Genomic DNA, 516,235 nt, shown 5'->3' with positions numbered 1-516,235 from the left:
CTTGAAAAGGTTATTTGAAGTCTTGTCGGTGGTTCTCTATCCGGTCGGCCCAGGCGGCGTTTTACGGGGATGGGCTCGGGTAGCAGCTGCTGAGTGAGGACTCAGACTCTGACTCGACTCGAAGTCTTCAGATCTTCGCTCTGGCCAAAACTTTCGCTGTGCTCGAAGCCGCTGAAAGGATGCGCCAGGTCCAAGCCCGACCCCAGACGGGTCGATCCCAAGTTTCAGTGCAGTCCACTCTCACAAGCAAAGAAAAAATATAGTGACTCTAACCAAACTCCAAAGAGTTTACTACCAACTTAGTTTAGCTGCTATATCCAGAGAAACTGGCTTATAGCAGAGTGACAAATTGGCTGTATCGGAGCTCCAGCAGACGGTCCGCAGAACCAAACGCCGTGGTCTCGCTTCGTCTTCTCTCTCTAAGCTCCAGGATAAATGTTGGTACTTCTACTCCCGGCTTCGGAGTCTTCTTGCTTGTGGTCTTTGCACTGCAAGTGGGTCCAGTCTCAGTGTAGCTTGTGGCCTGCTCCTGGAAGTATATATCCAACCCCGCCCCCCCTGCTCCAAGTTGGAGTCAGTGCGTGGATGGCGTACTGAAGTGAATGAGACAGCATCAAGACGGGAGCGGGAGGGGTGGGGAGAGAGCGTGTGCGGGGGAGAGCTGTTTGTGCGCGCGCGTGTGTAAGTGTGAGAGTGAGTGTGTCAGCGCACGGAGGAGGGAGGGGGGGAGGACTCTGAAGAGAAGGGAGGGATCTGCGCAGGGAGACAGAGACAAACGATTATGCACACCAAACTACGCACATATCAACGCAGAGCCAAAGGTACCGGAAAGAGGATCAGCGGAATCGTTGTGCATGCACCAAAAGCCATGAGGCGGCTTCCACACCGCCGAGACTCGAGGTTCAGCTGTGGCAACGTGCTGATGCGTGGTCCATTAAGTGTTATTCTGATAACTCTGATTTGTTAATTAATAAGCAACGGTTGTGCTTTTAATGTGAAGCGCATTTCATTCAACACAACATTCAAAGACATACATGAACTGGAGATATTGGATTCGGGGTTAATTAAAAGGACATCAAACTTATTAAACGGTCACGTGGCTTGTTTTGTTAACTCAGCCGCGCGCAAAGCATGACTGTTCCGGCGGCCGTCACAGCGGCAGTCTCTCTACGTCCAATTAAAAGTGGAGGTGAGGCGCAGACTGTGCAGTAATGCAGGAGAGGAAACACACATGGGTGCACGCTCCCTCCCTCCCTGTGTCTGCCTCTCTGCCTCCCCCCTCCCTGTTTGTCTCAAAAACACACACTCACATACACAAACACACGCGTGCACACAGGAATAGGCGTCACCCCTCCATCCCTCCCAGCTTCACCCTCTCCCTCTCAAACACACACACACACACACACACACACACAGTCTCTCTCTCTGGGGACGTGGGTGGATCTGGGTAGTTCTCGGAGTGTGAAAGGGATAACCTAGTGTGGGTGTCTGCCTGTTGGTGTAATGCTGGCACGGTTCCTCTTCTAGCCAAGCAATAGGCGAGAGAGAGAGAGACGGAGAGCGATTAAACAAGTAACTGGCCAAGCAACATGAGTCAGGAAGTGTAAACCAGAAGAAGTGATTACGAGTGATCATCAGTCATTGTCTTCCCCCAGTGTTGCCCCTCAGTTGTCTCAAGGAAACAGAGCCCGGTGGGAGTGAGGAGTCATGCCGTGTTGTGGTGGCATGGGAATTTTTAGATCCTACGTCTTGGTGTGGAAATTGCTGTGCACTTTACAGAGCAACGTTTAAAAAGTAATTTCATCCTCCTTTAATTTGTTGGCCAGGCATATTTAAAGCACTGCATCGTCACAGATTCAGAGCATGTAATCGTACAAGGCAGGGGATAAGTTGACCCAATAGCTTGGTGGTTAAGGTGACCTGCAAGACTGAAATTTCTCTGTATATGTAGTCTGGAAAATATCCTCTATTTCGAGCACATGGGCCAAATTTGAACACACCACATAATTGCTATTACAGAGCCATAAATGTGTCCTGAGCTCTGCTACTCCTGTCAGCATTCAGTAAATATCCTGCATATTGTGTTTCTTGTTCCAAAAAAAAAAGCCTTCAGATATATTCTTGGGGGAAATTACTTATAATGATCATCAGCAGTTATTAAAGGCTGTACAAGTCTTATCATTTGGGGACTTGGCAGTTGTTCTACTATTCACAAGATCAGCCAAGTTGGTGTCAACTTAGGTTCTTTTAAAGCTCTTTATGAATGACTCTCAGAAGTAAATAAAATGCAAAGTTGTACTTTATGTCAAAGGTGTCATTGCCTCCATTGTATATAGACTACTTTCATTATGATTGTGAGTAGACAGAGAGCTGACCCCTAATCCCTTCAGTGGCTTGGACTTAATAACATTTCAGCAGTTATAAGAACAGCTGCAGCAAAATCAGTTGTTTGTACTGGAGTCAACAAACAGGCTTCTGACACCGGCATCACCAGAACAAAGAACACAGCGTGTGTGTTCACCCTCAGAGTAAAATGTGTCACTATGAAACAACTTCCTGTGCATCACAACACAATAAGTCATGTCACACATACGTAGAGCTGCTTGTCACACAGCATGATGTGATCCCACACGTTGGTGCTCTTTCCTGTTGTAGATTACATCCATTAAAGATCATTATGTTAGCAGAGATGCAGACTACATGGAAGTCATGAAAAGATACACCATACAGTCATTAGAATCCTTTCTAATTCATTCCAACCCTGTTATTAACCTGCTTTTAATAGATATTAGTCATAAATGTGCATGTTACCCTCGCGATGTGGATGTTTCATGCGGCTCGCTGAGTGGCCTTGATCTGTCGGTTAGCTGATTACTGTTGAAAAACTTTTTTTTTTTGCTGATCTTTAATTTCACACCAACGTATCATGCACAAGATCATGTATAATATCTGGAAAGATATTGCACCTGGAAAGAAACAAACTCCAGTGTTTCATGCCACTGAAAAGATGTATATAGCAGGTTTAGTTGTGTACATACAACTCCCAAACTGGTAGGCGTCCTCTGTCATCCAAGAGCATATCCCAGAGGTTCGTCATCACTCATATTTCACTCCTTATCTCTTCTGCAGTTTGATCAGAGAATCTCCCAGTGGATGTACCAAATCTATGTCCAACTGTGTAATCAAGTGAATTATTAGAGGCCCAGCATGTGAAAAGCTGAAGACAAGTTTGACCTGATGTTCGAGAACCTCCCTGCCTCCACCTCCAATTGCAACATGGATGTCAAGCTGAAGGCACCAGGGGGAATAATGAGGTGTGATGATAAGCTGATGTTGAGCATGTCAGTCAGGTGAAAGTCTCCAGGCAGTCTGGGAACATGAGACAACAACCAGGGAGCCTCTGTGTTCACTGTCTACTGTTTATGCCCTCAAGCAAGTTTATTTAACCTTCATCATTCAGCGACCAGGCACGTGTGCATACATGCAGCTAATGTGGGAGTAATTAAAAAATACACTCCATGTGCTTATAAACAATAATCTGATTCTAAACAACTGACAGCCAAGTTGTTGCACCTGTTCATTTCAACCTCATATGCCTTCTGCTTTGCCAGAGCTCATTTAAGAGGGAGGCGTGGGCGGCGGCAGGCATGGTTACATAAACAAATGCCCATATAAGTGAGTGTGAGGGAAAAAAGTTTTGAGGAATCACCGCTGCACCTCTGCACCTCGTTGCCTCCGCACTCTGCTCCACAGGTGTCAGGATAGCCTTCTCACCGCACAGGTATTTTGGGGGCAGGATGGAGCACTCACGGGCCCAGAAAAAGGTATCAGTGTTGCTTCAAAACGAGGCAAATCCCCACACATAGGTAAATCACAGGATGTAGTTTTCTCATTGATGTGGGAGACAGTTTCATGGAGTGTTTAATTTTAGTCTTAAAGCTGCAACAGGCTACTATTTTAACATATAACATTATCATAGCAATGAATATGAAAAGCATGTGATTATCCATCATATCAGCTTTTATTTCTTTTTGTTATGTTTTGACATTTTGTGGGTGCAGTTCGTGAGCTGGAGTTGGTCGCCTGGCGCTGCACAGTGGCTGCCCACTGCTCCTCAAGGGATGGGTTAAGATGCAGAAAACACATCTCACTGTGCTGCACCAAGTATGATTGTATGTAACAATAAAGGAATCTTCTTCTCTCTTAAACGGTCTATGACTGCTTCAGAACACATTTGAGTTACACCAAAATGACTGATACATTGTTTCATCCCTGCTTTGCTTTCATGGGCCATGTTCCTCGCAGCTATGAGGGTATCTGGACCCTAGATGGTGCTGTTCCTAAATGCTTTACAGTCTCACTGAGCCATGAGGCTGCCGCAGGTTGTGCCTGTGCACTGTTAGTGTGTAAACCAGCAGAGAAGGGAAGGGGGGCTCTTGATTCGAGAGACAAAATTATGTCACAGATTAATTACACAGTTACGAAACATGTAAAAAACTCATAGTTGGCAGTTCCCATACATGTACATATACTGTAAAGTATGGAGGAGAATGAATGAATTCAACCTCACCTGCAGTCCAGGAGGGATGAATCTAGGACTGAAGGACTTTGGAACTGAACTGAAGAACAAGGGGTTTCTTCAGAACTGAAAAAGCCTACAACCAAGTCCAGCTGCCCTTGATTCAAACCTTCCTGGATAACCATGACCTGGATGACTAAGAATCTGAGAACTGAGGGCTTCATGTCCTAAAGAGCACTTGAAACTGTCTGTGCTGCACGTCAAGTGCATACAAAGAGGCTCGAACCTCAATGTTGATGAGGTGCAGCAGAGGTTAGCACTCATATTTTTCTATTTGATACTCTGAGATAATAGATATCTGTGCTCATTTGTTGTCTCCTCACAACATCCGTTGTATCCTACAGGTGCTTGCATACATAACTGGAAGTCAGCTGCACCATTGTGGCGAACCTCTTTGAAGCAGACGCAGATTGCTGAAAATCAAACAGAATTAGATGCTTCTCGACACGTCTGTTTCATGCTGCACACCTGTTGCACGATTGCCAGACAGACAGGGGGAGATTCATTTTTTATTTTTGCATTATTTCAGTGTTGGTAGCTTCAAATCTCTGCCACTGTGGATCTCTTCCTTTTCAGCGGTGCAGAGCAGAAGTAGGGCAGACAGAGCAGAGGGGGAAGAAAGGGCCAAGTTGATGCTTGTCCAATTACCATGACCTGTGCCTGCAAATTACTGCTCACAAACAAGTTTGTCAAACACCTCTCAGTCTCGTTGGTAGCACAACACAGATGCAGCAACTGCAGCAGCTCATCGCTGGATATAATAATGAACCTGTGCCTAACAATTCCTAGACACTATTCTGACCAATTTCCTAACAAAGTCTTCCTGATTAAATTCTTTCAGATTCTATATGGTGCATAATTAATCCCATCCTTCTCATTACATCCATATTAAATACACATTTTTCCCCTTAAAGAGAAGTTCATTCAGTGTCACACCAGGCAACTAGCACATAGCTACTGAGGTTTTTAGGACACAATAATTCTGTGTACCTGGAGTCTTGTGAAGTGATTTTAATCTCAGCAATCAGCAGGAGAGGTTTTTATTTTTTTCTTTCAGCATGTGCAGAAATATTCAGTGTTTGTTGCGTTTTTGTGTGGCCGAGATATCATAGCAACCATTTAAGACAGAGAGTGAAACAAAAGACAAAAACAGAACTCTCGGTGGGTGTTTGCAGGCGTGAGCGATGCTGCGGTCCTCCAACTTCTTCGCCTGGCTTGGATTTAAAGTGCTACTAAGATAACTTTTGTTATTTTTTTAATGCACCATTTACTTATCATAACTAATACTGTTCACTTTAAATGCTGGAGGCCATTAGAAAACCCAATTTGTCCAACCCAAGAGACAAGCAGTTTGGCTGTAAAGCCACGCAGACAATGAACCTCACTTACAACGACCTCCTGCTCGTCCTCCCTGACTCTTTTCCCCTCTGTTCACCCACAGTCACCCTACTCCATGTGTGGCAGGAGTCACAGTAAAAGGTCCATGAGTATTATTGGTAGTACAGGTTGAGCTGCCCTGTCTCCTCACTGCAACATAAAAGCTCTTCTGAAAGCAAAAGAAAGAGCAGAATGTGAGGAAAGATCATCAAATTATGTAATTTGCGTTGCATGCACAAATAAAGAGGACTGTACAAGACAGAGTAGAACGCACAATGTATTTACAAATACAAGCTAAGGTGTTTTTTTTTATATGGGAACATACTTTGACAAAAAGGCGACCTCTTAATAACCGAAGCACAGAGCGAGAATATCTTCAAAAGTCTCCAAATTATATTGTGACACCTTCCACCTCTTATCTCAGTAAAGCCAGTTACAGGATTGGCGTGTTTTCCTCCTCAGTTCTTGCCTTTCTCTGAGCTCCTCTCTAGCCTCCATCCCTCGTGTACAGACTGACAAGAGCTCAGACACTGAATGGATAGGTTTCAGTCTGATAGGTCTGATGTGTGAGGCCAGTCTTTTAGCCATACATCACTCTCTATCGAACACACCTTTAAAACAATCTTTACTTTAACTGAAGCCCCCATACTATATATTGAACACACACCTTTGCTACGAGGTGAAACCAGATGCAAATAATGTAAAGGGCTTTTTAAATCAACTGAACGCATGTTATTATTGTTAATAAAACGGAGGACACAGCAATGGTAGATTGCAGAATCAAGCCAGGCTGGATGGACAGAAGGCAGGCAGGCATGAGATGATCCACTGAAGCTGAGACTGAGGGTAGGCTGAGGGCGCACGGTGGTAGGCAGGCAGGGGATGATCCACTGTGGCACACAGGAAAAGTCAATGAATGCTAACAAGGAACTGACATGAAGAGCACTCAGAAGTCCACCGCATTGGAGACACAAGGTCTACCTCCCACTGAAGCTGAGCTAACAATCTGACCGCAAGTGGGTGAAGAGCCACAGTACGAACACTGCTGGGTTGATGAGTATGCACAGCAGGTAGGCAGGTTCAGCAGGTGTGCATAATCAGCAGGGATCCAGAGGCCAAGAGAGTCAGAGAGGGATTGCCACGCCCCCTCTATAGACTCATAGGCAAAGTGGGAGACAGGCTGCATCCCAAATCACATTCATTTTCTACTTATTTTAGTACTTCTTTCAGCTTCCCTTACAAAGTAAGTGCCGGTAAACATGCTGCAAAATGCCACCGGATGCAGTTGCATTTGATATATGATGTAGTCTTTTTCTGGCATACTTAACAGTATGGTAGCATTGGCATTGGAGCACAGGAGATACAGGAGAGGGGGAACATAAGGAAACACTACTGAAAGCACAAGGGCACGGCCATGATCGTGACACACTTCTGTAGTTCTTTTGTGAAGTGGAAGATACATCCCTGATTTTGGGACAATAACAAGGAGCTGAATCATAATGGATATTGTTAATTGGTATTGTTTTTTCCATTGAAGGAAGTGCTAAATTTTTCTGCTACATGCAAGGTGAAGGCTGGGGAAAGATTTTTGGTTTCGTCTTTCATGTTAAAAATCTAAGCAAACACTGTCATGTGCTCCAAATCACTTTTTTGTTTTGATACTGAACCAAGACCACAATGCTAGATGTGTTAATTAGCCCAGTTTTCTAATCGTGTTTCACTGTTACTGTTCCCTTTAAACACTGCCGCTTTTTCGCCTATAGTCGTATACAGTATAAATATAATTTCTGTGAGGGTTGACATGAATGAGGTGTAGTGTTTTAAGCATTAAATACATTTTCAAACTCACTCGTACGACTCAGACTCAGCAGGACGGACACAAGTCACTCTTGTAATCGACCTCCCGCAGAGCTCATCAACTGGTCATAAACTCTGCCATTGTCGACGATTCCCATTTATCGCTGTGTCTGCTGCACATCCTGGGTGGCAGGCCAATTGTTTTGGAGATCGATATGGACACAGAGAAGAAAAAGTTCTCAAATGCTGCCATTTGAGTTGAGGCAGGAAATTGATTTTTTTTCTAATGCAACATCCAGCAGAGCTCTCCTGAATCCCCTGACTCTTATTTCAGAGCAGGAATGAGCACTCTTGCTCTGTCATGTGGTCATGCTGAAGTGGACAGACCAGGCATAGTTCATGCCGAAGAGGTTTTGCAAAGAAAAACAGGGCAAGACAGGACATTGTGTGCAGGAAAATGCTTTATATTAATTTGTGTTTGTATTGGTTCATAACAGGAAGACCCGGGCTTTGCCAAGAACACAAAGCCCATTTTAATCCAGTAGAGGCTTCCCTGCTGTTCACCACTTTCAACAATGACAACAACAACAGCAAGCTATTAGCACATACTGAACTGTTCTTAGTCATCTCCATGTCCATGAAAGGGCCAAAATTCATTAGGAATTGCTGGGGCAGGTGGTGCGAATTTCATAAACACCAGCGAGAGAGAGATGTAGGCATGTAGCAGAATGACTCACAGGAGTTTCACTTCTCTGAGAGCCAAAGGAAGTCCTCTCCACAACAGGTTCCCAAAGAGGAAACCGATCGCCCTGCAGGAAAAGACATACATGGTGTTACCTGTGGATGAGTAGTCTGGTGAATCCTGGGCAACTGCAGAGAGCGCAGTAAAAATTTGGACAAAACTGAGTCAGACTGGCCTTGACGCTGTCATGTCTTGTTTAGTTTTTGTAAAGGGTGACACAAGTTATGGGAACCAAAGAGACACAGACACACATATATTTTCACTTGTGCTCTAACAGATCACGGAAAAAAGACAGGTCTTATTCTTATTTTAATTTATACACATCATACACTGACAAGAACACAGGAGATGACTGCTAAAACAGGAAACTTGAAGACACCAAAACAGATGAGAACAGACAAATTACATGCTTCAACTTTTACATGACAGTTTAGCATTTTGGAAGATACTCTCATTCGCTTTACGATGGAGATTTAGACAAAAAAATTGATACCAGTCTCATATCTGTCCATTAAATATAAGGCTGTGACCAGCAGATGGTTAGCTTAGCTTAGCACAAAGACTGGAAACAGGGGGAAACAGCCAGCCTGGTTCTGTCCAAAGGTAAGGAAATCCAGTGTTAATTAGTGAGCTTTAAAGTGCTGGGAAGATTTTCTTACATTTGGACTGAACCGGAGTTGTGTGGTATTGATATTCTCATTCATCTCTCAACTGGAAAGCAAATATGCAAATGCAATATATGTACTTACTTACAATAAGGCACGTTGCTACCAGTGTTTTGTGAGAGTATAACCAAGTTATTAATTCTTGACATTTGACAGTGTGTTCTCAGGAAAGTAAAAATAAACAGTGCCAAGGTGGGCTTCGCTAACACAGCAAAAAGCTATAAATATAATGTAGACATATCTAGACATAAACGTGTGGAATGAATAACATTAGCAAGTTTTTCCCACACAGCTTCACCTATCTATGGGTGACTAGCTGTACATCAGAGACTAAAATTGGCACTTAGTCTCTTGTTGCTTGGCTGTCATCACTGCAAGAAAAAAAAAGATGTGATATGACAGCTTTCAAGAATATATATAAAAATGAATGCAGCCGGAGCTAAAAGATGTGAATATTTAATCAAAGCGTGAATTCCCTCCATGTCAGTGGTTGAATTCTTTTTTTGGGAGAAAAGCCCTGCAACGGACAGATGTTCCCCCAGTTCGGTGACGTGTTGGTGTAACACCCTGTCTCCTGCACACCATCAGCAGAGAGAAAAGCTGTCCTGAATCAAAGGGGATTACACTCATTCACTCCAAATTGAAAAGTCAACGAAGTTAAATAATTTGGCTATAAGCTGCCCAAAATGATCAGTGGCATTTTTATTTTATTTTGTAATGCTCATGATTGTGTCTCATTATAAATACTAGAGACTATTTGATTATTACCTTCAGTTAGGTACTGGGTTCTATTGCATCTAGTCTGTAATCTGAACCTTTTTTTTGCCACGCTGCAAGCATAACATGTGACCTATGTTGCAGGCATCCATGTTTTCCAGGGAATTGATCTACCATTATTCACTTTCTTGTTGAGAGTTTGTTTGAGTCATTTTTGTTTGAAGCTACCTCAAGAATCTGGTTACCTTAACTTAGCACAAAGGCTGGAAACTGCTAACCTGGCTCAGTCCAAAATTAACAAAATCTGCCTACCCTCACCTCTAGCTCACTATCTCGTTTATTTAATAGGCCAAAAGATTGGAGCCTTGTCATCAATTTGAGGTTGCCAGGCAACCAGCAAGATGCTCCCTGCCAAGAAATAGTCCGGCACCCTGTTACGCTTGCTCCCACTATTTCTCGTTTTCCCCCCCAAAAAACTCATAAAAGTTAGCATGTTCAAACGCTAGTTGTAAGCATGCTAGCACGCAAATTTTAGTTTTCAGCTCAAACCACAGCTGAGTCTAAAAACTGAGACTGACAAAGCTAAGGCTGATAGATTTAAGTAACAATGAGCTTCACATCACTGGGCCAAATCCCCACTAGTAGTAATTACCTATGAAAAATATATCTTCATTTTTCATCCTTCTAGCAAGCCTGTTTTCCAGGGCTGCTATTACAAATCAAACTTCAGGTTTTCAAAAAAAAAAAAAAATCATTATTATGAAAAGGTGGTAAATATGAAAAATATTGATTCACACCTCATGAAATGTGCAGTTTAGTCTTAATTGCACATGTAGCCGAAGATATATAATTTAACACTGGATATCTTAATGCAGTGCATGACACATAAAAGCCAAAGGGCGAATAGGCAGCTGTTTGTTTTAATGTTCTTGTGTTGTGTGTTGAATGTGGGTAGAACAGAGCAGTGATCTGAAGTGAGAGAAAGGGCTTTCATCACAGAGAGCAGAGAGTAACGTTATGCACAGGCATTGCTGTCATTCGCCGGTCCCCTTATTTCCTCAGTGGAAATGTGCGGCTGTCATGATGTGAGCACCATTACTTGGTTTACAGGTTAGCTGTGCACAGGTTTTGCAATGCTTTTATTTCTTTATTCTCTCGCTGTCTCACTCTGTTTTTTCTCCCTCTCTGTCTTGCACACATGCAAGGCTGGCGAGTGTGGGAGTCTGAGGGATGACTCATCTGTTGCACACCTCATCGCTGCTTGACCATATTTGGGCTGCCCGGAAATCCATTTTTCTGCACTCGTGTAGTGGAGAGGAGCAGGCAATGCAGGGACAACATGATGAGCTCTTTTCCTCTTTCTCCTTTCTTCTGTACTATTTTTCAGAAAATGGACCTCTAATTTGAGCTCCGAGGTGTCTTCATCATCACAGGGACAAATACTGGTTCCAGTTTTACATGTCTACTTCAGGGTTTTCTGTTCAGGCAAAATTTTCAGGCATGGATGCATATGCATAAGTGTTCTCTCTCTCTCGCACAAACAGATATAAACACATGCATGAATACAGAACAAGGGTGAGCACAGTACATGCAAACAAATGCAATATGATAAACTAATACCAAATCTATTCATTAGGCGGATAAGCAAGAAAAAGCCACAGGATGTCCATTTTGTCAATGTTCCCTTTTTGTCACATTCAGTGGTTGTTGATGGTGAGCAATAATACTTAGAGAAGGATAAAAGGATGAAGGATTAAACGAAGGACAAGTTGTTGCACTGGTTGTGCACACAGCGGATATAGCAAATGAAAGCAAGAAGGAAATATAGAAATGAACAGACTGACCGATTTCTTTCAGCGAGAGGGACAAGTCAAGTATTCAAAGCCTTTTGTTTAAACACATATTTTTTTTTATCTTGAGCCACAAATGGGCAAAACCATTCCGAGCTCTCAGGTCTGCTCATCTGCATTTGCTTTTTTTGATCTGTTTGTCCACAGATACACACACACACACACACAGTAACAGTAACGTCCTCTCCCAGCAGCCTTCCCTCCTCAAAAGCCATGTTATCATCACACCTTCGGGCTATTACTGTATATTTGGAGCATAAGGGCGTTTCCTGCGTCCACAGTGAAGGACATTGTGTCAGAGTGACTCTTTGATTAGATGCTTTGCATCTGCATGGCATCTCTGCAGGTTTGCCCTACTTCCCACAGCTCATCAGCTCCCAGGTGCTTCCAGACATCCATAACACCCAGCCAGCAAACACAAGCTGCTGCTGCTGCGACAAACAACCTGCAGTGAAACAGGCGGCAGCATGAATCGTTGCTGGAATAATAATAATTATGTAATCCATGACCTTTTTTTTTTATTGTTGCCCTCTCAGAAGTGCATTGATGTTTGCAGATCTGTTACAGTATGCTGGGTTAAAGGAACCACAGAAGACTTAATCTTGACTCATTAATTCATTCAACCCTGCAGCTGGGTGGCTACGCTGTCTCCCAAAAGCCACATGCGAAATGATTTGTTCAGTTCTAAGCCTGCATTTCACTCTTTCCTTGGCTTTATTCCAGGTCCTCCAATTTCCTGCCACTGTCTAAAGACAAATTGGGGTGTGAAATGAGGTGAAATGAGGACCCCAGGTTTGAGGGTGTCATATGGTGTGACTGTAAAGCCCTTTGAGGCAAGTTTGTGATTTGTGATATTGGGCTATATAAATAAAATTGACTTGATTTGACTTAAATTGCCTATAATGTGTTTTGTGTTTGTGTGTCAGCACATATTGGAACATCCTCCCTGTCAACCTGCACAGGAGTAAGCAGGAGAGCCCAATGAATAAACTAATCTTGGGGAGAGAGAGAGAGAGTCCTCATGTACTTCCATTTCATCTTTCTCTCAAATATTTCGGGCCAGTCTCCAGGACAGGGATTAAGCCTGGTTCTAGATTAAAGTCGCCTTTTAAACCGCATTAACTCAAACAGGCTTTCTCAGACAGGGTTTGAAGAAGTCCAAGATTCAGCCTCATCTTTAATTAACTGAATTGATTTCCTGAGGAAAAATTACAGTTTCTCCACAACTAATTAGAGGTTTAAATTAAATCTCTGAGGTGGCAGATTAATGCTGTCTGTCAGTGGAGGCTCTTGGATTGGAGAACAACCAAGACAAGAATTTATTAAGAGGAACAACTCTCTTGACTTTCAGTTTTTTGATTTTCAGCGTCACTTTACAAGACTGTCTTTGCATAGTGGAGATAACGTCTCTTATGGAGACAGATACAGCATTGTTGTGGGAAGCACCCCATCTGTTTCTCACTTTTATCATATTTGTGTTCTTTTTTGTCTTTGTCTATGTGGTGGTTATATGAATGTTGGTGGATTGTTTTCTTGCCATTTTCACTTTAAAAGTGACATTTTACATTGCTGGTGTTTTGCAACCCACACGTCCTTTCATTCCACCACATGCTGGACACACAGCCTGCCCTGCACTCCCTGCTCCCCACCCACATGCCCCCAGACACATCTGGCAGAGTTCTGAACTCTATTACGTGCACTCTTTAAGTTTTTGTCTATTTTCATTCCAGTTTTGTCAAGTAATGGACTTTTTATGATCTCTCCTGGTTAATGAGCATCAGGCCAACACTGCATGCACATACCCTCACTAATTGTGACAGGATTAAATATTCTGGATAAAGGCCTACTCCTGATTTAATTTATATGTTCTCTGGAGCAAAGCAGTTAAAGCACTAATGGACTTTTTGCTGTTTGGGGTCATCTGAAAAAGTTGTAAACACAACACTGCCATATTTTAACCTTTTAAAGTTGCTATATGATATTTGTAGCAGATGCAAAAGCTGTCTATTCACACATCCATTAGGAGTCATGTTTTTCTCCATCTGATGAATTCAAGTGCAAAAGGTACTCTCATTGAGTCTCTTTCATTGTAAAAGCAAAACAATGATATTAAAGATGCAAAAATACTTAGCAGATCTGGGGGGAACTGTAGAGTCAGGTGATCTATTATTGATATGAAATGTAGATACTTTTAGTTTGTCTTTTCCACTTTCTAACACTTGATCCTGGATATTCAATCATCATTTGCCTGGTTGTGATTATATCACATTTAGTCATCTGATCATATTGCGTCTGTGTGGTAAAAATATTATTTGTATTGGCTCGGTCACTTACGGAACCCACTCACAGATACTGGTGTGAAGTGGGTGAAAAAGAAAAGACTGATGAAGACTAGGCCGAAGTATCTGCTGCCAAATCATATTCCTGTTTGCTCTCTCTCATTCCCTCCTTCTCTGACTGCTCAGCTCAGCTGGGTTTACTGTCATTGTGACTTCATGTTTGCTCGCTTGATTGATTTGACATCAAATATATTTAGCCAGCAAGCACCTTGATGCCTTATACAACTTAGGTGTCCATGCAATTCATCTCTTTTTACGAAGACAAAAATAAACTCATGTATTAAACGCTACACATATTGTACTTTGATGCAGATGTGCACTAATTAAACAGACTTAATAAACTTTAAGAAGTATAGATTGAGTGGTATGAGTGAGATGCAAAAGTAAGCTTGGGCTCATTTGACTTGTCTAGCTGTGGCCTGCTGATCCCAGGTCAGTTTAGTCACGGTGAACTTGACTTTCATATCAGGAGCTCACAACTCTTCATAATGTTCTTTAAAGCGGGCTATTTACAGAAGCAAAAACAAACATTACTCCTGATGGCACAAAGTGGTGGCAATTCAATTATTCTGTATACTTATTTGTCAGAGCCAGGCATCTTCCTTGAAACAGGAACTAGAGAGAACATGTTTGAGTTTGCAGAAAAGACGCAAAAACCATCAAAACAAGAGAAGTGTCAGGACATCAACACATAATTTTTGATGCAAGAAAGAAAAACACAAGAAAACAAACACCAGGAGGGCTGCTGGTGGAATAACAAGGCTGTGGCAGTGGTGTCTTACATCAGCCATCATTGGATGTGAAAATATTGTGGGACAGTGGATCTGATTTTAACAAAGGACGTTTTGTCAGACATCTGTCTCTGTTTGTTCCTCTCTCTCAGCATGTTGTCTGTGAAACAGTGAAGAACAATACCCCTGCATAGTGTGGCACTGCACAAGACTTACAATCTCTAAAAGAAAGCGTCAAAACAACCTAGTTCATGTTCTCTCTGGATCCTCTACGGGGGAGATGTTGAAGATATTTAAATGTTGAGAACATATTTTTTTAAATATTGGTCACTGCTATAATAAAATAAAACACGTCATAGTCCTTTGAAATGCTCTGTGCCACAACGTTTCACTCGACTATCTGTTTTGAAATGAGTATAATTGCATTCATTAAGCCACTGTTGCGCTAATTTCAATGCAGCTTTTCATCACTCAACCATGTCGGGATGCATTAACACACATTGTGAGCGCAATCTATTCTGCACAGCCCGCGTTCACACTGTGAGAAGAAAATGGAGACAAAAAGCAGGAGAAGACAATTTTAACAGGAGACATGGCTGTCAGATGCAATTGCCGTTTTTAGCCCCAGTATGAATATACATCAGCGTAATGTAATAGATGAAGGTCTTCAGTAGCAGATCTCAAATTGACTGCTGAAACCTGTGGTTGATTAAACCTGCTAATGGGCCCCAGGGCAAAAAAAATGTGGTTTTGATGAGGACACGGTGGTGCTGAAACGTTTGACTGTTTGCACTCTTAAAGGATAAAAATCAATTAGTGCACTCAAAGTTCTTATTAAGACCAGTGCAATCACCTATGGTGGAGTAATAAGACTATGAATCGCTTGAGAAAACAAAGATGATTAAAACGACTTGTCTGAGGTAAAACCAAAAGGGACTTGACCAAAAAATATCACTGAAAATCGCTCCAATTCCACCAAATAATGGGCTTTTTATAATCGGTGCTAGTTTATGAGCATCAAGCCTACACATTCTCTCACGTATTTTGGCCAACAGCAGTTTTTGAAACAGGATTAAATATTCTGGATAAAGGCCTACTCTTGATTTAATTTAAATCTTGTCAGGAAAACTGACCCAGGAAGTCAATCTATAAACTGTGATAATGCTTACAACAGACAGTTTGCCATCATTTCCTCTTCCCAGTAACTTTAAAACCTGTGTAATTTCCATATTAACCTGGAATGATCCTTTAAGCATGCTCAATCACAATTTGCCTTTAATTTGATATTTTCACTCACTCTAGAGAAGAACGTCAGTAACCGTTCTGTAATGTTTATTATTCATTACAAAGGGATGACTGTTCAGTTGGTTTTAAATTTGGAAATATGATTTACTTGTGTGGTTATCTAACACCTGGTGATAATGTCATTATCTGATGCAAATGTAATTCATTAATTTACTTACTCACTCTAATTTACACTCAGTGACTCGCAAAATATGACAACTCCTGCACAATGTCCAGGCCTACAATTAACCCGTTGTTGTGAACCTCATAATGTTTTGAAAAGAAAGAATCAGATTTAACTCTGCAGTAATTTCAGTTAGTGGTGGTCCACCATTGCATTGAAAGGTGTTTCTAATATTCTGTCCACCCACAATTACATAAACGGAGGGACAAAATATGAGTAAATTCTTTTAATTTCGTGTCAGTGTGCTTCGTCCTTGCTCAATGGCTCTCTCAGTCCCTCACTGATTCATGCAATTGCTCCTCTGCTCATACACTCCTGTAGAGTCAGTGCAGCCATTAAACCCTCCTGTTTGAGGCAGAGGCAATAACCCCTTCGACAGCATCTTCAAATTGAGCAGAGGAGGGAATTTACTTCGGCAGCCAGATGTAGCACACCACGACTGACCATGTTAAAGATTACCCTGGGCTCTTGGAGTTGTGCGTCAGAGCATACATGACATCCCATCAGGGGCGAATTTCTTTGTCCATAAGTGCTCTTCTAGGTAATTGATGTCAGGGATAGTGCAATCACATATCTTGTCAGTTGCACTGCAAGAGACTTTGAGATGTATAGATTATATGGAGTCCAGACGGTCTTGAGGGAGAACCAGCTGTGGTCTTATAGCTAATGTCATGAAGGTGTGTGCATCATTAAAATGTACATTTCTTTACAACCAATTTCACCATGACACTAATTTTATTTTGTCTCGCCGAGTAATGTAGAGCTACGAGACAATATTAACAGATAGTCTGGCATTTCGCTAAGTACACTTATTGACTTTCCTGTCAAGAGTAAGATGAAAACATCGATACCAATCGCAGGTCTGCGTGTTAAGGGTCGAGTCATGCTCCACCAGAGGCAGTTTGTATCGTTTTTTGTCCAACCATGCCGGAAACGGAAAGTGTTTAGAACTGTTCGGAACAGCAGTGAAAGAGAGAGACAGCGTGAAAAGCTGGCCTCCATAGAGAGGTGGAGGCAATGTGAGATGCAATAAATACAACATTCATAGTGTTGCACCCACGTGAAAAGTGAAATAGTTGCGTCATAGAAAGAAAAAAGAGAGCTAGGGAGAGATGGTCAAACTTCTTTCTCACCTCTGAACAGCTGACCAGTCATGGCATGAGGTGTGTGACAATGACAGACTGCCTATTTCCAGACAGTTGCAGTGTCACATTCGACCACTGACCAAGCTCTTCTAACGGAGTGCACTGGGGGTTTACGAATGGAGCTGGAGCCAGAAGGTGATTAGCTTAGCTTAGCATAGCAGACAGCCCGGATCGCTCCAAAGTTACAAAAGACACCTACCAGCGCCTCTAACGCTAACGAATGAACAAGTCGGATCATTTTCGTGTCATCCACATACAAGCAGAAATATGCAAAAGACAAATTGTGGCTCTAGAGTGTGTGTAGAGTGTGTGACCATTTTTCTACCTCCAAGGTCACTCACGACAAGACTCTGGGAAGTCATTGCTCTGCCATTGTTCATCAATAAATAGTTACAGCACTTAACTTTCTGTAATATACGTATATATGAAATATAGCACAGACATATCTGAACTTTAGACAGAGCCAGGCTAGCTGTTCTGGTTGTTATGCTAAGCAAAGCTAACTGACTTCTGGCTCTAGCTCCATCATTAAGATACAGACATTTAAGTGCATTTAACTGCAGTGTGTTTACCCAAAGGGCGAAACATTCCTTTTATACCTGACATCTTGCTATATTTATCATGTGTTTTGCAAGAATCATCTTAAATGTTGTAACGACTTGCTTTACTTTGTGCGACGATTGTGTTATTCACTCGTGTTTTGTCCCCATAAGGGAGGTGAGTTCCCACAATGTGACTGTGCAGTCAGATTCATGTCCCCACAATGTGAGTAGTACATGTACTCTCTCTCTCACACACACACACACACACTAAACATTATAAAAGCCTGACCACCATGGCTCTGAAAAATGCTTTTATCCTCTCAAACACAAACAGGCCACTGGATTGATCACTCATCTAGCTTGATGTGGGTCAGTATCAGACACATGTACCACTCAAGTATCATTCTCATAATTTCTCAGATGGAGATCTGTATGTTGCTTTTGCTGAAATCTAAACAGTTTACAGCATTAAGCTGTACCCAGAGGTACTGTAACTGAGTGAGGAAATTAAGCTCTTTAGTTATTTTGTGGCTGTATGTGTTCAGTGTCTGAGATGTGCTGTGTAAATAAAGTTGGAATACTTTCCTCATACATACGTATGTGGAAAAGGAAGTTGAAACCCACTATGTCCTTTAAGAATTTGGTTTGTTCCAAATAAATCATACACTAGCCAAAAATGACAAACTGTGGAGCGCTTTGATACACAAAATCTGATTTCACAATCTGTACTGGTGGGAATCGGCGTGCAGAGCTGCCAAGCCGACTACATAGCCAAGTACAATGGAAAAACGTTTTTCAATGAATTCTTTTTATTGGTCACAAGAAACTTGAAGGTGTTTTAAAGGCACTGGATGTGGCAACATTTCATCACAGGACTTTGTGTTGTTTCCTCTGTCTTATGGCACAGTCAGTCAAGTGTTTACAATCAGTGGATGCTGGTGTCTGCTCTCTGCAGGGGCAAGGAAAAACGCTCACAGCTCAGCCAGGGGTCGAGTACTTTTGGACTTGGTTCATGGCACACCTTGGAAGTTGTCCTCAACACGTTTTGTTTGCACATTATATGAATGAAAGATTTGATTTATTGTAATGAATATAATTAAGCTGCAGACAACTGGTGAGTCAAGACACAAGAAATGCTCACACATGTCCAAACACCTAAGTCCAACGCGAAGTCAGAGAAAATTTTTCACAACCAAACAACCTAAAAGCTGTTTTTATTGATGGCTTATAACTGTTTCATAATCTGTTATGAAAATGAGGGCCATAGAAAGTAACTTTATTCCACACACTTGAGTAGACTTGGATTTGTCTGACCCTCACTGTGATGTCCTAGGCTAGTCTGACTGTTCTTGCGTCATTGTCCTACCTATTTATTCCTCCTGTTTGCTGCTGTTTTTGTTTATGCAGTATGTAAATGCAATATTCTTCTATCACTTCCCAAAATAACAACATACCCGTGCTGGGAGGTGTTGTTCAGACAACCAGTGACGAAGAAGTCTGCCCCGCGAGGCTGCGTGTGGTGATGAAACACAGCAGCGGGGAGTTAATGATGATTTATTTTACACCTCTTCCCACACTGCACAGGGCCCAGGCCTAACTTTCACTGTTAGTCCCCTCCAGAATACCACTTGTGTGATACATCGCATGGCAGCCGTCACTCCGTACACGTGGTTTGTGACTGATAACTCGGACGAATGCCCAGAACAGGCAGGCAGGTCCCCTTCATAAGAGACATCTCTAACTTAGTCTTCCTCCCTGTAGAAAGTGCCATAAGGGCTGAATCATCAGTAGGTTTGGCAAACAATGGCAGGGCCTCCCACCTACACAATCACTATGAGTGGCTCCAATATGGAGTCATTGGAGTAGACATGGCGTCACAAGGAGCCACCCACCGTATTTCCTACGGTTTATCGTGCTGTTATTTGTATCCATGCAGACATGAGCCTGTTGTCCTCTGGGGATTTGACGGGGATTTATCCAATCACCACCTGCTGTTCGGCCTGTGGGACGTGAGCACGATGTAGAACTTTCATTGACTGCTAGTGCTACATGTCATATTTTTGTAGCCAGTTGACTTAGTTTAGCATAAAGACTAGAAACAGGGAGGAACCACCTAAATGTTTGTAGTATGTATGTTTTGTTTTTTGTTTTTTTTTAAGCAGAGCTGATTTGTAGCATAAAGACTGTAAACAGGTGGAACCAGCTAAATGTTTTTAGCAACTAGCTGTTTCCGAGCATAAAGACTGCAAATGGGGGGATGAGCTAACCTGGAGTAACTTCCTGGAGTCACTATACCTGGTCAAGAACAGATTTTGCACTCCAGTTTTTGAACAGATCAAACAAACCAAACATTTAGACAGGCAGGCTGCTTCCCCCTGTGTCCAGGCTTTGTGCTAAGCTAAGCTAACTGCCAGCATATTAGCATACAGACATGACAGTGGTATTAATCTTTTCATTTCTCTCAACTCTAAGCAAGAAATGTGAAAACTTGTTTTTCGAAAATGTCGATCTGTTGCTCTAAAAAGATGGTTGCCGGCCTACCTTCAAAGTAGCAGTGTAATCAATCAGTGATATATGTTATTAATTAATTACAAGGTCTAACGATCATAAATATACCTCCCTCTCCAGGCCCCCCATCTCTAAAGGGATGTTGACTTGTTTGGTCTTGTTGTGTTGAAAGAAAAGGTAGATGATCCCGGTAAACATACCCACCTGCACACCCACAGCTGTGCACACCTCCATACCTACAACCATATTCACACGATTCACCTACACCCACTCATGCAGGCAACCACACACAGAGCACAAAGTAAACTCAAACAAACACTGAAGCAGAGATTTAAAGGCCATCGCTGAAGAGACTTAGTTTTGATTCAGTTGTTTTTGCTGGGAGAAGAACCAGTTGGACTCAGCTTAGCAATATAATCTATTTAATCCTTTCGGCTTCTTCCACAGCTGGCTGCCCTTATTTACTCTGCCTCTTGTTCTCTGTTTTCTCCGTCTCCCTTGCACTCCCCTAGCTTCCAAAATCTTAATTCAAGTGCGCATGGAAATTGATTTCCCCAACTGTTCTGTCAAACAAGAGGCCATCACATTTTCTGGAGTCACAGGCATAGGTGGTTGGATTTAAAAAAATGTGATGCTGGTAGAAATAATAATGGTGGTATAACTAATGCACCTGAAACCTAATATGTAACAGCTTACTTTTTAAAAACTGACCCTAAAATTACACATCTTTCCCTAGAATTTTCCATAGTACAAAATAATGAATGCAACAAATAACCTCAGGACCAATAATTCCAGTAATTACCTTTATTTTCCAGGCAGATGAGATGTATATAAATCAATGGATTTATGGTTTTTGCGAGGGCGACCGCCTCAGTGTTACACCAAGATTACCTGTAATGATTTTGCTTTTGTGTGCTTAAATTACAGGTCGTGGTGCTGATATCAAAACCTGTACTGCCATTGAACCAGGGTATCTACGGCCTGCTCTCCCTCAGACTCGTGACTTCTGTCTTTTTGTGTTGCCCACATGGTCCCTTTGTAATGGAGTTGTTTATTTCCGAGAATCATGGTCCACTCTTCCATGGGAAGTGGATGTGTGACAATGGTCTTAAGTAGTCTCATTTCAGCTGCTTTTTTTCTTCAGGGCTCACAGATGGATTTTAACTTTTTATTGTAAAAATTGCAATTTCATTAATCGCTTTTATTCTAGGAATTGTGCAATACATCAGCAATAATGTTCTCTGTGCATTGATTCTAACTTCAACATGAAACAAAAAATAATTCAGTATGGATTGACAGTCCAGCCTTGGTGGCGGTACCTTCCATCCGGTTCTGCCCGCTGTATTTTTCCATTTTTGCTGTCAGTGCACCGACAGGCCAACAGCCAAGCCCTTAATATGTGACGTACAACACTAACATTGTGCCGTGATGTGATCTGTCTGATCGACAAAACAAGCCTGTCCTAACAAGAGCTAATGAGGAAACCAAATGCAGAGGTAGCAAACATGATAATGTGCCATTGACCAGTGCCTGAGTCATTCACATCTACAGCCACCTTGGCTCACTCTCAGCGTCTGACTCTTAGGATAGTAAACCATCCGTACATCATTCTCTTAAAAGTGAATCCAACTTCACCCAGAGAGCAATGTATGTCCTTCAGTCCTGACATGCAGCTGGACTGAACTCTGGGTCAGGGTCAGTGTGGCTCATTCGCTGTTCTGTTCTGTTTTGATTGGCAGAAAACCATTTATTAAAGCACTGGGCATGCCTTAGTTCATCTTTGTATTGTTTTATCAAAAAATACCCAGAGGAGGCCTAAACCAACAATGAATCTATCCTAGTTCCACATATTGTCTGTGCAGCCACAACCTCATATGTAGTTGAAGCCATGAACTCCACTTTCATCCAAAAGCTATTTAAAACGCTATTTATACGATGCATTTGGTGATATATTCACAAATAGTTTTTCCACCTCTGGGGAGCAGCGCTGTATTAGGCAGGTGCCTCTGGGTGTGCTGTCTTAGTTTTTGTTTGATAGTGGAATTCTATGAACTATATCAGATTGAGACAACATAGATTCTTATTTGCAGAATACTTTTGATGTTTTTCCAATACCGTATGAGTTATAATTTAACCTTATTGACATTTTAGAGCCTTAACTCAACAAGCATTTGTGTGATCAAAATCATTTTAATGTGAATTGGGTGAAAAGTGAAGAATAAAATGGCAAAGCATAAACGGCCGACGTCGAACGAAGCAACTAAATGAGTTACGGGACCTCAGATGTGAGTCCTTCGGCCACGTCATGCTACCACGTCTATTCTTTTAGAAAGTTTCTCCCCAGCTGTGTCAGAAACGTCACACTTTTCAGTTGTGGGTGCAGAGGCAACATCTTTGCTGTTTGAGATAAGCTGTGCTCCAGTCATCCAATGCACAATCTGACAGTCACATTTCCCATCTGCCTTAACCAGCAGTAAACCACAGACTGTGGCACAATGACGACATGATGAGTCATTCATTTAACGACTGTTGGGAGTTCAAACTCGTTTGTGCTTGCCAAATCAACGCCTGATGCATCTGAGATTGCTTAATTATTCACAATGGATCTGACTGTATCAAATGGTTTGTGGAGGACCTGAGGACGAACAGATGTGAACTGATAAAAACATTGCCAAAAGTTTTCATTGCCAAATTCAAACTGGTTTATTGGTACATCTTCTGATATTATTTCTTAAATGCAGGTCTTCATCTTGAACTTGAATTTCTGGAGACGTTCTTTGTGTCATTTGCTCTGTCCCAGTTCAATGCTCTATACCATGAGTTTTTTTCTAATACCTTTTCCATCACAGCTGCATACTAAGTATATAAAGTATGAACTCTATGTCACAGTATATTGTTATTGTTATGCTGAGCACACAACAGAAATTGATGCGATAAATTTGTCAATGGATGTCAATAAAACGTTGAAACACCTTAAACTTCATAAAGAAAAAGCTTTAATACTTTTTCTTGTTGGAGCGTTCGCACCACCACACAAAATGTATTTCAGTCAGGAGAGACTTAAGAGGAACAAAAGAAAATGAGAACTTTTGAAGTGAGATTAAGTTTATTGTGAACATAAGAAACAGATTTTGCTGCTTAGACTCTGGCAGGAAGTAGATCACAGAGGGAAGCGGTCCTGGATTAGATGCTTCCAACATGAGGGAAACTTCCCCAGAGCCTAAACAATGTTGGTGGTGAAGAGAACTGAGCTGGAGATTGGAACGACTTCTGATCGGAGGATTTGATTTAAGGTGGCCAGGCATCCACGGTTTAGGTGGAGAAGGGGTGGAGGTGGGTCACAGGAGCATCCTGGTGCTGATTGGCAGCTGAATGACAGCAGAGACAGAGAGAGAGAGAGAGCGCATTTTTAAAATTTGGCAGCTTACAGATGATTGGCTAAAGGTGAGCATGTCGGGTTGTGACTGGATGAGAACAAGCTTGTGAAGCTTACAGGTAGCAGGAAACTGTGCAGGGTAACTTACAGGGTATGTCCAAGTAAAAGGTCTTCCAGACTGAACTATCACTCAGTTTCATTTGAGTTTTACTGCGTGATGCTGTGCAGAGCAATTCCTCAATTTCCTCTTAGTGCAATGCATGATGGGACAATAGTGTACACCAACAACGAAGAGTTCATAATGACTGTTTTATATATTTATACTTAATGCAATCACTTTTTCAGTGTATACTCCAAACCTGCTTCGAATTAGTTGTGTAAAATTGGGACACAGCTTATACCTACATACCGTTTTCTGTTGCATTCTGCTTTTTTAAAGTTATGTGCCACCTTTCTAAAAAATAAAAAAAATGCAGAAACACAACACATGCATGAAATTCATGAAGGTAAATGAGAAGTAAGTACAGGTAACCTCCCTAAACAAAATGGTTTGTATTGCCTGGAAACAGTTAATGTGATAGAAACAGCCATGTGCACCATTAATGCTTCCGTCAGGACATCCTACTTACTGTAGGTCAACAGATCATTTACATAACATACCCCAACTTGTTGTTTTTTTCCAGACTTCATGTAAGAGAGTTGGTGATTTATCTGATGCACATACTTAAAATAGTCAGTTAGGAATCCCTCCCCACACACAGACACATGCGAGTCATTCTGTTTTCAAAGGCAGAATGTGTGTAGGAGACCCGACCATACAAAGAAATATCCGGCTCACACAGATCCTTATCAATTCCAGGGTGATACATCTATTTTTTTCACCTCTTCCATTCATGCATTTATCATGAGGTGCCTTTAGGTTTGCGATTTGTCATTGATGTGTGCAAACTATATCTGGGCTTATGCGTGGGTTTCCTTCATGTGATACCCACTATGCAGTGCGAGGGCAGGCAAAGGCTTATCGTGATGAAGCGAGCGGTTGGTGGAGGAGATGCGGAAAGAGGGAAGGTGACGGGGTCAGTTGGCACACACTGGCAGCTCTAGGAGAGTAACCTATTTGGCATGCAGATGCAGAATATTACAGTGTTTCATGCCTCCATGGCAGCAGCATCTGTGGCTCGATTCATTATGTTTGTCATCCATCTGCCTGTTTGTCCCATTCTCATGAACGTAGTAGCTCAGGAACACCTTGAGGGAATTTCTTTAAATTTAGCACAAATGTTCTCTTGGATTTAAGAGTGAACTGATTAGATGTTGGTAGTCAAAGATGAAAGGTCATTGTGACCTCACAACATACATTTTTGGCCATAACTCAAAAATTAACATGCTAAGTATGAATTATGACAAAAGTGCACACAAATGTAGGGTAAAATGATGAAGTGAAGATCAAGTATCCAAAAGGTCAACGGTCAAGTAAATGGTGATATCATAATGTTCTGCAAAAACACTTGGCCATCGTTCACCATAACTCAGGAACAGAAGGGGACACTGTGACCATATTTCACATTTGGTCAGATACTGAATTGGTGACACTAATCTTGGGTGCCTTGAAATTTGAGGACTGTAGAGATCTTCTATGCTGCCTGTTTGAAAATATGTGTGAAGCATCCACATTTTACAATTTGTAGCAGCAATGTCCATATTTGAAGCATTGTAGTCCACCACAAGCTCCCTGTTTGTGCTGATATTAAGCTTCAGGTGATTGTCATTGCACCATGTGATGAAGCTCTCTATCAGTCCACTGTACTCCTCTGTAGAAATAGTCTGTAAGTAAAGACAGCATGACTCTCACTGGAAAAACAAAACAAAACACTAGAATCATACAACATAGTGGTAACTTCCATTTTGCAAAAAAACAAAAACAAAAAAAACAACAACACTCAATACCTTTTATTAAATTGTTTCTACCTGACATATATGAGTCTGAACAGACATGGATGTAAAAGGCAATTGGACTAGTTAGTGTAGGCTAACAACAAAGGTAATTTGAGTTTCCTGTGGGTTATTAAAGATCAATATGCGAATCAGGAATCAGAGGGTGATTTTCGCCATGATGGGCGCCCCATACAGGTACAGTGATTATGTTCTCGTGTAGCAATCAGCGTGGAGGAGCAGAAGTAGTGTGGAGCACCACTTGAAACAGGGAAAGAGAGACAGAGAGGCTGTGGGAGGGGGAGCCAACCTTCTGCAGTTTGTCATGGAATCTCCCGCTGATGTCATCTTCCTTCATGACATCACTGGAACATTTCAGCCAACATCAGAACCGGGACTTCCTGGTGATTCATTCATAATAACCTCCTTCGCATAATGTCCTCTGATATCTGTTATTAATGCTCTAAATGTGGAACACTGACTTTTTCAAATTCAGATACAATGAAGTAGTTAATCTTTTTTCTTCACCATGACATCTGGAAGGATGGAACTGGCAAGTTTACAGTAAGAATTAATAAGTCCTGTTCTCTGCTGGCAGCGTGTTGTGGGAAAGACTCAGAAAGGCATCTCAGGATGATCATCCTTCACAGCTCATATTTATCAGACGGATCACGTGTGAACTGTGACTTCGATTAAAAACACTCAAAAAGCACCAGTATCTGGTGTGCCAATAGCACCTCTCTTAAAAAGTGTTGGCTTCAAAAAAGGCTGTTTTATCACACAAAAACTGGTGTCTCTTGCATTTTCCTACGCTATCAAGTCATTTTAGAAAGAAGAGACATGAGTGCAAGCTAAATGGCTTGCACTCATGTCTCTTCTTTCATTTCACTTTGCAATTGAATTCTGTAACCTCTTATTTGTGCCCTCCAAACTGAGACTTTTCTTGCAGCCACAGCAGGTACAGGAGCAAAGACATAGTCATGTAAAAGGGCACTTTGACACATGGACAGGGGATCGAACCAGCAACCCTGGGATTACTGGCTGAACCACTCTATATTCTGAGGTAGTGCACAGTGAATCTCTTCCTGGGAGGCAGCAGTGTTGAGTTGATTTGTTCAGTTTCAGTCATCATAATTGGATATAGTGTGTAAATTTGGAATTTGCGAAAATAGAGGTGTTAAAATGAGGCAAATCATGGTTCATCCATTCACAAAGCTGGTTAGATGCGCTGGTTGGCACAAAAGATTTATCAATTGGAAACTTCAGACTCTTGAGAGATCTCATCTGGTGAGCAAAAATGATTCGCAGGCCCTTTTATAAACCTCTTACTAGGCAACATGATAATGCCACTGGGCTAAGTCCATTAAAAATAACTGCTGGGATGTTACTCATAATCCAGTTGCTAAGCCAACCGGGACAAAAATAATGTAAAAATAAAACTTGATGATGAGGTGAATCAGCAGGAGAGCTTCCTGGAACAGCAAAGTTAACTTCTGGAAAAATACGAAAGGTTCACATGGTTCTTACTACCCAGCGCCTCGATTTAGGTAAACATGGTGGCTGCTCAAAATAACTTTGGCCTTGTCCAGCTGTGGAGAAAACAGGCTACTGTTAATGAAGTCAAACGAGGTAAATTGATGTCCAGTCAACAGGAAAAAACCTGCAGTGACAGCAGATATGTTGAGCTAGTGCAACCGTGTCCTATCCAAAGATGCAATGGTTGATGTGCAGGAACTGTAGAACTGTACAATCAGCTGGCAGTTTTCTGTGGGTTTGTCACATTAGTGATCCCTTTCATGTAGTGGTCATGTAATCTATTGTTGCTGTAAGATATAAACTATAGTCGCTTTAACTTTATAAAACTTACCATAATAAATCATGTGCATCTTGCATCATGCAGTAATGGTTAACAGGTCAGTTCACCCAACTCACAAACAAACACTTTTACTTGTTTACCTCTATTAACTTTCTTTATTGTTTCTGGACAGACGTGCTGCTGTTGAGTTTAGAGCTTAAAAGTATCAAATTAAATTTTTCAGTGAAATTTTGTTAGGTATCTATACCTGAAAAACCTCAGCAAAGGTAAAACGCAGCTCAGCACGGGGACAAACTTTTATGTGGTTCAAAGCAACACAACTTTACAAATTATCTCCCTCATACAATGACTTAAAATGCATGCTGGTGAATTTCCATCAAAGCAGGACAGTGTAACATGGTTTACAGTGTAACATGGTTTACTGAGGAAATAAAGTGAGATGAAGGTGTTAAAGAGACAAAAGCAGAGGCAAAGTGAGAAGGCCTTTAATGAGAACAGCAGGCAGAGAGACAGGCCCAGCCTCTGCCAGGTCATTAGTTGTTTCTGTGTTTGTGGCATAAATTGCCTGCGCCTGTGTGCTGTGTGAGAGGTTGCAGACTTGTGTTTGGTGTCACAGTCTGGTTTTCAGCATCTCTGATCTTCTGGCAGCGTGCACCCTGCTGACACCTACATCCTGACAGGCACAAAATCAACATCTTTGATAAACTCCACAACACCGCCTCCCTGGCCTTTTACCATACTTATGCAATGCTTCCAAATGTCACAAGAGGCTTTTTCTCTCAGATAAATGTTAATGGGTGTTACAAAATGAGGGCAGAGCAGAAAATTTGGGATCACACAGCCAGTCAGAAATGGTAATTGTAAGGCCTGGTTACCATATGTGGCGTACGCCAATAAGATAGATTAGAAATAGATTTGAATGCTGAATACTGTATTTCCAATTTGAATATTCAGACTGACAATTATTGCATAAATGAACTGCTGCTAAGACTCGGGGCTCAGAGATAGGGTAACAAATTGTGTTTGTGTAATCGAGCAGTATATAAAAAAACTGACTTCCTGTTACTTGTCATGACGATCGGCTTCTTCAGAGTATAATGACTGCAATAAAATGTTCTTAGATAAGATCTTACTGTATAAAAAGATCTGGGTTATCAAACGCTATGTTTCATAAAGCTGAAACAATTTGAAAGTACTTTAATCGATTTAGCTTTTTCAGCAGTGCACTGCGGTGAGCCCAGATATTTCACTCTGGAGTAGGAAGCACTGCCAGTGGGTGAACAAGTGCTAAGATCTTTTATTTATGTAAAAGTAGCTCAATAAATCTGTGAAAAATGCTGCATTAAGTTACTGTTGATGCAAACTGAACATTTCATTCTGTTTCAGCTTCACATTACAATCATTCAAGTGCTGAAACATGAGTTGGCTTTTATTATGAAGTAGCCACAGGAAATGCAATATATTTGTCAGTGGGCTGAGCTCTTAAAGCTGGCGTTCTTCAAAAATGCACCTACAAAACAAGACAACAGTCATTTTTGCAGGCGAGAGGCTACACACCTCCAGATTCTCAGCGAGGTGACCAGCCCCCTCCAATGTGCCCTGCTGTCTGCAGACTCACGCTGTTAACAACATGACATTAGATCATCATTGCTCACAGAATGATAGAAAAAGTCCTGACTTCTTTAGTAAAATGACAATAGTTCATTGTGCTGCCCCCAGAATTATGTGACCTTTTGAGATGTTTAGAGAGGAAATCTGTCTTTTGGTGGAAGTGCAAACAGATCATAGACATGTGGAACATCACAAGAAGACCAAACCCCACACTGCTTCCTGTCTAAGGGGTCACAAGCTAAAAAGGCTACACTGGTTCAATCTTCAACAGTTGACTGTAAGTTCTTCTGAAGAGTCACTATAGCGAAATAAATGAATGTAGGGGAGAAAAGAGAATAATATGTCCACCTGAAGTGCAGTGCTTGAAATCCAAATTACTTTTAACCATTGGGCATCACTGATCCTGATTTTGTCATCGTTTTACATTTATCTTTATGTATCACTTATGTACAGTACACGGCAGCTTCATTTATTTCATCACTACATTTGTTTTTCTGTGCAATTATAACCACAGAAGTGGGTATGAAGGGTAAGTTGTCACAAGAGGTAGCAGGGTTTACAGCAGGCTGGCAAATGACTAAAATGTTTTTCATCAGGAATGACTTAAGCAAAGCAATTATTTCATTAATGAACACTGATCTATCAAACAGCCTGCAGTGGGAGGAGGTAATGCATTCAGAAAGAGGGCTTGTTGTCAGCAGCATTGCCTCCATGGAAACTAACTGGGATTGTCCATTTGTTCTTTCCTGGCATGTGAACGTGGGAGGAGACTTTTCGGGGATCACCTGTGGAGGGTGCAGAGCTCATCAAATGGTAAGATGTGCTGCTACTCAGCAGTGGAACAGGAAATCCCTTCATCGCCATGACAACACCGTGCGACTGCGTCGGAATGGCGTCAACCATGTCCCTGAGCCTCACAGCAATTTTTTTTTTTAACCCTGTAAATCAAAGGAAAGCTTGCCCTCCAGCTTGAGTCATGTTACAATTTTAGTGTCAGGAACAGGATATGACAGAGTCCTTTCTGGTCTGATTAGGCCACTTGTGGAATGACTGTGGCCTGCTGCTTTCCAAGCTACTAATGTAATCCTAATCAATAACAAATAACTCTGGCCAGCTGTTGAGTTTTGAGCTGCCATAATCCTTTGTGGAGTAATCCAGGAAAACTCACTCATACTGTCCCTTAATCCCTTAATCTCCCTGAAAGTAATTTATTCCTTATTATTCTGTAATAGACAGATTGTGTGGAAATTAAAGTAGCAGGATGAGGGACAGTGGATTTAATGGAGGCAGTGATTTTCAACCAACCGTCTTTTACTCTTCAGGTGTTCCTTGATCATCCATCCAGCCTGCTCTCCCCCTGCTTGCTACTTTACTTTGTGGACAGTGATTGTTAGCAGTGTGCACCTAGGTGCAAATGGAACTTAAACCTCTCATCAAACAGCTCCGTCTCTCTTCTCTTTCCTCTCCTCCACTGACATTTTGGCCCGACTCGGTAGATTTTAATGTGTAATCAGAGGCCGTTAACTCTCAGGTGAGTTGTGGTCTTGGGGAGTCTGTGGGTGGACAAGAGCCTCTTTGATACCTTTGGTTCGGTAACCTGCATGCTCGAATGGGTCCCTCTTAATTAGACTCACCTTTGGCACAAAGAGGCATCAACTCTCATCCTCTTTGTACTTTTAAATTCATGCTAATCCAAACAAAGTACTGCACAATACAGCAAGTTAAGTGAATTAACATTGTCAATGAGTGTTTTCAGGTAATTCTGTATGCAAACAGCGATGTCTGCCATGTCTTTAGCTCTTTTCAGGCATGGAATACGTCTTTGTAATTCAGACATGCGTTACTTTTACATAATTGTTCCTAATGGATTTATTCAGACATTGAGGATATTTAATTGATACGTGAAACTCGAAAACTATTTGCCTGGAAAACAGCGGTGAGTTGAAATGTTTAATGATATCGATGAAGTTCTCAGACAGGCTCACTGATGGCTAAACATGATTTTTATAGACTGAGCTGACATGAGATAAATCTACCTAGCAACATAAAACTGGCTCATTCAGTGGCTCATAGTTCATATAGTGATTTTGTTTTCTTTGAGCCTAAGAGGTAACACTTTTGGATGAAATGTACCAGTAATCTTCAACAGGCGAATGAGACGCACAATTAATTTCCTATAGTGGCAGAGTTGCAGCACTTAAATGTAATGATCTGGGTATAAGAGGGTAAAAGTGGCCTTACTGACGTTTGATCATCTAAACTAAACATTGCAGACATGTTTTTTAAATATCTGACGCAACTGCAATCTGTAAGTGATAGATCTTGTTGCACTTTTGTTGCTTTATCGATCTTTTGTGCAAGACGGTATGTACAGTCTTGTACTAGTTTCTTGAAATATTTATTTATCCAATAGAGTTTGGTGCACATGAACTGAAAGACCATGCAAGAAAAGATATATTTTAATCATCATCGTCTTCCTTTGAGATATGCTTATTGGACCTTTGAATGTCATACAGGACTCAGTTTCTAGAAAATGTCAGGACGGGGGGGAGTTGGCTCAAGTCTCTCACAGTAACATCTGGGCACTCCCACAAGACCTTCACACTCCGCCTGCATATTCAGTGTACTCACCATTCACACTCACTGGCAGAACCAACACCCTTCCCACCCCCAGACATCAGTTATCACTCACAGCTCAGGTCCCCCTTGTTCTGATCTGCGGATGACAGCAAATGCGATCATCTGATTTGCTTGCTGTCGTAGCCCCTTCATTTCTACACATCATGACTCGCTTGACCTCTTTTGTGTCTCATCCCTCTCTGCATTTCAAACATGCGTGCATTTATGTACACACACTGTGTTCATGAGTACGCACTCATGAACACAGCTTTCCCAGCGTATGCACGCAAGACCTGTTTACTTTTTAACCTTTGCTAATCAGTGAGGCTCGTCGCTAAGCCTGCTCAGACTGTCAGGGCTTGCTGGAGATGAACAGAAAGCAGATGGCTCAAGCAGAAGAATCTCTGAGACGGCACAGTAAGCATGGTGGTAAACAAGCAGAGTTGGAGTAACACAGTACTGAGATGTTAGATAAGAACTGAGAGTAGTAGTGGTATGTGCTGCTTTGCCTCGGGAAAACACTTTTCAACTTTCGGTAAAATTGTAAAAAGGAAAAAAAATCCTGACACATCTACTCAGGTACAAACAAAACATAGAAAGTTATTGAACTATGTTCTAGTCATAAACTATAAACGGAAATATGTGTCATAATAACCTACATGCAAAGTTGACATATGCATTCATTTTTTCTGGCGAGGACAGGTTCACTTCCTGAGGAAACTGAGATCCTTCAACGTGCAGTAAAATGTTTGAGATCTTCTACCAGTCTGTGGTTGCCAGCGCCATCTTCTTTGCTGTTGTATGATGGGGCAGCAGCATCCGAGCCAGCGACACCAACAGACTTGACAAGATCATCAAGAAGGCTGGCTCTGTACTCAGACATGAGTCTTTTGAGACTGTGGTGGAGAGGAGGACGCTGAATAAACTGTTATCCATCATGAACAATGATCAGCACCCTCTCCATCACACAGTGGACAGACAGCGGAGCACCTTCTCCCACAGGCTGCTACAGCTCCGCTGTCGAAGGGACAGATACAGGAAATCTTTCCTGCCACATGCCATTGCACTGTACAATAACAGCTAAAAAAAAAAAAAAAAAGAAAAAATACTTCTTATCACTACTGTTTGCTACTTTTGATATTTCATTATATATAGTTTGTTCTTTATAGTCCTTCTTCACAAATTTTCACTTTTTTCACTGTGTATGCTTACAGTCACGGTACACTTTATATTCTACACACTGCCATTTGCTGTAGATATTCTTTTTTGTGCAGTACTTTTTCATTACTACTGTTTGCTATTTTGCTATTTTATTATTATGTATATAATCTTTTTACTGCTCGCTATTTTGATATTTTATTATGTATTGTTTGACCTTTATAGTCTTTTCACTTATTTCACTGTGTGTAATGCTGCTGCTGCACTGCAATTTCCCAGCTTGGGTTAAACAATGTCTGTCTGTCTGTCTGTCTGTCTGTCTATCTATCTATCTATCTATCTATCTATCTATCTATCTATCTATCTATCTATCTATCTATCTATCTATCTACTTCATTTGGCTGCCTGTCAGTGGCATCACATCCCCTGTACTCCCTCTAGTTCAGGCATCTCAAACCGGTTCCATAAAGGGCCGTGTGGCTGCAAGTTTTCATTCCAACCAAGGAGGAACACACCTGGCTGGAATCAATTAATCAGCTGATCTCAGTCTTCAGCTGTTAACTAAGTGATCCCTTGATGTTGATTGGTTGGCCTGATGTGCTCCTCCTGGGTTGGAATGAAAACCTGCAGCCACGCGGCCCTTTATGGAACCGGTTTGAGATGCCTGCTCTAGTTGCTATAACATCCAGGGAAACACAGGAAACAGATGATGTCTTAGAGACTGAGGACGGAAGTCGACTGGCTAGTCACTCTATTGTTTACTATTGTTTGTCTTACTCACTTGCGATGAAGCACGATTATTCACTGTCATTTGCAACGGCGGTTGTTTAACAATGAAGACACCAACTCCCATGATCCCATGCTACTTCATGACATCATCAAACTCTGTTCTTTGTTATCGTTTCGATTGAGAGAATGCTAGCAGCACAAATTACAAGATTTTAAAGGAACGTCAAGACAGTTTGTTACTGAGTGTAGATTTTACATTTTTACCGCCTATAGAATGGCTTTTGTGACAAACATGAAAGCTAATTTCTCCCCTTTTTTTCTCAAATGTCAGATTTAGTCATCGGCTTGACTGATAAATAGCCCCTTAAGTCTGGACTTGACCTAAGTAATCTGTTTTTGTTTTGTTCTTCACTAACAATTTCATCGAAGTTCACAGGTAACAGGAATGAAGACCCACACGCAGACACTAAGTACTTTAAAACGTTCAGTCTTCAAATAAACAGGTCTGCAATTGCCAGCAGGAAGGCAAGACCAGACAAACATCTCTAAAAATCAGTAAACAGGCACAATATCAGCAGCAGGAAAGACGCAGACACAACCTCGACAGCAGCTAATGGGAAAAGTAAAGTCTGGCTGGAAGCTGATTGTGAATGAGGAGCAGCTGGGAATTCAGGTGACCGGCTTCATTAAACATCGCAGTAAGTCATTTTCTGCTGCACACTGTTAATTTCTTGCCATAAATGTAAGAAAATGAAAAAATGAGGAACAATTGTTGGGTGATAGATCTGAACGTTGCAAATATGTTACTGAGCAATCAGGCACCTGTAATTATGCAAAGTGGGGATGCAGTGCAGTAAAATCACATCAGGATGCGACGTAGACGTACTTCGCATAAAGCAGCATGTACCAGATGTGCTCCTAAGCAGCTTTTAGTTGTCGTGCACGAGCACATTCAGTCTGCCAAGGTGTGCACATTAGATGGCGTTATAATAGGAGAGTTTGGTGGAGGCTCCATGATTTTGGACACTTAGATAACACATGGATCAAAAAGACCAGTCTCTTCAATGTCCGACTCCCACGCCCCACACATGCTCACTGGCCTGACAGAACAAAACACTAGACCACTACCTTTGTGTTTTTGTCATTATTGTGTGTGTGTGTCTGGCCGGCAAATGCAGTGTGTGGGATAAATGGGCCGCCTTAATGTATTCCAGCGCAATTTATATTCATTATGCCATCTTTCCTGCCTAATTATGACTGTGGCAGAGGGGGCACAGAGTGACAGTGACAAACACTTTGTCTCACCATCTTTCTCTCGATTCTAATGTGACAACTCTTTCAACCAATCGGTCTGAATATGTCTTTCCGCCTCTTTTTGTTGGTCTCTCATTATCACTCGCTGTCCTGCTTGCAGTACCCAAGCCTCCCTTAGTGGGACACATTGATTATGTTGCTGCCATCGGGTCAACAACCAAGCCTATTAACAAAGAGTGGGCAGCCATGTGGACTTCGTTGATCCCTCTCTTGACAGACACTTCATATGCATACTCTGTACTTGCTCACACTCACACACTGAGCCATGTGATGATTCAGAAGCGGGGGAAACACATTTCCTTCAATGTGGGTGAAGTACACAGAGTGGAGGGAGGGAGGGGGTGGAACAAGGCAGGCCACAAGATCAACCACAGGGGGGAGAGGGAGGGTCAACTGTACTGAGATCAAAGCAGAAGAATCTGAATGGCTGATCAAAAAGGTCAGTTACCATTTCCTCACCATTAGCATTAGGACATGCGTGGAGTACTGACGAGATATAATACTCAAAGACCATCCTAGCCACACCCACAGTATGTCTTGTACTGCTCCTTTGAACTACACCTGAGCACCTGCTGTCCTTGTGTCTCATATAAAATAATGATGCAGGAAAAAAAAACATCAACATCTCCTACTTCCTGTCTGTTCCTACACTTGTTTAAAAGAATAGTTTGGCATTTTGGGAAATACTTGTATTTGCTTTCTTGCAGAGAGTTAGATCAATACGATGACATGTTTGTACGCTCCTTATCAAGCTACAGCCAGCAGCTGGCTAGCTTAGCATAGCATAAAGAGGGGCCACCCTGTTAGCTCATCTAGTGGAGCATGCACCCCATGCATAAAGGCTGCACCCTTACAGCAGCAGCCTGCTCAAATAAAGGCAAAAATCCTGACACTCTTTCATTAAAAAACACAGAATATATAGTGTAGCGTACATATAGCAAGAGTGGAAATGTAGCTCCATCAAAGGAATCCAGGAAATCACTGCTCCCGGCCAGAAATAGTCTTGTATGTCATTTTTTACCTGCAGTTTGCATGGAGTTATGAAGTTATAACAAGTTATTAGTGAGATACAGAGGTGCTGGTAGGCAGACTTTGGTACTTTTTGACACAGCCAGGCTAGCTGTTTTCCCCTGTTTCCAGTCCTCATGCTAAGCTGAGCTAACTGTCCCCTGGCTGTTGCCTGTTATATGCTGGGCAGATACAGTATGAGAGTGACATCGATTTTCTCATCCATTTCTCAGCCATGGAGCAAATAAGCTTATTTCCCAAATTATCGATCTACTTCTTTAGTGAAACGCTACTGACTCACTGTCTGGACATAATATCTCATGTCCAGCCTCACTGTCCAGACAGTGAGATATTACGACCCATGATTTCCCAGAGTTTACAAACTGAATGTTTACAGAATGACTTCCCACCTTCCAGGCTGCCGTTGGTTTCCACTTGATCTGTTCCCTGTATTGGTCATAGTTTTCTTGTCAACACTCTTTTCAACCTGAAGCCTTTTATCAGCATTTATCACTGTATGTCACTCTACATGAAGTCACACTTGAACTTGGACACCCTGCATTAACAAGGAGGGCATGACGCACATGTGCAGGAAGCATCCGTCACCATGGGTACAGTGCTGATTGATGCACTATTTGTCCAGCTATTTTATTTAAATGCACGTAATTTGTTTAAAGTGTTACATTCACTCTTGAATGCAAAGTAAAGTAGATTAGTTTAATCAATAATAATCAGTAATTTCCTTTTTTTCCCATTTCTGATGGCTGTACCTATAAATGCACTGTCTCATAAAGAATAACAGGAGAAAACCCCTATACTCTGTAGTTAGAATGTAATATTGGTACAAAACCTGCGATTATAATGTATTTGGGTCTAAATAATGACTGCACCTGTGCACTCACTCAGTCTATTATGCAGTTGGTTTCAGTTAACTGACATTGTTACATTCAGCCTTTTGTCAGATTTGAGACCAAGAAAATATTGACAGATATCTTGTATCTAGTCCCCAAATGCCCCTGTTGGTAGATGGATGGTAATTGGACTGCACTTATGTAGCACTTTTCTATCTTAACAGACAAAGTGCCATACAATTGGCCCCTTTCATTCACTCTCTCATTCACCCATTCACACACAGAGATGACGATGGAACTGCCTTGCATGGCATGATTATGTTGGAGCATTATCTGTAGAAGTTACAGCTGTTGATTTGTGATTTGGTAGCTTGTCCTGCAGTCATCTTGCTTCTAAACAAGCTGCATGCTGTGCTAGCTGTCTGAGGCTAATGTGTGCAACATGCATAGCAACTCTTTGCTGCTTCTTCCTGGCGTGATCGACAATGCAGCCACGTTGATAGTTCATGCAAGTCAGTACTTTTTGTGAATCCAATTGCCTTTGGTCTTAGTCTTGATTCCAACATCTCATCTTTCTCAGTAGAAGTCACAGAAGGCTAAATCCTGTCCTCAACCATTATTGGAGGAATTTTTTGCTAGCTCCACAGCTGCTCACCTACATGCACACCAAGAGGAGAAGATAGTGATTATAGTTCAATGCACATCTACAGGATGTTCCAAAATGCATAGTTTGAAGTACATTCACCATGCAATAAAAGACATGATGCCAAGTAAATAGATTATGGATGGATTTCTGGACTGTTAACAGATTTTTGCAGAGTGGAAGACCATCAAAGATGCTGGCACACATTTGCTTCCTCTCTTACATGCTGCGATGAATAGAAACTGTTAGCTGCCTCATGAGCTATTCTCCTAAAAAATCTGCTTCATACAATTTGGGGTTAGAGGGTCAGAACAGTAAGTTCTTCAAATGAAGCCTGGTGCAGACAACAATAATCTTGGTTGGAACGTAAAGTCTCCTTTTCCTAGATTATCATATTGTAAGAATCAAATTGCCTCTTGAGGGACAAAATCTGCAAAACAGAAATGCCAGTTTTGATTCACTTTCTTTAATTATGTTCTTTTTGTGCTGGGGAGCATTGGCCAAACTAGTATTGGAGCTGTTTAGATATCTCAAAATTTTGTGAATGATAACTTTTCATTTGAAATTTGAAAAAGCTGATTTGTGGATGTAATTTTTTTTACCTTTTCTACATGCAAGCAACTCTGATTTTTGACTCGGTCACCCTTCATTAGCAGTTGACTGTTGATACTGAATGGCAGGTCGCTTCTGTTTGACCTCAACAGTCAATATTAAGTAAGACTGATTATGTCCTCTGAGCAAAATGACAGAAAATGACTGGGAATAATTCCAGTTAAGAAATCTGTAACTTGGAAAAATGTCTAACAGCATTTTCTCTGTGCGATTTAATGTATCATCTGGCTCCATCATGAAACATCCTATTTACTATTTAGTGTCTCTTTCAAATACCTGCCAAGAGGATATTGGCTTTAGCCAAGAACAGCACATAATATTGTAGCCCACATTTTTACATCATCACCCTTTAATCCTCACACATGCGCACGTCGTCTGGTTTGGAGACTGGAAATAGCTCATTTCAAATTTTAAAATCTGGCTACCACTTACAGCCTGGAACCGAAGGCCTGCCAACCCCCCACTGTTCTATGGAGGTTACATGCGTCAGAGCGAGTGCTGATGGATGTAGGCAAAGCCTGGTCCAATGGGAATGAAACAGATGAGTGAGACAATAAGGACTCATGCTTGAAATAAGTCATGTCTGAATTAAATTTATATTTCTGTTTCTTTCCAGTTATTGCACATAAAGGCCTCTTCGCAATGAATAACATGTAAACTGTTCACAAATAACGCTGGCACCTTTATTAATGTTAATAAGATCAAGTATAGTTTAATACCTCACCAGCATTGGCTGCCTGTTAAAACAGTCTGAAATAACCCATAATTATGCTTTCTTAACAACCTTTTGCAGCCCAGCAAATAGTCAATGCCCTCTTCAGAAAACAGGCCATTTCGGTTGAGTAGTAGGGTCATATTATTCGGCTCGCACTATCAATTTTCTCCTTTTTCTGGACTGGCTGGTCAGGCATGGGGCTTATCAATTAACAAAGAGGCCCAGGTGCATTAAGGGCTCATGAGCAGCAGCATTTGAGTCGAGTCTGTTGAGCTCCCCAAAAACCTACTGCCAGCCAGCCTTCACTTTCTTTTATTTAGTCATCACAGCTTTTCTTTCACAAACACACATTCACACACACACACACACAAGCACGCACACAGAAACTCACACTTGGAGTTAGTGCTACTTAGACACAAATAAAGAGCTGACTGCCAGCCATCCTTTAACAACTTGTTCAAACAGCTTAAAACATGTTTAGATTCAGCAGCAAAGCAGTGAGTAATTTTACGGTCTGATACCAGAGCAAAATCATTTCAGTATGAGCATGAGGTTGGGCTGGAATAAGTGTAGAGTGCTTATGAAAGGATGCCGAGGTTTGTGCCCTGTGTCTCATACAGTGCAAGAATCACTGCAGGTGTGTCTTCATCCGACAAATGGGGAACCAGATAAGCAAAATGCTAATATGAGTCATTTTGGAACGCACTAACAAATGGATGAGCCTCCACAACAGCTGCTTGAATTCATAGTGAACGTTTCTCGTGCAGCCTAATTGTTCTAGAACTGCACAGTTGCTCTACACGGGTGCAGTATTACAGCTGCACATGCTGGTGAATGGGCAACGTTTGCTTCAAAAGAGAGATTTTGCTGCAAAGTGAGTTCTGAGCTGTGCTGTCATGGCCCTGGCTTGTCACTGGCATGGAGGGACATCTCCCCACAATATCAATAACTTAGATATAGTCATTGAATGGAGCTGACAGAAATGTCTTAATACAGACTGCATGCTTACAGTTCGAGTCATCACTCTGGAGTTGTAACTGAGTTGAGAATTAAATCATTATCCGACAGCGCCATGCTGTTTGTTTTGTAATCTACTACCATTAACATAATGCCTGCAGAGTCTGCCAAGTGTCATTTTTCAGCCTGATACCTTTGGCTGTATTTGCTCTCATTACAAATAAAGGTTGCATATTTTGTAGAAAAGCAGCTTTTTTGTTGTGCTATATTCAAAATAGTCCTCAGCAGAGTGATACTGCCACATTTAATGGGATTACTCCCTCATAAATATGCATAAATATGCATGAATCACTTAGCGAGTGGGATATGGTAAATTGTTCCATTGTCATGGCCTCTAAAATAACATAGGAAGGAACTGGATGTAACTGACACTGTGAAATGTTAAGCAAAGTGTCACCTTCCCAAAAACCGCAGTTGCATCAACACTTACTCGCACCCTGGTAATGAGTTAGTGAGTCATGCAGAAGTAATTCTCAGAATAAAATCATGTTCTGTGTTTTCCCAACATTTTCAACATTTCCTGAGTGAGCAAAATAGCAGAACAGCAACAGAAACAAGTGGGTTGTACAAAGATATTGCAGGCTGCCTGTGCAGAGTTTTGGACCACTGTGCAGGATTGAGTGTTCTGGTGAGGTTAAAGCCAATTGTGTCAACAGAGAATTGGCTTCATATCCAGACATGCTCAGTGAGCGCTGTCCTTTTGCCATGTTTGTCAGTACACTCAGGGAGATTACATCTCCTGAAGCCATCTGGGTCTGTAAGTCCAACATGTGAGGCTGCAGTTGTGAAGGTGATGGTTATGCAACCCATTAGAGCAACAATCTGCCATTAAGGTAAAGCAAACTTTTGTATGAATACTTCCCACCAAATATTAAAGTTGGCATGATAAAAGCAGATGACAGAACTCCTACCAATGTAAGAATTTTAGGCATGACAGCAGCCAAGGTCTCAGGTGCTTCTGCTTCTATTGCTGATAACATCAGCAACAGCATGTTTGTGCTTTTCTCAGTGGCTTAATCTGATTCATGTTTTAAATTAATTGTGCTGTGCGTGCAGCCCTGTGCCAATGTGAGCACTCTTCTTGATCATACACTCATACACAGCGCGACAGCCTCACACATACACTGCTAGAATCTCCCTGACACACACACTGCCGTACACCCTGACACTACACGCATAATCCTTTCTGACACGCACTTATTCTCTTAATTTAACATGCACACACAACGCTATTTAAACAAACCATTTCATCATGTATAGCAGTGCGTGAGAGAGATGATTAATTCATTCATACGATGAGTTTTCAGTCCCCGGTTGGCAAAAATTCTTAAATGATTAGAAAATCATGGCAATTTTGTTGGAACTTAAAACTTTAAGTGATCCTTAACAGCTGCTGTAGCTTGATTTAAATGCTCCTCAGAGACAAAATGTGGCTAGCAGGCTATTGAGCAGCTTTGCTTTGAAGATGTCTGTAAGGATTCAAGAATTTGAACCCTCTTGTTCAGTCAGAACCACCCTCCCTCCCTGTGCATTTTCCTTGTTTAGAAAAAGTTGAGTCTGCATTCATTGTTTGTCACCAGAACACATTTCTGCAGTCCAATGAAAGTGTTGTCTTTTCTTGCACTGTTTGTTTTATATCGTCTTGGCAACAAATTATGTCTATTTGCACCTTATGCTGCCTCGTTTGCACTGCTTAAATGTTAAGTGTAGCACCACTGCTCTCAGACAGTCATTCCTGCTGTGCACATCTATATGGGTGGGTGGACAGTAATGTTGCTGTGACTTTGCAGATACAAGCATGATATAAATAAAACTGGGACCCACTCCAGTGGTGGAATACAAGTACATTTACTCAAGTATCGTACTTAAGTACAAAACTGAGGTACTTGTTGTTTACTTGAGTATTTTCTGCTCATGTCACTCTCTACTTCTACTCTACTACATTTATCTGAAAGCTTTAGTTACGAGTTGCTTTACAAATTAGGATTTTTGCATACAAAGCATAAAAAGAGCCTAAAATGTGTTGTTTTCATGTAGATTAAAAGTAGAGCTGAAACAATTAGTCATTTTTTCAATTACTGGTGACTAACAGAAAATTTGCTTGCCTGTTTCAACAATCATTTAAGACAGTCTTTGTTCAAAAACATTTCATGGTTCATACAAATGTGAGGATTTTCTGCTTTTCCTTTAAATTATTTTAATCTTTTTTTTTTAATTTTGCTATTTTATGGAATACGTGTGTGTGTTGCTTCGGTCAATAGATAACAGGGGACATTTTTCTTACTTTTACTTTAAAGACATTTTCATGATTAAACTTAAACTTGATTAAACTTAAACTAAAACTAAGTAACATATTCAATGAAGGACTTTTTCTGAAGAGTGTTTCTAACGTGTGGTATTAGTACTTTCACTGCTAGCCTCTCTTACACACTATTTTCTACCAAAGATTACTATACGGTCTCACATACGCTGTTCTCACTCATTTGCATTGCAATGCTGGTATAATGGTGTATGTAAAAGTACAGCTGTGTGTGTGGGAAGGTGTAAATTATAATCTGAACATTGACAGTGTCAGTGACTGTATGATTGTACATGTAAGAGGGCTATAGCAGGGCTTGAGTGGGAAAGGGTAGCAGTGCATGTGTGAGATTATGATTGGAGAAAGGTCACTGGCCAAAAAAAAGGCCTCTCATGTCAGAGCATGCATGTGTGCAAACTGGCACTTACACACAAACACGCACCATCACTACGCGCTAACTCAGTCTGCTCCCACAGGCTGCACTCTACCCTCCCCAACTGTGAAAGTTTAGATGGATCATATGTGAAAATCTTGACTGCTTACTATTTGCCTTCTGTTTTACAGTAACATAACGTAGCTGTGGCTCTGTTTACCAAATTAACATTCCATATGCAGATGCAAGACGCTAAGATCATAAGATGAACCCCAAGTTCAAATCCTCCAGAAAGATTAAGAAAAAATCCTGCACAAAAACAATAAACAGACAATATAACTTCTGATAAACAGAAGAGAGCCTTGCATCGCGAAGGTCAAAACATCAGCTTGTTTATCAGCTGATTAGTCATCCTCAGCAGCAGCCTCGTCTTGTCAGAGGTGGATTTAGTCAGACTGACAGCCAACTCTACATGTGGGTGTCAGAGACAAAAAGAGCTTCGACATTTGAATAAGCAAATATTCAGTCTCAGCTGAGCGGGTATCATCCAGTACATTTTCAGCAGCGCGTCGTTGTGACATTGTTTCCACAATCCACTCAACCGTATTCACAGATGGACTTGCTTGTTGCTTCCTTCCAGTGACAACAACAGAAACAAATGCATTTTGTACTTTACTACACAACTGCAAACTTTTTTATTTTTTTGGAGGGGGGGGGGGGGGGGGGGAGTTGTAAATCATGACTTGAAATGTCACAATCAAAGTGGAATACCTTTACAGAGTCAGCTGTTCTGCTAAAAACTGCATTCAGTTTTATGTGCTTAAACTGGTCGTATGATATTACAGTTACTACTACACAACCTCTTCTCCGGTTTCTGAGGTATTGTCATACAGTATAATGGTCACAAGCTACACTGTTTTATAATGACAAGTCCATAATAAGCACTTCCTGTGATCTACAATCCCCAAATAACTACCAATGACGCTGCAACACGTCCCCGAAAGTGAAGAAGCGTTTTGAGAATTAATCTATTATTTGTTTTGACAAGTTATTGTAAAAATGTTGCCCATGTTCAGTCCAAAAATAATTTTAGCCAATGGTGTAAAAATATTAGACGAGTGAAAGAGTTGTGGGTGTTGAATTGTGTGTTCCAGGCCTTTGTAATGGCTTCACAGCACAGTTAGAAGTCTTCCAGATTTAGCAGTTTTCTTTCATCAAAGGGTGTAACAGAGACAACAGGAATAGGGTCTGTGTTTCCAAGGAGAGGGTGTAAACTTGTTGTGCTGTGCTGGAGAATGTGGATGTGGAAAAGCCTGCACACGAGGGAAACACCGGGGGTATAAGTGCCCTTCATATGGGCTATAAGTACTGTGCGCTTAGCTAAAAAAACTGTAGGTTCATGTTTCTGTTTATGAAAGTGGTACCTTTCTTACCCGCTGCCTGTGTTTATGTTTCATCTGGGACTAGGTGATACCGTAAAACCTCTCAGTCTCAGTCTGATATTAAGTGTAATATGGGTGCCTTTATGGACAGAAGCAGGCAAAGTACTATCCACATGTAGACCAAAGCACTGGAAAGTTTAAAATGGTTCATTCATGTGTGTGACCCTTTACTTTAAACCCTCCTATTTAGATTTATAAGCACTAATAATAAAAAGTTTATAACACAATGTTTTGTAGTTGTATGCAGATATAGTGACATTATGAGGGTTTACAGTAATTGTCAATAATTATAATTTTGCAATATGAAACACACATGTATTTCATATTGCAACTGTGTTACTATATTATTTATTGTTTAAACACCCGCATCCACTTATGGCTTCCTCCAGGAGTTAAAGTTGCAGACAAATGCATTAATAAACACTTAAGTATATCCTTAAGTCTGCTACAACCACATGTTCATAAATGGCGTGTGTGCATCTAACCCTTTCAACAGGAGATGAGAGGCAGGCTGTTTGGGATTCTGGCTTTATATGTTTATGGTACTCTAGTGGTCTGCAGCTTGCCCTTTTATATCGCTACCCTTGCTGTAACCCCTCACCCTCGAATGGAACAAATCCACACTGGACCCACCCAACCCGCCCCTGTGAGTGGATAACAGCAGGGGAACTGTCACAGTGTCACATCGCCTCATGAGAATGAATGTCAGCCACGGTAGCAGGTCAGCTCGTTTTATTGCAGAATTTCACACACATGTGCTGTGCGTGCAGCCCTGTGCCAATGTGAGCACTCTTCTTGATCATACACTCATACACAGCGCGACAGCCTCACACATACACTGCTAGAATCTCCCTGACACACACACTGCCGTACACCCTGACACTACACGCATAATCCTTTCTGACACGCACTTATTCTCTTATTTAAAGATGCACACACAACGCTATTTAAACAAACCGTTTCATCATGTATAGCAGTGCGTGAGAGAGATGATTAATTCATTCATTCACACTGGACCCACCCAACCCGCCCCTGTGAGTGGATAACAGCAGGGGAACTGTCACAGTGTCACATCGCCTCATGAGAATGAATGTCAGCCACGGTAGCAGGTCAGCTCGTTTTATTGCAGAATTTCACACACACGTGCAGTATATTTCTACCCACCAGCACTGGATTGCATTTTGTTTCATACTTTGTGATGATTCTCCAGAAAAAAAAAAAACTCATCCGAGAAAAACAAACAAACATTATTTCATCAATGTAGTAGGCCTGCAATAAATAGGGTGTGTGGCCAGTTGGACAGAAATAGAGGTGTAAATCTTACTGACGTCAGCCGTGTTCAGTTCCACTCGCGAACACTCACAGAGACAGAATGTGGGTTTTGTTCTTGAGCAGAAAGTGGGGAGCGGCGGAGGAGGACATGTACAGTGCACAGCCGCCGTAAGGACCTGACTCATCTTCAGATGCTTTCTCAAAATAGGTATTTACCCCCATTTTAGTCAGAGAGAATGTAAAACACAGAACTGTAAATAGGCCCAAATAAAAGAATATGGTGTCATTCATTCATTCAGCCTTCTCTCCTACATTTCATCCTGTTCATACTGTACGGCAGCTATTAATAAGTGAAGCAGGCCAACAAGTAGCTCCATTAAGCTCATGTGAACTCGTCTCATCTTCCTTTCCCCCATTTGGCAGCCTGTGAAAGTGGTTTAGGAAGAGCACATGTGTAAATACACCTTGTTCTGATCCATTAGGACATCAGAATATGACACTTCTGAAAAAAGCACAGAGCAGCGATACAAGGGAGTGGCCATCAGTGATGCAGTAACTATGTACATTTACTCAAATACTGTACTTAAGTACTATTTTGAGGTGCTTGTATTTCTTGCCACTTTATACTTCTACTCTGCTCCAATTCAGAGTTAAATGTTGTACTTTTTAACCCACTATAGTTACTAATTACTTTGCAGATGCAGATTCATGATACAAAATATAATCAACAAATATAGTATGTTGTATTGTTATTAGTTAAAAGGCAATTTTATTGATTGAAATTAGCTCCACCTTTACCAGCTGTAGCATTAAATTGTACACATTAACACATCAACAATTACAATATGGGCCTTGCATAATGAGTACTTCTACTTTTAGTACATTAAGTATATTTTGATGCTTCTTTTTTTGTACTTTTACTTGAATTTTGAATGCAGGATCATTACTTGTAACAGAGTATTCATACAATGTGGTTCCTGCTCTTACTTCAGTTACTTAAGATCTGAATGCTTCTTCCACTACTGGTGCAGGCGGATGTGCTAAATGACAAGCAACACACACTGGTGGTGATGGAACACATAGAGAAAGTTTGTCTATATAAACCTCTACTGGTCCAGTTATGATTTGGATTTTTTTCTCATTTTAATATTCATGTGTGCTAATGGTGATTATTTCCTACTGCAGCTGACAAGACAATGCTGTCTCAACACAAATTATTCTGTTTGGTTTCTCTTTGTTCCAGCTTGCCATCTTATTTGGCCTGAAAGAGCATGTGGAGCAGAAATATTTACACTATGTCATTCTAAAATACTGTTGTCAGCATATTCTTTTTGACTTTCCAACATTCACATGTTGACAATGATGCGTTGTATGTTGCAGAGCACCAACAGCTAAAGTACTGCTGTTGGTGTTGTGTAATATTTGTGCGTCATTACATGAGAAAGTACGTACTACTGAATCAAAATTTTATTCCAAAACCCCCTAAATCAATACAATATCACAAACACCTGCACAACGTTATGCAAGCCATTGCAGTGGCCCTACAGCTGCGGTGATTCCTTTTTGAAGCTTCCAATAATAATAATTAGATGGTGCTACAGTTACAAAATGGTGTTGACTGAACCCTGCTTTATGATATTTTTCACGATACTGCACGAAAGCTGCACCCAATAGCCCCCCCATCATATACACGATTTGTGCCACCGCCTGCAATTAGCGGAGAATTAAGTGGGGATGGGAGGGCAAAAGGAACACTTTGCAGTATTATACAACACCGTCACAATAAAAAATACACCTCTGCAACTCTGAAAAGGCAGAACATGTTCCAGGTCTATTGTGCTGAATTGAAGGAGAACATATAGGTGTTTCTGTCTAATCCATGCCTCTATCTCTATTAGTATCTAGGTAAGATGAAATATTAAAGACATTTATGTCAGAAGAGACACACTTACACAAACCACACACACAGAAAGGCTGCAGATCACTCCCAGCCCTTCAACAATGTGATCTGCTGAAAAGATGTTAGGAAAGAGGTAGATTGCTTTGCTTTTCAATATAATGTAATAGGGTATAACAATATATTATATTACATTGTTTGATTGAATAAGTTCAGTGTTTACACCTCACATAAAAGATATTACATTAAGATCAAATTAATAGTCAGTTTAATTTACTGAAATATGCACAATTTTTTGCATATTTTCAGCATTTAATGAAACATGATGATCTGTTGTTTGTCTGGCTGAAAGCAATCAGTGTTGATGACCCGAATACAGATTGACCGTCACTCCTGAAGCCTATCAATGGAGAAACTGTCAAAGAGACTGAGAGACAGTAAAGAGGAGAGCCACAGACAGGCAGACGTGAGAGACAGGCCAATATGAAAGAGAATTGGTACAGCACAGAGAAACAGCTTTCAGCTGTGGGCAGAAACATAACAGCCTCACATTATGCTGACGTGAACCTGGCTGTGAGACAAGAGCCACAGCAAAAAGAGAGAGACGAAGGGAGGGAGGGAGGGAGGCCGAGTAACCGGGAGCGAGCGGAAGTGGTGGGTGAGGCAGAGGCAGACAATATGTTGAGTTTGTGCAAGACTGATAGAAAAGCGGTGATAAGAGAAATAAGAGGGGGGGAGTCTGTAGTGAGAGTTGATGAGAATTTGGTGTCAGGGGATCAAAACAAAGAGCTCATCAAGGACGAGAGAGCAGCACACTGGTGGAGAGGTCATTCTCTGTAACAGATGCATTATGCACGGACATCACTTGAATAAAGAAGGGATGGGGAGGGATTGTCATGTCTTGCAGGCACGAATGTCTCTAAAGCCTCTCAAGGGTGACGAACACACTATAATACATGGTTTTGATGTTGCCAAATTACATAATATGTGGTTTGAAGGAATATTGACGATAGAGCCGCTGTGTAGAGATAACACCTGCGTCTGCCTGCCATTGTCGATGTAATCAAATGTGCATTTGTCCGTCTGTAAAGTGCATTGAAAACTTAAAGCTGTGCTAACCAATATTTTGATATGGACAATTAATTGAATGGTTAGCAGTGACGAAACCAAGGAGCATTATCACTCAACGCTGCTGCTCTCCTCAGCAACACGGAACGTTTCAGCGTCTTTCAGCTTGTTGTTTTTGATTTTACGGCGCATGCGTTTTGGTGCGCCCTCACCTCCAGGCGCAGCAAGCAACGAGCTGGTGCACATAGTGGGGCATTTTAGCAGCTGAAGAGCCAGATATTTTTGAATCGGGAGTTGGTAGAGGCCAAAACAGAGCTAATAGGGGGGCTAATATTGGATAGACGTATAACTCAAAATGATTAAACAATTAATGCTGCTCCATGTCTGCTGGATGTGTTAAAATGCAACGCACTCACTATAACAGTGTTGTTTTTGCAGCTTGTTGTGCAGCCAAGAGCCAAGGGGCCAAAAAAAAATCAATCAATGCAAGCATCCCTACTGTACATTTTCTGCAAACACACTGTAAAAACCACATTGCCATTTTGTATTGATTTTACAATTATGTTGTGGCACATAGATTCAGTCTGGGCATGCACTGATGCACTACTTCCTCCCGATTAACAGAAGGCAGTAACCTCGGCGTTCATCGTTGTTTTCACTCAAAAACTGGAACAGGCTGAATGAACGACAAATGAATGAAAAGCATGTGGGGAGAGACCGCGACTGTGTTCTCCTCACACCCATCAGCATTCTGCCTGTCTTTCATGCTCTCCATCTCTCACACACTGCCCGCTCCTGTCACTCTCCCTCTCTCAGCTGATTAGGTTTCCATGGGGACAGAAAATCATCGGCAGGTGGTGAATTCTCAAGGACTTGCATTCGAAGTGGATTTTCCACTTCCAACAGGTTAATCGGTTCTCACAGGAAACACGAGAGACAAGAGAGGCGGAAAGAAATTCACAGAAAGTGCTCTATGATCGACTTGCATTAATATATGCAGCGGCAACATGTCATTGCTTATTCTAATGCTAATAACTCAAGTGAATGTGCACTGCTGTCCCTGCTTTGTCCATCTGTGAGGTACTTTATAATGCAGTCCATTTCTACAAGACGATTAAAGCTGCAGGAGGAAAAATCTGTGTCGACCTAATGCAAAACCTTTCACCGCTCGGCTTCGTGTCGCTCTGCTAAGTCCCCCCACCAAACTCTCAAGTTTGAGCGGCAGCAGAAGGAGTCTGTTGTCCTGCAAAACATGCCTCAAAGGGGTTCCTCCCTAGGAGAGATTGCAGGATTTTCTTCCACTAAATTAGGGTGTCAACCTCTGAGGGGACACACACGTGCATCTGTATTTCTGGAACAGCCAATAGGAACGGCATGGTTCTGAAATGACCTGTGATTGGCTAAAGTCTCCCGTCAAGGGCTATAGTTTTTCTAAAGCCTGAAAGTAGAGACCAAGAGGAGGTGCAGATGTCTAGTTTTCTCTCCGACCACTTGAATTATAATATGCTGAAAGGTTATCACAGGGAATTTTTTCCCTGTGATGCCAAAAAAAGCGACTGCCCACCCCAGCTTTGAACGACCAGCTCATCAGCAACCATATAATCCAGACATGCTTTGTTGTTTTTGTTTAAGTGTTTAAATGTTGTGTTTTGTTGACAATGACTTAACTTCTTTATCATTTGGAGTCCCACAGACCCCACTTATGTAAGTACAGTAATAACTAGAAAATTCCCCCTGGGAAATTTTGAAAGGGACACGGGGTGTGTTCGAGCCGACAAAATTATCTACGTTTTAAAGTTTGAATGAAGTCTCTAGGACAAAGTATGGCCGAGCAGCGGACAATTGAAAAAGGCTGAAATTTGAGGAAATTTCCCCATTCATTTCTTATGGGAAATTTATCGCAGTTGTTCGCGTCTTACGTCGGCCTTCGATGGTCATAGCTCGAAAACCGTAAGAGATATCAAAATGTGCCGAGGGTCATTTGGAGCCGACAAAATTATCTACGTTTTAAAGTTTGAATGAAGTCTCTAGGAGAAACTATGGCGAAGCAGCGGACAATTGAAAAAGGCTGCAATGTGAGAAAACGGCAAATATCAGAGGCAGTCAGTCCCTGATTAATGAATTGCTCTCAGCTGTGTTTCTGTGGCTTTCTCCTTGTCTGTCTCTGTTGATCACCTCAGCTGTCTGTGTCTGCTTCTCTCCTCTGCTTCATGTCTCTGTTAACATGAATTAATGAACTGAATCAATAAACATGAATGGAGCTAATGCTAACGGAGCTAACAGAGCTAACACTAATGGAGCGAACAGCTAACGGTGCGAATAGAGCTAACGGCGCTAACGCAAACAGAGCTAACTGTGCTAACAGAGCTAATAGAGCTAGCGGCGTTAACAAGGGGGCGGGGGGATGGGGTTTTCATTATGCATTTGTCTGTGTGTGTGTGTTTATGTATCTGTCGTTGTGTGTGACTGCGTATGTGTGTGTCTTCGTCTGTTTCTGTGGCTTTCTCCTTGTCTGTCTCTGTTGATCACCTCAGCTGTCTGTGTCTGCTTCTCTCCTCTGCTTCATGTCTCTGTTAACATGAATTAATGAACTGAATCAATAAGCATGAATGGAGTTAATGCTAACAGAGCTAACAGAGCTAACACTAACGGAGCTAACACTAACGGAGCTAACAGCTAACGGCGCGAATAGAGCTAACGGCGCTAACGCTAACAGAGCTAACTGTGCTAACAGAGCTAATAGAGCTAACGGTGTTAACAAGGGGGCGGGGGGATGGGGTTTTCATTATGCATTTGTCTGTGTATGTGTGTTTATGTATCTGTCATTGTGTGTGACTGCGTATGTGTGTGTCTTCGTCTGTTTGTGTGTGTGTGTCTGCTTGAACTACACAAGCAGCCCAACCAGCTCCTACATGGAGATGTGTATAGTATATATGTGTCTGAATGTGTGTGTGTGTGTGTGTGTGCGTGTGTGCCTGTGTAACTTCTGCCCCACCTGCTGATAATTACCTCTCTACCTCTCCCACTTTTTACCTGTTCCTGTTCAGTTTTGACGTGCTGTTTTTAATCACTTTTTAGCTGTTGGTTAGCCCTGCTTGTGTGTGTGTTTGTGTGACTACTGTCTCAACCTTTTTGGCAAAGCGCTTGGTGAAGCTGAGTTTAACTGTTTGTTGGATGGAGATTGTTTTCAAACAATGCCCTTGTTTTGACTGAGCTCGTTAAGATAATCATTCTCAGGCTTGTTGTCCTGCAGATGTGTGTGCGTGGGTTATTGACCGGTGTGTGTGTAAATGACAGTTGCACCTGTTAAACTCCTCCCTTGAAAAGCGGCTTTTTCGCTGTCGGTTTCTTCCGAACAACTTGCGATTGTGTCAAAACCGTAGCTGCTATCAAAAAACCGATTACACTGTGAGATGCGGACAAGTCTGGGCCAGATGTACGTGTGTTTTATGTCCAGATATTCTTTAGAAAAATGACAAAATGGTCGACTTAAAAAGACTCTGCGACTCAGAGAACAGGAGTTTGTATTGTATGCAGTGAGATTTGGGTTCGGCGAACCTCCTGAACTAAATCCTCTGGTGAGAGAACCGTACCTCGTATCAGAGTGTACTATAGATCATCGGACTCCCGAGAACTTCCTGAGTCCGGCCATCTCCTCGTTTTATTCCTGACACAACAACTTTTCGTTTTATGGCGATCTAAAGACAGGAGGCATTTCTGCTTTGCTCACAAAACAGCTCTGAATTTTAACATGGGACTTAATGGGAGAACAGGAGGGCGCTGGCTGCACAAAACGTCTCACTATTTAAATTCAGTAAGTCTCTCGGCTTTTTCGAAGACATCACACGAAAGAGGACAAGTTTGTCTACAAACTGATCCCAAAATTATGCGTGTAGAGTGTAATTTGTGGCCGTAGCGACGAGAAAAAGAGAAGATTTTCAGATCGTTTTTAGACTCTGTGCCACTCTAGCACGCACTCTAGCACGAACATTCTGCGCAATACACACCCATTATAATCTCAAAATTTCCCTCCAAACGATCACTGTCATTGAACAGTGACTGATCAAAAACTATAGGACCAATCAAAATGTGGATGAACACACCAATAGACCAGACTTGGGTCTACATTTTAAAGTTGAAATGAAGTCTCTCGGTGAATGTATGCCTGAGCTACAGATGTTTGAAAAACTCCAATTTCAATCTTGTTTTTTTCGCCGGTCCCATTCATTTCTTATGGGAAATTTATCGCAGTTTTTCGCGTCTTACGACGCGAAAAACTGCGATAAATTTGAGAAAAGTAATAGCACACCGATCCCGAACAATACGCACGTTTTGATATATAATTTGCGAGGGTTTTCTCAAAGCTGTGGGACGAGTTTGAGGACGAAAACTTGGAGGAAGATGAAAAATAACTAGAAAATTCCCTCTGGGAAATTTTGAAAGGGACACGGGGTGTGTTCGAGCCGACAAAATTATCTACGTTTTAAAGTTTGAATGAAGTCTCTAGGACAAAGTATGGCCGAGCAGCGGACAATTGAAAAAGGCTGAAATTTGAGGAAATTTCCCCATTCATTTCTTATGGGAAATTTATCGCAGTTGTTTGCGTCTTACGTCGGCCTTCGATGGTCATAGCTCGAAAACCGTAAGAGATATCAAAATGTGCCGAGGGTCATTTTGAGCCGACAAAATTATCTACGTTTTAAAGTTTGAATGAAGTCTCTAGGAGAAACTATGGCGAAGCAGCGGACAATTGAAAAAGGCTGCAATTTGAGAAAACGGCAGATATCAGAGGTAGTCAGTCCCTGATTAATGAATTGCTCTCAGCTGTGTTTCTGTGGCTTTCTCCTTGTCTGTCTCTGTTGATCACCTCAGCTGTCTGTGTCTGCTTCTCTCCTCTGCTTCATGTCTCTGTTAACATGAATTAATGAACTGAATCAATAAACATGAATGGAGCTAATGCTAACAGAGCTAACAGAGCTAACACTAACTGAGCTAACAGCTAAAGGTGCGAATATAGCTAACGGCGCTAGCGCTAACAGAGCTAACTGTGCTAACAGAGCTAACAGAGCTAACGGCGTTAACAAGGGGGCGGGGTATGGGGTTTTCATTATGCATTTGTCTATGTGTGTGTGTTTATGTATCTGTCGTTGTGTGTGACTGCGTATGTGTGTGTCTTCGTCTGTTTGTGTGTGTGTGTCTGCTTGAACTACACAAGCAGCCCAACCAGCTCCTACATGGAGATGTGTCTGGTATATGTGTGTCTGAATGTGTGTGTGTGTGTGTGTTTGTTTGTGTGCGTGTGTAACTTCTGCCCCACCTGCTGATAATTACCTCTCTACCTCTCCCACTTTTTACCTGTTCCTGTTCAGTTTTGACGTGCTTGTTTTTAATCACTTTTTAGCTGTTGGTTAGCCCTGCTTGTGTGTGCGTTTGTGTGACTACTGTCTCAACCTTTTGGCAAAGCGCTTGGTGAAGCTGAGTTTAACTGTTTGTTGGATGGAGATTGTTTTCAAACAATGCCCTTGTTTTGACTGAGCTCGTTAAGATAATCATTCTCAGGCTTGTTGTCCTGCAGATGTGTGTGCGTGGGTTATTGACCGGTGTGTGTGTAAATGACAGTTGCACCTGTTAAACTCTTCCCTTGAAAAGCGGCTTTTTCGCTGTCGGTTTCTTCCGAACAACTTGCGATTGTGTCAAAACCGTAGCTGCTATCAAAAAACCGATTACACTGTGAGATGCGGACAAGTCTGGGCCAGATGTACGTGTGTTTTATGTCCAGATATTCTTTAGAAAAATGACAAAATGGTCGACTTAAAAAGACTCTGCGACTCAGAGAACAGGAGTTTGTATTGTATGCAGTGAGATTTGGGTTCGGCGAACCTCCCGAACTAAATCCTCTGGTGAGAGAACCGTACCTCGTATCAGAGTGTACTATAGATCATCGGACTCCCGAGAACTTCCTGAGTCCGTCCATCTCCTCGTTTTATTCCTGACACAACAACTTTTCGTTTTATGGCGATCTAAAGACAGGAGGCATTGCTGCTTTGCTCACAAAACAGCTCTGAATTTTAACATGGGACTTAATGGGAGAACAGGAGGGCGCTGGCTGCACAAAACGTCTCACTATTTAAATTCAGTAAGTCTCTCGGCTTTTTCGAGGACATCACACGAAAGAGGACAAGTTTGTCTACAAAAGATCCCAAAATTATGTGTCTCCTATTCACCGTTTGGATTTTACGGCAATTTTAGAAACACATTTCAGGCGATTTCTCACCGGCTGTCTCACTCTAACTTTTGAATTTATCCACTCTAGGGGGAGAAATTCTGAGCATTTTTGTGAGAAACTTGATGGTCTTCAGATGGTCGTAGCTCGAAAACCGTAAGAGATATCAAAAAATGTGCCGGTATTAATTTTGAGCTGACAAATTTATCTACGTTTTAAACTTTGAATGAAGTCTCTAGGACAAAGTATGGCCGAGCTGCGGACAATTGAAAAAGGCTGAAATTTGAGGAAATTTCCCCATTCATTTCTTATGGGAAATTTATCGCAGTTGTTCGCGTCTTACGTCGGCCTTCGATGGTCATAGCTCGAAAACCGTAAGATTTATCAAAATGTGCCAAGGGTCATTTGGAGCCGACAAAATTATCTACGTTTTAAAGTTTGAATGACGTCTCTAGGAGAAAGTATGGCAGAGCAGCGGACAATTGAAAAAGGCTGAAATTTGAGGACGTCCCCATTCATTTCTTATGGGAAATTTATCGCAGTTTTTCGCGTCTTACGACGCGAAAAACTGCGATAAATTTGAGAAAAGTAATAGCACACCGATCCCGAACAATACGCACGTTTTGATATATAATTTGCGAGGGTTTTCTCAAAGCTGTGGGACGAGTTTGAGGACGAAAACTTGGAGGAAGATGAAAATAATAACTAGAAAATTCCCCCTGGGAAATTTTGAAAGGGACACGGGGTGCGTTCGAGCCGACAAAATTATCTACGTTTTAAAGTTTGAATGAAGTCTCTAGGAGAAACTATGGCGAAGCAGCGGACAGTTGAAAAAGGCTGCAATGTGAGAAAACAGCAGATATCAGAGGTAGTCAGTCCCTGATTAATGAATTGCTCTCAGCTGTGTTTCTGTGGCTTTCTCCTTGTCTGTCTCTGTTGATCACCTCAGCTGTCTGTGTCTGCTTCTCTCCTCTGCTTCATGTCTCTGTTAACATGAATTAATGAACTGAATCAATAAACATGAATGGAGCTAATGCTAACGGAGCTAACAGAGCTAACACTAACGGAGCTAACAGCTAACCGCGCTAATAGAGCTAACGGCGCTAACGCTAACAGAGCTAACTGTGCTAACAGAGCTAACGGTGCTAACAGAGCTAACAGAGCTAACGGCGTTAACAAGGGGGCGGGGGGATGGGGTTTTCATTATGCATTTGTCTGTGTGTGTGTGTTTATGTATCTGTCATTGTGTGTGACTGCGTATGTGTGTGTCTTCGTCTGTTTGTGTGTGTGTGTCTGCTTGAACTACACAAGCAGCCCAACCAGCTCCTACATGGAGATGTCTGGTATATGTGTGTCTGAATGTGTGTGTGTGTGTGTGTGTGTGTGTGTGTGTGTGTGTGTGCGTGTGTAACTTCTGCCCCACCTCCTGATAATTACCTCTGCACCTCTTCCACTGTTTACCTGTGTGTGTGTCTTCGTCTGTTTGTGTGTGTGTGTGTCTGCTTGAACTACACAAGCAGCCCAACCAGCTCCTACATGGAGATGTGTATGGTATATATGTGTCTGAATGTGTGTGTGTGTGTGCGTGTGTGCCTGTGTAACTTCTGCCCCACCTGCTGATAATTACCTCTGCACCTCTCCCACTGTTTACCTGTTCCTGTTCAGTTTTGACGTGCTTGTTTTTAATCACTTTTTAGCTGTTGGTTAGCCCTTTTTGTGTGTGCATTTGTGTGACTACTGTCTCAACCTCTTTGGCAAAGAGCTTTCTGAAGCTGAGTTTAACTGCTTGTTGGACGGAGATTGTTTTCAAACAATGCCCTTGTTTTGACTGAGCTCGTTAAGATAATCACTCTCAGGCTGGTTGTCCTGCAGATGTGTGTGCGTGGGTTATTGACTGGTGTGTGTGTAAATGACAGTTGCACCTGTCGTTAACTCTTCCCTTGAAAAGCGGCTTTTTCGCTGTCGGTTTCTTCCGAACAACTTGCGATTGTGACAAAACCGTAGCTGCTATCAAAAAACCGATTACACTGTGAGATGCGGACAAGTCTGGGCCAGATGTACGTGTGTTTTATGTCCAGATATTCTTTAGAAAAATGACAAAATGGTCGACTTAAAAAGACTCTGCGACTCAGAGAACAGGAGTTTGTATTGTATGCAGTGAGATTTGGGTTCGGCGAACCTCCTGAACTAAATCCTCTGGTGAGAGAACCGTACCTCGTATCAGAGTGTACTATAGATCATCGGACTCCCGAGAACTTCCTGAGTCCGGCCATCATCTCGTTTTATTCCTGACACAACAACTTTTCGTTTTATGGCGATCTAAAGACAGGAGGCATTTCTGCTTTGCTCACAAAACAGCTCTGAATTTTAACATGGGACTTAATGGGAGAACAGGAGGGCGCTGGCTGCACAAAACGTCTCACTATTTAAATTCAGTAAGTCTCTCGGCTTTTTCGAGGACATCACATGAAAGAGGACAAGTTTGTCTACAAACTGATCCCAAAATTATGCGTGTAGAGTGTAATTTGTGGCCGTAGCGACGAGAAAACGAGAAGATTTTCAGATCGTTTTTAGACTCTGTGCCACTCTAGCACGCACTCTAGCACGAACATTCCGCGCAATACACACCCATTATAATCTCAAAATTTCCCGCCAAACGATCACTGTCATTGAACAGTGACTGATCAAAAACTATAGGACCAATCAAAATGTGGATGAACACACCAATAGACCAGACTTGGGTCTACATTTTAAAGTTGAAATGAAGTCTCTCGGTGAATGTATGCCTGAGCTACAGATGTTTGAAAAACTCCAATTTCAATCTTGTTTTTTTCGCCCGTCCCATTCATTTCTTATGGGAAATTTATCGCAGTTTTTCGCGTCTTACGACGCGAAAAACTGCGATAAATTTGAGAAAAGTAATAGCACACCGATCCCGAACAATACGCACGTTTTGATATATAATTTGCGAGGGTTTTCTCAAAGCTGCGGGGCGAGTTAAGGGACGAAAACTTGGAGGAAGATGAAAAATAATAATAATAACTAGAAAATTCCCCCTGGGAAATTTTGAAAGGGACACGGGGTGTGTTTGAGCCGACAAAATTATCTACGTTTTAAAGTTTGAATGAAGTCTCTAGGACAAAGTATGGCCGAGCAGCGGACAATTGAAAAAGGCTGAAATTTGAGGAAATTTCCCCATTCATTTCTTATGGGAAATTTATCGCAGTTGTTTGCGTCTTACGTCGGCCTTCGATGGTCATAGCTCGAAAACCGTAAGAGATATCAAAATGTGCCGAGGGTCATTTTGAGCCGACAAAATTATCTATGTTTTAAAGTTTGAATGAAGTCTCTAGGAGAAACTATGGCGAAGCAGCGGACAATTGAAAAAGGCTGCAATGTGAGAAAACTGCAGATATCAGAGGTAGTCAGTCCCTGATTAATGAATTGCTCTCAGCTGTGTTTCTGTGGCTTTCTCCTTGTCTGTCTCTGTTGATCACCTCAGCTGTCTGTGTCTGCTTCTCTCCTCTGCTTCATGTCTCTGTTAACATGAATTAATGAACTGAATCAATAAACATGAATGGAGCTAATGCTAACGGAGCTAACAGAGCTAACACTAACGGAGCTAACAGCTAAAGGTGCGAATAGAGCTAACGGCGCTAGCGCTAACAGCTAACTGTGCTAGCAGAGCTAATAGAGCTAACGGCGTTAACAAGGGGGCGGGGGGATGGGGTTTTCATTATGCATTTGTCTGTGTGTGTGTGTTTATGTATCTGTCGTTGTGTGTGACTGCGTATGTGTGTGTCTTCGTCTGTTTGTGTGTGTGTGTCTGCTTGAACTACACAAGCAGCCCAACCAGCTCCTACATGGAGATGTGTCTGGTATATGTGTGTCTGAATGTGTGTGTGTGTGTGTGTTTGTTTGTGTGCGTGTGTAACTTCTGCCCCACCTGCTGATAATTACCTCTCTACCTCTCCCACTTTTTACCTGTTCCTGTTCAGTTTTGACGTGCTTGTTTTTAATCACTTTTTAGCTGTTGGTTAGCCCTGCTTGTGTGTGTGTTTGTGTGACTACTGTCTCAACCTTTTTGGCAAAGCGCTTGGTGAAGCTGAGTTTAACTGTTTGTTGGATGGAGATTGTTTTCAAACAATGCCCTTGTTTTGACTGAGCTCGTTAAGATAATCATTCTCAGGCTTGTTGTCCTGCAGATGTGTGTGCGTGGGTTATTGACCGGTGTGTGTGTAAATGACAGTTGCACCTGTTAAACTCTTCCCTTGAAAAGCGGCTTTTTCGCTGTCGGTTTCTTCCGAACAACTTGCGATTGTGTCAAAACCGTAGCTGCTATCAAAAAACCGATTACACTGTGAGATGCGGACAAGTCTGGGCCAGATGTACGTGTGTTTCATGTCCAGATATTCTTTAGAAAAATGACAAAATGGTCGACTTAAAAAGACTCTGCGACTCAGAGAACAGGAGTTTGTATTGTATGCAGTGAGATTTGGGTTCGGCGAACCTCCTGAACTAAATCCTCTGGTGAGAGAACCGTACCTCGTATCAGAGTGTACTATAGATCATCGGACTCCCGAGAACTTCCTGAGTCCGGCCATCTCCTCGTTTTATTCCTGACACAACAACTTTTCGTTTTATGGCGATCTAAAGACAGGAGGCATTTCTGCTTTGCTCACAAAACAGCTCTGAATTTTAACATGGGACTTAATGGGAGAACAGGAGGGCGCTGGCTGCACAAAACGTCTCACTATTTAAATTCAGTAAGTCTCTCGGCTTTTTCGAGGACATCACACGAAAGAGGACAAGTTTGTCTACAAACTGATCCCAAAATTATGCGTGTAGAGTGTAATTTGTGGCCGTAGCGACGAGAAAAAGATAAGATTTTCAGATCGTTTTTAGACTCTGTGCCACTCTAGCACGCACTCTAGCACGAACATTCCGCGCAATACACACCCATTATAATCTCAAAATTTCCCGCCAAACGATCACTGTCATTGAACAGTGACTGATCAAAAACTATAGGACCAATCAAAATGTGGATGAACACACCAATAGACCAGACTTGGGTCTACATTTTAAAGTTGAAATGAAGTCTCTCGGTGAATGTATGCCTGAGCTACAGATGTTTGAAAAACTCCAATTTCAATCTTGTTTTTTTCGCCCGTCCCATTCATTTCTTATGGGAAATTTATCGCAGTTTTTCGCGTCTTACGACGCGAAAAACTGCGATAAATTTGAGAAAAGTAATAGCACACCGATCCCGAACAATACGCACGTTTTGATATATAATTTGCGAGGGTTTTCTCAAAGCTGCGGGGCGAGTTTGAGGACGAAAACTTGGAGGAAGATGAAAAATAATAATAATAATAAGAAGAAGAAGAAGAAGAAACGCGCGGGATAGTAATAAGTGACTCGGGGCTACGCCCCGAGTCACTGGCTCCTGCAGCTATTTCATAGCTGTAGGAGCCAGTGACTCGGGACGTTGCCCCGTGTCCCTAATAATAAGAAGAAGAAGAAGAAACGCGCGGGATAGTAATAAGTGACTCGGGACGTTGCCCCGTGTCCCTAATAAGAAGAAGAAGAAACGCGCGGGATAGTAATAAGTGACTCGGGGCTACGCCCCGAGTCACTGGCTCCTGCAGCTATGAAATAGCTGTAGGAGCCAGTGACTCGGGACGTTGCCCCGTGTCCCTAATAAGAAGAAGAAGAAACGCGCGGGATAGTAATAAGTGACTCGGGGCTACGCCCCGAGTCACTGGCTCCTGCAGCAGAGCTGCAGGAGCCAGCTATTTCATAGCTGTAGGAGCCAGTGACTCGGGACGTTGCCCCGTGTCCCTAATAAGAAGAAACACGCGGGATAGTAATAAGTGACTCGGGGCTACGCCCCGTGTCCCTAATAAGAAGAAACGCGCGGGATAGTAATAAGTGACTCGGGGCACGCTCCGAGGCACTGGCTCCTGCAGCTATGAAATAGCTGTAGGAGCCAGTGACTCGGGACGTTGCCCCGTGTCCCTAATTAGAAGAAGAAGAAGAAGACGGAAGAAGAAGTGCAAAAACAAACTATTTCCTGTCTAATGATAATGACAATATTAAAGGCAAAATACAGAAATGACAATAAAGCATTGTTATTACACCAAATGAGGAAATATTTCATGTTTTCTATCTTTCATCTTGAAAGAAAGCAAAGAACTCTCGTCACATTAGCTTTTAACTAGAACTGGAACTTGTGTTGTGCTCTGCCTTGCACTCATGCAGTGCTATAGTTCTTTTAAACTGATGTATATTACTTGATTTGATGCATTCTATGTAATCTGATATTACTTATGTTTTATTCTTTCATTCTGTGGTTTTATCTTCCATCGTATTTCATTTTACTTCTACTCTCATTGTCAGGTGGTTTTTATTCTCCATCTCATTTTATATAATTTTTTTTATCCCTGTTTTAATATTGATTCTGTCTTTTCTATGTGAAGCACTTGATTTTTTGTTGCAAAGCACTTTGAGCTGTAATCCAGTGTGAAAGGTGCTATACCAATAAAGTTTGTTGTTATTATTATTATATGGACCATGAATGAACAAATATATATATTTGTTTTGTTTGCCAAAAAGCAATTCCACTCCCTTGGACACATAAGTTCATTGGAAGCATCATTGAATTGAAAAAGATTTACTAAACAAAACAATCAACAGTCAAACAAAACAAAATCTTAAATCAATAAGATAAAAAACATAAAATAAAGGTAAATTCAAAGCAAAAAGTAGGATGGAAATAACTGTAGGTGTCTTATTGAAATTTTGATAAAGCATGCCATTTGGGTTCATAAAAAGAAAAACTGGAAAAGAACCAAAAGTAATAAATTGAACCAAAGCTGGAGCTCTGTTTTCTCTCTATTTCCTCTCTGCAGACTTTAGAAAATGCTTGCAAGGAAGAATGTTGGTATTTGATGCCGAACAGCAAATCCAATACCTACCGTGAGAAAGTATTGATCCTCACTGGGAAGCTATCCAGCTTTGCGCACCTCCCTGGTCGAAGAGACAATGTGTAACCTACAGAATGTATTCATGTGAAACAGTAACAGAGTGCTGCTGTGAATGTCTGTAATATCTGAACTTTTATACTTTATACGTTTTTTCCAGGCATGTTTGAAGATGGGAGATGATGTATGTGGAACCATAATTACAGAAAGCTAGAAGATAGAAGTATTCTAACTGCAGCCTCTGCTGGTTTTATCGAGCGTGCAGTCTCTAAGCTTTTGGAGGCCCGTTTATCAGGAACGCTGCTTTGAAGTAAATTACTTCAGAGATCCAAGAAACACTTATGCAAATTCAGATACTGAAGAGCACATTGCATGATAGCTCTGCAGAATCCCACACCAGTCCTCATGTCTGCCTCTCATACTCTCGCTCTCTCGCTCGCAGAAGTGAATGAAGTTTGGGAAGTATTACACAAGAGTCCGGCTTCCTCTCCAAAAAGGAAGTTGCACACAGCTGGCTAGTGGGCCTTTCTTCTGAACAATTTGTACTGGATTATCCCATTTGGACTATACCAATGATCCAGCAGCAAACTAAAGTCTCTGTGACTCATCGTGGTAACTGCTCCTTTTACAACTATGCAAATTACACTTTAATCCTGGCATTATACCCCAGGAATCAGACAATTTGTCTACTAAATTTACGTACGTGCTGGATTTAGTCCAAATCCAACAGCTTTGATCAGACTTCTGCGAAGAAATAAGAGCATTGTTAGCTTTTTGCAGCTTTTAATGGCAATGCACAGCATGCTCGCACGGTAAACGCTTATATGTTTTTTGCATCCAAGAATAAACCGTCCACCATTAGAACTCTATTCTTGGATGAGGTAGATGGATCTTGCTTAATGAGGACAGTCATCAACTTTCAGTTCATGTGCAGCCATAGCTACAACATAGCAAAAAATAGAGTTCACTTACCAGGCCTGGTTTTATGGGAGAGGGTTTTCAAATTCATGACATCCAATTACCTCTCATCCAAGGTACCTCTTATTTGAAGAAAATAGTCTGTATATATCACCACAATTTTACTTTGAAAAACAGATTGATTGAGCCACTTATAGAAGCACTAGCCTGACTGACATCTGTGTTCGTTTTCATTTAGCATCAAACAATCTCAGCCAAGATAGATGTAACATAATTGATTGTGCTCTGAAAATTGAATTACAAAGTGGTGCCCATAATTTCGGGGCTATTTTTTGCTTGACTGGCCATTTCAACATAAAAACTAGAAAAACAAAGAGACGAGGAGTATTTGCAACAGTTTACAGTTGCAGTAAATAGATATTAAACAGCATGTTGTGAACTCAATTTACTGTGATTTCTTTGCCTGATCCTTTATGTAATATTTAAGAGTAAACTTATTTGTACTAGAGTGTTTTGTTTTCTATTTTGCTCATATGATTCTTGTTATTCAACTCAAACATGCATTACAGTAAAAACAAATGCCGTATTTAGATCTAACTGCAGTTCTGTGGATATTGACTGCAGCTTAAAGTGCATGAGTTGAGGAAAATATACTCATAAATAGTTTTTAACGCTGAATCAGTTGATTTTTTTTTGGGCCACTAGTGGCTTTAAAGCTATGAACACAATGTTGACATGTAATCAGTTGCCTTATAAAGTTGTAAATGTCTGTTTAAAAATTCAGCAGATACAGAGTAACATTAGCATTTATTTGTAGTGGTATATCAGTTATAGTGGTATAAGTGATAAATATCAGTCCAGTATTCATTCTCCTTGCAGCTCTGTTTTGGTCTCCACCAACTCCTGAGGAAAATATCTGTTTTTTTGCAGCTAAATGGTCAACTGTGTTATTCAGCTAGTCACTAACCCCGCCACAGTGGTTTTATTGGAGCTGTTTCACTAAAAACAGCTTCCTGCTGCATCGAAGGTTGGCGAGAGCGGTGAGATTTGAAAGCAAAGCTGTGAGCCGTTAAAAGCAGAACAATGAGCTAAAAGACGATAAAAGCTTGAAATGCTGGTTTTAAGAAACTCTTAGCATTAATGGTAACTTCACTGAAAATGAATAAGTTCATAGAACAGTTCATAGCTGTTAGTGCTGAACTTGTGATCTGAAACACATTTGCTTATTCAAGCTTAAATGAGCACTTCTTGATTTTCTGACTCCCGTATGTTATAGAAACATATGGTCTGAGTACATCAACACATCCTGCTAGACCTAAAGGTCAGGAGATTTATAGAGGTGATTAGGACTACAGCTCGCTGTGACATCAAGGAGTACAGAGGAAAAGCATTGTGGCATTTGAGTTACATTCAAGGCAGTAGAAAAAGCATCAAATATTGCTGTGAGGCCAAGTGAAGGGTTACTGCCCTTCAGAGCTGGAGAGATGAATGTGATGGGTTGTCCATCACCCATTTTGCTCAGCATCTGGCACGGATGGCGTAACTCACAGAAAACAGATGTCTTTGAGGAGCTGTGAGCCATCTGTCCCCATAGTGAGCGCGCCTCCTGGCACACTCTGGCTCCCTCTGATGAACCCCAAGTCCTGACACAGTATACGTGAAGACACACACACTAACAGGGGAGGACTGCAGGGATTCGGCCCCCGGTGAAGACACACTTGTTGTGCAGCTTCTCAAAATATGCACAGAAGAGAAATCTGATATCTCTGCACATTTCCCTTTATGTCATGATAGAGAGCCAGTATGAAGTCAGAGTTGCTTATACACGCGTTTGCTTTATATGTGTCAGTTTTCGACATGTATCTGTTCCAGAGTCGTAAATACCTGCCTCAAACATGATGTGTGCTTTCACACATTACTGCTAATAAGCATGATGCAGCTTTGATTTTTAAAAAAGCCACTTTGTGTCCACATTATACTGCATATGCAATGCAACAGTGGCAGTCGATTGATCCATTGCAACTGTAATATTCGTGCAAAGCCAATCGTGGCGTAAAGGGTTTGTTGAAGGACTAGTTGTCTTCTTCTTCTTGTATGAAAACTAATTTCTAAACGCGTACGTTTCTCGAGACTGTCGACTTCAATAATCTCACAAACTGTACTGTACATTTGACAAATCAATCCCGCTGTGAGGGTGATTGAGCTGTTTTTTCTTGTAAGATTATTTTGCCAATGTGGAGAAATGGAGGTTCAAACGTCTAGAATTTCAAGACAACCGGGCAAACTCCATCTGGTGATGAAGATCTAGTAAAGTGATCAAAACATCCAGAACAGCTGCTCAACGGTCCTTCAGCTCAGACTTCCTGAGGTTGTTTTTGTCCTTTTGTAGATTGGTGTCATCACTTCTACCAGTAGGGCTGTTTACTGATGATTACCAGGCAGTACCAGTCTACCTGGTGTACTGCAGGTCAGTATGACAATTAGACAAAATGTCAAATGAGAATTCCAAATAAACAAAAAGCTCTGTTAGCTGTACGCTCACTGAACTGATGTGGGAAATGCACATCTTCCAGTGTCATTCTGTAGTTTTTGCTGTAGCTTTTTTAATCGTGTTTAAAACAACTTTTTCTTTCACAGTTTCCTGGGTGGATAGTCGTGCTCTCCTGTTCTCCCTCTTTTTTAGGTGGCTGTAATGCCACTGCCTCTGCAGCAGAATGGTTCATTAACTCGGTGTCTGCGTCTGTGATGTTCTTCTAAGTAGCACTGATAAGTAATACTCAGTATCTACTGTAACAATGTGCCAAAGCACCAGACAGTTTAATTCCTACACTTCCACTATTAATACAAACATTAGCACTGCCACTAGCCCACTGTGATATCACTGCTTCGTAGTTGGAAATTGCGGGGGAAAAGAAATACACGGTTTGCAAAATAAGACAAAAGACAACCAGAAGTCATGTTTCTATTGGATCATTGCTCCACCACTACAATTCGTAGTATGAGTAACCGCTGACACACCGTCCACTCCCACCCCAGCTCCGGGTGTAGGCTGCGGCATGGGCAGGTCTGAAGCACGAGGCTCCTGTGCTAAAAATTATTCCCACCCACTGCCCAGCCAACGAAAACCGCCACACACCCCCCACACAAAGATGGAGCAGCCTTGCACCCACCAGCATCGCACACTCGCTCCCCCTCACCGCATCCTCCCTCTTCAAGCTAAAAGCAGCTTTGTTTGGATGCAGAGGATGAAAACTGTGTTACCAACACAACGTGACAATTCAGGTAAATGTAATTTTAACTTTTAACCGGCAAATATTAATAGGTAGGCAGGAAATATCAGTGCCCTCTGCAATGATACAATAAGCATTATATCCCAATTCAGATCAATAAAAATGTTCTCAACAGTTTCATTTAAGTAAATATAAGAGATAAGTTGGGTCAACCCCTTGAACATACAGTACCACAGTCATAAGCTACTGAATGTAATGCAGTGGGCTGGCAGATAGCTTCAATGGAGTCTTCACTTGTCTCCTTCCTGATTATTGAGAAGACCTTGATGTGATGAATCACTCTCAGGCCAGTGTGTGACTTGCTGAAAGTGCTGATGTCATCCTCAGTATGGAGAAAGCTGTGCGTCACGGGATGGATGTTGCACCCAGAAACATCTGGTGCACGGCGTGCGTGCGCACACGTGTTTCGACATATATGTACATGACCATTCAAAAGTTTTTTTTTTAATTGGCTGCCACAAAAGCTTGATTCAGTAGAGTCAGATGGTTGAAGGGACTACTCTGTATTCTTGAATGGTTTTTCATGCTTTTGGGTTGTGGAAAGTCCTCTTTACAAATGGATGCTATTTTGTGTGAAGGGTTTGCAAAAAAAAGTAATGCACAACGGTTCAACCAGACTTCCAATTGAACAGACAGAAAGAGACACATGTGAACAACAGATAAATAAGAATATAAGAGATCAGCAGTCACTGGTGAAAAGAATTTGAAGCTTAGCATCTAAATCTGCGCAGGTTCAAATAGGAACGGCTTCCTCTTTCTGTGTCAAGTGCATGATCATGCCCATAACAAGCTGTAATTAACAGGCTATAAAGAGATATTCTTAAAACTTGAAAACAGAAACAGAAGGTTAGACTGTGGTTTGCACTATGAGAATATCAGATGGACAAACTATGGATAGAAAAACACACAGAGGTGGCCAAAGAAAATGGGTTCACAAAATATTTAGAGCCCAGCTGCACCGTTGTGGTTCAGTAATGATCTTGGGTCATTTATTGATGGGAAAACAAATTCAAGTTCGAAGGGAAAAATAGTATTAGTATTCTAATAATAGTAATAATAGTATTCTCCCCTGTCGTGCAACGCTGTGAGGACATTGACTAAACAGAAGTTGGAAGTTTTATTTTACTATTTCAAAGGTGTCTGAATTATACTGTTTTTATCTGTGCTGCAATAGCCATTAGTGAAGTAAATAAGAAAAACATCAAGACAAGAGGTGATTCCAAAAGTTTGAAATATTTGAACAAAATACTGCATGGAAAAGTTTTAGTCAAAGTAACTATCACATTGTAGGCTTAATGCAATTTAGCATGATGTGTCCTACAGGCTGGCAGTCAGTTTGGTCACCTCTGTACAGGAGTTTCTAGAGAAGCCGTAGGAAACTACTAGAATCAATGCCTGAATTGCAGTTGTATGACTAAACAGCTGACATGTCCCTCAGTAACCTCACAGTCTGTACTTTCCTCAGTCAGTGTGTATGAAACCTGCTCAGACAAGGCATCACTAGCTCTCTCCTGCCCCCCTCAGGCTGAGCTGTGGATAGCAGCACTTCCGGTTCTCCTCATCTTTTGTATTCCTCCCATGGTGCAGTCCTCCTCCCTCTCTCCGTTTTCCTGCTTTTTACTGAAGAGACATCTGCACACACAGGCACATAAATAATAGGTTATATTGTGTGTGGCAAAGTTTTTTAGATTAGACCAGAAAGACTAGACTACCAAAGCAATAAACTTGTGGATGCACATGCGAATGCATTTGAGAGCCTTTGCAATATTCTTGTTGCTGAAGGACTGTCACAGAAGAATGAAACGGTGGCAAAGTGACATCTTATTACTCTTCCTCGCTCATCTCATCATTCAGGACACTGTGTTGCTGGAAGATCAGAGGTTAAAAAAGAGTAGGAGCAAACTTACCTCAGCTTCAGTGAACAAAAGGTGATGTGAGGAAGTGCAGCAGCAGGATGAGAATGAGAGGATTTACTAAGGCACATAACAGGACATGTATCATTAAACAGAAATAAATTAATAATATTCAACATTATTGTAGATGAAATCTGAAACATTCTCTATATACATTCTCTTTATTCGATTTTTAGCATTATTTTATCATATTTGTACTGTTTTTTTTTGGCATCTTTTGCTTGCATGTGATTTTTTGCTGTGTTGCTTGTAGGAAAGGTGCTGCACAAATAAAGTTTATTATTATTATTAAGGCATTATGTGGAAGCTTTACTACATTTCCTGGATGTTAAAAATGTACACTACATGCTTGTGGATGTACAACGTGCACTCATTATGCACAGAAACCTGCCTATGAATTAAGCACATGTAAATTAAGGTTAAACAATGAGAGGGCATCAAGTATTTAATGGACAAAACGCATTGATTGCGTCATAGTATCACTCATCTGTGCTTGTTCATACTGCAGATGCTCTGCAGCTCTTCACTCAGCTGTCTGTACCAGACCAGTTGCGCAATCTGACGGCACAAAAGACTCCTTAAAGCACTCCATGTCGCACCTTGAGGGGAATAATGCTGGTTCTGATGATGATGCATGGCTGCATAAGGTAAAGTGGGCGGGCGTTTTTTTCCAGGATGGAGTGTACTTTAGTCCTCATCCTCCCCTTTGTGCTTTGGATGTTTCCAGACTCAGCAGAGTGTCAGAGCAGCCTCCCCGCCTGCCTCACTCTGGTGCTGCATCCCAAGAGGACCTCTGCAAACACAACAGATGCCATGTCAAGCACAACCGCTTGGTGCTACTGTGTTGAATAAACAAGAAGAAAAGTTTATTCTGCCCTCACTTGAACAATATCGCTTGTCTACTTTGCTGCTTACACGTAGCTCTTGCATCATCCCCACCTCCTCAACCCCGGATGGTGACGGGTGGTGTCTTGCTGTTGGGAATCCATGATCAGCTCCTAAGTGCTCCTGAAGCTGAGCTGCACGTGGTTCTCTGCAGCACATGTTGAAGCCGCCCATGGGTTCACGGCATTCCTCCTCCTCTCCCTCGCTGTTACAGCCTTTAATAAACAAATCTCAGACATGATTTGTGGACAGGGTACAAGAAAGGTGACAGCAGTGGGTGGATGGCGTTGCAATTTTCTGGAAAGGAAAATGAAATAACAAGACAGAGACAGACAGTAAAAGTAATAAAGATACATGGAGAGAGTTGAAATCCTACAGACGTAATGAAACATCAGATACATACACTCATGTTACTGACTGTGAATTAAATATGTCTCTTGGTTTCTACAGACTAAATAACTGTAAATGTTGTTTATATCTATACTCTAAACATTTAAACTAAAGTTCAAGTAAGTTATGAGGCCATTGTGCTCACACTCTGCCAAATTGTACAACTGTTTAATTTGTCTGAATAGGCTCAACTCTCTGTCCCTGTGGAGATAATGTGCCTGAAGAACACACGTATATTGCCGCCGGCTTTGATATGAAATAACTCGTCTGCTGCACTCGCTGGATTGTGGACAAAAAACGTGAGTGAAGCTGAGCAGTGAGAAGCGTCGGGGCTTGTGGGAGAGCACTTCAGCAAATACAGCACATTGCAACTGAGGAAACGGGCTAATAGAAATTGTCATTAGTCAGTAACGTCCACTGACCTTGAACAACCAGCAATTACGTTTGAAGTTGCTTTTTCTTAGTTGGTGTAAAACAAATATTCCGTCATGAATAAGAGCTTTAAGATTTCGGCTGACATTAAAGCTCTACCAGTTTTCTTATTGCTCTAAAGTTTAAGCCACAATATCTCAAAATATTAATGATTAAAAAACACACGAATGGATTGTCATGAAATCTTGTTACAGACATTTGTGATACAGCACATGAATCCTTCAGACTTTGGTGACCTTCCGACATTTCCTGTTGCACCACCAGTAATTTGTGAAACATCAACAACTGGTGGATGGTTTGTGATGAATTTTGGCCGAGACATGCTGTAAGATGGTGAACATGGTGAACAGTATACTCACCAAACTTCAGATTCTGATTAGTTTTGGCCTCTGCTGACTAGTTAAAAGGTCATTTGGATACACAAATGACTCTTTTATTGAAGATAATCATTTTGGAAACCACCAGACAGCAGAGATTAATTGAAATACAGCCGCTGGGATTACAGTAGTAACAGATAATAATGTCATTTTGAGCTCTGAGGTCATAAAATTCTCACTAATTGTCCCTTTAATTAAGAGCAAATAATCATTTTTGCACATAACAGTGTTCAGCGCAGAACCAATTTTATCATGTGCAGAAATGTCGAAAGAGGCAGCTGTTTGAGCAATGCGTTCAACCGCTTCCTCGCTGGATTCTGTGTGTCTTTACCTTAATAAATGCATTTTGTTCATCATAAAAAACATCTGCAGCTGTTTTCGTTAAGTATTTAAAATCATGCTTTGCTTACATCCTCGTTTGTTTACCTTCTCCTTCTTCCGACCTTCGTCTGCACATTGCTGCATATCTTGGCCGCCTGCTGATCAGTGGAATGGTGTCAAACCATTGGCTGGAATGAATCATAACACCTGTGCACACAGAAACACCTGTGCTTCCTTGTGTGTGCATGCACAAGATAAACAAAAGGTGGGGACCCACTCATAGAAAAAAAGGGCTCCATACTGCTACTAGAGGATAGAAACTCCACAGGGAACCTTTAAATACATATTCCACTCATTAGGAAAGACTCACCCCTGCAGATTTGAAAGGTGGCTGCATCAGGTGACGGTTCCCTCTTACACAGAGAAGAGCGACTGTGGTTGGCGTGAATTCAGCTTTCACAGCTAAACAGAAAGCCCATAGAAACTGCAACTGCATAATTCAGTATTTGCTGCCTATCAGCATGCTCTGTATTTTTGCCAAAATGGAAACAGACTGTTGTTTGGTAAAACTATGAGATTAAAGTAAACCCCCGTGTCACTACAAGGATTGAAGTTGCAGCTTTCTTTATTTACTGCTGCTGTTGATCATCCCTCTCGCCATCAAACAAATCTATGACATGAGAGAATAAATAACAGCATGCAACTTCTTTCATGTGCACCAAATGTTTGCACCGCCAGTTCTTCAGATTCAAATGCATTTTATGGGTGAAGGATCAGAGCGTTCTCCACTTGAAGCAAGGACGAAGGCTGCTTCATCGTCCAGGCACGTCGCCTTGATTTCAGCCAGCATCAGACCATGCCTGGTCGCTCGCAAAAAGCTGAAGCGTTCTTTGTACGTCATTCAGTTAATTTGAAGTTTACAAGCAGTGCAGTAGTTCAGGAACGCTTTACTCTAAATCGTGCCATAAGCTTGAACGCAACTCAGCAAAACGCTTCACTGTTTTCCCCTCAGGGTGTTTCACTACACCTTGCTGAACATATTCAGCTGCAGGCACATGAGCAGCATTATGCTGTTGCTCCAATCAGTAGGTTATGTAGAAATAATGATTACTTAAATGTCTGAAGGAGCAGAATTCCCATCCTCTAATTAGTCAAATCTAGCATTGCTGATGCATGGAATCGTAATTGAATGCTTCCTGCAAACTACTGAATGGTGGATATAAAAGCAGACATCAGTTTTCAGAACTGCACTTCACTTCCTGTCAAGTCAACAGGGGTCAGGCCTTCATGGTCAAATAGCTGCTAGGAAACCACGGCTAAGGAGAGGCAACATGCAGAAGAGATTTGTTTGGGCCAAGAAACACAAGCAATGCACATTAAACCAGTGGAAATCTGTGCTTTGGTCTGATGAGTCCAAATTTGAGATCTTTGGTTCCAACCACTGTGTCTTTCTGAGACGCTGAAAAGGTAAAGGATGGATTCCACATGCCTGGTTACCACTGTGAAGCATGGAGGAGGAAGTGTGATGGTGTAGGGGTGTTTAGCTGGTGACACTGTTGGGGATTTATTCAAAATTGAAGGCACACTGAACCAGCATGGCTACCACAGCATCCTGCCATCCTGACATGCCATCCCATCCGGTTTGCGTTTAGTTGGATGATCATTTATTTTTCAACAGGACAATGACCCCAATCACACCTCCAGGCTGTGTAAGGGCTATCTGACCAAGAAGGAGAGTGATGGCCTCCACAGTCACCGGGCCTGAACCCAATCAAGATGGTTTGGGGTGAGCTGGACCGCAGAGTGAAGGCAAAGGGGCCAACAAGTGCTAAACACCTCTGGGAACCCCTTCAAGACTGTTGGAAAACCATTTCAGGTGACTACCTCTTGAAGCTCATCGAGAGAATGCCAAGAGTGTGGAAAGCAGTAATCAGAACAAAGGGTGGCTATTTTGAAGAAACTAGAATATAAAACATGTTTTCAGTTATTTCACATTTTTTTGTTTAGTACATAACTCCACATCTGTTCAATCCTATTTTGATGCCTTCAGTAAGAATCTACAATGTAAATAGTCATGAAAATAAAGAAAACCAAACTTTTGGCCTGTACTGTACTTCTGTAGAAACATGGTACTGCAACATAGTGGAGTTCAATCTCAATTAATTTGATCTTCCTCAGCAGAGGGAGTTTGCAAGTTGACATTATAAAGGTTTAAAGAAGTAAACAGCTCAGCAGTTTGTTGTTTCTCCCTTGTTTCTTTCTTCCAATAGCTGCATAATTTCAGTAAACTGCTGCAATATTTTAAAGTCAGAATAACAGCAGTATGAAAATTTTAGATATCTTTCAGCTGTGGGCCTGGCTTTCCGATGCCACTCATGCTGAAGTGTGCTGCATCGGCTGCAGTGGTCTGCGTGACTGTGGGGTAAACGGGGTCTGTGAGCGTGACTGGACCCCATAGGCTCACAGGTTAGGACACTTACCAGTGCCAAGTGCCAAAATTCAAAATCTACACAGCTGTTTTTGGCCCGGCTGGTTGTTGTGATTGCAGCACTTTGCATTGTGGGAATCAGCACGACATTAAGCTATTTTTGGCATACTGCATACTTTGCTTTTGCTTGCATGCTGCAAACTGTGTCACATGTTGGCCAAATGTAGCACACATGCTGCTCGTATAGTAGCTAGTTTTGAATGGAGCCAAAGTGGAGGGCAGATGAGAGCAGGTGGACTTATTAGATTGCCCGGTGTTATAGCTGTGTTGTAGTGATGCATAATGCACAGTTTAAAACACAGAGCTGGTTGTTGTGAAAAGACAGCAAGACAGCAGCAATAGAGCTTCGAGTGATTCCAGTCCTTCTATCCCAGACTCCTCTCACTCTGCCTGACAAGGACGTCGCCGCCTCAATCGAAGAGATAACAGCAGATGAAGGCGGCAATCAGTTACGGCTTCACGGCCAATGTGGACGCTCATCTGTGTGTACACGACACAAATACCAGCATTACCTTCATGTATACAAGCCAAGAGTCTCACTCCAGTGCTGGCCTGGGATTGAATGAGCTCTTACTCTGCACTGGAGAGGATACTTTGCTGTTCCCATGCTGGAAAAGCTGTAATTAGAGTCAAGAGGTACAGCTGTTCAGCTGTAACTCTATTTCCCAGACGACTAAGCACTAGCCTATTCATTTTTTTAGCCTTTTTCCAAAAAAAAGGCACTGGTATATAATAATGCTAAGATAACATTTGTCTTGAAAGTTTGTTAATATAATCACAATTAAAGTACAATGACTAACACTACAACTACTCAAAACAATGTTGATAATAAGAATAAGGAATAAGGCGTTTTTATTCTGATGGGCTTTTACTCAGCATGGATTCCAGTGTTAGAAGCTACTGAGAGCTGATGTTGTAAGTTTCTACTTTTCATGCAAACCACAATCAGAGCAGGTTGTTACATTGTAAGATTCCTGTAAACATCGCTCTCATTAGCGTTGTTTCCCCCCCCCCCCCCCTCTCTTATTTGCATTTAGTTACAGTGATTGTGTACACGTACTGTGTTCAAAATGCTCTGGACGCAAGTTGTTCGATCTACATCTTTAAAAACACTTACTGTAGTTGAAACTCTCATTCAAGATGTCTTGTCTGCATCCTTCTCAAGGACAGTTTGACTCACAAACATTGCTCATGTCCTCTGACGATTATTGATCATATTTCTGATTTATGATGTTTTCTAACACCTCATTTTCAGTGTGTATATTGCAGCTGCAGAACTTGTATTGAGTCTGTTAAGATGGATCATGCATTGGTAGGTGGTTGTAATTGAGTCACACGTCCTGAGCAACAAAGTTATGAGTTTGTTATTGATCCTGCTCATTTAATTTCAACACGAGGAGGCCCGAGTATGACTGTCCGTGACGTCTTCTTCTGTCCTGAGCATCAGAGGAGCGTCATCCCCTGTCCCTCCCGGGACAATGAGCTGATAGCGGTGGCCATAAAAGTTAATGAAGCTCGGCGAGCGTTCTCACAGTCGTGTCTGCTTTGCCACAGACAAGAGAGAGAAAACAATTACACAAAAGTTCTGTTGATGTGCAAAGCTTTTATTGCAGCAGAAATAAAGCAAAACCAACAAATAATGGCAGAACATCATCTGATCAAAAGTGCTCTGGCTTCATTAACTCGGATCTTGCTCTATAAAATGTTTTCTTGTTTACTTTTTCTGTCATTATAAAAGATTCGTATCATGAGGAGAGAACCCAGGATTTATTTATGTCATATTTCACTTGTACAGTAAAATGTACTGCAGGTCAGTTGCCACTGGTGTATTTCACCATGGCAACAGCACTCTGCTCAGGCCAGCCGGCTAATAAACTATTAAAACACTGCTATATAGTACAGTATGTTTCACCAACTTTTTACTTATTGCAAAAAATTAAACTATCATGAGACAAAAAGCACATCTCAACCACGTTTTTCTTGTCTGTTTTGTGGCAATTTTGCAAACTATGTGCATCCTGATAATAATCCTTATCTTAAATTTTACCCTCTGCTCGTGTCGACACCATGAAGTTAAACACAGTTATATCGCTTTCTAAAAACACATTGTACTTTCTTGAAAATAGCAAGAAATCGAGATAGAAATTAGATAAAGAAAATAAAAAGCCTAACCTACGCTTTTATTCCTACAGAAACGTACAAGATTTAAGTTCAACATAGTTCTACACTGAAATTTTAAAAGCTGATGTTTGTTTTTTCACTTTATTTTGACACATCAAGAATGATCAACTTAGAGCAAAACGAAGACATCTAACTCGTTAATATTCCATCACCGCCTACGCTCCCAAATCTGTCATCTTCATGTTTTCTGCTGTCACCATGTCAGTCTCAGAAGCAGTGACACGATCCTTCATTGAATGAATCATGATTCACAGAGACGCTATTTAAAGACTGTGGAGGATGAAATGCTCTTCTTGTTGCTTTTTTGTGGGCAGAAGAAATATTTTTCTACTAGACGTATTATTTAAATATAGCATTGGTTATTAGGGGACACATAGTGTTCGAAGTTAGAGAAATTCTAAACTTCGTGTGTTTGCATGCTGTCAAAGAGTTTTCCTGGTTTCTCCACACTTTCCGAATGCATAAATGCACAACAGGACAACTGAGACTAAATTCCTCCTTACTTACATGACTTACTGACCAGGAGAAGCACACTGCAGAGAGAAAGCTCACTAATATATTACACCCTTATTCATTCGTTTAGAGCTGGCTTGATATGTGAAGAGCACCCAGCGTGTAGTAATACACTGACCTACTTCAACAGACAAGTTTGTTTTAACACTCTGGTCTGAGAGGAATTTCACGAGGGATGTCATTTTCTATTACCATCAATGTTATTTTATGTTATGTAATTATGGCATTCTTAAAAATCTCCAGCAGGACAATAAGAACCCGGGTCAATTCAGATCCTGCCTTCAGCCACAGTCACCATGTTTACACGCACACTACTTTGGCACGATTATTCCCAATGTGTACAGGTCGTGTAAACACATTCTGTTTGGATATTCCAGATCAGGACTTATTCCGAATATAGCATTTTACAGGTGAGACATGTGGGATATGCTGATATTATCCAGGTTTTAGGAGCATTCCTTGATTGTGTGATTGACTGTGATTTTTCCCATATGTATCCATGGAAACGGCTGGCAGGAATGCAATATCTTTCAGAATAAAGGCAAAAATCTGAGGCTACCACCTGCATTTCTCCAAGTCAGAAATGTTCAAATATCTCACAGGTAATGGCTTTAAACTACAGCGATCACAGATGTGTGTATGAGGTGATAGGATCAAGGACTCATATGCAGACACTGAGCGAGAACTGGTCTGAGGAAAACGGACTTTAGTCGACAATTGCTCAAGTTAACAGGCTTACAGTCAGGCACAAAGCAAGCGAACAAACAGGGCAACACTGGCAGGCAGTCGAGTCATAAACAGGTGGCAGGTCAAAACACGAGTAGCAGATATCAGAACAGGAAAGCAGGCACAGGTGGCTGGAACACAAGTGCACAACATGCACAGCCTGGCAAAGGGAAAAGACTGGTGAGCCGGTTTTATACACTGAAGGACTGACAAGGTAATGAGAGGCAGGTGTGTCAGTAGGTGGGGATGATTTGGTCATGTGACCAGGATCGGTTGGGTAAATTAAATAAATTGATTCAAGTGAGTAACTCAGTAAATCTAAACACATTTTTAGCACAAAATGAATGTAGAATAAAATTTTGTCTGCTGAGTGTGACTACCCACACAGCTTCTTATTGATAATAAAGCAATTATCAGTTGTGATCTGAACCACTTTCACTGATGCATCACGGCTCCTTCAGGTCTCCAGTAATATTTTTATGTTTTCAATTGCTCATCAGTTATGAAGCAAATTCACTCACATATTCATTCATTTGTGCATTAATTCTTAGTGGCAGATAACTTGCATAATACCTATTAGTTTGAAGGATTCTGGCGCATTTGCAAAGACCGAGCCAAGAGCGGCACTGCCTTGGAGCAGGACTGCTCTTTTTTTCAGTTTTTGACATGTGCAGTCACATTGCCACCCTTAACATAATTTGTTTAGATCCATCCATTGTGTTGAGCTTCAGAGGTGCTCATATTGGATTCAGGAGTATTGATGTTTAAGTAAATGGCCTCTAGCTAAAAATGGTGCAGCATTATGATGCAGATCAATTTCCTGTGCTTTCAAATGGCATTGAGAGATATGCTTCCCACCAGGTCTGGTTGGTGGGAAATTGTTTTCTCTCACATGAAAAGCTTAATTGTCACTGAGATGGTGTGCGCAAAAAATGGTCAGTTACGCAATTTCCTTGTCATTTCCCTCCAGGAAGTTTCTGTCGTTACTCAACATTAAGACTATCAAACTTCAGATTTCAAACTTTATTTTGTATGAACCAACAACAATAATATTGCAGCTGTAGCAAAGATGCTTGTTTACAACAGAAATTGCACCACAGTTCCCGCTCTATTAAATTTCATCTGCTAATGATGTGCCTTGAGAACCAAAGACAAGGTTGATATTGCCCCTTTATCATCACTCTTACTCACTCTGAATTCATCGAGTACAGGAAGTGACACATCAAATGACCTTAACACTCCCCCACAGATTCCTTCATAACCTCAGTTCCTTTGTGGAAGAACCAGCATTCATTTTGCTTGTGTGCCACATCCAGCTCTAGCCTTTCTGTATGTGAGACTCTATTTGTTTGGAAGGGATTTTCAGTTTGGTACATTTCCTTTTGTACGATTATCCCTGTAAGGGTTTGTACCATTTAGTTTTATTGCTTTTACAAGAAATACTTGTAATTTGCAACACTGTTGACTGATTCAGTCTTTCTAAAAGGAAAGTCGTAAAACAGAAGAGCAATTAAATGCAAAACGTGTTGCCAGCACAGATTGTTCCTTTGCAATGAAACATAGGTTCTCTGCTCATTTCACTGTAAATGAAATTTCTGGGTAATAAAGACAATAAATCTTAGAGTAATTTTAGGCAATTAGATTCTGTTAACACATAATATTTCCATATCGTAAGGTAAGGCGAGGCACATTTATTTATAGCACCGCTTAACAAGGCAAAGCTTTATAAAAACACAAGGCACAGCAAACCTTTCAATCCTGAGATTACGTGGGAGAACAAAGTTGTTTGTCCCAGTCAACCTCAGCTAATGTTAAAATCTGTCATGTTCTGCAGTGATTCATTCATTCTGAGGGGGACATGACTGACAGTACCAAATTTCATGACAATCCATGCAGGAGTTGTTAAGGCGTTTCACTCAAAAGCAGAAATATCAACCTCATTGCGGCACTGGAGGAAAACTCAGAAGATCACCAAAATCTGTCTGGGCGTCAAGATAACTGTGCCGATTATGTCCCGATCCATCCAGTACAAGTAGAGATGCTTCACCAGGCAAGTGAAAACGCTGACCTCTGATTGGAGCTAGCACCTCTGGGCAAATTTCATAAAAATACATCCCACAGTTGTTGAGATATTTCAGTACTGGCCAAAAGATGTCGCCATCCGACGAGAGCCGCTAGCAGAGCTAAGACAAGATGTGGTTTTGCTATAGGAGCTACATGCTGTGACGGTGCACAGAAGAGCTGGGTGGATGAATAAACTGCTTTTTTTTCGCATATCTCCCTGTAAAAACCCCCGATTGAGCTTTGTAACATATGCATGTGTGTAAGGATTAAACAAGGTACTTTGGGGTTTTAATTTTTGGTTATTTCCTACTCTATGTTGGAAGAGTCTCCTCATGTGTCACCCTTTTGCCTTACTTCCTGTCTTTGTGATTCTTGATTTGTTTCACCTGCTTTTTTGCCCTTCCCAGCATTTTTGGATCTTGCTTGTGTTTCCCCTGGACCCTGCTTGAGTTCTGACTTTTGTATTCTGCTCCCTGTTGGATTTGTTTGGACTGTCTCCTCCTGGCTTTGACCCTCGCTCGTCACAACATCCTGTAGCCTTTTGAGACAGAGTGAGAGAGAGAGAGAGAGAGCAAGGCTGATGAAGGCTAACCACATTTGTTTCTTGTTTCAGAATGTGAAAGACAACCTGTACAGACAGCAGGGCCCTCTGGGCTGGAAGAGGCAGGAGCAAAAAGAAATTCTCAGTGATGAAAATCTTGTCAACCACATAAAAAGAATGAGCAATCACGGTGGAAATGTAGAAATCCTGCAACAGAAATAACTCTGAATGTTGCGAAGGAGTCATTCAGTACAGAAACACTTGGCTTGGCACTGTTTGTGCTTACGTACACAGTGATGCAAATGCATATATACAGTGCACTTAAAACTATACTAAACTGTAGCAGAGTCATGTGCCACATGGAGCATCCGCCCACATACACAGAGGACACACAGGACAAAGACAAAGGAGTGTTTCTTTCATTCCCCCAACACACACACACACAAACTGAAATACCATTGGATCAATTGTGCATTAACACTTGCTCTTAAAGCCAGACGGGCACACAGGGAAGCATCTACGCACAGACACATTTCCCCACCTACGCCAGCATGAACTCATAGCCGTGCTGCAGGGCTGACTTTCTCAGTTTGTGACGTGGTCCCTCACCGTTTCACTGGAGGCCACCAGCAGAGGAGCTCTCCCCTGTTGAAGGAGGGGGTCAGGGGTGACTATGAATCACTACTTTCCTCATGGTTTTGCCATTACTGGCTCGGGCTTCCAAAGGAAGTGGATGATTGCTTTTTATCTCTCGGCAGCCGCAAGGGGCGTGGGGAAAAACGAGCGGTTACATCCAGTTCAATTGCCCATTCACAGTGATTCCCGGAATATGAGAAATACATTGTGCAGCATACTAAAGACAATTATAGGTTGTTCAGTGATTTTTTTTCTTTCTTATTTCCAACTGATGTCATAGTGGTCACACAGAAAGGGGACTAGTTAAGTAAAAATGTGTGCTAAGCAGCCCCTGATAAAGAACGTGGCTGAAGACCTACCTGTTATTCGCCCAGTAGGTCTATTCATCCAGATGTGGAGTTTCGTCCTACGCCACATAATCACACTCTGCAGATGCACGTTTAACCCGTTTGATCAATGCTGCATTTAAGTCCTTTTCATCCCCATGAGAAAAAAAATGTTTCAGCCTTTGCTAAATTTAGTATTGCTCTAGTTGTAGATACACTATCCCCGATTGTGGCACAGTTTTTGAAATGAGATGAATTGGTATTTTTAGATGCTGTAATACTGCACCCCAGTTACAGCTCCTTTTTTTCCTCCGTCAAACTCTAGTTTCGCCCAATTGGAATGTTGATGACACCGATCATGAAAAATGCTCAGAAGAACAGTTCACATTTTTAGAAATGTCACCTCATCAAAACTGTACTTGGCGATGTGAACTTTTTAAATAACACGGTCGAGGGTTGCAGGTGCACTGCAAGGACAAGCAAAACACCACCTAACAAAAGTTCCATACTGTACTAAAGGTTATTTAAACACTTCCCTTGTGCTCTCTCACTGCATTGTATGTGTGATGTGTTATCCCACAAACTGTCATGAATTTATAGGAGTATTAGGAGTTCAGCACCTAATTAAGATGTTGCAGAGCCGCTCTCTGGGGTCGAATAACAGGACTTGAGATCCAGGTGCTTCCTGTTAATTCTAATCAAAATGACTTGCCATTTCGGAGATAATACGCCTGCAGAACCCTGGAATAATTGACATGCCTGTGCAGCGTGTGCTCGCATACTGAGGAATATCATATCCACTTATATTGTCATTATAGGAGTATGACTCTATCAAACTTTAAGCAGCTTCTTCCTCTTACTTCTCATGCTCAAGTGGTCATTTGCAGATCAGCTGTGTGGCAAAAATGTGTCTGTGTTGGACAAAGTGGAAGAAGCAAACACAGGTCATGCATGGAAACATATGCAGGTGGTTGATCAAATGGTTTAATGAAATATGCAGACCTCCTTTCTAAATGAGATTAGTACAACAGGTCCGATTGCAGTGCAGCAACCCCAGAGCAGCGCAAAGATGTTCAGATGTTTTCATAAAGTGAAACTGGAGGGAGAACATGCTGAAATACAGAAAATCTGATTCTGTAGGACTTTTTTTTTGTTCTACTTAAAAATGTTACCACATAACATGAAAGAATAACATCAGAAATTTCAAATAAGTGTCAAATAATTGATGAGCCACAGCTCTGTTTTCGAAGGAAAAGTATTTTTTGGGGGGAAATATGCTCATTTGCTTTCTTGCAGAGGGTTAGATGAGAAAATCCACATCACGCTCGTGTCTGCTTGGTGAATATGAAGCTACAGCGAGCAGCCAGTTAGTTTAGCATAAAGACTGGTGACAGGGGGAAACAGCTAGCCTGGCTCTGTCCAATATTTGAAAATGCGAAACAAAAATTACCAACAATTCCTTTAAAATCAAACTTCATGGTGACATTTATGGTGAGAAATTCCAGGAAAATTCTGAAAATAGTGATGTATTTCCAAGAAGTAATCGTTAAAAAATCACAGAAAAGCCTTCATCTGTACATCAAAGGATAGTTGCCCTTCGTCATCCTTCGTTTCTATGTCCAATAACTTTAAGAATTGCTTATAGGTGTGTTCAAATGAGACTTGCTGAATATAAACCAAATGAATTTGCTTGGAATGAAAACTCTACAGGATGCCTTAAAGTTGGAGTCGCAGGGGGTAAAGGTCGGAGCCCAGACGATAAATAATAACGCACGCTCTGTAGTCGCACCAATAAAAACGTTCCACGTGAGCTGGCCGAGTGAATTATCGTTAATAACGAAAACAATCTTTGGCGACAATAACAATGTTCAAGCAGAAGTAAAAACAGAAGAAAGAAAGCAAAGAAATACACTGAATTTGAATTTCTCCTCTTTGTGTCTCACTCCACACACTCACACACACACATGAACTACAAACACTATCATAATCATTGCAGTTGCTTATGATCTTTTAGAGAGCTGCTTCATGTCCTCAGACGTTTAATAATGCTGTATTTGTTATGCTCCGTTCCTCGTTATTCAAAAGTACACAATACATATCCCAACTTTTCTGTTATTAAAACAGTTGCTTTGGGAGCAAAACTTATTTATGTATTGATACAAGACAAAATGTCAAAATCTGTTTGTTGGAAATGCAAATGTTGGAAGGCGAAATTACTTTTTAAAACATTGTGATGGTTCACGTGAAGCCACGTACTTCTGTAACAAGAATCCAAGTTACTTTCTTATTGTTGGCGTGCAGTTCACTTGAAGTGACAAAAACGTGGACGCATTAGCTCCTGAAGTAATGAAATACTTTGCAGTTGTTAATATGTGCAACGTTTCACAAACAGACAACCGGCAGCCACACCAGCTTGGTGGAGGTAATTATCATGGTCAGAGAGCGCCTCCAGCCACGATAAGTGGCACATTTTTACTCCTGCACCGCAGGCGCATTTTAAAGGCTTAAAGGTGCGGACCACGCTAAACAGGGGTAGCCACATCATTTAAAATAAAGGATTAAAACCTGCTGGGCCCTTGCGTCACTTACTGTGAAGTCTCACAGAAGTCTGCTAATGGCAAAAAGATATAAAACTCCAAAAGCAATTTGTGCTTTTGGGCTAAATAAAATTAACTGAGCTTAAAAAATAAAATAATAAGTGACTGGGAAGGGCATAGCCACCCTGATACACTCACTGGGGTCAGACTTTATGTGCAGGTGCTCACATTCTCCCATCAAGTTTGTTTTCATAGATGCGAGTGTTGTATGAAAAGTGGACTTTCAGGCTTTATTTTGTGTGTCTGCAATATTATAAATTAGGGTTATAGCTATAAATGAGTCTCCACATCTGTGTGGACAGATGAGAAGACTGCAACATCCCTCAGGTTAATAACTAAAACAAAAATTAATGACATGTTTCCATTTTATTTTCTCTTTTAATTAGCCCGCATCAACCTGTTGCGCTTTCTTCTTCTGGCAGTGGTTTAATGGCACAGAGGAGAATTTCTGCCACCAGCTGCTCATGATTATGCATCTACTCCTAATATTAAGGTAACAGGAGTGGATGGAAATTAAATTAACATTTTGTCTTGTCAGTTTCCAGAAAAAGTGGTCAAACTATGCACCACATTAGGACGGGAACCTGGCTAATGACTATCTGTGCCAACCATCCCTTCATGGCCCCATCCAATAGCTGTTGGGATTTTTCACTCTATTGTCGGACCAGCAGATTGACAGAGAGCCTACGCTTGTCACTGACAAGTCACTGAGTTGTAACCGTGCTGAATAATTTTTCATGGGAACCAAAATCCTTTTAAGAAGTCAGTTACAGAGGAAGCAGGGGAACTTGGTGTCATTTACCATCATGGAGAAAAGTGGCTATTTTCCCTCGTGTTATTATCTATTCTGAGCCTTTACTGCTCCATTACAACCCTCTGTTGTGGTGCTGCATAGGTTTCGTGAGTCAGTGCAGGAGCAGGCTTGTACAGGAGCGATCAAACTGCTTGTGAGTGTGAAATATTTATTGCAAATGCAAATATCTCACACACAATTTGCTGATTTTATTTCAAACGTTCTACCTGACATGCATTTTGGCCTAAGTGTGACGTTGCACAGAATAAGACTAATTATTTAGCAAATTATACACCTTTGAGGGACCATCTAATTTAATGTGTGATTACTAAAAGGATTGTCCTGTCAGCACTAGACCTTAAGAGGACAACTCCTGAAGTCATTAACGCCAGGATTTCATGCCTAAAAGACTCATGTTATTTAATGTACTTCAACACATACTATAAGGCTGAGAGGATGAACTTGTGCTGTCTGCAATGCTCTGTGCACAATGGTAATTTTTCCCATCTGCATTACCTGACCGCTAATATGTAGAACACTCACTCTATCTCGATTCAAGTTAACCTTAATTAATAGGAGGATGGGTTGAGTGCTAGCCTCTGTGTTAATCAACTATTGGCAACGATTATGTAAGTAAAATAACCTCGTTTCTCAAGTCAGCGGCGGAGTTGCTTGGAAGACCGCAGGATCATATCCAATTACACAATCAAGCGCCCTGAGGGACTGTGCAGATGGAATTATATGCTGTTACGGCCCCTGCCGTAAATATTTTGATTGTTTTTCTGTGACAGAGTGAGACCTCTTCTTTTCTGTCCTATCTTTGTGTTTGTGAGCAGGAGCATCCCTTGGAAGACTTGGAGGCTGATGATTGGCTGTACCATCAAGCCTGGCAGTACTTAAACCCATTCTTCCTGCCGGCCTGCGACTGGAGTCCACTTTGTGTCGGCCAAACTCAGCTGTACCTGAAAGCGTCACTGTGTAGTTGCTGAATGTATTGAGTGTAAATCGTTTTGAAATTTGTAGACCATAGAGATTTGGAGTTAGCTTAGTGAGAGTTGGTTTGTTTGTTTGTAATTCGGATTAGATTGTGTAAATATTGTAAGTATTTTTGTTTTCTTTAGAAGCAGTAGGGGTGGTCTGGCATTTTTGTTACTGACTATTTTCTCCTGTTTTACTTAGCCTAGGGAGGTAGGCTTAGTAAATGTTTTTTTGTTTATTTATGTTCCTACCAGGGTTTAGTTACTTTTTGGGGTTTTCAGATAGCTTGTTTTGTTTGTTGTTTTGGCCATTAGTCCACCCTGAAGCCAGGCTTCTTTTGATAGTCCATTTGGTTTGTGAATTTATCTGTAAATTATAAAAAGTACGATTTTTGTTGGCAATAAACTGCCTGTTATCTATAGTCATTTCTCCACCGCCTTTCTTTGTGTTGTGCCTCTGCACCCCTAGACCAGGGGCATAACATATGCACTGTAACAGCGAGCTAACAAGACCAGTAAAAAAGAAGAACGTCCTTGAATGCACTGGTGCAGGGATATATGAGGGGTATTGATGATGAAGTAATGCATGCACAGTGTCGCCTAACCTCAAATTAATTTTGATGGATGATTTGATCCCGGTCAGTTTTTTTTAAATGTTATTCCAACTACAAAACAACAATGCAGCATCAAATATATCAAACGTATCTTCCTATTCCACACTTCTATAGAGGGACTTAAGAGGATTTACTGTCTTGGCAAAAATGCAAATGAGGCTAAACTAACTCGCCATCTATCACTCCCCTCCCCCCCAAACACAACCAGAAATAAACTGGGACTGCACACAGGAAACTCTGGCAGCGTAATATATTGCATATGTATTGCATTATTTATTATATATACATTCAGTCAATGATTAGGCATGGTAAGTCGTTAACTGGAACTTCCTGCTCATGAGGGTAACCATCTCACAAGCGACACAGTCCTGACAGTCACAAACATACCTCAGGGTTTTCCCAGGCCAGATGGAGTATTCATCCCTCCACTGTGAGTCTGGCCAAGGCCTCCCTCTAGTTGACATGTGCCCAGACTATCTCATCATGGAGGTACCCAGGAAGATCAATACCAGATGCCGGACCACTTTTGACTGGGGGAGTTCTTCAAAGACTGCAGATTTCAGCCACTTCAGCCACATCTATAATCTCATCACTACAGTCGCCACCCAGAACTCATGAGTATACACTAAGTGAGGACTGGAGTGCTGATCGAGAGCTCTTCCTGTCATTGCAGTCTGTTCATGCACAATTAAGCGATGATAAAGAACTCATCCATCTCACATTAATCCATAAACAAGATGAACTCCTTCACTTGGGGCAGCACGGTTTTGCTTTTGTGGCGGCTGAAGCTGCAGTCCTCTTGGCCTGCTGGTTCCAGAAACTCCCGAGCTAACCAAAGCCAAAAGGCTGCCCTCTTCAACACGAGGACTATCCCCTATACTGGTGTCCACCAGTGATCTTTTGCTGACCTGCTGACCAACGCTTCAAGCAGCTGCCTCAAGAGCACGGGACGCTTTAATAAGGGCCCACTCAGATACACTTTCCTAACATCCAGGGATGCATGAAAAAATGTTCCTATCAACAAGATTTCCATTTCCCGCTCAGTTATGTAAGTATTATAATTAAGTATTTTAATACTGTCCATTCTTTAATCCTTAGATGTTCAAATGCTAGCCGTTGTTGTCCCTCTTCGTCACAATATCTGTTGTGTAATATCAAATACACAGTCCCACCTGGACCTCATAAAAATCTAAAATAAACAAACATTAGTACAATGATTCAGTAACACTACCTCTACTGTGCTCCTGGGCTCCACTACCTCTACTGTGCTCCTGGGATATTTTCTAACAAAACTTCATGATTTGAACAAATTGAACTGAGATTTATATCCAGAATGAGACAGAGCGTCATGTCCCAGTCCAACGAAGATAGATCTACTAATTTTTGTTTGTTTCCCGCTTACAACAACTACCAGTGATATAATTGCCTTTTTTTTTTTCCGAGAACATTCGTGCTCTTACACTCCAAAATGAGTCAGTATTACCTAATGTGTACGTGTGCATGTGTGTGTGCATTTATGTGCGTGTGAATGCGTGTGTAGGCAGCTATTGTAGAGCCATCAGGTGGGCGCTTGTGACACGGATCCAAACTGTACACAGCAAGTGGTTGCAACCTCGCGAGTCCTCAGACTAACCCAAACAGAATGAGGGAGATTGTGACGCACGGGCCTTCCCCAACACCGCCTCCTCCATATTCATTACGAGATCTAGCGATGCATAATTAGCGTTTTAATTGGCTCAAGCAAAGAGATGGAGAGATTCATATTAATATACTAATAAAAGGAAATCAGGCACAGTATTACAATTTCCGGTTCCTCTGAGAAATTTACAAGAACTGTAAAGTGACAACTTAGTACTCTTGGCGAATAAAATCCTGTTGCACCTGCACCACTAGCCTCTACTCTACAGTTTTGCACAGATGGTATTTACTCTAACTCTATCAGCTGATTGAGGGCGTTCACCCCTGAGTTAAACCACCACATGTGGATCTATTCAACTATCCATGCACTTGCATGTTAACAACTGGCACTTTACACCCAGCACTTTATAGATTTCACACTGCTCTTTATGTCTGTGTATGAATGGGTGTTGAAATGTGAACTCCTTGTGTACTGTTATTATTATATTCCTTCTTTTCTTTTCTCGTCTACCTCCTATGTAGCCTGCTAAATTAGCAGGCTTGCTGACTCCGACACATTTACGCATGTACTCACATACTGATGTTCATTAATGTGTATTGTCCCTTTCAAATAAATAAATAAAGTAATTAAAAAAAAAAGTCAGATTTCGCCACAACCTTTCTGACCCAACCATAAGGTTGCTGTCAAGCTTTAAAACTCTTCCTCTCTCTGCTGCTTTTCATTTTTTCCCCTGCACCCTTTTCACCTCCAGTGAAATCATCACGAGCAGCGCCCACGAGTCTTTCCTCTGAGCTTAACAGAAGCTGTGCTCTGCTTCAACTGCATTGAAACCTTCAATTGCTGCTCTTCACCCCTTCGTCACTGCTAGTGTCCAGACTCCCGGGGATATTCCTGCACAGCTCTTGGCATCACTACCCCCTACCCCCCCACTACCCCCCCTAAAAAAATAATGGTGCAATGAGGTCTAATCGCCAAAGATTCCTCTCATATTTCCTCCTTTGTTTCTTATTGTGCAAAATGTCAATTAAATCAATCTAATTACTCTTTTCAACAAAGTGTCTGCTGATTTAAGTGCAGTTGAACCCTGTTCCTAATTCAAGCATAGCCACATAAATTGTGGCACATATAATATTAAAATCTCTGTAGGTTTTGTTTCTTCCTTCTTTGCTTCTCTTTTTTAGGCCTCCTGCACACTTCCTATTTCACAGCAAGCGAGCGCAGACAGGGGAGGTGACGGCTGGCAGTGACAGATATCAGTCCACTAAAACCCAAATCGAAATCCAATAAGTGTACTGACGTCAATGTCCAGGTTCAGAAGGCACATGTTGATTGAATCAGCGGTGCTGTTGTAAAATGAACTGACATAGTTCCCCTGTTCGGCTGCGCAGTTAGTTGTGGTAATGACAAGCTTCAGACGGCATATTGGCGTGAGAATCTAAATGAGCCAGGTGGAGTGGGGAGCACAACTCTAAATTAACCAGAAAATGTCCTCACAATAAGCTGTCAATTTGCATTCTTGGAGTAACTGGGGTTCAGTGCTGGCATTTATTACCAGTCAGTTTACAGGTAGCATTTCAACTTGTTCTAAAGCTCAACTAAATTAATGACTGAGCTTTATTGCAGCGTGTGTCATTTGTCTTTCCCAAATGCCATAATATAATGAAATTATATTATATGGTGGCATTACCGTGTCCCAGTGTATCCATTAGCTTTTCTTGATTTTCTTGCAGCAGAGCTATGAGACATGAGACCACACAGTGCTTAGCCTATAGTGTTGATTTAGACGTACATGGTTTGGGAGTAGCATTTTAGAAATGATGTGTGCAGCATTTGGACTTCTGCAAATATTCTCAGCTAGCGTGCGAGCTGTTTCCACTGTGAAAACTGTTTGTAGTTCTGTTTGTGACCTTACAGTGTGATCACAGTGAGCATGTTGTCCTGCTGCTTTAGCTCAACCACCTCAGCATGGCCGCACGAAGCTGCCAGCATGACTTTAGGCTCTTAGTCTTGTTTTAACTATTCAAGTGTAAAATGGCCAGCACTGGGTATTGTTGTCCAGTGAGATAAAGGTAAATTGTAATAAACATGTTTGCTACATTTGATTTCTTCTGAAATAATGAGCATTAAATATTTTGCAAAGTGACCTCTGAGATTATGCTGTTTACTCATAGCAAGGACGGGCAAAAAGATGAAAACAACAATGTCTCTGTGAGGCATAGAAAGGCTTCAAAGAGGCAGAAATCCCCTCCAGGAAGATACAAATGACAGCATTCAATTTCAGATGGGTTAAATATTAAATCTGCACAGTGTGTGAGATAGCTCTGGGCGATACCGTCTACACAAGCTGGCAGGTTAATGTCTGCAGCTTGTGCTTCGAAGGATTCGGTGTCCCATTATGATTGCTTACAATTCTCCGAACAGACTTGCCTTGATCTCCCTTCACCTGCCTGTTTGTGCAGCAGACAGGAAGCGGCTGATGCTGTGTTGTGGAAGAACTCCAATGACTGAGCAGCCGCTTTGAGCCTCTGATGGTCACTTCCGCCGTGGAGATTGGAGCCGCCACATGGCGATCTGCACGTCTCACCTCTGGCATCTTTGTCTGAAATCGGTTAACCTCACATTTATTCCTTTTTCGTTTAATAATCTCCACATCCGAGGTGATAAAATAGTTGTTTGCCTTGAGTTACTTGTCTGCAGTGACACACAGAAAAAATCAATGAGCTTCTAGATATCTTTTATTTCCTATGAAGCCCAAGGTTCTTTTCAGCAGCTGGATGAGATGTTAGCTGAATAGTTCCACACCGGAAATGTTGGATGATGACACATCTTTTAGGTGACCAGTTCAACTCTTCCAATGCACAACAACCTCTAGCACATACGTAAATGTTTTACCAAATTGAGTATGTACTCACAGGGAGTACATTTACGTCCGCATACAGTGCAATGATATGTTTTCCAGGAAAAGGTTCTATTTGTGGAAAAATTTGTTTTGGGGTTTTTTTGCAGGTGAGCTCACTAGTTAAGAGCAGCAGCAGCAATTTAGCTAGCGTGTTTGCAAATGGAGCAGTGAAACAGCATCATAAGGAGCAAAAAGGCAGCAGTGAAATGACATTTTACTCTTACTGTGATATAGATTTATGTCATTTATGGTTACCTCTATATGTTAGTTACTACTGCGAGCGGTGGAGTCTGCCCTTCCTGCTCTGGATTCAGATTACCTCCACGTGCACATGGGATTTCACAGGAGACAACACATGCATGTAATCCAGTACAGTTTAGAATCTAATCTGATCGATATCAGCCAGATAACAGAGCTCAGATGTATTAAGTAACGACTGTCCCTGCTTTGCATTCAAGTGGTGCGACAAGGGCTGGCTTTCATTTTGAAGCCTCAAAGCAAACACAATGTATGTGTCGCCAAAGTAGGCATTAACGATGACTGATGATCAAAAACGCATCTGCAAAACAGCCAATTTTTGCAAGCCATTTCCACTTTTTGCAAGTGAGTAATGGAGCAGCCACTTCACGGTGTTAGATGAAGAGTTACAGGCGACAAACTGCACACCTCCAACTTCTTAGCGGATAACTGACTTTACTGTGCTCTGCTGTTTCTGGAAAAAATACAACCGTGTGCAGCATTAAATCAGATTAACTTCTTTATTAAAACAATGTTCCAGGGGTGTTTACTGTGTGTTTGTCATGGGTGTCGCCAAATCAGGACTGACATCATCAGGATTGGTAATAAATCCAAGTTTTGCTATTAAATTTGACTAAAACAAACCTGCATAAGTATGCTTATTTCAAAATTAGATTAAAATGGTGTGTGACAAGCAGGATGCTTATTGTGGAAGAAGAGAAGCTGGTTAAATGTCATCTGTGCCTGACAGAGCTTAATCACTGAGTGCTGCTGCACCTTGCAGACAGGAAATCCTTTAACAGAGGGGCAGTCACTAAAGGTGTTGATGTCCGGAAAGCCTTCTGACAGTTATAGAGAATGAAAAGAGTTTTTTTTTTTTTTTTTTTTTTTGAGGTTTCATCAAATCACTCAACACTTCATTCTAACTGCCGCGGTGAGCTGGTACTTCCAAGTAAATGATTGCCGTAGGTGTTGATTTTCTATGGTTACTGCCTCCCTTAAAATGCAATTGACGTCACTGGAGTAAAAAAAAAAAAAGAAACACACACACACAGAAAAAAAACACGGCAAGCCTCAACAATTTCTCCCTGATCCTTTTCCTTCCTAGTCAGACACAAATTAACCGTGCAAACATGCATGATGACACACATGTACAGCAGAGGGAGGGAAAGCAAAGTGAGTGGGCTGGTTGCAGTTATTGAACACAACAATATGAATGACAGCATTTCAACAGCCTGAGCCGAACAGACGTCATTGAACGCTAATGATGACAAGAGACAGAGAGAGAGTGAAAGACAACGACAATGAAACAAAGCGATAGTGAAAGATTTCATTAATTCTCTAACGCAGGTGGGACCTCAAACACTAGCACAACATGCACCGAGAAGTGATCAGTGAACTCAACCCCCCCAGTGTATTTGAATCCTTGTGTGTTCAGAGCCATTTTTTCTCCATAAAAGACTCTAAGTCCTCCTGGTGGAGTTGCATTGATTTTGAAATATGCACTTGGACTGCTTTGAGAAGCTGGACTTGATTGAATCTTAAGAAAAGCTAGAGGGAATATGTTTTTTCCTCTTAAAACATTTGAAAGCACAGCTATATTGACAGGGGTGTGATGTCAGTAAAGCCAGCGAATACAAGTAAGAAAACATTAACACAGCTTTGCCTGGGGAACTGTCTGTAATTTGTAAAGTAAAAATTCCACTTATGACTTGAAGATAATTTACCCTTGGATTATTTTTCCCTTTGTTGATTGCTTTATTGTCTTCAGCCGTTGATGACATAATTGCTGCCCTTCTCTTTTAGAGAATTATAAATGATTCTGCGTCTTTCATTCACATTGAGAGGCAGAAACTTAAGAGTCATATGAACCAGGTGACTCCACCTGATGAAGACACAGATGCTACTGCAGAGAGCTTAGACTCACACAGGTCTAATGACGCACACTAGCTGAAAAAAAAGAAATATGCTGGGTGGGGGAGAAAGGCAGGTGAACAGCAGGAATGTGAAATCCATGCAATGCCGGATCTGTGAAGCTTTCTTCAGTTTTCATCCATGCAGGAGGACAGAAGCATGGTCTGCATGCAAAATACAGTTTGTACCGCAATAGATTTCTGCGCACATTGTCAACAGCACGTAAGACACAGCCAAAACAACAAGGTTTGTTTATGTCTGATGACTACCTCATGCTCAGAATGACACAAATCCTCCATGTGCCTTTGGCCAGGTCAGGGATGAACGCAGCCTGCAAAAGATCTCCTGCGTCACTGAGTGTGCACCAACAACTCTGATATTTTGAATGTCCGCCCACACCTCTGCATGCTACATGCTCTCACAAGCTCATGCAAGTGCATACAAACGCACACTCTGCATGAGCACGTGCACGCTCTGTTTGACACAGCAGCTCGCTGCCGGAAGTGAACACCAAATTTAAAAAACTGTTTATTGCACAAAAGGTAATTCCTCTCGTCTTATTTCGACTCCATGAGGAGTATTCATCCTCCCTTCATCAGGATGCAGGGAGGTCCTCTGTGCTGGAACTTCACCACGAAGCAAGTTGTCTTGGTAACTGAGCTCGACATATGGAGGAACCCTGAGCTTGTGATGGCCGTGTTGCTGTGGTGATGTCTTTCCTTGGAATGGAAAGAGTGTGAACAGTGAAGGCAGCGTGGCATTAAAATGAACATTTCTGAACATAATTTCTTCAATACCGATGCACAAACACAGAGTGTCACAGCAAAGAAGTGCACGATGGCATAAGATGATAAGATGTACATGCAAGTGATTGCGTACTGCAGATGGCACAGCTGTGTCCTGTTGCACAAACTCTGCTCGCTAACTCCCGTTCGGCCTAACTGACTATTTCCTTGGTTAATGGCACTTTGCAAACATGAATTTTGTAGGAAGGGCTTTTTTATGGCTTGCAAGATCAACAGGAGGTCCTGCATGAAAAGGCACACCTCAAATATAGATGTGATCTGAAGAAGGAAATAGGACCCCTTTAACTGAAAGGTCAGGATAAGAAATAGAGAAAAAGCAAAACAAACGCAGTCAAAGCGGAAGCTGCATGGGTTTGAGAAACTCAGACAAAGACTACAGAGGGTCTCTGTGGTATTGTAATTACAATGGCTTGCACTGGCCAGCGGTGTCTGGTGAAAACTCAGCTTCCGGCAGCAGCTCAATACAGAATACTAATGCCGCAATTAGTGTAACCCAGCAACAGGAAGTTGGCTACGCTTGAGGGGAGAGGAGAGAATGGAGCTGAATACATCACTCTGATACTGAAAAGCCCAAGTGGCTGCTGTCAGGTGGCTCAGGCTCTCTGCCTAGACCTGAGAGGAAGACTGGAACAGTAGGGCACTGCTGAGGGCTGCACTGACCGACATGGCTACAGGGAGGGGGAGGTTAAAGGGGCAGGCCAAGGTCAAGTGCTGCAGGATCATTACAGGTTATCCCTATGACAATCAAGAGAAAAGCCACTTATGAATGTTCTGTCCTAGCAGGTTCTGACCCTGCCTTTGCAATCAGAATATGTAATCTTACAAGAAAAGTTGTGGATACTGGTTGAGTTCTTCTTCTGCAGACTGAGACAAGTAGCACGCAACTTGGAGAAGGGCAAAGCACTTTCTAATCAAGCAGCCCAAGAGGTAAAAAGCTATTACTTTATGAAACTAGTATCCCTAGGAATTACAAATATTGGATAGCTCGCTGTTTGCATCCAAGGTCAGCTTGCAGTGGAATACAGGAAGAAGCAATATGGAGCGTAAGGGTGGAGGTCACAGTGGTACATATTCTCTATGTACAGAGCTGTAAACTGTTGGCCTCCACCCAGTCCTCCCTCACCTTTAGTACAACAGGACATGAAGGACAGAGAGAAATACATAAATGAGTACTCGGCCAAATTGTTTTAGAAATTTAAACAAGTTTTCTGCCTGCTGAGATCCTCCACACACTCACACACACATATGTTTATACTGATGTTTGCAAATATGCACAAAATGAGTCCAAACTTTAGGATCTTTTGCGAACACATATGTTTATTCCTTGCACTCATGTCATGCTTCCATATGGTGGCATGGCCCCTCAATAAACTATACTTATTACTCTATTACATCCATCCCAGAGGCAAATATTGTACTTTTTACTCCACTACATTTGTCTGACAGCTTCATTTACTTTTCAGAATACAATTTTTCACACCCTTCCCATCCAGTGAAAGCCAGATATCATAAAATTTGTTGATTTTGCATGTGAATGTTTCTGATGTTTCTCTATGGGTTGCTTCTTAAGATAAATAAACTCTTTAAAACGCCTCTTGGATTAGTTGGAAAATGGTCACAGAGCTGAAAACAGGGCTGTTTTTCTGAGAGCACGAAAAACTGACTTTTCAGAGATGCGTGGTTCTCACAGGAGAGCAACCCTGCAAACATATGATGATGTTCAGGAATATGACGCAATGCTGCAGATTAGATAAGCCCATTTTACTGCATCATAAGTAATTTTACTTTTAATACTTGGTACTGATAATACCTACATACTTTTACGTGAAGACCTTGAATGCAAGACTTTTGCTTCTAGTGGAGTGCTTTAAGATAACTTTTCATCCATCATGCAAACAGATTTTAGTGCAAGGTATAGTTAAAGTAAAGGATCTGAATACTTCCTCCACCTCTGGCTGCGGATATGTGAGTTATATAGCACGTAGTTAACTTTCAGATAGACACAAGTCATACAGTGGCCTTGTTTGGTATAAAAGACTTTTTGGAATAGCTATCCAGACAACAGCCTGAAGTTATCGGACGGACGCCTGCTAATTGAACTTAATGGTACCATTTCTGACTCTGCAGAGTGCATCAATTCAACCTGCTTGTCCCCTCTCTCACATCTCAAGTGGAGTTAGACTATACGTGTCCTGCATCCTGATGAACCCGTAGCTATGGAAACTCGTCCCAGAGAGCCAACTTGTTCAATACAACACACTTTGAGCATTGCACAGCACTTTTACTTAAGTGCAGCGTTCCGCTTGACTCGCTTATTGCAGAGGCCTTGCACCCATTATCCCAATGTTGATAGACAGTAAAATGATAGACACAGAGTCCGTTTTCAACACTTTGTATACGCTTTTTTTTCTGAATGAGTAGTCAAGTCCATTGACAGTGCTGACATGCCTGAGTCTGTACCTCCATTCATGTTTTGTTTCTTGGCTCGTAGAAAGGAGGAGAACTAAGAAGAGGAAGGTTTACTGGTTGTCAAGCCTCACACTACCAACGCACTTATTGCTTCATTTAAGATTTATTTTTGCCTTTTAGTGGGATGACAGTAAACACGTTTATTTGTATAATAATGTTTTTCATTATGTCAAACTGTGGGAGGAGGATAGGGTGAATGGGATGTGAATTGACACAGAATACGGTTATACAAGAACTGCAGCTCAGGGCAACCCTGGCACAATCATGGCACCTTTTTTCCAACATACATCTTTGCACAGTCTCTCAGCGGTTACCTAGTGTTTCATTTAAAAGGTGTAAATGCATTTTGAATATGTTTGAAGATTGAATCGAAAAGTGAAAGTGAAGAAGGGAAATGTGATTGACGCAATGCAAGCAGCGCTGCAGAAATGCATTAATATGTCTTTGATTGGAATTCCTTTGGCTCTCATAAGGTATTTTCTGGAACTCTTACCCAGCCACCCTTAGCTATTTGGGCAGCCGTGTCCACCACAAGTGACTGAGGAACTGTTGTGATGAGTGTTGGCAAACCAAACCCCCCTGCCGAGGACTAATGAGGGCTGGAAAGGAAAAGCTATTTTACTTTGGCTGTTCAAGGGGCCATGATTACAGTCGGAGACCGTGATTTGCCAAGATTGAAACAGAATCGCAACTAGCTCTGATAAACTGCCCCTCAACTGAGGAACAAAGTCATGCAAATAAGAGTATGTATGCAAATCAAGCCATCAGGTAAAGTCACCCCAAAATAACCTGCAACACTCCTTTGCCAAAGCTTTCTGCGCAAAACTAACCGTGCAGTCACACCCGCTGAAAGTTTGCTCACCAAATAAAGTGGGCGCACCTTAACTTGTAAGTTTTGTAAGTTATGATAAATTCCCAAAATTAGTCTTGAATATGTTTTATGCCATTATTGAGTGTGTCAAAAAAAAAGAAAAAAAAGCAGTGGTTTTGCTGTTTGTTTTGTTGTAAGGTGGGTGGTAAAACAGAAGCTGCCACTTGTCACACAGAAACTCTATTGTTCTTTAGTGGGCTGAGCTGTCAATCCTTGAAAGTATGTCAAACCATCACTGATCCCTCTACTAATATCTAAAAATAAACACTTGTTGTAAGTAAGTAAAACTTTACAGAACTACAGATTTTGGAATTAATTGTAAAAATGCTACAGTGGCTTGCCCTTAACACGAGGAGGCAAAACAGTGGATGAGCTGTTCAAGATGTTAGAAAGATAAAAACATCTTGAACAAATGGTTTTCATTTCATTTGGTTCATTTTGTGAGACGTGAGCAGGAAAACTGCCTCAATCCAACCTCTCTTTGCTGGCGGCCATATAAACCAAGTCATTTATGTTTCCTTTTACATACACCTTCTGTATGTTCTATTCTTTCTAACAAAACGTCATGTGAGGCAAGTAAGTCTTTCTTTAAATTACTGATTTCCAAAAGTACTATTTCCAGCTCTTGGATGCTCCATTTTAGTTTCCTATAAATACATGTCTTGAAAATGTGCCATTGGTTACACACCACCAGTCATTATCTTTAATGCTTGGGAGAGGATTCAAGGAACTATTTTTAGGTAATGTAACTGATAATTTGCCCGCGTGGGGAACCATCGTCGATCACAATGCCTCTGCCAAGATGTTTCTGCCTCTGCCAATGCATGTGCCGTGTCTGCTGAGTATGCTATTCATGGTTTGTATGGGGCCATTAGGAGCTCGCCAGAAATAAAAATAGCACAAGGCGGTGTCACAGACCCACAGGTGGCACATGCATCAATGATGGGCCCTTCATTGGAGACATGGCATGGGGTCATCACATCCTTTTTTAGCACTAATGGAAGGGGTTTCTTTTGCCAAAGCGACTGAAATTGACCTTTCCTAATTTGTACATTTTTCCTTCCTGTGGCCAGGGAGCACTTACATATAGAGAGAAAGGTTTGAGTCATTCTTATTGTTTGATGCCTGCTTTCATTCATCCGCTCTCATGGTTCATGCTGGTGCACCAGGAAAACTTAAGGCTAATGGTCTGAACACTGCAAGAAAATACCTCAGTTGCGTCAAGTTAGCAGGTGAGTCATAAGCACTTGATGATCAAGAGAAGGGGAGAACCAGAACAAATGGCATGTGTAGCTTTCAATATCATATATTGATATCTGATTCCAAAAACACTGGGACACCATATAAAACAAAATGCAATAACTTGGCTTATTCTTTTTTGACATATGATACAATAAAGTATCTATCTATCTAAATTAAATGTTTGACCTCATCATTTGTATTATTTTTTGTAAATATCTGAACAGGTTGATTGGTAACAGGTGATAGTGTCATGATTGGGTATTGACTGAGCATCCTGGAAAGACTCAATCGTTCACAAGTGAGGATGGAGCGACGTTCACCACTTTGTGAACACATGATTGTACTTGTAAAGGTACTGTTACTGTTACTGCATGAGAACACGTGATAAAACCGCTGTCGGTAAACACAGTTCATTAGCAAATGATTGCATTCTGTTTTTATTTACCTTTTACACAGCATCTCTACTTTTTTGAAATTGGGGTTGTACTGTATCCGCAGATACTATATTTCCTGTGATAGTTAAGCCATGGATGTTACAGACCTCACATTTTGAATATTGTCCTCTCACCCTCTCTCTTTCTCGCTCCCTCCCCTCCCTCTCTGTCAGGAAATCTGTTTATGGAGCTCCCGCAGATAGGAAACCTGTTTCCATGGGGACCGCTATCTTTTAAACCGGCTAGACAGACATGTGTGCGTAAGACAGTCATGCGGCTCAAAAAGAAAAGTTTTCAGTTTGATGTACTTAGTTACTGACGCAAGATGAGTTGCTGAAGGTAATCTTCTAGTTTCACCCCAATTAATCAATGGCCTATTCCAGCGTAATAGCATCAGTTGAGAGTTTAAGATGTAGGGCTTACTGCAAAGTGGATCAAAGTGGACAACGTTAAGACAGCTGTTGCGTCAGACATACAGTAAAGTGTCGATGTTACAGGTACTTCCATTCAAGACTGGGCAATATGCCTCTTCTGAATCCAGTCTCTAGACTCACTGATACCAAGTTTGGGTTTGTGCATGCATGTGTAAATGAAGGCAGTGCTGCACTTTGCACCAGCAGTGACCACGATTGCACCTTTGACTTGTTTGCTGCAGAAACTTACAGCAGTTTTTCCTCTGAGAGTCACATTTCAAAATATAAAAATAAAAAAAATATATAACATGCTAACTGGCTCACTGGATGCATTTGCATTTTCCAAATGTTAGCATTAAATATATGTTTGTTTTAATATTATTTTATCACATTGGAGCATTAGGTGCAGGGAATATAGAAATGCTGTTCATTCCAGTATAACTCAGCTCTTGAGTCTAGCGTAAAAATGAATGCACACTGCCACCCAGTGTAGGCACCAGGTGTGTGGAAAGGTGCGAGTGTATGACTCATAACTATCTGTACTTATAAAATGATACTTTTGCATCATTGTGAGCGTGCTGTTACAATTATTCATATGTTTACTACTCTAAACGTTTACCATGCAAATAACTACATAATGTTCAAGCGGCGTTAAATAAAAAGGTGAGTCATTCAAGCTGCAGGATATTCTGTTAGTGGCCCCAAACTGTGAAGGAGCTTTACTTATCATTACGACGTAATTAAGGGTTAAATGAACTCGACTTGGTCTTTAACACAGTCAAAACCGGAGTTATAGCCCCCTCCTTCCTCAGCCAACAGCGAGTCACTAATTGTAGGTACCCATTATGAATTACAGTGAGGGGGCACAAGGGCCTCAGAATCTATTCATCGCAATACAAATGGAAGCACAAACTGGCAGCATTGACCAATATGATGACTCCTTTCTTTTATTTCTTGTGACTAATGATATTTCAAAGGGCAAATGTCGAGAAAACAATAGAGCTACTACATAAACATTTCAGATATTCCCAAACGATTTGTCACTGTTTCAGTAATTTCATTTTGATTTTCAGTACTGAGTAATGGCTTAGTTTCATGCAAGTTTGTGTGTAAACAGATAGATACACTGCATGAAAATCAGTCTAATTTACTCCATCGTCCACAGTGGTAAGACATAAATCTCAGTTATTTGAATAAACCATATATAAGCTGTGTTTGGCTTGTCCGGTGTGGCGACACGGTGGACTGCATGGAAGAAGACCGTCCCACTAAATTATGAATCCTGCTATGGCGAAGGGAATGACTCAGTCAACCCTGCCTCTGATTGGCTAGTATGCGTTGCCTTCGCTGGTTGCTTTAGTCGGGTTTAGGCATGAGGATCGATGATTGGCTGGGGTTAGGGTGAGAAGATTAGGGTAAGCCAGTCAGAGGCAGAGTAGGTCATCCCTTGGTATTCATGTATTCATTCATTCTAGGTAACAAAAACACAACAATTGTACTTTTCAGGTGATTATACACAAATGAAAACACAATTACTAGATTACTAGATTAAATTTCTGCCCATAAAGCCCCTAAAATCTTTCCCACTGGACCTGCAAAACCGCCACTGCAGGTAGAAAATGTAGCCAAAGCTTAAGTAAACCTTACTTGTTTAATATTTTATGGCTTGCGTCTGTGCTGAGATCACAGTCAGGCAGAATACCTGAATACCTGAAGTGTAGAAAGGTTGTGAAACAAAAGGGAAGAAGAGGACCTGGCTTTTACTGAGCATGTTTCAGGTGTTACCTTTGTTTTAGTTTTTTAGTCAGATACTATGTATAATATGAACATATAACATATTCAATAAAGTTTCAGCAGGGCTGAAGCTCAGAGACAATGACTCCGGCTGTCACCATTTCGGCAGCGCCTGACTCCGGGCGTATTGTGTATAACTTTAAGTCTTATTATTATTTAAACTTGTGAGTTATATAAAAATTCACTGCCGTACATTTGTCATGAACAGGGAAATAAGCTGTTTATTTCTGCTTTAAAGTTGATCATTTTACTATGGGGGTCTATGGGAATTGACTTGCTTCTGGAGCCAGCCTCGAGTGGCAATTTGAGGAACTGCAGTTTTTGGCAAGTTGGCTTCTTTTTCCAGCCCTGGAGGCTGCAGCTTATTCATATTAATGCCTCTGCAATTGATGAACAATGTAATGGGAAAGGGATGTTGACTATTTCTTAGACGGACAGATGTATACACAGAGCTCTGTAGTATGAATGTAATTTAGCGCACAAAGAAAACCAAATTGTACCCTGACCACAAAAACAAACTGTGTTACACCCCTAGTTGTTACTGCTTAATTAAAACCTCCTCCAGGCAGTGACCTTTTCACACTAGTGCGTCACTACTGTAGGCACTCATTATGAACAGAGGGGGCACGAGGGCCTCTGAGTCTGTTCAGTTCAAGAGAAAAGGAAAACTCACACCATTGTTGAATAAATAACAGCTTTTTATTTGCTTTGTCTATTGATTTGTCAAAGGGGAAAAGTTCTGAAAGGAAAAAAGAGGCAACATTGAAATAAACCTTCACCTTTTATACAGCGGCCTCTTTTATGAGACTTATTAATTGCCTAAATCAGATAGAAAAAAAAACAGTTTTGACCTCTTACTCAGCTTCTCCAGTGACTTACCCCGTACAAAAATTCTGTTATATTCTTCTTCCATGCTTCTTTTTTATTGCATTTTTCTGGTCTGTGCAGGGAAGCATGACATGACATGACATATGGGCAAACCTCCATAAAGTGGCCTCCCTCTGCGCCCACACAGGCGATGGAGTTCTGAGAGCAGGCTGACATTTTACAGCATGAGTAAAATCAAGGGAAAAATTCTCCACCCTGCTCAACATGCTAACAGTTAAAATCAGAAGAACACTGGATGCTTCAATAACACTTTATATGCAGTAAGCAGCAAACGCTTTTAAGTGCTTATTAAGATAGTTGTCAGCTGTTATGACCATTTGTATGAAGCAGGTGGCTCTGTATAAACACTTAATGAAGGATTGATAACCAGTGTAACACAGCTATCCCATTTATCAATATATGATCACATCCAAAGCATTTGCATATTAACTGTTTATGCACATGCATAACTTGTTCACAGATGGGCTAAAAACTGTTAATAAATGTGCTCCAGTATCACGAAGATACTTCACTAATGAAAGCAATAAATGGAAATGTGATAATTAGTTCAATAACAAAATAACAAATACAATTAATGGCATGAATATAAACAATTGCCCATTGCTTGGTAAAATGTTTGGGGTAGTGGCTGAGAATCAACATAATATATATAATTCACTTAGATTATATATATATATATACATACATATATATCACTTAGATTAGTCTTACCTGTTTCCTTTGTCCTTCCTTTGGCATTTTAGAAACACAGGTGACATAGCAGCACACATGTCCAATCTGACCACTGTTACAATCACAGCCAGATCTATAAACACCAGAACATACATGTTAAGAATATTGCATGATGCCCTGGCCTATACCAAAACATTGCACAGATGCCATGCATCAAAAACACTGTTGTACAGATGTCCTGCACAAAGATATTGCAGAGATTCCACACTGTTATGTTTTATGAGGTTCAACAGACTCTAACGCCAGATTCTGACAGAGGAGGCAGGAGTAGTAGTAATGTAATTACTATTACTGTAATTACTACTAAATAATGTAATGTTCAACAAGCAAACCAACAAAGAGCGTTCCCACGATGAACAGAGTTCAATGGTGCACAGTCCCAAAAGCTCCTCATCCAAGTCTTTGGGGTTAGCAGACAGAACAGGCCCAAATGAGGTCCAAGGGTGGAGTAGGAACATCCAAAGTCTCCACGAGGAGTCCGGACAGACAAGACCGACTGAAGTCACATGAAGGTCTATGTCGTCAGCACAGTGGTAGGCTGCCAGTTCGACAAATACTGGTTGTTTGTCCAGGGTTTTATACTGTGTGGTTATGTTGTCTTGATTGTATGATTGAGCACACCTGTGCACTCACTAGACAGACAGAGAGACAGACAAGAGACACAAGAGAGGGAGAACACAGGAGCACAAAAGGGTGAGGAGGAGGAGGAGGAGTGCAGATCTCCACGCATACATGAAAATATATCAAGATACATCAACATATTAATCAGGACCAATGCCTGAGCACCACTGATCAACAGTGTTCTTTCACATCCCTTTCTGATGCAAGCACACAAACAAATCTTTACTCAGACAGTTTATTTAGAATGAAACCCAACCCGGTCCAATGCATGTTTATTAAAATCCAATAAGGGCAGTGTGGTGGCACCAAGGGCCCATTGAACAGACCAAGTATAAACATGATGACAGCAGCAGCAAAAGAGACACTGCTAATGAGGGAAAGAAGGGACATCTTCTAAAATATCCCCCCAAAAAACTTCTGATAGTACAGCACTGAATCAAATGAGGCAACTAATTAGATACTTGAAAGCCTCATTTTCTATGGGGATGGAGAATTACATCAAAATTGAGGTTAATGCTGACCTCATTTCAACCCCTTCCACTTTTAAAATCTCACAAACAGTGGCAGCAGGTCGGAAGTGTCCCATATTACAATATCAGCCTCTGCTAAATTGAGGAAGGGTGTGAAAAACTATCATTGGTGAAGCAGGGTAATAGATGGATAAACACACAGGGGGAGGGAAATGAAAGAAACATCTCTGACGCTGCGCCATTAAAGGAGACATGCGCCCTGCCCTCACCTTGTTAACATGTGCAGTCAAAGGTGTTAACAGTGAAACAAACATGCTGGACGTCACAAGAAAAGTGCTTCTCCTGTCTGAGAGATGCTTTTATTGCACAGAGTCCTCATATGGTTGGTGACCTCATGCAGGAAGAGAAAGCAGGATATGATTCATGCCAGGGCAACTGGACTTAAATGAAAATGAATCACGTCTTCAGCTACTGAAGGGGTAGCTGAACGGGCTTCTTCATTAAACTGAGCGGCTGAACTTATCTTATTTGCAAAGCTGAGTTGCAAAAGCAAGCTGTAAGAGAATGCACACCAAAACACATTTGAAAAATGGTGCTTTATTATGAGGAAGAGCCTCAGTCCAGCTAGGGAAAGTCACATTGTGGATTTATTGGTGCAATTTGCTGTGGTTTGGTATCTTTGTCATTGATTTCAAAACAATTTCCCTCTCTTTACCCCTGAAAACATAGATGGGCTGTGATGTAACACACACGCACACACTCAACGACGTCAAAACAGGATGAATAATGTTATGCTCTCGTCTACTCAGGAAATAGTACAGAAGCCTGGAAGTCTACACAAGGTCCTGCAAGGTCTCTTGAGTTTTATGAAACAAGCAGAAGTAGGTTAACCCACTCTCAGAGCAGATTGAACACATTCATTCTCAGTTTGTTACTGAAGATCACAACAGGCCAACAGATATGTTAGGTTAAGTTTCTTTGTGTGCGGAACTTCATGTTCTCTCTTGATCAGTAGTATAGGTGTGAAATGTTGTAACAAAACCTGTTTTCAGGTGATGACTTACTGTGTATGTTGTGATGTAGAGGTTCCATGTGTCCATGCAGAGCAGCACATTCTCATGTGTACCTGATAAACAAATCAGAATTCATAATATTGTAGTGCAAATCATTATGATACCCGTCTGTGCAGTGAATTGTAATAAAACATAAAAAATATGCATTTATTTAGCCATACACTCCCTATTGTAAGACATAACACTAAAAATAAAAATGAGTAAGAGAAACAATAAATATAATATGGTTTTGTTTGCTTCACATGGTCAGTTTATGACATTTTTCCAATTTTGGGACTTTTATTGAATTTATTATAATAAATGAACAGAGAGCTTTTTCTGCTGCAGTGCTGGCACCAAAAGGACAACTAAAGTTTTGTCAGTTTAATAAAGTCAGAGGAAACTATAGTGAGGCTGGGGTGTTATACTGTGCCACCACCACCAGATGGCAGTCCAATTGAATCACTTCAATTGGCTTTTGCTCTCCATGCATTGCATCCCAGGGCTAAAAAGTTAACCACTCATTCAATCAGTCGGTGGTTAAATCTTTATGTAGTTGATTAACATGCTTGTGTTTTACAGTTTTCTGCATTTTTCCTTATCTAAGGCCATAATCATATGAATAGATTGCAAAAACTGCCTATGGAAACACACTCAGCTTCCAGTTTATTCAATACAGATACCAAAGCTGAAATGAATACACTCTGATACAACAGCCCTGCAATAAATCATACCTTCAAAAAGGTTTTTTTATAAAAGTTGGTTTCTGTTATTGATTGTCTTGTTTTTGAGAGATGTGGATACAACGTAATGGTTATTTTGAAGGCTGCAGTTAATGCTTTATTGAGTTATATACTGAGAGAAAGAGAAATTTTCTTTTGTCCACCCAATTTATGTGAATTATCATATTTAAGTTGTTTTAATTGCTTATTTCCTTTATTTGTCAAGGCCATGAGCTGTATATGAATACATTTTTATTTAGAGCCCACACTGAATTTTATCATCATGTCTCTGCTGTAATAGACACTTCTAGCAGTAGATGGCGGTAATTAACCATAAACATTAAATGCCGACGACATCCTGAAATCCAATGAAGAAGACGGACAGGCAGGTTCAGTTAGGGATTGGAGTTGTAAGTAGGCTGTATATTTCGGTCACAGGGGGTAGACTTGGTGAGTAAACAATATATAAGGTCCTCTGTTTAAGACATAGCTTTGTAAAACTGGGTCATTTTAATACGGCTAGCTAAGAATGCTAACCTAACAACTTTTCCTGCCTGGGTTGACTGACATCAGTAGCACAAAACCTACTAGCTAACGTTAGCTTAGCCAGTTGTTAAATACTCCCAACCAGAGCGAGTTGTGTGCAAATGTTATTTTATCCCGCACGTACCGTTACGTTTCTACGCATGCACGAGCTCGTTATAGCGTTATAATAGTGTAACACGAGTTGTCATTAAACGTTTGGTTAGTTAACAGTGCTAGAGTACATACCGCATTCAAGACATTAATGGTTAATCTAGTTAATCTATGACATGTTATTGTAACGTTATATGCAACGCTAATTCCATGCTCGCTTGACTGTAGTGCAAATTACTCGTCCGTAATATCCAACTAATATGTTACTAGGGTCATGCTAACCTCATGATTTCCTCTCTCTCCTCAGGCTCTGTACGAAATTATAGGAAACGCCTTGCAGCGGCAGATTAGCAACATCCAGCTTCACATGACATTAAAGTTTTGCCCTGATGGTGCCAAGAACCCTCTAGAAACCTTTTAGGCAGTGGTAGGGCTGCAGCCGGTACTCTGATAGGCCAGTCCAGCTCTTTTTTTTAAGCTTCCCACTGGACACAAATGGTTTTGAGTCATGGATCAAGGTGTTGTGGACAGTCCTGTTACACTTGTCATCAGGGCACCCAACCAGAAGTACGATGACCAGACCATCAACTGTTACCAGAACTGGACTGTGGAGAAGCTCAAAGCACACCTGTCCGATGTATACCCAAGCAAGCCAGTGAGTATTTTGCTCCACTCCACTTAAAGCTGCCAGTGCCTGTTTCTGTGCTTCTCCATCCCATCCAGCTTTCCTCCTTTTTTTACCTGTTTGGCTGCACAGTGTGATTGGAAGCATGTTGTAACAGCATCAGTTACGTGGTATACATAGTCAGCTGGGTCACCATGGTGCGATGGTATCTACTAACATTTGTGGAGTTTAAATTCAAGAAGTGAGTTGTGTGAGACAGGATCAAACATTGTTGTCTGGTGCTGAATGTGAGATTTAAGGTTCCACTTGTGCAGAGGAAATGTTTGAGACTGTATCTGAGTCCAGGACTTGCACACAGCCAACATTTTCCGGTTGAACTCTTGCCGTTTGAATTCTGCAAAGCGTCTTTTGTTATTCACATTACTGTTGAATTGTCATAAAAGTGACACAATCCATTAACCTTGATCTCGCCTTTGAAGTGGAAGAAGTTGTGTCTCCAGAGTTGTACTAGCTGAAAGAGCCTGTAGATTTGACATCACAGTGAAAGGAAGGCATTTAGATTCCAGCTGTATTGTTCTGCTAATCTGACTTTGCTCCCTTTCCTCCCTGCCCTGGACATGTTCTGATGCAATCATTGTAAACACAGACCGGGACAAACTGCTCCCTTGTGAAACTTCTAAAAGGGCTGCGCTTTTGTTTGTGTAATTTAGCAGACATTCACTGTGGCGTATTTAACAATGAAGCACCTTGAACCCAGATTAAAAGGCTTGCAGTTGCAAGTTGGCCAGGATTTAGAATATTTAAATTCCTGAATGGTTGTACATTCAATGTTGGCTTTAAGAGGACACACTCTGACCTTGTTCTACGGCCATTTTAATCCACCGTTAAGACCCACTTATCCAGATTGAGGTTACTATGATCTCATCCTCATTATTCACTCTCACAAAATCGCTGTCTTTTGGTGTCATGATCCACATTTCTGAGTTTGCTGTTTTCCTGCTAGGGCTGTGCCATATGACCAAAGTCTCTGTAGAACTTCTGTGCAGATTTTCAAAAAATCCTGTTTGACATGAGTCTTGCCTAACTGGTAAAAGAGGTTAGCAGTGAGTCTTTTGTGGGGACCGGTTTGCAGCATAATTTGATAAGTACAGATTTCTGGCACATGTTAGACTTTTTATATTCAAACCACATCCATCTATAGCAGTGCCCCCTCCTTTAGGGACAAGCTCCTCATTATGTCTCAGCTGGTTTGTTTGTGTTGCCTTCATGCAGATTTCCTCCCCACATCTGTGTCAGGCTAAGGAATGATGAAAAATACTGCCATAAAGAGTGTGATCATGATATATGGTCACATTGCACACCCCTGTTTCCTGTTTATTGTTGTATTGTCTTTGGTGATACTGTTGGCTAGAAATGTTTAGGAAGGGCAGCTTTTTTCTTTACATTCCCGCTGATATACAGTTCTCTCCTGCGACCCCATTATCATTTTAATTTTGGATTTTCAGAGCTCCAAAGACCAGAGGCTGGTGTATTCTGGGAAGCTGCTTTTGGATCACTTTACCTTAAAAGATGTGCTCAGAAAGGTAAGTTCTCTCTGTTACAGTCTCCGTATTTATGAGTGTGAGTGATTCTGGTTTAACAAATCTGAACCTGTGAACCTCTCTGTCCAACTCTTTCGTGGGAACAGTTTGGAAAAGGCCCTTTCATGTTTGAACATGACAATGCCCCTGTGCATAAAGGGAGGTCTATAAAGAAATGTTTTCCCCAGTTTAGTCTGGAGTAACTTGACTGGCCTGCGCAGAGTACTGACCTCAACCCCATCCAACACCTTTGGAAGTGCAGTGTAGACTGTGAGCCAGGTCTTATCACCCAACATCCCTGGCTGACCTCACTAATGCTCTCTGAATGGGTGTAAATCCCTGCAGCCAGGTTCCAAAACCTCTAGGAACGCCTTCCCAGAAGAGTCATATCAAAATACCAGTTGCTATGGTTTGGGAATGAGGTGTTCAGTTACATAGGAGTGTAATGTTGAGGTGTCAGCACACTGTTTTTGGGTCTTATGCATGAAATTTCGAATATTTTTCTCACTTTTGAAATGTTTTGAAGAATCACACGTATTGAATTTGGAGCACACGCCTGACAAATGAACACTGTCCACCATAATGAGAGGAGTTTATCAGGTTCTTTTTTTTATATTTTGCTCTTCGAATTGATTCAACTTTTTAAAATGTGTTTTATTCCCCAAGTTGTAACTTGTTTTGCACCTCAGGGCCACAGCAAATTTCACTATCAAAAGAATGTACTTTTAAATGGGATCTCAGATTTTCCAGTAATTGGCTTGTAATTTATTGACAAAATCAATTGGACTTGTGGTTATCTATTTATCAGTATAGCATTTACCAATATATAATAAAACACTCATTTTCTTTTCTTAAAGCAAGCTCCCAAAAAGTAGATTTAGAAATGTTTGGAAGTGTTATGAATTGGTGACGTATTGTGCATCCCTAAAGTTCAGAACCTTTTATTTTTCCTTTGAACATGCAGTACTTAAACTCTGTTTGATAATGAGCTGTACTGGCTTCTACAGCAGGATGAGTACCATATGCTCCATCTGGTGTGCGCCTCACGAACTCCTCCCAGCTCCCCGAAGCCCCCCCGCAGCCGCAGTAACAAGCCTCAGGAGAACTCAGCCGGTCCCACGGTGGGTCACCTGCGCGCTCCTCCTCACACCTTTCCAATCATTTCATCAGCAGCACATTTCCTTTCATCATCCAGCTCACTGCTGTAATCTACACCTCCCTGTGGATTAAAAAAAAAAAAAAAAAACGTTGCTTGCCTCTTTTTCGAGATGGACCATAAGCCATTCCTAATCCTCTGAACTTCTATCTTGTGGTTTCAGCCCCTTCAAAACTCTGTTAGTCCTTCCACTGGTCAACATAGCCAGCCATCTCCAGGAGACAGCAGTGATGGACTCAGACAGCGAACTGGACCCTTCCCTGACCACCATTCGTATCTACAGTTTATGCAGACGTAAGCTTTTTGGACTGGCGAAAGCCAGATCAGTACATGAAAAAGAGTAGAGACAAAAGAGTTAAAAAAAAACCATGAATATCAAGCAAAATGCTTTTATACAGCATGTGAGCAAAAGGGAAGTAAATGAGAGTCCTGAACAAATGACGTGTAATGCTTGTGCACTGTGGGACATCATTAAATAGTATGCAGCAGGATTCTCTATCGAGTAAATGAGGAAATTGATGAGAAGATGTATTCACAGAGGAGCGGGAGAGCATCCCTTGCACTTACAGTGGACGTTAATTAAAGCTTAAATGGAAAAATAAGTTTCAAACGCTGTCAGTGATGCAGCCTGAGCAGAAAACTCTTCCCCCCCTCGTACGATTATTTGTCAACTCCCCGCTCCCTCTTGGGTTGAAATAATTAGTTTGGTTAAGTTAAGTTTGTCAGTTACAAAGTTAGATTTTCTGTACGTCGCAGCCTCTTTGACAGGGACGAGAAGTCTACGACTCTGTGGTTCATGTTAGGTTACAACAGGGCCTGTTTTTTGATTGGAAAATTTCCTTCACTGTTAATTGATAACTTACTGGAAAAAAAAATCTAATATTGCAACTTTTTCTGTATGCGACATCTCTATTTGCAGCTGGAATCAGTACCCCCCACCATCAACACCTCCCTCAAACATGGCGCCCGCTTACTACAACCCCATGACTGTAATGTGGTGGCAGCAGCTGTACGCCAGACAATACTACATGCATTAGTAAGTCCCTGCATGTTTCTGTCTCTTCATTTCTGCTGAAAGTTTCTTAGTTTTATAATTGTTGGAAAGGTGTTACCGTCCTCTCTGTGCCTCCCTCTCCCTCCAGTCAGTTACTGGCTGCCTCCTCTCAACACCTCAGGCCAGGCCAGCCCTCGACTCATTCTAACCAGCCCGATCCTCTGAGCCAGCGGCCTCAGGCGGATCACCGTGGCAACCCGGAAGTCCAGATGAACGCCCAGGGAGGGGAGATCCTGAACGAGGAGGAGCTGAACCGGGATTGGCTGGACTGGGTGTACACGTTTTCACGCGCCGCGATCTTACTCAGCGTGGTCTACTTCTACTCCTCCTTCAGCCGGTTTGTCATGGTGATGATGGCCATGCTCGTGCTTTACCTGTGAGTGGAGCGCTGCTGCTGTATGTTGATTTCAGTCATCATGGGGTCCACCTCCCACAATGACAGCGAGGTCTTTGTGTGACTGCAACTAAAAAAGCATCCATGTTTTACAGTTTGTAGCTTCTTTGCAGCAACATCCATATTGTGAAGCCATTACTTTGGGCTCTGGGAACTTATGAGGGTGTTTGTCATAATGTTCATATGCTCGCAAACATCTTGCAGATTCTCTGAATTATAATCGACTGAATAGATAATAGTAGTTATTGGCTGGCTGTACAAAGTTTGTAAAGTCACTTTGCTGTTTCTGTCTGTCTGCAGGCATCAGGCCGGCTGGTTTCCCTTCAACCTGGAAAATGAGCTCCAGCTTCCTGGAGACAGAGCCAATCAGGACGATATGGAGGGAGAGCTACAAAACCACGACTTCCAAGAAATGGTAGCTGCCTCTCATCCATCACTGCTTTTTACCCAGAGTGTTACCATTATGGGCTGATTCTATCTGTCACAATGATTGTGAAGCTGCAGGTTACTGTGAAGCACGCTGTATCTCACCTCATTGTCCTCTCGCAATCTGACTTCGTCCTGTACAGGAAGGAGTGATAGATGACGGCTCGGATGATGACGGGGAAAGTGGAGAGGAAGGAGCAGAAGATCCAAACAGCGCCCCCCACGTGGGCTTCCTGTCCTCCACGTGGTCCTTCATCATAACCTTCTTCATGTCACTCATCCCAGAGGGACCACCGAACGCTGCTAACTGAACCACAAGCCAAACCACAGTTCTCCACAGGAGCACATCCTTTCTTTAAGAGGAGGACGGATATCCTGCCTGCTTAGGGAAACTGTTTCCGTTGCAATGCAGTGTTATAGTTTCCCACTAGTCTCTGTTACTACATATCAAAGACTTTGAGCCAAAACACAAATGACTGATTTAAGTTGAAAGAGAAAGATGGTCACTTCGTATGGAGCTTTTTGTTTGTTTGTCTGCACAAAGACAAACATTTCAAACTGTCAAATGGCAGAAACATTAGTTTAGCTGCTATATGTAAGAATTGCTAGTGATACCTTGTAATTATAATCCAAATAATAATAGTGTCTGTTAATGCATTGTTTCTGTAATTTATAAAATAGAGACAGCAGGCACATTTATAAATACAAATAACTACAACTCTACTTGTGTTTAACAACCTGAATCTTTTTTTTTCTTTGTAAAAAGTTGTAATATTTGTTGAAATGGTTTTGTTTGAACTGTACTGTTTTTTTGTAATGGTGGTTGCATCCAAATAAGACATTTTAAAAAGGCCACTTCAGTCCAGAAGCTGAATGCCAGCGAATAATCCTGAATCATGTAGAGTGTGTGAGTACTTACATGAGTGATTTTGGCCTGAGAGCTCATACAATGTGTGTGAACACATTTTGTACTGTGTTGAAGTGTAACCCAGAGTGACGCTGGCTGACAGAAGTGTGATTTTTACTAAAGTGAAACAATGTACCACTAATTCTCTGACAGCCTGAAAGAAAACTGAGTGAGGCTGAAGTATTGATTTTGCGCCATTTGTGGAATATCAAACAGGACGGATGGTGTTGTGGATTTCAGTCACGCGGCATCGAGCGGCCAAGAGACACTCTGAAATTTCACACTGTTAAATAAAGCACTGCCACAATTCAGTTCACGTAGGACAAAACTTGTGAGAATGGCTGCTGCTGTTACCTTTAACATATTGTGTACCAATAATAATATTCATGTTTATTAAACTTTCACTCGTGGTAATGTAGTCACGTGATTTTACATAGGTTTCCTCCTGATTTTCACTGAAGAGGACACACGACATGGACGTGTGGAAGAGAACAGACATTTAATCTTTCTAATAGAGTGCTTTATGGAATTAGTTAACCTCCAGCTCTGCTGCGCGTGCTCTGGTCTGGAGGCCAGTGCTTCATCTCGATTAGAACACATGCTCAAAAAATAATGAGCGACGTAGTGCATCAGACAAATTGAGTGGATATGACTACAACAGTCTTAAGTATAATACAGCACAAAGCTGGCATCACCATCTTTCATTGAACTGTTACAAAGTGGAGTAGCTGGAACCTGAATAACTCTTATACAACAGTACATACAGTTTCTGACCCACAGTTCTCAAAGATCCTGTTGTCCCATTAGTCATTGTGGTGTTGGTCTCGTTACGCAGTTCTTGTGAGGTCTTTCTTTAGTCCTTAAGACTGAGAATTGTGAGATGCTTCACTTGTCTGTCTGAAAGTTTATTTTTCTACCTCTCCCCTTTTGGTTCTGGTGTGAATCGGTGGCATCATGGCAGTCTAAAGTGTACTTTACAGTGCTTGGACTGCATCTCAAGTCCTTGGCTATGTGGCGGTAACTCCAGCCAGAATCACAAAGGGCCTTCACTCAAACCTGTTGCACACTTGTTAGCTCCTTCTTCACCTTAGCCATGTTCAAAGAGCAACATGTGCTTCAAGGCTACTTCTAGAGGCTTTGAATTTATACCAACTGGTGGTGTGGCCTCAGTGACAAAACCCTGACGTTACGAATCACTTAATGAGCAGGACAGGCCTTGCACATTCAAAAGAATCACACAGCTGTGACCAGCATCAACTCAACCATGATCACACCTGAAAGTGATTAAACAAGTAATTGGAATCTTCTGAAAAGGACCATGATTGTGTACCATTGACAGTGAAACAGGCCTAGCTTGTTTTTTGTATGGACAATGACCTAAATCTCCTATGATGTCTATTCATTTATGCATATTTTAATAGCCAATTCAACAAAAACTACTGAAACCTCTTAAATATGCCAAGTGTTCTAATAATTTTGGCCACCACTGTATACTCAATTAAAAACAGCACAAAGACAATATATTTAATGTTTGACCTCATAGGCTTCATTGATTTTTGTAAATATCTGCGTATTCTGAATCGGATGCACCAACATGTTTCAAACAAGTTGGGACAGGATGTGTGTGTGTACAATGGATGTGACTACATGGGCTCAGGAGCATATCATGAAACTGTTGTCAGTAAACGCAGTTCGTCTGCAGACGATTGCATCGTGTTTTTCATTACGTTTTACAAAGCGTTCCAACTGTTTTGGGATCAGGGTTGTAATTCTGTGCATGAAGAAGTTTCTACAAAACTAAAGAACAGTGAGTGGAATGTCAATCAAACACAGTCTGTACATGGCCACACATTCCTGAGGAGGTCCAATGAGTCAAGTAAGTGAAAACACCTGCATGTCAACCATTATGTCTAAAGAGGCTTTAAAAAAGCTCCTCGAAATCCTTATTTAAATGAACATAAAAGGCTTTTCCAGGCAATGAAGGTGACGGAAACCTGAGACGTCTGCAGAATGAATGATGGAGATGTGTTTGGGCAACGTGCCTGCAGGACCAGGTGCTTGAGATGGTTCTCTGCTGCCACCTTTTGTCTTTAACAGGAACTACAATCCCAGGCTTAGACAGACCCTCCACAATGTCTGTACACTAATCTATTAACATTCCTCTTTTATACCAGCGTTGGAGTTTTAAGAGCTGATACCATTATCAATTTTAGGAGTTTTCCTTTTCCATAATAACATAACCAACATGCCAGGCTGATGACAGGGGTGGAGAAAGTACTCACATCCTTTACTTATGTAAAAGTAGCAATATCACAATGTAAAAGTACTCTGTTACAAGTAAAAGTCCTGCATTAAAAAAATTAGTATCTCAGCAAAATGTATTTTATCATTTGATTATGATCACTCATAGACTATTATAAAAGCAGGATTTTACCGTTGTGGTTGGTTGAGGTGGAGCTGATTTGTAGCTACTTTGCATGAGACTGCAACTAATGATAATTTTCATTATGGATTCATTTGCTCAGTGAGACGTAAAATAAAGACAGAAGAAAATCACCATGTATTCACTTTTATTGCTTTGCACCAATCGGCAGTGACAAAAGAGTCATCGTTCAAGCTAACAACAGGATGCTACGTGCTTCACTGATGTTATGTGTCTGTACATCAGAACAAATGCATGATTACGTAGTGACGACGGAGGGTAAAATCTCCATCTTTTTGTTGACAGTTTATCCAGCTCTAAAACACACACATATATATACTGATATTGAAACTGATGCCATGTGAAAATAGGGTATTTTTCATCAAAATAAACATTATTATGACATTACAAGTACCTAGTTGGTGGATGTTCTGTTTATTGTGATGACTCCACCCATCAGACAAGTCACATTTTTCTATCAAATATACAGCATGTGTAGGGAAGTAACATGTGAAGTATCTGTGACTGAATTCAAACTTAAGATTTAGTTTTTAGAAAATACAAGTTTGGCAAAATGTCACTGACTTCATTTTTGATGTTGACAGTACAATAATTTGACATTTACTGATCATTCAAAAAAGCAGTAGCTTAGCACAGATTACAGAGCTTCAATGTTGTGAGCGAACACACACACGGACACAGTATTCAGGCTTTCACACAGACGTGGAATAACACTGCAACAGACCTAAGCCTCTGCTGATGAGCCATGTACTGGTTCACTCTTACGAAGTCATGATGGTCTGTCTTTGGGATTTGTGTGCCACCATGTGTGTATGTGTGTACCTGTACACCTGTTCTGAACACTTAAATTTATCAGTACAAGACATAAAGAGCTTCCACAAGGCACGTAAGCTATTGTCTGTAGAGTCACTGTAGCTACACGCAGACAGAGCCGATGAAACAGACACTAAAACCATTCCACGAGTTACTCTTTGCCTGAATATTAGCTAAGTTCATGAGTCCATACATTGCACAGTATGGGATGTTTATTGCTAAAACAGAGACCGCACTTAGCAAAATAAGAACAACTTCATAGAATATAATAGTTTTTACATTTACTGTAGAAATATTTTGCATAAAATGATTTGCAACGCTTGACATACCAAATTATCTTTACACCACACGCACACACACGCTCACACACACAATTACCAGCAATAATACAGACAGTATAAAAACAGGTGCAACTAACCGGGGTCATGAATATTCTCTTTTCTGTTTTGCACCTTACTATAAGTTATGATTTAGAGCATTTATTAAAATAGGTGTGATACCAGCGATGAGAGGAATACAGTGGAATAGTTAATTATCACTGCCTTGTGACAAAAATATCAGGTGACCAAAGTCAGAAATCATGCAAGATTCCTGAGTTGTTTAACTGACATTTGAACAACAGCTCTACAGGTACGGTGGGAGGCAAAGTAACCTTTTTATTGATACACTATAACCCATTTTAAGTAAGAAACTATACTGGCAAAGTGCTTACTGTACAGTACAGACTTCATATGGCCTCTGAAGTAGGTTTTCTATTATGTTACAATGATATTTCTATAACATCACACACAATATGAACAGTGAGGTTTACAGTGAAAACAACTGACCGACTCATGAGCAGCAATATAAATACTGAGTGTTTCCCTGCAGACGGCAGAGACGATGCATGAGCAAATTCTACAAAGATGTACGTATGCAGTAGTACTGTGGTGCCGTAGTGTCTGAATGTACCTCTCTTTTGGTTTGTGTCATTTACTGTGCCAGACTAATTACGAAACATGATCGCCTGACACTGACGATACCTGAATGGCTTTAATCAAATGAGTTTTTTGAAGCTGGTGTAGTTGTATGAAAGGTCGTAGCTGGACCTAAAATACATGGAAACAGACAGTGCAGGACAGCTCACGTGTATGAGCTACGAAGAATCCAAAATGTACAACACTGTAAACAGCTAAAACGGTAAAACATTAAAATATACAGCGGATTCAAAGAAAAATTCAATTCACGCAGTCCAAGATCCCCACCAGTGAGGCCCGTTCCTTTGGCATCTGTGGTTTGAATGGTTGAGAAATTGCTAGACTGAGAGAGTTTTTAAACAATGAGCGTCGGTGGGCAATAACAGCAGAATTCCTTCATGTGCGCTCAATAGTGCGTTGTGGCGGCTGTTTGTACGTGTGCTGCACGCTTCCAGACAGAGTGGAGTAGGACTCACAGCCCTGGGGGAGCTCGCCTGCTGGCCTGAAGAGGGGAACACTGCAGGCAGGTCGTGCTGCTCCAGTTCTATGCCCCCTTTGCCACTAAGATGGTGCCCGTCAGCAGGGGGGGGGGTGTTGAGTGGGACAAGGTATCAGGAGGGTAAGGAGGGCCTCGCTTCATCACAGGAAGGTCTCGGCAGTGGAGCCCCCTCCTGGCGTCTCTGGGCTGACATCGACTCTAACACAGGCCACCTTTTCCTGGCTGTTGCATAGAGGTGAAGAAGATACGAGATGAGGTGAGCGCGTGCGCAAATTCAAGGTGGTGCAAAGGGTGGAGAGCCAGTGTGAGATGTTGTCAGGCACAGGAGTGATAGTGCTCGGCTTTCAACATTTCACCACCTGCAGTACGCCTTGCTGAAGACGAGGCTTATGTGAGGCATAAGTGGCAATTCTAGATCAAAGTCAAACTAATGTGATTAGCTCTCAAATTAACACCTTAAGATACTAAAAGACACAAGAACAGTGTTGCACGTACAGATTTAGACTGTGATACCCAACACTCAAGACTGTATTTTCTACGGATTTACATCTATCACTTGGGTTTATTTCACTACAGTAGGAAATAATCTTGCTTAAAACTTGCTTTCGATACGTTAATCCTTCTCAGAGAACATTTAAGTCGTCTTTTGCTGTTAACGTTAGATTATCATATTAAAGTAATGCAGTTGGGAGCAGGGGCTCTGGGAGACTCCAGGAGATGGCATAGCTACCTTTCACTACGCTTCATGGGTTGGGCACATGACTCTGCACTCGAGTTCACGGCTTTCCACGCTGCGGTTTTGTCCATTTCATCAGAGATATTTACAACCAAGGGGTCAGAATCAGAACTACATGCCAAAATGCAAACACACACACACACACACACAAACAGAAACACAAAGAGAAGACAGGCATGTAGACATCAGCAGAAGTTCAGTGCAAGACAGTTCAAACAAGCAGACACAAACATGCACAAAAGTCAGAGATTAAAACAAACTGACAGCACAAAAAGGCCGACCAGACAGGGCACAGACAGTATGTTAGTATGTACCGAGAAATGTGAGGCTTTTGCATTACAGGCAAAAGTTGGCATGAGTTCACTATGTCCACATTATTCGTTAGTTAGACAAGGATACGAAGACAGACATTTTTCATCAAAGACAGGGTAAATTCCCTTAAAATCAAGATAGAACACAACAACACCCACAGCAGTGTGCTTTAAAGCCAGGGTTTCTGTTTCTGGGACCGACAGTTTGGGCCATGCGTGAACTGTCTGAGTATCAGTGAGCTGGGTTAGAACGCAGCCGTGTGGGTCAGATGTTCTGCATCAGACACACAGCCCTGCTACCTCGTCTTCCATTGGGAGGCTGTGGGTCACTAGTCCTATTCTGTATGATCTGTTCAAGATGGACATAATAACACACAGCTGACTACCAGGGTCAGAATCCCACCATTCCAAGTTGTACATAACAATGTGATGCATCAGATGCATCAGCCAGAAAGACATTGATTAGGGAGGAAGTCTAATTGGGAACTATTTACATTAAGCATAGTCCATAAAGTATTTTAAGCCATCATAAAAATGTATTTTGCTGCCTCACAAGAGTCAGATCATAAGATAATAAAATATCATCAGAAGAGACCGGATCTTTGTGCACGACTGTATGATCAAAAATAGATATACCTGATGCCTTATTGATATGAACCTGCTATAAAAAGATGCTTTTCATCCCAGAATGTGGCATCAAAGTGTGCTTTGTGGCCTGCACCACTCACCTCCCCGAGAGGGTTTTCACAGGGATGTTGAGCCGGTTCGAGCCTTCAAAGCTGACCTTCAGCTCCATCTCCTCTTCGTCCTGCAGTCGGGACTCGGCTTCCTGAATGAAAACAGTATTGGAAGGCTAAATCACAGAACAGCCATGACTGCAGAGAGGCACCACGCTGGTTACATAAGGCAAAAAAATGTCTTCTTGGTTCTACACCTAAAGACAAAAGTTTGAGTGAATTCAGTTGTGATTTTCTCCAATTTGGCAGTTCAAGTGTGTTTCTTTCTTTTGAAGTACAAAAACACTTGAACATGAAAAGGCTGCTTTAATTAGAGTCTAACTTGCGACTGTCAGGTTACTACAAAGAAAACCCAAAAGAAAGGAACATGATTGATGAAGTTTTACCAGCTTTTCACGTGCTTTCTTTTTCTTGTCGTCCTCTTTCTTCTTCTTGCTTTCTGGCATCAAGTCATCGAGCCAGCTCAGCTCTCGCTTGGTGAAGAAAAAGTCTAGAAGTTTTCGGATAAAGACCAGCGCCAGAACCTGGAGACACACGGATGAAAAATCTACTAGCACAGATTTAACATCTCAAACAGGATTAAAATATAGTACAACAGAATAATAAAACATTTATTACACTGTGAATATACTGAATATCTTATTTCCATCTGACACCACTATGAACAATTATTATGTATCAGTGATATTAGAGAGAGGGACATTCAATGGGTGCAGCTGAACCTGTGTCTTCAGCATATTATGTAGATGTGTGAAAATGTGTGACAGACTTTGAGGTTCGAGGTCATTACCATCATGGGAAACACAACAGCTGCTGCAGAGGCCTTGATGACCCAGAGCAGCACCAAACAGGTGAGCTGCACCAGGGTAAAGATGTGGACCTTCCACAGCGGCACATAGCGCAGATAGATCAGATCAGGCTGGTGCTTGGAAGGCATGCCGAACAGCTTGATTCTGTCGAAAAACTAAAGAGAAATGAGATGAAAGCAGCTCAGTGAGAGACAGATAAGAAGTGCAAATAAAAATGGCTCTAAAGACGAGGGGGGACGAGGAAAAGGCTAAAATTCAATACATTATTCATTTAACAAAGCTTTTAAGGATTCTGAATTATGATCAAAGGTTTGGAACTACATGGGGCAAACTTATCTTTACTGAACAGCTCGTGACTGCAAGTCTGTTCAGAATAAAAGGGCATATTATCTTCAAAGACCAGCAGAGTAGAGTCTTACTTGAATGCCTTTGAGGGAAGAGACACCCATGTATAGAAAGACTCCATACAGGACTGGCATAGGAATAAACTGTAAAGAGCAGAAGTGGAACGACAGAGTATAAGATCAGTTTAAGTGAGTCAACTGACGAAAACGAAAGGCTAACATGGCATTTGCCACATCAGGACACATTAAAAAGACAGAGCAGTAAAAAAATGTGTGGGGTTATCTTTTAAATATGTGCAACATATTTAAAAGATAACCCCCTCGGCACATGAAGGCTACTACGAACCTCTCATTTAGGGTGATTAAAATGTGATGTCATTTCTTTTCCCAAATATTAGTCCAGCGTTTCCCGTGTCTCACCTTGAGCGCTGAGGTCATGAAAACAGAACAACCCATGAGGACAAAGATCATGAATCCAGTGACCCGCTGCTCCCGGATGCCCAGGAACTTTGGCTGCTCTCCTGGAGCAGAGCAGCCAGACTCCAGCTTCAGGCTGTTAACGTGGGAGATGGAGAGGACGGTTGCAGCCACGAACCACGGCAGGCCCATGATGGAGCACACACCCAGCATAAGGGCCACTATCAGCAGGTCCAGGTGATAGCCACAGCCTTTCTGCAGGATACACATTGTACGTTTGAGAGCCAGCCATGAGAAATAAAGATTCAGAATTCAGAACATAATTTTATTTGCCCTTCAGTACTTGCAATACTGAGTTGCAAATCTTTGCCTTATGAATTTTTAAGGTGAACTGAATTTATTTTTAAAATAGCAGCAGTGTAGAACCCAGAGGCATAAAAATACCTCAGAAAAAAGCTGAAACAGATTATAGCTGAAGCAATTCTGAGAGACGAAAAACAGCAAAGGAACAGACAAGACTATAATTAAGGATGACGGAAAGGGGGAGAGAGAGGAATAGTGAGAGAATGAGCGGCAGCAGAGGAAAACAGGTGTAGAGAGAGTGAAGAACTGAATGTTCAGATAGAAGGAGAGCAAGCTGAAGAGCCACAAATGAGCAAGTAATGAGAAAAAAAACAGACAGATTGGTGACACAGAGTGCAGTTTAAGACTTTCTGCTGATGATGTTTTACACAACAAAATCTATGCAGGTCAAATGAAAAGACTGCAGTAAAACTCACAGCAGATTCAGTTTTACATGCTCATTCATTATATTAACAGTGCAATCAGACATCGGGTTTCCCATCCAAGAACTACAATACTAACTTCAACATTTTACTGATGTTCAATCACTGCACCATATTTGTTGTTTGCCAGATGTTTTTTCTTTATAAGAAACACAATCCAGCATTTGGGATAAAACCAATTTCCAGGTCAATTCTGATTATACAGAACCACTTTCTCAAAAAAACAAATATATAATACATTTGGTACATTCATACATTTGTTTAAGTGTCAACAGAAATTCAAAATATGACTTACATGTTTTTTTTGTACTGCTGGACATTAAAGAAGGGATAGACAGACACCACAGGTAATAGCAAAGACTTCTAGGATACTATAACACTGCTAAAAGGCGCGCAGGCAGGTCTGACCTTGAGCTTGTGCTCCTTGCGGTTGATGATGACTGCAGTGATCTGCTGGTCCATAAAGATGAGGATGGTGCAGAGCAGGGCAGGAAGTGCCGCCACCAGCAGCGTCCACCAGGGATTTTCTCCTAACGGGTCAATCAGCCAGCCTCGGTTCTTTGAAGTTGGCTGCAGGGAAAACGCAGGGATGGTCTACATTTAGTATATTGCACATACTTATGATAATATATAAAATATTTCACAATGTGCAAATTTTTGTATTGAAAGGACAACATTTATATCTTTGCTTGCAAAAGAATAACATTACAGAGGATGTAATAATATGTGATGTCACCGTGTCATTTAAACATACATGTATAAAGAAGACATGTTGGAATAGATGCCTACCTCAAAGCGGTCAGGGACATTCAGCTTAGGAGAGGGGATCCCCATTAGATAGTCCACCAGCACCATGATCATGATGGTTATAAACACAGCGAAATCACTGATAGTGGATCGCACCTATAAGACACACACACGCACACAAACAGGCACACAAGCACAAGCAACACAACTGTATTTATTTATCTATTCATCTATGACTTGCAACTGAGCATGCATGCTGTTTTCTACTGTCACTCACAAACACACAGCCACAAAATAGAAGCTGCTCCACTCCTATCCAGTAAGCATTTGACTTTTTCTAAGAACGTACAGTTAGTGATTCTGTGGAAGGGTGGATACAGACCATAATTTGCATGGGATGCAGAGGAGTGTAGCCTTCGTGTAGATAATAATTACATTTGTGTCAACAGCAAAAGCATAACAACTCAGACAATACCAGCACCTGCCTACACAGAACACCAAGTGATAATAGACAGTGTGTGGGTGGAAGCAAGCTTTTCCTTCTGTACATGAGTTTGCTCTTGCATACAAGGGATATTAGTGTAAACAATTATATAGTGTAGCAAGACCTACACACTGTTACAGAGATACAGAAAAAAAAACTATTCAGATGTGAATTCATTGATATTCATTCTCTAACCATCTCACCTTGGTGGGAAAATATCTCTCCGTCTTGAACTGCTTAAGGAAGGAGGATAGGCAGAAGGTGGTGAAGAAGAGGATGATGGACCAGAAAAGAACATCTGGGATGTAGGGCCCATGATGACCGCAGGCAGGACCCAAAAACTCCCCATGGAGCTTCTTGCACATCTAGAGCAAAAGGAGCATTAGGTGAGTACTATAATATGAATTTTGATAAGCTGTTCCAGTACTGCAGTTTTTTGGCAGTCTCATCGTGGTTCTATTAGTGGCAGAAGTAGCTCCCATTAATGCATCAGTGTTAATGTGCCTGACCTTCATCTGTATGAATTAGTGAGTTCGCGTGAGTGCAGGAATGCATGTACAAAGCTGGCTGATGATGTTTGCTCAACACATCCTACACATTTGAGTGTGGGTGTGATTCCCACTAATCACACTAGAGATCACGGTGAGCTGGTCTCACCGAAACATTGAGGCTACTCCATGGAATAGAGTCTGGGCTGTATCCTGTCTGGTTCCACTTCTGCATCATCTTATCTGAGGCGTTGACTGGTGCGGAGCACTGGCACCTGGAGACAAGAGAACAAATGCTGAACAAAGTATGCGCTTATCTTAAAATGAAAAATGTTCATTTTGAAGTTAAGTAAATAAATAGGATGCAGCCAAATCTGCTAGCATCAGTTGTTTTTAAATGTGGTATTTTGCAAGGAGGTTGTTTTCATTGCAGTGCTGGGGAAGACATGTACTTGGATCAGATCAAGCCACTGCAATTACAATTTTCAGCATTTGTGAGCATTACACATACTTCATGTACCCCTTTGGCAAACATGAAATCCTGACCTGAAGAGTGTATTAAAAAGGGGACATGTTAGCTCCAATTCTGACACAGCAGCAAAATCTGTTGAAAAATAAAAAATAAAAAAAGCTACTTTGTCACTGAAGAATAATTTGATTTAATGCAGTACGAAATAAATACATATTCTTAATTGAACTGTAAATAGTCAGCAAATATTGCAAGAATACCACTACTAAACTTAAATATAGAAGTAACATCCCAGTAAAATCTCAGTACTCACGAATACTGGGTGAGGTTTTCCAAGTCATTGTGCATGTTGACAGGGTAGTGTTCTCCGAGGTGAAAGAGCTTCTCTAGAGCCTCGTAGATGAAGATGATGCAGATGAGCGCAGCGAAGGCCTCCTCTGTGAATCGGGTGATGTAGCAGACCAAGGAGCTAGCGTCTGTGGCCACCAGGACCAAACAAAGGAAGGCTGTCCACAGACCAATGCTGGTCCGCAGCGACAGGTACGACAGGTCATAGTCACTGAGAATGACAGACAAAGGTGACATGGAGGAGGATGAATGCAGGTATACAATGCACATTAGGGCCCATTAGGCTATTGGAATCCTCAAAACACAATGCTGTATACTGTGCAGACTACTTAGTCTTATCAATATTTCGACTATTTCATTATATCACAGCAAAAAGCTAAATTGCTTAAACTTACTTGCAGAACTTGAAAAGGATCTTTTCAAAAACTAAAACAGGACCTGTGCTGCCAAGAATAGTGAGGGGCTGTCCTGCAAACATGGAGTATGCCACTCCTGTCAGTGAGGCCCCAAATAGAGACTCTATGGCACTCTGTAGACACAGAGGAGAGGGAAGGAGTCAGGGTGGATGGAGGAGGTAAAACCACACAAAGGAGGACAGAGAGGGAAAGGCTAAAGGCAAAAACAGAGAGGTGAAGAAGAAACCTGCAACCAGAGCGCAGAGAGTTTTGATTAACAGGCACTCTGGGCTGTGTCTGAGAGGCTAGATAAACGTTTCAAATGTTTCCACCCTGCTGACTTGTCCGAAGTCATATCTCTGTTTAGACCCGGCCTGCTGAGTTTAATCAGACGCATCACACACACCAGCACACAGCTTGTGCCTATGCCAACAGTCCCCTGTCCTACTAAGGACATCTGGGTAAAAAGGAGACTGTGCCAAACAGACAGTGAGCAAGCGGGAGCAATAAAAAGACAGAGTCAATATATATAGAATAGCTTGCAGTGTGATGCCACATTAGTGTATGGGAGGCTGAATAATCATCAGATCTTATTTTGGACTGAGAATAAAGACCTCACAGTGAACAATATCCACATAAATGAATATGCAAAGGCACGGACAAAGTGGGTGAAAGATTATGGTGACTTTTCTTGACACACTAAATGACCTGATTAAAAAATGGATGAAATCGGGTGGTTGGAAAACATTTCTTCCTTGACAAACAGCAGTGAGGGTTATGAATGAGATAGACTATATGCAGAGCATCACACCTGCACTGAAACCCTATACCACGTACTGCATGTAAGAGCATATATATTTGGTGAATGTTAAATTTCATGGGGGAATAAAGCATTCTTGTTGCACACAGTGCTTGAGGGAGGCTATGGGATGCTACATCGGATTTGCTTTAACCTTCGGATTTTAGGAACTTAAAATCAGAGCATTTAACATTTCAGCACAGAGCTCATAGAAAAATCTTTAACATATTTATGTATGTATGGCCACCAAATGGTACAGGTTCTGTATATCTGATTTGATAGAACATGGCACTTAGACAACCAGGGGGTAGGGGTCTGATGCCCACTGGGTTCATGAAATGCACACGTGACCGACTTTTAAGTGCCAAGCTTTTGGACTCACGATGTTGCCTTTTGTTGCCTCCCCAAGCAGACCTCCAAATGTGATGACTGGGGACATGCAGGCGCAGTAGAGGAACAGGATGGAGGCTAGACACTGCAGACTGAGGGCGTCCCTGATGTCGCTCCAGTAGAATGGTAACTTGCGCTTGATGTCCAGGATCAGACCACCAAATATCCTGCAAGAAGAGAGAGGTAGTTAATAATTTCAAGTAATAGCGCACAATTATATTACATAGTAATAGTGTAATGGATACTTTCAAGTGAACATATCTAATTTAGTGTCACATAAACTCTATTAATATGAAGCAGTTCTTTACCTTTCAATTCCACTGAGAATATTTAAGGAATTAAATTAAAAAATGTGCAACAGCGATTAAGATAGCAAACAGCCATTATTTTTATTATTCATCTTATGATCCTTAAAGCCTGGTAACACTATCACTAGTATTGCTATTCTTATTATATGATAATGCATCAGAATCTTCATGTTGTTCTATTTAAATGCAGAGCAATTATAAGGTGATTAAAACTGCAATTTTGAACAATGGCTATTTACTCTGTGTTGAGACCATTTTTTATTTTTTTTGCTTGAACAGTGTTGTGTGCTTGCGAGTGTGTATTCTTATAATATTAAATCCCAAAACACTGTGATCTTGCTGCTGAGTCCAAATTATTTTTGCTTCATACAAATATTGTTGAATGTTGAATGACTTCCCGCCCAACCAGCCTTCCGCTGTTTCTGCCTATCGTTACTTTGTCTTTGAGAGACTACATTTCTCTCCTTGTATATATTCTTTTCTTTTCTCTGACACCTGCCCAATTGCTCTGCTATGAGGTCTTCTTTCATTTTGTTTTCCCCCGACACCTCTGGAATAACCTCTATTCTCTGCCTCCGCGAACCCCGCTGTTTCTTTTCTACGGCATGTTTCTGATAGCTTTCTTTACATTAGCTTCTTGCACTTCTGTACACTCCTCTGTCCCCCAGTCACTCACTCATAAGCCTTTTATAGTAGCAGTGAAAAGGAGAGTGAATCTGTAAATAATACAGCGCCTCCCAACTGATGTGTATGTGTGCAGAGTGTGTTTGTGTGTGTGTGTGTGCCTGTCTGAGGTTTCAAATAAACACTCCTCCTCGCTGTGTGGCCTGCGCTCTAGAGACCCAGCATGAGCTACCCATAAATGTCAGCATCTGAGGTTCACAGAGTGCAGTAGAGATGTGTCTGCTAAAACATATATTAGTGATGTTAGCTATTAAAAATTGTACTCCACTTTAATGACACGTGAGGAACCTCACAGAAACATTTTTACTGAATCCTTGTTTACAGATCAACCACTATTTATGTCTTCATGTGTTGATTTGTATTTGGTTAAATGTTAAATGTTTTGTTATTTGTGTGAAACAGTGTATTTTTTTTTTGAGATGAAAGAAAAAATGTCAGAAAAATATTCTGATAATAAAGTGAAATCAAACCAAGCAAAATTTTAGAGCTTTTGCAAAAATATATTCTCACTGTTGTAACCACAAATAAATTTCTGCAATTAAAGAGCATGAAATGAGCTCCTTAGTTTCTGAGGTGAGTTTCCCCCTGCATCTCTTGTTAACAAGAGGCACTTTGTCTCAACATAATGAACGTCATATATTAAGCATACCTACTTGTGCTAATGAAACAATCAAACATCAACCATTTCTTTGTCAACTTTTTTACTCACACAAGTGATATTAATATGGATTACTGGAGTAAGTAAGTCCAGTAAGCATTTTAAATCAATAGAATGGCGCTAAACTCACCTCCCGGTCCTCTGCAGCTCAGGCCCTGCGTGATGGTCTTCCTCTTTTTCCAGCTCTCCAGCTGGAGACGCAGTGCCGTTGGGCTGAGACGGCCTCTTCCTCTTCATCTGCAGGTCAAAGGACATTTAAATGTAATGTAGCTGCATGCATTTTAATACCCTTGCTGTCATGATGCTTTACATCCATAAGGGGGCACTCTCAGTGTGACTATAGTGGCATATAGAATTACACATACTGAAAAGTCACTGGAGTCAATAAAAATTTCACTGTTACAGTTTGTAAGACCAGTCTTTTATACAGTAAATTAGGCAGCAGATTTCTGTATGTTTGTTGTACATGTCAATTTAAGTGATTCCATAAATGATTCCATATGTCAAAACACAATATGGATTAAGTTTAAAACATAAACACACATTTATATGTACTATTCACCAAGTACACATTAAATAATAAGGGAATCACTCACCTGAGATGGGACATTCTTGGGGGGCTCAATCCGGATTGTGGGGTCCCATTCTCCAGGAGGCAGGACAGTCACTTGATCGAGGAACTCGTCTATCCCCGAGAGGAGATCCGTTCGGTCTTTCGCCTTGTATGCCACATCGTGGAATATCTACATAATGAATATTATTGGGAGTTATTCAATGTCTCTGCAACATGATGTTTAACTGTTCACAGCAAGGTCAATAATTCACCTTATGTTCAAGGAGAGGGCAGAGTACCAAATCAATCATTAGCAACCCAGCGTGCATCTTAAATATAGATACAATTCAAACTAAACCAGATAATCTTTAATACAGTTTTAGGACATGCTGAAACAGCTGAAATAAGTTACACCAAGGATCTCCCTTTCCTTCCCTCACCTCATCTGTCATTAGCGTAGCCATGGATCTGCCAATCTCATGGTACTGGGGCCCTTTGCCATGAGGACCCAAAAGCAGGAAAAGAAACCTTTGAACAAGACAAGCACTCATTAAATACATTATGAATAACACTGACCTCAATGTTGAACTGTGTTCACTTTGAGAAGTTTTCTTGTAAACAGTGAAATCAACATTTATTGTTTCTCACTCAAATGCATTGTATGCATCCCTGAGGTCTAACAGACATGTTGAAGGCATGTCGACCCTTATAAAACCTCTGCAAAGCCAATCTCTAAAAATATTTTGATGCCTGCATTGTTTACATCCATGTTCGCAAGCTAGCAGTCTTCTCCCCTGCCTTTGCTGTCATAGTCTTATGTTTCTTGTCATGTTACTGCTATTGATTAGTGGAATAGAGTGAAACCATCAGCAGGAATGTGAATGACATGCTGATTGTAATTAAAAAATGTTTTGCCTCACTGTACAAAAAAAAATACTTGTTAATACTAAGTTTCAAAGAAAACCAAAGTTGTCTGTCCATTTTTTCCACAGCTTTGCTTTCTGGTGTGCAATGAGCATTAGAGCTTTGCAGCTCGTGTGGCTATAGACTCTTAGCTGTGTTACTTAATAGATTACAGACAGGGACACTGACACACAACCACAGCCAGAACCGCAGTAAATCCCCAGGTTAGATTAGCCCCAAGTGAAAAGGGCTTTTACAAATGACTTTGTCAGTTTGCTTTATATTACTGCCAGAGTATAATAATTTGTCAGAGTTAACAACTTTATCATGATATTATTCAATTCCTAATTATTGTACCTCGTGGGCACAGGCACCTCTGTGAGGCCTGTGATTAGGACTGCAGGGGACAGTCGTACAAAAGCAATTATGGGCTTCTCCAGAAAGTCCACTTCTCCAACCAGTACGTTGGACGCCTCAGCACCCGGGGGAATCTTTTTCATGAAATTCATGTCCACCTGAAACCAACGCAACCAATGACACTGAAGAATCAGATATACAGGCAACTCGTAATAAGAAACAGATGGAAAACAGAAAGAAAAAAGAGAAAGTTGTGAGAAAGAATGGGGGACTAGTTGACAAGAACAGGCATGCAAACAGAGATGAAGAAGTACAGCAGATGTAAGAGATGGCAGCAGGTCGTTTGGATGCTATGATAACTAATGAAAGGCAAGTTAGCAGCATAAACAACGACAAGGTACTGAGCAAAGATCGTCCATTGCTGTGAAGCATCTCTAATGTTAAAAACAGCTCTGAGCATGGTGTGATGGTAACAGTCACTTGTCCCTGTGTAGAAATGACTGTGCCTTCATCTCTCTTTTGTATCCTATGACTCATATATAAACACTGCACCTTAGTTTCTGGCAGTCATACTGGATGGTTTTATAATGATAACTACTTATGGCGGCCTGCCATTTCATTTACTGGATTAGGAACTACAAAATGGTGGGATGAATGGAAGCCATGCGAGGTAAGAATTCTCAAAACTAAACACAGTTACATAACCACGTTGGACTTCCATCATCTGATCTTAGTCCTTTACAGGTGGAGCAATGACTGAAGATGCCTCTTACTGAGCCCAGAAGAAAAGGGCTGATGGGTATGTGATGGTGGCTCTCATACAGGTGGTTTCAACACAGACCACTGAAATGTCTGTGGAAGCTCAGCAACTGAGGAAAGACACTGATGAAGTCATGGGCCCTTCCACCATGACGGACTGTTTCTGTGCTCAGTACTGTTGTTGGGTTACCTTGCTGAAGTCGACACTGCTGCTTTCTCTACTGACCCCTACTTTGGACGGCCTCCTCTCCGCTGCCTTGTTGCCATCCAGGTTGTTTGGGACAGAGTTTGGAGACACCAGTGGTCCTGGGAGGGACAGGGGGAGAGGAAGGGCAGGAGAGACAAAGCAATGATGGACACCGTGTAAGTACTTGGGAAGCAAAGACTGGTCCGAACAGCAGTGTGGTTTCTCCATGAAATGCTACTTTCGATGTCATTATTAAATGCCATTCTTTGAAGAAATGGGAAAAATTGCTCTTTGTTTATTTTCATCTGTGACAGACTGCTAGTTTATGGCATGGGCTCATCAAATGAGAGGCAATTTCACAGGCGTTTTACTCATTTTTGAGGTCAGTTCTTGGCAAGCAAACCTGACACAAAATAATGAAGTCACACTTCTGCCCACACAGGTCTAAAATGACTAAAATAGAACAGACAGGCCAACAAGCTGAGAATATACAAAGTAGCTAAGATGTTTATCAGTTGGATTTGCTGTTTAATATTTCACATTTTTGGCTGCAAGTGAAATCGTTTCTTCCACCACAGCCATTACTTGCAGGATGTGTTGATTTGGTACAGAGCTGCAACACTGTGATGTCTCTCCACAGGGAAGACGATATATTTCACAAAGCGCTGTTGTTGGTTGCTCCCCGTCTGTTGAGCTCATTACTCTGGCGCTTAAGTCAGTCCTGCTTAGATTGAATTCATGTCAGCTCTGAGCTAAAGGTGAGTGGATGTGTTTGATATGCCTGACAGTTCACCTTCCTCAGACATCAGCACTTTCAAGTGTTGAAGCTCTGGTATTTCTGTGCATAACTGGCTGCACACTTCGACATTGCTTATGTGATTTGAGCCATACCAGATACAGGAAACGCTAGCACTTGAGGTGACATGAGAGTGGGAGATGAAATGAAGGAGTAATGTATTTGAATCATAGGATGGGATTATGTAACACTTCTTTTACCAGGTTTTCCTTCTTTTCTTATCCACATCGACACGTTTCTCATTTTGCCATCAGGAAGCAATCAAGCCAATGTCAAACAAAACCCATTTTTGAAGGCTTAAGCAATATGCTACATTCTCAACTACAATCAATCAGGACTCATAATTAAAATGTGCCATTCCTATCAGCATGTGGTTTGGCCAGTGATCCATATCCTTGAACTGTACCCTGGAGTAACCCCAGTGGATGCTGGGTAGCTGTGACTGCTGAACAGGAGCATGATTGCTCACATACCCGACAAAGCCTCTTGGAATAAGAGAGGGATTAGCTTAGGTTGCGTCCACCAACACACTTCATTCAGGAAGGCTAAGCCCTGGAATGCTCCCCCATACTAGCCTTTTATACAGTGGCGTCACAGCGCTACCTCATTCATATGCTAAAGGGGGACATAAATAACTAAAGATTTTCTTACTCTTATGTGGGACTGTTAGCACTGGACTCCTCTGATTAAAAACATGATGATATTCATTCATATTTTCTGTACAGTTGTATGTGTGCATTGTTTGGTCTAGTGGTGCTAATCTATAGTTTTGTCCAGTGTACCAAAACTCAGATTAAAAGCAGATATATACATACAGGAATTATGTAATGACACTATATTACCGTGAGTCTAGATGCGATCATTTTTCTACTTTAAAATGTCCACTGTGTCATAAAAGTGACCAATGGCAGCCCAATGACAAGGAGAAGAAGATCTGAAAAGCTCTTAAGTAGGACCTAGAATACCACGGAGCGAGGGTAGCAATGATTCCCTGCATGCTATGTGTCTTTTACCCATGACTTCATACTCAATGGGTCGACAGCATGTATAAGTATAAATAGCCTCTGGTCAACTCAATTCCACTACGGTACATGTTTAAAAAATGTGAGAACATCTATATCAGTGCATTGTTGACTACAATTATTTCCTTATTAACCTGCACCTAAAAAAATGACTAAATGATACATTAAGGGCATTTTACAGTCTAACACCAACTCTCTGTTGAATACACACTGATATAGTTAGCTATTTTAAGTCAACAGTACATAACAGCGCAGTTTTACAACCTGCAGTGTTATTAAACTGTAATGATGAAGGCTTGAAACCCCCCCTCTGAATAATAACCCACATACTGATGTCAAGATGATTGCTTCTTGGGAAACACTGTATATTTTCCTAGAAGGGGGTACAATTACAGAAGCCTGTCAGCTATAATAAGACTACCCCAACCTTTCAGATTCAGCTCCCTCAAGTGATCACTGGTTCCAATGACCCATACTTTGAAATGGAGCCATTCCCAGAGTGATACAAACACAGACGCACAAACAGTCTAATAATAAACTGACAAGGCTTGGTTTGGGAAGAACAAAAAGTCACTGTAGGTGGCAATATGATCGTACATACAGTACCAAACCACCCACCCTGGTCTCAGGCTTATATTTAGCCATGCTGCTGGCACACGTTGGCCTTGCTCTATCGGGTAAAAGAACGTTTATACTTAGGAATTGATGGGGAGGAAAAGCATGGGTGCCAAATTATGCAATGGGAAAAGCACAAGTTGCATGACATTTATATCTGCATGTCCTCAAAAAGGGGTGTCACCCAAGGCTAAAACAAGCAATAGATGAAAGGATTTAGGGAGCATTATGTCAGTTTCTGTTCTGACTTAACAGTTAGGGAAGCCCCAAGCCTATCTGCGAGATCTGCATCAGAGACCAAGCCATTTTGCTTTTTTTTAATGAATGGTATCTGTAAAAGCCAAATCAATTTTTTCAATCCTTTGTTATAATAAATTGTGCTCTGAATATGTAACCTATAAAAAAGGCCCCCATGTATTCACCTTGAACAGAAGGCACCTTTTCCTAATGCGACAGTTTGAGTGAGTGAAAAATAAAACTACAAGCAGCTTTTGGGTAAAAAGAAAAAAAAGCTCTGCCAAGTTTTGCAGATGCCTATTATTAATTCAAAAAAGTACCCTTGTCCTCTTATATATATATATATATATATATATATATATATATATATATATATATATATATATATACTGTATATACACAGTACATAACCTCTCTGGATCGACTTTCCTGATTTTAATGTAGGCTAACTTGAGATTACTATACTTGATTATGTACTATGCAACTCTATGGTGTAGCTGTCTTGTACATTCTAGCAGACACCCAAAATTAAATGACTCAGACTGTGATCAGTGGCCAAAAGTAAAACAGAAATGATCAGGACATCCCTACTAATCAGTTTTACATGAAACAGCTCGACTGAGAAGAGTGAGATGGGGCAGATTGCTAAATGTGGCAATAACACATCACAGGACACATGATGCAGAATGAGAAAAAGACCCAAACATCGTGGAAGGCAGCCATGCAACCACAGTGAAGGAGGTGTGAAGAGGTTCAGGGCCAAGCAAGGCATAGATGCTGAGGAATGACTTGAAAATGTGTAAGGAGACAGAGAAGGAAAGTTTAAACGGCAAAAAGAAGTGTGGCAAGAACCAGAGGTATTAGTAGAAGAAGAATGGGTCAGTGGAATACATAGCAACAGAGAAGGGAGAGAAACAAGAATCATGAGGCGGAGAAGAGAGAAGTTGTCAAAAACTTTGTGGATAAATACAGTGAAAAAAGCATCTTAGCGAGTGAGCCTTGCTGTGGGTTATAGATGAGATGGCCGCAGGGTTGGAGGGTTGGAAGTTAACAGGGAGCAGAGCTTTCATGCTAGTGCTAGTGTTCTCTGTTCAAGCCGTGACTCACACTGGCAGGCTACACAGATATTTGCCTTCTAAGGGCAGCAGCTCAAGGCCCTGGGATGCCGAGGACGCTCGTCGTCTGAGCTGTGGTGATGCTGCCTCTTCTTCTACAGAGGTCGGTGGATCGTCATCCTCTGGTGGCGATACCACTACCTCAGGGATGCCTTGAGGGCCAGGGCCTGCGCCATGGGTGCGTGACAGGCTTTGGGAAGAGCACCGGAAGGAATCAGGGGTATTTTGAGGGGTGGTGAGGGACGAGGGGCCAGTGTTGGAGGAAGAAGAGGGCAGGAGATGGTTGAGCAGGACGGAGACTCTGGACTCTCGTCTCTGGGAGAGGTTGGAGACAGAGGAAGCTGCCCCTGGCTTGTGGAGAGAGAGACGTGAAGAGGACAGGCCCTCTCCTAATAGAGGAGACAAAGGCAAAAAGGGGAGAGGAGAAGGGAGAGAGAAAAGGAGGGAAAGAAGACGGAGGAGGAAGAGGAATAAGGGATGGAGCAGAGAGGAAAAACATATGAAGTAGGAGTACATCACGAAGATGGTATCTGGAGGAGATGCAGCCGGAAGGGGTGGGCAGCAAAAGCGTGGCAGAGGTGTCGTTAGAGAGACTCGTGCTTGCAAAACGTGAGCAAAAAGCACGATTGTGTGCAAAAGACACTAAGAATGATTCAGTGAGGCATGTAGGAGGGTCCGCAAGGGCCAAACAACTTGTCTCATTCAACACCAAACAAACCAATCACACAACTTGACTGAGGCCTGCATGCAGGAGAGGATGAGTTAGCACGATGTGCACTGTAAGCAAACATGTGCTCTACCACAACATACCAGTCATAAATCCTACACACAAGAATACATCTTACACACACACACACACGCACGCGCACGCGCGCACACACACACACACACACACTTTTGACCTTTCACATTTGCATTTGAGGCTTAATGATACGAAAATGCAAGCCCAACAAGAACCACAGGCACAGAAGTGGAGAAAGTGATATTTCTTTCATTCTTAGAACCGCAGAAGAAATGCTTCAAGATAAAATGCACACCATACATTAACACCACTGTGGGCATGCCCAGTCAAAAAAGACCACACAATGCTGACTCCAGTTGCAGGGAAAGCAATATTTCCTGAATGTCATCCTATGGAGTGAAAACAATCATTAATTCAAACCCCAAGCCAGGCCAGCCAAACAGGTTAGCACAGTCATTAGCACCCAGATTTCTCTTTCACTAGGGGGACCAGCTGCTTCAATATAGATCATTCCCTAGATTTTACTCACTTTACCATCCACCTTCTACGCTGGCATTGAGGGATTTGAACAGTGGATTTTTAGGAACAGCTCCCCAGTGGTGGAAAATATGGAGGAAAAAGAAATACGAGTGCGCAGGATCTCACCGTTTCTTTCAAGCAAGAGTGGGTCAGAATGTTTCTTGCCTATGTCAGCAATGGAGCGCACCAGAGGGATACGATTGCTGAGCTTTCTCTCATTCTGGTGGTGGTGTTTCTTCAGCATGGCTTCCCGCACCTTGGAGCGCAAATCCTCCTTCAGCTGGCCTGATGCTACCATGCTGTCTATCACCATGTCTGATTTATACAAAGGCAGGAGCAGGGACGTAAACACAGCAAGACAAACAAATATTACTGTATACTATAAATCATACGTTTCACCACAATGCTACATTAGAAATACATTAAAATGGTATGAATATCTGTTGAATGAATACATCTTAAAAAGTTATTTAAAAAAGTAATGCAAAATTTACCCGCAATTTCCTCAATGCTGTTGGCCCTCATATCCAGCATGACTGTGCCGTTGAGAATGCAGCTACGCAGTTCAAATAAACTGTGTAGTGACAACGTAGCCACATAGGGCTTACTCCACCTCTCCCCACCATCTTCCACATCCTCTTCAAACTTTAGCCATCTGTAAATAAACACCACAAGAACACACACGCACACACAAAAATGGTTTACTTGAATCCACTAATTATAATTAACAACTAGAATTACCAGCTCGCGGTTGCATGCCTCCACCAATCAATCAAGTTGCACTTTGCATCCGTGCCTGTCCATACTCATAATATATATAGTGAAGACTTTGAAGGAAAAAAGGTAATTAAGTGTATTTTTTGAAAAAATGGAAGTCATCACTATATTGATGTGTATGATTCCAGTGAATAATTTCCATTGAGAAACATTCTGTCTCCACGTAGACACTATTTTACAGAGGAGTACAGAGGTCTGATAGTGAGCTTCATCACACAGTGAAACCACTATCACCTGATGCTCAAAATCAGCAAAACCAGTGATCTTGTGGTGGATTACAGCTTTGCTTCACTGATTTCACACTGAAGTTTACCTTTGACCTTTTGGGTATAAAATATCACTATATAATATCACTTCATCATTATATCCTAGTAGACATTTGTGTGAAAGATTGTCAATTCCTGAGATACAGAGTTCACAAGAATGGGACAGACGGACAGACAACCCACAGAGGCATAAAAAAATAAACATGAGTTTTATTTCAGTGACATCTTGGTCTGGCTCATATAAATTCAGATGTCACTTTTCAGAGTGGATACTGAAGCAGTGCAAACTCAGTAACTTAATCTGTCCTTTTCCTGAACACAAGTTTTATAAGGGAAGGAAATGTCTAAAATGCAAGCCAAGTCACCATTACAATTTCAAACTCCTTAGTAAAATAACCCTTGAGAGGTTTTGGGACCTGAGGCTGAGTAGGAGCTTAGTCTGTGTCTGAGGTAAAATGTTTTAGGATAGCTATACACAGCTAAAAACCAAACTTCACTGCGATTTAGACAATTCTCCCCATCAACCATAACTAAATAAAGTACTTTAATCACAGGGAAGGAACGGAATTCTAATTAAAAAATACCAAATTGCAGAAATGTAAGGTTTAAATCATACTATTAGCAATTTTCATAGTAATGTGCACATTTCCAGTTAACGCCGAATGATTTTATTTTATGACCATGCTACAAAGCTATCACAGACACATTAAAGATCCTGAAAACTGATATCTGTACAAAAAGCCAACGCGTTGATGGCGTTCTGTATTGCTTTCACTTCATGTGGCTGTCACCATGCTGTTGGCCTGCTTTCTGACCTGGCAGTCTCCTTCCATTCAGTGGCACTGCCATCTCTGAAGGAGAGCTCATCCAGCTCAGTGAAGAGGTCATGGGGGACGTGCTCGAGGTCATCGTCCTCTGTACCCAGGATGAACTGGACCCGCTGGGATGGCGTGTCTGCACAAAGAGTGGGCAAGGGCCAACGTTACAATGTTCACAGTGATAACAGAAAAATTCTCATGGGATGTTTTTTTTTCTTTCACGGGCGACCCATCACACATTGCTGCAAAAACACTAACATGTTCAGAAAATCTGTTTTGATTTGTTTTAAGAGGAAGGAAATGCATTTTGTTTGCTAGACCTCAGGGATACATGTTTTGGTGAGTAAGACTGAATGTAAACATAACCTTTGTCCATTTACATGAAAACTCCACAGGGCACCTTTAAGTGGATGTCTTAATCTCAAACATGTGTGTGTGTGTGTGTGTGTGTGTGTCAAAACACAATACCATGCAATATAGGTGCAAAGATAGAGAATCATCTTTGCAACCGCACCCAAAAAAATAGCATCGCTGTTACAGCTTTTCATCCCACTACATGGGACGGAACAAGTCTGCAGGCTTGATGCTAAGAAATCTTGAGAACTGTGCAAGAGAGAATAATGAAAACGTAAATGCTTTCCAGCAATTTTCTTTTCATGTCTGATTGAATTAGTGGGCGGATATCAGGACATCTGGAACCACGGAGAAAACAGAAATAGATATGGCAGATTATGAGACCAAACGCCACAGGGAGGCAGAAATGACTGGGAGCAAAAAAAGGAGTTATTTTCTGTTGACACATGGGTACGCTGTGGTGGTCTACTGTGTATTAAGCACATGTGAATACACTTATATTGATTGCGGCTGCTAACTGTTATTCCATATCAATACCTGAGCATAAAGATGGGCTGTCAAACAGTTTTTCTGGGTCACTAACTTGCTACTGAACCACAAACACAGAATTCAGTAACATTGTTATGCGGGTGACACACAAATTTATTTCCCATTAAAAACCAGCGAATAAGGCCAATTTTCATCAATCCTTATCTTGCCTGTCAGATATAAAGTGCAGGATGTCGGAAAACTTTCTCCGGCTAAATTACAAAAATCTGAAGTCCTTCTTTACCTTTCCTATTTTACAAAAACACCCTGTCTACAAATGTCAAACACTGCAGCCAGAAACTTGGTGTAAATATTTGACAGCAACCTTTCATTTGAAAAACAAATTACAAATGTTGTTCAAGCGTGTTTTTTTCAACTGAGGAGCATCTCAAAAGTTGGTCAATCCAGCTAAGCCCTTACATTGTTGTACACATCAAAACACTTTACACACGATGGCAGACTACATTCTATTCCTTAACCAGTTGTAGTAATTCATACATGGGATGTATTCGGGGTAGAAGATAACAGCTAGTTGGAAAACCCTGCACACTAACTGCATTATTCACTTATAAACAACAAAAAGAAGGATTTGTGTTATTTATTATCTATCATCATCTGCCATCCTCTTATTGAACATGAATTTGCAGAAACAGAGAATAAAGCAGCACATTACAGCACAAGTCTCAATAACCGTAATTCCCAACTCAGCTGCTGGAAGGGATGTGCGTACGTGTCTCTGCTCAAGTGGAATATGTGATGAAAATTTTAAACACCAGCAGTAGGTCCAACTGTGTAAATGAGCAAAGTGTTGTTTCAGAATATTCGTCTTATAAATGACGCTCTGTGCTCTCAGTCAATGCTTAACATGACAACCAGTCTGATAGTATCTTGTTCAATGTTTCTGTTGTTCAAAAAGGACAAGTTAACCCCTTACAGATTTTGCTTTGTCTGGGGATTTATGAGTCTTGCAGTTGAGCTGATGTAGCAACTTCACACACAAACACACTCACACAACGCTTGAAAATGTCATCGCCTTCAGTCAGTGTCAGAGGCTGATTCCCAGTGGCCTTTAAAGCCTTTAAGAGCTGAATGATTTATTCAGAACTGTTTAAAGGTGGAGATACACAGAGGGCTTAAGCAGAGTGGTGCTCTAACCTGGAAATCTGTGCATTGTTAAAGGGGAGTCTCATTCAAACTCACACCTTCACACCTCCCACAACTGTCCTCCAATTGCTTTGCCAAACGAGGTTGAACATGAAGAATTATGTCTACCCATTATTCTGCTTTTTGATGTGTTTTAACTGAAGATGTTTTGTTGCCTTCCAATTGTATCATGCAAGTCCATGACAATGTTAGTCCTTAGTGTATGAAAAAACACAACTGAAGGCTCTCAAAAGTAAACATTAACTGCACGGTAGAGAATACTGTGTTATAGAAAATCAGTAGAGAGAGGTATTTAGAGAGAAAAACATAAATCAGTGGAGTGGGGTTTGGTACTAAATGTGGGCATTAAGACATTTAAGATGAGATGAGAGTTTCCAACCATAAGTGGGGGATTCCCTGCCATCCTCCTTCCCCTCCTCAGACTCTCTCTCTTTCTTCTTTCGGTGGTGTTTGTGTCCTCGGTGGCGATGCCTCCGTTTGCTCTCCCTTCCGAGAGGAACGTGGACGCCTACATACACTGCTCTGTGGCCTGGGGAAAAGAAAAGAAAAGTGCAATTACAATTCAGACACCTTTCCTGACCACTCTCTTTCACTAAAATTAGAAAGGAAAAATTTAGGAATGCAGAAAAAGTATACAAGTACACAAAAATATCATATAACATCTACAACAAGTTCCATCCAGAAACACTGTAACCTCTGCAGGGCAAATTTTGGCTGTTTTCTAATAGAAAAAAATGTTACTTCTTTTTTGCCCAACAATCACAAACAGCAGATTTCTGCCTCTATTAACAGTTATAGCAAACAAACTGACAAAATGCTAAGTCAGACTGTTCCCAGATGAACACCAACAACGTAAACTGAATTCTAAATGCAATAGATCAAAATCAATTTCCAAATGCAAGAAATTATCTGGAATATATAGGCCACATTGTACAACTGACAACAGAATCACAGTCCCAGTCATTTACAAGTAGAGAAGGAAAAGATACACATTAACATTTGAGACAGAAGACAAAGAGCCTCTCTCCATTTCATCTGCTTGAAGGGAAGCAGAGCACAGGATTTAACTTTTTCACCCCTCTTTTTCCCCTTCAATGTTTCATCCACTTCCCTTCATTACTGTTACTGCCACACAGGAACCGTGTTCTGAGATGTAAACGCCCTATTTTCGCCCTGCACTCTCTGCCAATACTCATTCTTCACAGATGAGTCATCGTTCTTTGATTTGAGAGGGAACCCAGGAGGAATGAAACCAAGATCCAGCACTAAGAGGAACGGGTAAGTGACATGCATGAGCAGCTGGAGAGAAACGGAGATGGAGAAAGGGGGGAAGAGGAAGAGAAAGAGAGGGAAAAGACACAGGAGATGAAAGAGGGTGGAGAGAAAAAAAGCAGAGGACTCCAGGGGTGTCACAATGGGAGAGAATGGAGGATATGAAGTGTGGTGGATCCACATAAAGACAGAGCAGTGAGCTGGAGGGGGGGACAGAGCGACAAGTAGCTGACACCTGAGGGAGATATTGTGGTGGTAATAACGTCTGTGGTGCTGCTACTTTCTCTGCAAGTCAACAACACTGACACTTCATAAGATGTCACTCTATACCCACTATCTCATCTTACCATTTTTTTTATAGAATATTTTCCCATCAACATACACCATAATATGACTATATATAGAAAACATAAAATCATCTTGTTCAGTGCAGCTATATCCAAACTTCTTCTTCACTTCTTCTTCTTCTTCACATATGTAAATTACATTTTCTTAGGTTTTAAATTACATTTTTCATGAAATCATTAATTGTGATTAATTGTCATTAATGTGATTGTACTGAAAGTCAGTAAATGATATTATTATTTCCTAACCCTACTACAAAATACCCAAAGCAACAAAATCAATCATAAGGGTCCTGAGTGTCTCAAGTTTGCTTAGCCTGATGTTGTAGACTTAGCCTGATCAGCAGCAAGTGAAAGAATGAATGAATATGAGTTTAATAGGAATTGAAAACAGAATCTTTCATACAGCATTTCACTTAATGCGTGCTGGCTTTGGAGTCGTTCCTTTCCGTCACTTAAAAAAGCACTTTAAGTCTCAGCAGCTTTAAACTTACTTTCCAAATCTTCCTTTTCATAGTTTGTGTGAGTGGTGAAGCTGGTCTTCCCATGGTCAACTATTGCCTCCTCATCCAGACCCTGAAAAAAAACAGAAGGAGAGAGAGGAAAAGATGCATGAGTATCATGTACAATGGTGTCTACTTTTTTTAAATAGTAATAGTCATACAGCTCACTGGACAATAATAGCTGCTCCCTCTTGAGTGTGAGTCCTGGGGAGATACCAGTGGACAAGACCCAATAGGAAAAAAAACACATTCATGTCTGACTTGCATTTGATAATAACAACAGACACAAAAGACATTCATTATGATGTGTCATCACTGCAATGGAGCACAGTATTAGCAGCAATGACAGACAATATATTTGAGTACAGCTTTAGTCCAACTTCTAAGAACTCCAACAGGCTGTCATCAAAAAGAAATAGATATGGAAGCTGAAGTAGGATTGCTGTGCGTTGATGACACCTCATTCGTTTTATCAGCTGTCACGACAGCAATGGAAGATATAGGATTGGTGAGGCACTGAAAGATGTAGTGAGTCTGGAAGCAGCAGAAGAATGTGGGGAAGCGACAGGGAGAGAAAAGACCCTGACTCTATCAGACTTCAGCTTTTTCAATAGTATTGGCACTAAGCAGAGTAGATTGGCAGAGACTGGCTTGGCTGTGATTAGACTGGAGGGAACACAGCATGGAGATCCTTCAGTTTCCTCCTCCACTCCAAATATGCGAATCACCTGTAGTGTGTAGGGAGGCCTGTTTGTTTCTTTTACCCATTTTTACACCATAGCTCTGGGTTTAAGCATGACAGTTAAGCAAACGAACTACTTTGGTTCTTTACATGCCAACAGCTACTACAAACAGCTCTTTTATCTCGACAAAATTTTATTATGTGTATTTAGTAAATAATTCATTAATCTGGTTTCATATATAGTCCAGAACAAAATTACATACTCTGACAAACAAGTTAAAACTGGCAGAAGATATTAACAATAAAAGCATTAATTATTTAGCAGATTAGCCACTCATGGTTTTCTTTATAGCCTGTACTGTATAATGCAGCAAGGTATCAATGGTACTTTATGAGGGTTTCAATTGGCTATTTTCCATAAGCCAATTTGTCTGTATCAGAAAATGTATTCATGGTTATAGTCTGTGCGATAAAGGTCGAGTCCCATACCAACATTAAGAGGCTGGCTACACTCATTAAAAAAAAAAAAACGTTGTGACCTTAGTGAAAGTAATTAGCCTGGTATCGCTGTCATTGAAACATCGAGAGATAGAAAGATCCAATTAGAGGAGACATAAAGACGTTGGGATCTGTAACAGCACAGGTACGTAATATTTTTTATTAAATCATACTGCCTTGACACAATTATTACAGTACCCAAACACACGTACAATTTGTTTACTTGTGAAGACACTCATGCCTCAGCTCCAAAACATAGCTTTGACCATCAGCAGTACATGCTTAACCTCAAAATTTAACCAGAGGTTAGCTCAATCCTAAATCTAACCTTAAACTCTAACTTAAACAGCTCTTGAAAAAGTGAACAACTTTAAACAGTTTAAAACTCACAGCTGGTTCTCACAAAGACACAAATGTAATTCAACACAAACACGCACACACACACACACACACAGGCAAAATAAACCGCCTTAACCCAAACCCAAGTTTGTCTGTTACTAACCTTGTTATTAGTGGTCCCTGACTCCCTGCCCTTAAGTGCCAGAACATTTAAGGCAGCCACAGAGACACTGTCTCCAATTACTGCTGCATGTGTGGTCAAAACAGATTTAAATGTGCGGGAGGAAGTCACTGGGTCTACCACCAGAATACAGCAACTGATACCAATGTTACTCCAGACCACAACCGCTAAAATAAAAGCAGACTCCTTTAGCTTCCTCTCATATCATTACATCACAGCACAGCATCAAATAAAGCCGACATGTCAAATGACTTCAACCCGCACACCAGTGGCACACTGCAGGCCCGTATCTGTGAGAGATTTGAATTTCGCACCTTAAATCACTGTAACACTTCCAGCTGTAATCTAAGACCACAAAGAAAATCGACAGAAGTCAGGCCAACTTGGCTCCATGATCCGTGTGTGTTTCAATGACACATGATGTATTGTGACCAGGATGGAAAAGCTTATTTTAGACAGACATTCATATAGGGTGTATAAATACCAAAGGGTCACTGTGAGCTAATGCTAGCCCTGACTGCCAGGCTGAAAAGACCAAGTTGAACTAGGGCTATATAGTAGTAAGTCTGCAACAGTGACAGTTTTTTGACAGCTTCTGCTTTGATAACAGGGTGGGACAGGTTGCGGAAAACAGTCCATGAAACTAAAAATGAATTTCCATGTATTTCAACTGAGCCCGAAAGTGATCAAAAACATACAATTCTATGAATCTTTAGACATCTAAAAGTCAGTCTTTTACATAGGCCATATAACATGACCAGACACTGCATTTCAAACACAACAAATGTGCTGTTTGCCTGCCTCATGTACACTTTGAAGCAACACAATCCCCAATTGGAGGATCCTTTCAATCCCTCCAACCAATCACAGAGAAGCCCTGCTGCCAAGCAGGAGAGAGGGGAAACAAAAGGTGACGATGTTAGCCACATACTGAAAGGATACGTGATACGTGGATGATCTGAGCCCAAACATGCAGCCACCTCCACCGACCACACTGTAGTTTCATTTTGATGGAAAGCACACACTCGATGTCCATTCCCTGTTCTCCCTGTTTCATTACAGCCTTACAACTATGTATATGTCTTCCGTGACATTCAGATTTCCACACATATATTACCATAATCATTCTCCTGTTAGAGCCCCACGTACAATGAATGATGCCATCTGTGACTGTGCTTGTGTGTGCACTTGTAAGCCTGTGTGTGTGTGTGTTTCTCAGCTGCTGGTGGATTTGCATGATAATGAGCCGTGTTGCTCTCTGACAGTGCCTTGATGAGGAGCGGTAATAATTCAGCTGCAGAGAGGGAGAGGAGCAGCAAGACATTAATCTATCTCTAGTAACTAGAGCTTTTCCCTCCCACAGCACACTACGGGCGAGTAAACTGACCAACAGTGACTGGACTGGACTGTTTCCTCCTGGTCATTAGTGATAGAGGTGGACTGGACACCATCTAGGCTTTCAGATCTAACAAACATTATGTTCAGCTGGTATATACTAAAGTATAAACATCTGTGCTTGATTCCTTGATAGCAGCTAATTGCGAATACTGTCAATTTAAACAACATTTTAACTGTACATATAAAACAAAGGTCTCCTTAAGGGTCAAAACAAGATTAAATGTCTTGTGGTGTGTCAATACCACTTTTCTTTTAATTTAAAAACAAATCAATTAATAGAGAAAGTTTTCAGAGAGAGTTTGGCTACTGACCAGAGTTCCAATTTCCCACTCTGTAGGAATCACATGAACCAATGTTTACAAGCAGGGCACACAAAGCTAGTGTTAAACAATTTCTGCTTCATGAGTATCGTCTTATTCCTAAGCTTCTTAAAATACCACTTCCGCAAATCTGTTAATTTTACTGTATAAACACCTGTTCATGTACAAACATCCATGATCATGTATTCTATGTATGTTGTCGTTATGCCAGTTTAGTGAAGTATCTGCACGTGTCAAAGTCTGTTGTGCCTTGGACCTGACATTGCTTGGTACAATTTAAGAACGCATGATGCAACCTGCCACATAGCTCTGTCCAAAATAAACCCCTAGTCTATCACCCGCAGTCCACGGGCCATGGAGGGCCATTATGTCCACAAAGCACAGCTGTGGTTAGGCTGTAGGAGCACTGCCAGAGGGGAGGGCTTGTAGCACAGAAAAAAATGCCAGCTGAGTAAGAAAAGCTGCCACATAGTGTAATCAATAGAGGACTGATGACAAAAGGCAGATGCGTGTCTGGCCATATCTACACAGCAAAGAAAGCCAGCCTTTATGTGCCTAGCACTGTTGTCTTTCCTACATGGATCCACGGACATCATTTGCGTCTAATCACTATGATTCTATGGTGTTCGATAGTACATCTGGATCAACAGAATAGTAACTAGACTATACAATAAGTGTCAACAAGTGGTCAAGATACAGAGATGGACACAGTGAATTCAAACGTAACCATGGTATGAGTTTAATCTGGAAACGTCTGTGGACTTGAATGTAAGCACAGTGTTTCCTGGCCTGTCAGTGTCCACTGAGACATGTGTGCAACCACACGACAGAGGCATTACTCACAGGATGCGCCACATTCTGCTCCCTCTGCCACTGACAAAACATATGCCAAGCACAGTGGGGAATTCTGATCAGAAGCTTCTTGATGTCATCAGGGACCATAATGTCACCTCTAGTCTGAGTTCAGAAGAACTGGAAACATGCATGGAGTGTGGTACAAGATAAGCCCTGCCTGGCTCAGTTCACTTACAGGGGCAAATGTGGACAAGTAGAGTGGGTTCCAAATAACAATCAAAGAGGGGTAAACAACACCAGCAGGCAACCTGCCAGGTGCCAACAGTGCCAACAAGTGCTTCATCATTTCTCATCTTTCTGTTCTCTAATCCTGCTACCCCTCATCCTCTATTCTTTCTCACATGGGTGCCTTGTGGGAATGCTGGTCCCAGACAACAATGATAAAATGTGGAAAAATCTGTGGAAAAATTTAAAAAAATCACGAATATCAAACACTGTTCTTTCAATATATTTTATAGCAACTTAATTATGGGATTTTTACAATTGCCCTAATTTATCTGCTCCCAACCAGATCTGTCAGCAAACAACATCAAGTCTAATATGAGTTTGAAAAGATTAATAATAAGTGAGACAAAATGACGCCAGTGGACTTGTAGACTTGTAGTGTTGCTGTAAATGCTGTGGCTTCATTGAATTCATGGTAGCTACAATGGATTCAAATACTGACCAGTCTAACACAGTAGAAAAACATATCAAGATATCCAAAGAAAATCCTCAAACCAGTCCTGCATAATGATCCCCTTGACTGTCTTGTCGCCTATATACCAACTTCCAATTTGTAAATCTTAAATGATTAATATGTAGGTTTCACCACCAAAACATACATTTGTCACAAATTGACTAAATTAAGTGAGAAGACTAGGCAATAACAATGCATTAAATGCATTAAAGTGGTAGCAGCCTATAAAACTCCATAGCAACATCACATTGATTAGCTACAGTCAGACAGTCAGCCAGCTGCATGAAATGCTGAATTCAGAATTTTAATACTGGTGGGAAAGCATTGCAATGAGTGCTCATCAGAGACAAAGACTCACTCAACAATTAATAAAACTGCTATTAAAGACTAACAGATCTATTGTGTGCTTTTCACATAGTATGTAAAATAATCCTTTATTAATCCCACCGCAGGGAAATTTACAGTGTTATTTTTCCAGTGTTAAGCCATGTTTCATGCTGTGAGGTGGTGGTCCACCCCTGTGTGCCTCAACTTCTCCCTCAGAAGCGTGGGCTGTATGGTTTTGCAGACGCTGGAGAAATCAAAAAACATGATTTTCACAGTGCTCCCAGCCTTCTCCAGGTGAGAGAGGGATATATGTAGGAGGCAGATGACAGCATCATCCACCCCAATGATGCCAGGCTGATAAGTGAACAGTAGTGGGTCCATTGATGGGCTCGCCACAGGGCGGAGATGGACAATGAGTCTTTGGCAATGGTACCAGGATGTTCTCCTCGGTTGTGGCACTCTGCCCAGCTTCACATTCAGGTTGAAAACGTGTTCAACTATTCAACACAACTGGTCTGCACAGGACTTGAGCTGATGCCATTCATATCAGCAGACTTTCTCACTTTAGTCTTCCTCACTTGGTTTGTTGTGAGGGACAAACTGGGGCAGGGGGGTGAAGTGCTGGAGGTTGTGGGTGGGGGAGTAGGGCACTGGACAGGAAATGCAGTGGATGCACAGGGTGGCTGTGAGTTAAATGTTGTGAGAAAGGGGATGTGGGTGGGGCAGCCGCAGGGGCAGCAGCAGGGAGGACTGGACAGGGGGAGGGGCAGATGACTGATCAAACCTACAGAAGAAAAAGTTCAGATCATTCAGGAACTGTCAGTCCCCCACAGGCTGGGAGGTGCGTTCCTTGTCACCAGAGATGGTTTTAAGGCCCCTCCAGACTCCACTGATTTGGTTGTGGTTGTTTGTGTTGTACCATCTTATCCTCCATCTTCCTCCTGTAACTTTTTTTCCCTCCCTGATTCCTTCTCAGCCGATTGTGTGAGACTGTCAATGTCGTCCCCTTGGGCATCATAAAATAATTCCTGCAAGGGCTGTCCACGAATACTTTGCAATACATAATCGTATTGTAAAAAACAAACAAGCAGACATTCAATTGTGAAAATGAATATTCAATTAAGGCAGCACTACTGCCATGGCTGTTTTTGCGTGGGCCTGGGCTGCTGCACTAAACGCACTGCATGACGGACAAGGCTCACACAACCAGAGTTTCTGTTATCTGTTCTGTTGAAGTCCGATGTATTGGAAATCCCTTTGGTCATAACGTCCAGTGCAAATACTTCCCAAGTTAGATGTGAAAATGTACTGGCTCTACACGCTGTTTTCCCCCTGCTACTTTTCTAATGTCTGCTCTCTCTCTCACTCCTCTCCTGGAGAAGTTTGTGATAACTGTTGGAACAGAGAAAGATGAACCAAGATTTAGGTTAGTTTTTTCATCATTTTATTTGTTTATTTTGTAAGGTATGGCATGCAGGAGTTGTGTCTGTAGCTTGCTTGTGACTGACTTGATGACATCACAGGCTGCCTCAGAGTTTGCAGAGGGGGGAATGTACACTGCGACTGAAATAACATGAACAAATTCCCTCGATAGTCGGGCTATCTAGACTGGCCAAAAATGACGTTTGATTATTCTTTCTGAAAAAACACTTGGGTTCAAACCATTTAAATATCTATTTTTGCACATTATAACCATGCAAGTTTATTGTTGTTGTTAGTGGAAATAAACCCTTAACTCACCGAATCAGGAGAGCAGCGAAAACAGTGTGTACAGCCATAATATATTCACATCCAACTCAGGAATTGTTTTCACCTGACATTATGGTGGAAGATTTAAATATGTTAGACTTCAACTGACTTTTCCAGTAAAAAAACAAAAACAAAAACAGTAACTTATGGGATAATGGCAATTCTGTCTTTTTTTTCAATTGGATTATTCAAATCTAGAATATTCAATGATAGGCCAACTCAATAGATATAATAGCTTAATGCTATTGGCTAACAAGTCAATGTCCTTACAGAGTTGTTCTGTAATAGTGATGTGTCCAGGGTTACACCAAATATGAATACAAAATGTTCTACTATAGTTTCTATGCTGTATACATGAGGGATAAAGGGCTGGAACAAATATTAATGAGTTAAGTGTGTCTGCATGTGAGGATTTTCACTGGCTTCTACAGCAGCTTAGGTTGTAAACTCACCAATGTGTTGGGTTTTATGCAGGGATTGGGATTTACCATTCACATGAACCTTTAAGAATAAACACAAGGCTTAGCATGTGCTCATCCAAAAACACTCTGTTTGAACTCATCATTGAACTTTAAACAAGGATTTCAACAAGTATGACATAAAGGTTGAAGATCCTTGAGGTCAAACACGATAAATGTATTTCCTTTCTTAAAAAACAATGGCAAAGCTGATTTTTCTCTAAGGTTCTATACATGACATTCACTGCGACAAGATGTTGCACTAGAGCACCAGCATATCAGACCAAAACCAATGGGCACACACCTGCACCTATAACAGCCATTACATCACTCTCGTCAAAACCACCAGACTCCATTGACAAAAGCAGCCATTTTACTGTGCAGATCATCGTAAAACATACTGCATTCAGACTCGACAGAAACAAAATAAAACTTACCAAAATCATTTCAGTCTCTCCACTGTTTCAAGAAACACTAACTCTGCTTTGCTTTTTTTCCCGCCACGCAGTACATTACTAGACTTCATTGACAAAAACAGTAATTCTACCTTGCAGATCATGTGTAACACATTTCATACAACTAAAACTCATTCAAACCATCTTGGTTAGTTTTTCCACTGTTCAAACAATCACCAACACTAGATTGGGCTAAATCATCCCTTAAATTCATGAATTTAGATGTGAAAATATTCTGGCTCTTCACGAAAATTCTCCCAAATCTCCAAGTCTTGTTGCTGAAACCTAGCGGCTAGCTGTCACTCAAAGCGGTCACATCCATAATTGCACATAACTTTGAGCATTAAAATAATTTAAACAACTGATTTATATAACAAGTCACCCTTGTACAGTTGTTATGAACAGGGAAGTTACCAATAGAGACCAAAAACATATTTTTGCAAACATGTTTATCTCTGCTGTGAAGTTGGGCATGTTAATATGGGGGTCTGTGGAGATTGACTTGCTTTTGGAGCGGGGCTCAAGTGGCCATTTGAGGGACTGCAGTTTTTGACATCTCTGCGTTGGCTTCAGTTTTCAGGCCCTGAGGTTTCTGCTTGAGGTGCACGATTCAAACTGCACTGTGCCATCTTGATTTTACAGCGCAGTGTAAGAGGTCACTCTCTTCGAATCTTTATAATTGACCAACAGTTTCACAGGAAAGGACTCACGTGCACTAACATGCACACGGGCCGGAACAGAGAAGCTCAGATTACACAAATACACACACAAAGGGAGTGTGACTTCATTCTCAGCCATGACTCTAGGATTGCAAATGATTGTTTGCAACCATTTTAATATTAAAAATATCATACAAATCCAGCATTGTTTACATCCATGTTTATGAGAAAGCAGTCTTCTTCTCTCCTGTGTTTGCCACCATAACTTTACCGTCACCTGTAGATCAGTGGAATAGTGTGAGAACTTTGGAAGGGATGTGTATCACGTCGCCCACGACCTCGTGCAGGTGGACTAGACAAACAAAACTCGGACCCACGCATAGAAAAGAACTGCTCCATAGTGCTACTACAGGCCAACTTATCATGTCAGCTTTGCATTTTGACGCAAAGTCGTTTTTCACTGACAGCATGTAGCTGAACCTCACATCTGTTAGATGCATGTTTGTGTGGGAGTGATTTAACCAAATAGCAGCCAAACCCCTCTGCAGCCAACCAGACAGTGAATGAAACAACCAGCCACCCAACAAGCCAGCAGGCCTGGTTCCCTCTAATCGCAGTTCTTTGCCAGCCTTGCTTTACTGGGACCTGGTCCAATTGCTAGAGACTGACGTAAGAGATGTGTTACATAGTGAGAGACCTGTCACTTGAGATTACTATTTATCTCTCTGTGTCACACTGCCAAATGCACAATTGCATATTAGGGATGAGAATATTGACATATATTTACTGCCAATTGAGGTTAAATTATGTAACCAATTAAATTATTTCTGAAAACAGAGAGATAATGGAGACAGGCAACTGAGAGATTATAAATTGCTGCTAACCAAGTGGTGTACATTACTTTATATGTACAAATCGTGTTACATAATTTGGTCTTTTCAGAAAGGCAACATCCATGTTGCTTAGCTGGTGCTGGGTAACAAAACATAAACATAGAGAAAACAATTATAGAATCTGATCAGGCAGCTTTACATTGCTGACTTGTGCTGACTAGCGATTCAACTATTTCCCTCCATGAAGCCTCACCACATTTGAACAGGGCACAACTAAGAAGGCAGTCAGTAGCTCGTGTCGTGTATCTAATGTCGTCTGAGTGAAGATGTAGTTTAACCTCAAGTTTTAAGAGCTGGGAAGATATTTCACTAGCAGAAACACTGAAAAACAAACAGATAATTATAGTTTCCATTGGATGTAATCAATATTTCCAAACATGCACACACTTTGCATGAACACATACATAAAAACACAAAGATGGAAGCCATCCCCTCTCTCTGCCTCAAAATATTTTCCTCTTTACGTGTGTTGGCCATTGCTTCCACTCTGGGCAAAGAATTTTTTGGAGTTTATGCTTTTAGCTAGACTTAATTGAAACAAGTATTTCATTTCCTTTCACGTCAGCCAGTAAACAATCATCTCCATTGACAGCATGCACCTTGTTTGGATTCAGCTACCTTGGCAGACCAATTTTTCATCCTCCTCTCCCTGACACTCCTCGTCTCTCTCCTCTTTCCTCCCTTTTCTCCTTGTCCCACTCCTTCAAGCAGCCATAACTGTCTGTGTCGGCTTCCTCTCAGTCCCGCTCCTTGAGGCGATTAAAGAGTACAAGGGAAACGTTTCCATTTCAAGAGGCATGTCCGATAAGCCAACATCTCCTCACCCTTCTTTCACCTTATCCCCCTCATGCCCACACCACTGCCTTTTTTTTCCTCTGGTTAAAATGTACAGACCACCTGCCCTATTCATTAGCACAGACCATGGCTACACTCTGCCGTGGAAGAACACAAGAGGAAGAGCCAATATAAACACAAACACACACCAATAAAGCTGCACACACACACACACAGCCACTTGATCCTGTGCGAGTGCACCATGACAGTCAAGCACACATAAAGCAACACACACACACACACACAAACACAGGACCAGACGTACCGTAAGCACATGCTCCCCTTCGCTCTGTTCATCCATTTAGACTAAAACATCAAAGCAAATGCAGCAGGGATGTTAGCCAGTTCCTTCTTTATGCTGGTTATATCTGTTGCAGAAGGTGCGTGTGTGTGAGCTAAGCGCTACCAGAGACCCCGTCGCACTTGTCTGTTACCTCTTCCTCCGCTCATCTCTTTATACAGAGAGAGGAAGAGAGAGAGGGAACGGGCTGCTTCAGAACGCACCGTGCTCTGCTCTACCCTGTCAGCCCGCTCTTTGCTCAGCAGCCAATCCCACCATGCCACCATGAATATTTCATTCGCCCAGCCAAGAGCCTAAAAACACACACATACACACCACCACACGTAGGACACACACACACATTTGGAGGACATTCAAATGCTCACCCGCTGAGGTATTCAGGTCACAAATGAAGAACCACCCACCAACACAGATAAATAGAAGCACACGTGAGGGCTCGGCATTCCTCTGAGGGTGCAGTGAATTGAAAAAGAGCAGATAGCTGTGCATTCATTAAGATTCCAAATGACTTCGACATTCACAATCCTTATCACAGCCTGAAGGTTGGACATGTCATTCAACAACCTGTAATTTCACAAAGAACTGTGGGTCATTTGTTTCCACTCCATAACGACAAGTTATATGAGTAGGGCAAAAATAACATATTGCTGAAACCTAAGCAGTAAATAATTTTTACATCAAGGAGACACTGTGGATCCCAGTCCAGTCCAGAGATACTCTGTATGGCATTCAAAACAGCGCCGGGCAGCTCCAAGCAGACTAACCACAAAACCATAAAGTCACAGGTGAAACCAACCACCCCCCAAAAAAGATACCCCTGGTAATGAGGGGTAAAGAGAGTGCATGAAATTAAATAGCAAGAGTGACATCTAAAGGCTGAGTTGCGGCATCAGGCAGATTTAACTAAACAATCTGAGATCTTGTGCAGACTGAACAAAAAAGCAAGACCATACGCACTACCATCAATAATCTATCACATCATCATTTTCAAGTAAAATCTTATAGCAAACTGACATTAAGTAAATAAGGATTTACATAAGATTATACAGCTTTACCTTAATGCGGGGCTGCATCTAACCATTATTTTTTTATTACTGATTAATATGACAATTTAAAGCACAGAGTAATAGTAAAAAAGGTACATCACATTTTCTCAGAGCACAGGATGACTTTTACAAATTACTTTCTTCCCCGAGTAACAGTCCAAACCCAAAAATTATTATGTTTACTAGATTGAAGACAAGGAAAAGCAGCAATTTCTCACATCTGAGGAGCTGGTGTCATAAAACACAATTTATCTTGATAAAGGATATAATTCATCTTTCAGCTGTCTCTTTACACCTCTTCTTTATACAAGATTACAGTTTGTATGGAAGGAAATGCACTGTTGAATGCGAATGCTGCATAACTGCTGGTGTGAAGTTGTACTGTACTTTAAATCAAATGTTCTCGCATGCCAAAAACCTCAACAGCCATCATTACATGTATCAAGCGGACAGGACAAAAGCAGAGCCATGCCTGGTATTGTTGGTCATGGTATTGTTACTGGTAAACTCAACATGGTCTGTAAAAACTGTGATTGCATTTAGGTTTTGCACAAGGCAAACATTTTATCTTTCTGTTCATTGTTCTTTGTGGTCAGCTACAAATATAATTATTGTTTAGTAGTTCTGTATTATGAAAATACAGCGTGCATCAGTTTTCCTCATAACATTTGGTATTGTGCCCCATACTATTTTGTATGTAGAGAGAAAGAAGTGTCATGTGGATGCATTATGTTGGGAAGCTGTGAACAGCATTTTGACAGCCTCTCTTCATCTCCAGCATTAACAAAATAGTTCTAAGAACATTCCTAATCCCAGCCACAAGCATATTTGACATATGAGGCATCCACTTTATATATAAAAAAAAGAAAAATATGTTTTCTCCAAACCAAATGCATTCCCAACTGTAATTACTTCAATAACAGAACTTCTAATGCAAACCACATGACAGTGTTCTAAAAGAGCAAGGGCCAGGTTATGCTTGAAAAGAAACGGTTCATGCAATATAACTTTGCTGTCCAATCACATCAGAAATGAGAAGTGTTCGTACACAGCTGTTCCAACCAGTCAGAGGCTGGATGAATAGCTGGTGGTCATAGAGAGGGGGAAATCTTAATTATTAGGATAACGGCGCAGATGTTCAGACAGTCTCTCCTGAAAGGCATTCGTAGTGCTGCACTCTTACTTACATGAAAGGTGCATAAATAATGAAAAAAAGAGTGAGGTAGACTATACACTTCCACATATCTGACCAATCACTGCATGAAGTGACCACGAATGTCCGATTGTCATTTTCAGAAGGTTGTTAGATACTCCCCAGTTCTTAAGTCAGAAAGGTGTGAGGAGGAGGGGGTTTCCAAAGCTTTTCAACTAGCCAACAAGCAGTTCTGATTAAGCATATTGGAGCCTTAAGTTATATACTGATCTAATATGTGTCAAGTTAAACCGATTATATATCCATATACAATATTGAGGACTGCAATAAATTATGCTTTTCATGACCTATTAATCTGCCAGTTTATATTTGTGATTGTTAGGCCTCCGAACTTGTTTGATCAACAAAAGCTGTGAAAAAAGCCAGTCACAATTTCTCAAACCTCAAGATGAAAGGCATGAACCTGCTTGTATTGCTGATGAGCAGTCCAAAATCCAAAGACATTCAGCTTTCTATGAGGTCAGACAGAAAAATGAACAAGCTGTCACATTTTAGAAGCTGGACCAAGAGAATGTTAGACTTTTTTTCTTGAAAACTGACTACAACTATTAATGACCTTAATAGTTCCATTATTGTTTTTTCTGTCAATCTACCCATCACTTACTTGACTAATTGTTTTAGCTCTAAACACATCCATCCACACATACAGTTAGCCATCCTCTGATTTCCACTTATGAGGGAAGACAGAAAGATTTTTCTGGCACTGGGTTGCGTGTGCACCTCCCACTGAACACACAAGAAACAAAGGTTACCTCCTATGTTTTACAGTATCACCGCACAACAGAAAACCGAGCTCCCATTACTAGCAACCTTCAAGACTCAGACCACACTTAGCCGCATTATTGGATTGATGAGTTTTCTAAGTTTTCCTGTAATTGGATGAGCTTTCAAATCCTCTTTGTACACATGGCAGACAACAGTATAACACTGTTTAGATCAGTGCTGTCTTGGGCCCTTTGATCTGCTTTTCTGTCTTTTACACTCATGGACCTTTAGTGCAATGTTCTGTCCACACGCAAGCTTCAAAATGTTACAGTCAACGCAGTCAGTGGGGCTGACATTAAAGATCTCCCAGCAATGATCTAGAAGCTAGAAAAGTAGGGTAGTGATCAAATGTTACTGCTTTAAATTCCCTGACTAGTTGGAGAAATCTGGGTGGCTGAGGTAAATGAAAGACAATCTCTCCTACCTACACAGCTACTGTTTGTAAATGCATTGAAATGAGTGAATGTGAGGCACAAAGTTGGAAAAAATGGCCAACTATGCTACCTTCCTGTGTAAAAACAAAATAATTATTCTTCTTTGAATCAAAAATGAACCCAGGGGCAATGGTGCACATAACTGTCACATTCTATTGAGTGGACTTCATCATTGCCTCCGCAAAGCCCTTAAAAGCTTGTGGCCTATTGTACTGTTTAATCACATCCTACTTTCTGAAAGTACATTTCAGTCTTAGAGAAAGTACATTGGGTACAATATAAACCGGCTTGTTGTTGTGTACACCAATTAGTCTATAGCTGGTTCAGCAGGAATTTGTTATCTTTATCATACTATCATTGTATAGCTGAGCAGTACAGAACAGAGCACAATAAGACGGTCAAAGAGGCTCATTCTGTGCAATTAGCCCATCAAAGCAATACCATGCAGTGAGTGAGCTTCATAAAACACTCACTAACGCTGGCAGTAAGTGCTGAGCCAATAATAGTCCAGGTCACAGAGCCTACACTGGTTGGACTTAAACCCTCTTTCAGTAGTAGAACAACAGGAGGCTCAAATCCCTCTTCTCCTGGCAAGCAGGCAAACACCTGAGGTAAAATTCTATGAAAGCTCACACTGTTGGACCAAGTTAGCATAGGTGATAAACAGAGTTCAGGGTGAGTTCAGAGTTCAGAATGACAGTAAGTGCGCAATTTCTGTCAAAAATACAACACATACAACACATGGGCCTAACATAAAAAAGGAAAACCTGGTGGTCCATAGGTAAGTCATTACAACAAATCATGGTTTGTGAGAGTTTTTGAAGAGTTTTTGGGTCAGAAAAAAGAATGTAACCGATCTTTTCAGTAAACATCAGACAACCCATTAGACTGCGTAAACAATGGGCTTACTCTTAGAAGAGGTTAAACATACAAAACATAGCTGCAGAGGGAATTGTCCATTAAAATCATTGTTTTAAAACTGTAAGAAATGCATCTCTAAGGCCAGAAATTTACTTACTTTTTAACCATGCCTTCATGCAGACAACTGGCTGCATCATGAACATAATTGATCATATACTTGCCTACGTACTACACATGTGACTGGAGGATACCACTGGAGGGCACACCAGACCATAGAAAACTTCTGGATTCGCATGATGAAAACAAAAAAACATGGTGATACTCAAGATTATTATTTTGTTAATTCTGGTATCGTGGCAGAAGACGCAACAGCAGCGCCACTGTAGATGGTCTGAAGGCACTGAAGCACATCTTGACAATGGCGAGTACGATTCTCTCATTCTGCCAATGTGAGAAACTGACGAGAAATACCACCAGTATTTTAAAAAATGACCGCCACACAACACACACACAGTGAGCCAGTCAGTTCTCCATCATCCTCTGCTTTCTGCTACCATCCCCATACTGCCCCTACACTGGCTGTACCATGTATTTACGTATTGCATCAAGTACACTTAGTGTTAAATTCTGAGGACAGTGCACAGTCAATGCTCCAAACAGAGGCAGGATACATGAGGCAGCCATCATGTGCTGTTAAAAGCAAGCGTAACCCTGGCCTTATACTGGCAACTTCAACACAAAGTCGAGTCCTTTAAGTAGCCCTCTAGAAAAATGCCACAAACGCAGCCTCAGGTGATCATTGGTGATATTTAGGTATGTTAATTCTTGGTATGACTAATTGCTCAAGCCCAAGCTGTATAAAAGATCCGCATTTTCTTTAATTTTTTCACATCCTTCCTTCATGTCAGTTCCTTTCCTCCTCACTAATTGGCACTTGTTTTCACCCTTTGTCAACCCTTGTTCACCTGATTACATTCACCTGATCCCTCCTTACTTAAAGACTATACGCCCTCTCGCTCACCTTGTCACCTTTGCATGGGGAGGCAGTTCTGGGAAGAGGAATTTATCTAAATCTTTAGCTCTTATCCTATGTCCGTGTTAGTTTAACAGAGAACCCAATTTATCCTTATTTCTTTAAGATTGGCATGTAAGGGTTATTTGACTTGCTGTGTTAAGTTTTAATTGTGTATATATATTTCTTTCAGATTCAACAGCCCGTGTGTGTCTTGTTCTCCCTTCATGTTCCTGAATGCAATTCCTTTGACTTTTGGAGAAAAATTAATTGTTTTTGAGGAGTGCATTCTGATCTCAGTGTCACTTTGAACATGACATTTTTAAAGACCCCTAACATAAAAATAACAAGAGTTTCTTGTTGAAACCAGACTTGTGTTTCTTAAACATGCATACACAAGCTGACTGTCAGACTCAAAAGTTCAACAATGGTGTGTTGTTTGGGATGAGCAGTTTCAGGGGTACAAGGTTAATTTGCTCATTTTTAGGCATCAGGCAGTTGAATTACTGCCTGAAAGGTCATGTGTCACAGTGAATGCATTGACTTTCATAGCCAAGGAAGAAGTAGAGTTATCCAGCAACCTTTCCAATGGGGAGCCAGGGGTCAAGTTTCCTCTGATGCATGTTCACACATATCTCGGTACACACTGTGGTGGACAACCCTACAACAGCACTGATGTCAGTCAGCATGCATTTTAAACTTAGCACTGCAACCAGCTTCTTTTTAGGGCTTGTTCACGCCGCTGTGTGATGCTCATCAGCGCATCTGAGACTAAAGTTACACCCAACAGACAGGATGTGGGTCTCTAACTTACTCACCCACAACTGTTAAAACATCACACTGAAAAGGGTCTGGTGATGTTAACCTACTGCAGCTCACACGCCTGCTACTGCGCGAAATAATGTGTCTTCCAGTCCGATGTCTGCTCTCCTTTTCACTCGCACACACGCTTTCACAGTAAAATTAGCAGCATTTCCTGACTTGGACATGTCACAAAGCTGATCTATTTTGGGCGCATTTGATATGCAAATGAGCCCTTTATTTCTATAAAAGTACGAGCAGATCTTGCCAAGTGACTAGCTGGGACACATCAAGTAACAGACGAGTAAACCTGTTGAACGTGAGGGGGGAACGCTATAAAGCTGGCACAAAGCTATGAAACGTTAATTACAGACATTATAAACTAGTGTCAGGCTAACTCAGGCAACAGCAGCGGCTTATTTAAAGTTAATTGTGTTTATGTTTTAGTTTGGACACACATTAATGCCCGCACTTGCAAGCAAACAGGACACATTTTAATTTAACTAACGTTACGGTTAATAACGTCACCGAACAGGCATGACTGTGCTCGTGCCCGGCTAATTCATTAACGTTAGCAAGTAACGCTAACTGAAAAGAAATGAAGACGAACCAAGCGGCCAAACTGGGCAGGGAACCAGATTTCTGTAAAATACATACTTGAATGGACGCTTTCGCTGACTTAACAAGAGACCTGGATACAACTTGTACCCATGCCACGTGTCAGAAGTAGAAGCCGGCTAACAATAGCAGCCGCCGGATGGTGCCTCACTGAATCTGACTCCCAAGCATCCCTCGTACTTCCACGGCTGCTTGGCAAACAGGGGACACATACGGACAAAGAGCCATACAAATATAATGGTGGGCCAGCGGTTAAGTGTGTTGGGCGGGTACTTACTGTTCTCAAGAGGGGCCTCATTTGTTCCGAAGGTTCGTCCATTTCACCTGGTGCCGGTCTTCTGCACACCGTTAGCGCTTTATCTTTATATTTTCTACCGGTTGATGTGTGGAGGAGACCGGTTTGGTTGACACTTGTGTGTACTGAGGACTTGCTGTGCTTTCCCTAACGACGCGTAAGGACACGCCTCTAAAATGATTGACAGTACCTGATTACCAATTCGCCTTCAATGCCTGGCGTTCTCAGCCAATCAAAAGCGAAAACGCAACGATGAGGGCGGGGGCTATTTTCCTTGTCGCCTCAAAGTCCCAAGCGGGCTTTTTGTTATTTTTTTTTTCTTTAATTTTGCAAAATGTGGCACAGTAATACACCAATGAGCCTTGGTTGGACAGATGTGAAATATTAAAACACATAAAACTTCATTTTGAATTCTAGTTTAGATCCCCAAGTTTTGTCACGTTGAATACTACTATGCTGCGTTTGATTTTTTTGGCACATTATTGCGCGAATGAAGACTAAGAACAGCCAGGTGCAGGATATATATTTTGATTGTTATGCATTATGTTTTTTTGTTTGTTTGTTTTTTTTGTGTGTGTGTAACTTTTAAGCTCCTGACAGGAAAAGTCTGTGATGGAAAACTAAAGTAGCCATCACAATAATTCAAAAACAGTGGATAGGACACTGCTACTGTTCCCTAACTGTCTGACAGGACTAAGACAACAACCAAATGCATCCTATTTTGATGCTGTTAAATATGTATTTACTCAAGCAGTATTAACACATCTAAAAACATATGTTCTTATTTGTATTTGTAACAAGCAAACAGTTGACAAACACAGAATTCCATATAAAACATTTTATATAAAATATACCTGTAATAATGAACCCATATATATCATATCGTCAGATATGGTTTCGTTCAAGAAGTTCGCTAAAGGCAAAAAAAGAAAAAAACATATTGTTTGAAGATGATTAGTTACCTGAAGTTCAACAATGACAAATTAACTGCACAAACTTGAAATTAAATTCTTCCTGTAAACCTGCAGCATAAAACCACCTTTTCATGCACTAAAACATTGATACAACCATGTAATGATGAATTTTGACCAGCAGGTGGCAATGCTGTATCAGACATTTTTGTTCGATCACGTAAGACAGAAGTTGGTTGCAAGATATAAACATGTTTAATTCACTCCTCGGAAATAATCTTTCAGTTCTGTTTTATTCATGGTCATTGAGTCTACGTAACATGTAAAGTGAAATGGCCTGTAATAGCCTAAACACTTTTTAAACCTAAATCTAAAAATGCTTGGTGGATCACAAACAAAGCTTTTGATGGAAGAATGCATTTTGAGACTCATTTTGAGTGTAAAATATGCTAGGTTTGGTTGGTGTAGCAACACGATGGCCTCTGCAGTTACCTTTAATGACCTAGCTCAGGTTGCATATGTAGGACAAGCTTTATTCCACGTCAATGGGGTTTAGCACAGACTCTAAAAAAGAGAAAGTTAACTTCTGCCATAATAACAGTAAACACCTTCAGTCATGTGCACAGGCCTATTATGAAATCACGTTGTGATCATGTCATAAATTTAACTGTCAAATGCAATAGTTGGAGAAGAAATCAGCAAGGTGCAAACAGCAAAAGCAGTCTGCTCTTCCAGAAGAGTTCACTGGTGTCTTCCTTTAAATAGAGCCCATTCCTCACCCGCCCATCAACCTCCGGCATAATCACGCGGCAGTTCAGAAATAGAACCGCGAGGTGGGAGATCAAACTATCACCTCTTAATTGTACCCTGAGTCTTAAAGATGCTGAGAGCCCATTAGCGCACAAAGAAGAGTGCTGTGTACCGCTCCTGAAACATGCATCCACATAATGCAGCTGGGAGATGAGTCAGAAGTTAGACAAGTGGAAGAAGCACCACACTGGCATCCACCTGTGCTGGGACCAACGTAAAGAGATGCAGACTGCAAGGTGTGGTGAAGAGGAGGAGGAAAAAGAAAGTTTTCTCTTTGAAAGCTGAAGGAAGAGCTGTATTAAACTTACTGCAGTAAATTAAAGCCTTTGTTTCTTTATGTCAAATGCAATATCCAGAATTAAAGGGATGGCTGCAGAACTTACAGATTGTGTGCAAAGGTCACACAGATGTTTTTATTTAGCTTTGAGCAGTGTGGCGACCTCTCCCGTTAGACGTGATAGATTGGAAAGTGTAACATGTCACTAGCCACCAAATGAATGAATATTGATTGCATCGCATTTTGTCCCAGAAGCTGTAGGAATTAAGAGTCGCCCTTTCCTGGAAGGTTTGGTGGATGTTGTTTTTTCTCCAGTGGTGAGGCCCTATGATGGTGCCAGGAGAGACCGAGGAGAATGTGAAATTCCCAAATCTGTTGGAGCGCTCTATCAAAGTGCCAATGCATTGATTTTGACCACAGATCTTTTCCACACGGCTGCCTCTGCATGCCCTACCCAAAACAGTACTCTCAAGACTAGGGTCTTGTGGGAGCCTTAGAGCCCCTGAATCCTGTTCCTCTCCTCTGGGACACTCAGAGGAGGGGGGAGTAGAGGCCAGTGACCAGCATAGTGTACCCAAATCGACTTACTGATGGGTAGATGATGGGAGGGGTAGGTTGTGGAGATGGTAAATAGTGGTGGTGGTCAGAAGGGGGAGGTGGGAAGGGGGAAAGGGGGAGTGTGGGGGGATCTGGCCAGTTGAGGTGCATCCCACTGCCCTCCAGAGGGAACACAGGGGTTTGAAATCAATGTGCTGTTAAGTGCAGCTTAGCTGCGGGATACTCTCTCCAACATTATCCATGCACTGGTGAGTCAGGGCCTTGCCTGCACGCTGCACACGCCGTCTGAGGGCACCGACACAAGGCCCTTCCGCGCCTCCAGTTCCTCTCACCTCCGTGCTCTCTGCCAACACTCAACGCCCTTCTCCAAACAGTTGTGGCCCTGCTAACTTGAGACTCATCTCACACCAGGGTCTCACTCCAACAGACCTGTGAGCATTACACATGTGCTGTAGTCTGCCCACCCCCTCTTTAACTGCTGATTAACCAGGTCCAAAGGAGGTAAGTGAGACTAAATAAAGCAGTGTGTTGTGTACATAGACACCTGGGGTGAGCTAAAAGGAGAGCCTTTGTCAGCATCATTAGGACTGTCAGTGTCCATGACCTCCACTTAATAATACAAAGACCATATGCTCATTGACTTTCTATAAGATATTGCATTAAATGCACAGGTGCCAGAAGGTATCTTCACGTATTATTATCCATAAAGATAATATACTCCTGGTTGCTAGCTGCATTCATTCACCAAATACAATTTCAGATACAATTAGAAAGACTGTATCTGACTCATGTCAACTAATGGCATTAAGCTGACATTATAAACATCGAAACTCTTAAAAATAACGGTGAATAACTGGATCCTGAGTGACTATATCACAAAGCAACAGAGTGACCATATGAGACTCAAACCATCCCTGGGGAACAATTCTGCAGTAATTCTAACTGGCTTGATAATCATTTAAGAGAGGCGGCATTTATCAACACATCAAAAGGGGAAATACAGCGTGAAGAGGAAACATAACCGCCACGCGGCCGTCTCGCTTGTCCGTTGGTTACTTTTTAAAAGGGGCGTCTAAAAAATCTTGACCCAGACACACATGTCTGCCCGTGGCTGCATTTAGTCAGCGAGAGCAGTAATAGTGTGTGACTGAAGGTGAGGAAACAGCCTCAGGCCTTCATCTGTGTTTAGATGTCAGCCCTCCTTGGGTACAATGTCTCTGTAGCCTCCTTGGCCTTTCTTACATGAACTCCCAACGTGGTCACCGACAGACGGCCTGAGGGAAGGGCACAGACGCGCGACATAAAACGAGAACTTAAGTTTTACTAACACGCTGGTTGGCCTTGTATTCCAGACACTGCAACAAAACTCAGTCAGTTACTGAGATTGTAGGCAGCGATGTTAACAACAGAGCAGCAGAGCACAGCAGTCAGTTCGTCAGGTCTTATCCCAATGCGCATATCTCAGACCAAGTCGACATGGTCTGAACTTGTGGAAGCATGCTGTAGAGGTGTCTATTGATTACTGTACTTCTTGCATGAATGGTTGAGAAAGACACAATCTATCGACTTGTTGCTGGGTCTTTGGAGTTGTCGGGGAGCTCACAAGAAGCACTCGCTGTCAAGTTGTGGAAGATCCATCAAATAAATGATGAGAGGATGTTTACAGAGCTGCAGTGGAGGACAGCTGTAGTTTCGATACAAGATCCTTTTTACAGGGTATGTAAGTCATGCTGTCACTGTGCATGCTACTTCACTGACAGGAGATTTAATTTCTGTGGGAGGATGGCAGAGAATATATCTGCAGTTCCCAATATCAATGCCAACATGGTTTTGACAAGGCATTTGAACAGGATGAAGCACTATTAGTGACTGTGGTTGCACCCTTGAAGCAGGTATATGCTCGGGTTTGTTTGTGTTTGTGCAAATTCCAGTGATTATATGATTATTGGAAGTTAGACTGCACTATTTGCCATGATGCGAAATGAGCATTACAATTACCTCTGCAAGGTCAGGTCAATAGAAATATGAATATTTTGTTGATATGAAGAGGTCTTTTTTTGGTATTCTGACTGAGAAAAATAGAAAGGCTGTAGGAACCACAAGTTATAAGTTATGGGAGTGTTTAGCTCTCACTGTTTTTCTCTCTGATCGTCTGAGTATCGACTACTATCACACCTCTGAAGCTCGCTTTTTTAGTTCCTGTAGTTGTCCAGTCATAATTTTGACAGCTATTCTCCACCTCAAACCACTGATGCGCAGAGGTCAAGACAACACGGAACGAAGAAGAAAAACATCATCAGATGCTCTGAAATACAATTTGCTGACACGCACAAGTGCAAACATTTTTATTCTCCAGACCCCCACCCAGGAGCCTTTTTCTTACAGCTTTCCTGAGAGGCCAGGGCAATCAAGCACTCTACCTTGTTAGGAGGTGTTAATTGGAGTTAGTCAGACTCCTCACTTTGTCAAGGAGTCTGACAACAGAATTAATTAGAATTCGAGTATGTAAATCAATTCAAATTGGGGCCCTTATGGGGGAGGATTTGAAGTATTTTCACTGAGGAAAAACAGGTGCCGAGAACATGAGCCAAGTATGTGTGTGAATATTATGACTTCTCTTTTCATGGATTTTATCTCCACTAATCCACTTTTGGAGAGGCCGTAGATATACAGTATAAATAGAGGTGTTGAGCTGTACATTGCCCTTAGTTGGATGGTTGCAGGACCATTTTTCATTTAGCCTGTTTTCATATTTTCTAGGTACACATGCTTCGCATGCAGTTGCATTACTTAGGTAAATGATAAAATGTGTGAAAATGCCATGGCAACAACAGAAGGAATAGTAGGACTATGTGCTTTTGTGTGCTTTTCTCCTAATTGGGTCTGTGTTGTGGGTAACGTCATGTAAGACATATAAATCTCATATCTAAATCACACTTTGCTCACTTGAATTGTGAGCTGTGATGTTACCTTGTAACACTTATTTGTAGCTTGAAAAGGATTGCTCAGCTCTTTTGTACATAAACACTGTGAGCGCCGAGAAATTTCTGCTTCCTGTTTCAAGGAGCAAGAAAAAATACAAAAATATCCTTTCAAATTCTTTTTTATTCGGATTTCCCGGTATATAAAATCAATATCATAGGAAAACAAAATAAAACATACTGGCAAATAAATATTTACCCCACATATAAAACAAACAAGCGCAACCTCGGTATCTCCATATCATAAGTGAAATATAAGTTAACATAAACAGACATGATGTATGAGTCTTTGAATGCGGATCATCTCTATTGAGTGCACCCATCTTTTATTCTGCACTGAGTGAAATCTCAGCAGTAAGATAAAACTATCTTAGTGCTTACCGAGTGAGGCCTTAAAACAGAAACGGGCTTTCACACAGTGTGCCATCACATGCCCTTATCATTTTCTGACATCACTAACCATGCTTATGATTATTTGCAATTATGAGACCCAATTATGAGTGATTGTGTGTGAAAAAAAACTTATAAAAACCCCACTAAATATACTGTATTTGCGGAGAGGGATGATAGATGTGAAGCAGCAGATGTAGAAGCTTTTCAAATTGTATTCTATGCTGCTGGAAATTATTTCTGCACTCATTCGTCTCACATTGATTGCAGGAGAAATGCTGACAAAATACATCATATTGTTAAAATCAATACAAAATACGATAAAATTGGCTATATTTTATTGCCCTCCACCCTGCTGGAAAGCACTGTGTTATTCAGATGCACAGTAGATTTTATACTACTTGTTGCAACATCAAGCCTGTTGGCAGCAACCAATCAGGGGCCTCCATTTTAGAGGCCCAAACTGATGGCCTAGGTTACAAGCCAGAAATTACAGTAGAGTTACAGGCCGTCTGACTCGTACACATTCACTGCATTACAAGACGTTCACCTTTTTTTTTTTTTTTTACATTTAGCTGAAAATATATCAGATCCAGTTATTTTGGGTTCTGCCACAGCTATTGTATGCATATAAAATGCATGTATAGATTTTTATTTACAGCTGATAAAAGTAAATCTTAATGTCACATGGCCATCATATATGAATAAAACATTCTGAGAAAGTCATTTGGACAATGCTTTGTGAAAAGCTGTTTTATTATCCATTTAATAACACCTCCATGAAGACAATTTGTACAAGATACATCACATTCTAAAGTGCACGAATACTGTACAACGAAAAAGACTTAAATACGCAGGGAGGGAGAAAAAAAATCACATTTGTAAAAAAAAAAAAAAAGTTGTAAAAATAAATGTTTAAAAAGGGACATGCTTTTTCAAAAACAACAATCACTATGCATGTTTCTGCTCAGGTATGTGAGAGGGGCTGGCCTGGGAAAATAACCTTGTGCAGCTTGCTTGGGGGAACACTAAGCTTTGGCACCTTTAGAGAAAAGAGAAAAAAGACATTAACAAGGAAAGGAGAGCACTCAGTAATAAACAGAAGAATTATATTCAGTTTCAATAAATACAGTCTTAGGGGCTTGTGTAGAATGCATAATAACCCATGCCTTTTGGGTTGTCCTTGTTGTACTCCTCCGTAGTCAAGTCCTCACACTTGATGGTAGGGGAGTTCTCTGTGCTTGAGCCCCCAGGGGACATTCTGCGCCTTTTGCACACCACGGAGTACACGCCAGAATCGGCAGAGTCCACCGATTTCAGTGAGTGGGATGTCTCAATCCAGGTCGAGGCTGGCGGCGCGCTTTCCTCAGGCAGCTTGTCTTTAGTAACCCCCAGCTGGTCCTCCGGGAAAGCTGGGGGGCTTGGGCGAGGGGACCAGGGCAGGCCTGTGGTCATCTTGCGCTGGTAAGAGCTTCTGGTGCCCCAGCCTGCGGCCATTGAGGCGAAGGCCGAGTCTGGGTAGTAGCTGAGGGCGTGGGACGTCTGCAGGGACAGGGGCTTGATGCCGTAGGACAGCAGGCTACTGGTGGAATAGTCATTCTCATAGGACAGATCCAGCTTGTTGGAGCCCGGCTGCTGGACTGGGGGGACAAACCAGCGCTGGGCAGAGGCAGCGGCGCTGGGGTCCTCGCTCTGTGGAGAGAGAAGGCTGTTGGTTTGGGGAACAGCCCGCTCGCTGGCGTAGAAGCGGTTCTGAGGCAGGTTGTTGACAAACTGGTCCTGAAAGAAAGGCTGCATGGCATAGCGGGCCCCGGGCACAATTTGGGTGGAGCGAGGGGAGTCTGTTGGGGAAGGAGTCAACCTGTCGCTCTCCGGAGCTGTGTACATCCTGTGCAACAAATAAAAAAAATAAATCAGTTGCAGGGAAAAAATGCATGCATTAAATTGTGTACGACAAGAAAAACAGATCACTTCAGGCAGGAAGACACGTACGAGTCATAGTTGTCCCGGAAGCCTTTCGCAAAAGGGTTGTGATCTATCTTCAGCTGTGTGATCTGAGAGAAAACAGAAACACAGATCCTGCATCAATAATGTGCATCTTAAGGCAAGCGACGGCACCGGCTGACTGAAGAACAGTAATAAAGAAATTTTAATACATGCCATTCAAATTTGTGTCTAAATAGGTGAATAAACTCTAAATCAAACAAAAGCTTTTGCTGAAATGCTTACATCTGTGTTCTGGTAGGCGGTGACGGCTATAAACTGGTTCTCTGGGAAGGTGAAGGTTTGAGTTCTGGCCTCGTTGCTCATGTCCTCCACTCCGTCTTCTGTCACCTCCACGATGTGCAGCCGCGGTTGGTATTTATGAAGCGACTGCAAAACTATCATCTGCAAAAGGGGAAATGTGTGATGAGTGCAACGCCGTAGATTTCAAAACAGGAAGTGCATTCTTTTTCAAAAAAATAAAATGAGTATTTTTGTTATCAAATATCTTGAAAAAGGTGACAATCAAGCTTGTAAGTTATGAGTTTGAAATAATTATTGGTGCCAAATTATTATAAAATCAGAAACAATGGTGACGACACCAGTAAACATGTGCTCAAATTCACAATTTGCCAAATCGTAAATCAGTATCTGACCTGTGTGTTGTTGTTGTTGGCCCCTTTATTGTTGGTCAGCTTCAGCTTGCCAAAAGAGATTTCTTGCCTCATCCAGTGAGCACCAGTGTTTGGAGATTCAGGATGGACGTACATTTTGTTACCTGAAATAGAAGAAAAATGAAAACAGAAGAATGAGAAAAGAAGAGCGCTTGTGTCTGTGCAAACCATGCTGTCTAAACATGCATTAAAATAATCAGATTCTTCTCTCAGACATTATTTTTCAGTGGCTGATAATGCACCTGATCCTTTTATTTTAATAATCTGAAGAATATGTTGGTAATATTAAAATGGAAACTTAAAACATGAATAATGTTTTAAGAAAAACAAATATTTGATAGAAGATTAGAGAAGGATAAATGAAATTACTGGTATGAAATGTTAAAGTTTTGTTTAAAAAGCATCTAAAAATTGCTTCTTTTTCTACTAATTATTTTATTTTATTAAATCATCTAATGAAGAATTCATCATTTTTGAATGCATTTATTTAAAGGTACAACTATTTAGAGCACCAGTCATTTAAAAGGTGTATTGAACCAGCAATTTTACACACACTGGTTCCCGAGATGACTTGACACTTCAAATTTAAAATTGTAGTCAAATGCCTAAATCATTGCATTAAAAACAGGCAAAATCGCCACATTGGCTAAAATAAAAACTGCCTTTATTTCCAAAACAATATCAATCTTTTAACACCCAGATTTCATTCTCACATCGTCAAGCTGTCATGACTAAATGCAACATTGCTGCATCATTTCTAAACGCTTTCTATTCATTTATTTTCTATTCATTTTTCAGGTATTTAGAAACACGAAACACAAATTTGCCCGAGCTGAAATAAGTGTCATTGGTTCTGAAACTCACCTTGCATATTATTATCTGCTTTTCCACAAGTGACCCACTTTCCTCCCTGAAAGCGCCAGTGATTCGGGTCAGCCAAAACAATTTCCACAAAGACATTGTAATGGGCCGTGAGGTTGAGACCAGTGATGTTGAAACTGAGGAATGGGAACATCCGTCTGGAAAAAGGAAAACAGGAGTAATTAAACAGCTGTGCTCAGAAAGCGGGCCAGACTCGACAAGAAAACTTCGCGTGTTGCATTTGGAAGAACGTTTCAACATTACATCTGAGATACAGGCAAGTGGCATCAGCGTCGTATTCAGCATGTTGCGCTTGTGCATTTACAATTTACCAGAAACGAAAACTTGCAATTTAAAATCCCTAAAAATGCGCAAAAGGAAGATTTGGATCGTGTGCGTAAAATTTAGCTCATGCGTAAAAATGTGTTAAAAGTGAGCGATGTCCTGAAAAACAGTCTAAACGAGCCAACTGGAAACATAAAAACGAAACGATTTTCTGGACATGGCTGCCGCTGGTTTAAACCGGGCCTGCAGACCCTCCGGCCGCGCGTCTGCTTACCTGCCCTGTTTGGTGATGATCATCTCGGTCTGGTGCCGGTGGAATTTCAGCCACAGAGGCCGGTTGCACAGATAGACCTGCGCTCTGGCTCCGGCGGCGGACCCCGGCAGGGACATGGAGCCAATACCCGTCCCCGTCCCGGGATAGGAGGGGTACAAACAGCCCGGACCCTGGCTGAACTGGTACCCTCCGCTGCTAAACTGGCTCCGGCCGGTGCACACGGACGAGGAGGAGAAGCCCGTTGGTGGCAGGACGGATCCGTAATGAAGTGAAGCCGGGTACCTGGAGCTGCTGGACCCGGTGTACACCGACCCCGTCTGTCCATAGGGAAAGAGGGAACAGGGGCTGGCCATGTCGGAACTCGGCTGGGACGACGAGATGAAGTACCTGTCAGAGCCAAGTTCGTCTATGTTGTAACGCCGACCGCTCGTCAACTCGTCCTCACCCAGCACCGGGGAGCCCTTCCTCCCATCGGGCCCGGTTTTAGTGAAAGTGTCCCCCTCTCCCTCACCCAGCATCCCGTTCCCCACCCCGCTCAGATATTTCTTAGGAGCGCTGCTAGACTCTGATTCCGTCCGGTCGACGTCTTGATATTCAAGCTGCGATGATGGCCTCGGGCTGTTGTTGGCACTGTCCGACGAGGAGAGATTGTAAAAGGTCTTGGGTAAATTGATGCTGGCGCTGGGAAGGATGTTCTCTAACTGCATTGTTTAGTTCTTGCAATAAATAAGAAGAGTTTCAGGAGTCCGGGAGAGTGAATCTCAGCCAAGGAGGCGACACGATCACCAGCGCCCTGGTTGCTTCTGTCTCTGCACGCCTCCCTCCCTTACGAATGATGGAAGAAGGTTGAACCTTCTCCTCACCTACGGATTTTCAGATCAGATTATGGGCTGGACATGAGACGCTCAGCGGCTCTTATAAGATGTAGTTCTCCACACGCCCAACTGATTGTAAGCGATAGGGGAGGAGCTTTTGGAGAACCATGCGGGGGCACCAGCCCTCTCTACAGCCAATGGTCGCACTACTCTAATTCAATTAGAAAGCGTCCGGTAATATCAAGAGAAAATTTGTCATGATTGCCGTCAAGTTTATTTTCACTATTACATCCAGGGTATAGACGTAGCCGAAGTGCCAAGCTCTCCGCGCACCACATTCAACATTTTAGATCTTTTTCTAATGCATTTCAAGCGCAAATAATCTGGAGTTACTTGCATAAATATGAGCCAAATATCATTTCGAAAAAGCTAGAAACGACGAGCGGGATTTCTTCACATTTTACCTCAAAGGCTCAACAAGGAAATGGGCCAAATTAGTCGCACCTCGCCGGTCATGCGTTTCCCATGGCGCACGCACAGTCACCTCTCAACTTCCAGCCTCGGCTTCAAGTCATCACGTTCAGCAAAACAGCGAAAACACACATTCACGTGTGTCTTTGTCTGTTTACTTTAAGTCACTCAAACGAGATTTATCCGCGAGGAACAGCGAACGCCAAACCTTCTTCCCCCTGCAAACACTCCCAGCGCGCAGAAATCCCAAATTCACATGTGCGCCCTATTTCCTATGATTGGCCTCCGTCGCCTCTTCCAATTCCTGCTTTTCAGTCTTGCCTCTAATAAAACTATCGACTGCAAAAAAAAAAACGGGCTGAAAAGGTATAAATAAAAGTCACACTATTTTTTTTTTATTCTTTTTTATTTTATTTGTCTTTGCTTGAGAAAAAAAGTCGAGTCAAATCTGTAGACTTTTATTCCAGATAAGCTTTACTTCCCTTCACTCCGGAAACTAAAAAAAGAAAGAAAAGAAAATGTTTTTTTTATTATTCGGAATTTGTGTTTTTTAATATATAATAATGTTAATAATATACAATCTTTAAACATATTTAGTATTAAGAAAAAAATACGAATTACCTCAATAATTTAATTGCCCCTAATAAAAATATGAAACTGCTTAGATGAGTTTGAATGCAGTGTCACACAGCTGCTTGATGGGGACCAGGTTTCAAAGAGCACAAAAAGCGTTTTTCTTTCTTTCTTTTTGCACTTGAAATGACGGGAAGGGTTAGAAAGAGGTCAGCTGCCGCCTTGAAATGGTGCTAAACTCAAGCCAACTGAAATTCATATAACGCACAGGAAGGTACGGGTCTGGCAGTGGGTGCCCAAAAACGGAGAGCAAGGATGCACGGACGCTTGCCAAGTCTGACTGCGCACCGGAGAAGGAACGATGGAAATTTAAAAAATAATAATAAAATAAATAAATAATATAATAAATATAATCACGGTTGTTGCATAATAATACAAACAACTAAATTAGAAAAATAACATATTTACTGAATATAAAGTAATTCAGAATTGCTCATGTCTGAATCACTGCACACACACACACACACACACACACACAGGAGCGAGAGAAGCTCCTGAAACCATAAATAATGCACCTTGTCGCAGACTAAACGCCGCTCACACTGTGCACGAGCCTAACGATAAAGGGATCTGTGACAGCGCTCTCTAGCGACTGATCAGGATAACTGGCAAACTTTCCCCAACGTTGCTTACATTGAAGGAACTTAACACTCTACGAGAGCTGCGGGCAGACCGTTAACTCTCACTTTTTCCACTTGTATCTCACTTTACATCATCTTCAACTGCAGTGAACTTAGCTTGTGTGCCTGTGTTTGCATCTGTGTGTGCTTCTGCCTCTGCGTGTGTGTGAGTGTGTGTGTGTGTGTGTGTGTGTGTGTGTGTGTGTGTGTGTGTAGGGGGCCGGATCGTGCATGTGTGAGTCTTAAAGTAGGCTGGAGGGGGAGCAGGGGGTGAGATGAATTTGGGGAAAATGGGGATACAAATCTGTGAAAAGCTGAGGGAGAGTCTCGGCTGGAGGCAGATTGGCTCGTGTCATAAACGGGACAGTAAAGCTGGCTACTGGGTCATCAGGGGACCAGAGCTACATGCGTACAGCACACGGTCTGTCAATCAAGACCCAGACCCTTCCCAGACTGCTGCACGGAGACGCAAACACCAAACATCTGACAATTGAGATCAAGCTTTTTTTCTTCTTCTTTAAAAAAAAAAAAAAAAAGACTCAGAGCCAGTTCTATTATTTATTTTGACCTGTCTCCCAACAGAGAATCTCACTTATCTGCAGCATAACCAAATCCACCAATCACCAATCACCTCCTTCTTTTTGCTATTTGTACCAAATGCAGAATTCCTCAGGGAAACTTGCAAAATGATGCAGCTTTTGGGCTTTGTGAAACAGGATTTCTCTCAGTCATTAATTCTATTTTAGCAAAATCAGGAGGAACTACCGTTGTGAAGCCCATTTTGGATGAACCTCAAAGGCTCTGAGTGAATGTGGTTAGATGCAAAAGGAGGAATTAACAAGCACAGAAAATATGCACTATGGCCTGATGAACTTGATCCAGTATTAAGCATAATATACATTTTGTTGATCTGTCTGTCTGTTTATGCCCTCTCTGTTTGTCCGTCTCTCTCTCTCTCACACACACACACACACAAAGCAGAGGTTCTGCTCTCTTGACTCAGTGCCGCCACAGGCCGTCATTCTACAGTTGCTGGGTAAATCTAATACATCAAAGGAAGCTGCATTTGTATTAGAACCAAAGTCGAGCATTTCACGCCTGAGCTGTCAACACCTCATTAGTGCAATGCCGTAAAGCATTTCTTATTCAGCAGGCATTTGCATGATCAGCAAATTGCTGATAAATGATGCTAAGGGAAGTATTGTTTTTGAGGGAAAATTAAGGCTTTCGCTCCACCTGCACGGGCCCAGCCTCTGCAATCCTTCACAATCTCATTAAGATTTAAGTCAAGTGGAATTTTCTTTGCATGAATGACTTCATGACTTTCACAACTGATCATTGGGCTTTATGGCGATGTTTCACAGATAATTACAAGCCCATTGAGAGAAAATCTGGGCAAAGCAAGCTTAATGCTGTTGTTTTAACATCCGTGGACCAACAGTAGGTTGGTTTTCCAAAACGACCCCAAAGACTCAGTTGCCGTTTGAAAGCTAGAAAACAAAATAAATGTGATTTACAGGCCACCTATAAATAAACTAATTCCAAATGAGGTGGATGTTTAGGTCCTACTCATAAAGGAGCTCCCACTTGTGACCTGTCAGCATGTTTCTTGACCACCTATAAAAGTCCAAGTGTGTCTGAGATGACCCTCTTTGGCCCCGGGCCAGGGCTTGCGCGACAGGGGAAGGGAAGTCTTACCATATTGTTGTCAGAGTAGATCATCAACAGAGCACATGAAAGGAATACATTCCAGGTTTTATGGGCCAAGGTGGCTGCTGAAGCCTTTGCTCTGGAGTGAATTCATGTACCCCATTGCAAGGATTAATAACGCAAGTCTCATTAGAGATCCTCACCACGGAGACCCCTGGAGGGAGGGGTGCTGGGAAAAGAACAGAGTGCAATGTGCACCATGTCAGCGCTGCGCTCCTCCGCAAATCATCATCCTCAAGAACATTTTTATTGGAAAGAATTTATTTCACAAGTTTATCAAAGATGTCCCTCAGTATATTTTCCAGTGTGCGGGGATCGCTAACATTTAATCAAAGCAGTGGTCTTTACACAAGGAAAGCTTATGTTACAGACATGCTGCTGTCTTCAAAGATACGAAGGTGACAGCTTTCATGAATTTCCATTTGGGCGCATATTGCTTTCATCAATTACTTTCTCTTTTTCTTATTTCCTTGTCGCCACCATTTTCTTCATGATTTAAACAGCACAAGGTTTTCCCACCAGACTGGACGAAATGTATTTGTGTAAAATAAGAGCCTCATATTTTTGTCCCCCTGTTTTTTTCTTAAACTTACACTCAAAGAACATTAGAATATGCAAAGTATATTCATGTTTGATGTCATGTATTTCAGATGTCATTCCAGCAGAGCAAATTATCATGAAATGGGAATCTTCCCCATCTGCAACCAGTCAGTGAGAGAGACCCGCGGGAATTCTCTCTATATATGCGGCACGTTCGAGTTCCTCAAAATACATAAAAATACGGGCGGATTGCATAAAACCATCGCATGCTGCTTTGCGTCACGTCAACAGATAAGTCTCAATGCATGCATGCACGTGTGTGTGTGTGTGTGCTTGCCTGTGGAAGGAGCGTTGGATTATTGCAGAAATGTATCTGGGGATATGTGAGCTCAATGCTTCTGTGATGCGCAGGTTTTCAGGGGGCAATGATAATCCACTGTGTTAAGACAAATCTTAGGAAAAATAAGGTGTACTGACTGCATTCAGGGAAATAGGATTGAAGCTGCACTCACTGTATGTCATTCCCCAAAGGCATGATAACATGATTTTTGGATTACTGCATTATAGAAAGTGTCACCCGGGGAAAGCAGCAGGTACACACTATGGGAGCAGGTCTGTGCTCTTCTGTATCTGACTTTTCATTCTTGCTTATAGCAGTTTTGAAGTTAAGTCTCGTAATGTTTTCCAGATGTTGAGAATAAATGCACATTAATCTCTGTTTAATCTTCCATATTTGGAGTCTTTTATAAAGTCCCACAAAAGTAATCACCTGCAGCAGGAGTCAACGACATGTTTTGAACCGATCACTGAGCTGATTTTGACACCTTTTTACTTTCGCCCACTGTGTCGTCATGGGCAGAACATGAAGCCAGCGGCGGCAAAAGTGTATATAAGTCCGATGGCCCGAGTCTCACCCTCATCCCCATTTTAGCATCAACCTTTGCTGACCCACTTCTCCCAGCCCGTCCTCCTGAAACACCGGAGGAATTGACATGAGGGACCAAAGCAAAATAGCAGGTGCTAAAAGTTTGACAGCGCAGACTGGATATACGTGTTCCCTGGAACGTGAGGTGTAAGGGAGGGTGGCAGAGTTGTATCGACTCAGCATTAAGCCTCCAAGATAACATGCCCTCTCTAACAGGCACGCTCTCTCGGCCGAGGACAGTTGGGGCGAGCTGGGGGGGGGGGTGGCTCGTCAACCAACCAGCCACGGCCACCAAGACACAGCAACCCAGCCCGGCTCACCCCTGGTTCTCTGTCCTTTCCCATAGCACTATTACTGCCAAACAAGCTGGGCTTTTATCACATCGCTAACCCTGACTCAGAAACTGCATTTCAGGAGGACCCTTTATTTTTTTTCTCCTGTTGCCTTTTTTTTTTTTTGGACAGGGAACACTAACAGATTTACACCACAGGAGTATTCTGCTGCTGCTCCTGCCTCAATGTGGTTAAATCAGTGAGTCAGAAGTGAGAATGTAGAGTTTTAACACTTCTCTCTCCTGGTATGAAAGCTTCTAGAGCGACACAGAGGAAAGCCCTAACTGACTTACTGTCTACCAGCCAGAGGCATATGCTAGTGGGAGGGAGGTTATGTAGACATGATTAATGGTTTAAGGTTGACCCCCGGTGAAGCGGGGATGTTGCCTCGGCATCTTCAAGTCTCCTCTGGGGAGCGGAGACTACATTCACAGTGCTAGGCCCTCAGATGCCCCCCCTCCGTCAAACAAAAACATCATCATAGCCCCCTATAAGGTCTCATTTATACGAATACTGGACACATTTAAGTCAATATTATTATTTCATTGCTTTGTGCAATTAGATATTAAACTAGTTTCTAAAATGCCAAATTATTCACTGAAAAGGCTCCTATTTTTGCTCTGGAGAAATGCATCCAGCAGCCATTAGATATAATTAGAGACCACAGAATGCTCTTGTATTAAAACATTTGTAGCAATTTGGCAGCTGTATAATTTAGATGTACTGGATCATGCCATGCACATACATGAAAACACACAGACGCGCACGCGCTTGCTCACACACAATCATATACGCTTGCCGGCGTGTATGCACACACGCTCATATATGCACACACAGAGGGACCTCAGTGCAGCGGACACCTTCAATATTGAACCCAGACCCAGGCCTGGTCTCTGTATTTACATGTAAATGGTCTACAACAATCTGCGGCCCCTTTCGTCTGCTCTGTCCCTCCAGCCGTCTGGGCCTGGGGAAGTGAGCTGCTAGTCAGATGGGGGGGACCACATCAGATGGGCTCCCGTGGTTATGGAGCCAAACGCTCCAAAGAGAGAGGGAAGAGGCTGCCTGCCTGGCAGCCACTGAAACAGCAGGGACTCCCACATATCATGGAAGTGGTCCATGGTTGGTCTCCTTCGCTGACTGGAGAGCAGGGGAGAGACGTAAAGGACTAAGCAGGACTAAGGCCTTCCTGTCTGAGGACTGAGAGCAAAGCAGAAGCGGTTTACGTTTAAGGGAAGGCCCACTCATGTGTGGCTTGCAAATATACTCACTGGGACAGTTTAGTCAGGCTTCCTAGAAGAGGGCTGAGGACCTGGTCTCTTTCTTGTGGGTAGAGGTGTCATATTTGACAAGTGTATATGTGGATGTGGAGGGGTGGGCGTCGAGGATAAGAAATTACGAACAGCAGTGAGCATGCATATCCAAGTCTCTGTATTTGTTCCTTATGATCGTCTGTCGAGTGTTTGTGTGTCCTTCTGTGCTGGCGGGTCAGATATGGTGGAGGTCTAGACACATGGACCAAACATTCTGTCTGACGAGGGAGCGCTTGTTTCGAGGTTCATCTGATGGCTGTAGACCTTGATAGCACAGACCAGCCGAGACAGGCTGGACCCAAACCCAGTGATAATGGTCCAGACTTCGTTTGAAAAATCTGGTGCATGTTGAGCTGCTAGAAAATTCTGAGTTATAGCTGCTCTTTCTTTCATGTGTGTCGGTACCCAGCATAGAATTATTAATGTTTTAGTGTCTTGAGGAGTTGAATAGCCTGCAGTCAACTTGAAACCATTAAAAGCAAGGTGTTATTAGCTTGGTTTGCAAACATTTGATGATTCAACTCATGACCCAGTCAGAGAGAGAGGGTCTTGATTTTCAGTCAACAGATGCTCACAATGATGTTTGGTAATTAACAATGTCAGTGTCACGTCCCATGTCTCACAAACTGCTATTGAGCTCTTCGTTTTGGGAAATACACATAATTAGCAGATCTTAGCGTAAAGACTGGAAACAGGGGAAAACAGCTAGATCGGTTCTGTTCAAATGTGAAATCATCCCACCAGCACACAAATCACTGTTTAACACAATGCTTCTCATTTGTTTAATCCGTATAAAATCTGGACAAAAAGTGTAAAAAATTACAATTCACTATTATATGTGGGATATGTGCAAGACTATTTCTTGGCCAGAAGCAGTTTGTGCAAACTCCATGAAGTTACTGCTCTCAGCCAAGAGATAGTCCAGCACACAATTTCTCATTCTTATTTTTTAAAATTCAGGTTGCGTGTGGATCACGAAAACATGGTGCAAGGTGTTAATTAGTGAACTTTAGAGGTTCTGGTTGTTATCTTCCACTTAAGCTAAACGGCTCCTGCTCCAACTATATATTTACCACACAGGCATAAAAGTGGTATCAGCATTCTCATCTAACTCTCTGCAAGAAAGCGAATAAGCATCAAAACTTAAAACTACTCCTTCACCAGAGTGCAGTTGGAAATAATTTTACGCTTTTGCTTAGTTTTAGAGTCTTACTTTTCAGAGAGACGGAAGGATGATGCAACCAAAGTAATTAACCAGACGTGGACCCATGACTGTGCAGGGAACCACATGTTTCCGTGGAGAAAACCTCACAATTACTGTCCTTCACAGCTCTGGTGGAGGCACCGAGGGGATCCCCGATGATGGCCAACCTTCAATTCAAATATGGTTTGGCAGAGGAGGACACACCAGCCTAATACCTTCCACCTCTTGAAGAACGTCCCCCACCTCTTCACCAACACAACGAGCGATCACACCTTTGGCGGAGAGGCAGAAAGAAGGGGAGCCCCAGACCGATGTGGTCTTCGTATAGCTGTGCGACTGTGCGTGCGTGCCTCTATGTGTTTCTGCTGTGTGCCTGCCTGTGTGTACGTGCGTCTACATGAATAGCTGTGTGGGGGACAATGCAACACGTTAAACCAATGTGGGAGGTGTGAAAACAGGGGATCTGCTGCAGTCAAAATGAACAAAGAAGAAAACTGCTTTTGCTTTGTTTTTAACGTCTTGTGAAATTGCAATTGATTACGTTGTTAGGCTTTTTGGGTTTGCTAGTTGCCGACAGTGTTGTCAGTTGTTAAATGTCATAAATATTAAGGGGTTCTCCATGGAAAGAATAACTGCAGTTGCATTTCCATGCATTGAGGGCTGGTGCACACAGCCTTTTTTATAAGAATTTGATAAGCCTAAATACAAGAATCTCAATATAAAAAGAGATCTTTTTGCACCTTAGAGAACGAAGGGAGAGGGGGACAAATCAGTGTCGAACCCATGAGAACGTCAGCATTTTTAATAGTGCTTTTGAAGCATTCATGTAGGCGTTGAGTGCAAAACTAGGGTTCATTTCACCTGTGTGGTTCACGATGGTTGCCGGTGAGTCACCCAGAGCTGCAGAGGATGTGAGTGGGTGGTCTCACACCACCGTAAAGCTATTTTCTATTTCACTTTCTCTGTCTCAGAGTCAAGACCACTTAGAGGGAGTTGCATTTTTAAGTTAAAATTGTAGTGACAGTGGAGTATTCGTGTAGCAGGTGTATTTCAGACGTGTCAAATATGATAAGTGTAAATATTACACTCTGAGTATAGTGCCCTGCTACAGGAGCCCCTGGGGTCAAGTGGTGGTGCTGACAGCTATCTATGGAGAGCAAAAAGGCTCACAAACTCTCTCTACCTTCTGTGGCTACAGTTATATGGAGCTTCGATCTCTCGCACTATTGACTTGTCATAGTAGGAAAAGCACAGGTGTTATTAATAACATTAACGATGGCGCCATTCTGTTCAAGCGTCCCAGTGAGCCATGACAGGGAGTCAACATGCACAATACCAAGTAGCGAAATGGAATTCATCATTCATTTGATTATTTGCACCTGTGCTTTTCCTACTGTGACATTTAAAAGGACCCACCAGAACAGGGGTCATCAAGGGTCCAGTTTTTCTAAGCAGACACTGTGGGGGCCGGACATTCAGATAAAAATCATTTAGGCCTAATTAGCCTATTATTGTTTAATACTTTCATTTCCTACATAACTAATGTTATTTTTCAGTGTGAACAGACTCCTGAAAAACATGGGAAATCCACAATGATAACTAGATGCTTAACCAGCAAATGCTCTCCCACCTCCACCAATGAGGCTGTCAGTGCTCAATACAAACCCCCCAGTTCAGCTATCAATGAATGAGTCCTTACCTCAAGAAAAAACCATGAGGGCATTAAAAATTAAGTCATGTGCAACTCTGGAGTTACCTCCCACATCAAGGTGAGGGGCTGGCAAGCTGATCTACTGGGCTGGGTCTCCTCCACTGGTGAGTGAGGTTAGATACATGCATTTTCTGATTCCATTAATATTGGTCTGGTCTGATTCTTGTTATATTGATTGCTGACTAAACAGCCAATCATATGGGCCCTCCAGTTCAGACAGTATGAATGGGATTCTTGGTGCAAGCAACATGTCAGCTGTCAGTCACTGCTGACAGTAATGTAATGAAGTCTTGCTCTAAACTCCCCTTGGGAGAGGCTGAGGAAGGGCAGGACACCACATTCTTAGAGGCACTGGTGGAAGAGGTAACCAGATGTTTAACTTGAGTAACAACTAGCCGTGTTACAGTGAAAAAATGCTGTTAGATGTAAAATACCTGCATTAAAACAAATCCTTACATAAAGTACATTAGTATTAGCATAAAAAAATATACTTTAAGCAACAAAAGTAAAAGCAGTCATTTGGCAGAATCATATATGATATATTACAGGATCATAATTAGAGATGCATTTATGTGTACAACCCTTTAATGTTGCAGTTGGTGGGGATAATTTGAATTTCTGTATGTCCTGCTGGGTAGCTCATAGATCATGATTTATTAGCAGCATCCACCGCACACTCTCTCTATTCTTCAGTGGAATCACTCTTCAGTAAAAGGTTTTATCCATGAAAATCTGTTGCTCGGATGAAGGTTATGCTTGAGACTAGGCACTCAATGCAGCCAGAACCAAGATATGCATTTCTATTTTTATTTTGCTTCCTTATCTAAATTGTTGGAAATTTACTTACACCATTAGGAAATGTCTTCCCTGCACAGTGGAAGCTAGAGAAGGACCCTGGGGAAGGTGTATGTTGGGGCTAAGGAGGAATCTGTGTTGCAGGTTCTGCTTCTGTTGCATTTCCACATCCTTTATTGTCTCAGTCATAATGCTATGGCTGTTTTGCAACTAAAACTTGTATGTATGAATTTATTAAGACAAGGGAAAAAAGAAAAAGCATTTATTTTTTTTCACTTTATTCATTTATCTGTTTTATTCATGTATCTGTCTATCAATACCCTGTTGTACCTTTATGTTACATGTTGACATACACCTGCAGACTGTGTGAAAAATGAAATAAATACTTGGTCACAAAAATAATTTAGTAGTTGAGTTACATTTTGCATTGATTATCTGCAAAGTAACTAAAGCTTTCAAATAAATGTAGGGTAGTAAAAAGTACAGGTAGAAAACAGCATTCAGTGGAAATACGCAAGTAAAGTAGCTCAAAATTGTACTTGAGTACAGTACTTGTGTAAATGTACTTAGTTACGTACATTCCATCACTAACCTTAACTCATAACAACAATTTTTAACTGGCTCGCTAATTCAAACAGTGTGAAGTAGGATGTGAAGCACACAAATGTGTTTTCCTATATGCAAGCTTCCTCAAACAATCCACAACATCTGTCAGCTTTAGTGCAAATGCCATTTGTTTATTTTCTTTCTTTTATTCTGGGGATTCCATGTCTGTATGATCAAGTGGAGAGTAGAGAGATGACTGTGCACTAGTGGAGAGAGACAAGCACCAAAGCTTCCTGGAAGGACACAAACTGAGGATGTTGCCTTTCGAGGTCGGTGCTGTAGAAGCTTTGATGAGGTTAGGGACGCGATTCAAGTCAAAACCTGAGCCGAGACCCGTCCCAGCTTCGAATACTCGCTCGTGACATTCTGCATCTTGGCGGGGCTGACATGACTCGGGGTTCAACGCAAGGCTTGTGGGCAGGCATCGGCCGACTTGTGCCGGTTAACAGCGGTTCGCTCTCTGCTCTTTGTGGCTTTCTGATTCCTATCATCGACAGGATCACCAGTTGCTGCCTCCCCTCTCTAACCCTGCATGCTTGTGAGCTAGCCTGTGTGTGTACGCGTGTGCACGTGCGCTGTGTGTGTGTTATGCCACAGCCTGCTGGCCTTCCACCCTGCCAAGGCCAGAAGGCATGATCCCCAAGCCCTGCCAGCTTCTCCACAGTTTGGGGCCACTGATGTCAGAATGGCAGGAGCTTGTAGGCGGCTGCTATTAGTGAGTCCTCTTCACGCCGGATTCTGGAGTTCCATCAGCTGGTTGTGTAACTTGTTTCTTGTGGGACAGGGAGGTGTGCTCAGGAGGAGGGGGGCGTGAGGAGCTGGGGGCTAACTTTTGGCTGCAAGCAGAGCAGCGAGAGTTGACCGTCATTCAGATTAATGAAATGATGTTAAAAACACAATTCAGTAATTTGGCTACGTCTGAGCTACATTTCTTCCATTGTGAAATAAAACACGTTGCCGATTTCGATGAGTACACCTCTGAACAGCTGTCCTCCCCACGCCTGTGTTTATGGTTCAGTCCTGCCTCCTGTATAGAGCAGCAGCAGGGGCGAACCATCACATTTGGTGCCCAGCGAGGGGGCGGTTGGTGAGCTGTCGAGCTCCAACTATCCCATGGAGCTTTTCTTCTGTCTTTTCAGTACAATTTTGACTAACCTCATTTGCATCTGCTAATTAGATCCTGTTAGCATAATTCATACACATGACACCCTTTTGAAGCTAATGAATAGATACATCTCCAGACAACTCGCAAAGAGCATTTAATGAGACTCAACTTACTCATGAATGGCTGTGACTGTGAAGAAGAAAGTTGAAGAAGAAAATCAGAGGCATTACATTTTGTAGCTAAAAGTCAGGTGAGAGTTGGATATCACGACTTGATAAAGCAGTAACATGATAAATTCAACGACCTGCTGTAAAGACGATTATATGCATATTCAATGCCGCCTGTACACCAGGATATGTGCATTTTTCTTTTCACACTGAATATCAAGTTTTTAAAAATTATCAATACATCCATTTGTCCATTTGTAATAATACGAAAGGACACTACAGATGGTGGGACGTGGATTATTACTGCGATTCTGATATCTCCAGCCATCCATTTCGATTTAGATAAGCTATATGCAAAATACTGAATCATGAATATTCATATGGAAAAATGGTAAATACCGTATGATTCATCTTATACAGCTGGGTATAATTCACAGAGACAATGTGTAGAATAGAGCAGAGCCTTCCTGCCAGGTTGTCAGAACAGGAGGGGGAAAAAAAAAAAAAGCCTCACCATGTACGTACATATTCGAGCTGCTGATCTCTCCATTATCAGGATGTATTCCTGATGAGAGTTCACAGCTTTCGCAGTGATCCCCCCCCAGAGCTGGATCACCGCAGGAGGGAAGTTTCTACGACTTAACACGCAGCTCCTCAGGCTTTTTTATTTCCAGCCTCTCTGCTAGGATCAGATTTGGTCATGTGTCGAGCACGCCGACTTTCGGAGGTGACACAACCCACAGCGTAATAAGAAAAGTCTGCTGTACGACCCAACGGCTGTCACACACATCTTGTCTGCACCACAGTAGAAGAAATACAAATAAATGATATGATTATGATGATACAATTATGTGAAATGTAGGCAGAAATTGGTGAATATAGACTCAACTCTTCATTCCGTCCATATCCAGAGTTGTTGTTTCGTGGTTTATTCTGCGTATCTCGCATTCAGATCTGTGGAGACTTTTTATTCTACAAAAATGTATCATTTTGCCGTAAAATATTTTTTAATAATCACCCATCTTTGATTAGATCAGGTTTTTGAATGTAAGACAGGGTTAGAGTAGAGCAATGTATTGTGTTACATTGGAGGCAGGTAAAAAATGTGATAGAGATTTGAAATAATTATCGGCTCCATCAGAAAAAAACTGAGGGCATCTGGTTATTACAGTAGAACAATTTCATTAAGAATCAATAGAGCAGCTTCGCCTTTTCTCTCATGTGGGGGAAACTTACAACTTTGCAATACTTTCACAATTATTGGGTACTTTCTGAAAGTATTCTGCTGCTTTCATTTTCCTTACTTCTTTTTTTTTAGCACAAATTATCCTCAGAAAACCTTAATGGCAGCAGATACTGTTCATCATATATTCTGTCAATATTACTGAGCGCTGAGATTTGTCTGTTTTTTTTTAAATGCCGTAACGAATGTGGAACAAACGAGGTGCTGAACCAAATGTGGAGATTCATAATCATCCAGGTTCTGTCTTCAGGACTTAAGAGCAACTTCTCTTCCAACCAATACATAAAACCTTTATCAGTTCATTAATTTGTGTGCTGATGTTCACGTTGATTGATTTTCTATTTGGTGCATAAAATGACTTGAAAATACTCTGCAGCTTGTAATATAGGGTCATTTAATAAAGTAATACGCTTTATGCTCACGATTCTGTCAGTATTTAGGGAATGAAACAAAGTAAAGTAGTGAGTAAACGATAGAAGAATCCATCATTCGTGTCTCATGACTGCAAACTACAATCATTTCAAGCAACTTAAAAATATGCATTCTTCATTACAAGCACTTCCTTTGATTAGCACAAATTCATTTCCACATTTAGAGGCTGGAGTGTTGGAGTTGTGCTGTCATTCTGGTGTGGAGCTCCACCTGGCCGACTGAGTGAGGACCCAGCGGGGAGTCTTGAATCATCTCAGCTGAGGCCTCATGGCTTGGCCTGGCTGGAGCCCTCATGATGTGATACCATAGTGAGCCAGGCCTGAGTGTGTCTGTGCCGGAGTGTGGGCGCGCTTGTCTGTGTGGCTGTGTCTCTGTGAGTCTGCGTGTGCACGGATTGTTTGTCTGTGTGAGTCTGTGTATGTCCATACGTGTGTATGCATAGTGATGTGTGTACTTATCTACACGTGCGCACTTGTGTGTGTGTGTGTGTGTGTGCATTCGAACAAGCATGTGTGTGCGCTCGAGTGTGTGTTTGCTCCCGTCTGCTCCCTCCAACCGGTTGATCTTTCACATTTCGCATGGGCAGGAGGGACAGGAGGCTGCCAGGCTGCGCCCGGAGCCTGGGTACAGTACGGTTAGCAATGCCCGGCATTCATTAGCACCTCCCAAGCTGTCTGCACTTTTACCAAACGCTCTAGCTAGCTATCATGCACTGGCTCCCTGCTCCCTGCTCTCGTCACCCCAGTAAAGGCCTTCACTACGCGTTGGCTCCGCTCAGCCACAGCTGAGGCCTCCAGTCTTGGCTTGGGCCATTTCAACTTTGTTACAGTTCAGGACAGCGACACAATGGGAAGCCAGGCAGCTTTGACGGAGTTTGTAGAGGAGGATGTAAATTCCGCTTCTACTTTTTTACTCTGAGTTACTTGATTCTTTGTTTCGTACGAGTTTAAACGGGACACTTTGGGCAAGAATGCGCATAAAAAAAATCTGCGATGCTTCTGATATCGCTTGTTGTGTTTAACGTTTCCTCCATGAAAAATTATTACAGTAGCAACTCAACCTTTCACCTGATGCTCCAACTTCTGTGTGGTCAATAGCTAAAATAAGTGGCAGGCTCTGGCCTCTTTCGCCCATGGTATAAAAATACTTGTCTCAAATCATGCAATTGGCTAGCCTCCAGTGCGCTTGTTAGCTAATGATATGGATCCGCCATATGGATGTAAATATTAACGGAAACGGGCTCTAAATAAGGTGCAAAGGTTGCAAACATTCCCACCCGCCGCAGCAAAGGCCGGGGGTCGAGTTCCGCCAGCCGTACCTCTGGCTTGGCCGTGCGCGCCAAAGAACGCAGTTGGCAGGGTTTGCTGTCGGGAAGCCAGTGAGGGATCAAGTCCTTGTCACTGCGTCTGCAACTCAATAACAAGCAGTTGTTTCGTTTCATGCTGGAGAGCGGAACCAAAAGTGCTCGTAAACTGAAGGAATATAGAAGCAGAAAAAAAAACCTTGAAATATATTTATGCATGTGTGAGCAGAAGTAGAGCCCTCTTACACACACACACACACACACACACACACACACACACAGTTGGCACTCTGCTGAGTGAGTCACTTGGTTTTTTACACTTTACGCGATCATATGACTTAATGACAGTTCTCAAGAAAGGAGCTAAAAAATCAGACCTCAGGACTGAAGCTGTGATTCTACGGCAGGCAACATTACACAAGGCGTGTCTCACCTCATCACTCATCTCTTTGTTTTCCACTTCCATAACTCCTCTCTCCCTCTCTCTCTCTCTCTCTTACCCACACACTCTCTCTCTCTCTCTCTCTCCCCGCTCATATGTTCTCTCTCTCCTCCATCTCCTCTCATTTCATGCTCTCTCTTTCCCGCACAGGATCAACAGGCTGGGAATACCTCTGAGAGCTGCGACCGGGGTGCAAAGAACACAGCAGGAGTGGTATTTGCCAGTGTTGGCACTTCCCCAGCCAACTCCATTAAAGCCTGAATATACTTCTCCTGAAGTGCTTCCGAAAGCACTTCCTATTCAAACTTCTGAAACTCTTTAATGGCTTATGAACAGCGAAGACATGTAAAAAAGATACAGACATGAATAAAAACACTGCTGCATGTTTTTAGCTACGAGTCCATTGGCTGTAGCGGCCACAGGGCTTAGGGTCCATCCTAATTTAAACAAATGGTTAATGGTTTAAAATGAGAGTAGTTTAGAAAGAAGAAATAACAAAATTCATAATTTGTCCATGCTCGCCAGAATAACACATTATGATAATTATTATTATTTTTACTATTATTATTATTGTTATTGGGTTAAAATGAGTCATTTGCTGGAGATACAGGAGTTTTTGTATTTATGATAATAAACACATGGCTATGGAATAATCTTGGTCATGCTTTAAAAAATAGACAAGGTCTGACACAAGAAACAGCTTCCTCTACTATCATAAATATCATAGCAACATAAAAATCAGTGTCAAATTGTCCAAACTTCATGCGTAAGTGTGAAAGTCTGCTTTGTTATTCCTCTTCAGTGTCCTTTTTGCTAGTTGTAAATGGTCCGAATCAGATTTATTTACGAGTAGGTTTTCATGTACAAGAAATTTGCCTCGTTATGTTGGCGCATAACAAGAAACATGGCAACTAGAAAAATGTAAAGAAAGATAAAAATCAAGTCCTGCAAGTCAAGAGGCCTAAAAGGAAAATAGAAAACTGACAACAAAATATGAAAAAAATTTGAAAACAATAAGAATAAACACAATATAAAAAAATTAGCTGTGATTTAAATGAAAGAGCTGTATGGTCTTGTGCACAAATGTGCAAAGTATTCACCAGAGATTGCAAAAAATGCAAAAAAAAAAAAGGTGTACCTTAATGTGACACATTGAGTCAGGTGGCGTGGACCTCACACCATAAGGAGATTCCGTTTCAGTCGAGGTCTCTGTCCTTGTTGACGAGACCAGCTGCAGTTTGGAAAAAACAGTTCTTGTGGTGTGAGGATTTTGAGAGGAGCTTCCCAAAAAGTTAGCGTTTGGGGTGGGAGGGGTCGTCACAATCTTACCTGCACGCCTCGGGGTCCTGGAGGGATGGCAGATTGCAGCCGATCACCTTCTGCAAGCAATGATATGCCGCGGTCTGCCCTTGTCTTTGGCAGTGGCGCCGGCGTACCAGATGGTGATGGAGGAGGTGAGGATGGACTCAATGATAGGGATGTAGAAGTGCACCATCATTGTCTCTGGCAGGTTGAGCTCCTACATTTAGCTGCTGCATTAAGTGCATCTTTCGCTGGGCTGTCTCGGTGATCAGCTCCACTTCCTGTGTGATGACGGTGCGCAGGAAGCAGAGGGACACACAGGCTTGCACAGGGTGATGGGGAATCGGGTGGTACTGTGCTCCTCCTGAAGTCCGCAACCATCTCTACTGTCCTTAAAGCGTTGAGCTCCAAGATGGTTTTCTTGCAGCAGGTCACCAAATGCTCAGCCTCCCTCCTGTAGGCTTGCCCCCCCACCACCTTGAGGGTGGTGTTGCCACGCTTATCGTCCTCTCATCGCAAACTGATGCTGGCTAAGTCGGTGATGTCATGGCTTTGGTCGTTAGTTTTGTTATTTCCTCTTTTACTTTGAAAGTTGTCCTCATGTGTTATCTTTTGCTTTACTTCCTGTGTTTTCCCGCCTTTGTAATTGTCGAGCTGTGTCACCTGTCCTTCATTTGTCTCACCTGTTCCCTCATCAGTCCTCCCCAGTCTATTTAAGCCCGTGTTTTCCTTCAGTCTGTGCTAGTTTGTCATTGTGTGTTTGAGCCTTTTCTAGTATCTTCCAGTGTTTTTGGCAAGTTGCTTTGTCTTGTTTTGTTTTCCCTGGACCTTGCTTGTTGTTGGATTTCTGCTTCTTCTTTTGGATTTGTTTGCCTCTTTGGACTTGAGTCAAACTGATGCTGATGATTTTTATACATATATATATAATATACGTCCATTAACATTCCTTCATACTGTGTATGCTGTTTTCCCTTTCTGTCTCATTTGTCGTAGTTGTTGCAATAAACAGTGTTGTGTAACAGGTGGTCCTCAATCACTGTGTCAGGCAACACCCGGGTTGTGAAATAATGGTGGAAAGTCATGGAAATCAAACTTGAAGAGATCGAAACAGCAATTCCCTGATATCTACCCAGGAGATTGCTGGCCGTTAAAGTGGGAAGTGGGAGATAAGTCCCCTCGTACATCATTCCATCATGGCCTGTCGCTGCAAAGGCGTGCTGAACTCTGGACAGAGCTTTTCATAGCGACCTATGCAGCATGTCTGAGGCAGGCTTTGGTCGGGCATTCAGAGCGTTAGCATAAAGGAACTTTAAGGAACTTTTTTTTTTCTCAGTCAACTCATAGAATCTTTCCCATCAGTAAAAATACACCTCTGTGTATATGAAAATATCTGTCACATACGTAACGAGAAAAACAACCTCCAAATAAAATAACATGAAAATAGCTTAATGAAATGATGTGCCACACATCAGTAGACTTGGTTGCTTTTGGTGATTTCATGGTATGCCATAATCCCAAAACACCAGCGTGTTTTACCAGACTGAAAATCGCTCAGTGATACCAATTAATGCATCTTGCAATAGTGCAACTGATACTTAAATTATATTATGGGATACCTCCTCGTCATGGCAACAATCTCACCCCAGGATGGTGCTATCTTGAGTTTGCAAATCAGGAGGAAGCAATCGGTGCTTCAAATGCAGGTAAAGAACACCTCAGGTCACAGAAATGATCATGCACAACGGGGTGTCAAGAGTTTCAGCTCATATGAGGTTGCTTCAGGCTTTATTTACCTTCTTAGTTTAAAACTCTTGCCTAACAATTAGCCGCTGCACATATGTGACCGTCATGCCACTTGATTGCTATTTCTGTAAGTGTAGGCACAAATCCATCATTGTCTAAGCCTACAGAATATGTTAATGTGGGTCTCATCACCGCCGCTGTTGTCTGCAAGCCGTCAAAATGTGTCAGTCAATCATTCAGCCATTTCATTTAATAAGAGGAAGCAACAGGGTGGCTTGTGGAAGGATTTTTGAAACAGGAATTGAGATAATTATCGAGTTTTGAGGGGATTTTTAACACATTTTGTCTTTTTGTGTGATAATCGGCCATGGTATGGCGAAATTCTTTTTAGTGCGTACGGTTATATTGCTTTAAAAAATCTTTGACACTGGCTTAAAAGTATGGAAATAATGCATTTTCAACCCTCCTATTGTCTTCGGGTCAATTTTGAACCGTTTTCAAGTGTTTGCATATCATATAGTAGATGGGAAGACAATACGAGGGTTAAAGGGGCATGGTCATTTTCTTCTGCACTAACAAGCTTTATCTGAGTTCTAACAACCCACCATGATAGAAAGCCAATCAAAGAAGACATTTAAAATGACTTGGAGATATCAGTGTGTTGGAGTGACCAGTGTATCAGTGTTTGCTCAACCATAAGCTTTGTAATTCACTCTCACTGCTAGTTGTCAGTCTCATTTCCTCTAGCGGCAGACAGGGCACCATAATGCGCGCCTGCAGGCTCCCGTAAATGCTGGGGGGCTTTTAAAGGCCATGCTTCCATAGTGCTCGTTTAAGGCACACCATGTTCACCCTGCTCTTCCATGAGCAAATCCATCTGTTACCCGGATTCACTGTAGCATGCTACACGCCCTGACAAACACTTTGGAAATGTAGTTTCAGGCTAATCATCTCAATGGAAGACAACCCGAGAAAAGCTGTTCCCCCACATCCTGCAGCAGGAGGGGGCTAATGACATGCGATAGGAAATGCATTTAACTACTGAGCCACGTCATTCTCGATACACTCATGATAGAAAGATAGATGGGGAGGGAGCAGAGAATCCGAAAACTAATTAACACTTAAGTGCATGACAAGGCTGTCGTGTCTGTTGTGTTGAAGAGTTTAACAATTCAGTTCCATAAACTCGACTTCCTAATTTGAATTTTCTTTCTTCTTATATGCTGAATTGTAGAAGTTGTTGTTAATAAATCCAGGATATTTATTTGGAAATTCGCACTTGTTTCAGTTAATATTTTTCCACCAGGAATAAAGGGAAAAAAAAAAAAAAAAAAAAAAAAAAAAGGACTGTCACAAACATGAAAAGCGAGCGAGACAAAGCTGCTTTTTTGGATCTGCAAACATCCGCAGTGGCAAAGCTGCAAAAAGGCCACCGCTGACTTGAACTAATTTTAGGCGATGCCATGCGCACAGGACAACCTGCTGGGCCCAAAATGGGCCTTCGCCATGCCACGACAAACAAGTAGTGGGCGAAAAAGAGAAAGGGAAAATTGATAAATGCAGCAGCCCACGCCAGTTTTCTTCTCCAAGTGAACAATACCATCATTGTTCAGCAGGGGCTCTGGCACGGCTCACTTGGTGGCGGTTGATTGTTTTGTAAAATCAACAACTTAGAAAATAGATTTCTGAGATTTCTGGCTCCCGTTTCCAACGTGGGTTGACTGCATACATCTTTTAAAAACAATGTCACCTTACCATGCAAGCTGAATGCAGGAAGGAAACTGTGGTTTAAACAGAAAAAATAAGAGTGGTAATTATTTGCTTAAAGCTTATATTTTTTTTAGGTATATTTCTCTGAACCCCTCCGTTCCTCATCATCCCAGATGGGCCTTCAGCAGTCTGTGAACATCTGCAGGCTGCATCAAGTCACTTTCTCCTCCAGCTCACCATGAGCTGTTTGGGCAGATGCTAAACGCGAACGCTGTTTTTACTCTGTCCCGGCTCCCTGGACCCACCCCTCACTCCACATTCAGCACACTGGCCTTTGTCTGCTTTAACTGAGCAGCCCCCCCCCCCTCACTCCATTTAATGGCCTGTTTAATACTTATTGAAACAGAGCTAGCGCTGGAGGTTAAATACATCTTAATGCACTGCGCTAATCCTTTCATTAAACGAAATGTAAAGACGGTTGAAAGCTGCAAGATTGCCTCCATTAATTAGGGGGTCTCTCTGCCCCGTTGCCCGGCCGAGCCGTGTGTCACACTTTAAATGGTGGGAGAGGGCTGCAGAAAGGGAGGCCGCCGGCCGTGCAAACTGCTAATACAACTGTCAGAAATGGATAAAAGAGGAGCCAGAGTTTTATTTAGCGAGGCATGAAAAGAAACCGTGGCTGCACAAGCTTTTAGTGCACTATCCTCTTTGGTAAAATCTCACAGTTGTTGTTAGGAATAGAGATGAGGACGAGGTGTTTTTAATTAAAATAAATCGCAAAGCATTAAGTAGGTGCTGCTAATTCTTTTTTTTAAAGGCGACCATATTTATATCACACTTGTTTTGTTCTTGTTTATATCAATATTTCATTTAATTTTGTTAATTTGAAATAATCGCAAGATCTGTAACTTCGATGATTTGATCTTTTCCCACACTTGTTTTTTCAGAAACATTTTTCGCCATAAAATTCACCTAGTTTTCACTCGCATTGCGTTCTCTACCTTGAGACTCATTAATGCAAATGCTAGTCACTGTAATTTACCAGCTCGGATAATTTGTTTGTTTTTCACAGGGTGGAGAGTTGGCACTGCAGCATTTTTGAACCCCGCGCTGCTGTTCCTGACTCCTGTACAGAATGACCCTCTCTCCATAGCGAGGCGGGCAGGCCCAGCGTAGACTTGTCTGGGCTCCAAGCCACGCTCTACGGGTGAGGGCGTGTGGTCACAACACTCCTACGCCCCGCATCCCCCCACCCCAACACTCCCTTGTTTTCACCCAAATCCAAACCCAGCTCCTTCAACCTCCCATCTTCTTCCCTTCCGCTGAATTTTGGACTGCCCGCCCTTCTCCTCCTCCTCCTCTTTGCTTTAGAAGGTAAGAGCTTGCAGGGTCACGACATGCAACAAAAAAGGTAAGACTTGCTTTAGCCTCCCAGCATTACTCAAAAAAAAAAAAAAAACATTGCAGATTTTGTCAGATGCAGCACATGCAGTCTGCTCAGAGGCAGTTATTAACCTGCGAACGATCGTCCGGCTGATATGATGTCACCAGCGCAGGAGAAGTCTGAGGCCGCTGAGGACAACTCCTCTCCGGAGTCACATTAGCAGATTGCAGTCATCTTGAACGCTGCTCTACCACCACCCTCCGACAACCAACCCCCCCACCCACGTCCCCCGCCCTGCTGCTGCACTGCGCTTTAATTTCCCGACACTTTGAAAGCTTTTCTCACTGTATATTTTATCACTTTTTCTTAAGACTTGCGCTCAGCTACGCCTCAGCTCCTTTTAAAATACAGAGCCAAAAAACAAGACAACTCGCTTCTTGGATTCTCTCTCTCTCTCTCTCTCTCTCTCTCTCTCTCTCTCTCTCTCTCATCCCATTGTGAACAGGCTTATTGGAAAGAGCGCACTTAACAGAAGAATTTCACACTGTATTAGAAGAATGCATCTTTTCACACCTGTAAATATCTTGTCTAATCTGCTTGGTAACCAGCCCCTCTGAGGGAGGGCCACATGCTGTACAGCAGAGGGGCGATGGTGGAATTTGCTTCCGCTGCCAGGACGAGAAACAGAGCAGACAATACTGTCACACACTAATCCTGTAAATTATAAGAACATACATGAAAACTGCATTGCTGTTTCTTTGTCTCCCAACGGTGTGCGCGAGAGCATCCATTCATCACTTGCTAAAAAAGAAAAGTCGAATAAATAGCAGCACACACCGTCTATTAATTCCCAACATGCGGTCGGTTAATGTTATGTGATTGAAGTGTGACAAAAAGTTGTGAGGTTTTTTTTTTTTTTTTCCTGTTGCTGTTGTGATGGAGCTGGTAGATCTGTGGGCGTGTAATCGCACCGAGGTAGAGACACTCGGAGAGAGACACACATTACATCTCGACGTGCCAACAAGTTCAGGAGTGAAATCCTGCGGATGCGAGCACATGTAAAGTCATCATAACATTGGAACAAGGTTATCTGAGAAATGGCAGTTTATGCGGCAGTTTATGTTTTACCTTCATGAATAGAAAATATGCTGACTGATTGGGACGCTTTTGCACATGCGCGACGGCACACACAAGCACACACGCGTGCGAGCGAACAACACATGCGAACGCAAATACGCCCTGATGCACCTGGAGGCAAAACACACTCCAGAACATCTTCAAACGAATATCACACTCGTTTTTTTTTTTTAAACAAATGTTACCAGCACCAGATTCAGTCAGGATTGTCCGTGAGTGCTTCTATGTTGTCAGACCACACAAGCCCTGACATGCAGCTACCGATCATTGCTCCAATCAATCCATCATGGCATGAGTGATGTTTATGAGCAGGTGAAATTTCAAGTGGACAAGTGTTAGCATGTCTGGTACAGAACAATCAACCTGCGCTGCTATCTCTCCGTTACCCCCTCCTATGGCTCTCAGATATCTCTAATTGCCTACATACCCCCTCCACCCACCTTCCACAACCTTTCACCATGCCCCCGGCCAGAGCAGGGGCAGAATGGCGGTCGGCGGGCCTTGGGAGAGTGGTCTCGGCTGGGGCCCCTTCACTAACACTCAGCCCAATGTGTTAATAGATCCAATGCCATCTTATTTTCGCACTTCTGCGAGACGGCAAGGGGCGGCCAGGCGGGATCGGCAAACTGCCGCGCTGAAAGAGCTGGAACAAGGGGAGGAGGAGGAGGAACGGGTGGAGGGAGGGGGCAGCGGTGGGTTCACAGCACTCTGCCGAGGAGGTCAACAAGAAGGCAGGGGGCACAAGTTCAACTGTGCAACACAGAATGATGGGATCAGAACGGGAGGGGTGCCGATGTATGAATGAATGCGATAAAGTGTGGATGGATGGACGGACAGACGGGGAGTGCTGCGCTGTACAGTTTTTTTTGGGTTGTATTGGATATTGGATAATAAAGTATATTCAAGCTCCTTTCCTCACCAGACAAACAACACCAGTCTTGGACCCTGGTCTTGAACGTGGGAGACGGCCGCTCGTCTCCTACCAACTGTCAATGTTGGCTTCTCTTAAACATGATCGCAGTTGTTCTTGGTTTATGATTGCAGCCTTGACGCTGTCAGTCCCCTGACCTTTGCTAATGCAGGAGGGATTTTAAACCAAAACATAATCAGGTGGTTTTTAGCTTGACCAAACCTCCACCACAGCAGCATCAGATCAGAAAACGCTTGCGTGTGTTGTCCCGGAGCGCACGGACAATAAGGTTGCTGTTTAATACAGAAAATGGGCACTTTGCTGAACGTCGCTTGTTAGGTTGAGCTGACTGACTGAACTTTTACACCGGCGATCACGGTTAATGTCCTGTCTTCTACCAACAGACAACTTTAAACATAATTTTTGAATCTTCACAGTAGTAAATGCCCTTATGAGTCACAGTCAGGTGGTTACGTGTAACCTGCAAATGCACACACACAAACAGATTGCTAGTGCGCGAACAGGACATATCCAGTCACTTCAGTAGCTTGTTGGGGGATTCTCTTTCACACCAAATCACCTCATGCAATGGAATTTATTTAATAATGACTAAACTTGCAGCATACTGTGCAGTCAAGTTGAGACTATAATAATCAATAAGCGCGAGGAACATCGCACCAGTTTCAGTAGCAATTCAGCATTCTACCATGACAGAGGCATTTATCTCTTGGAGCGCTTATACTCTTTTCAACCTTGGCAGAATGCAAGACATGTGTCAAAAGCATGGCAAACAACAAAATTTCTGCATCCTACCCATAATATATTGTCCTCAGGCAATGAACAGCATGGCAACGTCACACTTTAATGTGTTTTATAGGAAAATACTTTCCAATATGTTTCAGGTATCATAGATATCAGTGCATCAGAATTAAAAGACAAAGCTCCACGCTAGACCCACATTTTAAACTGTAACTGTAGGTGGAAAAATCCATTACAGCAATAGTCATTTCTGCCTCATTGGACCCAAAATGCCATGCCAACCACATTCACTTTGTGAAGAGCAAAATAAAAGACTTTTTGAGTGGCTGGAACAAGTTCTGTTCTCTTGTTCTTAGTATGCTGCCACTACTACCGTTGGCCGATCCGCCTTCTCTCATAAAACCACAACTGAAGTTAACAAGTTTGGGCTGGTTCTCTTTACGTTAACAAAATATTATTCTGGGAAATAACGCTTGAGAGAAAATAATGCAGAAAATAAAAGCACGCAAAAAAAAATTGCCTCATTTCATACTGTTCACCTGAAACGCACTGGACGCCACCATCTGATGATATATACGGTAACGGTGCATCGGAGTGTTGATTTTTATTTTAAATTCTGACGTCTCGAGAGGCTTCTTAGTGTGAGGGCCTGAGAGGCAGCAGCAGCAGTCACACTTTTTTCTCATGCCATTAATTTTGTTCACAGATGAACGGGTCTCATGCAGGAAACAAGCCTCTTTTCACACAAAAAATGTTTTTTTTAGCATGCGTAAAATACCTAACTTAGCTTTTCAATTTGATTTATATAAAATATATAATTCAAAAGGAAAATATAAAAACTATTAAGAAATAATTTGCGGGAAAAAGAGTCTTTTTAATCTAGCTGTCTTTTACCTGATGGTTTCAAATTCAGTTTGATTTTTATGCTAATTATGTTCTTGTCTTCTGTTTGTATGAGTTGCCGCATAAAATCGCTTGAAATGCTTTGTTTCATTTTCTATTTCAGTATGTATTTTTCCACAGCTGAACAATCTCCTAAACCTCTAGACCTCTGTAACTGTTTCCTGACGCACCTGCAGAGTTCAGATTGTTTTGCAAGCGATGTGGAATCCCTGGTTCGCTTTGCAACGCCCACACGGTATCAAAACATTAGTCATCGGTGTGTCATCTGTCCATCCTGAGGGGTTGCTCCAAACTTTTTCTTGCTGCAGTGTGGCGTATGCAGACTTGTGTTTTTTTGGGGTTATTTCTGGTAAGTCGCGTGTTGCCAGTCAAGTACTTCAGATGCTGACAACAGGGTTTTGCTGTGGGTTTGACACTTGAACTGTACACAGAAGTAACTTGTTGAAGGGGTATCTGATTTCCCTGAATGGGCCCCTTTCCCATAAGCGTTCATAATCACTAAAAGGGACACTGACAAATAAAGTAATATTGTTAATATTTACATTTTATTTAATCTTTTTCTATATTAAATGTTGGCTGGAATTCATGGAGGAATACAGTGCAATATGATTTTCTTAATTTATACCTGCCATGTAAATGTATGAATTAAGCCAATAAAACCACTGCATTACAGTTGCACTTTTACGCAAAAGACTTATAATTCTCTTAAACCACATCGCGACAGCACAATATGACGTTTTGTCAGCAAAACACTATGAATATAAACATATAAACAGTGTAGCTGAGTAAAGTAGGCTACGTTAGTCATCAGTTTTTATTATTATCACTGACTGCATAGAATCATCACAGCCTGAATCCAGTGTGCTGTATTTAACAGTGTGAACTATGCATGTGAGTTTATTTAAATAAAAGTTTGTGGAGATTTTTTTTAATCATGTTTAGCTCTGGTGGCATTTGTCTTCCAGAGCAGGCATGTTCAAAATGCAGTTACCCTTTCTCTCACTTGTCATGGTGTCAAAAAGCCTGATTAGCTCTCAGCAGAGAAACTAATCGCTCTTTCAGATCCTTTCAGATTTTATTCCAAAATGTAAAGGTTAGAAAGATCATAAAGTATAAAAGTTCACATAGACACTCTGAAGTGTCAGGAAGGAGGAGGGGGTCGAGCAGAGTTTGGCTCTGAGCCAAGTGTGTCTCAAGCATTTTGGGTCCTCACCTTCCACTGCCCCTGTCAGGCTGGTCGTGGTCTCCCTCTCTAGGCGTCAGAGATGCAAAGTGACAGCCGGGGTGGCTTCCATGTCAGTGAGGTGAGACTAGGCTCTCCGGCTAGATGCCCTGACCAGGACCACCCCTTTGGGTCTGCCGCGTGTGAAAACAGAAAAAAAAAAAACCCCTCACACTGCAGTGTCTCACCATGATTATATTGTCAGTGCCCCCTCCTAACCTGTAAGATATCCCCTCCTCCTACTCCTCCTCCTCCCTTCCGTCAGCATCTCAGAGATCCAACAGCGGCAGATTAGCATGCTGTCATCAAAGTGGCAGAGTACTAAAACGTCCATTAAGCTTTTAATCGAAGAGACGGTAAGACGGGGGAGAGGAGCATGTGATGTCGTGTGCGTTGGTTTGACAGAGCTCGTCTTGCAGAGGTGAGAAGTGACAGCGACTTGTCAAAGGTCACCGTCGGCCAGAGGCCAGCCCCGCCACGCTGTCAATCCGTGCTGCTCTTTTGTGGCAGCGCTCATTCATGCAAAACACACAGATAAAAATGCACTCATGCTTTTACTTACACCACACCGCTTAATATACACCACATCACACATGCATGCATTAGTGTAAGTTCGTGTCATCCATTGGTGACTAAGCTAATCACGCATGGACATACATGCACATTACAAGTACTTCTTAATTGTAATCTAGGTTTGTCATCTGCAGGTAGGCCTCTGTGTCTGCTCATTTAAAGGCTCAAGCCTCCAGTGTGCTTTGTGATGGCACACACAAGGTCACTCAGCTGTTATAGCAAGGTCCCCTTTAATGAAGGCTCTTGCATCGATTAATGTAAACTGTGATTTTTGTTTATTGTTATCAACGTTACTGATGTGCCTCCAGGGATGGTACTGGTCTGTGGGGCCTTCAGTCCAGCAGTTCAGACTGAAATGCCTCAACAACTATGTGATGGATTGGCAGGAAATTTTGCACCGACGTTCATGGTCCCCAGCCAATAAATCCTACTGACCTTTAAGATCCAATGATTGTTCCTCTAGCACCACCATGAGCATTGGTGAGCACATTCATGTCCCCTTCAGGATGGACTGTCGTAACTTTTGGTGATCATCACCAAAACTTTGACCTCAATGATCAAATACCTGCAAACTAATGAGCCTCAGCCTCATGTGCACATTGAGTTTAGAGCTAATTAGCTCAGTTAGCTCATGTGCAAACGCACTAAATTTATGATCATGGTAAATAGAGCCAATCCTCACCAGAACAATGGCCATATAGGTCAACTTTGCAAGTAGGTTATTTTGCATTTATTATTATACCTCTAGTGGGTGTAGTAATTATGACAGAAGCAAAGGAGGAAGTCAGGTAACGTAGTATAAAGAGCAAGAAAGTCTATATTTAGTGGAAGATGGTGTGGCTGGATGGATCAAAGAAACAGAACTTTAACCCAGGAGGCTGCTGTCCGCCTTTTCAAGTTACATAACGTACATAACAGTAACATAACCCACTTATTTTAAACCACAATCTGTTCTTAAACCTGACCAAGTAGATTTGGTGCTAAACCTGAGCAAACTGTGACCATTTCACAATGTTAAAGACCTGAGAATGAAGGCAGACCTCCGCTTGTCACACTCCAATATGATATATATGGATTTGGGAGTCACTGACCGATTCAGTCCTTTAGGTATGAGGATGTGTTGGATAAAAGTTATACCTGCTTGCCATCACTATGCTAGCATTGTCACTGCGAGCATTTTAGCATGCCTTGTTTCCTACTAATCTCTTATGTGTGATTATATACTTAAGTACAATACAAATACATATATCTCCATTTGTGAATGCTGGACGCTGTCAGTTAAAACTACAGAATGAAAATATATTGAATGCGTATTGCTGGAAAAAAATGATGGTGGGGGATTTGATGTAATTTATCTAATCAGTCAAAGTTTAAGGGGTGGCAGGCAGTGGATATATTGACATCCTGATGCATCCTCTACTTTCTGAAGTGACACATGCAGGACTCATAAACCCACACACTGCCCTTCAGAGTTTTTGTCTCCCTGCTGAGAGGCAGTAATGTCAGTGTTTGTGTCGGTCAGCAGGGTCTCTGTCTACACAGTCAGCGGGGTCAGCGGCCCCACAGCGGGACCTGGACACTGGGAGAAACACAGGGAGGGGGCAGAGGGGATACTCGTGCAGGTTCTGAAGGGTCCACTCATCTTGAAATCCAAGCCAAGGCCTCTGATGCCAAGCCAGTCTGTCAGGCCCCCCTCTCGCTGCAGTTCTGGCCTAGACACCCTGCAGTTATGGAGGCACAAACTGGCATAGGCCAGCATAAGCTTCCTCGTGGCGCTGCATATGATTAACTGGACCATTGGGCAGCTTGGCCTGGTAGAGGCCCAGGTCCTGGGCATGAGTCCACAGGGCACGGGCAAGGACAAGGGAGGCTCTGCCAGGATGGAAGCAGATCGCTCCTCTTGTTTACATTTCCTTTTTCACAAAATTTTGTGCTGACTTTGAGCGAAAACCAGTTATATTCTCAATTGCATCAGATGGATCCCTCTGCCAACATCAGTGTCTCACACTTTCTGAGGCTTATGTATGTATGTGTAAAATTCTTCAGATGCTAGCTAGTCAGGTTTTTACAAGTAGAGAAGGTGCCAGTGAGTCAGAAAAATGTGTCTCGAATGATGGTTGAGGTGTCTCAGGTTTAGTAGATTCACATTATTCACATTTGCTAATAAAATATAAAAACTGGGTCATAAACATGAAGTGTTTGGAGTTTTTGCAGTTAGCATTAGAGATGAGTTTTAATAAAATTGCTCAGGATTAAAACAGTCACAAACCAACATCAAAAGCATCTTAATCAACACGTTTGCGCAGGATTTCTCAATGTTTGCACCAAAGTTTGTTGGTGAAGTGTAAAAAACAGATCTGCTGCTTCAGAAAAGAAGGAGTTAAGCAGCACATTGATGGGTTTTAAAACAGCAGTCCAAAAAGCTGCCTTTAAACATGAACAAGTCTTTTTCCTTCACACCTCCAACTTCACAAGTGTGACTTCCGTCTGTTGCATTTCTCTCCATCTTTTTTTCTCCCTCCCTCCTCCTTCTCTTCTTCTCTTTCCTTTAATGTTTTTTCACTGGCAAATCCCAGCACTGCACCCACCAAGCAGGAAGACTGTGTTCGCTCCATCATTAAGAGCGTCCCGGTCGTGCTCACATTGACGACGGTCAGTCGGAAGAATTGCTGGCTTCCCGTGCCAGGCTGCTGCCACGATCCCAGAAACAGAGGATTTAAAATCTGACATCTGGACAGGATGAATTTGAAAACGCTGATACCATGTTGTGGTGTGAATGGGAGGGGGAGCTGATGTTTTCAAAAGTGCTGACCCAAGATTATCAACTGTTAGACATGGTTGAGGATGTAATAACCTGAAGATGCTGCGTGGTTCCTGCCTGTGGTTAATTTACTCTGTGATCACTCATTTTCTATATCAGTATCGCTGATCAGGCATATCAGGCGAGGCCACTGAATTTTTACATTTAGGCAATCAGGGCCCTAAAGCAGCAGTCCAGGAATTACCACATTGCATCTGTGATCAAATCAGTATTTTATGCTTGCACCCCTTAACTTTATCTTCCTTAAGAGGCAATGCTGTAGCAGTCATGCACAATTTTGATGCTTGCCACCAATTTTGAGATTTATCTGCATTTTCTTGATGTGGCCCCCGACCAACTTAACCCCTACTCCCCTCCCCCTTTCCCCCCTGCCTCCAAACCCCTGTAGCCCCTCACCACTCTCCCTCCTCCACCTCCCCCTCTTCCTTTCCCTGAGGGCGATGTGGTATTTCTTCCCTCAGCCGGCCCCCTCCCTGGCCCTGCGCTGTCACTCTGGATGGCTCCTAGCATGCCGTGCCCCGCTGTGATTGAGCATTACGAGGTGTTTCACGCCTCCGTGCATTAGGCGAGACGACAGGGAGGGCGTTGGGTAAATGATACGTATGGATCACAGGGGCAGCAGAGTTCATGGCTGGGTCAGGTCAGAGCGAGGAAGGCAGTGGTACTGGATCTTTGACAATCCATGCATTCACACATATGTGCACACCTGCATGCAACCACCTGCACTCAGTATATACAGCTAGTGTACATACATTCATACACACACTTTACCCATATGTGCATGTACAGGTATACACACCAATATTTGTGCATACACATGAGAACACGGAGCACCGAGCAACATCACGGATGGATAAACAGAAAAAGTCACTGACATTTTATTCCACTCTTAGCAGCCACAACACTGGTATTTATACAGTTAATAAAAAATGGCAAATGCAACCAGATTGTACACTCTTTCCAGCCCACTCAGCGAGAACCATCACAAGGTCCGCTGAAGTTGATGCAACTCATTTTCACATTTTAAAATAGTGACTGCTCACTTCCCTTTGTTACCATTATCACTGCATGTCCTTAACAGAATTTCAGCCGCAGCAGCACGACAACAAGAGCAGGAGTAGATTCTGGATTTTATACAAAGCACACCTCACTCTGCTCTTAATCCATCTCCATGCATGAACAGGCGAGGCTTGTTTGAGCTGGTGAGAGTGTGTAATTAATGTGCTGTGACGAGGGGCTTCTGCCCAGTGACAGTGAAAGACCACCTACTGGCTTTTAATACTGCCTGTCAATGTGGCCACAGGACACTCAATACAGGCCTGTTTCAGCTCGGGGGGCTGAATGGGTGAGAGCTATGCAGAGAGACGGGCACAAAAAAGGAAAACGGAAATTAATTTTAATGTGAGACAGGAATTATGTAATAATCTAGAAAATTAAGTGAATTTTTAAATTCTTCATTTTTCGATCTCAATGAAGAACTGTTTTTTTAATCTTTAATGTGCTGGAAATCATCTACAATGTTCTCTGCAGCATTGCATTCCACTGCAGTCTATCCTGAGTGCAGAAAACTATGACAAAGACAAAAGTTTAGTGCTTGATCTGTTTGATTAAGCCAAATGGTTCAATGCATGTTTGATTCTGGCCAGTGGACTAACAGATTAAAGACTCTGGAGTTTGAAATCATTAAGTCTGATTTGATTTGCATTCACAAAAGTACAGTGAACCATCTCTGACCATCTTTCTCCAGGTCCTGCTTGTGTTTTACAAACTCGGTCTCGCCTGCGCAACCCCGTCATCACCACCGCCCCCCTCTTTTAACACGCAAACCAGCATGTGAACGCGCAGACACGAGCATGCATAAACGCATGCGGGCACGCAAAAACATGACCTCGAACACTCACGCGCTTAACACACATAAACGCACGGAGTCACACGAGTTCAATCCTTGAGACATGCCTGCAAAAATGGCATTTCGTTCATGGCTGCTGTGGATCATCATCATGGCAGTATACCTATGTGATGTGCTAACAGCCATTTGACCTGATTTACAGTGAGTGTAAAGCAGGTCTTCTTATGAATTGCTATATGCATACACATGGAGAGAACAGAAAGAAGAACAAAAACCTAAAAAAATGTTTTTTTTACTAGCTTGTGAGCATGTTCCCACTCTCAAACAATCTTAAGAATAGCGAGGATTAATAAAATGTTGCAGCATCGCTCGTCTAGATGCCCTGTGTAGAGTGTTTCTGTCTTATCTTGCATCGCTAAGTGCCCGTTGTGGTCTGTCATTGACATGCTCCTCATTGTCTCTGCCTTTTGTTTTGATGTCTGCACATACTTCTAACATGACTATTTCAGCCTGAGTAGGCAAACATGTGAGTGCGCACACATGCACACAGCTCCAGGATACATTCTACCAATGCACCTGTGATATAAAGGACCCAGAGTACCCAGACTAGACACTGGAGTTAAGTATAGGCTCTTGTATCCAGGCACCTTGTACAACGGTGGGGAGAAATGATTCCCTGCTTCATGTCTCTCCTCCTCTGCTCTGGGAGTGAGTGTATGTGCCATAACAGAGCTCTCCAGATCAATACGGCCATGCAGGAGCTGTGCCTGCCTGCCTGTCAGACTGCCTGATGGCTTGTCACTGTCTCTGGAGTGTCTGGAGGATTTTTATGTCTCCGGTTGTCTCTCCTGACTCCTCTTTTACTCCTAATTTCCCTCTCTTGTCGCATACCTGGTCTTTCTTTACACACACTCTCCTTGCCATATTCTTTCTATCCCTGCTCCGTCTGCTCCTTTTTTTTTCCCTCTCTCCCTTCCTCTTTCGCTCTGTCCCTCTCTCCCTGGCTGCCTGCAACCCCGGGGCTTGACAAGCTGGCCAGGCCGCCGCATCTGCCAGCACATCTTTAGCGGCTTGGCAGTGAGGAACGTCCGTCACAGGTTGTAATCAAACCTGCCTGGAAACTGAGCAGGAGGAGAGAGGAGAGAGGAGGAGGAGGGAGTGCAAGTGAGGGGGAGGGCCCCTCCTTCTGCCTGATTAATCATAATGTAATTTTAATTAAAAAGCACAGTGTCAAAGGGTTTAGCTGCCTGAGAAGTGAGCCCAGATTGCCACGCAGCAGCAGCCCCCTCAGTCTGCGGGCAGGAAATGCGTCCTGACAAATCCAGGCGCCCGGGCCAAGAAAAACAAAGGCCACCATTACCAGGATATTGTCACTGAGGGAAGAGCAGGGGTGTGGGTGAGAGATAGGGGGGGTGACATGGATGATGAGGGGACAAGGAAAGGAAAGAGAGCAGGGATGGGATGTGGGGACAAGTAGAAAAAAGGTTGGGGGTCACACTGTCATGCCAATTGGTGCTCGGTGCAAACGCCCATGTCACGCAAAGAAAGAGTAGAGGCAAAAGTGAGACGCGAGAGATTGTGGCATCGTCTTTTGTCAAGGGTGGATATTGTAAGCTTTTTTGAGCGATGCTGTAGGCTGGGGGCTTTGGGTTTTTTTTTATGCTTAAGTTTGTTTACATCTCAGGTGCATGCAGCGTCTACTCAGTGTCAGGCCGGGCTATATTTACGCCACCTGAATCAGGGTTGCTGTGTACCGCGGTGTCGGCTCCAGGCCAAGATGTGGCTGAGACGACGGTAGCTGCTTGAGACAGGCCAGAAGGAGCCACGGTGTCACGGGAGGGAGGCCAGAGGGCTGCAGCCAGGGTCAGGGAGACTTTCTGAAGAGACGTGGGGTGTCAACATGGCTGAGTTGAAAGCAAAGCCAAACACTTGTGGTGACATGGCATTACCCTGGGTCATGGTGACAGATTAGGCGGATTACAAACATGGGTGAATTGTGCCGGTGCAGCGGTGCCCATAAGGTGTACTATTTCGGATGCACGAATGTGTGTGTGTGTGTGTGTGTGTAAGAGCAGCCCAATGTAAATTAATCTGATCAAATCGTTTCATCAAAAAGCTTTGCTAAACTGTGCTATGAGTCATACAGGTGTGAGGTCAGAGGATGCTGTTGTGACCAAGTACATTAACTCAAGTACTGTACTTAAGTACATTACAAATTTTTATAATATTATTATAAAATAATGTAATAATATTAATTATATTATTATAATCTTAGGAATATTATAGGAATCCTACAGGCAGCAATGTGTCTCTATGATCCTCTAGCTCTTCCACGACTACACGTTGCTACTTCATGATACTCTACAGAGTATATAAGCTATACTATCATATAAAATTGAGTATTCATAGTATGTAGGATTATTGATCCAAGTTGAAACCAACAGAATAGAAAGGTGTTAATTACAAATCCGTCCGGTACTTCAGCACCACGGACAGCACCATGGTTTAATCAATACACAGCACAGTTAGGCTACTGATATTTCAGAGTCATGGTCATGGCCATAGACGGATTACAGATCAATGAGTCAGGCAGACTAAACTAACATATTCAGCTGAACGACCCCTCCATCTCTGCACTCTCTCAGCTACTAGGGGGACGCATTTTGGTCATTTTGGTAACAAGGGGGTCCCTCCTTAAGTCTCCGACTGCATGTTATTGGTAGTTTTACTTAGATGAAAGATACATCTTCCACCAGTGATTGGGGTTTTATTTACCTCATTTAAAATCAGCCAGGAGCTAAGAGGATCTGAGGATCTGTAGTTAGTTGTGATTGAATTTTCAGGGAGTTTTTCACTTTCACTACATGCTGCATCCTAACAGAAAGAAGAACCACACCAAAGTAAATATATACTTCAAGTATTCACAGTGAAAGAACATATAGGGAATGGATCTTTAGGGATTATATTGTTAATTTTGATTTTCTTTTTTACTCTTCAGTCCCGACATAAAAATTGATCTTACAGTGCCTAAGGACATAGTCTCCATAAATGTTAGGCGGAGAGTGAGGGTGTAGTATGCATTGCTCAAGTGAGACAACAAAGGAGATGGATACACCCCCGGAGAGGAGAAGAGGCTAAAAGCTCATACCCTTCATTCGGTTTCCCTCCATGGTTTAGGGGGTGGAGTGGGGCGGTGGCCAGGATTGGGTGACCTTTGCAGAGGAAGAGAGGGGAGGAGGATATAGGAGAGGGGGGTCATCAGCATCCGGGTGGGGGGGAGTCCTGGGCTGGGGTTTCGGAGGTGAGAGACCGTGAAGGGCCCTCCACCGGGCCCTAACAAGCATTTGATTTCTCCCTCCAGGTGTCGTGTGCCTTACACTCCTCAGATGAGTGGTCTCAAAGGAGCATGATATCCTCTGAGGCGATTTCTCTGTGTGTCGGGTGAGCATGAAGGAGCAATCACAAAATCCCTCTGACTGTTGACGGTGTGATGATAATTCCATCTTTCAATAAACTGGACAGACATTAAAAGTGACTGAGCATAGAGAGACAACTTAATCCAGGAATGCAAGTTCACAAAAATGAGTTTTTTAGGGCTATGATGGCAAATGCTCAATCCTCATTCATTTTAAGGCTGTTAGCAGAGCTGAAGTTGAGTGTTATGGGCACAAAAACACCCAAACGTATGCTGGAGTGTTTTAAAAGTAAAACCTTGACGTGAGCTGCATAACTTCTGCTGAAGAGCAGCCACTGCGGCCACAAGTGGAGATTACAGCATCATCTAAATGCTAAAACATAGTGTAACAGCAGAACAATTAGAAAACAGTCATAAAGTCAGCAAATTGTGAGAAATCTAAGTTTTCGAACATTGTCTATTATAAGCTGCTGGTCATATGATTATTGTTTATTTGCAAACAGAAAAAATCTGGTTTTGGTTCTAAAATCAAATGTCAATGTAAAGAGGCAAAAATCGGGGTTATGAAAATATTCTTAATATACTGTACACTTAAATAGATGTTGATTTTTTGAGGTGGATTAATTAGGTTTTGCTTCTGGCCTCTTGCACAGCAGTACATTGCTTAGCTTCCATGCCAGTTCTGTGTAACTCCAAACTGGCGGCATGCTGACCACCATCTACTTAATGAATTACATGAGTTTGCATGTTCTACCAGTGCTGGTGTGGGTTTCCTCTAGTTTCCTTCCATGGTGCAAAGACATGCAGGTTAGCTTAACTGACTCTAAATTGCCCGTAGGTGTGAATGGCAGCGTGAATGGTTGTCGGCATCTCTGTGTTAGCCCTGTGATTGACTGGCAATCTGTCCAGGCTAATCCACCTGTCCCCTAATGTCAGCTGCAGGTGGGAGGAACAGATTTGTACCACTGTCACACTTTGAACTGTATTTCAGGTTTTCATACCTTCATTCATAAACAGCAGGATGTAGACAGACTCTTAGCCCTTCACCACACATCAACAGCTTCACAACAGCAACTTCCTTATCCCTAACTTACATGTGACTGAACTAACCAATCAGAGGCTAGGAGGATTTAGACTGAGGTAAATGTGAGGAAAACCACAGAGAAGAAAAGATTCAGTGCATTCTTGTGACTGCTATAAAGTTGCATATGAAAATATTTAATCAGCCTAATCATGTATGTGTATACAATGTAATATAATAGTTAAATGTGGAAACAATGTAAATATATCTTTAGTAAATGAACTCAAATATATGAATAAAATGTTGCACAGTTACTTATTTAATTACTTGGTGAAAGTAGGTTTTGGATGGATTGATGCTGAAATTTCATACTTTTCTTGCACAGCTGGGTACAGATTTGCACCACAGACCGCAGTCACACTCTGGACTGTACAAATATACATGTCTGGTTTTTATACTTCTATACTGATCACTTCCTTGTTCTTTCTAAGTCTGTCTTACTTCTGTTTGTATGTTTTTATTCTACCTTTCTTTTTTAAACCCTTTAACATCTGTTTTTTTTCTGTGCATGGCAATTTTTGATAATCTGTCATCAATGATTAACTACAATTCATGGAAGGACAACCTCTGAGCTTCTCTTAATCAGGTAATTAGAGACTAATTTACTAATCTCTGTTCCATTGAGTGGCAGAATTTTATCCATATGCTTGTGATCACTTCCCACATAGTGCCTTTATTTGCTAAATCAACTCTATTGAGTTTACAAGTGTTGGAGAGGCCTAGAAGGGCAAAGAGAATAATAAGGTCTCTGTATGATCTGATGTGGTCTGTATTGTCCTGTGATCTAACATGGCATGCTCCACACCCACACACACACACACACACACACACACAGAGTCTAGGACACTAACGAGGGTTTGAAGAACCTCCTGTGACACCTGGGGCTGGAGACACAAAGCATGCCACCCGCCCCGCTGAATGGAGAGGCATAAAGAGACAGATGACATCTTGAACAAGCATTAACACGCAGGTAGCTAACAAAGCCAGCCACATCTCATTTGCATGTGAAAAGGCGTGCACATGCTTGGGGCGGAAGCATATGTACTGAAATGTACAAATGCAACGTGTAGATGCGTTACATAAGCAGGAGTGCACATATGTGTGGGTGTGACACAAAAACACACAGCCTCACGGGCAGCTCCGCTCCAGTCTCAAATCATTACGAGCAGAGATTCTGCCTATTGGATCAACAACTGAGGAGAGAGGCAGAGTCACTTGCTTCCTGTCAGTCTCCTTTTCACCCAGAGCTCCTGGCGCTTTGGCTCCTGGTTCCCCCTGAACAAACCACCCGCTGGCTGCCTTAACCGCCCTCTAATAAACCCATCTGTTGGGTCATTATTGCGTCTACAGCCATCTGAAGAGGGGAGCAACCCTGCAAAGCCGACAGAGAGGAGGCTGAGTGCATGGAGAGGAGGATAAAAGTCAGGGAGTGATGTTTTTTCAATGTCCTTTAACAACAAAGGAAGTGATTTCTTGCAGTTTTAATTTATATTGTGAAAAGAAAAGCAAGATCTATAACAATGCACAAAATACATTCCCTTTTTCTGCAGTATGCTTTATCAATCATGGATAGTTGCAAACTGATTATGTGGTGCAACATAAACATTTTCTGTTCCTGTTTTTCTGTGATAATGATGTGGATGTGATAGCGGTTATTGCTTTTAGCACTTTTGCTCTGAGTAAATATGAAAATAAACATCTAAAACCAAAAGCATGAAAATGAAAAAAGATTGAAAAAAAAGAAAACAGGAACACTGGAGAGGAAATTTTGCTTCAGGGTTTAAAGTTTAGTCTTGACACTGGAAACAGCATTTGATGAAACAAGCTTGCCACAAGACTGATTGTATATAGCTGTTCTGGGGCTTTCATTCACACCACATGATCTTTATCATCAGGTTGGAGTTGCAGTTGTCATGCATCTGTATGTTCAAGTATTCAATTTTCTGAGCACTCACTTCTTGTGAGTAAAAAAAGTTTAATGTCAGACTAATATAATGAATTTGTTGTTCTCTGTAACTTTTTCAGCTTTGGTTTCATTGTGGGGATCATTTGTATTTTGATATGTTGTATCGGCTCTCATAATAAATCACAGTTTATTGTTTCTCTTTTGATTATCACAAATTGCACACAAATTGCACAAATTTATAAATGAACTCAAACCATATAACCTTCAGTAATGTACCGAAGCCCCAGAACTCCTTCCACAGGAAATAGGTGTGCTGTCAGAGAGCTGTGTGTCCTGAGTGTGTGCAGGCTTCTATGCCCATATGTGTTGTACATGTGTGTTGTTCCATTGGCATGGGCAGCCGGTAAGGGCTGGTGAGGCTTTAACTTTGCTAAGCTTTTTCCTGCCAGGTCCCTGGGAGATCCCACTGTTCGTTTATATTGAACTTTGTAGGCCAGTGCCTCTGCCAGGCTCCCCTGCCTACTGCTGTAATATAGGAGCTGCTGGGGACCTGCACAGCCAGCAAGACCTAGGGAGAGAGACACAGATCACACTGGCCCTGTGGTTATTACATTTAGCCGTGTGTGTGTGTGTGTGTGTGTGTGTGTGTGTGTGTGTGTGTGTGTGTGTGTGTGTAAATGGTGTTTTTTCTGTAGTTTTTACAGTGTAGGTGTGATGTCTGGCCATTAAGAAGTGTTTGCTTGTGTGAATTCTGTATTTGTACAATATGAATTATTGCAATAAAAATCACAGCATTTTTTTGTGTGTGTGCTTGTGTGTGTGCGTGTGTGTGTTTGTGTTTGTGTGTGTGTGCATGAAGCTGGCGATGCTCCACCGTGTCCTCTCCAGCTCACACAGCCTCTGTCATAAACAGCCACAGCCTCTGGCAGGTGTTGCGCTGTGGTGCACAGATATGTGTTTCCCAAAGTGACACACACACATGTATGTGCGCACACACACACATGCACACACACACATACATGAACGCAGGTCCGAACACACACCACTGGGAATCCCCACAGGTGAGCCTTAGAGGCCAGAGTCAACACCTTATTATTAAAATGCACAGACAACCACATGTGTGCACACACATGCATAACACACACACACACACACACAGTGACAGCTGTTTAGGGCGTCACACACACTCCCAAGCTCTCATAGGTTACAGCCTACATATGAATTTCATTTTGAGGCACAAAACTAAACTTCTGCAGGCATCAAAAACTCTTTTGATACCAAAATTAAATTCAAAATGGTTCATTTAAAAAAAAAAAATATTTCTATTTCTTTTAAATGTGTATTTTTATGGAGCATTATTACTATATATGTCATCCAATTATTTATACATGATTAAATGTGAGCTGTCATTCCATTTGATTAATTGTGTTTTTTATTAAAAAATGATAAAAATATTGAATCAGACGCAAATTATGAAATAAAAACTTATTTTTATTGTCTTTAGTTTCAGTTTAATACTTCATCATGTCCATTTTGTATTTAGAATAATAGATAGAGAGATAGATCCACCAGAAGGACTGAGAGTTAAATAATATATGTATGATCAGAACTGACAACATACATGTATATAATCATAGTTTCATATTTAAGTGTACCAAATATAACATAGAAACATAAGAAAAACATGACTTAAAATCATTTAATAATGTTAACGTTAGTATTTTTAAATTAGTAGTTAACGGTATAGTCAGATCCATCAGTCATTGTCGATAGATCACATAATATACAGTATCTAGGTTCAGGTTACCTTGTTGGTTGATGACAACTCACCCCAAAAAATGAGACAAAAAATGTTGAAAAATACAGATTTCAGTTTTAAGAACAATATGATCACATCAATAGTAAATATGGCACATGACATGAGGTTTTATATATATTTTAAATATATAAACTTTTGAGATCGCAGTCAGTTTCAGAATTTGGTCACTCCTTGAGTTCACAGTTAATTTCAATGATGATAAATGACTTTAATTTGTTAAAATAATTGGCTGAGAAGTAATGCCATTTCACACTGGTTCCTATACAGAGTACAACATCACAAGTTCAAACACATGAGCACATCTTGAAATCTCCAAACAGAAGATAAAAATCTCAGCTCTGCCACCGCAGATTGGAGAGATAATCCCTACAAAGCAGTGTGTTTACCCCTTGTCCAGAAATAGCAATTCATCAGTGACCCTATAGTGCTATTCTCTGTCCAGACCCAGCAAGACAGCACTAAATGTTCAAGTGGAGGTAAGTGCCGGCAAGTCCTTTGACAATACAAGCATGGTTTCAAGCTCCCGCTCAATACAGCTCCTCTCCTCAGAGGGTGCAAGGAGGAGGAGGTGGGGGATGCGGGGAGTACAAGGAGCAGGACTTGGGGTGGAGGGGTCAGAGAGTGTGTGTGTGGCTGGGGACTCGTGTGTGTGTGTGTGTGTGGCTGGGGACTCGTGTGTGTGTGTGTGTGTGTGTGTGTGTGTGTGTGTGTGTGTGTGTGTGTCTCCTCTACGAGGTTCTGGAGAGAGACACTGCGCTCTCTGTGGAAAGGAAAGATGTCATCTCCTTGCTTCAGTGAACCCTGCAGCCCTGCAGAGTGAAGGGCTAACAGGGAGGAGGGTCTTCTCAAAGCATAAGACAAACCAAATCCCTTGACACCTGCTGAGACAATAAGTCCCAGCTTTAAGATGTGGGGTGGTAAGAACAATACTAATACTAATGCAATTTGAGGCGATGCAAACATGACAGGACAAATAAACAAAAAAGAGAAGATGCTGCGGCTTTGGGCGCATACTGCACACTGGGGATGGATGCTCAGTGAGACTTTGCAGATGAACTAAATATGAATGAACTGAAACAAATAAAAATGAATGAATCACATCAAATTCATTAAAATGCAAAAAACTGTGAATAAACTTAAAATAATTGCATTCAGTTTACCAGAGCTGGAGACTGGGCATTTGGACCAAAGTTAGATTGAAAGCAAAACGGCAGCTGGTCTAATGGTTCTGCTGACACTGCCAACTGGTGGTGACTACGTGCTTTTTCCACAACCTTTGCAGCACAGATGTGCCAACACAGTGCCACGCTACATCACATCTGGGTACGATCACAAGCAGAGCAGATTAAGCTTGTTTTGTTTTGCCCAAGAGATTCAAAAGCAAGTGACGTATCTGTCCCGACGATATAGTTTTCACGTGATTCAGGAACTGCTTTAACTGTTGCTATAGGAGCAAATTACCATTTTTTTCCGACACTGATGAAAGAAAAACACGTCGACAACAGCTTGTGCAGCTGTGCAGATGTCATCCATGCTACGCTTCCACTGTGTTTTTTGTGACTGCAGCTAAGTTGCTAGCTAGCTGTGAGAGAAGCTCGCATTGGCATTCTTAATACCCGCGAAGTTCCTCTTAAAATTCTGATTGGCTGATTGTCTCCTGCAATCGGAGACAGCGGTCAACACCAGACTTATCTGAATGATTTAACAAATTAGAGATTTAGATGTCTGGAATGAAGCAAGGTCAAAAGGTCCAGCAACAATACAAACTGAATAAGACAGCATCAGGCAGGTCTTACATGGTATTAGGTATTTATTTAAGGTCTCATTGGCTTTAGAAGAAAAATGTTCAGTGCTTTGTCCTTTTAATTGTTGGCAGCATTGAGAGAGCTAAAGATTTGCAACTGACCTGCTGTTTACTTGGAGCTTGTCCTGGCCTTACCATCAAGGACTTTGGACTTGGTTTAGCGAGGCTCGAGACTTGTTTAAGACTTTAATCTAAAAGGCTTCTTAATTGCTTCTCCTCCACGCTATGCTAATAGAAGAGAACACAAATGGTGAAGTGCAGGAGTCACTGTAAACAAACCAGCCTACGTAAATGATAAGCTGATAAACTGTCCGTGTGAAAATGAGGCCTCAGATCATTGTAGAGCAAGGCTGCTGACAGAGGAAGGTCACGCTGGTCTCTTCAACAAGTTGACCTCATCGTTGAAGCCATGAGACGACAGCGTCAGAGGCTCAGGACGCCGAGGCAGGCTGTGTGTGAGTTTGTCAAGAGGGGGTGGGTGGGTGTGTGTGTCATAACGTGCAGCCAATCATGATGGAGAAATTTGTATTATGCTGCGTGTGCATGTGGGTGGTCAGCAACAGACTGTGCTGCCCTCTTCATTACAAAAAGCTTTATGTTTTAATTTTAGGCCGCAGCGTTTGAGTGAAGGACAGAAAAGTTAGAAGAGTAATTTATTTGTCTTCACATTAAAATAAGATTTATGGGGAAAGATTGTGGAGAAAAACATTAATACTAATAAAACGGAATTCTGTCAGGGTCAAGTTGTTGGCAAAACAGAGAAAATGAGGGCTAAAACAAACTAATTTCAATGAAGTGGCAATTTGAATTTTATGGTTTGAAAAAGGATGGATCAGCATCAGCAGAACTTTATGAGGCAATAAATGTGCAGTATTAACTGAGCAGATGTTATTTTTGAGAAGTCAATACGCAATATTTCATGAACACATTTTATCTGTGTTTGCTTTTTAAAATCTTAACCACCATTTTTCTTGACCTTAAGTGTTTTAGTTGCCTGAACGTACCTGAATCTTAAAGATGAAGGCCGCCAATGTCCTGTTAATACTTTTGTTATTGTCAACAAATCCCACTGTAGTTTTTATCAACTTCAAGGTGGAGCAAATGGTGCTTTTGTTGGGGACTATTTTGTGCTGTGGATTAATACACATTTGTTGCTATGGAGAGTATTTACAGCAGCAGGATGATGTTTGCTGGATCGACGATTGAGCAAATCAACTACAGTGCCCATGTTCATTGGTAATGAAGGAACATGTCACACAGTGCAACAGTGTGGCTCCCTTATGTATTTTTACCAGTTTTCAGACAAAAATTGAGCTCTTTGGTGCAGAGGAATACACTATCAGGCTTTAATATATAGAGAATATTACCAAATATATCCTTTAACCAAGTGTTTTAGCCAACTATCTTTAACCATAGTTTATTTGCCAGAACCTTATGTCATACACAGATATTACAGAAAGGCATGTTGTTAAAATAGTTGTGCAATACTTCAGCAAGAAGTTTCCCAAGTTCATATACTTACAACTCTCAACTGTGGTTGTGTTGAAATACAGATGGAACAACAGCAAGCAGTTGAGCAGCCTCCTCTGTGACAGAAACAGATTCTTCCACACCTCTGCTTGTTCTGCCTGAAGGCTTCTCACAGGTACGATTTCTTGCCTGGAATCTGAAAATGAGAATCTCCAAATTAGGAGTCAGGGAGTCGTGTCGGAGCCTGACCCTGGATTCTCACCTCAGCTGGACCTGTGAATACTGGATCTGATCTATATAGCTCGGCCATGCTTCTCCACTTTCCTGTCTGTCTTTTTGTACTTTTGAACTGAGATTTGTCGACAATATCCTCTGTGTGTAGAGGGTTTTTTCTTTTTTCTATTTATTCTGCACCTCTCTTCCCCTTTGTCTTTCTCCCCTAACTAGCTGTTTAAATTGAAAGGCACTGCATTATATTCAATGTTCATGTAGCATACTGGTTGTATTATGATGTTTAGACGTGCCAATGAAGACACACACATGCAAAACAAAAGGGGAGGGGGGTCAGGAAGTCCCCTCATTCAGATCTTGCACATTGCACATCAACTTTTTATAAATGCATCTTCATTAAATGAAAAGATTACATATTTTTCTTGCAGATGGAGTTCAGGTATATGTGAATGCACCCTGCAGGGCTCCACAGTGACAGTTCTGGGACATAGCAGCCCATTACCACACATGTCCTGTCAGGGGGCTCCAGTAGGGATCGGTGAGGTTTCTGCCTCGGGACCCTCCATCCTGAGCAGAGAGCTGCTGCTCGGGGACCCAGAAAAACGTCAGTCCCCTACTGCTGGGGGAAGAGCTCCATCCACAAGGACCCGGACGTGAGGGAGACGCTGGTTTTGTCTGTCCCACAAGGAGAGGAGGGGGAGTGGAGGAGCGGAGGTGGTGAGGGTTAGTAAAGCATTAGTGGGCCCTGCTGGTGTGCTGGCCCCTGTGAACCAGGCAGTGATTGAGTAGTAGTGCCTGGGGCTAAACGTGGCACCTTTGACAGTGTCAGGGTGGCACTGTTAGTGGCGGCCGGCTAGATGCTTCTGCTACATTACACACCAAACGGTTGTTGGTGTCTATATTCATGCTGATTTGAATTGAGGGATTATGATGGTGGACAGCCGCAGCATATGGATGAGACAAAAAGGGAGACACAACAAAAACTGGGCAATTTATTTATTCTTGATCCACTGCAAATCCTAATACTTTACCTTCACTTGATCATTTACAATTCAGCTGAGCCCCAGCTGCGTATAATTTCCTTCACTGGATTATTATCTGGATTATTATCAGAAACACCAAATGACATAACTGAAACTGTAAAAAAAAAAAAAAAAAAAAGCCAGAAAAAGAAGTTCTCCCTGTTCAAGAAAAAAAAAACGTGTCATAGACACCTTCACTGAGTGTGACTGACGACTCTCTCCTCTATTAATCAAAGCCTAAATAAATCCACTGAGGTAAACAGGAGCCACTACATGAAAGAAATAAATGAATGAGCAACCGAATGACTGAATAAGTAGATAAAGTGAACTAATCCTACCTCCTTGTGTCTTCTTTTTGGTTAAGTATCAATTAAACTTCACTTTCACTAAAATGCTACACATAATCCTTTACGAAGTCATCATTAGTTTTGCTGGTTGGACATAACTGTGGGTGATCTATGGACTGGCTGAACAGGAGACAGGAGGTTGTCACAGTTGTGTCTCTATCCAGTGAGCTCTTTTGACATAAAAGCTATCACACTTGACATGTTTTGCAATATTTCAGCCATGCAATGCACAACTTGCTCTGTCAAACATGAACCATGTCCTACATCAGCCTGCACAAAACCTGGTTAAATCCGCTGACTGTAGTAGGCTGTCAAACAAAAGAACTGCAAAGATCTGGGGATCTGTTGTCATGTGATAGCCTCGTACTTGCAGCAACACGCTCATGCATTTATTTACAAGGAGGAACTAGGGTTACATGTGTTCCTGCAGCAACAATCCTTCACTCTCTTATTTACCTGTAGGTCTCTATAACATGCTGACACTCAAAACACATTCTAACATTATCACCACGACAGGCTGTACTCATTTAATGTCTACCGGTCTGTCATTACATGTTGGTGGGCCGCAGCCTCGGATTCATTGCATCGAATGAACATGTGCCTACTTCAATACATTCACTAAGCTGTCCATTATATTCAAAGCAAACTGGCACTCTCTCACACAAACACGCACAATAACCATTGACAGACTTCTCTCATCACATTTGAAAAACATGCTGCTAATGGGGGAATGAGGGACATGAAATCACTTTCAGTGGGACATAAAGGCGGCATTGTGGGGTGGCCTGGTGGTAATTACAGCACACAGGCCCGTACTGGAGGAGGCTATTTAGCAATATGGCCCTGGCCTGGGCCTCTACCGCTGATCTCATTTGGCTGCATTAATTAGCTTGCTCTGAGCCGCGGAGCTGGGTGTTAACGCAGCGGCCCACTGCTTGGCTGGTTGGTTGGTTAGTTAGGATGACTAACACCACAGTCTGTTCAGTTCTGTTGTAAATCTACAGGCCTCCTGAACTTCCTTACACCTCAGTGTTCCCCCTCCTCCATCCTATCAGTCAAAGACAGCTGGGGCTACACAGAGGGCACGACTGCTCCCTATTCAGCGCATTCAGCGTGGTGGCAGCCACCGCAGCACAATAGACTGTGCCGCCTGCCCCATTTGTAGAGGCGGGAGAACTGCTTCATTCTGTTTGTGCTTTAAATGAGTCCTCCGATTGTAAGGATCAAATCTCTGCATTCATCTGAAGGAGGGTGAGAAATTTAGTCTGTGATTAGAAATAGCAGCAGGAGATATTTATTTTATGATCTATAGTACACTGCACATGATGACAGCTGACAGGGGCAGAGTAGAATACATTTGAGATAGAGCAAGAATAAGAATGCATGTTAGTGCACCCACCCAATATCGGTAAACTGCATGTGTATGCATTATTCTGCTGTGGGCCAAGTAAGAAAAATACTGTATATTTGAAGGGCAAACATATATGTGATTTCCTGGCATGACTGCCTGCTTCCATCTCAGCTGAAGGTTTAGAAAAGCTCCTAATCATGTCTGGCGATAGCAAATATATTGCAGCAAAAATAGTCAGATGGACAGGATGGACATCAACAGCATCTGAAACATGACATATCATTAATAACATGCTGAATAAAACACAAAAGTGATAATCAGTCTGTATGTTTAGGCTAGTAAGCTGAGCTTGTTGCAGGCTTGAATGGATGATATTGTTTATTCTGGTATAATATGATGTTATTATGTATTTAGGTTTATTTAAGTTTACTTTAGAGAAAGATAATTTATAGAGAAGATCAAGTAACAAAAAGGTTAAATAAATGATCTTTAGTAACTATATAACAGCAGCCAATGAAAATAAAACACTACTAATGTTTCTGGTTTTGCAGTGTGGAAAAAGTACATCTATGCAACACCGAAGTTCTCCTTTTCAGGCCAGCTTTGTTTAACACCTTGAACTAGAAAGACAGAAAATATTATTAACAAAGTCACAAAACCGTGCCTGTTCACCACACGGCCCAAAAAGGGAAATGCCCATAGATGTAGCTTGATAAATATACACATTTGGCTCCAATTGTAAGTGGTTTTAACATGTTGGTGTTGGCACCCCAACATTTCTTCCCCTTATTTATGTCATTATTTTTCATAGCTAAAACTTTACAAAGGCTCTTTTGGAAAATCGGTTTCTGCCTGGTATTTCAAAGGCAGCGTTTAAAAAAGACAAGGCTGCGTCTCCGTCCTCAAAAACACTGCTGCCGATGTCTTACAACTCAACTTTTTTAGTCGTACCGCGCTCTTTTTCACACCAGTGCTTTTTTGTAGAAGGTGTTAGCTTTTCAAATGCAGGACATCTTATTTTTAGAATTCGACTCCACATATTCTCTTGCTCGTGAGATTGGTGTTTTTGTGCTGTAAATTTCAGCGGGTTCACAGTGAAGTAGCGCAGCAGTCACATGCAGAGCCCTGCTCTGTGTGGCAGCGCGATGGCCCACACTCGACCTCCCAGCTACAAACAACACTTGTAAAGAAAAGCAATTAAAGGATGCACAAGGAAATCCCCACCACTCTGCCACTCTTCCACATCAGAGACACACTTCACTCAACATATGCATGTGTCATAAATATGCTTCCTGCTATCTTTACTCACAAACTACGAAATAATAAAACTTCCACTGTGAGATTAAATTTCTCGGTGCTCTGACAGGAAGCAGTTGATAGTTATATTCAAAATGTCCTCAAGGCCGAAGTGAATTCAGTGTATTTTGCTCTCACCTCATATCGCCATTTCTATTTCTATTGTCTTACATGTTGCAAGAGAAACTGAGAAACAGAAGATTTAAACTTGCGTCAACCATTCCTAAACCCTAGCACTGAAGACACAGAAGCCGCGGCATATGCTGAAGGTGAGCCATGCGTGTCAGCTAGGTCAGGCAGCAGTAGGTCATTTCCATAAGGTGCCGATGGAGCAGGTGATAGGAGGGTGCTGGCATGAGCGGGACAGAGGTAGTGGGGCAGATGGACCTGTCTTGCACTGACCATGTATCCCTGCACCCTGCTGGGGCCCCAGGAGGGGGCTGAGCAGGCTCCCAGAAAGGAGGGTGTCCCACTGAGACCCTGGCATTGAGCCCTGCCCAGCCTTGGCCTGCACCCATCTCTGTAGCCCCCCTCCCCCTCTCACCCATCCCTCCCTCTCCACCCCACCCTGCAAAACACCCTAAACGCTGACCAAGCCCTCAGGGCTCAGGCCAGCCTCCTGGGCTAACAATGGCCCAGACAACAAGCTGGTCCATGGGAAGGCCATGCCAAATGAGTGTGCCAGGGATGGATTCTTGCAGGAAGTGTAACAGTACTGCCCCGATGCAGTTGTGTATTCAAGATTTAGCTGCAATGTTAACCTATTTTCACCTCAGCGATGGGTTACTGCATCGTAGTGTCTAACTTAATGCAAACATGCTTCAAATGTCTGAAAATGCATTCATTTGAATGTGAAAGAGTAATTGGTTTATGCAGATGTAACTTCTCATCTTTTTATCTGCTGCTTTGGAGGTCCAGTCATTTTCCGTTATGTGGCAAACACACACAGCTTGAGCTGTGAATTTTCTTTGCAAGGTGACATTTCCTGGTTATGTGCAAATAAAGCACACACAGAAACGCTGTCACAGACAAAGACTGAGGTGGCTCCGTGCAAAGGATGATACAAATACAAATACAGAGTTTTACAGGTACAAATGTTAAGAATGTAGTACAACCTTTAGTGAGCGGATGAAGGTACCGTGAAACTATGACTGAAGGACAGTGCTGCTGGTTTATCTGAGCATGTTTGATAGCGTGCAATAGCTGGAGCAGTGTAGGTAGGGGGTCGGAAATGTGAAATAAGATCTTCAAACTATTATTCTCCAATAGAAACTCAATTTGCACCACACTGGATTAGAAGTTGTATTTATCGACCCGTCGCCGTCTCTCTGCAGCTGCATGAGGCTTGGTTAAATCATGAGGGAGGAGGTTGGTGGGGGGTTGCAGAGCAGTAGATTGGCGATAATTGGTTGAAGGACAGTATACAGTAATAAAGGGTCTAAATAGCCGGGCTTGAGAAGTTCCTGTCATGTTTTACCACTTCTATTTCCATACCAATTAAACCTTGTTGAAACTGCCAGGATGAGAAAAAGGAGGTGCCAAGGCTGTGGAATAGCTAAACGCATCAAAGCCATGCTCTGCTTTTATTTATGTGGCTCCTTTTTAAGGACATTTAACAGAAGTATCACATTTTAAAGATGTTTATCCAGCATGTCTTGACTGTTTTGAACATAGGATGCAGCAACATAGTAAGGGATAAGTGTGTTACTGTACCTCAACAACAACTGTTTCCCTTTTATGTTTGATAAAATGAATGCCATGTTGAAAATGTGTGCACAGGCTTTGAGGTTGCATTTGAAATGATACCTCCTGATTAAAATATGGATTATCTTCCTTCATTCTACCCCCCTAGATCTCATCCAAATAGAGAAAGAGAGAGGGACAGAGAGATTGAGTGGTAGACTGGTAGATAGATGGATAGCAGAAGGATCGGATGGAGATGGATCTCTAGAGATATCTAGCACTATCATCCCGTGATGAGCCACCTATAATCCATGAGGACGACTTGGTCTCATTTCATAGTAAGATGGAGGGTCGCATTGATTCCACTCGACTGAAAGGAGATCTGATTTAAATCTTGAATGTGAGAGTGTGAGCTAGCCCTCCCCAATTTCAGCTCAGATGAAATTGGGTTTGATGCATGAGATATTCTCCCGTTGCCCAGCGGACCGTGCTGGGTGCAGTGTTTTGTCACATTGTGTGGGCTCAGGAACACAGGGTTGGTGTTACACGCACCTGCACAGCTGGAGGGCATGCCCATGCATGATGCCCCTGCAAAGTGTAACTCTTGGTCATCCCAGATAACATTACATCTCCATCTGCAGCACATCAGCCAGAAGCCACACTTTCAAAAACTGCATATCACTCACATCAAAACTATGCGCTGTCACATTTATTCTGCAAAATGCTGGTATTTTTGTACAGAGATGATGAGATGAGACGATCAAAACCACTCTTGTTTTTCTGTTAAATAAGAACATGTATCAAGAAGCTTATTTCCTGAAACTTACTCAAACAGGTTATTCAAGTGAGGAAACAGTTACCTGAGCAGGGCAACAATGTACTTTCACTGCATATCCCTACTGTTACTATACAACATAGTGACTATGAAAAAGCAGATAGCTGTAGAGACACACTGTGACTCAGATACAGGCACATCTGCTAATGACATAGGCAGCGAAAGTGCTTTATCTACACACTGTACATTACAGTGTGTACTCACAACATCACATGTCACAGCTGTGTATGTAAATGTGATATGGTTGGGCTGAGACTGACGTCTTTCGAGTGTGTGAGGACTGATGAAGAAGAAGCCAAGGGGCCACAGCTGAGGAGCATGGTCCCCCCTTGTTGACGAAGCAGGAGTCCCTACTCCAGGCCTGTGTTTACGTTTCCCTTCGAGTGTTTCCCCCCACGGCGCTCCATCCAATTCTCCTCAACAAGGGAGCATGAGGGAGCGGGCTGAAACGAGAGTGGGCTCATGAATGGAAGGGGACAAATTGACATGTGGCGTTTTGTGAGGTGAGTGCCCAACCTCTCGACCGCTGATTACCATTCGCTAATGAGCACCTCGGTTTGTGTGTCTCTGGGTTTCTCTCTCTCTGCTTCTCTGCAGAATGTTCTTTCTCCTCTCCAGCTTTGTGCAGGCCCAGAGTGGCCAGTGGACCATAGGTGTGCCGTTAATTGGGAGACGCACACATCAGTAATTAAAGCAGTAGGGGGCCTTGTACTATACCAACTCCCTCCAATTCCCAATTCTTTAAAGCCCACCCTCCCTCTATAATTCAATCCTGTCTGCCGAATTGATCATTGTGCAGGGCCAGTTTTGCCCCTGGCAGTTTTGTCACTTTCTAATGATGCCTTTTCAGAGAGGCAAGGCCTGTGTCCTACCAGCACCAGGACCAGTTGGGGCCAATCGTTGTCTTCACGCCAGCCTCACTCCATCTGATAAAAAGCTTTGCATTCAGCCACAAGCAAACTCCCTCACATGTAGACACACACAACATAAACACACACACACACACACACACACACACACACAAAGTGGGCTCAGTGTGGGATGCTTAAAAATCTGGGGTTCCTAGACTGTAACTGGTATTCTTAATAAATGTGACTCCTCTCACCCTTTTCATCTGTCTCTCCTGCATTAGAGAAGCCGCACTGTATGGAAACTACACTCAAGATTGTTCCTGAAGTGAGGACTTGTGCTTTGTTTTTTTGGTTAAATCCTGTCACTGAACTGAAGAACTGTAATAACAGCTGGCCATAGACCAGGAAACGTAGGGATGCAAGAGAGCTGCAAAAAACAATAAACTGCAATTAAGAATAAATGGAAATCTTGCGGTGCCCTGAAGGACATCCCCTGAGGGATTCAGGCCTCCCCAGCCTCCCCTGAGGGCATCCTCGGCTGCATCTATATGTCCCTAAACCACCTTCCTCTGTGCTCAGCAGGCTACGGCAGTCCACTGGGAATGTCTCTCACTTCTGCAGGCCACAGTTATTCAAAGTGAGCTGAAGACAGCGGGGAATCACTATTGCAAAAGTTTCATTTTGCAGGTAATGAAACACACAAGTCAGATGACAGTTGTGTTACTGTGTAGCTACAGGTTTAATTCAGGGATCATCCATAATATGTTCACCACACTTCTACTATATTCTTCCACATCTTACATTATATCCGCTCTGCAGAGGAAATGAGCTATAAGGAATCCTAGTGGCGGTCCCAATCCCAGTGCTTCCTCTACATATCATGGCTATAGCTGATAGTGTTGCACACCCTAATTAAAATAAGCAAGCCGAGGTGTTTTAACAAGGCATTCGCTGCTTCGCCGGGCCGTGTTTGTTCTGTTTCCTGCCCTGTTCAGTTCCCCCCTTATCTCTTAGACCCCCTTGAGTATGGCGTTTTACATTTCTGTTTGTAAAACTGTCAACACATCCACTGGCTGTACTAACGTGTGATTTAGCGCCAACAGAGAGGAGGGATAGAGAGTGAGAGAGAGGCAACTGCATGAGATCTTGCACATTCTCAAAGTGGAATATTTTTTCACTGTTATCCCCCTAGCCCCCGACTCCCCACCCCCGAAGATGCCTTGATGTTTGTGAAGTGCCTTTTTTTTTCTTTTTTTTCACCATTTAACAAACACATTGTCTCTTCTCCTTTTGTTATATTTATTTCTTTTCTGCATTTGCAATTTATATTTTCACGTTGTGCATTTTGTTCAAAATATGATATTGGGAACACAGAATTTTTGTGTTGCGGCACAAATTGAACTAAAAAATGAAAATATTTGGCTGGAAAGAAAATAATTTGCTTCATGAAATACCAACCAACGTCTCAGAGCTTCCCTGACTCAGTTCTGCTGGCAGAGAGCGAGAGAGGAGATGTACAAAATTAATTGGATTAATGTGTGGAGTTGAATTGTGTGTGTGAAATTTACACCTGTCACACTGCTGTCAAATCAGACAGCCCCTGTCATTGCTAATAAGTACCTGGGGATAGTGCTCGCACCTTAGGAGTTGAAAAATAAACAACAGCAACAAATCGTACACCAAACTCAGACTGCTCACCTGCACATTTACGCGCACACACACACACACATACACAAACACACTTTGATCATTTAAGAATCGTGTCAGAAGAAAATCGTCAGCGGAAAACCATAAAAGAAAAAAAAATAGACTCACAAAAACAAATATAATGGTAGCAAATTAAACATGTAACTCAGTGACTTTTTAAAGCGCAGATTTTGTTTTAGAAAATACTACACATGTCCACAACACACACACACAGTTTACAACAAAAGCCACAGAAGCATCATCTGTCACACATAACACAATAAGACAAACCTTACACCCACATCCGTTTCCACCAGAAGCAGAGGAAATCCCACATTTTAATCATAAAAATACTGTAGCCTGGCCTTGGATTTGAGATTTTTTTTATTTTTTACTTTGTTTGGCTTTAATTTACACCTCTGTTTTGCAGCTGTGAGAGGGGAATTCAGCTTCTGTCCCTTTGGAGAGGAGGACTGGCAGCGGAACATTAGCTCATTTTAACGGCCAGTGTAATAATCTGTGCACCGGAGGGCCTCCGTTGGAAGCTCTACTTTGCACGAAAGCATCAGAGACTCCCCTGTCGATAACAAGACAGTCACTTCATTATAGCTTCACAAGTCATCCATTTATTTTCTATTGGCCCCATCAGAGAATGACGGAGCACAGAGTCAGATGTTACAATATATTAATCAAAGATGCACCGTTGTGTCAAAATGTAATTTTCTGCTGCAGGGCAGGAGATCTAATTGTTTGATTTGATAACAGAAGTAGATAATGTGCCCAGGGGCTGAACCGTACGCGTTGTCGAGCATACACAAATAACAGAAGCTCCGGCCTGAACTGATGTTTAAATTTAAGACAGCAGGCTTTGCTTTGGAGGAAAAGGAGAAGTGAGATTGAAGGGTCGTTGATAAGGGGAACCTCAGTGGTGCCAAAGCACACTTCTATTATTCTTACCAAATATGGATGAAATAAAAGTTGCAGGTTTTTCATTTCGTCTAACAATACACATGTCAGAGAAATAAGTAAACTGTGAATTTTTCCAGTGACGTTAGTAATTTTCTCTCTGGTTCAAAAGGAGTGTATTGACAATTAATTGGTTACTGTTTAAACTGTTTTCATGACTGAGAATATTTTTTTTAACATTTAATAAATCTTTGCTATTTATGATAATAAATAAGGCATTTACTATGTGTATTACTTTTTGATAGACACAAGTGAATTATTGATTGCACTACATTTTGAGGAAGAAGAGTAGTGTGAGGGAAGCCATCTTGCCGCTCTTGTAATGAAATGTTCCTTGACCATGCCTCCACTCAGAATTCATTTGATCAACTTAAAGCATTTCTTTAGTAGCTACTTGGACAGAAAAAAAAATTAAAAAGAGATGGCACAACACTTCTGAAGGCCCAAATGTGTGAATCCACAGACACGTCTGCATGAGCGTAGTGGCTTAGTGCCGATTATAGTTGCACCAAATGTTGAATAGGACTTTCAAAAAACACATTCACGAGAAGCTGTGAGAAATTCACTCACACCAGCAAATGCAAAAGCTGACCACAGCCAACAAAAGGAGCAGAGCAAAAATGCCACATTCGCGAGCAGGCAACTGTAACTGAAGAAGAGGAAGGGAGATGCAGAACACCCAAACACAGAGAGAGAGACAAAAATAAAGATATATGACTCTCATCACAGTTTACAAAATTTTTGTACAGATTTAACAGAAGAGACGTTTTGCAGAAGAGGGAAGTGTTATTAAGAATGTTGATAATGACATAACGGTAACAGAGTAGAATAGTCTGACGGCAGTCTGACATATTTCTCCCCCTTTTTTTTTTCCTTTGACAAAATAAAAAACATCAGCAAACAAGTGGAAAGTAAAAAATATTCTCATGGAGGCAAAGTTCCCCGTCACACTCACAACAAGCAGACAGAGAAAGACAGCACAAGACCCCGGCAAACCCCTTTCACATGTAATGATTATTCCCCTTCATTAAAACTGCTAGTAACCCTGTTAGGCTGGAATACACTCACTACGGGTAATCGTGAAAACACTTTTAATCAACGCACAGAAACAGTAGAGACCTTGCTAGAATGCATTCACTCCAAATAAAGCAGGCTCTTTATAAACAGGCGCAGCAAAACAGCTAAGACCCTGATAAGACTCCTCACACTCTCCATGGCGAAACCTGCCTGTGAATGTCTCCTGACAGCTCCTTAGCCCTTGTTAGAGAGAATCACTTCCTAATGATTCAACCCAGCTTGGAAACATCAACACACACACAAAGTAACACTCGGGCATGCAGTTTTACATGAAGTAACATAGCCTACACACACATGCAGTCGCTGTTGTTAACTGGATCCGCCGATGTGCAGCTGATATTCGGATTAGGGCTAAATTGTGGATGTCCGTTGGTGGGATATATTTGACCAGCACAAAGCAAAACTATGCAGCCAAAAACTAAAATTCAAGAGAAAATTGCATTCAATACAAAATTTATGTTCATGCTTCAATCATCAAGTTCTTAAATTAAACTCATTTAATGTTATGCATTTTGTCTGTTTGAGACCTTTAAAAAAAAAAGACAGAATAAAACTAATTGGTCTGCTCACACCTGTGAAAAGAAGAAAAAAAAATTTGCCGCCTCTGTGCACACTGTGGTTGACAGAAATGTATGCATGTGCTTGCTCATCGGCACCCACACACGCACACGCCCTTGCATACACACATGCAATGCATGCACGCAGACACCCCCCACACACACACACATGCACACCCACACACACACTCACACACAAACAGGGCAGTTGACACATGGTATATCAGCAGGCGCAGTTCTTTTGTCCTCTTGCTAGTTTTAGCAACACCACTACTCTTGGACCACATTGGGCTTTTGTCCTGAATATGTATGATGCAAACGTAAAAACAGAATAGAAATGGAGTTAAATATGAAATAAGCAAAATCTGACTCACATAGACTGTTTCCTTTTCTATTTTGATTGTCCTTTTCTGTATTTTTACTCACCTCCCGGCTTAAGATATTTGTTTTAATTTATTGCACTTGAAGAAAACAGGGATTCGGCGTGTGTGAGACCTATATTCTTCTCATTGAATTTTCCATTGACCGGTTAACAATAATGACAAAATGAATGTGTGACTAATATTTTCAAGGTCCTGTTCTGTGACTCAGAGGTGTTTATCCTCTCATGCGGCAGCAGCTGTATTTTGGTGATGATCTGGAGTGTGGTGTTTGAACTTTGCCTGAGCCGTCAATCATGCCGGCAGTGGGTGGGGTTTGACTCATGGGTGATATGATTTTGAAAGGTGTGATTCAGTTGCGATGAGCGCTCATAAAATGTAGACTCAAATAATTAAAGTAGATGATATTTGTGGGCCAGGGAAGAAAACTAGTTGTACTTTATCTCATGATGGAATAAAAAATGCAGCTTACATAATTAAATTTCAGATTTAAGTCCAAATCAAGAAATCCAGCTCTAACTTTCCCTTGCTTCTTCCTTTCTGTTCAGGTATGCTACCCATGCTCTCATGTGTAAATCCATCTCATTCCAAACAGGCTTATCCCACAGATACTGTCACTCCTTCATCCTGGGTGTGAGAAATATGGGGGGCAAAGGTGCTACTCTGTAATCAGGCTGGACTGTTGCGCCTCTTCCTGCTAGCGTACAGTGAGGCGTGCTGGTAACCGCCACAACTTCACAAGGCTGCTGTGTGACCCGGCAGCCACAGGGCCTCAGACGCCTCTTCATTTGTCAACGAGCGGTTAGAGAAAAGGCACGACGAACACTAAACAAACAGGAACACAGACGTGCTCACACGCGCAGATCAACGAGGTCTAAACGCTCTGTCTGACATGGGATGATGTTCACTATGGGATTAAACAATGCTGCACGCCGTCAAAAATAGTGAAAAGGCAGATGTGACATCGGTTCTATTTTCACTTGCATCTATTGGCAGTGAAGGCAGATTATGAAATACAGTCTTCATCCAATGCTCGGCGTGTGAACAGCAGATTCCATGGCTGAAGCTTTTTCTGTCTGCCTTCCCCACATGCTCTTAACAGCGCTCTTAACACCTACAATTATATATTTATATATAAAAAAAATGAAAACACGGTTGGACCAAATTACTTACATCTTGCGTCAGTCTGTAAAAAGCTTAACATCATGACACTGGCTTTTAGTGGAGGCTGCAGCTTCCCAGGAGTGCGGCATGGCACAGATGACAACAGATGAGAGCTTCATCGTATCTCAAGATCCCGCTCTTGTGCCGGCGCTCCTTCTAGGGGGATGGATGGAGAACAGCTTTTTGGGTTCGACACTGAAAATGTTTGAGTTCAAATGATGGATTGAGCCACGCAGCAGCTGAAAAACCATCCATGAAACTCTAAAATAAAACCTCTGAAAGAAATCAACTCCTTCACTGATGAAGCCCAACAGAGGACTGCTACAGGGAAGCAGGAATGGTTGCATGTAAATCACTGTGAAAATGTATTACTTTTTATTTGAAGTACACTAAATTTACAGTGCATAAACTTCAAACTGTGGTATAACAGTTCACTTTACAAAGAGAGCTCAGTTGCTCATGCTTTTGATGCAAAGTCTCAAAGTGCCCCCTAGTGGGACTTTTCTATGCCTGCTCTAAATGAGGTCTGGAGAACATTTGACCCTATGATAAGGTCTCAGCAGTTCACTGTACTAATTAAGATGGCATTTTCAACATGGGATCACAGGATAACACTCAGTTTCTAACAGTTGGAGTACATCAGCTGTTTTCTGTACCATAGGAAACTGCTAGTTGTCTGTGAGGGTAAACTGACTTCACAACTGCAGGATGCTGGAGGATCAATTGTAGTTGTTGCAACAAAATGAGACAAAGCCTATCCGCTCCATATATAAACTTTAAAATACAGATTTCGACTCACAAGATGAAAATGATATAATATGTGGTATCATATCAGCAAACATGTTATTCAACCATGAATTACGAAGTCATCTTAAAACACTCCAGCAGAACAAGTGCGGACAAAAGGACTTTAATCTGGCTTCTTTATTCTTTTTACCACCCTACTGAAGTCCCAGATGGACATTAAATACTTATCCAGCCTTGAAATGAGAGTTCACCATCACAGTTAACACAAGCTTTGTCCTTATGATTGTGAAATCTCAGCTTGTATTGCTACAATTCGACCCACATGGAGCACAAGGGAAAGAATGGACCGTCTGTGTAGAACAGCCTTCAAAGCCAGTGATTGATAATACACTCTGTCTTTCCATCTCTGCGTAACTCCTTCTCACAACACAACCTGGCACCTTGTCCCACTGGCTGGCCCTGAAGGAAAACAATTACCAGAGAAGCGGAACAACAATACCCAGAAAACATCTGCTTGTGCCGGCTGAGGCCACTGACATGCCTGACTGTGTGTCCCTGCTGGCTTACATAGAGGACACATGCCTGCCTGGATGCGCTGAGAGGCCCGAGCGTACGGGGCCCAGTCTCCTGCTCCTTGCAACGCCTTACCCTCCGCCTGCCGACCCACCTGCCTCTCTGACTGCCTGTCTGCCTTCTCTGGCAATGGCAGCTCTGCCATAACAGATGAGGGCCCGCCTGTCGGAGCAGTTGTTCGTTTGGGTGAATTCCCTCCTGCTTGGATGAGACGGTGCACCAGTATGGCTTCTAAGTTGATGCAAACAGAAAGGCAATGAAGATGGCACAATGGACCAGCACCCATATGATGTCCCCCTCATGTTATACATCAGCACAGCAGATTGGAAAGCCCATCTAAACACTGCACACTGAACTTAATAGTGATCAAAGAGCACAGAAAGACTGTAAATAACGGCACCCTGAAGAATAAACATATCATTTACATGCTGTATGGCACCTACTGAAGACTTATTATTCCCTCCACCTGACACACACACACACTTACATTTTATCATTTGAAAGAGTCTGTTTCAATGGGCATTCTTATATCTGTATAAATCCAAACTGAGTTAGTTCAAGTACGCCTCTTTCTTCTCAGTGTTTACTGGGTTTATGTTGCCACCTTGTGGCCATCATTGAGGCTTACCTGTAGTTTATCTGAAGTAGTCTTAGACAATTTGCTCCTAGCAGATGGGGCTGGGGGCAGGAAGATGGGAAGCATTTCTGTGTGTAAAATACTGGATATTTGAAACAAAAAATTAAGAATTTGAGGAGGAAAATTCATTCTCGTCCACACCAAGTTTATAATGTGAAACATTGCTTTGTCTAGAGCCAGACATGAAGGCAACCACAGCTGGTCAAAGAAGAGAAAATAAAGTGCTTCTTTTTACCTCTGCACAAAATAGTGGTGTTATTCAGCTAAATGAACGGATCTCTATACGACTATGAAAATGATTATTTACAATTGTTACACATTATTATTATTATTATTATTATTACGCAAAGCTCTATTATTGTAGAGCTTTGCATCAGATAATCTAGGAAATATTACTTATAGGCAGTTTCGTGTCTTATTGGTGCGTGGTTGTGCAAATTTAGAACGTGCACTAATAATATTTGCAGTCCTGCCCTTATTCATTTGTTTTTGTTTTGTTTTGTCTTGATCGTTAGATATGTGCCTTAATTTACATTACATACATTACAGGCTATTTCCCCTTTACTGATAAAATTAAAACCGTTTGAAATAAAAGTTTTTTTTGAAACACACTTATTATGTCAAAAAACAACACACAAAAATGCATAACTTGTTTATATTTGCTTATTTTCAGTCTGTAGCACACAGAGCAGGGTAGATTTAGGTGTCATGCAAAAAATTAAACTTGTTCATGTTGACTTTTAAAATTCTGCCAAACTGTGGTTTTAGACAGATGTCGAAATGTGTTTCTGGGCAGGTTGAGGAAGTAGATGTCTTTCTTTAAAAAAGAAAGCAAAACAAACAAAAAAACGACCGAGCGGAGAGTCACTCGCAAATCTGGTACGCTGGATTCAGGATCTTTCGAGGAGCACCTGAAGGCACCATTTTTGACACGCGCTCGGTGTGACCGTGAGCTGGGCGGGAAGGAGGAGGGTTTGTTTGATGACAGCTCGCGGGGACACGCCCGCCGTGACAGCGGCGGCAGCGGCAGGTTGCGCAGCTTTGACACGGCGCTCTGCCTCCTCAGCGGTGACCGAAGCGTCACGTAGCCTCTCGGCCACTTCTTTTTTTGTTTTCTTGACGGAATAACTTCTCATACAGCTCAATGAACCCGTTGCCTGTTGTTCAGCCCCAGACTGCCGTGGCTTTCCGCGTCAGAGCAACAATAGAGATGTAAAGCAAGTTGCACTACCGCATCTTCCTCTTGATATGCTTCTGACATAACGAGGAGCCAAGAAGTGACAGAGGTATTTCGGCACTGTTTTGCGACTTGTTTATGCTCGTGCGCCGCCGCCATACGCCGTTGAAGCTACCGTAACAACACAGACACAGCGCTAGAAGCCCTGACAGCGGCGACAGCTCCTCGTTAGGATGTTTGTAAGTCGCTCGAAGCCGGGGCAACGTTGGATAGTACATGTTGTCGGGAGTTGTTTTTGTCTGTGTTGGGTGAAACAGTTGGGCTAACTGCTGCTTCGTTTGCCTGCGAGCGTCAAGGCAGCAGGCGGGTCACATTAGCAACTCAGGAAGGAGCAAACTTTAACGTTTTTTCAACGGTCGTCATGAAATGTAGTGCTGAGGCTGGGCCTCACCTGTGAGGTAGCTGCTCCTAGTACACATATATATCAGCTTTATGTAATACAACTATAGCTACGTGTCATAACAATCAGAGTCAGTCACCATTACGCTCAATTGTGGCGTTTGTGACCATTCTTCTCTATCAGATGATGAGGCTGCTGTACGTCACGCCGCACGTCACGCGGGTTAATTAACGCGGGCCATCAGGTGCGTTCACCTGCGATGCCAAGTTTTGAAGCTGCTGTCAATGCGTCGCAGCGTTAAAATGTGAAAAGCAAAGCTCCTTCGGGACATGTATTTATGAGGCAGCTCGTCGCATTTGAGAGAACAACCAGCTGACCTCATAACTTATTGATGCCCCCAGAATGCAGAATGAAGCGTCTCAGCGCTAAACATCACATCACCTGGCTGCTGCTTTCAGATCGGTTACTTCTCTTCACTTTGCTGTTTCTTCTTCATTGTTTGGGGACTCTAAAACACTGCAAACTTGCTACTGATATAATGCAGTGAAACTTTCTCTAGTCACTCATCACAATGACATGAGGAAAGTCTTTTTACCCTAAGCTACAGATCCACCTACCTTTGTTTTCTCATTTATCTAGTTAAACCCTTTTCATAGATTTTTTTGCAACCAGCCTCGAGGTTGCACACACACAAAAAAACTTATTTAATGATATAGTCATTTATCATGCACTGTCAGGCTGATATGAGGTCAGAGGTCAGGATCAGGTGCTGTGCAGCACCCTGGAGCTGGTATGGATTCATTTTTTTTGTAGTTTTTGGGTTAGGAAAGTGTCAGCTGTGAATAAGTGAATCAACCCAGGTGTATGTACAGTACGTGGCAACCAAAGATTGGTTGAATAGACCTTTTTTTTCTATAGACATTTTGAAGCTCATCACAGGAAAAGCACAGGTGAAACAAATTTTGTAAATGATGGCTCCGTTCCATCAAGTGCTCCAGAAAGCCATGATGGTGAGCCAGCATGCACGATACCAGGACACTGGAACCGGCTCACCTAAATGGACTGCAGCCATCATTGACGTTATTAATTACGTTTGTGCATTTCCTGCTTTGGCTAGTCAAAATGTCAGCGTGAATAACGCATACTTGGCAGAAAATCTTAAGTGCTTGCTTTCCTATCAGGACAGGGATCACCATTTATTAAAACAAAGGACTATTGCTGCCCCACATTTCCTTGTTCCAATGATAGATGATTCATAGGGCAGGAGTTCTTAAACAAATGATTTTTATCTGCCTAGTTAATTTTATTATAAAGATTTAGGTTTGATAATACTGATGTTGATGCAACGCATATTTCTTCAGTAGGCCTATGTCATGTCATGCATAGGAATTTTTGTAATAATTCATATTGCACTCAATTAAACTGTATGTGTTTGATGACAGTGTTATCATATGTGTCTGAAACTTTTGGTGCAGTCCCTAAAATTTATGCAAAAAAACATACAAAATACATACAAAAAAAACATGCAAGTAAAGTCTAGAAATGCTAAGATAAAATAGATACTGTAATCAGTCTTACTGTATTCCATCTTATTAAAGTTTCCTACATTTCTTTTAAGAATCTTTGTTTTGTAAAGTAGATATTTTGCTGCTACTGACAAACATAGTGCATTAGTGTGACAATTCTTTTGTAAAGCCTTGGTGAAAGACAACTCACTGGTTTGCACACAAGTGCTTGATGTAGCCCTCTGTAGAGTATTTAGTTTTCCCCGGAAGCTTCTTATGAAGATTCATATCAAAGGTGTTTCTAACTGTCGCTGCATCTTTACATCATCCAGTGAAAGTTCAGCCAACATTTCCTTATTATCTATTGCGCTCATCAGCCCTGGAGCAGAATCCAGCAGTCAAGGAAGTACGTTCAGATCAGTGTGTATTTGGGAGAGATGGTTGTCTATGAATCACCAGCTGTCTAATTCATCCCTTTTTTCACCTTATTCTCCACCATCTTCCTTTTCTAGGCTCTGCAGAGGAAGATGGAGGTCCAGAGTGGTGTTCAGCAGCTGGAGCCGCGCCCTCTAGGCTCTCCTCGGTCAGGGGCCAATCAGCAGAATGACTTGGACGACAGGCAGACGGATGTCAGTGGCAGGCCTTCCGCTGACAACCACAGCAAGGATGCACAGCCGGCAGGCCAGAGAGACGACAAAAAAGTAAGTCGCAGACTCCCACTGCTGCACATCTGCAGCTGCTGTGCTCTGTGTGTGTGTGTGTCTGGGTGTTTCTGTACATGTACATGTGCATGATGAGTGATGAGATCCTGCCTGTCTGTTGAGCTATTCTGGGTGATATGTTCTGTACTTTTACAAAGAGAGACTTCCTCATTGACTGTGTTATCTCTTGGCTGAAAGGCCAAGTTGCAATGTATTCGGCATGTTTTGTGCTGTTGAATAGTGTGGTAACCATTGATACTGTAGATGCAGAGAAGCTTGGGTTATCCAGTGTTGGAAGAACTTGTTTGCTGCAATTGCAAGAAAAAGTGAAACTGTAGGTACTTTTGGTCTTTGGCTGCAGCGGTTTCAAAGGAAGTAGGTAATGTGTTGTTATGTTGCCATGAATGCTGTTCAGCACATACTACAAACCACAGCTATGGTACATAGAGTTAGAATAGCTTATTATTACATGCAGACCTGGGTAGCTTGTGCAGTCTCCGCATGTGAGTGCTGAGTCTCAAACATATCAACCCTCTGCCATCTTGGAGCCCTCTGCACGTCCAAGAATGACAGTAAAATCCTCGCTGGCTCTCTTCCATCTCAAGGATGTCAATCATGCTTCTCTGCCAGGAGCCAGAACCTCTTTCCGTCAATCAGCCTGAGAAGCTCTATAGACCTTGGAGCAGAGAAGAGATAGCGGCAGAATAAACAGAACAGATATACGAAAACATTCACGAGATGACTGGACTGACTGCTACTGGCAGCTCTGAATGGGATGCTTGTCATGGCTTGCTGTATCAATTTTGAGTCCTTTGAGCGGACTTTGAGCAAACAGTAATCGACATAACCCTTTAGGGTCTTCATCTTGGCAACGTTAAAGAGCTCCTGAAGCATTTAGATAAGGAAGAAACTGTTGAAAATATAAAATAATATAATTGTTTTAGGTGTGGTGGCAGCTTGTGGAAGCAGGAGGCTTTTTCTGGCAAGGGATGCACTGTTGCTTACATCTTAAATCTGTTGCTTTTTTGCCAATTTATCATTCAATCTGAGGCAGCGTCGTCCATGTACATAATTTACTGTATATGAGAGGCCTAGCCCTGCTCAAAAATGTGCCTTTTTATTCTGATATTAATGTTTTTCCATCTAACATCTGCATGTGCACATCAATTCAAAAGGCTTCATTCATGAAAGCCTGCATTTTTGTATAGTCATACTGCCATAAAAGACTTTCATAATTAGAATACATATAGGTTGTAGGTGCAATGCTGTTTTGCAGCTACATCTCAAATTTAGGATATTCAGTCTGTGGGAATATTGCTTGTGTAGCTGTGGAGCTGTAAGAATGACCAACAGCTAATTAGTCAAAATTGTCATAGTTGGATGCATACAAAGACTTAAAGCTTTTCATGCCTATCTTTATTAAAATATTATTAGGCAGTGTTCTGTGGTAATAAGGAGAACTTGGAGTGTTTTGTCTTTCTCAGACACTTCATATCACTTTAAACCTTACACCACAGACATTTTGTACAGGATGCCAATACACACTCAACACGGCTAAATAAAAGATTCCTCTCTTACATGTAATTGGCTCAATGAAACTAGCAGGACTTGAGCACAGCAACACACTTCGGGCTTCCTGGTTGCCTTCGCACAGTTGGTTCCAACAATTGGCTACATGTCTGCTTGGATTGTCTACTGATGCATCAGAGCATTACACTCTTATGGTTAGCAACTGACAATAAAAGCTGCCATGCTGATTGTTGCCACTACAGAAGCTTGAGTGCACAGTGTTTATGGTGAGCGCAGGCATTTATCTGTGTTTGGTTGTTCGTGCCTCATTGTGAAGCAATGAGGCATGAAGGCGTTGGCTTCTTCAGTTTAAGAGCGCAGAGATTTTCTAACTAGCTTGCGGTGGCAACAATCAGACATAGTTTTTGTTTTATTTTACAGTGGGTGCCCCCAGGTGGCAGACAATGGGCAACAAGGCCACAGCCCCTGTCGTAGCACCTTTGTGGGTGTAAGTGTGTGTGTGTGTGTAAGAAAGCAATTTGTGTGTGAGTGTGTGTGATTTTTCATTTTTGTGCTCTTTGTTGGTTCATTAGCAGTGGAGTCAACACCTACTGCAGTTTACTGAGGGTGGCCCTGGGAGTGTGTGTGCCTCTGACACTGCCTGACCAACCGGCTGGCAGGCTGGCTCCTGCTGCCGTGGTGTCATTGATTAGTCTGGAGAGTTTATTCATCAAGGTGTCATCGGTGCAAGCGGACCAGTGTTCTTGTCCTTGTTAAAGGGTGCTTGCCTCCTGCCTGCCCTGTTGTTTATTAGTGATACATCATAGAGAATAAGGTTGCACCTTCTGACCCGTGGGCCCCGGCTCAGAGCTGCTGTGGCATATGAGGTTGTCTGCGGTGCAGTCAGCTGTTGCTTAAAGGTTAAGGAAGTCAGCTGGTGGAAGTAAATTTGCTGGTTTGAATCCCCAGGCTGCCTCCAGAATCTGAATTCCCCAGACTGTCTCCAGAATTTGAATACCCAGGGGGCAAAAAAAGATTCAAAGGTTTAAAATTAATTTTACTCTCAGCAATGTACTGATGAAGTACCCTTCTGTGAGCACTTAATCCCCAACTGCTCCTGGTTGTGATATTATCTGCTAACTATGGTTGTACTGTGGGGGATTCATGTCTTGTGTGGTAAGCCTGTGGTGAATGGTATGATTTTTTTCCTCCATATTTTCAGTTTCAGAATCAGTGCATACCCGTGTTACACGGAGCGTGATTGATATCTGTCAGTTAACCAATCAGAAACTTATATTGAGGTTGCAGTGTGCATAACTGGGCAAAATTGGGCATCCTGAAGTTGAAATGAGGTTTGAATTCTCCTCACCTTTTGTGTCAGGGAATATGTGCATATTTTTGGTGGCAGGACAACATTCAAAATTTGGATTTGGTACCATTATTCTCTTACATTTGCATTCCACTTGGAAAATGGATGCTAAAGTGGCAAGCTAGGCAAACTAGCCTCCACTTGGAAAGTTGAAGCCAGTTAGCCTTGCTTGCTACAGTTGGCACTGCGCTACAAAGGAAAGGGTTTAGCTAGCAGGTTCATTTGTGTAGATGGCAAATGACCAAACTTTAAAACTGTCAAAAACTGGTATAGCACTCTGTATAATTCCATGTGGATACACCCCAAGTCTATTATTTGATATTCCCTTGCTCCTCAATTCTCGCTTGAACCAAAAGTTGTTCTGGTCGCCATCTTTCTGCCCATCCCAAAGCTCTTTTTTCTGCTCTGAGGAGTGAGGATCAAGAAGAGGTCTCTCAGGCATGAGTGAAGATGCATTAGAGCTGCCTGCGCCAGTGATACGCCCCCTTGTTCAATATCAGTTATTGATTGGACGCTGCAGCAGTTTGGACTGCTCTGTTACATCACAGCATCACTGGCGTTTCGTACAGGAGTGAAGACGGATAACAGATTAAACTCAAGTGTATCACTCAAAAGTTTTACATTTCATTTGTTTTTTGATTCACCATCTAGTTACAAATCTGTGTCAATTGTTGGTCTGAACAACAAAAGGATCACAAACAACTTTTTTCACTCATGAGGTAGAAAGACCTTTGTTTTCATGATCTGTTACCTCCCCCATGCACTTTTGTTATGTATACAGTTACAGTCAGAGAGAGTAGGAGTCTGTCAGTCAGCAAGAAACACTTTTTACATAATTTATTGTCATTTCCATTCAGTCACATGTGAGGTTGAATAGTCATGACTTAAATAATTTCGATTTCCCTAAAACATTTTGCCTAATAAATGATTTCCAGTGTTCAAAATGCACCAGAACCATATTCTGGATTATTAAAAAAATATTTCACATTCAGAATATCAATAAATACAAACAGTGAATAAGTGATATAGATGCATTCTGCCAGGAGAAACACAGTACTCAGTAATAAATAGAGAACACAAGTTGTTAAGTGTAGGTGTTTGTTAAATAGGCAATGGGCTACAGAGAGAAAACACTGCTGCACTGGCACTGATAACGGTATGCTTTTACTAGTTTTATCATTAGCACATTGCACATGTGTGCATACACAAATTCATTAAATCTCTCTACAGCTGTTAAAGCCCACTGACAGATGATCCAGCTGTGATCAGCTGACGCTGTCATCAAAAATGGACGTTGCTTCACTGCGAGGCAGCTGGATTTGGGACAATCACAAGATCATGCAAGAATCCAGCCATGATTTGCTAAACAGCCTGTCCTGAATATGTAGCAGCTCCCACAGTGGAAGTGGTTTTAATAAATCTCTACCATTGGACACATTTTGATTGTCCTTGTCCTATACTGTCATTTCACCCAACCCTAAAGAGGAAAAATATACAAATTTCTTACTCAATTTAAATTTGAATTTCAGTTCAACTTTAAAATATTTTGAATTCTTAAGTACAAATTCCTCAGCACCCTTTGTTTTATAGAAGAATACTTGAGGAAGATCTGGTAAAGTTAATTTCATGGGTCGAGCAGAAGGTCTTAAAACTGACCCTGCACTTTAACCTCAACATAACCCCTGTCATACCGCTGTACCCTGACCCCTGTGTTGATCTGTAACACTCACTGAAGTGCAGTACATGGCCTCTAAACCACCCCAAGGGATTATTTCTGGTAGCATCCTTCACTGTAATGGCATCGGTTTGTGCTCATTATTCTGCAATTAGCTTTGTTAAAATCTCAAAGCATCAGCTGACCACCACTGATGATGAGCTACAATGCTGATTTGAAATATTGCACTAATTGGTGTCACAACAGCCTACTGACCTTTACCTCATTAACTGCACTGGAAGCAGAAATAAGTCGGCAAGCACAAAGCCTATGGCCACACATACGAGTTAAGCTGCTGATCCTGTAGTTTTTATAATTGTTCTCTATTTTAAGACTGTGTATGAGTGTGTGTTTATGTCTATGCTAGTGCAAGTTTTTTTTCATCTCTTGTGTCTATGTAAAAACAGACCGATCTGTGGTAATTTGTTTTCTTTCCATTAGAAAAGTCATTGGGGATGGAGCTTTTAGACGTGGAGAGGAATAGTTGTACCAATGATTACTGCTGTTATATTTGATTACACAAATGAGAAACATTCACGAACAGAGGAAGCAAATTATATTAAATTGCTCTGACTGAAGAGTTTGTGTACACTTCCAAATGAGCGATCAGAAAAATGAAAATCCGTGCAGATTTTACTTAGTCAGAATGAATTTCATGTTTGTTAACCAATAAAATCAACTTGTGTAAGCTGCAGTCGGATAAGTGGAACTTTCTTGACTTTGTGATGACTTGTTGTCCAGATGTTTTCCACATTTGCCTAATGGCCTCTCACTCATCATGACTTTTAAGGTAACTGGAAAAGCAGATGGCTTCTCACCTTGCTAGGCAATTTGGCTTCAGTAGCAGTGTGACAGGTTGGTGATTCACTGTGATTACTGCTTTTTTGTCTTTTTATAAACAGCATTAGCTATATTGCTTGTAAACTCTGATACTGGTCAGCAATGTAACTACTGAATTTGTTCGGCAAAAATCTGAGATAATAGGATAAAATGTACAAAAATGAGCGCCAGAAAAGTTTTTGTCTTCTCCGTCAGCATTGCTGGAGTGAGCAGAGTGCAGTGAGTTGAGGTAAATATGGACAGACAACCTGAACACCACCTCCACAGCCCCCCTCGTCCTCCACTCTACAGATTACCTCAGTGGTAGCTACCGGGGCCCAGATAATTACCTTGTGTTATTTCTCCTCCCACACTTTGCTTTTGAAGTCGTGGCTGCCTGGCTGCCTAGCTGCCTCAGCTCTAATAGCATCCCGGCATGCCATCGATCCCACACCCCTCCTCCGGATATGAATAGGTAGTGGAGGCAGGCTGATAGGTGGTGGAGGGAGCAGCTCAGGAGTCTGCCCCAAGCCTCTGCAGGTTTCCTAAAGCGCAGGTCAGGTTAATCAATATTCCAGTATGCCTGATCATGGAAACAGCACAATGCGCAAATTACTGTAATATGCGCATTAAACTGCAAACTGCGTTGTGCTCTTTGCAAGCGGACTTTTTGCAAGATAACTGGCACCTTGTCAAATACTGTACATTTACAGATGCAAAAGGCTGCCTGCCTGAGCTGCGACAAATTGAACCTGCTATAACCAAATGATTTCCTCTCTGTGTGTGTGTGTGTGTGTGTGTGTGTGTGTGTGTGTGTGTGTGTGTGTGTGTGTGTGGAGCGTACAGCATGGCAGTTCAAAACCTCCACCATAGTAGGACCTTTATAAAGTCCTTACTAGTGTTGAGAAAATTAATGGGTTCTCTGCTCAGCTGTGGCAGGAAAGTAATGTAAATTGTAGCTCTAATAGTTTTAGATATGCTGTGATGTCTTAATCCTTTGACAGCACAAATATTCACTGCCATGCACCAGCCTATTTCAGTGAAAATGCCTTTGGAGGCGGTCGCTTTGCAGAGAGGTGAGATGAAACTGAAGTGTGACGGCAAAGAGCTGCAGGCAGATACAGTACAACTGCATATGTGATAATCTTATTACTGTAATGCTATCCTGAGCATTATTGAGAGCTGCTTTTTAAAGCAAATATGAGTACAATTTGAAACACTTCCATGTTGATCATGCATTGGGGAATGATGTGGTCAAGTGAGCGATGTCCATGTTGAATGTTTTCGGCCTGATCTCTGCTGTAAAAGGTCTTTTTCTTGCATTAATATAGGAAATACAAATTATGCAGATTCCATAAAAGGCTAAAAGGTACAATTAGACTGAATTGCTTAGCGAAAATTTACTGACTGGTATCTATTAAGTCTTCCCAATATATTGTTTCAGCATTGACACTGCGATGTGTGCATGTGGAATAGTCACATCCCAAGGCGTGTAAGTAGGCAGTAAGGCAACAGCACTGAAACACATCATGTGGCATGATTTTTGCTGCTTGATATAATAGGAAAACTTGCACGGTTCTCATTTTCCATGACTAAATTGCAAGACAAGTCTGTTCAAATAACATAATTTACTCTGATGTAAGGGTTCTTGGATACACAGAGTCTGTTGCTAGTGAGTGACATGCAGCTCTGGATGCACAGCAAACTATTAGTGTGTTTCAGAGCCACCAGTGTTTTTTGTCAGTGGAGGAGAGATATACCAGCTTTACCCAGGGCATCAGATCATGCTGTAAAGTCTGCATCACTATAGCCAACTTGCAGTGAAACACAATCCTTGTCTCTGGAGTCTGTGTCAAGAGGAGGAATAATTTGGTGTATAACCCAGTCGGACTTTCTCCAGGAGTTGCTGGTCTTTGTGTAGCTGTTTCGTGGGGATCCGTGGTAAAACTGAAAGTTTTGAGTTGTCCCTCATTTTGTGGTTGTGAACTAGATTAGAACTCAACTGTTTTGAGGTTGAGGGGAAAATTGAACTCTGGGAACAAGTCTTTCACTCCTGCTTTGCTTGCTTGATTTAATTCATCTTTTAAAAACTGAATTGAGTTGTGCTGTGTTAGTTTTTGCAGTGCTGGATTTTGGAGATATATGTTTCATTAGGGAGTCACTACTATCCCGCGTGTTTCTTCTTCTTATTATTATTTTTCATCATCCTCCAAATTTTTGTCCCTTAACTCGCCCCGCAGCTTTGAGAAAACCCTTGCTAATTATATATCAAAACGTGCGGTTTGATCGGGATCGGTGTGCTATTACTTTTCTCAAGTTTTCTCGACGCGAAAAACTGCGATAAATTTCCCATAAGAATGAATGGGACGGGCGAAAAAAAAAAGATGGAAATTGGAGTTTTTCAAACGTCTGTAGCTCAGGCATACATTCACCGAGAGACTTCATTTAAACTTTAAAACGTAGATAATTTTGTCGGCTCCAAAAGACCCTCGGCACATTTTGATATCTCTTATGGTTTTCGAACTATGACCATCGAAGGCCGACGTAAGACGCGAACAACTGCGAAGACTTTCCCATAAGAAATGAATGGGGAAATTTCCTCAAATTTCAGCCTTTTTCAATTGTCCGCTGCTCGGCCATACTTTGTCCTAGAGACTTCATTCAAACTTTAAAACGTAGATAATTTTGTCGGCTCGAACACACCCCGTGTCCCTTTCAAAATTTCCCAGGGGGAATTTTCTAGTTTCTACTTACTATTTGCTTTATTGTTTTACATGGTTTGAATATTTATCAGATGCCACTCTGATTGGTACCCCTCTTCATTTAGAAGTGTCAAACCCAATACAAAAAAAAGCTTTACAATGATTATTTCCAAATAAAGCTATTCAAGTCATCTGGTCAAAATATCTGTATTTTTTTATATCACATTATATATGACAGAAAATGATGATTGAAACAAGGTGTAATAGGTGCTTTTTCACGGAAGACGTTTTGAAATTTCGCAACAGGAAAAGCACAGATGCAAATGATCAAATTAGGGTGAAATGTTTGCTGTGAAAAAGGCTTATATTTTAATCAATTGCGGCTCAGCTCTATCATTGGGTGTATGCTATTTCTCCACCAGTATCATAAACGTTCTGATGCTGCGTTTCATAGGCCGACAAGAGAGCAACCAGGAGATGTTCAAAGCTCCTCTGAACATTAAGTCTTGAGCATGGCCACATTTCAACAGACAGCTTGATGAAACCTCTGCGGGGTGCTAATTTTGTGAAACTGTGATGAAGCACTGCAGGAACACCACTAAAATAGCCAGCCACGAGTTGAGGTGATGCAGCATTTGCATCAGCACCCGATGTGGAAACAGCTGACTGTTACTGGCCAGCCTTGACTGAGCTCATGAAGTTACCAACCATATCATGTGACTAATTAGTTCTCAATAAGGCAAAAAAGATGCATCATTTGAAAGCACGGAAAACTAATTTAAACAATTTTCTGTTGAGTTGTTTGACAGCCGATGCACTTTCTTACTTTCACGACATGTGCTTCTCTCATACTGAAAGAATGTACTGTATTCCTGTCAGGTGAGGTAAATATATCGTCTCTGGAGTGTCCAGAGCAGGAAGTAATTGGGTGAGCTCCTGGTTTGGTGACCAAGGTCAAGCCTTAGTCCATGATCTCATGTATTAGGGACGGATGATAATTAGCAAGAGGGTGAAAGAGCATTACAAATTGATTTTTTAATCCTTTGCTCTATTTGTGATCACTGCATGGATGCATTCAGTAAACTTGTGCTTGCCAGGCACATGTGGACCTGTAGAGATAGTGATATGCATTTAAATGCAAATGAAGCCTCTGCAGAAGTAGTAATAGTGGCACATTTTGTTTAGAATCCACTTCTCAGAAAACTGTACAAGATTGTTTAGTAACAGTAACAGTAAAGACGGTGTGTCGGAAATGCTAATCAGTGTGACTGGTATGCTATTTAATGCATTTTATGAGTGGCTTTGGCTATTTGTAGAGACTTTATTTGTGTTCCTGCTTACTATTTTAGTCCATTGCATCTTTAATCTGTCATACAAAAGGAGAGAAGATGATCAAGCATGTCAAATGTGTATAATGTAGTCATGTATCAAGAAGCCACCTCTTTTTTGTGGCTCTGTTTATCTCTTACTGGTGCATTTTGCTCGTCTCTTCAAAGCATACCTTTAGTTTAAACATAGACGACAAATGGGCACTCACACGTACACACAGACACACGCGCACTGACACACCGACCAGCAGATCACAGGGACCTTATTAGCTGCTGTCACAACACATTCATCCCTCATCTGTTTCTGGGAGATGTCGTGAGCAAAAGGTTGCTCTGTGCTGCAAAGTGGCAAAGTGGGCTCCTCACTGTGTTTTTCATTCCCTCTAATGGAGAGCGATGGCATGGGCCCCAGCCATCTCTATCTGTGGCCCTGTCCAAACAGGGGTGATTTCTGCCTGAAAATAGCCCTGCTGTCAGCTTGCCTTAGTTGCCGAGCCCGCTGAGAGTCAGTTACGGGGATCAGTGCTCGCTGGAGTGTGCGGCACCGTGGTAAGACACGGTGCTGGTGACACATTGCTTTGATGGGATCACCGACCGCTCCTAATCCCCCCTCGACACAGATGACCTAAGGGGCTCATTGGACTCAGCAGAGTCACCAGTCATGACTCCGGTCCTGCCTGACTTCAACATCCTATCGAGTTGACCTTCAGCCCTTACACTTACAAATGGCCTATAAACAGCATTCAGCTTTTTGGTTGAAAGGTGTCTCCTTTGAGATTTGTGGTGGAGGTTGTTTTATGTGTGCTTGTGTGTGAATATGCACTGAATGTGCTGACAGAAATCACATTGTTGTTCTTTTCTAAATATAATGGAAGATGTTTTAAGATGGATCAAAGCAGACTTTTTTTCATGAGAATTTTTAAAGCCATAAACTACATAAAAAAACCCGCTACTGCTGTTGTTCTGCATTTAGTTGGGTTCATAATGAAATATTTGTTGGACGTGTAACGTGATTTGTAGGCCAGCAATTTGGCATGGGAACATAAGCATTAGAACACCCTGTTTAGGAGGCCATCTGGAAAATCCTTCGCTGTGATTAAAAAAAAATTCAGCCCTTTGCATTTTCATTTTTTAATGAATTGTGTACCCCGTAGATGTTTGCTGTGTGTGTGCTACACAGAGCTGTGTGGAGGCGTGTGTGTTGTTGGGGGTTTGTGTCTGACTCAGTGTCAAGGCTGGGAACTGTTCACTCTCTGTTTGTGATGACTTGGCAGCAAAGGAAAGGTCAAGGAAGACTTGTGCAGAATTGCCAAAAGTGCTGGATTAGCAGTAGTCCATCCTGGTTTTCACAGAGTGGAATTTTTATATGAGAGTTTTATATGTTGCCAGAAAATATGTTTAATGTTCTCATTTCTGGCTATAGACTGCACATTATGCGGCTCTTAAAGTCATAAAACTCTTATGTACAACATGCTCAATAGGCGATTGTTAGTGGTGGAATTACAGACACAGAATATGCAGTTTGACAATCACTGGCTGAAAAGGAATGTTAGTGGATTACATGTTTTACTAACTCAAACAGTGTGTGGCCTGTTTTTGTGGCCATTCTGCATCACTAAATGGGATCTTATTAGGTAGTGGGTGCACATAAAGGGGTCCACGGCCCCTGTGTGTGATTTTTGTTTTAGGTCAGCCACTTTCAGAGTGCAAAAACAAAAAAGTGCAAAAGCTGGAAAACTGATATATTTATACCAAGCGTTATTGTTTATGTTTTTCACATCTCTGCATGGCTATTCATTATCTCTCATGCAGATTGAACATTTTCTGTGGCAAGATGAAAACATTTATCTTAATGCTATGTGTAGGTCTTAATACATATAGTTTGTTGTTAAAATAATGGGAAGACCCAGAACATGCTGGAGGGACTATGTCACTTGGCTGGCCTGGGAACACCTCGTGGTCCCCCCAGAAGAGCTGGAGGAAGTGTCTGGGGAGAGGAAAGTCTGGGCATCCCTGCTTAGACTGCTGCCCCCGCGACCCGGCCCCGGATAAGTGGAAGAAGATGGATGGATGGATGTTGTTAAAATTAGTGAAACCATTACAGCCAGTGCTGGTTTAGTAATATGCTAAATGAGAGTGAGAATACATGTAACTCACAAGAAAGCCTGTTTTCTATTTTTCTACAGAACAAAAAAAGACAGCAGTACAAAGAACTTCACGGACAAAAGGCTTTTGCACTCTGTAAGAAGAAAGAGAAACCGAGACTGCTTGGCTAATTTTCTTATTAGTCATGCTATCAAGCTGCTTGTACATTTGATTTGCCTACAAAAACACATTGTTTAGTTTCCTGCACTTGGTGCTTAGTTTTCTAGCTTAAGTCAGACCCCATTAAGTGTGGAACAGTGTGGAAGTGTGGATCAGATTCAGAATTGGAGACAGCTGCTGATGCCATTTTTTCTAGCATATGGGAATGGTTTGTATACTCCTCCTTATATTCGGCCCATTATAACACCATATCACTCATCTCACATCACATTTGAACTCATGATTACCCATAAAATTATATCTGTGAGTATAATTCTGTATAGAACCGCACACTCGGTCTCTCTATAGAAAATCCAACCTCAGACAAGAACGTCTTGTCTTGTTATTATTAAATGACAATGATTTACGGTAGTGTTGTCCTTCAAAGTGTGAAATGCCCTGATACAGAATAATTGTATTTTTCGGGACATCTTTGAGGTGAGGGCGTTCACATGGGAGAATGACCTCAGCTCTGTTCTGTCTGCTCTGACAGTTGCTACACTGTTCAGTCGTGACACATGCGCTCAAATATTTCCATTTGGACAATCTGTTTCCACTCGGAAATGTCATTTGATTCATTATAATCAAGCCCTTACCATCAATATTTTCCAGTGTTTAGAAGAGACTTGGCTTGCAGATCTTGAAATGTTATGAGTACTGAAAGAGCAATATGATGATTTTTTTTGCCACTTTAGTGTTTTATTGCAAAAAAATAAATACTGCTTTATATAATCCCAAACATATGAAAAACTAAAATAGGAACCGCAAGATATAAAACTTAATATAAAACTGTAAAGACTTTTATTAAATCTGTCCTATAATATCTGTTGTGTGCTGATAGATTGCATTTCTACCCTCTTCTACACATGTCCAACATTTAACAGGGTGTAATGATAGGAAACAAATGGCAGTGACTTGCTGAGAGGTGTTAGTGGTGAGGTATTGGTGAGAGAAATTGTCTCACTTAGTGACAAGTACCCAAATGCCCAAATGAATGTGCATACTGGAAATAATATAAAAGCACATAAAAATAACAGCAGTGACAATGTTTCCTCTTAAGTCTTAGTGGGTTTTTTTATTTAGTGTTAGTGATTTGAAACACTAATCTTAGATCAAGGGGCCATCTGAAAAAAATCTTTTATGTAACATTAGTTTACAAGATCTTCTATTGAATTTGAGACCACAATCGTGTGGGTACAGAAAAGCTGCACTTCAGATGTTTATTTTATTTTCTGTTCTTAATGAAGTCAGTTAGGGTCACTGTTGAATCTAGTGTAATGCTAATCTACTGTTAGTGTTTTTGTTATCAGGTTTCGGTTGACAAAAAGTCTTTGTCTTAACTCAGTCAAACACAAACACAGGTTGAATGATTAAGAATGCAACTTTACAGAAAGTGTCTGGTCTTATGGCCTCATGTTATCAATTTAAAGAATACAACCCAGATTCCCAAATTTTGGCCTGGATTTCAGACGATTGGCATTGATCTGTCTTTGCTTTTAGACGGTTACATTAATGATTTACTCATGTTGGGAAATTATTTTTGCACTTACGGTAACGTAACAAGTCCAGACAGTGCAACAGTTCAATTCTTGTGCTACATGAACCTTACAGCAGTAATATTAGAATTTATGTCATCATTGACATAAGAGAAGGAATTGGAAACAAATCCATTATTTCAAAATAAAATTTCCAAATAAAGGTCCCTGAACATAAATGTCTCTGGATCTGAAGAATCCACAACAGCACATAAATTAAATACTTTATTTCTGCCAGGGAGGTGGGCGAGTTCCCTTGTGCCTTCTGGGCGCCCCACACACTGAGCAGTGGTAGTTATTGTGGACATTACAAACACACTATACCCATGACTTATTCATGAAAACGATGTTGAAAATCAGAAACATGTTTTAAGATGTCCAATGCTATTTTTGGCCACATGTGAAAACTGTTTAATGAGGTTCTTCATGTATCCACGTTGGAGGTTTGGCAACAGAAAGCGCATGCCATTTATCTGGGCGAAAATATGAAAGCAAACAACCTGCCTTTTCAAAACTCTTGAGTATATATTTAAATGACCTCATTTCAACCTCAGGCCTCTGGTTTCCCTATGCGCCAGATGTCGAAACTTTTTTAATGTGAAATACAGGGTTTCCATATCTCATAAACCCGGCGAACCCAGCGGGGAGTCCAGTTTCTGATCTCGCACACGCTCAAACACACTACAGGAGTCCGGGCCAAGTGAGGTACATTTGTACATCTGTTGAGGTTTAAAATAAAGAGCTGAACACTGTGATGGCTGGCTGGGCGGGTGATTGGCTAGTTGGCTCACAGGGCCATCACTAGGGCACCCCACTAGCTCTGTGATAATAAGAGCAAACACCTCTATTATGTTCCCTGGGGCCTGTAATATATATATATATATATATATATATATATATATATATATATATATATATATATATATATATATATATATATATATATATATATATTCACACCTAGTTAGACTGTGTGACCAGCCCTATTAGTTGCAGCAGTTAGACCATGCCTGCCAACTCATTAACACCACCAAAGGAGATATAAGGCAGTCATTACTGGAGTAGATAATGGTAAAATACTGTACTGGCTTTTAACTGATTGTGGAAATAAAAAGGCAAACCAGCTAATGTATCACGCTGTGCCGCGCCACAATTCTGTCATAAAGATATTACTGTTTTAAAAGCTGTGAGCAAAGCTTGGCTGTATGCAAGCACACAGGTCACCCGGCTGTGCCCTGTGATGGTGTGTAAATGAAATGGTAATAGAGGGTTTCATCACCACTAATAATTACTGAATGACAGTTCTCTCACCAGTGTGTAAGTGTGTATGTGTGCATGCCTATGCGCTGTGTGTGATAGGCCTAATTAGGTAAACTCCCATTACACTTAAAAGTGCATTACTGCTGCTCTTTTGTAAAGGCTATAATTAGAGCGCTGCAGAGAGTGAGCGGTAATTAAGTTATTTCTCAAGTATTATTAGTCTGCTTGTTATATGAGCCAATTGTATTGAAATAGATAGAATACATATTTGACTTTATGCCAGCGCTTTGTTAACTTTATAGATATTAAAGCAGAGAGCTATTACACAGTGCATGATCAGAGTGTATTGTAGTATGCAGTATATCTCATCCTCTTCTCAAGGGATTTCTGCCTGATAAAATTAAAACATAAAAATGGACGATTGTGAAGGATTGCAGAAAGCCTGTGTGAGCTGGAAAAAAGCAAATGGCAACATGGACGTGCATGGGTATGCACACACATTTCTTGTCTCAGGCTCTCAGCCTGACTTGGCATTTTTGTGCATGTGTCATCCGATGCCTGCAGTAGCAGCAGCGTGAGCCCAAGATCCTCTGACTAATCCAGATTGCCTTCTAATCCCGATGACACTCTCCTCTTCCTGCTATTGATTCCTCCATTATTCCTCTGCAGTTTTCGAGCAGTCTGTCTCTTTTAATGTCCCAAGCTTTTTTTCTTTAATTGCCCCTCATCATGCATTGGGTTGAGTTGGTGCGGATCACTAACCAGTGACACTAGCAATGCACAGTCATTGTTAAAAGCCCAACAAACCCATGATCCACCCACACAGGTGTTTTCACTTTTTTAGACCTTCACTAGGGTGTGCTTGATTAACATATCCACCAGTCTCCTGTTTTGCTGTACATTTATCATTCTTCTTCGTACATGTTTGGTGACCTTAAGTTGTAGCATAATTACTATCCAAAACAAACCTTTAGGTGTTTTTGGCTGCAAAAAAAAAAATGGCAAAGAAGGAACTATGGTTGTACTCACTAATCATGTGCTTTCCATTATCTCCCCTGCATCTTTGTGATTACGTATCTCCTCTCTCCTATATCCTTCCACTAGCAGATTTAAGTAACACTTGTAATGATATTAATCACGGTCTTAGGAAACCTTAAAAGGCCTTGAAGGAGAAAGCTAGGAGACTGGGTCACTGGCACATTTACACAGGGTTAGCAAATCCCATCGGAAGGGTGATGGAGTGGATTGAGAGCACGAACTGTTGTGCCAAGAGAGCTGGAGTAGATCCTCTTTCTACACTGTTCTCAATGGGCCTATTTTTAGCGCACCGGGTGGTTTTAGTGGGCAGATAGATAACTCTTTGTTGCACGCTTGTGCTCTGAGGCTAGTCGCATTCAGTCTGTGTGGGTCTTTGAGCCTGTGTACTTTGTGCTTGTGGATCATATTGAGCCGTTGGATCATGCAGCTATTGTTTTACTGAGCTGGGTTATAGGCCACAGGTTTACGGCATATTAATGTGAAGTCTACGCAAAATTATGGATGGCAGATACAACAACATGAACAAAGTATGAAGTATAAATGTGGGAAAATGCCTCGAGAGACTAAAACTATTAAACATGAGAGCAGAAATGATAAAATAAAATCATGTGTTATTAAATCATACACAACTTGAACAAGTGCTGAAAATATCTTTGTATATCGCTGGTTAGACAATGTACTGTAATTTAAATATTGGTAAATAAGTTACGTTAATAGTTAGTTATATAGCATCCAGGGTCACACTGACATCAGCCACATATACCCCACAGCAATATGAAAATCTAGAATCATAACATCATAGAATAGATAGATAGATAGATATACTTTATTTATCCCAAGCTGGGAAATTGCAGAAGGCCAAAAACACAACTCATGCAAAACACATGATGTTCAAACAGTTTAATCCTGATTTAGGTAAGATAATAACTGATGTTTTTTGGACATATCTCATACCAGGTTACTTTACAGGGTCAAATATGTTGACAAAATGCATGTGGACGAGAAATGTGTGTTGCATATGCCTACCAGTTATGTGCACCCCTGATCACATGCTATGAGAATGTGTTTGTGTGAATGTGCTGAATTCTTTCTTAAATAGCAAAATAAATATAGAGATTTTGTCACCCAAATTCTCACACTCTCTTTAGCATACTAATTTGGCCTAATTACCTACCCAATACTCGCAAATACCAAATACACTAGTTGCAGATCAGCTTATAAGACTACAAATAACACTAGAGGTCTAGATTTTCAATTCATTAAAACCACCATTGCTTATTTTCTGTCACATAATTAATCGTCCAGTGTTGACAACTGCACTGTTCTCTCTTATTTCATTTTTTACGTTGACTGCCACCATTTCAGTTGTAAAAGTTACGAATTATTAGTCTATTAATATAAGTACAGCGCTACACTTAATTGTATTAAGACCGGCAGGGTTTGCTTCATGCCTTCAAGCTTTGTCATGGGAAAATATTTGAAACAAGTAATCCGATAATAACCACTGATATCTGAATTTTAGCAATGTGGTAAATTGGTGGTAAATGGTAAAATTTCAGCCTTCACCTTCTCTAGATGCTAAAAAGAAACAAGAAGTATGTGGAAGCAATTTTCAATCACATCTTTTGGGGAAACGACCCACAGGTCTCGATGAGCGACAGAGTGATGTGTATAGATTTGAGGAAAAGGAGAGGCAGAAATGACTGTTTTCCCCAGACGTGGGACCCAGAATGAATGTCAAGCCCAAGGTTAGCAAATCTCATTTACAAATTTCAGGTGGGGAAATATCCCTCCCTCCTCGTGTCTCCTCTGTCCTCCCCTCCCATCACAATAAAAAGGAAGCTTCTTATTTAGCAGAACTGTGGACCTGGAGGCTGTTTCACAGAACCCATGTGGCACATAAGGCACCCCCTACACGCGCGCGCGCACACACACACACACACACACACACACACACACACACACAATACAAACCGAATGAATCTCAGTCTTTTTGCACAGGGCTCTGTCTTGATTTGTTGGTGATTTTAACCTCTTACTTTCATCTATTCCTTCTTTATAAACTTGTGGTGCAAAGCAAAAAACTGTTCAACTGACATCTTATTTTGCATTCTTGTAGACGCAAAAGAATACTGGATACTGAGTACTGTAATTCATGCAAAACCTTGGGGAAATGTTAATTAAATGATGTGGAAACATCTGCATGATATGGCTTTTGCTTGAAATGCCTCATGCGGTGTACAGTTAGCATTAGCAGTTAGCACAAACATCATACATTATATAACTTTAGTAAAGTATTGGAACAAACCGATTCAGATTATTATATACATGTGATTTTTTTAGATTTTTCATTTTACGATTAGATGCTTTCTAAGTTCTGTAACAACAAGCTGCTTTAGATCGACGCATTTGCAAAATATACTTGGAAAAATAGGCATTTGATCAGGCTTTTTGTAAATCTAAAAGTTTAATTGAGATGTTTTTTATGAATAAATAACTTGAGGCTCTTGTTTGAGTTCCTGAACTATCTGAACTGTAGGTTATGCTGTATGTGCATACAGGTTAAGAGTGAAGAGTAGCCTGTCTCAGTTTGTATGCGCAGTTTCTGTGTGTGCTGTATGTGCTTGTGTTCTGTTTCTCTATCCTTGTGTGCATATCCTGTTCACAGAAAAATGGTCTTTATCCACCTGGCAGGATCCCTGCATTCCTAGCTCTTTCTTAATTTGGAACATGTTTGTTGCAGAATGAAAGGAGCATTTTGAGAGATGATCACAGACATTCTCCCCAGAGAGATCTTAAGGAGGAAAGTGAGCCTATTTTCGGCGCCGTAGCAGTGGAGAGTGGGACTCATTATGACTGACTCAGAGCTGAAATGCTCTGGATGATGTCTGAGTCAGACATAAGGGCCAGTGTCCGCTGCCATGGTGATGCACAGCCAAATGTAACTGAACTCAGAGAGCAATAGAGATGGAAATGAAATGAGGGAAGCTTAAAAGAGCCCTGAGGCGGCTGCACTATTGTCATGATAAAATTCCCAGAGTAAAAGCTGGCAAGCTATAGGCTCCTGTATGTAGATAGATAACTCAGAGATTCTCTAATACTTCAGAGTGCACAGTTTTTGATTTTGAAGATACATCTAAGCCAAGCAAAGCAAATACAGGGCTAGTTTCAAAATAACAAATTTTTCTCACTCTCCTCAGGATTTCTGTATGGAAATCTTCTGTATCCTCTCTGAAAATATTGCTTTTATTCAGCAGACATGTAACAACGTATGAAAGGCTTGCGACTTTGGGTTGTGCTATCGTTTCTATTTTCATATTGTCCAATCGTGGTTACTCAAGATTGCCAATAGATGATCCCATCGCCAGGGAGCGGCAGGAGTAGAAGGGGATGGGGGGAATTATGTCACAGCATACCAGTGAAATTCCAGCATGGACGACTTTGTCTTAGTGTCAAATAAAAATCTAACATCTTGTATTTTGGGATACAAGCCAGACTCCAAAAAAGTTGGGACGCTTTGTAAAACGGAAATTAAAACAGAATGTAGTCACTTGCATTTAAATGTCCTGAGTCAATGTAGTCACATCCTTCATACAAATCATGTGTTCACAAAGGGATGAACCTCGCTCCATCCTTACTTGTAACTGACTGAGCCTTTCCAGGATGCTCCTTTCATACCCAATCATGATATTATCACCTGTTACCAATCAACCTGTTTACCTGTGGAATGATCCAAACAGCTGTTTTTGGAGTGTTCCACAACTTTCCCAGTCTTTTGTTGCTCCTGTCCCAACTAGTTTGAAACATGTTGCTGCATCAAACTCAGAATAAGCAGATATTTACAAAAATCAATGACGTTAAAGAGAGTTAAAAGAGGTAAAGCATTAATTATATTGTCTTCGTCGGTTGGGCATATGTCAAAAAGATTTAGCAAATTATCACGTTCTTTCTCATTTATGTTTTACACAGTGCCCCAACTTCTTTGGAATCAGGGTTGTATTATGAGTTTTACCCAGATGCCAAAGGTGAGTTTCAGGTATGTAAGGTGTGTACTAGTGCAGATGCAGACCACTGATTTTTTTTGCACATGAACGACTCCCTTTAAAAAGTCCTTGTGTCTGCGCTTGCTCTGACAGCATCATGTGTTGTTTATCATTATCTTTGATATCACAATCCAAAGCATAGCTATAATTTAAACTAGTCTTACGGAGCGCAGAACAGCATTTTGGTGAGCAGGCATATGGAGAACAGAGATGAGGGTTACAGAGCTTTGGAAAAGAGACGCCAAGCTGGTTTGTAATTAAGGATTTTAAATTCCTTTGTCACTCATGCTGATTAACGGGGCTCAGCGGGTGGACATGCCGCTCCACCAGAAACATCTCTAAATGCACAGTAGGGCACAGATTCTAGAGATTATTATTATAGCAGCTTAGTTCTGATAGTAAGTTAAATAAAATCACCTCAATAGCAACGTAGGAAAAAACAGCCATCGATCATCCCTTCAATTGTTGATACATGATTCAGTTGACACAAACCTTTTTCGACTTGAACAAAGCCAAGAAATAGTAACACAGAAACACACACACACACACACACACACACACACACACACACACACACACACACACACAGTACAAATGCACTCCTCCTCTCCTCTTGCCCTTTAATCAAACAGTATCCTTTTGTGATTTTTATCTCGCTTGATTCATCTTGAACTTATCTTGATTTATCTTCATGGACTGGTACAGCAGGATAATTGCTGTGAAACCACAGCCTGGCTCATCACAAGCAATATTTTCTGATATTATTCCTTACTCCTCCTCATTAAATACATTAAAATTGAGATAATATAATTACTCATTTTGACTTAAGCTTCCTTTTCTATGTCCTTCAAGATAGAAATGAAAAAAGAAAAGTCTCTATTGCTGCCTTCGACAGTCACAAGCCTCACTCAGTCCATGATCCTCACTTTGGCACCCTACAGCTAATGGCTGAAATCCAGTATGGCTAGCAGATTAGGAAAAACTTGCACATGCAGTACTTGTCATGCAGGTGTGTCAGAAAGGAGCTCAGGATTTTGAAAATGGGAGCAATTCATGGAGTATTCATGTGCTGATGAAAGTCTGTATGGGCCAGAACGCCAGACTGATGTATTGAGTTAATAAATGTCGTAATTGTAGAGTAGTGTGCAAGAATTTTTCTTTTTCAAAGACGTTGAAATCGAGTACGGCACTAGTGGCACTCACCTGCAGCCTTGGCGTGAACACCAGTGTGTTTGTGTGTAATTTGACATGCGTCTTTTCCGTTGCCCCAGCTTCACTCTACAGTCAGCAGCAGAGGACAGTGATGTAAGGACAGAGCCATGTAACAGGCCAGCAGATATTAATCCGATGTGCCTGCCTCGGCCCAGGCAGGTTGGCCTCAAGCCCACTAAAGAGAGGAGAGGGTCAGATGACAGCGGCTGTCGCTGCCAAGTCCTGCAAGTACAGCGTGGAATCAGGCACATATACCTTACACCTCTCTCTCTCTCTCTGTCTCTGCCTTTGTGTGCATATCTATTTTTGACACTCCTACTCAGACACACACACACACACACACACACACACACTATGCGAATACTGTTATTAATATTTGAGGAGATCAAATGAAGCCGTATTGGCCAATATTTGTCAACTGAAGCATGTAACAGACAAAGCCTGTTCAACTTACTCAAGAGCTGTGAGAGCAAAGTAAATTGATAAATAATAACTAAAGCTGCAGGAAAGAATTATATCGCTGTTGATTCACGTGTTGTTTTCTGCATTAAAACCTCTTAGTCGATGAAATGTGTGATAATACCTGTAGTGGAGAAATTCAAACACAATATCCCAGCTAAAGATGTGTTGGAAAATCAACAAATTTCCATATTTGAGAAGAATATTTGGAATTTAATTTAATTTGACGAAAGACTTAAAGGATTACATGAAATATTCTTACAGTCAGTACTAATTGATTCATTGTTTGAGCGCTAAATATAACAATATTCACAAATAATGTCATTTATTGGTGATATATACAAATATATAAAATGGAAAATTCATATATAGACTATAAAACATGCAAATATCTGTTTATGTACTGTATACACTTATACTGATATATCTGTGATAAGAAAGTATCACTTCACAGAATGCGGCTAACCAATGACACACACATGCACATGAGCGTACACACACACACACAAACACACACCCCTCCCAATCAGTCAGGCTGCCAGAGGCCAGCTCTGTGACCTGAGAGCCAGTGACAGACAGCAGGCATGCAGAGCTGACGTTGCTGAGGTGGATGTGGCGCTCTGCTACAGCTGATCCGTGTCATTCACTACCTGACTCCATACTCCAGATTAATGCATGACTCACTTGAAAACATGCAGAAAGGCTGAAACTTGTTCGAGATCCATTTAGCCACTTTTATTTTTGCATTAGTTATGCAATCCTTTCATGTTTATGTCACTGACAGCAGTGAAAGATCTTCCTTAGTGGTGCTTGACAAGTCTGGATTGCATGATTTTTTTCCCCCACCTGTACTCCAGCCCTACTCTGCCTCTAATTGGCTTGGTTGGTTGTGTGGAGTGATGAGATGGCTAGGGTTAGAAAAGATGCCAGGGTCAGAGCCAATCAGAGGCAGAGTAGGGGCAGGTCTACAGGAATACGGTGGGGGGAAAAGTAATGTGTCTATCTAATGTGTTATCATTTACATGCCATATGAAGAAACACTGAACTGAAAACAACATGGAGTGTGAAAATTCTTTTGAGACATGCTCACATAACTGAGATTACAACATCCAACAGAGGGCTGGTTTACAACATTCCCATATACTTGTTGCCTTGGTAACAACTATAAACATAATTTCAGGAACAGAAGGCTGATGGTACTGTTTAAGAATATTGTGCCATTAAATTGTCATTTATTGACATGGCAGCTGTTGTTTGTTGTCATTATACTGCCCTGTCTCTGTATTAATAAGATCTCTGAACATCACTCATAAATGCAGTGACTTTTGACATGGTGCTGCCCTTTGGCAATTCCTGCACACTATTTACAATTAAAGGGGTTGTGCTTAAACAGCAGTCCCTATGATTAGACTATATTTGTTAATACTGTTTTTGAGCTTTGGTTACTACTGTGTCTCAAACACAGTGCAGCTGTATCCCAGCAGCGGTTAGAAGGGTTTAAATGAAAATAAGCAGTACACATGAATACCAGTGCCTCTAACCCCCTCACTGGCAGTAGTGACAGAGGAGGCACAACAGAGGTGTTTTCACAGTGCCCAAATGGAGTAGAGCGAAAAAGTAAATGTGCATCTATAATCTGTGCACGTTTACTAATTGTTTTTTCTTTTCCGTCATCTTTAATTTGAGGATAATAGGAGTTTAAGTCGCAGTGTAATCTGTGTAAACCAGCTTTTTCATGCTTTCCGTTGTATAACTCTGCACTGCAAGCCAAAAGATGATTGTTCTAGAGAAAACAGGGAAATTAGGAAAAATGCACACACACACACACACACACACATACACACACACACACACACACACACACACACACACACACACACACACACACACACACACACACAAACCCCTTCCTGCGGTACCAGTGACATTGATATCATCATCTTGTTGGAACCAGTGTCTCTCTCCTAAACTGAATTTTGACTTGGTGAGTTGTGCTCTCACTCCACACATGTCCCAGAGGATGTTCACATTTCAAAATTAGTAGATCCCTTTCTTCTGATTAATTTTATTCAGAGTAAATCATGTGTGAGTTTACAGTTGTGTGTCTCTGTGTGTGTGTCAACAGGCTTTGGTGGCCTGTTGAACCACTTAAAGGATTCTATTTAACGGGTCAGCCGAGCAATTAATCAAGGGTTTAATTGGAATCCTGAGTGGAGTGACATGATTTATGCAAATAAGGTCATTAATATGCAGGCCTGCATTCGATGCTTAAATTAAAATGGCTCATCCGCCAGTGCAGGCTAGCACTTTCATTATGGTAAATTAGAGAGCGATAATAACTCCAAATACACATATTTATTTTCTACAGACATTCAGAACAGGACATGCCCACAGGAGGAAATATGTGAAAAGGCAGAAAGAAGGAAGTTCTTATATGGGAGACAGTCAGGAGGAGGCAATGCTAATGCTGTTAATTTTACCTCATTAGACGCAGACTACTATCTGCAGGGCTTTGGTTTTAATTGGATCACCAAGCAATTTAAACCACATTTGGTTCTTAATTGCTTTTTTCGCACTTTATTATAAAAAGTACAGCAGCAGTAGTTTGCCATTCATTAAATTCTTTGCCTGGTCAATGCAGCGCAGTGATACCAGTGTCTGACCTATGCCAGTGCCCTTGGTAACCATCCCCACAGGGACAGTTTGTGATCCTTGCTCCAAAGTGTCCAGTGCACTCACCCTCCCTATGTGCTGATGCCAGGGGATTAGAGACAAGAAGGCAAGGAGTTGAGCCACAGTTGAGTCACATTCTCTTGTGACTTGTTTCATAAGGGTCGCTGCACAGGAATGTCGAATCTAAGAGCCACTCGTCTTGAGAGATTTTTCACCTGCTTAGCATCAGGGATGAGCTAGTAAAATCCACTAGGTTCCTTGCCAGTGAGGAGTCATTACCAACATTGATGTGTTTTAAAAAGTGATAATTAGAAATGACCCTCTAGTCTGGTGTTGAACTGTTTTTTGTTTTTGACTGGTCAGGGTGGGCGATATCATATTGTTCATGATAATACCTGTAGAAATTTTAATGCCATATAAATATCACATATAACAACATTGCGACTTGTGAATGTATTACATCACTGCAGCAGTGCACATAGCTGAAAGCCAAAGTCATGTTGTACAGAATTTGGCTTCTTTAGCGGGGAACTGGTTTCACACAGTGAAATATTCGTCATCTACATTGAGCTTGAGAAACTGTGTGTGAGGATCTGATTCAGCTCAGGTACATAAATTGATTGATCATCATATGATATGTTTGCTTTGCAAACGTCTGTCTTCGTCAGGTGGGATTTTGGGAGGAAATAGTTGTTTGATTGTAGCTGCAAGATTGTGGATAGATTTACCCTCCCAAATTTTTTAAAAACATTTTCCTTGTTGGACTTCATCCGACTATAGATATAACAGAATAAGTGTGCTGTAAAGCCCATCTAAATCCTTCTGAAAATATCAATATTTTCAGTGTGGAGAGAGGCATGCACACCAATACTGTGCGTTATTCTGTGCTATGTGTGATGGAAGGTTTAAAAGATCATACTGTGGAAAAGGCGTGGTGAAAGAAACCAAGTCTAATAAGCTTGCTAGATGAATAGCAGATGATGCATAATACCTGAAACCAAGCAATATCACTTTAACTCAAACTGTTTTTATTCCACAGTGTCATTTAATCAAAAGAGATTTGGTTGCCGCAAAAACAAATTATGATAAAATAATTATATGGTATTCTATTTATTCAGTACTACAAGAAACAAAATGGAAGAGCAAAGAGATAACACTCTGCGTCTTTTGTAACTGGAAGTCCAGGTGTAATGAAAAGGTTGGGTCTATTCTTGGGCTTGAATTGAAGCTATGGCAACATCAACAGTTTAAATGTAATGGTTTACCTTTAAATGATATGAATACAAAACATTTCAGACAAATGAAATTGTCCAAACCACACGTCTCTGTCTCTGCTGTACCTGAAAACCTGCTGTAAAAATTAATATCTGTCGGTGTTGTAATAATACACCAAAGGTTGTATTATGCTGTGTGATATTTGCATCTTTATGTTGCAATTAATGAAATTCTTCAGTTATGTATGTAGATGCTTTACAAACCTGTTCTTAGCATTGTTGTTGTTGAAATTTCGTTGTTCTTTTTTTGTTGATCAAATTGCAAACCATGCATTTATTGTGCATATTAATTTTACATAGCTAATAGCATCATGTAAGTTAAATATGACAGCACAGAAACTGAAATTCACTTGAGTTTTGTTGAGAAATTCTTGACCACAAGCATATATCAGTTTAAGTTAAGTTTTAGATAGATAGATAGATAGATAGATAGATATACTCTTTAAGAGTGACAGAGATGCCCTTTAATACTGAGTGACATCTGACTGTTGTATTCACTTGCATAATATAGTTCCACAATGCATAATATAGTTCCACAATGCACACTAAGCAAAGAGTACTGCTGCATTAAAATAGTTTGTGATGAAAAGCCCTGAATTATAAAAAAAACCCCTCAACACAACATTTCCATAACATTTTGCTGTCAGTGTCCTTCCCAGCATGAACGAGTTCAACCAGCAGCAGCACTCTAAGGTGTGGCGCACATGCAAAATTTCAAAGTGAAGCAAGTTAAGCAACCTTGCTCGCTGTTGACATGGATATCATTCATTGAAACTACTGGATGCTGTTTGTTTGTTTGTGCTCTTCGTGGTTGCCTTGCTCACAACGCTGCATGATTGGAAACGGTTCCAGTGTTTTAATGGGGCACAACAGGGTGTTTTTGACAGCTGGTGTATGTGGAGCACAATGGGTTACAACAAACAAAGGCATGGCAATGGAACAGGCTTTGCAGTGTTTACTGTAGCTGGAGCGGATGGATCTATTAAAAAACATGCCTTGATCTGCCCCGATCGGACTGGGACATCCTGTTGTTGGACGCAAGTGTCACAATTTTGTTTAAACTTACACGTTGGCTCATAGCTCAGTTTATTCCGTTTCAGCATTTTTTTTTTCCTGTTGGCTGTCACACACCCACCCACACACACACACACACACACACACACGACTCTCAGTTATTTCTCTCTCCTTTTCTGTCACTCACACGCACCTCTTGTCCTCATGTGTGCCAGGGCTCGGTGGCTGCTTGGGGTTTTCTGTAATTACAGCAGTGAGCGGGGAGCTGTTTTTTGCATGGCAGATGGTCCAGCACCATGCTGCATCAGGTAACCGTGACAACCACCTCCCTCCTCGCAGTTAACAGCACCATCATGGCTCTTTACAGTGACCACATGTCATTATCGAGTCTGTGGAGATGGAGAGAGCAGGGGACAGATGTGGGAGGAGCTGGATTAGGGAGGGTGATAAAGAAAGAAAAAGGATTTTTCAGGATGCTCAGGACGTTCTTATCAAACACACACAGACAGAAGGCAGAGAGTAGTGTGACTACCATCATTGTTTTGGTTGGTGTGAAACAGCTTTGCTGAAATCTTCACTGCTTTCAGATCATTACTCCAACCTGTTCGCTTGTCAGTCTTATTCATCCTGTTAATTCATATTTTCTATCAGATCAGTTCCACCAAGTGACATATCTGTGACGTCAACACCACATTAACGCTTGCAGCAAATGTGATTAGCTTTTTTTTGTTGTTGTTGTTTTGGTACCCTGTTTTAACGTAACCACTTTTGCCTCACTGGTGCATCTGATATCTGATTCACGTCATCATGCCCTGGTGCCGTAATGTGTGTTTTGGATAAATGGGACCTTTCACCACATTATCACTAATCAGATGGCTCAGCTAAAGCAGGCAGCACTGATATACAATCAGTTTCTCCTCTCAGCTTACCATGCAGCTGATGACTCAAATTACCTGATTAGGAGGTCCTGCTGCAGATCTGGATGAGCACTCCTTCAAGTCTGTTGCAGGAGACTTGATAGTTTGTCTAAACATGAGATAGCTTGAATTCTTAATTCTGATATGAAATCTCACAAGACACCAACTGTTCCTTGCTGCAGTTTCATGCTCTGACCTCAACTGGTGAACTACTACAGCTGGATATGCAAAAGGGGAAATTCCTCACCATTCTTTGTTACAATTGACATAACAATAGAGACCAGTGCAGCTGTGATACAGGCCTGTATAGAGCCAAGGATGGTGTCGGAGGCACTCTGCGTCTGAGTGAGCTGTGTGCTTCCTTGCAGTACCAGAGGGAGGCAGTGACACACCTTGGTGTGGCAGGAGATGTTGGAGGCATGCTTTCCACAACACTCATTTGTCCATTCAATTAATCACCTACTCACCTGTTCATTTTGTTAATGAACCAAACAAGTCAATCTTGTTTTATGCAAAAAGTCACTTTGTGTTTATAATGTGGTGCCCCCGTTACACGTGGAAAAAAATAAATAAATTGACTTTTAGTCATTGTGGAAGTCCGACATCATTATTTGCATACCTCATAGGCTACTGCATCCGGTGCTTTATCAAATATTGAAGTAACAATGAAATGGCATTTTGAGAGCATCCGGCATCTGTAATTCTACATGTTTCCTGTTGAAACAGGATGTTTGAGGATAAGGCACAGTGAAACCACATAAACCTCCTTAAAGGAATATGAGGACAGTTTCATTTGTTGGTAAGAATATCTTTATAAATCACTAATAAAGAATAAAAGCTTGGTGCAGATGGTAATTACTGAAGATCCATATTCCCTGGAACTAAAAGTAATGATGTATTGACATAGAAGAAAAGCCATGTCAATACTGCGTATTTAATCGTTTTAAAAGGTATTATGGATATTAAAACATGTTTAAATAATTGTTTGTAACTACATTGTACAAATGATGAGTGCTTCTCTGGCTACATAACAATTTCGAAAAAAAAATGGAGACTTTCTTTTTTTTTTTTAAGAAAAACCTGACCTCCAAATTGATTTGAAATGAGAAAACCTTGTCTGAGAGCTGATCTGATCGGCTATTACAGTGTAGCTGCAACAAAGTAAATAACAGGATACAGATAGCACAACAGGTATTATTGAAATATCAGATCTCACGTCTTACAGGAGAAAATGATTTACAGTATATTTTGCTAGAACAGGAGAGCTTAACAAAACATTGTGATGTGATGTGTGTGTTCAGATTTGTCCCTGCACCTTCCTGTGACGTCCTACCTGCTGGGGGTTAACATGCACAGATTCACTCACTCGCACTTGTGTGCTGGTTATATCCAGTTTATTGAATGTGTTCACCAACATACTGTCACGCTCCAGCTGGATATGCTATATTATATGCAAATAATTCAAAAATAAAATCTAAATTATTGACTTGTGGTGATGGAGGTGTGTGTGCAACTGTGTGAAATTTGGTCTCTTCTCTTCTCTTCTCTTCTCTTCTCTTCTCTTCTCTTCTCTTCTCTTCTCTTCTCTTCTCGCCACCAGCATTGCAATATTGTGTACACAGTGTTTAACTTTTTAAGAGTTCACACTGTTCCGTCCAATCAATAGCAGGTTTGTGCTGTGGTATAATTTCTTGCACCCTGTCCGATCATAAATGTACCTCTTGATCTGACTCTGCTGGGGGAAATCAATAGCCATCCAGTGGGCCAGCTGTTAGGTTTTTATTATTTCTTAAATCAGTCAAGTCTGCAGTGCAAAGTTACCAGAGTGGAGGCAGAAGCAACAGTAGAGCTTTTAGTTCATAAAAATAACATGCCTCTGAAGCCTGTATATGAAGATATTGATCGTGTGCACTGAAAGTGAAAGGGTTTTCACCTTGTATTACAGTATCCACAGCAGTGGTGCTATTGTGTAATGTGGTTAGCACAGTGTGACTACCTGGTTATACTTGGTGGGAATACAGCATGAGATGTCTGCGTTAGTCATATCAGTTTAAAGCTGAAATTGTTGTTTCTTCAAACAGTGCAACAGTTATTTTTAACATGCTTTTTGATTTTTCTGGTTTTGTTTGTTTTTTTTGCAAGCAATTATTTTCATCATTTTTCTTCTGTAATTGACAGTCAAGAGGCGATAAGCAACAAAGATCAGACTTCACAATACAAAGTTCACAGTGTGATACACTCATAATATTTTTTTCACAGCTGCATTGAAAAGAAACGGCTGCTTTATTTCAGTTTTTTGTCACAGTTTTATTGTAGATTTGAATATGCAACAATAGATGATAATGGCAGCAGTCATAACAAAATATAAATAGAAAAGAGAGAATTTTTTTTTTTCACTTTGAAAAGCTAATTCTGAAAAATTCAAGCTGTTAGCGTCCAATGATCAACAGGATCAGCTGAACATGGCAGATATGGTTTGCCGGGGCAAGTGTTGAGCTCGACAATGTTTGCCATGGCTAACAGACGACGACAAATAGAACAATTTAAACAAACACATGGAATCTAGCCCAAATTCAAAGCTTAACAGTCAACAGCTGCGAAAAGAAGAACAGCAAATGGTTGGTCACATTTCATCTGTTGTCTTTTTTTTTTTTTTTTTTCAAAACACCTACAATTTCACAGTGGTGAGTAGGGACATACTGTAAAAGCTCAGTAATCTGAACAGGAAATTGGCCATTCTGTACTTAATAAGTAATCAGCAGGATTTTGAAAACGTCTCTACGATCCACTGGGAGCCAGTGCAAATTGTGTTGGGATATATGATCTCTCTCCCTCCAGTCTAGTTAAAAATCTAGCCTCAGCATTTTCTCTTATGTCCATATTTTACAGGAAGTTAATGATGGGATAATACTACAGTAAATGAAATAGTAATCACACATTTTAGTGTCATTTTACTTTACTGATTTCTTTCAGATGATAAATCAATTGATAGCATCAAGCAGCACTCTTCCAAGAGTCTAAAAGTGTCAGTGATTTGCTGATCATTGACATAAACACAGATTTCTTTACATTTGTAAATTTTTCATGGAGCAATATTGAGAGTGTGGCTTCGTCTTTTTGGAGTGTAGTAGTTAGTTTTCGTCTAGTAGGTTAACGTTCAAGGATACATGCTTTTATGTTTTTTTTTTTACATGGGAACATTAAAATGTGTTCTATAGTAAGCCATAGTAAGCCTCCAATTAAAAAAGCCCTGAATAAATCATTTAGTTTCACTGACAGTTGATTTTCTACATTAGTTATCTACAAGAAACCAACAGAGGTTTTACATTAACTTACTTCAACAATTGCTGTCCATCAACTCCATCTGATGGAAATTTAATGTACCATGCATTTTGATGTTAAGTGCCTCTCCCTAATGCAATTTAAATAGCAAAGCTAACTCGCTAGATAAAAAATTATGGATTTGTTTTGATTTTTTTGTGAATTATTTATTTACTTTTCTACTTTTCCATTGGAATTATCTATATATATATATTTTGTTCCTGTAGTCTAGTAAAAAAAAAAAAATGCATATCATTATGTCTGCATTTTCTCAATTTATGTGATCTAATTTAGTGTTGAGGAGGTTGTCTGTGTTGAGGAAGTAGCATGCCACCAGCACATGTACAACCTGCGGCAGTCAACTTATTTGTGTTTCTGGAGCACTCAAATTCCATTGATCACTGATACGATATGTTTTGACATTCTTACCCAGACAAGCTTATATATAGAGTGATATTTAGGATTATGCTCTGTGACACTGACAGAACACAAACAAAACTGACAAAACCTTTTGGTTATAGGTTGGCTACTGGATGCTGAACAAGTTGCTTTTAACATAAGCTATGTTGTAGAGCTGTTAAAGAAAATCTTGGTTTACTGAAATTCTACCCACTCCTCAACCAATCCATCGGTTAATAGGGGAAAAAAATCTGCACATTATTTCTAGATTAACTAAATCAGCCACAGTGCACTGAGTGCACGCTACCCGATAGACTAAATGTGTGCTAGTCAAAGGTACATAATGATGCCAAGGAAATGAATTCCAGCAGTTTGACTAGCTCTTTTTCTGTAGCTGTATCCTCATCTTCAGCAACACACACGCATGCACATACCTGGCAAGGATCACTGAGAATACGCTTCCCCATAACTACAAAACTAATCCTTGCTGAGCTAGCACTGCAGTTTAACGTTCCAGTAAAAACAACATGAAAAAACAGTTACCAGCATCCAACCTGGTGCATTTGTTATTTAGTTGGCTTCAAATGAGGCTTAACCATTCACACAGTTCCTCTTGACTATCCCTCAGTATTACAACATTAGTTGACATCACCTAGTGAGCATGCTCACACCAAGTTCAACGGGCTAGCTTACAAAATAAACAATAAAACATCATAAAACATGGCTGAACTTACAACTTTCAAATTTGAAGTCGGGTCACAGTTAGCCGGTATCGATCCTTCATTAATCTTGAACCGTTGCTAGCCCTCCTTGAGCAGTAAGTTCAGAATAAAATGCAGACATTTTGCCATCAAAAATAAACATCACCCACTCAGCTCTTCAGTTCTTAAGAGGCTGGAGGCCAGTATAGCAGTTTGTACTGGGTTCTTTGACGTGTTGTCAGTTCATCTGGAGCTCAGTAAATGTAAGATAGGCTAAGCTGTCTCTGTTAGGTTGAGCGACTCCAGAGTCATATTTATCAAATATTATTAGCAGTATTAAACCGTATGATTATTACCACAGAAACACATTTGTTGATAAAAAATATTTCGATATTATTTTATGATATTTTTTTTGTAGTATAATATTGCCTATCATTCAAAAATAAAATGCATCAGGTGTGCAAAATGTCCCTCCCGCCCCCGAATAATAATTAATTAAGAAGCGCTTTTATAAGCCATTGAGAATTTGGTTGAAAAAGATCATATCGACCAGCCAAACGACCAACAGAGCAGATGGTGTCAACCCTGCTATTCTGATTGACTAACTAACCCTGACCCAGGACCCGGGCTAGCGTCTTGCTCTGCTCTTGTTGCCGTGTCTCCTGAGTCTTTCTCTCAAACATCAGTCTCTCAGTCTCCTTTGAGCTGCCATCTAATCCACCAGTCATCTGAATCCAGACCCTCATCTCACCAAGGTCGGGATGAAAGAGCATCACACCGGAGCCGAGGTCCGTCCGTGCGTGGCAGGAGGAAAGGGAGAAGGCCTTAGTGCGAAATGTCAGTGCTTTTCCTGTGAAGCTAGACTCATCAAAGGAGGATTAGTGTCGGACTGATGGCCTCACTGGACGAGCATGCTCTGATGGGGTAATCTGATGCATCAGAACCAATATGAGACTCGGATGAGACGCATGGACAATATGTACACTAACACACCCTTGTGCACTTGCATGCATGCGCCCACACATGCGAAAGCGCACACATATTTATACTAATGCAGAGTCTCGTGCAGACACAGTGACGAGTTTCACTTCTTCTGTCACTTTGGATGAAATTATGTCATTGAAGAAAGGAGTATGTCTCTTTTGGTCTCTTAATGCTGGCTGCTAATACAATAGTTATGAATCATTTACATACGATACAGTAAAGCTGCACACTGGCACTCGTCAGATATGAATGGCCTAGTTGAAATAAAGCCGTCTTGAATGTGCCAAGGATATTTATAATTACAGGGTAGTCCAACCTTTCAATGATTGCTAGCATTATAATTCAGTTTTACAGACAACTGACAGTGAAGACAGCCATGGTTGTTAGAGTCAACATGCCCGTGATCATGACAGACTAGACTGTAAATAATGGTAAAGTAAATTGATGCTTAGGATGGTTCAGTTACGTTTTATGCTTTTTGTTTGTTTGAACTGATTAGACGGTTCTCCGTCCCTTCCGACATTGTACGCTATTGCTAGGAATCAAAGGCAACATGTGCTCAGTGTGTTGCTGGTGATGCCATGAGGTCACCATCAATTTGTAATGGATAATTTGCAGATGCAATCATCTGCCCAAGACTGTCAGACTAAGTTTGTTTTTGGTGTACAATTTCAAAGCCTCTGATGACCCACCAGTACACAGTCTGTCGACGAGAGCACATCGTTGATTGCACAAAGATGCCACAGTTTGGGTGATTCATAAGTTGGGGAGATTACAGCAGCACCTTTGCTACAAGTGTGCCCGATAATGTTCTGTTTACCGTCCTACCTTAAAATGCAAGGATGGTAACATCTGTTTGAGTGTTTGTCATACTTAAAAAACACTGGGATTTGTTTTCAAGCTCTCAGTCATTCTGTAAGAGAAGGTGTCATTTTTGATCAAAAGTCAGATATCTCATGAAAAATGGAACTGCTCAAATGTTTTCATTTCTTTCCGCCCACTTCTCATTTCTCGCTTTCAAAAACAGCTCTCACTACAGTATTTACTGCCTTGGGACTAATGGGAGGAGCTGTGCACCATGTGTTCGTTTGAGCTAAATCAACCATTTTGCAACAAATAAACTGCAAGACAAATAGGAACATCATTCTTAATTTGCAAAGCTGACAGGGCAAGAAATGAGAACAATACGAAGGCCCAGTACTGTGCTCTTCATTAAAGTCTTTGTCCTCCACACATGACAAAGCAGATTGTGATTGTGGCACTGACAGGCTGTGGACAATTACAAGTGATGTATTTATAGATTTTCGTTGTGATCCAGTCTGAAATATAGCTGCTGTCTGTACTAAAAATGAACCATATAGAACTGCAATAGCAGAACTCAACTTATCCGTATTCTGATATGAAAACCACAGTCGATACTCAGTAATGGAACAGAGTCAAAGAGAATTTGTTTATAGAGGGGTGATTTATTTTTATTAGCGCTTTCTGGTTGTGTGTATTGTTATTGTTCCTGCTGCAGATTTATTGACTTAATCTGAATATTTGAAAATGTGGTATGTGGTTTCTTTGTGGATTGTTAATGCATCCTGTTTTGAAAAATACAAAAAGAAAATTGGAAAAAGAAACGTGGTCAAGCTGGATAACATATTCCTGGCATGAAAACTGACCCAACCCTGAACCGCGACTGGCCAATCATAGCCTAGCAACAGTAACTAGGCTAGACAGATCTGTCAAGCTTTAGATTTCCTCATATGTTGAAATAGCTCAAGAGGGATACACTATATTTGAAGCGTTTGGAGGGTTTCTAAAGGGGTTTCTAAAACCCCAGACAAATGAGCAATAGTGTAAGGAATGGACCTGTGTGTTCATCTGCTCAAATGCAATCATTAGCATGTTCGGCTAGTTAGCTTACGACATACAGTTGCAAGCTAAGCAGCGAAACAGGGCTATGTTAGTGCCAAACAAGTCTGATCGTACATTTTTCCTCATCATAATTATGATACAAGGGCTACCTAGCTCTACAGTGCGATGCAAGCCAGGGTAGAGAGATATGCTTAAGGTTCATCAACAGTGATGATTTGTTAAACTGGTCATGTTGAATTAGATGTACTGTCTAACTATAACTCACCAGTCCTTGAGAATACAGTATATATAAAGCTTTATTTTAGGTTGCAAAGTTTTGATGTACTTCTACCTTTTCATTTCTCTTTCCAGAGCCTCATCTTAAAATCTCAAAAAAGAAAAAGAAAAAGGTATTTTGGGTTATCAGACAGTCTCAGCTTCTCCCAGAGGAGATGTTTTGCTCTCGACTGAAAGCTGCGTGTGCACAATATATAGTGAAAATGGATCGAGGTATGTACACATACAGTATCTTTAGGAATGAGGCACTCTCTCAGATAGTCGTGGGAAGTATTTCAGAATGGGCAGGCATGCGCAGAATCAGAAATGTTTACAGAGATCACAGAGGAAATAAGGTAATTTTGTGGCGCTACTAATGGCAGAGTCTTGACAGAGGATATGTTTCATTTATCCTATCTGCATCAAGGTCGACGTGGCAATTACCACGGCGGGGAGAAGCTAAAAAAGAAAATCCACCGGCCCAGTGGTGAATATACAACAAATCACCTGTGCTGTTCAGGGCAGGGAAATTTTAAAAGGGGTGATATAAAGTGTAGCTCAAAGGCAGACTGTTTAAGCATGGAGGAAGAGGGCGAATGGTTTATTACCCAGCCCAGCAGAGTAGCTCTAAAAGCCTACTGCAAACTCACACCTTTTATTTAGCTTATACTCATGTGGCTGGTTTAGGGGACATAAAATACAGCTCATTCCCTTTCCTTAGGGAGATATCCACCATTAGCTTTTTTAGTCTTGGATTACAATTAACAGGCTTCATAACAGCCCCCATGCTGCATCCACATTTTCATACCTTTCTCTCAGAACAAGTGTTGGGTTAAGCATAAATTAAGGGCAGTTAGAGCCCTACCTGCTTTATTAGTATGACAAGCACGACAAGGATGCCACCAGGCCCTTGTCACCCTGGCCCTCCATCCTCCTCCTCTCACCTGAATAGCTGCTCAATACCTCAGCGTTGTCCCTCTTGATCCCTTTACCACCGCTTTCCCACTTGCCGTCATACCCTCCCCGTCTCCCTTCCCTTCCTCCACGCTTGTTGCAGACTGTCAGGCTAGCAGTGCAGCACACTTGCTGTGTTCACGCCGGTTGGTCAGCTAAGATTGGCATGCACAGTGTGTTTCCTGGACTGACCTGCCTGCCTGCGTTGCTGTCCTATTAAAATTCCTGTGCCAGATCCCCAATGAGGAGAGTGTAGCGGGGTCAGCCTGGCTCGCTGGCCTCTCTCCCCCTGCCTTCCTAATGATGAGGACGCCTGTTGGGTTCATTATTAAAGAACTGCTAATAACAGACGGAGAACGAGGACCGATGGAGAGGTGGGGTTGAGTGAGATGGCAAAATGGAGAGGATGGAATGGAGATGGTGATAAATTGCTAAAGCAGTGTGATTTCCACCAAAAAGCAAAGTTTCTGCTGTTCCTAAACATGGAAAGAAAAAAAATCCCAACTCCCTCGTGATCAAGTCCTCTCCGTCCTCTCCCTCCCACTACCCATATTTCCATCAAGTAAACTTAAACTCTCGTGTCTGTATTCCCCTGAAGCATAGACGATGTAGGCATGTGTCCAAGGATTGCTACGATGTCACCGTCATATGGAAACACTGCACATACATGCGTGGTGGTGGCATCTCTTTAGATACTGTCGTATTAAATTTAATATGACAGTATTGCAAAATCTAAGTCGTGCCAGAACCTGATACCAGTGACGGTTACAAAACTGGCATACAGCCTACTCCTACTGACTACTACTACTATCTACTACTCTAGCAGCAGACAGCAGTGTTTTTGATGTATTATTTATGCCTTCTGTGAATGCTTGGTCTTTGTTGGTTCATGGGACATAATCATTCTGCTCTCTCTCTCTCTCTCTCTCTTTCCATATATATACAGTATATAATTGTTGTTTAATGGATTCATCTTAAACGAGTCATTGTGCTGTAAGATTATCCTTCAGTCTCCCCTCAGTGTTCTTTCTATTGTGCACTGGAGGCTTCCGGACAACAAAGAGTGCAAAATGAAATCTCATGTGCGTGTGGTCTCTTTAATGCCCGTGGGAGAACAGACATGTTTACCTATATGTCCGTTGAATATTCCAATAGTTAGCACAAAAAATCCATATGTGCTCACTGCCTGCTTCTGCATTAATTAGCCCTTTACCGGAGGAATCATTAATTACACTGGGATTATCATTTAACTATCCAGCAGACACATATACTAGGCGGAGAAAAATTTCCATATAGATACTCATTTTTTTTTTAGAGCAATAATAGAATTCCTTACAGCTGCCTGAAGCACATCCACTCTAAATTAGTCTGCCTGCTGCAGATGCTCTCTGTAAGTGATGTGGGGTATTATGCAGGGTATTACCAAAGTCCTCAGAGGTCGAACCCAGGTCCCAGAAATTTTGTGCGCGTATGTGTGCGCATTCATGTGTGGTATGCCTTCTCAGGTTTAGTATATTCATGCTTATATATGCTGAGCTCGCCGCCATATGTTTGTCAGGTGTCCTGTCTCTCAACACAAACCAGGCAAAGGTTTAATGCAAATTACCAACCATCAACAGCCAAGTATAACAGCATAAATATGTATCATGATCTCAATTGCAGTACCCCTTTGAAAAGAGAGTATCTTATGACTCCAAAGTTGAGGAGAAAAAAAAACAAAGTGATGCACTCCAAGTGTATACTTCTGTGAAACAGGCCAGGGATGTTTATATGGTTTTCATGCAGCGTGACCGGGGCTATTCGTTTCTGGTTGCTGGGAAGAAGCAGACCACGAAGCCTATTAAAAAGGAAGTTGGCCAATTAATTTAAGCCGGATATAGGATCTACTTGCCCACAAAGCACTACAGAAAAAAAAGTGCATTGAAGGAATAAAATGAAAAAGAAATGCACAGAAGGCACGTCTCCATTTTGGGGAGATTGAAGCATGTTTTATTCAGCCTGTTTCAGCAAGACTGTGAAAGAGACTGCCTAGATTAGCATAATGAAGCTTCCTATCAGATCCGATGAGCCTGTGATGTTTACAGTCGATCATTGATGGAATAACAACAAGCAGCAAGAACACAGGAATGCTGCTGTAAGGGTTTTCAAGACAAGGAAATTACTGAAATTCCAAGTTGTATCCCCTCATTTAGACAGGAGCATTTGATATCAGCCATAACTGTTATACTCACAGTGCAGAGGAAACATGTTGAAATAGTAATATGATTCAATACAGAAATAAGAAGTTTGTTCAGATAAAACTACTGTAATGATTAAACGGAGAGAGCCTGTGTTTTCCCTCTCTGTGTGTCTAATCTAGGTCACAATTGGATGGCTCATCCCTGCGCAGAAAGTAAATCCACCCAACGATCGCAGAAGGCCTTATCCTACTGTTTACAACAGGGCCGGGTCGATATCCACAGGAGGCGCTCAAATAAACAAACCATAAATGCCGGGGCTTCTGCTGGCCTCAGAGATTATGGCTGTAACAATGATTAATTTTAACAACCTAGCTAATTGCCTCCGAAACTTTAGTTAACAGCAAATATGATCTAGCCCTGGGTGCTTTTCTCTCCTGTAATGAAGAATAATGAGCAATGGAATTACTGCTGGCACTTTTTTTTTTGTTGGAGATTTGTAGAGAGCACTGAGGCCAGCAGGATGTGAGTCCGGGAATGAAGAGATAGACTCTATCTGTCTGTGCGTCTGTCTGTCTGGAAGGAAACGAGCGAGGAAGGAAGGAATAGAGACTTGTGTTTGGCATGAAATCAAATCTGAACCCCTTGATGAATGTGAGGGAGTTAGCCTTTCGCCTGCGTGTTTTGTATTAGCCTTTCTTTTTGATGCTCCGTTCTCTGCTGCTTGCATGCAGTGTGTCACATATCACCCTCTTAAGAGGCATCCAAGGAACCCTCAGCATTTTTCTGTCTTTGTTATGATGGATAAAGATATTGCCCCCCCCCCCCTTTTAAACTCCTACTCCTCTTCTTCTCTGTGTTTTCTGTCGTCCCTCTCTGTCTCGCCTTTCTTTCTCTCTCTCCCTCTCCCTGTGTGCCTGTGCGCATAAAAGTGTATAACACTAGTACTGCTATAGAAAGCAGCTTGGCCTTGAGCAGTGTCTGTGATTCGCCTTCAATCTTAGCTGTGCGCTGGAACACCACCTGAGGCTGGAGATGAGACCTCTCCACAAGTGGCAGAGCTTAAACGCCCTCTTTTATCTACACTATCTCTCCCCTAGTGAAGTGAGGAAGAGCAGGGAGGGAGGCAGGGAGGGCCGGCCTGATCCCTTCTAGCTGTAGTCACACAAAGAGATGTGCACATACTGTAAAGTGTGTGGTGTTTATGTGGAGGAGGAGACCTTCAGCATTGCCTGACAGCACAAGCATACTCTGCAGTCATTATAAGATCGTACACCTTGTGAAAAGAGCTCTGATTGATCTAATCTGTTTTCTTTTTTTTTTGCACCTTTTTCAGCTCAGCATTGAGTGTGTCTTTGTTCTTCCTCCTCACTTTCTCCACTTTCTGCTCTTTTATCAGTTGTTTGTAGGAGGAATGCACGGCATTGATATGGCCAGTGTGGACTTGTAAGGGATTAGTATTGTTATCACATTCCTCCTTCACCAAGGTGCAAAAAGTCCCTGACCTTTAATGTAATCACTCTAACCTACACTGTATCTGACACAGCATGAGCGTATCCTTCTCTGCCTGCAGTCCACAGGCACATTGGGAGTGTCAATAGATGTAATAAAACTTATTAGACAGTTGGATTGAATATGTACGTTGCACTCAAAACGCAGTCAATTTTGGGTCGCCTATGTAGACCTTAAATCCAACCCCCGTATTTTATTCAGTTTGCAGACTGAGAGGAGGAGTGTTCAGACGCAATTTTGTCATTAGCAACATACTTGCAAAACTTACATCTTGACCCTGTAGACCCTGTATTTCGTTTACCATCATAAGGTGAAAGACAAAAATTATCACATGGAGAGGTTTGCACAGATCAAAATTATGGTGGTGTAGTGCAATGATTTATTCTTTCCACACCTGTTTTCCCATTGATGACTGCATTGTATCAGGGAGTTCTTGTTCATCCAGATGTATTTTTTTTAGTATATTGTATTTTTGTGTTGCTTAATCCAAACCTTTATTGTTTCATGAGGCAGTTTTTGGAGAGTTTTGGTCAAAGGCACTATATTTAGGATGTTTGCTGGATGCATTTTGTAAGTTCATATTGGTGTGTACTTCCTTTCAACAATACAGTAGCTGCACTCCAAATGAGTCACACAGTCCTCACACTCCTCTGCACGGCCCTGTTTGCAAAGATGGCCTGGAGAGGGTTGTTGAACTTGAGGGCAAACCTTGAGGAAATACATGTGCGGAAGTGAAATATGCTTCATTGTGCTTGAGAAAAAATTACAGAAGTTAAACTACTTGATGGAGGTCAATAGTACTTATGGTAACATGGTTTTAAATGGATGATGAAGGTCTTTTCATATAAGTACACACTCAAGATACTTGCCTGCTCCTAAGTTTCTGAAGCTGCACTGAACGTAGATAAAAATATCTGATGTTAAATCAAATTATTTAACAATTACAACTTTATGTCTCTTCAACACATCATAAAAACAATTCAGACACTATTCAGTATTAAAATTGGCTTGTTTTGGCTGTGCACTCCATGGCTTACTAGTCTTCCTTGTTTCAATAAGCTAGTGGCAATTATTAGTGGTAGTAGTATCATAGTCGGATGTTAATGCAAAAAAGGCTACTTGGCTTCATATTGCCTTCTTCACTTATCACCATTAACCCTGCTTTATTGGTAGCATTACATCATTTTCCTTTAAAGATGTGTTTATGAATTGTGTATTACAGTGTTTATCCTTACACCTATCGACCAAAAGTAAGAATGTCCTTCAAGAAGAGTAAAAGCTCACTCTGTCAATTCAAGCAGTCAAGCAGACTGAAGCCTTGGATCTGCACAGTTCATTAAATGAATGGGAAAGAATACAAGCAGGCCAGACATGAATCCTCACTGCTTTGTGTCACTCTGTGTCTCATCAAATGAGGCATTCAAGAGAACAGTTGTCTTCAAAATAAAAGCAAGGAGAGCGATCAGGTTATCACCTCATTAATATGCTTCATTTTTAAAATGAGCGGACTGTATGAATGTGTCGCCATCCAACATTTAATTAATTTCAATCACCTAAGGGCATTGCGAGTCCACTTCTTTTTCAAGCATTTTGCTAAATGTCCATTTTTAGGCTATTTCACTCACTGTTTATCTCCCTTGCTTGCCCCTCGCTCTCTCTCGATCTTTGGTTATTAACATCTTTATCTTTGTAAAAGCACAGTGAGCCTCTTTATAATGATAACTTGTTGCTCTCATATTTAACCTCCTGAGAATGCAATAAAAGTGGTACTTTGTTGAATCCACATCTCTAGTATCTCTGATGGCTCCTCTGACTTTGAAATGGTGTTGCTTATTCTCACAACTCAATTTAGATCTTTTTTGGCCAGGGCTAATCAATTTATTAGCAGACCTTTATCAATTAATTGCAGATTGTATTGACTTCCACAATAATCCTGTTTACATGACTGACCAGTGAAAGATGTGGCCATGTTCTCTTAATAAACATTGATTGATAAGGATTGAGAGGTTATTTTGCAGCAAAATTTAATCAAGATAATTATGGTAATTGTGCTGCATTTAGGCGTTTTTTTTTTTTTTGTTTTTTTTTTTTGGGGGGGTCTTTTGATCAGCCATTCACCAGAGCAGACAGGAAAGAATAAAGTAATAAAAAGTCAACAAAAGGGCTAGTTTATTTTCAAAATGGAGGAGATAGAGCTTATTTGTATTAGAGCTGCACATTTCTAAAACTGACCAATTCTCATTATGATTCCCATCCCGCCAGCTCCAGTTGGCTGTCCTGTCCAGTCACGCAATGAATAGTGAAATTGACTCACATCCCACGGGAATCCCACAGGATTCCCTAAAAAATGTCAGCCTCCAGCAAAGACTGAACAACGGGAACGAGATCGCCTGAAAAAGTGTCTCGAGGAGACACTGGTGCCGTACATTTAGTCATGGATTTTCTCATTTAAATGCAGGTGAAACATAACCACCTCATGTTTTGATAAAAAAAAGGTTGAGTGGCAGCCTCAACAAATAATGCTCATCATCAGTTATTTCTTTATGAGCTTTCCATGACAGCAGAGGAGAAAAACCAATCGGCTTCGGTGAAGTGCTGCATGACTTGATGTCAGTCACAAGAATTTGATTTAGGCCAGAGGGTCCATGATAGTTGTGATAATGCAGGATGACCGTCACCTTCATCATTTGTAAAATGGCAGCCTGAACGCAAACCGAAGAGTAATAATGTTTTGTTATTTTTTTGTTTTTTTCCTTGTCCAGACCAAATGAACCAAATGCACATTTTCGGCAACTATTTATTCTGTGTTATTTGTTCTTATGGAGTTGCATTGCTCAAAACAGAACTGGTGCTTGTCAATCCTTAGTGTGGAGTTATAGAACCAGTTCTCATCGAAACACAAGCTTCTGTTCTTGTGGGTCCTCGTTTGTAATTAACGCTCATCTTGATGCCACCTCTCCTCCCAGTTTTGTCTCTGTGTCGTGCAAAGTGTGGTTCAAGGTTAGGAAAATACAGATAGCTAATCAACTAATATGACATCAAACCTGGAAATACTGAAAAAATATGTCAAATAATTTGTTTACTAAAGCTGAGTCTAATGATTGTGAGACAAAATCGTGATCACAATATTTAGCATCACAATGCATGAAGATAATCTTTTTCGACATACTTGTTCACCCCTTTTCTGCATTGTCATCAACAAGGGCTCGTTGTCAGTTTGTGTATTCCTGAAGAAATAAATGACAGCCTCAATTCCCCAATCTGCCTCTCAGGGCTTTAAACATGCAATGTATTGGATGGGCCATTGAATTCGGCCAGGAGCCTTGTAGAGGCCTGTGGGAGGAAACGGGAGCACATTAAAAGTGCTGATGAATCCAATCAGCCTGTTCGCAGGCATCCAACACAGATATGCCGTTGCACTAAGCAGCGCTACTCAAGGGCTTAATTAGAAGGATGCTTGTGTATTGTTTGTTTTCAGGCATTAGTAAAGTCTGTGTGTCCTGATAATGGAATTGGCTGGGAAATGGAATCGTTTGGCCCTGCCTTCATGCTGCTAGGCCTGATACTGCTTGTCAACACCATTGTTTCCTCACCCTCCTGTGGAGCCCCTATCGATGTCAGTGAAGGAAGACAGCTCTGCAGCAGCCAGCCAACCCCTCAGCCAGAGCACTCAGGTTCGCCTGTCAGCTAACAAGGCCCTCCATGCTGGAGGAAAGTCTTTTGTATTAGACTCTACCTCTAATTAGCAGTTACAGTCCTCCCCATACAGCCTAACACCTCAGATCATCCTGTCATTGCTTGTATGCAAACAGTTATTTCTCCTTTTTCAGTGCTTTGCACTACACCTCCATGCCTCGACGTCCTGACCTTTTACTCCCCTGAATAGCAGATGTGTGAGCAGCTACAGAGCACAGCAGGTAGTTTAAGAATTTTCTGAAATTTAAGTGCAGTGAGAGTAGTGATAATTCAGGATTAACATTCATGATATGCATATACAGTAGAGCTGGTTGAAATATATTTCAGTATAGCAGTTACTGTATGAGTTAAACACAATCACTTGATGTTTGATGCAATAAAATACTATGTTTGACTGTTATTTATAGGGGTGCACGATAGTTATCGGGCCAACTCAGACTTCTTCAGAGTTTCCGAAGAAGACTGTTCGCTGTTTATTCGTAACTAATGTTCCAAGCGAGTTCCAAAAGGGGGGAGAAATTGCATGAGTTTTAATACTTCAAACAATGGTCAGCCACCTGAAACATAACCACCGCTTTGACGGAGTCTGGAAAGCGTATGAGGACAGCCGGCCTGCTAAAGACGCTAACGTTAGCAAGGCAGCCGCAAAGAAGCCACCGGGACTGACACACGTCGGCGAGGCTTTCGAAAAGTCCAAGAAATTTGCCAAAGATGACCCACGGGCTAAGGTTATTGAAGATTTAATCATGGACATGATGGCGCTTGCCTTACTATGGACTGCCTTTTTTCAGTTTGTTTACATAGATAAGTCTAAGTAAGGGATAATGTATCTTTCTTCAGAATGACATAGAAGCCCGACGCGAAGCGGTGGGGTTTATTTCTCCATAGGAACCTGCTCACTATACAATATCCCGCTTAGAACACGGCTTACTACTAAAGCATTCAATAATGTGACATAAAATAGTGATTAAAACACATTTTATTGATTTAAAATGAGCCTACTCGTCTGTCACATCTCTCACTGCGCAGCGGCTCTGAAAGTAAACAGGTACGGTGTTTAGCAACCGCCTCTCACTGTGCGCCGCTGTTTTTGGTTTTGTTTGTGGTATTGATGTCATGATGTTAGGTATATGTGTGTGTTATGAAATATCATTAAAGGTGTGTTGTCTGTTTGACATACAGCTAGTTAGACTGCCACATGATGTAGTTCAAGTGAAAGGTAAAACTAACATTTCTTGTGTTTTTAACAACTGCCATCGTCTGTGAGCTATTTTTACATCAGTATTTACCTACATGACAGTGACAGTTCATGGCAGGTTACTTAGAAAGTCGACCTGCTGAGCCGCTTGGTACGGGAATAAGCGAAGCTAAGGAATCCTTTCACTGGGCGAGGCAGGAATTCAATCAGTCGGACTATGGGGCTAGGAAACTGCGCATCCGACACAGTTATGCTTCAGCACTTTTCAATTTGGGCTTGGCCTGCTTCAGCCTCCGGCCTGTAGCGTATCATTAATGAAAGTCACATTAGGCATCCCTGTCATCCTTAGTCATCCTGCTCAACCAGTAGGGGGTTTCATAGCTGTATGGGAGGCTAACGTTCAGTACTCTATCCAGTGCTACTCCTCAACTCTACCGCTGTCTGTTTGATACCTACCGGCTCTATCAAGGTCTAATGTGCCCTAGCTGCTGTGAAAGTGTCAACCTTGTGTGCTTGAGAAACCTTATAAAATACAGAAGATGCTGGAATTCCCATCATTTATTATCAATGTTTATTTAATTTTCTCCTGATTGATTTCTCTCCGATTTCTGTCATAAAAATAGCTGCCGCTGCTGCTGCCCTTTTCCTCGTCCTCTCCCCTGACCGAGCCCTTTCACTATTATCGTCTTAAATGATTCATGATGTTTATGCTGCTCTCTCCGTTGCTCAAGTGCTTTCTTGTGTGGTGTAGTAGAGGTCATGGATTCCTACATTTATACAGGGAAGATTAGACGGATGTCTTGGGTTTCCTCACATTGTGACCTTAGCCTTTACCCGAGTGCCTTTAGCCGTAGTCTGGCCTGGTCTCTCAGACCTTTGCTCTTCAGGGGGAGCTCTGTAGTGTGAGGGCCAGCTCATGTTGCTGTCATGTTGTGAGGTGCTGTGGCTCTAGCAAAGAGCCTTTTAGTGGACATATTAGGTAAAAACCATAGTAGTGAAAGTTAATGTGCCCTGTGGCTTCCCTGTCTTAAGGTAATTTGGCCACACAAGGTCATATACCAGAGCAAAAAGCACACACTGCATTTTCTGGGTGCTGTTTCTGACATGTGTCTGAACTCCCTTGTCAAATAGCTGCTGCTGACCTGTCAAGCAGTGATTCCCATAAACAGAATTTACTCTGTTCACACATACTGTCATTGTGTAAGCGCAGCAAAATACCAAACTGTGTGATGGCCCTGAAAAACAAGCAACAATGTGTTGCTTCTGTTCATTTTAGGGTGTAAATATGCTTGTCCAAATCCATGCTCTGTATGTATCCATGCAACATGTCCTTATCTGCTCTGTCTGACTGTTAATACCTCTTCATGTCACGTCAGTTTCTTTTGGCACTTTGACAGACTAACAACAACAGGAGTCCTGTTTTTGGGTCTGACTTTAGGGGCTCCTTGTTTCTCCCCGACTCTTAGCTTGACTTTGTTGTCTATATCATGTCACCACCCTTATCCCATGGCTCCATTTCCATACCCCAGCTGTCAAAAGAAATCACACTCATTTATCTGCCTGAGAGATAGGATGTGCAAAAAGAGGTCTGAGTGTGCATTGTGGTCTGATTTGGATGATACGGCGACATTTAAAAACAAGGAAACTCATAAAGGAGTCCAAAGCCTTGCGTTTATTTATCGTTGCTTGCTTCACATGGTGGCCTACACACATGCACACATTCACACATGGACGTCATCCCTGCTATGTATGTGGACTAGTAATTAAATTCAGTCTGGCAGCAGACTACTCCGCTCTCTCACAGCTTGAGAGGCTATATAAAACAGGGTGGGGAACATGTGGAAACTGTGATCCTCCATCTGCAGTTGCCTGAATGGCCTCTCTCAGCCCCAGAGGACACATGCTGCAGTAGGAGGATTTGTGTTGTGCAGTGCAGTGAAATGCATCTTGCCACTGCAAAGTCTGACCACCAAACATAAACCAAAACCTCAAATGATAGTTTCATTAGACCCCATGATCTTAAGGAAGACTTGCGGTGTGGATTCGGAAGTTATTACTGTTTTTTCTGACAGAATTACAGAGATTGATGGCTCAGACGAGCATAAATCATGAAGTTTCTCAAGCTGACTCAGTGTTCCTGGGTATACCCTCCCTGCTGTTTTCTGATTTATTGTTAGTTTGGCCATTTGCTGAATGTTGGTGAACACTCCAGTGTGCACCAAATCATTTGGCCCCAGAGAAATGACGACAGGAGCAGAAAGTGATGTTCATTAGTTGACACATCATTCTCCTCCACACCGCACATGACATGATGTTCACTTTACATGATCTGCCAACTGACTTATATGTTTGGGCAGTACGCTTGTCCAAATAGTGTTTTTTCAGTCCATGAGTAGAAATAAGTAACAAAGTGTAGTTACTGCAGTCTATACATTATCTTTGGCTGCTGTAATGCGTGTCCCTTGACATTTTGCCTCTCATATATCCTCTCATGCCCTGTGATTTGTGTTTTGCGACTGTTGTGATGTGCTCAGCATCCTGTCATTTGCTGTTCCAGAGGAGCATGTTGTCATGTGAGCCTGGTAGAGGGCAGGAGGCTGCGCTCTTGGTCTAGAGGACTGCCACTAACACCATAGCAAACATTCACATTCACTTTACACTCCACCACCGCAGGGCAGGCACATGAGTACTTGCAATTCATTAACTTAATTAATTACTGAATGCACACAAGTTCAAGTGCCACAGTTACTTCCTCACATTAGTGCTTCAAGGGCTTTTAATTGTGTCTTCCATAACTGACTAGTTGGATAGTGCAGTAAAGCTTAAGTTGTGAAAAAGAGACTAGGGACTGGTGCTTTGAAACACTGTTTTAACCAGAACATCAGTTCAATTCTTCACAGGCGCCTGTTTTCATGCTGAAGTGTTTTTGAGCAAATTATGAAATCTCTACCAGCACTTCTAAATGACTGATCTCGTTTTTTGCTGTGGAGGTTGACAGGAGAAAAAGTGAGTTTCCCCCTTGCAGACCAATGGAGCATTCCCAACAACAACAACAAAAAAAGGAAAAGCCACATTATGTGACAGGCTGTGGTGCATTGGTATCACAGTGCAGTCCTTTCAGTACAATGACAGCATAGCTGTCTGCTTCTCTCAGGGGGCCGAGAGCCACTGTTCCGACATGTCCCTGTGTCAACGGTCTGGAGGGGAGCTGGAATGTGTTCATGACTCTACATGCGTACCCTGTTACGCTTCGCTGGGGTGCAGAGTGGCGGGATCACTCTTTTTCTCACTGCAGTCGCTTACACCCTGTCTTTCATACATTGAACAGGTGAGATTGAGAGACGGTTGAGTAGGAGATGGAGCATGTGATTTGACGCATTGTGGAATCTTTCTCCACTTAAAAGGTGTTCATTGCCATGGTATATGAAGGCCCAATGTGGACACTTTTCATTGATAATAAAGGCTAGTAAAAGGAGTGTAAACACTTCTGTAAAGTGGCTTGCTCCTCAAATTCAGGAAAATTAAAATTCACACAATACCCATTCATTGCCTGTTTTTTGTAGAAATCCTGCAAAACATATTCAAAGGTAAAACCTAGCCTTTTTATGTCCTTCCCAAACATTTGAGGGCAAAGTTTCTCGAGTGTTTTCTTTGCCAGGGCCTCACGGTCACTTACTTGGTCCTTACCCAAGGCTGCAAATACAGAAAAAAGAAGGTGTTTGCATGTGTCCTCTAGAAGTTGTTTTACTTTGTGATTGCTGAGGGCAAACCTACACTCTTCCTACGCAAATAGGAAGATTATTATATAATTATAAAGGCTTGATCCAACTCTTAACTAGAGAAAAAAATTTACCTCCTTTACTCAACAGATAATTGTCTTTTCTTCTTTAGTGGAAATCAAAACAAAGCCCAAGGTTGAATAATGATCTGTGTTCAAAACGCCTTCTCACAGCAGTACTCTCAGGTTTTCAGCAAGTCATGCTGCGGAAGGCGGCCTCATATGGGAAACTTGCACAAAACTGTGTGCACATCTCAAAGCTATACAGTTTTCATCTGAGTGGAGAGCGAAGACTTTATTGAATTTAAAGAAAAATGATAACATCATGGGGAGACAGTGTGCAGAGAAAATAGACTTTTATCAAGAAGTGTTGTTATTGGAGGACTGCGGTGTTCGCTGACTTGGTTGCAACTTGGTTTGTTTTCTCGTGCTTTTGTCTTAATTCTTCATTTCCAGCCTCCACAGGGATCTAACAGAGACAACAAAACAAAAAAGAGATTTAAAGCAAGAGAGGAGAAAAGAGGAACTATGTAGAGGAGAATGACGTCTTCTGTCCGTCTTTTGACCCTGACCCTTTTTCGGTTGTCATTCATATGAGTAATGTGTGTTAGTGTGTGTGTGCGTGCATGCGTGCGTGCGTGCGTGCGTCTGCATGACATTTTTTTTAGGATGTATGTGTGGTTTCTTTTGAGTGTACTTTGTGCTCAGCAGCCCTTCGCCTGTTAAAAGGAGTATGACAGATGCCAGTTAAAGTATATACGCAAACAACTTTTACACTTAAGAGCTGCTTTTGCCCGTCTGCTTTTCTCCTTCATATAAGTCAACAACTTTTTTTCTCTGTTCCTGCACTACTGATGCACAGTGCGTGATGTCAGTGCCTGACAGATGTGCACGTTTGAAGGTGGCGTCAGGTTTCTTTGAGGTGGAAAGGGGGTACAGCCCTAGAAATAGCAACCGCAGGCAGCTGGGGTCCACGTCATCCTGAGAGATGCTGCAGCAACCTGGACCCATCTGGAGGGAACAGCAAGCCAAGGACACTGCAGAAGAAGAGGGAGGAGAGAGGAAGATACAATGCAAGGCCCTCCTGATTTGCCTTGTCGTTGGACGTTTGGAAAAACAGACTTCCTTTCTTTCTTTCAGCATTCAGACTCACAGAGAAGTCAGACTTAAACAGCTTCTGACAGACAAACTAGAGCCTGCCATGGAAGACTCTACATCACCTCAAAGCCATTCTAATCTCCTCTCATCTTACCACCCACCCCCGTCCCCGTCCCCGACCCCATCCTCTTCCTGTCTTCTGACTTTGGGCCGCTGGGACAGATGCATCAATGACAGGAACACAGCTAAACTTAAGTGCTGCCTTGTCCTGCTGCAAGCTGCACTGTGTAGATATCTGTGGTTTCTATGGTACCACCGCTCAATTTACTGTCAGTTTACATGGCTTATATGTTGGAATGATTGCAGAAAGGGCTGGGTGATGTGATATAAAATCTATATCAGGATAAAATATTGGATAATTACTGTAACTACTTTTCAGCCACGCTGTTGGCATGGCTCTAGAGATGGCAGTCATGGCTCTGACAGTCCAATGCTTCGGTCCAGACTGTCATATATCTCCACAATGATAAAAAGTTTTTTCATGAAACTTTGTTCAGGTGTTCGCCGTCCCCGGATGCTGAATCCCACAGACTATGGTGATGGACTGACTTTTCCTGTAGGGCCACCATCAGGTTCACGTTTGCTGTCTTGCTATCTTGCTATCTTGCTATCTCGACAACTTTTGGATATATTGCTGTGAAATTTGGTGCAGACGATCATGCCCCTCCAAATGTATTGCAAATTTAATGAATTAGAATTTCCAGAAAATCAGTAAAAGACAATGCAAATTTTCCAGTTGCATTTTTTGCTATGCAAAAATATAAATATGCATAACAATGGGTGGAAGGAAACACCCCCACTGTTACCTGTAAATTGCAGTATGAGTAATTAAAGATACTGTGTTGTTGGCTAATATGTCATTATTTATTGTTGCTATTGATATTTTTTGAAAAGTGCAATGCAAGTTTGAAATTCATAATGTTTAATGTCCAAAGCTACTTGCAGCTTTAAGTAGTTTGGACTTGTAAAGCTTTATGGAGCCTTTAAACTAACAGGATTCAGCAAGGAGTAGTTAGCAAATCAATTGAAAAACAAAAACAAATATCAACGATTGTTGTAGATTTAGTGTTAATTAAGGGCACTGTACACATGTTCTGCACTCTTTTACTGCAGCTTACTCTGACCATATGGACCACCTCTCACATAGCGATCATGTGTGGCTATTTCTGCTTTGTGTAGGTGTTGTTTTAATGGCACAGAGCTCCAAACAACACTTGGGATTTAGTGTGCTGGACTCAGAGGCCTCAGGCAATCAGAGGTATCCATCATCCCCATAGTTTATAGAGTGATGGAAGGAGAGAGAGAGAGAGAGACATAGAGAGAGAGAGAGAGAGAGAGAGAGAGATAGAAAGAGATAGAAAGAGGTGGAAAGACATACAGAGACAAAGAGAGACAGAGGCAAAGGGAGACAGTGATAGAGCGAGGCGAACAGACGAAGTGACAGAGCCAGAGAAGTGGGTGTATAAAAAGCATACATAAGAAGAGGGCTAAAATGTCAGTGTGAAAGCATTTGTCTGGAGGTGTGATCCACTCAGACGTATCTCTGCTGCCCCAGTGGGTAAACAGCTGTAATCATAGTTCAGCAGCCGACATTAACAGTCTGTCTCTATGCTGCTGTGAACAGGTTGAAGTACTGTGCATGACATCCTGGATTCCTGTAATTCAAAACATATATTTGGTGTTCTTAGTGTTTCAGTCAGTGGAAGCCTTGTTACAGTTTTGTCTTTTGTTGCGTTCAGTTCAGCTCACGTTTAGGTGGTCTACTTTACAGCTGTAAATTGGAACCATATATAATTCAATTTAGTGTAGGGCATTTTTCAGAATTGTACATTTTGAATTTTCCCAGTACCAAAGGTAACATCTTCAAATTAGTCCAAAGGACCAGATCCAAAGGAGACCTGTGGAAAATCTACCTGAATCTGACCTGTGTACATGTGCTTTCTTAATACAACATTGTGCCAGGAATAGTCAAACAGGGGTCCAAAATAGACCTAAGGACAGTTAGACCTGATCTAAAATGTGGTTGACCCCAACAGACGCCTGCCCTGGCAACAGCACAGCGTGCTACCCATTTGCAGCATCGGCAGTCAAAAACAGTAACAATAATTTTTTCTGAACTTAAATTTCCTTCTGCACTGATTGTGATTAGTCCGACTATGCCTGGATCCACTCAGGTCTTAGAAATATTTACACAAAGAGCTGCGGCAATATAACAGAGTAATGAAAGTAATTTGAATGCGTCCCAAACTGGGTCCCAGGTTGGTTCTCGGTTCCTAGAACTCGAGAGGTTCTGTGAAGACTCACTTGTTTTGTACAAGCAACAGTCCAAAACCTAGTGGTATTAAATTTACAGTGGTATGAAGCGGAGGCAGTCAGCACATTCTCACATCTGGGAAGCCTCAACCAGCAACTGTTTTTGTTTTGTGTTATTTTGTTTTTTTGCTCAACTTAAATGATCAATAAATCAAAATTATATATATATATATATATATATATATATATATATATATATATATATATATCAAACCAAAAATTAATAATTTTTCTTTCAATGGACTCATTCATGAATAGATGACGTTTGATCATGAGTTTCATGTCCTCTTCCATGGAGTGCGGCATTGGGCCTTCGCCCTCCCCCTGAAGTAACCCTGTGTAAATGTTTGTGGCCCCTCTCCACTGAGGGGGTGGATGCTGCTGCTTCTTGTTAGTCCAAGCATAGTGGGAGATGGAGGGAAGGTGGTGGGAAAGGGAACATGAGTACTTGGGTATCTGTTTTCCTTTTGTAGGTGTTATCGAAGTCAGGCCACTTCAATGAAGTGACTTTGTCTGTTAGTCAGATCACCCCCCATGTCTTTCCATTTGCTTCCCATAGGATGTCAAGATGCAAATTTGAGGCTCTACATCCGCTTCACAGCAGCAGCCCCCAGGCTCACGGTTCATCAGAGCATAAACATGTCAAGCCAAGGAAAATATTTGGAGAGAAGGATAACAGGCACAGAAAGTTGTGAGGTTTACTCAGAGCTCCAAGTGGGGAAAGGTCATATTGATGTTCGTCAAAGATCCTCAGAGGTCAAACACTCAGGAAACATCTTTTTGTCTGTCCTCTTTTTTGTGTCTCTCTATACGGACCTCTGCACCTCCACTTCACGTCCCATTCCCTGCTTTCCACACCTTGAAAGACTCAAAGCAGTATTTGCTATGAAAACAGGTTACTTAAAGGAGTAAACACTGTCTTTCTGAGCTGTAATACATAAGCAGTGTATTGTGCCACCTAACACCTTGAAATCGCGGTGCTTGAGGATGGGTACTCTGTGTATCCTGTCCATCTCTTGAGAGAAGAGCGGAGGCTCTTAACAGGTAGGGTCACAACAGTTTGTTTGGGGATTCCAGTCAATAGAGATTTCACAGTCACCTCGAGGTGGGTGCAGAAATCTTAACAGTATGCACCACACTCTAAACTTAGCACAGCTGACCCCACGTACAGTATTGTACTGCGTGTATGAGTGGCTGTCAGCCATCCTGCATATAATGTCACCCTCTGACCCAGTTGCCTTGGTTACCACCTACTCCGTGTCCGTCCAGACTCTCATCTTAGATCGCAGTGTTTTCAGAGTGTTTTCTTAGAGCGTTATTAGAAGAAGTGTAGAGGAAAAGAGGGAGAATGAGAGAGAGAGAGAGAAGCAGAGACGGAGTGTGTGGCGTTGGCCTTGCCAGCCCTCTCTGCTCTGGTGCTAGTGAGCGTGGAGGCACTGGGGCTAACTTCTCGCTCGCTCATTCATTCCCTTTTTCAACTGAGAGCAGCCCGAAACTTGTCAGACTTCCCACGCGCCGGAGTCCACACATGCCCTGCCACTGCGTTGCCTTGGTTACGCTTGAACTTGGTCCTCGAGTATTGGAGAAAGGATGAGGGTGGGTGGACAGAGGTGCCGTTTGGGACCGTAGGTGGAGCTGCTGATGACCCACAGAGACTGTTGTACCTCTGTCTGCTGCGCTTTGCCAGGAGTAACAGTCACAGCCTGCGTTCGGCAGCGGGAAGCTGACTTGCGTGAGGGGATGAGGACTGGCAAAGGAGAGCGACGGGTACAGAGAAGGCCATTTCACGCAACACAGCTTCCAGGATGTCAGTCATCAGGATGCCAAAGGAAAGCTGCATCTCTTTCATAGCCGGCCAAACGGAGCAACCAGGCGTGGAGGGCCCTCTAGAAGACAATATCCCCTAACTAATACCATCTGGGATGACTTTCCTGGTCCTTGTGCTGAAGCCGCTCACCCTTAAACCAGTCATTTCAAGCCTTCAGTGCAAAAATGCTTCAGCACTTCGTTATTTAGCCGTTTGCCGTCATGTTTTAGGGACCTCATTTTTGTTCATTTGATGGGTTTTGAATAGGGCTCTGCTTGTTTTACGCCAGTGCACTGGAGGTTGTCTGTTATTTTGAATGCGTTTTGTGTGAAATGGGAATATGGAGATGACACGGAAAGGAAAAGGGGCCTTTTTGGCAGCACTCCAGTCTCTTTGAAAAAAACAAAAAAAAGAAAAGCTGAGCCAAGATAAGACAGTAAGGCCAACAGGAAACCAGGACATTTGGATTTGGATCTGTGTTGTGGGAAATCACCATTTCTGCCCTGCAGTGCCCATGTACCCGACAACAGCTGTGGGGCACAGTGCCCTCAGGACGATCAGATATTCACACTACAGTGTTATCAAACGCATAGAGAAAGGAGAAAAAGCACAGGCAAACTATTTGTCATACTGTCAAGTATTACACCTAAAGATAAATGTTACACCTTAAGATAAAATTAGTAAACTTGTTCGGAAAAAATAACAAACGAATAACAAAAGACAATCTGTTACCTTAAGGCGTTTGATTCATCCTGCAAGAAAGTCAATATACCAAGCTGAAACCATAAAAGTGTGGAATTTCACAGAGCGCCATAAAGACATATTCCTGTTAAACTTTCTGTAATACAAAAGCAATCGGATGTCTCGGCAATAGGCCACACTTTGCTTCCTCAACACTTTACCCGAGTGTGTTTTTGTTCTATTGTGTCAGAGATTTCATGGTGGAAGCATTTCCTGGAAAGAAAGGAATTGTTCAGTATGACCATATTATTCCTTAGAGGGAACCTCATGGGGAGGTTTCATCATGGTTATGGGGTCACACAGTGTTCACAGAGAAATGACGCTTGCGAATGAGAGAGTAGTGTCTTTTTTTTTCTTTTTTTTTCTTTCTTTCAGTTCAGAATAGGCCATTTTAACTTTGTTTACTTCATCTCCAAGGACTTGACACCACCATTACCACCGAATCCAGGCTGGATTTAATTTACTGTATTCGAAAATAGCAATGCATTTGCAGTTCATCTGGCAAGTTAGTCATTTTATTTAATGATAATATATGAAATATGCATTAGTTTTCTGAATTAAAAAGTCCACCTGGGCAAGAAAAAAAAAACCTTTAGCTGACTGAGTTGAATTGAGGTTGACCTGTCGTTTGACACCTTCTAGTCCTGTGCATTATATACAGACACCATTTCCATATGAGGAGCAGGATGCACAACAGCTCTGTAATTCACAAAGGTCCATCCCCCTGACACCCTTAACCACGCAGTGTCACCAGGGAGAGAGAGGAGAGGGAAGGAAATCACTTAACCAGTGAAAAATGGGCTCAGGAGAGGTGCTATGCTCTGGTTCATCTCAGCGTATTAATGGAGCCACAACCTCCACTCACTTTTTCATAGCTGAAAGTGAAGCATTATCCCGCCTCGACTTGTATGTTTAGTAATAAATGGTGCCGATAACGTCCTGGCTTGCTGAAGCACTTACATTTTTCTTCCAGTATCAAGAAAATAATGCACATCCCTCCATTTGTGGCATGTATTATGATGTAAGGTTAACATGCTGTAAGAGATATTGATATGTGAAACGGCTGTGGAGCAAAGCAATGCAGCTGTTTTTAACATTTCAGGACACATTTATAACGGCTGACTGGTTACTCCATAAGCCTGGATAGCTTTTGAAATTATTCAATAGAGGTGCTGATGATACCTCGTTACCCGTACCAAACATTTTTCTTTTGGCAGTACCTTACCTCTAAGCAATATAAACATGTTTTTCTACAAACATTTGAATAAAAACAGCCAAATATCTGAAACATAAAACATAGCCGAAACACAAGCGGCTGCTCAAGAATTTTGCCTACATAAATACAGTCTACAATTAGCTAAATTAAGTTAACCTTCAGATCAAAGAATAAGCAAAGTATGAATCCAAGCAAGCATTTCATGCCACATTTTCATACTTGACGGTTTTTAATATACTGCACCTATTTCCTGCCTAGTTCTTTTACTCACCTTAAATAGATGCTATATAGATAGATAGATAAAGAGGCAGTCTTTGCTGCATTTCCGTGCTGCATTTGGAGCTGCAGCAGTGTCTGACACATTGCTCATTGAGGTGATTAAGAGCCTGAAATTCATACATCTTGTAATAATTCAGTCAAATCTGAACATGCAAACATTATGCACATATTATTAGATTCAATGTGATTCGATGTTATTGGTATCTCCGATCGCCATCATGATTTAATGTCCATAAATCAGCTTCGAAATTATAGGGAAAAAAAAGAAACGGTCCTTAGGACTCCAAGACTTGACTGAGAATCATCATGTTTTTAAGTTTTCTTCAGCAACATGGTAATCCAGTGGTAGTTACCTGTATGTCTATGGGTACATTACAATCAGCGACTGCTAATAGAATTTTTGTCTGAGGAGGGTCCAACAGTGTCAGAGTTTGAACAGCACAGCTTTACTTGTTGGATTAATTGTTGAGATAATGCCCTAACTTTAACCATCACGACCACTAAGTCTAACCTTTTCTTGCCAAAGTCTAAAACGAATTCTAACCTTATAAATCCTAAAACCAAATCTAGACCCTCAAATGTCCAAAAATATCCCCACTTTCAAAGGATGTTCTTGCTGCTAATGTTAGAAGTCATATCGTTCCTCACAAAGGAAGACAACACACACATACACAAAGGATGTGACTTGCTGTTGGTAAAAAACAACAACATTTTGTCTTCCTCACATCCCCCTTGGTAAATTTTGATCACATCAACTGCAGCACAAACAGAAGCATAAACACATGCATGCATTCACAAATACATGTAAACCAGCCAGTACGTACACACATCTGTTTGCCTGCATGTAAAACATTTCCCCTCGGAGGAGGAAAAGCCTTGTGTAACCAGATCCGATTGGCCCTTATATAAAATGGAGAAATATGGGCAGAGTGTAGCTCTCTGACGAGCCGCTGAAAGTCTGTGACATGAATCTGAGTCTGGGGACCAATCATGCATTCCAGCCGAGGAATGTCAAGACCCTTGGATCTCAGCCTCATGTTAAAACACAGCCCAGCCCCTGTGATATAAAGGGGCGCATATCTTGTCACTCATGCAGCATAGCAACCCAGCTGTAAAACATTTTCATCAATGACTCTTATCACATATGCATGAAACATATTTAAAAGTTATCTCCGTCTTGAGATAGGGTCTTTAACAAAACACCTCTGCATGGATGCATTGGTTTTAAATGTCTCGTCTTTGGCTGAATAATCCTCATTTATAAGGCCAGTGGAGTTGTTGCATTGCTTTGGGCAGCACTTAAACTCTATGAACTGGTGAATACTTGTGTTAAAGAAGTGGCTGTGGCCATGCAGCTTAATGTACCATACTTGGGGCTGTTCCTTCCCTTCTAGCTTTTACAGTGGCTGTATAATAGAGGGAGAACATCTCTATAGCACTCAGTAACTTGCGTCAGCGAGGCATAGCTCTAAATGCTGATGTGTTGTTAGTACAATATATCCTGCCTACACAAAGTTCTCAAATTTTGACCCTATGACTAAATCCGTCATTTAAAGCCTGAGAGAAAATAACAACTCAATGTGTTTGACAAAAGCCGGATAAAAGTACACAAACTTGCTTTTATTTTTCTTGCAACAGAAGGTTCCATTTTTGACACTGTTCAAAATGCGGTGATTCACAATCAGCGCTTCACATATTTGTCTGCTTTTTCTCAGAACCTGGGCTTTTATTACAGCAGTGGGCCTCTTTCATGCTCCTCTATGGACTCTACACTGTACTGTATAAATACATTTATCTTGCTTTGGGGGAAACGGCCTCCTCCTGTTTTATATTAACGTGAACCCTAAACCTGTCATTATATATTGTACGTATTAGGCGTACAATTTGGCTTACAGTATCCCCCTCTGGTTCTTTTGTGATGAAGAATATGAGACTGGCAAGCTTTCTAAGCACAGCTGTGAGTCTGTATTGCTGCCAGCGCTCTCCCTCTGTATCCCCTGTGTGGGATGGCCTCTGACCTCAGTGAAAATCCAACAGGGGCTAAAGTGGACTGTTAATGCTCACTAGTAATGTACAGCTGTGCTTCATTCAAGGTGGTTTGCTCTGCACATGATTCGGAAATGTAAATTAAATCAATGCCAAAATAGTCTTTAGATTGCATCATATTTCATGTTTTCACTTGCGGAGTAAAACCTGAATCAGAAGCAGCAAAAATAATCTAATATATATATATATATATGCCCGTATATATTTATATTTTTTGAAGATCTCTGTTTCATACACTAAGAATAATTATATTATTAAAATCCTCACTAATGATGATCGTCATGATTGAATTATCTGTAATTGTTTTGTTCACAGTATGTCAGAGGAGTGGAGAATGTGAGGTTTTGGTACCCCGTGTTTGTGTATTAAAATTTCTTATGTTTGCCAACCAACAGTCCAAAACCCAAAAGTTTCAATTTATTAACCTGCAAAACAGAGAAAATAAGCAAATGCTCAAATTTGGGAAGTTTAAACTTTAACTTTTTTTTTGGTCAATTGATTTTCTGTTGATCGGCAACCAAACGACTAATTGTCCCAGTAAATAGTATGTAGTTATATAGTACACTAGTATAAGATATGCAGTAATAGTACATGTGTTCAAGACTTGTGGTTTGAGTACTTTACAGTACTTTATGTTACGTTACAAAACATTTCACCACGGTCAATGAACAGAATTGTTTTCAAAAGGTATTTCAGTGCGGTCCTGTGAAGCCCATGCATCTCAAAAAATGTCATCTTTTCATGAGCTAAAGGCCAATTAAATATCTTTATCTGCTCATGTTCATGAAGGTCTGTGCGCTGCACAGAGCTTAGCCCAGTTTTCATACTTGTGACAATGCATTTCTCAGCTAATTGAACAGGTCTTTATATGATTTATTTTGCTTATGACGTACGTGAGTCAACACATAAAAACCTAATCCTTCAGGCTTTATGAAAAATTCAAACTCTAATGCAGTAAAAGCTGCTGCTTGGAGATGTGATGTAGGTTAAAACAAACTCTAAGTGACCAGAGTTTGCAGATACTATTGTATTTGCCCCCGGTCTTGTTACAGTTCGGCATGTGTGCCCTGCGTGTCCCGTATTTTTTTTTTTCCCCTGTGCTCCAGTGGCCATGACAGCCCAGGTAACCCATCTCAGAGCGGCATAAGCCAGCCTGTCAGCAGATTCAGCCCTGTGTTTCCTGGACCCTGTTGATACCCAATACATAATGCCACACTGGGAAGCCCATTGCCAGCCTGTAATCCAAGCATCTTATCAAACCAATCAGCACTTTTCCAGCAAGAACACTTCTCAACCGTGACAGAGGGGGGGTTTCACAACATCTGGCGCTCGGAGGAGAGAAAGGGAGGGAGAAAATGAGTTGAGGGTGAAAAGAAAGTGTGAGAACAATCTTGATGCTCTGGTATGGAGATTTTAGATCAACAGCACGTCCTGCTTTCTCTTGCGATGCAGGTCAGTGAGCGGGCAGTCAGTTGTCAGTACTTGCCCGCTGCAGACTGGAGGCTGCTTGCAGTTATGCTATTGATGTTCTGACGGTAACATTTGTCACTGCACCCTCTCACAGTCTCTCTCTTCTTCTCTGTCTCTCACCCACACTAACCTCTTTCCTTTCCCTGTCCCCCAACCTCCTGTTTCCTCTCTCCAATTCCCTTCCCCATTTCATTCCCGTCCTTCCTTCCCAACAGCCCAGTACAGCGGTGAGAGCTTACCACAGCAGTAAGACAGCAGCCATGAGTCCAAGCCTTGGCTCCAGTTGGACCACTGGTAGCACTGGTGGTCAGGGGGCAAGGAGCGGCCCCTCTTTTGCCCGTGGAAGTCTGCAGCATTACCTGTCCCACCAACAACAACACCCACATCACCACTCTCTTTCCACACACACGAGCTACGCCTACTGCCCGACCCACGCAGCTGTGAGTACAGCAGATTTCTTCTTTCTCCGTGTCACTCGATGTCTTTCGGCGTCTTATAGCTTGTGTGCTCTCATCTCTTATAGCTCGATTCCACCGGGCACGGCTGCGTCACGTTCCGGCTGCGACTTGGCTGCTGGAGCCTCAGGACAATACTTGCGGTTTCACCAGATGCACCACAGCGCGTTTGAGAAGTGTCCGAGATGTGGCTCTCTGCTCTGCTCCACAGAGAATATGCTACTAGTCTATTTTTGACAAAAGTTACGTCAAGAAACGCAGAGCAGATTTAGCCAGGCAGGAAGCATCTGCCAAAATTTTTCAAAATAAAACAACAACTTAACTACGTAGCCTAATTTCTCGTGGTAGAAGCACTAAAAATCTAAGAAAAATGACCAAAACAGCTAAATCTGAGCATGTCAACAAGCAAAAAGCTGCGCTTCTGAAACGCTCCCGGTGGGGTATGATGCCACATGGAGGCCGCAACAAGACGTGACATCATAGAGCTGTGCCCGGTGGAATTATCTGGTTAGAATACTTCTCTGCCCTCTCTGTCTTGCCTGTTATTTCTAATCACTCTCTCTCTCTGGTGTTTGTTAGTAGCTGTATCTATCAGGGAAGCTCTTATGCACACAGCAAATACTCTTTCTTTATCTCCCCCTCCTCCCACCCTGCCTCTTTCCATCTCTCCCTTTAATCTTTCCCTCTTTCCCACACTCATTCCTCTCAAGCCCTCGTTGTACATATCACTTCCTCCCACTATTTCTTTCTCCCTCCTTCCTCTGCTTTATCTCCTCCTATCACCATCTCTCCCGCTCTCTTCTCTGCAACTTAATTTGTTTTTCTTTTATCCATCTTCTGCATCGACAGTGCAATGAGAGACTAATTGAGGTAGAGACACTTTTGGACTGCTTCCCTTGTCATTATCCTTGGAATTAATTGCTGTTCTGCAATCCGTTTGATTTGACTTTATTGGTGCGATCTGGTTTTCTAATGTAACGTTTGGGGTGTGACTGGAACTCAGGCATGAGCCAAATTGAGGAATTTTATTGTCGTCATGTTGCTGTCACGGTCACAGAGCTGGAAACAAAGATTTGGAAGGTTTTTATTTCTCTGTATTTCCTCCTCTAATAAATGTATTTACAAGGCTTCACACCAAATCTTTTCCTCATTCTCTCTTATTTTCCATTACGACACTCTGATATTCTCTCATCTTACATATGCACCACTTCAGTTCCCAGCTGTCTATTTGCCAACATGTTGAGACTCCCCTGAAGCGCTTGCATGCAACGAGTGACGAAATTGGATTGGATTTAGATATGATAATCATCACTGTAGGTTGGCTCCTGGTGGCATGCAGCATTCCTTTTATGTCACTCCTGTGATATCAAAGCTAGCCTCTTTTTCGTAGGCAGGAAGGAAATTATCTTTCGAGTGCTCAACCTATTGTATTGTCACCATCACGAGCAAACACCATTACAACTGTCATCGCTTCTACCAACACCACCTAAGGCAAAGAGGCTCCTCGGTGGTTTAAACCGTGTTGCGCACAAACAGGAAGCAAAAATAGACGACATTCCACAAGACAGACATAAACGCTGTGGCTGTGGTTCCAGTTGCGGTGGGACACTGTCACATGTTTTTGGGAGCACAATGGTCCTTTCCATTCTTCCCTGCCACACCCCCGGGGAGCACAGTCATCACCATCAACATCCACACACACACACCGGACCCAGGAGTGTCTGAATTCTTTTCGTGCTGTTGACCTAACTGGGCTGGTTTTTCCAAGAGCTGAAGTAACATGAACCCACTTTTGTCCTCCTCAGACTAAGCATGGTCATTTGTTTTCTCAGTGCAAAACAAATCTGTCTAGACTGAACAATACGGACAAGAAATCCTTTTGAGATTATTTTGACAGATATTGAGATTGTCCTGATTTTAGCGGGAATGATAATTTTTACATTTCATTTTCACTGGAAAAAATATGTAAATAATGATGATGTGATATATATATATTTTTTCTGGTCCAAACAAGCATGTTCCCTTATGTCTGGAGAGTATGATTTGTGGGCCCGTGCATCTCTGTAGCACCACAATTCTTCATTTATAATGGTATGTTGTGAAATATACATGCACTCGGCTGTATTGCGATTTATAATATTTTGATTAATTTTTCAGCCCGACGCACTCGAAAATTACTCAGCTGTAGTTTCACCAAAAATACAGAAGCTGTGTTAAATAGGGATGAGTATTTCAGTACTTCAGTTATCTTATTTTAACAAGTAAAAAGTGTCCACAGCACTGAGTATTGAAAACTGGCATCATAAAGTTTATGATTTAGGCAGTCATGTGTAGCTTCTTGTTTTTAGACAACAGCTGGCAAACTGGCTTATTTTGGTTAATAAGACCAAAGCCTAGTTAAAGCAGTGAACTGGAGTAAGCACTCTTTTCACTGCAGTGTACTGTATATTCAGTGCACAGGGATGATTAGGTACTTATGCCAACTGTGCTCGACTCTCTCTTTTGCTGCTATGTCTGCTGCCACACCGCCCACCTGAAAGATATCGTATCACTTGCCACATCTGCTGCTCCTGTCACATTTCAAAAAGTCCCACCTCCACCTGAGCAACCACCTGTACCCTCTAAGTGTGCGTTTCTCTTGGGGTGAAGTCATTATTGTCACTTCCCACGTCCTGCTGTGCTAAGCTTGGTGCTTCTTTGTGGGGAGTGACAAGTCTTGACTCCAAAGATCAATGCTGTACGTACTACATTCACATACAGTACAGTAATAGACATTCCACATGAGTTGGCTGGCTGATGTCAGAAAAGGGTTTTGTGGAAAAAAAAAATGTGTATGGTACTGAATTTCAGGCATCATATGTGCACTATTAAATGATAACCAGCAAAATGATTGGAAGGATCTATAATACCCCAGTTTTAATTGTGGTGGTTTCCGACTTGTAAACTTGTCACTGTGCTTGATTATAGTGGACAGTATTATGGAAGTTGGACAGATTTATAAAGTAATTGAAATCATGACCTACAATTAACGACTTCTCATCCGCTATGATCTACTATCTATCAAGTCCAACATTACAAGGTGACGAGAACTTCATTTTCCACCTTGGAAACATAGCTGTAGTACGACCATTTATAAATCAAAGAGATGCTGAAAAACTGATTCATGCTTTCATTTCAAGCCGACTCGATGACTGTAACGCACTTTTTACTGGCCTCAAAACCACCCCCCAAGAAAACTGCGAGGCATATTCAAGATTCTGCAGCTCGGCTGCTCTGCACTGGCTTCCTGTAACATTTAGAATTGATTTTAAGCTCCTCATTCTATACAAAGCCCTTAATGGGCTTGGACCAAGCTACATTACTAAATCCCCTGTTCACTATTTGCCTTCAAGAACACTGCGATCATCTGCTGCTGGTTTATTGGAGGTTCCCAGCAACAGCTGAATGCATAGACTCAAGGTTTCAGTCAATTGCGCCCCAAAGCTAATGCATTGCCCATAGACATCAGGGAAGCCAGCTTGCTAAGTATTGTTAAAAGAAAGCTAAAAGCGTATCTCTTCATTTTAGCCTACAACTAGCTATGACTTCCTGATACAGGCCTGAAACTGCTTTGCCTTACACTTATGGACTAGATCTGCTCTTTAACTAACCTCACTGGCCAGAGGTGACTTCTGTTATGCTTTGGCACTACATATGAATAATTGACTTGACACAGCTGGGTAGCCCTAGATCTAACTATGCAGTCTGAAGAAAAAAAAGTGTGCAAATCCATTTGCAGCGGGCTGATCTGTCTTTGTGTTGCATCATTGTTTATAATATCCTTTCTATTCTGAGTATTTCAAGGAAGTACACACTGTATCACAAAGCCAGCAGACAAGAGATTGGTAGTGTAAAAAATTCCCTGAATGGATTTGAAACAGACAACACTCAGTGCGCAAATTCACAGCCGACATACCTCTGTCTTGTTTTTGTCTGTTTTATTCTTTGTCTCCACGTTTTTGTCCTGTGTGTGTGTTTTTGTGGGATGTTCGTAGGCAACACTACTCACACAGTACCCGCTTAACCAGCCTTGGTTACACACCACTAAGGGGTCATCAAACGCTTGCCCTCACGTTGACCCTCTATCCTCAAACCATGTCAGCCTCTGCTGGCTTTAACTGGCCTGTATTCATGGGACAGCAGGGACGGTTGTTTTCTTTTCAGCAGTTTTCATTTCATCCCTGCAGAAAGCAATTTCTCCCCCACTATCATGCCTTCGTCCTGGGCTGTTACGAGTCAACACTTTGGCCTCGAGGAGGATTCACAGTGCTTAGAGATGGCTAATCCAGACACTAACAATAAACCAAGGCATGGTTCCAGCCTGTGAGTCTGTCTCATGCATTTTTACAGTTTTTCATAAGCATCACGTGCTGTATATGGAACAGAAATGCAGACACCCCCCCTTCTACAATCTCTTTCTATCAAACACCCTCCCCATCTATGTCATTGTTTTTATTGCCTCCCTAAATGCTATTGTAATTTTAAGCATATTAGATGCAAAGAATGCCCAACCGAATGGGAAGAAAAACAGAACTGATAGCTCAGCATGTGTCTGTCCTCTCGGCTGAGAGAGGTGAGTAAATAAAGGAAAAAAGAAAAGCAAGCGAGGATCCAGCAGAGATCAAGAAGCTTTGCCTCCAGTGGGTTTGTAATTACAATGGAAGCGGATACATTTCCACTCTTAATATGGTGGGATGAAGATCCCTCGGGGGGGAGGGGGGAGATGGTATGACAAAACAGCAGCAGAGAAAGTCATGTAGAAGTCAGGAGATGTGACTAGAAAGAGAGCCAAAGAAAGAGATTGTGTTTTTTCCTGTGAATATACAATCCCAACTCCTACGGAATACTTTTATGTACTATGAATGTCCGCTGCCAACATTTTTGTGGAAACATAGTTGTTGCCTGAATTACGTAGATGTGACATCCTTACACTGCACAGAAGTCATGGGGTCGAGGTGGACGGATGGTGGTGCAAAGCACATGACTTTGGCACTAGAGACAAGGGTACTTAAACACTTGGTTTTAATTAGAGCTGCAGAGATAATTTAATTGATCCATTGAAAGAAAATGAATTGCCAGCTATTTTGATAAGGGATTAATTGTTTCAGTCAATTTCCAAGCAAAAATGTCACACAATTGCTGGTTCCAGCTTCTTAAATGTAAGGATTTGCTGCTTTTCTTTTTCATTTATGAGAATAAAGGAAGAGTCTTTGTGTTTTGGACTGTTGGTTGGACAAAAGAAAGAATTAGATGATAATTTTTCCCTTTTTTTTTCATAGACTAATGTCAGAATCAGGCTACAAGATATTTTTGTCTTTGATGATGGTGTCAGATCTAATGATCACAGTGCAATGAACCCTTGGCCTGTCTTGGTCGGTTGACTGGCCAGAATACACGTATGACCCCAGATGTCATCGGGGAGGCAGGTAGGTAACTATTAATCATGGTGACAGAAACCTTGTGTGTGATGCTGGTGGTCTTATTTCTCTACCGAAAAAAAAGAAAAGAAAGAAAAAACGTCTGTGGATGGTGTAAACTTCAGCCCATTCGCTCATTATTTGTACATCTACTGGGTTGCATCAGGATAACAATTATGACTGGTATAGCAAGGTCATGGTACCCCCCCCAAGGAAATGTCAAATAGGCAGAGGAACTGTTGAAAATTGGGCTAGATTTATGTAGTCTGATCTCGGCATAAGTGAGTAATCTGTTAATTGTGAAAATAATCAGCAGATTAATCGAAAATTAAAACATTAGTGGCATTAGTCATCGTTGTAGCTAGCCATGCTAGCGGCATGGCTCCAGACATGGCAGTGTTGGCAGGTTGTTCCATTACTTTGGTTAAGGCTGAAATATCTCAACATCAATTGGATGGCACTAAATTTTCTTTGTGGTCCCCACTGGTTAAACCTGCTGGCTTTGGTGATCCCCTGGCTTCTTGTCTACTGCCACCATGAAGCTGACATTCTTGGCTTTTATTGAAATGTCTCGATGACTATGGGATGGGAATTGCTGTGAAATTTGATGCAAATATAGCCACGGCATCAGGTGAAAAATCAACTTGTGACCAAAAACCATAAAAGCAAAAAGCAAGCGAAAGGAATGACATTCCCATCAGCCTTGTCTGTCAGTAAATGCTAGCGTGCTAACACACTTAATTAAAATACTAAACATAGTAAACAGTATCTGTTTAGCCTTGTCTGTCAGTAAATGCTAGCGTGCTAACACACTTAATTAAAATACAAACATAGTAAACAGTATCTGTTAGTATAGCCTCACAGAATGTATTTATTTTCCTCTGACTGTTATTAGGACTTGTTAACAAAAGTGTTTATGCTCATTTTATTTAGTAATCTGTAATGTTACCCAGTGCCTCACCTCACATCAAACCTCGCTGCTCTCTGTGTAGCATAACCGAAAAGCTAAACTGGTTAGATAACAGCTGTGGTGAGTGGACCAGCCTTTGGGTACTTTAGTGTAATAAAACCTGACAAGCTAATGATTGTGCATGGTGTTATTGGATTCCTTCCTTAAAGCCACATGGGCTGCAAGGACTCCTATAACGTAACATTATGGATTTTTCTCGTCTATGGAGAATTGATCACAAGCACAATGGCAAAGGAAAGGAAGCATTCTGTGTAGGTACTTGCACTAATTGGCGTGACAGAGCCCATTTATGGGTGATGGCAGTAATGGTGGACATCCAGTGTCAGGTAAAATGTAGACATTGTAAATTGAGTTTCCACTCTGCTTGAAGAGGGTAGCTCTTAGGATATTTGATATGCAGCTTCTAGCTTTGAGAAATTCTCTCTCTCTCCCAAAAGCATGCTTTTAATGAGCTAATGCTTTGCATTGCATACAGAATAGCACACAACCCCAGAGCAAATATTCTGAATTTCACTAATGTTCGTTGTACTTCTTGATTGGTGTTTTATCAAATAGCGTTCTTTTTGAGAAGGGTTTAAGAAGAAAGATGCTACGTCTTGGAAAAACCAATTTCAGTCACACTCCTGATGTTGTCAGCAGCTTAAAATTTCTAACATGCCTCAAAAGCAAATCATTGGTAACCAAGGGTTTGTGTTTGAATATTTTATTTTAAGTTTTCATCAAGTTTTGGTTCAGAGCACAAACACCACTCACATTCTCACCCCAACAACTTCTTTCCATTTGAATTTGCAAAGGTGTGCTTCCCCTCCCTTGATCTACCTGCGTTGTACCTGCCGAACTCCTCACCTTCATCTTGTGATTGCTACAGAGGCAGATCAGAAATGTTGTAGTGTGAGTAACCCGCAGGAGCATCAGAGAGATTAAACTGGATGATGATGGGCTAATTGTTGGCCAGCAGTTTGGTTCTGTGTTAAATCTTGGATTGACTGCGGTAAAATAATGGAGGTAATGCTCTCTGCCGACTTTGACATCTGAAGTTGAGATGTTCTTGAGGAAGCCACTTACCTTTGTGACTCTTCCATGTGTGTGACTGCACAAAGCAGTGAAACATTGCTGAAAAATACCATGTGTTCTTGGTCAACTCTCTTTGCTTACATAAACACATTTTTCTATGTGAACTCTGAGCTGTTTCATTTCTGATGGTATGCTTCCTCTTTCAACAGATTATCTCCAAAGTGCTTAATATCCAGATGTTTGCAACATTCAATCATCTTGGTCTCCTCAGTCCTGATATTACTCATGTTTGTGATAGTGTTTCATTATTTTGCATGTTAGACGTGCTGGGGAATTTTGGTCTTGCATTTGTCCTAGCTTAATAGCCGTATTGGAATATTTAACTGTACACAACTGTGAGGAATTGCATGACTAGCGCGGTCCACTTCAGCTAATTGCATCCATGTCTACGAGCATACAAACAATCAGAGCTCATGCAGATGTGGGTCTGTACTGTATGTGTTGGAGAAAGCATCGTCATAAGTCCTTTAGTCTTGTTCTGACAGGATATACAGTATGTGGAAAGACTGGGGAGAAATTCTGTCCAGGATCAGCCCGCATTGCGTCTATGTACTGCTGCAGAGTTCATCTCTCTTCATAACATACAGATAGAGGCACACACACCTACACGTGTGCTGCAGAGGACAAAAACTAGCTTTTCCCTTCCGTAGGGTAATAAATACTCCACTGCTGGCGAAGTGGCGCAAGAGCTGTTGGCTGTCTGACCGTTTCTATATGCTATCCTTCTGTATGGGGAATTCTCATCTTATCAGGCATAGATAACAAGAGACATTTATCCCCTAATGAAAACATTTGAGTGGGTTATCACTCTTTTATCTGAGGACATGGACATCCCTGTGAACCCTTCAGTTTAATCTGGAGGTGTCGTCCAAGCAAACTCCGGTTGTTACCTCATTAGACTTGCCGAGCACACACTGGCCAATCATTCAGTCAATACAAACCTGCTAGTAGGGATTCCCGGCACATCTCCAGATTCACAAGGTCTCTGAAAACTTTGAGAAGAGACAGAAAGGGACATTGCAAGAATGTGAGAAAAAGGGTGATAATCAGACAGAGAGAAATAGACATAAATAACAAACAAGACAGAAAGTGAGATTATTATACTTTGCCCATGCAAAGTAATGTAATCAAATCTCTGATTGCAAAGTGCTGCTCTGCTGTTTTACAAGCAACCAAAACTAGAATTTTAATTAGAATAATGGGACTACTTGTTTGTGTATATCTGAAAAGAATAAATAAATTCAAGACTTCAATGAAAAATCATCACATTTCCAAATTTTTAGCATCTTTGCATAATCATCAGGTGTAGGTGTGACAAAACTCCATTCCACCGACTCACCTTTTCATCTGTCTCTCTTTGTGAGGCCCGGGCTCTGGCACAACCCTTGGTGTTGTGATTAGCTTAATTAGCCATAACTCACAAACACCCATTCACACAGGCTGACAGATGACACAGTCATTTAGCTGAATGAATGGCCTGCCTGCTGGCAGCGGGCGAGGCCGCGTCTGCTGGCTGATGGCCTGCACGAGGCAGTCGAGTTGAGGCTAGTTATCTGTCGATCGCCAAGGAAGGCAAAATGGTCGGTCCGTTGCGAGTGAAGACTCAAGTAAGGTGTTTGCATCCTTCAAAGAACTATTCCATCCAAGAGGAGAATGAGATGAATTCCTGATAGCGGAGGCAGCAGATGCCGATGCGTACTGTGTGGCGCTGAAGGGGGAGCCTCATGGAGATTTTGTGATGAAGAACATTAGCTTACATTTTAGAGTCTGAGTCTCTTTCATCAGCCCTTGAATGAAGAGCATTGCTCATTCCCCAAATACTGCAATGATTCATCTTTGCCATGAGCTAGAATGGGCTTTGTCTCAGTAATTAATTTAGCTCTCGGGACAGCAGTTGGAATGAGTCGTGTCTTCAAGGCCTAATTAAAAGAAGATTGTCAAACATATTCTAGGTCACGCAGCTCAGACTCTCCAACCATTTAAAAGGGATTTTTAGGCACCGCCACCTCGTCCTTCGTGGACCATTTTGCTGGCTGATTGAGTGGGCTACAGAGTGAAAAACAAATGGCTTTATTTGTTTTGTTGATTTCTGCAGGCACCACTTGAAAATTGAGACGCTAGATGTTTCGTTTATTATTGGCTGCTCGAGTCAATAACTCAATCCACTTATGGCCTTGCATGTCTTTGTGTCTGTCTGAGTGTGGTTTATTCGAAATCGCTAAGACATTTCATGATTCCGTTTTGTGCAAAATAGCCACACAATTAACTTCCTACACTCGCCCAAATGAGAGCACAAGTGTGCATGAATACCTTGGGTTTAGGATCGCCCTCTCTAAATAACAGGCAAATTGGGGTTGGAAACACAGATTTTGGCACCACATTCATCATAACACATCAGCTGGAGGACTCATTTTATTGAACCAGTCAGACCGACAGACTGACATGCAGGAAGTGTCTATCTTATCTGTCCTCATAATGAGAATCAATGACTTTAGTTACAGGCACAGGATGGCTCTAACAGGACACACACGCACACACACACACACAGGTTCTGAACAATTAAGCGTGAGCTGTCGGGCTTAGCGCCTGGGTCCATTGTAAGCGCTCTAAACCTGTTAGACTGTGACAGACCATTAAAAGGCTGCCAAGGCTTCCTTAATTTGCTTCAACAGTGCACACTGAGGCAGAGTGACTGAGTGCCGTGAGTGTGTCTCTGTGTACGAATGTGCATTTACTTCTTATGACACTCCTTAGCTTAACAACCCCCCTCCCCCCCTCCTGTGACTGTCGCCTCCACAGCAACGCTTAAACACACACACACACACGCAGTTTTACATTATCGCCACCATCAAATCGCTGCAATATATCTGCCTCTGTTTTTATTTTGGAATTATCATATAATGGCCAATTTCTGTTTATTTAGGCAAATGCATCAAACCATTAAAACTCCTGCCAACACTAATGTGCTTTCTGAGTCAGTATATTCTGTAAATTGTTAGGAGCACAATGTAAACAACTGTAATTATCTTTGCATTGGAAGGCATTGCTACAGTAAATTGAAGCTGCTATCCCCAATGCTTGTCACTTTATATATTGTTAATATATCCATCACTATTGTGCAGTAATGTTTAACACAGAACTCTCACATTTGTCATCTTCATAGCTGCTGTATATACTTTATTAACGAATGTTGATCCGTTATGTTGAGCTACACCTTTCCTCATTGTCATTATCAGTGAAATCTGGTGAAAACTGTCAGTGGAAGTGGAAATTACATGTTTCTCACCATGTTTGTAATATTTTCACACTTTTCAAAAATCAACAGCATAAGCCCAGTAGATCACACTTTTCTAACTGGTGTATTTCCCAGCTTTTGCAGTGTTTGATTCAAATTAATAACTAGTTTCCACACAATATTCAACTGCCATGTTACCTGCAATGCAAATACACAAAAGTTCCATATTTTAACTGAGACAGTTCGATATGAGCAACTACAAATACAAGACCCAGGTCCAAGTTGTAAAAAAAACTGAATTTCCCTTTCAGTACTATGCAGCTGACTGGATTCTAACCAAATTAACATGGTCATGATGACAAAGCATTTTGTTTACCAGTGCACCAATCCAGTTCACTGGGAAACGTTGTGTATTTGACACTTCTGAATGAAGGCCTTTTGGGCGGATGTTTCACCTAGCAGGCATTTCCTGTCGTGACCAGAGCTTGGCGTTCTCCACCATTAGGAATCAGAGGCCCTGGGCTGCAGGATCCTGAGCGCCAGACCACAGGAATACTCAGAATCTGACAGAGCTTCCAAGCCTCCGCATGTTTCATTTCCTATTTCACAAGAGCAGGCGGTCCATGCAAATTCCTGGCTGCGGTATGCCACTAGTCTTCATTTAGCAGCGGTTCATGGTTGATATTAGATGTTGGACACAATGGGAGATGTTAGAGGGTGGATTATGAAGGTTGCTGGCAGATCTTAGAGGGATTTAAATGGGTGTCTTCTCTTGTTCAGATCATGTGGACTGTCATGTTTACATGTCATTGCTGCCTTAGTGCCGTTTCTTGGCCATGTTTAATGGCAGATTCGGAGCGTCTCATCTGTGAAATCACTCTTCAGCAAATCAGTTTGCACCTGTTACTTTCTGTTCAGGTGATTAGTCAATGACAGGGCAAGGCAGGGGAACATAAATCACACATCCTGAGCTGTAGATGTGACCTTAATTCATAATGTTTCACTCTGATCATGCCCTGGTTTTCAGCTACACATAGAGACACGCACACACTCACATGCATTGACATCCGTGCACAGATGGGTTTTCATATATGGCTGCCTGGGGCTATAGTATTGACTTTAAAAACACCCAGAACATCTGTAAAACATTATGGCTGATTATACTGGTCTTTCAGTGCAATCATGCAATATGGGCATGAGGGATGGCTGAACATTGAACGTGAACCGTATGGGAAACAAAGAGATGATGAGGCTTCTGCTATTCTGAAGAAGGCGTGAGGCCCCTGGCTGCATACACCCAGGAGCACACCCTAAGTCATTAATCTCACAACATCTGACTTTATTATTTATATACTAATGAGGACCTTACATCAATTCCTTAAGCCATGACTCTAGCCTAAAAAATCCTCCTTAAAATAAATCTTTGACATGTACCTTACATTCTGTTTTAGCTACACAGAATCAAATGCTAGGCTTACTAAGATGTAGCGCATGCAGTACTTTGCTGTTGAAGAAGAACTCTTTCAACTGATGTTAGTCACATTAGTTAATTAAGGCCAGTTTGCAATGCACTCTGGAGATTTCAGTGTAAGTGGTTGTAGCCATTAAATTTCCTTAGTTTAACAGAATACTGTCTACCCCAGTCTCTATGAAATTTATCAACTGGGGTATTTAATTTTACTGTATCAGAGTGCCACAGCAGTTAAAGTTCCCCTTGTCACAGCATGGTACAATGTACTATACTAGAAGTAAATGGCCATAGTAAGACCTGTACAATACTACAATACAACCTTTTTATCAAGTTCCTTCTATTCAGTTTTTGTTGAGACAGCGTCAGAAAGGTGTTGCTTCATCACTGTTATTATACTGAAAGCTGTTTCTAATATTTAGTCCAGCTTTCCTTTTATCTGGTGCATGTGTACATGACCATTCTGTACCAGCGATAGGCGTGTCAGACCTGCAACGTCACATGGTTAACGTTGCAGTTTTTTTTAAGTTTTAGGATTAGCCACCAAACTACTTGGTTAAGTTTAGGAAAAGATCATGGTTTGGGTTAAAAATGTTACTGTTATGCATGTAAAGTAATGAAACTATGCTACATAATTTAAAATACGTCAATGCTGACTTTCAGGTACACACAGGACACGGACAGCAGTCTTGTGGGTGAAAAACCTATGTTTGTTTGACTCATGTATCCACCCCACCTCCTCCATGTGCAGACTTTCTGCCTTTTTATTCTACATCTCTTGACTTCCTTCTTTGCTCCCGTCATAATTACTGTGGACACTTGAGTTTGCAGCCTAACAATAAATGTTAATATAGGCAGTAATAACCTTCTTGAACGGACGACCTGTACTGTGCAGTTGCTTTTCTGGTGAGGATGGGCTGCAGTGTAATAGTTTAGTAACTTGGCAGTCAGCAGTTAACAGGGAAACTAGCTGATCCATAAAAGTGGTACACTGATGTATAAAAATGTACAACACCAGAAGAATGCAGCTATCACTATTGTTAATTACACCTGTTCGTTTGCTGCAACTGTCCTGATAATGCTTTCTCTTGCACCATCCTACGACTGTCATCAAGTCTCTAAAACACTTTCACCAGAGTACAAACCCTCTTCATTTACATAACGACATGGCCTTTCTACAAGCTGAACAATACATGAATGTCCCACTAGTGGCGAGGATCTGGCGAAAGATGTTACTGTTGTGTAATGCAGCGTCAGCAGTTTGTTCGTGTGGATATAAACCTTTTGTCTCTGAAACAACGCACCACTTTTTGTCTATGTGTGTCAATTTAAAGAACTTGCAGAAATTGGAATTTAAAAAGGAAGAATGGCTGAATCCTTGATCCTGTGACTGTGTCAGGTTTCGCCGCTGAGCTGAGCTGCGGGGGTATTTTTGATTTATTTAACAGCAGTGTCGTTTTTGAAAGTTCCACTGTGTGCTGTTTTGGCAGCAGAAACGCAGCGCTTGAACAAGCCTTGTTGGAGAAAAGAGCTTGATGGTTCACTTTGTTGCCTCTGTCAAGCCACATACAGAGACACATAAAGTAAAGGCACACATGTTATTGCACACTTTGTTACTGCTATAAAATAGTGCAGTTTAATAGGACAAGGACCACAAAGTCTCTGGCCCACAGTATTGACAAGGGTGAAAATTTGTCAGCTGTTCCTTCACCTGTTCTCAAAGTGTTATTTCATATTGTTACTTTCTATCACTCTTCCTCTAATTGTATCGCACTCCATCACTTCCCTGTAACAGTAAACAATTGTTTATTGTCTCAAAGATAAAACCTGTGTATCACACTCACCCTCCCAGCAGTCAGCCTGGGTTGTGTGAAAGTGAAGGTTTGTTGGAAACGGCTTTGCTCCATTTAGTTGGTGCACTTTGATGACTTCAGTACTACTAATTATAGAGGCGCCGCCAAGGAAGCAATTTCAAAGTGCATCACGCTGAAATTCTTACACACTGATATCGAAATGTTACCCAGTGGAGTCGCACCATAATGTGAATGTTCTTAATCATCTACTATATGCGTTCTAGTACCTCAGTGCCATCTGGAAGTATTATACCATACAAATCCTATGATAATGTTCCAAAGAATGTACTGCATGTCAGAGATATGCTACCCATTCTCAGTTGCACAATAATGTGTGTAAAGCATGCTTAAAGTTAGTTAGCTTACATTACTGTGCCCAGTAATTGTGCAAGAGTTCTTAATAACAGCATTTGTTCCACACAAAAGATGTTAGGCTGCCATGACCTAATTTCACTTCCGACAATTTGGAGAGTCATTGTTTCATCAATGAGATATTAAGACACAAAGAAAGGTTTGTTTTAGTACCATGAATTTACAGTTGACAAGTGTCTCAGCCCATCAGAGTCAGCTGTGATGGTTGCTGCTTACCTGTCGCTTATCCAGGCTTCCCGCCCTTTGTCCAAATTTAATTTTTCTAAGGTGAGTTAGTCTCTAAATCATAAACCCCTTTAGCTATATTTTTGTTCCTTAACTCATGAAGGAAGTACCTGGCTCTTTGGCTGCTAAATGTTCACCAGTTAGCCGCTACCTGTGTTGGTCTGCCATTTGGTGCTGGGCAGGTAACATACAGAAGGTTTATCGGAGCCTTTCTTCTGAAAAGAGCTGCCTGCTGTGGCGGAAAACGACTCTGTCAGAGTGGTGAGAACAAAACAGCAACACTGCAGGCCGGAAAACCACAACAATGAGTCAAAAGATGCTGTAAACCTCCGCAGAGCTGAGAGGAACTCAAGTGTCAGGTCATAATCCCCCATCAGTTCATCGCTACGAGTAGTCATGTGATCTGTTGTTGTTGTTTAAAGTGGCAATTGATTATTGCCACTTTAAAGGTTAATTATCATTAAGAAGAAGCAGTTGCAGTAGTTGAATGGGTGAAATATGCAGCAGAAACATGGCCCAGTGGGTGACACACCAGGTGGTTGCCTGTGTGGTCAGGGTCAACGACTCATCTTTTCACTGTTTAAACAAAAGAACACAGAAACAATCAGAATGGCAATTATGAATTGGGAAAATTCTCATACTTGTTATTCTATGCCTCTGTGGGTTTTTTTGTGATGTTAAAACAAATGCATGATCAAAATGTCTTGTCTATTAATTCAGTGTTATTTTGTCCTGAAGCTTGTCTCTTCAGCTCCCTCTCTCTCTGTTTTCTTTGTCTCCTGGGCTTCATGCTTTGCATGCAGAGGATGAGACACCGGGGGGAGGTTAAGAGAGGAGCTGGAATGGAGTTCTGCTCCATTTACCACCCTGAAATATTCCTCTTAGAACGACACACTCTGTTTTCTCTCTCTCCTTACTCTCTGCACTGTTTCTCACTCTGCCTGTCCCCTCCCTCTCACTTCTCATCTCTGTGTGACATGTGGTCATTTCACTTCATTCCAGGATGGCTTAGCAGTGCTTTAAAACATTGCTGCTCTCCTCCCATCCCATCCTGCTCAATTGCAGGCAGCATTGGGCTTCATAGGCCCATACAGATCTCTTCCTGCTGGCTATAACTCACTATTTCCAATCTCCAATTGCTCTCTGCTGTGGGCAGAACCTTCAGCACTTTTTTCTATTGCTTCACTATTTTACTCTCCTACCTGTCTGACATGCTTGTCCATTAACATAAGTTAGCACACAGACACACACACACACACACGGTCAAGTATACAGGCATATTCCCATTTATGTGTGACTTATTGTATAGAATTGTCAGACACGTACAGATCTTATTTTTCCACGAATAAGCATTCTCAAAAAGACAGAAAAGAAGTAGCTCACGGTCGCACTGACAAAAATGAATGATTTTACACTTAGATCTATTTAGGGCATTAAGACAATGAATAAAACAAAATCCACGTGATCCACGGAGTGCTGCGATGAAGCTTTGATAGGCCTCTTTCCTTTTCCCTACAGCGGCAGCTCCGAGTCATTTTTTTTTCTCTTTTCTGTGTGGTTTGCTGCCTTCTTCATATTCTAAACAATGTGGATTTTGAATATTTTGGCTTAGCACATCCACACGGGAAATATCTATTGTTTAAACTCACACTCTCTGTGCTTGTGCAGCACTTAATTCCTTATTATGCAGAGCTTTTCTTGGCATCATTCCTTTCTCATCTACATGAGTGTAGCTACACTGTCCTTGGCAGTGGGTGTCTAGCTGGTTCACAGAGGGACCTGGCTGGCCCTCAGTTGCAGTTTATATGTTATATTAAGGTTAGCACGGGGCCACACAGGAAGTCTGATCTGGGAGCTCCACTGAAGTGCTTTCACCTTTGGAGTCAGAATAACCTTGACCCTCCTGTAAGCTCTGAGTTTCTTGAGAGACGTTTTGCTTTACGGACACACACCGCGCACTGACTGCTGCTCATGCCAGCACACACATAGAACCACCACAGCTGAAGACCACCTAACTTTAAACGTAGTTTCACAAACACTAACGCACAGGTGAAACACTGCTATGCACACTTGCATTCACACACATGTAACATCCAGCCTGGCTCTGGGCCCCTTTTCCGAGAATCACGTTAATGAGGAAATGAGTCGAACAGTATGACTTGTATTCACATTTGGAATAGAGATCTAGAAAGTGTACGCAATTTACTCTTTTAGGTCTATTGGCTGTCCCTCATTGGGTGCAGTAAGGGGTGCTGTGAGTCATTTTTACTCATGCATGTCTGGTCTCATATTTCCTACCCATTAAGCCTCCATTGCTCTCCTCTTTGTTGTGATAGAGGCTAATGACTCACTGGAAATCTGCCTGGTGTTTATCAAATGTCTCAGTGTGGGGCCGTTGGTCTGGAGTCAGTCCGCCCTTTTTACATTATTATGATGTATTAGATAAATGCGAAAAGCAGGTGATGAGACCATCATATATAAAGAAATACAAAGAGAGGCACTCTGCAATCATATCTTGACGATATCGCTCTGCTCTTTGCACGGCGGAAAATTATACTCTCGGAGGGGGAATGTGTTGAATTCCCTCAGGCTGTCATCCGTTGGTGCACTGATAACAGTGTATTAAGAAATTGCATGTGTCGGAGATGTGGTGAACTTACACACATTACGTTAAAATATCTCTTTCCAGAGTTTAGAAATGGGGGGGTGGCAAATACATCGTTCAGTGTGTATACTTCCTGTTTCTCAGATTACAGTGTTTCAGGAAGAAGGCCTAAATAGATGCCAGTTTCAGTTTGGCTAAGACTGACTATTTACAAACACAGCAAATATACCTTTATTTTCAGCTTACGTTTCCATTAGAGTGTGACACAATGATTTCAAGTCAAGAGACTACTTTTTTTGCAAATGTAGTTTGTCATTGTGAGCATTTGAAAATCAATTGTAACCTAATTGGCTTGTTGAATTCAGAAGTTGTTAATCACATAATCAAATAAGTTGTCACAACATGGGAACGACCTGCAAGAAAAAGTATTAAGACAAATTGGAATTCACTCAGCACTCCAGAACCACATCAGAGGTTAATCACTCTTTTTCTTTCTGTGGTTTGTGTTGCTTTTCTTTTCAATTTTAGTAAAACTCCCAAAATCTGTGGTTTTCTGTGGTTTTAAACCTCATACACTGAGATATTTACTTATTAAATTATCCCTTTCTCTTTTGCAGTTGAACTTGAATTTGGCATTAATTTGTCTTAGCGTGCCTTCAAATTTAGCTAAATTGGATTTGCTTTAATGAAAGAAAAAAGCTGTTCTTTTTATAGCAATACTGCACTTTCATACAAACTTAATCATCTGCACTCAGTGATCTTCTGTGCTATGATGAATCAAGCAACATCTGTTTATCAGTCTGTTCCTAATTGGAGTGATCATAAACATTCAGTTTTGTTTTCTCTGCTGTAATCCATAGTCTAAGATGCTTCATGTCAGTGTCTGTCTTGCAACAGCATGTGCACATCAACCACGTCATAGTTGGACCAGTAAGAGAGTTCATCTTCCCTTGACCATGAACAAACCCCTCCCCCCGGGGAGGCTGGTCAGTCATGCTACATCAGTAGGTTTGCATAAAACATGTAAGATGATCTTCTGGTGCTCGGGTATCTCCCAGTAGAACCACTGCCAAAAGCAAAAGGCTTTTTCCAGGAACACCAGGCCCTGCTGTTCCCTAACTGCACTTCCCTCCTCTACCCCCATGCCTCCATTCTTCTAGCCCTCCTCCTCCTCTCCCACCACCCCTGCACTGGCGCTGCGCCAGACTTGCCTCGAATTCCACGCATCTGGTCATTTCTGGGAAACACCCATGACAGGACTGTCCAGCAAACCGCAGAGAAACAAAGCCTCTTGGTGTGTGAAGCAGCTTGAGGAAAGCCAGTAGTCGCCCTTGGGGAGGGGTCAGCCAGTGGGGCAAAGTGGTTGTGGACTTTCTAGGAATTCTCTTTGGATGGGAACAGTCTGTAGTCCTGCATTGTTTTTGTGTTTTGGAGCCTACTTTTTCTATGTTACGTTGCATTTGAAATATGTCTTCATGTCTTCATGTCATATAATTGAAATGTCTTACCAAAAAAGCTTACTCTTGCTGCTGTGCAAACTTGCTTTGGTTCTGACCAGAGGCCACGCTGTGATCATGCTGAAGTTTTCTTTTACCAGACTTGTCTGATCTTTTAGAGGGGAATTGGAACTACTTAACACCTTCAGGGGCATGATACACCCTCAGCTGTCTTCCTCTTTCTCTATTTTAAAGTGCTGTGAATGACTCACTCGTGCTCTCAATTTAGAAAGTGAATAGACGAGCATCAGAGGAAGACCTGAGAACAGAGGAGCAGCAGATGGCTTTGGCTTTGTTTTATGAAAATGTTGGACAGACGCGTCTGCAAAGTATTAGCCATTATTTCTTAGTGTAGGTGTTTGAATATTTGAAACACCACCATTGAAACAGAGAGGCACCGTTTTCACTTCATCTTGGCAAATCGGCTTGCAAATCAGATCAGTTTTCACTCACTGAAGAGCACTAAATGCACTTTGAAACTTATTGGTGTGCACAACCCCAGTGCACAGTAGTGTACAAAGTAGGTTGAAACCAATATAAATCTTGGTGGAAATCACTTTAAAATCTGCTTCTCTCATGTACTCATTTAAAAATCTGAATATTTTGCAGTGAAATTTTGTAAATAGAAATTATGTTCCACATGTCCTACAGTAATAACCACCACACGATGGAGATGACTTCAGAGCGAATGACTAGATGTTGCGTCAGTATTAATAATACAAGAACAGAGAGATACTCACTCACTCTTTCTCTCTTTCCATGAAATAGTTGGCTGCATATCACCTCTCTGACGTCAGTCCCGCTGATTCAGACCAGAGCGCTTCCATCACCACCAGAGCAAAACACACACACACATCCAGTCTTCAAGGTCTGCTTCCACAGAATGAGACACACTGCAGACATTTATTTACACACAGCGTGAATTACTCCTCTTTAGTCGCGTTTTTGGTAATTGGCTTTATAAACTAACCTTTGCCAGCTCGTGGGTAGAGGCTGAAAGTTCACGTCAGCTGGTTCTCAAGGTAGTTTCTGGTGTTGACTGTAGGGCCACAGGTCAAGTTCTTTAGTTTCAAGAGTCAAGTCTCAATTCCCAACTCTTAATTCTTAATGGTTGGGCCCATGAATATTAATGGTTTAGCTGACCAATGTCTGTGAAATACTACTCTCCTGTGTTTCCATTCTGTGACGACTAATTTGAATAAACTTGAGAAAAGGTTAGTCAGGCAGACCTGTCAGCCCTCCTGTTTTTCCTGGGACTTTCTCATATTTTAGCCTTCTCCCCCGCTGTTATCCTGTTAAGATATTTTCACGTAAATGTCCCATATTTTTAACCCCTCTGGAAAAAAATGTCGTCTGTAACCCCGTACCCGTTTTTTTAACCAAATCCAAAACATGAATACATTCAGTTAACTATCATATGTGACAAGGAAAAGCACTTAATTGTCACATTTGAAAAGATGCAGATAGCTGTATTTTTGCTTGAAAAGTCAATTAATCGTGAGCCGTTGCAGCTCTAATACACAGTCTGAACTTAAAAAGATCAATAACTATAAAATCTGAACACTACACAATGCAAACACAGCGATGGATTCTTGTGCATAATTAGCAGCTCATTTCCTCCATGTTTGTCCTTCTTTTGGTCGAGACATCATTTGCAGCAGAAAACGTTTGGTCACATGTGGACAAAAGCTGGGTGAAAATCCCCTTAAACTGATCTACTGCTCTACTATACTCCTTTAAAAATCTTGGTATCTTTAAGCGAAAGCGTAAATGATGAGCCTTATCTGTGAAATACAGAGATGACTTCACGTGGCCGCTCAGTGGACACTGTTATAAAGACATATGAATCTTTTCTGCCTCTCTGCCTCCTTCGGGCTCTGTCTCCCAATCTGTCTTACCTTATTTTCTCTCTGTATCTCTCTTTCTATTACTCTCTCCATTGGCCTTTGTCCATCTTACTGCCTTTGTTCTCCACTTTCTGCCTTTCCCCAGATCCTAAGAGTTTATGTGTCTAGTTGATCCAGAGGCTGTTAATCTGGTAATCCACAATCGATATCAGCCTCATCTCTTTCCTACAGATAAAAATGGCCTATCTGATAAGTGTATTTTCCATTGTATGTCTGTCTAAAGACTGGCCTTTCCCTCTGAGCTTTGTTTTGGTCTTTGGGATTCTTCTGTTTGTATTGATTTGGTCTGCCACATGCGTTGGTCCGTTTTATACACATTTATACACTCAAATAAGTCTGTTTTGCATGACATTGTGTGTCTAGATTGTGAAAACAAACACATATCCTAGAAAAGACGCTGCATTGCAAAAATGTCCGAATTATTGTTGATTAGTTTTCTCACATTTGATCAGAAAATTAATCAAATAATCATTGCAGTACTTACAATATAATGCACTGATGTAACAAAAGTAATTATCAATGCAAGAAGAGGTGAAGAAAGTGTATTTTCTCCAGCTGAACCCACTTATCTTGAGTGTTGCACTAAAAATATGTAATTAGGTTATTATTGTTTGAGAAGGAGACATGAGCCTCATGGGTTTTTGTGGAATGCTCTCAAGTGTAACAGATGAAATCAAAAAACTAAACTCATCAAAGTCATGGGTCTATTTTCAGATGTTGAAATTACCGAAATATAATTGTTTTCAGTCCAGTAATTTCATGGTGTAGCTTTTGGCTGCAGTTTCCTGCAGGACTCATGTCGGGTAATTTAGATGAAAACTAAGTTGATTTGCTAATTGAGTGAAAACTGACACTCCTGAACTCGTGGCCGTAGAGCCGCTGAGGTACTCATGAGGACTTGAGGTCAGTTCCTGTCTGTGCATGTGGGTGTGTGTGCCTGAGACTGTACTTGTGTGAGAGATGAAAAGAGAGTGGGACTTTTTTTACATGCATGTGTTTGATCCTGTTTGCAGAAGTATGAGTCTGGCTGCGGTTACTTGTGATCAGGCTAACACTCACCAACAGGACATTTTTGGCATGTTTTTGGTCACGGTCATGGTCAATCAGAAGAGATTATTTCATCCATCGTCATCTTTTGATGTTACACAGGACACGGTTTTCCCTTCTCTTCCTCAGCCTCTCCCTTGGAGATTGTTGTTCAGTGCCTTTAAATGTAGTGTTTATTATTATAGCCCTAAAAAGTGAAGACTGGATACACATGCTCTTTGTTTACCCTGCACATTACTTGGTCTTACAATGAACCTTAATGACTGTATTGTGATCCGATCTTTTACCCTAATTTACACATAAAAAACATAGCTTTTGCATATCTAATCCATGCGATTGATTCAAATATTTTCATACAAAAACAAGCCATAACATGGTGACAGAAATATAATCAGTGGCGCGAACATGCTCCTCAGCCAGTTCAAGGAAAAAATAGTAGACATTGCCTCAATACATACATGTTCTATAAAGTTGTGCATTGAAAGTGCTTCACTGGTTTTGAGATGCAGTCACCTTAGTTTGTTAAGTGTTTGTTTGGGGACCCAGTGTGTTCCGGCGGTAGCGCCGTGTGCAGCCAGTAGGGGGAATCGACTGCTCGCGCTGACGCCATCCCCCTCTCGTCTCCACTCCTCTTCCCCGCGTTCTCCCAGGTTGTGGAAACGCTGCAGCCCGCTGGTCTGTGTCTGGGTCCCTCTCTCGCACGGAGCTGCTCAAGACCCTCCTACCGGCTGGGCTGGGGAAGGAGGAGGCAGTCTGCTCTGCTCGCAGCCTCGGACGAGCCCCCTTTACCGCCCTGTCAGTGTGGAGGAGAAGGAGAGAGAGAGAGACACAGAGAGAGAGAGAGAGGCTGAGTGATAGAGAAAGCGTACGCGAGAGAGAAAGAGAGAGAGCAACTGTGTGACAGAGGGAAAGAGAACAAGGCAGGCTGCTTAGAGGCGTGAGAGAGCCAAGGACGAAATAAGGAACATTTTACAAGAGCAGGAAGAGGGAGGATCGCAGACGAGGGACTCCTTCTCTACTGGGCACCTAGGACACAGTCACTGTGTTTTTTTTTTTCACTCATCTTCTCGCTGGAACCCGGTGGATTGACTAACCAGTGGATTTTTTTAATAAACGCTCGTGCCACATCAATTAGAAACTGGGATCATTGCCCTCTCGCTGGCTCGACCTACACAGACTGAGATTGCTTTCTGGTTCTGCGCTCGACTCTCGTGCTGCGATTCTGCTCCACGCACAAAGTGCATCTGTCGGAAACCGGCGCTGAAGATATCTCCCCTCTGTCAGACAGGACAGCACGCAGCCACCGTCGGATCAGACTACAGAGGAGAGAGAGAGAGAGAGAGAGAGAGAGAGTGTGTGTATGTAAGAGAGGGAAAGAGAGAGAGGGGGCAGTGAGAGAGAGTCAGATTCACAGAGTGTGTTTGAGAGGGAGGCAGATTAATGCCCAGCGAAAGACTGGAGTGAAACAGCTTAAATAGAGAAGTGAACCTATACGTCCTCTCCCGTTTTCCTTGCCATCCCTTTCCTCCTCTCCTCCTCCTCTTCCTCTCCCGTTTTCCAATATTCACAGGACTGCCAGAGCTACTGCCACCTGCACCTCTTCACGTCTTCTCTTTCCTCCTCTTCCTCTACCTCACCCTTATCACGCGTTACTATCCGATACCAGCTGCTGACGGACACGCTGCTCTTGGTTCGAGCACTCTCTTGGAAATATTTCCATTGATCCAGCAGTGAGAGACTGAGTGAGCATCGATACAGAGACTCCGGACCGGTGAGGCAACGTTTGTCAGGAGCTTCCTCTTCAGAGGCAGACCTTCTCCCAGTCGCTGTCCGGCACTCAGAACCTGCCTTTTCCCTGGAGGACCGGCTAGCGACACAGTGGTGCCGACAGCGAAGACAGGAATCACACAGCTCCTCCGCTGCCTCTATCCCATTGCTAGCTACTTGGCAGCTCCCGCCCCCGTGTCACCATTCCCTGCCTCAGTGCTAAGGATTCCAGCTACATGGGCAAGCGATTGGAGCAGCAGCCAATGTACCCTCAGTACACCTACTACTACCCCCACTATCTCCAGACCAAGGTATGCCGCTCTTCCGCTCTTCATGCATTCATCAAGCCCACTCCTCTACTCCTACTCCTCTTGTCCTGCCATCCTCCGCCACCCTCACCCCCCCACCACCTCCTCCCTTCTACCGCCCCCCTTCACCCCCCTCTCATCCCTGAGTGGAGATGGGATTTGATGGATAGCTGGCCTTGGCTGTGATGGTTTCAGATGGCAGGTACCTCGTCGGAGTTTGGATGTCTGTGTCCGTGTGTGTGTGTGTGTGCATGTGTGTCTCTGAGTGAAGGATCAGGGATCAAGGCTCGAGGCTTAGGACTACTGTTAGTCTAGCCTACTAGACCGTTACTGGGAGCTGTCCAGTAACGTCCATCCATCCCTCCCCTGCAAACTGATTGATGAGATACACTGCAATGGCATGAAGTGTAATAAGTTAAAAAAAACATTATTGTAGATTCAGAAGCTGTTCATAAATCAAAATAATTGACAGACAGCTGTCATAAATTAAACAAATGAGAGAGTTAAGATCCAAGTTTAATTTACTAATGAAGTATTTGCACGCTGAATGTAGGCCATTGTTTAAATGCTTCAATGCCACTTTTTACAGTGGCAAATTAAACAATTAATTATGAAGTTGCTAATTTACCAAACAGCGCAAGTGCTTTACAGCGAGGGGACAAATGGGTTGTGAACCCTTCTTTTTCTGTGGTGATGGTCGGTGTGGTTCAGACAGAGAGCAGGCATGAGGAAGGCTGCCCGTGTTTGCTCTAGCTGTAGTATGCATCAGTGCCTCTGGGATGGAAGCCCAGGCCTGGGCCCTGATGGCTGCCAGGACCCTGGCTGGGCGCACTACCCAGACATCATCAAGGGATTAAAATGGAAGCCTATTGGGGATTACTCTATTTGTTTTTCTACTACATGCATAGCTCTAATTTCTGCCTGTTATTGTGTCGTATGATGCATGGCAGTGGCAGAACAACATGCTGAAGGTGTGCAGCTGAACTTTGTGCAGCTGTTAAGTCTCAGTCTATTTATATTATAACTTTAAACACAAACATCACAAATTCTTTTTTTTTGTTTAATTCACTTTTTTGTGTGATGCTCTAACATGACTATTAAATATCTCCCATTGTATGCATAGAGTAATAGATGCTGTAAGTCTGGGTATCAAACCTTTATACTTTTTGAGTACAAACCCAAATGTGTTTTATCACTGAGTATCAAATCATGTCAAGTATTTGAAGTTGACTTTGAATGACAGGACAGATTTTAAGGGCTTGTTTTTTATTCTATAATCACGTATTTCTTGATCTATATTAGGAAACTTTTCTAACTTGAATTTGTATTTTATTCAGGCAAAGTTATTTATTTAACACTGGAGGACTGAGCACAAAACAATATTTATTTTCCCTGTATGAAAGATATTGAAAAAAGTTTTATTTTGATATTGGTTCTCAGCTTTGTTGAACATTTTCAAACAATACTCAGCCTGCAGAATAAAAGCTCAGATGTGGTGAATTTCCCCTATCTATAGCGAGGAAGTAAGGCAACAAGAAAATGTGTTGAAGCAATTAATTTATCAATAAAGTTGACAAAGCACAATAAAGCAAAATACCAGTGATGCTTTCATGCTTTTCCATGTGGAGCTGGATTGTGAACCATTGCGCTTCCAGCAGGGAGGACCTGCCTGCAGCCCCACCTGGCAGTCCACTAGCTCTCCCCCTGATTTATAGTTTAATACATTTGTGCTGCTGCCATATGGCTTCCCTCTCCCTCCCACCCCCCTCCGCTACTCCTTCCATCATCCCCCTCTCCCTCCCTCCCGCTTCTCATATCTCAGAGTTGCTCATCTCAGGGGCCTCTCAATCAGGGTATGCCCCTTCATTCCCTCCCTCCCGTCCACTTCTCTTTTCCCCTCTTCCTCCCTCCTCTTGCTTTCTGCCTCCCTGCTCTGTTGCAACAGGGCCCCCTGCCTCCTTTGCCCATGCTGCAGTTCACTCCCAAGGTCAGCACAGATCCGATCTTGCCACCGTCAGCGATTGATGTATCCTTGAGCGAGCCACTAGGGTCCTGTGTCATGCAAACGAGACCCACGGTGGGGGCGTCGGGGGCGAGAGGAGCATACATTTCCGTTTATAAATCGGCAGCCAACATTCTTATTCATTTTCATGGTTAGTTGGCGTAGCCAGTGGCCTCGTTGGTTGATATGATAGAGCCACAGACAGGGTCAGTAGGAGGGAGGGAGGCGGGGAGAGAAGGCCGAGTGTTGGGCGATGTGGCCGAGAGGGCTGTGGAGAGCGATCTCACGCTCTCATTAATGATCATTGATAGCTCGATTACAGAGAGGGGAGAAGGGCCTTGGCTGGCAGGTTCAGTCCACACAGTCTGCAAAATCACATGGCGCTAGCTCTGGCCTTGCGTGCACACACACATACACACAAATTCTCACTGTAAGTTTTCTTTTTGCACACATACACTCCGCTCAGATTTAGGCATCAGTGTCAAATCACACAGGTTTTTCTATCCGTCTTCATTGCTGCATTCTCATTGTATGGCCTCATTCTCCCAAGAGAGGTGGGAAGGGGGCATAAATATCTTGCAGGGAGAGGGAGGGGGACTGGGGTGTAACTCATACCAAAGTGTTGCCATTCTCCTTCTCTCGCCTCCATTTTATGACGCATGTTTGAAATTCTATGCATTGAAAATTTATAGAACATCTGTGCTCGGTTACAACTAAGGACTTTACTGTAAAGAGAAGAGAAAAGAAGCTAACATTGTCATAATGGCATGGCAGAATAAAGTGAGACGCCTTCTGAATCTGGGGGCCCTTTATCCCCTCGGTATGTTTGTATTATATTCTAATTTAATGGAGTTCTCTGATGCTGTCCAGCATGCCCTAGTCAGGCCAGATTAGAATGTGAAAGTCAGAGAATGAGATGAAACAATAACATTTGGCTTTCTATTGATTAGTGCAGTGGGGCGTAGCATGTGCTTCTCTTTAGCTGAATTATTGATTCCCGAAAGAGGATTTGTGCGTCTGTGTGTGCACGTTAGCGCGTCTGTGTGTGGCTTTTATATGAGGTTATGGCTGGGGGGAGCCTGCAGGATGCTGCTTTGATGAGAGGATCCTTTAAAGGCCCTATTTCTGTCTATTCCCCAGCTGATCAGTCCATCGAGTCATTTGCTGAAATTTGGCCTTTATTCAGCCTGTGTCTTTTCGTGTGAATTTGATGTTTAGTGCTGTTCACAGCTTGCTGTGCATTCAACTTTAATGACAGGTAATAGATGTGCATCATAAATGAGAAAATTACAGTAAAACGTCTCGCTCTGGCCCGGTCCCTCCCTTCGCCCACGAGAACAATTACAGCACACAGATCAATTATTGTTATTTCATGATAGTGTTTAGGAAAGAATATGAATTTCAGCTAAATGTGTGCACTAAGTGCCTGTTGGTCTTGGCTTGTGTTGTATCTCATTTTCTCCCAATGACAGGCATTTTCAGTTCTCTGTTTCATTATTATGCACATAACTCTCAAAGGAACTCTCAAATTACTGATAATTTGCCTTGAATACCTGCAGTAAATTTTGTGCTCTGCTCTGAAAATTAGTTGGCTTTACTGTTGCTGTTACTGTATGCACACTAGGTACCTGACACTGCTGCACCCTTGTGCTGTTACACCGCTGATGGCCTAGGTCATCACATGCCTAATGTCAGCAATCTCACACACCAGCAGACAGACACACAAGGATGCACTACAAGAGTATATGCACAAGCACGTACACATGCACTTGAGCTGTGTGTGTGTTACTGACAGACTAGTACATGAAGAACCCAAGAAGCCAAGAGGGGCAGTTTGAGGTAGATTTAGCAGCGGCTAATGTCACTGGCCTTAAGTAAACACCAGTCAATGGAGCCCTTTGAGAGGATCTGTGCTTGTGTCTGTCCCTGCCAGCATAGGCAGCATTTATACTCTAATTCTTTAGAAATACAGGAAGAAGTGAAGGGAAGGGGTGTATGCATGTGTGTGAGAGAATGAAAGACAGAACAGAGGATGGATGTCATAGGGAAGGGCCAGTTAAAAGGAAAGGAAAAGGGTTTGGCCACATTAGACGGGGTGATCCATTGTGCTACAGAAATAATAACAGAGCTATCTAGATCCTCCTTTAATGCCTCGATAGAGGAGAAAGAGAAGCATAAAGACAACAAGGCAGAGACAGATATACACAGACATGGAGGGCAAGCAAAATCAAAGCTAGATAAAAAGGGCCAGTATCCAAAGTCTTTCACTGAATCAGTTATCAGTGGCATAAAACTTAGCTAGCAGCTTAGTCCCCTCTGTCTCTGCTGATGTGGATCTGCTTTGAAGAGTTTATCAAGAGCTTTTAGGGCTGGAAAAATACACTTCTTATATTACATTTACTAAAGCCCAGCCCTTTTTCAAGTACGGGACGATATGTTCTTATTAGTGCTAAGACAGGGGTAGTATAACTCATTTCCCCACTTGTAATTCCTGATCCGTGCTTCACGACTGACTGCCCGAAACAAAATACTGTCCCCGCCTCGCTGTAAATCTTAACTCATCTCTCTTAGCAAGCTCAGATTGGCAGGCCTTTTAGCGAGAGCTCTAGCTTTCTTTCTGTTTTCGTGTTTCCCCAATCCTTCACTTCACATGATCAAACCATGCAAGGAGGCTTTTTGATCATTAATCAAGTAATTCCTCTTTTTTTTCTGCCTATGCCTGTGGCTTTATCCAGCAGTACAATCCTCCTATGTGTAACTGTCAGTCAATGGGGCAGACAACTCCATTTATTTTCTATGGGCTATGTGTACGTGCACAAACATGCACACACACACACACACACACCATATTAGGGGTTACTTAACCCCTCTCATCTGTCAACTGACAGTTAAGCCCCATCTGCACACCCATACATTAAGGTTGTGTGTGCATTACTTCTTCCCGCAGCCTCTCATAAGCCACAGAGGAGGGTGCTGAGAACTGGCCTTCTGGATGCTGCCGTCCACATCTCATTAAAGCTGCTCTACCAGATTGCTCCCTCAACATTGATATCCATTTTGTCAGAAGAGTGAAAATGAACTAGTGAGCTTTTTTTGTTATCTATATGCTGTATCTCGAAATCTGTTCTGTGTTAACTTTGGAGTACATGTAGCAGAAATGTTACACGCATGCTTACATTCTGCTTACATTCTGCCGCATAGTATACGAGTGCAGATGTATGTGCAAAAGAAGTCTATGAATAAGTTTGTGCTTTATAAAGTTAAAAGTTGTGGCCAAATGCAATGTGTGTGAGACTGTGTGCCTGGCAAGTGGTCTAATGCTTAGGCTGAAGGTCTGGAAACCAGGTCACATTTTTCTTCTCCATTGAAGTGTCCTTGAGCAAGACACAGAACAAAGTACCTGCTCACTCATTGGAGGTCGCTGTGGAAAAGAGTGTCTGAGATAAATGCATAAAATATAAAATGATGTGCTTGGTGGTGGAGTTCTTGCCCCAGGGGAGTCTTGTCTCTGAACTCTCCTTCCCAGACCATCTGGAGATAACAGGCGAGTCCAGCCTGTGGTGCAAGGGAGAGGAACTCCTACCTGTCTGGTGAAACGGGGCATATTGTGAAGTAGGTGGTGGAGGGAGTAGGGCAAGTTTCCTTCAACCGGAAAACCTGGGTTAAGACACTGAGTCCTCAACAGCTTCAAAAGGCACTGCTGTGAAAGAGGCACACACAAAACACTGATTTGGATTATTTGTGCTTTGAATAAATTGTGGATGTGAACTTTATACCACAGGTGGTCTTTAGTGTCTGTGCATATTAGGCATGACTTGAATTTACAAACATTTTTAAGTGCATTCAAATTTTTTGTCCCAAGCTGTGAAATTCTCCTCCTCCTTATGAGGACCTGAAGCACTTTTTTTTATGTGTTTCTGTATTTTTGGAGTTCTCCTACAGTGAGAAAGAGGCATGCGGAGTCAACAATAAAGCGAGACAGAGAGAAGAGAGGAAAGATGTTGCTTCAGATTTAGAGCCAGATGAAACGAGACACATGATGTGCCCTTCAAACCCACCAACACGGCAGGACTCTACAAATACACCTGCTTTTTTCTTCTTTCTTGTTTTTACCAGCATTTCTTTCTGTAACATCGTATCTGCCTGGAGCTGTCTACTCTGGCCCACTGTTTCACTCTTCTGTCGCTCTGGCAAGGGCCTCGCCTGGCGTTTTCACGCTCTATTTTCTGTCTCCCCTTTTGCCTCTGAGGATGGCGGGGTACAGTTTGTTTCCCCCTCACTTTTGCTCAGATCACTCTTTGTTGCTCCTATTTATGCCAAGCCTCCCTTCATCTTTAAATTCTCTTTCATGTTGACCCTCTTTGTAATTACTCTTTCCCATCCTCCATAGCTTTTGCGTGCCTCTCCCTCTATTTCCGGGAGCCCCTGCTGTCTGCTGGGCATGGTGTCCTGCCATCTGTGCAGGATGACATGAGTTGCTGGTGAGACACCTCCTGTGTAGACCCCTTTAATACATACAGCCCATATTAACATACAGAAGAACATATTGGACATAATAAAAAAAAGTCAACCACACCTAAAGCCTTTTACCATTTTAAGTGAATCGCTCTTTGTTGAATATTAAAATAATTAGAATTGTTAGGTCTGTATTGAATCTTTCCCTAACATCTATTTGGCAACATTATAGTTAATATTTTCCAACTGAAGGGAATACATTTGAGTGAATATGTTTAGTGAGGGATTATCAACTTTGTTGAGAAAGAGATAAAGGGATTACAAACTTTGTTGAAACTTCTGTCGGCTCTTGTTGCTGCTCAGTAGATACCGAATAATATGTCTGACTAAGAATGAATCCTTTCACTGTGTGGTTCAATACTTTTGTCTGGATCTTCTTTCTTTCTTCTGTCCTGAGAATAGCTCTACACAAGACAAACCTGTATTATGTGAACAACTGAATATATTTCTGCAAGTTAACTCTGTTTGTTTCCATTTTAGTGTGGTTTGTTGCTTGGTTTCGATGTTTCACTGCATGTTTGACTTAACTTTGAGCCGCTGTCTATACCTAAATCGAGAGGGCAGCAAAATGTCTTCAAATTCAACCCACGAAAGTGAGGGATAAACTCAAGAACCCTTGTTTATGTGAACCACCCAGCTGAAAAACAAAGGAGGCCGATAGTATCCTATTTGGCCCCATTTGAGGAGAGACAGTGGAGAGCATGAAGGGCAGAGGAGGACCTGGGTCAAGACAGGACACTGAGCTGGTGGTGAAGGATGTCAGGCCGTGAGTCACGTGCTAGAGAAAGGCGAGGGACGGGCAAGTAACTGCACCTCGTGAGAGACAGACAGACAGACCGTCAGGTAGAGAAGGGCCTTTGTTGTTCTAGTGTAACTGAAGCTTTCGGTGCCTGATGTGTCTGCTGCCCTACCTTTGGCATGCCGGTTCACACGAAGAACGCTCAGGTTGCTGCTGTGGCAACAGTGGAAGGGTAGGAGGAGGCGGCAGCTCGGCTTGGTGGCGTTCACTGACTCAGACTCAGCCGGAGTAATTGCTCCTGCATTTTTAACGAGTGGCTGCTGCGTACTCCTTGAGGAGCAGCACACCAGAGGATCTCCACATGGCGGCCCTGGTTCAGCAGAATTGCCTTTTCACCTTCCTGACTGAGAGCATCTGAGGGAGGCAGAAACCTGCTTTATAATCACACCTAAATTTGTCATGCGGTGGTGTTGCAAATTTAATACGTTAGCCAAATGAAGCCCTTGTATGTGTAAAGTGCTGTAAAGACTGTAAAGAAGTTTTTCCATACTGATGCTGACGGCACTCCAGAGAAAAGCGAGGCAACACAGACAGTTTTGTTATTCTTTTGTTATTGGGTTGTAGTCCTAATCTGTGGTTTTCCCTATAACCAGACATATTATGGCGAACTGAGTGTGTCGATGAGTTCACAGTCAAAACAGTCTACTATGTAGGCGATAGTATGTAGACTTTCTTGGAAAGTCCTGCAAAAGGGAGTATCATTTTCCCTATATGCAGCGCACTGTATTGTATAGTTTGAAGTTTGGCACCAAAGAGTCAAGAGCCAGAATAAGAGACTGGGAAAGCCACCTGTGGAGAGAAAAAGAGAAGCACGGAAAGATCAACAGTATCATTTTTCACAGCGGCCTTTCATTTAGCTCGTGACGTCATAGTCTGGCAAAGAGAATCCTTTGCCAGTTTACATCTCACTCTGAGGAATTAGCATTTCATTTCCATTGTGGCAGCACAAACCGATGACCTGGTGTTTTCACCTAGATATTCAGACGTGGAAACCGGAGGAGACACCAGCCACAGACATGCAAATGGTAGTGTAGCCTTACCACTGTGATTACTGTAGGAGGCCCGGTTGCCCCTCTCCTTAACACATATACTGGCTGCCTGCAATATTTACTCTACACAGCTGCATTAGTAGTGGCAGGCTCAATGAAAATACCGTGTCACGCATAGCTTGAAAAATGGCTCCGGAAAAAGCCAATTCTGCCATGAATGAGGATCAGCAAATAGGCATGAGGGCTTGAATAGCTGCCAGTCCTGTCAGATTCCCCCTCTCACCCAGCCACAATGAGCTCCTATACAAATAAGGATACGTGCACCAATTTAGCGCAGCAGATGAACCTTGCGAAGCCTTGTCGAGCAAGTGGGGGATTACCAAGAGCAAACAGGCCTTTCTCCCAGCTTTATTTGAGTTAAATGACTCAAGCCACCCTCTCAGATTTTGCCTGAATGGTGTGTCTGGCAGGCCCTTCCACTGCTCCAGCCGCTTCTGAGGCTACAACGTGTGCACATTAGTCAGCGTATGGAAAAACACTGAGTGGGACAGGTAGGCGGCATGAATTAGATCGCAAGGACACTGATGCAGGGAGCAAGCCGAGCCAGTGGAGTCTCAAACCAGGATAAATGGAAAGAAGAGAAGAGGAGAAAGCCCTTGGCGTGATAGAGTCCAGTTGGAGGAGAGATTATTATTCTTCAGCAGTAATTAGTAGCACATAAACAGCCATTGGCAACAGAATTAAAAAGTGTCATTATGATATGTAGTCTCCACAGAAGATGCCGGTTCTCTCCCTTTTCAATAGTTAATCATGTTGCCTGTGCACACACAGAGTGGGTAAGGGTTCAGTATGTAGCAGATGAATGCCTGAAAATGACAAACCTATTGGAGAGTTTGATGCACAATACTAGTTTCCCCCTGTACAATCCGCACTGAGGCAGATGGCATCTCTTCTCTCCCCTTTCCCCGTAAATTATTAAGGTCACCCACATTTGAGAGAGAAAGAGTGGGACAGAGTGCGTGTGTGAGAAAGGAAATGCATGCAGGAATCAATGCTTCCACGTGCACTTAAGTGAAAAAGGTCTCTATTTAAAATATGCACAATATAACCGGTACAAGTTTTGAATAAATGCAAATGTTAGCATTTGAGTACTTGTACAGTTGATGAATGCTGATGTTTTTATCTTCCTGTATTTTTTTGTCCTTGGGCTCTTATGAAAATGGTAGAAAACAGTGGCTTTGAAAAACAGTTAGTTACTAATTCCCTGTCTGCTTTCTCTCTCTCATTAGCCGTCTCGAGTACCCTGTGGAGGACTTGTATCCATTATTTATCTCTAGCCCCAAAAAACAACAGCTGCATGCTTGTGTAATCGCCATATGTTGTGCTTCTCCCAACATATTGGGAGGAATCATGCTGTATGGGGAACTTTATATCAACCCATAGAGATCTGCATAAAGCCCCACGCAGACACGCTGCACTTAAATTATTTCCTAAATGCTCATTTTTTCAGGCTCAGTGGAAAATACTGAAGAAATATTCCTCAACAGTTAGAACCTAAACTACATTGGTCAATTAAGCACAGAGGCACCTTGCTGAATATTTTGGGATGCTCCAGCACCACTGGAACAGTCAGAGGGAGGGAAGGGAAGGGGGTCACATTAGGATTCAGCCGATAAAGCAATAAACCCTTGTAGGAGCCGCAGTCGGCGCCATTCAGAGCAGATTCTGTGTCCTCAGCACTTTGGGCCTGCAATTAATCACTGAACTGACATTACCCCGCCTTCTTGCGAACATTGGATAAACACTCTGGCAATGGTAAGCCAACGTTCTCCACCACATACCCGGTGTAATCGTTAAGACGACTGTTGACGTTCGCTCTCTCTGAAATGTTTAGGAACTCTGTGCCCCAGTTATGTAGACTTCCTGTAGAGCGCAGGATGATCTGCTCATCTGTTTAGTTATAGATAGCAGTTTAACAGCCAGCCGGAGCTACAGCAGGCGGCCCCTGCTCCATCATTCCCCACTCAAGGGTTATGGAGGACGCTTGGCTCTCCTGGCTGATGTGTGGCAGCATTAGCTAGCATGTCGCATCTGTTTAACCCATGTGTGTGATTGTGTGTGTTTGGCATCGTACGTTTCTCGGCTGGTGTGACTGCATGGCAGTTGCCACAGTGATTTGTGAAATGGGAAGCCTGTGAGCCTGTTGAGGCTTTATTAAGAGGATCGCTGGCAGTGTGTGCTGTATTGTTACCATAGCGACAGTTGCCAATAGTGTGTACTTACCAAGCCCATTGTTTGACAGCGGGTCAGACAAGGTTACTGTAGGGTAACTGCTGCTACCTGAAGGTGGGGTTCCGGTAGAGCTTTTTTTTGGAATGGAGACCAAGTTCATTAAGCTTTCACATCTCTTACCAAATCATTCATCATTGCTCTCATTTTATTAAAAGCAAACAGAGTGTAAGACCCTCTGGTTGCCTTTCACATAAATATCAAATAAATAATCTTGTCGTTTGGTTGTTAGTTCTGAAACATTAGGTTAATTATAGTTTCATAAAACAATCCCAACTCTTCCAGTGCTTTCATCCATATCATATGGATGGAGTTTGCTCTGTTGTGTAAACATACTACAAGCTTAGTAGCCTTTTGTGATTTCATCCATAGCAATTTTAGTTATTGTTATAAATAGTAGCATGAGCTCCTGTTTCCAGTGCATGAAAGTTCAATGAACTTTCCCGCTAGTTAATTGTAACTTTATTCGAACCTAGGATTAAAATTTACAAAGCAGTTTTGAAACTAAATGCAGATTTTGAGAGTTATTGAACCCCAGCTCTACATAACCCTTACTCTAACCTACTATTCTAACAAAGAAAATAATAGCTAGAAAGGCTTTCTCCATCTTTACACATTCATAAAGCATGAAGCTCCTCATACACACTCAGGACATGCGGTAGAAGTTGCACATACTTTTAGAACCCAAACATACACAAAGACCCACATTATCATGTGCATACATAACAGCCTTAGAGGAAACATGAGAGAGCAGGACGTTAATCGCTGAGGAAGAAGGCCGGGGTGGGGGGTGGGGGGGGCTGTATGTGAGGAAGGGTGGGAGCCCTGCTGAGTTCACCGAGTTCACTGGAGGGGACTGACACACAGCTCGGCCTCCTGCAGTCTCTCTCTCTCATTCTCTCTTTCTCTCTCGACCATGGTTGATCTGAATAATTTATCGCATATAATTTATCTCTCTACCTCTCTAACTCGTTCACTCCCACACACAAACACACTCGTGCACACACAGACGCGCAATTATCTCCCCCTCCACACAAATGCACACATACACACATGCCTCAGGGGGTTGGGTCCTGGGGCTGGTGTGGAGTGAGCAAGCTGGAATCTGCACAGAGGGAAACCTGATAGGCATTCCCTTTGCCAAACACATGAGGTCACCCTGACTGACTGATCCTGCCTGCCAGCCAGCCTCCCTCCATCCCTCCAATGCCGTCACATTAAAACCCTGTATCTCTTTAAAATCAACTACAGGACTTAGAAGATTTTCTTATTGAGGCTCATGCATCTCCGGAGCTACAAGAAGTATTTTATGTGCCCTTCAGGATCATAAAGCTTTTATAAATGACCATGCAGACTTTAAAGATACCCTGGTTTATTACAACTTGGGTCTTATTACCATAATTTTGGCATTGTTGCCCATTCAAGTTAATGTGTTGTGATGTGGGAGCATGACGACATCCCCAAAAAGACGTAGGATGTGGCAAGAAGTGAGCTGTCAGACAATCCTCCAGGTTTAAAACAAACCCCCAGGTTAGCCAGACTTGTGTGGACTTCCAACTTCAATCTCCTGTAATTGCAGTGGTTGTTAATTCCAGTTTTCTTCTGCAATGAGGGATTATCACCAACGTTTTGGGTGCACCGCACTCACATTTCTTCTCTTTGAATACATTCATTAAATAATCTGTGTTAACTGTTGCATGTTGACAACATGTCAGATCATCTTCCCACTTGTGTTTGCTCGCAGTGCCTGTTGCCATGTTTTCAGATTTCAGCAGGTACTGTTGAAATCTGTCTGTCTGAACTGATAGAAATGATAGAAATACTACAATTAAATAAATTCTTTAATTTCAGGCAAAAACCATACGGTTGCATTGTAATGTTGCAAGTTTTTCATCCAACAGCTGCACTTTTTCATTATTCACCATTGCCAGAGAATTGTAATGGAGAAGGTTATCCCAGCAAAATAAGTATAATGACAAACAAGTTAAGAACCTGAAACTTATTTTTAACTTTACCACCACATTATGAATCACTTTTCCTGGGGAGGCTGCAAATGGCTCAACATATCTGCAGTCTGCTTTGCCTGTTGCCTAATGTGAAAAACAATCTTAGTCTCCAATCTGCCAAAGTTGATGGCTATGTGGAATCTTAGAATGGAAAACGTATAGCAAGTGCAAGAGTCTTTTATCCCAAGCAGCCCTTTGAAATATCCACCCAAACCCAAACAATGCTGTCAACTCAAAGCACTGTTCTCAAAAGGACCTAAACATGTGTTCTTTAGATCCCAGCTCCTGTTCTCTTGTCACACAATCATGCAACGTAGACACCCGCATTCAATCACACACACACGCATGCTAGCACACAATCTTCCTCTGGCACATGTACACACAAACATATACACACACACATGCAAAAAAGCTCCCACCCCCACACGACACAACAGCCACCTCTCGCTCCCACGCATCTCATGTTCTTCCCCATATTATGTTAAAATGGACATGCATAATTGCGCTGGCGTGGTTTGTTGTTTTTGTTGGCGGCTATCAACAGCCCTCATGATGTCTCTCACAGAGGTGATCATTGTTACAGGCACCACAAATCCACATCGCAGTGCTAACAAATGTGCTGTTTCTGTGAGGTCCAATTGTCAAGATGGAGTGTTGTGGTTTTAGAGGGGAAAAAAATGTAATTTGACTAATTATATAATTGCAGAGGGTCATATGTTTTTGATACATTATAAAAATGAACAATTTTAAAGCTTAGGTAAATGCTAAGATGTCATTTATTGTGTGCAGTCGTTAGTACTTATTGCAACTCTTTATTGTGTAACCATGTCCCCTTTACACGGGCCCGGTGGTAAAATGGGGTGAAATGAAGCGTAGAGAGAAGTCTGGGCATGCGAGACAGCTACACCTGTACTAACGCCAGAATACAAGCACTGTCATTCTAAGACCTAAACCAAAGCACTGTAATGACATTGCAGCTGCCAATATCGCTGCGGTGAGACATTTACAGTACTACCAGTGTTTAACATTCACTTTTCTGTTTCCCACCAGTCTCGAAGCAGAGCAAGCCAATACCGGCTTTTGCTTGCATGTGTCGGCCTTTATTTTCCCGCTTGTAAGCATGAAATTTCTGGAGGCTGTAATGCTGTTTCAGATGTTTTGTGCACTCAACTACCCTGAATAACCTTCCTTCAGGAACTGACTTCCACAAGTCATTTGAGGTTGGGTTAAGTTTTTAAATAAAGTTGTGGCTTGTGGCAGCTAGCTGACTCTATATGCTTTGTATATGCTAGCCGGGCACAGCCTGTGCCCCACAGGCTCTTTTGCTATCATGTTTCCAAACAGTATGCAGTCAGGAGACTTAACATCAGGCAATATGGCTACATGTATATGTTTAAACTAAATATGAAGCTGAAACCACAGAATGTGAAGGAAAACATCAGCTGTCAGTACATGTAAAGACTTTTATTTGATAACATGTCATCTTACCAAAAGTCTGTTTTAACAGTGTAAATGATCCCAACCTCAAGTATGTCATATTTTGCAGACAATCATCTTTAACCTATAATTTAAATGATATTCCACATCTTTGGTTTCACTCACTGTTGTCATTTAATAAGACTACTGTCTGATAAGAGTACATTAATTTGTGTTCATTCTATTTTCAAATTCAAAAACTTTGAAGATTTTTTTATTTGCAAGACTGTGCTTTGATGTAATCTTTCCCTCTTTCACACACAATTTTACAAAGACATTCTGCATGATTGTGTGTAGTTGCCTTTTTGTTCTCTCGCCTGTGTTTTTCTGTTTAGTAGCACAGGTGTGTGTTGTGGGTTAGAGAGGGTGAGTTAATGGAGAACGTCAAACTGGCTTGTAGCGCTGCCTTGGCTTTGACCCGTGCAGATTGTGGTGTGACCCCACTGGTGCTGCCCTGAGCCTGTAGTTGGAATCCAATCTCCTTGCTGGGATATGGTGCATGTTTTAGCAGTCCACTTTGAAAACTCTGCCCCCCTGCCTTCTCCAAACTGTCTATCATTCCTCTAATAAAACCTGGTTTGTTTTCACCTATGATGACCCAGAATAGGAGGGTTTTTCGGCTCACAGGCGGCAGTGGGACATTTGTTTAATCACATTAGACCCTTGCTGCTCCCTGCTTGTAGACTGGGTGGAGACAGGAAGATTGAAAAACAGCTTTGTTCTTTTTGGAAAAGAAAGGAATCTTAAATATACAAAGGTAACTGTTGGTAATATCGAATGCCGTTCACACTGCCTGGCAGGTTGTATGTTATTAGATCGGTCTTAGGGGTTAATGAGGTGATTGAAGTGACTTACATCAAGCCACAGCTAATCAATAGGAATGTTTGCTTCACTAAGTTACAATTAAATCAATAGGACTACATTATGCTTTAATTATCATTTTAGATCCAGCGCCCTGGAAAAGGGATGATTCTATCATGTGAAAATGTCTGCCCTCATCTCGTGGTTTCAGATCACACTTAGTCTTCTTCCAATTACAAGCCAGGGAGGGAGAAATCAATGGCTACAGACAAGTGACATCGTTAAGGCATTTTGAGGGAAACTGAAATCACATGGGGCGTGATAGCCTTGTTGTTTAATGAGTCATCCAAAGAAGTGCTTCTCCACACCAATTTGTTTCTTCTCCATTTGGGCCTTTTGCTGTCCTGGTTGGTGGTAATTGTCTGGAACGCACTGGCTATGACACAGCTATCCTACCTCACGCTGAGATGCATTAGTGCCGTTTAAAACGTGGCGCAGGGTGAGACTGCACCTCTGTAATTCGATAAAAGTGAATGCAGGGAGGCAATGGAAGAGGGAGGGATGGAGGGCAGCGGGCTCACGGAGCAGCTTGAGAGTGGATCGTCAGCAGCCTCTCAAGGTGAGAAGCATCAGCTGAAGGTCTCTGTCTTTTTCACTATCACGTGTACACACATTACAGTCCCTCCAACAACATTCAGCCCAACAGTACCTCTGTGCTTGAGCTTGAGCCACTCAGCAAAACAGGACTTGATCACACACACTCGACCGTCCCAAAACTTTCAAGCGTTACTATGCAGTAGTAACTGATAGAATGGTTGCAAAGAGGGAAATGTGTAACTGAAAGGTTGAAGAAGTGGATGCAAAGTACCAACAGAGTGAAGTTGAAAGCAAGTTGGAGAAATTGTGTTTGGATCTCAGGGAAGAGAGACACTGAAGACTACAATCAGACATCAGCAACCTGCTGAGAGTCTTCAGTCTAATTCGACTGAGAGAAGAGAGTTAACTGAGTTGCTTATTGCACAAGTCAAATAGAAGCCATTGGAAAAAATGGTGGATGGTGGATAAATGGGAAGTGTTTTGATGTTTGCATGTTTCTGCATGTAATCATACTATTGTTATTATTTATGTAGCTGATATGGATAATATATTTTATTTTATATCATGATATTAATATACTGTATTATGATGTGAACTGAATTGTGCAACTGACTATGGCGAACATAGTCAGATGGGAATATCTATAATCAAAGTACACAACTCAACAAAATATGATAAATAGGTCTTTTTTTGGACATTTTAATGTGAGAATGTCATATATTGTGCATTTAAGATCCTCTTAAAGTCTCCTTTTTTCATCTTTTAGTCTTTTTTCCTGAACTCTGATTTTAATATGCTCTCTGATGTTTTGTCAGGAGGTGTCCGTTGTAAACTTCTCCTATCAGTGGTATGCAGGGCACCTGTCTTACTTATTTTTCTATTCTTGTAGACTCCAATGCAAGCTGCACCATCTTACCTCATAAATATCTGTATAATACATTTACAGAATACATACAATGCAAAGCGTGTTCCCTGAAGCTTCACCCATTGATTGCCGACTGCTGAACAGACGTCAGTGTATTATGCAGTGGCATCATCGACACCTGTGAAACAGTTATAAGGTGTCCTTTTTACGCTGGGACCCAGCAACACTTTCCTACCCTGAGCAGGTCTGGTTTGAAGGGTGAATACTTCCTGCCGCACTTCACTGTCAAAGCATGTAAAAGGTAGCCTAATTCGACTGTTTGCACTGCATGAGCTGCTGTGCTTCAAGGTGCTTCTTGGATTTCAGGAGGGGCCTTTTAACTTGAAACCAAAGAGAGGCAAGTCAATTTTTTCTCAGTGTGCCTGGGAAAAAAAAAGCTGCTAGCTGCTTGTGTTTTCGGTCCGTGCTGAGAGCATTAAGCCTGCCCACCAATTAGGGCATGCCGATTCCTACAGCCTATGAATTATTAAGAGCAGCCCATCGACTAGGAGCAGTGACGGAGGGCAAGAGAGAGGGCCAAGCCACCTGAGCACCTCAGCTGCATTTGTTAACGCGTAAGCTGTCTGTGCACTACACCAATGCTGTGACAGTTTAAGCACAAATAACCTTCATGACACTGAGCTCCAGTGTTTTTGAGGTGGTTCTAATTATTTTCAATCTACAAATCGGATAAATGCAGTATTTATTCAACAACCAACAACATGTATAAGAAAAAGAGAAAAAGAGCAGAAGGGACAGATGGGATAATGTACTGTATTAGATTGCAACGTGCAACACCGGCTACCCTCAAGGTCAACCAATTCATTCCTGCTCTAGAATTTATTGCCTGGTAGTAGCTAAGGCAATGAGGTGCTGTGAACCTTGAGCTCATGTCTATATAGGAGGTCTTCACAGCCATATACCAGGGCTGTGGGGAGGGGGAATCCTGCTTGTTAACTCTCCATTCAGGGCTCCAGCCAGCTCCAGTGCCTGAAACATGACCCCATGATAGCGCTGGCCAAGGCCTGCTAATGCGCCTGCTTTTTTTTTTTTTTTTTTTTTTTTGGGGAACACCAAGTTAATGTTCCTCGGGACCATCACCTCATCATAAATACTGTAAGTCTTTGAGACGGCGCCAATGGGCCGTAACTCGTGAGGAGTGACGGGAACGCTGCAAAATTAGGTGCCCGTCAAATGTGACTCCTGGCGATTGTCAGTACTTAGGATGTATTAGACGGAGAAGGGGGGCTGCTTTGTGTGGGAGCCCCTGCCTTACTGGATAACAGAGCTATCATTATGCATGAATAATTGGATGCATTCCTTTTATTTTTTCTCTCTCTCTTTTCACCAGTGGATTGTTTAATGTAGCAGAGTTGTCAAATAAGTCTGTCGCAGGGAGAAAGAGGGAGCCAAGACTGATTACTTTATGTGAATTACTTTTTTTCTCTCTCGCAGAATTGAAATAATTTAGAGCAGTTAAGAGAGGAGTGGGACTGGGGAGAGGAGGATATATGTGGATATTGTGGCACGGCGGGGCTTTTAACTGTGTTGTGATTTAGTTATTTATTGTTTTGCTACGGGGAACGAGGCGAGAAGAGAATGCTGGTCTCTCAGATGTCTTTAAATAGAGATCCTGACTGCCTACTTGCCCGTTTGCTTGTACTCAGAAATGGCTGGTTCAATCTCCGTTCGGTAATATACATTAGCCATGGTCCTGTTTGTCACCGGAATAGCTGAAGTGCCCTTTAGCTGGCATTAGAGTCAGTGTTTTCTTCTCTGTTGCTCCCTTGTTTCAGAAAAACCACCGGGCTGAAATAGTTTAATGGTCGTACAGTAGCATTGCTTTGCTCATTCATCAGTGCACCTCCCTGTCTGAGAAACACATACACAATGACACGCAATACCAAGCTCGGGCTGGAATCCAGAAATTGCGCCGAAATGTCCTTCAATTTGTCTGCTTTCTCTTTTTCTTTTGTCTCTTTTTTCCCTTGGATGCTCTATTTCACCCTCTGGGTTTGACAAACCAGCAGTTTTCATTCTGCGACAAGCTGCGTGCATTTAAGATGCTTTTTCGAACACTGTAGTAACCAGAGTGACAATGAAAATATCACAGACACAACAGATTTATAGTGTTGATTTTTCTTGTCAGATCAGATCATATTGAGAAGTGATAATTAAAGAGTTACGTGTCCACCCAGAACAAATCAAGGTCATAGAAATTATTAGAATTTGAAGTACATAATCTTAAGCATCTGAGGGGGCCCACAACCTGTCGCCAGGTTTTATTTAAAAAAAAAAATCTCCAAAAATGCACCACTTATATCCAGAAACTGTCAAAGTAGAATTTATCATCGGATTTATCACATTTCCGATGATCCCAGAGCAAATTATATGTATAAGAAGTGAAAAACAACCAAATCTAAGCTTAAAATAGTGATATTTCATCAAAATCACTTTATTCCACATGTCTCATTTAAAATTTCATCCGAAATAAACGTTGAATTCTGTGCTCATCAGCTTAACAGTGAAGCCTCAAATCACTTGTCACATGATCGACAGTCACGTGGCAAACATTCTGAGAAAATCGAGTGAATAGCAGGCTGTGTTTACACAGAGCAGAGAAGAGAGGCTGAAAACACCTAATTTTTAGAGGCTGTAAAAAATGTATGTAAAGCATGCGAAGCCTCTCCCCCTGCATTTGATGCACAAAAGAAATTATTGATCTCTCTCTACTCTTAGCCGTGATTGTGCTGTTTCCATAGAGGTGCAGGACTTCTATGTTGCAGTTAAAAATGAGCCCAAAGTGAGTTAAAATCCTGATTTGCAGTAGGGAGGTCCTGCATGTTGCACGACATATGATGTGGATTTAATGCATTGCGGCTATGGACAGGACATTATGGCAGTGATATCTCGAAGATACCAAACCAGTTGCAGTTTCCAAAAAGGATAGAAGGCAAAATAAGACAGTGTTGTCAAAGTTTTGGCTAAATGTATCCTCTAAATTTAGATGTGGGAAGTAAAATTAGACTCACTTAGAAGTGCTGAAGTCTAAAGATTTAGACCCCTCAGTGCCAGAGACAGCTGCTGCAGAGTTTTCATGGGCTGCATACTTTCTCTCTGATTGGATTCATTTAGTCTGCGCTGCCCCCAAACATAGATCGGAGGTCTTGAAGATATGTAGCTGTAAGGTTTTCTCAAAAACAATGCACCAGTCTGGACAAAGTGGCCCCGAACTGGCCCAGACCTGAACAGAAGGGGCTTAATGGGGCCACGGTGTGCTTTTCCCTCGTCAGTCGGGAGTTGTTTACTTTTCTAACTCGTGACTCGGCCTCATTATCTTTAGTCCCTTCTACACCTGCCATCCAGCTGTAGCCTTCACTCCACACTAAACATCAAGCTGTCTGTTGAGGATCTTTCATTCTGTCTGCTTTTCTTAATGTTTGCTTTAATTACCTCAAACTGTGCCTTCAGAAAACAAATTTGTGTCTATGTGTCCTTCAGTGAAAGATCACTGAGCTACCTGTATGAAGCAGAGCCGTATACCACGTCTTACTAAAGTTCTTCTTCGGTGACTGAAACAGATTGATGAGCCTCGAGATGACTCTTAAAATATGCCGGGCCTGATGGGATCCTCGCAAGATAGGTTGGGCCTCTTATGGGACCCAAGGCAGCCTGTAACTGATTAATTATGCATTTCCAGCACATTCTTTCTTACCAAAATCGAAGGAACGCCTGAAAACTGTTTCTGTGTGTGCGTGTGTGTGTGTGTGTGTGCGTGTGTGTGGCAAGCCTCACCTCCTTGTCATCCACTGGGTGTCTGAAATTATTAAAAAAAAAAAAAGAAAAAACAGCATGAGGATCATTGTGATGGTAATGTCTGTCTATTTCTGCGGACAGACCCCTTCATATTCAGCCCCACAATGACTCTGCTGTCTTGGGCATTTAAGAGGTGGTCTGCTCCTGGCGGACGGCTGAGCTGAGGAGCTTCCTGTTCATGTGGTAATCTGTGTGGCGGTACAATGGAGCGGGCGCTGTTCTCTCAGAGCCCAGCCCCACACATTCAGCCAGAGAAAGGAGGGCCACACACCACAACAATAACAGTCCACTGCTATCATCTCATGAAAAGTCTCCATTGGAGGGTAAATAAATAGTTTAGAAACCTTTTACAAAGTACAATAGGCCAGACCACCGCTGATTTTCATCTTTGATGTCTCCTCACAATTTGCCCTGGCTTATGAAAATATTATGTCGGGCTGGGAAACAGAATGCTGAAAAGAATGTAGAAACTCAATTGTTATTCTGCCTTGAAGGAGAGCTGCAAGGGCTTTTTTAGGTGCTGAATAAGAAAATGAACTGGGATCAGTTTCGTCATGCAAGATTTAAATTCGAAATGAAATAAAAGCCAATTGTCAGATTCATTAGCTGAGAGAGGATTCCAGAGTCCAGCTCTGTGTTCCAGTAACTATTCTTCAATTGCTCACAAAAGTTTGTGCATTAGACTCCAGGGTGACATCATAAAAGGAGAAGAAACGAAAATAGAAAGTCCAAATAGCAAAAGCAGATTAAAAAAAACTTAATCGCTGTCTTTTTTAGAAAGTTGTTTTGAGTGAGAGCATCTCTGTAAGGGATCCTTATACAAGGGCTTGAGCAATTGTCAGAGGGAAGAACCATAATCCCAGGCTTTGATTCATAAAGTGGCTTGCAACAGGATTGCTGATATGGGAAAATTGCACATCTTTTCCTGAAATTTACGGTCATTCAGCCTGCACTGTGATGCTAAATTAGATTCGTGAGAAGCTTTATGAATAGATACAGTACATAAGGAAAGGCTGAGTGGTGAACAACACGCTGTTTGCGAGAAACACTCCTACATTCCCATTGAAGCCAGACAGAAACATTTATGAATGAACTGTAAACCATGACCTCTTTCACTGTCAACCTACCATTAAGTGGAAAGGATGAATAACTTCAGTTGCCTTTGAAGATATAGAAGGGAACTGGCAGCGTCACTCTTGAGTTTTTTTCTAACCTGCTTGAACCCAGATGGCCCGTGTTTATCTATACTGACTGTGATCCCTCACCGTGTCCAAGTGTTGCTTGCATTAAACTCTTCCAGCAGCCCGACAAGAGCACAGCAGGCCAGAGTCACTGAGGCAAGCAGTCAGGCAAGGGGGAAACATTACACCATTACACTCACCTGTTCCACAGCCATGGTGACTTATCTCATGAATAAATCACACTACCAAGGTCCGGACAACTCCGACACCGCACCTCTTCTCCTTTGGCAGACGTCTGCATCCCTCTCCGTCTTCCTTACTCCGTTACTTCTTTTTTTTCTACTTCTCTCTGCTCTCTCCCTCTCTCCCGTCTTATTTCTTACATCTCTCGCTCTAGCTGGCTGCCCGACAGTGCTCAACTTTATTTATCACGCAGTTGTGACACTTTTGGATAAAGCTCCACACCAGCACTGATTGAACTCCGCTCGTGAGAGCTGGGAAGCACAGATCATTCCCCTTTGGTTTCCAGTAAGTCATGGGATTGACAGCTCGGGATGGTCTGCCCAGAAGAGGCTGACTCTCTCCCTTTAAATCACTTGGAGAGGCTCTTCTGAAAGGTCCCTAAGTCAGCGGTCATGCCAATATGCCAAACCAACAGAAATACTGAAAGCACCTATGTTGAAAATAAAAACTGAAATAGACTGATGGATTGGAAAATCCAAAGAATAAAAGTGTGTGTGGGGGGCTTACATTTGAGCCTCGTCTTTGATGTGAAAACCTTAACCGCTCTTGACATATCTGGTATGACATATCCAGGTGTACAGAGGCAGAATAGTAAGTGGTGATTCCAAAGATGTTACAATGCGGCATTGTTCTCGCATTGACCCTGAGTAAAACAGTACCCTTGCGTAACCTCGCCGCCTTCTGCTGACGGCAGCCTTGCAGTATGTGAGCTTAGGCCCGAGGAGGCGGGCAGATACAGGGGTTTTTGTGTTGAGTAATGCTGGTATTCCTTCTAGGGGGATAGTTGCACACACTGTGCAGAATCTGGCACGGCTTCTTCTTTGGCCTACTAAACTCTGCTCAACACTATGTAAAAACTCCCCGACGGCTGTTAGACGGGGAGGAGCGAGGGGGTGGAGAGAAGGAGGAGGGAGACTCGGAAGAGAACGAAGAGAGGGGGGAGCAGGAAGGAGAAATGGAGGACGAGCAGCCAGATGAGGATTGGGATGGATTTAGGGATAGATGAGAGCTGACTGAAGGGATTGGAGAAGGTGAAGAGAGGATGGATGGAGGACTAGCGGAGGATGGATTCAGTTATGAAGGGTTAGAGAGAGTGAAACTGAGGGGAAAGATTCTCCGCAGTACGATAATTCAGCAGTAGACACTTCAATATATGGGCAAAACAAGCTGCTTAGGCTGTGAAGAATGTGTTATCCCTTGTCAAAACACACTGCTCGGACTGTGATGATGAACCAAATGGAAATATCTCAGTTAGATTGTGATTTGCTGCTTTGACAAAGTGCACTTGTTCCGTAAAGATGATGAGTCAGTGCCTGAAGTACACAATCAGCCCACTTCAAAGCATAAACTTGCAGCAAATAATCTTGTGACAAATGAGATCTCATCCAGGTCCACAACAAAGTGACTTAACAACACAATGCCTCCGGGTAGGAATGCATTTACCAGAAGTCAGCTGTGTGCCAAATCAGAGGTTGGAGCCTCTGAGAGATGAGGCATAAAAGGTGGATGCTTTAGACACTGTAGCCTCGCAGAGACAATAAAACTGTAGTCAGGCGCTTCCTGCCAAGATGTAAAGTCAAAAAAGTTTATCACCGGGCAAGGTGCCTTCAGAAAAGGGAAAAAGGGGTAAAGTAGGACAGATTTTGTGATACCTGAGTTTTCTGTATGTAGCAGGCCAAGTAAGCTGGAAGCTCCACTGAGCGTTAGGTTTACATATGTATCTTTTTTAATTGGTGTGTTTTTGTGTAATCATGTTATTTACTGTTTTTATCAGTGACTTCTGATTGTAGTAGATTTCACAACTTTAGGAGTTGATGTGAATCACTTGAAAAGATGGATAATTATAATGAATAATCAAATTTTGTTACCTAAACTGATCTAGATTGTGTTTTCAGGGGTTGGTGTAGCTGCATATATGTTCACTGTAAAATCAAACATCTGTAGTGCAAATAATTGGTTCAATATTCATTTTCAAACATGCAGAAGATGATTTTTTTCACCTTGCGTTCCATTTTTCTCTCATTTTTAAGGAACTTTCTTGTTGGTTTGATTGCATGCTGCTGCACGACCTTTTCTACAACTCATCCAGAAGTTCACATCAATCAAAATCTCATTTGCAGCTTGCCTCGCAATTAGAGAATGGCTGGATAATGTCCTGTTTCAAAGCTGTTTTGCTTTTCACACAATATTTTTTTTTGCAGTCTTCATATAGACAGATAACCAGATACCAGAGTTACTTTGTGCCTTATTTAAATTGTCTACACGCGAAACATTTGAACAATAATCACAAAGAAAATGGGCCAAATAGACATTAAATTATGCTGTTTTACAATTTTTTTCTGTCCATTTTTAAGCATTTGAACATCAGCATCACCTCCTCCCTCTGCTCCTACTTGTACACCTGATTTTTTTGGCTTGGGTACAGAAGGAACACAGCCCTCTTTGTTAGGATCCCTGTGCAAAATCCCTGGATATGTTTCTCAGATGTACGTCATAAAATAACCCTATAAACTACCACAAGCCGGTCGTTCTCCATTCCCTAGCTGATTTGTTATGGCTGTCTCAAGCCTTCCTGCCACAACAGCGGCTGGTGTTTAGTGCCAGTATTTAGTCTGGCAATTGTCAGAGACGCTTCAGTGAGTATATTCCTTGGGGGCCAAAAGTGACATTCCAGACCCAGTGCAACTACTTTGCATGTGAAAGAAAATGAATATTCAAAATAGAATAGGGTGTGCGTTTTCTCCTGTGCATATTTATATACATATCTGCATTCGTGTGGATCTTATCTTTTCATCTTTGTGCGGTTGCGTTCATAAAAGCAATCGTTGGGTACAATGCCTCTATGTTTCGTGCGTCTGTGTCGGTTTGCTTTAGATTATCTGTTTGTTTTTGTACTGTTTGTGCCTGTTAATCCACCTGTGTGTGCGTGACTGCGTGCACGTGTATGTGTGTTTGTGCGTTTCCATCTGTGTATCACACATCGGCAGGCAGTGTGAGAGAAAAGTGTATACAGTAGAGAACTGAATTTCTCCATAGAAGGCACAGAAGACATTAACATACAGTATGTACTTACAACAAGGAGCATAATAATGATCCAGTGCAATCCAAAGTGTTGTCCAGTGAGTAGACAGGTATCTAGTAAAATTAAATCATGTGAAAGAATAGGTTGAATTCTTGCACGCTTAATGGGGCTTTGTTTGGCATCAGATTCACAGCTTAATACTAAAACCACAAGCTGCAGCAGCCTATCAAAAGGAGAGCCAAACACCCGAGACAATTACAACATCAATAATTGATAAAAACAACCTTAAAATGAGGGACGTAAATCAGTAGAATACAAATGAAAAATAGGAAAAAAGACTGAGTTGCAAATAGTTACGCTAAAAGCAAATAATTGGCTATTTTCTTCATATTTCCATAATAGTAAATGATTTGGTTTTCTTCTTTTCTCTGCAGTTTGGATATTAGCTTTGGACTTGTTCTTGTTAATAAATTGCTTATTTTGTATTGCCCATCTAATCTCTTACACATTTTTTTTCTGTTTAATGTTTTTCAACCTATTTTCATTAGTATTCTATGGATTTTTGCATATACCCATGCTGTTTATCAGGTGTCGATGTGGTTGTTATCGCAGTGTGACATCACCTTTAATTTCTCGTTGCAGCCTGTGGCTTTATTATGAAGTTGTTGTTGCATATTGTGAATTGAATGCCTGACGAAGGTCACTGATGGAAAAATTGTATTTCTAATAAACTGTCAGTGTTCAACCTTTTCAAAGCAAAGCATGAGACATACATACTGCTTTACGTCTGCTGTTAGTAGTAGTGTTTAGCCTTTACAGAGCACAACCTGCTTTCTTTAATCTGTAAAAGTACTCTGTGTGAGCCTGCTGTTTGTAAAAGCAATGTTAACAAGGCTCAGTTATGCAAACATTACGTAGTACCTTTAACATATGGCTGTGGGCACACAGTCAAACACACACTGAGGTCAGTGTCAGGCAGTAACTCATGCACTAGGCTGTTGGGGACCTTTGAGCCTCCTGCACCAATTACAGCCTTATTTATGAATTTGAGCACAGTTGACCTTCTGGAGGAGGAGACGTAAATTTGTTTGTCTGGAGAACGACGTAACAAATGGCGTTCTGGGACAGCTCAAACTTCCTCTCTATCAATCTGTCCCGTGTCTCTCTCTCTCCTCTGGCATTCTCCACACCTCAGCAATAACTCATCAGCTGGTCAGCTGGTCAGCTATCTGGTTAGTCATATAGAAACGTCAGTCAGTCATTAAGTTGGTCTTCCCGGACTGATAAACAACTTGTACGATATGGTGTATTTAAGAGTAGCCTTTAAGATGTATTTTTGAGGGAGAGGCAAAAAGGGAACAAGACTCACAGTGGTGTTTGTTATTCAGTCTCTCTCTCACTTTCTCTATCCTTTGATGCAGTCTATGAGAACATTTCAGGGCAGGGTGCCAGCCCATGAGCGTGACTGGATTGGCAGACATTTGTCTCAGTGAGAGACAGGTCACACTGAAAAAGAGCTAACCCCGCTCTCTCCTCCCTCACCACATCGTCCACAGTCCTCTGTTTGTGCTTACACTTCCTGTGAAAAACACAACTGACTCCTGAAGAATGTGCCCAATTAGAGACGGAGAGTGTGTGTGTGTGTGTGTGTGTGTGTGTGTGTGTGTGTGTGTGTGTGTGTGTGTCAGGGGTGGGATCTCTCTTTTTAATATCTGGTGTTGATTTACACAGAAATGGAGCTTTGCACTGGGGTCCTCTGGGTCCAGAGCGCTGGTGAAGGAGGGCTTTCCAGGCACAATAATGTTCAATAACATGAAATGCATTGAAATACTGGGGAAAGGCCCAATGGGATGACGGATCAGAGCACATTCATCTATGCCCTATTAGTCAATTATCAAACGCACTAATGCGATATATTTTTAATTGGCCGCTTTTGCAAGTTCAGACAATGATCGCATTTGTGGTCCACAATTGACAGTTTTTGATTCATATTTGCTGGTTCAACCTACTCAAATGTGAGGATTCGCTTTTTTTTTCTGTTTCATTTTGAATAATTATCTTTGAGTTTTTGACTGTTGGTTTGACAAATAGTCTGAAGACAGGCTTTGGAAATTTTGATGTAAATTTATCTCTAGCGGTGTCAGAAGTTTTTATAGACTATGATGAACTGATGAATTAAAATCAGTTTGCACACCTGCCTATTTAAAATTGGGGATTTGGTTCAAACAGTAACCTGGAGATCAATCTGTCACTATAATGAATCGGTTTTCAGGCTGTGGGTGGCAGTTCAGGTTGAGTTTGGGAGCAAAGTTTAGAACATTCTCTCTTTTTCCACACTCTCTATCACCCTCTGTCCCTCTTTTGGTTGCCCCGTCTTTAAATGAGTGTCTCTGTCCTCCCACTTCCTCGCTCCATCCATCCGGCAGTCTCCACTCCCACACTGACTAGCTTGCAAACAGACCCAGCTGGCCATAATGATGACAAATCAGCCCAAATATTTATGTCCATCGAATTTCACTTTGGCTCTGCCCACCGCTCGCTCTGTGCTCTGTTTTTTTACGGCTCCCTCTGCGTCGGTCACCGCACTCGCAGCCAAGTCATCGTAACCGTTCTCCACAAACACAGCCCAGCCCCTGCTATGTCACCTAAACACCAGCGACTGTTAATGTCCACAGAGAACCGAGTTTATGGTTGTCAGAGTAGTGGTATAAACACGGAATCTCACGGTGTGCTTGTGTAGGTTTTTGTGTGGGCCTGGTGACCAACCTGTTCTGTAAATGCGATGTGCGTTGTATCCTTTAGCCGGAAATGTGTGTTTGTCACAGGTCCTACTCACTTTGAAGAAACTAAACAAGAATCTGCGGTGATGGTGGACCTCACTCAGAGAGGTTAGAGCTCAAAGTAACAGGCTGGGAATGGATGCTTAAATTGTTTGAACAGAAGAGGCAGTTCGTTACTGCCTGAATCCATAACTGTGAGAATCCCTGTCAAATGGGTCTTGACGGGTAATTTAAAGTCAAATATTTTATAGTGCTTAATGCATGAGACTGTAATGAAATCAGCCCAGCATTTATGTTATATTCATCAAATGTCATCCAATGATTTAGTAAGCCTTAAAAGCCACATGCCTTATATGATATATAGTGCGTCTACACAGATTTCAACCAACCGCGTGGGTCAGAGGAGTAACATTAGACATGATGATTGATGATACAAAAGGTGGTTTCAAGCGCTTGATGAAGAACAGGGGGAAACCTGACCTTCAAGAGTTGTAGGAGTTTCTCAAATCTGTCTTTTCAGGGAATTTAACAATTTCCTGAAACCACAAACTTCCTGACATCCTTTTCAAAGGAACCACATAGGAACTAAATGGATATTAAACACATCGCCAGTCCCACAGCTAGTGCATACTTTGTAACTAAGAGCTGTTTAAGAGGTCTCATTGTTAAATTGTAATAACATAAAGTATAGAGGAATTATGATATGATGACTTCCACTCCTTGCCCTCCACCTTCTCTTGATAGTGTGTCTCTCCTGATGAAAGCCTTATTGGGAAAAAAAAAGCTATTTTCTAGGTCATACGCTTGCACTGCTGTTCTTTGCAGATATTTATTTTTAGTCTTCTAAACTGTGGTGATTCGTGACTAATTATTGATCCCACAGTACTTCTCTGGATGAGAGTCCCAATTAAATTCTTACAAAGAAGTGTAAATAAATGAAACAGATATAAAAAGGTTCATTCTCAAAAGCACTGCTATTCTAGTTCCATCCTTGTGCTATCTTTGGATGCTAGATTTACAATAGGTAGTAACACAGCAGTTTTTATGGTCAAGCTTTAATATGAACAAGGTATATTATTTTCTAACATAAATGCACCATTTGTGATTGATTTCTTACAGTAAAATGATGCATTTCAGGTCTCATCCTATTTTCCCATTATGGCAGCCCCTTGCAGATAAAACAGATGACTCAGTGTTTTTAAACAGTGATGCTACATAAAGCACGCCTTGTTTACCTCCATTGCTCTTGTCCTCTCTGTCAGATAATATATATGCATTGTATCTCTATCCCTTGGAAAAGATATGGCCCCTATTTTAACTCTGGCTTTCTGTATCCCGAGACACGGGTCCTGACACGAAGGACAACATCCTGCTCTTATCTGCCCCAAAGAGAAAGTGAGAGGGAAATAGACCCAGTGAGGGGAGCGAGGAAGAAAAGAGGGTGGAGAAGAAATAAAATAGGAATTTGGAGAATAAGGCAGTGCGCAATAAGGAACACAAAAGAGAGAAACAGGAAGGGAGAAAGAGCTCCATCTCCTGCTTTGAGAGATACTGGAGATGGACCAATCAGCATATTTAAAATTAGCCCCCTGCGTCATTGTCCACAGCAGTGTTGGCTTACCACTGTCCCAGATCCCTGGGCTTCTTGTTTTTGCTGAGGAAGAAGGCCTGCAGGATGGTGGAAGCCCAGCATCAAAATGACTGCTGTACTTTACTCTGTCTTTATCTCGGTTATTCTTTTTTTTATATTTCATTCTCTTTTTTTCCTTTTGCCTCCTCCCTTTCTGTTTTGGCTGTTCTCTTGTGCCTCGGCTTCGGCTCCTTCATACCTGTAACTGCATCTGTCTTTCATTTTTCTTTTTCTCATTGCCCTTCTCTCCTCTGTGCACTCTGTCCATTAACCCCCCCATTAGGAGGGCTCTCAGTCTTCCCTATTAGGATACATTTGGCTGTAGAATCAGCAGCGTTGCATTCCCAGGTGAGTTGGGGATGATTTGCTATTCACTCCTCTGGCTATGGGTTTACCTCGGCAGGCATAGACAAAGAGAGAAATAGCGATGCGAGAAACTGAGAGGCAAAAGGAGGACAGGCAATAGCTTGCTTCCTTCTGTCTTCCAGTGTCCCTCCCTCCTCTCTCGACATTGAGATGCGTCCGCGGTTCTCAAAACACGTGTTTAAGGGCTAAAGGTTTGGAAGCAGCTATCCAGGATGGATGGGGGATTTGTGTTGCTTTCCTGCTTAGAGGCTGCTGTGAATGCAGCCGACCGCCGAGCTAGCTGTTAGTTCTGGCAGTTTGGAAGGGATGCCTCTGGGACTATGCTTGTCTTTAAGAGTCTTTGCAGAGACTTTGCCAGCATGAATTAATGGAGGATGAGCTGAGAGGCTTTTTTCTTCAATTTAAAGAGACTGCTTGTCATTTTTTGTGGCAGGTTTTCTTGTGTATGTGTGTCTCTGACTCAAGTGACTCTCACAGCGCACACACACAAATCCATAGACACAGAATAGGAAATACGCACATGCATGAGCATGCACTCCTCCTGCATGGTGACAGCTGATCTGGAGTCGTGGCGTCCAGGCCGTGGGGGTTTGGACTGGGTTGGGTTGGTTTACTGATATTGACATCGTGGCCTTGTCTGGCCTTTTGCCAGTGTTGAGCTAGCTCTCGCTGACTGCTCTGGCCTCCTATAAATCAGGACCAATTACCACGGTGCTGCACAGCCGCCTCTCTTCCAGTCGCAGCCCTGCTCTGCAGAGTGCAGGGAGGAAAGGAGAAAGGCAGGGAAGCCACATCCCTGCTTTCATTCCAATTACTGCTGCAGCTGCCCTCCTCTGTTTGGCAAACATTGTTTACTCACATAACATGTTTCCACAGTTTTAATGCAAGTTAGGGATTACATCTAAAGACATAATCAACTTTCAGCATTAACATGTATGAAATGTTTAATGTAGCTGTATTAAAATTGCAATTATTGCTTTTTTTCCCCAAAACATGTTCTTTTACACTCCTCGTGTTTAAGTCACCTGTCCTTGTCTTATTACTTATTACTCATCCTATCATTTAAAAAAAATAATAAAAAAAACACATATCTCAAAATTTGATGACTTTGATCTTTTATCTGAAAAATGCATTGTCACAAAGCTGAAAGTGCTGCTGCTAGCTGATGAAAAAGTTGTGTGATCAGTGTTCATGTGCAGTATGAATACGGTTGCAGTAACGGATGCACATGCATACACATAATGCATAAAGATTTCATACAGTGTAAGGATGCTGTATGTACAGTACACGAACATGTAAATAATAATACACACGGAGGGTTCAGGCCTACATATTACTCACCTGGACAGAGAGGGCTAGCTATAGTCTGTAAAATAAAAATATGTGTTGTCCTTGTGTGGGTGTGTGACTATACAGTGCAGCACTGTTTGCCCTCAGCCTATGTAACGTACGCTAGATTTATCATCCTCACTTAATACACTCATAAACATTCTCTGGCGTGTCACAGAGGCTGTGAACCCCCCTGCACGGCTGGCTCGGTAAATTGGGCCTGTGTAAACCATTCTGCCCGTCTAAAATACAGTGCGGCAAATTGAAATCCCCAGTAAGCCTCTGTAGCGGCATGTCACAGCTGGGTAGGGAGGAGGGAGAATGGAGGTTTTTCTCATTTACCACCTGGAGGTTTTTGAAGTGTCATAACCAGCTATCCCCCCACACTCTTCTCTTCTATTTCTCTCTTTAACTCTTTCTATCTTGCTTTGTCTGTCCCTTCCTTTTCCCTCAGTCTTCCATTCCTTTTCCTCTCTTGCTGAAATACCCTTCTGTCAAGTGCGGCATTCAATCCTCATCATCCTGACACACGAGGCCTGTATTTATTATATATGTGAGAAGCCGGATCTTACAGGCTGAGTGTAAACAGCAGTCACACAACCGTCCGGAAAGAGAAACAAGCTTGGTTATTAACCTCCAGTGGGGTAACCAGAGGAAGCCCGGAGAGAGGACTTGATTTAAAACCAAAAAGGGGGCAATATTTTCAGTGGTATTGTGCTCTTGTGTTGAAGGAACAGCCAAAGTGTGCTTGCTAATTTCACTCCCACGCTTGTACATAAGTTCACATACTTCCCCCAACGAATGTACAAACATACACTACACACAAAACAAGCGTTTCAAGAGCCTCCTAATCGGCTGTTCTTGTCCATTTTGCTTAAGAGTAGAAACTCCCTTTATGTATTTTGCCAGGAGTGAAATAAAAACAAAAAAACCCCCGCCATTAAGTCCTCAAGAATCCGACATTACACCCACTCACCCCGACTTGCCATCCACCCAACAGTCGCCATCCCTCTGAGACCTTCGGCACCCATTCTATTCTTCATCCCGAGGGACTCTTCCGGCTTTTTTCTTTCCCCTTGGATAACTTCGCTGTCTGCCTTCTCGCCCAACACTGTAAGTAATGGGCTGGTTTTGACCCTCTATGCCTCATTGTGTAAGATTTCAGCTTCTGACCTTAAAAAATGAAAGCAAATCGATAGGGCGGGACACATGAATTCCAAAGCCCAGGATGCAAGCCAAGCCTGGAGCCCAGAGAGGAGAAAGAGGAGGAGGAGGAGGGCTGTGTGTATTTACTGAAGGGCTAAAACAAAGAAAGAAAGCCAGAGAAAGACAGAGAGGCTTTCAATTAACCTTCAGCACTGACAGCAACTCTGTGTAGTGTCTCCTGTTTGTGCTCATGAATTTGTACATGTCACACAGTATGTAAAGTACGGTGTAGAAATTAAGTTGCAGTGGACCAGGAGGAAATAAAACGAAGAGGTGAGGGGAGGGGACATAAGGTGAAAGCTTCAAAGTCGAGGCTTGAACTACAGCTGTGCACATTCCTGCGTCTTTGAGTGGGAGAAAATAACTCCCATGGAGCACTCAAGAGATTAAGATTCTTCTATACGACTGCCACTGCATGAAAACGTGAGTGACTGGAGACTAGTTCTGCTTTTTATCATTCCAGCCTGTGCAACTAAGACTACCAAAGCAGTATGAGGCACAGTCTGCTGGAGGAGAGTGTGTGTGTGTGTGTGTGTGTGTTTGTGTGTGTGTGTGTGTGTCCACTTGTCAAAGTTACAGTACAGATTTGACTCTTCACAAAAATAGCAGCTTGAGAGTTGAACTTAACAGCTGTGGGATTACCTGAGTGAAGACTTGACCAACAAACATATTTAACTGTCACATTTTTTTTTTTAATGTCATGCCTTTATTAAACAGGATAAAAAAGACAAAAGGCAGGAAACAAGGGAAACACAGATGCAGATTTGAGCTGTGGTGTTTCATGGTTCACATCTTAACCTTGAATCCACGGGGCGGCTCTTAACTCTCAAATTTGGACCAGGTAATATTACATAGCCGCACTTCATTAGGCCTATGCACAGTGAAGAACAAGACTTAGTCAAAACCTTGTGTATGGTGTGGATGGTGTATGGTCAGTACTGTCCATAATGTGAATTCCTGGACATCAAATGTTCGTCTGCAATTTTCTCCAGCGCTCCCAGTATAAGTCCCAGGTCCAATGTTATAAATATGTCTGCAAGAACAACACTTTCCACTCATATCTTTAGATGTGTAATTAGAAAGAGAACTAATTATCTATTAACTCAATTTGCTCTGTGATTCGTTTCCATTGATAGGATGTCTCTCATTTTTTTCTGACTCACTCTGTATTGAGTGTTTTGTCAGACTGATTGTTATTTGGGGTGCTTTAACTGTGCTCTATCCCTCAAGCCTCTGGGCGCATGGAGAGCTGTTTCCTCTCCTACTCTGCTCTCTGCTGGACTGTTAAAGTGCGTAGCCGTTACCTCCGTTTCTCACAGCAGGGGGTTTTATGTTGTTTTCCAGTTTTCTTTTCCTCATGGTTAATACGAGGTATTGTGCTGTCTGTGTCACCTCTGCTCACATGATATACTGTGATACCCCATGACGTATTGCCGAGGTATGGACTCCTCATTGATTTCTCACGAAGCGGGTGTGTTTGTGCTTGTAGCAATAGCCTGAGAGGGAGAAGCAACAGAACGTTAGTTACGTATCATAACTCTGAACAGATTCTATGAGTAAAGGTGCAGCCCTGAAGAAGAAAACTGTCTCAGTCCAACTTATACAGAAGGTGAGACTGAGGTGAGGTGGAGGCTAAAAGTCTATAGTGCCGTGCCCATACTCATACAACCTGGCTGCGTCCACCAAAAATGTTTTTTCTCAGCTGAAAACATTAGCCGCTCTTCTTACAACGCCCAGCTGGGAGCGCTAAAGAGCACTTTAGAAGCACAGCGTTTTCTCAGCTGAGACACAGAATATCTGTAGAAGTAGCTGACTGCTACTAACCTGATAGACCCATGGGGAACAACATGTTCCTCCAAGCGTTATTCATACTGATACTGTGGCAGACCGGGGGTGTCATCTGGTACAGACATGGACACTCACAGATCAGAGTTTTAATTTCTCCCCCATCGGCGTTGTTCAGCACTTTGGCCTGGTTGGTTGGTGATTGTACCAGGAAAAAAAGGCCAAACGTGCGGCACTCAGCACAGAATAGACATGCAGAATACAGCTTGCTCAGACTGCTGCCATTTGGTCTAAATACACGGCACTCCCACTGTTTTTTACCTGTTCACATTGAAGGCGCATCAGGCAACTGAAAATATCCAACACTCAGCCGACCGGCCGGTGGAGTAACATCGCTCAGCTACTTAGTACCACTGGTGTTAGCATTAGCTCGTTAGCCAGTTACAGGCAACTGCAGTTGTAGCGTTTAGCCTGCTATTGCAGTAGCACAAAGCACAATGTTCACATGCTGTTTTAGTGGACTCCCGAGAGACTTTCATCCTTACTTTAGATTTTCTTTTGAAGACTTGTGACCTGACATGGACATGCCCTGCAGGACTCGACTTGAGACTTGACGGTTGCAGTTGCCCCACAGGACATAAAACAGCTTTGGCGATGGTGCAGTGTACGTGGCTGTTTGTGAAAAAGGTGTTTCACGTGGCGGGTGTGTGTATGTGCATAAACATAGATGTGCATACAGTGTGTGTGTCTGTCCAGCACAGCGAGTGGCTGCCCATCAGTTCCACTTAGCTCAGCGTGGTAATTGGCCGTCCATTGATGGACGTGGCTCCCTCTTCACGCTCCAGGGACTCCAGCTCTTTGTCTGAGGAGTGGGAGGCAACACGCTGGCATGGCACACACGCTTAAAATAGCGCATCAAATCAGCCATGCTTCGGCAGCCGCTGCTAACGTGTGGGGCAGATTGGGGGGCTAATGGTGTGTGTGTGTGTGTGTGTGTGTGTGTTTAAGTGTGTTTATGTGCTTTTACAGCATGGTATGGGGTCTTGCGATTCTCTCTGGGGAGGATAAGGGGTTAATGTGGTTAACTGGAGCTGGTGGTGGTATTTAGTCATGTCCCTCTCTCCCTCTGACCATTTTTTCTTTTCTATTTCATCCATCACTCACTTACTTTCTTGCAGTGTGCATCGTCTCTTTCTCTCTTCCCACCTCTCTCTCTTTCTGTTCATGCCCACAGGGCCCCGGTTCTCTCTTTCTGTCACTATGTGCAGTGTCCCTGCAATAGAGATATAAATGGGCTGTGAGCAGGGGGCCCTGACTCCTATACCATAAATCTACACTAACAGCACAGCAGACACATGAGGAGAGCAGGGGAGGGGGACGAGGGGAGGAAGAAAGGGAGGGAAATCAGATACCTGATACATTTTGAATACACCTCGGAAGATAGAGCTTATACTGAAAAAAGACGCTCACGTTGAGATGTTTCTAAAATTGGCTGGAGAGGATTTCTCCATCAAGATATCACACCCTCGGAGGTGTAAATTGTTTTACAGTGTTTTGAAATTGGTTTTGAGGGTATGAATGGTAAGCAGGAAGTTGCCGTCATTTAAAACCGCTGTAAGCTGCTGGAAGCCTTATGAACCCTAATTTCAGAGAGTCCCCTCAGTGAAATGTTTACTTAAGATGAAAAAAATGCAGAAACATTTGCACTCTTGACTTCAGTCACGTGTTAAGAAAAAAGACCTGCATGCTGACAAAGAACTTCAGCTGCAGTTTATTTCTATACACTGAACAAAGGTGACAAAAAGTGGTATAAGTGAAAAAAGTTGAGTTAAAACTGAGTATGAAGATTTTTTTTTTTAACTTTTTTGTCATTGTGCAGACCTTTTTTTTTCTCTATTTTTAAACTGTTTTCCCCACAATGTATTCTTATTATTTGAGTCTGAGGTTAGGTTTTGTTTTTCACTCAATAATATCTGCTGCTGGGTTGAATTTTTTCATCTCTCACTGACCCCGATCTTATCCTCGCAGTATCGCAGGAGCCCTAAAACGTCTCCTCTTATATTTGCAATGACATTGAACTGGTGGCCTGCTGTTTCTTCAAAAGATGTGTTTTTCCACTCACTTCTCACACTTTCTTCCACTGTCTCAGTAATGTTAGCTTTTATTTTTTTCACGCCTCATCTCTTGCCGTTTTTAACTCTTTCACTCATCATCCCATGTCTTAGAAATTAAGCCTATTTTGCGTTAAACATCCCTCTCTTCTACCTTCTTTTCCCAGCAGCCCTATGCTCCACCCCCTCATCCCATGGCTCCTCCCAGCCCAAGCACCAACAGCTGCAGCCAGGGAGGGGCAGAGCAGCTGAGTAAGACCAACCTGTATATCCGAGGCCTGCCACCTGGGACCACCGACCAGGACCTTATCAAGCTCTGCCAACCGTAAGTACTGAGAACAATTACGGTTAAATGCAGAGGTCCCTCTGTTAAGACTTGCCACGATGGGGTGTACTTGGTCATGATCTGCTTCTCATGGCTGATTGTATTTAGCAGTACATGATGCACAGCATGCCACTATATATTTCTCAGTCTCCCCGCTCATGATACTATAGCCTACGTAAATGTCATCCGCTTAAATTCATGTAATGTGGAAACTTGATGTTTCCATATAATTCTTTCCATATATACCACGTTAATGTAAGCCTTTTAAGAAACAAACGATTGTGTCATTTTGCCTCTCTTGGAAAGCTCATATTGTGTATAATCATTATGGGTGAAAAGTCAAATCTGTTCTGAATATATAGAAGTAGTAATTTAAGCTGTCATCTTTAAAAGCATTTAATGGAAACAGTATCTCAAGCTGAAAATGATAGATGCTTCAAGTAGAGGGAAAGCACTTATTCAGTTGTCCCGCAGTCCAAATAAGTCCAACCCTGACAAGCTTGTGTTTAAGAAACTAACTGAATTAATGGCTGGCAGACATAAGATACATCTTGCATAGAGAATGTTGCACTTAGACAAGATGGAAAACTAATTTGCATTTGGGAACATTGAAGACTGTACAGTAGCTGTGGGTCAACAGTCGAGTCAAATGTCAGTCAAAGCCGGTCCACCTGGACATCGGGTGTAGACAAATGCAACCCCAAAACAGACTCATTTTTCATCTCCGTCTGTCGTCAGATAATCAGTCACCTGCTCTACCCTCCAGCTTTTAGAAGATCTTGACGTCAACTGTGTATACAAGTGACCTTATAGACGTGTTTTTTAACATCGTATTGTAAAATATTTAAGGTAAGGCATTGCTACATACTTACACCCCACAGTTTTCATCTTGGTGGGTCGACACTGGACATATTAGAGCTCTTAAATGCCAAGCTGACAAAACTAAAAAGTTCACCTCTGAGGAGAAAATTGCAGGCATGTAAAAAGGTCCATGTGCAATGCCTCGCACACCCCATTAAGCTGCTACCAACCTAGTGTATTTGAGGGAACCACACAAAGGTGCTCATAAAGCTCTGCCAAATGTTCTTGATAGAGAAAACACACACACACACACCTGCCTGCACACAGCTCAATAAGGCCTAATAAAGCTTAGATTGGACCACCTCCCCCAGGAATCACAGACCAAGACCTCATCAAGCTGTAACAAACAGTCACAGGGGCTTTCTTTCTCTCTGTGTCTCTGTCTCTCTCTCTCACTCACACACACTCACACACACACAAGCAGCTTTGTTCAGCTCCATTAGGCCCTTTCACTTCTAAAATGGTGAAAAGGGGGTCAAGATCATTAATGGAGACAAGGCCAGCAGATTGTGAAATACAGGCCATGAGCGAGTCTGTCTGGTTGCATAACCTTTTCTTGGCCATATTTCCAGAAATGTCCCGGTCAAACGCGGCCAATTATTCAATGATCCTTTGGAGACGGGAACATGCTGTCCGGTATATTTGGTAATGCTCCCGGTAGCCGTGTCATAAGTCGTGTATTTATTCTTGATACTGACCCATCAAAATTCCATTAGCCTGAGAGGCAGCCCGATAAGATTTGGAAAAGCACTCAGCATTTTGTCATTGCATATCTCTCGCTTAGCTCTTGCATTCACCCAGTGGTACAGACTTGGACAGTTTCAATTTCATTTCTAATTCCATATGATCCTGAATATTTTGAGCACAACTATTCGGAAGGGCAAACCATGTTGGGGCTTATGTAAAACACCCCAGTAGTGTGCATGTTTGTGAGTGTAGATTTGCATTCTAATATATAGCCTTTCTCCTGTGTGTTATGGAAAGCAACTGACTTTGTCTGTTATTGCTCGGATCTGCCGTGCTGTCCTCTAGCGGCTGCCCCCTTCTTCAACTGATTCCACAGCTCCTCTGTCTCTTCTCATGTCTCCCATCCTTCCCTCTGTGTGTATCGCCTGCCTGAGAGCCCCCAAGGTTGCCCGAGGTGCGCTGTGCCAGTGAAAACCCAATGCCACTGAAACTTTAATTAGCCAGGCCGTGTTTCAGTGGCAGGCGGGTGGCAGCATTCTAGAAAAGGTCATGCGACCGTTCTGCAGTCTGCAGCACCCCGGGTCCCCCATAGGTTTTTCCCCAGATGCACAGTCCCCCTCCAGCACCCAACTAGCCCTCAGCTCCATCAGCTCTCACTGATGGGACTGAGGGTCACGTTAAACACAGACCCTGACTAAATGTAGCGCTGTAGTGTTCGGAAAAAATGCAAAGCTGGGGGAGTTTAGGTCACATTACCTTCTCACCATCAGTATGTCAAGGGTCTGTCTGCTCTCTCAAACCTGTCTGTGTGTGGACATGAATGTGTTTGCGTGCCGGTTCTCTTGCACAGATCCTTGTGAACGCTGGCAGTGAGACAAATTAAAGCTGATTCTTGGGCCTGGCTTTGCTGTGTCACACACATCAAAAAGCAGCTCCTGCCGCCCTGGTTCACCACTATCTCAAAAGCAAACACGCTGCCGCCAAACTGATGCATTCTTGACAACAAGCCATATCGTAGCTGCTGATTGGAGGCTGTTGCACGCCGCCTGAGAGATGCCAAAAAAATAAATGCCGTCTACTGCGGTTACAACCCCGTCCTTGTGAACTCTAACATTTCATAGCCAAGATCCTGTCACATTTTCAGTAACCCTCATTAAGCCCTCACAACCTCCTGAAGTTCAGAGTTTATTAGTAAAATACATTAAAAAAAAGATTTTTTTTTTTATTTTGGTCAGTGTTATTTCTCCATTTTTTTCTGAATATGTAATTTACTGTTTTGATAGATACACCCCTACTGTAAGAGTGCAACAATATTAAAAAATTGTTACTTTTTTCTCATGCAGTCTAGCCATGCGCTAGGCTAGTGTACAATAGGAAGGTTAATAGTAGCTTAGCCTGTTAGCAGCAGTATTCTTGCTCTGTACAGTGACAATATTGCATTGCTGTTAGTACCAGTTTTTATTGTTCTGTTGGTGATGCTGACTTTCAGATGCTGAAGTGCTATATTGGTGCAGATGTCTACAGATCATGTTATTGTTAATACAGACTGGTTCAGCTGGCCTCCACCCCCAGCCTTACACGCCCTGGTAACCAAGGCTTCAATTACAGACACACAAACATGCAGTTAACAACAACTGAATATGGGATTATTTGAGTTACCAAGGCTAAGATTTCTTTTATGCCCAGCCACCTCCGTCAACCTCCCTGTGGTCAATGGGAGCAAAAGTAAAGACTGAAGAACACCGAAGTTCTCACAGCGGTTGGAGCTACATGCCGAGAGCTGTTGAACGAGTAATTAAATGGATTCGGGTGGGTGCTTAATCTCTGTTTTATTCAGCTGGCTGGACGTTGGGTTCTCGGCAGCCGTCAGCGTGATATATGGGCGTAGAGAAGAGGCCAAAGGAGTGGAGTGGGGATTTGTTGGCTAAAGACCCAAATAGTGAGAGGCCTTCCTACTTGCCTGGCTGGCTGTGTGAGTGGAGGGATGGATGGATGAAGGGATGGAGGGATGGATTGAACAGCCGTGACTGTGAGAAAACTTCCTTGGCCTAACCAGCCAGGTTGAGGCACTGGGCCAAGCCTTAGTCCAACACCAACCGCATCCAACCCAAAGATCGGTGCAGCCAGTCAATTCAACTGAGCCAACACAGCACTTTATGGCAAAGCAGATTTTATAACCCGACTCACCAGCCAGCCATTAGGCAGCACCCACATTCTTCTTGTTTGCAATCCACCACCCAGGAGAGGAATAGAGAGGATGGAAGCAGGTTGTTGAATGAAAGGTTGAAAGGAAGAACGAGAGGGATTTCTTTTTTTTTCTTTACGAGGGCCCACACCTGGAATAACAGGGACAAAGCAGTTCACATTTTCTCTGCCAGCAGCCCAAATCCATAACTCAAACTGCCAAGAAAGCAAAGGACCCTGGAGGTCCCTAAACCCCCAACTCCTCACTCCTCCTCTTCTTCCTCTTCAACCCTACCTCCTTCTCATCTACTTCCTCCCTTCCCCTCCTTCTCCTTCTGGTTCCCCTCGCCCAATTGCAGTCATGTCTGAGCCGCAGCTGCACTGTTGCGCTGGCTTTTGCTTCCGTGCCACGGTCTGATCAAACGTACAGAGTGAGCCAAATCAACAGCTAATCACCACCAATTGTCCAAATAACCTTTCCCGTGTGTGCTGGGGGAATGGTGGAGAGGGAGCTGGAGGAGGGAGAGGGCCATAAGGTATGCTAAGTAGAAGAGATGAGGGGACGAGAAAGGAGGGGTGACCCTGGGACCACCTGTTTTTATGGAGCAGAGGCCCGGGCACTCAGCAGCGCCACATTATCCCTAATGACTCTCTGAGGTCCAATGTTGACATTAGCTGCCTAGCTATCGGAGCCGGCCTGTCCCATGGCTCTGTTTCAGAAAACTGACAGAGGGGAGAAGTGTGAGCAAAGGTGTCCAGCTCCAAAGTACCAAACACCCTCCCCACATGTAGAACCACACTAAAGCCACAGAGATACTGTGGCAAGTATTATCACAATAACAAACATGCTGGGATGTAGGCTAATGAGTAACTGTAAGAATTTAAGAAATTACATTACAGAAATACCCAAAGATCAAGAAAAAGCACATTTTTTTTTGTCACAGCTCCTTAACAAGCAACTTTATGCCCACTGTAAGTCTTTTTTGCTGACCTCCACTGGTTTAACGTCTCAGGGGTGAGGCGGGAGGTATTCATTTGGTTGCAATCTACAACCTCACCACTAGATGCCAAATCGGACACAGTGGCCCTTTAAGTTCCTCTGTAATATCCATGTTTTAGAGATCTAGATACAAAGTGTTTCTTTACGTTTATGTTAAAATGGAATATCAGCTCATGTATCATTGTCAAATGTTTAAATTATCTATGTTGGTGTTGGTTGGAAACTAGTGTCCATCTCTGGTCAGTCACATTGGCAGCTCCATGTTTTAATAAAAATATTGATATTTGGTGCCATCGTATCAATAACGTATCGCAAGAAGAAGCAATACGATTGATTCCCATATCAATATTTTGTAACGCTCCTTTTGATCGAGTTTTAGCTCAAACTGTGTGTTGCGTTTTTCTCTCAGAATCCAGTTTATACAGTATGTCTCTCTACCTGTCTTTCTTCTCTTCCTACGTTAACACACCCTACTCTTGTCAACCATGCAGAGTCAAGTTGTTTGTCACTCAGGGCATAAAGAGATAGTGGTGCTTAACCTCTGAAAAGTAGCGAGGCAGCCACAGGAATGCCCAAACTAAACTACTCCTACAGCTACAGCTTCACGCTGAGTGGAAGCATCTGCTGTTCCTGGAACCAGAACTCTCCATCGCCGCTTTTTCTATGTGTGAACGCCTTTCTCACTCTCTTGCTATTCCCCCTCTCTGTTTCACTCACCTCTCTCCTCTCTCTTCCTTCCTCGCTGTTATCCTCTGCTGCACTCTCCCTCCTCTCTCCATGTGCTCTCTGTCTCTCTCTTCTCTCTCATCTGCTCTCTCACATCTTTTCATCATGTTAATCTCTCTGCTTCTCTGCTCCAGCACAAGTGACATAGTCATTTCGTTGGCCTGGCCAAACTGACTAAAATGCTACGCCTTTTTCCTCCCCAAACATCGATTTTCGAGCGAGGGTGAGCGGAGAAGCTGATTTGGCCTGAGGCTGGTTTTTTGAATTATTTATCCCCCCATTACTGTATACATGACACGTAGACAGTTTGCCTATTTAGAGGCTGGAAAGAGCTTCTTTTCCATTTTTGCGCTGAAGTTGATTGTTAACAGTTAATGCTCCAGCAGTCATTTTCTTGAATAGCCTTTTTAGTTTATCAGATGCTTATTTAGTATGACTTACGGGCTTAGATTCACACAAAATACACACATAGTCTTTTGAAAATAGTCAAGTTTCCTGCATTTCACTTTAATTTGCCTCCAGTAGCTAATAGCATGCCAAAAGCCATAGCAACCAGTTTGCAACAGTCTTCTGTGCCTCCCTCCCAACTGTGCTTTGCATTTTATCTGACTGCTGCCGTACAGCAGAGGACAATTTTTAAGCTCCAACAGAAGCGACGGCAGAGTCTCTGGTACAACAAGACTGATTGACGTGAGGGACAAAACCTGAGATCTCTGGACTCTCTGGCTTTAATGTTCCATCCATCCCTCCTTCCTCTCCTCTCTTTTATCCCCCATTCCTTCCACTGACTTTCTCTTTCATTTGAAGCAGTATCTAGAAAGCAGAAGCTGCCCCAGCACAGATGAGATGTGTTCATTTGTGCGTGTCAGACAGCAGTGCATGGCATGTGGGTTTGACAGGTTGGACACTTCCAAACAAACAGGGGCTATTCTGCAAGGCTGGCTCTGAAGAAGTGTGTGTGTGAGAGTTAGAAGGAGATTGTAACTAGCTACACTCAGAACAACAGGCTAATGCTTCCCACTATCACTTACTGTCACTCTTTTTCTTTTCTCGATGCACACTCGGTTAACACACACGGTGCCAGGCTGTAGTTCCCTTTCCCAGGCTCAGACAGAAGCACTTTTTGACAGAACCAAAAAAATATTGGCCCACTGAAATGTTACCTATTCTTTAACCCATTTATTGGTCAACGGGGAAAAAAAGTCTGTACATTGTTATTATAATTATTTTTTATCCAATCCTGATAAAATGAATTAATTTAAAAATGGGTTGCTTTGGCTCTGATGCAGCCGCCTCTCTGTCTGTCGTCACCACACTGTAGTCTTGCTGAATATACCACCTGCAGCACTATCTGACACGTTTACATGTCACATGTAATAGCCTATCAGCACTGAGGACTACTGCGCCACACACAGGTAAAGAGGAACTCATGCATAGACTGAAGCTGCTCCAAATTATCATTTTATCGGACAGAGCAAGAGCATAATGACCAAGCAGTCAACCAGCCGACCAGAAGGTGTCGGCCCTCCCTCTCACCTTTCTATAATATTTATCCTAGAAAACATCCAATATCCTGGAGTGTTGATTACATTTTACAGAGGCTTCCTTTCAGAACAAAACACCATAACTCATATTTAAAATAGTTTGTTTTAGGCAAATTTCAAGCTTGTGTGATACAATATTGAATTAAAACTTCCTGGAGGTGACCGGCTTCAGACACCTTAATAGAATACAGTAGTTTTGAAATCTTTGGAAAATGGTTTATTTGCTTTCTTGACATGAGTCAGATTGAAGATTAACACCACTTTTATATCTAAGTCAGTCAGACATGAAGCTACAGCCTGCAGCTGGTTAGCCTAGTTTAGCATAAAGACTGAAAACAGCTAGCTGTCCGAGGGTAAAATGATCCACCTACCAGCACCTCTCAAGATCAGGGATTAACACGTTTTCTCTTTTCGCGTTAATAAGTGACAAGTTGCAGTTTTATGGGAAAACTTTTGAAGCAGTGGCTTCCTAGTGGAGACTCCAGGTAGTCACTGCTCTTGGTCAAGAAAAAGTCAGACACATAACCCCCCATAAACCTGCATCCTGTCATTTTATTTTATGTTATTCTGTGTTTTTTGTGCTCCAAATGAAGTTTTTTTGCATTAGCATAGATTCAGTTGTGAGCATGCAGTGCACTCAGGCATCAACCCCCCTCCCACAACGGTCAACAACGCTGTGTTATTGGTTTTGTTTTACAGTATACATTAGCAAAACAATATCAAAGTTCATGTTTAAATCCATGTCTCATCTAAACCAGTCTATTGTCCTCCAGGCCTGCAGCTTGGTAAATTGCCTTTATTTAGGAAACAAACAGACCTGTTGTTGCAGTACATGTGCTGGCATTTGAAAACAGTTCGACAGCCTTTGAGAACACACAAGGTTCATCTTTGTTTGGAGCACTGCTGGCTATATAACGGAGTTTCAGCATTGGCTTACGCTTATTTTGACCTGTGGTCACACGTTGGTTGATGACTCACGACTGTGAAGAGAGAACTGGAGTCTCCAGTTGCATATAAGATTGGCATTGTTTGTCTTTGCCTATACTGTTTTTTTCTCTCTCTCTTTATATGTCATTTTCTTTCCTTTTTACTTTCTTTACTTTTTACTAAAACTGCCTCACTTGAACATAAACAGAATTTCCAAATTCACCTTTTTTTAGACAGGCAAAAGTAATTGTTCTTAACGTTTTTTCTGTCTTATTAAAGCCAATACACACTGTACCTGATCTATGTTACATTACTCTCACACAGAGGATCAACAGTAGAGGAAGTGTGGTAAATTGATTGCATTTATCTTGAATTGAATAATTTTGGCAAAATTTTGAGCTTTGTATTCCTTTAATACAAAAGAATTGGTAATTGATTATTCATGAGAAAGTTACACAGCAAGACATAAATGGAATATATTCAGAGGAATTCAAATGGACCAGACTAAGCAGATTGATCCAGTCTCATCCAAAGTGACACAGACTAAATTGCGGGAACAATTTACCTGATGGAGGCTCTATGGCTATCTGAATTTTAAAACTTTCTTTTATTGAAAATCCCTTAATGCCAAGATGAATTGTTTTAAATTTTACCTCTCTAACAATGAATCCCGAACACTTGCTAAAACTTTTAAATCAACTTCTTTTCCTTTATAAATTACCTGACTGGAGCCCGGTGGCCGTACTCCTGCATGCGGCTATAATCTATTTCTATTATGTAGGAAGGTGGGAAAGTTTGAATGGTTCTAATCAACTTGTCATCCTTTCACAGGCAAAATGAATGTTCATGAAAAGAAATCACATCTGTAGGGAAATAAGGAAAAATATAAGTCAGAATAGTTGCTGACAGCTAATGACCACAGAGCATTTGACCATGGCCAACTTCAACAGCAAAAGCAGTGACACACTGGCCAAAGGTACCGCAGTTACTCAAATCTGTAGGAAATGAACGGTCTTAAAGGAGCATGTTGATTGTGTTATTTTTTCTCTGTCACATTATTTTTGCTATATTATGATGTCCAAATGTACTAGATGTTCTGCAGTGCTGCCAGCGTGTTCTGTGCCTCATGGTTGTCACATTTGTTGAAGTAAAATACGAAAAGGAATAAGAACTACCACTTAAAGAAGAACCACTTAAGGTCGGATTACCTTTCCGTTCCAAGATGCTTCCCACATTTAGAGACATTAAAGGTTTGAAAGTAAGCACTTGCCAGTTTACCGCAAACCCGCCAACAAAACACGGGGGAATCCCAGCACCTAAAAAAAACATGATGAAATCCTGCCAAGAAAAAGATGGAGCACTAAAGCCAAAAAAGGAATTATCCAATTTGTTGAAGCTTTTTGATTCATTGCTGTTCATCCTTGCCAACACAGTGTTTTGATATTTATACTATAATGCTTTTATAATTTGGACAACATTATCCTTTAACAAAAGTGTGGACTATTTCTCCAAAAGTACTGAATCATTTTCCACACAACAAAGATTTGTATAATCTGACAGCAGCGATTGGAGAAATACCCGCTGTAAAAATAGATAATATCAGATAAGTGCATCTGTGGATTTGATTGACCAGGCGAGGCAGGCTTTAGCTTTGAGCCAACAAGCAAGTTTTGTGCTTGAAAATAAAATGGAGAGGGTTGAAGGTCGACTTTGGACTCACTTTGCTAAAACATGTCATAGTCTCCATGCAGTTCCATGCTGGGATACAGATAAAGGCCATTACCACCAGACTGTCAGCCGAGAGGCCCAGAGGTCATGAGAAGAAGTCACTGATATCAACTCAGAGGTGGTGGAACAGCTGCTCTGCTCCCTGCCAGGTGTCCATCAGGGTAGTTTGGCCCCCTCTGTTTATTTCTCTCACTGCGTCTCTCTGTGTCATTGCATATCTGTCTTGTCTATCTTTCTCAATTTCTTGCCGTTCTTTTTCTCTTTATACGCGTCCTTTATTGTCGTCAGCCTGCTTATTTTAGCCACCAGCCTTCTTCTCATTTTACCCGTGTCTAAAAATGTTTATCATTTATGAATGCCTGCTATCCTGTGCTGCTCTTTCTGCCTTTTGTCCTTCACACTTCTGACTGTCATGAAGCTTTTCCCTCTCTTGTAAGTGCCAACTTCTCTTTTTAGATCTTACAGCACAAACAGTGCACCAATCTTTTGCAACTAACGATCATAAAAGGCTTCACATTTTTAGTAAATTCCAAATTCTTGATCAATAAAGCAGTTGCTTACGTGCCAGAAAAAAAACCTGGCTCAAGATTTGAAATTTAGAACACGGTAATATGGGTTGAAGATCTGATCCGGGTGTATGTCCCTGTCAGTTCAGTGTGTCTTTGGCTCTCGCGGTGCAAAACATTTGAAATGAAAAAATATATCAAGATATATTTGAAGCTTAAGGTTAGCTACATACAAACAGATTTTCAGTAGTCGCATAGCAACTGGAGGAAAAACATCACAAAAGGATCTATTATATATTTATATTTATATATATATATTTAATCTATCCAAAAAAGATGCCCGGTGGACAGGAAGGCTGACCTCTGTCTGAGCCGAAAGATGTGCGAGCTGTGGGACACGTTAGCTGATACAAGACAGGAGACGGCAGTCAAGGGCAGCTGCCACACACTGCTTTTATATTTGCAGCAAGATGATTCCTACTGATTCTCAGTGACAAGGCCTACACATGCACTTACTCACATATATAGAAGGTCTGTTTGTGTGTCTGTATATATATATATATAATACACATTTACACACATTCAGGATCGACACATTCCTTTTCTTTCTTTTTCTCACTCGATTGTGTCAGTGTTGTGTTGTTGTGTGAGCATTTGTACGTGCCGTTTGAGATTTTTCATTTATCTGTCATCCTCTTTATATTTTGCTCTTTCTTACATCCTGCTTCTCCTTTTTCATCTTTGATATGAAAGTATAAAGAAGTCATGTTTCTTATCCCTTTTTTTTTTTCCTCTGCTCTGTCCTCTCCGTGTGTCAGCCACAGTGACTCCTGTCTCTTGCATCAGCATCAAAGACTTAAAACAAATCCTATAAAATTGTAGGGTATCTTGAGTGTTACTAGAATAGATAGAATTTTCACTATATGTGCAAATACCTTTAATGGATGATTGGAGTAAACAAAATACTTTTTCCACCTACTGCTGGCTTGAAAACATTGGTGACTTGGCCAGGCCTATTCCAAATCTGAAACCAAGAAAACACTAGCTATAATCTCTGATATGATGAAGACGTTCAGCCTGCAGCTGTTCCTTTTACTAAAACTGGCTGACTGACTCTGTGCTCAAGCATTTTATCCTTACAGTTGACATCTTTACTAGAGATTGACTCATCCTACTTTGTCAGCTGATACTTATTACAGTTCATTTGTGTCGGAAATTGGTGTAAAGGTTGACACAACCTGAACAAATTAGAAGTAATATATTTGAATCCAGCTCTGAGCAACCGACAAGGCCAGTGGTGTATAAGCAATTCATATTTATATATATATATATATATATATATATATATATATATATATATATATATATATATATAACGTTGTTCTTCTTAAGCCTGTGCTGGATAATATTTGCTGCACAGAGAAAATAGTAAATCTGCATAGTGGGTGTCTGCTGCACCTGCTCCTACAACTCAGAAAAAGCTACAATATCTACATTATGCTAATCATTTTGCATAAAAGCCTGCAAGAGGTGAAAAATTGCAGTTATTGTTCTTCACACTGTGCATCACACCTGGCTCATCCCCCTGCACAGGTGCTCCAAAGGTGCTGAACATGCCTGAAGCAGAGTCTCCTGCTTTAATGCAATTCAGTCTCACAGCTAAACACGGTAAAGCCCAACCCTATCTGCATGTGCGTCATGTCTTGATTCTTTTTATTGTCATCAAACAGTGGGACACAGTTCACTCAAATGGTGGTATATTCAAGTCTTCAGTCATATGCAGATACAGTACATTTACACAGACACTCAAGCCTTGCTAAGCATACCTAAGACCTTCAGAGGGCTGTGGGCTTAGATATTAGTTCAGGTTTCAACTACCTACTGCTCAAGACATCGCTGTGTTGTGTAAATAAGTACACACAGTTACAAACCTTTGGAGAGTGTGTCCAAAGGCTGAGGGAAAGGCCTCAGTGCAACTCTTGGGTGGTCCGTCCATCCTTTCCAGCGCTGAGCTTTCCTGTGTACCAGCACCACCACAGTGACGTGTTGTGGTTCTATCCAGCTCTCTCTCTGCCCACGTACAGCAAAGAGCCACTTCACTTTCCCAGCTCCGATGACGGAAATGGAATACGCCTGGATCGTTTCATCCAGCAAGAGAGCGAGAAACGAGAGAAACGCATCGCTGGGATGTCACTCGTGTGCATGCAGCTGCCCTCTTAAAAACACAGCTGAGCTTTCGGCTCAGCTTCAATTTTATCGCATTTCAGTGCCCAGACAGCTGTCATGCGAATGACATGTTTTACATCCACCACAATTTGTGCATTTTCATCAGCCTAAAATAGCTCATAAAGCCTCTATTTTTTACAGGCAGTTTCATTTCTGGCGTCGTCTTTTCTTGGGGTTGATCCGATATTGCATCAGAATGATTGCCATGGGATTCCTATTAGGAAGGAGGAGGAAGAGAGAGACAAAAGGAGAAAAATGAAGGGTACAGGAAAGAGAAATGGAGAGGATGGTACATGGTACAAGGGACATTAAAAAAAAGAAAGATGGAGAGAGAGAAAGTGAGCAAGAGGGAGAAGATTTGCGAGAAGGAGGGAGGGCCGAGGGCCAGCGGAGTCAGAGATAAGAGGCTGCGAGAGTGATTGAAATAGGATTAGTGGAGACAGGCTCTGCATCCCGGCCACAGCATCACAGTGTTAAACCTGCGCTCACAGGGACTGCCTCTGTCACATCAAAGCCTCCCCAGGCCTGGCTGGCAGAGAGGCGAAGGAGCCGCCAGCAGGGTCGTACACAACCCCCCCCCCACACACACACACACACGCCACATATACAAACACACACATACACACGCCACATACATGAACATGCTGATCACATTCTCCATCCGTCTCCAATATGTCTCCATTATGGGCACAAAGCTGGCTCCTTCCACCTTGCCTTTTCATCTCGCTGCAGTGTCTTTGTGGCGTGTATTTGGACCGCGGAAAGGATGCATTGATGAGCCATCTTTAACATTTAATGAGGCAAGCAGTGATGAGTTGGCATTGGAAAGCTACTGTCTCCTGCTTCCCCAGAGTCCAAACAAAGTTTTAATGAGAACTTTCCCCCAATTTGTGCCAAAAGCACTGAGCTTTTTAACTGCTTCCCAGACTGAAAGCATACAAAATTTTTCACTTAAGTGCTGAAGCAGGGCAAACACCTGTGTGCAAATAAACCGATATAGGAACAAACATGCTAGCTAGCTCAGTGGCTTGCATGTAGAGGTGGGTAATAGATCAACATGATATCAACATTGTGTGATAAGATTCAACTTAAGCTCTCATTTGGTCGTCTCATTATTGACATACAGAATATTTTAAATCTTGCTTTTTCCAGGTGTTAAGTGCTAATTTCTGTCTTGTTATCTTATCAATAATTAGCTTATTAATAAAAAAACGACATCTCAATATATACATATATCTTTATTGTATATCTTTATCACATATACCATGATTGAGGATTATATACTATAATATCCAGTTCTAATTCCTGCTCCAGTTTGTTTCTCAACAAACACTGAAATACTGCATTTAGTAACCCAGCTCTGCATGTTCTCTAATCAAATGAACACTCACTGTTCCATGTTCATCTTGTGTACTTGTGCTTGAGAGTGTCTCAGTGTGATCAAACATTGCATGTTAGTCCTGTTCTGTGGCGGTGGATTATGAATCCCTATAGCTAAAATGGCCTGTTTATCTGTGGAAGAGAGACAATCCACTGATTGGTGAGTGCTGTCTGTGTGTGTGCATATTTTTGTGTGTGTGTGTACTCATGCGGTATCTGTATTTTTGTGTGTGAGCTGGTAGTTTTCCTCTCGGAGCTCATCAGTTCATATCCACCACCCACCCCACCGCAGCATGCAGTAAATAGAGTCTCCGCCACTCGTTGAGAAATGGCACAATTATCCCCTGCTGGTGAAATATGGGCCGGGATGCACCACTGCTTCTTCCCTACAGAATGTGTGTGTGTATGTGTGTTTGTGTGTGTGTGTGTGTGCGCGCACAAATGCACAGAGCATAGCTGTCTTTCCGCTGCTCACTCATTGTTATGTGCGTTTACCACACAGGGAATTGTTCTCGCTTATGTATTTATACACAAACGTGTATACATCACATACACAATTGTAATTGTACAAGCGAGGACGCAGCAGCAGACACGCTCACGCATACAAATGCATGCAGTATATGCATGCATGCACATTGGCACAAACACTCACACACACACACACACACACACACACACACTGTACTTACACACAGTGCTACAGTGTTACCCGCCTTGCACACAATGCAGCATGTTGCAGTTTTAGCTGAGACAAGCAGATAGAATAACTCACTGTCAGTCAGTCAGTGAGGTCAGTCTTTCAATTCCAAAAAAACATAGCAACCCACTGTGCATACAGAACTATAGAAAAAAGAAATGTAACACCTCTCAGTTTTACAATGAACTACACCAATGACATAACGGGCGCTGTGGACATTTTCAGGTTTTGGGTTGATCTTCTAATTGTAAAGAACAATATGTGAAGAATATGTTTGCAAGTATCAAAAGATCAAATACATGGATGCATATTATCCTATGCAATGTCTCCATATAAAAGGCTGAATAAACAAAGGAGCATCATGCAATAGGAAGTTTAAAGGTCAAAAGATTGATCGGGTGCAGTGGCGAATTTAAAGAACACCGTATTATGCTTAAAAATCTCAATGTGGAAACAAGAATAATGAAAGTATGTAATAATTACAATAGTCCAAAAAAATATCAGTCACAAAAATGTCCCATGAAAATTAAATCAAGCATCTTTCTCCAGAATCACATACTGGACCTTCAAAATAAGTGTAAGAGGTTGAATTCAGTCAAAGGCACCTCACCCACAATGACAAGAAGTCAATCTGAGGCAATGTCAGGCCACTAAGATCCATCTAATTAAGCAGCTGAGGGGCATAATATGATAAATGTAATCATTAATTTTACCTGACACAATATCACAGTGAGAGTTCTCATTTACACTTTTTTGTTTAAATGCTTGTAACTCCTCAATCCTGAATGCTTCCCATCATGTTGAACTGTATACTCATATTACAACTTTTGAGATTGCTCACTGTGCTCGTTTGCTTTTAGACCTTTTGAAAATGTTCAGTGACTCGCTCAAATGTCAGAGGGCCTCGCATTCATTTGAAGTCAGCCATAAACATAATGTTGTTAACCTCAAGTGATTTCTCTTTCTAACGGCTTTTGACATTTGTGCTACTTTGCAAATTGCTAGTTGCAACTAAATGGCAGAGCATATGGAAAATGAGACATGTGCTTTAATCATGGGAGGGCCGTCTTAGTGAACTACCACACCGGCCAAAGGTCCTGTAGGTCATTCTGAGTCAAAAGCACTACATTTTATTTCTTTGTCTTCACAGGTATGGAAAAATAGTGTCAACCAAGGCCATTCTGGATAAGAACACCAACCAGTGCAAAGGTAAGTCATTAGTTTGTCTGTCTTGTATACTTTGTTTCAGTGCACCAGCTGTCACTCTTTAGACAGCGTCTTGTCACGGGAGCAGCAATCGAAGCCCTCGCGTAAATTTAGACATCAGCCAAGGAAGCCTTGCGCTGTAAATCAACGATTTAGCGAGTAGCTGGCTTAACACTGCAGGAAGGCTCCGGGTAAACAACCTGTTCTTGGATGGCGCTGCTCTGCTTCAGAGGATAAGCAGGCAGGCAGCCACTGTCTCAGCCCCTCCCGATCTCCTCTTTGATTTCCTGTTTTGTCATATAGAAGACAATCTTTTGGAAAGTGTGTTTCCTGAAAAGGTCCATTAGTGTCGGCGCAGTAAATGGTGCGCACGCGGCAATGACATTAGTGACTCATTTGGAATTGTTTCTGGAGTGCACACGCTACACGCATTTACATGCTTGAACGTACACGCGTACTGGACCAATTAGAGGGCTAACAAGCTAGTTGGGAATAGATAAACTTTAATTACTATCATTGTCACACTCACCTTCTTGAGGTCTTGGCTCCATTTTCACTTCAGCCACCTGCCTCGCACAGCAGTAAATACATTTCACACGTTCCTTTTTTTGTATTGCAATCAGTTGGTAATGATCAAGACCAGCTTAGTCTTCAGTGGAGAAAGAGGGAGAGAGAGAGGGAGCGATGGAGAGATGAGGGAGAAAAAAAAAAGATTAGTGTGCTACTTGCCCCGAGGTGTCTGGCAGCACTGTTTAAGAGCTATTGAAGTTCCATCAATACTTTTAATTGCTTTTTGTGGTTTCCCGGGCTCTCAAGTGTGGCCTTTCAAGGTGAAGCCGCCTTCTTAACCCTGCTCCACACCTGAGTTTATCCTGCCAGGCATGCTCTGGGTCAAAATGTTGAGGAAAAGAACCTGTGCCTTTTAGAGGGTGGAAAAAACGGGCTGATTATCTTGACAGGTCCTTTTTTGTGAGTCCTACAGGCTATTAAAGACAAGACTGGATGCATGTTAGTGGGAAGGATGCATCCACAGGTCACAGGACACGGCACAGGGTGGATTAAAGAGGAGAAAGCCGAGGGGGGTTAGGCAGATTGAGACTGGAAAAAAAAGAAGAGGTAAACCTCTTTCAATTTCTGCGATGAAAGAAATAGACTGAGCTCGATCACAGGCTGTCTTTCTCCGTGTTTAGCTAACCTGAGTTATGCGCTGCACAAAAAAAAAATCTGCTCAGTTTAGCACTGTGTTATGTGGAAGACAATGTTTCCCATAAGTCACCCTCCTGGAATGCTGAGCTGCTGAGATGCCAAGAAGCAAATATAAGCAGACATATTTTATGAGTGGAAAGGATGGTCCTGCTCTGCACACAGTGAGGGAGCGGGAGGTGAACAGAGGGGAGATGTGTGCAAAGGACAGGAGAAAGAGTGTGAGGAGAAGGGCTGAGTGACCTTGAACAGAAAATTACACGTCGTTAGTGTTTGAAAGACAAGTTGTGGAGAAAAGAAACAGCACAAAAACATAATTTCTGCTGCAACAACTCCACATCTCTCCCGTACATATCTCACTATCTCCTGAAAGGCGAGCGGGTATCAAAGCATAAACCGGCTAAGCAGGTGTGCTGAAGCCTGATGGGCCGGCGTGCATCTGCGCTCCCGGCAACAAAGCAAAATCGGCACATCGCCCTGATCTAGTCACGCATTGTTTCCACTCGTCTGACCCCCTGACCCTGACACTTGTTTAAATGTCAGAGTGGCAGCTTATCGCCACGTGCCGCCATCACACAGCGAGCATCCCTCTCCTCCGTCTCCTCTCCTGCTCCACCTCCTCTCCTCCCTGTTGTGTTATTTGTGTGTAGTTCAGCTCAGTGAGCACACTGCCAAAACAATGTGAGAAAAATGGGATAGAGAGGAGGTCAGGACCAGTCATCTCTGCGAGAGAGAGCCAGAGATCGACGATCAGCTCTGGGAAAACAATAGGGGAACATGTCTCAAACTCACTGACGAACTTCTCTACTCTGCTTTTACATTTTCCCTCCCCTAATCTTATTAATTCAAAAACGTTTGGTTTAGTTTGACTTCATACATAGTAAAATCCGTTCTCAAACATTTTAATAGTATGGTGTAATTACACTCTGTTGGTACAGCATATCCTTTATTATGAACAAAATACTGTATATCTTACTGGCAGGATGTGATTTATTCTGCCAGTAGGGTAGATTAAAATTCACAAAAGTTTAACACAAGTAGAGACAAGACATTTCGTCGACGCAGCGGGGGTGTAGATGCAAATGGTTCTGAAAAAAAAAAAAAACCCTGCAAGATAGCCCAGCAAAAAAGTTGAAACTGGCTCAACTTTTTCCATAATACGATGACATCTGGCAAGGTGCTTCTTTGGCCAATCAAATATGTACAAGCACACATTTCTGGTAGATAAATTTGTAACACAAAAGGCGTGTTACCTGGCTCCCTCATAAGTTCTCAAAGCCTGTCTTGTAATAAGTTAAGTTAATAACTTGTAGATTTTTGTGTTCTTTTTAATTGCTGAAACAGCTGACTATTAGAAGTGTTTTAGACATCTACATCCCATTTATATTGTGTGTTTTATGACTTTATTTAAGCACTGAGCAGGCTGCAAGCTGTACAGAAGCAGTTAGATCCTTTTCATGAACTATAGCATTATTGCGCAGGTTTGCAAGTCAGATGTCACCACAGCTTCTTTAGTTCAACCCAGATTAGTATATAGCTACTGTGTGGATGCACATGCGTACGTTGGTGTTCCTTCACATGCATCTGCACCATGAACCTTAATGCCAGATATAGACTTTCGCTACTCTGTAAAATGTAAATGTTAAATGCTAAAGTGTTTTATTTGTTGCATCAATAAAACGGCGATATAAAAAGTGAAACTGAGTATGAGATGATAGGAAGATGGATATCCGATAATATGTGGGATGGAATGGCGAGCGTGGGAGTGGAGGCTGTCAGTTGTGGAAAATCAGAGAAACAGTGATGATGCTTTCTGTGCTTACAGGTCAGGTGTTAGGGAAATGTGTATTTTACTGCACGTCGAAACATACACCAACACACGTTGGACGCCCACACACAAACATGGACACACATTGTTTCCCCGCTACCATACATCCATCTATACATTTCGTCGACAGCCCTTGGTGGACGAGTGTGCGCAAGTGCTGTAAAGCCCTGTTTGAAGTACCACACACAAAAACTACACTCTAAGGCCATGTAATACACCTCTCCCACGCACTCAAACACAAAGGGCACACTCGCACACACACACAAAGACTAATCGTACCCCCGCACGCACTCCCCATCCATCTGCCTGAGGTGCATTAGGCTCTTGCAGCAGCAGTGGCCATGCAGCAGATCTATCAATCCTCCTTCTAACATCACAGCATGTGTGCCTGCCCGTCTGCCTGTTCTGGCTGCTCTCCTCCACCACCGCACCACGCAGGCCTTTCAATGAGCCTCTCTCTTCCCAGCGCTGACTCACTCCCTCGTTCTCTACCTTACACTATGACACACACACACACGTACAAGCTTCCAGGCACACACGCACCCTCTTGCAAGGGTACACAACAGAAGCATATAAACTGTGCATGCCGATAAAAACACACACACATGTTTTGGATGTAGCCCAGTTCAGAGAGAAATGGGAACAGGAAGTTGTGAAAGGGCTTTGGGGCTGTCAAGCGCTGTGGGTAAGAGGAGGCATTCAGCTCTTCATCTCTCTCGCTCTCATGCTCCTCCGCACTCTCACACTGCTTCTCCTTCCCTCTTTGTCTCTGTTTTCCTCCCTCCCTCGCTCTCATACTCTGTCTTTCTATATATCTGTCTCTGCACTTTCACATTTACTGTAGAAATACAGCAGAGATTTGGGGTTTGCATCACAGATGGAGTCGGGGATTGAGGATGGCAGAGGGAGAGAGAAAAGGAAGAGACTGCGAGAACCCAAACCCGCTCATTTGCCATCCATGCCCACAAGGGCCTCTTAAAAGGCAGCGGCGGCATTTGAAATAAAGCAGGGCTGACCGAATGGAGACATTTTATTTTTCCTGCCAGAGCCCGGAGGCAGAGGAAATGACCTCAGCCCTTTAAAGGACCTCCGTTTCCTCCTCAACCGCGGGGAGATAAGGCTGCGCCGAGATTCACCGGCCTGACTGGCGCTCTGCCGCGACGGACCACCGCACTGAATTGTGGGAGATAGATGAGATGAGAAGATAGTCTCTCGTGGCTGTGTGTGTTTGGCAGTTTGTTGTTGTTCATTTCTTTGCCCTGTAACTTCCCATCCATTTTGTGTGAGGATGCTAAAAACTCACAAGGGCATTACATAAACATCTTGAAAGACTTCCTGTCGCTTTTACTCTATTGTGTGGGTGACTTGATATAAAACACTTCCTATTTTGTCCCGACAAATATGAATTATGTCTGAAGTGTTCAAACACTTGATTGTAAAGATTAAAGCAACATGTATGTTTGATTGAATACCAATCTGAAAGAAAGAAAATTAATTTAGAGCAGAATGTCCTTGCATACTGTACCTAAGTGCTGAACTCCCTGCCTTTTACTAATACTAAATCAATTTTGCCTAGCTCGGCTGCAGCCTCTGTATGGTGCAATTTAAAAGGCTGTCAGATGCTTGACCATTACAATCTGAAGCATCCCTTGCCCTTACCACAGGATCAGCCTAATGGAGAAATATAGGCAATGTTACATTCTATAAAAACAGATTTATTGCTGCATCAGTGGCTGAGTGGAGTATTGCATGACTCTGAGCATAAGGTCTATTGATAAATGAGGTGACGCTCCCCAAAAAGGCCTGTTTTTCATTGTCATGTGAATGTGTATCTGTGTATTTGGGGTGGGGTGGGGAGGAGGGCATGGGGAGAAAAGGCAGAGAGTGCTTTTTGCATCCGTTATTGGTTTCTCATTAGAGGGCTGAGATATAAACATTTGTCTATGTTGTACATGGTGCCGGCGCAATTAAGGATTCTCTTTGCCGCCCCCTCTGCCCTTTGAAAGTGAATTATGTGCAGATGAGAATCTCGACTGAAGTGTAGCCAACAACAGACCTTTTCCAAATGCCTCTGTTCCCTCAAAGCCATTCCAGAAAGAGGAGAGATCGGCTGAAGGAGAGAGGGAGAGAAAGCATGTGCCGTTTCCTGCTTGCATTGCGTATTAATGACTCTAATTAGCAATAGCTGAGGGATAATCACATTGATTTGGACAGATTCAGCATGCAGACCCTCATTGGATAACACCCACAGCCTTTGTTAGCACCCCACAATCACGTACACACATACACAAAAATCCCATTTCTTTCCCTTATCCCCGACCTCCCCTCCCTCCCCCCTCAATCTCCATTCCAGCTCCAAGTTGGCTGTCATGGCCTAAGTGTCTGATTGGCCAAGTTTGTCATAAACAGAAGCAGCCGGGCCATCAGCGCCACATTCCTTGAGCTCTGACCTTTTGTACCCCCTCCACTTCCTGTCCTGTTTTTGCATGCAGTGTGGTTGAAGTCTGTATATGTGTGTGTATTTTTAATGACTGCGTGTGTGCGGTGGAGTTCATGGCGATGTGAAGTCCAGGAGCCAGAGAATCACAGGTCAAAATAGATTTGAGTTTCCCAAGAGCATTTTTGCAACAAGATCCATTGCAAATTTGGGGAATTTGTTCATTGTTAAAGTCTTAATGTTGACTGTCTGTCTTCTGGGTCCAAACAAGGACAGAAAATATGAAGTAAATTTTACGTACAAACAGACCCTTGGGAATCTCTGCACATTTTTCTCTCCACCGTTGCTTTCTTTTCTATTCATTGGCTCAATCCGTTTTACAACACACCCCAGAGCTCCCTTCCTTGTCTTGTTTGTTGACAAATGCCTCAGAGGGCACTGGTGGAAGGTGAGGGGGCGTACCCCCAGTCATCTCTTATCCCGGACCTAACCCGTGGATGGCAGGAGAACCACAATGCAAGAAATGGCCTTCCACTGGCCTGCCAAGGCCCTGGCCCCTTGCACATCCCCTGACTAATGATCATTCCCTTGATTAGTTAAGGAAGGCATAAATCATAACTGCAATGAAGAGGAAGGCTAGCTGGGGGCGGCCAGGCCGTTCCTCATGATTGACTAACAGATGCAAGACAAAGGAAATGGCCTGTGTAGTTGTTCAGAGGAATGGGACACTTTGTCTTTGTCCAGATTTTAATGTTTGTCTACCTGGAGATTTTGTCCGCTTGTTCTTCATTGATCGAGCCTCAGTTCAAATATTTAGCGTATGGCCTCGTCTCTCTGGTGGTGCTCTCAGGTCTAGCACCTGACGTGATGACATTGCTTATTACAAACTCAAATGGGGATAACATGGCTACGTACAAGACGGTACCCAGCATGAATACTAAAGTTAGTAATCTGCAGGTATAATTGATATGATGGAAAAGCTGGTATTTTAAGATAGTCTATAGGTGAAGTGTGAAAGGACTGCACCTGCTCTTTGTGTGTGAATGTGCTTATACTGCTTGTGGCGTTTTCACATCAACACGTCCCATAATGAGCTAAGGTTGTTTGACATTCGAACCTGCGTGTACGTATGTGTCTCTGTGTGTGCATGCAAGTGTTGCTATGACTATACGGTATGTTAACATGCATGGTTGTGTGTGTGCTACCACGTGTGTGCGTGCTGGCATTTCCAAGTTTGTGTTTGCTTGTAAGTGGTAGTGCTCAGCCGTGGAAGTGCATGTGTGTGAATATACATGATGTGAGTCTGTGTGTGTGTGTGTTCTCTGAGATACCCGTGTGGGGGTTTTGTACAGCCACTCAGTTTTTTGCCACAGGTCTCATTTTAACAACCACTTGACAAGTAATTAACACCCTTCAGGTCTCAAACCTTTCTCGAGTGCTCTTCACATGTTGCACCAAACACAGTGGTGTTTCGCTATTAAGCTAGCAAGCTGATGGAGCTATCATAGACCTGAGCAGTGATGCAATTCTCACATCTGAATGAAGACCACGTCTGCACAGTTTAGGAGACTATTCTTCATTTCTTTTACAAAATTATCTGCTATTTTAAATCAGTAAAAGGCAGCAATGAGGAGATATTCTTTCAATGTGTCAATACTTTATTTTTGAATGTGCAGTCTATGGAGGTAATCTTGTATTTCCAGACAAATCAGAGGCAATGCTAGAAGCTAGTTCTTCTGAAACCAGTCTCAATTTATCTTGATACCATTTTCGAGCACCATGGTATGTATTGTAACATAACTGTCGGCCCTTCTTCTAACAAACACATTTTTAATAGTGTCTCCGCTGTCATGCTGAATATAGAGTTGAAAATGTAGTAGAAGCCATATGGTGCTGTGCTATAGCTAATGAGTGTGAATACATATGAATTAATTAAGGAACAAAAAAGGAGAGTAGAAAAGGAGGAAAAATGATGAAGAGTAAGATGCAGAAGTAAGGATGCTGAGGCAGAGAGGAAATCATCACTGTGAACCCATATGTTAAAATGCTTTCATATTTGACCTGTAAAATGTTAATCTGACATAGTATTCCACAGTCATCCCTGCTGGATGTTGTCAGTGTAGCTAAAAATACCCTCATGATGTTTACACAGGGTGATTTGGCAGTCACAACAGAATTAGTTTCTAAAGACTTGCAGAAAAGGAGAAATGTTCTGCCACAGGAGCATCAGGGTTACATGAATGTTGAGCAGTTTCATGCCTAACATGCATCCCATCTTTTTGCAACTATATGCATCGATTCTGTCGGTGCGTCACTGTTACAGAACTCATATAATATTTGCACAGATATTGGATGAGGAATTTGCTTTTTCACCCTCCTGTTCAGTTTGTCTTCAGCTCAATGAGCTGCCAGAGGCCCCATTGGCCCTGAGCCCTGGCACTTTGCCCTCTGCAGATCCCGACTGCAGCTCTCTGACAAGGACATTCCTACACCTGTGAGAGAAGATGACAAGAAATACAATACAGCCAATAGGCTGGCTGCTTCAGCCTGAGACGAATGCCTTAGCTATAAATCCATGTTGCTGGGTTGATAAGTTAATTGCCTGTACCGCTATCTCCTCGCCAGTGTCTAATAGAGAAGAGCTCTCTGTGAGAGTTATTTTACAGCAAATGGGTATTGTCTCTGAGTGCAAGGCAGGGAGGATGGTGACACTGGACAAGTAAATGAGGGATCTTTATTTTGAGTAGTTCCAAGAGCTGCAGTCTGTGGGTGCATGAAAGTGATTTCAAACAACGTTTTGCATGGGTCTGTGCTTCCATGTTTTTGCTGATGTTACCTCATCTCCCTGGTGTGTCTTTAGGTTCATGTGTGCAGCAATACTGTTTGGATTTGGAGCTGTTGGAGATGCGTTTTCAAATGGAATCATGATTGTTTATTTAGCAGAATATCAGATGTAGATGAGGCTGTAGTGTTATTGGGGAAGCGTGGCCTCATGACTTGTCACTTCTCCGAGGTGTTAATGCTTTGACGACAGTGATGTGGTCAGAAGTCTCTCGGCCAGAGCTAACATTTTAATACGCGCCGTTAAAAAATGAAATGCAGTTCAGATGTTTTTCTGTGGCATCCTTTTGACTGAAAGATAGATTTACAATCGTCCCGTTTACTCACGTACCCACACATGCACACACACAAGCAAGAAAGTTGACGGTCACACGCAAGCATTTGCACACACCCATTCAACACATTCACGCACAAACCACATGGTTTAGTGGAGGGGAGCCACAAAATTTATCATCAGTCAGCCGCTGGTGGTGCAGGATAAATGGAGAAGGACAGAGGAATGCAGTCCCAGTGAGGATGCTCTCCTCTGGGTTTGGAGTGTGACCAAGGCGGTCTTGAGTTGGCCACAGTTAGTCATGGATGCCATGTTGCTATTTAAAACCCCTGTGCTCTCCCTCAGTGTTTGCATAGCTCACCGCAGCCTCCCAAAGCCACCACCCACCCTCCCTGCAGGGCAGAAGGCTTGGTCAAAGCCCCAAATGGGCCAGACATTTTTAAATGTAGAAGCAATAAAATATTTCAGCTGCTGCGTTTACTGTAGGTTGTTTTTTTTTTCTCAGTTTCTGTAATGCTCATAAACAAAACTGTTATTTTCTGCAGTTATTGCAGTAATGCAAGTAGCTATATAATGCAGCTTAACCTTAATATTCTATGTTGCATTCTATTGCAAACTTAAAATTAGAGTTAAAAACCTTCAAAAATGTAAGGCCATTCATGTTGTCTCCTGGTGTGAGGGAGCTATGTAACATCTGGTTGGAAATTCTTTTGCGGAGGAGCTCAAATATTTCAACTTTGGACAGCAGTGCCATTCACCGTAACGGATGCCAGTATTTCCTGCCAGCGTCAACTTCTTTTACAGTCCTGCTCTCGTCTACTAAAATGATATCCGATTTACCGTCTACTGTCTGAATCCACGCACATGCAGCATTATATCGTAAACTAAATCTCTTTGCATTTGGACTGGACATTTAATCGACATCACCTTGGACTTCTGAGACTTGTGATGGGGATTCGTCACTCTTTTCTGACATTTTCTAGACTAAACAATTATTAAAAAATGATCAATAAACTAATCATTAGCTGCAGGTAAACCTCACATTTGCAAAGCAGGAATTCGTGAACATTTGGCTTTTTTTCCACAGTTATTCAAATTTACCATTAATTTACTATTGGAACGTGATGCAGTGCTATGGCAGCACTATGAATCATAAGAATCACATTACAGGCATTGTTATGCATATTTGTCCATGGAGTGGGCCATCTATCTCCTACATTAACCATAATTACTTTTAAACATGCAAAGTACGAATTATTAACATACATGTAACCACAATGATTAATCACCGATGTGCAACAGCAGCTTCGGAACTCTTCTTGATGACAAGGACGTAAACAATTACGCTGTTTGCCCCGTACACCATTGTAATGCTCCGTGACTTGTCATTGATTCATTATTCATACTTACGGCATTATTGTTCCATTGTATGCAGTGCAAAATGGGATCATTAGCGCTGAATATGAGAATGTGAAAAATGGAAATATTGGGGAAAATGGTGGTGGATATAGTGGGTAGGGAACCCCAAACAATCCCGACTATTAGCAGATAAAGAATGGTAATTTCCCCAGAAGTAATTAGGATTAGCATAATTTGACGGTGCATGAATGATGCATGCATGATTGATACGTCGATACACGCATTGTAATGAGTCCCTTATCTCCGCTCTCCACTGAAGACTTTTGTATGGAGCGTAGCCCGAGGTGCCATCTACTATAGTTCTAGACCTCCGCAGGGGGACTATGCTAGGGAGAACAGTGCCTCATACACACATTCTTACAAGCGGTGGTAGCATAGCACCATCCTGTAGCAACTGGTAGAAGATGGTCCTTTTATCCTGACAGACTCCCTGTTAGAGCCACACCAGGAAATATGATGTGGCAGCTCATGTTCTCTTTATTCCACTCAGAGACAAAGTCTGTGGTTTTGTACATGCAGTATGTATGTGTGTCCATGTCATCCTGCCAGTGCACTTGTGTGTGTATACTGTATGTGTGCTTGAGCCATCCGGCTGCATGTGCATATTAGTGTGCAACTGCACAGCATTTCAGCCACCATGCATGTAGTCAGTCACTTTGAGCAGCTTTTAAGTGACAGTTATGGATTGGATGTTTGTGTTGTTGCCGATGCTTCAAAGCAACGCCCTGCCCTCTGCATCCTGCTTGTGAAAGTTACATCGAATACAGCAGCAGTACAGCGTGTCCTTAACTTCAGAAACACGTTCTTCAAGCAATGTCTGCATGCATCTGTGTGTAGGTGTGAGATGTTTAAGTGTGTGAGACGTGATGTTTTAAATTGAGTGCTTCTTGACCCTTCTGCCTCTTCACAACTTGATCGACTTTTTCTTTTCCTCAGTGACTAACCAAGAATCAGTGCAGCATACATTGAATGCACTCGCGGACACACACACCCATAGACACAGCACCTGGTATTTCCATACACAAGTATACAAACTCAGTCTTGAAAGGCCAGTTCACAGATATTCTGAAAACAAATATTCACATCACCATATTTAATGCCTATTCTGAATTTGGGACAGGAGCAATAAAAGACTCCAAAAACACATGTTTGGGACACTCCACAGGTAAACAGGTTGATTGGTAACAGGTAATAGTATCATGATTGGGTATGAAAGGAGCATCCTGGAAAGGCTTAGTTGTTCACAAGCGAGGATGGAGTGAGGTTCAATATATATATATATATATATATATATATATATATATATATATATATATATATATATATATATATATATATATATATATTTATTTATTTATTTATTTATTATTATTATTATTATTTTTTTGATCAAAATTGTAATTGCCAAAAAGTATACATCAAAGTTTCATTTGTTTTTCTGCACTGGCGGTGGAATCAGTCTGAAGGTTAGCAAGCTGAGCTAACTAGTGTCCAATTTCTAGTTAACTTAGCAGCGCAATGGATCCTCCCAAGTATTGAATGCCGAATGGATATTCTTGGTACATAATTAAACAGTAACGTAATCAAGACTGTGTAGGTTTGCTTAAAAAGGAGGAAAAAGCTTGTTGGTAGATATATATGAAGTCTCCCGAATCTAAATATATCTTTATAGTCTATATTTAAATATGGTGTATAAAATTGGACTTAGTCCTTGAACAGTAAGGATGAGCCAGAATGACTCACATAATTTCAGTGGACTAATATTGAAACTGATTGTAACAAGTATTGAAGCGTGCACATTCCACACAAAGACAAAGACTCTAACTTTTCCATAAACTCCTCAACCATTCTGCCTGATAAAAGCACAAATAGAGACTCGAGATATCGCCATGTCTCTCAATTATTATTCTCTTTTCCAACAAAACAAGCCGTTAACAGTTTTACCCCATGGCTACAGATGAAACATTCCACATTACAGAATCATTATGCATATATCAGCTACAATAACTGCACAGTGGAAGAGCAAACTGGATCTATTACTGGAGGCAGCTAGCGGAATGTCAATTCAGTCGTCTTCACAGCGCTCAGCTGACCCCAAATAACCCCCTTCCTCACTCTGCCGTTTCTTTTGTACACACCCTTTCTCTTGCTCTCTTTCTCTGCGCCTTCCCCTCGCTTCTTCCACTATTCAGAGCTGTCTGTATATAGGTCAGCATTCTCTAAATCCTCATCCTGCTGAAAGTTTGATAAGTGCACTCCAGGTAGTAGTGGGCTGAATATTATATTTGTAATTGGGGGTCCCAAGTATCTACCATTAAAGTATTCTGATTATTAAAGAGAATCAGCCATTGCCCTGAGGGTCGCGCTAACATTATATGTGGTTCTGTTAATGTGCTCTTAATGTGTTCATAGATCAATATCTGTTTTCACTGTGTTTTAAGAGTTAGGTCACCCAAATTACAAAAAAATAAAAATAAAAATCTATCCATCCAGGTAGTTGTGTTTTTCTTCCATCTCTGGGTTTTCTCCCTCCATCCCATTGAAACTGAGGTGAATGGAATTTTGTTTGTGGTGCTCGCAGCATTGAAAGATTTCATTTAAAATATTCAACAGCACCATCTCTTTCAAAAACGGTATCCTGGTTACTTTCTGGCAATACCTCCTCTGGGTCATTCCTATGTTCCCAGGGTCCTATGTTCCCCAGTTCTACATATGTGCTCTGCCATGGTCCTATGTTCCCAGGGTCAGGTTTGGGGTTTTGACCCAAACACAATAGGAGGGTTAATGCGTGTTAACAGAATATTGACACTGTACAGTCTGAAGGCACGTTGAAGCTGTTATAGCAGTTTGTGTTCGCCCAACATCTTATAAAGACGCTGAATGCCGGTGGTTTGTCACCCACCTGTAGTCCCATGAAAGCTGCTCACAGCATGGTCTGTGGATTATCCACAGCACCAGGCAGACTGTCCCCGAAAAAAACATGTTGCTGTCAGTTTCACCACAACCGAAATTCAGTTCCCCCTCATTGTATATGGGAGGAGGCTGATACCCCAAAACCCGATTAAAATACAAATGATGAGCTGTTCTAATGTGATTCAAGTACTTAAAATAATGATTAAATGAGCAGATTTATAGGTTTTAATGTAACAAAATTATTGGATTTACTGTGCGTCCTTTAAAAAGTAATCATTGTTCATCTGACTTTTAAAGAAAGGGTACAGTTTCTCTGACTGTCGCCTGTATTTGAATCTGGACTTTTCAGTCTGGCTGTTCGCATTTCCACAATTAAAGAGCCCCCCCAACCCAAAGCCCCACTCTAGCAGCTGGCCATTAATCAGTCCTTGCACTCGATTTCTCTTCCGCCACAGGTTATGATTTTCACATTACTCCACGCTCCTTCACCGCCATCCGACAGAAAATGACCCCAACCTCCTCGACACCACCACCGCACATAGATACACACCTCAAATGAAAGTGAGACGTTTGCTGCTTGCATGAAGCAAACTGCACACGGGCGACCTGTGGTGAGAAAGTAAAGGTGTTTGTGTGTGTGTGTTAGTCTATGATCATTTGTCACATGATGGGGTAACCACGGCGGCGAGTCTCCCCCCACCTCATACCCATTACCCCTTTCTAATTACACTTTCCTTCTGAAACACTGGATCAGAGGGCACCATTGACTGCTTTTAATCTGCCACCAAATTTTAATTAACACAGACGTGACCCCCGTCTCTGATACATCCCGGAGAACGTCAGGATCACAATAACTCATAAATCACAGCCGCAGATTTCATTCCCTCCGCTTTCCTCCGGTGATGAATTTCCAGATGGGGGCTGGTGGCTGTTAATGTCAGGAAAACTAGGAGAGAGACAGAGAAAGAGTGTGTTTGAGACAGAGAGGGACAATAAGAAGGTGGACAGAAAGGCTACATTTGAGAGAAATGTAATTGAGCATTTAGTGTATGTAAGAGTGATGGAGCTAAGGGAAGTGACAGAGAAATGGCAGCATCTCTGGTATGCTGTCAACCTTTGAGAGATTTGTTACCGGGGAGAGGATTACGGAGGCTGTGAAATGGGGTTTTGTTAATATGCCGGGCGTTGAGGAACACGACGTGGGCCAGCCAACTTCACAGTCTGCAGAAATCAAAAGGCAGAACAAGTGAAAACTGAAAAAGACTCTGATGTTCTGAAGAATTAATTGACACGTCTCTCTGTGTATGTGAGTGTGTACATGTGCATTATTGCTTTAATCATGGACTTTTCATAAATTACCATCACATGAATTATTCTTCTTGGTGAAATGAATGCATATGAGTTGTCACTAAGCTACAAACTGCAAACAAGAATGTCTCTTCAACAGAACTGCAACAGCGGCCACTTGTGTGTTTTTCTTTGTGCGTGTTTTCGCAAAAAGTTTGTGTATCTGCCAGTGTGTTTGCGTATGCATACGTCTGTCAGTGTACGTTTGTGTGTGTGTGTGTGTGTGTGTGGAGGTGGGCAGGGTGCCGGGGGTTTGTTATTACTAAATCGCTCATCCATGCTGCTAATTAAGATGCATAGCATCCCCCTATGAACGTCAGTGTCGCTAATTATCAAACAATGTAGTGCTCACCAGATATGAGAACTGGCAGCCTCTGTAGTCATGTTACCAACCTATTACTGCTACAATTACCAAGTGGCTGTCAGTCTCCTTGTTAGTCATCTGCCTTCATTTTTTCTTTACTAATGCCTGTCTTTTTTCTTTTTGCTCTGCCCCCCCTCTTCTTTTCTTTCTCCAGGCTATGGCTTTGTGGATTTCGACAGCCCAGCTGCAGCACAGAAGGCCGTGTCGTCTCTCAAAGCCACCGGGGTGCAGGCCCAAATGGCCAAGGTAAGGAGTGTTTAAAAAGAACTTAAAATCGCCACCTCCTCTTGCATTATCATTAGCACTTTGTTGCACATTCAGCTCCATCCAGGGATTTAATACCGTGCACTTAACACACTTAATAGATGTTGATGGATCTAAAAGCTCCCACATACAAACTGGTTTTGTCCATAAACACAGTTTTATGGAAAGTAATTTTCCACAGCGCTTTGCTGTTTAATGACAAACTTCTTCCCTCTAATATAAGACGACTCTTAATGTGGGCTTGTAACTACATTTGTGTATCGTTATTTGAAAAGTTAGGAGGCGACTGTGGTGCTCGTAGGTCTGTTTTATCTTACTGACACTCTGTGACAAGGCGAAGCTGTAGTTTCATACGATCCAGAGTTAAGACTTTGCTTGTACATGTGCGGGTGCCTCGATTCCAGTGCTTAGTTATGTGTGACAGTGTGTGTGTGCGTCGCATTATTCCACGGCAAACCAACTTGGTTGCCAGTGTGTAAGCTGGCCCTGCAGTAATTGAAGTTTGACCAGCCGCTTGTCCTACGTTGTGCAGTATTATTAGCCTGCTAAAGTGGAAGCAGATGAGACAAGCTGTTTCAGCAGTACAAAGAGGGCCCCAGTGAGTTGCACAATGGAGCCAGGTTGACAGACATAGACACACATGGAGAGGTATGGCTTTGAGGAAAAACTGTACTTTGTACTTTCAATATTTAACCTTATGCTTTCGTTACATATAGATGTTCGGCTGTCTGTCAGTTTCAGCAGATTGTCAGCTACCTCGCTGGCTGAAGAACATCGGTGATATTGCTTAGTTTGTGTCAACCATTCAGCCCAGGCTCGCTGTGATCATGCAACTCTTTATTTTTTTTTCTAAATGCTTCATTTCCTTGCTGACAGCACAGAGAATCAGCATAGACTAAAGCACAGCAGGGCCCTCTCTCCGGCCAGCTATGACAGACGAACCCGCACGGCTAAACCAGGCTATTTTTGTACCAGCCGAAAGATCTGCAGGTGTCAGAATATCTAAATAGATGAACAAAATGTCAGTAGCATTAAAGCAATGAATATGATGATTACTGTGAGGGGGAGACTATGAGTGATTTTCTCAGACGAGATGGTCCGCATTTGATCTGATCCAGAAATCCCCCCCTTGAAGCCAAAGAAGCCCTGATGAGATGGAGAATGGCGATGGCGCCAGTGAAGATGACAGAATTGATGATAACGATGAAGGTGGCAATTATTTTGATCAAATGGGATGAGATCTGACAGGAGGAGATGATATTCCGTGCGGTGCTCAGGTGTGCCATTTCTCAAATGCACCATTTGGCCGTTTCCTCTCCCCACCAGTGTCCTTCTTCCAATATTTATAAGAGGGCAGGCTCTCGGAATACAGATAAGAAGCCGTGCTCTTTGCCCATCTCATTTTAAGACCACACTTTGGATTGCTCCCATTTTCTCAGTCAATATTTTCATGAGAGAGGTCTCGTGTCCCAAAACAAAAGAGCTGACCTTTTAAAGAATGTTTGTTTGCATGTGTGTGTGTGTGTGTGTGTGTGTGTGTGTGTGTGGGTGTGGCCACATTCACAAAATCATTTTCTATTAGCATTTGTGTATAATAGTTTGTTTTTTGAATGTCCCCTTGTTCTGTTCACACAAATGGAAAGGCCAGCATTCTGTGCTTCAGCTCTGTGCTTTTATCACACTTGTGAGAGACATTAAGGAGTAGTTTGCTTTTATAGACTCCCTCTGCATCTCTCTAATGTCTCTTTACCAGGTATCACTCCCATCACTCTATCAGCTCCTCCTCCTCCACCTCACCTCCTCTTAGTTCTCTCTAACCCCCTTCTCTTTTGCTTAATGCTGTTTTCGCTCGGCATCTTTTTTTCTGTGCGCACATACACTCACACATTCATAAACACATTTGTATTCACATCCACCATGTGTTCCCCTGCCAAACATCCAATGAGTGCAATTTATTCCCATCAATAATTAACAGCAGGCTGTCTTTGTGTCTGCCTACCTGCCAAGGTGTCTCTGACACCCTCCGCTCCGTCATGGCGGAGCAGCGTTCCCCTGGCGAGGCCGGATGAAAAACCCAGGTGCGCGCTGAGGAAGGTGTAAATCACAAAGACGACTGGTAACGCCACAGATGACTTCCACAATAAGAGCATTCAGCCTCATTCTCTCACTCCTTCTGCTCCATTCTGTCACATATATCTCTCCACAACAAAGTAATAAACGGCTAGCGAGTCAGAGCCAGAGGCTTTGAGCTCATTAAATAAAACCGTCACAGTAATCAAGTTGTGCCTTTTTTCCTGCCTTGACGCCATTAAAACGCTTTTATTAAGGTGCCGTATTTTAAACACAGCTGCGAAGGAGGCAAGAAGAGAGAAACAGTGGGAAAAGAGAAGCGTCACTTGATTTCCTCTTCTTCCTCCAGTGTAACAGCCTGCTGTCTCTCTCCTCTTACTCCCCTTGGAATTTGAAATACCAAGGCAGCAGAGATGAAACATTGCCTTCCTTTTGTCTTGCCCTCCCCTGGGGATGGTGACAGCAAGAGGGAGGAGAGGAGCCATAATTAAGACACCTAAAGGACACTTCCCCCCTGCGCCTCCCTTCCTGTCACTCACCTCTACACAAGCCACAGATAAGAGCACTTAGCATAGGTGCGGAGTGTGTGTGTGTATTTCAGTGTACGTCTGTGTGAGCACAAGTGCAAGTTCGTGTGTGAGCTTAGTAGTGTGTATGTGTGTGTGTGCCTGTGCTTGTGCGTATATGGTTATGTGCGTGCTTATATACACATAACGTGTTATTAATTTTGAGCACATTAACACAGCTAACACACATTTGTTTGTGTGTATCTTCACATACCTGGTTGCCTTAATTTGTACAAACACGTTAATCCAAATGCGTGTTGTTTGTATTTTAGCATTTTAATCCATCGATGTTAGTGTCTGTTTATGTGTTTTGTGACAGTATGATGACATTGTTTTATCATTTTGAAAAAAGAGTTAAAATTTTTGAAGATTTTGTTTACATACATTCTTGTTTCGTAAACCTACGCAAACCATTTTTTGACATTTTGGAAGATGTTCTCATTCGCTTTCTCACAAGGAGTTGGATGAGAAGATTGATTCCACTCTCATCTGTCTGCGCTTAATATGAAGGAAAAATACCTTTACAAATGAAACAAGATTAAACAGATGAGAGAAAATGTGTTTTTGATTTTAGAGACAGCTTTACTCCAAATTTCTAGCGTTTAAGATAAGCTAAGCTAAGCTTTTTGCCTCTCAGCTTTATACAAAACATGAGAGTGGTGTCCAAATATGGCGACTAAGCGTATTTACCAAAAGCTTTAACTGTGGTGGTTCAATATAAGCGACTATTTGACCTTCTGTATATGGCAGGATAATCGATCACAGCATGGTTTGCTCTGACAACACTCTTAGCGACATGTTCACCTGTGTTCTCACTGAAATGTTGAACAGCCACACATTGGCAAGTTTGCAGTTGGATGTCGGATAGCAAAACAGTTGTCACAGTGTTAAAATTACTACACTAATCCATGCATTTGGTAAAAACTCAACCAAACACAGGAGGTTATATCAATAATTACAAATGGTAAATGGGCCACATCCATATAATGCTTTTTTTTGTCTCTTTTGACCACCCAAACATGCAACACATGCCACATCCACACACTCACACACTGAGCAGGAGCAATTCAGGGTTCAGTTTCTTGCTCAAGGACACTTCGGCACGTGGACTGGAGGAGCCCGGGATCGAACCACCAACCTTCTGATTGGTGGACGACCCACTCTACCTCCCTGTGCAAGAGAACTTAATACAAATTATTGTGGAACTGATTATTTGCTCATGTATGTGTGTGTGTGTGTGTGTGCTCGCGCGTGCGTGTGTGTGTACGTGTGTGAGAGAGATACTCGGTACAGGCACGTATCTGCCTCTTCACACCATGGACTCTATTCTCTATGTCACTTTGTTCAGGTAGCTCTCCGAGCTGAGAAAACTGACACGCTGAGCAGACAGAATGATAACAGGTAAACGGCACGTCTAGCTTCGCAGATGCAAACCTGTCAAGCAGCCGCTGGCCTCACTCTCCGCAGGCTGCCATTTTCCCCTTGAGCCAATCAGACTGAATTATGGGAAGGGCACCCTCGATTGTGGTGTCTGTGTCGGAGAGGTAATTCCGCCTGACAGCTGCTTGCTTTCAGACAACAGCCAGTCTTTATGGAAATCATCCCTCCCTATTCTCGCTGCAGTCGGCTTCTGCTGATAACAGCCCGAATGAAAACAAAGCTGTCCTATTCTGCTTTCTTTTTCTTTTTTTCTTTTTTTTTTACTCTCATCTTTTTCCTTCTCACTGTGGACAGCCTAGAATTAGCACAACAACTCCAACATCCTAAGGAGTCTGACAATGTACACCCTGCTTTGAAGTTAGACAGACTTAGGGCCAATATAAACTTAGAGCTGACATTTGTCTTCTCTGGATCTGGCCAGAAACGCTATGATGCTCCTGTTGATGCATCTTGATTTGGGTTATTTTCATGTGTTTTATCTGTCAAAGGTAAAATTCCTCTCTGGTTTCTATTTTTAAATCCTGACATGTCAAACACAGTTTGGCTTTCAGTGTAATATTGTTTTTTAGTTGAAAAAAGAAAATTATAAAATATAACACTGCCATACTTCAAAAGATTATTCAACGAACTTACTGCTACTGAAGTGTCAAACAAAGTGACGGTATTGACTCTGACACTGATTTTAGCAGAGGGGTGAAGCCTGCGGTGCAGTGTGCCTCAATCGCTACCCTCGTTCCGATAGCCAATATTTATAAGGTTCACCCGAGCTACAGGCAGACAGAAAGGCACTGCTTGCCCTTCACTTCACATTACGGTGGGGAAATTATGCTAAAAGCATCATTAAAGTGCCTCCATGAAGTGAATCCCAAATGTTTATGATAACACAGTGCTCGCACCGGCCCATCAACCAGTAGTCACCAGCGGATGCTTCAGATGGCTTAACGGTGTGAAACCAACCGGAGTGTTCGGTACTCTTGCTCTCACACTCTCTCTCTCATTTATTCTCACTCCTTTTCACTTGCTCCGTCTCTTCCGCTGTCTCTTCCTTTCACTCTCCTGGGGAAGATTCCCTGTCAATATCACATTTATATTCATGCGCAAAGCACGGATCCCCCTCTGGGTGGTCTGCAGTCAGTCAGCAGTCTTCTTATTATCCTTTAAAGGTGACTCCTCTGACGTCTTAGCACCCAGGACCCTGCGGTTCGGCTCAACACAGGGTGACCTCTGGGCCATCGTCAAAGGGATGGCTGACAGTGCTGTTACAGTTGGTTGCTGACAACAGCTAGCCTAGCGAAGCCTGCCTTCCCTCAATAATGGGTTAAATCTGGGGAGAATGTAGGGGAGAATACTTTGTGTTGAGAATACACAAGATAATTGGACAGACTTTGGGGATGCAGGTGCTCACTCAGCAGCATCGCACACCTATCTGTTCGATGTGCGCCACCTTGAATGGGATGCCATTTCCCCTCTGACATCCACCACTGTGTTTGCTCGCAAAGCATATGGTGTCAGAACACAGTGTGGTGATCAGCACTTTCCCCCTGAAGCTGCCATCGACAAGGGCGTCCATATGATTTTAGTGACTCACCAGCAGCTCATTTTGTTCCGAATTTTTCATCCACAATGCTCCACATTTGAATTCAGCGCTTAAGTATCTGAATGACGGTAGCGAGCCTGTAAGTGTAACGTGTATACTTCAGTTGTTTGTTTTCATGCACTGTATAGTTTTGTCCTTTAGCAAGCACTTGTAGCTTTAATATGCCCTGCCATGGGGACAGTATAGCTTCCAGAGACTGCATAGCATAAAGCAAATTGTGCTTTCCCTCCACATAGCTCCTCATCTCCCTGAATGTATAATTGGTGCACTTAGGCATCATGTTGCTTCCCTTTACCCTTGGCTTGTGAGTTTATCTTGAGTTTGAGTTTAGTTTTTGATATTCTAAGTTTGCCAGTTTTAATGAGCTTGCTGCCTGATGCTATATTTTTGCTTTGTCTGCTGAAAAGGATGAATTAAGGAAAAAAGTTGATACCTCTGGAAATATCTGCAGTACAGTGAGACAGGCTGACTCAAAAAAAAAATAGAATCACTTGCCAACGTGTCATTTTTTGTAGTGTGGTTAGCTGGAGCCGGGCTCGGCACACCGTCCCCTCCCTACCCCTCTTGCGGAAGTGATAGTTTTGAAGGGCAAAGCCAGTGAGAGTGAGACGGACCATCTGACGAGCACTGGCTCCTGAGCATCTCTGTTGGCTTCCACTGTCTCTGCCGTCTAATTACGCTTCAATCATCCACGGGAGCGCCGCGTGCGGTAAATTATTTTGCAGAGCAGCGCGGAGACGTGCCGAGCTGCGAGCGCCAGAGAGACCGAGAAACAGAGACCAAGTAGAAATCAGTGAGAGCTGGAGTGAAAACGAGATGACGCAAAAAGAAAGGTAGGAAAGAAAGGGTGAGAAAAATGGAGGTGAGAGAGAGGCAAAAAGGAAGAGACTCTGGTGAAAGAGGAGAGGGCTGGAAGGCGCGAGGGGGAGGCCTGCCAGCCATAATGTCGCTTCAGACAACCTGTACAGCAGGAGACAAGCCAGCACTAATGGACAAAGTTACAAACTTATCACTTATCAGACAGAGAGAGGGGAGTGAGTAAGAGAAAGATGGAGAGATGTGGGGGAGGTAAGGGATAGCTGGCAGTAGACAGCATCAGCATAACTAATCCTGCTGTAGATGCAGAGTGGTATGACTGCTGCTGTGTGAAACTTCGCAAGGTGCATGTGTTTTTATTGGTTTCCACTCCAGCAGCAAAAAAGGGATCTAATTAAAGTACAGTTGGCGTGGTTGCATTTATTAGGAGTGAAAAGCTTCTATTCTGTTCCCAAACTGCTCCAAAATGGCCTTGTGTCTAAATTTGCAGACTTGACAAAGAAGAGTGAAGGCCTGCATTCTCAGTATGCTCAATGGTGCCATGCTTGCTTTGAAGCAAACATAAATATGGCTTTTTCAGGGTTGGTAATGGCCACAGTGTGCAGTTATTAGAATCTCTTTGATGTGGCAACTGTGCCAACCTGCTCGCTGTCTCTGGGAATTGATCTGGCTCAATTAGCAGGCCCGCAGAGACGACGTTCAAAGGACCGGGCTTCCACACTCAACACTGACACACATAGACCAGGTGAAACGCTTTGCATTCAATTACTCAGCTGGCCCCAGAGAAGACAACCTGTAAAAAGATGTGAATATTGGAAAATCAATGGTGCGGCTGCTGCATTAAGGAAAGCTTTCACCAAGAATGTTTGCTGTGTTTTTCAACCAGTATGAATCCATGTCCCGCTGCCATAGGCTTACTGTGATTTCACTGAACTGCTATCTCCTAAATATCTCAACCACAATCTAAGAATATTTCACTCTCCACTAAATGTGTTTGTGTGCTCGTGTTTTTGTATCCTCTTTGTGTTGAACTACGTGTGCTCTGTGCACAATGAGCCCCTTCTCTGATTCAGCTGACCCATTTCAATTTGTCTTCATCAGTCATACCAATTAACTCTGGGATTAGATTCCTCAATGCCAGCCACCCCCAGTCCTCCCTGTATGCCACCATCTCTCCATCTATCCCTGCATCCATGCTTACTTACCTCTGCTATGCGCTGCTCTCACTGCACACTTTCTCAGCATTCAGCTATTGTAACAGACTGATGAAGTACATGATAAGAGCACTGAGCCCTTTTTTTCCTTGCATTTTATATGTGAGAAATATGACTACAAGGCCACTTTCCGGCTATGAAGAACTGTAATTTTACCTTGAGAGGAACTCATGAAGTCCAGAAGTTTAAAAAAATGCTTTTTCTGCCTAAATACATGCCTGGTGCTTCGGTGAGTAACTGGAAAGCACCAGGTTTATTAACAAGTGCCAGAGAGGCCCCAAATGACAAATGCAAGACAATGGCACACCTACTCTCTCTCTCTCTCTCTCTCTCACTCACTCACACAGACACACACACACACACACAGCTTATCATTATGAGCAAAGATACAGTACATGTGGTATCACAAAGCATGCTCTACACTCTGTATTTGCATTGATTGAGTTAGCGTGAATGCATGCATGAATGCCACAGTGATGAATATTTTGACTCTTCTCTCTGCAAGCGTTCACACAGAAATGACAATCAATATACTTTTGCATTGTTTTGTATGATTTTCATGATCCGCTATGCCACAACGATCAACACTGGGGCCAGTATGCTTTTTTGCTTGTTTATTTATGTATTAATGTTATTGATGTAGAACAGGATGCAGGATTTGCAGTATCTGCAGTACAATAGCAGATTTCTAGGAGGAGCTACACTGATTTGAGAAGTACAGCTTTAGTAGCAGAGTGCACATACTGCAGAATCAATTTGTATAGTGGCTGTATTCATATGATCTAAAAGTAAAGTAAATGTGGCAAACAGTAAAATGAAATTTCTTTATAAATACATGAAAATCAAAAGTTTCTTTTTAATCTACGATATCAAAGACTTGTGGTCTGTGTATGATCTCTGATACAAGGGATATGAAAGTTCAAAACATCAAAAGTGCTTTGAAAAAAGCCCTGAAGAGGGCAGAGCAAACTGGAAAGCAACAATGACAAGTGAACAATGCCTACGGAGAATACTCTAGAATTCAGTGTTTTATGAGTTATTGGCTGTTTTGTTTTTTAGGGACCTGAAACGAAATATACAGATGCTCTCCTTATCATATTTTTATTTGCTTGTAAATCCAGTGTCAGGGCTGTATGCCTTTGTGAAACCTATGCATTTTTAGGAACAAACTACATATTTGCAGTATTTCCACTATACAGCACTTTCTGATCGTGTGAGGTTGCCACTAAGTGACGACATTTAAACATAGTGCCTTAAATTCATCTTTAATTCACCAGAAAATTTCGCCTGATTAATGCGACCCTTCCGCTGCGGCAGCGTATGTCCTTATGCCAACTTAAAGCTACTACTTACATCCAGTTGCATGCTTGTGTGAGTTCACATTCCCATCGAGAGTCACTCTGCATTGATCATATTTAATGGTAGGTCTGGGTGCCGCAGCACAGTGAGATTAGAGCCTGTATCAGCACTAACGCTTAGAGAGTTTTGCTAGACATAGCTGCACTTCAGTAGAGTTGTGAAGCAGGAGGGGCTGCTGGGTCCTCATTCTGTGTTCCCATTTCAGTTTTTTCTTCAAACCATATCCCAATATTCCAGAACATAGAAACACAGGACTCTCCTGGATGATATAATGATCCCACAGTTTTATATCATGGTCACAATTTCTAAATATTTCAAGTTTGTTTCTTAGAGGTGTGTTTTCTGTAACTTTTTCATGGCAGACGCTTCAAAAAAATCAGAACCTGTCCTTTATTGCAATTTCAATTGAAATTCTGAGCAGCTTACATGTATGTACATACCTTCCTATCAATGAAAAATAATGCTGTAGTGCTGTAGATAGTTGCCCTTGTATTCACTTAATAATCTCTTTTCAGATCAAATGCGCACCAGCGGACATGCCTGTTCCTTTTGTTTTAGCCAGCTGCTCTCATATTATGCTCCCTTTCTCTGTTGCACCCTATCCCCCTCTTTAACGAATTCCACAGGCATGCCATGTTAAATTACCCTGACTGTTTCCATTTCCAATGGCTTCAATCATATGTGAGAGGTCTGCAGGAAGAGGGAGCAGCGAGTCCAGCCAGAGCAGAGCACGGTAGATCAGGGCAGAGGCTCTGTCCTGCTGAGGGTTGATGAACCAGCTCTCTGACACCAACACAGTCCCTCATTCTGCTTAATGAGGAAGAGAGGAGCCAGAGTAACGGGTCCCTTTTCATCCTTTTCATCTCACTGACACTGCTCCCATGAGTCTTTGGGTGTGAGTGTGTGGACAGGGCTGTGTTGGAGATAGAGACAGGAGGAGACGAGATTGAAACAGAGACTATGAAGTTCCACATCAAAATATCAAACACTCTTGATTGTGCGAGATGTTCTTTTCGGTGCGATGTGTGGTTTTTTGTGGAGGTTTTCATCCGACACACATCTTTCATTGCATGTCAGGGAGATAATGAGAAGGAAAAAATGCTTCCCTGACCTTTACGTCTCTGCTGAGAAACAAAGGAGGGATCTCTGCCTCCTCTCAGAGGTCTAAAAAGTCAAGGTCAGCGTAGTTTATCTAAGCTCAGAAGGGGCCTAGCCCTTAAGACCTCTGGCCCTGTGGGCATACACACACACTGCACGTACATACACACTTTGACTGTTTTGCAGGGGAGGAGAGGAAATGGATGCAGGGGAGTTGAGAAGAAAAGGAGTGGAGCTTTTTACCTGCACAGTTTTTTCCTCCAGGGTCCAGATGGAGTAAGAGATGGTCAGCAGTTCAGAGGCAGAAATCGAGTGGAGGCAGGTATACGTATAGCGCACGGGTGCCTTGGCCCCCTCCGAGGTGATTTCAGATCATTGCCTCTCCTCCAAAGTGTTTTACATCAAAAACAAAACATCAGCACATTCCTGAAACCCTCTCCACGGTTTCACGTCTGTTTCTAGCAGGCGGAGAAACTCACACCAACAGCTTTGCGCGTCTCCAGACCTTTTCTAGAAATTTTTTGTCACCGTCGCATTGCACAGCACGGTTTCGGCTGTTTTGTTAGTCAGGAAGCGTGTTTGTGAATGTCGCCTTCACAAAGAGTCTGTCACGCACATTTAGGTTTCCCCACACATTTATTTATATCGACTCTTATCTAGGAGTCGCTAAATTCTCTGCTGCCCTTTTTGTCTCTGCACAGTGTCAATATTTTGTCTGAATGCGTTGTGATGTCTGTCGTGCAACTGCATGCTGGCTTGTTGTGTTGTCTCTCTCTCTCTCTCTTTCCGATGGCCCTGTTATCTCCCTTTGTCTTTGTTATGTCTGTCACTCTTTCTCATTCCTCCACTCTACCCTTAAAAGCTGTTTGTCTGTCTCCTTCACTTACTGTACGTTTGATGTTTGGCCCCCTAGTGCTGGTTTGTTGTGCTGTGCCTGTGATATCACGGCATTGTTTTCAGTGTTATCTCAGTATCCTTTATGCTGTTTTAGTGTTGCTGCTGTGTTGTGTGAGGGTTATCTTGCTGCCATCTGTGGTTTTATCTTTGCATTATCTTTTGGGTTGCCTCAGAGCTGTTGTCCCCATGTTATCGTGTGCCACGATCAAGGTGATGACCTTTTCTCTCTGGCAGCATCTTAAAATGCTCCCAGGGATGTCTTGGCGATTCCTTTTAGCCTTTTCTGACTGACATTGATAATTGTTGGATTTCATCTCACATTTTTTGAAAGCTGCCTGCATGTCAAAATATTTGATTTGGCATGTTTGTTTTACTTGAATGCTTTTTTAGCCCGTATGCATGCTTCATAGCTTTCCCTTGGATGTGTACATTTTCATATGCGTCAAACACGTTTAGCTCTCAGGGATGTCTTTGTTTCTGCCAGCGACTGCGATTTGTCTGCTTCATTTGCGTGTGCCTGTGTTTACGTGGCTGCAAGTCTGTGTTGTTACATTTGGTTCAGAGCATGGTATGATTCATAGCAGATGGCTGCCTTCTTCCAGAGGACTATGACAGCCGAAGAAAGTTAAAACTGAGAGTGGTAGACAAGATAGAAGAGGGAGGGAAAAACCAGGGATGTGATTACCATCAAACCATCCGCTCAGTAGAGCAGCCTTCTTTCCGCTCGGTATATGACATAGATACAAAATGTCTCCCAGGCTAATTTGCGGAGTAGTGCACACTCTTCACAGATTCATTTTGAAGTTAGCAGTCAAACAGAATCAGTTCTTTTGCCTCCATATAGTGAAATAAGACAGGAGACCCCTTAAATATGTACTCCAGGCTGTTTGCACATCAGTCGATCTGCTAATGCCTCTTTTCCTTCCCTTTTGCTTCTAATGTAACAGTATCTTTTTGACGTTTACATCTTCCTCTGGTGTTTTGTACAGTTGCTTCACCGGATATCTAAACAGATGACCCCTTGGCCTCCTCAGTCTCTGCTAGTCCTTGTGAGGACTAACCAGAAATTTGTATGCCATATGTTTTCATAGCAGAGTTACGGTCCACACTATAGCAACCACTGAACCACAGCACGGAGTCAGTACTCCCTTATTAACAGGATACGTACACCTCATAACTGTCAGAAAAAGGAAGAGGCAGCTTTGACAAGCTAGCTGGTAGGGAGGCACTGCCATCTTGAATAATGATCAGTCTCTCTGAGGCCCCTCTGAGACATTAAGCTAACATATAGGGATGCTTTTGTTCACTTCATCACATCACTCCCTATCTGGACCGACTGCACCTTGATTTGAACCAACTGTGTTCGGAAACAGGCCAAACACAAGAGGACGTATGGTTTGAGTTTTTCCTTTTTTTTTCCCCGAACATCCTTTCCTGGAACTTTGCCTGTTTTAAATGCTTTTTCCAGGACAAAACTTGAATAATTGTAATTAGGGGTGGGTGGGTAATGTCACAGTAATTTTTCTGGGAAAGTAATTTCATCTGATAGTGTTGCAACAAATGCTATAGACATCTTTTAAGGTTGGTCAATCATTTCTATTTTCATATTGTCCATTCAGGATTACGCAGGGTTGCAGATTAGTCTTAAGTGCCAAAAACACAAACATAATATCTTGTATTTTGGGATGCCCAAGGATATTACACAACCTATATTAGCCATAGCCATTATTATATCATCTTTAATATCACAATCCAAATCGTAAAGATTTGGTGAGCAGACATATGGAAAACAGAGATGCGGGGTGTCAGATCTGTGAAAGACAGACGGCAAACTGGTTTGTAATTAAGGATTTAAAATTCACTCGTCACTGGCGCTGATTAACGGGGCTCAGCGGGAGGACATGCAGCTCCACCAGAAACATCTTTAAATGCACAGTAGGCCACACACTCTAGAGGTTAGTTTCATTGCGTCTTAGTTCTGATCGTACGTTAGTCGGCGATCACCACAAGCTTCACGTGTTGTGAGGCAGCCTCACGTGCTATGTACTGTACATTTGTTTTAGTTATTTAAAACAGAAATATTTCTGCATTATTCAATGTTTAATCAAATTTAGTTCACTTTCTCTCCTTCACCTCACGCACTGATTTCTACATATGTTGATGCCTGTTTCAACCTGTATACCCGCTGTTCGTTGTTCGATGAATTCATGAATTTTTCACATTCACAGTATGACTGCCAGCTCCGAATGAAAATGTAAATTACCTGCTACAATCTGTAATGGTGTTAATCCCCCTGTGGTCTGACTACATACCGTACAATCACACATAATTATTGAGTCTGTGAGCTAAAGATTGTCTTTTGTCATTATTATTAGATTGCTATTGTATTGTTTTTCCCATAATCCATACAATACTTATTAGTAAGCATGAATTCATCCTGTTGTCGGTCCTGTATTTACAGTGAAAAAACATTTCATCTTAACTGCAGCAGCACCCATTTGCCTTGTTTGGGCTGTGTGTGTGTATGTATATATATATATATATTTCATACCAGATATTGAGTATTCTTAGTAAGTTTCACTATATAGCGACACAAAGGTTATCCAGTGCCGTGCAGTCACAAGAGAATTAGATGTTTTGGTTTCATGGTTTACAACACTGCATCTGACTTACAGTAAGATGGCTTCTTTTCCCCCGATAAGTCAGTTTTGTGATCCCCATGGAAATGGTTACATGCCGCCTCAAAAGCTGACAGCCAGACTTGTTGTTGCCTCAAGTGAGATGGAGGCGGCGGGAAGGAGAAGGGAACGGGGGAAGATGGGATCTGAAGAACCAGGGGAAGTAGAGACGTGACTCCAATCAAATTATTGGCCAATCAAGTCATAACGTGAGTAATTCAAGGCTTACATCGACGGCCTTAATCTGATTGCCCGTGCATTAGGGGCTCAAAGGAGGGCTCTTAGCGAGCATGCTCAGTGGGGGGTCTTAGAGGAAAAGGTGCTTTGATGGGAGACAAGAGAGATTCACTTTTGGTGGAAGAGTGCGCATGTGTTTGTGTGTAAAACAGAAAGAGACAGACAATCTGTAGGGGTTGTTGAAATGACGCCTGCCTCTCTACCTTTTGGAGCAATTCTGTGAAGGAGAGAGCGCCAGGCTAGAGGTAGTGGGAGGTTTACATCGCGTCTCTGTTGCCATCTGTTTCAGTGCCATTGTCCAATGGCAACATCTCTCATTTGCCCAATTACAGAGGAGGATTATGATGTGTTTGCTTCCTGCCCATGGGCTCCCTGGCCACATCTGACTCATGTTTTTAGGTAGAGAAATATCATCTATCCTCTAATGAGTCCTGCCAGGATAGCCTAGTTAAAGTCATATTGTTATTTTTGCCTCTAATAGCATTTTCCAAAAGACATGCTATGATATAAAATGTAATACAGTCGCACATTAGTGCCACATCTGCATGTAGGCAACCTGGACTGTGCAGGGTAGTCTCGAGGATTTTCCAATAACCCTTCGCTGTGAAATCCACAAGGCAAACAAAACCTGGTGCAACTGGTGGGGTGAAAGCAGCTCACTTACACCTGGAAAAACATGACTAAGGGGGGCAGCCATTGAAAGGAAAAGGCTCCAACAAAAGGCCAAGCCCTCAGAAAGCGTGGGGTTTCCGGCATCTGACACTGGTGCTGAGTGCTAATCGTGCTCAGTTTCAGCATCCCGGGGCCTCGCAGAAAAAAAAAAAGAAGCCTGGCATGCTTCCGTGCTGATTTGCATGTGGAGGGTTCCTGAATTAGTGAACCCCCACCCTATCGCACGGACACATACACATACGTATACACTCCAACCTCCCTCTGCGCCTGGGGATCTGCATTGTCGAAACAGCTGCCAAGGGAACAGCTTGTCTCAGAGAGAGAGAGAAAGTGAGAGAGGGGAGAGAGGGAGAGGGAGCACTGGGGGGAGGGAAGGTAATCAGCTTTTGGAAAAATACTGCCTCTCCATCCCCTGCCAAGAGTTAGTTTGTGTTGTGGCTTTTTTCTGGGCCAGCGTAGCCCTGGCACTGTGGCTCCAGCCACCCACCCCTCTCTCCGCGGTTAATTCAACAATGGGGGGTTTAGGTCGTAAACTGACAAAAACAACAGCCAAACAGAATGGGGTTTTGAAGTGCGTCTGTTTCCGTATGTGTGCCTATGTGCAACTGTGCTCTGGCAGTGCTGAAATTTTTTCTCGTTACAGCCATATGCTTATTTGTGGGTGACAGTGAGGCGTCCGTAAAAAGGCTTCTTGTTGTGATACCACAGCGAGTATCCATAAGTGAGCAATCACCCCTTTTTTTAGACTGCTGGCAACGTGCCTCTTCACAATATTGTGGCATGTGTCCCTGTTCACCCACACACTTATTCTCACAAATCTGATTCCATCACAACTGACTGACTAAAGCCATTGTACCAATACAGCACCAGTTGAACAAATGTAACAAGCTTATGCACGGCGGATCTAGTTTGACACACGCCACGTGCCGTAGACCGAGAATGAATAAACAAGAGCATCCTCCCCTTCTCTAATAAAGCCTGTCAGCTCAAGAGGAAGTGACAGGTTCAACGGCGTTTCTGGTTAACACAAGAACCTATGAATAACCTTGTCTCATAAAACATATGGCCCTTCCATCAAGCATGCCGCAGACAAGGCAGCACATGTGAATTAGGGTGTCAATCAAAAAGTAGGTAGTGGCAGCAGTGCTTTGGTGTAGCCAATGTCAACACCTATATTATCTGAGCAATGTTATTATATACATGATTATTATTTAGTTTTTCTTTTTTTTAATTGCTGGCTTTCATCAGGATTAACAACATCTTAATGAACTTTATGCCAATTACACCACCAATAAAAAAACAAATCTGACTTAAAGCTAGTAATCTGGATACTCTGGGTTTAAATGGTTATTCTTGGTCCCAGACAGCATAATGTGTGTGTTACATGCGGTGACTACTGATTGTGAAGTGTGCTGAAACCTTATGTTTTTACAGTGACACAAAATATGCATCTCGTCTGCTGCATATTGGTAATATATTACAGTCAAGATGTTTTTCCGGCCTGTAGCCTGGGAACCAGTTAAACATGTTTGACTGAATAATCCAAGAGCCAGTGCTCGCCGATGCAACATCAATTAGGCTCAAGTGAAGGGTCGATTAGTCTTCAAAAGGATGGGGAGGAGGTGCACTGCGAGTCATGTGAACCCGCTGCCTTTTCTCCGACTATAGGCATGGGAAGAGACAGGAAGAGAGGGAGCCAATGCAGTAGCCAGCACCAGGGAGGGTTAGCTGTTTACATGCTGTGCGGATGTATACAAGTGTCCCCTGTCAGATTTTTAATCACTTTGGACCCTTTCGAGATGCTGTACAGCAGCGAGGGGAATAGCTTTCACTGTTTTGCTGTTTAGGGAGGCAGGGGAGGAGGGAGATAGGAAGGAAGAGAGGAAGAGATATGATTCAGATGCTCCGCTGGCTACTATTCACCCTGCTCCTTTTCTCCATTTCCCTCTCTTCCTCTTCTGTCTCCCCTCTCTTTGCTCTCTACAAAGGTATGTTTAATACATAAGGGCCTAATTGCTATCACAGCTGCAGCTCCATCGTCTGTCTGTCTGGGTTTTGCGCTGGGTACTCCATCCCTCCTCTCATACTCTCCAGAATGGAGAGAGTCCATAGTAATGGGCCTCAGCCCTCAGGCCTCACCGTCCCCTTTTTATCCTTTTTATCCTTTTCTGTATTTCTTGTTGTCTGTCTTTCAAATCATTCATCCCTCTGTTCTCTTCCCTCCCACCTTGCAGATGTTGTTTACAGTGATGCACAAGAAGTCTTTTGTCACCTCACCCATACTCACTAATACCTTAAATTTACTAGAATTTAAAGGGTTTTCACCCTGTTTACAAAAAAAAACAATCTTTTCCCACATACCTCTTGTGGTCTCTAGCCATGTGGATGTATTACATTACCAAAAGTGTGTGGACGTCCAAATGTCACACACATATGTAGTTGTGACATCACATTAAAAAAAACGTAGGCATTGATATGCAGCTATAACAGCCAGATATATTCGGATATTTGCTCCCATTCAGCCAAGACCATAATTGATACTGGCTGATAAGGCCAATGGCCTATTTCACATCATATGTAACATGCAAGTTGTGGTTTGCAACATAAGATCAATTCTCCTATCCAAAACAAAAACAAGCCAGTCTTGTGATCCATGCATGACGCACCCAAGACCCTTTTAGGACTCACAAATGTATTTGCAATTTGCAAGTGACAAACATTTGTAAAACGTGACACTGACCATTCGTGGGCCTACTCCAGTATCGCTCATAAATTGCTCTGTGAAGCCTGGCTCACATTCACAATTGCAATTTATTTCAAAGGTGTTGGATGGGGTTGAGGTCAGAGCGCTGGGAGACATCTGGAAAATCATTTCTTTATGGACATTGCTTTGTGTCAGGGGTGTTAACATACTTCTGGTCCTATATTGTAGCTCTATTTTACCTGGTTGACAGGTTAGCACTGGTTGTGATGCTTTATGTCTTTTTTTTCTTCCTTGTTTTTCACCGTCCTGCCTGCTCACACCTCCTCCATGTGAAACACAAGGCAGCTTCTCTCTCTCTCTTTCACTTGCTCTCACGCTCTTTCTTTCTCCCGCTGCATTAATGGATGCAAATGGAGGCGTGTGCAGGGGAAAGGAGCTGACATTTATGCCTCTGATTAGAACATGCAGCCCCAACGCTTTGTAATTGATTGCAGTCGTGGACAGCACACACTCACCCATACCCTCTCTTAAAGGCCCTTTCTGCAAAGTATTAGTGTATGCATGTGTGTGTGTGTGTGTGTTTGTGTGTATCTGTATCTATAGATGGAAATACACACAACTGCTCATACAGTTACATTATACAGACATACATATCCGCACAGGCCTGCATAGTCTGCCTGACTGCATCCATTTGAATAAGAAGCTTTTAATGGTTGCGTGGTTCGACTCCAAGGCAGAGTCATTGTGGAGAAGCCGAGCTAACATGACTGAAGATGTTGATCCGCTTTCACTGGATCGATATGCGGGCGTGACCTGTGAACTCGGGTAATCCAGGAAACCGTGTCAGGGGTCAGGGTGATGAGGTGATGTTTGTGTGATGGGTCAAAGTGTTAGCTCCAGGAGGCAAACAGTGGGAAAGAAGTAGGAGTTTAAATTTAGGGTGGGGAAGGTGAGAGGATGGGCAAATATGTGAAGGAACAAAGAAGAATTAAGGTGGAGAGAGGAGAAAAAAGGGAGGTTATGTTTGTGAAGACAGGAGGAAAAAGAAGCTCACAGTGAAGTGAGATGGGAGAGCAATGAAAGAGTGGGCTGAGGGCAGAAATGTGTCGAGTATTGTGTCCTTATTTCTTTTCTTTTTTCCCCTTTTTTGGGGGTGTGTGTGTGCATCTGTGTCCGTGAATACATGTGCATGCCTAGTTGAGTGTGAGTGTATTTGCTTGTGGTTGCATTTGCATTTAGCCCGCTCACTCACGCGGACCTTTGCAGGCATCCTTGCTATTTCTGTGCGTCGCTTTGTATGTTGATGCTTGCATTTATACACATGTGCATCTGTGTGCAGGTGTGTGTGCGCGGGAGGAGCAGCAGGAGAGTGTGGCAAGGTGGTGTACAGTAATTAGCATCACTCTCACCAGGGAGGCGCTATGTGTGGAGGGCCCATTAAACACATTGCGGGGCAAACAATGAGCCACAGCCCTGTTCTGCTGACTAGCATGTCTCTTCTCCTGTAACACACACAAACAATCCTAAATCATCTTGGCCTGCCAACTCAAGTACCACATTCAGTAGCCTTGCACACCAACACAAAATGAGTCATATTCAAACATGTCACTCTTCATAAATCATGAGATGAACAAAGTAAAATATCTCTGAGGCAACAGGGCACCAATGTTAACAAAAATAAATCCCATAAAAGTCCCTATTCTAATATAACCTGCAGCTTTTCGGTATCACATAGCGTGCTGTGCAGCTTGAATTAATATTGCAGATAATAAGATTTATTTCAGCCTTAAACATTAGGTTAACTCTTTCCATCCAGATATGTAAAAGTGGGCGAGCTTACATCCATCCACTTCATCCCTACCCACATGCATTTAGAGACACACTTGAAGATGCACCATGACACACACACACACACACACACACACTCACAGGAGCACACACAGGGGTTGAGCGGGGGTGTAAAATTATGCCGCGTTAGCTGGCATGCAGTGTTTGTGCTAATGAAGCTCTCTGTCCACATAGGCTGATAACTTGCTGATGACTCGATACTTCTGCCAGAGAGGTCTGAAGCACAGTTTGAATACTGAAGCAGGTGTAGCCTGTGGTGGCTGCGTATTATTAGCTGAGGGTGGGTTTTTGTTTGTTTGCCCTGAATATGGGGATGGATAAATGCAAGCCTGTATAAGTTAAGCCATTCCATATCATATCCCATCGAAACTAAAGTGCTGAAGTTGTTATTTTGCAATGCCTAATTAATTAATATCAATAATTGGTCAGACATTCAGACGTGTTGTTGATCTCATGCTTTTGCTCAATTTGACTATTAATAATTCAGAGTTTCCCACAGAATTAGATTCTATAATAGTGTATTTTAAGAGTTGGGTCTGAGATTGACAGCATTGTGTTTAGAATACAGACAGAATAACTTATCACAGTTAACTTAAAGGCATCAGTTTTGGACAAATTTGTGCAGAGGTGGTCATGACACTAACCGTTCATGAACTCTATTCAGGATCTCGGCCAGCCGTCTTCCTCTGCGGGAAAAGCCAGCAACAATCCTTCCTCTCTTGCATGATCATGTTTTGATTGTGCTTGGAGAAGAGAGGGTATTCACAGACAGGCCTGAATGTGTGTGTGTGTGTGTGTGTGTGTGTGTGTGTGTGTGTGTGTGTGTGTGTGTGTGTGCGTGTGTGCGTGTGTATGTGTGTCGAGGGGGGGGATAAGATTTTACCCATTTTTAATAGTAAAAAAAAAAGAAAATCAATACATGGCAGTCAGTGTTAATATTGTGGCTTTTCACCACAAATAAATCAACTTATGGGAACAGTGTCATTGTAATGCCTACCTTAGCTGGCAGGTTAACCCAGAAATGGACCTTCCATACTATATCATTTGTTATAGCAGCTGCAGGGATTTCGAGGGGGCTTCTTTCTGTGCACACTTTATTCAAACCCATAGATCCTACAATTTCAACAATACCAACTATTTCAGGCTGAATCTGGTATAAATGTGTATGAATTGATGCACAGAGACTCTTTTAGATTTTATTGATAGAATGGTGCCACCAGAAAAGTTGTGCTTGAGCATTTCTTAAGTTGCTTTCTAGAGAAATTGAAGAATGTAATTTCAGAGGCTGAGTTTCAGTTTTTGTGGAAAGCTTTAGGAGACTCGCTCTTCTTGCTCCAGTTAACATCATCCTATCTGGACTCAGCACTTCCCATAATCTCTTCAACAGAGGCCGTGAGTTAAATGTTGTTGACCAATCGTCATAATCAACTAAAATATTAGAATAAGACAGAGGTTGATAGTTCAGTCATTTGCCTGATGCTTTTGTCCAAAGCCACCTTGATGTTTTTTTCCTTGCATAAACACATCAGAAGCACATCGGTATTCATTGTCTTCCACAAGGACGACAACACATAACGAGTAGCCATGGATTGAACCACCAACCCCTATCATTAATGGCTGACCCGCTTTACCACCGGACCTGCAGTCACCCCTAACATGCTGGAATTAACCAAATTATTTCATGAACTGACAGAATGAGGGATATCAATTCATTTCAGTGAAATTCAAGTCTGTTAAGCCCCAGGGTGGCAATTAATTTTCTCTGTTTGCGTAGGTGTGTACGAATAAGCCCCATAACATGTTGTTTACTTCCACTTTCTCTACCTGTCATAGCAAGTGCGAGCAAGTTGCTGGACTTGTTTGTTGCACATCTGCTTGTCATCTCACTAAGGAGCTGATACATACGAGTTGAGCCTGACCTTACAGAAGTAGTGCTTTGTCATTTGGAAGCACACACACACACACACACACACACACACACACACACGCACACACACACACATACTTTTACACAAAACATTCAAGAGACATCACACACCCACACAGGGGCATACACCCCCCCTCCACGTCCCCTATCCAGCACAGGCAACAGTAATTAGTTAGTGCCCCCAGGACTCTAGACAGGCGCTTTCTGACAAGAGGAAAGGGCAGGGTGACATTTTTGGTCAGCAACGCACTGCAGTCATCGTGCTGCATACTTCACAAAATTACCAGAGGGGTTGAGAGTTCAATTCCTTGGCTCAGACTGTGCTGATAGAGCCTTCAACCTTTTTAGACAACACTTTGTGCTTGGATGACATGCTGGTGCTGGCGCGTATGTCCTTTGGGACGCCGGCACCTCATCTTCTTTGTTTAGACTTTAACAGCCTTGGGAGACTTCAACGCCTCCTAAGCACCATCTATAAATGATACATTCTCCACTTGAATGCTCAGAAGCTGATGAACTCTCACAAGGGGCCTCACGCAGTGGAGTTTTATGGCGATTACGTCTCCCAGTTTTTCAGTCTTGATTTTGAGGACTGGGCAGCCACATTAGTTAGGTGATAGCAGCCCTCAGGCTCATCCATGAGACAAAAAGCAACACAAAAAAGGGAGATAGGGAGGAAAAGAAAAACAACGCAGACAGTGATATAGAATGAGACAGATGGTAAAGACCTATAAAAGAGGGAGCCGCAGCCTCTTAATCTTATCTCAATTTTTCTCAGTAAATAAACAGAAACGGTTGGTCTTAATGTTTGCCGTTAGCTGGAATTACTGCTCCGTGTAAAATACTACCGTCCCCCGGCCAGACTCTCTCTCTGCTCAGAAAGCTTTAAACACGCTGGACCTTGCACACCTTATTGGACTGGCCAACCTCACGCTGCTCATGCTCGGTTATGATTGCTGTCAGTTTAGATTTATCCTCCTAACAACTTTGATGGATGAGCCAAGATCATGACTAACTGGCTGCCCACTAGCTCCCCAGTCCCATGACCTCATCATCAGCAGGCTGGCAGGGTCTCGACTTTCCGTCATGCCCAACCAATTATTAGGCCTCTGTGGCCAATGCCATCTTACCAGGCCCTCTGGCACTACTCTGTTGCCTGTCTTTCCCTCTGTCTCCTTTTTGTTCGTTCCTTCTCTTAGATTGACAATCACGGCGCTTGCCCTCCAAACGCTGGAAAAGGTTCAGCTTGTCAAAAAAAAGTCATGAATGTAAGGGACAATATTTTTCTCTGCTATGCAGTCATGATTAAAGACTACAGTGACATTGCAGGATGGAACGGGTCATTATAGTCTTTCCTGTTGGGTAAATCTTGTATGTGTAGGAAGGTAAACTAGCAGTCAGAAACGAGAGCTAACAGATATGCCGTGCTTTTAATTCTCCTCACAAGACGCACTTCAGGCTGCGCACAACAACACAGCATGTGAACACAGTGCAAGTGAGCAGATCCTTCAAGTACCGTTTAATAGAGGCATATTTTATTTGGATAGTGGAGAACTGTAGTGACAGTTATCTCATTCTCATCCAGAATGTGCATGAGCCTTAACATTTCTTTAGATTGCAGTTGTTGTGGAGTGTCATGCTCCCCTTAAGTGTTACAGACATTGCCACAATCGGTTCATGAATTCTGATGCGTTCATTCATCAGATTTTGCCCACACTCTATTATCATGTCAAGGTTCTTACTATCAGTGACCTTGTCATTGGACCAACTCTGTTAACTGCATCTGCACCTCTGTGCAGCACAATACAGCTGTATTGTGACCTTGGCCTCCAGCTAAGGATTTATGGATTTTTTTGATGATTTATTTATATGTTTTAGAATTCCCTTATACACCACTGCCTCAGCCAGACTTGTAACTAGAGCCCTCCCTCGCCTCTTCCCTCCTTACCCTCATTTTCATAGTGTTCTTTCTTCCATTCATCAGCTGTGTTTTTCTTTGTCTCTGCTCTCCGTCCTGGCCTTTTTGCTGGCTAACCCTTTCATTCCATATCTTTCTTCCCTTCCTCCACCCTTTTCACTTCCCTAGTGCTTACTGCACCCTAACAGCTGGGTGTGTGTATCATCCGCTGTCAGACAGAGGCATCACATCACATGGCAGGTTGGCAGGCTGACCTTGTCCTGCACTTCATGGGATCCACACTGCAGCCTGGCTAATCCAGCTAGCGTCTCTGGCTGTGGAAACATCTGCTATTTTAATTACCAAAATGATGTATTTTAATCCCACTAACTCAATCCAACAGTGGAAAGCAGTCGTGATTTATATGTGCGTGTTTGTGCATATGTGTGTGCAGAAATGTGTGGATTTTCTCTGGCAATTCTTTAAAAAATCTTCCATCTTACTTAAGAGGAAAATGGGTGAATTCTCATTCAAAGGAAGTGGGACTGAGCCACGCAGAGCAGAACCAGCGTGGAGGATGTCCTTAAAGCTAAATTTGGTCTTTCACTAGAACCTGTGATCTAAATACATACAGATGGACCTGAACACAGATGCAAATACGCACACGAACACACACACACACGTGTGCATGACAGGCTCGGAGGTGGCGATTTAAAGCCGGCCTGTCTGTGGTGTCTCCCAGTGAAATCTGGCTGTACTACTTAAACTGAACCCAGAGAGAAGTAAACACAGGGAAACCAGATGGTCACTGCTCTCAGCTCTGCCAGTGGCAGCCAGAAAATGATCTGTACAAGCAGGCAGAAATGATTTACATACTGTATGTCTGTCTGAGATTCTATGTACTGTAAAGCAGGGATGTGGATCATAGTACAAAAATCAAAAACTAAATCAAGGTTTTCCTACAGCAGCAGTTTGGTGGCTAGCAAAGTGATCATTTTGTGTTCAGTGTTCAGTGATGCTCTTGCTGTTGTATGTAAGCAGTGCTCTTCCATGCAATAGATGCACTTTGCCACATCGTGCCCAACTGTCATCAAAACCTGTACTGCTGTGTTTTTGCATCCGACATGAATGACCTTGCTCTTAAGCCAGGCCATAATATTGCAGGTTTGTGTTTTTAAAGAATGCTTAACTGAGCAATAAGGCATGTTAAGTATACAAACTCTACAATCTCTCATTTATGGCATAACCATGTAAGTTGATGTACCTTTTCCTACTTCTGACTTCTTCTTAGCATCATTTTGCTTCACTTTCTCACTTGTTGGCTGATAGGAAACCAAAGAAAACTTCTGTTAGCAGAATGCCCTTAATTTCACAGACATACAAGTATAAACTTTATCATGGCCTTTTTTAAAAAATAGATAAATAAATAAAGGAACGGCTGGATGAAAAGGCTACGATCCCCCAGGTGTAGGCAAAAAGGAAATGTACAGTATTTTTGAGCCTTTGCACAGCCCATGTTCCTTGGTTTATCCATCACTATGCTCTGGATTACCCTCCAAGTCACAGTGTGAGGCCGGTTCGCTCAGCCCAGACGCCATTTTGGCTCTGGCAGAGGTCTGTGTTTTTCATCCAAGCGCTCTGTGACAGAGTGTAATCAAATCTTGGTCTCCTCCTACACAGGACGCCAGACATCTCCCTCTGTCAGCCGCAGGAGATTTGTAGGCTCATCATGTTTTGGTCGAGGCAAGTTTTCTATATACCCACTGCCAGAGGGGAGGCGAATTGGATGTGGATGGAAGGAGATGGTGTAGATGGTGGAGAAAACGTATTAAATGCAACCCCCAGCAGTTTTCTTACCCCCCTTGTTTAGTTTGGACAAATCCCAGAGTGGTAGGTACCTGCCATGGTGATATATTTCCTGAATTTCTCCATCAGGAGAATCATCCAGTAGCTTTATTTGTCATGTCGCTGATTGCTTTCTTAGATTTTTAACTCCAACTTTTTAATATTCGCCGCCATGCACTGTAATATGAAATGTGTCACTGCTATAACACTCCACCATCCATTCTTAAATGGAAAAAGAGCAGCATGAACCGGTGGCACCATGGAAAAACACTCAGCGAGGATGCCAGTGGGCTGCCAGGCCGGTAGTGGCAGAACGGTTGAGACTGAGAATTGTGTTGATTGATGGGTCTAAAGGGGAAGCGGCAACCATAGAGTGATTATGCAGGGCGGAGTTGTGTGTGTTTATGTCTCTCTGTGTGTTATGTGAGTGAAACCACACCATTTGCGCAAGTACGACTACATGGCATGCATCTGTTCATGTTACATACTGTTTTTGTGTGTGTTTTCTTGCGTGGGTGTGCGACTTTGTGTATGACTGACTTGGTAAGTGTTGTAGCGGTTGAGAATGCAAACTTGGCCACCACATCAAAAGCAGTGTGTCATGTTGGAGCGGCTTTACTCGGGGCACCGCTCGCTCACTGTACTTCCCAGCATTTCAGCTTGTTTACAGTGGCACATGCCAGGCCTCCCCTCCATTTGAAAAGCCTTCAGCATGTCGTTAACTCTCTCCCAAAGGGAAACCTCCACTTTTTCCCTCCTGGACATGCACTCTGTCAGAAACACAACAGAAGAAAATTGCCATTGTGTTGCTTCAGGAGGTGCTGTGTCTGATTCTGATACTCCATTTGTTGTTTAGAGTTTTTTTTGCAGAAAATTGACAGACCTCCATTGGTTTTCATTTCTCGTCTGTTGTGTGTGTGTGCAGCGGAAGCAGTGGATTCAGGGTGGAGAAAAACACGGACTGAAATAGTCTGAGCTTAAAATCAGATGTTAAGTCCCTGAGCGTTAGAGTAAGCATCCACATGGCTCAAATAACAGAGAAAGGTGAGCATGAAAAAAAGCAAAAGGAAAGACAGGAAGAAAGAAAATGACAAGAAAGCAGTTAAGTAAAAGAAGGAGACGATTAGTACTTTTGAATTGTTGGGCAAAGTTTCACATTTTTGCCTCCAAATAGCTGCAGATAGCATCTCAGAGGCCTGGGTGTAAGACCAGTCCTTCATGGTGGGCTGTGATCCCGCTGACATCGAAGACCTCCAGACCTGCCCTGTTATCCAGGGCTTTCCAGGAAGCATCCAGGAAGCCAGGGACCATGCTGGGGTCCAACCACCTCTGCTGGCACAGGAACTGTTAGAACAGTGAGCAGAAAGAAAAAGAGAGGCAGGAGAAGTCATTATCTGTGTGGAGGTCCTATCTAAAGCTCTCCAGGGGAGAGAGGATTGAATGGTTGGAAGAGAGCAGCATATTGCTGGGCTCAATTTGTCGGTTTAGAAAACTAAACCAAACTGCTGACACAGGGCATTTATTTCCTGTTCGTTATTTTTCTCCTTTTTAATAAACTCTAGTTGTATTTCTTTTTTTTTCATCTAACTTCCATGCAAATAAAACAGTAAATTGAAAAGAAACTGAAGGCCAGGTGGAAGCGTTTGGCTTTCCTTAACATTTATATGTGTGAAAATGTACTTAGAAGGTATTTGTACATAGATATTACTATGCTCCTACTCTCCCGCTTTCTATCCTACACACACAATCACACATATAGTCCCCTGTTGTGGTGAGCTTCCTCTGTTTGAAAGGGGGCTCCCCTCATCAGTGTCACAACCTGGAGGGTGATGTTTACAGCGTGGGAGTGAGTGATGATAGGGAACAACAGAGGGAGACGGGGAGGGAGGGCACACGTCTTCCCTCGTGCCCCCTGATGTCTAGAAAGCAACAGAGAGGTCACACAGCAGCAAACACACACACACATACCACAAACTTCCTTACAGCTACTGTCAGTATTACAGTAACAATGAGTCACATACTTTTGTGGAAATGGGGTTGCAGGAAGTGACAAACCCGAAGAGAATCATCACATGATTCTGCTGTTTTAGCGTTGAACAGCTCATTGTTTGGGTTTTCCAGCCTGCAGCTTTGATTTTGAGTCAGTCTCACCAGTCTGCAGCTGTTTTCAGTGAAAGAGGTCTAAAGGTCACTGCACACTTCCTGTTCAACACTAAATAGCAGAGGCCGGTTAGCGGCTAGCTTGCGGAATTAGTGGAGCATTTAGCAGCTGAAGAGACAGATACAGACGAGTGCATATTGGATTTGTTCTATTCACGTGTGGCCAGAAACGTGACTTCAAAGCAATGCTTATGTCGCTTTGTATCTGCTGGATGTGAACGTAAAGAGGGAGCAGTTCGCCATATGAATACAGAAAGATGCAACTGTATTTCATTGTTGTGTTTGCAACTTGTTTCCACAGTAGACTTTATAAAACATGGACGTGGTCTCAGACGAAGAAAAGCTCTGTGACAGCGGCTTTGGTCGCCATTTTGGCTTGGCCAAACTCCTCCCAGCTGATCCAAAAAAGGGGCGAAGAAGTGGAGCTGAGGTGGCAGAAGGTGGTCTGTTTGCTGAAGCCTAGCAGCTAGCTGTCACTCAAAGCAGCCATGCTAATAACAGGCATAACTTTAAGCCTTAATATACTTTAAATGAGTGAGTTATATAGAACTTAACCTCTGTACAGCTGTCATAAATAGGGAAATTAGCTCCAAAGACCAAAACCATTTTTGTACCAATCTGTAAACATGTTTATTTCTGCTGTAAATTTGGGCATTTTAATATGGGAGTCTATGGGGACTGACTCGCTTTTCGTTTCGCATTCAAGGAACTGTAGTTTTTGGCATCTCCGCATTGGCTTCATTTTTCAGCCCTGAGGGTGCCGCTTGGTATCCACCTCCCACAAGAAAATCTGTTATTACAAGCCTAATATTGTAATTTCTTTTATTTTTTATTCTTCATTTTGTAATTGTACTTCTTCAACTGCTGTACTTACAGTCTTGCATGTCAGTCTGAGCTGGAAGAGCTATCCCTCCTCTGTTGCCCTCCCTCCCTGAGGTTTCTTCCCTTAATATAAGTTTTTTCCCTTCCCCAACCCAAGGGTCTAAGGATAGAGAATGTTTTATGCTGTACAGACTGTGAAGTCCTCTGGGCTTTTGGCCAATAAATATAAAAACTGATTTGACTTGAACCTGGCTAATAAGAGAGCAAGAGCGTGGGCTAGATTGAAGCAAAACCAGATCAGATTGGACAGGACCGAGTAGTACAAAGTGTATTAGAACAAAACAGAACCAAAACCAAAACATGGCCACATGGTTGCATAGCGGCTTTTGTCCAACAGCGGTTGTCTGTTCTGCGTTTGACTCAGAGGATACAGAGACAAACAGTGCAGCATCAGCCTGACGAATGTAGTCACATTTGTAATGTGATACAAAGCAAAAAATCTCTTTCATCAACGTAGGCGGTAAACATGGATTCTCTCTTCTCCCCCCCTGATCCAAAATGACTCTATCCCCATCAAAAATAATAAGTCCTCACTGGAATGTTGTCAGTGTTTTCCCTTATTTACAGCCTGCAATTACTTTGTTTTCTGCTAAGGGTTATGTGCCATGTTTTATATTCTTTTTGCATCTGCTTTAATACCTGAACATATGCACATATAAATGAAGTTTCGCAGACCACACGCTTTCACACATGCACTCACACAAAAACCATGCATGTGCACTCGGAGCGGCATACACTGTGTGTTTGCACTGTCTCAAGTAATCCGCAACAGCCTCAGCTTAAGTCAAACGGCTTCCAGGTGCACTCAGCCGGCACACATTCCTGCAAGGCACAGAACATATTCCAGCGCACTCGTGTTCAAACACATGCAACGCAAACACACACGCATGCCCACATACATGCATACACATGTCATCCAAGGGACAAAAAAGAGTCATTCCACCCAGCCGCTGTGTGTAATCCTCAACATATCTGACAGAAGGATCCAATTGTCACTAAAAACCCTGAGCCTCTTTCATGGATGCCTAATGATGTTTTATCACACTCTCGGCATCATGTTCACATTTCCCTGCATGTTTAAAAAAAGATTAAAAAAAAAACCCACCTCACTTCAGAATACTTGTGTCAGTTAAAGGGGCGATTGATATGCTGTCTTCCCGACTCCCACCCTCCCCCTCTGTCTCTCTTCTTCTCTTCTCCTCATCTCTCTCTCTTTTCAAGATCTTACATTTTCACTAAAGTCCCCTTCTCTGTTATCATTCCACCAGAGGCTCTCAAAAGGAGCTTTGATATTGAAAGCAGGCTTGGCTTGAAAGGCAAGGGTTTAGGGGGAATGTAAATGCTGGGGGTCTTTTAAAAAGGAAGAGATCTTCCAGTTAACGAACACCTCACGCTCCAGCACTTTCTGCACTGCTGACTTCTTCTCTTTTTTTTCTTTTTTTTTTGTTTCCTTTGCATGTGACAAAACGGGAATGAAACATGGATTCATGAATGTCTTTTTAGTCATTTGTATGGATTTGGGTCAATTGAAGCTGATGAAATATTGTGACACAAGCTGAGGCAAAAACAATATCAAAATTTTGTTGAGAGATATTTGACCCATGATGAACCGTATTCCAAATTAGGCAGTTTGAAGAGCAAGAAGAGCTGATTAAAGTCACCACTGTGTTAAACTATTATTTGGAATCAACTTTCGGCTCATGTTGTCCCCAAGGGTGGCGATCTTGGGGGATGTTGAACTGTAGTAAGTTGAAAAAGGGACTGTAGGGGGTGAGAATCTGGTCATGATATATTCTTCCATATTCTTCTTCTACCATGTTCCTACTAGTAGTGACGTGTCCAGAGGAAACCTGCCCATGACCAGTTTTTCAGATCCCTCATGGCTGTCTTTTCAAATTCACGGAGTCCAGCAGGAAATAGTAAGATATGTCCTTGCCGTATTCAGGCAGGCAGCAGCCACCTGTCATGGCTACAGTGTCATCACAGATCAGGTTGACGTAACAGGAGTCAAAGTCTAATGTACTTGTCAGCATGAGCAGTGCCCGCGCATCTGCGATGGCACCCTGCTCTGAATCCTGCTGTGAGCCTCTGTTGGAGCTAAGAGACGGCATCCCGTGGCTACCCTGCCTTCCCACTCCCACTCTCTCTCTCTCTCTTTTGAGCTCTCTCTCTCTCCGTGTCTCTTTTGCGCCCTGCCAACACATTACATTCTTTCTATCCAGGCTTCCCTCCCGGGTCTTATGGTGCCACTTCAGCTCCCTTTCGCGTCCCTGCCAGCTACTGCTGGCCACAACAAGCACAGTCGACCAGTTTGTCCCAGTCTGCCCTCTTGCAGCTCCACACCCCTGTGTATTTTTTTGGACAAGAAAACAGTAGTAAGAAAAAACATGTCCGGAAAAAAAAAAAACACACTGTTTCTCCCTGCACTCTCCCATACACGGCCTTCTTCAAATAGCTCTGCTCCTCGCTAATGAGTCCCTGGAGGGTTGTACCCTGCAATCGCTCTTTTCAGACGCCATTACGGCCAGCGTGGCTTCAAAGAGTTGGGTGAAACCATTACCATAACTGGGGACTGCTACCTGCCTGGATAGCTTTAGACATTAGCGAAACCTGCAGTTTGCTAATGGGACTGAATGGACTTGACTTGGGAACAGGAGCCATGGGAGCTGTGGAAGTTCATATCCTGGAGACTGGACTTCTTTTTTCTTCGATATTTGCTTTGATGTCTCAGTTGATGTAGATTTAGATGATTATAGGCTATGCTCTGAGAACATTGTTAAGCAGTGTTTACTTTCTGCTCCTCTTTTCTGTTCTACTTAATACTACTTCATTTTTCTACTCTGTTATCAGCCTCTGCCCTTTCAAGGTCACCTCTCATGATGCAGATAATTCAATGGCTAATTAAAAACTCATCATCTCTGTGATGAAAAGATAATATGAAAAAAAATCACATATAGTCTACAAAAACTCACTGCAAATCTCTGTGACACTGTGATGTTGATGCTAATTTGGTGGTATCCGCTGCCAACTGACATGATGTGCAAAAGCAAATGTCAAGTTAATGCAGCCGGTCACCCATCAAGCAGGTTAAATTAATGCTAGGCAGAGATGTGGAAGTCCCAGTGGTAGCTGTCTCTCTGCCAGCCCGGGTGAGGTTTTTCTTTCTGGGATGACTGAGGAGGGTACGAGGGTTCTGATACCCTGCCGTCACCCGCTCACATCACGCTGCATCTGGCAGGTGTTGCACCCACGGGAGCGTTGGCTGCACTCGTGTGGCCCAAGAGCTCTGCAGGAGCTGTCAGTCTGACGGGCTACATCACTGCTCTTTCTACCTCAACAGCACTGATGTAGACCTGAAAGTCATACCACACACAACGCTGTGCTGTACGAGACTGTGCTCTACCATACTGGCTCTCAGGATCTAGTTTTTACTTTTAGTGGCAATCACAAAATAATTTTACAGGCTCTTGTCAGGGGTAGTCCTTGAAAGTCAAACTTGCTTTTATTTACTGTACTAATTACTGACAAAAATGTCTGTGCACACCTGCATGTGTGACATGTGTCAAGGGACAATTATATACAGTACTTCTAATAATTATACCATATAATGAGGATGTACGTTGTATACCTGATGAAAGTTGACTGAAATACATTTGTGCTTCTATTCAAATACGAAATTCTTACAAAAACAAGATATATGATATATTTTTGTGCAAATTTTTGTCATTCAGCTTTATCTTCATACCTACACTTTGATAAGAGTCTACAGCTATACAGGCAGCAGTGAGGGTGTATTTATGCATGACAGTCCTTTGAGCTAAATGCTAGCATCAGCATGTTAACATTCCCACAATGACAATCACCATCTTAGTATAGCATGTTAGCATGCTAACATTTCTAATTAGCAGTAGAAAACAAAGTGCAGCTGAGGATGATGGGAATGTCAGTTTGTAGGTATTTGGTTTATGAATAAAAATACTGGACTAGATGGAAAGTGAAAGGATGACCAGGATGATTCACCAAATTTAATAGCAATACATCGAACAGTTGCTGAGATATTTCAGTCTGGACCAAAGTGGTCAACCAAGCCAAAATGCTCTTAGCATGCTACAAAAAAGCAATTAAAAAAGACAATATACTTACGCTTACACTGAACTGCGTTGTCCTACGTTGTCGTCTGCTGTGAGGTCTGCTGAACAGTATGCCCTGTGGAGGCTCAGCGGAGACCAACAGCAAGATGTTTGATGAAAATGGAAAACCTGTAGTTCACCATGCTTTTAAACTGATCTTTATTGCTGTCTTTTAAAGGAATTCTGAAGTATAATAGTGCCAAATAGGAACTTATGGGAAGTAATGGAGGGAGGTTTACTGCCCTTTGTACCACATAGGTCATCAAGGATAGCCATCTCCAATTTGCTCAGTCTGTCTTCAGCCATCTTAGGCCAGGTTGTTGAACGAATACACCCATTTTTCAACAATGGTTTGTGTATTTTCCATCATACTGAGGAGGCAATTTCCTTTGCAGCTCAAGTGGCAGTTGTCTTTTGCCCCCTTGTTCAATTAGAGGGGAGGGGGAAAGAGAGCTGGAGGGTTGCAGTAATACTTCTGGTCAAAATAAAAGCTTTTTGCGGAGACATCATGTCATCCATCTCCCAGTAAATGATACATCTTCCTCTTACAGCAGTCTGAATGACCTTGTTTGTGTGGCCCTGTTAGTAGTGAGGGAGACTGCGGGAGGGAGTCTGGAAATGAGTCTGGTCATTGTCTGGAGATGCGGGCAGGCACGCAGAGAGATGGAGACAAAGACAGAGAGAATGTGCAGTGGTCTCATCTTTGACCTGCTGCACTCATCAGGGAGGCACTGTGGCACCTTGCATCTGATTAGCCAGACACTCATTAGACCTGACCTTGGATCACATTACAAAACAGCAATGAATTTAAGAGGAGGAAAAAAAACACAATAAACAGGCACACTGTTATTGCATGTGAGGGCGGAAGCCGTTATTCCCCTCATAAACATTTTCTCAGAGAATTAAAGTTTGGGTTGGAAGGAAGATTAATATGGGGCGAAGAGAGTGTGCCAGCGAAAAGCAGGCTAGTGGAATTTAATGAGTTTTGTGTGTCGGCTGGGGAGTCCGCTCGCGCCACGCTAATTACGCTCTGTAACGAACTGAGATCTGGGGAGCATCGCAGGAAGACAAAGGCTGTGAGCAGTCCGGCAGCAAGCGGCAGGCAAAACAAAAGAGCTGCATACACACATTTCGAGCCCACATGGACAGATAGAACGAGTGCGAGAGACGGAGTGATGGAGGCGTGCGTACATTTTTCTCCAAGCCTTCCCAGGTTGCCACCCCCATGTTAAGGGTAATGAGATGTAGCCGGAGATAGAGAGCTTGAACCTGACAAACAAGCCTCTCTATTAGGCTCGCCAGACACGTGGCACAAACTCTGGTGGTAGAGAATGAGTTGTGCAGAGACGGTGGGATTGCCAGGATAATTGAATCAACCTCTGTTGACTTCATGCAGTTCCAGCTCTTTAACTACATAAACAAAGAACACATACACACACTCCCGCTTAGGAAAAACGCGCATTTCAGGCAACACTGCCCCCTTTTGATAAGGAGGCCAACTGCAGCGTTTGATGAGGAAGTCCCAGCTCTTGAAGCAGGTGTGTGTCTCTTTCCTTCATTAAGCTGCCAGCGCCTGCAGGGAATCGAACACTCGTCCCACGTATCAGTGGCCACAGCGCACAAACAGCAAACAATCAGGCTGACTTTCAACTGTGACTTTCAGCAGAACGAAGCCAGCCTTGCCTCCTTCGCTCCTTCACTCTCTCTTTGGCTCTCATTCTCTTTCGCCGTCTCTCTTACAGTCTCTTTCAACTCGGAAGGAGAATTTGCTTCTGGCACAGTTTAAATGAAACTTGCCCTCTTACCGGCGGATTCTAACCTTTAATATTCTGGCCCTTTGTTGCCAAGTGTGTATCCAGCTTTCATCATGCAATATGTATCGTTATCACCCTGTGGCCTCCTAAGCCTCACTATGAAATGTTTGTGCGTTGCTCTGCGCAGAGTCCAAGCTACTGTCAGATGAGGAGATCGATTTTCAACTTTGACTCATTACTGTTTTAAATCATGCTCCTGTAATTTGAATGTTTTTCCCAAACTCGGGTCACGTGCATCGCCTTACCTCACATCATACTTCTTCTGTTGCCAAGATTCGACAGCATTCAGACTCCATCAGGCCTTGTGATTTGTTTGTGTGTTTACAACTAAATCCTGCCAATTTCATTAAAGCCAGAGCAGCCGAATGCATGACTGCGGACCTCGTCCTCCGCCATGCCTCCCTACCGTCTTGTGTACTCTCTTCCAGCCGATTTTCCCGTGCGGAAAAGCCCCCTTGCCCTGTCTGCATTCCTTTCCAATTAAGCCAGCATCATCTGATTCCAATTACTCTAATTATAGCAGCCAGGGATGTGAGTGAGAGAGGGCAGAGAGAGGCAGAGAGTAGAACATGGCGAGCCTTCACACCTAAGAGAGCAGGAATGCAAGTGTAGCCGGGCAGCCTTAAGGTCAATCCAATGGCAACAACAACAGTAACCAACAACAAAAAGTGCATCACAGCAACAGCGAAGATTTTAGCGAACACTCGCTGCATTCGGTAATGGTGGAAACACAAGATAGTGACAGACCGTGTAATAATGCAACACACACTTAACAAGGTCAGGCTAATGGAAGGACATGGGTGTTGTTAATCACACTATGATGCGATGAACACTAATCCCCTTGGTTTGTCTTGTAAAAGGACGCCTTATAACAAATCCCTCCTCCCTGTCTGAAGTCATGTTTGACACCTGCAGGCCCCCGCAGCAATCTCTGATGTTGTTAAACAGGATGACACCGTTCGTAAGATCGTGAGCTGCCAGTGCTGCGGGTCATCGTGTTCGTTTTCACAGCCGACTGCCCAGGAGGAGACGTCGGGGTGCTGGACTGCCCTGTTTTTAAAGAGTTTGCGATTGTTACCACATTTCTCCTTCTTTAAGTCTCTCTGATTCCCTTTTTGCCAGTCTGGCTTTCTCCAAACACCTTCTCCCACCCACTGCCTAAACACAGTAAGACTTTCATTACATTTACTTTTCCTTACTCCTGTCTTATGGCGTTCATTTCTCACGTCATGTTTGTCGCACACAAACATCCTTTAACACATGCATATGCGTATACAAATGCGCTCAGCAACGTCACTCATTTGCTGCCATCATGTTAGGATGAAAGTCTTATTTGACAGCTGTGGCATCAAACGGCGGGGCCTGTTAACGATGCAGACACTCTCAAATTAAGAGCTCATTAGATGCCGTCCAGATAACACGCTGATGAGCCAAGGCGGTTTGTTGAAGGATTTATAAAGTAGGTTAGTGTTTCCCACTTTATGTTGGTGTGTTTATTGTGCAGTCTTGTGCAATGGGCCTTAACGCTCCTTCTTGAGCTTTGTCGTCGTGTTCCTTTGCGCCGCTGATACAAGCAAGAAGCTCTTGGCCACTGTAATGACAATGGCATTGACCATGATAATGTCCTCTTGGATGGCAATGATAAATGATGGAGTGATTATGTAAATGCAAAAACCTACAGGGAAGCATGTGACAGCTAATTATCCGGAGACATAAAGCAGGTGTTGACACCAGATGACTGATGTTTATTCAAAGTCACCTCGCGTGTGATTCTCCTCTCTCCCCTCACTCTCGACCCGTGATGACCTCTCGATAAGGTGACCCTCTTCCATCTTGCAGGAAGCTCGTCGTTCTCTCCATTTCCGTTCTCTGTTCCTCCAGAGTCGAGAGTTCACTCACTCTGTCATGCTGTCATGTGGACTCTGATGTCCCTGTCTATGCTGCCAAGACCCATGACGTCTGTCTAGACGCTTATATGCTGTTGGCTTACAAACCAGGGACTCCCCCTCCTGATTACCCAGCAATCATCTCTCATCCCTTCTTTTTATCCTGCCTCCCATTATCCTGCGTCTATACCCACAAATTACTTCTTCTCCAGTTTAGTTGCATTGTGGTATAATCATTATTGTGATGCTTGGGAACACCTCTGCGCAGTCAGACTCTGTTTGTTGGTGTCATCATTTTCTGCCATGTGCACTACAGCAGCTTTTAACCAATGCGTATCCCTACACAAGCAGCTGCAACATGTGTACCTGGATGATTTAAATGTATAAGCACCAGGCAGCAGATCACCGCAGCCCACACCAGAACATCGTCTTTAAGAGTTTGAGATTTAGCTCGACGGCGTTTGATGAGGGTACTATATTGGCAGTGCTGAAAGTACAGCAGATAAACTAGCAAATTAGTTCCTCTTCAAACCGCTCCTCTATTGTTGATGCTGTTTGTTCAGAGTCTGACTTTACTTTACATCCTGCCCCCTCTGTTTGTGGGCTTAATTACATCTTGTGGACATGCAGCATTAATTTCTTGGGTTGTGCACAACCACAGCTCTGAAGGAACACAGGAAACGCAGGGTGGCCATCATGTGCACATAAAAGATAAAAGCAAGGATATCAGAGGATTGAAGAGCCTTGCAGGGTAATTCAAAGTGCATTCCCGGATCACAAGAAAAAGTGCCCTCAAACTTTCAAAAAGAGAGACTTTTCAGGTGCAAAAAAGGATATTACGTGTAGAAAAGGTTTTAAGATGGGAAGTAATGGGAAAGATGGTCCTTCCGTTTCTTCTGCCACAAAGTATACACGTTTTCTTACCTTTTGTACATGTGATACTGTAATTTTTTTTTCTGTTCAAGAATGCAACATTTCCACATTTGCTAATCCTGTGTGTACCCATACCAGACGCATTCACAGAGCTAGATCATAGCTCCTAACAGCACTGATTTAATGCATGATTCAACATTTGCTCAAGTTACAGCAGCATTGTGACACCGCTGCACTTTGTTAACAGGCTTATTTACCGGGTCCCAACTCCACCTGAGCATCAATAAAAAGCACTGGGGTAGTTGTGATTGCTTTTACTACATTTTTATTACCACCCTCTCAGCTTTTTCCTCCCCTCTCACTCTTTCGGCATTCCTCTTCTACGCCTCCTCCCTCCATGGTTTTACAAACTTTGAGGCAAAAGAGCAGGCATCTCTGTCCTCTTCCTCTCCCTCCATTGTGTCCCTCCCTACCTCTCCGGAAAAAGGAAGCCCCTGAGAGTTTTCCAAGTTTTCACAGAATGGGAGTGATGAAGCCATTGAACTCGGTGGGACACCCAGGGTGGGTCGTTAGTTTGCTTCCACTGTATCATTAGCGTCCATAACAAACACATTATCTCCTGCTGAACCACCCTTCTTGCAAGCCATTTAGGGTGAGAATGAGACTGTAACACGCAGCCGTCCCCTCTATATAGATCATCGACTGCTAATGACGCTCTCACTGAAATACACACTGAGGAGATTGGGTTTGGGCTCGGAAACTTATTGAATTGTTTTTGATGGGTCAACAGAACCACTTAGCAGCAGGAAATTACCACAGACAATTGTAATTTTATTTTATTTGCGTGTGTGTGCATGCATGTGTGTGTGTGCATGTAATGGTTGCAGGTTGGGGACGATTATGTTTTTATTTCCTACATGCGGTTTCGGTAGTTGCGGCTGTACGTGTGCACATAGTATAGATATCAACACAAAAACAGTCATCACAACAGATGAGTCCTCCTCCTCTTTCTGCACGCTCTACCCAGGTGCCACCCCTCACCTAAACCAAGCAGAGTATTTCCAGTGACTGAAAACATGTCTGACATGGACATGTGCTACATATGTGAAAGGACAACGCCCAGACCCGATTCTGCGACATTGTCCAGAGTTATATGAAAAAAGTCCCTGCTACATATTCAGGGCGGGCAGCACGATGTATCAATCCAGCTGCCTCACAAGGTCATGTGATTTGGGAAGCAGGGCTGCTTGCATGACCTGAGAGCCACAGTTGGTGGTGATAATGCATCTCTGATTTGGAACTTAAAGCTTCCCTTTTGAAAGAAGGTTAGTCTTTTATTCTTTTTAACTCAAGTGTAGTATTGATTGTATGGATGTTCAAAAGAAAAGAAGAAAATAATGAACTGTGATGAAGTACGAAGTTTAGAATTGAATTTCCAGAACAATTACTGTATTGTAATCCTAATATGTGCTTGTGATAGAAGAGGTTTTGATCATGTTGCCCAGCCCCTGTCAGCTAATTACACCTTTATTTAAAAGGAATCAAAGCTGGAGCTCGAAGACATCACACCAACAGCCGTAATCCAGAGCGGTCTCACTTTCTACCTGTCTTTAGTATGTGAAGGTCAAACAGATTGTGGCAATTATTTATTTATGTTCTAATTTAGACATGTAATATTGACAATAATTCTGTTGCCAACATGTTGCATCTAGACCACTGCATCATAATGGACGTATTTATGTTGAAATCCAGGTGTGAATTTATGCGTCGTAACCAGGGCCCAGAGGCAGCTGTCCCAAAATGGGCCCCTGTGTCGAACACATGGATCATGTGTCATTATCTGGTGGTTTGTCAACAGTTTCTGGTTTTTGTCATATTAATTAATTCTAACACATGCATTCATTTTTTTTTTACACATTTTTGACCTCAAATGGTAAAATCTTGTTGAGTTAGATTTTACTGTGGACATGTTATGGGCTGAGATGTTCTAAATAGTCTTTCTTTGTTAGTAAATGTGAAGTATTAAATAGTCAGGATTGTCATGTCAACACCTCATCACCAACTTGTTTGAAATGTGTTGCTGCATCAAATTCAGAATAATCAGATATTTACAAAAAGTAATAAGGCTGATGAGGTCAAATGTTAAATATATTCTCTTTGTACTGTTTTCAATTGAGAATATTTGTCCAAAAGAATTAGCAAGTCATCACATTCTCTTTTATTTGTATTTTACGTGGCAGCCTAACTTTTTGGGAATCTGTCTTGTATTTAGGTGTGTTTTCTTTTTCTCGCTGTCTGTTTATTTAAAATCAGAACCTGTTTTATAGCAGCTCTCAAGAATCTGTGTTTTGCGAGGGAAGGGGAACTAACACTCCACATCACTGTTTTGTAATTGAAAATCATTGCATCAGTTCCACCACTGAACCTGACTGATGTCACATAAATGTTGATTTGTTCTGAGTGGCTTTCCCCACACAACACTTCCATTATTGCTTTTTTATTACTTTTGTTGTTGCTGTTTTCCATTGAGAAATAATTCTTTAATATATATTTCAATATTTCTGCGGCTCTCGCCTCCACCGCCTTGTCATTTCTCTGCGCAGATGTGACAGAGCTAAGGCGAGGTATTTCTGCTGCAGTTAGACATATGATGCACATGTCGCAGTGTAGTTTCACGTGGCAGCCTTAGTGTTCCCCGGTGAGTAGTGGCACATTAAGGAATAACAAATGAGTCCATGACCCAGGGTAGTTATTCAGGGTGTGTTTGTGGAGCAGGCAAACAGCGTATGCTATTTGCTTTGCCGTAGATTCATAAGTGAAAATTGCATTGTGCCTCCATTTGCAGAGCAGGTGATAGAGTGTGGAGGGAAACAAAGAGATTGTCACTCTCCTGGTTTCTGATGATGCTGTACCACTCTGCTGAAAGGCTCACACATCCCGCCTGTCATCTTAACGCTGAATCTGTCTTGTCAACATACTGCATGTGTCCGCTTTTTAAACTAGACTGACAAAGAGATGCGACTCTGTTGCGCAACTGATTGCGTGTTTGTGAGTGTTTTGAAAACGTCTTGTGATTTTGTCTTCCTCCCTACGTGTAAACTCCCATCCTCTGACCCGGCTGGTCTGGTGAACACGTTCCTCACACATGCTTGTGCTGGGGAGACACACTGGGGGAGGGGAATGTGGACGCAGCCTTTTGAAGTAGTTAACATCCACAGCCACGGCTCATTTGACCCATGCACGGTGGAGTTAGCATGCATGACGATTTTATGATGCGGTGAACCCCGTCGAGGGCAGCTCTCAGGATCGTATGCGGTGAAGCTCTGAGAACAGCGTGCACTGGATGAGGCAGTGTCTCTGAAGTGAAGAAGAGAGCATGTTGGAGACACATGGGCTCATTGAGAGTTTTTAAATGAATGGGTCACAGCATATCTGTGATCTTGGGAACACAGAGGAGTGGTTCCTAAATTTTTCAGCTTTATCAGGAGGGCTCAGGTACACACACATTGTGTCCTTCAATAGATGGGATAGCATCAACAAATTGAGAGTTTTTTTTAACCCAGAGCAAACAGGGTGGCTATGCTGAAGCCCTGACATACTTAAATTCATAGTGATCCTTCAACAGGTGACGTTCAGGCTTAGCCTCTTTCTTTCTTCAGTGGATGTGGTTAATTTTGTGTTTGCATTGCCACCATTTTTATTTTGTCAGATTTGGTCATTTGAGTTGAGAACAGCTGACTTAGAGCTCATACAGGTTGTAGGGAGAGCCTTTTAAAGTTAATGGGTGTCCAGCTCCATTGACTGTAATAACACAGACACAAAAGTCAGTGGTCCACTACTTTGAATTTCATTGTAAAGAACAGAATGAAAATGAAATAATAAAATCACAGCTTTTTGTACTGTGTTTGTTTGTGGAACTGTTTTGAGTAGTTTAATTAGGCACTGTTAGACAAGCACTAGCTGACTGGAAAGGCCTCGGCAAACATGAGTGACATTGCTAGGTGTGAAGTGCACAATCATCATAGAAGATCAACAAAGTGTGTATTTCCACAAAGCCACTAGCTCTCTGTGGGCTTTAATTCTGTTACTTGGGTGACTGGGGAAAACATGCTCCACCAAATATCAAAGCCTCATTTTGGCATATCGCCGGAAACAACAGTTACAGGATGTTATGTGTTCAGTAAAGTATTCTATCTCATCTCTGTCCAAAGTAAATGATCAAGTGTTCCCAACTTTGTGGACTACACGGATAGAGTAAAAAGTTGTGGATTATTTTAATTAGAGAGGTTGAAGAGCAGAAAGTTGTTCTTTTTCTTATGTCAACAGACAAACCGAGAAAAGACAAAAGAAACAGAGAGCTCTGATACAGAGTCACCCATGATTGGCAGACACAGTAGATTTCCTGCATCAGACCACAAATGTTGGTCAATCCTGGAACTCAAACAGCTCACCACCATTTCCTTTTAACACCCCCCTCCCCGCTCCCCTCTTCTCCAAAACCAAAACCATCACCAGCACTCCTCCACATGATGTCAGGATGAATTCAATCTCAGAAATTATATCATGAATGATGCATAAGACGGAAAAATGCATTTACCCTGGCAACAACACAATGAGCTGTTGTTGCAAACACCGTAATGGAAAAATGCGAAGGTTATGGTGATGAAAATGTATTATGAAACCGGGAAGACATTTGTGAATGTTGTCTTCTCCTGAGCTGAGAGAGCACGATCAAGGACATAACCACAGCTTATAAGGAAATTCCTCAATATTTCTACAAAGGCAGGATGAATTTGTCCTGAAGTCCTCGGGGAGCGTAGCAAAGAGTATCTTTGCATGCATGTGTGCTTGCCCACTTGTACTATGCATGCATGGGTTTTGTCTCCTTTCGCTGGAGCACAGGGGTAAGGCGGGTGTGCCCGTCTTCCATGTTAATAATGAATTTTTGATATGAGCTCCACATGAAATTTTAATCTCTGGAATATTAGCTCACCGAGGGAGATACAAAATCAAATCAGGGGGTCGTGATTAAGCGGGTGAAGCGCATATCGACCCATTTAAATTCACATTAACCCGGCATCAAAATGTATGAGCCGTGACGTTGATGGCAGACATAATTCAGTGGTGTTATGTCTGTTTTGCAAAGTGGAGGTGTGATCCCTCCATCACACATCTGTAAAGGAGGGAAAATGGCTCTGGATATGGTAGATGATGCTTCCTGGATGCTCGGAAATCTTAATGGATAAGGCTGGTGATTTTATTTTTTTTTCTTATCAGCAAATCCTGTGAAAATACCAAAACCAGCAGTGGATTTTTCAATACCACAGTGTTGTCTGTGTAGCCTAAGCCTTATTACTCTGCTAAACACCTCCATTGTTGTCCAAAAAATGATTAAAAACACATCAATGAGCCGCAATGTTACACTTGGTGACATTTTCCCTCATTATGATGAACATGGGCACTGCAGTTAATTTTGAGTCAATCCCGCATCCACCGTTCTGGTGCTCTAAAAACTCAGTAGAGCACCAAATGTTTATTAATCAGCTGCTACAAATGTCCCCAACAAATGCACTATTTGCTCACGTTTGAGAAACATTAGCTGAAAAGCACACCACACCGCCCTGCTGTTTCAGTAAATTACTCGACCATTGTTGAAATTGAAACAATATATTAGTGTGTGCTTGTGTGTGTGTATACATATATATATATCCTTAATGATTTGTCAATGATTCATGTTTGATAGGCTTGCAGCTGAGTTCTGCAGACAGTGTACGAAAGTTTCATAAGATTTGTTTGAAGCTGTGTAAACGCACAGTTTGTACTTTCTTCCGCTAGGGGTCTTTCACTTAAAAACCGCGAACGCAAATAGATTGATGCCTGTGTGAGGTAATGTGGGAACATGGGAGTTTTTGCCATCATTGTTAAACAACCACCAAAATCCGACAAGACTCATTTACTTTTAGTCACATTCGCCAACTTCCTTCCTCACTTTCTGACATGTCATCAGGTGTTTCTCCTGAAGTTGTAGTGAGAGGCGACTAAATGAAACACACCCTTATCTTACCCCATGCAGAAATGTTGCATATTACACATTTAAGTAACACTCAATCTGTCATTTAAGTTCAGAAAATATATTTCAGATGTCACAGCAGAGTCAGAATCAACATGAGAACTGGCTTTATTATTGTAAGTGTTCACATACAAGGAAGTTAAGTAGAGCAAAAATATAAATTAAACAATATATCCAAAGAATTATGTGGCAGTAAACAATATGTACAATGAAATTTGTTTAAGTATTGTTTAAGTGTCCTTTAGCTGTACATATCAAAATTCATATGAAGAGTTTGACCTTCAGTGCTCCTTGTATATTACAGGATACTCCCTGTACCGTTGCTTGAATTTACATGCAACAGCACAGTTAAAAGGCACATGGAAGGACACACCAAAAGCCGGTTTTGTGCCAAAGCGCTTACTGTGCCTTATGCCGGATGAATATTTTACCAGCTACGCCAGCAGAGAGAAGGCCGAGCTGAGAGAGTTAGTAAAACAAAGCCCCACCGCTGTGTTAGCATACTCAAAGGCTCAATAATGTATCACCCCCTTTTGTTCTTTACGCAGTATCTATCATCTCAGCATAATACAGAATAGCTAGACAACCATTCTCCATAAGCAGTAATAGGACAAAGATTGACAGTGTGTGCATGTCTCCGTGTTCAATCACATGTATGCACGTGTGTGTGTGTGTGTGTATCTGAGAGTTTGTGCACGTATGAGATGCGGCGCTGTGCAGGAGGTGTGTGTAATTATGTGAGTGAATGAGTGCAGATCTTAAAACCAAACTAAACACCTCAGTGCCTCTGGGCTGCTAGGACACACTTAGTTGTCATTGGCTTGGATTGCACTCATGGGAAGAATTCTGTAGCTGAATAATGTGATGTATTAAGCTGTGCTCGACAGCAACGTATGGTAATTTGTAAGATTTTTATTTAATCAGGTAACATTGTATTCCAGCCAAATGGAACACTGCGTGAGCAAGGTGAGCCTCTAATCTTTTGCTCCCGAGCTTCATATTCTGCTCTTTTTATCTTTTGTATCTTATGAGAGAAGCGTATTTTATAGAACTTTGTGCCCTGTGACAAACTTTGAATTACTTTTAGGTGTGAAAGTGAGAGGTTAATTAATGGGCATAAGCAACCATCTGTTTGGGGGTGGATGATCTTGTTGCAGCTACTGCTACAAGAGCATCCTAATGTGAGTAAATGAAATGATTGATCATTTACAGTGAGGATGAAGATACATCAGGAGCTGAGTTTGTCAATATAATAATACACAGGACAGGGGAGGTCATCATTTTTTGACAAGTAACAATGGATTTTATCGACCAAGAGCATGTGTGCAGTGCATGCGTGTGCAGTAGAATAGAGTCTTGTCTTCGTATGTCTTTTTGCATCAGGTATCATAGTGAGAAATATACAAAAAGGTCCATGCACTGATCTGTTAACTCCATGTTTTTTATCCCACAGCATGCCTGGCCTCATGCTGCCTTACATAAAAGGAATTCCAGTGAGCTTCATGCACTAAAGCGCAGAGATTTTAAATTTGGGGAAATGAGAGCACTGGTATCAGTACACTAGAAAATATAGACACCCTGAGTTGAGGTATCTGACTCAGTTTAGGGAAAGAAAAACTTGTATTAGCCGGTGCATCCCTAGTTTCCACCCACCTGTTCTGAAAAGCTGAATGAAGGCGCCAGAAATATAAAAGAAGGCCAAAATATCAAGATAAAGATTTGGCTGCAGCAGAACACCTGACATTTCAAATAAGAGACACGTTCCTCAAATACACTTTGACGTTGCAGTGGCCACTGCTGCTTCCTTTGCGATAGATAAAGAATTCATATCAGGCTTCCACTCACAGTTACATGCCTCCAGTACACTAGAAATCCTCAAAAATAAACCCCAAAAACCCAACTGGAGCTTCCTCTCTAATCAGTCTCCAACCTACAGGTGCACGTGCCAATGTAATTAGAGCAAAGCCACCCACAAAAAGTAATTCAAATGATGAATTAGAGGCGAAGATGTTATCTATAACAGAGAAATGATGGTTAATTCTGCTCCTTAAGCACTAACAAGTGCATGCCTACATGGTATGTTTGCATTCTTTATCTTAAATCCCCGCCAATACCCGATTATCACAGCACTATTAAAGGCATGTTGATGACAGGTGTTTTAGGCTGTTTGTTCAGACGTAATATGGTAATTGGATTGAGAATGGCTGCCCTGGGTGATGGCACAGATCCTCCGCCTCACTGCCGTTTGTTTCCAACAGAAGGTTTGAATCAGGAATGTGGATTTCGTCAGCCCCCCCACCCCCATCCGTACCCCCAATGAGCAGCAGAAGGACCTCACGCATCACCAGCTTGCGCTCTCGCCGTCTTTCCTTTGCTCTGCAACATGCTGTTCTGTGACTGAGCACGTAGAGTCTGAGACATTTGTGCATATGTTGGATTGTAATGTGCGTTTGTATATCTCAGCGTGTTTGCAAGGATATGCATCAGATTGCAAGAGAGGATTCAAGCCCTTCAAAGTTTCACCATCTGTCTGGAGAATCTGACTTTGATGAATACATGCAGCCATTGTTTGTTTGTTTTTTCCTGTGCTGAGAAATGCTTCTGCATTAATGTAGGATAGATAAACAAGCTGCACTTTGTTTAATGGGCAGCAGCTTACAAAATCTAATTCTCCCGCCAAATTCTCCTGCAGCTTGGCTCTGCTAGCGGCTACGTGGTGCGGATCCCCTGTAAATGGCTGCAGTGGACGGAGACAGGCTGTGACGGGGACACGCTGTAAAGTAAAGTCTTGGATGTGGATGGGGTTTGAAGTCGAGTGTCACAGAGGGGCTTGATAACAGATAGAATGGCAGAGTGTTGAGGAAGCACTTGACAACAGCCTGTACAAAGGGAAAAGTGGAATGATCCTGCCATCCGCTCATCAGTGGCAGCAGAAAATGTTGGGAAGCGCTCATCAAAGGGCAGAAAGCTGCCCGCCTGACTTAGCCTGCTGTTGTCTGACCAGCTGACTAGCCGGCTGACAGAATGATAGCTCCTTTGTAGTGCTACCTTTTTGTCTCTGAATTTTCTGGCTCCTCACAAATTAAACTCAAGCTTTTGAAGTGATGCGCTCATATGCTCCTCCAGCTCCCCGATCCCGCTTCCCCCTGCACCTTCCTTCCACTTGGTTGGCGTGCTTGTCTTTCGAATGCGTTCTGCAGACTCAGGCTCCCATAGCGAGATCTGAGCGCAGATCCTCAACCTATATACAAGAGCACAAGAACGCTCCCTCTGGCATCTGCACACTTGTCAGCAACACATCCTCACAGCCGCAGCTACTGCTTCCTTGCGGTTTTCTCCAACCAGACAACATGGAACCCCATTGTCTTTTACTTTAATTGTGCTCCTTCAGGCTGCTGGTTAGTCACACAACAGAGCGGCATACCTGAGGGAAGTGAATAGTGTTGGTGTTAAACCGAGGATTGGCTTACACACTCATACACATGCACACACGCCCTCGTAGAGTGTGTACCGGTGCTTAGAGTAGCAGCTGAGAAGCCCTGTAGAGCCAATTACACATACAGCTCTAATCTCTTGAGCAAGCTGAATGGATGGAGAGGGAGAGGAGAGGAGACAGAAGCAAGGATGAAGGGTGGAAGAGATGGGAGGTGGCAATAGTGAGGGGAAGGAAGAACAAGCAGGAATGGATTGATGGGAAACATAAGGGGAGTAGTAGGAGGAATGGAGGAGGGTGCGGAAGTGAGTAAGAAATGAAAAGCGTTGACCTATGCCAGGAGAGGAGGTGAAAGAAAGACAGAATGGGGTAATGGAATCAGGGAGATGTAGTCTGAGGAAAGAGTGAGTGTTGACACGAGAGCGGGGGCAGCTCCAAGCCTCAACATGGCGTTAGATGCAGAGCCCCCAGTTGAGACACATATCTACCTGTCTAACTTTTATCAGTTAAACGGATACAGCCCTGAGAGCCCCATAGGCGGAACGTGAGACTTCTAACGGCCGACGTCTCTTTTCCCTCAAGCGTTGTCAAAAGGCAACAAGAGCTTCCTTTAATGTGTTATATCTGCCTGTCATGTCAGCTGCCTCCTTCTCTGTCCTTCTCTCCAGCTTTCTCTTTCTTACCTTTTCACTCTTTCACCTTTTGCACCGCGATGTATAACTCCTGTTTTCTCTTTATTTTTGCTTAACCCAGATCCTCGCCTTCTTTTTTTTTCCTCTCTCTCTCGCTGCTAATACGCCCCTCCCTCCCCTGTAGCATGGTAATGTTCTCAGAAATTACAGTGAGGTAAACAGAGCAGGGTGTCGAAATGAAATAACAGCTACAGGGCTGTCAGCTCTAGCGAGGGGGGCCATCCGTCAGTGGGAAATGACACGTCGGCCTCCTCCCCCTCCCTCCTGTGCACACACAGTTGGATTCCTCCTGTCCTCCTCGTGGCAAGGTGAAGGAATTATGCTCATCAAAGGCCCAGCGCAGCCTGGAGCCTTTCCATTAGCCTTCTACAACACTGGTCAATGGCGAGGGGACGGACACAACTGCCATCGCACACACAAGAGGCGGCAACACTGGGGAGAAAGATACAAACACAGGCACACAGCATTACAGTGCACACAATTGATGGAACAAACGCACACACGTAATTATTCTGAGATAGGATATATGCACAGGTACACACATGCACACACACCTCAATTATCGTTTCATTCATAGCCTGACAGCGGAGCGCGTGTGAAGCCTGACATTAAAGGAAATTAAATCTCCTTGTGGAATGGGCCAGCCCATCTCACCTCCCGTCAAAACGCTCCCATTTCCACTCGTCCCCGTAACCTTCTCATCTGGGTATTTAGGGCTTTGTGGTGCGGAACGTCATCAAAGAGGAAACTTAGCGAGGCGGCCGTGCGTAGACGAGGCCTCCCCGTGATAATCCCCCAGCATACGTAGCCCTCCACTATTAACCCGCGCACACAAATTACCGCTTCACGTCCTATTGCACTCTTTCACCGCGTGTACTGTCACATGCTTTAGGAGAGAGTGCTTTCATTCAAAAGTGCGCGCACACACACACACACACGCACACACATAATCTCTCGTATCATTGGCTTAGCCCAGTAAGTGAGTCAGTCAGTTAACTCTTTGATCCAGACCTCCTGTCTGCATTGGAATATGAAGCCTTTTTGACATAATCCTGAAAAACATTGCCTCACATAACCAGTGAAACTCAAAGGAAAGCACAGCTGCACAGCTGCACACACCAAAGGGACTTAGTCGGAGAGTGACACGTGTACAGTCGATTTTTACGGGCAGATTTAATTAAGCCTCATTCACTGCCAAATCCTGTGTTGTACGAACGCTTGCGAGCTCTTTCTGGCTCGCTGTGAGGCACATAAATGTGACAAACCTACAAAAGAAGGAGGAGTTTAGTTTGCCCCCGAAGTTGGGTAATTGAGTTCCTGGTTAAAGGAGAAAGAGCTGCGTTTTTTCCTACCTTCTCGTCGGGCACCGGCATTCTCCCAAAGGCTTTAATCAGATCAAACATGTCCTGTCAGATAAGACGGCTAATTAATCAGGGGAGGGACCAGTCTTCTCCTCTGACAGATGGAGAGATGGAGGCAGGACGCTGGTAGAGGCACTTCCTCTCCTCCTCCTTAACCTCTTCCTCCGCCATCAACAGAGAGCAAAACAAGACAGGGTGAGAGTGTTGCCTGTGGCGAAGCACAGAGAGTCTGTAAAGCCTCTCAAAGACGGTGTTTACATGCAGGCTGCAAATGACGGATCTCCATAACCCCCAGCTGAGAAGAAGCACTGAAGTTGTTGTTTACAGTACTGCATATATGCGTGTGAAGGAGATAACTGAAAATTCATGTTTCTTATGTTTTTGAGGCATTTATTTGAAGCCAAATCAACTGAATTCAAAGCAAAAGTAGTGCTATTGACAGATTACGAGTCCACATGTTTTAGGAAAGAAACTGTATGTGTTAAAGTAAATTTCTGTTATGTGCATACGCCGATATCTTCTTTTTCTCTGGGCGAAAGCCAGTTAATTATTCTACTTGTCCTTGCTTCACTTCTTCTCTTGTCTTGTTGCCAGTTTTTAAGGTTTATTAGACTTGACATGGCCAACTTAGCCATTTTTCTGTAGCATTTATATCATTCCATAAATTCTTATAGATGTATGGCTCGCTGAATTGATATTGTTATTCAGGATAGATACGGTAGTGTTCCTTATTATTGCACGATAGGGCCCAACCACCACACAGATTATTGCCTTCCTGCATGGCGATGCTACTTTCAAACACCCTCTGCTGCTCACATTATTGATATAAACTGGATTATAACGTAGTTTTCTGGTAAGGCATTAAATACATCAATTTAAAGTTGAGTTCACAAAGGCAGGCTCAAAAAATCTGTTCAAAATGATCCAAAACATCCAATACTATTAAAACATCTGAGACACCCACTGCAATTTCTACTGCTGGCCTAAAAATAACTGCGAGCTGAAGCACGTGTAAATCATGTCAAAATGTTGCAGTATTCATTCATTCATCACATTACACTGCCCACCAACCACAGCACATGCCTTTTTGTAATATTGCTTTTGCTCTTTGTTAGCTTTACTCTGGGGTGGTCGTGTTGGCTGCTAAGGTTTGGAGATGTTGGATAAAGAGGAGATGTGATGAATGAGAGCTGCTAACAGATCAGAATCTGGCCGGCTGCCTGATTGGATAGTTTACTCAGTACCTGGGTGGGAGGATGGATTGAATGCAATTTGATATGTTAGAAAAGAGTATGCTAACGCACCCGCAGCATCATAAAGATACATAATTGGAGATAAGGATGACATAATGTAGTTTCATTCTTAATTTGGAGATGAACTGACTTGTAGCATTGATGGATAGATAGCTGGTTGACTTGCATGGTGGCTGCCTGGCTCAGTGACTGATTGACTGGTGGGGCTGGACTGCTGTTTCCAGCTGTTCTACTGCAGAGCTTACAGGGCCCTCTGCTACCTCAGGCTCAACCCACCACCAGCTGTGCAGCTTCACCTAGCAAGCAGCAGCCTCTGGGCACTACAGAGAAAACGCTGTTGGTACAATACACACAACACAGCTTCTCACACTTGTGTCCCTCGTTCTCTTGATTTTTAAACCTAACATTTAAAATCAGGTGAAAAGAAACACAGCCGGAAGACTCCATGCAAACTACTGTTAGTAAATATGTACAGCATGCAAGATGTTAATGCAGACTTGCACTGTCTAAATACTTTCCACTCACGCAAATCCATAATGTAGCCTACACACTCCCTGCCTCACGCTCAGAGTCAGAGGCACAGTGAACTATTGATGTATCCATATTACATGGGAGCATATGAATGTGGGAGTGTCATTAAGGCCAAACGTCAAATGAGTTCAGCCAGAGTTTGGTTCCACTTCGGCAGCATTGCCATGTGCTACGTGGCGACTCATGACACAGAGCTGATGCATATTTCACAGTTACTGTGACTGTTGTTGATACATTATTTCTCATCTTTTCCTCTCTTTTTCTCTCCCCTCTCCTGGCCCTGCAGCAACAGGAGCAGGACCCCACCAACCTGTACATCTCCAACCTGCCGGTGTCTATGGATGAGCAGGAGCTGGAGAACATGCTGAAGCCCCTGGGTCACGTCATCTCCACGAGGATACTGAGGGATGCCAACGGGGTCAGCAGAGGAGTCGGCTTCGCCAGGTACACAATAATGATACTAATCTGACATGGAGGCATCAGTTTAAAGGCAGTCACTCCTGCTTCTGCTACCAAAGCAATAATTGATCTTTAAGTCATGGATTTTCTGTATAAGTGGCCACACTCTACGCTTGAGTGAAATCATAACTCCATACTTACTGTACACATTTGTTGTGCTTAAGTTTCACATCCCTTCCCTGCTGGTACTTCGTGGATGCTGCTGCAGTAACAAGGAATAATTTGCAGATGGATTTGACCCGTGTTAGTTGTGCAAACGCTCTTACACAAGCACACACTGAAGTTCACACATGAACAAGGGCACACAAATAGACCCTCATACGTATATGCGCACATTGGCATACAGACACGCACTACTTAGAATGTGCATACACATTCTCTCTAAAAAGGCAGATGAATCCTGCTTATGTGCAGTGAAAACTTAAAAAGGAGGTTTGCCAAGCCTGTTTGGCAACGCATCTGCCAGTGGATGAGTTTGTCTTTTGCTGTCTTCAAATGGAACCTGCGAGGTTGTGGTTACGATATGGGAAGTCACATAGACGATATGAGTGCCGTTCAAGTGGTTAATTCATGAGAACACTGCTGCTAGGCAACGTCAACTTGGATACCGAAAACCTCATCTTCGTCTCTTCTCGTTGCTTCTTTCCAAGAAATTTTGACTTATTCCTCAGCCATGTTATAAAATTACAAAGAAAAGCTCCATGGAGATTTAAATTACAATATATTAGCTCACCATTAGCCAAAAAATGAGCTTCCATGGCCTCCAGCATTTCTTAAAACATCAGCAAACACATCAAAATTGAGCTCTGAGCTTTCAGAAAATTTCCACTTCTGAGGTCGTTAACACAGCGACATTCATATGGACTCTTCTCTTGAACACGGTAAACACGACCCCATTTGAAGGCAGCATTTGTTCATGGCTGTGCATCAGAGTGTCTGTACACACGTGCCTGTGCATTCATGGATACCAGCACGCTCCCTCGTCCTTAGAGTTTAGCCAGAGCTGCTGTATTTCCACCATCAAGCCTACCACTGAACAGTTTATTTCTTTTTCTACTTATAAAAGTTTCCACTTCAGCTTGTTAATCCCCCGAAGTCATAAACCGCTCTGTCCTTGTCCTCGGCAGCAGCCACCAGGCTCTCATTCCTCTCCGCACATTCCTCCCTTGTTTACCCAGAGGAGGCCACTGACGGCCACAGAACCGCCATCTTGCAGGGATTTTTCTTAATCACCTGCTCTGGCTGAACTCCTCTCCTATTCCCTGCTCTATTACCGAGGGTTACAGCAGGACAGACGAGCACAAACACACACAGACCGGCACTTATGCACAAAAATGAGCATATGCACGGACAGGCTTTTGCACATGCCTACACACCTGTGCATAAGCATGCACGCGTGCACAACACTGGCATTCATAAGCAGACTCTCACACGTACACACACAGACAGGTAGGCAGCCTCCTGCAGGCCGACAAGCAGAGCACAGCAACAACCTGCCACAAGCCACCTGTTCAAGCAGTCCTCTGTGGGTGGAGGAGGAGACGTGATGGAAAGGGAGAGTGAGACAGCAGGAGAGAGAGGGACAGGAGTGTGAAACAATGGCCAGGTAAAAAGAACTAATCATAGAGGTTATTATAAAGAGAAAGAGAAGGTGATGGGATGGTGAAGGCAGTGTGAGACAGAGAGAGATTGAGGAATAGAAAGTGAATGGGCGAGTGTGGGTGCCTGGATGAAAATGTTAGCAGTGAATGAGTGGTGTTTGCGTTAGATAAGGGGATAAAATAAAAAGAGAATGGTCATAATTGTTGAGTACAGGTCAGAAGAAGAAGCCAGCAAGTGTCGAACAAGGGAGAAAAAAGTAAATCTATATATTTTATGAATTTTAGAGCTCCCATTAGCTGTGTCAACAGACAGAAAGACAGACAGCTGCTGAGGGCTGGGCCATGAGGGGCATTAGAGAGAGTAAACTGAGCTAAGTGTTTGTGGGCCGATCCATTACTGTTATCAGAGCCCATTACTCCAGCCCCAGCACTAATCATTGCAGACAGCGGCACCTGATGCCATTAACCAGCAGCACACAGAGAAAAGCCAGCCTGCCTCACTACCTACCCGGCTGGTTTTCTGACTGCCTGGCTGCCCCAGAAGCGTGACTGACCAACATACAGTCAGGCCGCCAGTTTGTTTCCCTATAACTGTCTGCAGCTTGTCTGCGTTATTTACTCCTTGTCTACCCACCTGTTTCCTGTCAACCTACAACATAACTGCTGGAAAGAGTCAAGGAGATACAGCATCGAGGAGGAGGCAAACAATGAATAGCCAGAAGGGGTGTGAGGAGGACGGATAAAGAGCGCTGGGGACTAGCGAGGGAAGCTAAGCCACAACGCTTCCAGTCAGAGAATCACTTGAAACTCTGTGTGATGCATTCAGCCTGTTTATTTTCAGCCGCTTTTAAAATGGACAGCAAACCACCCCAACAAATAACCTCAAACAGCTTTTGTTTTGATAATGCAGCACACAGCCACATAAATCATTATTTCACAAGCGCCAAGTTGAGCGTGCATAGTGCACAGGGTTGTTAGGCTTTAGTGGAAGAGAGCAAAAGCGATAAACAGGTTCGCCGTGCTTCATGCGGATGCTCTCTGTGTCGTGGGGCTGCCTCCAAAGTGGAAGCATTATCGAAGCGTTATTGGCCTGTTAAGTGCAGTCGTGTATGTGTGAACATGGATTAGGAGCATATTATGAATGTGTGCAAACATGCATACAGATTATATGTAAACATAAACGCACTTTATATTCACTTCAATTCAGTGAAGCTTTATTGGCATGATGCTTTAATCAAAAAATGTTCCCAAAGCATATAAACAAACCTAAATAAGTCATGACATGTTGTGCAATACAAGGAATAAATCAACTTAACGCTTAAATGCTAAGATAAATAAATACATAAATGTGAAATACAAAACATGTATTTAGCACTCCAGCACTACTGCCTGGTACTGTAAGCTGCCACAGACGGCTTCCTTATATTTGTACTCTTTTCACTCTCTTTTCTTTTTTGCTGATCCAACGCTGACATTTAAACCAATTGTAGTTTTATTCAGGCACAGTTCTGACACATTTAACATTTGAGAAGTCTCATTTCTTCTGTTCAGTGAAAACTGATTCCAGAAAAATCTGGACGCTGTTTAAAACATAATGCAAAAAAAAAGAAGAAAAACAGAATGCAGTGTCCTTTATACAATCATGTGTTCACAAAGTGGTGAACCTCCCTCCATCTTCGCTTGTGAACCACTGAGCATTTCCTGGATGCTCCTTTCATACCGAATCGTGATACTATCACCTGTTACCAATCAACCTGCTTACCTGTGAAATGTTCCAAACAGGTGGTTTTGGAGCGTTCCACAATTTTCCCAGTCTGTCATTGCTCCTGTCCCAACTTTTGGAAACATGTTGCTGCATCAAATACAGAATGAGCAGATATTTACAAAAATCAATGATTGATGTTGATGACGTCAAACATTACATATTATAACGCTGGTTCAGGCTCAAGGTTCTGGACTCAAATGCACGACTCAGACACTTAACTGAAAACAAAGGCTCTAGGCCGATTTATTAATAAACAAAAGGAGGCTCTTCAAAAGAGTGGAAACTCAGGATGTTCAAAAATACAAAGTACAACAAAATACAAAAGTACAACATAAAGCACTGAGGATCTTCTCAGGAAAAATGCAAACAAAAGACTCTCTTCTAAACACTAGGGATATAAGGAACGAACGCTGGACTGACATGTAACGCCGGGTAGGCACAAGACAATGGAAACGCAGACAATATGTACACGAGGTAACAAGGAACAGGTGGAGACAATCAGGGCGGGGCAGACAATCAGACAGGCGGGAAACACCAGGAAGTCAAGGGCCTGAAACGAGAGGAGAATTAGTTTTCACAATAAGACAGGAAGTAGAAGACACAGACCACACACCAGTGAACAACACCTCAACAGACCCGACGAGACATAACACATATATTGTCTTTGTACTGTTTTCAATTGAGTTTATGTCAAAAAGGGTTAGCAAGTTACCACATTCTGCTTTATTAATGTTTACTCAGCATCCCAACTGTCCCATGCCTGGCCTTTTTATACATCCTCTTTGAATTAGCTGAATGACAGTTAGAAGCCAGTGATTACTGATCAGCCAAGTCACACTGGCTGGTTAATATCAGTCTTCCAAAACACAGGGAAGACAGGGGGGGAAAAAGAGAGAGATGGAGACGAGGTGGATACAGGGTCAGTGAAAGATAGATGATGGCAGGAAGTGTGAAAGATTACATATTCTAAAAAGAGAAGTGGGGAGAAGAAAAGGGAGAAAGATGTTGATGTGGATAGGGCGTAGCAGAGAAACAAAAGGATGGACGTAGAGGGAAGGAAAGGAGGGCACGGAAAGTGAGAGAGATGGGGTGGGAGAGAGTGAGGGTAACACTGAAAGATGGAGGAAATAACCAAGGTTGAAAGACGGGGAGGAATGAGAGAGACGTCAAAAAGAAGAGGTGCAGACGGGGCCGGGAGTAAGATGGATGGGACGGAGAGCACGATAAAGAAGCTATGGTAAAAAAAAAAGAAGGATGAAGGTGGAGATGGAGAAGGATGAGAGACAGCGGACAGAGAAGTTAGAGGCTGACAGGATGATATGAGTATTCTTGGAGGTGAGAGCGAATAAAGCATGAAAATCTGAAAAGCAATGGATTCTGCACATTCCAACAGGATATTACCATAGGCATAGCAATCATTCAAGCCTTTGCATTTAAAAGCTGTCTCATTTTAATATGAGTCCTTTGTGAGTATATATTAAAGGTCTGAACGGTACCAAATGTACACTAAGTGCAAATTCATGCCCAGGGCTCCTGTTTTTTATGTTACTGTAACTTAACGTGGTTTTGTTTGATATATAGAAATTTCCTTTTGCATAGAAAAAGTAAATCATTATAGTTTGAGGGATGGCAATGTTGGTGAGTGGTACTCAGTCCAACACTTCGGTCCAGACTGAGATATTTTTGCCAGACATTCATGGTCCCAACAGGATTAGTCCTACTAACGTGTGAGGTGTTCCCCTTTTCCTTTAACACCACCAGCAGGTTGAGAGTTAGGGCTAATGGATAAATAGCATTGAATTCAGTACAAATATCCATATGAATCCTGAGGCATTGCTAGCATATCCGAATTTTAACTTTTTATGACCCCACACTGTGTTTTTGCTGCTGCATTCAAAATCTCATTGACGCCTTGAGGCAATTTCTTCAAATTTGGCACAAACATCCACTTGAACTCGAGGATGAACCGATTAGATTTGTATTCATACGTAAATTATGACAAAATTTCACACAGACATTAAATTGATGAATTGATGACATTTTATATCCAAAAACTCAGAGGTCAACTTCACTGTGGCATCATGAGGTTCTGTAAAAACATTTTTCTGGCCATCATTCAACACCATAACTCAGGAACAGAAGGCAGATTGTGACCATATTTCACAATCAAATACTGAATTGGTGACACTAATCTTAGGCGTCCAACTTGAAACTGTGCTGATTGTAGAGATCTTTTGTGCTGCAGGGTTCAAGATGGGTGTGAAGCATCTACATTTTACAATTTGTAGCTTCTTTGCAGGAACACCCATATTTCAAGCATTGTAGTTCACCACAAGCTCACTGGATATTGAGCCTCATGTGATGGTCGTTGCACCATGTGATGAAGCTCTCTATCAGTCCTCTGTCCTCCTCTGTGAAAACAGCAGACAGCATGTGTCTTACTGGACATTATTCACTGGAATCATGCATGCCAACATAGCTTAATACATATATTATATTAGTCTGGACAGACAGGTAGTAATTCTAGTTAAACGTCATAGCTTGTTAACATATGCAGGCTACTCTTGCCATTGTAGGCAAGTTAACAAGCTCATGTTAACATTTAGCTCAAAGCATCGCCTCACAGAGCCAATAGCCTGGCTTTTAACTCATGGTCTTGTCAATCATCATACAGTAATTAACTTATTTTTCATATTATTTAGCAGTGAAGGTATTTTAAAGGTAAGGAGTTAACAGCACGTCAGCATTGCGTACATGGCTATAAGGTAAAAGAAACCAAGACGTTGCAGTTCAGACCGCGTGACACCTGCTCTCGCACCTGGTCTTGGGATGATGGGGACAGCGGACATGGCTCACAGTTAGAGATTTAAATTCAGGGCAAGGAAATGATTTTTAGTTAGTGGAATCTGGCAGTTTGTATGACTTATATGTGGGGTTAAAGATGAGGAGTCAGATTTAAGATGTAGCTTGCTTGAATTTCCTCACAAGTTCACATGTCTCCTCCCAACACAGCAAAAAGATAAAGATGTGTGTGGGTGTGCCAGCATTTGTGCATTTTTATCTGTGTTTGTTATACTTATGTAGACGTTTTGATGTGATATGTGTATGGGCATTAGTGTCTGTATGCTTATGATGTGGGAGATCAGAGCCCCCCCGCTGGTCAGCTGCTCGGCCCATAAATGTTTGATCCAGTGGCTGGAAAAGGGGAGATGAGTCAGTCAGCTTCCTGTATCCTGTTACTCCCCATAAGCTTGTCATTTTCACCTTCTCTTAACTCATCTCACTTCTTCTACTACTTCTTCTTCTTCTTCTACATCCCTGCATCCATTTCTCCTCTTCTTGCCGTCTTTCTCAACTTTGTCTTTTCTATCTGCCGGGGAGGAAGGCTGAATAACAAGTCTTTCCCTGCAAACCCTGAATTTCATTATGAAATTCTGACTCATGCAGACAATGACATTCTGCAGCAGAGAGAGAGACAGACTCTGAATTGGAGTTTTTAGAATGAACAGAGCGATGTTACCCAGCAAGCAGGACACAGTCTAGTGGGTGACTCCTTATTGTTCTAAATGTGTCATCAGCAGCAGTATTTAACCTCGTGCTCTACGTGTGAAGGGCCCCATTGCAAAATGGAAGCAGGCTAGACTGAACTGTTTAAAAAGGAAAATGAGAACGACTGCAGCACTGCTGTCTCTAATGAATTTTAGTTTACAAATGGTGCCCCGGTCTAGATGAGTGGTAAACTGTATCTCATGCTTGAAGTATTTATATCTGTTTGTGACTGTCTTTCTGTTTTGTGCCATGAAGAAGTAAAGCAGTGCAGCATATTAACCACAAGCATTTAAATTAGTCTAGAGGTTAAGAACGTTTATTTCAAACCACTACAGCATTGTCAGTTTCAACCTCTGCTCCAAATGGATAGTGTATATCTCTCAATTAACACGCTGTGTATCACTTTTTGATGCAGGATGGAGTCCACAGAGAAATGTGAAGTAGTGATACAGCATTTCAACGGAAAATACCTGAAAACCCCGCCAGGCATTCCAGGTGAGTCGCGCCTCCTCTGCTTTACATTACTCTCGCATCGCCCCTCTCCTTTCTCTCTTGGAAAATCATCACCTTTGAAATGAGAAACTTCCTTTCTAATTCAATTATGGTAATTTCTCATCTCAGATCTGCCGGACAGCTTGATAGATTGTGTACACCGTTGTTTCTGACACCTGAAGCTAGCTGCCGTGGCTGAATAGCTGACGGTTCTATAGGTCTCTTCCTCTACCCATCTCTCTCTCTCTGTCACAGTCTCTCTTCCTCCCTGGTGGTACTGCTGCTGCTGCTGCAGGCTGGAACTTCTCGGGCAGGAGAAAACCCTCTTAATATTCACACTCATGCCTCTGTGCTGTTCTTTGCAATCTACTTAAGAGCTTGCACTCTCCCCTCTTTCCTCTCCTGCTCCTGCTGCTGCTGTGTCCTCTCTCCTTCCTATATCTCTTTTCTGCAGTCACCGTAGACAGTGGAACAAGCTGGCCAAGGAGAAAACAGGCAGTGAGAAGGGGTTGGGAGAAAGACTGTCACAAAATGGAGACAGATGTAGAGACAAGATTGTTCCACACTGTGTGTTAGCACAGAAGTGTGACTTTTATTTGGTGTGCAAAGTGACATCAGTGTCCCAAAAGTTTAAAACAAAAGGAGACAAAGCATTTGAAATGTTGGAAACAGAGCAAGTCTCTAAGGGAGGACGGCTGACAAGAGGTGGCTGCAAAAAGGAAAGCAAGGTGGAAGGAGAGAAAAGATATGAAAGAAAGAGTCAGAGGAAAAGGCCAGGATGAAGAAAAAACATGCAGCCTAAGCACTTTTGGGGCCAGGTGCTGCAGCGCTCGGAGCCTCCCGTGCATCCCAGCAGGATCGGGGGGCCAGACAGGGCGATGCCTAGCAGATCTCCTTCACCCCTGTGGCAATTTTATTAACCACACTCACACCTCCAACCAGCACCACGGAAGCAGACCCATAAATCGCTCTCCACTATCCAGTAATATCTCAGAGAGACTCGATTTAGAATCTCCATATATGCTTAGCCACTGCATAGCCAGCGGCCATTAAAGGCAAGGTGAGTGGTTATATTGAAGTTGAGCCGTAATAGGAAACCTTTAAAGCTGTAATATCAGGCTGACCTTCCCCTTTAAGGGTCTATCTCCCGGCCGCACAGGCTTTATTATTGTTAATGGATTGTTCAGGCTTGTGCCAAGCATGGAGATTTACTGGCCTGATCGAGGAAATCCTTCTGTGGAATTAAGAATGGTTAAGTTTACAAGGTCTGCTCTGGTCTGGTGCTACTATGGTCCCTCCTAAAGGATCCATGAAATCTCCCTTTTCCGTTGATGTCTACCAGTGTGCACACACGACTGGCTGTTGCTAAAGCGATTACCGTCCCTTGTGCTGTTGCCATTTGTAATATGAGGTAATGCATACCATAATCAACTACCCATTTTATTATGACATGTGTCTTATTTTTGTAGTTTTGGCCACTATTTCTATCACTTAGGATGACATTGTACTCACCAGAGCAATTGCTGAGATTTGGAAATCTATTCACATTGTTACAACAAAGCCTGACAGGGCGAGAAACACAAGCAGCCAGATGATCAGACAGGCTGTAAACAAGCCAACAGTCTGTCTAGATTATATAAGCCACTTCATTTGGAGGTAAACCAACAAAGATTGCACCCAAAATATCAATAAAATTTGCATGTGACATGCTGCTTCATTTACAGATCTCATAAATTAACTTGGAGACACAGATGATAGTGTTATTACTCCAAAACTTATAAGCTAATGTCCAAATTGTAATAAAAAAAAGAGTTATTGTTTGAGTCTGCATTTATCGACTTTTCCCCTCAGATGCTGGAAAAAGACTCCCTCCCTGTCATTCCTTTGATACTTTTTCCATAGTTTTGAATTTATCAAAGGGTGGGGGTTGAGGAAGTGTATTTTTTTCCGCTCTCTGACTCTGTCCATGTTGATCTGCGGTCTGCTAAATTGAGATCTCTGGACATTCCTCTGTTATCAAGCTCAGATGTTCCTCTGCAGAGAACCCCCAAGGCTGTTTCTGTTCCTCACACCAGCAGCAAATAGCCCTTTGTAAACGTGTATTTGTGTGTGGGGGGGTACAAGTGTGCAAGTTATGTGTTCTCACTACTTTGTATTTGTTTCTGCATTCTGATTCATGCGTGCATATTTAAATTTATGTATTTTTGTGTATGAACACATACATACTGTATTTGTGTGCTGACAGACTCTGTGTCAGTGTGTGTGTGTGTGTGTGTGTGTGTGTGTGTGTGTATTTGTGTGTGTCATGTTAGTGGTATTTCCCCAGAGCCCCTTGCTATGCAGGGCAGCTTCTTCATCCATCCTGCTTTGACAGCTCAGCGGCACCCCCCGGGGGGCCCTCGCCACACACAGGAGCGTGTGTGTGTGTGTGTGTGTGTGTGTGTGTGTGTGTGTGTGTGCACGTGCCTGGGTATGCTTGTGTGACAGCTATGACTACTACATTGCGTGAGCCTTGACACGCACACACACGCACAAACCGCATACGCACAAATATAGTCATGCACCACTAACTTTGACCTGAATGGAATGTCAACATCCATATAATGCTAATGAAATCCTTTTTTTCCACCATTTAGCATTTGAAACACAGCCCACAGACACGCGCAAAATAGCTGCGGTAGCCTACACTCACACACCACAACACTCTTAACATGCATGCAAGCACACACACGTGCAAACTCTTCTCAGTGTACCAAGCTTGTTCACCAATCCTCTCAAGTCCATATCTGACATGCCTCTGCATTTCCGGCTTAGCCACTCAGTCACACTGTGACAAGAGGTAGGTGTGGATATGTGTGTGTGATAGGAGTTGATCTTGTTATAGTTGCCATATAGTTGGACATACAAAAGGATATTGAGTGGTAAGCTCACTGTCCAATAGGAGTAAGTAAATATGCACATGTCATGCATGTGCACGTTCATTTCAACTTACCGTTGGACAATAATCAGAGAAGAAGTTACCGTATTGGCAGGAGTTAAGGTTGAACTGCAGATAATGCAATGACACAATTAGAGGAGGAACAGACAGAACAGAAGATTGTGGAGATGCTAGCAGATGGCAGTTAATGGCACCATAGACGGCTGCCATACACTTCCTGTTTAAGTTTAATCTAATAACATCTAACTTCCTTAGGATTACATGAGATGTTGCATTGATATACAGTGTGCGGAGATGATACCAGATGGCAGCTAATGATATTTAAAGAGCTTCCCTATTCTTACTGTTAACTTTTTAATTTTCTAGTGGTTATATATGTTATTTAGGTACAATATATGGTTTGATTCACTTTTGATACTACTACTCAGAACAGTATGTGTGTTTTTATTTCAATACTTGTCATGAACAACAAAAGTAAATGCATTAAACATGGTAGACACTGTTATATTCTTTAAAAACAATGAAACACAATACTGGGGAAAAAAGACAGTGTTTGGAACTTGAATTTAGAAGTTCTACAGAAACAAGTGCTACGACACTCGCATATAGATGCATTTAATCAGCTATCCAGGTCAGGTTTGTTTGGTGAGGCCTGGTTGATATGAGAGGTGCGTAGCTTTCGTCCAACAAGCCAGTCACCGAGGCCTGCTCCAGCCGCTGTGCTCTGCCCACGTCTGATTGCGATTCAGAGAGAGGGACATGATCGATAGCCTTGATGGAGCACTACAGCTGTTTAGCAATTCTGTGCAATGCGGCAGCCGCTCTCCCTGTCGCTGTTGTCGGCTGTGAGTGTGCATACGCCCGCACGCAGATACAAAGTCATTGACATGCTGCACACATTCACATGGATGAAGTACATGTATGCCAAAATATGCATGGACGTGCATATGTGTTTTCAATGATGGACATTTCCATGCAACGGTGCACATACGGACACATACACATGGTACATGTATCTGAACCAACACACACGCGCAGAGATGGACTTACACACTACTGTTGACACAATAAACTCCTTTCTGAGAAATGATCAACTTTGCAGTTGGAGGTGAGAATAAAGAGTTATCCTTGTTTTTCAGCGGATGTGGATTTACTCAATACACAAAATAAATGGAATTTATGAAATGTTACTACAGCAATAAACCATACTGAAGTGAGCCCAACAGGGACGCATTATGATTTACACTGCAACCCTGAGCTCTGGGAAAGTCAAAGGAAGCGCAGATAAAAAGTGATTTAATCCGCGGGCTCCACTGAGCCTTGCTGATTAAAGCCCTTCGTCCCACAATGCATTAAACAGCTTAGAGATGACACCCTATGGTAAATGTAATTTGAACCGGAGATACATTAGCTATTGTTTGGTTTTGGCAGGTGAGTAATCTCATGCACATGCCATACTGTGTGTCTTCCATGGCAGCGAGGAAATTGATAACAATAATACATTGTCTATGCTGTGCTGCTCAGGCAAATCACTGCTCTTTGTACAATTTAACTTAATTTCATTGTCAACAATCAAATAACAGCTAAACAAACAAGAAGGTGCATTCTCAGAGGGGCTAGATACAGGTAGCGCTGAGCGTTGCCAAACGACAGCACCAGACTTTGATGGATCCAGCATTCTCGTGAATGTCTAACTGTGCAAACAGAGATTCAGTCCAGACTGAATGTGCTGTAACGCTGCAGCTTCTTCCTTTTCACTTCCGTTGTTGTTGCTTGCTCCATTGTCCTGCTGCCAATATGGCAGCAGAGCTGAGAGTCGCCTCCAATATTGTCCAATAGATGCTGGATAAATAATGGAAACCACATCAGGAAGCAGCCGCAGTGGCCCTGGGAGATGGAACCAAACGGAAACATGCAATATGTACAAGCTTTCCTTCTTCTTCTTCTTTTTTTTTTTACTACATTCTGGTATTTCTGTGTATACCCTTACCTGTTTTCACAATTTCTCCTCAAACCAGAATGACTGTCTGTCTTGCAGTTCAAAAGTACCCTATTCTGGTACACATATAAAAAGTCTATTTAGGCCACCAGTAAAAGCCATGTTGAATGTGAACATGGCTGTGATTACAATCCCAATCAAATTCCCTTTATTCCTGATTTACCTCTCTGGTCTGTCAGAGATTCAGATGACACCCCGGCTTTGTAGAGCCACCGCAGCTGTCAGGCTTGTGCCAGATAGAGTTCAGAGGGGCAGCTATTCAGCAAGACCCCCTTTAAAGAAAACACTGCGTAGACCAGAAGACAGTTCTGAACTCCAAGTGCTGGCCTGCCGACACATCCCGTCATTATTTGCAAGAACACCAGGCCTGTGCCACTGAGGGTAGGGGAGCTGTTGCTGGGGGTGCTGTTGCAGAAAAAGATTCCCTCCCTGTTGGCATCCTTACCAAGGCAACGGTGCCAAGATAGCAGAGACAGCCCACGGTATTAAAACGTCCCTCGCTGAATTAAGGCAAGTCCCAAATCACTTGGTAAGTCACAAAAAGCCCTTCTGAAACTGTCAGTCATACTTGAGTAATCCATGTTAATTTCTGCAATCCCTCCCACATTCCCCTGGCTAATAACTGGCCTGTCAGCAGGCCCATTTCTCCCCCCTATGGCGAGCAGATTTAACGTGCAGCCAAGTAGGTTGGTGGCTTGGCTGTCAGAGTGTCTCAGACATGGCTGCCTCTCCAAGCAAGCCAAGGCACGTTTTTCCCATGATGCATCTGTGTGTCATGTGTGGGTGCTGATCTGTTAATTGTTTATATGTAATCTTTTCCCTTCTCTTTTCTGACAGAAACAAAAGGTCAAATCCATTAAGTATCGATAATTCATTTACTGCCGCTGTCACCCAGCGTAAACTGGCCATATTTCTGTCTCTGTTTGTGATACACAATGACAATCAGACAGCTTTTCAATATCCACTGCCACGGATAATAATTATCCACCAAAACTCCCCTTCAAATGCACTTCTCAGGATATTGCATTGTAATGAAATCTGTCCTCGATGCACGAACCTTCCACCTCCCACCCCTGACTTCACCCGCCTCCCATTAGAGGCAGGACACACAGGAAGTTATTATTGGCATTCCCAGTAAATCAGACAGCTTCCTGAAAAAGGATCAATTTCCCCCGATGCACTTTCTCATTATAACCTTATCTCGCCCACAGACAATAATCTGGATTTGTCACGCTTTGTTTGTTTTGCCAGTGAACTGTATCAATCATGAGCGAAGCCAACGGTTAGCACAGAGAGGAGGAGGAGGAGAGAGAGGAGCCACTCTGAGTGGATCTGTCGCTGAAATATAAAGTCTCCACCTGCTGCAGTCCCTTTCCACAAAATATAATATGAGCCCTTTGATTGGCTTCAAAGTTTGTTTAGGCAGAAGAGAGGAGCTCTGGCTCCTGGAGGGGTTTAGGCAGGAACGATTGACTTTGCTCTCCACTCAACCACATCTAATGTAGAGAGAGACAGAATGAAGGAGAGTTAGCATGAGAAAAAGATACATAACGAGCGAGAGTAATGGAGAGAAGTATAGCGGGAGTGCGACGGAGAGAAATGGATCAGGAGCTGAGGAAATGTGACAGGTATAAGAGAGGAAGATAAAAGAGAGCAGATGGAAAAGGGCAGAGAGGAGAAGAAAGTGGCGGGTGGCGTGGGGAAGCAGAAGAGCAGAGAGGAGTGAAAGTTGGATCAACCCATGCTTTTGGAAGGTTAAATTTGACTAACATTTAGGTTGCTGCATCTGCACCAGACGAGATGAAAGGACGACATTGACTGTGCGACCGCTTCCTGAGCTTGACCCATGTGACCCCGGCCCAGCTGTCCACCATGTTGATCCCCTTCTATCTTTCTCCCTCTCGCCCCGCTCACAATCTCTCCTTGCACTTTTTGTTGTCCTTGCTTTTATACTCTCTCTCATCCGTCCCTCCCTCTCTTATCTTTCCCCGCTGCTGCTGTCTTTCATCCCTCGCTTTCTCTGCCCATCCTCCCCTCCTCTCTGCTCGCTATTCTACGCATCGCACACATTCCTGCTCGTCCCTCCCTAATGCTCATCTATGTTACTGGATATAGCTGAGTGCACACAATATTAGTGCGAGCAAAACAAGCACCTGAGGCTGCTTTTATTTATGGAGAACATTTTTCCTCTCCTCCTAGTTTGACATGTGTTCAGCCTCTTCATTGATGTGTTCGCCTCTCTTTTGTGCTGTGGACACCTGACAGGTTTTTTTTTTTTTTTAGTTATCAATTATTTAGCCATGGAAGCGGAGCAGTAACAAGGTTGCGTCAGAAATCTCATCAGCATTGTTGCAAAAAACGCTCTTTAATGTAAAACGTCCATGGATTTGCAATACACCCAGTGACGTGCATTCTGTCACGTTCAAACAAACTAGTTTTAGCCACGTTAGCTTTGCGGCTCTTGAACCGGCAGTGTCAGACATTTTCTGCAGTTATTCCCAATGGCTTTGTTTTGCTGCTAACAAGATGATGCCAATGGCTAACGCTGTACCTGCTAAACGCGAGCCTGTTATGAGCCTGTAAGAAGGAATGCTACTGCAACTCACAACTCTAATACTCTACTGTGCAATAGGACAAAACACTATATTATTTTATCCATATCCTGCCATGTGCAATCCAAAAATGTGTGTGTGTGTGTGTGTATATATATATATATATATATATAGAGAGAGAGAGAGGGAGACTTGATTTTTATTTTGCATCCCTTTTTATTGTCTATTTGTTCTTTTTCTACCTCATTCTTTATTCTTGCTATTATTGCTGTCTGGGGCGTGGAATCAATAAACTTATATCTTGTCTCATCTTATTAGTTTTGCCATTTTGAGCATGTTAGCATCCTGATCAAAGCACCACTATGCCGAAATAGACGCTCAGCCTAAAAACAGCCCTGCTTTAAAACAATCTAAGGGGCTTTGTTGGTTGGGGTGCATTGTTTCAGGTACCGGTGAGACTGAATTACAAGGTCAGTTTGAGTGGCAGATCAATGAGTTTGAAAGCTTATCAGATGCTCAAAACACTGCAGGATTCAACAATTCTAGAAAGCTGGCACAATTGCAGTCATTTTACCTTTTGTTGTGACGATCGCAAGGTAGCGATTTGGTGCATTGCCCGATGACACTGTTTGCCAGAGACCTCTGCACTGGCACCCCCACTGGCCCAATGCAGCGGTCACATTCAAATGAACGAGGGGGCTGTGCTTTTTTTCATGCAGTGCCGTTGTTGTCTGAGCACTGCCTCAGTGCAGCCTCACAGAGCCGCTAGCGTGGCTGAGGACTCTTAATCTTGTTAAGTCTTTTGGGGCAAATCTGAATTATCGTATTCTGTGGGGCCTGATACGGTGTGAGTTTCCAATCGGGCTGAAGCACAGGATTTTGATTTCAAGTACAGCAAACACAATGCAAATGCACAATGGTATTTCATAGTTCAGTAAAATTGAGAGGACCCCTAAACAATGCTTCATGCAAGCATAGTAGTCACATCATTGAGCAAAGTTTTTTTTTTTTTTTTTTGTTTCTGCTAACATCCAGCTCTGCTCAGTGAAGCACAGTTGTGCACTAACTGCTGGTTATATGTCTAGCACAATACTTGTTGAAGAATTTGGAAGCATGTCATTTTCCTATGAATTTTATTTAGGCATGCTCAGGTACAATACTGCAGATTTTGCAACCATAAGCAGTCTTTCTTTTGATACTTCTCCATAGATCTCACTGGGCTCTCTCCACTGCTCTTAGGAATGAAGTGTTGAGATGCATACTTTATCTTCACGGATCCCTGGATTCCAGGTTTTAGTCATCAGTCGACTTAATCTAATGCAGGACCCGAGGCGATGCATTTCTTTTGCAAAGAATAATATTCTGCCTCTCAGCAGATACAGTAGGTCACTGAGCTCATAGCCTTTCGGCCTGCCTGCCCGTCCTCCAGAATGAAGATTAAGTTTGCTGAGGAGGAGGACAATCATGCTCCAAGGTCTCTGTGGCATGCAAGCAATGCAGCAGGCTTGCTTCCTGTGGTTCACCAGTCATCTCCTCTCTATCTCCTGCACCTTTCATTAGGTTGGAGTACCACAACACATGAGTTTGATAAATGACACTTTCTACTTTTTTCCACTAAAGGTATACATCTGAAAAGTGAACAGAAACAGTGAGGTATAGCCGGGTCATCTGACTGACCAGAATTCACCTCAAGACTGATTGTATCCTCTGTTTACTTGCGTCAGGGAAGCAAGGTAAAAAAGCAAGCGAGGCATCAGTTACATCCAGCCACGTCACTGTCACCGTCCCAGGACACAGAGGGCAGTGAGATAAATCTAGCTGCTGCCCCCAAAATAGAGCACGGGCCTCCATTAGAACAGGACGCAGGCTGTGTGGGAACAAGCAGAGGTCACTGTGGTCAGCAGAGTTATTTCTGTAGCGCCACCGGACCTCCAGGAGTTGACGCCCATTCATTCATCCGACTGCCTGCCAGCAGGGAAGGGGACACACACGGAGACACAAAGAAATGTGTACACACCTACAAGCCCTGCCAATGGACTATCGGTATGTGTGGGACATGTTCCATTAGGTGAGACTTAGTGTGATGGCGGCCGATTTGCCAAAGTTTTTTTGTCACCTGGGGCTATTTGTGTCTCTTTCTTTGTATATGAGTGTATTTATATGAGAGCCGCCCGCTGGTGTTTGAGCTGAAGGACGGTGGAAACACACCTGGTGGTTCTGAGTGACCTCATGTCTCAGACACACTGTCTCTCTGTCTGTCTCTGTTTCCTTCGCTGGCAGAACAGCACATCATAGCTATTGGATCACGCTTGCAGTTTATTTCTGCTGCTTTTACTCGGCTTATATAGATGATTTAAGGTAGCTTACAGGCATGGATGCACACTTTTTGCCATTGCAAAAATATAGACGACGCACAAAAGGGACCACTCCGACATGCCAACAGAATGATTTCTTACAGTCTTCTTTTCCTTCCTTTGTTCTTTGAGACTCTCTCTCTTTCTCTGCCTTCCTCTCATGCATCCACACACACAAACACACACACACACATCAATAGTCCATTAGGAGTGTGTTGCTTTCATTACCTCCAGCTTGGCCCTGAGACAGCCTTCAGAGTGGAGTACAGCAGAACAGAGCTGGCCAGGATTGCAGTATATATAGTGAGAAGTCTGGTAATTGCCAGCTCTCTGTTCTCTCTATCCTGTGCGTCAGGTGGAAAGTATGAATCTGTGGTATCTGGGGACCACCCCTGCTGCGCCGCACGGCATCTCGCTACAACTGTCTGTCCCCCCACCGGGCACAAGTAATAGGGGGAAAACAGAGAGCTTAAAGGCCTCAGAGAGTCCAACAACTGCCACTCTAACAATACACGCTGCCATGGGAATAAAAAAATCAGATAGTCCACACTCACAGCAGAGAGGCACCTAAAGATGTACCCTGCCTTGAAATCTCGCTTTTCATGTCTTGCTTGCTACACAGTAGTCAGTGCTGTTACTGTAGAACAGCTTCCCTGTTTAAGCGGAATATTTAGTTTGGTTTTCTTCACCTGCCAGAAGGTAAAAGTAAGAATCACCCAAAAAAAACATTCGAGAGGTCCGAAAGCATTTTAAAAAACTGCTAAATTTTAAATGAAAGCCACATAAATGGGTCATCAATTAATATAGATAATAAGTCGTTAGTGGAGAAACACACAAAAATGCTAGTTTCTATGAGGCAACTAATCAGAATCAAACCCAATAAAATACTTTGAGCTATCAGTCGTCATATTCTTGTTGACCTTGAATATCTGTTTGAGATAATGTTAGATACAAGAAAAGGCAGTGCAGGTGCCTTTTTTTTTTTTAACCGCTGTCACAGTTTTACTCTTGAATTTTATTGCATTTTTTAATACTTTTAGCATTAACTAAATGTTGTATTATCGCCTTCACTTATATTGTACACAGGGCACCCGTAGAAAAGAGAGTGCACTGCTCTCATTGAACCATCCTGCATAAATAAAGCCTGAGTGTATGACTGAGCAAATGGGAAATTAATTCCACACTAACACACATATGCATTATGAAATGGATTAAGTAAATTTGTATTTTTTTTCTATTCTTCTTCTCTAAAATGTTGGATGCTGAGTGAGAAATTACCCAAAAAAAAAAGTTGCCAAAGCTTTCAAATGCAATGCCATGATAATGTGACAAAAAATTAAGACGTAATATGCAAGTTGCTTTTGAAGGTACAAAACGGTCAGCTATCATGTATAATATGCAGGATTCACGGTTAACGGGTAAAAACATGCAAAGGACTAATTACCAGATGTAGTCGAACAGTATAGTTACACATTATTCTATTCCATTCTTTTATACTCAAGTCATAAATCAAATAAATGGTGTTACACTACAAAAGGCATTGTTGCTTACAGGCGAAATAAACAAAGATGACTTATTTTCCTTACAAGCTTGTTAATCATACCTGCAGCATGTGCTATATAGAAGTATATAATGGTGTTTTTCAATGTGTGGCCTTTACCAGCCCTTTAGCATTTATAGAGGTGTTGACTTAATGGCCTCTTTGCTGCAGCAGTCTTTCAGATAGCAGTGATATAGTTATGATAATACTACCACTATGTTTTCCCATTCGCCAGGCCCTGTCTTGATCCTCTTACGCATAGACACACAGATTTATGAATTACCTTGAGCGAGTCATATCTCTCTTTTAGACCCCAGACGTAATCTTGCCACAGATGCATCCAGATCAATTTTTCAGGATGTCTTATTTGTGGAGTGAGCAGCGGGCTCGCCGCAGCGGGGGTGAGTGTGTGGGGGGTGGATGCAGTCGGGGTGTATCCAATTTCAGGCTGCAAAGCAAATGGCCTTGGAGATCAAGGATTATACAGCAGATTTCTAAGTCGAGCTGATATTGATTCGCTGTGCCCCGGGTGAACTCCACGTTGTACCTTCGCCATGTAAGCTCTTAAATGTTGCTGCCTTAATGGCCCCCCTCGTCAGTATCGGCCCCTGATCTATAAGGCCACAACAACTGACTATGAATGTGGCCTTTTGTTTTTCTTCATGTCACTGGATGTTCCATGGATGTGTGTATGACTGATTTTATTCAGGATAAGGCATCTTGTTTAGTTACAGCTGGTGCTACTGGATATGTTGAAATATCAGAATTAGCTTCTCTCAACACTTCAGAAGAGAAAAAAAGACTGTAAGCACTTTTAATTGCAGTGTTTCAGTGATTTTGACAGCTTTTTCCTCTATAATGCACATTCTGGCAGACAAAGAGCTGGGAAAGAAAGATCTCATACTCTGCAGAGAGCTCATTACATACATTAGATAATGCTTCTAGACTTTATGTAGTCAGAATTTGAGTCCTGCTCTTTTAAAATGTGCCTTTTTTTATCTGCTCATGTGGATATTTGTCAGATATTTACTCTTTTATTCTGATGCAGTGTTTTGTCGAAGCCTCTCAACAGTACAGCTGGTACTGATGAATGTCTGACCACCCAGATGCTGAAATTTTCCATAGAAACTTTACGTTTGAAATTCAGATCCTTTTCGGTGGTGTGCAGCAGAGGCATTAATCACAAGTTTTCATCAGTTCTAATGGGTTTTGATGTGTTGTCCCATACCGAGCAGCGCTCTTGGCACCCCTCTGTGACTTCACGCTCTCCATCTCCTTTGCCAGTGTGACGCACGGAATTAAAAGTTTGCTGTCCTGCCATTCAGCCAACTTCCGCTTCTCTCCGCTGTTTTCTTTCTCTCCATCACACTCTCTTTCACACCCTGTTTCTCTCTTTTTCACTCATACACATTGTGAATGCTGCACAGCCACATATTTGAAGTTTGATAATTGCTGTTGGAAAAGCTGAGAAAAGGAGAAGAACATTGCTCGAAAGTCTAATTATTCAACAAAAGCCCCCACCCCCCCAAAAAAAAAAAAAAAAAATAGAAGGACTGGCAAAAAGGGGTTGAGATGGGTATTGGGATCTGGTTAACTCGTCAAATAGGCCCATTATGGGGTAAAATCAACAGTGGGGAGTGTTAGATGTGTACTTGTGAGGGGAGAGCGTGTCCAAATCCCCTCAGTTCGCGCAGCCATTACAAACAAGAGTGGATTAGCCAGCAGCCCCCTGCTGGGACAGTGAATGGATGAGAATGGGAAAGATGACGGAGGCTGCTCCTCTACAGCATTATCTAAATAACAGGCCGGGGAATTCAATAAGTACCGGCCTCATCAGACCTCATCAGCTCCCCCAATTAAGCTGCACATCATGGCGGCTGGCGGGCTGGTTGCCGTTGGTGACAGATGAGAGCCGGCGTGGCGGTGTGCTTGCCTCTGCAGCACTGCTGTGCCGCCTCACATTCCTGACATTGTTTAAGTGAAAGCAGTAGTGTGTGTGTGTGTGTGCGAGAGAGAGTCTGGGACAGGTGGGTTCATTTAGAGGAGAATCGTAAGCGCTGATGAATATCATCAGCGTAACAACTGTTTGTTTTTTCTGTCTCTCTAATAATTTGCGGTCCACGCTCACACTCAGACCCGCTGACGTTGTAGTTCTCCTGTCCTTGATGCTGCATTGATAAGTCCCGGATAACCGGCCGTAACTTTAAATAAGAAGGAGGTGCCTTCACCGCGCTGGTGCTTGTGAACCCTACTGATATCGATGTTGTGTGTCAGCATCACTCCCCTCCCACATTACCTCCCTGTGTTCCCCAAGGGGTCAGGACATGTGGAGGAAAAACACGCTCTCTCACATCGATTGAGGCCCATTAACACAGACTGAGAAAAACAAAGTCTGTTCATCACTTCTCAGATGTTTAGACAAGGACTTGCACAAAGTTGTTCTGCACAGTTAAACTGTTCTCTCTGGTTATCGCTCTGATATCGCTCCCTCCAAGAGGATGAAGGGGCAAAGCTACTGAAGCTACAACCACGATTCCCAAAAATGTCTTTACAAAGTGTTCCTGTAGTACATCCTTTATCCAATCATGTGTTCACAAAGTGGTGAAGCTCGCTCCATCCTCGCTTGTGATCGACTGAGCCTTTCCAGGATGCTCCTTTCATACCCAATCATGATACTATCACCTGTTACCAATCAACCTGTTTACCTGTGGAATGATCCAAACAGGTGTTTTTGGACCGTGTCACAACTTTCCCAGTCTTTAGTTGCTCCTGTCACAACTTGTTTGAAACATGTTGCTGCCATCACATTCAGAATAAGCAGATCTTTACAAAAATCAATCAAACATTAAATATCTAGTCTTTGTGCAGTTTTCAGTTGATCAGAAAGGATCAGCAAATGACCGTATTCTGTTTTATTTATGTTTTACACAGTGTCCCAACTCTTTTGGAGTCAAAGTTGTTTTAGAAATAATGCTGAGTTTTTTGAGTGTCTATGTTTTCCCAAGAGAGAAAGTGTTATCAGACTGCCTTCATTCTTTGTTTTGTTTTTCTTATTTTCTTATGAAAATAGGAAGACTGAGAGGAAAACAGTAGTTCGCTGACACAGGAAGGAAGTGTTGTCACATTTTGGCCTGAGATTGTTTTGTTTCCAGCTCACACTCATACCTAAACGACAGGGACTCCCAAAATGATGTATGTGAGTGTTGGGAGAGCACCGGCAACAGGCTCACAGATGAGCTGTATGGGAGGACAGTTTGTTTGTTTCAAGGATTTAAACCTCTAATTATCTTTCTAATTATTATTTTGAGGCATTCTTGCCTCAGCAATTTAAATCCTGAACACTTTAAACTCGGTATGGAGTCTGGAGTCAGAGCAAACCCTCTTACGTTGATTATGCATGCAAGAAGCTGTAGGCATATTGTATAGTGCGTAGTGCAAATTTATTGCGAATGATTGGCAGCATTGTAATTTTTTTCCCCATTTTATCATTACCCTGACCTGAGCTTTAAAATCTAAAACAATTTATACGTTTCAGGTGATAAGCCAGAAAATATTGCAGTTTCCTCAGAAAACAGTTGATATAGTCAATGTAGAAAAAAGATTGCACTTTGTTGTCAGCAACTTTTGGGGAAAGACAGAGGAAAATTAGTGTCAACGCTGCTCAAGAACAAAGAGAATACCTAAGAAATGAATGAATTATGAGCCTTGGGAATGTCTGATTCCCTGTTTGAAGTTCAGAAGTACAGGGGTCTGTCAGACAAAGCACAGATGAGTGGGTTAGCCCCCGAGCTTCATCAACTTCGGCTCTAACTTTGGCTTTTTAGACTTAGACTAAACTCATAACCTTACATTGACATCAGGTATAATGTTGTATATTAATATTAAAATATTAAAGGAGATCATATATCATTCACAACAGATGTCTGATGAAGGTCGTTTTAGCAAAACGTAGCTCTAAATATACGTACTGTTACGTGTTGACACTGCAGGAGTTCACACCTGTTCGTCTTAAACAGATTCATTTTCAACTGAGCTTCACCAAATGTGGCTACTTCCTGTTTAATTTGAAGGCAGACTAAGACCAGAAGATACAGAGGTTAAATGTAACACAAGTGACAACACAGCATCTGTTAGTCCAGTAACAGTAATTAGCAAGAGTGCTGAAATTAAACAAGATGAAGTAGTCATTTTTAAAACATTTTGTCCACTTCGATCCTTTGGGTTAGTAGCAGGTAACTAAAAGGCAGTGATAGTGTTTTAAAACAGCCGAAGACTGAGAGAAAACAAGTCAACAGAGACGGAGGATGTCGATGAGAGTAATAGATAAGATTTTTATGAGGGCGTAAATATTGTGCAGACTTTCCTGTGCTGCCTTCGGTTGTGTGTATATGTCTGAGAGTGTGTTTGTGTGTAAGAGCGTGCGTATGTGTGTGTGGGCGGGTGGGTGTGTGCGTGCATGGCTGCTCTTTTGAAAGTGAAAGAGCAAAGAGAGCTGCACCTGCAGCTTCTATCAACCGGTGGAAAGCTCCTTTCAGCACAGCTTTAATTACAGTGTCTGCAGCTTTGCTTGGCTCAGACAGGCTGGTCTCCACGCAGCCAACCAAATCCTCTCACACGTAGCTGCCTTCCTCTGCCACAGAGAGGCCTGATCCCTAATCAGCCACGGTGCCACTCTTCATCGATCCCCAATCAGTTACAGTAAAGGGGGACGCTATGGAACCCCCCCCCTTTCGCGCCCCCTCCTCCCCTTTTCCCCTTTTTAGCCAGGTGCCCCGCTTTCATTGATCATAAATCAACGTCACTGGCAGCATTGATCGTCAATCACCCCCAGTGACATTATTGATCTGGCCGGTCCCTCAGCTAGGCCTGCCCCCAGCCCTCAGCCCACATTGCAGCCCGGCTGCAGCGAATCGATCCCCCTCAGATACAGTATTGAGGGCTCTGTATTGATAATTCATTTATTGTGCTGTAATTTCATTTTCTTTCCTGTCCATACTGTTGTTACTGGAAGCCCCTACGGTGGAAACCTAGTTAACAGACGCACAGCCTTGTGTGTGCTTCGCCATGCTACTCTCACTGATGTGGCTCTGTTGTATTTGCAGCTTGTGGCATATTTTCTGCCTCCGTTCAAATGTCGTTATCAATTTGCAGTCAATGGTAGCCTAAAGGTTAGATGACGGTATTTAGGACAAGAAAATCACATGTTTGACTCCCTGGACCATCTGGGAAATTCTATGAGAGGCAAGGTACCATTTAGCGAGACACCTGACATCCAGTTTTTCATGCTGACCAACAGCAGAGGACTGTTTGTAATGCGCTCTGAGTGTGAATTTGTGTAATGAATGTCAAGCAGTGCAGTGCGGAAAAACACTGTGCATGCTCAGCAAAATCTCTCTTTGATAAATCAAGCTAAATGATTTTATTGTAACATTGTGTGTAAGGCTGGGTGAGTCAGTAAAATGCGTATTCAAGTCTGATTGCTTGATGTAAATGATGAGGCCTTCACAATATGCTAAAACCATCATATGCAGCATGTACTACATTGCGTCTTCAGAGGTGTGCTCGCAGAGCTTAAAACTGATTGATTCTGTTTCTGATGCAGTGTCATATATACCGAGAAGTATTTGCTGGAGGTCTGGTGGATGGGCAGTTCTGTTGAATTACAAAGCGCCCATCTGTATGATTCATCTCTATAGATGGGAGGTTTCACGGGTCACTGGAGGCGTTGGCAGTGTTATAATACTCTGCTAACAGGGACAGAGCTAGCTTCAATGTCTGCCCACACAGGCAGTGACACAGACAGTGGCAGCAGAGGTCAACCCCCACAGGCAAAGTACAGCAACAGCTGCTCGTAAGTCCGTCTGCCGCAGCCAAAACTGTTTGCCGTGAAGCGAGAGCTCCACAGGCCAGGACCAGTTTTATGCCACAGGGCCAAAAAGAACCATAAGGGCTTACTTGTTATTGATTCAGTGAAAACAGGCATTCTTACTGTCTGATGGAGGTCTCTGTCTTTTAAAGTTTGTTCATTTCATGTGAGCATTGGTTATTGTAGCATTGCTCCATTGCAGATGTACTGAATTGCAATGCTCCATTTTTCTACATTGTCATAAATTATTATAGCAACAATCACTACACTGAATTATATTGACAATGGAATGGCAGCACAAACAAAAAAGCCTTTTGTTTGCTCACTGCCCAGTTCTGCCTGATTATTACAATTTCAGCAGAGTGAATTTGGATTGAGAATTTTTAGACTACAAACAATAATTATTTTTCATCAGTACGTCATAGGGAGGCGGTCTGTGGACAGCAGCCCATAGTTAGCAGCAAGTCAAGCGTGATCGGTCGGTCTTAGATGTGCTGACCTTGAACTGGACACTGTGTCATGGTTGACTGAAAATTTCCACAACTTTCTAACTGTTCTGCTTAAAACCACCAGCTATGTTTTATTTGCTTCCTCCCTCAAACTCTGAAACATGAGAAATAAGACGATTATAAATGTGAATTATAGTACTGTATGAAGATTCTCCGTCAGTGTCGCTCTAAGTCCGAGACAGCTGAATTTGTTTGAGCTTGAAAATGAGTCATCGCTGAGATGTTTCATCAGTGCAGCGATGAAGACATAATGAAGACCGTGGGATGAGTCTCCAAACTGCAAGTCCACTCAGCTCAACACTTACTATTTGTACAGATTTGTCTGTGACGTATTGACTCACGTCGCCTGTTGCACTTTGCAGTGTTTTCTTAGCTGGGATCTCGTTTTGAATCCACTCTACAAATAGTGTTGTCTCTCTTATACTATACGCTTACAATTTTGAAGCAACCACAATGCGGCCGCTTGTAATTGCCACCCTGGCCAGCTGTGTAAAGTGGCCACTGATACATGGACCTACTGCAGCAACAAAGCTGTTGGCAGTGCGGAGCAGCATGTGTGGGTTTAACATTAGAAACATGTGCCACCGCCACTTTAAAAATGCAGCCGACTGCAGGAACCAACAACACTCAAGCTGTGCCATTTGGAATGAATGTGGCGAGGACTGTCTGCTTTTATAAATGTTATTTTAATATATGGATGGAGGATTGTGAGCCGTTCGTTAGAGATGGAAAACAAACACACACACACACTAGCTTCTCCTCAGACACGCTCCTCTGTTTACGCTGTTGTTTTTAGTTATTTGTTTACTCACCATGGCAACCATAGTCGGGAATGGCAAGTGGAATTAGCTGATTAAGCTAAAATGAAGTTCTCGTTAACTGGTACCTCAGCTTGTCTCGCAGGAGATGGCTAACAGCTGGAAACCCGCCGCCCATTTGGTGCTGCACTTGCTCTCACATTTACTGTAGGAGCAGATTAATTCAGAGTCAGTGCTCAAAGGCGCGAACATATTCACCCATATTCTCATCTGCTAAAATAATTACAGCTCTGTATTCGCTCAGAGTCTTCTTCACCTTTTCTGTTGGATCATTGCACATCGATGTCTGCAGATTTCTAGATGCAAAAACATGCACACATCACTTTTCTGAATATTCACATAGAGTGGAGCTTTATTTATCTGAATCTGCTCTGGGATCAGTGTGTGCTCAGTGGTGACTAGATAGATAGATAGATAGATAGATAGATAGATAGATAGATAGATAGATAGATAGATAGATAGATAGATAGATAGATAGATAGATAGATAGAGAAAACAAGCAAGAAAGAAATGAGGAGAGAGAGAGGCACACTGGAGATAACCATGACAGAGAGAGATGCAATCGAGGGAGATGGACGGAGAGAGTGAGAGATGGATTAGCATGTCAGAGGCTCCCTACATAACATTACTCTTGTTAAGTGCGCAATAGCTCATCGATCAGGCTTCTACCACCCGCATCCAGGCCTCTTCCCTCCACTTCCCTTCCCGTAATCCATAATATCATCTCAGGCCTGCACCGGCTAGCGTGCTGCAGGAGCCCTCTATGTTGAAGTGTGAGCCAGGCCTGATCAATAGCTATAGAGCATGTGTAGCAGACGCAGGGTGAGAAGCAAGGCGTTGTTGACATCCCTCTCCCTATACTAATCTCACACACTCATCTATATAGTATGGATCGGAAGGGGGGAAAGCTGGACTGCGCTGTCACTTCTGTCATCGCTGAGTCCCTCTCTCTCTCCTCTCCCTCTGTCACTGTCTCCCCATGTCTTTTTGTCTCTCTATGACACCATATCTGTCTTTCCATCTATCTCCCTCTCCCTTTCCTCTTTGTCTCGCTCTCTGCCGCGCTCTCCTCTCAGCGCCCGCTCCATTTATCAGGCCGTGTCATTGAGCCATGTGTGCCGTCCCTGTCAGCAAAACGGCTGGCAGACTGTCTTCATTTCCACGCTGAAGGATGCGAGGCCAGCGTGGCAGTTGTGAGAGCTATCGACTGGGATCCGTCAAAGCCTTCCCTGTAGGGAAGCTGCTGTCTTCCTGGTTGGCGGCCATTCTGAGCTTGTCCGTTTTACTCTGAAAATGGCGACGCCGCTGCATTTCTGGTCCAGGTCCCTTCTGGTTTTGTTTTTCTATCATAACTACTTCCTGTTTTTCTTAATCTTTATCTATTTCTGGAACACTGACCCTTGCTCCCTTTCTCTTCATGTGTCTGTCTGTGTATTTCCATGTCTCTCACTCGCTCTCTCTCTCCCTCCCACTCTTTTCCTCTCTTTCCCATAAGACACAGCTGCCTCAGCCTGGGCAGACAGGTCAAGCTGGCTGATGGGAATCAGACAGTTGTTGATCCAATTAGAGATCCCCTCGAGCAGAGTACAGCAGAATTACAATAAAATACTGTCCTTTTTCTTCCTTTTCCTTATTCTCTGCAAACATGCCCTTGCAGTAAAACACAGCGAGCCATCCAAATGACTTTTCAGAGATGCTTAGCTCATGGAACTTCAAGCCAAGAACCTGGAGGATTCTTTAACCAAAGTTGTTATTGAGAAGTGGAAAGCTTCCTTTCACTGAAGCTTTTCAGAGTGACATATTTTGGTTCAAGTGGCTGAACAGTTCCCTCTGTTCACCCTCTTTAGGGCTTTGCACACACCGAGAGCAAAGCAAGGCCAACCCAGTTTGACTCCAAGCCCTTGTGAGAGGCCTCTTTTGTAACCGTCTTCATGGTGAAAAACTGTCTGTTTCACTGAGCAAAACCTTTTACCCAGCCCCTCTGCAGCTTGTGGGCATTCCTGCATTGATTTCACCATTCACACCAAGCAGATGTACAGTCTAATTCTGAGCCGCGAATGAATGTATATTGTTTTGCATGTGCTGATTTGCATTCATGAATCAAGATGTTATTCAGCTGGCCTTGCGAGACCATCCAGAACACGCAAGCTCTCTTTGTCTACAGATACCAGATGAAAAAAGAATGGTGAGATCTGGTGTTCTCACTGCGCTGGCTGTTATTCTGCAGACAAAAGGCTGACTTTCCCCAGATGCTGGCCCATAGGAAACATCAGTTACAACAATAATTACTTATGCACATGGAGCTAATAAGTGAAACTTGCAAGCTTCAATTTAAATAGCTATTGTAATTGCACTGTCTGGTACAGAAGTACATCTGCATGCACTTATTGGTTCAATTTACTGGGTGGTAATGTCTCTATTGATGAGCAGAAAGCCATGACTATCTCTTCAGAGCCAAACGCACAGTGTGGAGCATGATTGAGCCGAGGCTGTGATCAAATGAGGCTACCGGCACAGATGTCTTACTCTCACTGATCTGTCTCAACGCTGCTCCTCTTGCTTTTGTGTATATGTGTGTGCATGAGTGCGCTTGGTCCCGGTGTGCACACTCCAAGGCACGCATGCATGTGGGTATGTCTGCGGTCACCCCTCGTTAACGTGTTTACCAGTTCCTACAGCAACCCACATAAAAAACAATTAGGAGTTCCCATGGAGCACCTTGTTAGCTGCAGTTGTTGACCTCTGACCAAAAGCACTTTATGTCTTTTTCCCATGATTTAGGATCATTAAAAGGCAGCAAATTGGTTCAAAACTTAAGTTTCTTTTTTTTTTTTTTTTTTTTTTCCAAAGTGGCCCCCTACAACACACACTCTGGAGCTGGAGCCAGTGTAAAATGTGTTGTACTTGGAGCCTGTGACCTAAAGGCGCAGCATCAGCAAGCTAGTATGTACAGTCAGTGGCCTAGTTTATTCTGGGTTGTGCCAGTGATGACGGTGTGTGGTTAGAGATCTAAGAAAGGTTTTTAGGCTGGCAGCAGTTTGTATTGTGTGTGTGTGTGTGTGTGTGTCTGTGGGTATTTCTGTGTGTTTTCGAGGGTTATAGCAGAGAGACTTTAAGGATAGGAGAAGGGTGTATGTGTGTGTGTCAGGGCTGCAGAGGGGTGAGTGTGATCACAGGGTGGGTGGGGTGGTGTGAGGCTGTTGATCTTGGGCTGGAGTCTTAAACAAATTGGCTAGTTCGCTGTGGGAACTGGGGATGTAGTCACAGGGGTAACGTCAGCGTGCTCTGTGTCAGATTCTCCAAATCTCTCCGATAGCTAATTATCTCCCAGAGTGCCAGAGGAGAGGTTTGGACAAGCTTTTTGTTGTTTTTCTTCTGCAGCGTCTCTCTCTCAACTCCCCCTTCCCGGCAACATTCTCCAGGGCTGACTCTGAAAAGTTTGGTCCCCCAGTAAACCCTAAAGCCACATAAACACGCTCACACACTTCGTTTTTTTTTTTTTTGGGTTGCACATGTTTGGCCGTATAGTGCCACAGCCCTCTGCTCATTTACATCATCAGACGGCTCCTTTAACTATGAAATAATTCCCTCAAATATGCAGCAGCAGAAAAAATGGAAATGAATACATCAGCATTGTAGCTCATTGACACCCAAATCGTTCCTTTAAACTGGTAATCTTCACTAAAGTTCACTTCACTTCAGGTTTTCTGTCACTGCCTTGTCAACCCTGACAGCACTTTTCTCTCTCCTGTCTTGTGATGCTGCATTATTATCAAGGCCCAAGTGCCTCTAACATCTGGGAGCGGAGATTAAAGCATCAACAATTCTCTCAGTGGGTGTCATCTCCGGCACTATGCGATGAAAGGTCCAATTGCTCACCTCCCACACACAGCCCCCTCATTGGTTCGCCCCGTCGTCCCGGGGCGGCCGTGTCACGAGCTGCCAGGCCCGTAATGTGAATGCGATGACAGGGAGGCCGTCAGGTCCCTTAGAAAGCCACCAGGTGCAGGGCAGCAGTGGTTCAGTGTTTGGACAAGCTCGCTGGCTCAGTGTGTACTGTACTGTTGCTGAACTGTACAGCTTTCCAGGGAGCAAGCGTTTGATCCTGGTTTAGAGTCTCACTCTACGTCTGTTCCCCTTGTTTCTCCCTTGGTCACCCGCCTGTTTCTCTTATCTCTTTCACTCGCTTCCCCATTTTTTGTGTCTCTTTCTCTTTCTCTCTGTACTCCTGCGTTTCCTTTAGTTTATCCAACTGTCTCCATCCCCCGCTCTCATCTCCTCTGCGTCCAGAGAGATTCCAATCTTGCTGACGCAGACTGAAAAGGGGGACGGACACGGTTAAGACCCCCAGATCCACAGCCAAGAGAGCCACCTATTTCTCACGAGAAAAGCTGAACTTTTTTTCTTTCTCTGCTTCTTTTTCCTTTCTCTCTCGTCTTTCACTGAGCCTGTCTTTCGTCAGATTTTCTCTCTCTCTCTCTCTCTCTCTCTCTCTCTCTCTCTCTCTCTCCAGTATCTCATCAGGGAGTCCTCTACCTGAATCCATTCTTGTCTCCTTCTGTGCTCACCTGCAGCTCAAGTGTGAGAAAGTGCCCTTTGCGCAGTTATCTTTATAGCGACGTAGGTCATCACAACACTTTCATCAACCTTTTATTGGCAATTATGCATATAAAAGTCAGCTGATACAGCGGCAGCTTAGATGAGGTCGCAGTACAGAGAATTAATTGGATTAATAGCAGTAATTTCATGCCATGTTTTCCTCCTGGTTGATGATAGAAATGGTTAGAGTGCCCCCAGTGTTCACTTGGAGAACAGCAGGATTAATATCTAACAACCCTGCACAGTGAGATTCTTGCACTGATGGTTGCGGAGTGGAAAAAGGCATAAAATTTCAAATGAAAGAGAAGATGGCTGTTAAAGTAAAACACAGAGGGACAACGCGTCAGGAACAGGAACGCCTTCTAGAAATAAGCTTTGGCTGACAGAGCAGTCCTGAATTACCATCTCAGAGGTATTTACAAGAGCGATTACTCTGATTATTATTTCAACAATACCCTGCAATGCTCTTTCATGGGCTGCCAGCCTGGGCCGGGGGTAGGGAGGGCCTGCCAACATCGTCGGTCTGGGAATTTGTCTAGGAGCTCCGTAGGAAGGCAGAGAGGAGGGAGGGAGAAGGGAGGGACAGAGATGCGGTAGTAGAAGAAGAGAAGTGCGACACAGTCCAAAAGGGCTTCTGTCCTTCTGGGGGGTCACAGAACGTAGTCCTCCTAACTTAATTTTGTCCTCTTTGCCCCTCTCTGCAGCTCCCACGGAGCCGTTGCTGTGCAAATTTGCCGACGGAGGGCAGAAGAAACGCCAGAGCCAGAGCAAGTACCCTCAGAACGGGAGGCCGTGGCACAGAGAAGGCGAGGTAAGATGTTACACCAATGCAGAGGCAGTCCTCCCTCCAGAAGTATAAAAGGGGCTATTTAATCTGAACTGAACTGAAAAGCAATGCTGGTAGAGTGCAGAGCAAATCAGTGTTTTTCAGCGCAAATCCCACCGCAAACTAGATCTCCAGCAATTTGTATTTATATCTGCATGAGATAAGAGTGGTTTTTATTTTATTTTTACAACAAACAATGCAACCCGCTTCTTCAGGTTTGCTCATCAGGCTGTCGACACATCAGAGGTACCGCATATAAAGCAATGCGATCAGCAAAATTTACAAGAATATGAGCAAATTAGTACTAAGTTGTAGTACAGAAACTCAACATCACAGCAATATTGATATTAATCAAGGATGAAAATCATAATTTACGATTTAAATAGAAATTCTTATCAGACAGTCCGTTTACTTAGTGTATCCCGAGCTCCTGTGCAACTCCCGTCTCTATTCGGGTGGTCAGAGGGGGTGACGTCATCGACCAGAAGTCAGTGGAAAGTGTTAAAATCCAGCATGAGGACAGCATGCTTCTGTTATTGCTATTTGTCTTCATTCCTTTAGCTGACATTGATAAATTCAGTGAATAAAAACAGCATGCAATATATGTCTTCACATTTTTACATACTTTCCTCGAGCACAACAGTTATTTTTCAAGAACTGATAACTGGGAGACCCACACATGGGCTCGACTCTTTCCATTCCAACATGGTGACGTTCCGAACAAGGCGTTTACCTCTGAAGTAATGGTATTTCTAATAGCTGGCCCCACCCTGCTCACAAGGCCCCTTGAGAAGTCGGCCGCAACATCTGGCTTTATGTAAACCGCTGTTGCCTGTCATTTGTATTTACGCTAAGGTATGGAGCTGTTTAAAAAAAGAAAAGAAAAATACCCCAGATATCGATCAAACCGTCCTCGGATGTATAGGTGCTGTCACGTAAATTGCATCTCAAGCCGCATGCCTCACTGAACACGTATATTCACGCCATACATCAGAATGCTGGGAAACCAGAAATTGGATACCGAGCTATGGAAACGTATTCATCAGCAACATGTGGAGACAAGGTTAAAGTCTCCTCATAGGCTACCAACCAGATATACTGGGAAGGACGCACAGAGGAGGCAGGTAGAGGAGCGCCTCAGACTGGACTATATAGAATAGAGTAAATACACACACGCACACACAAACACACACACACACACACGTTCAGTGAGGCCGACAGTTGTGCTGAAACGGCAAGGTAGGGGAGACCAGCAGAGATGAAATGTTTGTCCTTCAGGAAACACATGCTCTCCCTGTGTGTAAGTGTGTGTGTGTGTGTGTGTGTGTGTGTGTGTGTGTGTGTGTGTGTGTCGGGAAGTGGTTGGCGGAGTAGTACACTAGCCATATGTGTGTGTTTGTGTCTGTCCATCACATGTTCAGCAGCCCAAACACCTATAAGCCAGCGAAGCGTGTTTAACCTAAATCACATTGCTACATCTCCTCGCAGGCCCACACATTGACAGGGTCAGCTCACTTGACTTGAGGTAAAGTGAGATGACTGCGTACGAATGAGAGTGTGTGCGTGCTTCATCTTGAAGGGTGTAATAAGAATCCTACATGGCCAAAATGAAGGAGACACCCCTCTTGTCCTTTTGCTGTATTTATTCCCCACCCCTTACCTCCCCTATGTCATGCACACACTGACCTGAGCTTTAAACAGCTGCGTACTGTGTCACACTGATCCTACCTTCTCTAAAATATGCTTTTATACCACTAATTTGCCACATTTTGGAGGAAACATTGCTGCACAGATAACATTCACCAGCGACATTTATCCCATCCAGGAAGTGTGACGTCTATATACTGCTTAGAGGTCATATTGAGGAGGTCACGGCGGCTTGATGGCGCACAAAGCACAGATTTGTGCTGTGATGGGTTTGTGTCCTGTATCCTAGACTTTTCTGATGTTCAATCAACAAAACAATCTCACCGTAACTTTAACCAAGTGCTTTGAGTCGAGTCAATACAACCATAAAATTCTTAATCGTGCTTCAGTTGCCAGGATGTCTTAGGACAACACTAAAAGTGAACGTATTGCAGGGATGTTCAGTATGAACATTTTGCTGTGGCAGTGAACAGTTTGCAGCTACTATTCATTCATTATAAAACTTTACTCTTTATGTTCATTAAAAAAACATAACCCAGGCGGCTGCAATGTATTTGCTAATGCAGATTAATTGTGTGTGAATGTATGTTTAAACAGACACACAGAGACACACACACATACTGTATATCCACTGGCTTTTAATGAGATTTCGGCTTTCATCATCATGGAAAAAGACATGAATGCTACAAGCTAACCCTCGAAACGCGGAGACGCACACTTACTATGTTCAAACAGAGTGCAAAGAGAATTTTAAGATGTGGCATGATTGCATGCAAAGTCCATAGAACGACTCAATTAGAGGCAAACTCATTCACTGTGGTGACACGTGTGTAAGCTGAAGCTGTTTCAAAGAATTTGTGCGCATCCCGGGGCTTCATGGATCTGCTTTATAAACGTAAAGAGACAAGAGGGAAAAGAAGAGAGACTGGAGGGAAATAACAGAAAGATCCAGAGCTTCTGCAGAGCTTAGTCAGAGGCCGAGCTGAACTTAAACACATGCACATTCTCAGGCACAGTTGGTGCGTCCATTGCCAGCTGCAGGTGACATCTGAAGCAGTTTTTTTTGCTGTTCGGGGCAAATAAATGTATATATAGGTGACAAAACCCACCTTTAAAATCAAAGCCTGTGTTCATCTCTTTTTGTTTTCATCCCAAATTGAAGTTCTTTCTGTTCTTTCTGTTGTCTCAATTAAAGACGAATCCCTCCTCTGTATCACCCCCCCTCCCCTCCGTCACTCCATCACACACATTACAGCATGGCGGCGTGACTGAGAGGTGTAACAGCTTAAGTTCAAGGCAGTGTGTGTGTGTGTGTGAGTGTGTGAATGTGTAAATCTGTAGCTCAACACTGAATGTGCTCAAGAGTGCGGCCTTTTATTTGTTTGTATGTGTGTGCGTCTTTATGTGCTGTGGTTTTGCTATCCTTGAGGGAGCCAGTGTGAGGTTTAGACCTTCAGACTGAGGACATGCTTTACAAACTGAACTGAAGAAGGTTGCAGAGAAAAATTTGAATTAAAGGTTAGGATTTAAAGGCGAGGTTTAAAATAAGTTCAGGCTGAGTTACGATTTTGGGAAGATCACCACACTTAAGACCCAATACCAAGGTGCAAGGATGCTCAAAAATCAGGTACAGGTAATCGAAGTCTCTGCACACTTCAATTGCTTTTCTGTATTGATTCATCATCGTTTTTTTCTGAACTGCATTTCCCATGTGTACCTGCATTAAGAACCACAGGTGTGCTTTATTTGATGTCATTTTAAGCTCTGGGAATTGTACAGATTGGCTTCATCTTTACGAACTTTTATTAGATCTACATGTGCTGAGCCTTATTATTAGAGTAAATACATAAATTAAATAAATAAATTGCATCGTACATAGGGAGAGAGAAAAAGAGAGAAGACAAGGGGGAAGGCATATTATCCTATATTAGGATGCATCTGTCTTATCTGTAATATAGATCACCTGTTGAAGAAAAGAAAGAAACAGGACTAATACAAACTGTAAACCTCATTTCAACCTCACATGCAATCTGATTCATTATCTGGACATAATCCATATCTTTGTATTCACACCTGCTATTTATAGTGTGATCGGACCACAATATGCAAATCCGGTAGGCAGACCTAGCAGGCTACTTATTGTCCTTTGCAGAGGAAGGGGTCATCTGTCGCTATTTGCCTGGCCTGCTTGAGAGAGAAGAAGAAGAAGGAGCAGAGTGACCTTTCAGCAGATTTTTTTCTCACACCTTACTTTACACATTGAGATCTGATCACAATGTGAGTCAGAACGCTGTGGATTGCAATGCATTCTGCATGCATTTGCACCTAAAGGGTCAATGGAAAGGCCCTTATACAGGACGTATAGTGTGTGTGTGTGTGTGTGTGTGTGTGCGCGCGTGCGCGTGCGCGCACGTGTGTGTGTGTGTGTGTGGGCATCCTTGTGGTCACTGGTCAGCTGTGTAGGCAGGCACAGACGGGAGATAAGCATCACATGTTAGTCTGTTTATCAGAGCTGAGGCCATTCCTCACCTCGCTCCTGTGGCGGGCAGATGAAGGGGAGCAACAGCCCACTCCATTCATGACTCCCTCTCTTCCTCCACGTCTGTCCAACATCTCCCTCTGTCTGTCCCGACTCTTTCTCCACCGTGTATCTTTCCCTCGCTCCCTTCCCCTCTCTCTACCTTTTTTCCCGTCTTTTAAGCGCCATCTCCTTCTCGCCGTCTCCTTCTCTTCCACTTTGTCTCTGTGTCTCTTCTTCCCAGTGTTTGAAGTCTTCCCAGATCCCACAGCAACATATGGAGAGAGAGAGAGAGAGAGAGAGAGAGAGAGACGGAGTGACTCACTGAGACTAAGAGAAAGAAAGAGAGAACGAACACATTGCATGATCAGTCAGGAGTTACAAGGGGTTGAGTGCTGCAGGGTGGCTGGTGGTGAGGATTGAGAAATATATGACAGATTTTCTTGTAAACTACCCAAAGTGGGAGTCTAGAAAGTGCTGTCTCTCGCTGTCTCATGCTGACAAACATATTAGTCACTGCATTTTTTTTTTCCTGCCGCACACACACAGACGCACACACAGACACAAAGCGCCATGGGTGCTCATTCTTTTCTCCCTCTCTCTCCCTCCTCACTTCCTCGCTCTCTTTCACCAACACACACTCCTACACACAAAAACTTTCAAAGTCACACTTCTCAAGCACCTACTCTAGGGGAATGAGTGTAGATGAAAAAAACATCCGGCTTTCCACTCTGTGTGAAAGCCTGACAGATGTCCGTGTGTGTGTGTGTGTGTGTGTGTGTGTGTGTGTGGCCACAAGGCGGGGAGAAAAAATAGAGAGCGAATCTGTGTATGGCAGGCAAAAATACAAGGAGGGAGTGGGTCAGTGTGTGTGTGTGTGTGTGTGTGTGTGTGTGTGTGTGTGTGTGTGGCTCGATTTCCCTGTATAAGAACAGTACAGCACAGGTGTCCTTACAGCTGTCTAATATACGCTGTCCTCATGCCACCCTTTTTGGAACTGTGCATTAAACACACGGATGCTTACGTGTACGCACGCATTTTTTAAAAGCAGCTGAAATGCGTTTAGATTTGCATTGAAAATGCGTGAGCACAACCGAATGCATTTTGTGCACCCAAGAGCACAGATGAAAAAATATTAATGCAAGCCGGTTATTCACTTGCTAAACTTGAATTCATGATTGACCGCTGCTTTTTTGTGAGTTTGAATACTTACAGTAGGAGATGTTTTTGCATTTTTTGAGCATGATTATGCAAGATTTCTAAATTCATACCCTGTTGCAGGAAAATTACTGTTAAATCCTCATATTTACTGCATGAGGTGAGGAAGTGTAACTCTATTTCCGCCTATTTTACTATGAAAAATGAACATCCAAAGCTACTTGCTCTTTTAATGCTAGATCTGTCCATGGCAGCTTTTCTCAGGGCCAAGCTTTGTTAAGAGCTTTGTCTGTACAGAATATAGTCAGGGTTATTTCAGGCAAAAAACATACACAAACTGTCTCTGCCTTTTTCTTTCTCCCTGTTGCGGCAGAAGCCAAAAGCTGACTGCATCAGCAATCAGTCATTGACCATGCAGGCTTCCCGGTCATGAGCCTCTCTGCTGTGGAATTCATCAGCACATGGAACCAAGGGCAGCACTTAGGGGAGTTATCAGCCTCACCAGACAGCTGGCCATGTCTGCCGCTGCTGTTAGCGCGCATGTGAACACACACTCGCACACATGCAGACGGGCAAGACTCTCTTGATCTCAAATTTATGAATATAAAGATATAATATAAAGAGAGCATAGGAGTGCGTACACAGAGACCTTCGCAGAACGGGACATACATAAGCACTGAAGGTGAAAACACACAAATTAAGTAGATGTTTAAATAACGCAGGGGCTGATGAAAGTCCTTTCATCCGCCCTTTACAGCTTTACATAAAATATCTCTGAAAGCCTTTTTTAACTGCTTGTGCAAATACACTCTCACGCGAATTGAACATAAAGGCCCGCCACTACTCACACATGCATTCACACAGCTCTAGTGCCAGCACAGGCTTATTCAATCAGTGGAGATTCTTTCTTTTTCTCACTCTCATGGGTTTGGTCCAGGCACACTGATTCCCCCCCCGCCCCCCCGCTCCTCTGAGCCACTATTCCCTTAACAGTGCAGGTAGCCCTCTAGAGGGACAAGGGCAAAAAAGTGGTACGGAAAGACAGGAGGAGGGTAGATTAAGAGATGACGGGGGTGAGGGATGAGGAGAGAAGGGTAAGGAGAGAAAGGAGGAGAACACAAGATGATGGAGAAGGAAAGGAGAGTGAGGGAGAGCAAAGTGAGAGAGAGGAAGGGCAAGAATAGGGAGTGTGTGTGTGTGTGTGTGTGTGTGTGTGTGTGTGTGTGTGTATGCTGATGAAATCTGCCGTCCTCAGCAGCCTCCCGTTAAAAGAAATCGGATTAGCTCTCCTCCGGGAGAGAACCTTCAGGAATGCAGATGACGGATTGTGGCGCACAGGTTTCTCTCCTGGACTCTAAGAGGGCCTCACACACACACTTAACACACACACATGCACACGCGCACACACACGCACCATCAGCAGACAAAGGACTGAGTTTTCCCCTCACTCGTTTTCTGTCCGAAGAGCATTTCTTCATTTCCTCTCATTCATAAAAACATGATCGTACGTGACCGAAATAGAAAAGGAGGCGTCCTCAATAACAATTCACTTTGTCCTATTGACTAGGCTTTTTCCCCACATTGGCTTTGTCACTTGTCAGTTTTTCCAATTTGAAATGAGTTGATTTTGATTTGATTTGATTTATTTTGAACAAAAAGAATCAGGGAATAAATTACATTATTCCCCAAGTACAAGAAAGGGACAGCAAATTATCTCTGTGACATTGATGCAGGAGCATATCGACTGCTTTCCCAGAGACAAACAGAACATACCAACACGCGGTAGACCGTGGCAGTGATGAGATGCGGTCTGATGTCTGGTGCAAATAAGCTACAAAAAACAAAATGTAAAAAGAATCTTCTCTTGTAAGCAAAAAAAAAACAAATTTCCCAAAATGTTGAGCATGAATGGTGTACAATACAGACAGAAAGAGAAATAAGTTGTCTCGTACTTTATCTGTAATGTCTTGTCAGTTGTCACATTTTCCCTTGTTGCTTTTTAATGTAATTTGATATATTTTTCCTGTCCAACTCTCTTAATTTGTGACTAATTTGTGCATCTTTCTTGTTTTTTTCCTCTTTCAGACTGGCATGGCGTTAACATATGATCCCGCTGCAATGCAGAATGGGTAAGAGCTTAACGGTCAATTCATCCTTGGCACCATCTAATACACTCACCTCTTGGCTCATAGGACCCCAGTCAATAAGACTGCCATACATAAAGATTAATGTAGTGTCTGCACTTTGTTACTGTTTGATTAAGGAAATCTATATGGTCTTCAAAATATCGGTTTTCATTGGTTGGTGCGGGTGAGAAATGGCAACGGGTAGCTGAGTGAGCTCGTGTGTGTTTGCATATGTTTGGGTTTTCATGTATGTGTGTGTTCCTGAGTCTTTATGTCATGACTTAATGGTGCTGTGGAAATAAATGACCCGGCAACGTGTTTTATTTCCCCCCGCAGTACTGAGACAGGAAGGAGAGCGCTGAGGCTCCCCTCTATCTCCCTCTGGCCTCAGTCATTCACAGGAAGCTCCTCATTCCCCGCTTCCTAAACTACTTATCCTCCAGTGACTCGGAGTCAATCTCAACCAAAAAACTGGATGAATAGCATCACTCATTACACACAGCCTGCAATGCAAAAGCCTGCTTTGCTGCAAATCCGCCAAATTATAATCCCACAGATATTTGTGTTAAGCAAAAGACCTTCTGAGAAAGGAATGATTCACTCTTAATACATTCGACCAGAAGTTCAGCCTAATGAACATATTCTAGAGATGGGAAATAGGGTGAATTAAGTAGCAAAGAATGTAAAAGTAGTCAACTTTATTCAAGTCTTAATGCAATGTAGAAAATAAAAAACAGAGTGAATCAGCTAGCAGAGAATACTCAGTCAATTTAATTCATATGTTAATGCAAAGTAGAAAATGAAAATGCCGTTGAACTGAAACTGAAAATGTAAAACAGAACTGCCACTTCACATTTGTCAGACTGCTCACTGGTACATCTAAATTCAGTGCAAATAGGGTTATCAATCTAGCCATCCCTCCATTTTCTGCCGCTTATCTGCAGGCTAAGCAAAGTCCCCAGCAACGTTGTCCAGCTTCTCTTGGGGATCCCACTTGGATTTCATGTCCACAGCTTCCACTGTTCTGCATGAGGAATTCTTTAGGAGGTTAAAGACCTTGCAGACAGTTGCCTTCACCAGATGTTTCCAGTATATCCTCGATACACGTTTGGGTTTACCAGGTTCTTGTCCAGTAGTCTGATCTTCACTCCTCATGTGTTCAAGGCATAGGGCTGCAGATCTGATGATGTGACCACAAAGTCGATCAGTGATCTTTGGCCTAAGGTGTTCTGGTACCAGGCACACTTACGAATTACCCAGTGCTACAACATAGTGTCCAATAACAAAGCACCACTCAGGACTCTGGGAGACTCACTCAGGAGACTCTAACAAGGCCAGATACTCCAAACTGCTGTTTGGTGCATAGGCACAAACAACAGTCAGAGGCTTCCTCTCAGAAACCCGTAGTCGCATGGAGGCTCTAGTTTGGCTCCAGACCTAGCGCTGTGTGCAGATGTCAGAGAGCCCGGCTATATCTAGTTGGTACCACTCCATCTCCCACACTAGCTCTGGTCCCTTCCCAGCCAGGGAGGTGACATTCCGCATCCCTACAGCCAGTCTGCGATGCCAGGAGTCTGGTCGCCTGACTGACTATGCGCTCAACCTTTTTTTGACCTTTTTATTTTGTGCACATAAATTTTAAAAAAGTAAGTAAAACAAAAGAGAAGACATATAACAATAGCATAATAAAAAGTGGCTGTGAAGTGAATCAGAAAAGCTGTTGAAAACTGGACAAGAGTAGTTCTATAGAACCGACTATATAGAAGATCAGCACATCTGGTGTGATAACAGTGGACCTCAGACCTAGTTACGAAACTGTGAAAGGAAACGGCAGTGAATTCTGAAGTAATTGACATGCAAAGGTAACTATCTGAAGTGTATGAATATCAAATATGTTTAACAACTCCAGGGCAGGATGAGCATTTCAGAGTTAGAGTTGTCAACCTATGTTCATCCTTATCTGCAAGAATTAGTGAATTAGAAATGTTGCAAATTGCCCATATATATGCTATTGTGGGACTGAATTTACATTTTCTACTTTGCATTGATATTTGAATAAATTTAACTGTGTACTTTATATCTTATATCTTATATTTTATAAGTAACACATGAAGGATGTCTTTTTGTCCCTTGTGTTTTTTTGACATTGGTTTTACTTCCTTATTGGTTGAGGTTGCTGTATGTAAGCATGATAATTAAACTGCTGTTTTTCTTTAAATATGTTTTTTTCTTCTTCCTCTTCTTCTGACCTTATTAAAACCCACCCTTAGGAAATGATTGAAGTGGCAACGCTTCCCCTTGGCACAAACTGAGCTTGCGCATATGATGAAGGTTAAAAAAATATATAAGAAAGCATTGTTATTACTGCCAATAAGTATTTCATGTTTTATTAGTTATATGGGCTATGCACAAACAAATACATATTTTTTATGTTTGCCAAGAATAAATCTACGATACATCATCCGACATAGTGACGTTACTCATGTTTGAGGTCCGCAAATGGAGGTTTATGCAATTTCTCTAGCAAACATCTGAAACTTGTCATCAGTTCAGAAGCATGTTTGTATCCAGCTCTCATAAAATGTAGAAAAGTCATGAAGTATCAAGCTGTTAGCCTTAAAAGTGGGTCTGGGGTCTCCAGAACTCCAAACAGAAAATTAGAGTTTAAATATAATGTACTGCACAACATGATGGGTTGATGCTGCATCTTGGAATACAATGTGTGGTTGTCAAGCCGAGTGCAGAACTTCTCTAATATCCTCCGCTGGTAATATGATCTTCAGCTCAGGGGAGAAGCTGTTGGACGTTACATTTAGCCTCCCAGGGGATCACGGCGACATTCGGTTGCTATAAACCATCAGCACTGAGATAAAGTGGAGCAGTGGACCACCTCGCATCTCTGAAGCTCATGTCAAACCTTAGCTTCTTGAAATGCATTGAGTTTTCTCCGACCTCAGCATGCATGCGTGCCACTTAAGCCTGCAGGCCAGCACGGCCCACTGTAGCCTTAATGCTAGAATACACATTGGAAAAAAAATACAGGCAAGCTCCTACTTTATACGATGACAAAGCTCAATTTGATGTGATAAAACCCGACTTTTCAATTGAGAGCGCTATAAGCCACTTCATGAAACTTTTATGTGGTGTTTGAAATACAATATATGGTCAAGTGTTAGCTCTGAACAAGCTACAGGATTGTGTGTGAAGAAATTGTGTGTGTGTGTGTGTGTGTGTGTGTGTGTGTGTTTGTGTGTGTGTTTTTCTCTGTTATATAGACAGAGAAACCTTTGTTTAGACAAACAGAATTTCTTATTTTCATTATGTTCTATATGGCTAATATGAATTTGACAAGTTAATTCTGCTGTCCTCTCTCTGTTCTCTCCACCTTTCACCACTCTTTTACCCCCTCTCCACTTCTGTTCTCTCCACCCTCCTTCCCCTCTTCCTCCCCCTGCCTCTCCTTCCATCTCTGTCCCTTCTCAGGTTCTACTCCTCGCCTTACAGCATCGCCACCAACCGCATGATTGCACAGACCTCCATCACGCCCTTCATCGCTGCTTCCCCCGTTTCCACATATCAGGTGGGCCATAATGCACTGCATTATGGGTAGATTGCTGTCTGTGTATGTGTAACAGGGGGGTTTTGCTCTGTGTGTGGGGGGATTGAAGAGAGGGGGTGGGCTGCAAAACAGCGTGAGGTTCTCTCTTCTTCTCTCATCGTTTCTTCGCAGCTCCAGCTGTGCTCGATGACATCTGTTTCGTAGGCGGCAAACACAACAGGCATCAGAAAACAAGAAGGGATTAAAAAAAAAAGGCTGACAGGATAGAATAAAATAAAATCACCCATCAAGAATAAAAAGTGTCTAGGAAAAACAAACACTTTCCTCCCTCCCAGTTTGCTGCCCTTTTTTGTGCTCCCTCAGCTGTTAATGCGATGAAGGCGTTTTTTTGTTTGTTTGTTGTTGTTGTTGTTGTTGTTTTTCGCCAACTTCCCTACAATCGCTTCCTCTTCCAAAGTGAATTTCCACATTCCTCACGGCTGTGATCTGCGGAGTAATGAAACAGAACTGAACGGTAACGTGAAAATTGGCTGTGTGAGATGTCACGCCGCTTTCCGTCACCGCACATTTCACGCGGCAGCCTTTGCCGAATCCAAACATCAAGAGGCGCTGCCACCGTGCCCTCTCGCTCAGACGCTATCGTTTAACATCGGCTCTGTTTGGTATGCGGAGACAGACAGACTAGGGGGAGCGAGCAAGAGAAAGGAGATGAAGGATAGATGGGAAAATAGAAGGGACAGATGGAGAGAAAGACAACTGGGGAGAGGAGGGAGGATCGTAGGGGTGGTGGTGATGGCTCAGGTGGAGGGAGGGGGGGGGTAGTTGCTGAAGGTTGCTGTGCCCGTCTTTGAGGCACGCTTGATTAAAACTCTGGTCCAGTACCTGCGGTGGAGGGGTGGGGGAAAGAGGAGGAGGGAGAAAAGTGGGCCAGGGCGCGTCTCTAATCCGCTCTCGGAAGGCTTCCCAAATTGATTTATCAAAAACAATGGCCAGGCTTTTGAGGAATATTAATCCTCGCAGTTTCAATATCGGGCAGCTCTGCCACCGCTTCCTGTAATATTGCCCTTCAGCCAGTCACGGCAAGAAGGTGAGTCCTTCATCTTCAGTTCAAGTACAAAGAGACAGAGGAAAAAGAAAAGAGAAGACAAGCCAGGCAGGCATATACGCCAGACAAAAGAAAATCACTTCCTTTTATAAAAGAAACCATCGCCTTTGCAATGAAAGTCTCAAGGTGCACAGAAATGACCGTGTGTGCCATTCCTTCTTTTATGTTTATGTTAAGTGGATATTTTTTTGAGCTGCGAGTTTGATGCCATTGATTTATCAAATCTGCAAATGGCCCGTGCCAACAGCAGTGTTCTGGTGTTCTTTTGAGCCTGGCTCCGGTGAGCTCGAACGATGATTGGCTTTGTTTCCTGGAAAAACAGCTTTGATGATCCGCATGACAGGAGCCGGTCCAGGCCAGATCACCACCAAGATCTCAGCTAGTGCCGCCAGCCAGCCGTGGCCTGGTTTATATCACTGGCTGTACAGACTGGCTCACGGGCTCACTAAATATGTGGCTGGCTGGTTTGATGTGTGGCTGGCTGGCTCACTAACCAGCTAACTGGCTGGCTGTTTGGCTTTATCTGTGACTGGTTGGACGGGTGGCCAACTGGCCGACTGTGTAGTTGAAAGGCTGACTGCTTTTTGGCCTGCTGGCTGACAGGCTGTTTTTGAATGGTAACACAAGTGGTGAAGTTCAGCCAGAGGTGGAGACCTTCTTAGATCTTGTACATTATACTGTTGACCACACTGAACCTGCTGCAGCTTTAGAATAACTGCACCTTTCTAACTATTGTAATGAGAGCTGTTTTTTTTTAGGAAAATCCAAGTCAGTCAAGGCCGAATCAAGTCCTCACAAGAGGAGAAGAGAGACTTTAAGGTTTTAAGTCAAGCCTTGACAAAGACCAGTCCCAATCAAGTCTCAAATCTGTGTAATTGTAACGTAAAGGCACTTATAGCAGCCCAGTCTCATTCCGAGAGTGCTAAATATCTGTGCTTTGTCAAGCCCCTCGATGTCCCATACAGACACAAAGGTACCCTTAAGTGTCTGTATGGGACGTACCAGGCTTTCAACTCACAACTATTAGACACTCAGAGAAACCAAAAGTAAAAGATCTTTTCCTTATGTTGCCTAAGCAAGCAGTTTTGGTACCTAAACATAACCCACTGTGACTGTATCACAACATTTAACCATGTGTTCGAAAGGCTTTCTGTCTTTGTGCGTCGCTGGCATGAGGATATGTTCGACGGCCAGAGGAGTTGCTCTGGGAATATAATATTACTGCGGATGGGTTTACATTGGAGTGAGCTGAAAGCCTGGTGCATCTCATACAGACGCTCAAGGCTACCGCTAAGGGGCGTGACAGAGCGTTGGTTTTTGATGCCCTGGGAATGAGAACAGGTTGCTTATAGACTGTGTGAAAACAACAATCTGAGAAGTTCAATGCACGGCTCACAAGGCTTTCACATCAACGGTTCAAGTTCGACAAAGCAAAGGCCAGCGTTTCCAGCACAGAGCGAGGCTGCCCTGACTCAGGCAGTATGAGCCACGGTGGCACACTGCATGGCTTTTTGGTTGTGCTGCAAAAGTTAGACTAAATTTGAACCCCATTAAGTTCTGTAACTCTGCTCTTTGACTCTACTGGGACTTGAGTAAACAATCTCAAGCAAGGCAGAGTATATCAGAGGAGACAGCGACACTCAGTCATCAAATTAATTTTGCATTTGCTTACATTTTGATGCAGTCAATGCATCCTAGCTATCCACTCTGTGCTGCCCTTCGTCCTGCGTTCTGATGTTTCAGGAGGAACCGTTTATGGTAGCAGGGTAAAGGAGCCTTAAGTCTGACCAGCATGCGAGTCTCGAGTTTCAATACTACAGCTCTGCTCTCTATTAAAGAGATCACATGATAGTCATATCTAAGTTAGAAAATGCTGAAGATAAGTGGTTAAGGATAAGCTTTCTCTGTGTCTATCTGCTCAGCTGGGGAGAACAAATACTGCCATGTATAAACACAGAGACTTGGCTTCATGTTATAGAATATCAAGCTTGTTTAGGTGTGGATCCAAACACGCATTTGGGTTGGCTCAGAGGATTGATTGCTCTTATAGCAGATTATTCCATGTTTGTCTTTGTTTAATCTAATCATTTTACCAGGATCAGTGGCCAGCCTGCGTGTTTGTCTGCTACAAGCTGTCTAATTCCTCTCTCCAGCACATCTAAAAGCTGTTTGTTCCTCCATTCCCCCGCTCTCTTGATCACTGTCTCTGTCACTGTTTCACCATCTCTTCCACTTTCTCATTCACGTTGGTAAATATGCATGTCTGTATATGTTTTCCTCTGGCAATGGCTTGGCACGACTCTGAAATCTGGCCCACGAAAATGGATAGTTCTGTCCACCACTTTCACATTCCTTTTATTTTTTTTTATTTTTTTTTTTTTACTTTTAAATAATAAGCTATCTGTACCTCGAATTTTCACAGTTTCACCGCTCTTGCAACAGAACCGGCTTTAATATTATCATTATTACAGAGAAGGAACCCAATTTATAGGCTCTATGCACAAGTCATACTGTTGGCAATAATGAAAAGGCAGGAGGGAGATTTGCTGCCTCCAGACTTTCGGATTCTTTTTGTAATTCTTTGGCACAACTTAATCTCTGTAAAGTTCAGCCATTTTGGTGCATTAAAACCAATGCAATTATTTTAACACCTCCAGACTCCGGAGTATTTGAACATATTGTGAATATTTGAACAGCGTTTATTGCTTTATGTGGGATACTACTTGGATCTGACTAAGATTGAGGAAAATTTATATTGTTACCATCATTTTACATTTTATGTGTTTCTCCTCAGGTCCAGAGTACGTCATGGATGCCTCATCAACAATATGTTATGCAACCTACAGTAAGTACTCTACCATTCACCTGCAGTAGCTGCCCTTGACTCCCCATTGGGGCCCACCCTTAGCTGGAAATCTATGGGTTGCCTCCAGTTTCTCCCCTGTGCAGCGTTTGGACAGAGCTGTTGAAAGGTTTTAGGAGGAACTCATTAAATGGAGTTTATTTCATGTCAGTGCTGAAAATAGTTTATAACATGGAGGATTTTTTTTTAGATTCAGAGCAATACAAATGATTAGAAAAATATATTCTGTCTGGAAACCTTTAAGCCACATTCTTCCTCTGGTGCAGGTCAAATGTTAAACCAACTAAATTGCATTCATACACATACCATTACAGTACCACATGAAAACTTCTGATAGCTAAATGATTACACCACTTTTGTCCTGCAGTTACTATACGCAGCTCTCTAAAAGCATATTGTACCATTCTGATAACCACATGTTTCCATCTTTCCTAAGTATACAAACACATTTAGTTTTATTTTTTTGGTTGGGAGTTTATAGGTGTTGGATGTGCCAGAAACGATTCAGCATCATTTACCAGACCACAGCACGGTACAGACAGGCTGTAGACTGTTGCTCTGGGTTACCAGCCCAGACAGCAGACAGGGAAAAAATTAATATTAATTACATTTAGTTCACCAATAACACAGGCTGCCACGGCACAGCTGACGTAGTCGCATTGCATCCAATGGTATTCAGTAATCCTGGTTGAAGAGTACAGAACATTAGTCTTCTGGAAGTCCAACATCTTGTTTTTTTAGGTCACCCAGTCTGCAAAAATATCCACACTAATGAGTTATTCAAGATTTTTTTTCACTTATCACATTTTACTATTTCTAGTGAAGTTTTATGGATGTTTTTGGATCCGCGTTTTCTGTAGCGCACCAGCAGCATTATTTGGAATGCATCTCAGATTTGCCTCCATGATGCTGTTGCAACAAAGAGCATTAGCAGTTTAGTAAATTGTTGGAAAGTTGAGCTTTAATTGGCCCAAGCACCATGAGTGTTCTCGTTTTGTTGCTTAGAGGTCTTAAATCATTCTGCCAGAGGCTTTTATGTTTGCTTGAGGCTTTTTGTGGCCCCTGAAGCACATTCAGTGTATGTTGTTCCTCATTCTGAACCAGTGAAGGGCATTTGTGTTAGATTCTTTACAATCATGAAAGAGTTTCACTGTACCACAGACACAAATTAACTAAATATACTTTTTATTTAAAGTCTGCAATGACTGCAGTACAATACATTGCACAATACTGCGCACTTGAGTGTTTCATACAGTAAAGCGTATTATTGTTCAAGTGTGCTACAGTGTACTACTATGAAATGCACCACAGTACAGTACATAATAAGCATGCAGACATTGTATAATTTTATTGATGCCATAAGTTATGTTCTCTTTGGAAAAATAAATTTCCGCCCTGAGGCTAACATGAGTTTTTGATGAAGTTACCTCTAATGAATCACGCAGCTACATAATTTAACTCTTTAAATGCTTCAGTAACAAACTTCACTGTACTAACGAGTTGATAAATATGCATGCAGGGGGGTAATAGGTACTGTTAGGATTTTAAGACCCAACACGCTTAGGAAATATTTTGCTAGTTATTAGTTAGTCCCTGGAAAATTTAAAATCATAGTGCAGTTTCGTACATGAATCAATTGTGTCCCCTTAAGCAGTTGTTGTTTTTAAGGTATAAAGCAAATTGATTAATAAAACGTAAAATGTAAGATAACCAAGAATGCAAATTTCCATCTGGTGCAAATGTTAATAGGCACCCTAAAAATCGATTTCACTATGAGCTGTTTCTGTCGCTACTTTCAATGAAAGTGATGTTTGCCTCAAGCAAACCATGAAAGTGTCAATGGCATTGAGTCAAAAAGACAATTGTTTGCGAGTCTGTGTGTCTGAGCAAATTGGGAAACACTGGACTCTATAGCTGATGGTCCTGCACTCACTCACTGGAGGAGTGCTCAACCAGCCGCGTGGCTCCCCGCCGTGGTCATTTACCACTCAGTCCTACCCATCTCACTTCCACTCCCGCTGTGGGACAGTGAACATGTAATCTGGTCACAGCAGGCCACCAGCCAGGCAGACACACACACACACACCACACCCAGCTGCAGCTGCCCTCCAAGCCACTCCGTTTGCCTTTCAGCCACGGCGACCTCCTGCCTTTCCTGCGAGTATCTTAACTCACCCGGTCTTCTCTTCCCTGACGTTTTTTGCTACCTTCACAGTCTGGGCTGCACTTTCCTGGTGACACCTGGTTTCACACAGGATTAAAGCTAGCTCGCTAACAGGCTAACTATTTTTGCTGCAGAGTCTGCCTGTTGTGAGAGTGAGGAAGTGGGCGGTAGGCAGTATTACAAGGTGAATGACAAGAATGAGATATCTCGTGGTGTAACTGCACAGCATGCGCAATGCTGCTATTTGTATGCTGTTGTGTATCTGCTTTTGCATACACGTGCACATAGAAATATCTCGATGTGTCTGTGCACCAAGACTATATAAGTGCATGTGTTTATTTACATGTGCATTACATTTCTTCATCTTCTGGCTGTGTCTCAGACTTTCTAGTCATGTGTTGTTATGATTTGTCTGTCGGCACGCAGACAACATACACAGCCTCATCGACTATGTTCGTGTAAGTGGTCATGTTTGTGTGATACATGTTTGTGCGCACATGTACTGTACCATATGTGTCTTCCATACTGGTTAACCAGCCCGTACGGCTGCCTGACGGCCATCCATCTTCCAGCCTTATGTCATGAGGCCTCTTGGAGCCATTGGCAGTAGCCAGTGGCCACATTGTACTGTGGTGTACATCTCATCATGCCTTCATGCCAGTAGAAGCCATGTGGCCATATCCGTCCCCATGGCCCCGTCCCCATTGTGTTCCAGTGGCTCTCTGTCACCAGACGGCTGCTAGGTGCTAACCCCAGCTGTCACCGCCATCAGTGGTTAGCTACCAATCTGTCTCCCTTTATGACCCACGCTCATATCTACCACCAGCAACATACACAGCAGACCGCCGTTACACACACACAGCCTGCCACCAGCTCAGTGAATCACATCAAATTAGCCAAGCATGCTAGCTTCAAGAGCTCAGGGGCCCACTCAAAGCATTAAAAACCAATTGATTGTGCTGCAGTTTGGCGGGTCCCACCACGTGTCGTGTGTTAAACCAATGGAGCGTTGTGCAATGGCGCTCCTGGTGTCAGGGCAATATGGAGGCAGCCGAGCATGGAAGGGTAAGGGGTCACAGTTAGCCAGTCAAACTGGGCAGAACAGAACAGAAGAGATATGGTCTATGTGTGTGTAATGTAAAAATCAGTTTGAACAATAACAAGGAAACGATTAACGAAAGAATAGACTAGCTGTCAAATTAGTTTAATTATCCTTCATGCCAGGCAGAGGCAGAGACAGAAAAACAGTTTACAAAGTACAACTATAGTTGTACAACACAGTGATTAAACTACAAAACATATGCAAAGAGTCCACTAGAGTAAACGTGAAAAGAGTAAAAGCATTTAGCTCAACAATAAATTAACAGTTAGTCTCACTGGAAAGTCCTCATAGTGCCACGGTATCAATGTAGGTTAAACTGCAGTAGAACTTTCAGTGGAAGTACAATTTTTAGGTACTTTTACTTTATTTGAGTATTTTCCATTTTCTGCAACCTCCACTACAATTCAGTGGGAAGCATTGTGCATTTATTGGATAACTGTAGTTACAAGTGACTTTGCAGGTTCAGATTAATGTTGCAAAACATAATCAATAAATAAATTATGATGTATTATTAAAGATTAAGATGAAACTAAAACCCTCTACCTTTACCAGCAGCAACATTAAAGTGATGTACACATTAATGCATCAATACTTATAATCCAATCATATAATAAACATGATTTTGAAATGGGCCATTCTGCACGATGAGCACTTTCGCTCTTGGTAATTTAAGCTTATGCTGATGCTAATACTTTTGTACTCATGTTTAAAATTTAGAATTCTTTAATGCACCACCACTTCCACTTCTGGGAACTTTACCAGCAGAGGTTGCTATGAGCAACACAACCTCTTTGAGGTTATCTACAGTCCACAAGAGTAAACATGAAAAGAATAAAACACAGCAGTTTGCCCTACAGTAATTTAAAAATGCCTTTGAATGTCTATTACGGTCGCAACACAGTAGCCTCGCACAGTTAATGGCCAGCTTGGTTAGCAGTGGACTGATCAGAAACTAAATTAAGGTATCATGATAGGATAATCAAAACAGCTGTATTTGACGAGTGTGTACAGGTAATGCATTTTTATTCTCAGACGGTAAATGTAGAGCATCACAGTAAACAGGGAGTGATTTCAGCTGCAGCCTGAGAGAATCATTCCCTCCAATATCGAGATGAAGAGACTATTTCAGATTCAAACAGTCTGATGTTCTGGCTTCTTTTAAATCCACCTGAAGGAGGACTTTACAGTAAAACAGGTACTGAACAGCTAAATGCACTGTAAAAAAAATTACTGCAGCGCTTTTTATGTTTATTTGGAGTTACCTATACCTGCTTCTTGAGCATAAACGGATCACTCATCCTCTATTAATACCTGCTATGAAAACAGTCATGATAAGTAATCTGGATGAGGAGAAGAACTTGCTCAGAAAATATTTCCTGACCTTAACGCTGTGAAGTAAAGCAGCTCTCACTCAGACATATTTAGCTTGTTTGTGAAACGATATAAAGGGTCGGTAGAGCTGTCCGGCAGACATGGTTAAAACCTTAATTAAGTAAAACTCCATCAGAAAATGGACAAGAATGTGTTAGAAATAACAGACCACATGTTGAACGGCAGTTAACTGTGTCGAAGTGGAGAACAACCTGGCCGACCGCTCGCTTGTTGCACAGTAAACAGAGAGCATTGCAGCATGTACGGCTTCTGCAAAGGTGTTTGTTTTTATCTGACTAGATTAAGTTTGACAAGTCTATCCATACGAAACTGGACTTCATCCCGCAGAGGAGCCAGCACTTTGTTAGCAGTAAGAGAGAGAGAAAGAGCGAGGAGAGAACAGTTCTCAAAATTTGTTTATCCTCAATTAATGGGTGAGATGCGCTCAACGTGGAACTTGATAGAGAGTGACATTGTTTTGTAAAGTGGACAACTAAATGAGGTTGCAGCTTGTTCTTCCAGACGTTGGTCTCCTTTCTTTCTTTTTCCCTCAGCTCGCCATCCTTTCTCTCCCTCTCTCACACTGTCTGTCAGACCTTCTAACGCTGGCGTTTGGCAGTTAGGCGTGGGATGTCGGAACAGCACGACCGGTTGCCTTTGCCGCTCCGTTCTTTGGTCAGCGCCGCACAAGTCAGCGGACCTCGTGTGAGAGGAGAGGAGCTAAAGGCCCCAAAAGACAGAAGCTTACATGCAGCTCACACACGGACGCACAACTACCTAAACACACACATTGTTTCAGTGCAGACTCAAAGTCTTAATGGTAAATCTCACTTACATACAGATCATCAATCACACGCAGAGACTCTCAAATTCACTTCACGCTGCCAAAGAGTGCCGGAGTAGCTGCGGTTCCAGCCAAGCGCAGCGTTGCTGTCTTTCCCCTTGACTTATCCATCCTCTTTTTCCCCCCCCTTTCCTTGCTGTGAACTGTATGTGCTTCGAGTGTGCGTGTGCCGGAGTGCATTGGCCCTTACATACTGGAGGTGAATTATTGAATTCCTCTCCGTTGCACCCCAGCCAGCTCTCCCTGGCTCGGGCTTTGAATAGACGCTTGCTGGGCCTCTTAGAATTGAACCATAACTATCTGCCCTCATCGGGTGGAGGTGAATCGGTGCACTGTGTGATACCCATCTCCCCGCCTGACATGAAAAACGCTCCGCGGATTCAGAGGGGGAACATTATGTCGGTCTCATGGATTTGACTGGCGAGGCAGAATTTGAGACGGGGCTACAGTCGTCCTTGAGTTGCTCTCACTGCTCTTTCTCTCCCCTCTCTATCTTTTCATCCCTCTCTTCCATCCTCATTCCTTCTCTCTACTTCTTTCTATACATCTCCCCCTTATTTCTCCCTGGTTTTGTCCCCCCTCCACATCCCTCCGTCTCTCTCTTCTCTACTGCCCTTTCAAAGCACAACTGCAGCTACTGTGCCGCTGCCAGCAAAAAAAAAAAAAAAAATCTGTCTGTCTGTTCGGGGTTAAAGTTTCATTCATATAAGAGAGATATTGTTGCAGTGCTACAGGGTGACTGACAGAGAGATTGAGCGGCTGCATTTTCACTATAAGCTTCTGGATATTACTTCAGAAAATTTTGTGATGGTGGCAAAAATACATTTGGAGACTAAAGCTGATATGCTTTGGTGAGCAGGCTTTATTAGCTCGCTCTGTTTTTTTAATTGGATTTCTAATCTTCTTTTTTTGCTTTTGTAAACAGAGTAAATATTCTGGAGAGATCCTTGCGTGTGAAATGATCCATTTGTCTACAAAAGGCAGTCAGAGCATGGTTGATCCGAGCGTGGAGAGGAATGGACCTCCCATGAAGACATGACAAATACTGTTACATGCTTCATCTAGCACCCTTATCCTCTCGCATACACGCACATATGCACACGGGCACATACACACCCTTTAAATCCATCCAAATGTCTTGTCATCCTCAATGAGGACAAGATAATTGTTTCTTTTTGATAATAACCTCATCACTTTTAATCATAAACAGTCATAAAGGGATCAAATTAATAGTTCAGAGCTCTGACTTACCTCACATTCCAACTGGTTTGATTTTGAAAATGCATGTTTCAGTGCTAAAACATTTCACTTTAATCCTCTGAGATATTCACATGATTGACAGACAAATGAATTAATAAGAGGAAGGAGACAGACCCATCATCCCTCTTGTTTTCATTCCGTTGTGGAGGACAAATAGATACACAGTAGATAAACATCTTTGCCAGAGGTGAGAAATCCTTCATCGGTATCTGGCTCCACATGTTAATCTGTTAACATACATCGCTGTGGCCCCTCAGCTGCTTCATTTTCACACTAACGATCCCACTTTTCCCTGTAGGTTCTTGTCAGGTTTGCAATTAAGCTTTTCAAAACCCTTGAAAAAATGAAATTTTAAATTTAAGCATGATGGCGAAGGCCATGATAAGCCGCTATCTGCATCAATGTCATCTTGTGGGGCTTCATTCATTGCTATTCATCACTGTATTCCTCTGCTACTTTATTTGAGTAAAATGAGCAGTTCACCTTCCTGCGTCTATGACTCGCTGTGTCTTGTAGACAGTCTGTGTTGGTAATAGTAGGGCAGCCCTGGCAGTCTGTTAGCCCCAAGGAGGGATTCATGCTGCGGATTAGAGTGAAAGACCCAGGATGCTGCCTCTCTTTTTCGGGCTTACCCGAATAGAAAGGTGCCTGAGGGCATCTGGAAACTGTGGTCACAGTCGAGGTAGGTGAATGCAGAGTTAACGGTGGCTATTGTAAAGCCTAATTTAGCACAATACAGAGCAAGATAGATAAACTCACATATGCACACATTCAGATCATGCAGGAACATAAATAAAGATGACAGACAAAGACATACACACACACACACACAAGCTATCTAGACTCAGAAAGTCCCATAAGCAGTAACTTGTGTGATTTTGTGCATACAGTTTCATTGCCTGCAGTATTTACCCTTCAGGTGGGCAGGGCTGTAGTATTAGAGGTCCCTGGCATTCTCTACTGTATACAGTTACCAGTCAATCACCAGCAGATGTTCTATAACACCAGGCTTTCCAAACCAATAACAACGGAGTGAACAAGCGTGGTCTGTGTGTGTCTCGCTGGAGATGGAGAAACGTCTATGCAGTACTCAAAACCTCTGCATGTGTCCTGCAGCGTGCGTGTCACATCCACCCCAATACAAAACACGCTGACATACACACACACACACCAGCATCAGTGTCCAAACCACAGAACCTCACATGGAGAAACCAAGTGTCAAACACAGCGAGGAATGTGCCGAGTCAAACGCTTCATGCGGACGACACAAATGATGCTTTGTGTGAGTGGAAGACTCAGGGATACAGCCTTGGCCATTGTTTGACGTTCTTGAGGCTTTTAATGTGCCTCCCCTGTCTTTTTTTCTCCAATTTTCATATTTCACCTGTCAAGAAAGCAACATTTGCTCTGAAAACGTTTCATTGCTCATGCCCCAGTCTTACCAGGCTTTTAGTGGTTTAATGTACAATGTCTGAACAGTACAGTGCGCTCGTTTCAATAGCCAGATGCCTCCTCGCCAGCAGTGAAACATCAGGGTCTACAAGGTGAAGATCGGTGTGTGAGCTTCTCTTTGTGGCCTCGGGCTGTTTTCAGTCAGTGTCAGGGCATTGCCACCGCCTGAAGGTAGCGATATATCAGCACCAGTTTGAGGCAACAGTGTAGATAGGCAATAATGTTGGATATTATTACCTGTAGCAGCAATAGAGATGAGTCATATGGATGGCTGAAGGGATGCTCTGATCAGGTTTTTTAGGGCTGATACTGATCACAGTTTTAAAGTTGTGAGAATCAGCTGATCTGAGTTTACAGGGAGCTTCTGCAGAAAAATGTTTTCCTCCCATGAGTTTTTTTTTCTCTCTCTGAACTGATACACTGCTGCTCCATTTTGAAGATAGCTGTCTATTTTCTTTGAGCAGAGCTAACATGTCCTAATACTCTGTTACACCCTCCAAAATGAGCAACTTTGTTCTTTCTTTCAAAATTCCTAACTGCCTGCTTGACAGAGCAGATTTGGAAATAGTCAAACAATGCTAAGCCACCACAGCGATTTCCCAAAAAGCTGGGACACTGTGTGAAGCATATAACAGAGTGTGATCATTTCTTAATCTTTTTTGACATTTACTCAGTTGAAAACAATACAAAGACAATACATTTAATGCTTGACCACATCATCATCATGGATTTTTGTAAACATCTGCTCATTCTGAATTTGATGCAGCAACACATTTCAAACAAGTTGGGACAGGAGCAACTAAAGACTGGGAAAGATGTGGATTGCTCCAAAAACACCTGTTTGGATCATTCCACAGGTAAACAGGTTGATTGGTAACAGGTGATAGTATCATGATTGGGTATGAAAGGAGCATCCTGGAAAGGCTCAGTCGTTCAGAAGGGAGGATGGAGCGAGGTTCACCACCTTGTAAACACATGATTGGATAAAGGAGATGGATATATCAAGAACAGAAAATGTTGTCAGCAAACACAGTTTGTTTGCAAATGCTTGCATTCTTATTTTATTCATGTTTTATGCGTCCTAACTGTTTTGGAATCAGGGTTGTACATCTCATAGCCAAAAGGCAGAATCCAACATTTGCATTCACAAAACTGGATGAAGTTCAATGCAGCAAGAAACCAAATACTCCTTAAGTTCAGCAGTAGCAACGGAAACATACTGCCGGACTGCGTCATCTGTGTAGGTGGTCTGTGTAGGTCTAGACAGGAATGCAAAGCTTCACATGGTGGAGATGTTTCAGCCATAATGGATCCGGCAGTAAAAACACTCCCTATCTGTGTCACATTTATGTATTTGCCTTACCCGTTTTGCAATTGTTATTTCTGATCAGCAGCTTTGAAAGTCGTGAATATCAGCTAATATCAGCTCTCCATCAGTCGGAGTGTTGCTATTTACTGATAATGAGTGGCCATTAAAAAGGCTGTATGGTTTTTTACAAGACTTCTTATTTACCGTACATTGTCTTTGGCCGTTGAGTGTATATCAGCGTATTTAACAGCCAGGGAGCTGATATCATCTGTCCCCTGTCTAAAGCAGGATCAATACCATCTTGTTTTTTTCACAGACACATGCACCAAAACACAGGCATGAATTGTGAGATCATCTATAAACATCGTCTCGTGGATTTGTAACAGATATGTGTGTAGCTTCCATTATTTTTGCTCTTTCTCGCTCGCTCTCTCACAGAGGACAAATCAAAAACATATATTGTCTATTTGTGTCAGTCTCTTTCCCATTTTCTCCTCTCTCTAGTCTGTCCGTGGACAGACACAACACGACAGACATCCACACACACACACACACACACACCCTCTCTCTCACAGACACTCAGTCTCACAAACACAGAAAATCGAAATCACAAATCGGCTTAACTCTCCCTGACACGTCTGTGAATTAAGCCTTTCCGTTGCTCTCCCTTTCCCATTATAAAGGCATTGTCAGAGGCTGAATCGGTAACAGGTAGCCCACAGCTCCTGCTGCTCCCCTCTCGCTCCTCTCTTTCTCTTCCTTGCCTTCCCTTTTTCTCCTTTCTGCTTCTTTGTCTTCCCTCGCTTTCTGCCTGTGTGTCCCTCATCCTCCCCCCTCCAGTTCTCTCTCCTCCCTCTCCTTGTCCGTCTCTTCTCGCTCCCGTCTTCCTCGTGACCTCCATCAGCTCTCTCCTTAATCATCCCTCTCCTGTCCTCATGCAGTCTCGCCTCCCGTGTGTCTCCTCGTTTCCCCTCTCCTTTGCCTTTTTCGTCCGTCACAGCCGGTGGTAAAACAGAACTAAGCTCTTGGTATTTTCTTTTTTGCTGCTTTAAAATTCAACTTCCAAACATTTTAGAGAGAAATATTGTGCTTTTTACTCCTCTGCATTTATGTGACAGCTTTAGACACAACTTACAATGAAATCAGTTTATGTACTTGTTACAACTAGTTTTACTTCTAAGTATTGTTTTAAGTAATAGGTCTGCGTTGGGTTGCACCGGTTATTTGTAAAGCTGTCACTAAGTTTGTGTGTAAAGTAGCTGGTAGCTAGTTTCAAACTAGTGATTTACTAAATCATGTTGCACCATTAAAGCCTAAGAAACGCCTGTGCTGCAGTAGCGATTATTAATGCTTGCTAGTAAGCTTCTGTAGCACTGTCCAATCAAGAGAAAAGACACAAGCCATGCTAACAGAGTCAATGTAGCATCACAAGCTGTAAAATTGTTTAGAAAATTGTCATAAATAACTGTTTTTTGATTGGTCAATGGAATTTTTAAGTAGCTAAGCCTTTAGTTTGGGTTGTTTGTATAATATGCATATATGGAGAAATATGTGCTTCAGAATTACGCAAATTTTTAAGTAGCTAAGCCTTTAGTTTGGGTTGTTTGTATAATATGCATATATGGAGAAATATGTGCTTCAGAATTACGCAAATTTAAAGCCTGATTCAGACCAAAAATTCATGGCGAGACGTAAACAGGAACAGTTTTACAATGCTGCAGGGAAGAGTTGCACCTGCTTCAACAGCCAATCAGCTCAAAGCAAAATCAGCTGCTGAAAGGGGTTACAAACTTGTCATCTGATCGAAAAGACACGAGGAAACTGTCCAGGGAATAGACGAGAGAAAATGACAAAAGAGGGGAGGTGTCCTGTCTCAAGCATACATTCATATAAACCCTCTGAGGCGGCTCTAAAGTCTCAGCCCTCTCGTTTGTTTTTGTCTTCACCGTTTCATCAATACAAGAAACACAACTATAGCAGGTAACTCGCTATCACCTCATTCATATTTTAAGACGCTACAAATTATATCCAGCTGTGTTGGGAAGTTGAAAACCCAGCAGTCAGAATTTCAGAGCATCTCGACTGGTCACACTGGTGTAAACCAGCAGGTTTCCAGAACGTTTTCAGACCGGCACATTGCATAGTTTCAACTAATCTCATCACGAGTCTGTGGTCTGAACTGGCTTTAGCTGACACTGTGTGTGTGTTTGTGTGTCAGGTCAGATGCTGTGACCATTTGTCATATTACCCCTTATATTATATATTCCTGTCAGGGTTTGTATAGCCCAGACATTCACCAGTAAGACGATTGTATACACCCTGAGAGGCAAAACCCTGGGCGAAAAAAGTCTAATTACTCTTACGTTAGTGTGGTGCAACCTGTCTTAATTTAGTGATGCATAAATGTCCACTTAGGAAACACTTGGGACATTATGATGAGGCTAAGTGTGACCTTACAAAGAACTGGAGCACTTCTTCTACCACTGATCTCAGCATTCGACTCAGTTTCTGTCTTTCTGTGCTGAGGTGAAACTCCGGGAAGGATCACATGAAGCTTGCATATCGAGTGGGAGAGGGAGGAGAGTGGGAGTTCGCTGTGTTGTGAATGCAGGGAGTAGACAAGCAGAGCGATTCTGACAGGCTGTGTCTGCACAGTTTGTTCTCCAATAGGCCCACACAGAGTCACCAGTGGGGTGCGCACATGCACGTGCACACTCGCGTGCGTTACCGGAGCTGCACGCTCATATACACACATATAGACACTGTCAGGCTGTTTCACACTCGTGCACAAACTGCTGTTACACACAGTGTGTTGCAGTTGTACAAACGCACATAGACAAACACACGCGCGTGCACACAAAGTGAGAAGAGAGGCGAGCGGAGGAAAAGGGCTTGGTTTTGAATGCGTCCCTCCCGAGGCTTCAGTGCTGGGGAAATGGAGCTATCATGACAAGGGATGAAAGAGCAACAATGGTTTCATCACTTTCCCTCATGTTCCACTGCACCGTGAAAAAGAAGCTTCTAGCGTTCTCATCCGCCCGTTAGGGAAAACATGCCGCGCATTATACCAAGGGGGGGAGTGAGTGAGTGAGAGACAGCGAGAGAGGGACAGAGAGGAAGCGTCCTCTCTCAGCAATCAATGAACCGCACAAACCCGGACTGTTGATACCTCAGCAGCAGATATTGATGATTTTGATGGACCAAAAACAATAGCGTGTATTGATTTTGAAAATGTCCCTGTGTTTTGTTGCTGTTTATTGACACTGTTCCTCTTCCCTTCTTCTTCTCTGGCTGCCTTGTCCTCAGCTCAACCCTGCCTGGGCCCCACCCTTCGCCCTTCCTCTGTTTTTATTGCTTTTGCGATATTATCTTTTTCCTCCTTCCTGTTCTCCTGCTTACTTTCTCTTTCTTCTTCTACCCTCTAACCCCGACTCCCTGCCTGGCCACCTCTAACCACCACGACCCCAATAGTCCATCCACCCTCCCTCACATGTATCTCCCTGTATATGCTGTACATACTTATATATACTTCCTCTCCCTAGATATTTGTGTTTGGTTTGATGTTTTCTTTGTTTTGTTTTTTATAAAGGACAAATGAGATTTATGGGAATCTTTAGGCAGTATATGGCAAAAATTGAATATAATATTAATTTATGTATTTTATGTAATCTATTTTTACCTATATTTTAATACATTATTCGGTGGTTTCCTCCATCTTATTTGACGTTTTTATCTGTTTTTATGTCCATTCTGTCTTTTCTATGTCAAACACTCACTTGGTGCATGTGATTTCTTTCATGTAAAGCACGTTGAGCTGCAATTCCTGTATGAAAGGTGCTTTACAAAGTTTATTATTATAAGTATGTTTTCATTGCTATATAAAATAAGAAAGTTTCATAGCCAGCAAAGAAACTCCTACAGCACAGGAAAGACAGGGGTAAGGCGACTCTGCAACCCCACCACTAGATGCCACTAAATTCTGCACGCTGGTGCATTAATAATTTACATGCACTCCAACAAGACTTTCAGCTGACTTGTGGAAGCTAATAGGAATCAGGATAAATAATGGAAGCATTTATACAATGTTCATAATTTCCTCTGTTCCTCCTTTTATCTCACCTTGTCTTTGTCTTGTCTCTCGTTTCACCAGGGTGCAGTGATCACGCCAGCCATGGACCACACTATGTCCATGCAGCCTGCCAGCATGATGGGCCCTATCACCCAGCAGATGAACCATCTGTCCCTGGGCACCACAGGAAGTGTGAGTACTCCCTGGCTGTGCTACAATGGACCGCACACACGACACAAACACCCAAACGCAAGCTTGTCTCGTTGCCACAATCTAGATGAGAGAACCTCCAAGTTGATAAAAAAATGCTGATACACTCATCTTGGCCGTCTTCAGTTACTACTGTGCCATCATAGCAGAAAACTTTACGAGCTGCAAGATGGTGGACTTTCTCTGCTGGTTTTTGCCTCTTATGCTGCATACAAGCTGAATAGTGTGACACAGTAGCTGGACGAACTTATCAGGGCAGTAAATAAAATACTGTATATATTTAACTTTATTATGCATGTTTTCTAGGAAACACATCCTGAAGCCTAAAATTTTATTCACAGTCGACAATGTGCACAATATTTTCCCAAAACAGGCTTATTCTGCCACCAGCAGCTGGTTTCAGTTGATCATTTTGCTGCTAGTATCAACCACTACTGACACAGTTCAATAGCATCTTAACTGACATTGTTACGTCCACCGTTTTGTCACCAAGGAAATATTTACAGGCGTCTTTTATCTCTCCTGAAATGTCCTGTCTTATCTGTAGGTACTCTTTTTTTACAGCTGTCTTGTGATTGTTGATATGTGATTTGTTAATGTGGTTTTTATGTGATCAGTTTACTGCTAACAAGGGTAGCCATTATACCAGCTGTCTGAGGCTGATTTGTCGCTAGCACAACATTCGTAGTGCCCATTACTTTACTGTTGGAGTTACTGTTTTGTATTTTACTCTTTTAGCTTTTACTGTGTGCTGCCTGTGGGGAGCTAATCTTTCACTGGTGATATTTTGTTTCATACTGACATGAGGGACAGCCTCACTAATTTGACAATAAGTCGACATTTTTATGAATTCATTTTAAAGTAGCTTTGGTCTAACTCTTGTTTATGGCATCTTTTTGTCGTCCAGCACTGTGTTTTTATAAAGTTTGACTATTGCTTTCCATAAAAACCTCAAAGGCAAACTCCTGTCTTCAACCTTTATTGGAAGTGTGCTTAGCTGGCTGCGTAGCTTTCCACCTACAGCACACAAACAGTGACAGAGCAGTGAAGGACTGTGCTCTTTTTAGTAATGACACAAAAACAAGATTATCAAAGATTAGGTATTATGTTTCCATCAGTGAAACTACATGTAGTTTTATGCAGGTTTAGTGATAATAATAATAATACTCTTGTAGAAACCATTGATATGGAAAACACACTAACCAGTTTCATTTTAGGTGTTATTTGTGCGATGAAGGTCTATAAAATATGAAGTAACAGGTACACAGTTTCAGTTTTGTGAGGGTCAATAAACACATGACTTTCTTGTGTCCCCTCTTTACGATACCAAGCCTATGCCCTTTGGAGCAATGAACACCCAAACAGTACAAATCTATAGATCCATAGAAAGGTGCACTTTGTATTTGTAGCTAGCTTTTAAGAGTTGAGACAGAAAACGAAACATTGAGAAAGAAAACGGCAGGTGTCCATTACACTGCTGGTGCGGGTCAGGAGGACCACGTGGAGGCCTTTTATCTTTGGAGAACATTGTTCATTTACTTCAAAAACAAGGTACACATTGAGTTAGAGATGGATTTTATATTTCCTGTCAAGAAAGCCAAACCTTCTTAGGCTGTCGCCACATGTGCTCTGCCATGGATCTGCCATATCATTTGTTTTACACCGCATGCATTCGCCGCCAGATATCGAGAGAGCATATTTCCTCCCTGATCTTCCACATTAAACAGATTTCCTGTGAAGCTTAACAGTGTGACAGAGCTCTCTATTCTCCACCTTCGTCACTTTCACCCTCTAATTTCTGCTTCTCTCACACACTTTCTGTCTCCCTCACTCTCTAAATCACACATCAAATCTATCACTCCATCGGTTTTCTTTATTCCACGCACACTCGCTTTCAGTCGCCGCCCCCTAAACCAGGAACTCCCCCCTGTTTCAGGATCAAGTCGACTTAGAGGTGTCACACAGCTCTGAAGCCTGACTTCCTGCCCTAACCCTGCTGCCCCGGGGGCAGGCAAGCAGGCAGCTTTGCTGCGGCGCTACGTTTGATCTGTGCGTGTGTGTTTGTGTGTGTGTGTGTGTGTGTATGATTGAAACAGTGCTGTATTGTACAGTTACCCATGTGTTTCCAGGTGAGCTGTCAGCGGCTGTGATGCCATGTTGGCTCTGTCAGGAATGCCCCCACCCTAATCTGCCCCAGCTGTGCTAACAGCCAGGATTAGAGACAGGCTAATCTATGATGATGGCTTCTGATGTTTGATGGGTTGTATTAAAGTAGAAAGTGGGTTAAGGCACTCTCTCTCACTCCATTTTTCATTTCTGGTTACTCTCTCTGCCTCTCCCCTTTCTGCCTGCTTAGCTTTCCTGAGGCAAAGTGCTGTGTAGCATAACTTCTCAATGGCTGAGCTGCACACACGGCATGCCACACTTGATCATCTATGGGAATTGAGACATGTTTCCTATAACTCTCATTCTTAAGCCAGATGTGAAAGTCCTTTCATACTGCCTGTTTGAGAAAGCCTGGTAAAAAAGGGGTTAGGAACCAACATCTGTAACTATCCGTGTAGTAAACTGGACTTGACACCACATACTCTTTCGAGCACATTCCCCATGTGTACACGCATGTGGTGAGGTTGTTTTGATTGCCCCCACTGGCCACATGACATAACCTTCACCACAGAAGAGCACCTGCCATGAGTAACATCTCCAAAGTCAACAACTTATCGCGACTGCCCCTGGCCGCCGAAGGAGAAGCCACACCTCAGAATACTCTTGGCTGTTCCAGGGCTCTCTGCGGCTGTTTGTGTATGGCTGTGGCTTTCTTCTTCCCTCCAAGAAAAGAACCAAATGTTCCCGGTCCGCCCAAGCTGTGACACTGGTGCGGTGACCATAGCTTTCCGAGAACGTCGAGTTATTTTGCAGCGGGGATCGACGCGGAGGGTTAAGCCCGTTAAAAAGGAGTGGCGAGGAAAACCTCACCTCGTAACGAGGAAGCAGGGATCAGTGCCGTCTGATGGTCACTTCGTTGGAATTCAGCTGCTTCACCAGAAAATGTTCTGCTCAGTTTAGTGACTGTCTATCTTGAACAACTTGATTACAGAATGCTAAAGAACCTCAGGCTTTCTCTTTATGGATGGCACACATAAACATGCCATCCATGCTCCTCACTGATTTAATTTACCACGTTTGGTGCATATTGCCCTGTTACTGATTTATTTGCTATCTCTGAGCTCTCACCAGTCAACAGGAGTCTATCTGTCACGCCTCGTGTTTGCTCGTGTGAGTTGCTGTGCATGCCTGGATGTGCGCGTCATTTCAGCATTCGCGTGTGTTTGCACGCATGCCAGTGTCTGCGCCTGTGTGTGAGCGACGTAGTGTTTGACATGACAAGAGGTGACCTTCCCTCTGTGTTCTCCATCCTATTCCTGTCATGGCATGTAGAACCCAGGTCTCTGTTGTCATGGTGACAGTGGTGATTGACAGCTTCTCTGTCCCTGGAAGACAGATTTGTGTGAAGCACTTTCCTCTATTATCTGGGCTGTTTCCCTTGGTTTTCTTTGGGGAAGTCTGAGTACAGTGTGTTATTCTACATTTCCATAACTGTGCAAGACTATATTTAACCTTTACTCACCCTGGGTAAGTTGACGGAGCATGCACACCTTTCTCTTGCATTTTTTCCATTCAAAAAGCAACACATGTTGACATGGTGATTCTCAGCACCACTGAGCAACTTTTATGGACATAAAAAAAATGCATTTTGAGTTTGTTGAAGGGCTCATAGCCAAGAGCTCTGGTGCAAGAGTTGATCCACTCTTTAATGAATTTTCATGTTCTCAATTTGAAGTTTGTACTCTAACTTTTAGGTTTTGTTCTGCATCTAAATTGAGCTCTCAATATGACTTTAATTCTGAATGTGAATTATATGTTCTCAATTTGTATGTACATTAAAAGCTTAGGCCTACAAGTAAGCACCAGACTCTGCAGTGCAGTCAGATCTTTGCCTGCAACTCTGAATCTTGATTAGAAAGAACAGAAGTAATTCCATGGTACAGTTAACTGTTTACTGCATGTTTTCTAAGGCAGGTTTTCAAGTATTTTAAATTAAAGCTGCACTAATCAATATTTTTCAATTAACAATGCTGTACTGTTTGCTTCATTATTAAACACTCTGATCAACCTTGTTTCCAGCAGCAGCAGTCAGCTGTTTTCTGAAATAAATAAATAAATAAATGTATGCTACGTTGCCATTACCAAATTACAGAGAGATGAAAGTTAGCGACTAGCTGCGGAGCATTTAGCAGCTTAAGAGCTACGTACTTCCCTCAGGTGAAGACCAAACCAGAGCTAAAAGAACTGTGAATATTGAACTTAGATTCCTAAGGTGGCTGGTAATATGACTCCAAATGAATCCAAATGTTGCTCAGTAGCTGCTGAATGTGTAAACAGGCAACTGTTTACTGCTAACACATGAATTATATCAACTGTCCAACATTCCAGAAGAGTTTAGCCGCTCTGTAGAGCATAAAACTAGCCACCGTTAATCGTGTCGCCCACGTGTGTCCTTCTGCAGGTGCATGACACAAACAAAATGGGGACGCATTCTTGAAAAAAACTGGTCCAAAGTAGTACTTGAGGTCAAAACCTCCACAGGATACCTTTAATACTCAAGTAGTAAATACCAAATTCACATACCATAAAGGCCTGCTGATAAAAATATGTTTAAAGCAGTGATTAAAAAGAGAACACTGATTTTGCTTGTATAAGTCTCTGCAGGCAGCGTGTTAACAAAGCCTGGGGGCCAGGATATGGAGGTCTTTCATGGTGAAGTGGTACAGCAATGTGATTCACAGCCGCTGGTGTGCAACTGCAATAGCTTCCATCGTGTTGGAGCCCCACAGCTAAGATCAATAGTCATCAGAGCCCATCCCCACGCTTCTCTGCCATTAATAACCTGCACTGAGTGGCTGGATGCTCTCGCCTTGACCAACTGTTATCCTCCACCTTGCACATGATGCGAAAGAACAGCATGTCAACACAGTGGGGATACCCATATGTCGAGTGACAGACATGGAGGTGGATGATTTGTTTGAACATATAAACATGCTGTGCTGCATTCCACCAGCACAAGAACTGTCATTTTTAGAGAAAAACTTGTTGATGTGCAAAACTGAAAGCAAAAAGTGGCCTATCAGGCTTGTACCCACCAAACATAAATCGTCTTATACAGTGCAGTGCATGGGCCCAAACCACTGTGGTTCTGTCTATGGTATGGATTTTCATCCTTGCATTGCTGCATTGCGGTCTGACTTTATACTGTGATTATAGGTGTATGTCATGGAGAGTCATGGTGGAGAAGAGACTTAAGGAGTCTACTCACACCAGCCTCGTTAAGGAACTATTCAGGCCTCACGTTCATCAAACATACGCACATGCCATCTGTTCCAGGCGCAGATGTGTGTGCATGTGCATAGACATGTGTGTGACTCTGAGAGTGAAACACCATTTATTGCCAATTAGGGATGCTTTATATTGCCCAAACCTGTCCCCTGACTATGGGCAGGGAAGTATTAAAAGAGTTGAATTTGGACAAAAATCATCTTTATCGCCATAGCAACCCAATTCACTGTAGCCAGGCTTGACATCCCCCTGACTTGCCACAGCAAGTGCAGAAATATGCCCTGCCCAACCTGCCACATTAAATAGGTTAACTAATGGTTATGGTAGAAGAAGAAATCTTATCTTATTAAATTTTCTTGTTAAATCTAATTTAAATTCCTTCTGCAGTCCTGCAGAGAAATATAACATTTCAAATGGACATTCTGTCTTTGACAGGGAGATTTTGATATAGCTAATTATCTCCTGCTTCCCTTCATTTGCTTTCAAGCAGCCCTCACAGGTGAGTTGGCTGAATAAGTTAATGGGAAGGCGAGGCGAAGACAAAAAGTCCTGAGGAAAATTGGTATGCATGGTTTCGATTCACCGGGGAGAAGGTCACTTCAACAATCTGATCGGCCCTTTTAGACGATAGCAGGTTGAGAGAGAGAGAGGGAGAGAGCGCGAGTGACAGGAAGGTGAGAGGGAAGAAGGGATGACACAGAGAGGTAATGTGGTAATGTGTCAGGAAGTCTGGATATGCCACCTCACCCCATCCTGAGTGTGACAGCCCTCGAGGTGTGATAACCTTAAATTCACACGCACGGACCCACACAGTCATACGAACGCACACTAACATCCATCCCAGGGCATCCTCCTGGCCATGTGTAGCGACGGTGGGGGAGTTAATCACCCATGTCCATGGCCTTTAGCTGCTCTCATTAGCGGTGAGCGGTGGAGCCGTACCCGATCCATTAGCAACGCTGCCGGTAATGACACTTCACCAGCACCGCCGGGCCCACGGCCAAGAAAGGCTCCGCAGCCCGGCACAGCCCCTCCATTACTGCCTCCTACTGCATACTGCCGCCACGCTTTTTAGCACCGGCAGGGAGACTGAGAGGGGCGAGAAAAAATAAGATGGAAAGAAAGGGATTGTACTTCCCTTTTTTTCCTTGGTCCGGAAAAGCAGCAGGAAGACGAGGAGTGGCAGAGAGGCAGCCTGGTGGCTTTTATCTGGGATCACATCCGTTGGCGCTGTACTGCAGCATTATCGTTCCAAGCCTCTTTGTCTTTGTCTGTCTCTCACAGTCTCTCTCTCTCACACACACACACACACACACACACACACACACACACACAGACATGCATGTGCGTTCCCAACACACAGCTGCACACAGGAGAACACATACAGTACATCCACGTGCACAGTTGGACAGACAAATAGTGATAAGTCATCTTTTTATGCACAGGCATGCGCTAATTAAAAAGAAGCATACACACTCGCAAAGCAGGCTTACACTGACACGCGTGTTCACCACCACACGCACACACAACATGCCTTCGCAGCAAGTCCCAGAGAAAGCCTCACACAAAGTGCCGTGTCCTCATTCATATTGCATGTTAAAGCCCCGTGGCTGTCATGTAACTGAACTTATGTCACATCTGCAAAATGGCCATCACGGAGGAAACTAGCACCCAGTTAAAAGCCAGGGCAAGCGCGACTAAAGGAATATAGGCCACAGGCGAGCGACCTCCCGCTTTCTCTTTCCTCTCTCTCTCTCCGCTTTCCTTTTATTTTTTTTATCTTCTCAGCTGTGGCCTGGTGCATTTGCCTGCCTGTGAAGTTTTGGTGGAACGGCAGGACATCTCTTCCTCCTCCTACTCTTCTGTCTGCCCCGCGTGCATCCCTCCTGCTCTGCTCTGCTGAGGGTGCACACATATTCTTTCAGCGCCCTCCAAAGGCGGCTGAGGGCACATCAAGCTCACATTCCCAACGGTTTCATGGATAATTGCAGTGAGAAGAGACTTTCAGGGAACAGTGATATCATAATAAAGTCTTTGTTGTCCAATTTTGGACTAGCGTTGGGTGTATTATGCCACAAACGTGTGTTGTGTATGTTGTATCTGTGCATTGTGGTGTTGTGAAGACAGAATTTTTATGTGCAAGGATTTTTGATATATGTGTGTCTTCTGTTTGTGTTGCAGTACATGACTGCTGCAGCTGCCGCGGCGCCTATGCAAGGGACCTACATTCCCCAGTACACTCCTGTGCCTCCAACAGCCGTCCCTGTCGAAGTAAGACCCTCAAACATGCACACGTTACCTAGCAATAATAAAAGAATCTGTCTGTGCTCGCCCAAAGGAGGACATCATTACCCCTGACAGCCCACTTGCTTACGCCCACAAGCGCTCTCTTCATCCATTCCTAAACCTGCTCGCCACATCAACAGATCCAAACAGTCATTAAATAGACAGATTACATTTGAAACACGCTGTAAATTGCTCTTATTCTCTCTAAACTAATGGCCTCACACCACCAGCGAGGGCGAAAACTGCAAGCAAAGCAGGATGAGTCAGAAGTTTTATAGTATTTGGGAAAGACATTTGAAGTGCGGTGCAGACTTTGTCACTTCCTCGGCGGCTGTATCAGCTCCTGGCAGGTTCGGGCAGTCCAGCCTGAGAAATGATGAACGTGGAAAGCGGGCAGGCAGGCCGGCGAGGGGAACGGGCCGGCTGTCTGGCGGCTGACAGTGCAGTCGTATTCAGATGGACTATCAGTCGTGTATCAGATGACAGGAGCTGAAGTGAGACACAGTGCCGGCGGTGCTGTCTCTCTCTCTCTCTCCTTGCCGGTCCAGGCTGGTAGGTAGCTGGAACACGCACACATCCGTCAGCCACGGATCTCTGGTTAGCCCACCAGCCACGGACAATGACAGCTTCCCCTGACAGACCCATTAGTCGCTCCTCCCTCCCTCTTATATCCCCTCCCAAGCTCCCCCTCCTCGGAAAGTTCCTCATGAAGGAGTGGGACAGAGGAGAGAGATGTAGTTGTAGTGTAGCCCCTGGCGCCTCTTACTTATTTCATCCTCATCGTCGTCCTCTCAATGCCAGCATCAGCAGCGGGGTGTATATCACTCTATCAGCCAGTGTCTGCAGGGCTGATGTATGGACAGGACGCAGTATCCTTGAGAGCTTGTTAAAGGTGATGGAGATGACTCAATGATCGGGCTTTAGGTGATGCTAGAAATATAAAAAGGCTAAGAGGTTGTTGTGATGAATCCAGTGCTCATGGCCACCTGTAAAGATTTTTTTTTTTTTTTTTTTTTACCTCAAACATGTCTGCAAGCACATATTTGATTCCTATATTATACACTAATCCCTGTGCAGTGTCAAATCACAGTGAGGTGATGTTACTTCTGTATTCTTTGTTGTGTTATTTAACCACTTTGCTGTTAAGTGTTCCACTGAAGTAGCTTCATTTTTCCATAAAAGGCAAATATTCTTTATATTTTTCTTCTTTGCTGAAGCAGTGTCTGCAACTTGAGTGAAATGTTAAATTCAGGACAGCTATTTTAGTATCAGGGCGCTTTTATTGTGCATAAATGGAACAATTCTAGGTCCCTCCGCCGTTATTTTATATGCATTTCTGGCATACAGTATATTGGCCACTTTGGATGGAAAAGTTGAATATTTTAAATGAAGTTCTGTGGGTGTGAGAAACGCTTGTCTGCACAGTTCACAGCGATGGACCCGTCAGTCTGAGACGTTAATTATCACAGGAGTTTTATTTGGTATACTTTTTAGGCCTTGTCAGATCAGTTTTGTTTATTACATTATATTTGGATTTAATATTTATTTTTTTTAGAGCCCAAACTTGAGTGGGCTTCACAGTCTGAACAATATATGACACCCTCTATAGCTAGACTCTTGATCTGGGGAAGAAAAAGCTCCAGCAACAGTAGACAGAAATAGTAGAAGAAGAATTCAGTCACATACTTTTCAGCAGGAAGTGTAAGCATTGCAGAGAGACGCTCGTTAAAGTTCAGAGCTGACACATTTCCTCCCGTGTTTGTCCTCAGGGAGTGGTGACGGACGCCTCCCCCCAGACAGTGGCTCCCTCGTCACAGGAGGTGGCTGGCCAGCAGCAACAGATCCAGGTGGACAGTGCTGCCGACCATGTTCCTGCTTACTCATACCAGTCCAAGTAAGTCAAACGGTGAAGCAGGACTAACCTGACGCACCAGATGGTTTGTTGCACTGAGCCATCTGGGAAGTCGTCCTTGGAAAGTGTTTGGAAAAGGGCAGGCGCGTTAAAAAAAATGCTTTGCATGTGATTGGATGAGCCGACCTTCTATCGCGGGCTAACATCGACCAATCAGATCAATAAACCACGTGAAGTAGCAGGAGGACCCCACCAATGGAGCCAGTTGGTAAATCAAAGGAAAAGAGCAAATACATCTTCTCCGCTGAGAAAAGCCTTCAGTGCCGTTCTTTGCTCTTCTTTCAGTGAAGAAAAACGCTCCGGCATCACGCACGCTAGCATGTTCAGAAGCTGCCATTGTTGTTTTCAGTGGCTTCTCTCGCTGTCGTCACACCTAAACCACGCCAAACCGTAGCTGCTGGTGCGTAACCTGAATCCTGGCAAGATGGATTCTTTAGTGGTCTCACAAATCCAGCTGCTTCGCGAGATAAAAGCAGGTGTTACTGTCGTATTGTCTCCGTTCAGACATTATTACTCTTAATTAATCATTTATTTTTTATTAGCATTTTATAAATTGTAAGCATTAGCAGTGGGTGATGATATATATTGTGAGACAATATAAATTAGTCTACCATCCCTCTCATACCTCTTTGTGTGTTAGCTCATGGTTGTTTATGTCATAAATCAATAAGCAGGTCAGCTTTATGGTCAAATTGGATTTTATACATATTTTATGTGCATCTTTGCGATAAAGTGCTCTGATTTGTCAGGTAATCTTTTATCCATATTGCTCTCTCCAGGTCATTTTGTGGCCTAACACAAACAGTCAATCCTGTCATAAACAGGTTTTTCACTCTTTTATTTGGTGAACTGAAGGGATGTTACGATATTTTTTATATGTTTTGTACTTGCAAAGCATTTGTCTAGCTGAGCAGCGCAGTACCAAATATTCATCTGGAAATTAAATAAATGAGAGTGCTTTGAGATGCAGTAGTGTCAGTATAGAATGACTGTAATTATTCTTGGCTGCTGGGGTCATTTCGGCAGCACTTTTTGCTTTCCTGACCTGATCAGAAGTGTTTAACGCGCATCATTTTGCCTCAGTCTTCTGACTGCGCTGTCAGCTGTCAGCTCTATCTCTTCTCTGTGTTTGTAATATTGTGCTTTGATTACAACTGCACACCCCTCTCCCTCTGTCTGTCTTCCTCTCTCCGTTCTCTCCTCTTTCATCAGATAGCAACGGCCTGAGCGAATGTTCCTGTGACAGCGTTGCCTTGAGACAGAAGGTGGCTGCACTGTGAATGCGAGGAAAGGAGAAAAGAAAGAGATTGCTACCAGATTGCCCAGGCACCAAAAAAGAGACACTTTTTTCATTTCCTACCTGGCCTACGAGAAAAGAAAAAAAAATGCAAGAAGGAGGTAAAGAGTGCTGAGGAAGGGGATGGGGAAATTGCTGGGCACAGTGCAAAGAAGTGAAATTGTTTAGTCTGGGAACCTGCCTGAAGGGCTGGGCTGAAGCTTGAAAAGTTTCTCAAAGAAAAATCTCAACCAATTAAAAAAAAAAAAAGAAGAAAAAACAAATATAAAATGTCAAAAAAAAAGGTTGAATGCGCAGGTAGGTGATGAAGTTTATTTTGTAATTAGAAAAGGGGAGTCAAGTTTGAGATACACACAGAGATTGTCTTCCTCAGATATTAAGCTACAATTTCTTTTCACTCTTTTTTATGTTCTAGTGTTAAATTTTAGTTTTCTAGATATATTCGAAAACAAAGTGTTTTTTTCTTTCTTGAATCTTCATGGCCTTAATTTGAAGGGCGCCAGAAACTTTTTACAGAGTTAAAGTCTGACGTCCGGTTAGGGAAAAAAAAAAAAAAGAGAAAAAAAAGCAAACTAAATCAGTCTCTTGGACCACTTGGAGGGTGCAAGACACTGGATGTGTTGTTCTAAAGAGGAAAAAGAATCTATCACATAAGCTGTACAGATTTAATAGAGAAGAGCTTTTTTTCGTTTCTTCATTAGAAGAAAACTTTGATAATTATTATGTCAGAGGTAACTAAGTGTCAGAAGAAAACAAAATGTCTGTTGGGGAAAAAGACTCGGGGGAGGGAGGCGGGAGGGGCAGCTTTGAAGAGATTTTTCACAATGAGGAAAAAATGAAAACATAAGAAAACATGCTGCATTGTGGATGCAGTCTGTTGCAAATGCTGAACTTGTTTTTTATTATCATAATTATTATTTTACATGGCAAAGTTGCTGTCAATGACATTAGTGCTTTTTATCTGCCACATTTTACCTTTTTTATGAGCTTTAAGATGTTTTTAGCCCGCTTTGCTTGTCACACTGCAAAAAAAAAAAAAAAAAAAAAGAAGAAGAAAAAAGTATTAAATGAACAAAAAAAAAAACCTACGGAAAAAATTCTGGCAGTGAAATAAAAAATTCAGTAGATTCAGTAGGAGCTTACGGTTTAAACCAATCAGTGCAAAAGCAATAGAAGAAATTGTTGACAATTTCTGTAGTCTTTCCTAGTTGTGGATCAAATGCAGCCCATGGATGGCCATTTTTATACCAAAGATGAAGAGACACTCTGAACCAGAGTTTTTTTGTTTTGTTTTCCTTTTCATTTTTCAGTTTGATTTTGTTGTTGATGATGTTGTTGTTGTTGATGATGTTAATGTTGATATTGTTGTTGTTGTTGTTGCTGTTGTCGTTGTTTTTTTTATTTGACCTTGATGGCCGGACCAGTCCTTACTATCCCTCTTAACATCTTCTTTTTGCCGGGTTTAAGCTAGTTTTCCACGGTTGTCCGAGCTGTTACACACACACACACACACACACACATACAGATATCTGAACATGCACACATGTACTCTACAAACTCACACACACTGACACAAACTCACACACACACACACATCAAACAGTATTTAAAGTGTGACGCAACCAGTGGCAGTCCTACCAAAAGTCCCTTTTCTTCCTCTCTTCTCGTCTTTTCATTTATTTCTATGTCTCGTCACTTTTTCGATGCTTTTCGCACGCCGTGGGTGCATTCCACCTCTCTCTCTCTCTCTCTCTCTCTCTCTCTCTCTCTCCCTCTCTCAGATCCTGCAGGGAAAACTTTAGGAAACAGATTGGGGAATGTTGCTTGCTACGCTCCGTGGTCGTCGACACGTCGCTTCCAGCTTTGTCCTCGCCGCTATTTCAGTGTGCAGTGTCTTTATCTCTTTCACTCAACCATAACTAACTCAGCCGTTTCTCAGCATATTGAGCTTCAGTGTTGAACTGGGAATTTCCCTGCTGCTGTCTGAACTCATGCTAATCTCATGTTAAACATCACCAAACCTAAGTCACTTTTTTTTTGAGTGTTTACCTGCCCCGAAAACCAGATGAGTTGTGTTTGCTGCATGTTGTGCGTCCGGATAAATTGTCACAAAAAGCATCTACAAATCTGACTTTATAAATGACTACATAAACTTTATGGCACTCCATGGTACTGACTCAACCTGTTTGGCAGCCAAAGCATTTTAAAACAATTTAATCGAGAAGCTTAATAGAATACTTTGACGTTTTTCAGATATAAGCTTATCTTCAATGTCACTCTATTGTCTGTAGGGTAGATATGAAGCTACTGCCAGCAGCTGGTTAGCTTAGCTTAGCACAAAGAGTGGAAACAGGGGGAGCAGCTAGCCTGGCATTGTCCGACGGTAACAAAATCCATCCACCAGCACCGCCTAAGCTCACTCACTCGTTATATCGAGTTATATCTCATTTGGTTAATCTGTACAAAAGTAATGCAAGTATGAATTGAAAGTACAACACTTTGCGGTTTTACTGGTGTTTATGTGCTGCACTGTTTCTTGGCCATGCGGGACTCCAGGAAGTTACTGTCTTGCTCACTGAGAGGACATCTGTAAACCAGGGAACCTTGCTTTGTAGGACCTGTTTGCATTGTAAGACTGCCATCACTCCGTGGCACTAACAAGGCGTGGAAGAAGTGTGTTTAAAGGCCAGAAAAGGACTGTCTGTCTTGAACAACCCTCTGATCATTTGCCCAACACAAGCAGGAGAGGTCAGCACACCTGTGGGAACTAACTAGGCTCCTCACCAGCCATAACAAGATGTTGATGGCGACTCCTTCCTCGACCCCACCGCTGAGTGACAGTTACACCCCTGGTCGTCCCAATTTGTTGCACAAACAACCCCATCTCATCTTATCCTGTCTTTCCATCCGAGAGCTGCGTGAGGTTTTCAATGATTTCATCTCTGAGGATTGTCCTCCGAAGAAATTGCCTGTGGGACAGTGGCCATTTCTGCCCCCATTACAGCAGCCTTTGTGTGTCGGGAGCGCTGTGTGTCTGCTCTGTTCGCCCATGTCCACCCGCCCTGCCCCACTGCGGTGCACTAAAAAGACCCCGTTCTTTTCCCTGCTTCACTGGCACCATTAATGTGCCATGGCCGAGCCAGCCTCCTTTTGCTCTCATTTTCCCTCATTCTCTCCCTCTTCCCCCTCTCTCTGAGGTTTCTTCTCTTTATTGGATGGTGCAGAAGCAGAACCACAAACCAATTTCAGTCACTCTCGCAATGAGGCTTGACGGGCCCAATTTGTCTCCCTTCGGGGCAATAGGATCCACTCCAGCGTCCCTCAAAAGACCCCTTTCTTCCAGACAGAGAGGGAGCTTTTTGTTTGGTGACAATTGCAATTGAGCTCTCGCAGTTCATGTGACTCATTCAAAGTCCAGCGCTGCATTTTGGGACACGATGGCATGTCGTGCGCATTACAGGCAAGCTATGTCGTCGCGCGCGGCGGTGTTTGTAACGAACAATCAAACTGTACATCGAGTGCCTTTAAACGAAGCTTCCAGATGATTCCAAATTAAAAAAAAAAAAAAAAAAGCACATGAAAGAGCTTGTTGGATTCAGCTGTGCTAAAGAAATGCTAACAATATCGAAGCCACTATATGGTGCTAAAGAGGAAGCGGTGTCGGGGCTTGTGCCTTCATTATGTTCGCTGATCTCTGTGACGGGCTGGCCGCTGTCGATTCGTCTGGCCATGAACTCGCTCTGAACAGGCCACCTGTCCACTTGACGACACACAGAAGAAACAGGCCCACAGGTTCCTGAAGTGAACTAAAGCCATACTTCATTACCTTTTTTCCTCAGTCACAGTGTAAATACCGACTGTAAATCTTTTTTTTTTTTTTTTTTCCATCCACCAACGGAGGTCAAAAGCCAAACGCGTCATTCAGGGTGTCTCTCGTTGACCGTTCAGCTGTTTATTGTCCAATCAAATCAGCACCTGCCCTTTTCCTTTCATCTGATATGACATTCAACACCGGCTCTCGCCCACCTCAAGGCTGTGATCTGCTTTTATCTCCCAATGAACAAGTCTCTGCCACCCAACAGTCTTTAACGGCTAACATCTGACAAATGTTGGGTTTCAGAGCTCCCGGGACTTGCCCTCATCGCTCCCCTGTTTGTCATCATTACATGAACCCCCATATTCCATTTCAAGTGTCCTAAATAAACAACGGAGCTGCTAAACTATAACTTTACCAGTTTTAAGCTAGTATGTGTGTGCCTGTGTGCATGTGTGAGGAGTTGTTCAACTCAACAGTTCAACTTTTAGTGAGGTCATGAATACAGCATAGCTATAACCAAGTTCTCCAGACTTTTACAGCTGCAGTTTATAGAGTACAGAAGACATTTCTGAAGCTTGATAGGACTCATAATGCAGGAGTTGCACATCTGAGAGCAGATCGTCCTACAAATGAGATTCAATAGTAATGGCATTATGGGAAATCGGATTACAAATGGCCAAGAGATTATGAAAAAGCTGCACAACAAAGAATATCAGCTCTGTTTTGCTAATGGAGATTCAAGAAAGAAAAAGATGTTAAGGCAGGTGTTTGCTTTCGGTGTACTGTATCAATATTTCACAGATCCGAGAGATTACCCGGCTGAAAAAGACAGAAATGGCTTTTTCTTAATAGCACAATGGCATAATGTACCCTTCAGAATACCAATACCTTTGTGGAAGTGTACAGAAGGCACGCTTGCAATTTTAAGGAGGCTGTAGCAACACTCTGCTCGTGTGTCAGCACAAACCAGGAGCCAGCTGCACCAGGAGAGACAGCATATGTGTGTGAGAAAGACAGAGAGGGGGATCATTAGCTCCTGTTGCCGGGCAGACGTGGTCATAGCCTGGAGTTTCTCCATCTTCATGCAGCGGCGTGTCGCCTGCACAGCACTCCAGGAGGTGACAAGCTTGACCCGCCGCTAATTACAACCCTCGGTTCCGAAAAAGTTGGGACATCATGTAAAACGGAAATGAAATCACTTGCAAACGAATACAAAACGAAAGTGTTTCTGAGCCCATGTATTAATCTCCTTTATCCAATCATGTGCTCACAAAGTGGTGAACCTCACTCCATCCTCGCTTGTGAACCACTGAGCCTTTCCAGGATGCTCCTTTCATACCCAATCATGATACTATCACTTGTTACCAGTCAACCTGTTTACCTGTGGAATGATCCAAACAGGTGTTTTTGGAGCGTTCTGTTTCATTCATGTGTTACACAGCGTCCCAGCTTTTTTGGAATCGGGTTGTAGTAACACACACTCTTCCTTTCCCACACCATCACGCCAAGACACTCTCGCTCCTTTTCTACACAGTCGCTCATCATTTTCTTTTGTTTTCGACACACTTTACCACCACTTGCCATCCACGTGTTTGCATCAGTTGCTTTCCCTTCCCTCCCCTTCTTCAAGTCCACATCAGCATCTGTTTCAGCTTCAGGAGAAATGTGAGTGCTGCTCATCATTTAGGAGCTCACCTACTCTTAGAGAAGAATCACCAGAGTTCCAGCGACGTATTTCACCACATCTGCAAAGCTGCGATAGCCCTCCAGGACCGAGTCATTTGTAAAACACCATGCTGCCACCAGGTGCGATAGCTTTTGTGAAACAGCCTCATGGATTCTAGGAAGAAGTTGCCGCTATCAAATTCATAACTTTCTGTTAGCAGGGACAGCAGGTTGGAGGTGTGACGTCCTTGTTGCCACGTGAGGGTGATAGTGTTTGCTGCCATAGTGCCAAAAAGTTTATGCAATCATGTATTAAGAATTTAACATTTTGTTAAAGAGCTAGTGTGTAGGATTTAGTGGCGTCTAGCAGTGAGGTTGCAGACTGCAACCATCTGAACACACCTCGCCTCCCCTACGGTGGCCTCTGTAGAGCCAGTGTTTAATTTGTCCATCCTGAGCTACTGTAGAAACATGGCAGACTCTGTGGAAAGAGGTAATTCTAAGGTAATGAAAACACAGTGATTCTTATTTTCAGGTGATTATAAACGTAACTATGAATATTATGTTCCATTTCTGCCAATAGATCCCCCTAAATCCTACACGCTGGACCTTTGAGCATATTTTCCTGAGATTAACCATTTATCATCGAGAATGTAGAAATTAGCACAATGCGGTAAATCTCACTCATCTGGTGCCCCAAGAAATCCAATCAGATGCTCGGTATTGTTTTCCAGCTGCTGTTTGATGCAGAGGAAGTAAGAATACTGTGCATTTGGAGCGAACGAGGGGCAACATTTCCCCGCCAGTCCTCCCCACACACACACACACACACACACTCTACAAGGTAAATCTGATCTGTGAGCTTACCTTCTGATAAGTACAGATCTTAAGACTTTATCTACATCCTGGTTTTCTCCAGTGTCAGTTTTTTCGAGGCCAGGTGCTTACTTCACTGCCTTCTTTTAAAAAACAGTCCGTCCGAAACGCACCATTTCTCACAATCACTGCCACCATCCCCGAACCCGACATCCAGACAGTCATTAATGCGGCGTGTTGTCGCAGGAGTGAACTCATTAGATGTGTTACATGTCATACTTGGTCATCGCGAAGCTCTTTTGCGGGTTTGTTCTTGTGAACGGAGTTGTGGCCATTCCACGTTAAGTCTCGTGCGTTAGGAAAACAGTAGTTCAGAGTTACTCTCGCAGCCTGTCTCCCACAGAGTGTAAAGGCGAACCGTGGCTCAATAACTCATCACAGAGCAGCACATACACACTCACACACATAATGCAGTAGGGAAATTGCTCAAACTGCCCCCCTGCAAGAGCGAGGCCCCGTGCTTTTTAATTGATGCTTCGGTCCACCTTTGATGAGAGCTATCGATTGGCCACACAACCCCAGGAGCGCAGCCAGCCAGCGACCCCCCTCGCGGAGTTCAAACGGCTCCCCGAGAAACACAAAATCCAACAATCACTAGGAAATGGCCGACCAAATTGTTTAGAGATAGCCGGCACAGAAAGTGCATTAGGCTTGGGATTCATTTACTAGATAAAAAGAAGAACTATTTATTAGGACAGCAGAGCGGTTTTTAATTTGTTTTTGTTTTTCTTTTGGTTAGTTTTCTCTTTTTGTTTTTGTTCGTTTCTCACTTCTCTTTGTTTCAGCGCCGAGGAGGACATGGTCACGCCTCGCACACGCTGCTCAGTGTGTGTGATCTTTGAGAAACTATCTGTACATCTGTGGATGTTAGGATTTGACTTGGGTTTTATGAGTTGTTTTTTTTTTCTCTCTGATGAAGCTTTCAATAAAAAAATGTGGAAAAAAGCAGCAAGGAGCGCCGTTGTCTTTTGATCTGCATCGCAAATGATCGCGTTTCATCACAGCTAGTTGTTTTCCTGTCCTCAAGCCATTATTATGGAAACATTTATTATGCACCGAGCATCCTCCGAGGAACACACACACACACCGAACACACCATCCTCCCCAAAGCCTATTATCTATATGACTAAATTGCAGTGGGAAGCAAGAGGAAGCCCTGTTATTATCATCCAGCCTGATGGCACCTGCTGCGCGTTGACCTTGGTCCCGCACATCCTCTCATAATTGCAGCCTTCGCAAATGGTGCTAATACCTCTCAATGGGATTTCCCCCATCACAGCTCACACACACTTGATTGGGCGTAAAGTGGTCATAATCAAAGATTGAGGAGCCTGCTGGAGGAAGAAGTGGATCGATGGCAATCAATCTTCCTCTTCACTCTCATTTAGGCCCAATCAATTGCTGTCCTTGTCACCTCCTAGGGACGCCTGTTCTGTCAATACCGCGCCTGCACAGTGGCCAAGTTTCCACTGCCTGAGACGTCTCTGCAAGATCAAGGCAACAAGGCCGGCACTCCAAGACAAAGGACATCTTAATAGAGAACAATTGACTGCTTGGATTAGAACGAGTGTGTGTGCATGTGCGCTCAAATGTGCATGATTGGAGGAGTCACAGCTACTTTTTTTTTTTTTTCATCCGAGAATACTCAGAAGTGACAGAGATAACCGTCGGTGTGGTACATTTACAGCAATTTAAAGCATTTTACTGCTCTGAGAGACTCCTCCGTGGTTTCCTCCACTACACACTCTGTGGCTGTTAAATCTGGGGAAATGCAGTGGGATCCTCCATCGAGTGAAATGCCACAGATTCAATCTCACTCCCTTGGAGCCAGGCAGCCTCCTTATCTGGACTTATAGAGATGTAGCAGCTGAGCACCACAAGGGTGCAGCATACCAACACAGATGTTATCTGGTGTGTTTATTTCACAGAGGAGTGTGAACCCCTCCGTGCACACACATACACACAGCACCGCCGCCACTGGATACAGATCAAGGACATCTCCACTGGGTGAAACACGACGGCACAACCAGCCTTCCCATCGAGCGTTTGCCATCTGCTGAATATATATGAAGATTAGGAGGGAAAAGCCTGGACAAGCATTAAAATATATCTGCCCTACTTGCAGTACAAATTGTCTGATTGATGTGCTTTTATATAGGATAAACATGCTCTTTGAGGAGTCTCTGGATGTAGCATTTGGTGTCGATAAGGGAGCTGATGGCAAATCCTGGCAGGGGCTCCACTGTGACAACTGTGAATTATATGGAAGCAGATAAATCCCATGCGCATTTAAAGGTGCACCCCAAGACGAGATTTTCTTTAAACTGTTCTTACAGGACAATAAATGACAGCAGGAAGATACTTGGATGTCAGGTTTTGTGTTGTAGCAGCACAGCTAGAGGAAAAAAACTGATGCAGATTTTGGTTCATAAGCATGTTTGTCTTCATCGGGGTGTCATCATTGCAACCCCAGCACTCTCTGAATTGCCGTAATGTAATAAGCATGACCTGTGTGGTACAAACCAGGCACCAGGATATCTATTTGCCTCCAACAAATGATCTGTGCAGACCTCTGGGGTGACAAGGTTTCAGGTTCCAGCTAGTTGAACACGATTGATTTTATTCCAGGCCAATCTAAACTGAGGATTCAGTGAAATTGGGTTGATTGGGCCTGGGACCTTTAACGACCCCGAGCTTCCAGGTGCGGTCCGAGCGGTTTTGCATCCAATCAAGAATCTGTGCTCGTCAGCAACCACAACCGCACCTGGTGCTCCCTTATTAGCTTATACTCCACTAAGAGAGACATAATTAACTGAGGGGGGGATCTGCACTGCTGGGCTAAAAATCTAAATAATGCCCACGAGGGGTTTGCTGTGTTTTGAGGGGAATTCATTATTTGCTTAATCTAGGAATGTGTGAATGCAACATTAGGCCAGTAAACCTCATTACAAGAAGCTAAATGTGGATATCTCATTATTGAGGAAATGCGTGATTCATATTTATGCATCATCTAGTTCCATTAGATCAAGTAAGAAATATTGCATAAGTAGCACGTCTATAATCTTGGCACAAATCTGAAATTGTTTGCGTATAATTCCGGTTAATTAAAGCTGGGATCTTATTTTGGTAATGTTGGCTATTCTTCCTGTCAGTAATAGTAAGAGTGTATTCACCCGTTTACCAGCTGAGATGTGGGATTGTGCTGACATCTCTCATAAAATAGTCAAATGGGGCAAGAAACACGAGCGGTCACTTGATCATTTAGGGTTTAAACAAGCCTCCAGGTTTTTGGCCTTGCTGGGCGTTCTGATTTTTCCATGCTCTCACATCTGGACAGTCTCTTTGTTGAGTACAACGATGTCACAGCTGATAGGAATTATGTCCAAAATAACAAAATGAAGTGTAAACTAGAGTTATCCTTCAAGGGATTTGGATCTGAAGAAACAATATTTACGTTGTGTTCAAGGGATGCAAGTGAAGCACAGGAGGGAGTCATAATTATAGAGCGACAGAGTCTGCATATGGGGCGGAGGTCTGGTGGATGGATGCATCAACCAAACGTCCGACTTTAACATGAGAGCCTGCATTTTGTTTCCTGTTCCCGTTGTTTGGAAGAATGACTGTAATCATCCCTGAACTTTAACCAAGCTGTTATTATTGTAGCCATGACGATGAAGGTACCCTTTTAACCTGAACCACGATGTTTCCCTGAAGTCATGTTTGTGCCTAAACTAATGGACTCTGTGGAGGTCTCCGATAGAAACCAGAATACTGTGGCTTGTCAACACCTGATCCTGGTTTCTGAACATTCTCTGCTCATACAGAAATAAGTGGCTGAATTGTTCAGGAATCAAGACATAATTGCACGCAGACAATCAGACACCCGGATGTTCCATGTGAACGCCATGTCCCAAATATGATAAAAAACAGAATAAGACCCCAAATCCGTGCTCATGTAAACTCGTTCTATGTGTCATCCTAGAGTTGCCTGGATCCAGACCTTGCAGACTGTGCACAATCCACCAAGTTCAGGGGACTGATTCTTCGGACGGAGTGTAACGAGTAGACAGCTGTCTAATGTCAGGCGAGTTGATAACCTGACACTGAGTGACATACAGGCAAAGTTAGCAACCAGCTGGTGAACGTAGCAGAGCTTTTAGCAGCAAAAGAGTCACATATTTCCATCAGAGGGGTGAATACTGGACTTGCATCCATTCGGTCTCCGGAAACATCAGATTGAATGCCAATGTTGCTCTGTGTCTGCCGGTTGTCCGAAAAAGTTTGCTAACATGTTAGCGTATCAGCTTTACAGGGCCGTTCATATCTGTGTGATTTTGAGCTTGTTGTGAAAGCGCTGCCCCCAGGTGGCCACATAATCTGATTAATGCAGCTTTAAATCTGACTGGCGCTCGTCCCTCCTGCGTAAAGAGCTTGATCACATTCAGCCCCTGCAGCACGTATTGATAAAGTGTGAACATCTCCGCCAGATGTGCTCCTCCACCCGACAGGAGAACAAACGAAAAACACTGATGCTTTGCCCTCCATCCACAATGGAATCCCCGTGGCAACACACTCAGTCGGACGGCAGCTCCATTTCAATATTCCCATGATGAATTACTATCATTGTGTTGCAGGAATCGGGAGCGCAGCCAAAGCCTATTGAAGTTTACAACGACATTAGTGGAACAATTGTATCCCTGGAGATCCTGGGGGCTGCACAGAAGGCATTGTTCCCCAGGTGGCAGGACAGTGGGTCTGTGCCAAGGGCCCAGCTCTGTTCTCAATATGCTGATGACAATAGGTGTTAATTGAGGATGTGAGGAAAGCCAGTACCTCCTGACTTTTACATTAATGCACCACTTCCTGTCATTAACCCTTATGTAACCAATCAGTTTCACTCAAAACAGGTTGTTTTTAATTTGAGCAGCCCGGTCAAGTTGTCTTACATGAAGTCACCTCTGTCACAGTGATTTAGATGTTCAGACTAAACTTGGCTTGTTTACAACCTGTCTGATCATCTTGTGTTTGCTGAGTGCAGTGACCGAAAACTTCAGCAGGTTGTTTCCTCAGGCAGAAAAGGTGATTTTTAATTCTCACAGTTGAATTAGATGTTCAGGGTACAAGCCCGATTATTTTTACCATTTTCATTTGGTAATTTTAGAAGCTAACAGTTTTCTTTTTATATGCTACAACCTTTAAAGTGTGGAGTACTGATCAAGCCCCCAAAATCTACAATTAACTACAGTCGCACTTATTAGATCTCTACCATTTGAAGATTTCTGTTTACTAGCTGAGCACACATAGCTGTTCCAAAGCCATGAGCTGCTCTGCTGGTCCCATTTGTATGATTTGGATCTGGTTTTGGCCAGTAAGAGGAGTGATGCCAGTATCATCTGGCACTGAGAGCAATATCTGACTGGGAGAGCTCAGACCAGGACGCGGAGCCAACAGATCGACGCAAGAGCTGCAGCACTTAGTAAAACAGCAAAAAAAGAGAGAAAGAAATGTAGATATCAAATCCAGTTCCAGTTATGGAAATAATAAGAGCTGGAACAGTTGTGTGTGTGTGTGTGAGCATGTTTGGACAGGAGCTTCCCAGAAGGCCGGACACAAGAGCTGACCTTTACTCTCTTTCCCACTGCGGCTGATTTGGTAACAGAGAATGATAACAATAGTTAGCTTTAACTGTGTGTGTGTGTGTGTGTGTGTGTGTGTGTGTGTGTGTGTGTGTGTGTGTGCAAACTCACAATAATTCATTGTAGCTGTATAGAGACAAAGAATAACTGGACTTCTCCCTGATGTTGTTAAAATACAAACACACACTCACCTTTGAGAGGTGATTATAGTTGAATCTGTGAATACTGTATGACTCCAGAGTACATCAGTAAATCAGATATGTATAAAAAATCAGACATAACGCTATTTTTGGAGGAAATATTGGCGAGGGTGATCGCTGCTTCCCCCTATTCTAACATATCAGATCCTGAAGGACGTAATCCAGTAATCCAGTTTCCACTTGGTGAAACCGCTGCATGAAATAAACCATCCAAACTGGCATTTAAAGCCATGACATTTACATCGGAGAGAGAGCTGCTAATCATGAACGACTGAATGTGCAGTTTGGAGTGCGCCGAGAGTGATTGTGTGCATTCAGTGAGCTTGTATGTGGGTGAGGAGGACGAGGGTAAAGATGGAGATAAAGAACGAAAAAAAATGAGGTGGTAAAGGAAAAGCGAGAGAACAGAAAGGTGAAGCGAAGGGTTGCTGCATAGAAACAAGAGGAGACGCAGGGGGAGAAATGGGAGCGTAAAGAAGCAGAGAAAAGGCGAATGAAGAAATGGAAAGAGCAGCAACGAAGATGAAACGCAGTGGAGTGGAGAGAGAGTGTGAAAGAGAGAGAGAGACAAACGGAGAGAGAACAAGAGAGGGAAGATACAGGGCCAAGATTCACCGCCTCTCTTCCCCCGGCGGCCCTCTGGACCTTGAGGGCTGGAGGATGAAATCCGGCTAGCTCGCTATCAGCAGGCCGAGCGATGTGATCTACAACAACAGTGTGCAGGTGGATAAACAGTTCACCCAGTAACAAGAGGAAGACCACACATGCTCCAGGGGCCGACCCGGGGCCCCCGTGCTGCAGATTTGTGGGACTGTAATGAGAACATGTGTAAGCTACTGACATGTGGGGCTGTAAAAGAAAAAACCCAGCTCCACCTCCAGAGGCCTCCAAAACACCTCAGTCCCTCCAGATGTGTCTGGAAATATATGATGAGGTTTATTTTAGCAATTTACTGCAAAACATCCCCATCAACAAGCACACTAAATATCGAACGATTAGGTTCATGGAAATAGTTTTTGACCAAAATAATGTTAATAACAAATGTTTTAATCTAAACTCAAGTGTCATGTGATGTAGTTTGAAGCTCTAGAAAAAGCCTGAGCCCTGAGTGAAGTTTTGTCTTAGTTTTTTGGGGGGTTTTTGCGCTTATTTGCTTTCTTGCAGAGAATTAACTGAGAAAATCACTACCGCTCTCATGTCTGTATCCAGGAAGTGATTAGCTTAGCTTAGCATAAAGACTGGAAACAGGGGGAGACAGCAAGCCAGCTACTTTCAGACAAGTTTAATAATCCAAAGAAAGCACAAGCAGGACTCAGCACTACTCAGCCTGTAAAAACAGCTGAATAATGTCTTTGGCTGATAAAAAAAATAAAATAAATAATAACCCTGATGATGATCAGACAGCCTGCGTCACAAATATTCTGCTGAAATTCATTGCCAAGTAGGAAGTCTAGTCCAGTCTAAATGCATCCCAGTGCATCTGCTCGGGGAAACAAAGCACAATCAACCGAATGGAAATGGCGGCGGTGAAGTTGCTGCAGCAACAGAAACACTGTGTAGAGCACAAACTGATGAAAAGCTAATTCTGCTTAATGTTCACTGTGTGCACCACCTGCTGTGACGTCAGACTGAGGCTAAACTGATCTTTTCTGTGTCAAACTCCAAGTTTGGAGTACAATAGATTGCAGTATTCAAAAGGCAGGGAGGAAAGACACTGTTGCATTATGGGAATTGTAGGATTGACCCATGCTATGGACAAATGATCAGAATACCACAGCCTCTTTATGGAAGTGCAATGAATAAATCACTGGATTGAAGATTTAACATTCTGATCCTCCTAGAATAAGATATTCTAACTTTCTTAAATTGGATTTCTTTCCAGCACAGTTTCTGATACAGATTACTGTGTAAACCGAACATTTTCCTAACACACTCTAATGGTGCGGATGTCATTGTTGGTCCTCCTGTGTTTCAAACCGCTGGGTGTTCAGCTCGTCTGTCAGCTGGATAACCCTTTGCCCTCATCAGGCTGCGTGTTTTGAGGGTGTAGTGAAAGAATGGTGCATATACCACAAATGTCATGCCCTCCAGAAGGAATAACAATGGAAGGTGGACTTGGTTAAGGGCAACAAGCAGGGGAAATACCACGCTATAAATACGTTAGAAGTGCTGCGTCTGAGTCTGTGAAAGGTCGGCGTTGACTGACTGCGGCGGTTCGGGATTTAAGGCGCTGCAATGGGGTGTAGACTGTAAGCAGAGGAAAGAAACGACTGCTGTTTATTCTGGGTCAGTGGCCCGTGCACCATGCACCCCTACACCTCGCTCAGCTTAAGATGATATACTGCGGAGGCTTTTTTCTCTGTCTTTCACACACACTCACACACGCAGTTCACCAAACTCAATACAGTGTTTCCGGAGTCCGGCAGAATGTTCTCTAATCTCTCCAGAGTCACGGTACACTACACATGTTATGGCTGCGGCGGACTAACCCTCTGCTGAACTACAAAGAAACTCCACATAGGTGAGGCTGAGCTCAGAAAGGGGCCCCGAACTCTCTTAAGCACTCCCACATGTGCTGTGTTAAACTCTGCATGCGTATTGTGTGCCAACCGCTCATGAATGCGCGTCTGCATTTTACTGCGCAATTAATTTTTAACTCTCTGGAATTTAGTCGACCCACGTGGATGCATGTGTGACA

The 516,235-nt window shown here is 42.4% G+C and overlaps 4 protein-coding genes across 14 annotated transcripts; 2 read left to right on the top strand and 2 right to left on the bottom strand.

Annotated features, from left to right (window-relative positions):
• Positions 1 to 103,981: 103,981 nt before the first annotated feature.
• Positions 103,982 to 110,791, top strand: LOC121619718 (homocysteine-responsive endoplasmic reticulum-resident ubiquitin-like domain member 2 protein). Its single transcript, XM_041955586.1, has 9 exons — positions 103,982 to 104,053; positions 104,547 to 104,894; positions 106,370 to 106,447; positions 107,452 to 107,565; positions 107,764 to 107,894; positions 108,520 to 108,636; positions 108,743 to 109,030; positions 109,349 to 109,463; positions 109,618 to 110,791. Exons 2-9 carry the CDS (start codon positions 104,748 to 104,750, stop codon positions 109,783 to 109,785), a joined length of 1,158 nt encoding a protein of 385 aa, XP_041811520.1. The 5' UTR covers positions 103,982 to 104,053; positions 104,547 to 104,747; the 3' UTR covers positions 109,786 to 110,791.
• Positions 110,792 to 112,954: 2,163 nt separating this feature from the next.
• Positions 112,955 to 156,607, bottom strand: LOC121619416 (sodium bicarbonate cotransporter 3-like). 6 transcript variants are annotated; one of them, XM_041955124.1, is made up of 26 exons: positions 156,488 to 156,607; positions 138,824 to 138,905; positions 137,093 to 137,242; positions 134,665 to 134,803; positions 133,301 to 133,461; positions 132,933 to 133,121; positions 131,563 to 131,934; positions 127,764 to 127,879; positions 126,815 to 126,972; positions 125,995 to 126,082; positions 125,598 to 125,744; positions 125,132 to 125,238; positions 123,344 to 123,518; positions 122,163 to 122,296; positions 121,733 to 121,978; positions 121,120 to 121,225; positions 120,666 to 120,827; positions 120,021 to 120,134; positions 119,640 to 119,801; positions 118,450 to 118,701; positions 118,105 to 118,173; positions 117,667 to 117,840; positions 117,263 to 117,400; positions 116,868 to 116,968; positions 115,823 to 115,939; positions 112,955 to 115,314 (listed from the first exon to the last, which is right to left on the bottom strand). In XM_041955124.1, the coding sequence occupies exons 1-26, from the start codon at positions 156,527 to 156,529 to the stop codon at positions 115,233 to 115,235; spliced, it is 3,783 nt and encodes a 1,260-aa protein (XP_041811058.1). In that variant the 5' UTR covers positions 156,530 to 156,607; the 3' UTR covers positions 112,955 to 115,232. The 6 variants fall into 6 exon arrangements, with proteins under 6 accessions (XP_041811058.1, XP_041811057.1, XP_041811056.1 ...); XM_041955123.1 differs by lacking the exons at positions 115,823 to 115,939; positions 131,563 to 131,934 and adding an exon at positions 116,440 to 116,488 and having other exon boundaries at positions 127,800 to 127,879; XM_041955122.1 differs by lacking the exons at positions 115,823 to 115,939; positions 131,563 to 131,934 and having other exon boundaries at positions 127,800 to 127,879.
• Positions 156,608 to 163,340: 6,733 nt separating this feature from the next.
• Positions 163,341 to 167,316, bottom strand: eomesa (eomesodermin homolog a). The gene is made up of 6 exons (XM_041955126.1): positions 166,510 to 167,316; positions 165,954 to 166,108; positions 165,072 to 165,193; positions 164,662 to 164,820; positions 164,425 to 164,486; positions 163,341 to 164,320 (listed from the first exon to the last, which is right to left on the bottom strand). Exons 1-6 carry the CDS (start codon positions 167,214 to 167,216, stop codon positions 163,567 to 163,569), a joined length of 1,959 nt encoding a protein of 652 aa, XP_041811060.1. The 5' UTR covers positions 167,217 to 167,316; the 3' UTR covers positions 163,341 to 163,566.
• Positions 167,317 to 227,191: 59,875 nt separating this feature from the next.
• Positions 227,192 to 502,442, top strand: rbms3 (RNA binding motif, single stranded interacting protein). 6 transcript variants are annotated; one of them, XM_041954710.1, is made up of 16 exons: positions 227,192 to 227,373; positions 229,682 to 229,870; positions 289,124 to 289,348; positions 349,164 to 349,318; positions 364,935 to 364,993; positions 379,771 to 379,862; positions 430,117 to 430,274; positions 437,620 to 437,699; positions 461,576 to 461,682; positions 469,106 to 469,149; positions 472,630 to 472,726; positions 476,605 to 476,655; positions 490,326 to 490,436; positions 498,030 to 498,119; positions 499,904 to 500,028; positions 501,259 to 502,442. In XM_041954710.1, exons 2-16 carry the CDS (start codon positions 229,697 to 229,699, stop codon positions 501,260 to 501,262), a joined length of 1,572 nt encoding a protein of 523 aa, XP_041810644.1. In that variant the 5' UTR covers positions 227,192 to 227,373; positions 229,682 to 229,696; the 3' UTR covers positions 501,263 to 502,442. The 6 variants fall into 6 exon arrangements, with proteins under 6 accessions (XP_041810644.1, XP_041810643.1, XP_041810645.1 ...); XM_041954709.1 differs by having other exon boundaries at positions 349,161 to 349,318; XM_041954711.1 differs by lacking the exon at positions 227,192 to 227,373 and adding an exon at positions 256,339 to 256,431 and having other exon boundaries at positions 229,826 to 229,870; positions 349,161 to 349,318.
• Positions 502,443 to 516,235: the final 13,793 nt, after the last annotated feature.

Source organism: Chelmon rostratus, chromosome 16 (genome assembly GCF_017976325.1).
Source record: "Chelmon rostratus isolate fCheRos1 chromosome 16, fCheRos1.pri, whole genome shotgun sequence".
NCBI classification, from domain to species: domain Eukaryota; kingdom Metazoa; phylum Chordata; class Actinopteri; order Chaetodontiformes; family Chaetodontidae; genus Chelmon; species Chelmon rostratus.
Note: the sequence above shows the minus strand (reverse complement) of the source record. Positions and strands in the feature narration are given on the sequence as shown.

Coding starts and splice junctions, on each gene's coding strand:
- LOC121619416 (XM_041955124.1), bottom strand. CDS start 156,529: ATGGACGAACCTTCGGAACAAATGAGGCCCCTCTTGAGAACA. Junction 134,804..137,092: donor CAGGGAATCCCCCACTTATG/GTTGGAAACTCT, acceptor CTCTTTGTGCAG/ACACGCCATCCCAGCGGGTC. Junction 121,226..121,732: donor GAAAACCTCACCCAGTATTC/GTGAGTACTGAG, acceptor TCTTGTCTCCAG/GTGCCAGTGCTCCGCACCAG.
- rbms3 (XM_041954709.1), top strand. CDS start 229,697: ATGGAGGTCCAGAGTGGTGTTCAGCAGCTGGAGCCGCGCCCTCTAGGC. Junction 229,871..289,123: donor GCCAGAGAGACGACAAAAAA/GTAAGTCGCAGA, acceptor CCTTCCCAACAG/CCCAGTACAGCGGTGAGAGC. Junction 430,275..437,619: donor AGAGGAGTCGGCTTCGCCAG/GTACACAATAAT, acceptor TTTTTGATGCAG/GATGGAGTCCACAGAGAAAT.
- eomesa (XM_041955126.1), bottom strand. CDS start 167,216: ATGCAGTTAGAGAACATCCTTCCCAGCGCCAGCATCAATTTACCCAAG. Junction 165,194..165,953: donor AGCAGATAATAATATGCAAG/GTGAGTTTCAGA, acceptor CTTCTATTTCAG/GTAACAAAATGTACGTCCAT. Junction 164,821..165,071: donor CCAACAACAACAACACACAG/GTCAGATACTGA, acceptor CCCCTTTTGCAG/ATGATAGTTTTGCAGTCGCT.
- LOC121619718 (XM_041955586.1), top strand. CDS start 104,748: ATGGATCAAGGTGTTGTGGACAGTCCTGTTACACTTGTCATCAGGGCA. Junction 106,448..107,451: donor TAAAAGATGTGCTCAGAAAG/GTAAGTTCTCTC, acceptor TGGCTTCTACAG/CAGGATGAGTACCATATGCT. Junction 108,637..108,742: donor AGACAATACTACATGCATTA/GTAAGTCCCTGC, acceptor CTCTCCCTCCAG/TCAGTTACTGGCTGCCTCCT.